Source organism: Larus michahellis, chromosome 2 (assembly GCF_964199755.1).
Source record: "Larus michahellis chromosome 2, bLarMic1.1, whole genome shotgun sequence".
Classification (NCBI taxonomy): Eukaryota; Metazoa; Chordata; class Aves; order Charadriiformes; family Laridae; genus Larus; species Larus michahellis.
In genome coordinates, this window is record NC_133897.1 from 96,733,237 (window position 1) to 97,252,911 (window position 519,675).

General features: G+C 40.5%; 1 protein-coding gene across 11 annotated transcripts; it reads left to right on the top strand.

The window, feature by feature from the left end:
* The first annotated feature begins 51,242 nt into the window (after positions 1–51,242).
* On the top strand, positions 51,243–451,035 carry FHOD3 (formin homology 2 domain containing 3). Of its 11 annotated transcripts, none has more exons than XM_074576320.1 (30): positions 51,243–51,562; positions 86,325–86,431; positions 104,260–104,324; positions 235,298–235,365; positions 250,307–250,412; positions 289,295–289,389; positions 317,686–317,797; positions 324,073–324,167; positions 331,427–331,570; positions 333,958–334,196; positions 336,004–336,090; positions 349,691–349,792; positions 352,111–352,488; positions 355,989–356,114; positions 367,389–367,523; positions 370,908–370,958; positions 375,695–375,909; positions 382,736–383,035; positions 386,714–387,603; positions 394,363–394,521; positions 402,397–402,579; positions 407,111–407,230; positions 407,696–407,857; positions 419,540–419,730; positions 421,430–421,622; positions 427,037–427,060; positions 429,673–429,844; positions 432,131–432,292; positions 433,084–433,121; positions 447,106–451,035. In XM_074576320.1, the coding sequence occupies exons 1-29, from the start codon at positions 51,383–51,385 to the stop codon at positions 433,098–433,100; spliced, it is 4,878 nt and encodes a 1,625-aa protein (XP_074432421.1). In that variant the 5' UTR covers positions 51,243–51,382; the 3' UTR covers positions 433,101–433,121; positions 447,106–451,035. The 11 variants fall into 11 exon arrangements, with proteins under 11 accessions (XP_074432421.1, XP_074432419.1, XP_074432417.1 ...); XM_074576318.1 differs by lacking the exon at positions 447,106–451,035 and adding an exon at positions 433,587–433,672; XM_074576316.1 differs by lacking the exon at positions 433,084–433,121.
* The last annotated feature ends 68,640 nt before the right edge of the window (positions 451,036–519,675 follow it).

Genomic DNA, 519,675 nt, shown 5'->3' on the forward strand with positions numbered 1-519,675 from the left:
GATAATTGTCATCTGGCTAGATGTTAAACTAGCCCCCAGGTTGCTAATAAGGTAGCTTTAAAAGTGCAGTTCAGAAATGGAAGAGATACAGAGACACCATAGATCTCTCAAAAGATGGACTCCCTTGCTCAGATAATTTAGGATGTCCTCTAAGGAACACAGGCAAAAGACATTTGCAAAGGATATCTTCAAAGAATTCAACTGCACGTCCAGAGTTGGACACATCTCACGATGGGCAAACTCATACCAGTCACATTAATAGTTTTGCTAAGTTGGATAAGGAGAACAGGTGCAGGGAGAAGAGGAGAGACATGACAAACAAACCTTGTAATGTTTGTTGGAGAGAAAAGATGTAACTGCAAATGGAGCAATAAACAGCAAATGGAGCCTGCAAAAAGGTTAAAAAAAAAAAAGGAAAGAAAAGGAAAGGGGAAAAAAAGAAAAGATGAGCAGAGAAAGGTTGAAAACTATGATAAATAACAAGAGACAACTTATGCATCTTCATGGCCTGAAGGCAAGTCCATCACGAAGAATTTCCCAGTCTTTCTTCAGAGCAGAGCAGGAGTGACAGCTCCCCCAAATTCTTATGGGAAACCACTGTGGGTCATTGTCATAAAATACATTATTTAATCCCATTCATAAACTGATTGAAGTGTCTCTGAAGGTGGTTGTTCTTTGTTCATACCTCTCCTACTGAAAATCTATTGCAGAATCTAATATCCTTTATAAATTATTTTCATAGCTAGCTATTGCTTTTGTGCCGACATCACCTTCCAGAATACTTAACAGTTTACTCTCCCTGATGCTTGTTTCCTGCTGAATTTATGGACAGCATACCCATCTCTTCTTAACCTCCTTTTAGCGAGTGCTAACTTAATTTTAAGTCTTGCCTGTAAGTCAGAGACTCCACTCTTCTGACTAGCCTTCTAGCTCTTCTCTTATTTGGAATCTATCTTTCCCAAGTGCACTAACAAAACCAATATACACTACATTACAAGGATCACAGATGTCGTGTATGTGACCAGTGGAAATACATGTCCGGTTACAACTTAAAATTGCATCCAAGAATCAGAATCATTTAGTGAGTATATACATAGCTTCTATTTAATAAATGCCTACTGCGTGGCAGAAATCCTTGTTCATGGCCTTGTACTGTATCCCCTTTTTATCACTCTAAGTTCTTCTAGGTTGTCTTAGCTCTTCTCTGTTTTAATCTCCTCTGTATTGACAGTAACTTCCAACTTCAGTTCATTAAATATATATAAAATGCATATGCTACATACTTTAAATGGAGATCAGTCCCAGAATTAATCCTTGAAGATCTTCTTTAGTGCTCAGGGAAAGATTATATCTTGGAAGTGTAATATGATTATTCACATAATACAACGCACTGTCAATAACAGTCTGAATGCCTTTGGGGTTGGGGAGTGGGGGACAACTGACTCTTTTAACATTATATTTAGTATGTACCAGTTATAGGTAGTTAATACACAATACAGTGCCCGTAAACCTATCATAAAGGATGTCTACTCTGATTATTGCGGAGGCAAGCTCACACGTCAGACACTGGCTAGCCCTGTTAACCTCATACTTCATGCTGACCAGTTAGGCTTAAGTGGAATGGTACACGCAGAGTGTGTACAGCTTCTAGATGCCTTCTGCTTCCTAGGCAGGTTGAGCCTGGTTTGCTTTCTACTGTAAAAACCATGTATTTTTTCCCACTCTCTCTTGTTCAAACAAATACGCCTGTAGTACAACCCCACTGAATTTCTTCATCTTTACTAGGCTGCAGAATTCAGCAACATGCTTATGCACAAGGACGCAATGGCAGCACACCTGGAGCTTTATTTAGAGTTTCGACTCCCTGCATGAGATGCTGAACAGCTTATTCAGTTTGTTTTGGTAAATCGGTGTAATCTAAATGGACTGAAAAATATATTGACTAAGGTTAAAAGGAAAAAGCAGCATATGTTCCTAACAGTGCCTTTATGTTAGTCAAAGATTCTTATTTGTTAGTTGAGAAAATTCCCTTTGTTGTTGAGCTGCTACAGTAGGAAGCAGATGGCTGTTTAAATCCCAGAATTCCCACCAGGAAATGTGAACAGATGTCTGTAAGCAGGAATAGAAAAAAAAAAAAAATTTCTGTAAGTCCATACGCTGGGAACAGAGCTATTTATGAGCTTTTATAAAAATCTGTCTGCTTCCAGAAGCCAATAAAACATCTTGTCTTCCCTTATCTTTTCCCCTTCTTCCCCCACACTTTAAAAGTACACATCTGTAGCATGGATGGGGATTTGATAAAGTGGATCAACTTTTAGGAGTGTAGGAATAGTCCCAGTAACACACCTGGCAGCTTTGTGTGTCTGTCTGCCTCAAAATGATAGCTTCTTTTCCAGATTTGTTGACATTACAGGCACAAAATCTGTCATTAACCCAAAAGTTGTACTACAAAGCAAGGCTCAATGCAAAATGGAGTTCACTTCTGAAGGCCTAGCCATTATAAAAGAGGCAGAGGTGGAGGTGGACAAGGCTGAATGCTCAGCAGAGGTTTTGCTAACACAGCCTAAATCCTGCGTCTTTTTCAAATATTAATTTTCCTTCCTTGTTTTTCAGTGTTTTGTATCCAATAAGCTAGAAAGGAATACTGCTTACTCTTAATGACACCATTTCACCTCTAACAGTACATAAAACTGAATGCATGAACACGCAGCAAAAGACTGACAGCTGCCCATAGGCACCATTTAGTGTCACGGATGCATAACAAAAGTCCAGAGTTTTGAGAGGGAGGAAAAATAAAAAAAAAACACCAGAAAGAAGAAACATACTTTTTAATATGACATCCCTTGGAGATTACAGAATATAAAACCAGCTTAAAATCAGTTCTTGTGCCTTCAAGGATTCCTCTCTAATTTTCTCCTACAGTTGACTTTCGGCCCTTGAAACAAAAGCAAGCATGTCTGAGCTTTCTCATGAAGTTGCTGAGAAATAAAGTAGCTTTATTACAGTTTAAGAAACATGGGGAAAACAGTCTGATATTCACATATAGAACAATGGGTTTCCCGCCATCCGAATATGCTCTTGGGGCTACTGTCAACTCAATGCTCAGTAGTGGTCAGAAAAGCAAACCAAATGCAAAGTATTATTAGGAAAGGATTAAATAGCAAAATGGGTACTATCATTCTCAAATTGTGCATAATCATGACTGAACACCATATACAACGCTGGCCTTCCTTTTCCCTCCAGAGAGGGTTCCGAGAGGGACAATGATAATGATTTGAAACATGCAATAGCTTCCAAAAGAAAAAGGAGAACAAGTTAGGACTTTTCAGCTGGGAAAAGAGACAACTGTGGAAGGACATGATAGAGGTCTGTAAAATCTGTGTAGTTAGACAGGAATCAGTTGCTCCCTGATCCTCCCAATGTAAGGGCTGCAGGCCTTCAGTAAAGCTGCCAGTTCCCTACTCCAGAATAAGAGAAGGGCCTGATTTCTCACACAGCAGGTAGTTAAGCTATAGAATTTACCATGGTATGTGGTGTATGTTAAAATTTTACACCAAATGTAAAAAAATGACTGGCTAAGTTCATGGATAAATCCATTAAGGCATTATAAATGCATAGAACCCCTAAGCTAAAACATTAGACTAGAATAGGATAGACTATTTCAGTTGGAAGGGACATACAATGATCATCTAGTCCAACTGCTTGACCAATTCAGGACTGACGAAAAGTTAAAGTATGTTATTAAGAGCATTGTCCACATGCCTTTTGTCCACACTGACAGGCCTGGGACATCAGCCACCTCTCTAGGAAGCCTATTCCAGTGTTTGAACATCTTGCTGGTAAAGAAATCCTTCCTAACATCTGGTCTAAACCTTCCCTGGTGCAGCTTTGAACCATTCCCCCACGTCCTGTCAGTGGATACCAGGGAGAAGAGCTCGGTACCTCTCTCTCCACGTCCCCTTCTCAGAAGCTGTAGAGAGCAATGAGGTTGACCCTCAGCCTCTTTTTCTCCAAACTAGACAAGCCCAAAATCCTCAGCCACTCCTCATAGGACGTTCCTTCCAGCCCTGTCACCAGCGTTGTTGTCCCCCTGTGGACGTATTCAAGGACCTGAACATTCTTAAATTGTGGGGCACAGAACCTGCACACAGTACTCAAGGTGAGGCCACACCAGTGCTGAATACAGCGGGATGATCACCTCTTGACCAGCTTGCAGACGGATCTAGATTTAATTTTTTAATAAAATTGAGGGAAATATTGTAAAAAGAACAGGTATCAAGCAAAATAATGTTTCAAAGCAACTTATTTTCCAATAAAATAACATACAAAGAAGCATTCTGTTTTTACTAAATATTAACCTAACACATCATGTTTGGCAAAGCTAATAATCTGAGTGGAAACCATTGTCATTGGCAAAGACTCAAAGGACTACTTTTTCAAGAATTTTAGCTTTGCACTGTTGGTATCAGTCTTAGTTTACGATGAAAAGCTGAAGCTGTGAATCACACAGATCAAGGTTTCTTTGTATATGATTAAATGCAGATCATGAATTTATAAATCCATGCCAGTGGTAATCAGAAATCCATGACTGAGCTTAGAGCTATGAATTTCGGTGGCGTATGCTTTTTAAAAAATGTTTTATCATATATACCTACAGTTCCAGAGTAAGACTATTCCTGAACAAACAGGAGGACTCAGTCAAACTATCCTGTTAACTCATAATCAATTTTCCATGGAACTTATCTAGTCTATTATTTTTTTCAACTATAGGCACTTCCTAGGTTTTGACTTTGATTAAGCAGCACCTAATTCTGCAGAAACTGTTTCTTACTTCTTGCTAGTGAAATGAAACACTGAAGTAATCCATAAAATGAAGGGGGTTTTCTGCACCTTTCCATCTCACTTTCCTCTGAGAATCTTTCAGTATTTATGTTCAGTTACTGGCAGCAGATTTAACTTAATATAGACCTATCATTTCTTTTATTCCAAAATCAAGAGATGCCAGGATAATATTTAACAGAATATGCTTATTTAAAGTGGACTTAGCCTTTAATGCATCTTCATGCAATTTTTTGCAAAGCAAACTAACCACACAGAAAAGTAGAACATGGATATGGAAGTGGGAGGGAAATACCCAGGCCTCCTAATAATTAAACTGTTTCAAATAACTCACTAAACTGATGCTACTCTCCTAAAGAGTTTCTGACAGCTATCACATGTCTTTGTCACAAGCCCTAAGTGACACTCACAGGAACTTAAGTAGTTCTTCATCACTAATTAGCCATGCCATAAGCTTGTGAGATATTCCAGAAAGAGCTGTCATTTTGAGAATGCAGGTTAATATACAGAACCCAAATCTTCAGGGTTCATCGCAAGACAGACATTTATACAGGGAAGAGGTTTCATAGTAGGAATGTGTACCAGGTTATGTAACTCATTAAACATAAAAGAAATGGGCAGTAATTTCAGCACATCTATCACTCTGGTTAAGTAGATAGTCTAAGCATCCATGACAAAGAATTCAATTTTAATGCTTCTGTAAAACTGAAATCAATAAAACCACAGCTATGCTGGTCCATACTCAGTTCCCCATTTCCAGGCCATGGGCAGAACTGCTCTTTAGAACCTAAGAATTAAGACAGTTCTTCTGGTGGTCTTCCATTCTGGAAAGCACTAGGTGAGAAAATAGAAAAAAAAAAAAAGCTGTTTACAATGATGAAATTAACTGGTAAAAAAAAAAAAAAAAAAAAAAAAAAACACCATCACGCTTGAAGGAACTATCCTGTTTATGCAGCAATGCAGCGCTGTTCAAATTTATGCAAAGTGCAAGATGTCTGGGAATTTGCCTTCAGCTGAACCCAAAATAATAGGTTCAATTAGTCTTAGCCAGATTTTCATGGGGTTAGCATAAGGCAGAGAATTTCCATCAGATTAGTGGTCTGACTGTCATTAGAGAAAGCATCCAAGATAGTCGAAGGCTGCCACTGGTTGCAGAATTAAAAATCAGAAGGCCAGCCTCAAATCTGAAAGCACCAGCCTTCAAATTTCTGTTCCTTCCTCCTACCCCAACAAAGCAAGTAAATGCAATTCACTTCTCTCCATCCACCACCACCTTTATTTTTACTTGAATTAAAATTGGAGGGTTTTCTTCCAGAAAAATTGCCACCAGAGTGTACCGGACTTTACAGGAGTCATACAAGTCAGCAGAGCTACTGCTTCATAAACACAGATGCTGCACACCAACAGGTGCCAAATACTGCTTTGCCCTACATAGAATAAATACATGTACACCATGTGCACTTGCAGGAAAAAAGACAGTACTGTGACCTTCTTTTCTTTCTGCAGATGCAGGAATGAGGCAAAGAACAAGTTTTTAGACAGAGAAAATAATAAAAGATAGCTAGGACTGGGGGCCTGGCTACTTAAAGTAGGGTTATGAGAGGAATTTCCTTATCTTCAAAGTGCTGTTCTCTCTCATCCCCTTCCTGAAAAGAGATGCACAGAAAGTAAAACAATAAAGTCAACTGATTCCTTTAGGATCTGCCTATGTTACTTTCAGAATGAGAGGCTTGTTGTAACAGATGCTTTATTTAAGATGTGCTATCAGGTGAGGTGGAAAACCTGTATGAAACATTTCTTTACTTTTAGATTATGACCCAGCTGCATTCATTTCCAGACATTTTATGCTGGTAGGGGCAGTAATTTCTTTCTCCATCAAACTGATTCTCTAGCACACCATGAGGACTTCCTCATTCTAACTTCTGCCTCCCAGGCAGCCCCTCTGGGTCTCACATTCAGTGCTTTCATCAGTAGCAAAGTGGCAAGTCATATTTGTGAAAAAGTTAAAGAATATTGCAGGGTACAAAAAGTTTCAAAGCAAAAAATACCAAAATCTAGATTCAAGTCGGAGGGTTTTTTTTTGCATTTTAACCACTCTGAGAGACCTTGTTGTAGGATATTTAGTACATAGTGACCAGATTATTTTAAAAGGAAAACTGTAACAGTATCTAGTCCTTTTCCTCCTTTTTTTCATAGTACAGTGACCATCATGTACAGAACTTTGCATCACTTAAGAAACTGGGCCACTGGCACTAAGTGTTTAATTTCTGTCACTGCTGTAATTTCTTGATGCCTGTCTCCCTGAACTGCTAGTTGGTTTGCCATCTGCTTCTGTGTGTGAAAATCTGCACCTTATTGATGATCTTATACAGGTTTGTCAAAGTGCCTAGAGTTCTGTGGGTATGACCAGGACACAATATTAAAGAGGCCATCAAAAGTGCATCAAATATTTGTCATAAACATTGTATACAAGACACTTTTTTAGCAGGTTTTTTTGTTTGTTTGTTTGTTTAGGTGCCAATTGCATACAAGAAGACAGACTTCAAACAACAGAATTCAAGATTTACCTTTTGCATCTAAGACTGAACAAGCAATAATGTAAAAGAAAATATATATCCCATTTTACTTTTTCTTTAAATGAAATTACAGGCATGATCCCAGCCTCCAGAAGTACAATGTCTGTATAAACAAAGAGATGTTTCATAAGAGGCAAATGAAGACTTTTTTGTGACGATATAATGCTAGAGGGAGTTTTTTACAACATAGCTCTGAAGACCTGGGCAAAGCAGAAACAACTGATCAGCAGAGGAGTTCTATGGAGCTATTCCGCATGGCTTTTGAGCAGCCATTCGGGTGCTCTAGAGTTTGCTCACGCTCATTTTGATTTGCATCTGAATTTGAAATTACAGGTAACAGTTTGGCATATAAGTAGCTTTCTGTATCCTACACGAGTGGAGATCAGTCACATTCACACCTCTGGGCCAAAGCTGGAAACAGTCATAGCAAGTCACCTGCATTGGAAGTAACAGTCTGCCCAGCACTGGAATATAGTTGTATGTTCTAAGTTCAGACAGTGTCTCATTTTAAATACTTTTTGGGCATTAGAAAGTAATGAAAAGTCCACCTACAGCTGCAGCAAGCAGTAAAACAAGGTGAATCAGGGCTATCCTGGATGGCAATGTTGCATTTGATAGTGTTCTCACTACTTCGGATCCATATGTAGAAAAATACTGAGCCACCTAAAAATAAAACTGGAATTTGTCTGCCAGTCAGATTAAGTGCTCTTTTTATTCTCTTAGATTATGCTCTGCAAGGTATCTGCCACTTGCTACATGTTTTCTGCTTTAAAAGTATTTTCCATGTATGCAATGTTTTGCATATTGGATGAAACACATGAATGACAGGAAAAAATAAGGGTTACTAAAAAGCTTATGGTAGGTTTTGCTCAAGAAGAAATAAAATGTAAAATTAAAGAAGATGAGGCAAAGAAGTTGAAAGAGAACATGGAGTGATCTGACTGTATATTCTGGCTCATGTATTACTTATACTTTTTTTACGTTGAAATCACTCCAGTCACCACAACTGCCTAGGCATTAGATACACAATAAATATTACATTTGGTTCTTCTTTAGCTTTACCATTATTTTTTATCCCAATCCTGCACAGCACTATAGCACATCTATCACCACCCCAAACTCCTATGTTTGAAATCAAAGTATACTCTGGCTGTATTTTGCTGCTGTAGTATGTTAATATTCTGGTTGCTAAGGTGATGCACTTATCAAGTTAAATCTCTACAAGTAGCTTGCCTAAGTAACACAGCAATATGAGTTAGTGCAGAGCACTGTACAATGACAGCTAGATAACTCCTGATTTTCATGTTGAGTCCTTTAAAATTAGTAGACACATCCCCAAGCTACACTGCATTTTGCAGCGCAGCTTATAGATATGCTTGATTTTCTATAGTGCCATCAGAATATTACAACTAAAATACTCCTTACTGCACATCAGAAAACAGAATCTGTTTTTTTTTTTCTCTCCCCAAATGATAGCAAGAATATAACATTCTGGACATTGCTTTAAAGTGAGAGAGAAACAGATATGACACTTGTCTCTATGTTCACTTGCTATCTATTCATAGCTGAATGATGCTAAAGCCTCAGTAATGAATCCACAAATTTGGGATTCTTGAGTGAGAATAAAGATTAAGGGATTGATAGGAAAACAGTCTTCTTGCCCTCTCCTGCCCCCATCTATCTGTACTTGTATCTCTACTCAGCCAGAAAACATTTCAGTGAACGCCCATCCTTGCAATTTACAAAAAGCATTTAGTGACACTATCATCTTCCTACTTTGTACTTCTAGCCACCTACAAGTGACATTGTGTTTCTCTAATAGGCCATTATGTTGTCTGCTTGAAAGCATTTGTTTGATATGATTCCTTGCAAATGTACTAGAAAAGTCATATTTGTCTCTGGCTTTCTAAAAATATATTTGAGATATTTTTTTTTCCTTTTTAATGATGCTACTTTCAAATGAAAGAGCTCTCTACCTGTAACTTCAGTTTTGTTCTCCCATTTTATAGTTGATCCTTCCTAAAAGTCAGGAAGGCCGCAGTTAAGTAATTTGGTTTTAACACTCTCCCTGCATTGCCACACAAGAAGCCCAGATTTATGAAAAAAATCCATACAGCTGTCACTATCCCCAGGGAGACCTGGTTCATTCCCACTGAAGGAAGGGGAGCAAGTGCTAGGGGTCTGCTTTGGGATCTGACACTGACAGGCTTTCAAGAACAGCTGTTAACAAGAACTGAATGAGGAGTAGGGGTGTTCAGAGGTGAGCTGGAAGAGAACAGTTAGATTCTCCCCTTAAATTGCAAGCAATTTCAATTTTTTAAAATTATTTTTCTTAATTATTAGTTGACATTAAAAATCAAAAGTGAAATCAAAACTCATCTGTATTCTGGGCATAACAGTTGCACATTCATGTTGAAAGCAGAAGGACCTTTCGTTTTATAACTTTATTTCATAGGCATTCTGCTTGGAGATAGCCCTGAAGATCAACCAGAGGAGCCAGTTGATGCAGACTGGGAACTGCAGACCACTCCAAGCATGTGAGAGAGCAATCATCAAGGTGAACATTTATAGATGCAGATGAGATCTAATACTGAAAGATGTGAACAGCCCAAGTTCTGAGCTTTCTGCATACATGAAGGCCACCCTGTACCAGCAGTAGGTGACATTGATTGTAGATCAGTGTATATCAGTGAGTAAAAGGGTTGAAGGGAAGATGGGGTTGTCTACCCTTCACCCCCTTCATTTTAACGTTCAATCTACAAGCAATTTCTGAAGGTGGAGGTGTCCAAGGGGCATCAATTGTACCAAGAGAGGGCCCAGCTGGCTAAGGAATTACTTTCTCACCACAAGTACAGACAAGAGGTGGAACAGGTTGCCCATTGAGGTTGTGCAGGCTCTGTCTTTGGAGGTTTTCAAGACCCAACTTGATAAAGCCCTGATCAACCTGGTCTGACCTCAGACTTGACCTTGCTGGGGAATAAGAGGTTGAATTAGAGACATCCAGAGGTCCTTCCAACTCAAATAGTCCTGACATCCTGTGAAACACTATTCAGGGAGCACATGCCAACATGGCCACTGTCTGTGTCCCCAGCATTCAGAATTGTCATATTAAAGATATTAGTCTATGGACCTCTTGCTCGTGAACCTGGTCAAAAACCTTCCCCTTCTCCCCGCCGTCCCCTGCCCCCACAGATACTGTGCATATGATTTTAAAAATACTAATTTTAGAACAGTTTACAAGTATTCCCCAAGCAGAAATAAACTAAATTTAAATTATTTGGGGAATTATTTTCCTGCCTCTGGTGGTCACAGTAGCAGATGAACTTTTAATCTCCCATCACTTCACCCAGCTCCTCAGAGCTCAGTCAGAGCAAATATGGAGCATGTCTGTGGGCATGTTACCACTGCTGACATTGCCCTTCCCCAGGCACACCTACTTAGCCAATGCTGATGCCAGCCCTATAAATATATTTTACTTTTTCTTTTCCCGTCTTTGAATACTGTATCCCTTGGAAGTTTCTCAGGATGAGATTCCAGAGCTTAAAGAACCCTTGAAAGAAAAGGACGAAATCCAGGGTCACTTTCTTGGACTACAATGGTGGATTTCTGTCTCTGCCCAGCACTGTGCAGTATTTATTTCATCTTCTGGCTTTCTTGCTCTTTGCTCTGAAATAACAAGAGTTTCTTGATTGGCAAGAGCACTGATCAGCCCAGGAATAATCTGCTTACACGCTTCACCGATGAAACAGAGCTAGGCTATAGCGGGCTTGTGCTGCGCATCGTCACCATACCCACTGGGGATTAGGACGCGTATTGCAGTGATCAAGGTCACGGAAAGGATTTTGGCCTGACCATGCTTTTCCTGCTGACGCACTATCTGTGGCAGCCATTTCCCTAGTCAGGTTAATGAAAGCCTCTTTCATTTATGTTTTCTCCTTTAAGATGACAACTGCTATAAAAAAAGATAACCTCTCTGACCTCAGCCATCATCTCTCACTGTGGTTTTTCATCCCTGAATCTGTTAATTGAAACTACAGAGTCACAAAGAGCAGCACTCTACATAGTTTAGTCCCTAATCATGTGAAGTCTGCATCCCAGTGAGGAATTTATGTATAACACTAATTATGACTGACATTGCCTGTTAGGGTGGCAGATAAAAATCACATCACAGTGTAGCTGGAATGGTCTTGCAACCTCTCTACAGCTGGCTTAATGTTCCTACACAAATAGCTTGACCTTTAGAAAAGAGAGAAGGGAGGAAAAGCAGGAGATGTTTTGAGCTTTAAATGATTCCCATTTGTAACTCTATGAATGGCACATTTGGTCCAATTCCCAGTCTCTGGCATTTCTAAACTGTCATGTTACAAACAGGCAGCAGGCTATAAACTTTTCCCCCCCGAGGGAAGGCAAGCAATCAAGTAGGTAGCCCAGCCAGCAAGTCTGCGGCGCTGCCGTGTCAGAAACCCAGCACCTACAGACGGTGCAGCAGCAGTCCCGTGGGGTTACAGCACAGGCCCGTTAGCAGCACAGTAAATACATTGTGCTGATTCCTTGTTGCTGTATAGTTGATGGTACCCCTGAGAAGTGATTCTAGACAAGGTATAAAGGTGACAGAGAATTGGGACTCGGTGCCTTTTACCCACACTGCATTGCTCTTAATTCACGGAGGTACTACAGAAGGTGGCTCCCAGACTAGTATTATTTCTTCCTGTCATTCGCAAATGCAATAAAAGGGACTGGGAAGAGAAATAAAGGGAAGGAATCAACATGGAAAGAAAATGGAGGCTTTGAAAGCCATGTGAAAATTTTGTCACCCGGCAAGGCTCACCTTTTGCCAGCATCACTAGGAGAGGCTATTTTTACTCCAGTGCATACGCTGAATTTAAGGGGTAGTCACCAGCAACAGTCAGCCACTTTACAATGCAAATAAGTAACACAGGTGGGGACTTAATGTTAGAGATTAGTTACTGTTTAGGAACCAGATCTGATGGTTTGCTGTAGATTTGAATTTACTCCTGTTTCATCCACTCCGTGATCCAAGTAGTATTGAATATTGACCTACAAGTGAGTTTACACAGAAAAAAAGAGACATCTGACTTGGGAGTGGGAGGGGGATAAATTCAGTCTGGGCCCTTATATCATCTCCTAAAAGCAGGAGACTGTCAACTGGTGTTACCACACAAGAGGTTAAATAGGGAAGGACAAGGGTGAACAACATCAAGAAACAAATAAAGGCCTCTTATTTCAGGCAGGTGCTCTGTACAAGAACAAGCTCCTTCAGGTTGTTACCATGTTTTTCAATAGCTTTCAACTCAAATACATTACTTCCTTTGTTTGCATAATCTTAGCTTCACTGGTTTCCACGTACTAGAGCTAGTTGAGGGAACAACTTAAATATATTGAGCAAATCACATAAATTGCATGCATAAAATGCTATTGAAGCAAAAAATACGTCATGGATTTGCTAAATTTGGGCTCTTATCAAGCTTAAATGAAAAATTTTATTCTCATGTAGTTTGCCATACTGATTTAAATAAGAGCATGTTAGGAAATTACATATTCAGACTTTTCAGTATCTGATGGCGATGACTTAGAGAGTAGCCTTGATAAAGTTTGCATTCTAGCTCTCATTTGGCACCTTACAGCAGCATCTTTATCATGAACTTCGGGACTAGAAGAGATACAAGACTGTCATCACACCCAGCAACCAGGAAAATTAATGCTACATGAAGGTACCTTATCCATCCAACCATTAAAAATTTCTGTGGGGAAAAAAAAAAATCCTTTGGAGTGTGCAAAAGAATAAGCCTTTGGATGGACAGCTGTCGTGGTTTGGGCCAGACTGGCCACTGAAATGAACGACAGATACTTTCTTTTACTTCTCTCCCCTTCAGAGAAGGGAGATGCTCTCCCTTCAGGGAGAAAATAATGACAAAGAGACTTATGATTTTAAAAGAAACAAAACTACTTTAATGAAATATTAATAATAAAATAATAAAAAGAAAATATAATAATATCAAAAAAGAAAATAATGACACATACAACATATACAAGACCAGTATCAAGCTCCCAGGATGATGTATTACATCACCAGCAAGCACTGGGAAAGTCCTAGACTGGACTCACGAGATGGATGGGAGCTGAACTCAGGAAACGGATCAGGATCAAAGGCAGACAAACAGATAGTCCTCCTTGGATGCCGGCCATTGAAAAAAGAAGCTGACCCCTTGGATCCCTCAGCTTTTATTCTGAACATGATGCAGATGGGATGGAATACACTGTTGGTCAGTTTCGAGTCACCTGTCCTGTCCGCTCCTCCCCACAGTTGTGACCCCTCTACACTCTTCTGCTTCTGACCCTCCAACAGAACCTATAACAAAAGTGAGCTGGCCTTGGTTATCATAGCAGTAAGTGTAAATAAGAGCCTCTCTGCACAGCATTCTTTGGCATAAATTATAAACAATCAGATTTTTTCACTACTGTCTTTAAAATACGCCATTTATTTCAAAGAGTTCAGTTAGTTAGGAGAGGCTTAGCTGAAAAGTAAAATTACTGAACAGAAAATTGGTTCTGTTTCACCTCAAACCAGGACAACAGCCCAGATGAAGATTATTTTAGTAACACTAGGCAAGTATACACTGTATAACAAGCGTTGATAAGAAGGCTTGTTTTTTGAAATGTTCACATTATTCAGGGCTCCTAGCAGCATCCACCATTCTCAACACAATTGCGGAATCTCTTTTATCGCCCCTGTCTTCAGACTGGGCATAGGCAGAATCTGAACTCACTCTCACATCCAAAACAAACTACTTACTGGCAGGCAGAATGAAAAATGGAAAGTTCTGCAGATTTACCATTTTGTTAGACAGTTACACAAACATTTTTAGATATTTAAAATTTACAGAAGGGGGTGGGACTGTGTATTAAAACTTTAGTTGTAATCTTGAAATTGCAAGCTGTATGGATATATGCTTTAATTGGATTGCTGAACATTAAATCTGAGGAATCAAGAGAACAGCAGGAGTTAACGTTCCTGCATATAACCTAGCTACGGTACGCTCCATGAATCACATGTGTCTGTAACCAGTGCTAAGATTTCATGGCAAAGCAGACAAGCTCAATCTGATACGCTTGGAAACAGCCAGAACTACAGAGAACAGGGGGATTCTGCTTCAAAAGCCATTGTGAGGGCAGGAGTGCCAAAAGTAGGACATGTACTTAAGTTTTGCCAGTTGAACTAGCAGCTAAGTGGCGGGAAAGTAGGTTAAGTGTGGTGGAGAGGGAATACCCACACATGCCAAGATGTTTTGCTACACCTCTGGCAGCAGCTTGAGTTTTTATCTCTAGTTCTGTAAGGCAAAAACACAATCTCTCAGCTGTCTTGTTTGCAGAACAGGTGGCAAACAGTCTCCTCCAAAGGTGCAGTATGAAACTTGTATCCATAGATGCTGCTCTGAGGGGAAAGGAGATATTAAATAAATGGTGAGAGACAATGAGAACTTAGATTTATGGTCCTGGTTTAGTGACCTTCCTGGGAAACGGGACACTCATTTATACCCCCTAAGAGCAATTAGAAACTGTCTGCATCAGTTATTGCAATAGCTTCAAAACAGTTTTAATAGGGAGAACTGGTAGCATTATCTCTGTGTCACTTCTACTAACCAAAGAGGCCCAGAGTCAGAAAAGTTACAGTCTCCCTCCCTGAGCTGTGTGCATGCCAGCCAGGAGCATGGTGCTGCTCTCAGCTAGCACAGGCTCCTGGACCACAGTGTGTCATACCCTCACCGCTAAGCAAGCGTATGTGGTTCCGGGCCTGCAGGAGCTCCTACAAGATGTCCAGCTGCAGATCTCGAAGCATGTAACACAGGAGTGCCAGTACAGTTCCTAACACTCCCAGCCATAATTGGGAGCACAGAGGAAAATTTCAGTGGGAAAGCAGTACAGAACCTGAAGCGAAACATGGCATAGTACAAACTGTGTGCTGTGTCAGCACTCCCTGCCCTTTCTGCAGAAGGAAAGTAGTTTTCATTGTCACCAGCAAGCCAGATTCAATAAGGAGAAGCTACAGCAGTGATCTGTCAGGTGGCAGCTAGTGACTGAAGTCATTAGTCTCACAGGAGCTGAAGACCCTAATAACTGCCTACCGTGCATTGCAGCTGCAGACACCCGATTCCCATCTGTGAGCCCAGCCAGCCCATGTAGTGTCTGGGTTGTAAGAAGAGCTGTAGCCAGTCTCTTGTATTCCTTGCCAGATGGAAATGAAAGGCCTGCAACATACCCATCATCCAAACAGGCACCTCTGACACACTCCCCAGGCAGAGGCCAGCTGCTGGGTACAAACTTGACTGTCATCCACAAGTCAACACCCCAGTTGCCACGTCAAGAGCAATTTATACTTTCTCTGTTGTGCTGGGAATGATAGCACAGGTTCTGTATTCCACTGGGCTGAGCCCCACAGGCAGGAACAATGATGAGCTGACAAGTACCTGCAAGATGCCTCTTCTGTAAGTATCCCACCTTTCTCTAGAACCCGGCCACACTCAAGTCAGCAGCAATGAGACACTACACTAAATACCAGCTTCTTTCCTTCCTGACCTTAGACATGCAAAATCTGTTCCCTGTAACTTTGGAGCTGCTGGAAGCTTCCAGGTATCACTGATTCCTCTGACGCAGATCTTGCTAGAAAGAGTCCTGGGTAAACACAGGGTATTATCTAGAGACTGGCAAACTACTTCCAGTGAAATATCATGTGGAAACATTTACATGTTAGAAAGGATGTTTCAGAGGCTGGGAGGAGCAAACATTTTTGGGCACAAAGTGGCATTAAACAGCTGCTCAGTTGAAATACTAGAAATGTACTTATTTAAAACATATATTAAAATGCATGAGAAAGTAGCATTAAAAAAAATAATAAATCATCAAGAACAGTTGAAGCATTTGCCCACTACAGAAAAGGCAGGTAAAGGAAAAAGATGGCCAAAAATCAGTTAGTAAGCAAAAAAAACCAGCAAAAAATATATGAAACCGCAGCCACTTTTTTATAGTTCCCATCAGCATAAGGCCTACTGTTCTCCAAGACAGAGTGTCATCTTTTTTTGACTGCTTTACCCCCAAAATACTCTTTGGCTTCTCAATTTTAGCTAGGGCAATTAGATTTTCTGAATTCATTCTTCTTTCCCCATTGTGGGGGACATTTGGGCACCTTAAAATCTTGCTAAAGCCTCTTTTATGAGAAAGGCAGTCTCATAAGCCTGCTTGAACTTAGGTCCAGCTGAGAGTTTAAATTCAATAAAGAATTATTTGGAATTTGTACTAAAGAGTAAAGGGAAGCAAGGCTTTCGGGGAAAGTAAGTTCAGAAGTTCACTTTAAGAAAACCAGTAGTAGTATGTCTATGCATGGGTAAAATCAGTCTCTAGGAGACCAATTTAAAAAAAAAAAAACAAACCACTAGGAGACTGATTTTAAAAAGAACTAACCCCTAACCAAAAGGCAGGACATACAGATACATAGTAGAGTTTTTAAAAAGGTTCAGAGCGAAATGTTCCTGGTACCTCTATCAAAAAGATAAAATGGAAGGAGTAATTACACAGTCATTCCCATGAGGAAGGAAGAAATGGAGGGAACAGAAGGATTTGTCACTAAAACAAGTGACAATCAGCAGGTATTCATCTATTTGGCTAAAGCATCACAGTGTGCCAGAAGCACAGCTAGTACACTTTGCATTGCGGTGTCTCTTTTTACCTTTTACTTCAGATGATTTTCCTCAAAACTGGAATGGAAGAGAGGTTTTTTTCCTTCTCTAGTGCTCCCGGCAGTCTTTAAACCATCTGAATGGTATCAGCTATCTCCACAAAAGAGAAGATAAACACCCAAGACTCCGAAAATGCACTCTTTTGGAAATATGCCTCTCTCAGCACCTTGCTAGCCTCATCCAAACTCTCTTCTGTAGGAAAAGTCTCACATATTAGAATTTGGGCCTGCAGGGACCACGCTCAGACCAAAGGACTTTATGTTACCATGAAGTGACATGTATACTTGGGATGTATTGGGAACAATATCCACAGCAGGTGGCAGAAAACTACCTCCTTGGAAGTGACAGAAGATGCTAATTACCTTCAGTCTAAAGCTGAGAATACCCAAATTTGTATGGTTTTACACGTCACTAGTCAGCTCCTCCATGTCATTAGTCCTTCCGCTGACTTCAAAGCGGAACAAATTTCTTTCACGGAGAAGCATACTTTCATTAATGCCATAGTGACAAGGACTAATCCCTCCTTCCCCCTTCCCTCCTGCCATTCCCATTCCCCACTGAACAGGAAACTAAATCTCAAGTCAGCTTTCCCTTTTTCTTGCACAGGTGCTCAAAAAAGGCCTCAAAGAATAGCTGTGTAGGAAACAGCAGGAGAGAGCAGCCTTTGAAAACATGGAAGAACCCCACTGTGAATGCCTTTCTTGATGGATCAAAAGCTGTATTTACAATAGGGAAATTAAAATAATCCTGCAAAATAAAATGCTCATTTTCAGTACGTCACCTCTTGGTCACATGTGGAACTTAAATAACTGTATGTATGCTACAGTATAATTAACAACTCCATTACACTTACTACACAACTTCTGCATGTAGCTTAGAGAACCAATTTGAACATAAAGTCTTCCCTACAGCATTCAAAACCTGGTGGCCCAAAAAGCAAGTTTAAAGCAAAACAGTAATTTGGTATCTGCATGCATTCATATACGAGGCCACTTAAAATGATTTTACTAAGTTTGACAGACAGCAAGATTGGCTCCTGAATCAGATTTCCCTCTTTTTTTCTCGCTTTAGCCCATTAAGAAATCCATTTTTCTTCTCAGCTGACAGGGGGGAAGGGGGAAGAGAAACAAAAACAGTCTCCTAATTCTGCAAAAGCATTCAGAAGAATGGGGGCTAGGGTGCAGGAAAACAGTTAGCCTGTTAAGGCTGTCCAAAGATAAAAACAACAAAAAATAAATCTACCCCAACTGTACGTATAAATACTGCATTTAACAACTGAAAGAACTTCCCGGTAATTTTGGCCCGAGATGGCAATTACTAGGAGCCAGTATTTCTCTTTTATTTAATGTTTATCTTTTAGAGGCAGGCTAGTTCAGCTCCAGCGCCACCACCTCTGCTTCCACAAAATGCTGAAGATTATTTTATATTAAAACTTACTGGACTGAAATTATGCCCCACACCATTTCATAAGCAAACAAGAGAAACAGGGACTGGAATGTATTTGCAGAAGACGGACAACATAACCTGGCTTGTATACACACTTTAGGTTTGATAGCAGTTTCTACAGGAACTGTATTTGGATGTATTTCAGGCCTGAAATTACAGCTTTAGCTATTTACTTTGTACAGCTATAGCATACTCTAAGAAGGTAATTAAATATTAATGAATAGAAATGGCTATTCTAACACTCAGGGTCCTCCCCTTTATTCTTTCAGCAAAACCTTTTAGGCAGATTGCTATGGAATTTAGCCAATCGATACCTCAGATTGGCAAATAAATTTGATACAGAAAGAACGACTGTTAAGAAACACTAGGCAGCAAGTAGTTTGACGGGAAATGTGTTTGTAGATTAGATCAGGAAGAAGGGGACATGTGGAGATCTGAAAGAACCAATGTTTGGGCTTGGGAGAGGCTAGTTCCGACCATATATTTAGCTGTGCTTTTGCTTAGACCTACAATAAAACCTTACAGGTCAAGTTTAAAAAGATATTACAATCTACGTGAATTTTTTAATATCTTATTTAATATCTTTTTCCTCACTAATTCCTTGAAGTAGTCACCTATACATGTATTTCATCAAATTTGCCACTTAAGTTTTACTCACAGATAGGTCAGTTAAAGGTTTACCATCTGGTTTTTTTTGCTGACAATTGCATCAATAGAGTAATTGCACATAGACAGGAGTATACTGGCCTTATTTATTTCACTTTTCCAAATACTTGAGTTATCATGGTATAACTGTGATATATTGAGGGATAAATGAGGGAAGATTACAGTTAAAGGCTCGCTGCTTTAAGTACAGTACTACTTCTCTTAAGAGTAGGTAAAGATTGAGGAGATTTCCAAGCTGTATTAGCTAACCGTATGACCTACATGAGGGAATATTTCTATCATTTACCAACATTTCTAAGTATTAGGCAAAGAAAGTATTATGAATACTTTTATTTAGCTCTTGAAAGACTTGTGGTTTTAGCAATAGAACAGGTATTAATACATGAATTATATTGCTTTAATATACATCACACTGTAACCAGCTATTAAAAGTTTTGTTCTCCTTTTTTCCTCCTCCCCAGCTTAGAAACAAAAGGAAGAGAAAAGAAAACATATAAAGGCTTTGTCTCACTGAGGAAAGTACAATAAAGTTACATTCTCCTTTATATACATAAAGATTTTAGATGGGGCTAGAAGTGCTCCAGGCCAGCTCTGAAAGATTAAAAAACCCCACAACTTCAGAGTTTGTATGAAGAGAAAAAGCAGAATAATATGTTCTTTAAAAATAATGTAAAAGAATGGGGACATAAAGGACTGAACTGAACACTGAAGGAATAATTAATTTGTTTATTGCCAGACCATCAGATAATTTTTGACTATATGCAATCATATTTTTAAAGGCTGTGAGGTGGTGGGTTTTTTTTTTTAGCAAGTACACCTTTGTGCTGTCTTACTCCTATTTTTCTAGTCCAATAAACCCCACAAAGTTGTTCTAAGTTCTATGCAGCAGGAATATGTAGTAGACATCCAAATTCCTGCAGCCAGCTTGAGTATCTAACTAACTCACTCATAGCTGATGGCATTTATGTAGAAGGAGCCATGCGGGAAAGCCTTCCCCATCTCTGTTTACTTTGGGTCGTGCTTTACAAGAACACAGTTCAGGAAAATAGCTCATCCTCTGCTGAGTAGCCACTCCACAGTGGAAAATGCAGCAGCATAAACCGAACAGTAGTTGATGAGGAAATAAGGTCCAGAGAATACCTGTTTTCACGGTTTATCTTCTGCTACCTCTTTTCTGCTTGGAATAAGGCAAAGACATCTCTTTTACAGCTACCTGACTTAGTGAAGCTTGATGCAAATTTAACCATAGATTTCATATTAATTCATGCCACACCATATTCATAATTCATATATAATTGTAATAGAAATGATTTATAATATACATAATATATTACATTATATATTATAATAATTCATACCATAAGTCATACTATAACCATAGATTTCATATTAATTTAATATTAATTCAAACCTGAATATTTATACCTGATATTTTCAATTAAAAAATACTATTCTGAGAACCCAGATATTCAGCATATGTTTAGGTACCTAATTCCTATTGAATTCAGTGGTGTGGGATTTATGCATTTTCGTATTTCAGGGACTCTTGACACAGTCATCACCCAATGAATCTCTACAGACTTCAGGGAGGGCGAATATAAAGGAAGCAAATACTCAGGAGGCCTTTCTATAGGACATAGTTTCCAGAAGCATCAGGTATGGAGAAAGATTTGTTAGTCTGGATAATGGTCATACTATATCTAAAATATCAGACAATTAGCTGCCCAAAATTCATAAGCTAAGAAGTGATTCTTTTCTTATAACAGCATCCCACATTTCACTGCTGTTCAAAGTTGCTAGATAACTCTCCTGTCTGTATTTATTATGGGTTTATTGTTCTACGTTATCTGCCAGGGCCCTGACATCCAGGAATTCTCTCCTTTGCATGGTTCAGTGACCTACCAAAGAACTACTTTTGCAACAATTAAAGGCATTTACGCGCTTTTTTCTTACAGAGCAGAGCACAACCAATGCTGCAGGTTCCAGAGGGTGGAACCAGTAGGTGACACGAGTATTGGCTTGTTCCATGAAGGTATGCCAATTCCCCACCCCAAGCATTTCCGAGATCAGTTGCAAGCACAAAAATAACAAGTGTACACACTTGCAGCTGGAGAAAAGCTCAATTATTTCCCAGAATTCATCTAACTGCACAGCAAATAAGCTTCCATAGGGTGATACTTCAAAACAATCACGTTAACAGTGAGACTCAATTCCCTTTGCACACTGAACAGCTTCAAGACCCTGAGAGGGGAACATATGAGAAGTCTAATTTTCAGCCATGCAGATCAGCTGTTCTTCACAGAAGTAGCAGAGTGGCATTTTACTGCTCTCAGGTCCGTCAGTGAAGCAAGACCTCTTTCGCCTAAATTCATCATAGGATTCAGAATCCAAACGTGTTCAGTGTTTGTTGGCAGCTCAGCATCGGCCATCATAGAAGCATCTGGATACCTGGGCTTTCTATACCATCTGCACATCAGACACTAACAACGCAGTACAGAACAGGTAGCCCACTGAAAGACAACACTCTCATATACCTGAGAGACAATGCTGGAGACTGTACCTTGACCCAAGCCCCAACCCAGCAGGTACTGCTTTTTCCAGTGTTAACATATAAGAAAAATAATTAAAAAAATTATGCAGAATGTGAATACCTAAATTCTTTTGGGGAAAAAAAAGGAGGGAGGGAGGACAGGACGGACGGGGCGGTGGCACATGACACACACCACTTACTCAATATAGCCTTGTACAGTGAACTAGCCGGGGAAGGCAACCAAGGCCAAGTTCTTTGCCTGCGCAGCTGCTTTTGCTACCTAGCCACAAGCAGCACTCCTTACATCAGCCTGAGCCGGTAAGACCTGTGCTGCAATTCTTATTACTCATCTGAGCACCCTAAGCATGGAAGTAAATTTAATTTTCAGTTTGTCATGCACAAAATGAATATTAGTACATTCAAAGCCCCTGTTTTCCCATAAATATCCCATTTCCTGCTAATTAGTGCTGTTTCCTGTTATTTGGAAGCTTCAAATGCTTTCTGGCAGAGGAGAAAATTTAATCTAGATCTTTCCATATTCTAGGTCAGTGATCTAACTGCCAGTTTCCAGTTTAGGATCAGGTGATCCCTGGTCCTGGTCCATTGAAGCACTTCTTAAGTGACTTCACCCATGTGCTACTTTTACTCTGCTTCTGATGCTCCCCTCAGACCTGGAAATTCTTAGGCAAATACTGCTAATATTATTTGTATTACAGAACTAACATGCCTGATTCAATACCAGAACTCCTCTAACAGAGGACAGCAGAGCAGGAGACAAGCTTTACCCCGAAGACGGGTGAATTAAACTGCTATCTCCATTGTACAGATTAAGCAGCAGAGGGGAAGATTAGGCAAGTTGCCAGAGGTCTCAAGAGAAAACATCTGAGATAGTGTAAGGAGCTGAAATGCCTTGAACCCCATTCAGAGCCGCAGACCATCGCTTTTCTTTCGCCTTATAACAAAAGGACAGAGAAAGCTTTACCTCTGCGAGCCTGGAAGGCAGCTGGTTTCTCAGGTTTTATCAACTTTGTGAGTAGTTTTCTTCATCTGCCTAGTGACACTTACCACTGCTTCTGCTTGCAAGGGTCTAACACTGCAGCAGGGGAGAAAAGATTGCTGTTTGCAAAGCCAGGAAATATGAAACCTTAAGGAATCGCCTGTCAGGCAGGCAGAGCATCCTAAACCACTTCAACTCATCCCTTAATCAATTGAACTGCCTTCTAGCTGATGGGGCCCCTTAGGGTTTCAAACCCCAGCATACAGACCAAGTATTAAAAAACTACCTTTTGGTCTGTGTTTGTAACTGTAGGATTCAAGGTCAATTCCAAGTATGAAATCTTCACACAAATCCTCAAGACGATGGCAGAAGAAGCTGGGAAGAAAATTAACCTCCAATGAAAGCTGGTAATAGTCTTGACTTCTGACTCCTGATGCTCTCTACAAAGTGAAAGAGGGTTATTATTCCCTCCCATTCCCTTAAAAGAGGAAATCCCAGGCAAGAGCAAAAAAAATAAGAAATGGATTTTTCTGAGGCGACACTGCCACCTATTGTCATTGCTGTGGTTTTCTCACTTTTTAATTAAGCCTCATTTTACAGACCATCAAATGCGTGGTCAAATCCAAAAACCTTCCCCTTCTCCTTCAATCTAAAACTGGTTGAATTAACCCCAGCTCTTGTCTTCTGCTGAGGATACATCCCCCAGAGACAATTCAGAATTTTATTACTGGCCTTTATGGCTACAGTGGACAAAACAGAGAGCAAGCTCATCTCCCAGTCCGTGTTCTACAACTCAGACTCCTTTTTGATTTAGTTACTCTTGCCTTTTTCAATTTCTAATTTGTACAGCGGACAAATAACAGCTTTCTCCTACAAACACAAACATTTTTGCCAATTTCCTTGTACATATTAACGCACACATTTTATGATCAAATCATAACTCCTAGGATAGGCCCAGAAAATACCTAAGGGCACCGCATGGGGCCATATATAGCCCCTCTCAGTAAAACTGTGCATCATTGCTACTCCCATAGACTGACTGCATTAGCAAAGTTGACAAGGCGGCTCATGCAGCCAACACCTGGCTCCCAAAGCAGACCTTTAGGTCTGCCCCAACTGAAGCCTTCTCCTAAAAAAGCCCAAAGTAAGAAACATCCAAAATCACCTAGCAGGTAGGTGATATGAGATCAAGGATAATTTCTCAGGGTTTCACCTGAAGGTACACTCTCCAGGTTCCCTGGGGACTCTAAAAATGGCTATTTCTTTAGCAATACTTGGCTACTGCAGAGGGAGCCTGTCAGCACCACCTGACACTATGCTTCCAAGCACTTTGGTGACTCTTTATCATTTGCCATCCTTGGAAAAAAAATTCAATGGTGAAGACTAGTCACGGCATTGAAATCAAGTGCATGTGCTTGTGTTCATATATCTGTATCATGATGAAAACAAAAGGTAGGACCCTTGAGCATCTTACTCCAAGATATAATGGGAAATAACACATATGTCACTAAAGGCTACTAGTACGGCTACAAGTGAATGACTGACATAACTGCCAAAGGCATATTTCTGCTATGCAAACATTTGTCTATTAACTTAAATTTATGCATGAGTAGTTCCAAGTTAAAGTGATTATGTTAGTATTGCTATGTGTAAACACTGAATAGGTGCAAAACAGTGGATGATCAGGTGATTAAGATGGTTTCCAGAAGTGTTTCTTGTTTTCTTCAGTTGCTTTTGGTGCCTGGGTTATTGTACAAAGAATAGTGCTTAGAGATGGTCAAAAAAAGTCATGAAATAAGTTCACATACAAATGCAAACATTTCCATATTAAAAGTCAGTTTAACACGATTGCTGCCACAATTAGAAGAGCCAAGTAGCAAATCCCCTCACTAAGCTAGAATTTTCCTTTTCAAAGGTAAAATGTTCCTTGCTCTAGCACTAGAAACCTTGCAGAATCATTTTTATTTTTGCACCACTGTACATTGCACCATATAGAAAAATATCCCTAATACAAGAATGAATAATTTCAGCCTTTGACATCAAAGAAGCTGAACTGAAAGAATATGCATATTTTGAAGGGAAAAAGAGGAAAACTTACTTGTTGATTTTCTTTTTAAAATTGTAGACACTTTAAAGGTTCTCTGGAGATCAAGGTACTAAGTTTAGCACCAGAAAGTGTGCAAGAACAGTAAAAGAAGGCAGATCACATTTACTTTTCAAGTGGTTCTATAGTTCGTCACTACTTCCAAGTACCACTGGTGGAGGAGAACAGCAATGAGCAGGGCCATAATCCCTTCCTTGGGGCAGCCCAGCGTGTCCCTGGTGTCCTTCTCCAACCTGCTGTGGTCAGAGCTCACCACATGCTAAGGGTTCATCTAGAGGGGAAGGGGCTAGGTGCTTCTGCCTTCTATTACACTTCTAGAATTCAGATGATTTTTAAAATTATTTTTTACTTGAGCCACTCGGGGTTGCTTACTCCTCTGGCTGGATCAGTCCCTATCTTTTCTTTGAGGTTGCTGAGGGTATCCCCCCTCCTGCCTTCAGGTCCTGTTTGTCCGTGCACACATGCATACCCCTGACAATTTGAACACAAGCTGGGGCTACAGGATGCACTCCCTAGAGCTAGAGGCTCCTGGGGAGACACAAGGGTCCTAAGCATTATCCTTCCCCCCATTAAAAAGGGGAGCCTGTTTAGCTTATACGCTTTAATTCTTTCAGAAGCATACTAACAATTTCACTCCACAGCAAATTTGCCAGAGGCAGTTATTACAACAACAGTTTTGAAGGGTGCAATAATTTCTTGCAAGTTGCTTTTCTAATGTGCTTTAAGTAACAAAAAGTTCAGCACCAAAGGAAGTTCTTGGCAAGAGGGGATCATTCAAGCATGAAAACTCATTTGAAAAATAATTACTTCAAGTCAAGTCAGTCCTATATATTCACCAGATGTTAAATCCTCCTAGTTAACAAAATAACAAATGAACAAACAAATCGGGGGGGAGCATTAAAAATTGAAGTATTTTAACAAAGACCGAATAGCAAAGTCTAGGAGGGAGCTGTTTCTGCACAACCGGATGTAATGGTATTGTGATATGGGAGCTGGAGAGTATTTTCTTCAGGTTTCATGAGCCTGTTAGTGGCTTTAACAATACTCTAAAGAAGAAACCACCAGATAAACAAGATATATACACACAGCAGCCCCTTGCTGTATATACTCACTGGCAGGGAAAAATCTTCTGGATCTGTGTTTTCACTTTTTCTGGACGACTTTTTTTAATGGGAAAAGATACTGCAATTTAGAAAACTTGTGGCAGATCTCAGGCTAAATCTTGGTGGTTTTAAGCAACCTTTATCACATGGAAAAAAGCATTTGATACAAGTAGAATGCACCATATGGTTGAATTGTAAAGTGTCTATAAACACAAGCCTTGGGGAGAATTTTTTTATTATAATCACTTCTGTTTATTTCTTCTCCCTATAATTCCCAAATTCTTGCTTTTCAACATGGCTGAGCTACCAGGGGTAGTGATCACATGCACAGCCCTGGCAACTAAACAGCAGCCTATGAGATGGAGGGGCACAAGGCTGTGAAGACATCAGGAAGCTGACCAGACCCAGAACCGTGGAATGGTTTGGGTTTAAAGTGACCTTAAAGATCATCTAGTTCCAACCCCCTGCCATGGGCAGGGACACCTCCCACTGGACCAGGCTGCTCAAAGCCCCATCCAGCCTGGCCTTGAACACTTCCAGGGATGGGGCATCCACAGCTTCTCCGGCAACCTGTTCCAGTGCCTCACCACCCCTCAAAGTAAAGAATTTCTTCCTAATATCTAATCTAAACCTACCCTCTTCCAGTTTAAAACTGCTACTCCTCGTCCTATTGCTACACTCCCTGATAAAGAGTCCCTCCCCATCTTTCCTGTAGGCCCCCTTTAAGTACCAGAAGGCTGCTATAAGGTCTCCCTGGAGCCTTCTCTTCTCCAGGCTGAACAACTCTCTCAGCCTGTCTTCATAAGAGAGGTGCTCCAGCCCTCTGATCATCTTTGTGGCCCTCCTCTGGACTCACTCCAACAGGTCCACGTCCTTCTTATTTTGGGGGCTATAGAGCTGGACACAGGTGGGGTCTCACAAGAGCAGAGCGGGAGAATCCTGTTTCTCAACCAGCATGCTGTCCATACTTCTTTTGATGCAGACCAGGATATGGTTGGCTTTCTGGGATGCAAACACACATTGCCAGCTCATGTTGAGCTTCTCATCAACCAACACCCTCAAGTCCTCCTCAGGGCTGCTCTCAATCCATTCTCCACCTAGCCTATTTGTGCTTGGAATCGCACAGATTCTCATACAGGACCTTGTACTTGGCCTTGCTGAACTTCATGAGGTTTGCAGAAGCCCACCTCTCAAGCCTGTCTGGGTCCCTCTGGATGGCATCCCTTCCCCGCAGCGTGTTGACCACACCACACAGCTTTGTGACATTGGCAAACTTGATGAGGGTGCACTCAATCCCACAGTTTGTTGCTGACAAAGATGTTAAACAGCACTGGTCCCAATACCAACCCTCGAGGAATGACACTCGCCACTGGTCTCTACTTGGACATTGCATTTACTGCAACTTTTGAGTGTGGCCGTCCAGCTAATTCTTTATCCACCGAGTGCTGCATCTGTCAAATCCATGTCTCACCAGTTTAGAGGCAAGGATGTCATGCAGGACAGTGTTAAATGCTTTGCACAAGTCCAGCCCTGTCCCCTGTGCCAGGGCCCATGCCTGTCGCTGAACTTGGAGCAAGCACACTCAAGGACATGGTCACTTCTCTGAAGCTGGCAATACCTAAAATACTAAAATATAGGAGATCTATTTTCATGATATTTTGTTCTTAACCTCTCTTCAGTGATTTAATTGTCCTGTTTCATATTGGCTGTTCAGTATTTGCCACAACTCCCTCCCACACCTCAGAGTCTACTTTTCCTAATTATTCCTTCCGTTTACCTTTCTTTTTCTAGCTTTTCCTACCACATGAGACTAAATTCCCCTGCTGCCATCCTGTTGAGTGTGAGAGTCCAACAAGCTGTATAAGTACATACCCATTAACTTCTAACAGGCTATCTAATATTAAGCACTAGGGGCTAGTTTTCATGAAGCTCCGACCCCCAGGATCTCATTTCATCATCTTCCCATCCCACCACGGTGACAGGGAGCTGGAAATAGTACATGCGCATATTCGTGCTGCGGATAACAGAGGTTTCATATTCACTGCCTGCCATTGCCTTTATCTCAGACTAAGGAGTTTCTCTCAGAACTCAGGTACCCCTATGAAAAACTGAGTGAAAATAAATTGCATCTGATGAATCATATTGTCACCACCACCTCCAAACACAGGCCCTGGAACTTAATGCTATTTTAATACTTAAAAATGCCCTCTTGTGGAGATTCTTATATTAGATTTTCTTATTGTGGGACTTAGCCCAAAATCAGCTGTTCTCAGAGGGATGCTTTTTTTTTTTTGCTAGAGACCCAGTAAACAACCTTCCCCACAGCAGCAATGCCTGGCTCTGTCTCGCATGTGCTTGGGAACACCTTGTACCTCAGGGAAAAAGGGAAGAGACGGGTTCACTGCTGCTGATGGGTTGAAGGTTTGGGAAGGGCAAGTGGAATAAAGGCCACTTATTTCCCATCTGTGGGGCATGGACTTGAGTGGCTTAAGCTACGCGAGCCTGCCTGGCCAGTCCTTAAACTGCATCTTCCAAAAAAGACACAGAAAAGCCTGCTGGGTTGCTATCCTACCTCAGGCTCACTGCCTTTCCACAGAGTAAACTGGAATTGAAGTCAAGCATACAAATCATACTGTAGTCAGACATGACTGGAATGTCCTTATCACTAAGTTAGGCTTTTCTCTATAAGGTCCCATAGGGGTAAAAGTGGTTTCTTGCGTTTCAGGGCACATTATGTGTACTATCCCCTTCATAAATATCCCCCAAAAGCTTAAGAAGGCATTTCACAAAACCCAATTGAGATGGGATACCTTGGAGGCCACCAGCTGTACCCAGTTCCTACTAATTTCACAATGCAGGTTCACCTTCAGCAGCACCAGCACCCCAGCATAGGAGCCAGCCATCACAGCAAAGAGACACAGAGGCAGCAGCTCCTCCCGGCTTCCCTGTCCCTTGCCCAGGTTGAGGTGAGCCTCAGCAGCCAGACTCTGGACTGGGCAGGAGCCACTGGAAGTACCAGCAGCAGCTCCTGCTGCTTCTCCTGCAGAAGGACCTCAGGGAAAGCCGCTCTGCCTCCAGAAATCCACTCTCCAAGAAGGGCTTCCTTCCAGTCTCCTCCTTGCATATTTTCCTATCAATATTTCCAGTGACAGACTGCCAACTTGCATTTGGGGTGTGTGTCTCACCCCACCCACCCCCATTTTCCACCAGCAGTGCAAGAGATTGAGCTATAACACTACTATGAACTATTTAGATTTGAAAATTTTATCTTAAGCTTTCAACATTTGCAGTTTCAGATTCCTTAAATATTACCCAACATAATGCAGGTGTGTGTGTATATATATACACATAAAAAAGCATTATGCTAAAGTTGAAAGTACAGGAAGGGAAAACCAGCAAATATTGCAATCTTCCACAGCAAATTCCCCTTAAATGCATAATGGAGAGCTTTTTTACAATTGAAAACCATTGATAAGGGGTCAGAAATGCAAATTGCTACACTATTTTGTATTAGCTAAAGACGCACTCTTATTATTTCAAAGCTTTCTTCAGAAGTGACAAAAATTTTCTTTTGAGAAATATGACATCACTCTTCCCAATCCTTCAACAAGAACCCAAGTCTTCATGTTGTCCTTTAAATTGAACATAAAGCGTTTCTATTCTTGATAACCGTGTTAACTGTGACTGCCTTATTTTGAGTAAACTGGCTGTGCCTAATAAGGTTAAGAAATAGACAGCATTTTTAGAAACAATCCATATGTCAGAAGTTAGTTATACCTCAGTTTTTATTTTCCATTATAGTTCCCAAGCTTTTTTGCTCAATTTGAAAAAGTAAATCCCTAACCAAAAGAGCACCCATGTCCCCAGTGTCCTCTTGACTTATTCACACACCTAGCTCCCGAGACCATGTTTTTTTCAGCTTAGATTATTTTTTTTTTAACCCAGAAGCCAGCAGGAATATTGTATTTTTTAGTGTTATTTTCTTTAAAAAATCTGCAAAGGGTATTTTAGAAAAAGTAGAAATGTGTACACAGTGTCTCTCAGGATAGTGGATTACAACAAATATTCTTACAAACACCCTTGAATCTGAAATTTGTCTCTGAAATGGAGTACTTATGAGTGCTTTTGTATCATACGCTTCTTTCAGATATTTTTTTCCTTTGAGTACAGCAGCAAAGGAGTTGTTTTACTTAAGAAATGAAATTATTATTTTATTCAGTCCTAAAATACAGGCCACTTTCTTCACCCTTGAACCTTGATAATGAAATAACCTCTTGCCTTTAAACAGCATTATCGCCAAGTCAGGTTGGTAGTAAATAGAACAAAATCGCCTAGAGCAATTCCCAAGGCCACCAGGGTTTTTCTGTGTTAGCACAGTACAGTTTCCTTGTAATATCTTGTATAAATCCTTAGCAATATGCTGTCAGCATCTGGGAGCCACGGCTGCAGCCCAACATACAGATACTACATTAGTGCTCCCTCTTGCTTTGCTAAGGCACATCCCAGCTTTGCATCCAAAGCCAGAGATACAATGGTTACAAGGCACCACTCTAAAGATGCCAGAGATGCTATCACCATCTGCCATCTTCTTCTCCATTGGAAGTTTCCTGGTCTTCTGAGCTCTTGAAAGATCAACTTCCATCTGCAGATTATTTTAATGACTGTATGCACTACTCTGTTAAAGTGTAAAATACATTTGAGATGTTTCCAAGATTAATTTGTACATATTTTAAAGGGAGCTTTAAAGTCTGGATCTGTAACAGGCTGCAATTTCCTCAGATTTCAAGTGTGTAGAAACATGGGATGGTAGTTTGTCCACATAGAGACAAGCAACTATGAAGTCCATTGAAAAGCTCAGATCCCATCTAGCCACTTAGAAATTAAGGAGTTTCAATCCATTTCAGTGATGAATACTCATGATATATTTTTGCAAATACACTTTTTAATTAATAGTAATCCAAGTGTAAGTCTCCCAGTCTTAAGGCATGTTAAAGGATTCTTAAGGACTCAAAATAAATTTATTTGCAATATATATTTGACATTCATGACACCTTTTCACATATGTTTCTGGATATATTCCACCTAAAAATTCACAAAATATTTTCTTACTAAATAATGTACTGGCTTTTTCAATTCATTAACTCATTTTGATTATTCATTATTTTCTCAGTGGCATCTTAAAGGCAATTAAGAGGCACCTTGATTTTTTTTTAAAGGTTTTCCAATTTCAGTCCTGTGGATTTGTCTGTTACACTATTTAAGTAATAAAATTACATTCACTTCAGTTATGGCTATGGCTTTATTGTACCTCATTTTCAGCTGCAAACTTGGTGCTGTAGATGGCACCCTACACCTGGTAAAGAAGTCAGCCACCTTCAGCAGGGTTAAGGCCTTACTGGTTCCCTTTCTTCCCAGCAGAGTAGCTAAATAAAGCCTGTATTTAATTCATTAAATAGCAAATAATTATGCTTATTTAAAAAAATTTATGGCAGCCTTCTCACACGCAGTGTTACTCTGCACACATCACTGATATGAAGTAAGATGTGTGAAATACTGCCTTTGGGGTTGTGCACCTTTCACCAGGTTAAGAAAGCTGTAGCTTCCGTACTTGGAGTTGAAGCTTTGGGATCACCTAAATCTTCATGTAAATATCCAGATTTTTTAAAAATATTTCTCCATATGTTTGGAGGGAAGAGGCAGTAGCAGTTTAAAGAAGGAGGCCACTTGGCAGGTCTCAGGCTGGGGAGGCAGACTACTACTTTGTACAGTAGTTACTTGAGGATGTAACAGCTTCCCAGTACCCGCTTTGCACGCTGACTTCCCATGTTTGCTGAGCTCCGGAATTAGCATCTCCTTCCTTATATTTTTTTCCATTTTGTGTCTACCTGAGCTATTATATTGTAATCGCTTCAGTGGCAGCACTCTAATACATATTTGGAAACAGCCTTACACCATTGTGACCCCATTTCCCGCTGACATCTAGGCATTATTATGAAACTAAGCATTAAAAACTTATCAATAACAACATGATCAGAAAAGATGTTTCCATATTTTTTTCTTTTTTGCTATTCTCCAAAAGAAAAATAGCACATTCATAATGAGCTGAGTCCATCTGAGGCTTTAACCCACCATTCTATAGGTAAAATGAAGTCTGAGGAAATCAAAATCCACATGACAGATTGAGAGGCTGCATTCTGATAATCTGTTATTCAGAGCACAGGCAAGTCTAAAGAAGTCGCACTGAAAATAAGAAGTATATTTATATGGATACAGCACCTCCAGGAAGCATAGCTACCAGGTGTGTGCACGAGCTTGACTCTGAATAAGAACCTTGGATGGGAATGAAGTTTATAAGCTACACCCAAAGGTATGAAGCGCCTTTTCTCCTTCTGAAAGAGGCACATTTCAATGAAAAGCAGCTATACTATTAACAATACATAGCAGCAGTACATTCAAGGGAAAGGATGCAAAGGCTTTTGCAGCTACTACTCTGATATGATGCAAAGGTTATCAAAGAGGTAACCTGATCTGGACACAGTAAGTGGCATGACAATGAGAAACTCACCTGCTGTGTTTCAAATGAAGCATTTGGTTTTTTGCAGACCAATCTCAAATTACGTTCTAGGAACAAAGCAGCAAGTTAGCCTATATAGTATTATTAACTGCCAAGCATATCCCTGCTTTTGTATCCTGTGAGTGAATTTTTGAGAACATTGCCTTCATTCCATCCATATAATAGGAATCACTTGGAAAGCATAAAATTAAGACAAAGTCACTAACATGCTTAAATTTCCTATCTTAGTGAGACACCAATAATAAGAAAATACAAGGGAGCTATCTCCCTGAATTTACAGAAACATACCATTTACCTTTCCTTCATAACCATCAGTTTACTCTGAGGAAGCCCAGAATCTTGCCAGTGCCCCAATTGTTCTAATTGGCACTAATTGCCCCATCAGAAAGGATTGAAGAGGCCTGAGCCAAAGCCAAATTTTGGAAAGAGCTCAGGGGTCTCCTTCAAGTGTAAGCCCACCTGTCCTCATTGCACCAACCCCAAACTGTGTTCCTTATTTGAGATATTCAAAAGCCATCTGGACATGGCCCTGGACAACCTGCTCTAGGTGGCCCTGCTTGAGGAAGGGAGTTTGACAAGATGACCCCCAGGGATCCCTTCCAACCTCTTCTGTGATTCTGTGAAACCAGCAGGCAAACTAGTTTCTACTTCATTTCTGTTTCATTTACAGAGTGAACAAAATCCTGTAACAAGACCTTTAGCATCACACCAACGTTCTCCACAATAGTTGGGTTGCCTCCCCTCAACAGTCAGAGTTTCACCTGCAGCAGTAACATCTGTGTACTCATGGCACAGGCTAATTTCCTTTGCTAATTTCAGTTTCCACCACTATAAAGTAATCCAGCCCCTTCCCACATCCCTACAGCCTGCTTGCCCAATTCCACCAGTTTCATACTCTACTCACAAATAAAGCCAGAAGTATCCGTGAGAGACAAGCAGGCACACACTCCCAGCCAGCTCCCACCAAAGGCAGTCAGTCTTAACTTTTTAGAGAACACAGCCTGACTATTCACCTTCCTGCCAAACTTCCCCTGTTACCTGAGGCCTTTCCCCACTGTTGACCACATCAATCCAGTAACCAACTGCCTTGAGCACCCACGACCCCTGCAAATTCATCTAGTTTTTTTTCTGTATTTCCCTACTGAGGCCTTATTACCCAAATCTCTTTTATCACCAGTCCAGTTCACACCCCCCAAAACCTTAGTCAGAAACAGCCAGAGCACTAAATACAACAAAATTATTACTTTAAATTATATCATGAATAATCTCTGTTACCTCATCAGCCAGTAGGGATACTCAGCAGACCAGTACACTTAAGCCCAAAGAGACATCCTACACCCTTTCCCAAAGCACCTAACAGCAAGCCTTCTTCCAACCCCAGACTTTTATAAGGAGGGGACACTCCCAGGTGGGAGGGCCCTGAGGGCACTAATAGGCTTTGATGACCCTGACCATGCTCAGCTGCCCCCACTGGCCCTGCCCATGGATTGGGGGCTCTATTTAAGGTCGTGGGTGGAGGTGGGTGGATGATTTCTGTTTTGGTTTTTTGTGGGGTTTTTTTTTTTTTTTGAACTGTGGGTGTGTCTCTTCCTGGTGCTGCTTCTTGGTCTTTCCAAATTGCTGTTGGCTTTCCTGGGTTAGTCTTGGACTTGAATTTTTATTTCACTTTTTAGTGTGGGGCTGGTAAAACCTGTGGCTATCCTGTCCTCTGCCCTTCCCTACTCAAGGGTTGTTCCTCATTGGTGAGACCCTTGTCTGTGTTGTGGTCATCCATGGCTCCCAGCTTGTTTTCTCCCCATGGAGTAACCTTGCTCTTACCACTACCTGATGAATCCCATTGTCTTTGTACATGCTGTAATCTCTTTCTTTACACATCTGACTTATGTGTGGGGTTGGGGGTACAAGAGTTTTCTGAGAGAGTTTGTCCCATCTATAGGAGAAAGATAGAAGTGAGTACTGGAAGCTAGTACTGCAAGTGGGATCTCTATGTGTGAGTTAGTCTATTGCAGGTCAGCCTGGATGCAAGGTGAGTTCTTCAGTAGTCTCCTCTTCCAAACCCACTGGCTCACATACTCTGAGTGTGAGTTTTGTGTGGTCGCATCCTACCATCTGAGCACTGTGTGGGATTGTAGAGGGGAGATACTGCACCCCTGAGCTGTGGCTGCTGCTGGGCTGCTTTGTGCACTGTACTCAAAGAGGACTCTCTGAAAGGCCCATTCTTCAGATAGCAGCATAATGCTAATTCCTCCTCCTCCATGAGATCTGTGGCAGAGCCAAAGGCCAGACATCTGCCACTGCTTTTTCACATAACATAAGGATGCTGAGAGGTTTGCGTGTGGAAAGGCAGGGGATAAAATGTTAGGTGCAAACTGCAAATACCATGAGATATCCCACTTGGCTGGCAGCGGAGCTGTGGGAGCCTGCAACTAAGAACATAAATGTGCTGTGCATGGGGCAGGAATGGGCTTATCATTTGATCATAACACTTATTTCTGGAAGATGTCAGTCAGAACATATGATAATGTTTTTCATATTAATTGGAACAGGTTGAGATGTGGAGCTGCTTGTTCCCACCCATGGAGAACAAAGATTTAAGGAGACAAAGAGGGGAGACTTAAAAGACCAGAAAAGTATAAGAATGTAAAAACTGAGCTTACATCAATATTTTAAAGTATGGAAAAAGGTAGTAAAGCAAATACTAGTTTTCTTCATTACATTCCTGGTGGTTTATGACTGTTAAGCTTCAGTTAATTAACATACCTAAGCAAAGATGTAATGTAAATACATTGTTAGTATTTTAAGTAACACGTAGAAATTACAAACAAGAAAGTTGTTAATATTTGTGTAGCTAAGTTTATTTTACCCAAAACATTTACTTATTTATTATAACCTTATACCCTGAGATCAGTGAATTCTCACATATCTACTGACGAGCTCAGAGTGACATGGAAGAATTAATTTTCTGGCTGTGGCAATCTGGAACGCCAAATTTATTAGGTAGTGTCAGTGCCAGCATTTTTAGTACCCTCTACCCCACAGTAATTAATTGCAATGCTAACTTGACCTAATAGCACAATTGCAAATGCTAGCCTGGATATTCCACGCACTTTTTTCTTCCAGGACTCAAATACTTGTGGGTTTTCTTCAGAATGTCCTGGAACAAACATTTGTGGCATGTCTAGACCAGCACTTACGGCTGAATTTGGTTAACTCAAGTTAATTGGTAATCAATTAACTGGAGGTAAAATAGGACTAAAACCTCTATTCCATGCATATTGCAACCCATCAGGCAACAGAAAAAGTCCTGCTGGCGGACTCTGCATGATCCTCATCTTTTCTGCTTAAGCGTAAGGTTCATTGAAAAACATTAGCATTAGAAAGTTGGTAGCAAAGAAGTTATTTGTGTAACAGTCTGGCATCTGTCTGTGAGTGCAAAGTGTCTCTGAGGAGTACTTTCTCCAGCTATAAGGATCTCCAGGGTATAAAAACAAAGCTATTGTACAACTGGTCTGCAACCAGTCTGAAGAAGTAACGTGGTAGAGATGCATGCGGGACACATAGCTGGATGCAAACGCATGCCATGGCAGCTAGTGCTTGATGCCAGCGGTAGCGTTTGGTGTCCTGGCTGGAGGTTGTGCTTCCCCAGCTGCCTGACACGAAGTGACCAGAGCATTCGGCAGTCAGCGGGGGGGGCGGCATTGTCGACTGTCAGGTGGTTGCTGTTGGGGGCCAGCTAGCCATAAACAAGGTTCAAAGATCTCACTGGAAATCTCAGACATCTCAGTACTTGTGCTGTCAGTGTTTGTTTAATCAAGAGCAGCTAAAGGTGTTCTCCAGAACTTGTGGTTTATGACCAAGTCCCCCCACTGAAGCTGCCCAGCAGAGCAGCGCATGGATTGCAGCAACTGCACTGGCTTGTCCTTTTATAATACCACATTCTTCCACGGTGCTCTGTTGGGTGTTCCTCGACAGTCCTCTAGCATCCTTCAGGATGGAAAAATAGTATTAGTTTTTCAATTGAGAAATGATTGCACTACAGCAGTATTTTTGTTTATGCTTACTGAGTGTGCTGAGAACCCAGATCTTTGTTTTATCTCTTACTCAGCAAATGAGGTGAGCTAATCTATTGACAAGATGCTGCCTGGTGATCTTGTGGAAATTGCTAATCCGAGGGCTGTGTTCACACAAACAGTAGCAGTGCTGTTTACATAATATACACACAAATGTAGACATCTGTAATGTCTCTGCAGATCTGTCAATATAAAAATGTGGGGTTTTTTAAGATTTAAGTGGTCATTTCAGTATAAGAAGTGAAATAACTACACTAGTGTGAGTCTCCTCAATAACACTACAGCTGCATACACAGATCTATCTACCTATGTTGCTGCGATGATCTTGTTTACAAAACAAATGGTCTCATGCAAACATCCCTGTGTACAATAATCACATCTTTAGAGTTTTCCAGCAAAGAGACTACCTGATTTATTTTAATGACTAAAATTTGTTTTCCGTTCACTTTGGCAGATTCACAAAACAAATCAGTGTGTACAAGGAGAGGAAAAAAAGAGGTATCCAATATTGGAGAACCTCTACAAGTTTCCATGTTTGAGCTACGTACTGCAGTTAGATTTATATCCTTTGGTTGCCTAAACACGATTCAGTCACTAAAAGAAGTGAGTACAGCTCAGTTTGCATTAGCTCTTTAGTGTCAAGCTTCAGCTGGGCATCAGCTTTAGCTCTAAGTGATAACACGGTGGTTGCTCACGCTTCAGCTATTTGCCCAATCTCATTATATTATTTTGGTAATGCGTTCAGCTTTGCCTTTCTGCCCAGAGAGAGCTGGGCTCGTCTTGCTGCTAATTTCCTGACCCACAGGATCCTTGAACTGCTTTTCGAGTAACTGCTGGAGGTGCAGTAGCAGTTTGTCATAGCCAAGGTTGTCAAAGCCTTAGGTTAAGCTTGGAGGACTATATTTAGGCACTTCAACAGGTGGCCTGATGTACAAAAGTGCTGACCCTGCAAGCTCCTACTCAGCTACTTAAACACTGAAATCCATGACCAGCTGAGAGAGGTCAGGACTCCTGAACGTCCAGACGTGGGCTAAGTGCCTGAATATGTTCACAGGAACATAGTATGGAGTATTTCCTTTTAATTCTGCCTACTGTATATTTGAATTAGAAACCGTTTTATCTAGGTAATTGTTATTTTCTTCAGTGTTGCACAAAAGCTGATGCCTGACATCCTCCATCAGTTCTCTCCTCCTCATACAAGTGTCGAGTCAGTTCGGTGGCCAGTTCCCACTGTTAATACCCGAAGGACACTAGCTGATTTCACCTTTCCATGGTGAAAATAAACCAATGGTAAAATTCAATGTTAATTTCTTATCAGTCGGTGTTTCGTGGTCAAAAGATAAACGACACCTTAGTTTCCCTTTTTGCAAAATAATTACCGCCCTGTAGGGATGGCTTACGGATCACTGTTCACTTTCCTGACAGGTTTTGAAGTCTGGGCATCTATTTCTGCTCATAGTGGGCTGGGTGCAAGACTTTGGAACAATGTGACAGAACCAAATTCTCTCCAGCCACACAAATTCTGATGATCAAAAAAATCATCTTTATCTTTCCAAAAGCTTCAGATGAGATGTGATAAAATATTCCATTTAAACTGCTGTTAACACTGACGCGTCTGCCTGAAATGTTTCCGTGTAACTGAAATGGCATATTTTAATGACATAAAGGTTCTTCAAAAAACAATAATCAAGATTCTCGCCAAGTTCCTGAGTGTTTGAAAGAATCTGAGTTTAGTCTGTTATTGTTTTCCTCATGAATGTTATATATAAAATTGCTTTTTGATACATAATACAGCTGTTGAAAGTTTAGTGATCTTTTGGCATGTGTCAATTTAAGCCATTATACCTTGCAGACAGTTCGTAACTCCTAGACAAAAGCTAAATACTACTTTATCCAAAGTGCTTAGATGTGGCCATTGCTTGGATCAGAAACTCCCTTGTTTGGTCTAGAGGCAGATCCGAACGGGGACCGATCCAGGGCAAAACAGTGCTGCCCAGATTCTGAAATCATATGAACAACAGACTTTGCCTGTAGTGAATAATTAAACAAATGAGCCTAATGTTCCCTGCCTGTGTTGATTTTGGCTTATTAATTGCGTGTGTGATCCCGTGACCCATATTTTGCTGCAAAGAGCAACCCCCTCGCCGGCGGTGTGCAGGGCTGCCTCCCTGGGAACGGGCTGCCTCCCGCTTTGTTCTCCACCACTGAACAAACACAGCATTTCTACTGTATTTAGTTTAACACCCCGATATAAGCAGGCTCAGGATTAGGCCTTCTGTTTATAAGACTAGGTTTAAAACAAGTTTGTTTTCTCTGGTTAATCCAGATTAATAAGAGATTTGCGTTTTGTGTCATTCTTCATTAGCTATAAAGCCCATTAGGATATAAGGCTTGCTGTGTGATTGCACAGATAACTACAACAATACTCTCCGATCATGAGCTCAGATAAAAAGACATTCTTTATAATTGAGCGCAGTGGATCTTCTAATTGTTTTAATATGATACCTCTGCTTTGTCATACTTTTAAATTCAGTTGACAGATTGGCTCTTTGTCTTCAGAGTTATCAGCTGTGTTAACCTTGCTTTACTTTTAGAAACAGCAGATAGGGCAAGCGTAAGAATTTATCGGTCATAAATCATAATTACACGTTTCAAAAAAATTACATCTGTACGCTGATATTACTATTGGTATTTTACATGAATGTTTAAGATCTTGTTCTTTGTTTTGCTTAAGCTTTGTACCAAGGTAACTCTTAGCAGGTTTTCACAAGCTCCTGCTCTTTTCTTTTGGGGCTGAACTCTGCTGTCATGGAATCTGATTGCAGATCTCCTCCGAACATGGAGCTGAGATTGTACCCTAAAGAGAGGAAAGCAAATCTATTGTTTTTTTAATGCTTTTTAACTCATATTCAAAGGTTGGTTTTTTTTCTTTTTTGGAATAAATACAGCCACATCAAGGAGAGTATTCCAGACTGGTTTTGACTACTAAAACCCCATAGATGGACTATCTATTAGCCTGAATGCCGCAGAACAAAGCAGTGGTTCATGTTGCAGGTATGAAAGACAGTCTCACTACGAAGAAGGAAACAAACAGTGAATAATTAGGAGTTTATACTTTTATTTTGCGCCCAGACTTTTGCAATACTAGTCCTTCGTGGATTTCAACTGTTGCTTTCATTTTTGGTACATAGCCTGTTCAAGTTAAGATGAGGACAGAAAGATGGGAAGGACGTCTGTGATAGCTCAAGGAAATTTTTAATCAAAGGAAATCAGTATTAAGTAAATACCCAGATTCAGCCTAGTTCAAAGAGCTAAAAAGGACTGTCACTGATTCTGCAGTTCCAGCTGCTGAATGCCAGATAGTTCACAATTAGTCATCTGGCCAACCCAGTACTTTCCCCCAGCGCAACACAGTAAATCGTATTAAATCTGTACATTGTGCAAGTGTCATATTTCACCATCTGGGGAAGTCCAGGGACGGCCCGACCGCAGCAGCATACAGCACAGGGCGTGTGGATATTGGAGTAGTCTTTATGGCTAACGCGGTGCTGAAAATGAGCAGTTTCATGCAGTTTCATGACTAAGCCCATCAGCCTAATTTGTGGGAATCAGGGCTCTCCCCCTCTTTGTCTAGGTCCTGGCTGAACTTCATTGCCAGCTCCATATCTTTAACAGGAAAGCTGTCTGTGATCCTCCTCAGCCATCTGTGCTTCATCCATGATCTTACACGTGACTTATTCTAGCTGCAGCCTAATTAACTTTCAATACCCACAGTCTAACACGCGCTTACTTGGGGGCTCGAAAGGAGAGGGAGGGCAAGGTCATTTGCTGAATCTTGATTACATGGTTTAGTAGGAGCTGCCCAAGTCTGTTTGAACACAGTGGCCTTGAGCAAAAATTCCCTTTGCTGCTCCTTATCTCAGCAGAGATCTACAGGTTATTTGCACTGTTCAGCAGTTAAGGGGGGAAAAAAAAATCAAACCTAAAGAAATCAAACCTAAAAGCTTTTTGTGCAGATAACGTTGAGAAGTACCTTTCTACCATGAAGGAATAACAAGCAGAGGGCAGCATGCTGATGCAAACAAATTTCCAACCAGAGGACATTTTCAATATTAATAATAAAATATTTTGTAAAATTAATGTTTCGTGACAAGAGAAGAAAATGTTCTCTGTCCTCCTAAATTAGATGTGTCCATTTCTGCCCCTTGCCTCAGATGCGGGCAGACTGCGCTCCTGGAGTGAGGACTAGCCCAGCAGAATGACACGTGTGGGTTTATTTTGCGGGTGGTTTCAGAAGCTGGAAAGGAGGAAACAGCGTCACAATGAAGTATAGGTTTTAGTGCCTTCTGACTTTAAAGTTCAACTGGTAAGCTGGATATGCTGGTACCCAAAGTAGTTTTATGAATAGCACGAACTAAACAGCTCCTTCAGGGGGCTCCTTTCTCTTGATGAAAAATGCTGTGACTGTATGATAAAAATCAGACATTAGTTTCAAAAGTGAGATCTTCTTCTATGCATCTGAGGTGTCCAGCTGAGTTAGATTTTGCTATCGCTCTTCCTTCTCAGGAGATTAATTTTGGCATCGCTGATCCTACAAACATTGCCTCTGAGTTTACCTCAGAGCCTGTGTAGTTCACCAGGATAAAAGGCTTCTCACTTGAATAGAATAATTCCAAGTTTTGGGCCCAGAGCATATCAAAAGCTTTCTAATATTGAGTCTCTGCCCAAGCCGAGAAGGAAGATATGCCACCTTCTGCCTTAGGAGAGGGCTGCAGAGTGAAGAGCCTGCTGGAGAAGAGCCTGTTGGTTGTGACCATCTGGCACTGACGATGCCTCTAAGGGAAGTGTTGGAGAAGTGTGACTGTTTTCCCTCTTTACCTAACACAGTTCAAGGAGACAGACAAGCAACCTCTCTGCAGGGTTGTCATATTTTTTTCTTTTTTCACTTAGTAGAAATCCAAAGGACTGGGCTGAAAAGTAAAATCAAAAGGCAAACTCCTTAGCTGACTGGTCTCAAGTGGCACAGGTCCAAGGATCAGGCCTGCAAGCGTTAACCAGCAGAACAGGTTTCTATCCATCTGGAGTATGCAGGGATGCCTGCATGTTTCTTCAAGGAAAGGAAAAAGGACATTTTCTGAGTTGCAAGCTGCAATCTCAGGCTACGACCCAGGTAGCAGACATTTTAAATTAACAGAATGGAAAACAGCTCGCTGTCCCAAAGGCAACAGGATTCTTGTCCCATTCAGCCCTCAAGGAGGAGATTTTAACTAAGAATCCTAGTAATGAATTATTTTGCAAGTCTTCAAAAAGCCCATGTTCAAAATGGCCACCTACAGCCCGAAAGAGACATTTAATTGCTCCCATAAGCATGGGATATGCATGAGTTCTCTGTTTGCCTACGCATACAAGTATTTATGATCAAATTTACATGCGTATTGGCGTACACAAGAGAGATGAGGTAAGACAGTCTTTCCAACAAATTATGCAGAAAACTTAAAATATGCAACATGTATCTGCTATATGTTGGAAGAAGCAGTACGCATCTGGTACAATGTCTTATTAAGTTATATATTAACTGTGCCCATTCCAGGAAAATATCATGATTTTCCCGTGAAGAGTTAGATGAAACTCCTGCTCTGTGTACACCAGGGGCTGGAAAGGCAACAAATTAATAAATAAAAATCTTTGGATGCCTGAAGAATGGGATGAAAACTAATACAGAAAATATTACAATGGCTTTATGGAGATAGTTTCTTTTTACTCTTACAATTCTCTGTCTAATTTTCATTGTTCCACTCCCCAAAATATAAACCAAACATGCAGCATGCTCAGAGATGGACTGAAAAATAGCAAAGGAATGTAAAACTTCCATTTGAAGAGAGGAAGAAAATATTAGATGTGTTTATTTTACAAAGGAAGTGAATAAAAATGAAGATGATAGAACTATTTAAAACAATGAGTGCTGTAAAAAGGAAAAATATTAGTATCTGTGTAGTTGTCTTAGAATGCAAGATTTCGAGAAAACTGAAAATAGGGGAATTCCAAAACAATGAAGGGGAAGGCTTTAAAAAAATATATATATTTAGCCTGTGGAATTCATTGCTGTGAGACTGTGGTGAGGTCAAGTATATGTCATCATTCAAGAAAGGACGGAGTGTCTACACTGATAAGAACATGTAAACCTAGAAAAGTGTATTAAAGAAGAATCTTTAAAATGGCTGTGGAATATAGAAAATCATCTGCTAAATAGTGTTTATCATGAAAATAGTCTGTACAAATTATCTTGCAATTTCTTATGTTGAAGTCTCTTGGTCTTCACCCTCAGGTAGATGATATTGGTTCTAAGATTAAGACTAATATTCTTCTGATTTAACTGTCCCCAGCAATATGTTTATGAAATTGTGTTTACAAAATTAGTAACAAGTAATTTTGCATCGAGGATGCTTATATCAGCGTAAGACTCTTTACGTCAAAATAAATAATGCTGGATTATCTACAGTCACTTCACATGTTTATAAAAGTTGACACGAACGCTCCCCTATGTTTTCTTCAAACCGCAAATATTTATTCTTGGTCCAAACCTGGAATACACTTGTTGGCTGTGTACACACCGACTGAGGAAAACACATTTTAAGTAGTATCTTAATTAGCAGCTAAGTAACCTAAGGTGCCCAACAATAAAGACAAGTTTTGAATTCCCATAGAAGCTCATTTTGTTGACAAAAGGATTGATAAACTGTCAAGCACATGTTCAAGCATTTGTGGTCTTTTCCCATGAACACTTTTCCCCTTGAATCATGTTTATTTTAAACTTCCTACTTTCTAGACCAATTCGCATCAGATGAGCATCCACAATGCAAAGTGGGTATCCAAAATGCGAAACAATGAACTATTTTCACTCCTGCAAAGCTTAGTTTATACAAGTCACCAAGGCAAAAACTATGCTGTGAGATATAAAGTGACGTGATAACAATTACTTAATCGGTGGGTTAATGTTGATGGTAAGATACAAATTAAAGCAAATTTCCGACACTCAGATTTCAAACCAAAGTGTGCTGTGTCCCTCAAGGAAAAGCTATTTTCACTTATATTGGAAAATATTTTAAAAAATGAACTGGGTCTTGATATTTTTTCAGAAGTTCTCAGTTATGGTCATGTGCCAGCAAATGGTCACCACGTTCCCGGCTGTTGTCTGTTAAATGTCTGTAGTGCTTGTGTCTAGACTGGCATTTGTTTCTCTTAAACTGAAAAAGCAAAAAAAGGTCATCACAGCGACAGCACTTTTGTAAGCATGTTACTTTATCCCCATATCATTCTTCTTGTTAGTCCTTTAATGATAGACACTTCCTGTACAAATGTGTGTAAAACATGAGCTTTTCGGCTTAGAAGAAAATTAAAGAGGAGCAGTGACATGAATTCCATGAAAATATAATTTGCTTGCTAAGTAATGTAAGCCTTGTTAGTCCTCACACCACTGAACTGCATACACCAGTAGATGTAATCCACAGCAGTGCCTTCTCATTTCCCACGAAAGACCGATTAGCTGAGTTTTGTGGTAAGATCTCATCTAGCAAGATATCATTATCTTTCATTAAATCAATATAAATTTATATCAAAACTGAAATGTCAAAGAATAAGCAACCATTCCCACTGCTGCTTTTGGTTTTTTTTTTTAGTTCATGCGGCTTTTACAATGAAGGAGGACTGTGGGTTTTTTTTATCCCGCTGAAATTAAGTTATCAACTTCCATTGCTGAGCAAAAAAAAAACAGTCTGAACAATGCTTTCAGCTGACTATTGGGCAGAGCATGACTGAAATTCCTGGGGGGTCCTCACAGAATTTGCCATACCAGGACAGACAGCTGGTCCATCATAGTCTCATCTTGCTTCTGGAAACCGCATTTGCCTCATGTCCTCTCCAAAGACAAAGTTCATCAAACCACTGTAAGCACTGTGCTGTTATCCATTAGTGTACAGCGTGCATCACAGAACGAGGAGGAAAACAAAGGGACGTAAGCTTTGTCTATGCCATTCCCTAAAATGGGCTTCTCAAAATGGATCAAATGGCTTTTCAACTCAAAAGCCAGACTCTGTTAGAACATAGGCTAGTATATTTTCAGTAAACTCAAAGTGAGGAATCCAGTACAGAAATAGAAAGTGCTTGTAGACAAATCCTCCTGCCATGTTCTTGCAGCATGGAATCGGACCTTCATTCCAGTTATATTTGCAGTGAATTCAGTAACTGAGTTGCAGCAAACTCTGCAGCCTCCCCTCTGCTCCCTAGCCGGTTTTCTTTCCAGTGCTTCTGTGGCATAACTCAGCAACTTCTCCATCTCAGCATGAGCTGCGGGCTCTGGGGTCTCTCTGGTGACCCTAACACTCTGCCTTGACATACTCTTCAAGCTGTGCAACCTCCTCCCCCTCATCCTAATCAGCTGCTTCCAGGAAAGAAGCACCATTCACGTCCTCTGGAGGAATCACAGAATGGCAGGGTTGGAAGGGACCTCTGGAGATCATCTAGTCCAACCCCCCTGCCAGAGCAGGTTCACCTACAGCAGGTTGCACAGGAAGGCGTCCAGGTGGGTTTTGAATGTCTCCAAAGAAGGAGACTCCACCACCTCTCTGAGTCTCACTGCACGTGTTTCCTCCTCCTCTGCACAGCCGAACATCCATCCAGCCTAAGCTGAGGTCACTGGCTGCTGCGCTTTTAACACATAGTGTTCTTGGAGGTTTCAAAATTTGGTTGTAGGCAGCTCGGACTTGGACAGCCAACAGTGGTTGTTACTTTTGACTTCATCTCCATTTTGTCTGGTAACACTCCATCCATAAAATGGGGGTGAAATTACTTCCTCCCTGCAGACAAGCGCTGTGAAAATTAATAATAAATAGTTGTGATGCATTCATCTGTTACAGTACTGAGCACTGGAGGAAATCTCTTGAGGAAATTAGTTCTGTCATCAGAACAGGGTTTAAGTAACGTGCAATGGATAAGGCAGGAGGCGGCCTTCAGCATTAAACAGTGAAGGTGAAATAAAATATCTGTGCGCATGAATTAAGCCCCCTTGACAGTGTGCCGAAGGAGGCAGGAGTCCTGTAAGAGTCTGCAAGTGTGCTTGTGCAACCAAAGACTGTATTAAATGGCACCGTGCAACATGCACATCGTGGGAACCTCACTTTTCTGCCCTCTCACCAGTGGTTACATCTTTCAGACCTGGCTACCTTAGGGGAAGGCCTTGCACAGGAGAAAGGGAACCCTGTAGCATCACTGTCAGAACATCTAACAGACTATTTCCTGGGATGGTATGATCCATGACAAAATATACAGGGATTGGTTTTTCTAGATTTGTGCAGGATCCTTGGACATCGAGTGATTTTGGGATTGTGTACCTCAAACTCACCTTTACCACCAATATACAGTATTAGCCAGTGTTAGTAGCATAGAGTATTACTTCATATACAGTATTAACCAGGCATGACAGGAGAACAATTTTCAGTAGCAGTCTACTGAATTTGAACCTGTGATGCCGCAATTAAAGCTTGATTCAGAATGCTGGCCATCTTTAGGGCTATTACATATCCTTACCTCCCAAAGAAAAAGTTTTCTGTTAAGGTGGGCGTTACTATTCTCTGTGGAAGATGTTTTCTGTGATCTGGCCATAGGACACCCAATCCAGTTTCTATTGCAATCAGTAGAAAACCACTTCTGTGAAAGAAGCATCCTATTAGAATTGTTTCTAATACGTTTCTAATATGTCTCCTCAGTTTCCCCATCTGCAAGGCGGGAATAAACAATGCAACATTTAATGGTAGCAAAGCGCTTTGAGATCCCTGGATGAAGGAAGCTGAAATCCACAGTATTATTCTTGGTCTCGTGACAGACTGGATTTCACTTACACACCATTGAGAAGTGTGTTATGTTATTTGCCTGTCCATGCTAACAATGACAATAAATCACTCTCCACACCTCACTAAGAGAACTACACGTTGTTTACAGATTACAGTGCGGATAAGGCAGAAATACTGTTCCCATCACTACAGTAAAGGATCTGTCAGCACTTTTGTTACCATACTTTAATTCCAGTGGTTTGCAAGCCCATTTTGATTACTCTTACAAAATAGACTGCTATTTTTCAGCTTTATTAATGTTAAGTGAATAAATCACAGAAGTTTAAATTGCTTTTGTTCTCCCATAACTAAAATAGACTTGAAGTTGAAAAATTAAATTTGGGAAGCAGTTCAATTTGTCCGAAGGAGAGAGATAAAGAAGTTAAAGGACTGGCCACTTCACGTGCTTACGCTGTCATTTCATAATCATGTATCTACATCTGTATTGACATGATGACACACCGGAAAAACTTCTGTGGAGCTATTCCAATTCCTTGGATACCTACTATCATTTTTTAAAACTGTCCAAATACGTATTTACATTGTCTGGGTGGTCCTTGGGTTAAAGAATGTGCTTTCAATAATTTTCCATCAAACATATATTTTTTATTTTTAATAAAAAAGAGGAAATTAAAGACAAAAAAACATGTTATTTTAACATTCAGGTTTCAACAATAATGAAATTCAAATTTAAGCTTGACACACCATCTTAACTCATTCAACAATGTATTTTTAAGAAATGCCAATAACAGGATGAGTTAAGGAGGATAAATCAGCCCTAAATGAAAACTCCTAAGTTATGTTTCATTGTTGAAAAATGTGTGCACGTGAAGGATTTCCTCCTTATGATTTTGTAAAAAGAACTTGGGAGCTTAAAACAGTGAACTTTACTCGATCATGCTTAGCCTTTGTTTTTTGGAAAGGGCTTGCGAGATGGATTCAGGAACACCAAGGTCAGCAAGTTACACAGCCCCTCTCGGTTGCCAGCCCCGGGAAGGGGACTCAGTGGTCCGTGATACCTCTGAAGGCAAAAGGACCACAATCTGGCCTTTGCTGAGGATTCCCCAGAGCTCCTGAACGCTGACTTTGTTCAGCGTGACCAAAGAAAATGCCCTCTCACTCTCTTTCCCTCTCTCTGAGAAGGCCTTACCTTCTGTGACGAGGAATAGGGTGAGACAACCACATATGCTGCCCTTGTCGTGTCTCTGATTGTCTTTCCAGATGCAACGCCCATAATGCCTCACGCTGCATCCCTCTGACAGTCAGTATCTGGCTGTTCTTTTGCATTTTACTGCCTGTCAAAGTCTTTTAAAAGCCATCTACGCTCATTTAAAAGGCTGTAGTGGTACAGCAAGAAGGGAAGTTGCCTGCTTGCCTTGTTTTAGCTGCTGCACTGGATAAATACAACCTTGAGGGAGGAGGTGAGAGAGGCCTCTGATGCAGGCTGCAAAGCAGACTGGGCATGGGGGAAGGACTTTTCAGAAGACAAGATATGTCTCTGCAGCAGGAGCAGAAACTGGTGGCTGCTTGGAAGAGGAGGAAGCAAACTATACAGAGCCTTTCCATCAGGCTGATGGAAAGAGACTGCAGGTTCAGAAGGCCTCTGAAGAATAAGGAGAAAGGCGGGAAACCGTTAAAACATGGAATTTAAACCCGTATCTTTCTCTCCATCTACACACACACACACACACTGACCTTGCAGTGTTATTCCATTTTATACAGCAAATCTGTGTCTTGTCTTTCCACCTGTATTGTTTTAATTCAAATTCAAATAAAATCCAGCTTCTGAAATTCAAAGGCCTGTAGTGGTTTGAGGATGTTTCCAATACAGAAAAAGAACAGGCAGATGTACCCCAAAGCTCTGGCTGACTCAGGATTCTTTCACATTTGCATTGCTCTATTTTCTTTCCAGCACTGGTCATAAAAATTATCTCCACTGACCACCTCATAGGTGGGAATCCAGTTGAAGATCATAATATACATTGTTTAATTCCTCCTTGTGGGACTCAGAGTCTGTGGCTCGATGTTTTGATGTTGAACCTTACAATTATCTGATCTCTGCAAGGATTGCACTCATCCTTTATTTTTGTTTGCTGGTACTGGAGGAAAGATAGCTGATGCTGTCTCACATAGACTCTATACAAAATCTTGGCTTCCATGTTTTATTTCAAATTGCCCTCCAAGTGTTATTGCCTCTGCAATGAGACAAATGCAATATATTAATTGGATTAATCCAATGAATAGGAATCTTACACCACCCCATATTGATTATTGATTAGCAGCAAACATACAAATTCATTTTACAAAATTGGAAGCTTAATATAAATGTATGATTAACAAAGCCAAAATATCCTGTTTAATCTTGACATTACATGGTGACAAAAATATACAACTTAAATAAGTAGACAGATAAGCAGCAATACTGTTTTCTCTAGAAACTAAATGGTCAATACTAAAGCAGATGCTAAAATACATTTCTTTGTAAAATATGAATTTTCAATTGCTTGGATACAAAACTTAAAATCAGGACTTCACCATGTTTAACTTTTGATGGTGCATGACAATCGCAACCGAGAGACAGGGATGAGAAACGGGGCAAGACAGCCCACGGGCCCTTTATCTTGTCCAAGCTGAGGGAGAAGAAAAAAAGAAGCAGATAAAACATCAGCTGTGAAATATCTGAGATGGCAATAAAGCTTCTGAGTTTTAAAATCCTCCTGCGATTTAGCAATCTTCATGCTAGATGCTCTTTTCTGAAAATATGCATAACTGCAGGCAAAACCGAATCATGACAAGTCAGTCCTGAGAATAAGAAACAGAAGGACAGACCACGTGTGGACAGAAATCCCCTTTTGTCCCAGTGATGAAAAATACTCCCAAACCAGTAATCATTTTGGGAGGAAACGGTTGCTTCATGCCAACACTATGATCTAGGGGTCATGCTTTCTTGCTTAAGACATATAATTTCTGTGATAAATCCCCTGTTTCTCACAGTGCTATAGCTCTTGTCCCACAGCCCTCTCCATGAAGGACGAAAGGATGGGCAGTCAAAGTACAGTGCATCCCCTTGGGTATGTGATCAGCCCGTGGAAATGCAGCCATTCCCCCAGGACAGTGAGACCCTTTGTTCTCGGTATTTCACCCATAACTTATTTTGTGTTCCTTCTCCTGTACCCTGCACCCCCAAGAGTGAAGACACCAGGGTGTGTGCATCCCTGATCCTCACAGATGAGGCTGTACACTTGGTAACACAGCACAGTCATAGAACGGTTTGGGTTGGAAGGGACCTTAAAGATCATCTAGTTCCAGTCCCACTGCCCGGGGCAGGGACACCTCCCACTAGACCAGGCTGCTCAAAGCCCCATCCAGCCTGGCCTTGAACACTTCCAGGGATGGGGCATTCACAGCTTCTCTGGGCAACCTGTTCCAGTGCCTCACCACCCTCACAGTAAAGAATTTCTTCCTAATATCTAATCTAAATCTACTCTCTTTCAGTTTAAAACCGTTACCCCTTGTCTTATCACTGCACTCCCTGATGAAGAGTCCCTCCCCACCTTTCCTGTAGGCTCCCTTTCGGTACTGGAAGGCCACTATAAGGTCTCCTGGAGCCCTCTGGAAGAGCTGGATGCTGTGCTCTGCTCCTGCCCACCGTGCGTTGTCCCACTCCTCCCCTCCAGAAGGAAGGAGCAGGCCCAAGGCAGGACAGCCGAGGTGCCAAGCCATGGCGTGTCCCTGCTCCGGGGCTGAGGAGATCACCCGGGCTGTACCCTTGGGAAGCCAAACGAACCCCAGGGCGCCTACAGCCCTAATGGCAAAGAGGGTTTTGTGCAAATACAGAGAAACCCACCCAATAATCTTGGTCAAATACCCGGGTTTCAGGTCAGGGTTGTTTTTTTTTTTTTCTTTCCCGAAGCAGGTATTATTTAAAACTTCCTTTTTGAGCCGGATGAATACCACGCTGAAGATCTGGGATGCCTGTGACACCAAGACCGAGCTCAGCACAATCCCACCTTTCACGGGAGGGACACCGCCGCCCCCACCGCACCGTGCGGGGCCGCCCCGCCCGCCCCTTCCCTCAGGCCGGGGCCGCCTCCTGCGCCCCCTCCTCGCCCGCTGCCACCCGAGGGGCCCTGGCGGGGCGCGGTGCCCGCCCGGGCGGGCGGTGGCCGTTATTCCGCCCTGAGGCGACGGTCCCTTGGTCGGCCCTGCGAGGGAAGGGCTGCGGAGGAGGGGTCTCTCCCTCTCCCCCGCCGCAGCGGCTCCCGCTCGCTTTCTCCTTCCCCTCCTGCCCGGCCCGGGATCCCGGGCGGACGCTGCTTCCCGCCGCGGGGAGGTCTCCTCAGGAGAGGGAGGAGGGGAGCGCCCGGGCGCCCTTGACGGCGGCGGCCGCGGGGGGGCGCTGGCCGCCCTCCGCCCGGCGGCTCTGGGCTGCCTGCGCCGGCCGCGGCAGTCCCGCTGCCCGCTCGGCGCGCAGCGGCCGGGAATGGGCGAGCTCCTGCCGCCGCTGCTCTGCCCGCGTCCCCCGGCTCCGGCGCCGCCTCCTTTCTCGGCCTGAAGCGCGCCTGCACTCGTGGATCCCGGCGGGGAAGGGGCCATGGGCCGCGTCCCCGAGGCGCGGCGGCTGTGAGGCGGCCGGCGCTCGCTCGGGGAGCCGGGTAGGCTGCCGGCTAGCCAGCCAGCCAGCCAGCCTGTGCCGCGGGAGGGGGGGGTGGCTACGGCCGGGAGGGGAGGTGCCGCTCCCAGCCGGCGGCGGGCACACCGGCGGACACCCAGCGCCTCGGTGCCGGTGACTCGGGGGTGCCCGCTCGCCGCCCGCGCCCCCACCGCCGCCGCGGCGGCGGATGGATGGATGCGGCATGGCCACGCTGGTGTGCCGGGTGCAGCTGCTGGATGACACCGACCCCTTCAACAGCACCAACTTCCCCGAGCCCACCCGGCCGCCGCTGTACACCTTCCGGGAGGACATCCCGCTCGCCACCCAGCTGGCCGGGGTTCACCGCCTCCTGCGTGCCCCGCAGAAGGTACGCGGGAAGGGGGGGCTGGGTGCCTGTGTGAGGGGGGGACGGGAACCGGGCGAAGGGCAGCGGCCTCCCCGCGGGAGCCCGGCAGCGGGGAAGACGGCGGGCGGCCCCCAGGCCCTGAGGGGCGGCAGCCCGGGCTCCGCGCCAGGCGGAGGGGCTGCCCGACCGGGCTCCCTCTTGCCCCGCCGGGCTACCCCTCGCCCCGGCAGTATAGGCATTTCCTTAAGTCCCGGGGAGAGGCCCGAGGGACACACGCCGGAGGGGCTCCCCCGCTGCTCTGGTGGGTTCCTCATTGCCTTCAAGGGCTGCTGCCGCCTCTGCGTTAGCTGTAGCTGCTGTAGGTTTTCCTCTAGGAGGGGGAAACCCCCCCCCCCCCAAACCAAAGCCCGAGCTGGGTATCAAATGCTAAATGCCTGTCCCTTGCTAGTGACTTCGAGATATCTGGAGGTATTGAGGAATAACGCGTTAAGGACAGCCGAGCTGCGAGGACAGGCAGGAATCCCAGCTTTGCTGTGGTAAGGTTTAATGAGCTGGGCAGTTACAGCAAGGGCTTTGGTAAAAATAGCAGCGTGTCTGCTGCCCTTGAAACAATTGGTACTACTGGTCTGAGCTCTTGCGAAGAGCTGCAGCATTGTTACTGCCACGGCCCCTGTCAGATCTCACCTCTCTTCTTGCATACTTCTTCTAATACGTGTGTTGGCATCTCTAGCGCTGCCCTTGAAGTCAGGCACCCGGGCATGATCCTTGAATTTTCAGTTTTCAAAGCAATGCCATTGATTGACATAATAATAATGTTCTTTCATTATTATCTTGTATCTGCACATTAGTTCTGCAGAGTGCACTGAAGAAAAAAGGAAAAGTGCCCACTTCTTTTTTTCTTCCCAGAAGAAAACAAAGTAAAAGTTGTAAAACTTTTATTTTCTCTATGATGAAGTGGGCGGAAAATACTCTCTTAACATTACTTGTTGTATTATATCTTGCTCTTGGGAGCTTGCGTGAAGATGACAAAGGGCTGTGTGTGCCCTTAGATTTAAGGATATCCAAAAGCCCATAAAAGTATTTCAGAGAAAAGCTCTTGGAGTAGACAGAAGTTTTGCATTTGTAGAACAGTTTCTCGCATAATAGTTGCCAAGGATACAGCATCCAGTGAACAGAGCTCTGCTTAATGCACAAAACCTTTGGAAGCTCTTGGTGCGCTGGGTCAATTCTGTTTTCATGTGCTCAGTCGTCCCCAATTCAGAGACTGGTCCCATTGTTTTCAAGGGAGGCTTTTTTTGGAGTCAAAGCTAATTAAAAGGAGGGCAGGATGGATTCCGACATCTAATGGAGTAAATAAAAAGATATTTTAAAATGTGTTTTTACAGTTAATTCAGCAGTTAATTACTTGTTTTTCAGTGGTATTCCACTGTGTGGTGTTTTGCTTTTACTTTGCTTTGAATGCTGGCCTGGCACTTTTTTTATAACCCAAAAACTAATGCAAAAAACTCCAGTGTTTAGTGTCTTAGGAGCCACCTAAAATCCATGGCCACTTCTATACGTTTAACTCCTGCCCAGTGTTTCAGCATGCATCATGTTTCAGAAGTTTGTTTAATGTTTGGAAACTGGACTTACAGCCTTTGAATGAAAGGTGGTTTAAGTCTCTAGAGGTGTTGTAAACCCTGCTACTGAAAGGTAGCTAAAGGCAAGTCCTGTCCCAGTGACTTGTTAATCTGAGGTTCTGACTCTTGCATACGTTTTATTTCTGCTGTTTTAATGATATGGGCAGGCTCACTGAAATCTGCTTACGTGGTTACTGTTACCTTTGTGTTTGCAGGACCTATTTCTGGAGTCCTTAATTATGTCTCTTGGCCTTCTCTTAGCTTCTACAAAGAAAAAAAAACATTGATTAGACTTGTTTACCTTTACTAGTTATACTGAAAGCTTAGCTCTTTGTGTGCACTTGCAGTTAGTGCATCCTTTCTGTGTTTGGCGTTACATCTTTGTGTGTGATTTTGTAGAACCAACTGATTTGTGTCACGTTTTATGGATGGGCTTTCCATTTTCTTTTTTGGAGGTGGGGATATTCTTTCTGCAGCTTTTCCTCAAGACCGTACTCACCTGGTCTCTAGAAGATCACCATGTTAGTTGACCGAGAAGGATTTTGTTCCATTTCTCCCAGACATCAGGACAAACTCTGTGATCTTGGGGGAATGCAGCTGTCAAAGCAGAGCATAGGTTGAAATTCAGGTGTCAGTTCATATTGATGCATTTGAGGCTTGATTGATTAATTACTTTGAAAACTAGTGAGCTAATGGATTGATGGTCCATTTAATACCCTGATAGTGACTAGAGTAAAATATCCTGAAACAGATGGAGGAGTTTATAACTCAAATACATAGGAATGCTGATGTCTAAATCATTCCTGAAATCTTCTAAACTGTTGGCCTTTTTGCCAGCAAGTTGGAATGGTCAATGCTAGCTTTCTTTCATCTGTTTTTAAGTCATCGTCTTTTGACTTGACTTGATGAATATTAATGTATCCTCTGAGTGGAGGTGCCAACTCGCTGCCTTCAAATCTCCAGCTGGTTTGTGCATCTCTGCGTAGACAATGTACTGCTGTGGGATGTACTTGAGAGACTGAAGTCTGTAGCAGGAATCCAGCTCACTTCAATGTCAGATTTTGTCATTGCTGAGTTCAGACTTGTAGTGATGATGGTATTTTTGTAGTTAATAAAATAACTTGTATGTTGCAAGTCATTGTAAGTTAAGTATTATAAACAATTATTAAGAAAACCATTTAAAACTCAAATGAAAAATGCTTTGATATTCTGACCTGTCATAGTATGATGTTATTAGCTTTTTCATAACCAACAAATGTTATAGTTTGACTCCAAAGGGCGGCATTTCCTTAGTCCAGTTCTTTGGAAATACAACTCTTGATTTCGTATTTTGGTTTTACTACTTTTTCTCTTTTAACTCACAAGCATACTTGAGTCTGGAAGCAAGTCTAGATCTATAAAGTGTCTTCAGAATGGCGATGTTTTTAGATCCTCGTTGGAGGAGCGCAGTGAAGTTAGGTGACTGAGATCCGTGGGTACTGGCTAGGATGGGTTTTACTGCCCTGAATGCATCAAGTATCTGAGTGAGGTGAAGCACCTTAACCAGTTGACAGGGAAAACTAAGAAGAAAGGTGTCTGTAATCCTTTTTTCACTTGGAATTAAGTGTTTTGTTTTAATCTCCTCCCTAACCTTTTTCCCCCCAGCTTCTCTTTGTGCATACACCTTTCCCTACAGCCATATCTCTGGATGAAGCAGTTTACTGTACCCGGGATTGAGCTCGGTTCTGCCTTGTGTATGCGGCAGGCGTGCCTGGTGCCCGCATGCTGAACTGAACCCCACGGGGCAGGGCACTGCCATCAGGAATGCTTGCCCGGGGGTATCCCCCATGGTTTCAGGTGCCTCGGTCCTAGGTGGTGACATACCACCTTGGTTGCCAATGCAACACAGTACTACAAATTTTGTTATGGTATTTTTAGACACATCTACAAATTCTTGCTGAGTAACTAAGCCATGTTACAGAGCTTTTTTGGGTTGCCCACATTAATTTGGTTGCCCAGGTGCCATTTTGGATTTGGCTTTTACTACTTTGTTTGTGAGGATTTTAGGTCTCTCTTACTGTCTGCTGTACGAATGAGAACTGAATCTAGTCTGGACTCTGAATTCAGATGTCCCTTTTGTCCATTTCTGTGAATGCTGGGAAAATTCAGAACTAGATCTAAATTTGTGGCTCAGGCCCAGTGCCAATAATGCGCTTTGAATCTAATTTGGTACTTTGGGTTTGTTGGTTTTGAATTGCTTTGAGTTACTTGATACTTCTGACTTGGCTGACACAGGGTCGCTCAGGAGAGTGTATATATATATATATATATGGCCGATGTCAAGTGGTGTGCTTTTTTTAGAGATCTTCTTCATTATAACTTATTCATATAATTACAGCATGCTGAGTATGTTGCCATATTCTGTTTTCACATCCCACTGTACCGTTCAGTGTTGGGGCAGCTCTGTAAGAAACACATGTTCATAATAATATAGGAAATCACACTGTCTAATTTATGAAGAAGATGTAATGGAAATACTTTGTGTAATAATGAAAAACCAAAAAAGAAACCTCACAGTGCATGCAGTGTACTAGTGGCATGGAGGAAATGGGAGATACTGTGCTATAAGGATAGTTCTTTTAGCCTCCTGTTCCCCCTGAGAAAACTGGAGGCAACTTCTGTGTTTAAATCTATTCCAAGAATTTGTAATTAGGAACAATGTCATTCAAGAAATAGTGGTATAAGCAAATAAATCCAATGAGCACTAGAGGGATTCGGGAGTTTCATTCATAAAGAAACCATCCAGATTTCCGTCTTCAGCTGCTGTGATTTTGCCCTAGATTAAAGCCATGACTGACTCTGGGGCATGGTGTGATGTAAACTGATAGCAGAGGCTGTTCCACCGGGTTCTGTCCTGGCATGGAGCTTAGCTCTGGCATTGAACTCAACGCCAGGCTGTATCCTGGCGTCAACTTCAGGTTTTCTGAGAACAGAAAACCTACTAACTGGCTCCTTTTCCCTGGGTTTCCTTGAAGCACTGTGGCATTAAGAAATGCCGTGGTACACAGATGCTAGGCAGAAGCAAGAAGAAGAGAGGGCGGTTTGGGTCCTGATCCTGCTGAAGGTAGCGGTAAATAGAGCGACTGTTCTCTGAAGAGAGTATTTTTGGGTTGGTCATTATGCTCTTCATGGGAGCTGAAGAATAGAAGACGAAAACTGGAATGTCATCATTGTCCCAGGGAAAATAAACGCACAGGCAGGAGAAGCTGGCTGATAACTTCTGCAAGTGTTGCTGCTGAGGACTGGGGAGTATTTTAGTTGAGGGCTGTCTTCCTATTCTCCCTGAGGCAGGTGGACATCAGCTCTTTCTCATCCTTCAAGAGAAAGAGGGGGCTTAACACAGCAGTTATTTCTGACAGGTTTCCAAAGTGTTCTGGATCTAGCCAAATATTTCTGGAGCTGACAAAGTCCCATGCTTCAAGAGATTGACCCTGTAGTGGTTGTGTGTGCTTGAGTTTTGTAGGGAAGTATTTATGAGGGCAGAGTGGATAGGATCCAGCTCAGTCTTCTGACTCGAAAGCATAGGCTGCATTATTTTCCTGTGTGAAACACACTCTTCTGGGGGAGTATAAACACCCACCCAAAGGCACAACTGTGAAAAGCTGCCCGGTCTCCAGCAGCTTATTGTCTCCTGCTGTGTGGGCCTTCAAAGGGGCAGAGATACCTGTACAGCAGATACGAAGTAACTGTCAAACACTGGGCTTTAGCTCCAGGAGTTTAACATAAGAGGTCTTTGAAGTTCTTGCAAGGTTCTTCTGATGAGTTATAGTTTGGGCAAGTTATAGTTAAGTTCAGCTGTTTGATTTAGGCTTAAAAGCCATATTGTAAAAGCAGGGGAGCAGACCTGTCCTGGAGGTCTAATTCCTGAATTTGACACTTCCCTCTTGCAAGTGTCTCAGTTTGGCTGCTCGCGTCTTGAGTCTCTGTAGAGCTCAGTGTCAAGAATGGTGGGAGCGAGTGTGATGTCAGCAGGTAGTTCTCAGGGGACCGTTCAATTTTGAAATCACAGACTGGTCAGATGCAGCATCTGGAAAGTGACAGCGCCATGCATTTACTGGAGGTTTGTAATCAAACAAAGGAGGTGAATAGGAACAAGTTAGATTTTGCTTCCAGGTCTTGTACTTGCAGTTACAAATGTCAATGTTTTCTTTCAAAACCATTTGTAGATACCTCCTTCCAAACTCTTCCAAGATTGCTCTATGAAGATTGCCAGTGGCTTGAGTTAGCAAGAGACTAAGACAATTTCAGCCTGTATCTGTGTTGGTGGAAGAATGGTCAGGGAAACATGTGGGACCTGGCATGCTCCAATCTCCTCTTCTTCCTGTGTTGTCCCAAATAAGAACAAAAGTTCTAAAAATTTTCAGGAAGAGTTTCCTCTTTCCAGTGCTTGCACAGCCATCCTCCCTCACCAGTAATTAGGGTCTAAATGAGAGTCCCTTTTCTTTCTGTCTGATCTCATTCACTGGGTTGTGAAGATGAGTATTACAACCCTTGTGCAATTGTACGCAAGGCAGTTGGGCTGTAAGTCGATCATCCATCACATTATCACCTGTGACAACACCACTTGGTTTTACAGTCCACTTCTCTGACCGCAATTCAGCCAGGACAGAGGTTGCTAACTCTACTTTTTCAAAAAGTGTCATGTATTTTTTGGTGACCCTGAGTGGCGTGGGTTGGGTCTATAGACCTTCTTTGCGGAACAGTGCTTCAGTAAGCTGTACCCATGTGCTGGGATATTCCTTCATTACCGGCTCAGAGGAAAGAGTGCCAGCTACTACACCTCTGTCATCACTTTCCACACCACCTGGATTGCATTATATTAATATTAACTTTATATTGTATTACAGTTATTAATAAGACAGCAAGGAATGTTGTTACATATTTTTAGCAGAGGAACAAGTTGGGACAAAAGTAATAGCGAGTTCTCTAGTAGGCCCAGCTACCTAGAAACATCTGCAGCCATCTGGCTTATGAAACTATTGAAGTAAAGGTGAGACTTGAAAGTTCACTTTCCACGTCATCAGCTTAATACATGTATGTATTAAAAAATGCATTGTAGTTTCCAATTCCAAATGCTTGAAAAGAAGTAATTTTCTCATTCCCAGCATTTTAAGAATGCTTTAAAAAAAAAAGAAAAAAAAAAGGCTTAGACCTTTTCCTTTACTTTCAGTATGACTACTTGACTTTAGTAGTACTTCTAAACTGACCCTCTACCTGTATTGTGAGGAAGATATTTATTTGAATTACAAAGTCCTGGAAAAAAGTTGCTTATTTTGATTCTGGATGCCTAGTCATTATTGCTAAACAAGGGCAACGCAGTATTATTATTTGGTCATCATTTTACATGGTAATGTTCGGTAGGCTGAATGGCAAAGAGTGGGGGGACTGGAAAAGCAGCTTCATCTCTTTTTAGTCATAGTTCTAGAGTGGTTTTTAAGGCAAAGTATATATACTTGGAAAAATGAGACTTGGACAGTGTTGCCTGGTGTTTACTAACAGTTCAACTCTTGATATCAGGCAGATGAGAAAAAGCTGCATAAATAAACAAATCATAATACAAAGTCAAGTCAGGTATGCGTCATTACATGCAGTAGTGGAGGGATGTGTATTGTTTAAAGCTTTATGGTTGTCAGCCACAAAAATAGTAAGCTGGATCTTGTGCTTTGTGTAGGTCAACAGGTTGTATTGCTTTAACTCTATTGATACAGATAAAGCATTACAATTTTCCTTTTGTCCATAGCATGCGTGATTATATTGGAATAAAATGCACTTACAGATAGCTTGTATTTCCCTATTTAGGAAAGAAAGTTATGCTGCCTTCATCTTGGTTTCTGTGTTATCTTCTAGTTTTAGAAACTAGAGACTATGCCAGGTAAAAAGATAATTTTAAGTATCATTGATGTTGATTCAAAAATGAAAATGTGAGACATTTCAGCACTGTTCTTTGAAGCTAGTCGCCTCAGATTTACTAATGAGCCCTTCAGCCTTTGTAAGTCAAATTGGGAAAAATAAGTATTTTCTTTAGAATTGTAAATATACTATTGCAGCTGTATGTAACAGCTTCAGAGATAAAGTAGCTGCTTCAGCTGCAGGTGAGCTGCCTAGGGATTTTGTGTCTAGCTTTTTCTGATGGCTATGTTATCAGCAAGGAGAAGATGAAGTTCTGGGCCCCTCTCTGGTGGGGCTGCTCAGCATGTTCATTGTGAACCACCTGGCATGATTTGGGGGCTGGCAAAGGAGGCAGCTGTAACTCTCATAGCTGTGCCAGCTAGGTTGCTCATCCAAGGGTCATATGCAAGGTAAGGCTACCTAAAAAATCATGTCTGTTTTCTTACTTCATTACTACAAGGCTATTGTACAGCAAGGTTTGCGAGAAAAGAGCCTAACAGCAGGGTGTGCAATCAGGATACCAACAGGAATCTCATCTGTGCTACTGAAATGCCAAATGGGGACTTATGCCTGGTTTTTGTCAGGGTGGAGCAGTTGTTCTGAATTTTCTCCAAAGCACCAGTGATGACCCCATTCTAGCTGTGTTGTAGACATAAATAGTCTTCTAGTGCTTGGAAACACTTGGCATTTTATGGGAAGTGGAGAAATCGAAAGAGCTACATATCTACCCTCTGTTTATTACCATATTCCAGCAGCTGTCCCTGGAGCGTGACCTTTGGCTCCATGCACAAAAGGGTTTTTTTTTTCCCTCCATCTCTAGCATTGTGAGGGAATTGGCTTGCAAAAATCTGGAGTTCTCTGCCCTCTTTATGGGAGGTCTTGGTGTCTCTGGTGGGGGAGACCCTCTCAGCTTTGCCAGGCAGAGAATTAAGGATATCTGTTGAGCTTTATTCTTTGCACCTGAGAGGTGTAGCAATCCTGCAGGGCCTCAGCAATTAAAGGTGATGAGCAGCTGGAGAAGAGGAGGGAAGAAGCAGCAAGGGGGAGAAGGAAAATGGTGCCGTTTCCTGTGACCCTTGGAAGAAAGGGAAGATTCCTGAAACTGTGAAGTTCGTGTGTTCTGCCCTGTCTCACAGGCACTGAGGAACTCTGTAGTTGACTGTTGCCTCTAAAAAGTAAGTGAACTTGTGGGATTTCTTTGGGTTTTGGTGTGTTGTGGTGTTTTTGGCTTTTTGTTTGTTTTGTTTTAAACTTGGTCACTTTCAAAAGGGTGCAAGGATTGATAGTGGTCAGTGCCAAGGAAAGGAGGTGAGCTGCAGATTTACCTGTGTCTGGTTATGGAAGCGTGTCGGTCCTAAGGCTAGTGCCCTCTGAATTTCAGAAGTTTCCCTCATGAAACACACTTCTTCGAACTCTTTTATGCCTATTTATAGAAAACTGTAATGTGATTTGAAAATGGACACTTTTGAAAAACTGTGTGCCTGAGGAAGAAAAGGTACTGTTAGGGCAAATGATACTATTTGTGTAACTTGTGCTTTTCAATCTCTACACGTGTTTCTTCCCTGTCTTCATCATTCTTTCTTTCAAGTACTTTGTATCATGCTACCAGTTGAGTCAAGCTTCTCTTAAAAATGCAGAAGGCTTGTAATTCTCCAGTGACCACAAGTAAGGTAGGCAAGCTTTATTCACAAGTGGAAAAGCAGGGTATAAGTAAAACATGGTATTTTATTTCAGACAGATGTGACCAATTTAATGTGTGTTAGTATTCTAAATGATTAATGTATTGCAGTGATCATTGCTGGTCACAGTTGAAGGACTCTCATTTTACTGTGAATTTTTTGTTCTGGTTTGATTATAATACATGAGACATTTTCTCTTGTGGCTGTACAAGGCAGAATGAAATGCAACTCTTCTGGATTTAGTATGTACTGTTTTGTGTGCCTGTGACCCAAGCATTCCCTTCCTGTCTTGTGCAGCCTTCGTTTGATATTGTAATACTCCTCATTATGCTTCCTTGTTTATGTCCCCTTTCCACATTTTTGAGCAGAAGTGAGCTTAAGTTATTGAAAGTAATGCATTTCGATTTGTTATAGTTGCCTTGTAGATGGTAACATGTTCTTCTTTAGATGCTGAGTCCAATTTTGGTTTTTTTAGCCTAATTAAAAAGTTAACTTGTCTGCAGTATTGTTTCAGCTTCTGTATGGTGGTTTTACTGGGTTTTATTCTGCCTTATGTGTTGTTACTGTAATTAAGAAGCTTCTTCTAGACTGACTTTTGGCTTAAGAAGGAAAACGAGCCATTTTTGTGATGAAACTCAATATTGGGGGGTAAGTGGTAGAAGAAAATCCTGATCTTTTAGAAGGTAAAGGAGCATAGTTTCTGAGACTCAGGGTGTGTTTCTTCAGATGCTACTTAATTAAGCTTATAGGTTTCCTGTCTTCTCAATGGACTTTTTTTTTTTTTTTGCTTGGTTTTGAAATGTGCACCGAAAAAGCTACCACAGTTAGGAAAGTGAATTCACGCTAAAGCCTAGTGTATGCCCATATCTTTGAGTTTCTGAAATTACTGTTCAGATTCTCAGAGTTCAGTTTTTCCGGTGCTTTTATTTCACTTGCTGAAGAGAAATGCCCTTTGGAGGAACAACCACCTGTAGATAAGTTTGAAGGTGGAAGCTTGCGATAATGCAGAGAATTATCTCAAGATGCATATATTCTTTCTTTGCTAATTAGATGTGCCTTAATTTATATGTGTGTTGAGCTTGAAAGTCTTTCTCTTATCAAGGGATCTGAAGGAAAAGTGTAATATTCATCTGTACAAAGATGAAGAGGGAGAGAATGCTGTTTAGGCTCATTTTCAGAAGCTGTATCGAAAAAGATTAATGGTCCTGGAATACTGGTAATGAAACACAGCCTTACTCTTCCTCCCATCATTGATTAGTATTCAGCTCCAGTTTTAGCGTGTGGAAGTCATTACTGTTTAATAGATCATTTAGCTATATGCTAGAGGATACATGATTGCATTGTGGTGTCACCTTTTTTTTTGTTTTGATAGTCTCAAAACATTAGGTCCTACAGGTCTTAAGTCTGAAGCTGTCTGTTACACAACAAGATTAGTTTCTTTTTATTTAAAAAAAATCTGTATAGTTGTAGGGAAAAGCCTGAAGATGTGACTTTTGAAGATTAAAAAGACAGTGAGAGCTTAATATTTTTAATTAAGAGTTAACACTTGAATGTATAAAAACATCCTGACTTGAAGAAAAGACATTTTATTTTTTTTTATTTTGTTCAGTGTTACGAAAAACAGGTATTTAAAAGCATCCTTGCAAATGCTGTTTCAAAATGCGTCCTGTAACTGCTACCTCAGCACAGAAGTTCAGGAGCACGCAGGGTGACAAGTGAATTGTGTCCTCACTGGCAGTATTTTCAGGGCAGGATTGAAGTACGCTGCTTTAGCGTTGACAAAGCTAAGTCATCTGAACAGCTGCCAATGAAGGTAAAAGGATATTGATTTTCAAGGTTGCCAAAACAGTGTCTGTCTCTTGTGAGCGCTAAATCATATTGAAAGGAATTGGAGTAAAACTGTCATTTGTTCTAATGTTTTCCTTTGTGGACTATTAATCAAGACTGGCAAGATGCAAGTGTATGCTCTGCCGATAAAGACACCCGTTAGTATGGAGCAACTGTCTGTCTAGTGCTGCTCCTCCCAGTGTGGACTCCAGTTTGCCATCACGTTCTCTCAACATGTTTCAACATGTAATTGCATTGGCCTGTATACAGCAGCGTGGCCGTCTTGGGCTTTAATCCTAGCTGTTGGAAGAGTGCTGATTGAATTGCAGGCTAAAAATAGGCTTTATTCAGACATGCTGTACACTATCAGTTGCGCTCTGCTTTGGCAGTTTGTTGGTAACATGACATAATTAAAAGTTGACAAAGGCAATATGCAGAATGCTGTCCAGCGACTTCTAGGATTTTTGTCTTGAATGAGGTATTTTCTTAACTTGATGAAGCTGGCTAGCATGGTTACACCTCAAATAAGTGACCTACTGCATTAAATTCTTTGATAGTTCTGGTAGGCTGCTGAAAGAATGTTCTTGCCTTAAAACATTCTTTAGATTGATGTTGCTTTAGTGGGAAAGCCACTGGTAACAGCCCCTAGCATTTGGAAATCATTACAGCTAGGTGTGATTTGAGTGACAAAAAGGAGATCAGAAATATTTTTCAGTGAAGTGTAAGTTGAGTTACATTCCTTTATGTTGTTATGGTTTGTCATTGATATTCCAGCAAATATTTCGGAAAGATATAAGCAGCTGATGAGGGGAGAATAGCTCACTATCTCACGAGTAGTCATCAGCTAGTGTTATTTTAAGAAGTCTCAAGGGAGATTGATTAAAATTATGCTCTCATGTTCTTCATCCACAAAATTAGATTTCTTGAAATAAAAACAGTAATCTAAATCTCTGAGATAATTAAGTACCAACTCGTAACATACTGTTTGGAGAAATATTCAAATGAAAAAAACCCCACCTTTTTCCTCAGTGAATTCTTCTGAAGGAACCGACATGGGATGCAGGCTGCCAAGTACTCAGTCTCTGTGCTTAGATGTTAAATTCAGGGAAGGGAAAATAAACTACAAACAATTTACTGTAAAAAGATTATTTTCTTGGATGATTGTGTGTATACGTAGATGCAATTGAAGCAATGTTATACATACCTCTGTTTTCTCATGTTGGTTATTTGTCCATTTCTTCTAAGTAAGTCGAATCAAGACTCATGTTCTGTAGGTGAGTCACGGGAGGTTAATACTGCAGTTGAAGTCATGTCTGCCTGTTACTTCTTAACAGGCTGGCTGTTTGACAATTTAAAATAAAAGTGACTGATCTCATGCTGTATTTCCATGTGGCTACTAGTAATTTCTGTGGTTTGATTTATATCTAAAGGCAGATTCCTAAGAGAACCAAAGACTGATGGAATTGGGGTGACTGTACATGAGAAGAGAAAAAAAGAGGGAGTCTATAAAATTTTCCTGACCCAGAAACAGGAATACAATCATGAGGAGGTTGTTACCCAAATTTAGTATCTCTTGTAGACTTTTCTTTGTCAGTTGTAACTTTATGAATAGGTGTTATGTCAAGATATTTTGCAGGAGAATCTGTTCTACAAGACTGAAACCCCTCTTCATTTTCAGGTATCTCTCTTAAAAATTGGTAGGTTTTGTTGTGAGAAACTGTAACTAGCTGCCTGGGGACGTATATGAAGGATTTGGCATGAGTGTTCTTACCATAGCCTGTAACAGCATACTTGTGTAACCTTGCGCCTGTCCTACCAGGGAATTTGACTCTTATATTTGCTGTTGCAAATATGCAACCTATGGAACCTATTTTGGCTTGATTGTAAAGCTGTAACCACTGGGCAATAACCTGAATGGTGCTCATATTAGTGTCCGTCTTTATGAGCTACTAGTGGAAACGGAAAAACCTATTTACTTAATCAGATGCTATTGAAGATAATTACTGTGTTCAGTTTGTTTTTCTTGCGGAGAAGGAAGGTGAGTGCAAATCCCCAGCCACAGAATGTTTATACGCACACATCATGGTGTTTGGACAATTACAAAGGCTGGTGTAGCAAAGCAATGTTTGTGCCGTCTTTCTTTCTTCCTACCCTTCCCCTTGCTTTTTTTTTTTTTCTTTTTTCAGTATTGCAGACCACGCTGTAGTGGCACAAGCTCAGTTTACAAGTGATGGTGGTTTGCGGGTCTCCTCAAGGAGACAGATTTTGACCATTGATGATAACTACTTCATTACTCTTGATGGATGAAACCATGGTGAATGGGTATTTTGTGCATGGGACAACTGTACATGTCTCAAGTAACTAGGGCTTGATCTTTTCTTCCACTGTAGGTAAGAGTGGAAGAAAACTAGCTTGGAGAGGGGTTGTAGTTTTTCAATAAAAGTGCTTATTTAAAACGTGGAAATACTAGCATTGTAATTTCTTGATTCTCAGAAGCAATTTCTGGAGGGCTGTCTATGAAAAGGGTGCTGCTGTAACCTGCAGTGCTAACAAAAAGATAACCTAGTAATGAAATTACATTTAAGCTGTGTATTACAACCTAATATTCAAAGCCTTGTGCGCTCATGACTATATTCCTTAGTTACAGGTAGCAAACGTGTACTGTTAGTTGCAGAGATGCTTGCAGTGAGTAGCATAAATTTGACTTGTAATTTTTTGAGGTCGCTTAGTGAAGAACTTCTGTTTGGAGCTGAGGAGAGTTCAAGCTTTGAAACCCATACATGCAGATGGATAAAACTGGTAGAGCTACTACACTAGTGCAAAAGGAAAAAAAACAAACAAAACACTTGTAATGCAGACAAAGCCTACCTTGCCTTTGGACACACACCTACATTTCTGGCAGAATGGGGAATGCAAAATAAATATTCTCTTTCCTGTATTAACTCTTGGACAATAGCCATTCCTTCTTCCCAGAAACACGAGGTTTTGGAGCCGTCGGCTGTTTGGGCGCAGGAGCGAGTGGGTGGGCAGAGGAGAGTGGCGCCTGGGATTCCAGGAGCAGCTCTACAGCGGAATGTCTCCTAATGGCAAAATTGGCGTGAAGTTTAAATACCAGCATTGCTGCTGGCAAATTTTACAGTTAATGTTTTGTTTATGTAGTTCTCCCTTGGGTGTTATATTGTGCCCTTAGCATAGTCTCCTAAAGCCCTACAAAGCAAAACAAAGTACTAAGCTGATGAGCAAGCTTTTATTGGCAGCTTGCTTTGTTCTTGTCCAGGAGAAAATAGGTTTGTATTTACTCTGTTATTTTATGATTTAGGGGCAGGGGAATTATTTTGCTGTCTTTAAATTCTTCAAGCTTCTGTAAGTGAAAATAAAGTTAAAAGAAGTATGTCTATTGCTTGGAACAAAAAAATGTTAAGTCTTTCCAGCTTCCCTGAAATAAGTGTTATCCCTGAGGCAGCCCCTGAGAAAACTTTCACAACTCATTTCATGAATGAATTGGTATCCATCTATTTTACTGGTTTGGAGGAAAAATATTTATGTTTCCGTCTCATCAGTGTCATAGCAGCAAGTGTCTAAATTTTCTGTGAGGAAAACAGTGTTTTTTTAAATGTATCTTAGATGAAACATGTTTAAGTTATCATTTTAATATACTAGTTCAATGTAGTAAAAATGCCCAGTTAAGGCAATAAAACTGTATCAAGATGGACTATTTTTTCTCAAGTGTAAACCTCACATATTTGAAAGTAGTTAGTTGAACATTTGTAGGAAAAGTTTTTGGGATGAAAGGTTTTACAGAATTTGTCATGAAAGTGACGTCAATACCTATTCAAGCAGTTGATTTGGAAACAGACCTCTTAACCAATGTTCAGTTTCCTCCTTTGCCTGAATGGACGTATAACTCCATTTCTCACCTCTCAGGAGAGGGCTGTTACCGTTAAATGTGAGCGGACCATTCCACGTTTGTATTAAAAATATAAATCCAATGTATAGGACTGTGGTGGTATTTGACAGTATGATACAGGCTGTGATCACCCTAGTTTTGGCATGTTGTATTATATAGTTCACGCAAGGAAGGTGTTAATGAGACTGGCCTTTGGGATCTGCTTTTTAAAATGGGCTTAGGAGACTTTTAACTGTTGTGTTTCCTATTAGAGTGATAGGGATCTTTGGAATCATGTTAATGAGTAGGAACTCAGTTTAAAAAACACTATAAGTTTTTGCTATAGCAATTTAAGTGATTTAAATTGGAATAAAATAAAGAAGGAACATATAAATGGGAACCTAAATAAAAATATCACATTTGATTTGGGAACAAGATTTTCTTGAGCCACTGTCAGTTTTTGGGTGAGAGCATAGAAAATGAGTGATGGGAAGAGATTTGCTTGCAAAAATACTTATTGTTGAAGGAACACACCATGTTGGCATATGTAATGAGAGACTCTTGATGTGTAAGGTACTCTCAATGCAAAGATATTTTAGTTCATTTTAGCTTTACTTACCAGATTGTAATGGGACAGTTGTCAGAGGGGAGGATGTTTTCTCCATGCTCTTGATGACACAGCGCTGGCTAATACTTTGCGTCCAGGCCAGACCTTAAGTAAGTAATTTTGGTATGTTCCTGTGTGTCTCCATAGCACGGTGATGGACGACTGGTACTTAGAAGCCGTTTTCCTACTCGCTTAGCCGCTGTCAAATTATTCAGTCTTCATAGTATAAGACTAAACAGCTTCTGGTTTGTACTTGTCTGTTGAACTTCATAGTTCTTCTGCTTTTTCTCCTTCCTGGAAAAAAAATAAATATGCCCTACTTGGTATTGGAATGGCTTTTCTGTCATGAGCCATCATTTAGGCTTGTATAACAGTCAGCCAGCAGCTGCTATAGGGTTTACATGGAATTTGTTGCATTTCTTATATTGTTTTAGGTTTGCCTTGTTAACGAAGATCATAGGGCTATGTGAAGCTTGACACGTTTAAGGGTAACTCAGCAGAGTGGTTTGTAAACCAAAAATCCTCTCAGCACAAGTTTAACCATAGACAATAATAGATTCCTTTGTCTTAGCATCCTGTTGAGGTTTCGGCAACCACTATGTCTTTTCCAGCCAAAGGAGGGCCAACTTGTTATCACACTGTTGTTTAGCAATCAGGGCTGACCCTTCAGGAATGGAAATTACAGAATGACTTGATTGCACTCTTTGGGAGATGATCATAGTGTACCAAAAAGGTCTCGACTGTGGAAAAGAATCTCTTGAATATTTTGTGCTAAATGTACCACTGTTCTCAAGTGTGACTTGTGTTACCCGATGCTGAATTCCAACCCAGGCTGTAGTGGGAGGGAAGCACGGATGCTTGGGTCAGCCCCTGACGCGTTATGTTTTTGTTTATAAGCTGAGGTGCTCTTATATGCCTTTCTGTGCCCTAAAGCTGTGTAAGCTTTGTTGTTGCTTTACAGATTCATTTTTTTGGTTTGGTCTCTCACCAAACTGAGAGCTGTTTCTGTCACCCTCGCTTGGACTGTTGCCTTTGCTTAGCAGGGAACCTCGCTCTCCCCACACAGGGGCTCACAGGGCCATTAAGGTGCATAGATATCTTTAATATCTAGACCATCTCAGTACTGTCAGGATGATAAAGTTACTGCATAAAAATCTTTAATCCACTGCTGAAATCTTTAATCCGCTGATGCTTTAGTTCTCCAGAGGAGCCCTAGGTCTCGTTGGTTGTGGCACAGGCTGGACTCTGACTGCCCCTCCTGTAAGAATTGACAGGAGGTCACTGGGGACCACACCAGTATTTAAACCAAAATGCAAGCTAATGAAGCAAGTCCGCTAGAATTCAAATGAATTAAAACCCACCCAAATGAAAATGTAGGTGTTTAGCTTGATGTGGCCTTACACCCTTGTTGCGTGGACTGTGTCCTTCCCCTTGTTGCCAGCTCTCGGGAGGAGGGTGGCCAGTGGTGCCTGTATAGCCTGGAACACTTCCCAGTCACTGTTTGATTGTCATCAAACAGAGGTTGAGGTGGTTGCAGCTCTGGCCTCTGCCCAGGCAGCCTGGAGATGAGAAGGTTGCTTTTGGGATAGGGACCCCTAACCTCTGCTTTTTTGGGGTTTTGGGGGCATGTTTTCACAGGGTATCTTTCTAGATTGGGTGTAGCAAAGGGGTAGGGGGATGGAGGCGGGCAGAGGCCAGGCAAGATCCTGAAACTCAGGATCCCAGTGCCTGTGGTGGCCAAGATTGCAAACACCTGTCTGTAGGAGGATTTTTGCTCCCCTGGTCTACTATGGACAGGAAAACCAGCCTCAAAAGCCAATGGGGAGAGCCTAATGCTGGGGTTGAGAGATCCTGCATAAGCTTAAATTAGCAGAGCTTTGCTCGCAGGATTTCTGTCTGTCATGTACTTGCAGCATTGCTGGCTTTTGCATGCAACGCTGAACTTCGTGTCAGGGTTCCCCTCCACTGTAAGGACAAGGTTACCACTTATATAACAATTGCAAATTATAGTAGAAATTGACAGCAGATCTATATAGTAGGCTGTTTACAACCCCCTACCACGATTATTAAATAAGTTGTTTCTAAAGAAGGACTGTATTTATTTACTAGTAATCAATATTCTTTTATATGATTCTGGAAGGGCAGTCAGGACAAATAAATTGTGTGTGTTAACTTTTCTATTGGTGCATAGGTCTTGCAGTTAGTCATCCAGATACTCATCAGTGCAATTTCTTATTATAAACAGTGCAATTTCATGTCATAAACATTACGTCTAACTGGAAATGAAGAGAGTAAGAGAGAAATACCTAGATTTCTTTCTTATACTAAAAGTGTTTCGTGCCCCAGTAATCATAAAATCAAGATGTTTAAATTTTTTGCTAGTGCAGCTCATGATACAACTTCTTACAATTAGTCTATTTAAAAAAAAAAAAAAGAGATCTCATTCTGTTAAAGATTATCTTCTCTGAATATGTTCAAGGAAAACGGCTAATTGAGACAAGAACAAACTGCCTTCAGAGCTAAACAAAATTACATACTCTAAGCAAATCCTTATAAGCTGGATTGCCAGAGCCTTCTACTTTGCCCTGAGATGCAGGAGGTATTGAAAATGACTGTGTGTGCAGATTTGTGGAAGAGCTGGCCTTACTGTGAGAATGAGAAGTCGGTGTATAGCCGTGATTATGATGAGATCTGACTCTCATCCAGTGAGAGAGAACACTTCCTTTTGTTTGCTCCCTACAAATCAGGACCTTCATCTTTTCCTGTTTAGTATTTCCTAATATATTTTTTGACAGTCTGAGAAATCTGCCAGTCCAGAATCCGTCTGTCCCTACAGGTGGCCATGTGCAGTCCCACTGTCTTCTTTGGGAATTGTGCCTGTATATCTGTGAGGGAGTAGGAGGTGTTGCTGCCAGAATAATCAGACAAGCATATGTTAAATTAACCTGTGAACGCAGTCTCGTATAGTGCTGCCCAAGATGATGTACTTTCTATTTAAGAAAAAGTAGGGGATACTAATTTTTCTTTCCAGCTTTGCTTGCCTAGAATGCTTGTGCTGCTCTCTGAGGGAAAAGAACCTCTAAAATATGCAAAAGACAGCTGCAAAGAGAAGTGTTCATTTCTTGGGTGGGTATATGAGCCTTTACTTGGGTCTGAAATAGAAGTAGGATATCTCAGGCCTGAAGGTCGGGAACACTTACAGATAGCTTAACTGGATCATGTTCACACACTAAACAATTTGAGAGAAAAGATGGCTCATAACTGCAGTACACAGACAATGTTGGCAAAGGTAGGTTGTCCCTGTGCTGGCTGGTAGGGAGAAAGAGGCAGCAGTTATTACCTGTAACACACTGCTAAGTTACCTGTTGATGAGGAAAAGCAGAGAGAGACATGACATACTGGCCTCTGAAAAATCAGGGGTTCTGCATCTTATTATTTAAAAGATATTTTAAAGGTCTTCACATCATTAAAGCTACAGCAAAACTGTCAACTCAAAATAGTAATTTACAAGGCTTATAGAAATAGAAACTAACAAGCCCTTGTTTTGACCTACTTCATATAATTGCAAATAGAGATTATGTATTTTTTTTAAATTATATTAATTCTGCCAAATTTTAGTTGCCTTAGTATGCCAAACAAGGATAGAGGATGTGCAAAATACTTCTAAGATGCAAGGACTAGGAAGACTTAATTGCTGCTCACTCTGTTAAGTGATCCTAAATCCATCTAGTGCAGTCTGCACCCGTAACCTATGGATACATTTATAATAATCCTATAAGCAACTTGTTGGAAAGAAAGCATTCATGGCTGTTGCGTAGGAGAAATAAGTTGGGACTATTAGATATCTGAGACATCTGGAAGAGCCATGAATTTCCTGGTAGAAAACCTTCTCAGTGAAACATCTGCGGCTTATTTCTCTGTCTAAACCCAAATAACGTGAAAACTGTTTGAAGCATGTATTTAAACATAAAAACTAGCAGGACGTTTGCTCTAATGTGAAATACTGCTGCTGTAGAAATTAAAGTATAATTTTCAAAAAAAGAAGAGTAGGAATGTCTTCTTGTATGCATAGTTGCTCTTTGCACTGAAGTAATGCTTAGAGAAAATGTTTTCTATTTTTTTTTTTTTGTGAAGGGGAAAAGTGTATTTTTAATTTCTTACTTTGAACCTTCTTCATGCATGACAAAAAGGTGCATTCCTCTCCTGGTTTAGGATGATTGAGTCAGCTATTCCTTGCCTGGCCAAGCTGAACAACCGTAGCTGTTGTTTTCTTTTTAATTGGGCTTCACAATGGCTTTTGGATCATCAGAAACTTCCTACTACTTAGGTTGTCAGCAGTTTTCCAATCTGTGGATCTTTGTTGTTGGCTTGTGTTTTGTTTGGGTTTTTTCCTTTGGACCACTGCCAGGATGGGCTTGAATGTTGCCTCTTGCCTCTTTTTTTTTTTTTTTTTTTTTAATTCATTTTTTGCTCTGGGAAGTGAAAGGTCATCCAAAGGGACCAGAGGCAGGAGAAGCGTGGGTCTCCATGGCCACAGGGATGCCCTGGGGTGCCCAGGGTTGCCATGGCCATGCACCAACCAACTACAACAGCTAAGTGCCTGTGGAGAATTTCAAAACTCTTTCCTCTTTCATGGACTGCCTTTTGAATGCATCCCCAATACTCAGTCTTCCCCCCCCCCCCCCTTAAGTAGAGCAGGGCTAGTTTATCAACAGGAGAGGGTTTGAGCACTGAAAATGAAACAAAAGGGTTGGGGCTTCTTGCATGTTGAAAGGACCTGTTTCTTATTTCACTGACATGCTGTTGGGGAAGATGACATCATCCCTGCAGAGCCGGTAAAGTTACACCAGTGTATACATTGTGAGGTTCGAATGGCACTAAAGACCTTGATGCTTTGCAAACTGCAATTGTTTTTATGCTTTCTTTTTTCTTTTTTTTTTATAAGGGTTTTGCCTTCGTCCTTTTACTGTGTCGTGTAAGAGGGCAGCCTAACCAAGCCAAGCTACTCTTCCCACTCTAAGAATTGTTTTCAAATTAATTGGCAAACAAAAGTACCATGAATAAAACAGAGCTTTGTGCTTCGTATTTCAGAGTTTTTGATTGTAGCTAGCTCTCTCTGGAGTCTGTGAGCTATGTGAGACATTTGCCCGTAGTGAATGAAACTGGAAGGATGAATAGCTACAGCTCCGAGGTAAAGCTCAATTGTGTTATTGTGGTGTAGTAGTGGTTAAGCTCATACTGGAAATAAATTAGTTTCTATAAAGCTCAATTGTGTTATTGTGGTGTAGTAGTGGTTAAGCTCATACTGGAAATAAATTAGTTTCTTGCTGTAATTCATAATAAAATCAATACTAGAGTGATAGAGAAATGGCTATTCTTTTCTTCTTGAATTGTGTTATTTACTTGTTTCTGTGTTTTAGGGCTGTGTTACTGTTTTGGTTTTTTCTCTTTTTTTTTTTTTTTTTTGAAGTCATTGAAGAGAGAGTACCATGATTATAGCAGGAATATGGAAAGTGAGAGACGTATCTGTCTCTGCCCTTCCTACAAGTTGTGCAAAATGCATACTGTTTTTATCAGAGAGGAGAGTTTTACATTTTATTTGAGCCAGATACTTTTTAATGAGATTAAAGCATCTTTGTGGAAGGGAAACCTGTTTTATTCATTGTTATTAGTTAACACAATGCTTTTTCTAGCATAAGGTAGTATATAATTAATTCTCATATCAGAGGACAGTATATACTTTTGTTTCCAGACTTTTGAGAGCACAGCAAGTGCCAAAAAGCCATGTTTGGAGAGGAGGGATGAGCTTGTGACGAATGCCTTGATCTAAGGCTTGGGAGAACATTTGCTCTTTCTGAATGTGCCAAAAGATTCCTGTGTGACTGTGTGTTGGTTAACCACCTTAGGGTTGATTCTGCTGTAGGAAGTGTGATTCTTCCCACTGTTTTAAATTTGCTTCTAGCTTTGTTCCAAACTGCAAGTATTGGGTGTGTTTCTCCATGTGAAAACCTTCAAACTCTTCAACCTTTAGTATTTAAGGTGTCTCCTCTGTACAGCCATGTTCCTTTCATAAACTACATCCACATTCTCATTCAACTCAAAAACATAAATCAGGGTGTTTATTGCAGCTTTTTTTTTTTTTTTTTGCCAAAGAAGTCTTCCATCACAGAATTGGGAATTCCCTAGTTTTGTGAGGTGCAAGTATGATGTTCCTGCCCCTTCCGGGAAATACCTAACCAGCTAGTCCCTACAGCTTCAGGGCATATGTGTGTGTGATAGGGCATTCCAAATTTGCTACAGGCAGCTTTGAGGAGCACTTGAACTCAACCAAAATGTTTATCAAGGCTTATCAAAATGTTACACCAATTACAAAACGTTACACCCATTAAATTGGGAACAGGGAACTGTGTGTAGTCTAGGCCAGCTCCTAAGGGCCAGATCCCCCCAACAGACTTGGGCATCTCTAAAATAATTTTGACAGCTTAGTCTTCAAAAGATGTCCACGACATCTTCCCTTTCCTCACTAATTCTCAGGTATCTAAAGGTTAGTTCTTCTGTGATACATTGGCATCAGACACTTCCAGCCAGCTGCTCCGGGGCTGTTTTGATAGCTTGGTGCCCAGTTGCATTGCAAGGAAACCCAACCATTTGTCATGAGGTAAATTGTCAAAGTGATCTGTGTTAAAAGTAACCACAAGAAAGTTGTTGCGACTTTACTGTTGCAGCAGGGGACTAGAGTTACATACATGAGGCTATTTGCTCTGAAGATGACAGTGCCAGTTTGGCTGACAGCAGCGTTTAGGTTCATAAAGGTGCCATGTATGTTTGGCCTTGTAGGTGTCTGTGAACACTCCCAGCGTCTGTCTTGCAGGTAAATCCGTTTGGAATTGACAAGCTAGACATTTATAAGCTTAATTAATCAAGTACTGCAGAAAACCATGTGTAATCTTAGTGGGTGTGACCCACTATTTGTGCTTTATTTCGGTCATTCACATGTTTTAAAAAAAATGTTGGGAGCAAGCACTGAAATCAAGTCCCAAGTGGATTGGTTTATACAAGCTTTTATGCTTATAGCATAGTACAGGTATGTTGTGATTCTTTTGTGCATAGAAGAGAGTGTAACTGTGGCAGTGATCTACAGTAGCTAATAGCAGATGGTTTAGAGGGATACTTGAGTGCCACCCTAATGGACCAATTTAAATAATAGATACTGGATGGCTGATGTCTTGAAGCATACGTTTTATATGCTCTTAATTACAGGAAATTAGCCTTCTTAGTCCTAGAAGTATTTAATTGCATTTGGTCTCTAAGCTTTGAACTCTAATTATGATCTTTATTGGCCCATTACATACTGTATTTAAGGCTCACTTTTAAAGTTTTGGATTTTTTTCATGTATTTATTCCTTTGTTCTGGGAAAGGCTAAGAGCAGAATTGACTTTTTTCTGTTTCTTTTTTTTTATTTTTTTTTTGTTCTTGAGTACCACAATGCTCTCTTGCTTTTTTCCCAAACTATCTCAGTCTTTTTGTTCTCTTATGGCATCACCTAGTCCACTGCCAAGGAAAATAGATCAGGAGTTTATTACTAAAGCCATTCGTTTCTAGTTATTTCCTCTCTATGCCCTAAGAAACAGGGTGATCAGAGTGTAAGCAAGGAATGAATACTGTTGAGATATTGCTGATAATGCTGCATTCATTCTTTCCTTACAAACTTATATTTCATTTGTAACTGAGTTGGAGAGTGTGGTTTTCTATTTCAGTATTGTTCAGATGTGATCCTAATGAATGCAGAGGTTCTCTTTTGTTTGCCTATTCCACTCCAGACAACTGTTTTAAAGGTGGAAGTTGAAATTGCTTGGCAGCTAATCAAACAAGGAAAAAAATGGATGATTTTAAAAAAACATGATGCATAAGTGCCAAATAAATTCTGCTCAAGGGTAGAAAATCTGACTTGAGATGCCTCGTGTGCTTTCATAAAATCTGGAAGTAAGAGTTAAGAGGAAAGTCTGCAGGGCACATGTATTTTCACCATTTTTTAAAGTGTTCTTGCATTGAGTTTCATTCTCTTAAACTTTTTAATCGTGCTCTTTTAATGACTTCCCAATCAATGTTTGGTTGTGAAACCACAAAGCCTTTATGTATCAGGAAGAGTTGATGACTGTAGTCATTAGAATATTCTTAGTAGACAAAATCTTTCATTTAAACCTCCAAGATTCAGGCTGTGTCTGAAAAATGATTCTGTTGACAAGTGTGTGATGTTCTCTTTGATAATCCTACTATGCTTTATTTTCTTTTGTATTTCACACAAACCCTTGGTGTGAGCGTGTTTAGTGGTGTTTAGTGTATTTTCCTGTTTCTTTATCCATGGGTTTGTGCATATGTTTTGTTTGGGTTTTTTGTTGCTTGGTTGTTTTTTTGTTTTTTGTTTTTTTTTTAGCTTTCAGATAACTAACCAGAAGCCTCTGAGTCAAGTTTTGATTATAACAAAAGATAATTTACCCTGGGCTTCCTGTTGCTTTTACTGACTCTGTCTTTGAGTCTCATCAACTCCAAATTTCTCCTGCCCTCAAAAGTTTTCAAATTTTGCCAGAACTGCAGTTGTTTCAGAATGACTAACCTCTCCTCTCCCTCTGAAGCTCTCTTGTTTTCTCCCAAACATTCCTGCTCTGGGTTTCCAATGACATGGTATTTTGTCTCTAGTTTCTCTGTTTTACTTAGTTTTGATTATTTTTTTTTTTTTTTTTTGGTAGAGGAGGGATCATGGATGCAAATAACCTCTTCTCTCCAATACTGATTTTAAATATAGCTTATCTCGGGACTGATATGCCAGCTGCACTATTTTTAAAAGGGTACAGATGTGAGCCATATGGATGGAAAAGCAATCTGCACGTTAGGTTAGGGATGTGGTATATTGTCTAGTTGGTGTTTCGCCACTGTGTCAATGAAACCCACCACTGTTGAAGATGGTTTGCATTTATTGCTTACTGTGTGCTTGCTGCACCTCTGTAAATGGTGCAGGCTGTTCTGCATTAGTCCAGTATTTTAGTTTCGTGATAGGGTAGTGAACAACCTGTGGTGTCCCAAATGCAGTTAGAGTAGTGACAGTGGAATCCTTAGAAATAACTGTGTCTTCCAACTGCTCAAACAAGGTGGAGGATACTAATAGAAAGCTTGTTCTCAGGGACAGACATTAAGAATTAAAGGCTGCAAGTCTTAGGTTCATTCTGCTACCTCACTTCAAAAATTATTTTTCAAATATGAAGTATTTTTCAGTTTTCAAAAGAAGACAGATGGAATTGTTTGCCACAACTAAAGTATGATTTTTGCTTTCCTGGAGTACTACTTACCTTTAAAAGAACGATTTCTGAGATTTTTAACTGAGTGTTTTTCCTACACACACTCTGAACAAAAGATTCCTCAGATGATAAACTCCATTGAAGCTAATCCTTTCCCTCCTCCTCTCACTTTTCTTGACCTGTCTCCTTCTTAGAGATTATTTCCATTTCCTTGGATACCTTCACAGTAATTCCAGCCAAACGGTACTGAGAGCGTGTCAGCTGTAGGCATCCCCTACACATCAGCCAAAAAGCTGTATGTGCTTCCAAATAAAGGATCCTGTTCTTATGGTCACTCTCCTTTCAGTTCAGCTGAAGATGTACTTAACCACGAAGGTGAGAAGAGGTAGCTCTTTGTCATCTTAGGAAAAGCTGAACGTGGGTGGGAAAAGGGAATGGAAGAATCTGGGTGCCAAATGTTAACGACAGGATGCAGAGGTTAGGCCATTCTTGTCCTGTAGTTTTGTTGTGTTTACTGTAAGAAAACTAGAAAATGCAGTAGGTTTTTTGGGCTAAAGAACTGGAGAGTTTTTGGTCTAAACAATTTGACTTTGCTAAGTTCTACTGTTCGCTGTTTGGTTTGTGGGTCATCTCAACGCAAGAAAGAATGTGCGTTAGTTCTGCATAGTTTTTGTGCAGAAATTCAATTATTTTTAGTGTTTTCACTTAGCTTTTTAAAGTTTATATTAAACATTGCAGTAACACCATCTCTAGATGAATTTATTTGGCTTTCTTGTTCCACGGTTGTTGACATTGAGCACTCATACGCTTTCTAACAATGCCTGTGTGGCTGCTGTTGGAAGCCACGGTGTCATATTTGGACACGGATACTCTAGTAAACTCTAAATTGCTCCCTGTGGAGCACTGTATTAAAGGGAATCACAAAGCAAAAGGTCTGTGAGTTAGTGACATGATTGTCTAAGAATAGCAACAGGTAGGCATCTACGCATTACGTTTTCGCTGCTGTGTGCTGCCTGTATTTCAGACACCCCTGAAACAGCAGTTTCAGAATTTTTGAACTCTGAACTTCCTTTTGTTATTCTTAAGTCAAACCCATAATATTAATATAACAGCTTTCTGTGTTTGTTTTCAGTCTCTTTGTTATTTCAGCAGAATATTTTTATTGGCAGCATACTGTTCCAGTGGCTCTCGAGGATCTAATGTGGCATTAATGTTTTGCTTCATGCACTGTATTACCTGACCCCAGGAGTATTTTGTGGCGTCTACCAGGCCAGAGATAAAAGCTGCTGTTTCAGACTGGGAGTGCAGGCTACGTTCAAAATACCAGCGCTTTCGCATCAGGGTAGCAGTTCCTTTTAAAGTAATTGTGCTCCAATGGCTGTACGCCCAATTGTGCAAACCTTGGGATTATACTTTGTTCGTAGGCATGGCTCCATCAGTGCAACTGCACATCAGCTCCGCAAAGCGTACAAAGTTTGTAAAGTAGTTTGACAATGGCAATTACTGTGCTAAAAATAAATGAGAAGTGCATTAGCATTAATAACTACTCCCACAAGCTATGCTAATCACTCCTGAAGAGCTGAAAAATTGGGGAATACTGCTGGGGAATACATGCTAAATTACTTCTTATAATGTAAAGTTACAGATCTAGCAAATCAGTTTCGTGTTTTTTTTTTTTTTTTTTTTCTCCCGCCTCTCAGTGAGTATGGAAGAGTGAGTTTGCTAGAGTTCAGAAACCTTTCTGACTTTTGTGAGCGTGGGTGACTGAAGGTGGCACAGCTGCCTCCTCCATAAAAGGCCTTCTACATACAGCACGTGCCTGACCTTTCTTTTAAAACGCTGACCTCATAAAAGTGTTGGTTTTACTGCAATTTTTAAAGAATTTTTAAGAAAATACCCTGAGTTACAGAGCTATTTAAAAAGAAAAAAAAAGTATGAGGAGGAGGAGTATAGTTTTTTAGACTACATTGTTAATTTTGGGCACTAACATTTGGCTTGCATATAGATTACTTGCTTTCCTTTCATCTCATTAATGCCAAGCTTTTTACCTGAGGTGGGTCATGTGGCATCACTCCTGGGCTAGATGCTTTGGTCTTTCTCTATCATGTTGCCCAAAACGATGATGACTGGAACTTGTATAACCATGGCACAGACTGGTTATCACCTACTCAAATGAAAAGGGAGAGACTGAGGCTCTCGGTGAGAGGTGGCTCTGAACACAGATAATTATTCTGATGGGTTGACTGACTTCTGAAAATAGCATGGTTGTTATAAGTTTGAAGTTTGGCCTTGGGTAGAAGAGTTGAAGAAAATATTGATTTGCACCAATCAGTTTGTGCAGTTTGCTTAGAAATATGGAATATATTTGGGCTGGTAAGCAGAACTGATTTATTTATTTTTTTCCTTCTTTTTCCTGTGTAGAAATTCTTTTTAGTAAAGAAGGGGGGGAAATGGCAATGCAAGGGGAAAACTTGCATTTGTAGGCCTTTTTAACAGGATTGCAGTTGCACTGGAACAGCTGAACCAGAAGGGAGCATGTTTAGAAACTGGGTAGCTGGAGTGTGGAAATGTATCAGGCTTGTGATGTGCAAAGCAAAACAAGGCTCTGGATTTAGAAAGGAAACACTGAACATAAAGGAGCTTTACCAACCCTACACTGCAGAGCATGCTCTAGGTGAATAAGGAGCACACCACCACTAATGAGAGCAATTACTACCCAATAATGTGTAAACGAAAAATGAGCTAAGGCACTTGAGTTAAGATAAGGATTTTCCGTGTCTGTGCCAGAAGCTAGAATTGAAGAGGAATTTTTATTTCTGCAGCTTGATATACCGGATTACTGTAATGTCTTACTCTCTCATTCCCTTTCCCTGTAATTTTGGAAACAACTAAATGAGCAAAATAATCTGTTCAGTAGCTCTAGTTAGGGAAATCTGATGAGTTGGTTGCACTTTCAACTAGTGGCTGCAAAATCGAATGGTTCTGGTGATTTGTACTAACACTGGTAAACAAGTATATCTTCCTATCTTGTAATGTAGGGCCCTTCATTCTATGAGTGTGATCCTTGATCACTATCTGAATTGAATTTTTGAACAGTGCCTACCTTTATTTAAATGGAAGATAAAATCGTGAGAGCTTTTAGCTTTATTTTTGCACACGCTGGCTGCTGACTTGGTAGCACCTTGGCATTTAAGAGGAACTTGTCTAAAATACGTTCTTCTGAATGGATTCTTGAGGCATGGGCTTGGGGTGAGGAAAGAGCATGTCTCCACAATTGTTTGTTGAAAAATACAGCTCTGTGGTCTTCAAACAAATGGGGACAAGGAGAAACTTTTCTGATGGCTTTTGGCTCTGCTCTGCTTTTTGAAAAGGTGGGAGGGCGCCTCTGGCTTTCCTTCCCCCTTAACCTCTGCCAACCTACTGCTGCCTTGGGACAGAGAAGTTAAAACAAGCCAAAGGAAAGTCCACTGTGGATGCCGGCTAATCTAGCAAAGCCTTCTGGAGGAAGAGAAAACAGAGTTGCAGGAGTTTCTCTTGGCATGGTAAGGTGTGTGCTGCCTCTGCATTGAGTTATTTACCCACGGGGCTTCTCAAATGAGAAGACTGGTGTGTACGTGGAGCTCCCGGAAGCATGTGCGAGGAGGAGTGGGCAGCAGTGCTCGGTGTGTTGGTGAACGTGTGGGTGTTGCGGGTATTTGGAAGAAGGTGCTTTATTCTTCTCTCCCTGCACCCCCCACGCTCTGATTTTAGGTGTTTCTCTTGGACTGTAAGAAGCTAAAGCCAATAGATGAAAACAATGACTGAACCCTTTTTTTTTTTTTAAATTTTATTTCCATTCATTCAACTAGTTTCTGAAAGCAGCAGTGGTCATTTATTGGCATCAAGTAACTGTCTGATTGTCACCTTTTCTTGCTGCTGTTATTTCCCCCCCCCCCCCCCGGCTGCTCCTTGCTCCTTTTGGTGATGTGTTTCAACTCTGAAATTTGGAGAAATGATGAGTTTTCCTATTGCACCACAAAACCGACTTCTTTATGAAGAGAAATGGGTGCTACCTCTTTCTCGGGGTCAGTGTTTTAAACAAGGAAAAAGTCATCAAAAAGTCATCACTGGTATACTACTGTCAAACTGTCTTGAGTCCTCTTAAGCCTGACAGCCTTGCAGTACAAATTATTTTGGCCCTGCAGGTTGAGGGACTAGCCGCTACTAGCTAGATTGGCTTGCCTGCAAAAGAAGATGATAAACAGAGCTTCTGCCCTATATTTTTGATTTCCTGGCAGGCTGTAAGGCATACTTGTGTGAGTTGGTTGCTTAACTTTCCCCAACCTGCGTGTGTTCTCATGGCAGATGGATGTGTTTCCACTGAGGGCCCTCCAGGTGCTGGTGAGGTGGGGATGACCCCGGAGGCAGGGCAGAGCCTGAGCTCTGCAGCTCTGACCTTGCTTTCCCTGTTCCTGTTTAGAATCGAAGCCAGGACTCATCCTTCTCCTCTTGTAAGGTTTCACTCTGTAATTGGTTAAATGGGGTAGGATGAGGGAGTAGGAAGCTCTGCTTTTAAGTGTTCTGATATTTAAAGGTTTAATCAGATGTTTGTTTGCTTTTGCATAATTAATTGTGGTTTTAGAGTGAAACTTCTAACAGTGTAATTACAACCTTATAATAAGCTAGCTATTGCTTCTAATTCTATGGTCGTCTTATGTACTTCGTGTTCATTTTTCTTACATTTCCCTTATGTTTTCTTGTATTTCCATTCTTCTGTTGGAAAACTTTATTTCATGGTTACTTAAAGAGTTTCTAACAGTGGTGATGACTCACAAGGGCATCAATAAAATTTCTTTTGCTGAAACTATCATTCTGTTTCACTTTTTAAAAAACCCTGTTCTTAAGTACTTATGTGGAGATGATGATTAAAAGACTTAAACGGTTATGGTACGTAAAATTGTGAATGTAACCTTGATTATTTCCCCTCCCCTCACCTTTGGGCATATACCTTTGGTCATTAGTGGTATGATTACATACTTCTTAATTCTTCATGTCCCGCCTTATTGAAAGCACAGCATGGTTCTGCTCTGAGAACACCTGCAGAGAAGCATAGGGTGTGTGGGACCTGTTTCGTTTCCTGAAGATGTTTGGGAAGTGAATGAAGCAGGAATCTGCAAGAGAGAAAAGTATGCCATGGTTACAGGCAACGAATGATGCTGTCCTGCAGTTCTGGCATTTATCTGCACTTCTGGCATTTATCTGCACTTCTTATTTGGCTCTGGCTTCTCAAACAAAGATGTTCCTTCTGTTCTGAGGGGGCTCAACTTCTGGTTCTGGGATCTGACTCTCAAATTCAGTTAGTTGTTGCTTTTTTCGAAAACTGTAGGGAAAATATCTAAAAGAAATATATGTGTGATATATATGCTTATATATGTATGCATATATATGCACATAAGAAACTGTTGGGATGGTGTTGTTTAGGTCTGTGTGTGTGCATGATGCTTTTCTTGGTTTTCCATTTGTGCCTGTTAGGGTTTGCAGCACAGGTGCTATAATGGTTGCATGGTGTGGGGTCAGTTGCCACTGCATGGATACTGGCTATGATCTGAGAAAGTTCAAACATCTCTTGGTTCCTGTTGTGGAAGGTTTGTTGCAGAAAAGGGTAAATCTTGGACGGGTTTAATTTAGTAGCTCTACTTGTATTTCAGTAGCACCTACTACTTCTTGATACCTATCTTGTCGTGACAGAGGACAGGTCTTAATGTTTCAATGAGGTTTCAGTGTGAAACTGAAGATGATAAATAGCACTTGGGTTAGATTTTTAGCAAGGAAGATGCATAAGACAGTCTTATTCTTCTTGCTTCCTTCATGTAAACCCAGTGGAAGGATGGCTGCTGATCGCTCTGACCATCTGCATCTGGGGATTCTGGCTAAAGCACGTGTTTTAATGACCGTTGCATGTAACCACTTTTGTTCCTTCACTCCTGTGAAAGACTCTACTTCTAGATAGTCCCACTCCTTATAAAGATAAGAGACTTGGGGAGTATCCGTAGGTATTCAAAAATATGCTCTGGATATTTTCTCAAGAAACTGTTAATTTGAGAAGATGAGAATGTAATTGAAATGCATGTATAGTTTTTATAGCTTTATAGATGCGAATATGGTTTGATATTTAAGCTCAAATAAAAAAACTTGAAATCTTGGAGAAGACTTCTGAAAATGGAGTAATTTTGTGTTTAACTAGGAGAAGTAGCATTACACTTGTCCCATTTGATGGTGTGTCTCCCTGTTGATGTTTCCTTGATACCTGTCATATTCTTTTAGTGTGACTGTAGAAAAGTATGGAAAATTGCTGTAAAGCGTACAGGATGAGTTACATTTAAATGTGTCAACATTTTGACTCTCCTGAGCAATACAACAAAGTGTGATACAAAAAATGATTAATGATTTGAAGGGTTGGGTGAGAGAGATTTTAGGAAAAAAATGGGTTTTTAAGCTTCTGAAAAGATCTTGGAGAATTTGACCTTATGGCAATAGTATAAACTGGTTATGCAGTTTAGTAACAAAATGGTGATCTGAATTAGTAGGGAATACTGAAAACTTAAACAGAATTGTGAAGAACAAAGTGAAATAAATGGAATTAATTTTGAAAAAATTGAATAGCAATCTTATTCATTATTATGGAAACAGCTCAGTTAAATGTTCTTTGAAAGACTGTCTTTGCTCATTCTGCCTTTTGATTGTCCTAAGAGAAGATGGGTGTTAATAAAGATTTTAATGTGAATTATGATCAATGGGAAGAGCATGTCGTGAATGAACTAGATGGTGCCATTTGCGTGGGTCTCCAGAGACGGGAGAATTGATGCGTAGCAGATAAACATGGGATTAACATTGAACAGAGGGGCGAGACCAACATTATGAACTGCTGCTAATAAGCACTAATGAGTGAACATCAGCCATCCTTTGTGTTGAAAAAGACAGGCAATTTATTAATTAAAAATAATTCATAAGGTGGCTTCTCTTGCTGTATTCTGCCTGTAAAATGTGTGCAAGTGAAGCCTGGAGGCAAAGTAGCAAAGTGGTCCTATATAAGGATGATTTTAGAGTTCGTTGCTTTAATATTTACACTCCTTGCAAAAGTGTTGTTTAGCTCCCTTCCATCTCTGTGTGTACACATTCAAGAGATGAAGAAATCTTTTTGGCAAGACTTAGTTTTAAGTAATGGAAATAAAAGATACTGCCATTTCTCCTGTTACTGTAACACTCCTCTTAATGGATAGAACATACAGTGTACAGTGCTTTAAAGCCTGAATGAATGCTATGTTCAGCTGAAACTATGGAGATGATATGAAAATAGGTAGAATGTACGTATTCTTCTCTATTTTGTACATGAAGTACTTCCTGTTCCCATTGCGCTTTTTATACACTGAAGTCATAAGATATTAGTAAAGCACAGTTCCTTTTCCCTAATTATGCAGTATAATTGGAAATTGTGGGCAAATCTCCTAATCTCCATAGTGACAGCAGAACATTTATCCAATTAGTAGTTTGCCTTTTGGCATTACTTTGAATAAATTAGCATTTCATTAGATACCCTGGACTACTGGGAAAAAGTTTCCTAGAGTAGTATTTAGTCTTTCTTTTCTAAAGAGTGTATTTTGAATTAGCATAGGTTAATAATATCCTTTGTAACTGGAAAGATACAGAATAGTAATACTGTTGTTATTCTTAATACCAGAGGGCAGTGCTTGGAAGTTCTTTGCTTTCTTTAATCCCCAGGAGTCAGAGTAAAAACCTATGTCGCTTTATTTGATGACTTATTCTTTCCCCAGGGGAAAAAAAGGAAAGAAAAAAATGGAACAGGTTTGGAATACAACTTGCCCTCCTCCCTCTACCCTTTCCCTTTCTCCAGAGGATGAACTTTTCTTTCAGATTACAAACAGTGCAAAGCATAGTGGTGTGGACTAACCCAAAAGTCATTCTCTGTCACTTGCTAGTTATAAATGAGCTCTTCTGCAGTATTTGCAGTGCAGCTAATCCAGAATAATCAGAGTAATTGTATTCTTTTCTTGCTTATATAAATCAGTGATAGGAAACTGGGTGACTAAGTTTTGGTATTGACTGCCAGATAAGAAATGTGGCTGCTTATTGTGCTTTCCTGAACAGCTATTGGGAGCCCATAACTTTGATGGGAAATTACATCTTTGATGAATTACCAGTTTTATTCTCATTGATTTTTCTTTCCTAGTGTTAAAAAGTGCAGAAAGAAGAATCCGTGGATGTGATAAAGGGTTGTAATTTCCTTTCCTTGAGTCACTGGCTATTTCAGACCGTTGCTTGCTCCTTCAAAGAGTTATTGGCTGCCACTGGTGGCAGAAGATTGTTATGAAGTATGGTGTTAAATAGTTTTCTCTTCCCAAACTGGCCTTTGCAGCAGGAGTGTGCATTTACACCACCATTGTCATGATCGCCTTTTGGTAGATAGAGGCCTGCAAAGGAGCTGCCAGTTAGTTTTGCCAAATCCAGAGGAAAGAAACATCTTCCGTTTGTCAGGCCAGTCTGAGACTGGCTATCAGACTGTATTTTATACGTAGTAGTGCAACATATCTGGGGCTTACAGTATTTGTGAACTTGGAACCAGTTACAAAAGGACCCCCAGTGAGGTCTTGACACATGAAGATACACAACAGCCTGTCCGGCTGGGCTCAGTGATGGCAGTTTCTCTGCTTCTGAGCTGGGTTCTCCAGGGTATCCAAGGTGTATAGTCACTTACTCCCTAGTGGTGAGGTAGAAGAACCCTGTACTTTCACCTGCCCTTTGGTAAATGTTTTCTTGTTTCCTTGCCCTGGGAAGGCTTTTTTACTCATTCCTTGTGATTTGACACTGGGTTATCTCACGGTGAGAGAGGAGCTAACGTTATTTCCTAGCTCTTTCCTTGGGTTTCTTCAGTTATCCTTCTCAGTCCAGTAATTGTTTTGTATTCCTGTGTGATGAGTTGACCAGAGTTTTGGGGTGGCTCTTCCTAGACCACCTCCTGTGAAGAGATCCCTGTAAAAAACAAAAACAAATAAACAAAAAAACCCCAAAAAAGCCAAACAAACAAAAAAAACCCCAAACAAAACCAAACCCCCCAAAAACCCAGAAAACTCTTTTTCTGTTCTAACTTTGATCAAATCTAGCTTTCTTTTAACAACAGCTGGAATAATTAATGGAAAACTTGAAGATGAGGGAAGACAGGATGGAAATAAAGAGGGTTTATTAATTGCCCTCTCCCTCTTCAGCATCATAGCAGGCAGGTTCCTGCTTTCAGGTCTGGTCCTTGGTTACCTCAGTACCTTTGTAAGAAGTTAGCACATGTGTCCAGTCCTTCCCCCACTGCCTAGGAAGGTCTTCCGTGCAACCCCTGTGGCAGGTTTAGAGCCTGGCCCTAAAATGAGAATGCCAGAAAATCTGGGTCTTGGTTGGCTGCACTCCCCCTTGCTGCAGGACCCTGACTCTTGGCTGCCACACCTTACACTGTCCCTTGGCTCTATCCTTCCTCACAAGTGACATTCAGTAGCTCACGAAACAGCTGCTTCTTCCTTCCACTTCCATCCAGAGGCCCAGAAACTCTACTTCAATGTACTGTAAGAACACAGAACAGTCATTCATATCCTAGGTATGTGTTAAAATTAACTTCCCTTTCCTTATAGGATTCTAAAGGCACTGTGATAAAACCCTCTAATCACTTCTATATATTCAAGTAAATAAATTTCTCTGTGTGTTAGTTGTGTTGATGTTGTCACCAAGCATGGTCTAGTGAATATGGACTTGCATAAATTGTCAAACAGCACCTATTTTCTTATCCGCTTCCTACATACGGTTTGTTTTAGGGAGATCTTGTCTGGGACCTGGAAAATGGGAAGGTGATGTTAGAGAGAATGACTGCTGTAATCTAATGATCTGATTATTTTTTTTTCTACAGCTTGATGACTGCACCCTGCAATTGTCTCACAATGGTACCTATCTGGATCTAGAATCCACCCTAGCAGAACAAAGAGATGAATTGGAAGGCTTCCAGGAAGATGCTGGGTAAGTAAATGTTTACTAAATTTAGATAAATAAGCATATTTTTCCAGGAGCATTGAGGTTTCGGGGGTGTGTGTGGTTAACTTGGTATGTTCAGGTCAGCATAGGAACAGAAAAGATAAAATTCTTTCCTCTGTAAGCACATGCGTCTGTCCCTTTCCATGATTAAGAATTTTATGACTTTTCTATCCACATTCACTCTTACAGTTTCTCTAAACGAAGATGGTATACTGTAAGAAATCTGTCAAGATGGATGTCTTCGATTGGTAAATTTTTGTAGTTCTTTGGAACTTGATAAATGAGGGTGACTGGTTCTGAGAACTGTGAGATCTTTCTTATACAATAATAGTTAGTGTAAAAGGTTATATTGGGGTGGTGCCCTTGAAGTTATAAACTCAGTTTCTTTGTGCCTTGAAATCTAAGTCATCCTTTTATATTCTTGAGGAAAAGACCTCTATTGATTTCTTTTTTACTCCTGGAATTTATTCAGCCAGCCCAGAGTTTGTGTGTGTGGTGGTGGTGGTTTTTGAATATTCTCCTCTCTTGCTTTTTTTGTCTTTTTTTTTTTTAATTATTGCTGGCACACATGGATTACTATGACACAGCTTTCCATAAGCCATCTCTGATGAGAACTGAAAGTGAAAACAAAAGTTAGCATCAATGCATGTCTGTGTGAATGCATGTATAAAATTTGCTTTTTAGAATATTTTTTTTTTCTGGGCCCTTTAGGTGATTGTCTTGTTTTAGATATAAAATGAACAGACAGTCTAGAGCTATTTTTGCCTTGCTGGTTGCTATATTGGACTGGATAGTTGTAATTAATTTTATGGGTGCGTTTTGGCATGGACTTCATGCATGTGAGTAATGTAGCTGTGCCAGAAGGAAATTAACTGCATTCTGAATTGGTCAGGGCTTGTTAACACTAAGAGATGCAGACCTTTTGCTTATACTGGTTTCTCTACTTCTTGTGATATAGCTGTCTTTGATGAATACTTCTTACAGTTTTAAACTGTGCCTCTGGAGATTATTTTATGGGTAGAGAATTTTAAATAATGTGTTACAGATATTCACATGTGTGCATTTATGTGTATCTTCTTCATATATACCAGTTTTGGTCATGTTTTTATAACTATTGGAAGATAAAGAAACTCTTCTATTAGAAATCAAATTAGTTAGAAGATGTTCTTCAATACACAGAGCAGTCAATACAGCTGGACTGAGCCCCCCTTCCTATGCAATAGGTGTGTTGAGTATAGAAGTTGATCTAGTCTTTGATTTTATGCAGAGGTGATCAAAATTGTGGCAAAGAACTGCAAGTTCTTATTTCCAGCTAACTTTATAATTAGTTGAAAGCAAGTAAAATGCAGGAAAACCTTTTTATTTTGATAGTTTTTTGTAGTAGTATGCATGAGTTGTTAGTTCACACTTTTTTTTTTTTTTTTCCATTGATGTCTCAGATAATTCTAGTAATTTTAATTTAATTGCCTTTGATACCCCACAATGGCATTCCCGAGTAATTTGACAAGCCGGAGGCTGGCTGGTGCTTTTTCTGCCAGACTTTACATTTGAAATGGCAAGCTACCTTCCACCTTGTTTTAATTTGTGCTTCCTTTGGGGACATAAAATCAATGATATGAAACATTCCTGAAACGTGATTCTAATTCTACCTCTGAGGTGGTGGCTATCCTAGGAAAAATATCAAAACACGTGGAACTAACTGTGCCGCTTAGAATTGTATGTCTACTGTGTTGTTTGGAGCTCAAAAATCAGGTTATGTTTTTGTGTACTTTGCAAGTGTGTGCAGGCCTCCTCTTAATTGTGCAACCTCTTGTCAGTTGAGTAATTGCTTCTTCCAGTGGCTTGTCCTGCCAGGTAATGTGAGGTCTGCTGGGAGGTCCTTCATTCCTCTGCAAAGATGGATAGGGAGGTATGAAACTGGGTGTATTAAGGTGCATCACAGAAGCTTGGACTCCAAATTGTTATGGTAGTTATCTTCTGAAATGAAGGAGAACAACTTTTGTGTCTTCTGTTGTCATGTATGTAGCCCTCACCTTCACTGGTCTTTGCCACACTCTCTGAAGTTGTCCTTCTGGGAATTGTGGGTCAATAGAAAGTGCCGTGTTTTTGTGTTTCAGTTGCCTGCCTTAGGTGCGACACCAGGGCCAGCTCTTAGGTGCTGCTATTGGAGCTGTTGTGACCCATCTTTCTTTGATGTCTTCCCACCACGGTCCCCCTGCAGACCCTGCTTTCTTACCTGTATGATAAATTACGTGGGTGGTGCTAATTGCAAAAGGCTGAAGTGGTGAGGATGGAGGGAAGGAAGAATGAGGGGTGTGTTGGGGAGTAAATCAGTGAGTGAACCACAGATGAGCACAAAAAGACATGTGCCCTGCTGCAGAGGGAAGAGGGGACAATTGTCTGAGGGGATGTTCCCCTCGGCAACTCTTCTGAGGTGCCTGTAGGTACAAGTGTTATACTTCCCTTGGATAATCCTAGTTTGTGCTTAACCTGAAGTGCTGCCTAAGGACAATGGGGGCTGTGCTTTAACTTGATTGTTGTGAGGTTTTGGTTCCATCTCCCCTACACACATATATCCAATAACCTGTAGGCTGGAGCCCTGAAATCGTAGCATTTTGCTCTGCTGTGGTGGGATGCAGCTCAGTCAAGTACAAAACCTTGCATTTAGCAGTAATTGGCTAAAGGGCAAGCAGGTACTGGTCAGGCAGAAAATGAAGAAAGGGGAACACCTGACTTGTCAGCAGCTCGACAGCAGAGGATCTGGCATTTTTGGGAACAGCAAGCTAAAAGCAAGTCAATGATTATGGTGATGTGAAAAGGGGGCATCCTAGGGTATAAAGCAGGAATTTAGCCAGTGAAATGCAATGAACTTGGTATCTTCAGTACTAGTGAGGCTTCTGCTGGATTTCTGCATCCCATTTTTGCACACGTTTTATGAGAGAATAGGGTGATGATAAGAGCAACCAGAACTTCAGGAATCTGTGAGATGGCTTCCTTGTATGGTTGGTGACATCGTCACTTCAGAGTAAATGCAACTTGTGTGATGTTATCCAGAAAAAAAGAATGTTCTGGACATGGGGTAGCAAATGCAATCAGGCATGTCTCCTTCCATTCCAGGTTTCTAGCAAGCTAAACGCTGGTTTTGTGCCTTGCAGCTCTGATCTGTTGCCCCTGCAGAGACCAAGGCGCAAAGCTGGAGCGCTTCTGAGCTGGAGCTGCTGGCTGCGGACAGTGGGGGCTTAGCAGCCCGCTGTCTGGGAGGGACTGGCCGCAGAAACCACTTAGTGTCTCTCTCTTTCTCTCCGGGTCATTTCAAGGTCCTGCTCTTAATCTTCAAAGCTCTTAATTTTCTGAGATTAGGCTACCTCAGGACCTGCCTCTCTGCCGTGCCCAGGCTGCTGTGCTTATCGGGGTCACTGGAGCTTGCTGAACTCTGAATGAAGGATTTAGTGGCTGGATATTCATGGCATTTTTAAAACTTTAGATCCTAAACTGTGGAAATTCCTATTAAGAGTGACCAGAATGTCCTGCAATCTGGCTGTTTTCAGCATCTTTTTGCCAAATGTTCCTGTTTGCCCAGGCAAAACTATGAAGATGTTTTTTTTTTTTTCCTAAACGCACTGCTGAAAGGAGACTTATAAATAAATAAACCATGCAGGAAACACAATCTTAGAAATTTTTATTTAACCATGGAACACAGAAGCTTCCTCAGCACAGTACGATCAATGGAGATTCCCTTGGGGAATACGTTTTTCAAGATTTCTGTTCAGCAGATAGATTGTTTTAAAGTACTTCTGACAAATCACTTCAGCACTGATGTTTTTGCATTCCTTCTAAACACTGTCTCCCGAGCCATTTTTGCTGGGTGAGTCCCGTTTAAGTTGGATGCCAGATGTTTTCGCTATTGATGCTGCTGTTCCTTCTGGGTTTGGTTCAGAATCTGTTGAGGGCAATGGAGCCTGGCAGGGGTCTTTAATATTCTTTTCCTGCTTATGTACTGTATTTTTTTTGCTGGCTGAGACTTTGTGATTAGCACAATTATGAGAATGAAAACTTTTCATAACATTTTTTTTTTTACATGAGAAAGTTGGGGATGCATTTGAAGGTTAACTTGTTTTTTGTCTAATAAAAATGATGTGGCTCCTTTCTTGAAGCAGTACTGCAAACTGGCAGATCCTATGCTGATTTCATATTAGTTTGGACAAAGTGTATTTGTATTAGCTGACTGTTGGAAGATGCTCTCAACTTACGACAGCTTTCTGTCCATGTTTTGTCTTGATGTTGTTTCCATAATTTTTCTCAGTTCAAACAGTAAGAAAAATAAGGGAGGTGCCTGTGGGAGATTGTCATGGTGTTGCTGCAAACAGTAGAGGCTGTGATTGCTCATTGCAGTGATTTACTTGTGTTTAGATAAATGTATTAGTTCATCTGAGTATTTTGATTTCTGTGATATTTAGTTATTACTCTGACCAAATGCGGAATCTGAAAATTGTAATGGATGGTCATAATAAAAACATGCAACAAAGCAAAAAAAAAAAAAAAAACCCAAAACAAACAACCCAACAACCAAACCCCAAAAACCCAAACAAAGCCCAAACAAACAGAAAACACCAATCAAGATAAGCTTCTTTCTATCAAGAAGACTGAACCAGTTTAGGAAGCCATTGCACACTTAGAACACGTTGGGTGTTGGAAGTCTTTCTTGTGTTTTGCTTAAGGTGCTCTTTATATGTCGCGTATCGTCATCTGTACTTATCCAGGTGCAAGGACCAGAAAGGCTCAGAACTGTAGAGGAACATGGTGTTGCATCGGGCTGGGCCTCAGAGTGACTCAAATGATGATGCTGTTGATCTCAGCTCTCTTAGACATTGAATAGCCTGGTGTGATCAAGGATTTCCCTAAGTGGAACCCTCATGTTGTCTCTCATGCTCTTCACTTAGAGCTGAGAGATTGTGGTAAATTTTGGAAGGTGTAAGACTTTCTACAGGGCAGCAGTCTTCCAGTCTATAATGTATCAGAGTCAGATGTTGAACCACGTTTTGAAGAGAATGATTAGCTAAAACTTTACTGTTGCAAGACAAATGTCCATATAGATTAAGTTTTCACATTCCTAATGAAATAAATTTTTTTTCTGGATGGCTAAATGGTACTTTTTTCATTCCACTCCCCCCCCCCCCAAAAAAATAAAAATGAGGATAATAGCTATTACTACCTATGTTTTAAAAACTTTATGCAGCTTTTTAACTTCTTAATTTTTAATCCCAATAAAGTGTCTTTTGTTTCTAAAAGAAAAAAAAATAATTAGAATGTTGAAATTAATCTTTAGGTGGAACTGTAAAAATTCATTTTCATAGTTAACTTGCGATATTCCTTGACAGCAAAATGAAAGTAAATAACAGGTCCCATACACTTTTCCTTCCTCAGAACAATAGGCAAGGCCTCTCTGGAGTATTCATGCTTCCAAAGCATGTAATCAAGAATAATTAAGCAAATGTGCATGTATTTCATAGACCCTGACAAAAGAGATGTGATTTTGACAGATGTGCCCTTGATGTAGGATGGAGGCAATTAATACTTTAACGTTCCATCACACAAATTATTGACCAGTTGTGATGGATCTTCTTGACAAGGTGGGGGTACAGTTAATGCACATTACAACTTCATTCCTGTCACAACAGAGAACCTGCCGCAAGTGGCTTAGAAAACAAGTTATGAGGGACTACGTAATCTTACTTTCAGTGGTGTGCTGATATGTCCTTCAAAGGGAAACAGAGTTGGGTCTTCTCTTCTCCCAGCACTCTGAGTCTTCTGAGCTGTGCCATGCTCCTTCTAGCTGAGAAGGAGCCAAAATCCATTGTGGCACCTTTCCCAGTTTGGAAGAGGAGTCAGGTCACTGCTTCATGAGCTCTTCCCCCTCTGTGCAGTTTTGATTTTGGGAGAGCAGGAGCCTTGGATTGTCAGACCTGACCTGGGCAGGTCATGGGCAACTCTTGGAGTTGATGCTTGTGAAATGCCGAAGGACCCAGTCATCTTTCTCCCTGAGCCTGGGAGTATCGTCAAAAAGCACATGCAGGCTTTTGGTGTGTGGGCCAGCATCTCAAATACCAAGCACTAAAATGTTCTGTGGCCTGGTTTTGTCCTGTGGGGTTTTTTTGGTGGTTGTTTTTTTTTTTTTTTTTGTGAGGGTGTTTCTCTATTTTTTTTGTGGTTTTTTTTTTTTTTTTTTAAAGAGTGAGCTTGACTCATGATTTTGTAGCCTGTGGTTATCAATACTGAAACAGCTGTGTCGTCTTCTCTCCCACTTTGCCCCAGAGTTTACTCTACTGCTCTCTGTTGTCGAGGGAAAAAACTACACCTGTACCAAGGTATCTGTGGAAACATTTGAAGATTTGCTATTTTTGATTTTTAATGGTTACCACTGGCAAATGAATGCAATAAGAGTGCTTTTCTTCCAAAATGATTTCCGTTGCAAAATATATTGCAAAAATACTGTCGTGCTTAGCTCTCTCCCAGCCTATTACATACCAAATCCAGTGCCAAACCAAAAAGCGTGTGAATAATTCTTACAGTTTTTCCTAGGACAACTGTTTTTTTTAAGATAGTCTAATTTGGCATTCAGGTTTGCATGTGAAAATAGCTGAGGAGCCCAATATTTTAGGGTGGAAACTTAAATAAAAACAGCTTATAGAAACAGCTGATGCCAGATGTTTTATTTAAAAAAAACATTTAATTTTATTAACACTGAAGCTCCTTAATAGCTGTGTTTGCACTCTGCCCTCCCCATTGATGATGAGGTTATAAGCTAAGCGAGCAGCTCTCACGGCTTGGAAATGTGTTTCTCTTCAATTTGCGGGGAGGAAATCCCTTCCTCTCTCCATAAACAGATCATCTGCAGGGCTTCAGGTAGGGCTGCCAGAAAGCGCTGTAGGGCTGCTCAGAACTCAACTTTTGTTGTGAGTAAAACCATCAATTTTTTTGAGGATCTAAACCTCAAGCACCACCACCACCGGGTGCACCCACCCGTCTGCCTGTGCAGCTTGCAAATGGATCTAGAATTGCAGCATAATTGCCCAGCAACTGAGTGAGTTTGTGCTGGGTAATTAGTAAAAGCTGTGAACTTGCTATGCTTCCTATTCCACAGCAACTATTCATGTGTCTGCTCCTACCCTGGGGTAAATGCAAAGTAGAGTTGTATAGGCAAGCTCACACTTGAGGATCCTATGAGAATTCATCTATGAGCTTGGTGTGTGGTGTGTGTTTGTTTTGCCACCGACTAAACAAAGGTAATAATCTGCTTCTGATAAAAATAAGTGTCTCCAATTTAACCTCCAGTGGTAAACTAACAGTTTAAACTCCTGTGTATCTGTGAGTAGTCCAGGATCTCCAGTAATGAAGCCATGATAACAAGTGACCTCTGCCAAGGTTAAGGCCACAGCAGTACAGCAAAATATTAAAGTATTTAATGTTTACCACTCAGTAATTGTTCTCGCTAGCAAAAGGATTGATAGCACAGCAATAAATGCAAAGCCCATTTCTTAAATGCAATTAATATGGAGAATTAAGCACCCTGAGGGCAAAGTGTTATATTTAAGAACTTGTATGTCAAGTAACAAAGGAGCCCTTGCCAAATATGCTGCTGATGGAAAACTTCCAAAAAGCAGAGACCCAAAGAAGCATATTGATCAATGCAAAGTGGAATTGGTATATTTATACCTGCATATATGTCCTACTGCAAAGTAGGACAGTTTTAATATAGTTCTTGCTGAGTCTGACTTAACTGATCACATCCTGAGAAAGAGTGTAATTGGCTGATTAAGGCAGCAGGACATCTCTTTGAAATGTGTTTTGTGTCGCTTTGGGAAATCTCTTCTTTGGGTTATCTTTTTAGTACTATCAATTACATTGGGAAATCATAAATGGTAGGATTTTTTTTCCCCTCAAGGTATTAGAGAATGATTTCTAGTAGAAGAGAAAAGTTTATGAAAAATTAGTAAAGCTACTTTTTCCAAACTATTTAAGTCAGGTTTTTTGTTATTTTAATTATGAAAAAATTAGAGGTCTTTTTGATACTATTAGTAAGAGTTAGGATCTTTGTGAGAAAGAAGTGATTGTGCAAGTGCCCTCTGCTTCTGCTCTGTGACTGTGGAATTTTTCTAATGAAGTTGGTCTGGCACTTTGTTCTCCTGCAACCAAAACTGTGGGTCCCAAGATATGACTGGGAGCACCTGAGGAACCCTTTGCCTGAAGAGGTGGAAGCAATGAGTGACCCAGCTGGGGGGACATTCATTTATTTTACTTTCCTCCTTGCCCCTTTGCCCTGTAGGTTCTCAGTACTGAGTTGGTTTTTTTATTATTATTTTCAAGGCATTTGTTGATCCAAATACAATGAGGTTTTAAATGAAAATTCAAATGTAACATGAACTTTGAAGTGCAGGTGATGGCAAAACCACGTGACCAGAATGTACCCAGTGTAAAGATGCTTGGGAGGAATGTGCAGCCAGAATTTGAGAGCTACTGGCAGCGGTGGGAAATATATATAACCGAAGAATTGGAAAATATTGGTCAAGTGATGTGTCATCTCTTCAGAAGAATGTGATGCAAGGTTGACAAGAAGTGAGGAAACAAGCCTTCTGTTTTTTGTGTTTTACCTAGAACGCTGGGTAAAACATTTTAATTATTCTTGTTAGAATACCACTTCTAATGCAAACCTCTTCACCATTTGCCAACTCAAAGTTTATGTTTTCTTAATGCAAAAATATAAGGTGGAGATTTAACTGATCATGCCATCAGTGTTTCACAAAATGACAGGATAAACTTCCTGCTGAAAACGATTATATATAAGTTGAACTTTTGGGGCAGGAAGGGATACAGCTTTGTTCATGAATAAGGACAGCTCTTGAAAAATGGTTACTTGCTGACTGCAAAGGCAGCAGTCAGCCCTCAAATATTTTAGGGACTGTTAGAAGGTTATTGTTTTAATGTGTAGAAATTGAGCCATTAAGAACTGAGAAATAACCAGCATGATGATTCAGAAAGTAGGGGAAGGGGGCTGGGAAGGGGCTTCTCATTTTCCAGCTTCTGAGGATTGCTTGCACGGAAACTGCCAAAAAGGACAAATGGAATAAATGTTCCCCCATTTTAACTTGCTGCATTTCACAGTGTGCGAAAGTGATTCATTGTCTTTTGGCAAAAATCATTGCCTTGTGGTGAGGTACGCAGAAGACTCCACCCAGACCTTTACTGACATATACTCAGAATACATTAGTAATAAAAAATTAGGCACTATTAATGTGGCTTATAACGCATACTTGGTGAATCCCTTGAATGTTTCACTTGACCCTTTTGAGTTTCTCATTTTCTTCCCCCTTTTCCTTCCATTCTAGTTCATTTTTGCTTAAAAAGGCAGAAAAAAAAAAGGATGAAAACTCTGGCTACTAAATCATAGAATGTTGCACTTGGCAAGAGAAGGTGGATGTAAAAAAGCAGCACCTCATAGTGAGTCTGCGTGTAGTCCTTATTTGCGCAGTTACACGGGCAAGGATTTGTCAGCCAGGGTGCTCTTCCTTTTCTTGGCATTCACATGTAACTTTTTGCATGGTCTACAGGTTGTTAGTAGGGAATTGAGGCAGTTAATTGTTAAATTCGTGTTGGCAAACACAGAACATAATATTGGAATAATCCGCAGGGGAGAAAACATGTACAAGTCCCAGCATACCTTGTTCCTTTGCATACTGTTGCTTACACTAATAATTGGCAAGATTTTGCCTGCCCAGTTTTTGTTTAGGGAATATGCCATTGGGATTATTTCTACCTGGATTAGTCAAGTTTTAATTATTTTTGTTTTTATTTTTTTAATGAAGAGCAAACAGACATCTGAATAGTCTCCGTATGTTTACTTATTTTTATCCATTCTTGTCAAATGTTTGTTACTTTAGTAAATGTGTTATGGTCCAGGAATGCTCTGAATCAAACCACTATGTTAAATGATTAGATGACTTGCAAGCGTATTGCAAGAACAGGATGTGGACACATTCTGATTTCACACTAAGTTTTTAGATGAAAAAAGAATGAGGTAAGAAAGGAAAGTCCACTGACTTCGTTTGAAGATGAGTGTGTGTTTGCCTCTAGCTGCATGTCATTTACCAGAAAGGGTTCTAGCACTGTCATCCATTTGAAGTGTATTGGAGGTGAATCTTAGCATTTAAAAGACACTTTTAAAAAAAAATTTCCTGAGCTCCTTTGTTTCCGTTATTTAATGAGAATAACATGAGCTTGAAATGACAGTTCGATTGTTGGATGTTGATCTGTGAAGAACTTCAAAAAGGTTATTTGTTTGGATAAGATTTTCGGATGACTTTCAGAGAGATTCTTAATTCCTCTCTCCATGCACACGTGTGCTCTCTCTCTCTCTCCAAAGACTTGGCTTTTATACAACGTTTTTTTAAGTGTCAGGATTTTTTTTTGCATCTCTTGAATCTGCAGTTGAATGGAGAAGTATATCTCCATATTGAAACTGCAGTCAAACCGTATCTTAACAGCTTTGAAATCAAAGCCTAGGATTTATGCTGTCTGATTAATAGCAGGTTAAGAAACACTTCCCTTATTGTGTGTGTGCTGGCTTGCAGATCTTTTTCACAGAAAACCTGATAGACTCGAGTGCTTGAATGCTGGCAAAAATTTCATCCCTTGTGCACTCAACAAGGAATAGTTTGTTTTCCACTGCTGATGTGGAGTACCTTGAACTGTGAAGCAACTGACACTGAGGCAATACCCCATTACAGAAGCATTTTGCATCCTCTGAAAAAGGTGTGTGGAAGTGAAGATGGAAAGAGGTGCTGAAATGAGAATGTGAAAGCCAGTTGCCAAAATAACGTATTTTAGGATGGGTCTGTTGCCATGCATTTGCTTCTGGTGGCATGCTGTGGTCCAGGCTTCTGTCGTGGGAGTCAGTGGCTCCTTCTTGAGTTTAGGGATTATTGTTGAATGCTGTTCTCATTAAGCTACTCCTCTTGAAAAACTAGGATTGGAGAAGGTTGGTGGTCCACCAAGGAGCCTGAGTGCTATGAGAAACTGTAACAAAATGTGAAGCATGTGTTACCCATGTGTGTTTTGAAAGCTTTCCACGAAGAGCAGCATCTGTGTTAGATAGGTTTTCATAACAGTTAGGTTGTTACATCAGGCAGAAGTAGATGTGGAATTATTATAGGATAAGTTGTCGAGTTAGGCTGGCTTATAAATGCTGGCCAAGGCTGAAAACATTCAGTGTTTACTGAGTCGAGGTTAGTTTTCATCCAGGCTATGCCCTCTTTGGGATAAGCAGGCAGCAGCCCATGGTGTTAGTTTAGCTTGGTTCAGTAAGCCGTCGTGTTTGCTTTGCTGGTGGTTGTGAAGGATGATGAAAATATCATCAGATTATTTCAAGAGATGCCTGGCTGATCGGATACTGCCTGGTTCAGAGTTGGCCATGCTGTGAGCAATTTACTGGTGTTGAACCTAATAACAGTGTGGAAGACTGATTATGGCAGAGGGGTGTTGAAGGCTGGGGGGTGAGAAAACCTGTGTGATAATAATTGAAACTAGCAAAAATGCAAGGTGCCCATAGCGTTTGCGCGATTTGATTTTACCTTTATTTTCCTGAAATTGGTTAAACTGAAGAGGGTAAGACTTTATTGAACGTGTAGGTTTTTATGCTGTGTTTCACCAGTCACACGCAGGCTACAAGCATGAGCTGATTGCTCTTTGCTGTGCTTCTCCGAAGCAGAATGAGGAAGAGTGGATGTGAGGAGGGAGGATGTAAGCTCTGTTGTTCAGTGCAGCGGAGCAATGGGAATAAATTTCTGTCCCACCAAACTTAAAATCCCTTTGCTGCTGTTGTCAGTTTAAATTGAAACTTTGAGAATTTGTTTTCTGTCATGCCAGAAGCTCAGCTGGGATCTGAAACCTCTTAGTTTAAAAAACCAAAGCAAAATCCCCCCAACAAGATGCATCACTCTTAAAGAAAAGTCCAGTCACCAGTGTGGTTGATTTAGTGGTTTAATCCAAATTATAGATAATAGAGATGGGAGATTTCACTTATTTGCTGTGTAGCCGCATGAATGTGTGTAGCACTTCATGGCAGATTCAGATCCAAGTTTGCTGTTACTGGGGTTAAGTTTTCTTATATTCTTTAAATATTTAAAATATGGAAGAATGTACAGACCCCAGCAAAGAGCAGAACTTAGACACTCTTCCCTACATTGATTGAAAGGCTCCGACTTGTTCATGAACTAAAATCGTGGCTTCTGACATCGCCAGACTTTGTTTCTGTTTGCCATGACCTATTTATGATTCAGGTACCTGTGCTACAGGTTTTTAGGTTGGTTGGTTTGTTTTTTGTCTTACTGTGAGGCCAGCTATGTTGCTAGAGAGTGTTAAAACACTTGATCTGTCGCTGTGCTATAGACCTGTGGTTTTTTCCATGGTTGTAGAAAATATTGTGTAGAAAGTGAAACAGGAGGAACCTAGAAGGGTGTAGCACAACCTGTGCTTGTAGAATTAGCACCACCTATCTGATGATCTCTCTTATTGAGATATGAAGTAATCGTTAAGAACGCCTGAAAAGCAATTTTCTACTTCAGTTTTAAATGATAAAATAATGTGTTTTCAGAAGCATGAGATGGTTTTAAAAGGAACTAAACTTATTAAATTGAAATGTGTAGGCCTTTAGCAAAATATTACGAGGTCTGAATGGTTGCCTGTCCTGAAAGAAAGGTTCGTCAGGAAAGACAGACAACACTGAAATACTAAATGTATGCTAATCAATGCATTCTCTTATCATACAAAAATGAACTTTGACAAGGAAGTGACTGTAGCCTTCCTTGCTAATAAGGACAATAAATCTTAATTGAATATTTACATAAAAATACCATTTTTGATACCAGTATAGATCGGAGGAGGAGGGATGTCTGTGCCCTAATAAGATAGGCTCCCTTAAAAATTCCTTTCAAAGTTTCCTTGAAACATTAAGAAGACGACTGTGTGCAGAGGGGTTGTTTGGTGGTTTGTGGGTTTTTTTTGTGTGGTGGTGTGATTTATTTTTTTTTAATCTTTTTTTTCCCTTCTTCCCTCAGAATTGTTAGGCTCAAACATAGTCATATATTCCAGAAGACAGGCACTCAGTGCTGTTGGCATGTGTTTATTTACATTAACTTATTAGAGAAGTTGAAAGTAGAAAACATTCTATATCTCGGTAACTCCAAAGACTAGAAGTTAATCTAGTAGCAGTAATGATTCTGATATCAACATAGGTGTTAACAGAATCTGATTTCAGCAGAATATGTGAAACTTACCTACTTTAATGCTACTAAATTGCAGCTATTAAATTAACTCTATTAAATACTTCTTGGCACTTTTAATAAATACTAGCCAGTCGCACTCACTAGAACATATATTGTTTTTTAAAGAGTCATACCAAGAAAACTGCAAGCCATAATTAAGAGTAGATTACAGGTTTTGTTATGTGCCTCGGTTTTGTTTTTAATAAATGAAGCCTGTTTGTCTGAAATCATTTTCCCCAGTGTATTTTTGAACCTTTTCTAGTTTTAATGTAAATGCTCTGTCTTCCCACAACAGCCCCTCTCCCTGAACGCGGTGTCAGGTCAAACTTGCCAACAGGCATGCTTTTTAATGCTATTTGTCCAGTAGTTAATGAAGCTGTGAATTCATGGATAGATTTAAAGTTACTCCTGTTTTTACCATTTATTATTGTAAGATACGTGCCACTAAATTGGTGCATAATTGTGTCTGTAACGGTTTTCAGAAGTAATTTTCCTTTTGCAAAAACATTATTTGTGCTGCGTGATAGTGAAAAGCATTCAGCAGGGAATTGCGTGATTTTTGGTGTTTTACATGTTACTAGTCTTACTGTAATTAGCTTCTGTGTGGGAAATCTAGTATGTCTAAACCCCATTAAATGCTTCTATAGTGAGTTTTCATCTTTGTAATGTCTGGGGTTTGAGTCCTATTGATTTTGGTAGACTGGAAAAGTTGGCAATGTGACCAATGGTAGAAAATAATAAAAATTTATGTTTGTGTGTGTGAATTATGAGGTATGAAGTTGTGTGTGTGTATTATGAGGTATGAAGTTGGGACAATACTGTAGAACAGAACTTGTAGAAGACAGCATGCTCTAAATTTTGCTCTAAATTTTCAGGGCTCTTTGTAGGGAGGTGAGGTTCAGAGGGAAAGTAGCCCTGCTGCTGATGCTGGAAGAACTACTAAAAAAAAAAAAGATACTGTTTATATTGAGGTACATCATGCATTGGATTTTTAGGAAAGAGAGGAAAAACTGTATTAAATTATGATGAACCTGAATCTCAACAAGGCTTATAATGGTGCTGATTTCTTAGGTTCTTGTGTTCCTTTTCTCTCTCTCTTATGACTGAGCAGTACTTGCTGTCCAGTTCTTCCAGCACATCACAACAGACCTGTACATTTCAGCAAAGTCGTCATATGTTGTACTGTGTAGACTGCTGAAGCACTAAAGAATACCATGATGATAATGCCCTATATATGTTACTTTAAGACATCAGCAATTTCTTTTAGTTGATTGATTTTTCACGGGGGAGGAATAACATGGCTGATTATGTAGGCTTCCTTTTCCTTTGCTAACTTGAGCAAAACTGATCTGGGTTATCCCTTTACAGTTACTGTTCTGAGATAAGAAAGCAAACTCTACTCATTTTTTCCATTTTGTGATTTTGTCATCTTGGAGAATTTGTGTCTGTCAGGAGTACCAGAGTTCAAAAGTCTGGTTGATTAGGACCTTGAAATTTATAATGTAAAAGAAAGGTGATTAGAAGGTTGGAATAGGTTGGTAAGCTGAACGTTGGACCTCTGATGTTAGAAGAGCTCAGTTTTGGATCTTATAGGGGGTTAAAATGGTCCTTCTAGTGGGAGTTTTGGGAACGTGTAGAAAGAGTGCTCTGTGCTTTCTGTGTAGCACTTCTAGCTTCTGCTATATGAATAATCACTTCAGAGAAGAGGCAAAGCCATTTAAAGGAGTTGAATCCAGTTGACAGTACTTTCCTGTCAGCAAATACATTTTACCTTCTGCTACTTGAGACCTCTCCTGATTAAGTCAACAATTGATTTTTAGGAGGGGGAAAAAAAAAGGCAAATTTGCGTTTGGAGACCAATTTAAATATAAGTCTTTGCTACCTTTCATCTCCTCATTTTTGAAGACATGATCTTCTGGTCAGGTGTTTGGTTCAGAGAGAAAGATAACACAGCTACTTGAAATATTTGACTGTAGATTTTCTTCCGAAAAATAATGATGGCAGAGTAATAAACAGCTGTTTATTTTTGCCCCTCATGTCTACTAATTTTTAATTTGTGCATCCCTTAAAATCACTTGTGTAGATCTTCAGTGAGGACTGTATGGTGCTCAAGTACCAGCAATGTTTATAAGGACTCAACAAGGCCTGAGTCCTAACAGAAGCAGGAGATGGGCAGGTGCCATAGTCCCTGTTTTGCAGATGGGGGACGCAAAGCGTTGAGAAACTAAAGTCACATCCTCGGGGCAGCTGAGGCCTGGCTTTTGCTGTGGCCCATGGGCACCTCTGTGGTGCCTTAGCTTACTTGCTTACAACTGTGCAGGTAAGCTATGGCAATGGGGAAATTGAAAATGGGTCCTTCTTTGTTGCAGATGGAGACCTTAATCCCTGAGCCGTTCCTCGTTTGTTTCCATAGGAGAGATTTCTTCCTTTTATCTCAAGTACTAATGGGAGAGGTTTAGAAATGTTTTGTTTTATTGTCTTTCAAAGAAACACAGTGTACCCTAGTAAAAATATAAGGACTCTTGTGTAAGTGAGGGCATATATCAACAAGAGATGCTCATCTTAGTATTTTAAGTTTGATACTCTGTCGAAGATTCCTCAGGTACTTTGAAAATTAAATATTCCAGAGGAGTCCTGGCAGTCCTGTGGGAAGGGGCAGCCATTAGCAATCTGCAGGACATGAGCGCAGGCAAAAGCTCTGTTGAACTGAATTTGCAGGAGGAGTTTAGGTGGGCAAGAGAGTCAGTCCTAAACCTGGAATTTCTCCAGGAAACTTTAAAATCCAGGCTGCAGGCAGCTCTTGTGGGGGAATAGTATGTTGCTGCTTGGCACTTCAAAAGCCCTGCAAACCAGCAGCAGCTTTAAGAGAAGGTTCGTGCTTTTCCTGCTTTATCCTAATGCTGTTCGAGCAGACCCTTCAAAGAGCAATTTCATTTAAAGTTTGATTTTTTTTTATTTTATTTTATTTTTTAATCCATAGAGAAAGGTTGCAGTTCTGAAACTGAGACCTTTATTACCAGGTACATAGTTCCACATTAACCGATTTTATTTTTTTTTTTTTTTCAGGTGCTTAATGTGTTGGGGTTTTTTCCCCAGTATTCTTCTGGGAGTGGTATTTTTCTGAAAATATTTGTCACTGTCTCACTGACCTGCCTTCCCCTGCAAATTTTTTGGAAGATGGTATAAAGCGTATTCTTTTCTTGTTGAAACTAATGAAACACATTTTTTTTTTTTTCCTCAAAACAACAGTGGGCAAGAATATAGCAAAGTGGGAAGAACCTTTGTTGTTGTTGTCTGAAAAACAACGGGTTTGTTCTGATGAAGTGGGAAATTCTGCTGGGTGTGTGTGCGAAACGGTTGGCCCTGAAATCTGTCAACAGAATCATATTGCATATAACTCAGGAAGTTTGTGCTGGTTTTTAATTTGCTTTTATTTTGTATATAGAAGTTGGTCTAAGATTCACATGATGCAAACTAAGCTGCATCTGGACGCATACTAAAAACAGTATTGCCTATTGCGTGATTTCCCACAACAAATTCACAGAATCACAGAAGGGCTGAGGTTGGAAGGGAACTCTGTAGGTCATCTGGTCCACCTACTCTGCTCAACAGGGCCGCCTAGAATTGGTTGTCCAGGAACTGCATCTTGAATTTCAGAGGAGAGAGAGAATATGCTGCTGTACAAATGGAAAAGACATTTGGCTTTTCTTACTTTCTTGTCTTCCATCAAGTGAGCAGGTTTGGGTGCAGAGGCGAGGTGCTGGCCATGTCGTGATGCCAGTTTGCATGTAGAGTTCCTTGAAATCAAGAATGGTGCTCTTTTCCAGATTGAAAAGATGCATCTAGTACTAATTTGTCTGAAAAATAAAAGAGAAATGTAGCAGCTAATTGAGATAAAGTCATTCTATTTAAGACCAGGATAAAACTGAGACGGTGCCAGAGTGAAGGAAGACTCAGTTTTGCCTCGCATGAAAAACAGATCTATCTTTGTGCTTTCAAGGCCCATTAGGGTACATGGGCAGATTTGTGAAAGTGTAAGCAACCTCTTTTTTGACCTTGCATTTTCGTTTCATGCTTTACCATGCCTAGCTTTAAAATATTTTTGTGAAAATTAAAATGTGCAGTCATTGCCTGGTACTTCTGTAATACAGATTTCTAGAGAGTCATTGTGGTGTGTTGACCTTGGCCAGCTGCCCACCCAGCCGCTCTCTCACTCCGTGTCCTCAACAGCAGGGAGGGAAAATAAGATGAAAAAACCCATTAATTGAGATAAAGATGGGGACATCACTTACTGATTACTGTCATAAGGCTTGACTTGCAGAAAATCAATTGATTGCCAATTAAGATAAAGTTGTATGATAAGAAACAAAGATATAACTTGTAATACCTTTCCTCACTCCCCACCTGTTTTTTCTAGGCTCAACTTCAGTCCTTCATTCCCAACTCCTTTACCTCCTCCCTACACCTTAATTTATTTTTCTTCTCTTCTCTTTTTAGGAGGGGCAAGAAGCACAGTATAATTCTGAGGACCCAGCTGTCGGTGAGAGTCCATGCCTGCATTGGTAAGTGAAGTTCCACATGCCTGAAAGAGAACAAATAAACAGAATCCATCACTGAGAAGCAAATCTGGGGACTATGAATCAGGCTTGCTGTGTTCTAAGTTAAATCAATTTATTGGCCATTATCCTTCTCTGTTGTGTGTGTTGCGTGCTAAACTTAGGTTATACTAGTTACATTACCCTTCAAGTATGTTAAACAGCCCAGGGAAGTATAGGATTTGACAGTAAAGTGTGATGATTGGGGGTGCTTCGGAGAATCTTGGATTAGCTGTCTTGCCACAGCCGTTTTGTGCGCCTGAAGAAGACTGTGTTCTGAACTGGGAAGGAGATCTGAAGAATTATTGGCAGACAGCTACTGCATTTTAATAGCATGTAATGTTTATTACTTCACATCTTGCAGATCTTGGCCACGTATTTGTCATTATCACAGTGTCACTGTCTTAAAAACCCTGGTTGAAACAATGCTATCACGAGGAAAAGTCTCTAATGAAAGTCATAATGTGTGTGTCATGAGAGCTTTAAGATTGCATAAATAGAGGCTGATGTGCTGTGATGGCGTTGATGTGTTCTCCAGAGTTCTGCAGAGCAGCAAGTTTCACTGAGTGTTAGCAAAGCTAATGCTCGTGTTCTGGTGATATTATGATAGATGTTATGGGTGACTGGTTTGAAAAAAAAATAGATTAATCCTCTATGTATGTGCCACAGTTGCCTGTTTTGTTTTCAACTTCTCCATAGTGGATTTAGCACTCTAATATGTTTAGCTTGTTTCAAGAGATCATAGCTGAGATTTAGGAATATATATACTTAACTTAAAAGGAGGAGAAGAAAGTCTAAGTCTTGTGTTATTTCCACAGTGCTACTGCTGTTGAAGGATTCAGGCTTTAAACACAACTAAACTTCTTTCCCCTGCCCCCAGGACACGTTATGAAATGGCCTTTCTGGGAATTTGAACTGAGCATAAGCAACCTACAGAATTCCTCGAATACCTCCCATTGAGAGCGCTCTCTAGGCTGCCTTGCAGAGGAACAGATTCTCCTCTACTACCATTGGCTTGAGGAAGTACAGTAGAGCAAGGCTACATCTTAAGTATTAGAGGAGAAACAGAGATGCTGCGAAGTCTAGGCTGATTTTATAAATGTGAGTGAAATTAAGAACAGCTTGGAGAAGCTTGTTCTTGTTAGGTCTGGGATTATCTTTGGCAAAACAGACCAATGCAGCTAGACAAATTTTCATATGTTTCCTGGATTGAAGTTTTATAAAAACAATTTTCATATAAAAAAAAATTTGTCCAGAGTGCAGCCATCGAGGAATTGGAGCACACCAGATTCAGGGCTTCCACGTGTGGTTGCTTTGTTGTTATCTGTTTGCATTCAAGCTCACTGTGGGCAATTAGGCATATTACTGTGTGTGTATTTTAATTGGTCCTGTATTAAAGTGCGTATGAAGGTGCTGTTACTCTCCAGCAGTGGTGATGCATTCAGCAGTGAGTACAGTGGAAGCCAGGCTGCAAAACTTGAGTCCAGATTTCAGACTTCTAGAGCAGAGGTGTGTTTGGATATGGGCTTTTGGCTTGGTTTGTTACAGGCAGAAAAGCCAAATGCAAGATCTGGTTCTGATTTCCAACCCCCCTGTTGAAGTTTAGATTTTTAGGGTAAGTTTTTGTTTCAGACCATAGCTTGGTGTAATGTAGTTTCTTTTCTTTTTCATTTCTACGTGGTATGGGATAGTTTGAAAGAGTCAGGGACTCTGCAGTTTTTAGTACTGGCCTCATTTGGTGACCAGTTAAACTTGTCACAGAATAGGAGGGTTGTTTCACTGGCACAGTGTGTACTTTTCTTCTGGTGTGTACTTTCACGTCAGCTGCCTGTTAACATCTTTTTTTTTTTTTTTTTTTTTTTAAGTATAAGCATTAGGTTTTGAGGTTAAAGGTTGTGTTACATATTTGGAGCAGAAGCCAGGAGCTAGAGCAATGTGAGATGGTGTTACGTGGAATAAAAATGTCTTGCTTTGGCTATTTTCTTTCAGTCTTCGCAATATCCTTGGAAAGCATTGTGGTTAGCAATGTTACTGACTCTGCAAAGTCCCTCATAGGTATGTAGGACTGCTTTATGAGAAGATGTGGTTTGTTCTGTAGTGCCCTTGCCGCAGAGCCTCCTGTCATCCTTGCATTCAAGGTTTTACTTTCCTCTGAAGAGCTGAGACGTGTAGAAATAGTTTTCCTGTCGTAAATGCTCCCATTTGAAAGTTGGACCAATATTTTTATATATTTTTTTTCTTCTCCCTAACATGTTGTACTTTTAAATTGTGGGAAATACACAAGTGTTTATGTTCAGATGTCCAGATAAAGTTTTCCGTCGTTAGTGACTTAAAATCTCCAGGGAATTCGTTGGGGTTTAGTGTCAGAGGACTTATTGACTACAGGCCGATATTTTATGAGACTTGGGTAGCTTTAGCAAGTCCCATGTCAAGTGAGGTGGGTTTTTTTGGTTTTAAGCAGGGCAGGGAAAGAATAAAGCTTAATAACTTGAGTGCAGAAGTTGTTAGTGAGTGGTATTTTCTGCATACCAGTCACTCTTAAGCATCTCATTCAATTTAATGCATTAATACTTTTCTTTTTTTCCCCTCTCAATTTGAGTTCTTGTCTTATGTTTACACTAAGGACTTTCATCATGGAGGAACAAATTTTCTTCTACATATCCCTCTACTACTTTTCCCATTTTTTGTTTGATCCTGATTAAAATGTCAGGACTAATTAAAAGGTAATATAAAAAATAATTTAAGTGGTTTTAATACAAACTATTAGCAGTATTTACAATTTTTTTTATATCAAAAGACTATTGCTGAAACCAGTTTTGTTCATAGAACATAAATAATTGAAAAGTATAGATGTACTTTTGTACTTGTTGTTGTTAAAAGACCTTAGTGGTGGAGATGAATCTTTAAATCGCGTAGTGTCAATTGTTTGGTCCCCCCCGCCCCTCAATCTGTCAAATTTGACCTTTTATTCAAATTAGATTTATTGTGAGTTAATACCCTGTGGGAAAAGTCTTTCTGGTATTTTTGGCAGCCGTATGAATTTCCTTGTTTGTATTTAGTTGTGTCTTAATGTAATTTTACTTTGTATATATTTAACAATTACAGGGCTCAGCTGAAGCCTTGGTAAAGTCCAGTGTAAATGAGGATGTAGCTTTACAAGGGTGAACACCAGCAGTGCCAAAAACTTTAGCCCCTGAAACTAAATAGAAGGTTTTAGTCAAAGCAGCTCTTTGACAGTGAAGTTTTAAAGATCCTTAAAAGCTCTGCTCTTCCTGGAGAGTGACTTGGTTTATTCGTTATGTCCATGCTTGGACAGCTTTGTTTGCAGCTGCTGCTTCATTTTCTGTTCCTTGCGTCTTGGTAGTTTTCTCTCAAAATTCGAGGTGGTCTCTGAGGGAAAAGGTCCGGTTTATTCTTATGTATCTGGATGCAGTATCTAGCCCAAGAGAGTCCTATGTCCTCTTTTTAAAACATGTATGCTTGTGATGGAGAGTCAGAAGTGTTGCTCTCAATACTGGGAATGAGGTTTGGGCAGGGACATGTAACAATGACTTTGATTCTGCCAAAAGAAGTTTGACATAAGCTTCAGGTGTTAATATGATGTAATACAAGAAGAATGCAAATAACAAAGGTTGATGTAATTCTGAATATGTGTATTGGCCCTGGGATTGCTCAGAGCACTGTAGCTTGGAAGGTCAGCAAATGCTGCAAGGTGTATTTTAAATTTTATTTCTCCTTTGTGTCAGTTTATTTAAAAAAATAATTAAAAAAAAAAACCCACCCCCAAGATCCCCCCACCCCCAATTGGTTATTTAAAACGTTTTTGCATGATAAAATTACGTTTTTGTATGGTTATAGTTCCTTCTTGTATTTATGCAAAATTTCTTTTATCTGTCTATAGACTAAAAATAACTTGCCTAGATATTTGTGTGTATTACGTTTCATAGCTTGGTCCAGCGAGGTCCCTAAATAGTGTGCACGTATATTATTGCAAGAGTCTTGCTAAATGTCTAATATTACCTTAATTATTACTCATTACAACCATTTTATAATCCTGTTCTATTGCCTTTTGCACATGGGCAGTTGTCGATTTACCGGAGCACAGTGCTGAAGTGATCTACAGCATGCCAGCCCTTCCCCATCCTTCCCTGGGTGCTGAGCAGTGGGTCATTCCCAAGTATGTGACACAATAGCTGCCATGCCCCATGGCAGCTGTTCCTAGCCTCTGTTATTAGTGCATCTGCTGAAACCAGCAGTGTTGGCACCAGTAACCCAGTCTTTCCATGCAGCTCCTTGGATTGTCTTTTTTGACATTCTCTCACTCTTGATACCTTTTATGAAATGTAGCCATAAATATCTTCTTGAGTGCCTTTTGTTCTGGGGTACCTGAGGGAAGCTGTAAACTAGTTGTAACTAGGAGGCTAGTAGAAGCCATCTGTTTTTATTTGTCCTGTAATGGCTGAAATATGCAGCTAGTCCTTTTTTCCATGTACAGTTTTCCCTTCTGTTACCCATTATGTGGACTTGTTGCATGTATTACAGCAGATATGATTAGGTTCTGCAACTATTTATGCATCTGTTGAACCTTCTGGTAGGACCTGTCCCTCCAGGTGCTTGAGATGATAGAATCATTGAATGTGTTGGGTTGGAAGGGACCTTTAAAGGTCATCTAGTCCAACCCCCCTGCAGTGAGCAGGGACATCTTGAATTAGATCAGGTTGCTCAGAGCCTCATCAAGCCTGGCCTTGAATGTCTCCAGGGATGGGGCCTCCACCACCGCTCTGGGCAACCTGTTCCAGTGTCTCACCACCCTCATTGTAAAGAACTTCCTCATGTCTAATCTAAACCTACCCTGCTGTAGTGTAAAACCATCACCCCTTGTCCTATTGCTACAACAAACAGCTTTACAAACAGTCCCTTCCCAAGGAGATGCAAGTTCCTCCCCAGTGGAACCACAGTGCTGTCACAAAGACAGTCATGTCTCGAGTCTGTAACTGTATCTGGCACTTTGTTGCAAAGAAGTTAAGATACATGGACAGAAGTGGGGAAAAATTTGTGATTTGTCCTCTTGTGAGTGTCTAGTACCAAAGTGTAGAAATGCCAGTGCGATTCTGGTTAAGGAAACATGTGAAACCCTGTTGTGTTTCACGCTCTGAGGGCAGAGTCAACCTTGTGCTTACAACCTGTGTTACTGGTACTGTCTCACTTGAAATGTTGTCCCTATAAATACCGTTACCAAATTGCATCTCTCTGGCATATGTGTGTTTGCAGTGTGCTGAGTTGCTGGAACATCTCTTATAGCCATGGACAGTGTGCAACTCCTCTAGTTCATACTTTAAAACTTTCTGATTTTTTTTTTTGAAAGGGAATAGCTCATTGAATTTAAAATAAACAGCTATTTTTCTGAATACACTAAGAGGAAGAGTCTAACTAAAAAGCTTTCCTAAAGGAAGCTTAATTGTGGCACTGTGAGCTCTTCATTTGGGCAAATAGTGATGATATGTTCCAATGAAAGTCTCAAGAAAGAGAGGTACTTTGGGTTGTTTGAAGGGCATTTTACAGTTTTCTGTTCAGCGTTAAGCATTCCTAATAGAAAACATTTTCAGTTTGGAAGAGGGAACATGTGGAGAGCATTAGCAGTTCAGCAAAACGTGCAACCGATTCGGATTTAATTTAAAGGGAACAAAAGAGGTGCCTTGAGAATTTGTCGGAAGCGCTGTGGTTTTTGCCTTCTTTGCACTGATGGTAAAGGAGAGAGAGAGGGGTGAGTTGCAATTGCTTTATCGAGTATCTTCTTAGCATAATTGGGACAGAAAAGATGGTGATTAATGGATTTAATGGTGCTGCACAGGGATCCTGCGTGCATTATGGATTTGTAATCATGATATGCTTCCTATGACTCTTACTGTAACTTGGTAAAAGTCCTGGCTTAAATGAAGATAATAAACAACATGTTTATTAGATGTAAACTGACATCACACAAATTGAAAAAATGTGAAAAGGAATGCCAGAGCTTGAGGGGATTTTTTTTTTAAGAGTTAGGCTTTTTTTAATAGAATAATTCAAGTTCTAGTTAAGACAATGCACACAGTATTGGGGCCTGCTTCCAGATGTGATTGGAGATATCTGGTTCACCTCTCTTTCAATTTGACTGAAACATGAAATAGCTGCAAAGGCTGTGATAAAAATACCTTTTTCAGCTTTTTAGGATTATTTAAATTTTCTTTCCTAAGAATGTGGAACACAGATGCTCTAAGTAAAATTCCCTGGTTCCCAGATCAGATTGCTTTGTGAAAATCTATCCGTATAAATAACTTGTGGTTTTACTCAAAAAATGTACACCTCTTTAAACTGAAATGTTAGACTTCTGTTGTATTCCTCGTGCATGCTTTCAGTCAGCCTCCTTTGTGGGGATGAGCCATGGTGCTTCCCCATAACCCATGATTTGCCTTCCGTGAGCTCACCGGGAAGTCTCTGGGCTGGTCCCATAGGATTTCAGAAGGTGTTTGAGACAAAGCAGGGAAATTTCCAAGATTTGTCTCTGGATTTAAATTATAATTTTAAATTGCAATCCTTAAAATAGGCTTTACAGCAAGAAGAACCAAGAAGCTGTAGAGCAGATAAAGCCTCCATTAGCAGTGGGTCGTTGCTTTTAAAGCGGTGGATTCCTGCTTTAAAGGGGCTTGTTCCAAGTTTGAAAGGACTGCCGTGGAGTGTGCTAGTGGGATGCTTTTCTTGTCTTGGGAAGCTTTGTGTTAAAATGTGAAAGCCTATCTGACTGGACTCACACGGGGGGAAGTACTGCAGAAATCAAGTGAAATGTCTTTGAATTGGGACATCCAGTTTCAGGCTTTTTTTTTTTTTGCCTGACAACTTAGATTTCCATAATGATTCCATTTTCTTACAATATGTAAAAATTTGCAGGGGAGAAGGAATCTACTTTTGACTCTTAAAACATGGTAAGATTTAAACAAACCTTGTTTCTGAACCAACAAAAATCCTGAGTCATCTTCAGTGGGTATCTTAAAGGAAACGATCTCCTCATAAACCCAGGAAGGAAAATAAGTTGTATGATACTTTGCTTCTCACCCCCCAACAGGGGCCTATTTAGACTTGTTTCAGTTATTTTTTAAAAAGAATTATAAAGTACCATATTAACGATGTGGATTTTCTTTTTAAGTGAATAGTTTTTTTCATGCAGTGTAACCACATGCCTTTTTGAAGATTAAAAAATTCTAACAAAATACGCTAATGCTTTTATTCTTTGCATATTGCCACCTACCTGGTGCTTTGAAAGGACTGTACATCGACTAATTAAATTTCACAAAAACGGAGGATTAAGTTAATTAGGAAATTAACTTGAAATTACTGGAGTATTTGGCAATTGCAGTTTCTAAAATTTCAATTCTAAAATAGCCATGTTGCTATTGTTAAGACTAGTTTGACCTCCTTTTTGTAATCTAAAGAGAAACAGACACTGTAAATTAAACTCTGAAATGAGTGAGAAGAATTTTGTAACATTTTAAGCTGTTTTTAAGTGTTCTTTAATGGACTCCAAAAATGGACTCCTCTGGAAATAACTGGTAACAACAGTAGTATCTACTGTAGTGAGGTCTTTGTGGATTTGTTTTTTGTTAGGTTGGGTTTTTTTATAAAAGCAAGCAAATAATTGATCATTTTGATAGATGATTTAGGCATTTTTTAATTACTTCCATGTTCTTCAATTAGATTTTGAGAAACAGTTGCCCAATAGTAATAAATGAGTGCAGCCTAGGAATTGTCTCTAGATGTTCCTGTTGCAATTCTAGAGCAGATGTTGCCAAGGCTGGTCCTGCAGGACCTGGGGGAGCTCTTTATGGTTAAATGTTTCAAGAAGTCTCTGTGCGTGTATGTGATGGGCAGGGTGGCATTTGGCGAAGAACTGCACCGATTTCAGAGCCGTAAGATGACATGATCAAGGCAACCTCATCAGCTTGTTCTGCTGCCGTGATACTGGGTAACTCAGGTTTTGCAGGTCTGTGTTGAGGTGCAAAGCTCCCCTTCAGCAGTGTTTTTTTCCTTGATGTGGCCTTTCTCTCACCTTGGGGGTTGTCCTGAGCATCAGTCTCTGCAAATCACAGCTTGTCAGTCTCGGGTAACCTGGCTAGGACTGGTACAGCCGACTGGTCCCCTGAGCAGTGTGGGAGAACAGGGTGGCTACGAAGGTGGGAATCTACAGAAATCATTACTGCTATATAGCTAGGTATTAATGTGACAAATTTGCATTTACTTCTTCGTAACAGTCCCTAGATTTTCAAGGGGGTACGCTAAATTTCATTAAATGTAGGAGTTTCTTGCAATTTCTTACATCAATAGCTGTCATTAGTTTTCATGTAGTTTTCCTTTTTAGCTGTTTGCACTTCCCACTTACTTTATAGTTTCTCTGTATTGACAGGTAAAACAGTTTTTAGGCTTTTGGTCTGCGTTCAGGCAGTTGAATTAATTTTCCTGTGGACGGAAGCACAGCACATTAAAGCCCTTAACTGAGGTAAAAAGGTTAAGTTCATATTAAATATTTTCAAATAAATTAGCTTTACACTCAGAAGAGAACAGAATGATTCCTCCCCTGCTTCCATCTAAACCTGTTCTATGTGGAAGATATAAACTAAACAAATGAATTTGATTCAGATTAGTTTTCTTGAAACTGTGCACCACTCAAGCCTGTTTTAATCTTTACCCTGAAAAACTTGTTAGAGATGCATCAATAAAACAAAATGAAGCATTTAAACAGTGGAAGAGAAATTAGGAGCTGCTACTTAAGAACCGTGGGTTTGGAATAGAAAATGCTGGTATTTCTTAGGATGTCATTCTCAGCACTGCCACTGATTTAGCCTTGTTTGTAAGGAAGGTGGAGGGATGCTGATTTACTTAAGTGGAATTGGGAGTAAATACAGTTCCTACCTCCTTGAGATGTTCTAAGGTGCTTGGGCAAGATTGTCTTTGATATACTAACAGTCTCTAAGCATATATACTAAAGACTGTGTTAATCTTAAATATATTGGTTTTATCTACTACCTTTTGTGTTTAGAGACGTGACATTGCTTGTCTTATTCGACTGTAGATTTTAGCTCTGGATTTGCTGGAATTCAAGGAAGGTAATGATTCTGGAGGTAGCTGTAATGCAAGTTGTGGATCTTGCTTCCCCAAGTGTTTGGGTAGAGAAAGAACTGAATTAATGATGTTTATTTTTCTGTAACATACTTCTAATGTAAGAAGAGAGCAGAAATGGTTCATAAAGCAAGGAATCGTGCTACTATGGAAAGGAGACTTCTCTTCAGAATGAGTCCATTACATGTAATGATGTTGAATGGAAGCCCTGCAAAAGGGTAGAGTTTTAGCATAAGGCAAACTTTGTACATCCCATTTAGTACTGACAAATTACTGAACAAACCCTTCTCCACATCTAGGGAGCATCTGGGCTGCTTTTTTCCTCCGGTCAATTACTGAGGGAGTTGCTGTGCAGTAAATAGGGAAACTGACTCTCCTGGATGGTGGGTTTTTCTCATTCATTGCATGTCTGGTTTTTGCTCTCTGATGGACAGTGTTGATCTGTCACTTGACTATCATGTACCACAGACAAATGCATACTCCAGTATGCCTTATGATGATTTACTTCGTTAGCTTAAAAAAGAGAATGTATGCATGTCATTGAAACACAAGGTCAGAAGTTGCATGTTTGAACATTATCAGTCTGCTTATCTTTAAAAATGGCAAGCAAAATGTGCAAGCTCGTGGTCAACAATGCTTCAAATTGATGCCACTTGCTTACTTTTGTGAGCTCACTGCAAGACCAAGTATATGCTTATCATCTTTTCAGACTAGGGCTGTGTTGTTTCAGTCCTTTTACATACTGAAAGGAGAGTTAAGTTTCATTACCAACTCAAGATCTTACAGTGGAAGGTGATATAAAATACATGTGGTTTTATAACACTGTTGGACTGATTTTTTTTTTCATCTGGTTTATTAACTTTTCTTCACTATGTTATGTAAAAATAAATGCACTATCACATAGTTCAACAGTCGAGAAAAAGTTGCTCTCTCTGTCGAGTTTTCATCGTGGCATTCAAATAATGCATACTGTTCTTTCCTTGCCTTCAGCTATCCTATTCCGCTCTCATTTAGATCCTTTTCATCTTTCTCATGTGCAGCTGCTTTTATTTCTCTAGAAATTAAGATGATTTAATTTGTAAATTGGGTGCCTCTCAATTTATTTCTTTCTTGAAAGAAATACTCCAAAGCCTGAGGAGCTTTATTTGAATAGGAGGCACGGTTCCCTGATGTAACATATGTTGTCTTCTGTAAGACTTTCAAAGGAGGTATCCACCAAATCCATCCAGTGTCAAGAAGAAAATGTGTACTGTAATGCAAAATATTGCTATGGTGCTTTCAGAAACATTTAGGTAAAATGCTCATCTTGGCATCAGAACATGCCACAGACAGATGTGGCCATCAGTGATGGAGAAATCCCATCACTCATTATCATTGTGGTTTTGTACTTGTACAAGCTTGGTTGAAGTTGAGGACACCATGGTGTCTCTGTTTGGGAAAGGGAGAGAGATACGGGATTTTTTTGGATCATTTAATTGGCAATATTTTAAGCATTATGAAATATCATGTATGCAAAATATTTCCTTTATTTCACAGCTTTTCATGTTTTCAAGTGTTGCTCTAATCATGAGCTGCCCTTTTCTGTTTGTTTGGCTTTTTTATGTTACAGAATCTGGATTTTAATAAAAATAACATGTCCTTTAATTCTCTTTTTTTCCTGTTTAAGACTTGGTAAGGCACGTGAAGATTTAGGCTCCAAAGAGATAAAGTTGCAACCGCTTAATTTGAAAGCCCAGCAGAAGTTACTGTGGCTGAGCAGCATGCTGTTGTAAGTGGTAGGATGTCAGAAGCCATGTCAATTCATATTTAGCAGTTTGAGATGATTCTGGTATGTATGAAGTTATATATTGTGTTTCTTTTAACCTTTCAGACATTAAGTATTTAGCTCTGCTCTTACTATTAAAACACGAAGAGGAGTGTGTTGGTAAACTGTGTACTTAAAAAAAAAAAAAAAATTATACCTGTTTCTGCAGTTTTATTTCTCCCTGTGGCTGTTGACAAGGATTATACCTCAGCTTTAAGGGCCAGTTATAACTTCAGAATGTCTAAAACTGGCATATCAAGTTAACTTGTTGATGTTGCTGAGGAGGAAAATATAAATGTTGGATGTGTTCCTTACTTCTTCCATAATACTAAATTTAGGTTCACCAGCCATTTAAGAGCCTGTTCAGCATCAAATGCCACTGGAGAGATTTGCTTACCATTTGACTTTGTGTGAAACATGGACAGCTGGGAGTGTGGAAAGCTTCTCGGTAGGTTGGGCACAGGAGGAGGCCTGGGTTTGATCTCACCTGTGCCCGAGGTCTGGGGTTTTCCTCAGCGCTTTTAGCAGTAGAGCTATTATTCTGCAGGGCATGGGGGCTGGACGAGCTGTTCCAGGCAGGGGAGGATGGTGACGATGCCGGCAAGACGGCAGCCAGCTGTCATTGCTTTTCTGCCTCTTGCTGCTTAGAGGAACATGCGTGAGTGGTTCCCTGTAACTGCATCAGAAACACATCAGGAGGCTTTCCTGCTTCTTTTTTCTTTTGCTGTCATGCTGAAATGCTTGGAGTTGCACTGAGGAAAATCTTGCTGTAGAAAATGTGGGTGTGTTTGTAATCAAAGGTCCAGCGTCATATGTAACAGTATCCTGAAAAACTCTCGTAAAGGAGTTCTGACGTATGTTGTTCACTTCAGTGTTTATTAATTCCCAATATATTAAAAATATATGGGATCCCAAAAGAGTGGGTGAAGAAACTAAATCCTCTTTGTATCTTTGCCAGAATAGCCAGGTGCTACTGTAATACTCCCTGGGGTGGTTTACCCTGGGACCAGGGAGCCCCCAGGGATGCTCCCTAAAGCCCCGGGTGTGAGCACACACTGTGCTCTCGTCCAAAGGCTAGGACGAGTGATGAGTACGCTATGAGGTTGAGTCTTTTTGTTTTAAAACCAGTAAAATACATATAATTTGGTACCAACTCAAAGAGTTAGAGGGCCGTCTGTTGGCAGTACCTGTTTTGACTAGCTGCCTGTTACCTCAGAGTGCCAGGTACGATTTCCAGCTGGGCCCTGGGGATGCTTGTCCAGGAGGCAGGAAGCGTGAGCAATCCTAACACAGAAATGCCAAACGATTCCTAAATTTCTCTGTAGGGAAAAACAATACAAAATGCCAAACAGAAAAGCACATGCTACACAGAACGAGGATTTTTGTAATTGCATCTGTTTTATGAAGACTACTTACTCTAAAAAAAAAATATAAAACAAAACCCAAACCACCCAAAAGCAAACCCCCTTGAAAACCAAACCCAACAACATGGACTTAGTTCCTCCCTCTTCTCTGCTTTCCTCTTCTCTTTGTTGCAGGAAAGGACTAGGAGCCTTTCAAGCATAATTCAGCTGACAGGGAGCGTCAAGGCACTGGCCGTAGTTCTTTTTTCATATTGCTTGAGTTGCGCTCAACCACGTGGCATGTAGGAAAATAACTTTGCTTCTAGGTGAAGCTTTACTGCTGCATCACTGCCACGAGTCCCCTTCTTGTCAGCCTCCCAGTCATGCCAGGCATGCGGCTTGGTGGCTGTGTTAGCCACCAGGCTCCCTCTGTCATCGGTGAGCAGGGTCTGTCTGGAGGGCACTTCAAAGCATCTCAGTTATGTTCCTGCCCTGAACTGCTCGTTCCGTTGACCATAAAGGGAACAGATTAGGGAGAGGAACTGCCTGGCTGAGAGGTACACATACTCTCCATTGTCCCTTTCTGGTTTGTGTCTTCAGGATCCTGATAGTCATTCTTGGATGACAGCAGCTTTTAGTGAAATCTGGTTCTTTGCCAAGCTCTGAAAATAGTTGTGCTAATTTCTTTTTTCCTAGTTTCTGTCAGGATCTAATATGTAACGTGTATATGTAAATTCGCTTACTGGAATAACTCCTGTGAAGTTATGCTGGAATGAAGTTTGGTAAGGGCAAGTAAGATTCAGGGATTTTGGGCGGTGAGTTACCTCCACTGGCTCTCAGGCCCATCATATGGGCAGAAGCAAGTGGAGACAGTGTCTGGTCTGTGGTTGTGCTCAAGCTCTTTGCTAGAACTGTGACAGAAATTCTGGATGTTGGAGCACAAGTATCTTTTCTGGGCAAATCCTCATGTCCCATAAAATGGTTTGGGGTGAGATTTGGTCCATTCTACCCTTATGGAGTGCCAGTCTTACGCTGGAATGAGATGGCACGCTTTGATAATGTGTACCAGCCTGTTTCCTGGAGCACAGATGTGCAGGCACACCTATCCCAGGAGAAGGGGAAAGTTAGTTTTACTCTGGTTCCCAGCATGGTGTTTCTGACAAAATCTCCCTCAGAGCAAGCCAGCTGCTTTCCCCCATTACAGAGCCTGCTGCGTCAACATGCTGAGCTGACAACACTGAAAAGGAGGATTTCTTTTCTCTGTGTCTCTCCCGCGTCTGCTGTTACGTTTTTGTATTGCCTGATCTTCTCCTGAGCCTGATGCCACGCAGCTGGCAGTTTCCTGAGGCGGCTGTCGGCGCCTGTTGACGGATGGGCTGGTGGCAGGAGGTCCGGCAGCCCAGGCGCCGTGCACGCAGGCTCTCGCCCATCCCTCCCTTCGAGGGTCAGGTCAGCTGTACTTTGGCATTAAACTCCCAGCTGGAAAGATCTTTTCCGTGTTTGCTAGGAATAACAAGGAAAAGGAGAAGACAGACACTTTGCAGGCTGCAACCGTACCTGCCCTCTCCCTGGTGAGAAACCAAGGGATCTATTTTCAGGGTGGCTGCACACCCTGGGCATTTAAATGCGATACCTTATCAGAGGTGGCTGTGGCGCATGTCAGCATTGACCCCTTTCACGCTGGCTTCTTGGTAGATAGTGAAATTGTGACTTTCAATTCTGCCTTCATTGCACGATACCACAGCCAGCATTACAGTGACTTCTTCATGTCTGTTGGGGTTTTGTACCGCTGTTCTTTGCATGCTTGCACGTGCATGACAACGTTGCTTTTCGCTTTTCTCTCTTTCTTACCTTGTTGATGGGATGTTAGAATGTATTACAGCCTTAGTACTTCTTATCAGGGATAGCTTGTTTTCTCTAGGAAGAAAAACAGTAGCATGGTTTGGCTGAAGAGCCCAAATTCCTATCCACCCGCCCTTTCTTTTCATGAATTCCCTGGGGTTAAGTAACATCGAAATTATGCAAGGAAACTCTTATATTTACTTTCGTCAACCTCTAATTTCTGAATAAAAGTAGCTGTTGTGGATGGAGTATTTGTTTACAGATGTGTCTTTGCCATTTCGAAGCACCATATCTAATGTGGGCTCAGAGTATTTCAGTGGTAGAAGGAAGTGCCTGGCTTCTTCCTCCTGAACCTGAGTCTCCCGAGCCCCTGACTCTTGACTGATAAAGCAGGCAGCTTGCTTGTGGCCATCAGGGGTTTAAATTGGACTGAACAAAACGCATGCCAGGCAACAAGGCAATGTTTGTGTTCTTTCGTTGATTCCTCAAATGTCCTGCAAGTGACTGGTTGTTTTTGAACTTCTTTGTGTCACTGCAAGGGACTGTATGTTTTGATGTAATTACGATTACGTTTTTCAGGCTCACTTCCTTGAACAGTCTTGGTCAAATACAAGAAAACTAAATATCTTGGAAAAATGAGTTCTCCTGAGGCCAGGTATTTTCCATTTTGATTCGGAAGAATTCCATTAAGGACTTGTTAGTGAATAGCCGAGTTTTCTCAGTCTTAAGTTTATTGTCCCATGCTCCCTTGAATTAGGTAACTGCCTAGCACTTCAGGTGCTCTGAACTGTACGGGTAGGAAGGTTGTGGTGTGCCACTTCTGTTTGCAAAGAATGAATGAACACCTCTGGGCACCTGCAAAACAAACGTTGGTTATTTAGACATTCAATTTTCTGTTTCCAGCTCTGGCAACTTCCATCCTGGATTTATTTTATTTTTTTTTATTGCCACCTTTCTTTAAGTATACTTTCTCTCTGATTATCTCCTGAAATCTATTACAGTGTTCCTTCTTAGGAGCTGAATCGCACGCGCAGTGCGACTAGCGTGCCTGGTGACTAGTGTGCAGGGAGTCTACAGGCAGGATCTGTGTGAGCATTCCTTGGTACCCAGCTAGATAAAAGCATAAAAACTACATTCTAAAAAGAAAGTAAATGAAAATGCTTCCTAATCCGTAACAACCAAGTAGAAAGAATAATAATAATCTATCCACTGCTTGCAGCAGGCTTGCAGTTTTGTAGAAATAAACAGGTAATAATTTAGTTGGAAGTAACTCCAAGCATCCTCAGGAGGCAGCTGGGTGCAGGGAAGGTGTGTATATGTTGTCTTGCTATTGTGCTTTAATGAAATACAGACTTGCAGGCACATATGGCCAACAGGTATAGTGCAAGTAAGTGCAGAGCTAATTTATGTTATCTTGCGTGATCAAAAGAAACTATGAAGGTGCTTGCTTTATTTTGTAGAGGATTATTTTCTAGAAGTGTTTACGTTATTCCCAGTGGATAACTTCTGAAAGATTTTCATCTTTACAAGGAGTGGGCAAGCATGAAGTGAATCACAAATGGGCTATAGAACGAAATCGCCGTGCTGGATTAGATCAAAGGTCCATCTAGGCCAGTTCCCCAATCCCTCCACTTCTTTCTTGAACAGCTGCTAACAGTTGCTGATTTGAAGACTGTAAGAAGAGTGTGAGAATTCTACCAGATTGCTTTCCAGCCTCTGGCAATTTTGTGCTTCAAGGACTTTGAGGTGGTGTCTTTAGAGTTGGTCACCCTCTGTGGGGTTCTCCTTCCAGGAATATGCCCAGCTGCTCTTCAGACACCCTTAAAACTTTTAGCATATAGAAAATACCACAGGTATGAGTTCCAACAGTTGAGCTGCACTCTGGGTGAGGGACCAGCTCTTTTTGGTTATTTTGGACTTGAAACTTTACTTTGATACCTTGTAGCTGTATTTGAAAAGGAATTCCCAATTCACCTTCAGCCTTCTGCTGAAGGCTCAATAGCCATTTCTCTCAGTTCCCCTCCCACCCTCTCCCCAGAACATCTTTTTACAGGGTGGAAATCCCTGTAAAAGATGAGAACTCCCTGTAAAGGATTTAGAAATTACTTAGGTGGCCATTCCTCCACTGTCTTCACTGCATGATGCTTCCTTAAAACACTTCAACAATTATTTGCCATTAATCAACTTTGTCACGGTTCTATCTTTTCCAGTTCTACTATGGTATTTGAGACTAGGGGCCTGGAATCACGGAATCTTCAGAGTTGGAAGGGACCTCTAGAGATCATCTAGTCCAACTCCCCTGCTAGAGCAGGATTGCCTAAAGCACATCCCTCAGGGCTGCATCCAGGCGGGTCTTGAAAATCTCCAGAGAAGGGGACTCCACAACCTCCCTGGGCAGCCTGTTCCAGTGCTCTGTCACCCTCACCGTAAAGAAGTTTTTCCGTGTATTTGAACGGAACTTCCTATGTTCTAGCTTGTGCCCATTGCCCCTTGTCCTGTCGCTGGGAACCATTGAAAAGAGCCTGGCTCCGTCCTCCTTAAACCCACCCTTTAGATACTTGTAAACATTAATCAGGTCCCCCCTCAACCTTCTCTTCTCCAGGCTAAAGAGTCCCAGCTCTTTCAGCCTTTCCTCATAAGGGAGGTGCTCCAGTCCCATAATCATCTTGGTTGCCCTTCGCTGGACTCGCTCCAGTAGTTCCCTGTCCCTCTTGAACTGGGGAGCCCAAAACTGGACACAGTACTCCAGTTGTGGCCTCACCAGTGCAGAGTAGAGGGGGAGAATGATCTCCCTCGACCTACTGGCCACAGTCTTCCCTGTGCAGCCCAGGATGCCATTGGCCTTCTTGGCGACAAGGGCACACTGCTGGCTCATGGATAATTTGCTGTCTACCAGGACCCCCAGGTCCTTCTCCTCAGAGCTGCTTCCCAGCATGTCCGCCCCTAACCTATACTGGTGTTTGGCATTCTTCCTTCCCAGGTGCAGGACCCTACACTTGCTTTTGTTGAACCTCATTAGGTTCTTCTCTGCCCAGCTCTCCAGCCTGTCCAGGTCACGCTGGATGGCAGCACGGCCCTCTGGAGTGTCGGCCACCCCTCCCAGCTTGGTATCATCAGCAAACTTGCTGAGGATACACTCTGTCCCCTCATCTAGGTCATTAATGAATATATTGAACAAAATTGGTCCAAGTATTGACCCCTGAGGGACACCACTCGTTACAGGCCTCCAACTGGACTCTGTGCCGCTGATCACAACCCTCTGAGTTCTGTCACTCAGCCAGCTCTCGATCCACCTCACTGTCACCTCGTCTAGCCCATACTTCCTCAGCTTCCTAATGAGGATGTTATGGGGGACAGTGTCAAAAGCCTTGCTAAGGTCAAGGTAGGTGACATCTACGGCTCTCCCCTCATCCAGCCAACCCGTTATAACATCATAGAAAGCTATCAGATTGGTCAGGCATGATTTGCCCTTGGTAAATCCATGCTGACCACTTCCAATAACTTCCTGTTCCTCTATGTGTTTAGAGACGACATCCAGAATGAGTCGCTCCATTACCTTCCCAGGGACAGAGGTGAGACTAACCGGCCTGTAGTTCCCTGGGAACTATTTCCTACTATTGAAAATGTGGGTACACAATTTCTTTAAATAATGTTGTGATGATGCTTTCTGCTTTGTTTTGTATTCCTTTTAAAATAATTTCCATTATTATTTAGCTCTGAAACAGTTAAAAAGCAGAGTTGCTACAGAACTGGTATTACCTGAGCCCCTTCTGATTAGATAAAATTCAATTCAAGGCCATAATTATCTGGAAAATTAGGGTGATTTTTTTTTTTTTAAAGAAACGTGTAACACCTCTCTGCACTGAACTCCCATCTGTCACTTTTATCATCCAGTCTGTTGCTCCTTTGGCAGTTCTTCACAACTGAAACTCTTCTTACCTGCTTTGAGTAGCTGAGAATTAAAAAACTTTGCTCCCTTTCCATCTACCATTTTTGTTCATGTTCTTTATGATTGTGGTGATCAGTGTAGGCCCATGCACTGGTTCAGTTAACTGAATTCTGAATTAAAATTTTATAAGTATAAATTGGATATAATTTTCGCTCTGGACTCTCTGAGGTGTTAATGAAGGTCTGAGTTTGCCCTAGTACATCTATTCAGATGTGAAAACAAAGGTGTAACCTGATGCATGTTCAGGTGTATTGAAGGAGCCAGAACTAACCCTTATGTTCATTGTGCCGGGGTGGCCTTGTCTTAACTTGAATGTGATTAATCACCACACATCTGTTTTCCATTCTAATCAAAATGTAACTAATACCTTTTTCTGCTTGTTCATCGTTGCTGGCTTTTCATGAATCCATTACAGACTCAGGAAAAAAGTTCAGTATATTTGGCTGAAATTTGAGATCACTTTTCTCCCTCTCAGTAAAATTACTTTAACATGACCAGTAAATTTTAATTAACGTTACTTACTCAGTATACTGACTATAATTTGACAGAAAGCAGGTCTTTGCTATATGAGTTCATTACCATATCAGAAATAACGCCACTCTTCTGTTACTGTGCTTTTCCCTCCTTAGTACTTTTCAGGTAGCTCCTAAACTTTTGGCGATTAAGAAAAAGCCATCTGCATCACTTGTGCAAGCTGGGAGCATGTTGTCCAAACAGTAAAAATGTTCTGTTGAGAGAATTTTTTTCTTCTGTCCCGCTTTGTCTAACCCATTGAAAATCTCCTGATCTCCTTGTTCTCTTGTTATTTACACTCTGAAAATGAAAAAATTTTTCCTAATTTTCTAGCCTGAACCAGTTGCGTTAATTTCTGTTGAAACTCTGGGTATTTCACTTGTCTGAAAATCGGTCTCTTGGTTTGTCGAATACTTGTATTTTTATGATTAGCTTTTTTCCTTTGTCTGTAAATTTTCAAAGTGGACCATAATTATCCTTAGGTCTCACATGAGGAAGGGAGTGAATTGTTTCATGTTGCTGAAGGAAAGGTTTGCACACGTAAAAGAACTCAGTAAAATACTGATCTGGAAAGGTAGAATCTGACCATCCACCCACAGAAGAAAGTGGGGGAAAAAGCTGGTCCTTTCTGCTTTGCAGTGTCCTAGAGCTGCCCACTTCAGTCATTGGTACTTGTTCACCAGCAGGCAACGTGCTGATGACTTCAGTTTTATTACTTAATTGCTCAGTAATTGTGAATTTCCATTTGAAATTGGTTGAAAATTCTAAAGCCTCACAGTCTGGTTTTATGTGTAAATCTGTCCCGCAGTGGCACAAAATAGTATGAGGGGGGTGAGGGCAATTACTGGTGAGCGGGGAAGGCAGCTGATACACCCTTTATGCAGAAGAGATCAGTTTACCATGGAAACTCTCAGAAAGTCTCTCTGCAAATCTGCTACGTATGTCAGAAATATAAAGCTACTCAGGAGGTATAAGCTTTGCTTTCCACAAGGAAAAACAAATCCTCTGCAGCTTTAGTTTTTATGCAGGAGAGTGTTTATGGATGTTAATTTGAAAACTTGTGTGTGTTTTCAAAACTATGTGCCATAAAGAATGAGCTCTGGGAAATCAGTGATATTTTGCACTGTTCTGTATTAAAGTTAGTTTACTACATCACATCTAGTAAAAATCACTTTAGAGCAGTATTTCTTTTCTGATGGTCTCTATGCAGGAATTTAAGACTGAAAAGGGCATCCTGCGAGAGCAGTCCTCTGCTAGCCCGCATTACGTAATCTCCTCTATAAAGTTCCTACCTAATATACATGAACATAGAAATAGCCCCTTTTTTTGCTTTTGGTTGCGTTTACGAATTGCTAAGTTCACCCTGTAGATCCTGGATAAAGCTGAATTTCTGCTTGCCATGCAGCCTGAGATTTAATTACTGCTGACCTCACTTGGCATCCCAAGTTTGGGAACAGCTGTGTGTGCTGAATCAAGTCTTCAGCCTGTGCAAACTAATTCTCCTGTAAGTCAGCTGAGAAGCTGGTACAGCCTGTGTGTCATTTCTGTCACGTAGAGATGCAAAACACTTATGCAGAGCTTGTTGCTGTGTAGATCCTGCGTTCAAAGCAGCAAGGAGCTTTCAAGGTGGAATCTCAGGGTACAATGAAATCAATAGAAACATGCTTAGGATAGAGCTTAACAGTTGAAGAGTAATTAAGGTCTTGTGCTCAATTTTCAGGTTGGACATTTCTGTCCAGCAGCAATTCTTCTTAAGAGATTCTGCAGAGTTTGTTTTATGCTGATTATATTCTCATTGCATTGATTTTAAACAGCAGAGCATTGTGCGTGGCATGTGTGCATTGAATATTGATAATTTAGAAACACATAGACGAACTTCTAGATTGGTGGGAAGGAAGAGGCTACAACTCTGTAGCCTAGTCTTGAGTTTTCTGAATCTGGACAATTTATCTTGAGCAAACTGTGGCAGGGGTTGCTGCTGGATGCTGCCGTGTTGCATATCCTTCAGGTTTCCGAAGGAGCAGCTGTGAACGCCATTAAATTTGGCGAAGACTTTCACTGGTATTACAGTAGGGTGTTTGGCACCAACAGTGACATATGAGGATACAGAAATACACTCGAGGCTACTAAGCTGACTCAAGGCAAAAAAAGCCAACCCAACCAACCCCTCCCTCCCTTCCCAATCTAATCCCTACAGGAATGCCTGCCTCTGAGGATGAGAAATATCTAAGTGCGTGTATATATACATTAGAGTGGTCTTGGTCACTGTCATATCCAAAAGGAACACATGGATTTCCTCATTGCGTTAGGAAAAAATGAGGTGTCACTGGGGGTGGAGATGTGACAGGGCTAGTTGAGAAGCCCTGAGTTCTGCTGTAAATGGATACGTGGGTTGAAATGAAGCCGAGTTAATTCAATACAGGCTCACTCCTAGAGGACAGGTCAGTTGAGCAGAGGTAAAATACTGCTGTAACAGACGGACAACTACTCGGGAAACAGACTGAAATAGAGTAAGGTAATTAGGGCAGGAGGTAAATGTATTGCATGACACTACATAAATGACTAGGGCTGGAATTAACAGTTACCTTCCTGGAGGTCTTTGGCTGTAACACCAAAAGGAAGGAATATAAAAGTGGAAACAAAGCAATATTTCTATTATGATTTCTTTTATGCAAGGTACTTTCCAGATACATGAAAAGGATAATCCCTGCTTCAAAGCACTCATTTTTTGACTACAGAAACATAGGCAGAGGTTAGGGGAAGGGGAACTAAATAAGGAAAGTATATGTCATTTAAATGCCTAATTACACATCTAGAAAATATTTGAAACAGTCAAGGTCAAGAGTTAAACTCTCAAAAGTTAGGAAACACTGGAATTATGGTAGACTTCCAAGCTTTTATTATGATATATTTCAAAGCTTTTGTATATGTATCTCTCTTCTTGGCCAGGCACACAATAGAAGAAAGGCAGACTGAACACGGGTACCTGCTTATGGAGTTTAGCTCCTGCTATTTCATGTCCCTGTCTGCATTAGATGCTGGGTGAGAAGGACCTGTGAAGCACGTAGCATAGGTCATGGCACACTTCTCACCATTCCGCTGTCAATCGATGGGCAGTAGCGAAGTACTGAAAATGTAGTCACAACCTGGGAGTGATGGTAGGCAGCGCAATTCCCAGATGCGGCATTATATATTTTTCAATTCAATATGGCATAGAAGTGTTAGAAGAGTTTTGGGTTCAGCTTGCAAAGCTTTGTGAAAAGGACTCTGACGAATTCTGTGGTGTGGCACCCAAGGCTGGGTGCAGTGCTTCTGGCGAGTTTTAGGTGAATCTCTGTCATGGACTTCTGGGCACTGCCAGGACTGCCCTAGTGGATGTCAGGGGAAGACTGACATCCTCTGCAGGAACACATATTTTGCCAGTTGTTTTCTCAGTTCTTTGCTGACATGAAAAGTATGTTGACATCGACAAACTCAGATTTAACTTTGGGTGCTGGAGGGAATTTGCTGTAGAAACCACAAGTTTTTATGTATCAGTAGCTAGATTTTCTATGTAATGGTAGAGGAGAAAAGGGACAAAGCAATGTTTCTCAGCTCTGCAGAGTGAACCATTTTTGCCTGTCTTATCTTTCCCCGATTCCCTCTTTACATCCCAGGAGGGAGAGAAGATGGGAGAGACAGCAGACTAGATGGCTAAAGTTTGGCTAAAAAAAATAAACAGTGGAGAGTAGGATCTTAGAATAACAAGTGTTAGGCGACATTAACAAGAGGCAAAGCCACCAGACTGACTTGTAGCTAACCTACTGATGTTCTTCTGGGCCAGAACTGTCACTCAGAGGTTGCTAAGGATGACTGGTAAAACAGCTGCTTCTTTAATCATCATGTAGGTCTAGGGAGAAAATTCTTGTTCAGTAACAATTAAACAAATGTAACTTTAACTTTCTTACATTTCTGTTACTGAAACAAAGTTGGTTGGCACAGTGCACTGTTGAACTCTTCCCCCGTGGTCCCCTCTTATTTTTAGGACAGTAGTTACTCAGTGGGATAATGTACATCTTTGGGTAGAAAGGTTATGCAAGAAAAGCTTTAGCAATAGCATATGCATTTGAGCTGTTTTTCTGAGTCTCCTTTCAAGACCGTGTTGAGCTGTTCGAATATCTTTCCAAAAGGAGGTTATTGCCAAGGACTTCTTCTGGAGATATACCATGCGTGACTGCCAGTACCTCCTGCAGGCAGTTTATTGCAGGAGAAGTGCCACGTTAAAACCTAAGTTCCTCAGTTGCCAAACATTGGATTTTGGACTGTAGTGTTCAGATTTGCAGCTCTACATGGCCATTGTATATGCTCTGTGCTATCTTAGAAGTCTGTTTCATTCAGATTAACCTCACTTACTACTTTTCCTCCTCCATTCCCCATCGATTCCTTACTGTTCGAATCACAATCTAGAGAGGTGTACAAGTCTTTCTTCTCTGTATCAATAAACAAATGTGGTAGTCAAAATATTCTACGGTTTGTTTAATATATATAAAAAATTACTCTCTGCTGTATAGCAAACCAGTCAGGAGTGAAGATATGGTTTATGTAAAATATCATCTGTTTCTTCATGCCCTTGTCTAGAGATGGTTAAAACATTGGGAAGGTGAGAGGCTTTATTGTTACTTGAAATAAAATGAGTAAGGGTGGTGAGGCACTGGAACAGGTTGCCCAGAGAAGCTGTGGATGCCCCATCCCTGGAAGTGTTCAAGGCCAGGCTGGATGGGGCTTTGAGCAGCCTGGTCTAGTGGGAGGTGCCCCTGCCCATGGCAGGGGGGCTGGAACTAGATGATCTTCAAGGTCCCTTCCAACCTGAACCATTCTCTGTGTGTTCTATGTGTGTGAAATCATGTGCATGATCCAAAAGTTAAATGTAAATGATATTGTTAAGGATTTTGCAATCTAAATGACCTAATTGTGTTACTTTTTTCTCTTTTTTCATATGATGATTTTATCTATTCATGTATTTGTAGCTTACTAATTGTTTAGGTATCCGGTTCTTCAGAAAAAAAGTATCTGTTAAGTTTTTCCCCCCTTTTTAGGAGATGCACAGTGGTGTGTATGTCCACTCTCTTTACTTCTATGTAGATACCTTATGAAGCCTTTCAAAGAACTGGTTTCTGTAGAAGCCTTAAGAGGCTGGGAGAAGGCATTACAAGGCCCATTTACTTCTCCAAAGCTTAAATTTCACCATTAAGGCCAACTTGCTATGGCTGTCCTGCCATTCCTGCATTCTGCAGCCCCCTTCAGGCTGGCTCCTTACTTCTGCCGTAGGTTGTGTTTCTGTGGAAAATGCCCTGGAAGAGCAAATGTCCTCCAGGGGCTCGGGTGCATAAGGATTTTAAAAAGCTGGGCTGGAGCTTTGAAATGTTACTGTGACCAGACTGGCAACCTCTCTGAGATGGTATTTTGTGTGTGTGGCATGTCGTGTGTGAGCTGCTGTGTGCTGAGCTGCCACTTACTTGTCTTTGGACGAGGACGTACCTCAGAAGAACAGTGTGTTTGCATCACGTTGTTAGGTGTCTCCTTGGACCCCCTTGGCAGCGTGGGGACATGTACAGTCACTCTAGCTGACACACAAGTTTCCGCTGTTGCCTCCAAGTATTTTTCTGTCCCTGCCCATGTTACTTCTGTCTTAACAACTTAAAGAATAACAAATAAAACCCAAACTCCGTAGGAGAGGGGATCCCTAAGCTCTATTTATAAAAGTTGCTTACTCAACTTGACATTACACTGAGGCAACTGCATAGTGAAGCTGTTATGCTATACACACTTTAATTACAGTATTATAATTTAAGCCCCTTTGGCTTTAGGATACAGTGGTTTTGTGGATCACGTTTTGGGAATTGGATAGAAAATACAAAGTCATCTACTTACAGGAAGGGTTGTGACATTTAAAAGAAATGACCTGTTCACTTGGGTTTGTGTATGCACGTAGTGTACACAGTTGTCTGTACATCCGTGTTCAGCAGTGTGAGGTTGTTCAGTGTATGTCAGGTATTGTTCTCCTGCTTGCAGAAGAGGGCAACAATGCAAGAAGGCAGCGAGCGAGTCCGTCAAGTAAATCTCAGTATTTGAAGGAGGAATGGTCCTTGCCTCCTTTTTTGTTGTCATTCTCTAGAAGCTGGGGGCACTTGAGTGTTTCTCTTGAGCTGAGGAACCAGAGCCAAGCTCAGGTCCTTGGAGATTCTTCTGGAAGAAATAGTAGGGCAGGGACATTGCTGTTTGTTTTCACTGTTCAAAAAAAAAAAAAAAAAAAAAAAAGAAAAAGCTTAATTCATATAAATTTCAAAAGCCTTATTTACTGTAAGAGAACCTGATAGCTACAAGTACGGAGGCAGTAACTACTATAAACTATGTTAAAATTTACATTTCAACTTTCCAAGAGTACCTTCCAACTCTGATTATCTTGTGTGTTATTTTTTGTAAAATCTGTTGGTTTGTTTGTGTCATAATTTTGACAAGCTTTATGGTAGGTCATTAGACCCTTATGCCAGGTGAAGATTTGTCTTTGTTTTCTGAAATAGTTCATTCTTTTTTAAATAGACCAGAGAGCTTGTTGCTTCTTCAGAGTCCATGAGCTTCTGAATTTGGAGAGGCTATATACTGGTGTGCCACAGCAATGCACCAGCTCTGTAAAAATTCAACTGGTAAATTTTCTAAAGTATTGTGGAATTACTTTTTGTTGGTGGTGCCACTCATCTGGCATCCTGATTACCTGCTAATTATATTACTGAACTTCAAGAGTCTTGTTACAGCTAAATTGCTTCCTCCCTTACTAGCTCAAGGCTAGTGCAATATATTCTGGATTAGGGTGAGCAGAAAGAAATAGTCAAATTAGTATGACATTTTCTCCTTTGAACCCCTTTTGCTTTCCTGGGGTTTGAATGGCAATCAAATTTGGTTCCTTGCTGAAGCATTTAGCTGGGTACTAGTGGGCTGATCTGCCTGTCAAAGGAAATTGAATCTTTCCTCTTGTGTAAGTAGAAACAGGTTAAGATGGAGAAAAGTGCAATTACAGTTAAAGCTGTATGCAGCACTGATGTTGTCTTACATTTTCTTTTATAATAGGCTTGTTCTTTGTGACCGCTCATGAGCTTCTATGTGGAAGAGCTCCCATAAGGGTTAACAGGTGGTACAGGTGGTCTGTGTACAAAAGGGAGTTGTTTTCTTCCTTGGTGTTAACAGTTGCTGAAACCTGCCAGGTACAACTGCTCTCAAAGCTTGAAAGGATACAGAAGCAGTAAGAGAGCTTGTACTAAGCAATTTCATCTAAAGGAATCAGGTAAAAGTTAGAACAAGAGCTTAAAAACCAGCAACAGTATCTTTCCTCACCTTCCTGAGCTGAAGCCAGGACAGCCCTTTGGTGTCCTAGTGCCCCATTTTCAGGAGCAGAACCCTGCCCAAGCTTCAGTTTTGAACATCAGGTCTTCCTTCAGGGCAAAGAGACCTTCAGGTGTTCCCAGTGATGGTAGAAACCAGACTGTGTAGTGGCTGAGACTCTTTATAGGCTATTAGAAATGGTGGGGACAGGCTGCCCCCTAAATCTCAGCCCATCCCGTTGGTCGGGTGCTCTGTGTGCATGGGATGCACAGACTGAAATCTGCCCGTGGCGGTGAGCAGGGTCAGCAGGTCTGGAAGGCTTTTGCCAGGTATGAAGCAGGGACTATTCTTCTCTTCTGACGCGCAGCTTGGTAACAGGGGAAGGACCTGTTCCCGGTGGGCTGACAAGAGCTTGCCGGCCAGCACCTTCTGACTGACTGCAGGAGGGATACACGGGCAGCCCTCAACAACAGTTTTGTATATCATTTTCTTTTTTTAAGACAATATTTTGGGCTGTGTCCTTCAGTTGTTAATTTCTCTGTTGAAATTTTGAGAATATTTCTTTTCTGTATAGTGTAAGCATTACACTTAGTTACATTACTTATTCCATAATAAATATTTTCTTTTTTGTCTTTACATTGGTAACTAAGTAGAAAGCATAGCCTCCTGGTGGGGTGTGTGTGTGTATATATATATTTAATTTAATGGTATGTGAAATGCAGTTTGTGTCTCTTCAGATTTCAGCCCTCTCAAAGGAAGGGGAACATCTAAATCCCAAGTTATTACTGTCTTTAGATGTGCCGTATCACTTGGTTTAAGAAATAGCTCCCTTGTGACACTGCAGCTATAACCTCATGCCCAAGCCAGGGGTTGAGGGGGCAAAGCAGTCTTCTTGAATGGAAGAACGAAGAGGAAAAATAGCAGTATGAAGCATTACTAGTAACCTGCAAGCCACTTACCAGGTTTGTAATGCTTTCTAGATACACGTTAAGAAAAAGAGCAGAGTAATAGCTGTCCCAGCTCTGTCTTTGCTAAATGGAAGCTAATGGAGATCTTTTCAGTGTTGCTTGAAAGTTAGGTTCAGGTTTCTCTTCTCCTATGCTGGACAAAAGTATACATCAATGAAGTGCTAGTTTGACTTTCTTGTCTCATCTGAGCACTGCTAGTTAATAAATGTTTCTTTTGCTGCTGGCATGGATTGGGAAACTCCAAATGCCTCATGAAATGAAAGTTACTCGTGGTAAAGAGCTTCCTTTCATTTGGTCTGAAATTGATTCTTTCTGCATTTTTTTTTTGCTGCTTCAAGACTGCATTCTGCTAGGCTGGCACAGCTGGTGATGGAGTTTTGGTTTTCAGAAGCTTTGAGTACCTGTGTGTATTCCTTTAAAATAAACAAAATAAAATCAGTATCTCCCTTGGAAAATAGATGATGGTTTGTATAAGAAAGTAACTGTGGTATCTAGCCTTTCCCCCAAAAAAACTGAGGCAGAAGCTGTATTTAATTTGCAAGATTTTCACATTTAACATTTTCACTTTGTCCTTAGGAGTTGGAACATATTTGGTGTGTGGCTGGAGCAGGGCTTCCAGTTTAATTTAATCTCCAAAAGGAAAATATATTAGCATGCAGCAAAACTGCTCTGTAAACCAAAGCAAGGCACGGTTAGTGGGTATGAGTGGGGGATTTTTTTTTTCTTTCAAAACAGCTGCAGCTGCTATCAAAGGCTAATTTAGCTGTCAAGAGGGGTTCCAGAAATTCAACTGATGGAAATGCTCTGCTGTAGTCTTCCATCCTGCCTGTCGTGTCTAGCAGCATCGCTTATGCAACAAATTAAAAATTAATGCAGTTCAACAAAGTACTGCCATTGATGTCTTTCCTTCTAGGGGTATGGTAATGATTTGCTATCAGCAAGAAAAACTTATATTGCTGTCTTAAAGGTGGTACCATCCATTGAGTGAAATAGAGAAGTGCTGCTCGTTTACATTTCTGGCTACAGCTGTTGTCAGGCTCCAGGCCAAGCGGGGATCCTGCACCTTTCAGTGCCAGGCTGTTATTTCTAGTGATTTGTGGCAGTGGGTTGTGTTTGCTGGTTAGGCAACATGACTGGAAATGCAAGTACACGAACTGGAGTGTTATTTCAGAACTGGGGTTTCCCGCATGCCTACTGCCCTGTGTAAGAGCAAGCTGGGTGTACACCAACACCCACCCTCTACCAGCACGTTAACACCAGACAGCGGGCGTTAGGGGATCGAACAGTTGTATTCTGCTTGGCTACAGAGTCAGAAATGCTGGTTTATGATAGCAGTAAGAAGTCCAATACTTCTACTTTTAATTTCAGATAGCAATCAAGAAGAGTATTTTGAACTAGGTTATATTCACAATACCATAGGAATTTATTCTTCATAAGTTTGTCTTCAATTAATTTGATTCGTTTGTCCTCTGGTTAATTTTGGTTGTACTATAGAAGATGCTTGAAAGCAGTGTTAACTACCATGTTTTGAGTATTTTGGGGTTTTTCCTCATGTTTTTGTTAAATCTACATGTATCCAGTGGAGCAGATTCTAACTATGTGTATTTATCTTCCATGTGTTTTTCTGTATTAACATGGGAGTTGCAGCAAAAATCTCTCAAAATAGCACACTAAATTTATTGTATACATTTCTGTTTTCACATCAACTTCATTATTAAAGGATTAAAAAATTGGAACAAGATGCGAGATACTTGTTTTCAGTTTTATGCCAGAAGACAGAAGTTAATGTAGGTTAATTATAGTGAACATGCCCAAAAATTTCTGTGTTCCAAGTGAACTAGTCGTTATCGTTTTGCTGTATAATTAATCAGAGAGATTGCAAGTGATCTCTGTTATGTGTCTAATCTGGCAGGGGACTGGTGCATATAAACGACTTCAAGCATATCAACTGACTTCAGTAGTTCTACTTGGTGCACTCTGCTGCTGCAATTGCTGTTCTCTGGAACAAGGTCTCAAAGGAGTTACCATGCCAGCAAACTGCAATGATTTTACACCTCCCAGGAGAGCAGTATTGCTTTGTAGCATTCACCAATGCCTAAACCTGAATGGCGTTGTAGCATACTTCTTAATAATGAAGAATATAGTCTTCATAGTTCCTAATTTTTTTTTCTTGTTAGAAATTTGTGTGTATTTATTGGAAAAAAAAATAAAGTTCCAATATATGCATTAAAATGCTTACCATACTGCCCTTTATGTAGCACTCAACTCTTTAATAACCTGTGGCTTTTTGTTTTCAAAAACTTGAGAGCATAAAGGATTTGTACTTGACTCCCCAGAACTCCACTTCACACGGTGTGCAACAATACAGACAGAGATTTTAGGCTTTATTACATTAAGAACTCCTGTAATTTCAAACAAATGTATATAATGTGGACTGGGAGCCCATCCTAGGGGGAAAACCATATACCAGATATTTCCCAACTACTGTGTCTTTTATTCTGAATAATAGCACTATAACATCTCTTCCAGTGTCTTCATTTTTAGGCTATGTAGTTTGCGCTGTGTGTAAGTGTGCAACTTTAAATTGTATTAAAATGAGGTAGAAATTGTGACTAAGAGGAGTACACCCCTAAATTCTGGACCTGCTTCATTCTCACACACTTCAGTTTTGATTATTTTTTTGGTGTTGGTGGGTTGTTTTTTTTTTTGTTTGGTTGGTCTTTTGGTGACTGTAAATCTGAAATGAATTTAGACTTGCATAGATTTGTTCCCTTTCAGGGATATACCCTCATATGAACCATGATGCCTAGGCAGAATGTTAAGTCCTTGGAATTTCTCATCTTTAATAAGTTTACTTGTAGGTCTAAAATGTTATTTTTATGCATTGCTTTGACAGTGTTGGTATGATGTCCAAGTCCAGCAATCTTGAAGCTAGTAGAAAGCAGGAGGCTGAAACGTGATGCAAAAAAAGGCAAACAGAAAACCCTTAGCCAGCCTACATTTGCTGCATCCAAGGTGAATAAAGGATACAAGTTCCATAAAGGTCTTTGCAAAGTCATGGCCGAGGAAACTGTATACATAGTCCATGACCATGCCAAAATTCACGGCGAGTGAAAAGTAAAAATTAAGTTTGTGACTAACTTCTGAATTTAAGACGTGAATCCTTTCTACATTCTTCTTACATTAATGCTTCCTGTTACTCCCTGTAACTGCCAGCTAAATTGCAAAAATTACATTGGGAAGATACCATATCAGATCATTACAGATCTTTTCTTGACATTGAAATAAGTCTTTAGAAATGCAGACACCGAGTGTGGTTTGTAAGGAGGTAAGATTAGCTGGTAAGGGGGACTGCAGGAAAACCACCTGTTAGCCCTTTTCATGAGTGCTGTAAAGTAAAAATACCAGACATTTTTCTTTGGCTAATGTATTTTTTTCCAAGGAGATCAGAAGCCATTGGAGCAAATCTATGGTGAGGTTTATCAGTCACTTCATGTCTGGTCCTGTATATGTCTCTAATGTGTTCATATTCTCCTTAGCCCTCTACATAGCTTTATTCTCACCAGTACCGCTCTGAGATGAAGACAGAAATTTTTCTCTGAAAATACGGGGGGTTATTTTCTGTCCTTCCAAGCCACTTTAGCATGGAAGTTTTAACCATGCATTGTGTAATAAATTAAGAGTTTTAGCAAAAACAACCAAACAAAAAAAGCCCTTCTTACATGATACTGTGTAACTATGAATATGTGTGCAGTGTTGATAAGAGATATGAATTACTAATCCGAGTTAAGTATAGCATTCTTACTTATTTAATTTTTCCTATTGATGCCTAGTCATGTAGTATAGACTGTCATAAACAACTGGGAAAGAAGAAACCTCTTAAAATATTTGGTCCTTTGCTCTCTCAGTGTAGGCTAGTTTTATCACTTCCCTTTTTGTTAAGTTTCCAGTCCTGTAAATACCCAGTGGCACAGATTCTACTTCTTTTTCTTGTGATAGCAATCCATGACTTCATACATTTAGTCCTTAATTTCTTCCTGGTATTTTTCGATGTCCTCTCATTATTTTTATTATATTATTTGACTGCATTTATATAGCTTGTATTTTACTAAAACTCTATTTTCATCATCTTCAGAAACATGGAAACTTTTTATCCCTTTGATATTATTTGGCAATTAATTACTTTTCTTTTTCTTGATAATTCAGTGCTATGTCTCCAAAAGCTTTAATCTTGAATTCGTTAACTCGTATAATGATTCATGAGGTCATGACTGGAGACAGAAAGAAGTTTCACTCATGGCGCTATTTATTTATTATTTTTTTTCCCCCTATACAGGATACCTTTTTTATTTTTTTTAAATCCATCAGACGTTTTAAGCAAAACATGTTTTTTCACTAACTGAATATAAAGCAACATGACCCATATAAATAAAACTTACAGCAACTCAGCTGTGGGAGCAGGGGCTCTGTCAACTTCTTAATTCAATAGTTTTGTTCCCCTTGTTTCAGAATTTCTTATTGTAATTAGGTTAATGCTGCTAATGTAACACACATAATTTCACCATATCTTAGCAAGGCCACCTATTTTTTGTCAATGTATTAAACTGTTTTTAACTACCAGCTTTCATATACCATTAATAAATTATTCATGATTTAAAGAACAGAGCTAAACAAGCCGGCTGTTGTAATACGTTCACATAATACACTGATTTGTGTAGCAGCTCAAGTGCCTTGTTTCCCATTTGCAGAGACTGTCTGTCAAAGCTAACACCAGAAGGCTTTGCGTTTCTGGTGCTTATGTTTTGTTTTGTTTTTAAATAAAAATAAATTTCCTGCTTGCTTTTAGTGTTGAAGGCACCTGTTTCAGTCTGCCATGGCTCAGCTAGTACAAGATATGCATGTGATTCACAGGGGGTAGGTGCTTGCTTGCTGTGTGTGTGACCTGGCACAGTTATGCTCACAGCTTTCGTTTGCTCAGGGCTCATGTGGGGCTCCCTAAGACTGTGGCTTCTATGCTGCCTTTCAGAAATAGCAGTCCTTGCTCATTAACATTTGAAAGAAATGATGCTAAAATTCTGTGCGTAATCATAGAATCATAGGATGTTTTGGGTTAGAAAGCACCTTGAAGATCATTTAGTTCCAACCCCGCTGCCATGGGCAGGGACACCTCCCACTAGACCAGGTTGCTCAAAGCCCCATCCAGCCTGGCCTTGAACACTTCCAGGGATGAGGCATCTACAACTTCCCTGGACAACCTGTTCAGTGCCTCGCCACCCTCACGGTAAGGTAGTAAACTGTTTAGGATTTATTTAGCGTACTTAAATTGCTGCTGAGTGAGCATTTGGCAATTATGAATCTCATTTTGTAGCAAATTATTAAAGTTGTTTATACTATTGTATATCCAGTTGCATGTGCTGGAAAACTGTAATTATATGTACATATCAAGAGTTACACATCTCACAATGGCGCTATTTAGGAGAAACAAGGAGACTTCTGCAAATTCTTGGACAAATGGGTTTTTTGTACCATCTACTTTTTCAACCCAAAAGAAGTAAGAAAATAGGATGTTCCCACAAAGCACTTCCTACTTGTTAGGAAAATTATAATGAATGGTTTCTATTTTTATCTGTGGAAAGACCTGGATTTGTTGAGGCCCAAGTCTCAGCAAGCATCCATCAAGGCAGGTCCTTTGAAGCCAGTGAAGCTGTGCTAGTTAAATCCAGTTTAGAGTTGAGTCCATAGGAGATGCGTCAACTGTCCTGTGTTTGACTCCCTCCTGTGCACCTACCTGGTGCATTTCTAGTGAAGTCCTGTGCTGTTGTTTCTCCTTGCTCCCAGACTCCTGCATCCCTCTGAAGGACCTGTACTGAAAGGAGCCCTCCTGGAATGAGCGTCTTCCAGCTGTGCCATTGTGTTGTGGCTCATACCAAGGTGTGCACACTCATCAGTGCACAAGCCAGAAGAAAATTTACAGGTTTCTTGTAGTTTGCAGGGCAGTTTCAGCATTTTTGTAGCATTTTTGGTGGTAACAAACTGATTGACTTGAGCTGTCAGATTCAAGGGGCAGGATGGCAAAAGATTTGAATTTAAGGTAGGTAAAACAAAAGGGAAAAATGTTTTCTAAGTGATCTTGACCCAACAGAACTGATTTTATTAGCAAATATGTGGGTACTGCACTCAAAGGTGAAAAATAGGGAAGCTTGCTTACTTGCTGGAGTGGACATAAAGAGCATTGCCATGGAAAGGTGATACACTTGGCCCGCATTGAGATGCTCAAGTGTGCTTGCCTGTTATTGTGAACATGGAGTTGCTTGGCAATATTGTATTTCAAATTAGTTGCGTGTTCTTAAAAGGTGACGTGTACATCCAAAATGGTGTCAGTTTGGGTGAGAAAGATACGTAGTCTGCTGTGCGCTTTTTGAATGTGAAATTAACAGTTCAGTTCTGTTAGATTTTAGCCTCTGAACTGTATGCGTTTGTGCTCTCAGCTCTTTGCCTTTTGGAGGGAAGTCATGCTACAGATGTTTGGTAGATGACAGCGTCATACGCCATCTATCAGGAGACTCCTTGAGTGAAATCCTCCTTCCCAGTCAAGTCAACAAGAAAATTACTATCAACTTCAGAGTTGACATTTCTACTAGAGGGTTTTGGCTTGTCTGTAGGTGAGTTGCTCATGTCAGAAGGGAAAGAGAATAGTAGTCTATGCTAAGAGCAGTTTAAAAGTCTCTTGAAGAAAATAAGTGAGCATATATTGAATAAGGAAGCACTAGAAGTTTTCATCTTCAGTGCTTCTCACTCTTTTCACAGTATTAATGTCTGTAGTAGACTCCTGTGCCTAGTTCACTGCTGTGGTTTGATACTAAGCTTTCTCTTTTATCTTTAAAAGTTAGACCTTCAAATCCATCTGCAAAACATCAAATATTTATGCCAAGAGGGTGCTTGCTTGCATGTGAATAACGGGAAAGATTTTGCATATTAGTTCAGAAGTTATTACAAAGGCTTTCATTTCAAGCTGGGCTTTTTGAGGCCTTTGGAAAGACTAATCTGATACATTGAAATCACTAATGTATGTTTGACTTCAGCATAATTGCTTGACGCTTCCCCCGGCATCCATGTATGGGCTCTTTTGCTATTATCTGTTTCTATTCCTTAATTTGCCATCATTACATTTTATGCTCTACCTTAAGCAGCATGTCACAGGCAGAGAAAGGTACATATTTGTAAAGAGATGGTGTGTCAGGCTAAGTTTTTATTTTGAGATAATAAATAATTGCTAGGGCTCCCAGCTCCTAGGGAAAGCACCCATTTACTTTATTTCCTTCTAGCTCATATAGTGTGTGAATAAGTTGGCCTTTAGCTTGCTTTGTGTACATCTGATCCTTGTAGGAGCGCAGGTTCTGATGAAGAGCTTGATAAATTGATGCTTCTGCAGTGGACAGTGCAACCTCCGGCCATCCATCTGATTTCACGCTTACTTCCTTTAACCTGTGGTGGAGTTAGTTCCAAGTTCTAACCCCTGGGCAAATGGAGACATCTCTACTGACTTTCAGCTTCTGCCATCCAGAAAGAAAATCTGATGTGAAAAATAACCAAAATGAAGCTTAATTAAAAGAAAAATCAGGGTGTTGATGGAAAGGTTCAGGTGACTTGGAGTGTTGCGTATGCAGCATTGTGCAGGTTACTTGTGTTAGCTGGAAGATAAACAAGAATTTTTGTTTGGTGTACATGTTTAAACATATATAGTTTACTTTTATATCTCATCTATATATCTCAGGAGCAAGCAAGAAAGGTGCTCTTTGAAAGCTGTGTTTGATGTTTGATCCCAAAAAATAGGTCATATTTTGGTTTGCTACCTGATTTTGGCATTAATGTTACGGAGTAGCGTGTCATGTTCAGTACAGTGACTGAAAAACAACGAACAGGATATGATAAGAAGTCAATTTTCCTAGTGTTTTACAAATAATGTGCTGCTTTTTCTCTAGTTCTTCTTTTCCTTTAAAGCGTGTAAAATAAGAATAGTTGAAAGCTCTTTTTCCAATAGGAACTATGATGGGTAGGATCTGTTCATGCACTCTATTTCTGCTCACGCCATTCTTTCTCTTTCACACTTGGGTATTTTTCCCAGGTTTTTCCAAATGTCAGAGTTTCCTAACCTATCTAGGTTAGGAACATCTCTCCTATGTATTCCTGAAGTTAAGCTTCAAAACATGATTATTTAATATATTGGCATCATTATTTAGCAACCTAAACAGAAGAGCTTTAATTTACAAACCAGGATCAGCACATGCTCTTTCCTTGGGAACACATCTCTGTATTTTGAGAGTCTCTGAAAATTAGTCAACTTTTATTTCAGGTAACAGTTAAATTTTCATCCTCGAATTTGGAAAAAAAAATGGCTTTGGATTGTCATACGAAACTGGAGGGGAAAAAACCCTGCGGTTTAGTTTTGAATGATATAGAAGGGAGATGCAGCTTGTTCAGGTTGAAGGTAAGAGTGGAAACTCTAGAAACCTTGTAAGCGACCTACTGGATGGTTTATGGGTCTGTGAAGTTGCGTAGGTCTACGGTGCTTGATTTCCCCTGAAACTGGTCAGAAAATACTAGCTCATGAAGCTGGATCAAAACAAGAAGGAATTGGAGCCTGTAATTCAGATGTGGCTTTTACCATTTGCATTGGGTCTCTAAATAAAATGTAAATGCTGGAATTATAGCGCACCTGTATATACATATTTAAAGTATTTCTGTACTCAAGCATTTGGAAGCAGACGATTTAAGTTAGTCTGTTGTTATGCTTGAGGAGGAGAATTCTGTAGCCTGGGGTCCCTTTGTCTAATTCCCCTCACTTGTTTTAAGCCTTTCACATAACCTCCAGGATGATTTCTTTGTGCACGGCAGTGCCAGCATCCTGAAGAGATGCAGGGATGCTACTCTGAGAGCAGAGCTCCTCTGGGTGCTGCCGCCTTTATCTTCCCTCCTTGAGGTGTGATTGAAAGATCTTTGATGCCATTTGCATGTCAAACGGCAGCTGGGAGTCCCCGGAGCACCCCGTGAAAGGCCTTTGCCACCCCTGGCACGGGGGGCTGTGGGAAAGCAGCGAGAGCAGTTGGAGCTTTGTGCTTCTGGCTTTGTTAAAGCCCCAGCCCCGTCAGCGGCCACCTAACCATACTGGGGACAAAAAGGTAGCAACCTGAGAAATACTGCACTGAGATCAGCACGCAGGCTGTTTTTTCTCCATGCACGCTGTCACCTAAAACAAATGAATATAAAATTGATTGAAGTAGGTGGTATAAATGTTCCTCCTGAAGTTCAGATGCTTAATTAACGGTGATTTGAAAAACAGTTTCTGTTTGCAAATGGACTATTGCTCTTTTGTAGTCCTACATGTAGGTGTTGTAGAGACTAGCCCATTAATACTTCAATTATTTTGAAATTGAGACAGTAATAGAATGGGTAGTTACATCATTTCATAAGTCTTAAAAAAATGGGAAAACTGCTGCATTTCAGACATTGAAACATTTAAAAATCCTGGTATCTTTGTATAATGTACTGTCTTAATCAAATTTCATAGCAGAACTGTGATAGAGGTAATTTTATGTGTCTGAACAGCTGCTTAGTCCACCAGAAAACAGTTCCAGCATTGATCCCTGCACTCATCTGGTTAGGCTGAAGAAATGTGGCTTGGCTGTAGTTTGCAGCAGGAGCTGTTCCTGTGCAAAATAGAGTCCATGTTTCTTCACTCCAACCTTTCTGCACTGCACTTGTAGTCTAGAATTCCTTAAGTAAGGCATTCTGCCTTGCATATTAGAAACTATTTTTCTAATGTTTCAGTTAGCTCTCAGAAAGTTTGGGTTTTTTTTTTTAGCTGTCAAAACCTATTCAATGATGAGTATGTTAAGATACTATTAAAATGTTTCTGGATTCGTTTCTGGATTCAAGGCCAAGAGCAAGTCATATGTTTTAGGGATGTTCTTTGTGAAGAATATTCCTTCAGTAGTTTAGTTTTGGTTGTGAAAGCTTGAAGGCCATTGTTTTCCACCTTTTTTTCTTTTATTTATGAGGTGAAAGTAAGGCTATGTACTCCAAGTTTTTCATGAAGTACCATCCTATAAGAAGAAAAACAAGTTTTTATTTCCTAAGACTAGTTTTAGACAACTTATCACTTGAGTCAAATCCTGTAGACCTTGCATTTGGCCATTTGACACGCTGATGCATCTCCATTGAATCTAAACAAGTATCTCTCTCTTTGGGAGACACCTTTATCTAAAACAGAATTTAAGAGACTTTGTTATTCTTGAGTTTGTGTCCTCTGAGTTGCTCTGTGTAGAGATCAAATTATTTAACTAAATTTTCTGCCTGCTTTGGTGTCTGTTTTTCTACTCAACCCATCTTAAAAGCCCATATTTTTATGTTAGTTAAGGAATACAGTATTGCCTATGCTGGGGATGAAGCATGTATCATCTAGTAAGATTTACTTCTTTGGTGCTTTTTGCAATAAGAAGGTGTTTCTTGGGAGTACAGGTCCTGGTAGTGGTCTGTTTGATTATTTTTGTATAAAATTTTCACGTGAAGGAAGGGTATCAGTGGTCTCATATTTACAGCTGCGTGTGGTGGGATAAGATCTAAACGTTGCTCCACTTGATTTCTTTGGATGGATGCAAAGGCCAGTTTAGCCCATGCATTTTTAAAGAAAGTGTTTTTCTTAGTCTGCAGGTGGAAGAGCTCTTAAGAGGAGTATTTCAGTAGGCAGTAGCAACTCAAATGCGGTTTTGGCACTGCTACCATCTTTTGATAATATATTTCTGACAGGTTGCTTTTGCCCATTTGATGGTTAAGATGCTTAACAGCATAGTTGGTAATTCTCTGGAAAAGGCGGAAGAAATTTAACTTTGTCAGTGGTTTAAAATAGTGCCCTCTCTATGTTTTAAGACCTCACCCTGATTTCAATTAATTTGAGTTTTGGAAAGTACAGTACTGGCTTCTTCATAACTCTTAAGATAATTTAAATTGATACTTTGGTTTTGGGTTTTTTTGTTGGTTTTCTTTTTTTTTTTTTTTTTTAAGAAGTAGTGAGACAAGGGGAGATGCTTGCCACGGAAGAGAAGGAAAGGAGTGAAGGAAAAAGGAATATATTTTATATTTTTGTATGCTTTAAATGCCAGGGGACGGAGGCAACTGAGTAGCAGTTTTGTCTTAAGGTCTTTTTAGATTGTGTCATTTTGATCAGTAAGATTATTACAGGCTTTCTTATGACATGTGTTGTATTTAATGCAACACCTAATGAGGAATAGCTGTTGCAACTGTAGAACCCAATCCAAAGGCTACTGAAGTTAGTTGGTGTCTTTCCACTTGCTTCCCTGAGCGTTGGATCAGAGCCTCCAAAATCAGCTTTCACAAAGGCTAAACTTGAGAAAGCTTTGAAATGCAAGAAGTTGCATTTCTGGGTCCTCTTAAGAAATTGTCAAGGAGACCATGCTGTCAGAGGAGAAAGCCGTTTCTGAATCTTTTGTCAGCAGTGGCTTAAATTCAGCCCTGAGACGAGACTTCTCATGGGACTGGAGTGCCCCTTGGATGCCCAGTTTAAGGCTTCGGAGTAAGTTGTGTAAAAAAAAAAAAAAAAAAAAAAAAAAAAAAAAAAATTTGTACATAAGCTGCTCAGGCGTTTTCCACAGGAGCTGGGCAACTGGTGTTTGTGCCTTGTCAGAAGTAGATAAAACATTTAAAACATTTTCGGTCTCCAGGGGTTCAGTGATTGAGGTGACTTTTTAAGATTGTTTTTTTTTTTTAAAGCTAAAATTTGTCTTGTAAAAATGAAAGCCAAAGTTCGTATGCAATTTCTGTATTGCAGGAACTGGATCCTCAAGAAAGAATATTCTCTCAAGAGTGAAATATTATGATTCAGTGGGTTGCAATGTTGTGCTGTTAGTTTTAGCTACATTTTAATCTTGCCTAAGGCTACAGTTATTTGTATGTAAACGTTTATCTACCTTTGATTCCAAATTTTTGTTTGTAGTAAACCTGTGTTCCCAACGTATTTGTTTTATGCTTTTATGTTATTTTATGCTAAATAGATAGGTTTATTTTCTTTCATAATTAGTGCATATATGTATAAGTTAAACTTAGCAGGATCACCTGCAACACCTGTTACCTCATTGCTGACGAGGAATCAGCCACGCCATAACTGTGTGCGACATTCCCTCTCTGAAGATGCTACAGAGCCCAGAGCAGTAAATCTGCATGCTGAATTTAAGCTTGACAGCAGCTTTGCTTTTCTTAACTGTTGTTTGCACGCCCCTTTCAAATGGTCTGTGGACCAAAGCTTGAAAATTGGCGGGATAAAGTAAAAAATGTGAGAGCACCTGCACCATGGAGCTCTTGCAGCAGGATGTAAATACAATGGAGCGCAGCATAGCTGTGCCTGCACTGGCTGGAGCTGGGTGAGGTGTAGCCTGCATTGTGCGGAGACGCGCTTCGGATGCTTGCTGTGACGAAGTTTGGTTTCTATTTAGGGCTGGCTATTGTATAGCCTGCATTCCTGCCCAGATCCCTCCGTTTCACTGGAGTGCTGCTCTTGGGTTGAAGTCATCAGAGAACTGCTTGAAGAGCTTGCTTGTACATTCTCCATATAATTTTAGCAGCCCGCTCACAGGCTTAGTTATGCCAGGCATGATACTGAAGAGCATTTATTATCTTTGGAAACGGTTGACATGACAAAAACATATGGGCTGGAAATTGTTCTGTGAGCTAATGTTGTAAGCAGTTGAAGTCAGCCGTAGATAAAAAACGTCCTATCTGTTCTCTGAGCAGTCATTTCATTGATGAGTATTGTGAAGCTCTAGTAGACTCAGGGGGCAAAATGAAAGAAAATGAAATCATATGTTCCATTTCATTCTATTTCTATCATAATATTAATCTGTAATTAAAAAAATAAATAAATAGAATTGCAACAGTTTGTAGGTGACAGCACCAGAACATTACTTGCTGACTTTAATTCCTAATCCTCTGTTGAACCCCACTTTGCAAAGATCCTCCCATTCGCTCCAAAGGAAGGACGAAAAATCTTGGTATTTGTGCCGAATGCTCTTTAAGTACTGGCCAATAATGGCCATTTAAGTTGACTGTGGAGCGGAAGTCATACTGATGCGAAAGGTGGGACTATTTCAAGGCGTTTCTACTAGTCAGAAAGGAGTTAAGTGTCTTTAGTTCCCAGAGTAAAGAAAATCTTAGGTGATTTCTAACTGAAATCATGACCTTTTTGGATGCCAGTGTAAAATTAGCATCAGTCAGATAAGGGTGGGGATTGAAATGTTAGGTCAAGTGCATGATTTGATCAAGTAGCAGCAGATTTTATTTCACAGTTTAAGGGCTCTTTGAATTCCCAGCTTATTCTGGTATTTAGTTCCATTTCTTTATTTGACAAACTTAAGTAGAATGTACAAAAAAAGGGGAGGGATATTTGGATGGATGGATGTACTCGTGTTAAATACATGTATAAATGTGTTAAAGACAAAGAGGAAGCCAGAATCTTGGAAAGATTAAAAATGTACTTCTGCGTAGTGTTGAAAGAAGAAGCTATTGTTAGAAATACAACACCAAGTGGGATTTGAAAATGCCTTTTTTGCCAGAAACAAGAACGAATTCCATTTTATTTTCCTGTTCTTATTTCAATAGGAAGGATTTCTTCCCATTCCTCTGGGAATGGTCACGCTTTTGAGCGGATTGGTCTCTCTTTAACTAAGATCTTGGATATGTCACTAACCGAAGTTTCCATGTAATAGATCCATCTTAGAGAAATGCAGATGCTGTTTATGTGATTTAAATTTCAGCATGAGCTTGCAAGAGAAGGTTACAGTGAAGACAGAAGGTCAACAGTGAAGCGTAGGATATAGTTTGTGTTCATAGGGAAGGAAGAGATAATGAAATAAGATAATTTTAGGCCTGTTTATGTATTCTAGTTTGTGTCATGTTCTCCCTTTCATAAATACAGGATCAAGCCTGCGTCTTCAGAGCTTTTAGTATTGCATGTGGTTTTACATAGAGAGGTTCTGAAATCATATGGATGCTTCATGAAAAATCATCCCTTTTCACAGGTCCATCAGCTGGTGGAATACAGACTGTGTGTTGCAGAGTAGTTTTTCATGCACCATGGGCATCACTCTGTCTTCTTTCCTGTATGTATAGCCTTCATAGTATTTTCACATAGGTCTTTTTGTCTTCCTCTTCTCATTTTTGTCTCATATTTGCTTTTTGAAAAAACAAGTAAAAAAAACACCAAAAAACCAAACAAACAGCCAGCCTGGAGAAGTTTTGGTGCACTAATGAGAAATCTGTGCAGCAGTGCCTGTGTTAACAATAAAGAAAGTGTCTTTGCCCTTCTTGTCTGCTGTAACAGCCATGGGCCTAATTTTCAGGTTTGTCTGTAAGCAGCTTGCAGATCTCATTTTGTTTACTCCTGCTTTGCACAGATTGGAGCCTGTTACGAAGTGCAGGTTTGGCTTTTGGGTCAGCATCGCGTATGTATGTTCTTGCAAAATGATGACTGAAGGGATTCCAAGCAGCCTTTCTTGGAGATTAATTGTCCTCACGGGTACTGCGCTCGTGAGGTGCTTCCACTGTAAAGTACTGCTTCAGAGAGAATGTTATAACTCCACAATATGCAGTGCGCACCAGGGTGAAACTAAATATTTGAAATCTCAGTCTGAACAAGGGGAAGCCTTTTAGAACAAACAAAAAAAAATCATATCCCTATTTTTCTTAGTGTTGGATGAAGTAAGACCCTCAGAGGGGCCTGTAGTTATGTGTTTATTACATTCTATGCGGCTCATCTGTATTTTTCTTAGCTTTGAAGCATACACATCTAGGATAACCTTCTCTGTATCAATGCCTATAACATTTTTAAAGCCAAATTTTAAGTAGGTAGTAATTATTATGGAGGATATTTTCTATTTGTGTTGTTTACAGACCTTCATTGTGTAGCCAGCCTAATCAGTAGGATGTCCGTGTAGCATGCTCCAGAGGTGTTAGATATGATGCCAACGGTAAGTTCCTGCAGTGCTCCATCCATTTCTATGAAGAGAAGTTCATTCACAGGTAGCAGAAGTCTGTCTTGACTTGCAAGAAGCAGGCGAGCAGCTGTGCTGTGATGGCATCCTCTGGCACGTGCTATTTCCCAAGTGTGAATTGTTACTGAGATTTTGCACTGAGTGGTGAACGTGGCTCATCTTTCCTCACCATGGTATTGGTTCAAAGCTCTAACCCATTTTTTAGTTTGAGGATCCCAGTGTTGTTTTAGAGACCATCTGTTGCACATTACCAGCTTGTATCTGTGCCTGACTTCACTGGGTCACCTCAAGAGCTGGGGCCATAACCAGATTATGAATGAGAAGCCTCTCTCTGTGTGATGGGTGGCTATTCTATGAGCACAACTCACCTGTTTGTTTTAGTTTTCTGTAGTTTGGGCTTCTTATGTTGTTAGGATGCTATGATTAATAATACTTTTGTGTTGGTTTGTATTGGGATTCCTCCTCTTTTGGTGGTCATAAAATGCTAAGAACATTAAGAATACTAGAATAGAATATTTCAGCTGGAAGGGACATACAATGATCATCTAGTCCAACTGCCCGACCAATTCAGGACTGACCAAAAGTTAAAGCATGTTATTAAGGGCATTGTCCAAATGCCTCTTGAATACGGACACTTGGGGCATCAGCCACCTCTCTAGGAAGCCTATTCCAGTGTTTGAACATACTCCTGGTAAAGAAATCCTTCCTAATGTCTGGTTTAAACCTTCCCTGGTGCAGCTTTGAACCATTCCACCACGTCCTGTCAGTGGATACCAGGGAGAAGAGCTCAGCACCTCTGTCTCCATGTCTCCTCCTCAGGAAGCTGTAGAGAGCAATGAAGTTGCCTCTCAGCCCCCTTTTCTCCAAACAAGACAAACCTAAAGTCTTTAGCTGCTCGTTATAGGACATTCCTTCCAGCCCTGTCACCAGCTTTGTTGCCCTCCCCTGTGGACGTATTCAAGGACCTGAACATTCTTCTTAAATGGTGGGGCCCAGAACCTGCACACAGTACTCAAGGTGAGGCAGCACCGGTGCTGAATCCAGAGGGATAATCACCTCTTCTGACCAGCTGGTTATACTGTGTTTGATGCACCTTAGGATGTGGTTTGCCCTCTTGGCTGCCAGGGCACACTGCTGACTCCTACTGAGCCTTCTGTTGACCAGCACCCTCAGATCCCTTTCTGCAGGGCTGCTCTCCAGCCACTCCTCTCCCAATTTATACTCCGTCCTAGGTGCAGAATCTTGCATTTGGACCTTTTAAATTTCATCCCCTCAACCATAGCCCAGTGCTTCAATCTGTCTAGATCCCTCTGCAAGGCCTCTTGTCCCTCAAGAGAGTGAACAGCACCTCACAGTTTGGTATCATCAGCAAATTTACTAATGGTGCATTCAAATCCTGCATCTAGATCATTGATAAATACATTCAGTTGCACTGATCCTAGAATTAAACCCTGAGGAACTCTGCTGGTTACCGGTTGCCTGCCAGATGTAGCTCCATTTGCTAAAACCCTTTGAGTTCTGCCTTCCAGCGAGTTCTTCGCCCAGCATACTGTGAACCCCCTCATCCCACAGTTGTCCAGAGGGATGCTGTGAGAGACAGCATCAACAGCCTTACTAAAATCCAGAAAAACTACAACCACCGCCTTCCCTTCATCCACTAGGCAAGTGACCTTATCAGAGGAGGATATCGAATCAGTTAAACAGGACTTCCCTTTGTGAACCCATGTTGACTGTGATTGCATAGTTCTTTAAATGTCTTTCAAAGATTTTAAAAATGTTATTTCAAAACACTTGCACAAAGAAGCAGAAGCTGTGCTAGCTGTTTTGAATCTTCCAAAAGAGAATGTGACAATGTGAGAAAGATTTTTGTCTCTCTGAGACGGTGTTAGATGTACACCATCTCTCTTACCAATTATGTTAATTGCAATTAATGTAAGGCTCTTCTTGCAACACTTAAAACCTCTTCTCCAAAAGTCAGTTTAAAATGTCCTGCAAGCTGGCAGGGTGTCTTGGCGCAGTGGGGTGTGTGTAATTCCACCATCTACAGGATAAACAAAAAGTTTGGGAAGTGGTTGTGAAGCCTTTGAATGGGCTGTGTAACCTTTTAGTAAGATAGCACATGGAACGTTTATGTGTCCATTTCTTTTCTTGGTCTGTTTACAGATAGCAAAGGGCTGCTTAAAGGACTTCTGAAATGTGGTGCTTAGGCTCAATTGTAGAGTCTTTTGTTTCCTTGTTTGTTTTCAGAGTTCATTCTATTTTATTTATTTTTTTTTTTAGTATGAATACCAGGAATAGTTAATTCTTCAGTTTGCAAGACGACTTGTGGGAAGATAATTAGGAGCTGCTGCTTCAGATGTCTTTTTAGTTCTCCTACTTCAGTTGAAGGAAAAATAACCTTGGCTAATTTGTATTTTCCTTTGAAAGTGTTTTTAGATGCTAGAAATTATGTGGAAAGTACTGAAACTTCAAATTCCTGGCAAAAATATCTTCTGTTCTCAGTTGTTCAGTTTAATCCGCTTTATTCTTATCATACCCTCATTTTACTACCTCCTGTTTATCAGGAGGTCCCTTATGTTAGGCAAGATTTCGGGGTGGTTAGAGGCAAATGCTAGTCAGTAATGATCCTGCAGTGATTGTAGTGAACCTCCGTTTGGCCTTAAGTGTGTTTTTTCCCACTTTGCTAATCACATTTAGTAAATGCATTTTTGAAAAGATGAGAGGATTTATGTTTTAATAATTAAAAACTCAAGTCAGTTTGTTCACATGCAGTGATTTGCTTAAGAAAGCTTGGAAGTCGTTCCTCCGTTTATTTCTGTGGTGCCAGAAACTGAGAATACCCACTTTGTTAGTTGATCGTGGCATCTTCCTGCCTGCAGTAATTTGGTGTGGGAACGGGAACAGTTTTAAGTGTGCTCATCCAACTGGACTTTTAAAAACTGCAATGTCCGCTTGTCATGCAGAAAGATGGATGCAAATCTCGAGTAAGACAAAACAATAGGGGCGTTATACAATTTCAAGCAGTTCTTGAAAATGAAATATTATGTGCCAAGATTTGACACATAACAAGTCTGTTGCTATTGCTCTCCCTCCCTGGCAAGGAGGAGAGGAATAAAATGGGGGCAACGTGACGAACCTGCCATGTTGTGTGCCATATAGCTGATGAGAAATACTGTGAAGGCAGAGAGAAGAGGAGGAGTTCGGAAAGGGAATTCAGCAACATTGCTGGGATGTCCTTTTCCCGCTGTGTGTCGAGGAGGCTGATGAATGTTTGCACCTCTCTTTCACTAGAAAGAAGGGGGTATTGAGAAGTCCTGCTTGTGTTGTATCTGCCAACGCTAAAGGGGAACTGATCAGAAAAAAACTGCCCACTGAAAAACCTGACACACAGTTGGGATTTACAGTATATGATGGATGAATGACTCCTGAAATTACATTTTCAAACTGCAACTCTGCTAAACTCCAATGCTCTAACATCTTTCTAGAGACTACAGGACAAAACACAAGCACTAACTCATGCACAGATTTTTAGCATAGTAACTCGTGTGTGTTTGTGAGAGAGTGAATGAGCTCTTGACACACTGTTAAGCATCTGTTAGAGTGTACTTAGGAAATCAGGTAATATTTCTTGCTTCTTCCTGTTATTTCTCTAACTGTGTATACTTACGTTACAAGGCGAAGGAAGGCGCTGCTGTACGCATGCTGGACGTTCACCCTCCCCGTTACTCACATGCTGGCGTGGAAGCATTTAGGTGGGTTGGCTCAGCTGGGATCTGGGCCTTCTGCGCAGGCTGACTTGTTGCCACGAAAGGTGTTTTGTGAATCATGGACTGACATTAGTTGAATGCTAATTCAAAGTGAAGAGAGTAATTTACTGAGCAAGCCATAATGCTTTGAAGACTTTGCCTTTGCACAAGTTCACCTTTCCTCGTATCTGCATTTGAAGCTGCCCTCCATAGGGAAACATGTGAATTTTGCAAGATTCATTCTCTGCAGAATTTCTTTTTGTATTTCTTGAAAAAGGCTGAACGATTGCGCATCAGCCAACTTTGCATTGACTTTTTGTGGATTCAGGGTGCTTGCAATGCAGCTGGCTTTCCAGTGGTCTGGAGAAATGTCCTTGCCATCTGCTACAAATCCCTTTATTTTCTATATGTCTTCCTTTTGATGGGAAGACAAATACTGCTGTTTGTTTCTGTGAGTCCGTCAGAGGTTGGTGAAGATGCCCTTAGCCTGGCCCTTATGTTGGTATCAGAGTGATGAGGTGGGTCTACCAGGAGGTTTCTAGCGGTGCCAGCCTGGGGGGGTGCCAGGTCTGTGCAGCCCAGCTCAGCTGCTTGTTCTTAGCTTGCATCCCACACATTCGTGTAGGATATGTTGGAGAGTCATACATGCCATCTTTCCTGCTCCACTCATGTTTACGGAAAGAGACTTGGGGCCTAACGGTGCATTTTGCTCTCATTCCTTCTTATTTGAAACACATGACTATAATTCAGTTAAAGACTTTGCGGTAGTGCTCTCCATGCCTCTTACTCTAACATAAATGTGCTGGTTTGCAACATGATTTTTTGATTTATATAAAACCAGGAAAGGGATGGCGGGAGAGGTGTGGGTGGGATTGGAGGGGAGGAAATCTGGCATGAAGGCAGCAGGTGGAATACATTTTTGCCTACCTAGTTAGATAACCTTGAAAAATAACAAGGGTTTTGGGGGGTTTATTGGCTGAGTGCCTGCTGTGAATAGAGATGTATTTCTTTAACCTGAAGGTGGGTTACATGCCTTACCACAAAGCCATTCATGTTCTTAGGATCAGGGTAACTTCTCCTAAATGTCTCCTCCTCTCCCTTGAGGCTTGCTTGAATGAAGGTAGTCTTACTGAGGCAGAATTTTCTTTGGTAACATGTTTCATGGTTTACTTTTGCTGCAATATATTTGGGTTAATTTTTTTTTTCGCCTGGTGAGAGAGGGGTTTTGTTGGGTTGGGTTTTGTTTCTTTTTTCCCCTGGAGACATGTATTACTTCCGCCTGATTTCTCCCTTATTCAAGCACCAAGACATTATGGGTTAAATGCGAGATGGCATTTCTGCTAAACTGAAATAGTAATACAGTGTGTTAATGTTTTATCTGATCTTTTGTGAAACATTTTTTTTAATATCATAATTTTGTAGCCTTGTCACTTCACTGGTGGTTTTGATTATTTTAAGTTCCTTAAAATGACAAAACTAAGCTACAAAATAAATAAAATAAACCTGAAAAAAACCCCAAACCAACCAAAAAAACACCCCTAAAACCTTTTTTATGTTCTTATTCTGTTAATGGCATGTTGTGGAATATGGTCAGAGCTACTTGCTACGATGCTGCAATAGCATCTTGCACCATGAACGGGAAGGTGGTGGGACTATTTAATGAGTGACTCATCTTCCTGCCCAGATCTTGCTTTTAACATACGACCTGTCTTAGAGGCTGAATTCTTCCTTGTTTTGACAGGTACTGAGGCTCCATCACTGTTTTCATTTCCTTCATTTTCTCCTTTGTTAAAAAACCCTATGATTTTGCCAAGGAATTTAGCTCCCCCCAAAGTAACGATGAGACTTGCACTACTGGTGCTTTAGCTCTTGCCTGCGGAACAAAGAGGGGGGAAAAAAATCTAAAGCAAATACCAGGCTACTGATATTTTTTTCATTACTGTATAGATTGTGTTAATTTAAAACTAGAAGAATAAAAAGCACGTTGATCTGTAACAGAAATATATATATAAAAAAAAAATATTTATTTTCTTCAGTTTCTCCTCCCTGTCTTTCAAAAGGTGTTAAAACAATTCTTAAAAAAGTAGTCACAAATGCCTTTTTTCTCTTTGTAACTTCACCCAGCAAGTTGGGGACAGTTTGTGTCCCTGACTCTGACATTTTCTCCTGCGAGGGGCAGGATACTTTACATATCTGGAAACCAGCAGGGGTAAAGTATTTGGCATGGGACGGCAACCTAAATCAGGTGCTTGCTCTATTAATTGCCTTTGATATGGTTGCTTTTGGGTATAGGCAGCAAGAGAGATTTTTGTGATGGGTTAGTTTCAAAGCAATAAATTCTCTCAAATCATATTCACAGAAATTTGTCCTTTCTTGAAACATTTTTATGAAGTCTTTGAGAATTTTAATTGGGAGTGTGTGCAGTATTCATGGACCATGCTGTCGCTTTGGAAGTGAAAAATAAGTCCTAATGTTTTTGCCACTCTTAAGCTTTAGTAAGATTTCCAGAGGGTTGTTTTTTGTTTTTGTTTCTTTTTTTTTTTAGTAGTTAAACCAAATTTCTGAAAATAGTTGCAAATGGACATCTGGACTGCTCTATGGCTTTGCTAAATACACCTATCAGTGCATTTCTTTTGTGTACAAAGAAGAGGGAGTATTTTGTGTGGCTGGATTATGAATTTTGCCTGAACTCAGCCTAGAAAGCAAACAGGCAATCTTTGGTAGCTCTTCATCTTCATGAATGATTAAATAGCAAGAAACATCAGTATTAGCAGAGGAACATCATTGAACAGAATATAGAGCAAATGTTTGTTAAATGCCTCTTATGAAACTAGTTGTAAAAATTCAACGGAACGTTCAGAACATCTAAATAAAGAAAAAAATAAGCCAGTTACAGCAGTACTTCTGTTTTGATGGTTTTCTCTGCTACCCTCTCAAGGTTTAAGATATTCACTTTCTTGACTTTCAAAATGAGACACGGTTCTCTTATATTTTTTTAAGAGTTGGTTTTGAGCGTAAACTAGTAAACTCTGGGCAGCCCTGGCATGTGCTGCAAATGGTGTGAGTGAGTGTTAAAAGGACTTTTGTTTGCTGCTTCCTGTGTGCTATTGTATTTGTTTGCTGCTCAGTGAATAGTAGGTAGGCATAGAAAAGAATACGCTAAAATAATGAACAGCGGAGAAGTCCTAAAGAAATTGGTTAACGTCTTAAGTAGCTGAATGGCTCAAAAAATGCAGGCTTGCTATTGTCAGTTTTAATTTTCTCCGGGTGCATTTCACGTGTTACTTGCATCAGTCATCATACAGAATAGGGCACTGGGTGTGCCTTAATTCTTTGTGACACTGCATTTTCTCCTTCTGTTTATACTTTGTACTTTCACTTATTCTGTCTTCTGAGATCCAGGCAACAAAGAAAGATACCTGACCTCGTCACAACTTAAGAAATATCATAATTCAGATCCCTTCTTTGTACTTTCTCTAAAATATCATGGATTTGTTTGCATGATCCGGGTGATGATGTTCTTTGGTTCTTATTTGGGAAAATGCGCTGTGATGAGTTTTGTCTACTCAGTAATAAATACGGAGACAGAGATGGAAGGCTGCTGCTGCTATTTCTTTTTTTTTAAGTAATATTTTAATAAATACAACCATTAATAATTATTTATTTAAAAAAATTCATTTAGCAGCTTTTTTTGAACTGGTCTATTTGCTTTCAAGAAATATGGCCTTAAAGTATGTGATAGCAGATGTGTCAGCAGCGAGCGTGCCTTCAAAGAGCCAGCTGGAATGTGCTTAGGTGGCCCGATGTGGGAGCAGTGGAGACACTCAGAGAGCACCCGTAGTCTTGCATGCTAGACAGTACCCAAATCCTACTGCAGCTTTGTGCCAGCCTCTTTTAGGCTGGGCTGTAGTTATTTTCATAACTTTCATGATGAGCTTATCCATATCTAATGAAACTTTGTCTTCCTTTGCCTTGCGTCTGAGGTCTGTTTTTTGATGAGGTTGCTGAAAAGCTGATAGTTAATACCTCAGAAATGTAATGTACTTGAGATGGTTTCAGATAGACACAGAACCCAGGAACTGATGTTATTTTGAGACACGCACAAGCCCCAGTGTAAATGTTCACTCTTGGTGTCGGTGCTGTGAGTGGTGCCAGTATCAGTCTGGAATGAGCCAGGGCCTTTCCCAAGTTTTTGTCCTATTCAGGCCTGGAAGAAATACAGACTCTTTAATTACTGATAATTTAGAGTTTAACATTGCCTACAAAACTGACCTGTGGTTGAGTTTTGATGTGTAGAGAAAAATATGCTGTAGAAGAGTGTGATTAAAAAAAGTAGGGATATAACTATAGGCAGCAAAACACATACATTTAGAGGAACTTTTGGCATATCTTTAAAACACTGGGTGGTTAAGGAGCTTTAATACCATTATGGCAGAGACAAAACATAGGCTGCATGCAGCAGTAACTTAATACGGAGAAAGGGAAGGTTGATTTCATGAGCGTGCAGCAGTGGATACACAAGGCTTGATTCTCAAAAATTCACTGTTTACAACAAATGCAGAGAGTTTTATTAAAATACACCATGTTTAATGCAATTCGGCAACTCTGTAAAATCATTACCACGTATTCTCCTGACCACAGTTTGCTAATCACTGCTGAAGCGGTGTAGGGGATCTAAGATGGAATGTAAAGTACAATATTAGGGGCTCTTGCCTTGTTTTTCCTTCATCATTTACAATGTTAAACAGCAGGAAGGTTTCTCATGAGAGGCTCAGATTTTCCTTGTTTCCAGATATCTCCAATGCCATCAAACTGCTGAGCATTATAAAGTCATTTTGTAATGTTGTTTATCAAATTAAACTTGAAGCAGTTATTCTCAAGATGTTTATCTTGGAAGTTTGTTACTTCTATTTTAAGCCTGAAGAAGCATTTGAATTTCCTCTGCATTTCCTTGCGTCTCTTAATTGAGTCCATTACTGTGCTATCATTCTCTACAAATCCTGCTTTGAACAATATACTGCATTTAAAGGAAAAACAGCATAAAAATCACTAATAATTGGGTGTATCGAAAGATTCTCAAGAAATCATAAATGCTTCACTTTCAAAAAGGTTAAGCATTTTTCTTTTGAGAGCCTGATTCCAGTGAGGTGTCCCCCTAAAACTGAGGTGCCTAAAATCTCACTTCATTTTCTAGCTCTGCCAGGCCTAGACCGGTTGAAACAAGTTTTATAATGTAAGTAAAAATACTGAAACAAAAATCTTCTGAGCAAAATGGAAGCCAAACAAACTTCAGACATCCAAGGTAAATGCTCTCAACTACGCTCTGGAGGGTACCAGCCTTCGCTCAGTATATACGTGGATTTCCATTCTTATGTTCCAGTAATCCTCAGAATAAAGGTTGAGCTTTCATTTCTTGAGAAACCAAGTTTTCCAAAGAAGGCTGAAGAATTTCTGCTTGATGGCTTATAGCTTGATTGCAAATTACTCTCTTCATCATCATTTAGCTGTTCACATGTTAATGAATCCTCAAGTAATTTTTTAACTTTCTAATTATTTTTTATCTTTTATTGGTGGTGGACGTGCTTTTCTGCTCTTGTTCCATTAGTACACTTACACATCTCCTGGAAATAATTTATGCAATAAAAACCAATTCACACCTCAATAATCTGCAGTTTTCTTAATTGTATTTATCTTCAGTTACTTACTGCAAGCAGAGTCTTCATAATTCCTGCAGGTGTAGTGATTGTTCTCTGGTTTGTTTGTGAGAAATTCATTGCAAAGAGCAGCATTTCAAATCCCAAGCTGTGTTGTTGACCTCTAATAAAGCCCATGGATGAGGTGATACTCTGATCTGTTCCCCAAAGTAAGGGTCACTAGATTAAAGTGCTTTTATAGTGTGAATATTTGTATTTGCTTTCAAAATTCTCCTGTTCAGAAGTTCTCAAAGATGTCACCAAAGATAGCTTCATTTACACAGGATTTCCAAAATGTCGCTAGAACAAGGAAATCGTTCATTTATTTTCCCTTAAACCATCTACAGGCTAAAGAGCAGGAGGAAACTAGTGCTTTTGATCTGCTGTCGTCCTCCACTGGCTTTTTGCATCCAACGGCTTTCTCCTAAGAGCATCTTGAACTGTGCTTTTCTTCCCCAAACAGACAATTCCTCGCTGTTGCGACAGATGAAAGCCTGGGCATCAAAGTGAAGCAGGTACTTAGGGAAGAATAAGGAAATGCAGGATATCTAAGCAAGCATGTGTGGCTAAGCAGCAGCAAGCCCAGGTGTTCAGCTGAGAGCAAGTGGGCTGCTGGTGTGGAGGGAGGGAAAGGGCAGTATTTCAGGTGAAGCTCCTGGGCATGGCATCGTTGCCATTCACGTGTTACGTGGAGATCACGGCAGCAGAATATGCTACAAAGCTGGCCCCGCGACCCAAAGTTGTGCAGTTTCTTTGAACATCTGCGTACGAGCGCACGTGTGCATGCACTCAGCCCCTAGGAGCGCTGGAAACCAGATGGAAGGTCTGGTTAATGTTCGCGTCACCTCATAGCATTTCACATGTGGTTTCTTCAAAGCAGGCAATAGTAGCGGTACGGCGCAAGCAAAGATCTTAGCTCAGTCACAGCCGTGGCTTTGCTTATTATCTGAACTGGATGGTGAGGATGCCTTCTGACAGTGAATACATGGCAGTGATACGTTAGGTGGGATCTGGTACATTTGCCACTGGAGTGACACGGATCGCTTGTGTCCAGCAAATGAAAAAGACAAGGCAACATGACGTCTATTTCTATGTGTACAAATAGGATGAAATTTTATTTGCTACTTGAAGTAAGGCTTAATTAAGATGATTTTGGGGAGGGAGGACAGGTCATAGAAAGAAACTAACTTAATTACCCCTCAGAGTACCTTGATACAGAGCCTTGTATGCCTACATCAGCAATTTAAACGGAATCTTCCTTAACTAGTTGGCGTACATGGCTATACTTAAATCTGAATCAACCTCCTTACTCCCCTGCCAGCCACAGAGACTTGAGGAACCCACGAGTAACTGCTTCAGGCCCCGCAACGTGGTTCAGTTGCTGTGAGAAAATTGCTAGCGTGGACTCAGCATCAGCTGCAAGAGCCTCACATGGAATGGACTGTCTGAAACTTGATGTGTCCTACCCTGTGGGATGTATGTTTAGTGGTGTCAAGGAATTTGTTTAAAAATTGAGATGCTAGAAATCCCACCTGTTTTGAAGCCACTGACTTCATGCACACGCACACAGACACACATGTAACTGAAAATACACATCTGGAAGACGGCTGTAAATGCCATTGGCTTTTCCGAGTGGTAAAAAGATTGGATAATGGTTTATGTGAGCTTCTGATAATATCACTTCTGAAGAATATTATTCACGTCTGAATCATCCATTTGTTTTCATGCTGCTCTCTGTCACTACAGCTACTTCAAGACTTTCTCACATGAGCTGCCAAAGATTAGTCACCGGCCCTGTGACGTTGTGTACAACCTCCCCTTCTCCCAAGGGCCAAGGATTTTATTTCAATTGTATTGTGGTGGTTGTTTGGGCCAGTGCTTTTGTTGCGGCTCTCTGGAGATGGGTTCTCAGATTTTGGCTGCTGTTTGCTTTAGGAATTGATAGGGTAAAAAAAGATCCTGTTGTGGTAAAACAGCAGAAACATCTGCTGAAGAGTGGGAGGAGGAGGAGGTTGCTAACCAAATGCAGCAGCAGGGAGTTGCAGTTCCTCCTTCTCTACTCTCACCGCGAGATGTGAACCTGCTGGAATAAAAGGGCTGGCACTGCAACACAAGCTCCAGAGGGAAACAGGTCTCAGGTCAGCCGGCTAGAGAAACCTCAGAAGAAAACATTAAAACTGAATAAGCATTGGAAATAGTTTTAGTAGATGAATTCACTCCTTTCTTTCCCTAATGCAGTTCGGAAGTTGTGCGTAAACTTCAGGGAAGGAGACAGCAAGGCAAACTTGTGCAGTCTGCTACTTCTGAAAGTAATGCCAGCCCTTACGCATCAAACTTTTGATTCCTTGATCAAAAAAATAAGGGAAACAGATAGGGATCAAAAAAATGCATAACTAGAGGTACATTTCAAATCATACCCTGTAGTAATCACCTGTAAGTGTATGAACTTCTTATTTGCTGCAACTGGGTGCATGTGGCCAGTCCCCTCCTTGGCTGGCTTGAGGGCTGACAATAGGTAGCAGCTCCCTTATGTACAGCATGGAGAACATTTCATCATCCTCTCAAAAGCAAGCTGCTGATTAAATTAATGATGATTTATTAGGATCAGAAAATTCTGGGGAGGGATGAAGGAGATAGGGAGGCAGGTCTTTTTATGAAAAAAGCCAGAATCCTGATCTTAGAAGTTGCGGGTGCAAGCTTCCTACAGGAATAAAACAAATATACAGTAGAAATTTTGTAAGCAAATATCAGATCATCTTACTGAGAAGATTTAAAAAATTAGGTGAAAGTTTTAAGTTCCCACCGTGTAACTTCAAGGTCAAATTGTTGGCTTTCATAGCTTTACCACATCCTTTCAACTTACTGATTTAATCAGTGTTCACGCTGTCAGGACAAGATGCCGAGAGCCAGCGCACAAACCAAGTAGCAATCTGTGTGTTTGATCTCCCCTCTGAAAACCACGTTTGCCCTTAGATCTGAAGCTCTCTGTGCTGCAAATTCCTTCTTATGGGATCGAAAGGTGATGATGAGATGGGTGGGATTGAAACAGAGCTGTTGTCCTGCCCGGTACTTCTCTGTGTTGGGTGGCAGGGGGGGTCAGGAGGAGCAGAGCAGTGTTGGGGTGGCTGGTGTTGTGTGCCCTGCGGGAAGTCCGGCTGAGGTGGCAGGAGCTGCCCTTGCCCCACACTTCCCAACCAAAAAAGGTGTTTTGAAGCCATTTTTTATTATTTCTGTTTGTTTTTTAACTGCTGCTGTCCAGGGGTCGAGGAGGAGGGTGTTTTACCCTGCCTGGCACCCTGCTAAGCTTGGACATACTCAAGGGAGAACTGCCTGCAGAGTCCACAAACCAGCAGTTACAGTGAAGCATCCGCCAAAGATGCATTTATATTTTAAGTGCTTACATGTGGATGAAGCTCAAGATTGCAAATACTGGCTTTTTGTTAAAGATTCCACAGAATAAACCTCGGAGTGACTTCTTTCAGCCTTTCTTCAGAAAGCCACAGTCTTGCGTAGTCATCTTCTGTAGATGCTGTCAAGCAAAGATGTGGTTGTCTCTCATCAGGAAAACTCTTGTGAGGATCAGTGTCTTAAATCTATGATTTGTAATAACATAAAGCATTGGCAGTAGCGGGTAATTATGCTTTATTAGTTATACTTTATTAGGTGTGGTCTTGTAAGTTTTTATGCAGTTGGGGTAATGCACGTTTTGGATCAAAATTGGCTTATAGTCTTGCATATTGGCTGTGAAAATAGCACACCGGATTGTTGCCAGATATCGCGGGTGTGACAAGATTTACCTTTAAGCGGCATAGACAAGATGTAGAGTTCATAACTTGAGTGACACTGCGCTTCTTGGTGTAGTGCCTCAGTGATGGGGCCTGTACTTACAACGAAGCAGAAGGCGGTATGGGCTGAACAGCATCAGTACCTGTCATACCCAGAGTTTTGGTGAGCATCGCTATGTCTCCGCTTTAAAGGACAGGAAGGAGAAGGGTCATCCTTTATCTCTGGTGATTGATTTGCGTGCCAGAGGAGGTGGCAGACATTCTAATGGACATCTGAGCATTGCAGCCTTTTGTTTTTTAATATATTAACGGAAGAGTTATTGTGTGCGGAACTTCTTCTTCTATTGTCACGATCTATATTTCCTTGTAAAAGGCCCTTTGAAGTGAATTAAGTCCGGATTGCAAAGGAGCCCAAAAGTCATATATTTTATCTTATATTTTTGTTGTTTTTCTTTCTTTTTGCCTTAAATAAAACCCTAAAGCTCACTGTGGTTTAACTTCCCTTTTAAGTCAGTTGAAATTACTGGTCATCTTTTGTTTGTGAAGGCATTGTTTAGTTTGAAGAGGAAAGAGTATTTAGGGACAGTAATTTGTGACCCAGGTCAATCAAGCACTCTTGCATTTTGAAAGTTCAGTTCCTCTCATTTCATGACAATTTTGGTTGCAATGTTCCTTTCTGCTTTTTTATTTTGTTTTGATTTTTTTTTTAAACTTTAAAAACTTCCCTCCTCCTTTTTCTTGTCATTCAGTCAGAAATGTTGAGGAACTGAAGTTCCTAAAATCCCAGCTTATGGAATCACAGCTTCCTACTGGAGATCTCGGCTTTGGGTGGGAGCGTAAGTTTATATATTGTTCTGTTTGCATTTTTAAATGAGCAGCTTTGAGTTTTGATCTGCCTAAACTGAGCAAAAACTTTAAAAAGGAGCTAAAATAATCCACAGTGTGCTGCTCACATGGAGTGAAAAATGTTAGTAATTTTTAATCATTTAAGAAATTTTAGTTTGAGTTTTAATGCAACATGTTTCTAATATGCAAGTTTACTAATTTTCGTATTTATTTATTTTTTTAGTGTTTGTATGCAGACGTAGGTGCTGACTTTTGACTTTTCCCTCTCTGGTTATGAAATACTCTGATACTTTCTTGAACCTAAGTCATTCTTTTCTCGTTACATGTCATGAGGTAAAGACCATTTCCTCTTTCAGACTTCTGTGTGTGCTCAAACCATCAGTAATGAATATTCTCCTCAAAACTTCTTCAGATGATTGACTACAAAGTCCGTGCAAAGTCTGGCTAGCTCAGAAAATGTTGTGTTGTGAGCTAATGCTCTGAGATGTTTTTACTTGGTTTGAATCCATTTTTGGTTATGTTTTATACTGTGTTGGCACTGCAGTGCGAGACCACTCTGCGCACAAGTCGTGTGACACGTGGATACTTTTTGCTGGTGGCTCAAAAGGGCAGTTCAGTCTGTACCTGATTCCTGGTCACTAAAACATAAGATAATACAAAGAATGAGAGCCTACTTTGGCAAAACACCGAGCTTTTTATTTTCTTGTTTTCATAGTTATTCTTTTGTGATAGCATATAAAATAAAGGAATGAATTAATTTTCTGGAGCTGAGCAGTGCTGGGTAAACTGCTTGTGTTTAATCATTGTAAATGTACCTGACGTTAAACAATGTTTTATTTCGGTGGCTGGTGGTCTTTTGCGAACACATGGTGCTTTCAGAGTTGCATCCCCCGGTGCCCGCCGCCAGGCCTGTCAGCGGTTTCATCTGAGTTGTCCTTACTCTTTCCTGCTGCGAGAAAGGATGACAGCTCATTTTATCTGCCTTGCGAACGAACACAAAAGCTGGATTTCCTGCTTTTTTTTTTTTTCCCTCCTCTGTGGGGATGAAGGCTTGTATATGAAGAGACACTGATTAATCCCAGCTGTTTCATTTGCAGCTGAGGATGGGTCCCGGCTGAAGTGCTGGAGATGTTCCCCACCACAAGAACCTGAACCCAGTTTGAGATCTGAAGCTGTTTCCCTTTGATGAGCTTTTCCCAACCCAGAGTTTGAGCACCTCAGACATAAGAGATGGAAAATCTAGATCTTAATCTTCAGGCTCAGTCTTCTGCATGTGTTATCTAATCTGTGTTGTGTACGTAATCTGCGGAAGCATGATTAAGCCATTAGAGCACTCAGTGCTAGACTGTTTGCTGCAGGTTTTGTAAAAAGGAAGTGATATGCCACTGGAGGTCTGAGACGGCGATGTCTGCAGAACAAGTGACTGATACCAGGGTTCTGATACAAGAGCTGAGTGGAAGCTGGGTTGGGGAGTTTTGCACCAGCACTGTTCTTCCCTTCTGCCCCCTTTTATTTCTCCACCTTTTAATTTTAACCCATCTCATCCCTCTCCTTTCTAGAAAAAGCCCTGAGCAGTTTGTAGGGGAGGAACAAAATCTTGGCAATAGGAGAGATTTTTAAAAAGCTATTCTGAGAAGGGCATTTTTTTCTAGGGAAACCTGACGTACTTTACATATCCTTTCCCAAAAGGGGAATGGACTCTAAAGAGTGCACTAACGTTGATTTGTAAACTTGATACTATGGGAAGGTCAAGGCAGAGGAGAAGGGGACAGATTAGGGGCAAGGGAAAGAGGATTAAATGTCCAGCAAATATTTAGATAATATAAAGTGTATCAAATCTAACTTGAACCTAATGGGATATATCTATTTATGTGCTTTGCTTTGGTGTTTTTTTTTTTCTGCATAATTTGTATTCTAGGAGTTTGTGTGGAGTACGCATGTTACTTGGAGCATGAAATTCTTTCTCCAGCTTTGGTGACAGGTAATTGTTGATACTTGCATGGGTTATTGCCATGTGCTGTAGGCCAGGAGCAGGGAACCGGCTTCTTTGTTAAGGGCCAGTGAAGCCTTTTGAACAGCCTTTTGCAGGCCACATATTAATGTGTATCTTTATGTTATCTGATGATAGCATACAGAAAATCAGCCATTGGTCACATGCAATTAAGCAGTAGACTGTATATATCCCAAGAAGTGCTGACTTTTGTCTGTTTAATTTATATTCTGTCTTAATTTGGTTAAAAAAATTTAACTTAGTGCTTTATGATTCGCATGCAAAAATATAAAATGCGGTGTTTGTCCTTTCAGCCTAGTTCTGCACCATACACTTCTTTCTAAAAAGGAAGAAAACCTCTTCGTGTTTATGTTGATTTTCATCATTGTGATGTAATTTAGGATGTGTGATTGAAACTAGCAGGAGAGCGGACTGTAGACTTAATTGGTACCGTATGGGTTCGGTTCTCGGTGCTTTCTGAAGACCTGTCTGTGCTAAGAGCAGATGGATCATGTTCAGATTTGAATATTGTCATTAGTTTTTGATGTAAGCTTGAAATTTGACTTCGGGCATTTTTTTACGTGTTTTCAGCATTGACAGAGACAGTACAGCCCTGTATCATTTTTTGCTGTAACATTTAACATTGGTGTGGTATATGTTTTGAATTCCACAAGATAATACTTCTTTTTACAATGATACTTATAACTTATTTTCTTGACGATCCCGGTCTGCTCTTTCTGCTTTCCAATAGTTATTTGGCACATGTCACAAAGAAGTTGAGTATCTTTAAGAGAATTGTATTTTGCAATATGGCAATTACAGTTGGCATGGAAGTGGCTCAGAATTATTGGTTTTGTGGATAGCCTGTTTGGTTTGACTTCTTTTCCTTTTTAGAGGGGCTCTGATTACTCTTTATTTTTACCCATGATGTTTACTGTGATCTATAATTTTCTTTCAATCAGATGCTAAGCCAGCTGGCTTTATGTTTCAAAACAAATTACTGCCTTATTTTAAAACTTTTTTTTTTTTAAATTCCCCTCTTTTTACAAATCTTATAACTTGGCAGGCATTTCTGATTTAATAAAACTCTTTGTTCTTTTTGGGGGTGTTGTGGCCAAAATCTTTTTTTTTTTTTCCTCCGTGGGAATAAAATCTCTTTCTAAATTTTATTATTCATTGTATATTCTATTAAACTGTAGATGCATTTTGCAGAGCTCCAGTTTCCTGAAGAAACTTCTCAAAGATGATCCTGTCTTGCATGCAGCTGCATACTTTGTCTAGCTACCTGCTTTTGTGTTGCTCTTGCACGTTGTTTGACTTTTTCCTGCGTATTCCTTTGTGGATCTGCTGTGTGTTGTTTGCTCTTATCTTCCACTTTCTGTGTAGCTCCCTGCAGCTAGTTCCATTGCGTGTGGAGGTTTTGCAGCTATTCTGTCTGCTTTCTGCTATAACATAGAGCATTGTAGATGACTGTGGTCTGTTTCTCTTACTTACAGTGCTTTTTCATGGCAGCCTCTAGAGAACGAGGATAGAGGTTGGGACGGAGAAATGTCGATTTAGTTATAGAAAGCAGTGAAAGGTGCAATGTAAACCACTACATGGTGCTTTTAGAGTAATTAGAGCAATTAGAAAAATAATTTAGAGTAACGTGTTACTTGGGAAGACACCATCACTCTGAACATCTCCCCCTTCCTTCTTCCTCCCCCAGCTTTATATACTGAGCATGATGCTACATGGTATGGAATATCCCTTTGGTCAGTTGGGGTCAGCTGTGCCAGCTCTGTCCCCTCCCAACTTTCTGTGTCCTCCCAGCCTACTCGCTGGTGGGGTGGTCCGAGGAGCAGAAAAGGCCTTGACTGCTTAGCAACAACCAAAAACACCAGCGTGCTGTCGCACTGTTCCCATCCCAAGTCCAAAACAGCACTATACCAGCTGCTAGCATGAAAGTTAACTCCACCCCAACTGAAACCGCAACAATAAAACTTGTAAATAAAAAGCCAAATATGCACCTCCTTGAAAGGATAGCTGAGCCTCTAAATCACTGACGTCAGTGGATGCTCTTTTGGGGACTTCAGGAAGCTCTAAATCAGACTGTAAGAGAGGGAGAGCACCAAAGATACCAAGTGATATGGAAGAGGATGAAGTGAAGTGAGAAACAATACAAGAGCTGTAAGAGTGGCCGTGTGGTGATGGGGGCTGCCCGTGGGGGAAAGCTGAGGCTCCATGAGCAAGCCTGTGTGTGGCCCGGGCATCCAGCCGCCTCCCAGGAGCTTCCCTTGCTGCCCAGGAGATGCCAGCGGAGCAAACAGCACGGCCAGGAGAGGATTGGAAATGGAGAAAGGGAGGGAGAGGAAATTAGGAATAGGAAAATAAAATGCATAAGTAAATCCTAAAGCAATGCATTGTGTTGATGTTGCTGAGTTGCTGTGCGCTTATGCATGTTGATGTTGGCTTTCCGCTGTTTTTGTTAGAAGGATCTGCTAGTGTTTGTAAAGGCATTTGAAGATGAAAAATGAATTTCCTAAGATGTATTGATGTGGTCATTCTAGGCAAAGCTCGAGGCAGGAGCAAATGAGACTTTAATCAAGTTGCTGCTTGTATTTGTATAAAGCAGCATCTCTGACCTATTTGTAACTAAGAGGTCTTGATATAATTTCACTCAAAGGCTGTTTTACCTGATTATTTTTTTTTTCTTTCAGTTATGTTCTATTGAAATAATGTGCTTGTGTAAGTAACCTTCCCCAATAAGAGGCCAACAAGAAATATGTGATGAGTTCAAGTTCTCTATAACCTGTGGGATTAAATTGCAAGGTCGAGGCTGAAAATAAAAGGCATTAATGGAGATTGGATCCGGGCTTGCACATAACGTCAGACTTTCTGAATTGCTTACAAAATTGTAGCAATAGAATACTTTTTTAAGGTGCTGTAGCATCCAGAACTACTTTTTACTTAGTGTGTGGGGAGTCATAAGCTCCTTTGAGACAAGAGAGCACCGTCTGGGACGTGGTGCCAACTTGCAAAATATAGGTAGTTCAGGATTCCCTAATCTGCTTCTCAAGGAAGGATGAGGCATCTAGCGTAACTTCTAAACAAAACAGCTTGATATTTGGACTAAGCTATCCCAATGAATATTATCTATTATAGATTATTGTTTTGTTCCATTGAGCAGAAATAACTATTACTGAATTTGCAAGGTGAGGCCCAGAAAGAGGTTTGACTCCTTCTCCTCACCCCCAAGATTTTGGTTTGAGGGAAAGCTTTTTAAAATTTCTGATTCAAGGATCTTTTCAGTTTTTATGACTGATGACTGAGCACTTGAAAAAATATGTATTGTGGCATAGATGTTGTTTTGAGTCCCGGTCTCTGCTCTGATGTTCGGTATCAGCTTTTGCTGTCCCTTGTGGGTGGTAGCACAGCCAGCTCCCTGGGACCCTTCCAGTTTGCCTTACGGCAGATTTCTTTTGGATAACATATTTAGGGTAATTGCCTCCAAAAGTAAAGAATAGTCTTTGGTCTTCTCTGGTAAGCGTAAATGTTGGCCTGACTTAGGTTCCTTGAGGAAGAAAAAAATGGGAGTGCTGATTGGCATTGTAAAGCAGTGTCTTTTGTGTGAGAGGCCCTTGGCACATTACGAGCGTCTTGTCTTTGGAGAAGCCTCTGCCCAATCAGTCAAACATTGCTGCCAGCCCAAATAGCTCTGGTGAGGAGTCAGCGAGCACTCTGTTGCGTTCCTTTTGTCTGGCCACGTTTTAACAAAGCGCTTGTGTTCATGGAGTGATAGAAATGCCATTCCTTGCCACAGTAATCTAAATGGAGGTTACATGAAAAGTTTTCATCTTTAGCTTTTCTTAAAATAATGAAGGGAATTGTCTCGGGCAATGCTGATGTGAAGTGAAACATTGAGCTATTGAGTAAATAAAGCCACCGAGTGTATGTGCTTTGGAGTTTTGAAGAAGCCACTGTGAAAAGGTTGGGAGTTGTTCTTGCCTCTACCTGGGGCTAGAGATGAAGTTAGCTAAAAAATCATTTCTTAGTTTGTTGTTTTTTGGTTTTTTTTTAATAGATTTTGGGTTTTTTTCTTGTCTTAAAGTAATGTTGCATCTGACACTTAAGAATCAAAGGCCATTTGTGGGCAGATGAAAAGCTGCAGAGGATGCACTTGGGGAAACTCTGTGGCCTTCCAAGTGATCGAGAAGCTCCTGGCTGCTGGGACCTACAAGCCCCTGGCCTCCAGCCCTGCCTGGCCAGTGGCTCTGGCTGCCTGGGCTCTGGGCACCCACCCCAGCCCAGCCCAGGGGTGTTTCCCGTGCCGCCTCCTCACAGCTCTCCCTGGGTGCCGGGCAGGGGGAGGTGAGCTTGCCGTAGCCCATGGCCCCACTTGTGCCAAGGTAGACCCTGTGGTCAGTCTGTCCCGGTGTCCTTGTGGCACCTCCCAAGGGATAGGGAACGAGGGAGAAGAAGCCTGGCCCTCCTTGAGTTGGCCTCAATTATGTTTATTTTCTTGGCAGATTTAGGCTGTTTATAGTAGCAATTTCCTGACATTACAAAACGTGGGAGCTTGGGAAATTTGCGAATTGGAGAAGGCTAATAAATATTTTACTTGATATTTCCTTGCAAAAGTTTTTTCTCTGCCTGGAATGAGTCAAGTGTGTGTGTCAGAATGTCACTTAATGAAAATACTCAGGATTTTGGTGGTTGGCTTGGGTTATTTTTTCTTTCTTCTTTAAATATACATATAAAGCTATGAAATTGTATGAAAAGTTGTAGGAGACTTGACTTGTCATTTAAATCAATATAAAGCAGCTTTTTCTTTGACCTTATATATTTATTTTTGGTATTGCTAAAATGGATCAAAGTAGTACAGATAGTAGAGAAATAACTGCATTTGTATCAGGTTTAGTGGATTTTTAGTGGAATACACTGACATTTTAGCCAAAGCAGACTGGTCAGTGCTCAGCATTGCTGTTAGTTGCCTGATAATGGCATGTAAGAAAGGATGGAAAAAAAAGAAGCAAAGAGAATGCATTATATAGAAGCCTGGAGAAAATTTGCTTTTCCACTTCAGTCGTGTAAATTTAGAATATTTTTTTTTCTTAAAAATAAAGATAAAATCACTGGTATTCATAGTGCATTGTTTTATTTTTTCAGTTTCTGATAGAGCTTACTTTTTTGTGTTTTTCTGAATATTTACTTGCAGGCAGTTTTATGGTGTTTGTGGGCTTATTATTTTATATCATTTGTTTACGGGCTTATTATTTTATGGTATTTATGAGCTCCGTGTCATGCAGCTCAGTGTTAACGAGTTACTCTTTCCCCTTTACTTGTAAACATTGCCCCTGTGCTTCAACTTCCATGGCTGTTTCCTGACATCCTTCTTGTTATATTCCCTGTTTCATTTGAGCGGATATGTTGTTTTCTTGTTATATAGTAAGATGTTGAAAGGAGAGCTGACTTACCACTTCTGAGCGGTAGCTCAGCTGGTAGAACCAGAAGTCCGGTGGCAGCTGTCAATCAATAGAGTCGGGAAGATTTTCCTTATGTGCAGTAATTTTGCAACCGCTGCACATCAATACATTGTGGTTTCAGTCCTGGGATTGAAGGTTGGTTTTCTTTGTTTTCTGCGTGTTCTGCATGTATGCTCTTCACATACCGTGTTTTGTTTCACAATGTGTGAAGCCTTTCTTTTGGCTGGGTGGTACCTGGTTCTTACTTTCGCTGTTCAGGGCAGTGGGTGGGCTTCTGCCTCTTGACCATCCGCCAGCTGCTGAAGGTGGATATTTTGGTGCTATTGTTTAACATTGAGTTTTCCATTCCGAAATCTCTTGTGTGGCTAAGTAATCAAGACACCTAAAGCAACATTTGCTGCCATTTCTACTAGAGTAATTAACCAGATTAACTGACTTTAATCGCGCCAGACTTTCAAGGGTGTGGGTGAAATCTATCTCATTTTTTTTCTAATTTCTGACTCTTCTGGAAATTGCAGTAAACAGAATGAGTAACTTCAGAGTTTATTGTTTTAAACTCTGCAAACTCACATCATGGATATCTGACTCGCTATTAGGAACTGTTCCTGGATTGAAGTGTTATTGATGGGAAGCGAGGCAGGGTACGGTCCTTGCTCCTGGCCCAGGGGCATTAGTGGGTAGCGGGGAATTGCCCCCGCTCAGCTGCGGTGCTTCGGGGATGGGTGATAGAAGTTTTTTTGTTCTGGGGAAAACAGGGAGCTGTGGTTGTACGTGTACCACCTCCACGCCGTGTAGGCACTGCCATTCATTCCTTTGAATACAAGTAGCTTTATATAATATAGACCGTGTAACACGGATAGAAAGTACTTTCTGCTACAGACAATTCCTCCGTATCTCAGCAGCTGGGAAATGTGCTGAACAGTACTTAGCATAATGCACGGAAAATAATACATTTGTCAGAAGCAGCCAACACACATTTGGCACTTTTTGCTCTTCTTTTGCACTTTTTTTCATTTATTGTTTTGTCCCCTCAGGCTGTGCTCTGTGGAGGAAGCTTGTTTCTAAGAAACAAAAATGATGATACAGTGTTGAGGAGCAGTGCAAAACTCAGCACTAAAGCTGCTCGACTAGTTGTAAAGTGTTAGGAAGGTTCATTGCTTCACATTAAATAAGTTCTTTCACACTAAGTCGCAATATCCTACAGACTTGTTGCCCTTTCACTAGGGGAGGTGTTTTTAATTATCAATAAAGTTGTTAAACTCCATACTTGAGACCCTAAGGCAACGTGTCGTTCGTTCAACCGAGAGGAGAAGGCGGTGGAGTAGAACCCCGGGTGTTGCAGAAGCACCACAGACCTTGCTCCTCGCCCTCCTCGAGCTGCTGCTGAGCCCAGCCCCAGGGAGGGTGTGAGACCAGGCATGCCCTGGGGCTGGCCGGCGTCCCAGTTGCCTTCTTCCTGGAAGATCCGAGAATAGTTGATTGATACTCGTTGTTGGTAATATTAACAGGTCCTTTAGTAAAGCTTGTTGCTTTTAATAAAACCAGTCTCAGGAGCGAAGTGATTGGGTGAAAATTTGGAGTAAATTTTTATTAGAAGTGAATTTTTAACTGTCAGGGTCTTGGAGGTTCACGTGAAAATGTTTCTCAATGTCTCCGAAGACTTGAAATAAAGTGGGAAATAAAGTAATCTCTAATTTAGTAATTTCAAGATGCTTTGATTTTATAAAAAATCTTAATATTTCTGAGCAGGAGAGTTTGACAGCATTTGGGTAATGGCAAGCTTTGAAGATGTTGAATACCTTCGCTGTCACGTATTTGTATCCAAAAGAAGAGTAAGAGGCTGCAGTCCATCGCTGGTCTCGAAGTTAGCACGCATTCAGAGAGAAAGCAGGGGCTGTAAATGTGGGAACATTCTTCTGACAACTTGGTGTTGTGTGGCTGAGCCGCAGCAATGCCAGATTTAGCAGCAGCTTTATTAATCTATGATAAATCTTATACTCCCTTGAGTCTAGACAGGCAGAAAGCTGAAAACTGCACAGCGTAGGGCTGGGGCGGCATTATTCTTCTGCTGAAGTTAATCACTCTCTGCTCCAGCTGTTGGCATTGCTCTGCATTTAATGCTTATGAAGACAAAGACAGAAAAGAAAAGAGAGGAGTGTTCTTTGTCACACTCAGATTTATGTTATGATTTTGTCAGATGCTTTTGGACAAGATTTTTTTTTTCTGTTGCTGAAATTTAGGACCAACTTAAAGTGAATGTGCTCTTTCTCATATTTCAAAGTGGAACAAGAAAATTTGATTCAAGTTCCAGGGGTTCAACCAATCCCTACTGTTTCTTTGAACCACGTTTCAGAGTTGTCCTTTTTTTTTTTTCGTGACTGAGATGCAGCCAAGACAATCTCTTCTTCATTTCTGACATTCAGCATCTTATTGAATTTTGACTGCAAAAACCTAAACTAAAATTTATCTCTGAGTTTGCCTTCAAGCCTACTTAATAGTTCAGTTTCATTTGTATCCAGATATTGTCTTCTGAAACTAATACACTTGAATTACTTAAGTGGGAGAAATACAATTCAATGATGCATGTCGTCTCTTGGACTTGCTGTCTATCAGGATTTAGTGTGGTCTTACAAAACAAGGAACGCAACCATATCAAAGGCTCATAGTGATGCCAGAAAGTATCAACCCCCCCATATTTGTTTAGTTTTGAAAATGTATCCACGCATTGGGAGAATTTTCTGTTTATTGGTGTGGAATGCTTAATATTTCCACCAAGTGTCCTGAGGCGAGAGCAAGCAAAGCAGTGTTGGGACTGGTGTTGCCACTTGGCTTGCAAAAGCCGACTGTTTTTGCAATCCAACTGCATATAAAGGAAAATGCAGTTAAGAAATCAAAACAAATTGAACCAGTAAGGCTACGTAAAATCAGTGATTACGAGGGTCCAATGAAGGTACAAGTAACAGCCAGTTCCCTTCAGAAATTTCATGCAACTCCACTTCTGAGTCAGAGGGGTAAAAAAATCTAGTTCCTTTGAGACATAGGGGGAGAGGTAGCTGGCTGAAAATAGAAAATGGAAGGAAAAAGTGCTTTTAAATTAAGGCTCAGTCTTTGAGAAGTGCACAGGAAGACCAGGTGAGCAGTCCAGGAGGCCTGCAGAGTCTGAGGTTGTTGACCATGTGCCAGAAGGCCTTCAGGCATTTTGGAAGGAGCCAGGAGAGTGACAGAAGACTGAAGGAAATATTGGAGGTCTGAGAGTCTGGGGAAATTTTAGAGGGGACTCAGATTTTTTTTTTTTTTTTTTATTTTTTAAATCAGCCCAGAACTGAATCCAAGTTTCTAGTCGAGTGTCAAATTTGCAGATAAAGACCTGTACAGAAACCTGGCTCGTAGCTGCTCTTTCCATTTACACATACATAGGTGACATTTTTCAGCCATTTCATTAACCTTTTCTGGTCTAGTCCTGAAAAACTTAACACTGCGAGTCTCCTAAATGTTACTGCATACCTTAAAAGACCAAAAGTAAAGCCAAATACAGGTGTCTGGTTGGGAAGCTCTGGACCTCGAACTCCCTGGCTGCAGCCATAGGGGCTGGGGAGGATGCCCTTCATCCTGGGCATTGCCTGTTAATTTTTGTATTGGTTAATGTAAGTGAAAAGAAATTTCGGTTGTCAAAACATCACAGAGTGTCAAATGAAAGCCAAGTTTTTGTTAGTGGTATCCCAGCATCCCAAACCATATTAATTCCCTGTACCTGTTGAACTTGCAGGGTAGGAGAGTGCTCTTAGGGCTAATCAGAGTCACCTAGGAGCCACCAATGCTGCCAAAATCACAAGATTGATCTCGATATTGATTTTTCTCGGGCCAAGGGTACTTCCCAGCTGCAGTCTCAAACACAGGAGCTGGAGGAATTTTTTTTTTTTCTTCACCACGTGAGGGGCGAGATGACTGAGATATTTGTCCAGGGGTGTTAACAAAAGTTTACTTAATGCAAAGTGGAATTCTGATCTGCAATTGCCTTAATCCGCATTCCTCTGTTTTCACCCGACTGCAACCAACCACATACCAGCGCTACAATAACACGTGCCGATTATGGCAGTGCACCTGTGTTGGGTAGTTTTTCTGGACAACTTATTGTTATTACTTTCCACTGATTTTATCTTTAGACCGTAATTATGTTATTCCTTGTAAAGTTTCTGTATCAAGGTAACAAATTTCTTTTGGAAAATGACTTTATCCAGATATGTGCAAAAGTAATTCCTCTTTAAAATAACTTGCTATTAGTCTCTTTAAGCCCCTCCTAAGAAGTTTAGTTAGGTACGGTGTCTGAAAAAGAGAATACTTTCCATTTTCATGGTTGTAGTATTATATCATTAAGCAATAAAAAAGGAGACAAAATTGCTGAAAGAGTGAACAAGCTATCAAAATGTGCTCTAGTGTTCTGACCACAAACCAACAATTCTGCTGCTTGAATGCATTTTATGTCATGAGGACTTTGAAATACGAGCAGCAAAAGAAAGCAAATTTTATTGAAGAGTGTACGTAAGGTCTGCTAGAAATAGAAAGGCAAATCCTTACAGCTGGAATTGCAGTGGAGCTGGGGTGTAATCTCTTGTTCCTTAATAAAAGAATAATGTCAGCATTGCCAAATAATGAATGTGAAAGGAACTCTCTTTGTTCATTATGTTCACTTTTTTTGGTGCTTTGTATCAATATATGTGTTTTAAGTCCTCATTATGCTTACAGGAACTGGTGGAGGTTTCATTCATTTTGTTAATCATTATTGCTTTCCACTTCAGCTCCTTCTGAGTGAACTCAGCTGCCCCTCACTCGGTTCTCGAGTGGAGCCAAACTGTTCTCACTTGTCATTGATTTTTAATGTATGGTGACATAAGTGTCCAGTAGCAGATGAATAAGCTTTTTAGGAGTAGTCGGAGTAAATGATCTGATACTATATGAGAGCTTGTACTATTTTACTTGACTTTCACTTGGACTTTCACTTGGTTAACAGATGTATTTAATTCTGATGCTATTCTGTAAATAATTATGCTACAACACAAAACCAAATTTAGGAATTTCTCAGCAACGAAAAAAGATCTGTGAATTCCAATGTCCATTTGAGTCCTCCTGAAGAGGAACACGCAACTGTTTTTAAGTTATGGTAGACAATATTTGCACAGGTCTTTCTGAAGTGCACATACCTGCTTTGTTTGCCATGTGAAGGTTACTTTCTGATTTGTAATGTTATCTACCTTGCAGAAGTTCAAGCAAACACCCTTTTTTTTTTTTCTATACATAGAACAATAGTTAGATCAGAAAATTCAGTGGCTTATTACATCTGTCACTTATGGGCAGCCTGGAGGTGTGCGTTCACTTAGTTTTGGTCAAGTTTTCTGTTTTAAGTTTTGTGGGAGGGGTTTTAGACTTTTATTGCCTAAGGATTCAGGTAGTTTCATTTCTGTTTTTATAGACTCTTCCCGTGTTTGACCTTTCTTTTCCCTTTCCCTACACACTTAAAAATCACGGATATTGTTTCTGTGTGTAATAAATCTCAGTGCATAGATTAAGCCTCGAGTACCACACAAATAGGAAATTTGGGTGAAAAAATCTGAGTCCTGTCAACCAGGAGGGCCCACCCATGGAGACGAGGCTGATGATCAAGGAGTGAGGGAATTTGTTTAATGTTTTGGTATCTGGCTTTTTAGTTATGAAATCAATTGTAGAAGCAGCTGCCAGGATGATTGATTTGGGATCTGCATTTGATGGTGCTTTGAGTCATAGGCGCAGCAAATTCGGCTTCTTCCCTCAATGGTGGAGGTGCTAACACCTCCAGCTGTGGCAGTTAAATAAGAAAGGAGACTGAGAAATGTCCTCTTCTTCCAGTACGTGCAATGGGATACACTCAGTGCAGCAAGAAGCAAGTAGATCGAGTACAGTGGCAGGGAAACAAAGGGAAGCATCAAGAGGGAACCATAGAGGGGTGTCATAGTAGGGGAGACTTCATAGAGAAATAGGAATAACAGATGCAAATTACATACTCCAAAGTAAATATCTATATTTTAGTATATTTCAGTATGTTGTTTTATCACCAGTAATAGTAGCACTGCCTCTGTCATCTGTTGTACCACCACCGCCCCCCAAAACCATCTCCACATTGAGAGACATTGAATTTTAATGCCTGTGGAAATCCCCCAAAGGACAAGAAATTTAATTATTTACAGCCTGGATAATTATCTGTGTATTGATATTTAAGTGTTGTGAGCAAGCGTAGTCACATGCTCAATCTTGCTTACTACCCTAGGCATAAAAAAAATCAAAACGTGATGTATTAGCTCCAGTCTATGGAAAAAAAGATTTTGTGAATAAAGGGCTAGAGAATAAGGAGCAGCTTAGACACAGGCCAGTGACTACACAACAAAGATTATATACATGTTGTTTTCCTTAGAAGCCATCAAAATGTGCTCTGAATCTATATAGATGTACAGGTTGGAGTGAAAAAGATGAGTAGCATCACTTCTCTGTTTGGGTCATCATGAATTTTACTGAATGGAAAGACCTTCTCAGAGAGAATACTGAAAATGGTACCAAAATGGCATGTGTTACAAGACCTGCAAAATAAGGACTTCTTTAAACACGGTATTTTTAAATGTGATGTATTGTGATGGGATTGAAAATTGTGATGTATTTTCATCTTTCATTCCATGTTTGACCAGGTGATACAGTTCCTAGAAATTTGAGATTTATTTCCACTTTTGTTGTAAGCTGATAAGATGATCTTCATGCTTCCTCTTCCCAGACTTACGTAGGTGTTAATAGTTCCAGGGCATCAGTATTCTGCTGCTTAAGCAATCTTAGATCTTGCTTGCAATTAAGAAAAAAAAAAAGTGGTAAAGTAATGAATAGCTGGCAAATTCCAATAGAAACAACATTCGCATTACTTCAGCTGAGAAGAAGGGACAGTTTATGTCTCATTAGGGAATCTCATTTTGTTTGCATGGTTTTGTTCAGCATATATTATTCAGGGTTTTTTGGAGACTACTTTTTGTATTAGGAAAGCATTAACTGGAATAGTGTCTTACATGGTTTATTCTGTATGAGGTATTTCATTGCTGGATATTCCAGTCATGACTGTGCGCAATATGCTGCCATCTCTTTTAAAAATCAGAAGCAACCAGCCAACTCCCTTAAAAAAATCCAAACCAACAACCCCTCCCCCCTTAATTTTGTCTTACTTTAAAATGTATATGATTTATTCCCAACAAATTGTGTGTGCATGCACATATATACATATGTAGAGCCCACCCTATGTAATTGCATATACATATGTACAGAAGCACATGCATTAATAGATCATGAAATAATTGCACTCAGGTAAAGCCTGTATATAAATTACATTTCAGTAGCAGCCACTCTGTCAGATTTCTGGAACTGCGGGTTAGGTATCATGGAAAAATGTATCACTTGGTAAGTGATACCATCCTTATTTATAACACAAACATACACCCCTACATTTGTGGTCTTCTGACATATGTTATTTGAAAGATTGAACTCACGTAGAAGATTCCTCAGTAAAAGTATTTCCTTAACACTATTAAAAGTCTCTCCCTCTAAATCTTAGTAGTATGGAGTTCTCAGAGCTTGGTATAATGTTGAATTTATCATTCTTTACTAATGACTAGAATTTAAAAATTAGTATTTACCTATTTTAGAGCGCTGTTTTGTATTTTGAAATGTAAAAACCTAATGCCCCTCTGGAAAGATTGTATTAATAAATCTTTCCAGAGTGGAGGACTGTTTTGCTGGAAGTAAAATCTATGTGTAAATCATATGGGATATAAGCTATACTTCATTTTCCTGTCTTCCCGCAGCCGATCTCTCTTCTCTGGCCCCCCCTATTTCTGTAAATTCTTAACTTTCAATTTTCTGGATAGAGTGCTGTCGTGATCCTGGTGAGGATTCAGTGGAAGTAACTAATGAAACCTTCCTGTCAAATATTTATTTAAATCTTACTTGCGTGCAGTGACTGAGTTCATAAAGGGAGCTGTATTTGAGCATCTGACCCTTGTGAGGAGTTGACAGAAGACTTCTAGCAGAGAGTAGCAATGTGTAAATCCTATGAGCTGAAACATTAACGCGTAGCACTGCAGAATATAGATGCAGAACTGAGACACTGGCTTAGGTGCTGCTACGGTGAAGATCTCTGTATGAATGCAGCTCCTAATTACTAATTCAGGGAACCATAAGTACTTTCATTGTCTTATTATAATACAAACAGTGAGGAGAGGATTGATAAGGATTAAGATACAGTAAATAGTATCTACAACCTAGTGCCAAATCTAAATGCACAAAGGATATCTAGGATGATAATCGTTATATGCTTATCAAGGGATTTATTTTTATCTCTTTGGATTGTTCTGTGTAACTTGTAGATAGCATTTCAGACTTGGAGCAAGAATTATATGGTGCTTGTCTCCTTGAGGACCAAAAACATAAAAGGCAAGTAGCATGCTTTTGAGGCTTGTGTTTTGTCCTTCAACTGGATTGCCTTCCTGAAGTCGTGTAACAGGGCCAACACTGGGATGTTTCACTTCAGTTTTGTATTCATTATGGCTGAGGATATCCTGCAAATCCTTTCAAGTAGAGAAAAAGAAGCTTCATTTAGCAGTAGGCTTAGTTTCAATGGTTTGAGTACCAGAATTCACTTGTTTTCTGCAGTTATTTTCTCTGCTTGTTTACTAGCCTCAATAAAATGTCTGTATGTGAGAATTAATTTTTGCTCTGGTGCTTGGTCCCAGACTGGATGAGCCAGGGGACAAGGTTTGGCTTATTCCTACCTTATGACTGCCCCAAATAAATTTGGCTAAAAAGTTAAAATTCAGACTGGTGATGCTCTGCGTCACAGAGATGTGTCATATACCTGCTTTCTTCAGATTCCTTTATTCAATAACAGTCCTATTCCCTTTGCTGTCCTGAGAGAAGTCTTAGGGTTGCCTTTATGTGTGAGGAGGGGGTTAGTGGTAAACTATTTCATTCGTTCGGGTGCAAAAAACCTCAAACGAAGAACCAACTGAAAAAACCAACCAGCCAAAAAAACTTGTGTGATTTAGTTCCCTGTTCAGTGAATTTCCTGTAACTTTTGGAGGCAGAGTTACAGCTGTCCTGTGACCTTGTACTCTATGACTTCTTAAAGTAGATGATGGTGAAAGGCTGAATTTGCAGGAAAACAGATTTTATTGATAGCTCTAATTTAGAAATCTCATACAGTCAAGCTAATTGGATTGAGGAATTCAGAGGCATATTCCAGTTTGCATAGCACATAAGAAATTTATTTTATAGTAATGTGATTAACTTTGCTAGTCTATTTGTTCATTTTGTACACTAGGAAAAACTCTAAGGCACTTCAGTGTTTTGAAATGAGTCACTATAAATTTTGTTTACTCAGACGATAAACGATTAGATACCTAGTTGAAAAGGGAAGCCTCATCTTTCTACAGGAGTTTATAAGCATTAGAAAGACTTCCCCTCCCCCCGCTTTGTATTCTAAAAACTCTTTTGCTAAAAGTCTAAAAGAAAAGCCACGGATCTCTTAGAGATTTACTGGTAGTTATTGCAAGAATGATAAAGGTCTGCTTATATCATGACTGCCCTTTTATGTGATGTTGAGTGCCTATTGGCATAGACCCCAGATACTGACTGAAACTCTACATGTGAAACCAAATAATTACTCCTGATAGGGATAATATATCAGCACTAGGACACTGATAGTGGTAATTCTCCATGTCATTTAGATAGTAGATAACAGCACTAGAGCAACTGATAAATGATTAGCTTAAGTCATGAAATGAGGCACATGTGTGTTTTCCTAGTTAGGTATGTGAGAATTACAGTTAATTTTTATTTATGCAGGCCTGTTATTTAGACAATGATTTCAGATAATGGATTTAGTGAGACAGGAAGAGAAGAGTGTTTTTTCAGCTCACTGCTAAAGATACCCTTCATTTTCCTTCAGTATTTCAGAGCATGTGGAGAGGAGAGGACTGTTTTTACAGGTTTTACAGAGGTGTCCCTGAGTAAGATAGGAGTATGTATACCTCCTCCTCAGTCTGTAGTGAGTTTTCAGACATCCTCATATTCATAGGATGCCTTCTCTTCTTATGCTCCTTCCAAACCTGTATTGGAGGGGAGGGGGAAAGAAACGCCTGTCTTTTCTTCTTGCTTTTACTAAGATTTGGACACATGGAAATACCCAAGGAATGGGATTAAAGCTCTCCCCCCTCTGAATGAGAATCCTCCTCATTCCCCTGTAAATCTGACTTGTTACTGTTCATGAAGATATGGTGAACCATAATCTGTCTTAATCCAATCTCTTATCTGTTAGAGATGAAGATGTGCCCCAGGATGCTGGCTGATTATCCCACATCTGTCTGTGATGGACGCTCTTGAGCAGCTGGGCTGTGTAGCTGTTGAGCAATAGTGCCTCTGCTCTGATTTAATATGGCTATTTCTGTCTTCCTCAATTTCAGTTTTGCCTTCCATTGTGAACGGATTTTCATTTAATTCTGAAATGATGAGCAAAATCATGTATAAAATATTCATCATGCTTTCTTTAATGCAGCCAGATGTACTTCCTTAATGAATGCAATGAGCCAGAGGTAATGAATTAATTAACAAGATAGAAAAATCAATCCTTTGCCACAAAAACTACCTATTTGCATACACTTGGAGCATGGAAACTGAGTATTTTGTATGCCTTTTGCTCCTGATAAATGATTTGTTTTGCTGGTAGTCACTGTTTTTTGCTATGAATTTGAATGAGTTCATATGAGGAGAGTGGTAAAAGGCGCATGATAAAACTTGAAATTAAGCCAGGGACAGATGTTCTTAACAGGGGTATTACCTTCAAACCGTCTTTTTAATATATATTTTCTTCTCCTAAAATGTGGCTGGGTTGGGCTTTAACAACCCTGTCTGAACGTCTGTCTGTGTTTGATGGAAAACAGAATATCCTGTGAGAGACACAGAAAAATTGCAATGAAAGAAGCGACGTGGAAGAAAAAGCAGATTCAAACAGTTCTTCCAGCCACCCACACTGTCACAGCAAAGCTTCAGAAGGGGGAAGACAGAGGTTGTGGAATTAGTGCGTTTTTGTTAAGACCTTGGAAAAAAACATACAGGGCATATTATAAGGGCTGTGTAGATGCTCGTGGTGCCAACAGTGATGCCCTTTTCCGTGCTGAGTATTGCCTTCCTCCCTAATAAAGTTACTGGGACTATTTAAACAGTGCAGCGCTCTTCAATGCATTTATGAGTATTAAAGTCATACTTCTGGCTGCAGAGGTGGTTTTTGGCAGAAGCACTGCATTTTGAATATTTAGGGGAGAGACGTGTAAAAATGGTGTGCTTAGTCCAAGCCACCCAAAAGTGTAATTACAGCTGAAGCAGAGAGGAGCAGTCAGACTAGACTGTATAATCATTTCTTACACATCTTTTTGGCTGCTGGAAATGTGATCAGTCACCATAAATCCTGTTTTATATAAAGATAATAAGTAGAACTCATTACAGCTTTTTGGCTGTTTATGTTTCGCTGCTGGCTATCGATACGTGACAAGGCACCGTTAATCTTGTCTCTCCGTCAGCCAGCAGAAGAAAACCGCACATGGGCATCCAGAGGCTGCGGAGGAAGCACAGAAATACACACACTGGAAAAAGGTGGAGAGGTCAAGTTTAGCATTCAAACCCTGCTCACGACTAACTTAAAATATTACCCTTCAGCTGCTAAAGGCTGGATTTCAGCAGCAAATTTGACCAGACGGACCACACAATGAAATCATCAGCGCTGAGACCCACCAGCTTGAAAAAACAACAACCCCTGGTGTTAAGACAAATGCTTTGAAGAGTGGTTGATATTAATCAGGTGGTGCTACTGGTTTGGAGTTCGTTAGTCATTCTGTATGAATAAAAATGCTGATAAAGGACATAATAACATTACAGAGCCAAGACGATTTTGTAACACAAGAAGCCACAGATCTGAATCCTACTTGGGGGGAATTGGTCAGGGTCCATTTCAAAATTCCTTAAGCCGAATTCATCTCTGGGCTAACTCCTTTGAAGTCACTGGGGTTACACAAGGAATTAATTTGGCCCTTCGGCTCTGTACGTTAGCAGAGATCTAACTAGCTATATTGCTCACCGTGTTTGAGGTTTATCATTTCAGTGTGGCTTCCTCAGAGGAGCTCCGAAGACAACCCTTCGCACTCCTGCTGTGGGCAGCCCTTGTCTTCCCCACCCTCTCTCCCCATCTGTTTCTTAATTACTGTGTTAACAGCTGAACAATTTTATTTGTTAACTATCATGTACTATAAAAATATCTCCTTTTTTGTTTTGAGTGTTTGCCTGCAACTATATTTGGTAACCTGAGTAGAATTTCTAACATATCAAAGCTGGGCATGGCCTTGGCTCTGTGGGAGAAGTGAAAATCCGGTGGGCCTGGCTGCGCTTGGACTGCAGGCACAGCTGAATCCTGGTAATGCAGGGTTGGATCCATAATTGCTTTAATCTGATGGAAGTGCAGTGTCTATTTCTGTCCTCCTCCTCACAGCAAGCAGTGTTTGTCCAGGCTCGTGGTGAGCTGGACCAGGGAACCAAAGTGATTGAAAATTAGTCCAGAAAATCCACGTTCAGCTAAATCCATTAGCTGTCCGGCAGCAGAAGAGGATGTGGTAGCAGAAGCGGAGGGCTGAGAGCTGGCTGGAGGTGTCGGGCAGCACTGGGCATGGCCTCCGACGTCCTCCATGGCCCTTCTGGCCATTGAAAGAAGGGGAAGAATCTCCAGCCACCTCCAGCTACCTGCGTTTTTTGCGTTTTTGGGGCTGCTGAGTTTTGCGTGTCCCTCATCTCTGTCAGTGGCTGTTAGGAGGGCTGACAGGAGGGGGAAAAGGGCCTGGTGAGCTAATGGTTGGGCAGAGAAGCTGCTGGCCAGCCCCAGGTGAAAGTCCTGGCAAAGCCAGAGATGCTCAGGGAGCTCATCTGGTGAAGCAGTGGGGTCTCAAGGGAGAGACAATCTTCAGATCTTCAAGGATTCCTGTTTTGCCTGTAGGTGATAACATCTCAGTCCCACTTCAGGGGTCCGTATCCATTAAACAGTACTCTCATGACGTGTGTGGATGTTAGTGGATGTCCAGAGTATATGTCCACAGATGTGTGCACAGCGCTGAGCCTTGGCTAGGCTCCCTGGCTGCAAGAACATACTCGAGTGAACGTGCCCTCAGAAGAGTTAGCAGAGCTTGTGTCTAGCACCCTTCTCCCTGGGAGATGGGTCAGATGTCTATGATGAGCAAGCGTTGTCGATCACCTGAGGGATTTCTCTGTTTGTGAAGAAAAGCAATGTCAACTGGGAAGAGAACAGTACTGGTGTCTAGCATTTCTATTAAAATCCTCCTAGAGATTTGAAATGTGCAAAATATATTAACAGCGTAAGTTTTTCCCTGCTGAATGTTGCATACAACCATAAAAAAAGCAGGGGTATTTTATGAAATGAGGATAAGTACTTATTAATATTGGAGATAATATTTTTTTTTCACCTTTTTCTCTCTAGCTCTCTCCCTTTCCCTTCTGCTCCTGTAGGGAGATGGTTGTCACTCAGTGGCCAAGTTGAAGAGACTGACATCCATCTGCTGAGGGGCTGCTTTAGTAGAATGAGCTCAAAGTGTGGTCTGTAATTTACTCCCATATTTAACATGACAGGCTGGAGGGGATGGGGTGTCTAAGAGTAAGATACTTGGAGGAAGTGAAATACTCACTGCATTGCAAATTAAAAGTTGGGCTTTTTTTCCCCATAGAAGAACATTTTAAAATGTGACAAAGTGATACCTAAATATTATTTCTCAAGACATGCTTTGTTGTGTTAAACTTGCTTCTGCCAAGGGTACTTTGGATTACTGTCTTGCTGCTATGTGAGGCTTCCCCCGAGAAGTGTGTACGTGTCATGAAATTCCTTGGTGTACATATATTGATGGCAGTAAGACATGCTTTCACCTATACACTATAGCACTGTGCAAATAAAATAAAAAATGCAGCTTGTTTTGTGAGTGTTGAAGGGACAAGGCATCGTGATTAGGAGATGATTAGTTAGAGGTCGCTCACTGGGTCGGTGGCTTTCCCAGTAACAAAGTCCAAATTTCCTCGCGATGAACCTGCTGCTTAGTCTCTGAGGCACTTGATGGAAGAAGCTTGTCACTTGCTGTCCTGCATGACACCGGCTGGCACACTGCAGGCTGTCTTCTCTACAGGAGAGCCCCCTGGTCCCACACCCCAGTCCTTTCGGGCTTAGTGACTTCAAACCACAGTTTTATTCATACACCCATGTCCTAGATTTCATCATTTGATCTCCAGCTTCATAACATATGTGGTATTCTTTTACTTAATACAGCACAGAAGAAAATTTTTGATCACACTGATGGATTTTGATCAACTGAAGTGGTTATTGCTGAGTCATTTCTTTCAGCATTTCTGCTGTGTTGTAGAGGATAGCAGGTAGCTGCCTCTTTCCAGCTTCAGAGTTTAGAAAATATGTTATTTAAAGTAAAGCATAGTTCTGGAATGTCTAAATAGTATAGCAGATGTTATTGCAAATAACATGAAATAAATTTTTCTACCATTATATGACAGGTAGAGCTCCTGTAGAACATCAGTTGCACAACCAGAATTGCTCTTTCTAGTCCGTAACTTTTCTTGCTTAGGATGTAATGATTGAATAATTTCTTCTTTTGAGTGGAATGTCAAATATTTAGATGGCATCACAGGGGTATCCTGCAACTTTTTCCTCTTTTCCTATACAGTTTCTCAACTGCATTAACTTTTTTTTTCCTTCTTTTTACAAGAAAGGATGGCTGCTGTCTCACCTCTTTACAAACTGGACAGGTTAATGTTTTGGCTTTTCATGAGAGAGGAATCAATTAAAAAAAAAAGAGAGAAGGGTAGAATCGGTAAATTGTAAATAAAATATCTAAGTGAGAAAAAAGATATGATTTTAAAAGAAGCCTGTTAATCTTCCCGTGGTGCTATCTGGTGTTTCCACAAACTTCAGATTAGTTAAATTATTCTCTTTTTTGCATAGCAAATATTTTAGGTCTGCATCGGAAATAGATTTAAGCAATTTTAAACACAAAATAGGATTACGCATGTGCATAAAGTTCACTGTGTGTGTAGATCATGGAGCTCTGTGTAGGTTTAAGGTAATTTCTTGCAATCATCTGTGAGTGAGGGATCTCTTGTGTTTCCCCTGAAAGCACCTCTGTAGAGTGGTCTCATAATGCAGGACCCAATCCTTCACCTACCAGCCCAAGAAATCTTTCCTTAACACAGACATGTTGAAAGGAGAGTGCTGATCTGAGATTCATGGCCAGGAGCACAAAGACAAGGTTAACTCTTATTTTTTGGAGTCAGATCAGCTCTGTGTTTTTTGATTTTTAATGTTTGAGTGAATCCTCGATAAAAGATGGGCATTCTGTGGACATTTAGTGGTTGACAAAGCTCCTGTCCTCCTCTGCCTGGCTTCTGAGCTTCCAGGGGAGGTGGAGCTCTCCCTAGAGATCTGGGTGGCTGGGCTCTTTCAGTTGAAGTTTGTTTTGCTCGCCTGAGCCTTGTCAATGGCGGCAGCAACACTTGCAAAGCCACAGGGCTGCAGAATGTCAGGACATGTTTATCTGGACTGTGTGAAATCTCTAGAGTTTTATTCTGCTTCTGGTTTTCCTGTGGTTTGATCCTGTGCAGTTTCACATTCAGTGTTGCAGACATTTGCCAAACCCCTCTTGAGCGCACAGAATCGAGTGAATTTCAAGAGAAGCATTGGGACTTTGAAGGGATGATGGTAAGAAATCCAGTCAAATTTTAATTTAGAACATTCAGGTTGCAAGTCATCCCCAATCCCATTGCTGCTGTTTAGGTTAGTATGTTCTTGCTTCCAACAGAATTATAGATGTTTTTGCAGACCTTGTAAAACATGCAGTGGTGAGACACTGGAACAAGTTGCCCAGAGAAGTTGTGGATGCCCCATCCCTGGACGTGTTCAAGGCCAGGCTGGATGGGGCTCTGAGCAGCCTGGTCTAGTGGGAGGTGTCCCTGCCCATGGCAGGGGGGTTGGAACTACGTGATTTTTAAGGCCCCTTCTAACCCAAACCGTTCTATGATTCTATGAAATGACACAAGAAATGGTGGTTATGAAAACATATATGCAAAATCCTCTCTTAGATACAAAATACACAAAACGAGCTAGATCGAGAAGGGAAAAGTTGTGGAAAAATAGCTTTTAGTTATAGCATAATCTTTTGAAGGTTCTTACTAACTCGAAGGTAAAGAAACATTTCAATAAGAAATGAGACTATGTTTATTTTGATATAGTTTTTACCCAATGATCCTTGACGTGACAGAGAAATACACGTGCTGAGAGAGTGGACTGTGACCTGCTGTGGTCTAATGTGGTGAATTTCCATTGGTGTGTAAAGACCTAAGTGAACTTGGGTTTTCAGAAGTAAAATGTCAGTGAACAACATCTGAAGCAAAGTTGGGACCTGGAATTCGATGGGCTCTCACAGAGCTGGCAAGAAATCCTCTGTCAGGTTTGTATGCTGTTTCTGAGGAATTTATAGATGGTAATTGGGTATAGTAGTGCACTTTTTTTTGTTTTTTTTTTTTTAAATTCAATGCTCTGGTTAGGTATGGAGAGTATTTTGAAAGTAGAGGACAGCCACTAAAATATCTAATAAAATACCCGCTGATTACAGTTTTTCAGGATGATGGTTCAGTTTTCACGGTTGACAAGCATCTCCTTGCAACGTTGGCTCTTGGAGCTCATTCTTCCAGTGCTGCTCAAAGCCCAGACTAAATGGACCCATTCTCAAAGGAGCTGAGCCAGCTGTGGGTCAGCAACTGCGTCCCACCGGGTACTGAGCACTTGAAAATGCAGCCCTCCTTGACCACACCACCAGTAGTTGCTGAGGTTTCAGCACGTCTCACGGTCAAACGTTTATATATACATGTGTATATATAAAAATATATATATATGCCAAAGTGTGGGCTCTGCGATCTTTGCTTTCCAGGTAGGAGCTGGTGTCCCCCCATTCATACATAAACTATGCAGACAGCAGCATTCCTTACATTGTATGAGGCATTAGTGCACTCTCCCTTACTGCTTCGGGATAAATACATACCCCAGATTCAAGTTGCAGCAGGTATTAAAAAATCAAATAAGGTCCCTGAAATCATATTTATTAAGCACATTTGTACATTGTCTTTTGAAGACTGTATGAAAGTGAGTTAAAGGCTCATGTCCTCGGGTTTTTGTGTATAAGAAAAATCACCTTTAAAGGGGAGTGAAAATGAAAGTTTCCTATTGCTGTCTCTGATTTTAGTGTTCTAGTACAGTTTGTCAGTCTTTGTGTGGAAGTTATGCTAATTTGCTCTTGTTTTATTTTACATGTGTTCTCTGCAGAATATTTTTTATTCAAATTTTATTAGACAAATGATAGAAGGAATTTGAATATAAAATAAATCTGCATGAATTAATATAACTTTCACCAGAGCAGCATAATGATGAAAAGAAAATCATTGCTGTTACCTAAGATAGATGGGCATGGAAGTGTAACTTAGTGGAAGGAATGTATGCAAACCTATGGGTATTGGACTGAGATTTAGTGGACCTGGATTAACATTCATGAAATTATTCCCTCACTGTGTCTCCTTTCAGATTGTACAGGTACAACATCTTTCTATGAGAAGTTTTTTTAATATATGTTGCTTTCCTTTCTGGGTAACAATTATTAATCTTTTTAGCAAGTCAGAATTTGTACCTCTTGAGAAAACAAAAGCAATTAAGGCAATAACAGCTAAATTAACAAATGAATACTCAATTATCTGTAGAAGCCAAAGCTGGAGAAGCCCAGGGGGATGCAGCTCGTGTGTGTTCCCTGCCAGGGCACCATGTCAGTGTGTGAAACTCTATTGTCAGAACTGCAAGGTTAAATCCAGTTTTCAAAATCTAATCTTATTTCTATATGGTGGCTTGATGCCAAAGCCTCTTGAAATGTGGAGTACTTCATTTCTCTTAAATATTCCTTTTGTGAAATGTTTAGAAATTTATTTAGGGGAGCCTTTTTGTTCAAATTCTGCTCTCTTGCCTTATATGGCTCTTTTGCAACTATATTCTAGATTGAAATCTTAGACTATGCTTTGCTTGTAACCAAAAAGGAATGGCTTCTTATCTTTTCTGGAACTGACATTCTGTTCTGTAGCTTACTGTGTATTTTTTTTTTTTTGAGAAGCTATTAATCTTTCTGTGCTCTTTTTATTTTTCCTCCCCACTTGCACAGTGGCTTTCCCTGGACCCGGTCTCATGTTCAGCTGCCGACACACAATCCCTGCCTGCTTCAGGGAGACTTGTGTGAGGCCAAACGGGGTGCTAAACTGTACATGTTGTTTATTTCTTTCTTTTTGTGGGGTTTTACAGTCATTTTCTTTACTGTAGAACTAAGAACCTTTTACTCATAAATCATTTTTCTATCTTTTAATAAAAGTTTTGACTGTTCTGACTTAAACCAAAACTTTGGGGATGATAGTATAGATGTCTTTTTAAAAGATAGGAGTTTCAAAACTAATCTGTAGTATAGTATACTATAAATAAAGGTATTATAGTATGCTATAGCATAATATAATTCCTGCAGTTGCAAAAGCCTTAAGGTATATATAGTCAATGGCATAGTAACCCTTCTAACAATTAAAAAACAGGAGAGAACATGCTGAAGCCAATTTTGCAACATTGCACACTGGAATGACCAGTTTTTGTGTTCAGGTATGACATTTGATGAAGTTATCACTATAAATAATCCTAGCTGGCTTGTTTAGGTCTTATTTTGGTGATTTAGATACATAGTCTAATCAGAGACCATGTTTAAGATGCAACTATATCTTGTGACATGTTTTTATGAAGTTTTATTTCAAATTGCTGTAATCATTGTATTTATCTACTGAAAGGTAAAAATCTCAGGAGATTAATTTTTTGTCATTATGAGATAAAATCTTGTGCAACTTTAGCTTACCTGAATTGGAAAAAAGACACTTCCACCCGACCCTGGGTCCAAATTCCGAAAAAAAACCTGTTTTTGCAAATTCTAACTACAGCTCATCCCTCCTAAAGAAAATATTTTTGTTCCTATATTATATTGCATGATTTTTTTTTCCTTTTATTTCTCTCCCCTCTAGAAATAGTAATTCCTCCTGAGAGCTGTTGCTGCAGTAATTTTGGAGTCACTTCATTCAAGGTGGCTTTTGCCCCTGCCAAAACCTTACGACAAAAACCAGTCTCCTAAATTGTATGCCTTCTGAACCCTTTATACACATTTTCAATATGTGTCCATCATCTTCCAAGGTCTTTTTGTAATATGCTCTAGAGCCTGGCTAAATTGGTAAAGTCTGTCCCTGTACTGAGAAAAATAAACAAGAAAACAAAATAAAGACCCCCTTTGATCTAAAAACAAAGGTTAGGAAGACAGAAATAATCCTGGTGGGCTCTGGGGTGTTCCCATCTCAGTTGCCTTCACCCCTCCCTGTGCAGCGAGGGAAGGACCTTCCCACCCATGGCCACCTCCAAGCACGGGATACAGCCTTGTCAATTAGACTCATTCACGTTGTAAGCTCATGGAGGATCTGGGCTAGGATCTGTACAGTGCCTGTCACGGGGAGGGAGGTGGGATAGGACCAAGTATGAAGCCAGGCTCAGGGGTTTGGGTTCATCTCCATCTGCCCCCCAGTGCAATAATCCATCAGATGGACGCTGGTGTGGCATCAGAAATGAAGTCACTGGACGCGCCAGCATCCCCTGACCCTGCCTCCCCATAGCACGTGCTGCTGCCTCCATCTGAGGCTGTTTCCATTTGGCTTTGGTTTTGTCTCAAGAGGAAAAGTGAGGCTTACAAGAAAGGCTGTCTTGAACTAGGATGGATAAAAGCCACTCAGCTCCCTTCATGCATCTGGCTGTAAAGAAGATTTTAGCCATAGAAGTTTGAAATATCCCTGAGCTTTCTGAAAATGAGTGTGTTTCATAGGCGCTACGGACCCTCTTCATCGAGCAAAGGCTTACGCTGAGAGCTTGGACAGAGGTGCAGAAGTTGACGTGTTGGCGCTAATTAACTGGATCCAGTCCACGGTCTTCACATCACTTGGTCTTATTAAACATTCATGTGCATCTGTGAAAATTCCCCGCGCTAATTCCTCATCTAAACAGCGTCTAAATATTTCAGACGGAATGAGTAATAAATGAGGCTGAGGAACCAGTACTGACTAACGAGATAAGGATTAGATTGCCTGTGCTTGGTGATGAGCGAATTATGATTCGCAGGGTGACTTGCTGATGCAAAATGAAATTGCTGCTAAGTGAAGAAAAAAACTTTTAAAAAATCTTGTTACAGATAATCAGTGACCAAACACCTTTTGTGTGTAAAGACTTTCTCTTATTGTCATGCTGCAAAACAAGACCTGTGTAAATATCTCTATTTGGCCAGAAGCAGTTTAGAGAACAACTCACTCAACAGAACAGAAAATGGATAAAAAATGATGTGGGCTCACTGGAAACAGTTGAGTTGGTCTGGCCGAGATGGTAGGTTGGTGCTATGTTAGGAGAATATTCTGGAGAAGAGAAATAATTTGTAGTTATGTCCACTTCCCCATTTTTTCCCTTTCTTGTAATAGAATAAACAGTAGTTATTTTAGAAACATTGCAGTGTAATACGTATCCATCTAGTACATATTTCACTGTAACAAATGACATGTTACAGGCACTCTCTGTGTACAGATATAAATTTGAAAATCATCATTTACTTCTAAATTTCATTTTCAAAGTTGAATTCGATTAAGAAGCAAATATGGTAAACATTGAACCAAAATAAGAAATGCATATCTGGTGTCTTATTGAAAACACGTGTTTTTTAAGAGGTCCTCAAGACACTAGACACACATCTCTGGTTTGTAGCATTTCAGATTCTGAGGGATGCACCCAAGCTGTAGGTGCACAGCATTTGGCCAACTTCCAGCCTCTAGTTTTTCTTTTCCATTACCCTCCAGTGTTAAGAGTTGGTCCTCTCAAAACTGAATCCCATGGCCGTCTTGATGGGTGTCACACCCAAATATGTGTGGTTGGGCTGTGCTGCCAAGAAGTCGCCCAAAATCTGTGAAATAATATGTAAATAATTTCATTGCTAATCTGTTACATTTAAGACATATTAGTGTTACACAAGCTTAGAGTTGAGTGGATTTTTCTTCACTTGGGCACGTTCAATCCAACGTTTTGTATTCTTTCGTTGCCAAAAGTTTTTTTTTTTTTTGAACTTTGTTCAGAAGGTTTCTGAAGACTGAGATAGAAGCTGAAGTAGAATTTTGTCAGCTTCACAGAAGGTGACGGCTTCTCTGCTTTTGCAAAAAAAATGTGTATTTTTAGGGGGCCACAACAGACAGTACTTTGGTTTTACATTTTACTTGCAAGGCGAGAGGAAGCCTTAGGCAGTGTGCCTCATCTGCCTCAGAGGAAAGAGGGGTATTTACTCACTTCTCAGTCTTCTCTCCCTTAGGTACTTAATGCACCTTAAATGTCTTCCAGCCATGACTAAGCCAAGCATCCCAACACGTCCTTCCACACATGCCCACCCCACCCGCCCTTTTTTTTTTTTCATGGGGAAAGGGTATCAGAAGGAGGTACTCATAAAACAAGGATTTTTATTTTCAAAAATGGGACTAAGGAGAACATGAGAGGAAGAAAAAAATGTAAAAAAAAATTGCAGGGTTCCAGATATGTTCTTTGTGTTCCGTATAGCTTCAGCTAGAGGCTCTTTTGTAGCTAGGTGCTTCCTTGAATGTTTCTGAATGTTGGAGTGGGGGAGAAATAAAACCATTCTTTGGAGGAAGATTTATTAAATCCTGAGCAAAATGGGCATACAATTTTGTGGTCCCCTTGTTTACGCTTGCCGTGACTCTAGGTCTGAAAGTAGTGGCCAAAGTGCTTTGCACTGACATGGTGACTCCAGTAAGGGTCTGAGTCCAGTCTTCTCCACGGTGCAGTCTGTGTGCAGGGTCAGGTCCAGAGGCTAACATCAGCCGCAGTGACATTTTCTCTCTCTCCGTGCTTTTTTTCTTTTAATTCTCCTCTGTAGCAAGCACTTAGAAACTCCTTGCAAGATAAATGACCTGTGATGGCAAAGGGAAGCTGAATGCTTTCCAGGATTTAAAGAGGTGTAGTATTTCAGATTTACAGGACACTTTCTGAGAGAGAAAAAAACTGTGTGTTATGAAAAGTTGTTGACTAAAATACTTCATGTGTGTTGCTGCAATATTGCCTAAAATCCAGTGGAAGGCTTTTCTTTTCCTTGCAGAAAAAACCTGCATAGTTTTATTGTGGAGCCCTGCAGAGGCACAAGGTTTGTGGTGTATAGCCTAGAGGGCTAGGTCAACAGAGGTTATTTGAAGGATGGAAAAAAACAGATAGATCAATTAAAAATGCTTGTTTACTAGCTTTATAATAGTGAGTGACGGGATGGAAAAATCCCATTGGCCCCTCATTTAGAAAGCAACACCGAGTTCTGCCCGCTCTCTGGTGATGGTGGTGGTGAAATCAGTGCCCTTGGGAATGCAGCCCTTGCTGCCTGTCCTCGGGATTTTCCGTGGGATTTGTAACTGCCGAACTCCTGGGTACGGTGCCTGTCCTTCTAATGCTTTGCCAACTTGCAAAATTGTTCGCTACCCGTGATTTGCGAAGGATCCTGAGTTCTGGAATTGTGCTGACGTGGTGATTTTCTCTGAATTACTGCAAGAGCACAGCAGGCCAAACAGGACAGCATCCAGGTTACCTTGTGCTGCTTCCAAAAGCAATGCCGTTAGAAAAGCTGAGGGAAGCACTCTCCGTGAAATGGAAAAGGACATTGGGAATGTGTAAAATGTGATTAAACTCAAAAATAAGAATATATCGCTAAAAGAATCCCTTGTTTTATTTTTGGCACATGCGATGGTAAAAGTGCTTGTCATTTGTAGTCAAAGAAGCAGCAGAATAGACAGTTGCCATTAGGCGGAATGACTTCTTTCTGGCTTACTTTGCTTTTCTCTAGGTAAAAGCATCCAAGGAGAATGTGGTAAAAGAATCCAAGGAGAATGTGGTACCAGAATCTAGGGCAGATGCCTCCACCTACACCCTCGTCTCCCATCTTTCAAACCCTCTCCCTGTCATCTCCCACCCTCCTGATAGGAACTTGCTTGCATGGAAGTAGATGGTGCTGTCATGTCTTTGGGTGAAACACTGACAAACTCTGTGGCTGGTGCATGGGTACTGTTTTAGGGCAATTAAGGATTTCTCATTGTTTTAAAGGGAGCAGCTTTAATCACCTAGCTGGCTTTCATTTAGAAATCCGTACTTCAGTCAACATGGATTTTGCTGTCAGAAAAATCAAGTCTTCCTGAGCATGGCGAAGCAGCAGGCTGATTCTGCCAGACCTCATTGGGAAACAGAAAAGAGGACAGTGAGCACTGTTTGCCTCAGTGAATTGTTAGTTCATTAGAAGGGTGAAAAAGGATGGATTGGATTTATGGCTTGTTTTAAACTGGTGCAGAATTAGTCCTCTTTCCCTCTCCTATTTTTTTTTTTTTAATACTATTTAAAATTATTATGTTCATTAAAAAAGTGGTAGCATTACTGCGTGCAGGTGAAAATACAAGACCTGCTGCAAACTATTTTCTGGAATATCCAGGAACCTGAGGGCATAAAAGGGATACCAGGAGTGTTAGATGACTATTTGAATTTTTACAATAGCATAGTTTCATTTCTACATATTGATTTAATTATTTTATAACTTTGAATGTTTGAAGCATTGTTTTTTTTAATTGCAAACTTTGGAAAATTGGAGCAAACGAGTTAACAAAGACAAAACTAAAAATATAAATAAAGCAAAGCCACTGATGGTAATACACATTGTGTGACAGAGGTCCACTGATAAACGGGAATAAGAAACTATGAATGCAAACAGATTGTTACCGCAAATAATAGTTTGCAACATATGTCTGTGGTTAACAGCATGGCTTAGATGCCATGGGATGTTGTGGTACATGTTTACTGTAAAGAAGGCAGTCAGTGCTAGTATGAACATAAGATTTCAGACTGTACCAGAAGCTTTCTGAATGCTGAACCCAAGTATTCCCAAGAATATTTGGATGGATATGGTTTTGAATCAGGTCTAAAATGGATAAGGATGATCTTCTATTTCTGATGTAGCTGGAAATCTTCTACCATGATCAACTATCTCATGAAATTCTTTGATTGTTCATGATTTGACCTCCATAACGTGACCATCCTTTGTTAACTTTTACTGCGTAGCACATGTTTTTCAAGTAAAAGATGAAGACGCATTCTAGAAATGTTGTGAACTCCGTATGTGTGTGCGTGGCCATGAAAAACCATCTGTAACCTCATTCTTCAGTATTTTCTGCTCCTACTACAGAGATAATGGAAGCTGAATCTGTTTATTTTAGAATATATTCTCCAGTTATTCCACAGAAATATGAAATTATTTTAACCGTCAGAAGGTTCTGAGACATTTCTTGTAAGCAGCTGCTGAACAGATGGTAGAATATTAAGCAATATATTTCAACATACAGATATCTTCTGTGGGTTCTGTTGTTCAACAGTTTAGAAGTACTTGCGTTTAAAGGATTTTTTGTGACTTCTAGCCTGACGACTTTCCTCATGCTGGTGTTTGTTAAAGGATGATTTACTGATTGGTTTCTGATAAGTTTTCTGTTGATGTGATTTATCCTGTGGTTTTAAGGGAGAATATACTGGTTTTAATGCTTTAGATGTAGTAGGCAGGAAGCCTCAAAAATGTACTACCAGCTCAGGAGTTTGGGTTGTAGTGTCCTAGAAAAAAACAAATTTGCTTTTATTATTAGACTTTTTGGAAAATACAGTCCTATATTCAGAAAAATGGATGCCCTCCTGCTGACTTAGTGCAGGCATATGAGCTTGAAGAGGAGGTTATGGATGTTTTGTGAGCATCTGTGTCACCTTTGCATATGACAGCATTCTTACTGCACAGCAGTTTTCTTAAGGTGAGTTGGAAAACTTCAAAGCCATTGCATCTTTAGTAGAATAACATCTGTATTTAACCATACCTCTCTGCGTAAGCCCAGTCTTGGATGATGATGTTTGTCCATGGCTCAGAAAAGCTGTGTTTTGGGATCTCCATTACTGTCTGAACTGCATCTGGTTCCAAATAGTTTGATGTTTTTTCTGGAGAATGGAGAAATCGTGATGGAAACCACAGAGCCAGTTAGGATACAAGAAGTAGGATGTGTCAAGTTTTGGAATTTAGTTTCCTCTGAGTCAGTCTTTTGAGGTTAATAAGCACTTATGCTGCTTTCTGTGGGATAGCTTTCTAATCCTTCCTTCTGTACTCTTTGACCGCAGGAAAACATTGCCTGGAAATAAGGGAAAAAAGAATTTTATTATTGGCTAATTGTAGAGTTAGGATACAGCTAAGGGTGCAGTAAGTGGTCACGTTGATGCTATTTCATAATTTATAGGCCATTTTTTCGTTATTAATTTATTTATCTAAGAATGATGCTAAGTAGTCTGGGTTTTTTTTTATTGCTAAACTGTGGTGTTATTTTCACAAATGTTTCAGATTTAGAGATTAGCACTTATATGGGCATAAGATGTAGAAATTCATAAAGATGAGTATAGGACATTGATATACTAGAGAGATAATTTAACCACTTAAACCCCATTATCTGTGTTCCTCAAAAGGGACTTCTCAAACAATTTTCTATTAGCGGCAGTCCAGCAATTGGAGAGACCTATCTATTTTAACTAAAAATGGCTTTAAGAGGCTAACACTGCAGAAAACAAATGAAAATCAAGGACAGTTTTAACATCGAAACCAATTTTCATCTCTTGGCAGTTTGACGTTGGCACAATTGAAGAGTTTTCAGAAGGAATGGCAGCCCTTTTTGCCTCTGAAATTTCTCCTACTGTGAACTTCATTGGTTTTGGCTTTTTGATGAATTTGCTGATCATCAGAGTCAGTCACAGGACAGCTGCCACACCGCTTCTCTGATTTGATTTGTGTTAATATATTGCATTAGGAAGAGGAGAAAGTCAAAGTGATTGCAAGGTCTTGCAAAGACATAATTGCAGGAAGGAAAGGCCAGGTCTGCACCTCAAATGCATATGAAGAAGAAAAGCTAATGCAGACTAAGACTTCCGAGAAGAGAGGACACTTTAGAAGTTGCAGAAGGCATGGCTAAGTGTGATGTATGGGCAGTAAGATTAGATTTATAGACCACAAGGAAACAGTAATGGATGTTCATGTTTAAATTGCAACTTGAGATTTTTCAGCTTATTTTCTTTAGGGTGCTGGCAAAATAAGTATTTTACACAAATACTTGACTCACATTGTTTTACTTTATTCTCCTGTGGGTCTCGGAGTAGATACTTGAATTGAGCAAACTATTTGGCCCCTGAAGCTATTATACGACAGACTGCTAACATATCTGCTAATCTGAAATACAGTAAGCATATAACTGAAGTGTTTATTGCCATTACAAATATGTTCTTGAATCTTTTTTTGGAAAGAATAACCCTCGGGTGATTGCAGTCTTTGTTTCTGTAAGGTTTTTGCTTTCCTTTTCTCTCCTTTTCCCCCTCCCCTCAAGATACCTTACAGTAAGGCTATACATGAATTCTCGCTTTGGCAGAGACTTGCCAGTTGTTCATCTTCACAAAATTGCATAGACGTGGAAAAAAAATACTCGAGTCCTACCGGGAGGGTTTGTAAGGAAACTTTGGGTCGTGGATTGCTCTCAAACGCTCTTGGACGTTAGAGGGGAGAGGACAGTACATTCCCTTGCTCCATCTCCTGTTGTGACCAGTGTCCTGGGTGGGAGCCTCGCTGCTTTGCATCCATGGCCGCATTGCTGCGTGCAGCCTTTCGGGAAAGCTTATCTGATACAGCGCGCATAAATAGCGTTGGTAATTGAGAGACCATTATACTTAAAGTTCCTAAGATAACTGCTGTCATGGATTGTTAGGACATTGCGTTTATGTTGGGCTTTTAGTCACCTTAGGGGATGAATCCTTCAACTCTTCATTAATGGACTGTGGCTGCTCGGTTGCAGAGCCCTGCAGGTCTGTGTAATTGCTTGAACGAGCCAGGCTTTGGCCAAATATTTCCTGTCCTGCATTTCTTGGTGGCTGAAATAGAATTGCACAAGTGGCTGACTTTTACAATGCAAGAGGATAGTTTGTGCGCTGGGTTTTTGCAGTTAGTGTACATTTATACAAGTTTTGTGGGCTGCTTTTAGTAAGCCTTGGAAACTCAAATTTTCAGAGTTTCTCATTGCTCTGCCCATATCTCACCCCCGACTCACTGTTTTGTCTGTCAGTCTCATGTCAGACAATTTTTAGCTGGAGTTCCCTTGGTCTAGATCACAATGGTAATTTTTATACACTTTTAGGTCTTTTTTCTGGTTCACAAAGTCTGCCTTATATCCTCTTTCACATGAGAACAATAGTGGTCTATTACATTAATTTTTACTTTGCAAGGGAATTATATTAACTCTTGCTCTTGGGCCTGGGCTCTGGTCCAAGCTTGAGAAATGAAGCCTTATGCCCAATTATCAGGGCTTGCTTCTGTTTTTTTCCATGTATTTGCAGCCTGGGTCTTAGATCGGATGATACTCAGTAACTGCATTTTCTGGTGCTTAGTCTTCACCTACCGTTGTCTTAATTTTTGCAGGAACCTAATCAACAGCATGTCTGGAAGGATATACATAGCATTACTTGGGGAAATGCAAGCCGCAGAATCACAGAATGGTTGAGGTTGGAAGGGACCTTTGGATGTCATCTTGTTCCACTCCCCTGCTCAGGCACCTAGAGCTGGTTTCCCAGGACTGCGTCCAGATGGCTTTTGAGCATCTCCAGCGATGGGAGACTCCACAATCTCCCTGGGCAGTCTGTGTGAGCGCTTAGTCACCCTCACAGGTTCCTGATGGAGCCTCCTGTGTTTCCATTTGTGCCCATTACCTCTTACCCTGTCACTGGCACCACTGAGAAGAGCCTGGCTAACATGAGACTAATTATAGTCTCACGTATTCCATGATTCTCTGGAATTGGTTTCCATGAATGCTCTAAATGCTACGTAGGTTATCAGCCTCTTCCTGTTAAAGCTCAAAATGCTGATTCTGATCTTTACAGTCTTGGGCCATGCAATGTGTTTGGTTTTGTTTTTTTTTTTCCTGTGTAGTATCAGTGCTGAAGCCACCCTTAAATATGACAAGTATCCACCTGATTTTCAGGATATCTGAAAAATGCTGACATCAACATGGCTATTCTCCAGCTTAATCTGAGTAACCAAGCCACAGGTATGTCATACGACGTGGCATTCAAGGAGCTTAATGGCCTGCATCTACTTTTGGTGGCTGAAATGGATTCCAGCAGATAGAGAGTACAATAGCCAAGCTTGGCCTAAGCAGTTCTCAAGTGCCTGCCAAATTGCCATCATGAGCCTCTACTGCTGTAAGTCAGCTTTGTCTTGATTAAAATTTCACATTACTTTCAGCCTATGCATTTAATCAGCTGTTGAAATAGAAAAGAAACATTGTCGTTATGTTTTTGTCCCACGGATACGGTCTGTGGGTCTGTGATTTGTCTCAGAGCAAATACTGCAACACTGCACAAAAAGGAAAAGAGAATTTTACCACGTTTTGTCCATCACTAAAGAGAAATATTATTAAATTATAGTCTTTCTGTTAATGTGAAGCATAAATGGAGGAAAGGAGGTTAGGAAATAAACTCTCTTGTCTTATTTTATTAGAAGATTTTATTGAATTCTGTCAGAAAAACCCCACCAAAGATAGACAACATATCAAAGTAAGATTGTTTATCTGGGCTTAATTTTCTTTGCAAGTGAGAATTTCCCGGTCTGTAACATAAAGAGCTGAGAAGAGTTTGCTGAGGTGGGATCAACAGTCATGGCCCTTTTTGTTCACGTTTGCAAGTCAGTGCGTCTTCCAGCAGTACAAAGAAAATTCTGATTTGTAAACCAAGCAGCATTCCTTGAATAAGCTCAGTTCTTCACGCTTTTCTGGAAGCATTGTTTTTCCTGGAAGATTCGAGTGCCAGAAAATTAGTTTAACAATAGTTGAAATGCAATTAGAAAATACACAGATATGTTCTTCACCTCTTTTCTTCCTTTTATGGTCTTTCTGCAGAACATCTGTGCTCAACTCCCTTGACATGGAATAAAAATGATTTTTTTTTAATTTTTTAATATTAGTTGTAAGTCATTGAGCTGAGACTTTCTAAGGGGTCTTGAAAACCAGTGTTTAGTGAGAAACAGAGGCAGAAAATACAGATATGTCCCATATTCTTTGGTTTTTCATTGTTGTTGACGTTTGGCAAAATACTGGCTTTTGTGCAGTTTAGCTTCTTGTCTTCACCTCAAAATACTCAGGTCCTTGTGTTTACTTGTATTGCAGGCCTGTCTGATTTTTCAGAGTGAGAGATATATTGGAGTGTTAGTATTGTTGAAAAATAATTTGCTAAGAGGAATTAACCAGATGTGTAATCTACTCAAGTTGGCGTTCGCTGTGAGGACGGAGTAGCTCTTTTCTCTCCGTCCATCTAAGGCCTGAGATGTCCTGCCTCTTGAGTGAGGGACTGCTGCTCAGGCAGCCTGGGATGGGTGGGTCTGTGTAAAGTGATGATAGAAAAGGTGACGGGAGATGCACCAAAGGTTTTTTTAGGATTCTTATTGATTTCTTGATCTCGGAAGGATGGCTTTTCTAAAATTTTGAAGTGCGGGAGTTTCAGGCACATTCCTTACTTTCTCTGATGCTTGCTTAAAAATTATTTTGACTTAATTCTCTAGAGACAAACAAGAAAAAAAGAACATCAGTAAATCTTATTATGCAAGAATATTTGTATTATTACTCTGTAGTCTTTGAGGCTATTTGTTCCCATAGTTTTAGTGGAACTGGATCACAAGTGCAAAACATAAATGTAAAACTACTTATGATGGGCAACAAACGGGATGAGCTGGAAGCCATTGTGCAGCAGGACAGCTATGATGTAGTTGCCATCACGGAAACATGGTGGGATGACTGTCACGACTGGAATGCTGCGATGAATGGCTATAAGCTCTTCAGAAGGGATAGTCAAGGAAGGAGAGGCGGGGGTGTGGCTCTGTACATTAGGGAGTGTTTTGATTGTATAGAGCTAGATTCCAGTGATGATAAAGTCAAGTGTTTATGGGTAAGGTTGAAGGGGAAGGCAAATAAGGGAGATGTTGTGCTGGGAGTATGCTACAGACCACCCAACCAGGATGAGGAGACAGATGAAGTATTCTATAAGCAGCTCGCTGAAGTCTCGCAATCGCCAGCCCTTGTTCTGGTTGGGGACTTCAACCTGCTGGGTATCTGCTGGAAATATAACACAGCAGAGAGCAGACAGGCTAGGAGGTTCCTCGAGTGCATGGAAGATAACTTCCTGACACAACTGGTAGGTGAGCCTACCAGGGGAGGTGCCTCGCTAGACCTACTGTTCACAAACAGAGAAGGACTACTGGGAGATGTGGTGGTCGGAGGCCATCTTGGGTTTAGTGATCATGAAATGGTCAAGTTTTCAATTCGTAGTGATGTAAGGAGGGAGGTTAGCAAAACCTCCACCTTGGACTTCCGGAGGGTAGACTTTAGCCCGTTCAGAACACTGGTTGAGAGAGTCCCTTGGGAGACAGTCCTGAAGGGCAGAGGAGTCCAGGAAGGTTGGGTGTTCAGCCTCCTGAGCTGGAAGATAAGGATGGAGAGCAGAACAACCCACCCATAATCCAGGAGGAAGTAGTCAATGATCTGCTTCTGCACCTAGACGCACACAAGTCTATGGGACTGGATGGGATTCACCCAAGAGTACTCAGGGAGCTGGCGGGAGAGCTCACCAAGCCTCTCTCCATTATTTATCAACAATCCTAGTCAACAGGGGAGGTACCAGATGACTGGAGGGTGGCTAATGTGACGCCCATCTACAGGAAGGGTCGGAAGGAGGATCTGGGGAACTACAGGCCTGTCAGCCTGACCTCGGTACCAGGAAAGATCATGGAGAGGATCATCTTGAGTGAGCTCTCATGGCAAGGGAAGGGCAGCCAAGGGATCAGGGCCGGCCAGCATGGGTTTAGGAAAGGGAGGTCCTGCTTAACCATCGTAATCTCTTTCTATGACCATGTGACCCACCTTCTGGACGCGGGGAAGGCTGTCAGCATTGTCTGTCTGGACTTTGGTAAGGCCTTTGACACCGTCCCCCACAGCATTCTCCTGGAGAAGCTGGTGAATCGTGGCATAGACAAGTGTACTCTTCGCTGGGTTAAAAACTGGCTGGATGGCCGTGCCCAGAGAGTTGTGATTAATGGGGTGAAATCCTCTTGGCGGCTGGTCACCAGCGGTGTCCCTCAGGGCTCAGTTTTGGGGCCAGTTTTGTTTAATATCTTTATCAATGATCTGGATGAGGGGATTGAGTGCACCCTCAGTAAGTTTGCAGATGACACCAAGCTAGGTGGGAGTGTTGATCTCCTTGAGGGTAGGAAGGGTCTATAGAGGGACCTGGACAGGCTGGATCGATGGGCCAAGGCCAACTGTATGAGGTTTAATAAGGCCAAGTGCTGGGTCCTGCATTTCGGCCACAACAACCCCAAGCAACGCTACAGGCTTGGGGCTGAGTGGCTGGAAAGCTGCCTGGCAGAAAAGGACCTGGGGGTGCTGGTGGACGGGCCAGCTTAACATGAGCCAGCAGTGTGCCCAGGTGGCCAAGAAGGCCAACAGCATTCTGGCTTGTATCAGGAATAGCGTGGCCAGCAGGAGCAGGGAAGTGACCGTGCCTCTGTACGTGGTACTGGTGAGGTCTCACCTCGAGTACTGTGTTCGGTTCTGGGCCCCTCTGTACCAGAGGGACTGGTGTGGGTTCCCACTGGTACTGGAGTGCTGGAGTGGGTCCAGAGGCTGTAGAGAGGTGGGTGTTGGCCTCTTCTCCCAGGTGAATGATGACAGGACCAGAGGAAATGGTCTGAAGTTGCGGCAGGGGAGGCTTAGATTAGATATTAGGAAGAGTTACTTTCCTGAAAGAGTGGTCAGGCACTGGAACAGCCTGCCCAGGGAGGTGGTTGAGTCACCATCCCTAGAGGTGTTTAAGAAAGGTCTAGATGTGGCACTTCAGGGTATGCTCTAGTGTCAGAGATTGTAGGAGGTTTTTTTGTTTGTGTTTTTTTGGACTTGATGATCTCAAAGGCCCTTTCCAACCATGAAGATTCTATGATTATTTTAATTATAATGATTAACAACCCCACAAATTAGAATGTTGTCTATTACCTATTGGGAGGCTTTTAATGTATCATTTCCACTTTTTGTGTAATCGTTATCTGTATGAACTGCATTTGCTTTCGGCGCAATACCTTCTTCTTCTCCCCTCCCCCCCCTCCCCCCCGATTGCAAAGTGACTGTCCATCTCCACCTGTGGACTCTAGGTTGACCTGTGTAGCTTCTGGGGAGAGCTGTGAGGACCATGTCCCCTTCCTGACTAATCTGGGGTAAAGAACTTTGTTTATTGTTTTATCTCCATCTGTGCTGTGTAATCTCTTGTGGTATGTGCCTCAAACACATTTCAGAAACTCCTTGAGAAACTTGTTACTGTTTGTTTCAACTCTGGTGTCACCGAAGAAGCACCTTCTATAACAGGAATGCACCAGAGCTTGTGTTTGAGTACTGTACACTCAAATTGCTGGGCTTAGTAATGTCTCTGGAGCACAGCATAATTTACTGGAGGTTCCACATGTGGCAGGAATGAGCGTGGAAGCTTATCCCGAGGGCTGGGTCCAGATCCAGGGGTGCCTACTTGGAGCAAAGGAGATGTCGAATGTACATGCCTTTCTCTCACCTCTGACACATCAGTCAAAGCATGGATGAATTCATGACAGTATTCGGGCCTGAAAGCAGTACAGTTGCATGAACGCGGCAGTATCCGTTGCCCATTGCAGACATGGCCAAAGTTGAGGTCAACAAGCTGGGCCTGCGCAGCGATGTGTGGGTAGGTGTTGTGTGGCTCAGCAGATCCAGCACTGCCCCGGGACCTGGGGCATAAAGCACCTGGAGAGATGTGTCAGCTTGAGGAACTGACTCAGCTTCTGCTGAGTTCCTATCTGCATGCTCTATCACTAGCTTGGAAAAGAAAAATGATGTCTTTGATACTGCTGTTTAAGCATTTACGATCCGTATCCTAGATCACTTTTTCAGAATTTGACCCTGGTGGTTAAGTCATTTCAGAGCTTTTGAAAGTTTTCCTGAAGCCTATAGCCAGGTTTTATTATACCACTGGGCTTTGGTAAGTCCTGGAAATTGCACATCAACTGTCAGTTTTGCTTTTAACAGGTAATAGAAGCAAGTAGGAGTTTGGTAAGTACATGGTTAAGATGTGCATATCTATTTGAGCTTTTTATGAATTTGTTGTCAAAATTTGGTCAGTGGAGGCGCATAGGAAAAAGTAGTTTATAAATGAAGATCTGTTTGAAAATTTGAGTAGCTTGTAATATTCCTAGACTTGTTGGCCCTGTGGAATGAAGTGCTTGTCCCCAGAACATTGAATGTTGTGGGTCAGAGGGAACCAGGGTTCCCCAGGTCATTCTGGCGACATCATTCAGTGGCTAGCTTTCAGCTCAAGAGGTGGCTGCTGGCCCTTGTTGTAGGTATCTCATGCTGCATGGGTGGTATTTCTTCCTTGAACTGTATTCTGAGAGCACTAACCAGGTGGTTACTTCACATCAGTTGTGGTAATCATTTTGGTTGGTAGGTGGTCAGTCTGTGAAATAACCCGTTCTCCTTGGTCCCTCCCAGTTTGTGCGGAGTTGGCACAGGTAGCTCTCTACCCCAGGGCCTTCTGGATAACACAGCTCCTTGATCTTTTCTAGTAAGTTTGACACAATATATTGTTAATCTCTGAGCTGGAAAAGATGTGGGAAAGTGGGGTCACAAATATTTGTATTTTTGTAAATCCTCCCGCCCTTGGCTGTCTTTTCATTTCACGTTTTCATAGCACTGGAGAAAGCATTGCCAGTTTGAAGTGCCTTCACAGGCTGTGCAAAATCTCTTTTCATAATTTATAGGCCTGAGGTAAAACTTTTCTTGGTGTATTCTCACATTTACTAAATAAGAGAGATGTCTGGTTTTTATGTTCCATACCTGGAGAACACAGGAATATGATCAATGTACACATCTTGGATACCTTGCCACTTTACTGGTAGACATATTCCAGTGAATTTTTCAGGCTGCTGCTTTTTGGCCTTGTTGAGATGGTATGTTTTAATGATGGCTACAAGACAGGTTTCTCTGAACGGCGAGCTGACTGTAGCAGCGGCTTTACCCAGGCCCTCTTCTGGGGAAGGCTACTGAACTGTGCACGGGCTTTGTTCTGCTGCGGGCGGTGGAGAAGACAAAAGGTTGTGTGTAACCGAGGGCTGAAAGAAACGGATCAGGAATAAGGAGAAGATTGATTACCTTCCAGTAAGGCTTTGTGCCTGGGTAGTTTCCCAGTGTTTTCCTCTTCAGTCTCTTGCATCTGAGGGGATCTCAAACCTAAGGCCAGTTACATGCATGCAGTGATTTTAGAGAAGAGTATAACTAAAAATTGGATCTGTTGCTGTAGATAACTATTGGAGCCTAAAAAGTGATGAGAAGAAATCATATTCTTAGTCCTCCTGGGGAATTTGCCTAAAGAATATAGAATAAGCCAAGATTAAAGAAATAACGCTGAAATGTTTGGTGCAATTTTATATTGAGTCTTCAGGCTGCAATTCTTGTTCAAATTATTATAAAAAAAGAAAAAAGTTAAATTACATCTAGGCTATTTGCCCAGAAAGATAGCGTTACACCCATAATACCTTTTGCCTGTTTGGACAGAATAGTATGTATAGAAGAGCCTGCTTTGTGATCAGAAGCAACTTTTTACGAGGCATAGAAAGCACTGCCAACTGCCAAACTATTCGTGGTACTGTGTTATGGCTAGCCGAGGAGAGCAGGGTTGCTGTAAGGCTCTCAACGGTCCTAAAAATATGTCATTAGGGAGGTGCGCTGAATGCTGATCAGCGTTAGCAGAGCTTCAGGCGCGGAACCTGCACACAGCATTGCTCCACGTGCACAGTTACTCTGATATCAGCAGAAATGCAAGAGCAGGTGCAATGTGTGTCTCACTGCCGAAGAGCTGAATCACGTGAAATTTCTGGGTGACGTTCATAGCTCGCTGAGGAGGCCCAGTTCAGCCCCCGACTGTAGAATGCCTGTGCTGCGGTGGGGTCTCTCTTATTTTCAAGGAAAGTGTTGTGGCAGAGAGGAAGTTAAACCATTTGGGGCAAGCTTGCTTTTGGTTTGAGGGAGCTTCACCTTTCAACCTGCATTATTGCTCTAAGTGCCGAGGTATTTGAAAACATTTTCCAAAATAGGTTCTGAACTCTCTGTATTAACTGTGTGTTAGTTTGTCATTTCTGTAGAAGTATGAAAGGACTCAGGAGGGAAAAAACCAAACACAAAAGACCCTTAAATAGTTCAAATCTACGGGATGATGTTTTCAATTTAAGGGCCAATCTAGAGGCATCTGTAGTAATGTGATTTTCTGCAGGATTAAAAAAAATGAAGCAACAGCCACAACCTGGCAACTGTACACAAGCTATTTCACAGTTGAGAAGGTTGTAATCCCAACTTGTGTTGCCTTTATGGCAGTAGTATGGCAATAATTATAACTTTAAGACTTCAAAAGTTGGAATTATATTGTTGTCATGGTAAGCCATTGCAGGTTAATCTTGATTACCCACTTACTGGAATATTTAGATATATGTCCTAATAAAAGAAACGTCCTTTAAAGGATTTCAGATTCTCATGGAAATTTCATAGATGAATTTTCATCAATGGAGTTTGAATAGTGGTTTGATCTGAAATTGGTAAGTAACAAGTATACATCAGATCTTCTTTGGTTATGGGTAAGTTCTCATGTCAGCTTGTTTATTTTAGGACATTAAATCTTAACTGCTCAAATTGAAAAGACGTCATAAATGTCATGGTCATGGTATTTACAAGGTTCTAAACTCAAATGTTTTACTCTGGCATGACTTTGGGGTATTTTTTTTACTGTTAACATAGGTCTAGGTGTGCCTACCCAGACAGTTACTCAGCTAAAAAAATTTTTTTCATAGGCTGCACTCAATTAAACAACATCCGTACTTACTGAAAAGGGAGATACTGGCTGCAGGATGGGACTGATGGCTATGTATAAATATCCAAGGGCAGATGGGCATGTGTTTCTTCTTTTGTCCATCCAACCTGCAACCTCATCGTGAGACATTTGATCTCCTCTTACCATGCCCCAAGGAGACCTTTCAAAAGTGGGCGTTTTAAATAGGAGACTTTTTAAACAATAGCTAAATAGTGGCATTCTGTTTCAGTGCTTAATTATGGCTGAATGTACCCTTTCAGCAAGGGTGTTACTGCAGCATTTCTGGTTTCACTTCATCTGATGGTGCTTAGGATCCAACACGATGTGATGACATTCAGTGTTTCGTGCTCTTCAGGCATGTCACATTATTTTTGCTGCACTGGCAGCTGTTTGGTGGGGCTGAGTCTGAGTGACTAGAGACTTGTTTACTGTAAGGAATCACACAGCTGGCACTTTGGTTTTGTGCATGAATTATCCTGTCCTGCTGCCTGGAGGCCACGGGGTCCATAAGCAAAAAAGGTGGACGTGGGCTTTTTGTTTTGGTTACAGTCCGTGTCACCCCCTGCTTGGAAGCCACCCCCCATCAAGGAAGCTGGCTTGCCCTTTGGGCCAAGATATACTCCCTGTGGCACAGCAGCCCTTGGCTGAAGGTCTGTTGCTCTCATTAGAGCAGACAATGGTGAGAGAAACATCAGGAAATAAGTCTGGGCTGTGGTAGAGGGAACCATAGAGTTAGTGTAATTATATGGTTTGTCTGAGGGATACCTTAGGAAAGCCTCTGTAGAGGGAAATCACAAAGTCTGGTTGGTGTAATAAGCAAGGAGTGTAGATTACTTTATTTCAGTAAACTATTTTGAGATCCAAAGAGATGTACACTTAACGGAGTAATTGGCAATACAGTAACGAAATAACTCAAATATTCTTACAGGACAGAGAGAGGGAAAACTCTAAAGCAAATCAGATAGGCAGATCAGTAAAGCAAAACAGATATTCATGGCCGCGTAAAACCTTTTGGAGCAAATGTGAAGCGGTCCACTGCTTTTCAGTGAAAGCGGGATTGCGTCGCTCGTTCTGCTATTTGCTCAGATATTGCACGCCTGCAGAATGCCTGTGTGGGGCACTTCAAATGTGACTTTGATAATCTTTGCAACCTGTTGGAGCTACTCACTTGACACGGCAATGTGAGCAAGTCCCTGAAGTCCCTACCTTCTGTAGCACTAAGAAGCGCTGCCATTTTAAAACTGAAACTCATGCAGTGGGAAAGAGAAGGAAATGAAACAGGAACCATTTCTTTTCAAAGTACCCCTGTCTTTTAGTATTTACCCTAATGCTTTCAAATGCTGGAAACAAAAAAAAAGTCCAGTCAACAATTGATTTCTTGGTCTTTGTTTTTTCTTTTTTTCTTTCTCCACCCACTCCCCCCACCCCCAATTTGATCACTTCCTACATTTTTCTTTCAATACCAGAAATTTATTTCAGATTGCTTTCTGGTCAGCTCTCATTTTCAGCTTGAGCAGGATGATTCCTAGTGTGTGTATTTCCCCCCCGCCCCATGTAAATTTCGGCTCCCTTTTAACCACTGTCTGTCTCAACTCTTTGCTTCTAAGCAGCATATTTCCGAGTAGCCAGGCAGAGCTATTTCAGTGTATGAGGCAAAGCAATTTAACAGCTGCAGATTCTTGAGTGTAATGGATGTCTTTGCCTAGAAAATAAAGCCCTTGAATGATATGTCCTTTGCGTTTGAGAGCCATTCAGTGGAACAAAGAGGATTTGATAGTTTTCATTAGGGCAATAGAGACTTCACAAGTAGATGTAGCAAACTGTCTCGCCGTTAAAACTAATGCCGGGCTAATGCTGGAATGGGTTGTCTTCTTGTCTTTTGATTTTACTGCATATAGCAGCTGTTCACGTGTAGCTTTTCAGAGCCCTGCTTTGAGTGGGAGGCTAGACCAGGTGTCCTCAACTTCTCAGCCAACATAAATTATTTTTGATTCTATAACTTTGTAGTTTTTTTGCTGAACTGAGCGTAGAAGCATGTTTGCACCTTGATTGCTCATAGCAGACATGATAAATTAAAACCATGGCACTTCGTAATTAAGGTGGTTCAAGATTTGTTCAGAGCCGGATGATGCGACGATGATGATTAGCAAACTCTGGTGCGACCTTTTGTTTGCAGCACCTTTGTATTGAGCTACCTGCATCCTTCCATTTGTCAAGGAGATGGGTCCCGCAATATTCTGAAGTTGCCTGGTGATGCTTTGAATTCATTTAAGCATCGGAATACCTTTGAAAATCTGACATCTGCCTATAAGTATTTATTGAGAAAACCAGATAAAATCACCTTGGTTTTGTTATCCATAAGCAAATTAACCAGATTGTGTTACCAGCTTGGAGATCCCTAGACTGACTCTGTAAGGGCTGGCTTCAGTCAAGCGGGGCGCAGGAGCTCAGGCATCAGACATCACTGTCTTTTCTTGTTAACTTGATACTGAATGCAATGGCGAGTGTGGTACAAAGTCATCTGAGCTTGATTCCCTGAGATAAATCTCGGAAAGCAGTAATGTCATCCATATTGGCTCTTTAACAACAGAATCAGTGTCTCCCTTGTTCCACACTAGGACAACTAGAAGTGGAGAGTTGACTCCAGCAAAATATGCTACTTAGACCTAAAATCCCAACTCTGGGGTCTAAAAAAAAACCCCCAAAACTAAATATTGATAATGTTTGTTTAGTGCATGCAATTCACATGCATTTTGTACAATCTATTTATTTTTTTTTCTGTGTCCCAAATTTTGCAAGCTATGATTTTGAAAGGGGGATATCCTGGGATTAAGAATGAGGAAAGAATCACTGCAAGGTTGCAAAAATGTCTGTTTCTGATGAAGGACAGGGCTTGATAAAGTAGGGTAGTTGATCAGTCATCAGTAATTTTATTATGCGTTATGGGAGACATTTATCCAAGAGTTAATAAGAGACATTCCAAGGTATATGATACAGTGAAGACCAGACAAAAGACTTGTGATATCCTCCTGAGCATCTCTTCCTCTCTTAATGGTGTTCTGGTAGTGCCCACAGGAGAGTAGTGTTCTCTTCACTGGTATTTGAAACCAGTCCAGGCTCAGATTGTCTTATGCTCCAAGAAGATAAATGATGGGGGAAAGCTGAAAAGATTATTAAAAAAAACCTTACTCAGTCAAAACACGTTGTTCAAAATGTAACCTCCAAACCTGGACAGTATTAGTGAGCTAACTATTTTAGGCACCATAGCACAGTAGGATTTTGGTGAGAGTGTCATTCCTTAGCTAGAAATATAATACAAGTCTTATAAAGAATTTCTGGTCTGGCTAACAAAATGAGATATATTTTCATCACAGAGGGACACAAGGTGAATAGTTCAGGTCTGGATCCGCTTTGGTCTATTTATGTGGATAAATGTGATAAAATGCAGCTGCAAGCTTCAGATTCATGTTTTTCTAATGTTTAGGGGAACTTGGAGTCAGTTGGGTTTTGCACCTTCTGCAGTTTCCAAGCATCTGCTGCCAGGGAAGGAGCGGTGCCACTGAACAACAGAGCTCAACTTCTCGTGCTGGACTTGTGTGGGAATCACGCTGGTTCAAAAGTAGATTGAAATCCTAGGTCATAGACCATCAGGGCTAAAGCATCTTGACAAATCCCACTGCAGCCCCCCCCTTGCTACTCTATTTTCAAGTCCCAAATCTGCTGAGTAATAAAGCAAGATGCCATTCAGGTCTCTGATCTGTGTCTGAATAGCAAGAAAATTACTGGCCGTGCAGCGAAGTCAGGTTTCAAGTGGAACAAAATTTGTGAAGTGATTCAGTTCCACTAACCAGCTGTTGGAAAACCCAGGTGTAAGCGGTGCATAGCAGCAAATCACATGCCTCTCAGGCTGGAGATTGACATCTTACATAATTGTGTAGGATGCATTACATTTGCCTCTGTTCCCTTTAAATTAAAACTGATCTGTTCTGAATGTAACAAATGTTTGGTGCTGTCCTGCATCCATTAAGAAAACTATTTGTTTGACTTGTGCTTATAAATCTATCATAAACCAGCTTAAAGTAGCCTGCTCCAAAGGCATATCTGAATGTATTTAAAGCATGAAAATACTATTCTGCCCATTTTAAATATGAGAAACCAAGCAAAAAATAGCTAAGCAAAGATTCTGCGGGACTGAGCCTTAATCTTTGCACACAAATGGTATTTTTGACTTCAGGGCTTCATTCACAATTAACAAATGCTGAGGAATTTATTAGGTCAAGGCATAGCCTGCTTGCAGGAGTTGGGAGTATGTTGGGGTTTTCCAAGTGCAAACCAGTTCTTCAGCTCCAAGATCGCTTTCCTTTGTTATTGTTTCTGGTCTGGAGGAAAGGATTGTGGAGATACTTATAGTGCAAATATAAGAGCCGGGGAGGCGGTGGTTGATATGTAAGGAGAAACAAAAAAACATGTGCATGCACATGTCTCCTACTTGTCTCACCTGAAAGCTTAAGCAGGTGCTTACCTTGATAGGATTAGCTTGCAGCTGGCAGAAGCTATCAGTTGGGATACTCAATGGGAAGGTCCTGATGAGAATTAACAAGCACTTTAGTGTGAATTCAGAATTTATCCAGACTGTATTGGCATGCTCGGAAGTTGTCTCAGTCACAGTTGCTGTCTTTTGTGGAGTCTTGTATTGTCCTGTGAAGCACATGCTGCACCAGAATAGAGAAAACCTTCCTGACTGCAAATTCTCTATTGTCCTATGTTTTCTGCAGAGTGTCATCTGGAGAGTTCTGTTTAAATTTAATACCAGTAACATGATACTTAGTACTTTGTATGGCACAGTCGAAAAGTGGGATTATCAGTTGAAACACAACCTTGAATTTGTAGGCCCAGCATTTGCTTTGTATTAAGTTAAGAGAAGTGGGTACTGGAGGAGATAAACCTTTGAGGCTGCTTATCGGTTTAAGGGCTGTCAGTGACAGTGAATTCAGCCTACCTAAAAGCTTGAGTTGAGCCTAAGACCATTGGTGAAGATCCTTAAGAAAAGCCCAGATCTTCTGAGGAAATCTGCTAAGAAAAAGCTATCACCATACATATTTATTTGTAAAGTTGGCTTTTGTTTTTTGGACTATTTGAGCTGGGGAGGGCAGGAAAAGAAAGTGGATAGACTCCTCCTGCATGTTACCCCTACGTAGAAATGGCTTAGCTGCTGCTGGCCATTTCACGTGGGAATTTGAGCTTCCAGGACCCCTGACACCATGTGGGTCCAAAAAGTCCTAAGCCGTGGCGGTGGCTGAGCAGAAACTGTCCTGTTAGTGCTTGGATGTGAGGCCAAGGAGAAGGAGACCCAGCAGGCTGTCCATGCTGTCGTGCAGCATATGGACCAGGCAGTCCAGTTTGTTACCTAGTGTTTGATGAAAAAAACGTGGTTTTTATCTGATTTTGTAATGCCCCAGTTATTTATAAGAAAGGTCAGGGATATTATCTGATAATTTTATCTACTTTTATCATTCCTTGGTGAATGTATCACAGTAGGCCATGCTGTGCATGAAATCAGCCTTGTAAAGACGACAGCTTGTTCCCATCGTGACAGTCAATGAACACTAAAAATGGGTTTTGTTAGTTACAATAGCTGAATCCCAGCATCCCCCAAAGTTATAGTCATATAATAATACGAAATTTCACATTTCTGCTTAGCATAGCACGTGACTGGGGAGGGCAGAACCACAGAGCTTGTTTGATCCCTGCTACACCTTCCCCTGCACCTGAGTTGCTGGCATCTGCATTGCAGTAATAGGTGATGTTTATAAAATATATTTTCTTCAAAGCCATCTCCTCAAGATATCACAGCACAGGGTGTCTGTTGAGTTGAGTGAGAAAGCTGTTTGCATTGTCTCCAGAAATACACAAAATAGAAGAGACATACTGCTTTCTAAAATATATCACAGACAGTGTGAAGGTTTTATCATAGATCCTGCAATCACAGTGAACACTAGCAAAACCTCATTTTTGTTTCTCGACAAGTTATGCAACCAGCCATACACTTTTCAGTTGGGGGAATGAGGATCCTGAAGGAAACCGGTGTTTTAGGCAACCATTTTTATGATCAGCAGATGGGGAAGGAGTCTGAATTTTAATATTTGTGCACATCTAATCCCACCACTGTCAATGGGATTTAAAATGCCTACTAATCAATGTGATACATATGGTAGATGTCACGGAATGAGTAATGCGATGTAATGCGGTAGCCACTGTATACAGAGAAGCGTCCCATGTGGCTGTAAACATCTGCTTTTGTTATCAGTGACTCTAGCGCCGTCATAGTTGGCAAAGGAGAAAAACAAAACAAAGGGAGGTTTGCAAAAGAGACTTCAAGCTTTCATCTACGTGGGGCCCTTGAAGTGAAATGCCCTGTTGGGAGCAAGTGGAGATGTGTGTCCTCTCTCTATAGCTATTGAGTAGCTCCCTCTGCCCCCATCAAATGGTTATTCTTAGTGGAGGGGTCCCAGCTTCTGCAAATAAAGGTGACGAACGGCAGGTTTTTATGCACACATGTGCGAGAGAGAAGAGATTTACAGTATGAAGATATCCTGATTTGCTCTAAATGAATGCTCCTGCCCGCTCTAATGATATTAGTTGTAGCTGGTGGTGTGGATTCGCTGATCCAAAAACTGCAGCTCAGGCTGTTGGGTGCAGTGGGTACGTGTGGTATGGGCTCATCAAGCTCCCAGCTCCAAGGGAGAGGCTCCTTGCATTGTCTGGCACGTTGCAGCACACTCCTGAGTACCATCTTTTCCAAGGAGGGGTGTGTTGGGGTATTGACTTCAGCATCATTTGGGTGTATGCCTCTATAGTCCTCGCTTCTTGTCTCAAATCTGCCATGCCCACATCCAAAAGGTGAACCAGCTCACCGCTGAGGTGCTGCTGAAATGCCATTTTCAAGCACAGTGTGTGGACTGTGGCACCTTGGTGGCCTTTCTGAAACAGCAGGTGAAATTTTCACCGTCTTTCATTTTCGAAGTGGATCCTTCAGTGGTGAGGTGGCTCCGTCCAGCTGTGGTGTTGTCCTGTGCGTCCCTAGGAGGGAGGGACAGAAATGAGCCCACATTGATTTACTTCCTAATAGCCTTTTTGCTGGGGCAGGTGTAGGAAGATAATGCTGCAAGGGTCTGCAAACACCCTTGCTGGCTTTGACAGATGAAATGGTACACGAGGCGAGAAGGTGTAGCCTCTGGACAGTTACAGCTCCCAGTACCTGAAAACCTGTCAAATGTTTTCAACTAATGCTGCAATCAAAACATTCCCTTGTCATAAACTCCATTTGCAAACTCAGGCACAGGCACTGAGATCTGTGGCAATGATTTGCCCCTGTAATCTTCCTCTGTTTCACTTGTGTTTATAAAATTAGGCTTTCTGGTATTTTGATAATACACGCTGACAAGAATTGTGTGGGTGTGATATTTCAGTATGTTTGGTGCTTCTCATTGCTTAAACAGCAAAATGACCCTGAATCCATTGCAATGGAGTACGTAGATGGAACGCATGATCTAAACTTTAGCCACCTCATTGACATTTTTATTCACTAATGGGATGGCCTTTGCTATTCCAAGCTAGTTTGTAGAAGCATGGGATGTCTTATTTACATACAGACACATAAGTAAAGAGACTCCATTTTTGAGTGTTTTGCCCCATTATTGGCGCAAGTGCCTATTCCCATTTTATATAGTATTGCTCAGGTACTGTAATGCAGTCGGAAAGCTCTTAAAGAATAATTTCCATGTAAAGGGTTACAGCTGGAATTGGATACAACATTAAGTACCTTTTTTTTTTTTTTCCCAAGCTGCATCATTACTTTTCTCTCCCCACTTTCCCTGAACACACATGCATGCATGTTCTCTTCCTCATCTTCATTTCTATTGGATATAATTCTTTCCGGGTAAATCCTGTCTCTTGTGAACTTTTTTTGATATATAGGCTCTTTGTTTTAAGACAGCTGTAGCGTCAGGCCCACCCACACTGTGCTGTCCCCATTGCTTTGAAGCCAATATTTCAAACATAAAATAGCCGTCAAGCCTTTGCTTTGGTTCCGCTTGCTGGGGATGGCATGAAAACAAAAGTTTTTATGTTCTGGGCTTTCATCTATGTGAGCCAAATGAGTAGAAGATTCAAGGATTTCAACCTCAAGGGCTTGTCATGAAAACTACTTTTGACTCAGAAGTTAGATAAAGAGAGGAAAGTGCAAACTCTGCGCGTAATGTATCTCTGTAGCTTTACTAAATTCACATTGGCTTTTGAGTGGTTTTTGTGCTTGTTTTGTAGATGAAAAAAAATGTTAATTTTTTGCCTGATTTGTTTTGTAGATATGTTAATATCTACAATATGTTAATATTGTAGATATATGTAGATATAAAATATGTTAATTTTTCTCCTGAAGAGAGAGCGGTTCACCCACAGACAGTGCGAACTGGCGTGAGGTCAGTTTGTGCTGCTGGACCAGCGCTGGGCTGCCCCAGCGGAGTGGTATGGAAACACTGTTGTGTAAAATCATTCCCATGCCAGATCACTCACACAAATATATTTGCAATGTTTTGCTTTGCCCTTCAGAAAGGATTTCTGAGAGAAGACAAAAACATGGCCGGGAGACACACAAACGTGTTTATCTAGTAGAAAAAGATTTTGGTGGTAGGTAGTGTAGTGATGCTCTGCAGGCTGGGAAACAATTTCCATCTACCTGCAAAAGATTTAATTTACTTAGGATTTTCATAGGACAGCATCTCAAAAGAGAAAGGGAACACTCCTTGCAGTGTACTGATTTACTGTAGTTTAGCGCTTAAGGAAGTAACTGCCAGGGAAAATTGAAGCCAGATACTAAGCAGCTAGCATTCCCAACTGATTTAACCTGCCTCTGACGGCACATGTAGCATGGGTAGAGTCCTCCAGCCTTCAGGAATGTTGATTTCTTTAGGCAAATTCTGATGTAATGACACAAAAATGGAGCTTGATTTTAATTGCGTAATGAAGTCTCATTTGTTTTGATAGTCTGTAGAAATAGCACGTTTGCCACGTTCAGGCTCATCTACGAATCCAGGGCTCAGGGAGTAATGAATCTGAAGTTCAGGTCCTGGGTCGCTTCTCACAGGAACTTCGGCTTTTTGTATTCTTTATTCCTTTCATTACTGTTTTCTAGCTTCAGAGATTTTGAAGTGAGCTGATTTTCTGATCACGTATAACTAGCCAACTTATTTAAGGAGAGTATTTTACTTACAATCTGTAAACTGTATCTGTCTGTTGTCACATCCGTTCATGCTGGGAAGAGGGCCAACATGCCAAAGAAAAAGCAGTTGCAGTGGGTATTGCCTTACATCTTTCAGGGCATGTAATTTTTCTGTGAAATGCCTCTTCTGGTATTCAAGTATTTGATAAGTTACCAGACATGTTATTGGTAGAGGAAAACAACAGCATATTTTGATCAAAAGTGTGACTAAAATGAAGACACCAGAAAGATACGGATGGCACAATATACTTTAATTATTTGCATTTGTTTGTGTGTGTGCGTATGTTAAGCATTCCCCAAAAAATCTGGTAAGTTCATCTTATATGGTTGCTTAGTATTGACAATGGGCTTGATATAACACAGCGCACAAATCCAGGTAGTTCCTGCCTATCTGTAGCATTTGATGTCTTCTGTAAAGTGTGTTATGCCCTTGAAAGAAGTGGAATGTATGGAAGCATTTAAAAATCTGACTATCTTTGTCAGTGTAAGCACTGTAACTAATTCAGTCCTACAGCAACTAAACAACCAATATAAAAACGCACTGCTGGGCTATGGGAAGTGACCTTGTTCAAGTGTCATCCATAATTATGCCTCTTGTCCTTCATTAATTTCTGGGTTTGATCTGCTCTGCTCTCATTGGAGTGGGGTTTAGTTCTGTTTTTGCTTTGTTGCCTGTCTTGTAATGAACAAGCTTTGCTTAGGCTTGAAGAAGCATCTCAGAAACTGAAAGTATGAATGATCAGTAGCTAATGAATTAGGTAGTGAACAGGTTTTTGGATGGCACCTCAGAAGCTAGGCCCTTTCCATCTGAATTCCTGTCTGGGTCAATAGCAAGTTAGATATGATTCTCACTGGAATCATAGAATGGTTTGGGTTGGAAGGGACCTTGAAGATCATCTAGTTCCAGCCCCCCTGCCATGGGCAGGGACACCTCCCACTAGACCAGGCTGCTCAAAGCCCCATCCAGCCTGGCCTTGAACACGTCCAGGGATGGAGCATCCACAACTTCCCTGGGCAGCCTGTTCCAGTGCCTCACCACCCTCAGGGTAAAGAATTTCCTCCTAATATCTAGATCTCCCCTCTTTCAGCTTAAAACTGTATGCCTCATCTTATATATCCACTCTCTTGATAAAGAGTCTCTCCCCAGCTTTCCTGTAGGCCCCCTTCAGGTACTGTGTGTTTTGGAATTAAGAAAATACATATGAATTTCAGAGTTCTGCTTTTTTACTTGGTTTTTAATGCGGTCATTACTGCAAGCCATGCCAGCAGAAAGGATGAAGAAGTGCTGCAGGGTTTGCTTCTGGGCTTCTTTCCTTCCTGTGCTCCATCAGCATGGTTTGTTGTCGTGCTGTGTGTCTGCAAGAGAAAAAGTGGATCGCAGGAGCCAGCAACGGGTTTTTGCATCAAGCCTCGTGGTACATCTCCACTCTGTCGAGGCTGTTGTTGGCACCTTGAGGCTTGGCTTGCATCCCAGCAGCCAGGTCTTTTGCTCTGGATTTTTCCTAGCCGAATGTCCCAAGGGTACCTGGGCTTCGACTGGTGGGTGGTTGCTGGATCGCTTGAAACAGTGTGGTGTGGGTAAACAAGTTAGTCTGGAAAACACGGGTGTCACGGCCAGACAGTGATGGGCAATGCTTGGAAGACGGGTCCTATCAGTTGAGAGCAAATTGGGGAATCACAGAATCATAGACTGGTAGGGGTTTGAAGGGACCTTTGGAGATCAGCCAGTCCAACCCTCCAGCCAAAGCAGGTTCAATCACTAGTGAGGGCACCACATGGAAAACCAGGTGGGGAATGGCTGCCCAAGCCACACGGGAAGAACAGTTGTGCCTTCGGCACCAGCAGGCCTCTCCCCAGCAGGGGCAGCTTGTTTACACGGTAGAGCTGATGCTTTGGGGCAGGACCAAGCCCCTGGCCACCCGGCAGAGCTGTGGGGAGCCCAAGGGAGCATTGTTCAGTTCTCTGCTGCAAGCTGCAACCTGGGATGTTGGGTGGCAAGGGTAGCGCAGGGCTGACATTGAAAGCAGCACACTGAGTCAGGGCAGAGCTGCCTGCACACAAGCTCCTTTGGTACCCACCCTGCTCCAGATGCTTGGCTGTGCCCTGCTGCCTTGGGAGCACAAGGTGAGCAGATGCCCTTGGGCAGCGAGACGCACAAGGGGCTTTACAGGCAGAGAGGGGCAAAGGCGGGAAGAGGGCAAGCACCTCGCACAAGATTATGGGCTCCCTGAAACGTCCACCTCTGTTTGAAGAGTGCTAATATGCCTGTTTACAGCTAAAGTCCACGCTTTGCACACAGAGCTAAAAAAGCAAGTGACTTTTACAGGCCTCGATCTAGCTGAACTGTAGGAGTTTGTTCTGACCGAAGTTAAAAGTGCTTCATGCTGCGGAGCATGTCTTGCTTTTAAGATGGAGAGAGACCTGCCAGCTCCCCTCTCAGTTGTTATTTCTCATTGGATGTTCCTGAAAAAAATGCCTGTATGTTGTTATGTCACAGGGAAAGGACAGTTTTCTCCATATTTATTATTTTTATTATTATTTTATTATTATTTTTAATTTTTATTTTATTTTATTAGCTGTTGTCGCTGTTAATTAAAGTATTAAGGAGGGAGCAAGAGGGAGGCTAGCTGACCTTCCAAGGCGTGCACGAGGAAATGGAGGAAAAATAACTGTCCTCTACTGACTCATGGTCTCCGAAAGAATAGAGGAGGAGATGTAAATAATGCAGATATCCTTTATAAAGACAGCAGTGAGAGTAAGCCAAAGTTGCCTCCCATATTTTTCTTTAATTGTGTTATAGGAAATGGTTTTGAATTGTTTTATTTCCTAATGGTCACATCCTTATTAGCCTCATGTTTTTCCTTCCCATACCCCTCCTGTAGGCTGTGTTGTACGTGGGAATTTCTAGCCTGTAAAACCTAAAAACTCATTATAGAGAAAACAGTTTGTAATTTATGGAATTGTTAGACATTGGTAGTCTGTGTTCTTCCCCGCTCGTCTACGTGCACATGCAGAAGTATCCCATGTTTTATTGTTGATGTGGATAAGATTTGAGAGGATTGTGTAGACTTTTTAACTGGCTTTTTATGATTTTATTGGTCTTCATAAATTAAAGGCCCTCTTTATTTTAGGAAGGACATTTCAAAAGGCCAGAATGAAGGGACTGAGGGGAAAACTCCATTGTTCCCTTCAGATGCAAATTCTTTTCTCCCTCTTTCTCCTCTGACTCTGTGGGGTGAGTGGCATAGCACAGCTTGCCTGAAGTTTGAGCCCCCTGTTGCAGGGATCTCTGTGACGTTACCTTTGTAGTTAAATGTGCAAATTCCTTTTTTTGCTTTTTTCCATTCTCAGAAACTGATGAAATCATAGCAGATTGTTCCCACTTGAACTCTGTTTTTGTTTTGGAGAAAAGACCGCTGCTAATTTTTTTTTTTTCTTTCTCCATAACTGTATACATTTTCAGTCAAAGCCATCATCTGTGTGCTTTCAGAGATTATTCATATTCGTTTTGTTTCTCCGTTTTATTGGTTTGATTCCTAAATGTTATCAGTGAGTTAGAGCTGAGCTCTTTTAATTCAAATGGCATAATGCCCAATCCTCTGAGATTAGCTGGCAAGCCATTCTGGGCATGATGCCACCTGGCACTTCTCAGAAAGGGGCTGCTAATAAAACACCGGAAAAAAATAAGATTGTTCCAGACATGCAAACCCCTGAAGTTGCAGGGAGTGAGGAGTGACAGAGATTTCACAAACACACCCAATACTCTGTTGCACAGCTCAGAAACTGCTCAGGAAATACCATCCTAATACCTCTGCAGAAAAATGATATTGAAGTAAAGGTATTTTGAGTACAAATTGATTCTTGCTTTCTTAAATTTGTGGCCGAAATGCACGTTTCTCATTTTTTTGGCGCTTTGGCTCCAGGTTGGGCTCTCTGGGATTCCTGCAGTGGAGCTTGGGCTCCACGAGCTCTCAGCCTGTTGGGATCTGGAGTTTGTTCCCTTCAGATTTGCCTCACCATGGTGCAGCACCACAGCTTCCCACAGGACCATTTTAGGGCCGAAGACCGTATCCTTCCTGGGTCCCCAGCTACAATTAATCTAGGCAGACCTCACTGGGATCCTATCTTGAATCTCAAGAAAGTTTGTTTGCTGTGAGAGACTTAGAATGCAATGTTTCTAACTTAGTGACTGATGTTTTCTGATTATAACTTTTGTTTCATCAAAAAAAAAACCAAAAAAGCTCAATTCCTGGATAAATAGGTCCCAAGACATTTAGGGCTTTATAGGTCTAGACTAACATCTTAAAACTAGCAGGCTCCTCAAGCAGATTATGCATCACGGATTTAATATGCTCATGAATTAAAATGCCACTTAACAAGCAAGTTGCCAAATCCTGCACCAGCTGAAGTTTTCTGTACACACTTGAGAGGTTGTCTCATATACAGCATATGGCAGTAGGCTGCAGGGCACTGATTTGCACAAAAAGCCTAGCCAAGAGCAATAAAAAAAGAAGTATACAGTAAGAAATAGTTCTTCTGTCCAAAGAAAAAGGGTTGATGGTGTGGTTTGTTTTTTTTTTTTTTTTCTTGCGGTATTTTTGTCCCTGCAACTGTGTGCTTTCTGTATGGAGGATTAGTGCTCGTTGCAGACCAGGAGCGCCACTAAGGTCAACCTTGAGCAACTGGTTATTTCTTCATGGTTTTTCTTCTGTAGACGATAGTAATAACATGTCCTATGTTTCTTCTAAGAAACCACATTTTCCTGTTTTCTGAATGCAATAGAATATAATCAGATGTACAAATCTTATTGTTTTCTTGCTGGAGCTGCCTTCTGTATTCATTCCCTTGTCATCATCCTTATTTTCCAGTGGCTCTGTACAGACTTTAGAAATAATGACAGGGTGGGAGGTGCAGGCAGGCAAAGGGGTCAGATCCATCCTAACCCTCAGAAGGTAAAGACTTGCAAAGGCAGTGGCAAAGATCCAGTTGACTAAAGAGAAGCAGAGATTTTTCACTCTCTATTTACTGCTGTGGCTTCTCCCTGGGCCTTGTTCTCCCAGGACACTTCTGTCCTTGTGAGTGTTCCTTAAATCCTCGTGTATAATTTGCTCTGTGTGTTTCTCAGCCACCAAGCAACATCAATACAGCATAAACTTAAAAGTGCACAAAACTAAATCTTTTTTTCTGAAAAAAGAGAAGTGAATCCAGCATTCCTTTCAGATTCAGTCTGACAACAAATACGTTTGTATAGGATTCCTGAAGTGGGAAAGGATAGGGAATTACTTATTTACTCTGATGTTTGCACTAGCCAATCTGTGCTGAAAATGTGATGATGTAGTTCATAATGTTGTTTTACACAATTCTTCAAGGGGAAAAAAAAAGAAACATACGAGACAGCCAAACCACGTAACAAACAGTTGTGGAGTTGTCAGAAACAGTGAACGGATCTTGACTTCTCTTAGCACGTATGACACTTTTTGAACTACCTTTTTTTTAAATCTGGAAAGCTTATTAGGAACTTTGAAGGGACAATCTGGTCCTTGTTCTTGCAGATCCTAGCTGTTTGCTTGCTTCTAGTTTCGTGGTTATAGAGTTGTGTCAGTATGATTAATGAGCAATGCAGAGTATGCCAAAAAAAAAAAAAAGAAACAATGAAGGATCTTCCTTCTGGAATAGACAAGAAGTAAAAAGGCAATACAGTACTTGTGCTCAGTAATCACAAAGAACAGAACAGTTTTTTCCAGTTGCAGGGTCTGATTCCAAACTGCATTGACTTAGTGCACATGATGCACTAAGTGAGTTTGTGAATTTATGGATTTTATGTTACTGTGTTTTTCTATGGCTGGGAATTTGAAAATTTCGCATTAAGTAGCTGAATGTGTGTAGCATGTGTGCTGTAGTATGTGCATGCATCAGCTCTGTCAACTGTATGAGAAACTATGCGGAACTTTTTGAAGACTATTCACACAATCGTTGAGGTTGGACGGCACCGCTGGAGATTGTCTTGTCCAACTCCTCGGCACCAAGCAGGGTCACCCAGAGCAGGTTGCTCAGGATTGTGTCCAGTTGGGTATTGAATACCCCTACAGGCAGATACTCCACAACTGTCTGATTCTTTTAATTTATATACAAGATATACCTTTGTGTTTGATTTAGCTGAGCTGATAAGGAACAGGAAAATTACATGCTAGCTGAGGAAAAGAAATGGTAGCTTCATGCACACCATTGTCATAAATAAATCCATTTACATAAAAGTAATGTTGAATCTGTCGTGGTATTTCCTTGTCGAAGTCATGAGGGCTACATAAATCCACGAGCACTTGGGAAGGGTCAACCTTGAGCAACTGACCTGTGTTCATGGTGCCAATTGTTCCTCGTGTATTTTGCCAAGTCAGTTTTGTGGTTCAGGAGTGGTTGCGTTCGCCCGTGACTGTGATAAGTAGCTACGATTGTGTAATGCTGCAGGTGAAATAGGACCTGTAGTTTCAAGACCTTAAGATTTAGCAGGGAACCATTTAGTTCCGTAGCTAGGACAGGAGTGCCCGTTCTGTGAGACAGGACAGAATTTGGAGGGCCTGATCAGCAGGGATCAGTCAGGGTGAGAACTTCCACATCTTCACGTGGAGGGATGTTGGCTGGTTGCTTAGGGATGTGAACAAGGAAATCTGAGTATTCATTCAGCTGACAGAGTGAGTCTTTTTTGATATAACCTTTTGAACAAGACCCATTCCTGCTACAGTAAGTGGTAATACATTGCTGCCCATAGCTGTAAGATTTTAGCCTACAGCAGGAAATTGGAAATTATTCATGTTTTAGCAGAGGGACTGCAAATGTTCTGCACTGGGAGACTGGCTTTTGCTTCACAGTAAACTGGTGTTTTTATGGGATTGCCTCCCAAGAAAAATTATTTATAAGTATCAGCAGATAGAAGATGTAGAGAAGAGAGTGTGTCGTCTTAGATGAGTAATGCAGGATCAGTTGAATCACTTGATGTAGCACATCAGGAAAGATTGAGCAACACGCTGGTATATGAAGAACTTTTGCATCACTATCAGTGCTTGCCTATCTGTTTCTTGATGTATTTTAGAGCCGGCCCCTAGTCATCACATTTGTAGTCTTTGAGCTACCACATGCTTTAAAAAATGGAAACGATGGTAGCTGTAGCTGAGAAGGATAGTAAAGCGGAAAGAATTAATTGTAGCTTTCATTTGCTTATAACCTGTGTAAGATTTTTTTGGGAAACTGATATAACCCTAGATTAGGTTAGCAGAATAGAAGGACCAAAGCTGTGGCCTCAAGGGTCACTGTACTTCTCCGATTCTTCATAAACACGAGACTCCGATGTGGAAGGATCTTACGTTTTGCATAGAGAAACACTTTGCATAGCGGCTGGCTGTATTTACAAATGACAATTTTCAATCCATGTGGCAATTAAGCTTTTGTTATCACATGGATCCTCCTAAAAAGAAACTATTGCATTTTTATGTGTATAGTGTATATTAAAAAAAATATATATACAACATATATATAAACATATATAATATTATGTATAAACTAGTGTGTGTGTATGTTACATGTGTGTATATATAGTATGTGTGGTGTGTATAGTTGATATTCTCCTGATTAATTAGATAAGTAGAGCTAGAGCTTTTCCAAGCGAGTGACTGAATCAATAACAAACAGAGAAGAATTTAGCATAGCTGAATGCTTTCGTGTGGCTTTGGTCAAATTACTTAGAGGTGGAAATAATCAGCGGTTGAATTAAGTAAGAGGCCTGATACATACTGGAAAACCTCCATCATCTGTCAGATGTTTTACAACTCTGATGAATGAGTTTGGATAAATAAGGCGAACATGTGTTAAACAAGTTCAGGCCAAGTGTCGCGTGGTACCATAAACAGAAATTGCACTTCAGGAATGTTTGAAAATGTAAATGAATGGTAGGTGGTACATGGAGCACACTGGGAGGATTGCCTTTCCTCTGGGGAGGGTAAAAGAAAAACTCTTCTTAGGTGCTTCAGAAATAGCTTTTTATTGTTGTTACTTTTTTTAGCAAGTACAGATGTAGAGGTTTGCTGGTACTAAAAGGAATTGTTTGGGTTGTTAAGCTGCAAACATGGTGTTCTGTGCCCATTGCAAATTTGCCTGGAAGCTGCCCTGAACCGGCACGGGACTGAGCCATATGGAAAGGAACCCAATAGCTTGGGTGACTTTTCATTTAAATTGTATTTTTTACAAAAAATGTTCATGTCATCTCCTTCTCTGGAGATATTCAAAACCCGCCTGGACACGTTCCTGTCCAGCCTGCTCTAGGTGACCCTGCTTTGGCAGGGAGGTTGGACTAGATGATTTCCAAAGGTCCCTTCCAACCCCTGCTATTCTGTGATTCTGTGGAGGTGTTGGGGGGCAAAACTTTAGTTGGAAATCAGTCTAAGTGAGGCTAGGCATGCTCCGGGGTCTGTCTCACCTCCTTCTCTGCAGATGATGATAGAGGTGAAGAGTTGGTGTCCCAGTGGGTGCTCCTCAGCATCAGCTTTTTGTTCAGCTTCTGTTTTGGAAGGGAAGATCTCTTGCCAGCGCGGTGGGTGGCTTTGTATATAAGCTTCTCTCATGTTGCTGTGTAGGACCTGTGTAGTTAACGCATTTAAGGAAACTCACTGATTTCCGACTGCAACTGAAAGAAGCATTTAGCATGGAGGTTTTTATTTGTTGTATGTGTCAGTGGGGGTGAAATGCTTGCTTGGATATTTGCTTTTTTTTTTTTTTTCCTCACTCCAGCCGTACTGTTGTGGAGCCTACCAGCAGCCTACATATTATTCCTGGAAAATCTGGGATATTTTTCACCTCTGAAAATGGAGGAGAAATTCCAAAAGTGACATTCCCACTTGATGAACACGGTCTTTTATCAGCAATTTCCTGATTTTAATATGTGTGACTTTGGGCACCTCCCTTCATCCTAATTGTGTTACTTGGGAACTGGAGCAGTACACTGCTTTTACTTATTTTTAAAAGGATGTGAAGTACCTAAATACTTCCATTGTTAAATCTTTGCAGTCCAATGTATGGGTCCTTAAGAGAGTATGAAGGTGTGTCCCCAGTGCTGGAGAAGCCTTTACATTCACAACAATCTGAGTAGTAATAAAAAAATAGCAATTTAAGGACAAATAAAAGGAGTTCAGGATAGCAACTGCAGAGCTGTCTTGCAGGGCTGTTGGGTGCGACATGTGAAGCTTGGGACTGTTGGCTCCCTCGTGGTGTTACCTCCTTTCCACGTGTGTTAAGCTTATCACGGAATCTTCAGAGTTGGAAGGGACCTCTAGAGATCATCTAGTCCAACTCCCCTGCTAGAGCAGGATTGCCTAAAGCACATCCCTCAGGGCTGCATCCAGGCGGGTCTTGAAAATCTCCAGAGAAGGGCACTCCACAACCTCCCTGGGCAGCCTGTTCCAGTGCTCTGTCACCCTCACCGTAAAGAAGTTTTTCCGTGTATTTGAACAGAACTTCCTGTGTTCTAGCTTGTGCCCATTGCCCCTTGTCCTGTCACTGGGAACCATTGAAAAGAGCCTGGCTCCGTCCTCCTTAAACCCACCCTTTAGATACTTGTAAACATTAATCAGGTCCCCCCTCAACCTTCTCTTCTCCAGGCTAAAGAGTCCCAGCTCTCTCAGCCTTTCCTCATAAGGGAGATGCTCCAGTCCCATAATCATCTTGGTTGCCCTTCGCTGGACTCGCTCCAGTAGTTCCCTGTCCCTCTTGAACTGGGGAGCCCAAAACTGGACACAGTACTCCAGTTGTGGCCTCACCAGTGCAGAGTAGAGGGGAAGAATGATCTCCCTCGACCTACTGGCCGCAGTCTTCCCTATGCAGCCCAGGATGCCATTGGCCTTCTTGGCGACAAGGGCACACTGCTGGCTCATGGATAATTTGCTGTCTACCAGGACCCCCAGGTCCTTCTCCTCAGAGCTGCTTCCCAGCATGTCCGCCCCTAACCTATACTGGTGCTTAGCATTCTTCCTTCCCAGGTGCAGGACCCTACACTTGCTTTTGTTGAACCTCATTAGGTTCTTCTCTGCCCAGCTCTCCAGCCTGTCCAGGTCACGCTGGATGGCAGCACGGCCCTCTGGAGTGTCGGCCACCCCTCCCAGCTTGGTATCATCAGCAAACTTGCTGAGCATACACTCTGTCCCCTCATCTAAGTCATTAATGAATATATTGAACAAAATTGGACCAAGTATTGACCCCTGAGGGACACCACTGGTTACAGGCCTCCAACTGGAGGGTGCCTGTGCCACGTTCTTGGGATGCCTATTCATGTCCCTGTTGCTCTAAGGCATGGTATGGCAGATGATGTGCCAGCCACCTGCACCCAACACGTGCCAGTGCATCCCAGGAGATGGTGAGGCACATGGTGCAGCAGCGGTAGAAGTGCTGGGAGGTGAGTTATCCAGCAGATAGCGGAGGCCTCTGAGCCTCCCCAGGCTACTGTACAAGGACTGGCCATGTGCTTGACCTGGCGTGCGTGTCAGATGAGACTCGTGCATTGGCATAGATTCAGCTTGAGGTCTTAGTGGTTCTGTTCCAGTTTATTCCTGGGGTTTTCTTTTCCTTTCAGTTGGTGTGTTTTTCATGTGTCCCAGCAATTTCAGAATGGTGGGAAGCTTGCTGACCCTGAATTACTTTGACATCTGCTAAAAGTATTTGTGCTGCACTCTATCCTTCTGCACATCTGATATTTCTTCATTCCCTCTCTGTTGCAAATCAGCCTCTGTTAACTTAATTTTTGCTAATTTAACTATATCCTTCAAGTATCCTAAAGAAGCATCCTTCAAGAACCCTAAAACACATCAAGACACATGGAAAAAGACAGATCAAGTTATTTGAACAAAGCTGGTTAACTAGCCTAATGCTTTTGACTGAGATCACATCTGCTAGGAACTATGAGGCTATTACTTAAGGGATTGTTCTTTGTTATGTGCCTCTGTAATACTAAATCAAAACCAAGTCTTTGACTGTTGAAATGCTTTTCTTCCTCTTTACTCAAAATCAGTAAAGGCTCAGTTGAATTGCTGTGTCTGGGTTCGGGCATTTAAAGATGGGAATTCATTAGAGGATGTACACAAGAACAAGAAGGACTGTCAGAGGTTTAGGAAAGATGAGCTACAAGTAAACTTTTTCAATTTAAGGAAGAGGCTGTTATATGGAGGCGTTACAGGAATTTTCAGGCTGGAGAGGTCTGAAAATTAAATTTAAAAAATAATTGTTTTAGAAATCAATATTAACAGTAAATGTAATGAAATACTGAAATAAATATCCCGGAGATGCTGTGGCATTTCCATTGGAATTCTTCGCTTATTCTGTTTTTTAATTAATTTTGGGGAAAAAAACCCTATAGATGAAGCTCCACTGGAGTCGGATGCCTCTCTAGAAGTTTTCCAGAAGGGATCTTCATGACTGTGCTGAACCTTCTGGGTGATGATGAAATACAAATAAATATAAACTCCTGATACATATTATGTGTCTCACTCACAGGAGCATCTACTGGTTTTTGTATGTGAGGACTTTGTGGTGGATGCTTGGTCTTGGCCACTCAAAATGGTCAAAAAGACCCCCAACATTGAGTTGGAACCTGTTGCCCTCAGCAATGTGGCTGTGAGGCTGGAAAGTCTCACGTGGATGTAGGCAACGCAGGCATGGGTAGTTAAAGACGCACAAGCCATTGCAAACGCTAGCAGTAGCCTGAGGAGAAGCAGCTTTTCACCATCAGATTTTCACCATCAGCTGCTGCTGCTGCTCTTTTGCCTGTTGCCTTGCTGTCAGATGAGTGGACAATACTTGCTGTCTAGATTTTCCAACAACCTCTGATGAGGTTGAATACAAGTGCAGTTAATTAGGAGGCTGGATCCTCTGAGGTCTGAAGGGTGGTAATTGCGCTTTCTGGGGATGGACTGGGATCACTGGAACATCCTAGTCTTGGAGATAGCCTCTGGCATATTTTGGCATGTCTTATGCAACAGTAAAACTTGGCCTGAACTTGAAGCTCAGGAGCTCATTCACGTTCTTGGCACAAACCTGTGATGTCTTTGCGCTCGGATGTTTTGCCTCTTGGCAAGCTGTCAGCACAGATAAGGCATCCAGAATTCTAGGGGTAATGTGTGCGTGCTAAATATTTTGTCCTTTTTTTTTGGTGATAGATTGCTGTAATTTGCTTGTTGTTCTTTGTTTACTAATACTGATTGAGCATGCAGGGCAGCGTGTTGGCACTGGGATTGAAATGGAATAAAACCAGAGAACTCAAATCATGACTAGCATGTTGTTATTAAGTACTTGTAATCCAAGAGGCACTGATGTGCTTGTTCAAGCACAAGCATACAGGTCAGCAATTCAGAGACCTAGTTGTAAACTGAAACAAACGTTAAAGATTAGCCTCAACATACTTTTTTTATGATTATTTTTTAGCCTCAGATTGGTTACAGTAACCTCTCAAGAAAGCAGTAAGTTCTTCTATATTATTTTCTTTTCTAGCAATTTTCCCTGGCCCCATTCTCTTGAATTATGTAACCTATATTTTAGTATAACAACTACTTTCCTACTGTATTACTCTCTAGGGAACAATTTTGCATTAGTAGGGGGATGAACAAGATGACCTCTTAAGTCTTTTCCATCACCACTTGCTGTAATACGGTGCTGTAATATTTGACCTTGTTACGCAGCCTTTTCCCTTCTGTAACCCTTTGACTTCTACAGAAGAGCAGTCACAGCGTTTTTTGGGCATGCAGAAGTACCCTCCTTTGAAGTTATCAAGCCAAAGTACTGTTTCCTGCACTTCAGAACTAAAGAGCGTATTAGTGCCTTTTGCATTCAAGTGGAGAGGACCTGTATAAATAAATCATTGCGGGGAAGTACGCAACGGTGCCTGTTCCATAGCTGGAATTAATAGGCTGAAGAGGCAGAGGATCTTTATTTTGTTAACATGTTGGCAAGGCTGTAACTTTCAAATATGCCTTTCTAGTGCTGATTTTTATTTCAGGGAAGGAAGGAAGGAAGACGGAGCTGCTTGAGCAATTTGTTCTAGATCAGTACTGTGTCCGTGGACCCACACAGTCTACTTAATTCACTGCTGTTGTTTCCATCAGCAGGCTTTCCCCATGTGTCCAAAGTTATCAGTAGGCATCAGACTGGATGGGAAATGTAACTGTAAAGGGGAATTCTGTATTCTAGCTTGCAAAATCAGAAAGGATATATGTGAGAGAAGTAATCTGGAAATGGAAATAAAAGCTGCAGTGATAGTCAAGTGACAAATGGATTCAAAGATGCCTTGCTATTCTTGTTTGTTCGTAGCTTTCAGCTCATAGAGGACAGCAAATGCCTTTTGTGGCGTTGGCCTGGCAATAATTTCTCCAGCTCCAGCCTGACCACAAAAGCTAGCTCTAAAAAAGAAGATTTTTTTGCAATGAACACCCCCTGCATTTTCTTTATCTCTCTTGAGACAACTAATTTATAAAGCCTGGGGGTTTTTAATCACTGAAATGCTTGAGCCATGCTTAAGTTTTGGAGTTGTTGCTGCTGCTTTCTGTGCAGTTAAGTGATTCTTTGTTGACTCTGCGTTTTAATGTGCCGTTCTAACTTTTACTTCCTAATTTAAGTAAAGCCTGCTGTTGTGCTCTCCTGCTGTTGGGTGTTTTTATTGCTTATGTCCTTTTTTCCACAGCAGCAGTAAAAGACAACTGAGACAGGTTTCTGCAGTATGGAGTTGGGAAAACAGTAGAGAGCACAGAGGTATAAAACTAAGGGAAAAAGTACTAGCCCCTTCTGTCAGCCAGCTTCACCCTGCTCTCAGCCCACATCATCTGGAATGTCCTTCTTTCACTTGCTTATCAGTAAGCAGGGCCTTAATACACTAAGTAAGTTAGAAATTGAATAGTTCTGACACCATCAGTTTTTAAGATCTTACCATAACGCAGTGCAACATACAGAGAGTACCGGTTTCCATAGCTGTAAGCCCCAGGATCCATCTGATGAAAACTAAGGTTTCCTTTTGCACTTAACTATATAAACACTTGCTGTGTTTTATCATCTCTCTTTAGTGTAAATCATTGGCATTTGTTTGCCATAGTGTGTACAGATAGTGTGACAAATGTTCTTCCTAGTTCCACATGCATGTGGATGGGTCTCCAGGAGCCAAAGGGATGGTAATTTAGAGCTTTGTGAAGGGGAAACTCTGGCTAATGGTTTATCGGTACCACATGGTTTGCTTGAAGCCAAGCAGAATAAACAGAAGTTTGGTAGAAGTGGTGGAGAGGAGAGCAGTTTAGACCTGTTAGGCTCCCAGAGTGGAGCATAGTGAAAACTGGAAAGTCCCTTTTACCAGCTATATGTGTAAAAACCTCCTTTTAAATCTCACTGAATTACTTAGGTGTTGCTGTAGTTTATCTGTATATTGGTAATGAATCTCAAGCATTGACTAAAACCTGGAACCAAGGGTGGGGGGAATCTCCAGGACATTCAAGAGCGATGTATTCAGAAAGAAAAGGACCTGCCCTGAAAGGGTGATTTCTCTCTCTCTGTTTTACACAGGTGATTCAGTTTCTCACTCAGTCTTTCCATGCTTCCTAATTCTTAAGTTTAGTTCTCTGTAGGTGATCATTTAAGCATAACTACTTTCTTTAAGCATTACTATTTTTGTATTAGTGGTACTCCAGACCTTCACCTCTCCTGCTGGCTGTTCTCTCTCTTACTGACTCCCCTCTGCTCTTCTGTACTTCTCTTTGCGTTGTTTCTCTGTTGTTGTATGTCTTTGATTCCTCATCCTCCGGGTCATCCTTTTTCTCCTCAGTCCTCTGGAGTTTTCTTATTGTTACTTCTTTTCCCGCAAATGATTAAACCTCATTTCAAATCTCTTGGAAATACAGGAGCAAGAATCAGAGGTACGCTTCATGTGGAGGACATTTGCACCTGGAGGAGTGGATCCGTTTGTCACTGTATTTAAGTGTATAATCATTCTTGTGCTGACAGTTTTATGTTAATTCCCTTGCGACAGAAGTTAGGACGTTTGGCGCTTCAGAGGAACATTCAAAAAAGACTAGCTCCAATCCTTCTTCCCAAAGTGGGGTTTCTGCCCTGTGTGCCGTCCCTGTGGAAATCCAGGGGACTGTTTCTGCCGGTTGCTCCTTGCAGCGTCAGGAAAGCAGACTTCTGCCCTTGAAGAGGCAGGAAACTCCTTAAGTGCAAGTGTACAGAATTGCTCTGAAGTGCTGGCCATATCGGCTATTTTTCATTCCCAGTGGAGATCCCATTATGGAGTTCTCCTTCTTGCCTCTCCAAACCCACGGGCTCCCTGGGGTTTGCAGGTGCCTCTTTGCACCCTCTGCTTTAAGCTTCTGCCAGCCTGGCTTTAGGATATGGGATAGGAAAGGACGTCCAAGGCTATTTTGTGGCTTTTCCCTCCTCCCACTCCCCACCTACGGGTCCTTTACAGAGAAAGGGAATAAGGATGTAGGCTTGAAGGGAAGCTCTTCTCATATGCAGGCGTAACAGGATCCTCTCCCCACAAAGGATCCCCTGCTCTCAGCGGGGGCAAAGGACCCTGTTCACTGTGGAGACCCACTGTCCCAGATAATTAGCTAAGCAGCTGCTGTGTCTCTGAATGAAAAGGAGGGGAGGGAGGTTTTTCTCTGACGGGGAGCCAGGGCGGCATTCCTTGGGGGCAGCCTGCACATTCCTCCAAAGCAGTCGCCGCTGACGGTGATGTGGGCTCGGCGTTGCGTGGCCAGGCTTCCCGAAATCTGTACGCAGCCACTTGCTCGGCCTTTATTGGGAGAAAGCTCCTCTTCCTTGCTAAGTGCTACCCCAGATCAGTGGGAGAATATATAGCTTGAATTCACATGTGATGTGTTGTAATGCATAACAAACGATTTATAGAGAGAAACTAAGATCAGATTTGGAGAAAAAAAAAATGAAGATTTGTAATATGCAAAACAACTGCAGCTTCTCAGCAGAAGCAACAATTATGTTAATGAAGTAGTGGGGAATGTGCCTGTGAATGAATCCCTTCTCTGCGTATTTTCTAGGGGGTCCGGGAGGAAAAGGAGAGTGCCTTGTCTGGCCAACACATTTATGACTGGCTTTTGTGGACAAAAGCAAAACTATAACGAGAGCCTGTTCTTGGCACAGGACCAGGTCTTTTCTTAGAGGACTGCTTTAATTTGTTTGACATACAGTGAAAGACTGGCACACTGCACTAATTAGTTTTATATACAGTTGTTTTATAGATCTGCAGCACTGTACGTACCTGTGGGCCCACTTGAGTAACCCAGCAAAGTCTGCCAGGCTGCTTCCTGAAGCCTGTTTGCAGGATTGGACCCGTATGCCTGACTTCTTGCTGTGCTGCTCAAATTTTTACCTAGTTTTATGATTTTGTAAATTCATTCAGATAGAATAACACCCATTTAAAATTGAAATACTGTAGTAATAAATTCAGAAGTGTGGTACTTGGCATTGGCAGAAAGAGATTTTTTTTTTATTGTTATAAACATTTTTCTTTGTTCTTTAATTATTTTTTCCCCGTTGGTGCTGGTGGAAACCTAGGCAGTTCATTTAAATTCTAAAAGACTTCTGTTACTAATACTTCTTCCTAGTGAGCACTTAAAATAATATTTTATTCATTGTTGCGGAGGCTAAATTTAAGTTTTGAGTTTCTAAGTACTAGCCGGTTTGTAAGTGGCTGGTGCAAGCCAGAGAATATTGCTACTTCTGTCCCGTGCAAGGACTTTAGAAATGAATGGCAGGAAATGTTTCAAATGTCATTTAATTAGATCTGCTCCAGGTACCCTGCTAATGTAATCAAATGTGGAGTTAATCTCCCTTTTATGTTATTGTAAGTAAAGGAGCTTCATCTTGAAATTGTAGTTTAAAGAAAAGAGGCATGGATGGGAGATGTAGAGGTCATTCAGGCAGCAGCAAGTGAAGCAGAGCAACTCCCATTTGTGCTCAGCCAGATGTTCACGAGCCTTTGCCAATAGCTCAAAAGGCTGATGCTACATAAATTACTATATCCCAGGGACTAATTCAATGGGTGTGATGGAAGAGGAAGGGAGGAGGATGGTACTCTGTCGGTCAGAGGTCAGGTGTAACACATGGGACTGAACCAAGCAATATTCAGTCAGTTCTGTTTTTTCTTTTATTATTGTGGATAGAAAACACTCCTTTTCCCCTAGTCAGCAGAAAAGTCAATACTTTCATTAAGAATATAAAGACCAATTATGATTTTCTTTAAAAAGTCCCTTTCCCATGTAGTCAAAAAAGTAGAATAGCCAATGGAATTTGAGCCTCTGACAGTCGTCTTTGAAAATATAGAATCCCCTTTGAAAGCTACCGGTGGTCTGATAAAAAGATCTTTAAAGGCTTATCTTGCTCTGTGAAATGATGCTAATTGCAAACCAAGCTGCCCCCCCTTCACCACCACATTTATACCAAATTGACCTAGAGAAATCCCTTTTCACCTAGCATAAGTTGTTTTCCTTTCCTCTCTAGGAGACTTATTTTTGCAAAAGTAAAAAATCTCAGTATTAAATAATGGTTATCTTTTAGAGCGTGAAGCCTTCTCACGACCAAAGTGCTGCCATTGCAAGAAAATAGGCACTTGTAGGTTGCAACCTTTCGTGCATGTCTCGCTGTATCACAAGCCTGGTTGTCTTTGACGCCCTGCCTGTAGAAAGAAGCGGTGACCTAAGGGGGAATCTCTTTGTCTTTCAAGAATATACACCCACCCATTATGATATGAAGGATAATTTAACAAATGTGACTCTTGCATGTTGTGGAAAGGTAAATAAAACTCAAGCCCGTACCAGTACCTGGTTTTCTATCAGATAGTTTCAAAAGAGTTGGCTCTAATTTTGAATGTTTGGGGTCAGCAGTGGTGATACCGTTCAATTTCTCAGGAAAATTTCAGGATTTTATTTTCTGGAAAATTTCTAGAGTCTACAGATAAAAAGCAGGGTTTCAAGGTTAATGAAATACCAACTCATCATCCCAAACAGTATTGTTCAATCAGTGGGAGGCCCACGGAGGTAGAGAGTGCCTTTTCTTTTATAAAATAAAGAAATAAGCAGTGCCCTCTAGTGTTAGTTAACACCAGAGGGAACGACCAGGAGATTTTTCCATCGTCTAGGTATCTGCAATTAAACCTATTTCACAGCAGCAGATGCAGCTCTCTATTTCTTGAAGAAAAGTAATAAGAAAGAACTGCAATAACATAGTTTCTCAGGACATAAGTGTCAAAAATGCAGTCATTAATAGGTAGATAGAGTCAGATATCTCAAGCTGCCTGACCTCTTTTATCTTCCCTAATCTTGGAGTGTATGAGTACGGTGTGTCTCCAGCCTGTGTCTGACCTGGGGAAGGGCAGGAGATGTGTTTACCAAAGGGCCAGAGACTTATGAAGTTTCAGGGAGAGGTGCAGCAGCGAGTGTTCTTGCTTGAAGTTCAGAGGTTCAGTTTCTTGCATAAAGCAGCCCTGGTGTATGTATCGAAGCTTATCTACAACATGTTATATTAAGGCAGCAAGCAGGTAGGTCTTTTGGGCTGTCCTTGGAGCAACTCAGGATTTTTCGGTTCTGGGGGTAGTACCAGGTTGGACTCCTGTTTCAAAGCCGTAGGCATCATTTGTTTCGATTAAAGACAACTCTTCCAGGGATGCACCATGGGAATTACAGGCACCTCTGTGCTTTAGCATGGAGAGGTATTTCTCAGTCTGTTTAAAAGAGGGCAACACTTTAAATTGCTAAATAAAAGACCAAGCGTTAAAAAGCATTTCCTATCTGGTTTCTGAATTGTCTTCCATTTGAAAACATCATAAGCAACTATGCCTTTCCCTCTCTGTTTTTTGATTTGATTTTCTACTATAGATAAAGAGCTTACGAGTAATTACTACCTTTCAGTTTCTATTGATGCGTTTTCATAGCCTTGGTTGCAGCTTTTGGGATGAGCCCCAATGTACCTGTGGTTTTAAAGTTACTGTTGACAAATGGGAATCCTGTAAGGCTTCGAGAGCATCTTACTGAGTGTCCCTGAGCTGTAATCTGGTGTATGCATTTATCGTTTTCTGAAAAAACAGCAGCATACAGAAATACAGTAAAAGTACAAGCTTTTATAAGGTGATCCATGCAGTACCTTGGCTTTTCTGCCTTGTGTGAGGTTCGTCCTGAACTGCAGTTTTCTAAACCAAAACATCTTCTGATATAGTAGGACTCCAAGGAGTGACCATCTCACTTTCCTCCTTGGGTTATGCTCCATGAATGTTTTTGATGGCTGCCAGCACGCTAAGAATTGGGTGCCAGTGCATACATAGACAGTCAGCGTATTGCCCATGTGTAAGTATATCACGTGAAGAGGTTAGGAGGAACTTGTATTTCTGAGCTGATTCAACAAGGTTAGCTCCACATGAGGAGGGATCTCTGTATAGATTGCTGTGTGCTGGTAGCAGATGTCAGAGATGAGATGACTTACCTGGACTGTTGCTCTTCAAAAGGGGTTTCAGACCAGCTCAAGCGTTTGCTGTATGTGCTCCTGTCTTGTTGCCACTGCTGTTGCCAAACCTGTTACTTCCAGTAGTTGATTCTTCAGCTCTGATGATAGACCCCTTTTTGAGCTGCAGTTAATAACTTCTGTCCTCTTCGCTACACGCGAGCAGGGAGAGCATTGTTTGTGCTGATTGCCAAGGATGATCTTATCCCCTGTGAAAAGACCAAGAAGAAAAATGTTCGGCATTGTTTCTCTGAGACGTACCAAAAATCTGCACGCACCAATGAAAGCAACCAGCATTATGGTATCATAACAATGGTTCGTTAGGACTTTACCCCGGGCCGACACGATGATTGTTCCTGTTTGAGACCAAGACCAACAGATGGCATTTGTTAGGACATTGATATTTATGTACAAAGTTGCCAGCACTTTAAGAAATGGTGCCTCTCTTAATTAAGATGATAATATACTGCCTTATTTGGAGAGACTCTGCTTGCAATGATGCTGGTGAATTATGAATAGAGGGAAATTAGTAATAACAAATGCCAGATGGAGGTATCTTTCAAAGAGGAATATTTTGTGTAATATGGCATGTAAAGTTGACAGACCGGGTCTTAAAAGACCTTTATTATTCTTTAAGCTTTCCTGACAAAATTACTCTTTATCCTGCCAAGAAATGTAGTTTCACATGCCAGTGCATTTTTAAGCTAGAGTAATTAAAGTATGCCTCTAAGTTTATGGCTTGAAGTGAAATCTGTTCCTCCAGTGTTTTGTCAGGAATCTATAAACAGTGCAAGGAAGGAGACAACTTACAACAACAATAGTTTTGCCAATTTTACACGTTCTGCCTTTGAAATCAGAGGCAATTAGGGATGAACAAAGCTACTTTCAAAGTTTACCAAAAAAAAAGTGTAAGTTTTTGCTGAAGTTTTACTTCACGTTTTTCCTTTGGTTGAAGATGATGATTGGGAATAAGAAATGATTTTCAAAAATTAAAACCTGCCTTCTTTGACTGAAGTAAAAAATTGATTACTGAGTTATAAATGCATTGCATCCTCAAATGCTAGGCCTTTTTTTATAACTTCCTGAGGGAGGGATATAAAATCTGATTTGATTTTGTAGTGTAAAGTAGTAGTAATTAAATGAAAAATAGACAAGGGAAAATAAGAAAGAAAACTTTGGGGGATTGATATTTCATTTTCTCATAAGAATATTCCCACTCCATGGGCATTCCAACTTTGGTCTCATGACCTGGCCGCTGTCTGTTGAAGAGGAGGTCCTTTCATGATCATCTGTGGGTGAGGCAAAGTGTGTCCTATCAAGTGGCCGTGAAGATCTGATTTTCCTTTGTAACTGTCCTCAGATTGCATTAGTGTAAAAAAGTACAGTTTAGGACTCTAGAAGTGTTGAATATAGTTTCTGTCAGTCAGATACACCAAACGGAGTAGACCAGGAAGACTTGAGGAGCACACCTTCTGCTCCAGCCACGCACAGAGTCAGAAATTGCTACCAAATACACAATAGTAAATTTGAGACATGCTGTTTAAGACTTCTCCCAAAGGCACAGCCATTGTGGCAGGGCTGAGAAAGATAGCAGAGGAGTTGCTTTTGTCTTCTTTAAATTATTTCTATGAGTATGCATTAGTAGGGGAATAAATGAAGTAATATATTTCAGTATTGGATGATGAAAAGAAGGCTTCTGCTTCATTTAGAAAAAGATCAAGATCAGTTTTCATGAGAATAAAACACTGTTTTGAATTATGCTTAGAACAGACTGTCCGACTATTTCTGGTATTAACGTTCATTGCCATTGCAGAAAGGATTTAACAATAGAAAGATGAGAACATGAGAAAAGAATGTCTAGAGGGAAGGCAGTCAAGGATGGGATTCAGTGGCTCTAGCTTTGATAACAAAAGCAAAGAGTGCTCTCAGTTGAGTCTTTTGAGGCTAATCTGGTACTTTCAGTAAACCCTAAATTTACCTTAATGCAGAAACAGCAGTATTTTAAGGCATTGTCAAAAACCCCTTAGAGCATTGTCTCTCGCTGATCTTGTTCAAGCTATTGTGAATTTACCTGGGAGATGCCATCTGAAGTTACGGACAACTAAACCCTGGTTTTACTTGCGCTTTGTTAATGAATGATTCCTTTATATATAAAAAATAAATCTTCTTTCTTTAACAGCAGTCTACCTAATGGGAAGTGGGCACTATGACTCTACCACTCCAACTCTTTTGAAATCTGTACTGCTTTTTGCCATGTTGCCATGTTGTCAGTTTTGTTTATGCTGAACTTTTCTGTTGTCTTTTTCTTTTTTTTTTACAGAAAAACTTTACAATTCCAATGGACGGGAGCTAAGACGGGCACTTTTCTCCTTGAAACAAATATTTCAGGTGAGCAAATAATGGCTGTCCATTCTGTGACTTGAACGTGAATTTAATTTCTTTTTTTAATGTAGGGAATAACACAGTTTCTTGCAAAACAGAATTTTAAGACTTTGTTTGTAATGTGCAATTAGCCAATTAGTCTTTTCTCTTTATGATCTGTAAGCCTTCCCCTGTGCCTTCAGTCTCTCAGAAGGCAGGACCAGATGTCGAGTAATGACAGAGTTAGTGCTTGGAACTTGCCAGGAAAGGAAAGAAGAAAATTTGAGCTCTTAGATGGAAACTTAGGATGCTCATTAGACTGTGGCATAGTTCTGTACTGGAAAGACTGGGAGGGGGATGTGAAGAGAGGAGCTAGAAAACCATGGGTTGGGGTGATGGACCAACATAGGCCTAATAATTGACAAATAGACTAGGTTTAAGCCACATCAAAAACTGAGAAAGGAAACGAGAGACATGGGACAGAACTGATGAGGAACCAAGATGTACTGAGAGAGCTCTGAAGGTGTTAGAATTTAGATTGTGGTTAGAGGAAATGATTTACTGATTAGCTGAAAAGATACTTCATAGAGCTGCGGAGGGTATGGTAGTGACTGAACAGCTTAAGGAAAGGCATGGATTGGAATGTGAATGTTTGCTATGGAGGACACCTGAAATCAGCAGGATTTTGGGTCCTGTGGGCAAGTAGCCAATGTGAAAGAAAGGTGGTGTGGATAATAATAAGGTGAATTGGATAAAAACCTTGGATTTCAGATTGGTTTTACTGGATAAGGAGGACTCAAGAAAGTTGCAGGACTGGAAGGAAACTTGTTGGAGACAACAGATCAGGAAAAGTGAAAAGAAAACGTTGGTGAGAGCTGGAGCATATTGCCAATGGGATCCTAAAATAGAATTCAGGATGACACATTCCATTTCTATCAGTAAAAGTGAAATCAATAAGAAAAGCACCTCTTCTCCTTTACTAATGGATCCAAATGGAGGATGACAACCTATAATGTTTTTCAGCCACAATAGGTAGGTGCAAGGGTTTAGTTCAGCATTTTTTACTTTGCTTTAAATAGACATTTATTCTAAGAAGATTAACAACGTTTAACAATTCTGCAAGACTGCAGAATTGCAAATTTCCAAAATGCACAATGCTTTTTGCAGGTTTCAAAGTTAGGCATTCAGAATTTAGAAAATGCCAGAATGAAGATTTTCTGAACAATAGGAGTAGATGGTGAAGTGTGGACCATTTAATGGAAAATTTCGATAGTTGAAGATGTCTTATGCATCAGAAAAAAATCCTCGAATTTTGGAATTTTTAGACAAAGGAGTTCCAGCTCCAAAACAGTCTGGTCATCTCATGGCCACAGATAGGGAAAACCATTGTCTCTTCAAGGCATTCCCAGGGAAGGATTGTCACAATGATGCAAGTTGGGTTTCCCTGTGAGCTTGGCAAGTGGGTGGACTGTGTGCTCAGAGGAAATTAGGCAGGTTTCCAAGACTTCTCTGTTTTCTTCTTTTTTTGTTCACCTCAACTGTTTCTGGGAAGTATTTGTATTTCTCTGAATTTATATATTAATAAAGGTGAGTCTGGGCATTCACACATAATGAGCAGTGAGTGCTAAACCTCTCTTCCCAGCTAACCCACACCTCCCATACTCAGTTTGAGTATTTTGTGACTTTTGGGTATATTATGACTTTTCCCAGTTTGGGTATTAATAAATGTTCTCTTCCATGTGGGTTATTTGAAGGCTCGTAGGTATTTCTGAGCACACAGTGCTCAGTGCTTTCAGGGGACACACCAGTAAGATCTCTGTCTTCCAGCTGATCAGCTGTTTTCATGGAAATGTTGTTTAAGTATTTATCCTTATAAATTTAATTGGAGTTGACTGGGTTGAATAGTAATGAGAGGGAAGGGAAAAGCAATGCACATAACCCCCTATCTGTGCATAAATTTAGGTTTTAAGTGAACCCTGTCTGACAGTTTCAGAACATAATTTTCCTTGAAAAATTCCGCTTCCCTGTTTCCTAAAGAATCAAAAGAAGTTTGGGAATTATCTGTTACCACTTTAAGTAGCTACTTCTGGTAGAACTGTGGCTGTTTGTCAAACAAACATACCCTTCAAAAAAAAAAAAATCTTCATATATTCTCAAAATACAGGTTTTCATTAACGGACAATTGAGGAGAAGTCTTTCTCAAGCTGGAGAGTATTCATACCGTATGCTCAAGCATTTGAGGTAGTACACCTCAAACTGGACAATGAGACCCTGTATGATGTAAACTCCTGTTTACCTGTCAATGTCGCTGTCCTTAACAACAGTTACTGGCATTGCTAAGGGCATCTTTTGAGCGTGATCTTATTTTATCTTGTAATGAACCATGAGAGAGAACGTAAGATGATTTTTATATCTGTTTCAATGTTTTAGTGAAGAAAAATACAACTTAATATTATAAGGTTATATTATAGACCAAATGCTATTGTGCAGAAGGTCATACTTATTTTTAGACTATGACGTTAAAGTGTTGTTAGCATTAGAAATCTATCATTATGATAAAAGTTTTTTAAAAGGTATATTTTTCAACATAAATATCTGTTTGATTTTGTATCTCATTATACTTAGTATTTTAAATTCCTTAAGAATATAATGTTTCAGAAATAAAATGTTAGCTTCAAAACCAGTCTTTATTTTCATTTTAACAAATTTTCAGAGTGTTATGGAGACTTCATCATGTCTTAGGTGCCAAGACGGTTCGTAACACCATGATTTTATAATCATTTCATCATAGCTGAGTTAATTTGGCACAGTTCTCTGTCAGTATCGTTTTTAATTTAAAGAGCTTCAAGGTAACGTGCAGTCTCTTATTTGTATTAAGTGGGAACAAGCCCAAGTTTTACATCAAATATGAATTCCAAATAGTCTGAGCTCTTGGTTTTTCACGCGAGGCCTCAGTAAAGCTTAGCAACGTTTGGCAAAAGCAATGCCTTTGTTTCAAGTTTTAAATGAAAGATTCATTTAGCAAGTCCAAACTTGGAATCTCTCTGGTTTCTTCTGGTGGGCTGGTTTTGGCAAAATGATAAAGGTTATGTGGAGCATTTTTCTTTGACAGTAATGCCATTCTGTTCCTGTCATTCATTTGGAAGGGTTAAGATTACCACATTCATAATCATTTGCTGGACTAGACTGTCGTATTCTTCTTCTGATTTACCAGTATGCTTTTTAATGAACAAACTTACAGAGTAAGGAAAATAATGTTTGGACTAGAAGTACGTGAAGCACTTGGCCTTAAAAGAACTGAAAAGAGGAATACAGATATAATTGACAACCTGTTGGAGTACAGTTAACTCCTTTCTAATGTATTTTCTGACAGAATTCTAACTTGCCTGGTTCTTGCATTTGTCAGAGATTTGTGAATTTTGTGCAAAGTGCTAAAACTCCCAAAGGCATCTGGGGCAGAATCCAGCTGAACATTACACTTATAAAATCAGTGTCGAAAAACATTCTTGCATTTCCTGGTTGTAATATCATAAGAAAGATAAAAATACAGCTGCTTAAAACATCTAATTCAATATCAATCTTAAAAGCAGAAAAATTGGGCATGAGCACTATAATATATGTAAATAGTGCTGTGCATTTTGCATGATATTAAAAAAAATTATTTAACAGGACCTCTGATAAGACTAGATGTAATATAAAGCAGGCATGTTTTCAAACCTATAAACAAAAGTGTGCCTTGTAGTTACAGAACATTACAAAGCGTAGTTTCAAATCATGCTGATTGTATCATTTCAAAATATGAAATAACTGGATAAGAATATGGTGTTGTAAGAAAAATAAGCTAAAAAGCCTGTTTTAAGTCTGAAATCTATAATCATGTGTAAATCTGCTTCTTAAAGTTTTGGAAAATATTTTTAATCAATCAATGCATTAGGTTTTCTGGAAAGCAGACCTAATGGGTATATTTTAAAGTGTTAAGGAAAAAAGCTAGTTTTATTTTAGGACCGTTTTCCACACTAAGTGTCATTTGACAAATGCAGGAGATCTCCAACTGTTTTTCTTGAGGATCCTAGATTCCCATTTTGTGTTGTGATCAGAATATCAGGCAACACAGTTACAAAAATTTTCTTACGGAATTTTCTTCTATTGTTGAGAAATTCATTAATCATTGAACAATTGAGCTTTGTGTAAAACGTCACAAAGAACAGCTATGTAGGGGCCCTGGAAACATTAACTAGAAGGTGTTTGGATAGACACAATCTTATCAGTGAGTGAAATCAAGTGTCACACACTTCGGCTGCTAAGGAGTCATCAATCATCCTTAGCAGAGCAGAAGGAGTCTTCTGTGTTTGCCTCATTGATCTCTAGGAAGGAGGCTGCTCCTTCCCCTCTTTCGAGCATGACTGATGACTCCTTAGGGTTTGAAGCTGTGTGACACTTGATTTAGGGGCTGCTGTCATCACTTGTGAGGCAGGCTGCCACCTCTACCCTTTTAGAGCCCTCTTGGAAGGGTTCTTGATTAAGTCATGAAAAAGAGAGAAACCTTCATTTCCTTCCCAAATCAAATTCCCTGCAGTTCCACGCAGCAATTTACTTATCTGTTTCATCCTATTTTACAAATAATATGTCTCATTACTCTTTAGAGATTATTAATAAAATAGATATGACACATTAAACGTCAAAATCCGTTTCTCAATTTCATTGGCAAATAGAGTGCCTTCTTCATGCCTACACAGTGTTACAGGCTGAGTTCTAAACAGTTCTTAAAGTGACTGTAAAATGTGAACTACTTCCATCACAAGGATAGCCTAAAAACTTGGGAAGCCACCATTATTCGTTCTCTAATTTATGCAAATCTTTGAGTTGGAACAGGAAACCTTGTTTGGTATGGAACCTATCTACTTTAGCTTCCTCAGGTATGCAATCCATGAACTTTGTTTGATCTGTTGCTTAGTTGCCATGAAGAATATCCCTGGTGGGGTCTGCTCTAGGTGACTTTCCTCGTAATTTTTAATTCCGCTATTAACTGGGAAGAAAAAACTACAGCGTATTGGCGTATCTGCTGTGTACTCAAGGTGCAAAGGATGAAATTCTGTCCCCATCAAGTCAATGGCATAAAATGTCTTAGTTTCAGTGTTATTTTTACGTGGTGGTTGAGTGTATACAGGTAGACGGACTGTTGTAAACAAGCAGAGGCAGCGACAGCAGGACTTTTTTTTGTTCATTTCATCTGCTTTTTTGTTCATTTCACCATGTCTTTACAACCAAAGCTTTTCTGGATAATAATTGTATAGATTAATCTGATATTGGGGTGCGACTTAGTTTTGCTTGCTTGCTTACTTCTTACACTCACAGGGGGGAAAAAAAGTTTAGGAAAAAAGTCTAGGGAAAAAGATCCTGTAAGTATTTGCACCTTCATTATCTGAAATAATTAAATACTGAAAGCAGAAAGTTACTTACAAATGGTTCAGCCTGCTGAAAATAGTGGTAGACTTTCTTTTCCATCTTTCTTTTGACCTCTTTTAAGAATTGTAGTACAGTTCAGTTCCCTCTCCTGAAAGATGAAATGCAGCAGTTTATTACTCTGTAGAAACCCAAACAGGTAGCCCACCATTTTCAGTGGTAGAACTAGATGATCACTCTTTAGATCTTTCTCAGCTGAACGTGGCATCATGCAACTGCAGGGTTAAGTGCAGTGAGAGCACTAGAAGCAAGCATTAGTGTCACAGTAAGATGGCTTCGACCTGCAGCTCCCTCATCCGATACAGGAATCAGACGGGTTATGTGAAAGTAGTGAAGTTAGTGGCCAAAGTTACTGAGGAAGCAAAACACCATGTTCAGAATAAAGGGAAAACAGAACTTTCTTGCAGAAGATGGTGGTGAAGATCAGGCAGGATCACAATAATTTGGTCCTGGTAACTGAAGAAAGCAGACTTAAAGTAAGAACATAAGTATGGCACAGGAGCAACTTTGCTATGCAGGTTAAGCACCCTTCACTCTCTAAATTTTGTCTTTAATCAGCTTAAGACATGAGTGATTCTTTGGGGATTTCAGTTACATCCACTGAAGATATCTTTGTTTTCATCTAAGCAGTACAAACTTGTATTTCCTTCCCTAAGGATTGCTAAGGAAGTTTTAAACTTTTAAATCTTTTCATAAAGATTTAAATGTCTTGTTTCAAGTTTTATATATTTTTAAAACTTTGGACAGATAAAAAAAATCCAAAGATTTCTGAACCTCTTTCGCATTAGAGTACCTCCTAATACCCTCAAGCTTGAAGAAATTCTGTCTGTAAGAGAGCTGCATTTTTGTTTCAAGATATTAAATATTGGATATGTTTTCGTGTGTTTTAATTTGTGAAGTAGTGTTAACTATTAAAACATTTATTTTGCCTCCATGTATTCTTTCAGCTATCCAAAAGAAACTGCAGAAAGGCATACAATTTAAAATGTGTCCTTATGTAAAGGAGGTGTGAAATAATAAGTGGTGCGGCTTCTCTGCTTTGCTAACGGGAAACATCAGCAAATGCTGTATTTGTTTTGCTGGTATTTTTAGTGCAATACAAAACGTGTTCTTGAGAAACAACAGAATATTTATTTTCTGGACTGAGGATATTTCAGAAGGGAGACTACAGGGGATTAATGGCTGTAAATCAAACACTTTGCTTTTGGGTGAATTTGTGTATCTGGTTTTTGGTGCCAAGGTGGAAATCCATAATAAGCAATAGTGTGGTCTGCATTTTAAATGTTTTAGTCCTGAAAAGAAAAAGAATTTATTTTTAATACTTTCATGGCATAGTGTTATCATTAGCTGGCACAGATGTGTTTAAAAGACTGGCAAAAAAATGCTGGCATTTGGTGATTGCTACTTAGGCAACTGACTGATGGCAAGGATATGTAACAGAATTGATAGCTGAGGGTGAATTTTCCTTGTAATCATTGCTAGAAGCCAAACTTTGGATTGCAGATTGCTTAAATATATTACCCCACTGAAAATAAAGGGGGACGGTCATTTCTGTGCATGCTGTTGTAAATTGTTGCTCCATGTAAATAGATGGGAGAATAGGAAAAACGGGAACAGTGTAAAAATACTGATGTCTTGACATGACGTTATGGTCATGCTTCTACATGGATGTACATGTAATGAGTTGTGAAGGTGTAAAGGCTTGGGGAGAGAAACAAATAAGGAGCGTGGAGTCATCACAGAGGAGTGTGAGGGAAAAGCCTGGAGGGCACAGGAGTGGAAGCTGTGGCACAGTCGCTGAGGGCAGTAAAGCACCTGAAGTGCATTTGCAACCAACAAGGGGAAGGAGCTTCCATTGAGGGACAAACTGGCTGCCTGGTCCCCATCAAACCCTTCACCACAAAAATGCTTCTGTGGCTGCCTCAGTTACCTCTAGCAGATGACTGCAGTTTTGGAACATCCCAGTCTAGGACACCCTTGTTCTCAAGGAGTTCTTCCTCTAGGTGTGCTGGTGGGAGTGTGGAGGAAGAAGACAGCAACTGAACATGCCTAACATTCTCATCTTGGGGGAGTTTCTGAGTTGCCAGGTATCGGGGAGTGAAAATACTTGTCCTAGAGAGATGGACTTCTTGTGACAGGAGAAGACTCTCCTTCTGCTACCCCTGAGAGCTGTGTTTGGTTCATCTTCTGAAAATAGTGTCCTGACTCAGAGCAGAGGTTTCATGGTTTAATACAAGACTTTGCCTGCTTAACTACCAGCTCATCTTGTCCATACATAAAATTCTTTTGTAGCTTCTTAAATAATTTAAGTTTTAATGGCAATACAGTCCCGAGGGACTCAGAGGACTTAAGTTTATGTATGTATGTGCGAATATAAATACATATGTGCGTGTGTGTATGTTTTTGTGATGACTTCTTTCCAGATTTGTTTGCAATAGATGACTTGGCTCTTAAAATGGACTGAAATAAACAGTGACAATCGAATTAGATAGCATCAGGCACTTCTGGATTGGCAATCTAGTATTTTAATTATGTCAATAATTTTGGAGTCCAAAGAACAGAACTATGGTTTAAAGTGTGGGAAAGTAACTATAAATTATATCTTGGCGGTCCATGCTCCTTCAATCACTTCCTGACTATGTTTACTCAGTTTTCAAGCCAAAATGAGCATTTCTAACTGCAAACATTGCAAGCCAATCTTGATCTATAAAATGCAACCTGTTGCTTAGCCAGTAAAAAAGCTGGACTCCAGAAATGGTCTGGGATTTCTGTTTCTAATAGAGCACGGCATAACTCTTTTATTACTACATCGTCGTAGTCTTGTCAATGGGAGTAATTATTTTGCTGGTAACTTTAGCAGATGTGATGTGTACTGAAGGCAGGTAGCAATAGTTAAAAACATTCTTGTGGAGACTTTATTGTGATGTATTTCTAATGAAGACTTTGGGTTCACAGAGCGAGGTACCTGGAAGAAGGGCTGAGAGGAACTGGCTGTTAATTTTCCATTGCTGGTGGGGCAAGCATTAGAAATTATATGGGGAAGCTGTGGACATGAAGGTTTTCAGGTAATGGAGGTGCATTCTAGTCATAGCCCTGTGCTGCCACATCGCTACTGCTGCCCAGGGCAGTCAGGTTAGGAGCAAGCTGTGGGGCTGTTTTGTTTTTGGTTTCTTTTGTATACATGAGGGTTTGTTCAAGCCAGAGGAATGCTTAGGAAAAAAGATCTGAAAACTTCTAATCTCCTTGTATTATTTGGAGTAGGAAGTGTGGAATAAGGGCCTACCCATCATTGATGCTAACAGAAACCCAGATTTCATCATTCTGCCTTTATTCGCTTAGTAACAGGAGGCTTTTCAAGTATATTGGGCAATAGTCCTGTATTTTACTTTCTTGTGGTGGAGTGCCAGATGTATTGTCATTTGAGATTTATGCCAGCGAAAGCCTGCAGTCGCGCATGCTTTGCTCTTTGACCTGCCTCCTCCTTCCTCCCTTTCCTCACCAGTCAGCTGCTGTCCCTCTGCCACTAATTTACATCCCCAAATGAATGAAACTTAATCCCTAAACCTTAATCCTCCTAAAACCAGCTGAACTTTGTGATCCTATCTTGACTTTGCAGGAGATTAAAAAAAAAAAATAAAAGGAGTGAAAAAATGTTTTTTTCACTTCTAAAGAGGTTGGCCATCTTTTATATTTTTGGGGGGACTCTCTGTGAGTGCACTAGGATTTGTGATCCATGTATTTTTCCATGTTATTTTATTTTTTTCACATTGAGCGTAATCATCTGGGGTTTCTGTTTCAGTTCTGCCTCCTTGCTGTGTGTGCAGCATGTACTCCTGGCAGGGAAATCTGAGGAAAAGGGGTTTCCAAGGAGACTTTGCTCTGATGCATTAATGTGGAGTGGGGACAGCACGCTTCCCCAGCACACTATTTCATAGATGAACATAGCAATAAGTGAAAATTTCCCTAGCTCCCCCTCTTAAAAAGTAGTGATTTTTTTTACTTCAGGAGCCAGGCCCTGAGCCGTGCCCTTTCTGCCTGTAGGACTCTGCGTTGGGATGCTGCCAGCATCTTGTCCCGCAAAATTTTAGGCAGCAGAGGAGGATGCTCCTCCTCTTTGAATCCAGTAGGGTTTACGTTTCTTCTCTGACATTACATTGCATGGTAAATTGGCAATATTCATTTTCTCTTTTGCCTAGGTGAATTATCACAACATTCAAATGTGAATGCAGTATATCTTTGTGAAGCGACCGGTTTTGGTTTACGGACAAAATGATAGCTGATCTGAGAATCATTAGAATTTAAATCTCTCTTAATAGGGATGTTGTAGAGTGACAGAGCAGAGAGGGAAGCTCTTCCTCAGCATCAGCCGCTGGAGCTCCGTGTGAGCGCAGTCCCCTCCTGTAAGCCCGTAGGCAAAGCTTAGCAGGAAGATTCTGGTGGCTATGGCCAGCATCCTGGCTGCTCTGACCTCTAGGCTGGATTATCACAATTTTTGAATTTTGGAAAGTTTTGTCAGTACGGAATGTAATTGCAGGCTCACCCGGTAACATATCATGTGGAGAGAACAGGCTGGGGAACCCCATAGTTCCTTATTTAAAGAAATTAATGTTATAAAATGTGCAATGTTTAACTGTGTAACAGAAATAGGAGAGAATTGTACAGCCTAGGATTAAATATGGGAACGCTCAAGCAATCAGAAACAATGGGATAGCTTATGAAAGGAAAGGAAAAAAAACATAAAAATGAAGTTCTCCTTGGTGGAAATCTCATAGACGAGCATCTTGTTGTAATTCCTTGGAAAGACAGTGCTCTGCACAGCTGTTGGCCACGTAAAAGAGGAATATGTATGTGCATATCCAAATGTGAATATTCAGTTACTAATCCAGTTTTCCCAAATACTTGGAATGGAGCTTTCAGCAGTATTTGTTAGCTTAAAAAAAAAAAAATCCCCTTGAAAAACTGTGTTCCAAAACCTTGATTCTTATTAGGAAACAAAACAACTTTCTTGTGGCACAAAAATAATCATGCTTTCGTTAAAGTTTTCAAACATATGGCCCGCAGAAATAGCAGGCTTCAGGAAGATTTATCTTTAACAGTATGTAAGCAATTTATCTTTGCACGTGGAAGCTGCACATCAGATAAGATGCATTCTCACAAAGTGCCATTCATTGGAAAAAAGTCTTCAATCTCAACCTTCAGATAAGACCTCACAAAACTGCATTAGAGAATGTATCAAATGGTTCAGAGACAGGGGAATGGGTAGGAAAGATGGGAATCCCGCCTATACTTCTGATTCTGCTAGTAACACGTGAACAACTTGTATAGACTGCTTGATCACAGGGTTTGTGGGGTCTTTTTAACAGCTAGGCTGAGGTGAAAGTATGATTCGTACATTTTGTCAACCATGTAGGCAAGCTTTACACTCACCAGTTCAAATATATTTAATGTCTTTTTCATTATACATTGGACAAAAAAGAGCTCTGTTACAAAGCAACATACATTATCTCATTTTTTCTTCCTTGTGAGATGCCTAAAGAGAGAAAGAGACATGATCTATTGCAAGTCTGTGAATGAAAACGTAAAATATAGTTATCTGACGAGGCCAACAGTATCTTTTCATAAAGACTTTAAGTAGCCAGCCTTTGTGTCACTGCACAATCTTTATGGTTGCAGGAGCTTAGCAGGAAGCTTAGAGAGCTTTGCCTGTGTTTTGCTGCTTTTCTCATCAGTGCCTTAATGCCTGCTGATTAAGGGGTCATAAATCTTTGCGATATTAGCAGTGGAGTCCATTTCCATAGCAAATGACAACCTTTCCCTGCCTCCTTTTAACTGTTATCACACACATAGCGGCAGCTACTTGTACATATCATTGTCACACAGACCATATATTCCCTACAATGAATGCTTTCTTCCTGGAAACCTGAACCTCTTACCACTGCTAGAGAGTAGCCTTTACTCTTGAGGTCACCTAACTTGGCAAGTCAGTGAGTTAATGGGTCTGAAAAGATTATCCTAGACCAAAATTGATGTAAACATTCTCCTTTCGATGTAGAACGTATGGGCTTGGATGCCTTTCATCTTTCTGTGCACATTCCAGATGTTTGCTTCTTTCCTCTCATCGTATATACATGATGGGATAGATAATGTACTGAGTTCAGATTTATGTCTAGAGCATGATGTGTTTGTACTCTGCTTCATTACGCCTTCTTTTTCCCTTTTATTTGGGAAAGGAGAAGTACCTTAAAAGCCTTTTTTTAATTCAGGTTTGATTTGTTTATTCAGTGCTTTCCAAAAGTGGTCTGGTTAGAGTCCCTCATGCCCTTCATTTCCTCTGCTGTTCTCCAGTAATATATCTCCTTTCAGTCAAGGATGAGACTATGCTCTAGTGGTTTACTCCTTTGGCTGCTGTGAAAAAGTTCCATAAGAGAGATCTCACATTTTGCTTTGGGAAGGTTGTTGGGGTGACTTTTTTTGGGTTTGTGTTGGGGTTTTTTATTTGGGTTTTTTTTTCGTGTGTGTGGTGTGTTTTGTTTTTTTTTTTTAATAATATAAAAAGTCAACAACATAAATCAGATCTTTAGCATGAGGTATTTTGAGAATTAAGTGCTAATTTTTCCCCAGGTGATACTCTAATACGCAGTCACTATTGAAGATTATGGGGAACATCTTAAAGTTATAATGAGTATTTCAGTTTTTATCTTTCACTGAATGTCGAACAGCCCTTAATAGCTATGCGCTGTTAAAAATTTTAGTTAGTTTTTGGGTTTGACCTGAAGGTCTCTGAAGTTGAACTACTGTTAGCTCTTTCACATAGGGAATATTTTTTTTGTATCATCCAATAGTCTTTTATTTCTCCCAAATGGGCATGTTATGTCTATTAATAAAAGTCAGAATCCGTAGACCAGTTATTCCTTTTTCCTGTTTTTCCAGTCTTGCTTATTTGACTGTGAGTCAATCCAGAATGATTTATTTCTGTCCCCCCCCCCCCCCCCCCCCCCCCCGCCCCTCAACTGAAGGATGATGCAAACACGCTTGGTGCAAAATCAAAATGTCTACTCAAGTATCAACAAAAAGTATTTAAAGAACAGGGAAATGTGCTCTGACCTAGGACACCATTACCATCTGAAAAAATAATGGAGGTTATTTCATTCAGTAGTTTATATTATCATATATCTTGTTTCTCTTAAATTAGACAATGGCATTGTCCAATAAAAGATGCATCTACTTGTCATCATGTTTGTAGAAAAAATGTTTTGGAGGATGTTTTGCCCACAGCTTTCTTGATTCTGCACTATGCTACCAATTTCTGTTAGTTTGTCTAAATTCTGAATACTCCTGTCCTTTCAGTATCTTGCCCTTGCCTCCCACCACTGCCCACTCTGGGTAGGGGAAATTTGGCACCTTCTCTCTTTAGTAGCAGGGAGTTTTTAACCATTGGCCTTGGCATAGAGAGTAACTTGCTTTCTAGGCATGCAAAGTCCTTATGAGTTACCATGGAGTGTGGCCTTAGTTTAACTGAACCCTGAATATACTTTACTTTAAGCTTAGCTGACAAGTTCCAGGGATATGTTCCTCTCTTGAGTTTTAGGAGAAACGAGATTCAAAATTCTTGAAGAACAAGAGATTATTCAAGTTTCTTTGAGTTAAAAACACCATATACAAAAGGATGTTGAAACATTCAAGGCCAGGCCTGATGAGGCTCTGAGCAACCTGATCTAGTTGAAGATGTCCCTGCTCATTGCAGGGGGGTTGGACTAGATGACCTTTAAAGGTCCCTTCCAACCCAACACATTCTGTGATTCTATGTATGGGAGGAATTAGTTGCCTGACTCCTAGGGGTGGCCAGGGAGGAGACTCCTCTGGGGTCCCTGTGTGTGTTTCTGGAGGTGGTCCTCCATCTTGCAAGGTGAGCTTGAATGTTGCCTGCTGTCCATGGTGATTTGGATCTGTGTATTGCATGCATGCATTTTATTTATGTATGTATTTGTAGTTGCTTGATTTTAAATCAAGTACCCCAAGTTTGGGGGAATGAACTTGAGATGTGGCTTTGATCATCAGAAAGCATTTTATCTCCGGTGTTTATCTTTTTGTTCCAGGACTCTAGTTTTTGTAAAATGTTGTTCTGGAAGTTCACCATGTGAATTTTGCATCACTTGCTGTACAACTTAACTTGAGATAAATTGCTTCAGAATTAAGAGTTCAGTCCTCTGACTGGTGGCATTTGGGAAGGGATTTGCCAGAGGCCCCTACTCGGGATGGGACAGACAGAGGTCCATGTGCCCTGGCTGACCATGCCCCTCCCTAGGCCCCCATCCCATGCTCTTTAGGTTGTCAGCTTGGCCAAACATACAGCAACCTCAGTGCCAGCCAAAGGTCCCCTGCTGTAAAGATGTCCTTAGGTACTCAATGTAAACAGCAGTCTTAATTCTTCAGTTCTCTTCTGGAATGGCAAAGGGAAGTCCCTGGTGGGCTGCTGTGGGGGGGGATTTGTGCATGCACCTTTAAAACAGAGGAAATCACGATGTAATTAGTGCTGTCTGTATTAACAGTATATTGTCAGTGTACTCTTTCTTACTCTACTGTTAATCTCACGGTTTTTCGAGTATGGCAAATGGATAGAGGAAATTTGTCGTCTTCATAAGATCGTGTGCTTGCATCTGCAGTTCCCTGGTCTGACGTGGGCGTTGTAAACTTCCTAGCTCTTCAGAAAACATTATTTATGCTTTTATCTATCTACAGAAAAAAGTAACACCAAAAATAAAACACCGTGACTAAGAAGTAAATAAATTTTTTAGCTCAAGTGTTCCCAGTGAATTCAGAAATCTCTCTCAACAAAACTATTTACTGTCTGGATCTTGGCTTCTCAGGGAAAGCTGAAATTTGTATCTAATTCACTGTTGTGTATGAAAACATATATTAAAAATACTCAAAGAAAGGAACTCGGCAACTATGATTGTCCACAGAGCAGTTATTGTCCATTAATATTTCAGACTGGTTTTGTGCCTAATTTGTATGGCTAATTCATTAAGTGCTGTTCGATCAAGATTTTAGTAGCCACCAGTTTTCAAGTTTTGCTGCCTGCACTTAAAATACTAAAACTGGTATTATGCTAAGGTATAGAGATGGCCTTCTCTTGTTTCTCCTGACACTTTAAGGCTTTAAGGATGTCTGTTTATGTGATATGATGAGATTATAGTGTCAGGAATAATGTTTGCAAGCCTTTAATGAAAAAATCAAAAGTCATATTTTACTGATTTTAATCTTCCATAGTTGACTTAGGGGTAAAAGCTTGTTTTTTCTTACTTTGCATTGGTGTATTTAATTCTGATTTTAAAATTCAGAATTCTGCTTCTGATTTCTATATAACAACTTCCATATCAACTTGCTCACATCATCTCAAGCCTAAAGTCAATGTTGCAGGCATGCATTTGGTTTTGCATTATGATATATCCTGTTTCTTTGTCTTTCAATATTCTAACACAGCTTTTCCTTTCTCCTGTGGCAGGATGACAAGGACTTGGTTCATGAATTTGTTGTCGCTGAAGGTCTGACTTGCTTAATCAAAGTGGGAGCAGAGGCCGACCAGAATTATCAGAACTACATCCTGAGAGGTAAAGGAAATGCATCTAAAAGTTGTTTTTTATTGCTCTGAAGCTCTCATAGATCTGCTGCAACTTGCCATGTTAAGTGTCTTGGAACATGTTTCTCAGTTTGGTCCCGATTCTTACATGTTATGCAGGAAAATTAAGGGGTGATTAATACTGATTGGAAAATTCAGATATTGATATTCTCTCCATTGCCCAGCTTTTCTTGTAGGCGGTACTGAAAATCTGTAGTTCTAAGAAAGAAAAGGGTGTTCTAAAGCTTTCACTGGATAATTGTAAATGTCAAAGGGCACAAAGCAAAATAACTTCTTGGAGTGTGATTGGTAGCTATGGAATAAACAGTGAGATGGTCGTATCTTAAAGTCAGTTGGCTAGTAATTTTTAGCTATCTGATATTTTGGAGTTAAACAGGTATCAGAAGTTTACATTCTGTTCTTTGCACTTAAGAGATAACTGTGAAAGGCAGGGTTTGGAGAGTGATGCGGAAAAGGTGTGTTACTGCATCAGAAAGCTTATTTATTGTATTGTGGCCCAAATGAATGTGTGCGATTTTCATCTAGCCAGGAAACTCAGGCTGCAAATTCGGTGAGTTCCTTCAGTATTTTGAGGGTTTATGACTGAGGGGAGAAGAGTCACACCAAGGGATCTTTGCTGCTGGATGATTTCATAGTAAATAGAGAGCGCTAATGAATGCATAGTTGTGGTGGATTGCTCATTTGAATTTTCTTAGACTGACGTATATAGCTGTCTTTATAAAAATGTCACTTTGATGTATTTAGCTGCCAAAACGCAAACTGCAAGTTGGGAAGTAAAACGAATACAAAAGTAAGGAGAAGGATTTTGTTAGAACGAGAAACGTTAAGTTATAGAAAGCAAGGGTGCAAATAGTAAGTGTGGCTTCATGCAAAGAACTTGAAGATTAGACTGCACAAATACCAGCTTTTGGGGGGTATAAAAGAAACCAAACCAGTACCATAGAATTATGTTCTATGTCAGTAGTTGTGCTGTGATGTAACTGTACTTGAATAGAATCATAGAATCATTAGGGTTGGAAGAGACCTTAAAGATCGTCTAGTTCCAAACCCCCTGCCATGGGCAGGGACACCTCCCACTAGATCAGGTTGCTCAGAGCCCCATCCAGCCTGGCCTTAAAAACTTCCAGGGATGGGGCTTCCACCACCTCTCTGGGCAACCTGTTCCAGTGTCTCACCACCCTCATGGTGAAGAACTTCTTCCTAACGTCCAGTCTGAATCAACCCATGTCTAGTTTTAATCCATTCCCTCTAGTCCTACCATTACCTGACATCCTAAGAAGTCCCTCACCAGCTTTCTTGTAGGCCCCCTTAAGATACCAGTCGGCCACTATAAGGTCTCCTCGGAGCCTTCTTTTCTCCAGACTGAACAACCCCAACTCTCTCAGTCTGTCCTCATAGGAGAGGTGCTCCAGCCCTCTGAGCATCCTCGTGGCCCTTCTCTGGACATGTTCCAGCACGTCCATATCTTTCTTGTAGTAGGGGCTCCAGAATTGGACGCAGTACTCCAGGTGGGGTCTCATGAGAGTGGAGCAGAGGGGTAGAATCCCCTCCCTCGACCTGCTGGCCACACTTCTCCTGATGCAGCCCAGGATACGATTGGCTTTCTGGGCTGTTAGTGCACACTGACGGCTCATGTTGAGCCTCTCGTCCACCAGCACCCCCAAGTCCTTTTCTTCAGGGCTGCTCTCAAGCCAGTCACTGCCCAGCCTAGATCAGTGCTTGGGATTGCCCTGACCCAGATGAAGGACCTTGCACTTGGTCTTGTTGAACTTCATGAGGTTGGCATGGGCCCACCTTTCCAGCCTGCCAAGGTCCCTCTGGATGGCATCCCTTCCCTCCAGCGTGTCACCCATCCAATAGGGACTTGCATGTATTTAAAAGTAGAGGACTGTTAACCACAATGAAACTAGACAAGAGCACAGAATCATGTGAAAGAGAAAAGGCTTTCTTTACAGCTGGAAGAAAAAGTTTCTAGGAGAAAAGGGACAGAGATGCTCTCAGAAAATTCAGACTGGAAGCAAAATAAAGGTGCTATATCGGACAGTCTGGCCTTCAGTCTGGGGGCTTACTCCTTTCCTCTGAAGTCAGAGATTTCCCACTGAATTCAATGAATGATTAGTGCCAGTGTGCCTTCATGCCAATGTCCATGGCATCATACTTAAAGAAGCTGCAAATTCATCTTGTTGCATTGCTATTAACAAGTGATCACAGCTTCTTCAAAATAAATATCAAACAAACAAAACAACAACAAAAACTAACCATGTAGAAGCATGTCATAAAGCCAAAAACCTTATTTTAAGAAGATGCTTTTAAAGATTGGTACCTTCTGAATTCAGGGGTTTTTTTACTGTATTTTGCTGGTGCGTGAAGCTGAAGTTTCTCTCTGAGTAGTATGTCCTAGCATCTTTTATAGCAACGTGATTTGTCTGTGTGATGTGAGGTTTATTTCAGAAACTAAATTAGTCTTGATTGTCTTTCAGGAAGTTCAAAGCTTGTAACTACTCCGAGATTATGTCAGCTGGTTAGCAGTTCCAGGAGCCCGCGCATACTTTCTGAATAGGTCTGCATGTGCAATGAGATAAAGATAGGCTTGGAAGTAAAGTGTAGCCAGACAATCTTATCCAAATACATTGAGGAGGGTGCTGAAAAGAAACATTAAATACGTCATGTAAGAGTGTTTTTCTGGTATGTTATTTTTGGAATAGCGATTGGTTGGATTTTTTTTGTGACGGTCATGTGTATTATTGCAGTGCTGCATTTTACTAAACCTGGAGATACATCACAGTTAACACTGAGGTGGTCCCATAAGCTTTAAACTCAGTGTTAAATTATGGAGATTAAAAATAAATAAATAAAAAGTCATCTTTGTCTAGAATTTTTATGCCTTACTGTTGTGGTGTCCTTGTTCTGCAGATCCTTTTGGAGAGGAGTGTATCCTCCTTATTTCCACTGCATTTAACTTGAATCATAAAGGATGGGATTTCTCTTTGGTTGCACATTCTGGCCGCATTTCTCCATCACCATTGGTGTAATTCACCATTTTCCTCTTTGATCCTAACCCAGCCTGCAGGGCTAGTGACAGTAAATGGCAGCCTTAGGCACGGCTTTACCTCCTCCTCCCCCAGGGGTGTCATGCATGTGGGGTTCCCCGTCATCTTGACTGAGCAGTTTCCGAGTGTCTCCTGTGAACTTGTTTGCCTGCACTCTTCAAGAAACAGGCTAGGACGACCTAGGAGGAAAAATAAGTTGGAAATATATGTACACGTAAGAGTTGTAGGTGGTTCAGTGCGTTCCCAGGTACACGTTATTTCTTGAGTATATTGCTTTCCTTTTTCCAAAGGTCTGCGTTGTTTCACTCTAAAGTTTCCTGGTTGTGAATTTCTACTTAGCAGTTCTGACTTGGTTCTAGCCAGACCGAGCTGCCAAAAATATGACTAAATATGAGTCACAGAAATTTTAGTTACTTTAAAGGGCAAGAGAAGATAAGTGTGGCTTTTACATACAGTGCTGAGAAATCCAGACAGTTTATTGTCTAGTGCTAAGGAATGACTGTTTCTGCTTGGGTCCCCAGAACTAGGGTTGTTTGACAATATCTTTCTCAAAGTGTTCCTTTTGTCAGTGGCCCTAAACCAACAGTAGCCAGGGCTTCTGTCTGGAGTTTTCTGCTGAAATACTAGTTCAGAAAACAGCTTCTGTTCCTTCGTACTTATTAGTTCTTCACCCTAAATTTATTCTTTGACATTACATTCAATTATTGTGGAGATGGAAAGAAACTGTGTTTTGAGGGATTTTTTTTTGCCACAGGAACAGGCTTGCTTTTCTTTTTTTTTTTTCTTGCTTTTTCTTTCTTTTTTCCCCTTTCGTGACATTATCCCCAAGAATGATGAACTTCACTCATACCACTGAAGTTAAAACTTCCTTTCCTAGATACAAGATTGCAGTATGGTAGGTGTTGCCTAAAAATTAAAAAAAAAATGGAAATGAGTGAAAGATGAAAAGGTCCACAATTTATGAGGATTAAAATAAAGCTTATTGTCATTTTGAAGATTCCTTGTGATTTTGAAATCTTCTGTTTCTTGCACAGAACGAGAAAGCAACATATGAAATGCAATCAATGGCTGAGCACAGACCAATTAAGTAATTGGTAGAATTATGGCTGTCTTCATGTTTTCTGTTAATTTAGCCAGTGCTGTTGGGAAGGTGAGAAAGAAAAGCAGCTTGTGTAGACAACGGGTGAATTGTTTAAAAAATATACTAAATAAGTGAGGTATGGGAGTTCAGGGGTGAGTCCTCTGACACCGTGATGTGAGAGGCTCTGCCTTGTGGGATCCTGTCCCATCTGTCCCTCACATCCAATGAGGAGGTTGTCAATAGGCCATCCAGCCTTTTTTGCAGAGCATATGTGGGAACCTGGATCCCTGACTGCCTGCTTGTGGATTCAAATCGGTATTTAGTGGTGTCTGTAATTAGATGAAAGCTAGAGTTAGTTCTTGAGGTCTAAAAGCACAAGCCAGGTGTCCAGTCCAAGCAGGAAGAGGCCTTGACCTTGTTATGGTGCAACACTTCAAAGAACTAAGGCTGAGGAAAAAATGGGACATCAATCTGTGCTCGTACTAGACCATGTTTGAATCAATTTCAGCTTTTGGATGCAGCTCTGATTTAGTGAGAGCTGTGTGCTTATATGGGGAATAAGAACTAGGGTTTAAAGTCTGGATGAGAGATGGTTTTAATTTTGTTTGGTGGTTTTGGATTTTTATTTATTTATTTTTTTTTAGACGAAGAAATAAAGGAAAACAAGTGCTTGGAAAGAGCCTAAGAGTTATGATTTGAGGCAATATTTGTGCTTTAAGTTAACCCCTCTCCCCCAAAACCTTTATTATAATCTATAATTAAAGATACATAGAATAATAGAATCATTTAGGTTGGAAAAGACCCTTAAGATCATCGAGTCCAAACATTAACCTAGTACTGCCAAGACCACCACTAAACCATGTCCCTAAGCACCATGTCTACATGTCTTTTAAATACCTCCGGGGACATTGTAGCCAAAACTTCAATAATGTATACTTAATTCAATAATCTGGGCATAAGACTAGGTTGCAGTAGAATCAGTTGTGGGTTTTTCAGTCACAGGCTCACTAAACTTCTGATAAAGTCGTGTTGGTCTCTACAAATATTGGTGCAAGCACAGAAGATGAAGGCGATGGTTCTGGGTGAGGGATCTGACATACTCTGAGGGATGATGACATATCATTTAAGAGGATTAAAGGTTCATATACAAAGTCAACAGCACCCTCAGTCTGATAGAACAGCAGCTTTATTGTTATGCCTTACATTTTTTTTCCTTAGAAATATTAAATGTGTTTTGTTTGGAATTGCATTTGTACAAGCATGCTTTTATCTTTGTGCAGATAGAATGAGTATATAAGAGTGCTTTTATTTTATTTTCTCTCTTTGTTTTGCAAGGCCTTTCAGGATTTTTAAATAATTTTAGGGGGGACTTTTACCAGAAAAGTCTTATGTGAGTCCTAAAATGTAAATAAGAAATAACTAAGTATCTTAAAACACTGAAGTCATGTGTAAAAAAAACAAACAAACAAAAAAAAAAACTCCAAGGCACATTCTGATCTTTGCTACATGTTTAAATTATGCAGGGATCCATTAAAACAATTCCCTTCAAGCTTGATATCTGCAATTTGCACAGTTGTGCACTGCCAGTGATAGAGAAGTTCCCAAGAGGAGCAGTGACTTCCTGAAGTACAAGAGTAGGAATTGAGGAGCCTGAAACTTTCCGATCCCACCCTGGGGCATGAGGATGGGCAAACCTTTTGATTCCTTACCTTTCCAGTCGGTAAATGGGAGGGATGGATGGAGGGAAAGGATGTAGCCATGTATGGGTAGTTACCCTTTTAGTAATCTCTGCTTCCTACTGCAGCAAGGTAATTCTAAATCTGCATTTTGCATGTGCTTTTAATTAATCAGTATAGTGTAGCTGACAACAACAAAAAGTGGAAAGTAATTGCAGTAAGAGCTATTGGTTGTAAAGCAGAAAGTGATTTTGCTGTTCGAATTAGGAGACACCAAGCTGTTTGACAGGGCGGTTGAACATGCAGGGTCAGTCAGAATCACCAATGAATGCCCAGACAGGGGATGGGGTTTTCTAAACCAAGAGGCGAACGGCTCAATCACAGACATGTACCAAAGCCACCAACGGTTAGGTCTATTTATAAAGTCAGAGGCATGCAATCCCACCTGCACGCCAGCTTTAGAACGAAGGGATGTGCTGTTTATTCTGGGAAATCAGATTAAATTCCTGAAACAAGTCAGTGCTGGGTGGTAAAAGATCATCTGGTTACTGTCTGTCACCGGGACACCGTGTGCCCGAAGATGTCAAGGAGCTAGAGGAAGTTGAAGGTGAGGGTGAGGTTTTGCAAACGGGTGGTGGAAGCTGCTGCTGATAACCCTCTCGTTCTGAAAGGCAGACATGAAGTTATCAGCGAGCCAGTGGCATTTCTGCATCGAGCCAACTGCTACTAGGAATGCTTGGGGTTTCTAAGTGTGCTCTCTGTCACAGGGGGAGTGATGGTCCATTTCCAGGAACTGGCTGGCTGGTTTTATCCAAAAGACCCCTCATTATTACAAGGACGCGAATGCTTGCAGCGCTCTTGAATTTTCCTCCCTCACCCTCATAGATTATGTGGCTTCAGCCTTTTGCATTAAAGGTTAGGTACTACAAAGCGGTTAGCGCGTTCTTCTGCGGTAAATGCATGTGAAGCGTTGTATCATCAGCAGGGTTTGTGTAAATATCAAAAGAGTAGAAATAAGGACTGTGAGAGGCTATGTCTATCCTAAATAGACGTGTCTTGGAGGGTTGGTACCACAGCAGTAAAACAGATGGTAGTAGTATAAGTTTAGTAGTGAAGATGGAGCTATGGACTTAATATCATGAATATCTTTGCGTTATTCCTGTTTCAGTGTGAACTGGAGAACTATTTAAAGTTTTACAGCTGTAGAAAAGTATCCCAGCCCCAAGTAAATAGGAACGGACAGTGCACAATTAGCATAGGTTTGCACTTCTTTCTTTTCCTGAAGCCACGTATGAAAACTTTCATGACTTTCTTCTCTTAACCTTCAGCGTGCAGGTATCCGTATGTGACTGTGAAGTTCTTGCACATATCTCTACATGTTCAAGTTGACTTCTTATGTGCAGTCCTTTAAAATTATATAAACTTCTCAGTTGATCATGAAGTAGCTGTAGTTAGAGCCTGTGCTTTGAAGAGAAATCAGCTGTCTAAAGCTTGATTACTCAGGAGTGTTGCTTCTGAGATGGACTTGCTGGCTCAGTCTCCCAGTTCTTTGCTCTTTCTGCTGAGTCCATTGGAAAGCATATCAGAGTTGGACACTTGTCCCATGGGGATTTGAAATTCATATCATTCATTTTTTGCTGGACTTCAGACTGCAGTCCTAGGAATCTGTACCAACAGATGGCAACTCCACCTGGAAGCTGTTATGCCCACATAGTGTGGGTCAGCTTCACATACAACCTACGTTCCCCACCACCACCACCAAAAAAAAACCAAAACAAAACCCACCATATCAAACAAACCACAGCGCTGTTATCAAATTAGTAGCAAATTAGTGTACCTGTGCTGATAAGACCTGTTAATGAGCAGCACTGTTGAGCTTAGGTACAGTGTCGCTGTGATGCTGCCATGCCATCTCCCTTTATGAAACAGGTTACGCTGCCAGCTTCCCATCAGTGAGCTTTGTAGGTGCCATTTGTTGTAGTTCATATCAAAAGTAACAGTCACAGAAAAATTGGACCTTTACCTGATGGCTCAGTCCCTTTTCCTGCTACATGTGTGCAGAAACCTCAAGATATGCTTCTTTTTGTCTCTTGAAAAAACATGGAATGAAAAAATATGAATGGATTTGGCATCCTGGTTCATGAGCTCTTTAGATTAGAAACAATGAGATTACAATGCTCTTCATTGTACCAGAAAAGAGGGCACATTGTACTATCGCCGCAATTAATAATACAAACACTAAACCTCCTCGGCTCAGTAGCTGAATCCTCTTTCACTTCTGCAAATATCTCTTTAAGACTAAATGTATTTGTTTAGTGGTGCAAGGGTAATTGGGAGAGTTTGACCTTGGAAATGGAGTTTAAAAAAAGGGAGAACATCCTCATTGCTTTCCTCTCGAAGCTTTTAGTGTTTCCTTTCTCCATTTCTCATTGCATATTTTAAAAAGATGTTTATTAGACTCGATCTATGCATGCATTACACAGAGTTTCCTACCAAACACAACCTTAAGCATTCACTTAGTTTGTGGAGCAAGCACTGCCCTCTCCTTCCCCCTCCTCCTCCTCCCTCCCTTCTCCCTGGATGTGATTCTGATCCATGATCCATCTGGAAGCAGAGCCAGATGGTCCTCACACACAGCGTGTACAGTACAAGTCCTCCCAGTCTGGGATGGGAATTGGCACTGCAGCAAATTTGAGTTCAAAAGTTTAACCACCCTATAGTAATTTACACATCTACAAATAAACAGAGCTGTTCCTTGCTCTGTGCATTACGTGAAATGGCCTTTCATGTTGGGTCTGCTCGCGAGGAGGATATAGGGTTCTCATGGTCTACATGGAATTCAGCAATAACACCACCATAAAATTATGGATTTCCCTTGTTTTGAAAGATGACAGAGACTGGGAGGCTTTGGGTTGCTTTCTGTCTCCATGAAAATGAATCTTCAGGTTTTGTGTAAATTTTTTTATGCTTTATGAAATTCCCATGAAATGTGACACCTCAGGCTATGCAGACCCCATGTAAAACGAGGAACTGAACCGTGAAAAATGCACATCCTTAACCACTAAGCAAAGAATAAGTACTTGGGAAGTAGTCCCAGGGGCCTTTAAAGCCATTGTGGATGTTACATGATTTAACTACTCAAACTTTGTGAACGAGCCTTGAAAACAATGTACCTATTCCAACTGTTAGGAGCATATTACAGAGTATTTCTGCCTTTTTATAGTAATATTTTAGCCTGAAAGTATCCAAAACCGGATTCATTAGAGAAGGAGAAAATGTGCACAAAATAAGACACTCATAAGCCGGCAGAGACATGAACACTTGCACAAAGTACGTGGCTGCTGGGGATTTCGCTATGAATTACTTGTATTGAAAATATGCACATAAAAAATGGTAAAATACAGTTGAGAAATAGTGTTTGGTTATTCCCATTTCAAGATTAGATGCTTCCACAGCTATTTGTGACGGTGATTGCTAGGGTGCCACACAGAGTGCTCTATCCTGATACAGAAGCAGGGAAAATTAAGGACTTTAAAGGAGGAGAAGGGGAAGTAGGGTCAAATGTGTAGGATAATTAGAAAGTGCTGACTGTGATTCCATGAAGGTGATTATTGTGTGACATAAGGACGTGCCAAAAGTGAGATTCTTCAAATGTCTTCAGAGTTAATTTCCATATCCGAATATGTCTGATTTATTTTAAGCTACATCTTAGCACTGTCTCTCTGGATATTTTGCAAATGTGTATGCATTTCTATCTATCATGTTCTCATAGGTGCAATCAGAAAATGGGAGAAGTGGACTGTACACTCTTAAAATACTTATTTTCATTACCATAAGGCAGTGACCTGCTCTAAGCCTCTGATTGCTACTGCATCAGAGTATTAAAAAAGCATAGACGATTCAAGAATTTAAAAGCTAAGCCATGGGACTTGCGTGTATTAGCACAGTATTAATTATTAACCTATCATAAGCGCTGTATCCATACATATGAATCTAAGAAAAACTGAACAGTATTCATAGGCTGATGATACGCAGGGATAATCTTAGTTTCTGTTTGCTGCTGCGGAGGGTTTCTGCTTGCTGGTCTTCTGCATAGCCCAGAGGAGCACAGAAGGAGTCGCAGGTGCCCCTTGGGAAGGCAGAAGTAGCTAATAGCTGCATGTTTACGCAGGTTGAATGAGAAAAGATGGAAACTCTTTTTGCTGCTTTGTAATGAAGTATAAGTTTACCATCTGTTGGTGCTACTTACTGCCCTCCTCCTCTCCTCCCCCCACCACTTGCCGAATGCGGGACTGGAGTCACTGATGGTGGCGTTGGAGTGAAGAGGAGAGAACGTGGGCTGGTGTCCTCCTACTCCGTACATGTCCGTGAAGGTTGTCAGTGGGTGCTCAGGCAGGAGTTGAGCAGACCTGGAGAGGCAGCAAAGTTGAGATGCCATGGAAAAGCAGACGCATTATTGTGTCTTCCCTCTGCAAGCCAGAGGAAGAAGCGTTGTCGTTGGGGGTCCCTGCCTGCTAGTGGAGGGAAGCACAGGTTTATCCCATTCCTCCAAGTTTTACAAAAAGTGGGGATTGATAAACTCTGAATTTATTAATTGTAACATGATTTCTTTGTCATCATATTCCCAGGAAAGAAGGAGTTTCTCCTGGTTTTGGTGTGTGAGGCGTTTCTAGCTTTTTCCATTTAAATTCCTGATGCTAAAGCCAGTGCTTTAGCCCTGGCTAAAGCCCTCCCCCCCCCCCCCCCAACTATACGTTATCACCTGCCTCAACAAGGATCTCACCTTTCTCCATCCCTGTCTCTTCTGTCTCTGTCCCCATCCCCGATGCCTGATTTCGTACTCCAAATCTCTGCTTCAGAAAGACCTCTGTCATTTTTAAAGTTTTAAAAGCTGTTTTAAATTGGCTTTGGGTACAGCGGGGTGGCACAGCACTTACTCCTGATGAGCTTCAAGTATGCGGAGTAACAAGGGTCCTCGTCTGCAGACTTTCACCCTAGGTGCTCCAAATCTTGGTAGCCTGCCCCTGCATGCAGAGAGTGGGCTCGGTGAGCGGACAGTGTTTTATCACCTGGGCATTATAGTGGGCCAAAAATTTGCTTTTAAGGCAGCAACATTGAAACATGGTTTTCAATTTCTCAAAATTCAGTAGTGGGTCACCATAAGCTTGCTTTTAGTATTTAAGTTAATATCTATGATGGAAACATTGATTGTAGTGTTTATTAACAAGATACATATTGGTTGTGAAGAATATTCTTTTATACGTGCTTTTTGATAAAGGTTTCACATGTTCTCTAAGATTATTATAGACAAATGCACTAAGGATACTGTTGAGGCTGATTAATAAAACTCTTGAAAATTAAGAAATAGCTGTGTGATCTTACTTTGCAGGCATGCAGGCCCCCTTTGTGTGGAAGCTGATCCAGTCTTTGATTGCACAGTGGTACAGCTTTTTCCACAGCTGCTCTGTTTCAGTTCATGGGCACCATCACACCTGTGCACTTAACGAACACCTTTTAAATAACTTGTCTTATCATCAGTGCTTCCCAAGGCTTTGGGATTTATTTTGTGCTATGCAAACTCTGTTATAAAATGTTTGTTTTCCTCCAGGGTTTTTCTGTGTTTTGTCACTAAATGTTACCCAAGAGCGGAAAGGGCAGCATTGTCTTTGTGTTGCAGATAAGGAAATGAGGCGCTTAAAACCAGACATATTCTGAACTTAGAAAGATTCAGTAAGCTTAAGTGCTGATTTTGGGCTTGTCCTTGGGCTGGTTTTTCATACTTGATATGGTACTTTCTGTTTATGCCTTTTTTAATCTTTACTCTAAGGGCATCTTTTCCCATTTAGACTCTTGCCCAGCCTGTCCTAGCTTTCTTTCTCTGGTTTGTCTGTACATTTTCCCCTTTCCTCATCGAAGTTCTTTAACCTTCATCAGTTTATTGTGTCATTTACATCATCAATCCATTCATCAATATTCATCAATTCATTTACATGAATTTCTTCAACAGTTTAACCTGGCTTAAACATCTTTTTTTCCGATCACCTCGTCCTACCTCTGCACTGTCTGTCCTGGGTTCTGGCACCACAGCTGTGTTTGTGTGATGGTGTAATGAACTTGACAGAGGAATGTGTTCATCTGAAAAATGAGGATGAAAATGTGGATATTTTGGGTAGGGAGAAAAGGTGGATATTTTGCCATTGTTTTGGATTGTTTTTTAGTATTGTTGAATTACCCATTCTGGTTCTCTGTTGTGGGACACGAACCCCCGTGCTGGCAAAACTCTGAGTTTGGTCTGACACAAACAAATAAGGGAGAGTGTTGCAGTATCACTATCAAGTATGTAGTCACAGCTTCGGTCTCTCGTCTCTTATCCATTTCTTTCCTCAACATTGCTCACATCAGTCCTAATCCCTATGTTCCCTCCAGCCAAATAGCTTTTAGTCTTTCCCATTATTTCCCTCATTTATCCCAGTCACTTCATCTCTTTTCATAACTCTCAGACGCTCATCAGGCTTTCTGTCAGAGTTCCTCCCTTAACTCTTTCATTTCTTTGAACCTCTCTGGGTTTAAATTTTGTTTCCTTCAGCGTTCGGATCAGAATTCTCCTCCTCACCATCTGAGTAATAAGACAATTCCTTTAAAACAAAACCAAAAAACCCTCACAAGCTGCCTGCTCTTACTTTGAGTGCCATGTCCTTCCTTCGTGGGCAGCAGCTGGAAGCGTTATGGCAATCTTGTGAGCTCCAAGGATGGAGTATTCAGAGGTTTTAGTTGGTTGCATGTGGTCAGTAGAGACCACTGTAAGTGTCAAACAACAGTTATTTCAAAACCTTGTAACTACACAAAGTTTGGACACATTTTAATGTGGTCTGCATGAGCTTTTTCACTGACACGACATTATAATTTTCCTGAGCTTTCCAAAGAGGTCAAAACCAGAAAATATTCCAATTTCCAAAAATATTATCAACAGCATTTTTAATTCCAGTGAGATGTTATCTTCTTCCTTCTGCCTTCCACAAACCCACCATGAATATAATAAGTGTCAGAAATTTTCCATGAAAAAAGAAAGTGTTGTGTTTCAAACACCACAGAGAGAAAGTAAGTTTCGGTCCAAACTCAAAACTTGAGGAAATTATGGGCAACTAAACCCAGGAGTGTTTTCATGGGAACTATCAGGCAATTTTAGTAACAAGCAGCAATACCTGTCTCATATGTAATGAACCTTCAGTTCTAGTTTCATGAGGCTGATGGCTCACTTCAAATACTGAAAATACGTGGGAAACTAGTGAAAATACATAGGAAACTCATGCAGACCACATTATTGGCTAGAAGTATAAAATTGTTTGTGTTGCTTTATTCTGGTCTTCAGCTGAAGAAATGTGAGTTGATGGGGTGACTACTAAACCAGTTACACTCAGAGTGTGTTTGTTTTTTACATACAAAGAACTGACCTAAAAATCTTTTGCATTTAAACAAGTGTTCTAATGTTGGGTTCTTGTGTAACATCTTTGTCATGAATTAGAAGAGCAAGACCTGATTGAGAAGTAAAAATCTATCAGGATTTTCTGTTGGAATCTTGCCTTTATATCAGTCCTTTGGAGTATATGAGGACAGTTAAATACGTAGAAAGTATAATTTGAAATAGTCCCTTTCAGATGGATTAGAGGGCAGGATTTGTCTTGCCTAATTCCGGTTACCCCGTCTCAGGTAGTTAGCTAGACTCCTTCAGCAAGAGAGAACACAACATGCCTTTGTGACTTTTTGTGTTTTGCTCCCTGATTGGCAGTTTGCTTCATATCTGCTGTTATCTTTTGTTTCTGTCCATTTTCCATATGAAGTCATGAGTGTGTGTCTGCACTTACAGTTTAACATAGAAGGGGCTTGAGTATTTATTGTAATTCATTTTAATCTGATCTGGTTCCTCCAAAACAGTAGAGAGAACTTAGCAGAAACTGCTTCAGACCTGTATGCTGTCTCAGTTATGACAAAAAGTTACTGGTGATAGAGAGTCTCAGTCTGAAGATCCGTAGTCATTTCCCTCAATTCGGTTTATTGAATGAGTGGTTGGAAAGCAGTGAGGCTAGTCTCTTTCTCTTTGAATAGGTTGAATAAACTGGTTTATAGTCAGCTTTATGAAAAATATTTGTCTTTCAATACCTTTTGTTGTGGTTGATGTTTGTATGGAGGGGAATGAGATGAGGAGGAAGACAGAAAAGCCCCTGTCAACCTGCTCCTGAACTCAGGAGCTATAAAGGATAAACATCTAGACTGACATTTTCAGGCATTGGTAATCCTGGTGATGTGACATGCTTATTGCTGTAGTTGATAAGCATAGTCAATACTTGTTAGAAACAGGCAAGACACCGTTATTTAGTGGGTGTAATTGTTCCTTGAATCATTTATTAAAAGAGCAAGATGTTCTCTCTGATTTTAGGGGCATCTCAGGAAGACTAGGATCCTATATTTGGTGTCCAAAGTTATGTACTCTGTATCTACGTTTCCTCTGTAGACAAGTATGAAACGGAATACATGAAAGAACCTAAGATTAGGAGCTAGCTTTGTAATGTTTTATGCCCATAGGATATGTACTGTACAAACAACCACCCCTGTGTAATACAGACCTTTTAGCAATGCTGATTCTAAAAGAACAAGTCGTGAAGGACATTTGAACAACCTGTAAACTCGGAGAACTGGATCTTCTATGACTACCTGCATATAACCATGCAGGCATGCTTGGGACCGCCAGGCTGGTCAGGACAAAAGTCCCACAGGACTCAGTAGGAAAAAGATTCATGTTCTGTACTTGATTACGCTGGAACTCAATGACACCCAAAAGCCCTGTATTTTCAAAGTCTGGACTTAGTTGATTTCCACAGCTAGCATTCATGAATGGCAGAATTGTCATTTCAAGGGGTTTTAGCCTCATTGCCTCAGTTGAACAAAGACCTGAGTAGAAAGACTTGAGCTTTCCAAAATCAGGAAAGCGAGCCAGAATCCTATTCACTAATCCATGCCAGAAAAGCCAGCTTTTGGCCAACAGAACTATAGCGCATGTCCTTCCGAATCTGAGGTATCAGCTGTGTGGTTGGGTGTGCCACCTAGAGCCAAAGTCGGTGCATATGGTGGCCCATGGTGGCCCCTGGGCTGGTTGTTGAAGTACCATGGACAGGGGCAGCTCAGCGACAGTCTGCACAGGGCTCGGAGCTCAACAAGGTTGTCGGAAAGGTTCTTGTAAGCCTGCACAGTTGGTGCCAAATCAGCAATTATCAATTGCATGTAAAATAGATAAGCCCTCCTAAACTCTTTCTCATGGGCGTTCCAGGTTCAGTCCTCCCATGCAATTGTGTTTGGTCCAGAGCTATGCTAGGCCCTTAAAATGCTGTCTGATAGATAAAGAAAACTGTTCCTACCTGATACTTTGAGAAGGTACTGCTGGTGTTCATGGAGTCCTCTTTCAGAGCGTTTCCTACTTGGTGCCAAAAAACCCCTATTGAATGCATTTTTGTGTAGAGCAAATTTCGAGAAGTCATGGCCTGTGCTCTTTATTCAAACACTTCATTTGAACACAGTGATGCTGTGATCTTAAGCAACCTTTTCCTTGAGTGGTTTTAGAGCTGTGAGCTAACTCGTAGCTGGAGCATTGACATGCTACTTCCAGATATTTATAAGAATATATATTACTTGGTTACAACCAGAGTATCCAGACTGCTGTTTGGCTGTGGTTACCCGTAGATGGCTGCTGTTAGAAGCATGCCCTTGCAAAGGTTGTGGTAAAAAAAAAAAAAAAAAAGTTGTTTGTTTGTTTCTATCCTAAAATAGTTCCCTAATGGCAGTCAACATCATTTGCTTGCCTCAGACAAGACCAGGTATGAAGAAAAGAAAAAGATGTATTTGGGTCAAGAAAACAGTGTTAACTTTTGAGAGACTGAAGCTTCTTATTCCTATTATCTATTATAAGGATACAGGTACAATGCTACCCATACCGAAGATGGTTACTCTCAAGAATCTGTAATTTCTTGGCATATGGTCAGCGTGAATAAGGCTACGCATGTTCTGTCCTTGATTTATAGGTTCTTTCCCCATGCTGCACTTGTAATTGTTAGGGAATCAGAGGAGTGTTATGGCTGCTCTGTCCTTTTTGTGTGGTGTAAATGGAGAGCCATAGAATCATAGAATCTTCATGGCTGGAAAGGACCTTTGAGATCATCGAGTCCAACCTTACACAACAAACAAACAAACAAACAAACCCCAACAACCTACAATCTCTGCCCTTCAGAGCATGCCCTGAAGCGCCAAATCTAGACGTTTCTTAAACACCTCTAGGGATGGTGACTCAAGCACCTCCCTGGGCAGGCTGTTCCAGTGCCTGACCACTCTCTCAGTAAAATAATTCTTCCTAATATCTAATCTAAACCTCCCCTGCTGCAACTTCAGACCATTTTCTGCACCCAGTCATAGTGGATCAAGGGGGAATGATCAATACTTGAGCACAGCTTCATCACTGTAATTAGTGCATGGGCTCTGTCAGGGAGCCTGAAAATGTTATTTCTCCCCAAGCCTACGGAGGGGCATGACAATGATGATGTTGGCCTTTGAATTAAACTTATTTATTAGTTAGCGTGAACGTAAGTTCCTGAGAAACTTATTTATAGCTAGTTTTCTGGTTTTTCCTTCACTCTTATGTCATGTTATTTTGCATTTACTGGTATAATTCAATTTACAGTTGGAATTCTATAACTAAAGTTAATTTTTGAACTTTCTTATCTATATATCAGTGCATTGCCCAGATGTTCAGGGGTACGTTGCATGCAGCAGGTGTTCTCAGCAGCAGTGTTTTGGCTACAAAAGTGAAGGAGTGCATGGTGAACACCAATGCTCTGAAGTTGTAAGACAAGCTTCAATAACATTGAGTTATTAGAAATAAAACATACTGGATTCTTTGTATTTTCAGACTGATCTCCGTGCATAAAAGGTCTAATTTTTTAAAGTTTTACTCTGCAGTCAAAAGACCAAGAAGCTTGGAGGAGATTTTTGGCTAATGATATCACTCCAGACCTGAAGCTGTAGTTAAAACATAAACAGATGGCTGTGGAGTTACACGAACTGCTCCTTATCAGGTGATGGTGCTAGAAATGCCATTCCTTCTGAATGCAAATGTCCCTTGGAACAGCAGCTGCTGCTGCATATAGATGCGATGTGTGTGCATCATGACCCACCAGGCACAATTCTGTCTTCAGGTACTCTAAACCAGGATGGTTCTTACCAGCAAGGAATTTACAAAGTTTTGTTGCAAATTAGGTTAAGATATGATGGGCTTCATTATGCTTTTGTTTATCCTACTAACACAAATAGGAGTTAACTCTTGACATGTGTGTGAAACACACAAATTGGGTCCAAAACGCTTAAATAATAAAAAACATAGGAGTCTCTTTTATAGTTATTTGTCTGTCACTTGTAATGTTCAAGCAAGCAAAAACACAATAATCCTGAAAAATTATGTTAATATTGAAAAAGTAATCTTTATTTTTCCTATATGGTTGTATTGCCATTTACTGGCCTTTTTTCATTTCAAAGGCACCATGATAATTCCCTTGAAACACAAGAGCTTTTTTATGTAAATGCTCTGAAATCTTTGGAAAGGTTCATTAAAAATAATCAGAGTAACACAGTGCTACTTTAGCTGAAGAGCTCATTTTTCAATAATGTTCTTGCATGTTTATTCATAAGTTTAAAAAAAGTCTTAAGATTAAAACATCTGATTGCTGAGTTATCCTGTGTGAACAACAAACATGTTACTGTACATCATGAAATGCCAGTAGATGTCTTACTATATACTTCATATAGATTACATAGGACTGTGGTTTCTCTAAATACAGTGATTTTTTTTTTTTTTGGCATTCCTGTTCTTCCCCCAACTGTCGTGTTCCCAACAAGAACCACATTGTGTTTGAGGGCTTTTTTATATGCTCTAATAACTTGAAAGAACTTTAAATCTATGTTCTTCTTGCTGCTAATGAAGAACACTGCATGCTACGTTTTTGGAAGTTATTTCTTTTTTGTCTTATTTTTCCAGTCAAATGAAATTTAGAGCACTGAAAGAAAATTTCAATTTTTAATTTCCTCTCCTTGATGATTCACATCGTCTCTACACCACCATTACTGCCAGGAGATAAGATCCAGCAAATCAAAATTGTAAAGACAGCTTTGCTTTTACAAGAGAATATTCCCACTGTAGCAGGCATTAAGCTTTCTTTTGGCATCGCTTTGCAACAATCTAGGCTATTATGTATGTATGTATGTCAGTGCAAAGATAGCTTCTGCTGGAAGAAGTTAGGGAAAGCATTACTTTCCATTTTCAAAAGAGCAGAACAAAATGCCAGTACCTCCCTGTTTGTTTCCATATCCCCCACCATCCACTCCATCGGTCTGGAATGTGGAGCTGGTCTGGGGTAAATTCACTGGTTACCTGTTCTTGGTGGGTCAGTTGGACTTCTTTCAGATCTCAATCCCGTTACTCGTGGGCGTGTATGAACAGCTGCAGCAGCAGCTGCCTTGAGCAGGAGAAGGCCATCATCTTCCAGTGATGGCGTTGGCTTTTTCAAAGCACGAGTAAAATTCTTGCTCCGGTGCCTGGGCTGAAACAACTTTATTTTCTTCCTGCTGTTACTGGCCTGTGGGTTGATCTTGCCGCGAGGCAGTTTTGACTCCCACTGTTTCAATATGACCACACGTAAAATCTTGTGCTGTTATATTTATTACTTTTTAATTTTATTTTTTTTTTAAGTTCGTGGGCAAAATTAAATACGGTATTTTCCTGAACGTGCATGGAGAAGGTGAAAGGCTTCTCCCCGTTGTGATCGGAATTGGATGGTGCTGCTTGAGGGCAGAAGCAGCAGGGCCCTTTCTCCTGGGGAGGGCTGAGGTGGAGAGAGCTGGGAGTGATCTGGAGAGCTCTGTTTGCTGCTGTTCCAAAAGAGGTGGAGGGCAGCGGCAGGTGGTTGCTACTGCTTGAACACATCTCCAGTAATAACCACCACCCTTTCAGCCTTGCCTCTTCATCTTGTTGCAGCAGTCTGAACCAACCTGGCTTTTTTAGCACAGGGAAGCAACAATCTGTGGCTGTTGGACTGCCCTACTAGTCTGCTGCCTTAGGGAAGTGCTCATACTGTGGGCGTATGCACTTATTGCTGTGTTTCTTTAGTTATTTCTCATACACCAGTGGTTCTAGTAGAGACTGAGTAGAGAAAGGGAAGATGGGAGAAGAAAGGGAAGATGGGAGAAAATGTAATTTACTGTTTTTCTTATCTTTTTTTTTGAAAAAAGGAGGAGAGGTGAAGTATTCACACTATTCAACATTCCACACTAACATTGGCTAAATGAAGAAGCTAATTTCCTTAGGGTCACTGTGTAATCGATAGAGACAGACTTCTCAAGAGGGCCCTGCAGAGCAAAGCCCAGTTTTTATTAATTTACTTTAGGAGCCTAGCCAGATAATCACTTAGGTACCTAAAGCCAGCTGATACCTAAAGAGACAAGTGCTGGGAATGATGGGTGGGATTCCTCTAGAGCATGCCAAAGAACCTATAAATGCTCTCAGAATAATGGCACAATACATAATAGGCATAATATTTGTATTAGAGTGCATCAGAGAGAGGGCGGAGTGGATATCCACAGGAGTAAATATACCTTTTCTAAGTACTCATATATGAAGTAGGATTAAGGTTGTTACAGGATTACTTTCCTGTATCAGACTAAAATGTAACAATACAAAAGTTATTAGCGTGTGTTACGAGACATATTACAGTAAGGATCCATTTTATTTGCCATTTAACTCTTTTCTATGTAATGTATTCAGGAGCCATGATATTTGAACGGAGTCTCATTGCTGGAGATAAATGAAAATTGACACCCTTTCTTTGAATCCAGTTTTGCTCAGGTGTTTGAGATGCAAAATATAAGAAGAGTGAAGCAGTCTAAGCCATTACAGATGTTGACTGGGAAAGAAGGCAAATGTAATTTCCTTCCCGCCATCCTGATTACCATGCTTAACCCATCCTGTCCCTTCAGATAGGTTCCACCTGTGCTCAGTTTGCCTCCTGAGAATCAGAGGTTTTATTGTCTTGTGGGACTTGCTAATATGGTGGAGGGTCCATCAGCTCCTGCCTTTTTGCAGTGCATTTTGGTTTCAGAGCATGGCGCAGCTAGCGCTGTACTGGCTGGAGAGTTATGGAATATTTCTCCAAGGTTATGTGGATGACTGCTGTTCTCTGTGTCAGAATGATTGTATTTTAGGTCTCAAACTAAAGCTATTACTCTAGCAATCTTTTTTCCCTTAAGCAAAAGGTGACTTATAAAAATGGCAGCTGACTCTCTACTTCAGACTTTTCTTTTGAATTGTACATAAAAACAAAAGCCCAAGGCTAAATTGCCTTGAAAGGAAAATTGTGTTTATTAGTACTGTATTCATGTCACACTCTATTCTGCCAGGCCTCCTACTTCCAGTGGGACAGGTCCCATACATGAAATCCTGCTTTCCAGCACTGAGTGCTAATCAGTCATGTAGCCTGCAACAGGCAATCATCACTTGGTATCTCATCTTGGGAGATTAACAATGGATTCAAGTGGCATCTGGAGTGCTTAAGTGAAAACCAGCCTTAATTAATTAGGTTACTGTCCCTTTCATTAGTAAAAGCAACAAGTAGAAGAGGGCTGGTCTTTGTAAAGCTATTTTCTGAAATTAATATCACAAAATAAATTGTGGTTTTTCATTATAGTCTTAACCTCAAAATACTGGGACATCTTTACCAGGCCTGTGAAGGTGTGACAGTGCCCTTTTTGTCAGTGCTGTCAGTGAAATTTATTTGCATGTACTTTGGCAAGGTAATTGTAATGATTGCCTCTTCTGGTGTTCTAGTTAATTTGCGTCCTTAAGGTTCTGTCTCATGGAAGGGAAAAGATAATTTAGGACCCTGGCTGTGGAAGGACCCTTTCTATGGAAGAACCTGCTTCCTTGATGTCTGTGAAGGTCAGGGGGAGAAGTGGTCATAAGCTAGTAACTACTGGAAATTGTCCAGAGGAAAGGCCTGTCCCTCTTCAGCAGGAAATCTGTTTTGTGCTATATTACAGACACTCCCATAATTTAGGTAAATGAGGCTGTGTGTATAGCTCTGCTACCATAATTCTCTCTCCTGAAAATAAAACTTAACGAGATGGTACTTCAACTTACTAGGAAGTGGTAGACTCATATTGTTTACACTTTTGACATTGCCTTTATGGCTTTTTATAGATATTCTGTAAGTCACTCAGAAAAAAGTCAGGAACAGGGAGATGATGTGTATTACTTCAGTTTTCTGCTCACTGTTGTTTCCAAAACGATTAATCCATTAATCAGACGTTTACTTTAGCCAGTAGAATCAAATACGCTCATAAATTAATAGCATCTTCCGTAGAGTCTCTCCTCTGTTTGTACACATGTACCTGCTACCAGTGGATATACTCAGATTTCTCTTTTGTTCTTTGTTTTTTCTGCTCTTCAATTATGCATACCATTCCTTCTGCTACTTATGAGATCATTGCAAACTGTGTTCTTCCTGCTTACAGAAAAAGTTGTGCAGTAAAATGCATCATTTAGACCTATTTAAAGCAAGAAATCACAGGTGTTGCTCACATGTTTTCGTAGTCTTCATTTGGCTTCAGAAGCTTCTTGTGGCAGTTCCTCTTTTGTCTACTTTCTAAGAATGACAGCATTAGTTGTGAATTTGATTGGATTGACTTTTTGCTCTTCAAAATTCAGGCTATAGAGACGCCTTGCATTGAAACTCTGAAAATGAAAGCAGCAGAACTGTGTCCTTTCACTAAGTACTATTAAGTTGTCCTAAACAGTGATTTAAAATTTAACTTTGATTAACTTTGTTGAAGTGGGAAGAAAAAAAGAGGAAAATATTTCTAGATTGGTGGGGAAAGGGTAGGTGTAGAAATCAAATTTCCTTGACCTTTCTGGGATCTCCCTCTGCAGCCACTGAAATGATAGTCTAGTAGGAATCAGTGATGAAAGTGGTGTGAAACATAAACTTTTCTCTCCACATACATCATTGTCTTGGACACTGAACAAGATGATGTCATCTGTTGTTTGTAGCATGCATTTTGTCATAAAAATAGAATCCTGAAACCACTGTGATGGTCTGGGTTTGAAAACATGATTTGAAAGATCTTGTACAAATAAACTGTAATCCTTTTCTAAACTAATTACAGATACATGAAAGCATTTATCATGAAGTGGCCATGTTTGGGTTTTTTTAATGATACTGTAAGACTTGAATTTTGAGAGAGAGATGTGTAAATGCAGATACATATAGTTAAAGAAATTTATCTGCAGATACACATCTGTATACATGATGTATATGTATAACAAAAACATGTACACAAACATACCCAAAACCAAATATGCAAGATGCAAGGAGAAAAAAAAAATATTGCTGAACTGTAGAAATTACCTAGAAGAAATAATTTAAACTGCAATAATGCGTTTAATCTGCGTTTGGAGATTTCCTAATCTTTTAGCTCTCTGAAATTTATTTGCTTAATCATAATTGTAGGTGCTAATGTAGTTGCATTTGGAAAACTAAAAGGAGAATATTATGATATTTGGAAGGCACAATCCTTTACATACGTCATGAATGACCTTGCTGGATCCATAGTTTTGCGACATAGTTTTGTGGTAGAGAAGGTTCAAGAGGAAAGCACCATGACAGCCCATCATACAGAGAATAAAATATAGCTAGCCTTCGAGTTCTTCATTCTATAAACTCTATATTCTTCATGTAAATTAGATGAGGAATGTGTATGGTGTATGCTGTATACAGAAGGCTTGTTAAAGTTGGCAGCCTAGATTTAAGAAAAAAGGTGATGAAAGAAGGCAGAGGAGGTAAATGCAGCAATATCTGATTTCAGCTTTGTAGTTGTTGGGGGCTCTGAGGGCAGGCAAGCTCGGTGTGACCTTGGAAATCCACCTGGGACTCCAGTACCTCGCTATGTCTCTGGTTTACATTTTATTCTCCAGCTTTATGAAATGTCGTGTAATTAAACCCTCAAAGAAGTGAAAGGTGACTGTTGAATCTCATGAGTTTAAACATGTCAATTTTTTTTTCCTTTTCCTTGAATTTTATTTTTTAGTGTTCAGAAGATAAAAAGAAGTAGAGGATCTGCAACTTTTCCATGTGCATTTATGAATATGGATTTTTAAGGAGTTGATAAACACACCTCAAGTAAAACAGTTAGCTCTACAGGTGCTGTTTCCACAAAGTGGCCTCTTTTCCTGGAGCATGTGAAGTGCATGGAAAGGTTTTGCTTGTTTTGTTAGTTGTATCATTTCCTTCAAGCGTGTTCTTAAAGCCCTTTGACAAATGAGAAAACTATAAAGTGTTTCTTTTGGCAACAGATTAATAAAATATCATGCTGGAAATCGTCCCAAAAAGGAAGACATTCTCAATGTTCAAGAAAATGCCATCTCTCACCTTCTGAAAATTTCTGTTCAGTTTGTATTTCCTTCTGCAAGGTGGGGGAAGGAAGGGAGGAAAGGAAAGCAAAAGGGCAGTATGCATGTGGTCAACCCCAAATTAATTGCTTTGCTAATGCTGCCATTCCTCTGAGTGACCTTCCCAAGGTGTTACCATGTTTACATTATAAGCTGGACCAGCTGCCTGAACTAGGTTCCATGGTGGTAAATGCTGTTCCCTCCCTCTGACCCCGCTCAGGAATTCAGGAAGGGAATAGGGGAATTAATTGGGTCTTTCTCAGAGGTGGCCTCACCAGCAGTGTGGGGTACCTTGTTGCTGTAGGGTTCATTGCAGGTTTAGGGGCTGATTTCCATCCCCGTTTCATTTAAAAAACACATTGCAAGGAAGGAGTCATTCTTCTAAGGGAAGGTGTGATAGGAAAAGATTGAGCAAAGATTTGGTAGAAAAAGGTAGCTCTCTACTGGTCTTTCCTGCTGAAAAGCAGCATCAGGAAGAATTGGAAGGTTCTATGGGGACAGGGTTGTATAGTCTGGAGAATTTGTCTAGAGATTTATGTAGTTTGGATAAGCATTCTGGCTCTGAGCCCTTCTGTATGTTAAACTTGAAATGAGATTAAGGCAGGCAGGAAAGAATAGACTTTATTTTTTTAATGCTTGTGCCAGCAACGTTGATTCTTTCTCTCACCACTTCATATTTTATTTCTTTTTGTAAAGTCACTTGGATTGGATGTGTTTTAGGCAACTTATTTATGTAACCAAGTCAGAAGTTCTCTCACAAGTTGATATGCAAAAATGGAGCTCTTGGAGGTTTACGCAGAGAGGTGTTTTGGAGTCTCAACACTTTCTTGGGAAGATATAGAACAATTTAGTAACATTTATTATGCAGTGGTTGTGAAATAATTTTTTACAGGTTTAAATCAGCTATAGTACTTCAGTGTTGATCTTGTAAAGCTCTGAGATTATTTTACACAGTAGCAAGCAGCTGTCCTTATTTAACTGATAACTACTGTTTACATTTATTTTTTCTGCTGATTGACCACAAAATGTGAATTACTGGCTTTCAGGCTTTTGTGTTGCTTTTGCACTTCGTGTTAACATAAATTTATTTGTATCGAGCGTATTTCAGTTCCACTTTATTTTATCCAGCAATAAAGCATCTCAGGTATTTTATTTAATTTCTAACTTTTCCATTATCTGTACTGTATGAAAAGTGAAAGACTAACCTTCTGCCTTGAGTGATCAGAAAGGATGAGATTAGTGAAAGCTAATTCCCAGTTACAACTATGAAACAAAATTAACAGCCCTAGAGATTGTAGTAATCATTTTGTGAAGAGGAAGGACTCTTTCCACTGAAGTCAGCATACCCCCACTTCATAGTTCAGTTTTATATGGACACAAATAAATAATTTACCCCATTTTGTTTGACAGCCTTTCATTTTACAAGGAGAAGTTGTTCCGGATGGCAATGATGATCACAGGGTTAGCAATTGCTGCTTGCAGCATTCTCCCAGACATAAGGATAACAGCCCCCCAAAAGGTGAGATGTTTGTTGAACGGGTGCTTGGAGCTAAAGGTGCCCTTCCAGGGCAACTGGGAGGCTATAGGAGCAGCAGCTTGGAGGAACAGTGGCCTGGAGGAGATCAGAGGTCTGTTGTTGCTCCCCATCATATAACCTTGCCTTGCCAGAGTTTAGTGTGAAGAGCTGCAGGATGCTTTTCATTGTCAAAGAGTTTGGTACAGTGATGAGAAAGTTTTGGAGTTTGGTGACATTTTATCAATGCTGCTATTGAGGAAACAGGGATAAAGGGGAGTTGTCCCAAAAATGGAAAATGTATCAGAGGATGACAAAGCCACGTGTGATGGTTGATGGGTGGTGTTTTGTGAACAAAGGAAGTAGCTTGAATATATCTGAACTCTTTGATCTGCAAAGTGCTTCTGGATGTATCAACTTGAATTGTTGTCCATCTGAAATAACTCTTGCTTCTTCAAACTCCAAGTGTCATTGCAATGGTGGCCTGAACTTTTTCAATCATGTCTGGTGAACCAGTTTCTGACAACGTGACTTCTATGGTAAACCAGAGATGGTTTGTAGATTTGTTTGTTGTTTTTCTTCAGGGTGTGTAAACGGTTAATAGGGGAAGTATTTATTCTGTTAAATGGCAAAAAACAGTGTGGTGAATCCAGCCATTTCATTCCATGTGGGCATAACATGGGATTTTTTTAACACCCTCCGTTCACCCCTCAATGGGAATAAGGCTGCCAGTCCTCAAAGTTCAGGGGGGGAAAAGGATGGTGCTGTTACTCATTTTAAGGTTCCTGTCATGGGGAGAGTTTTTCACTGAACCTCTGCCATAATATTAGCATGTAATGGGCTTGCTGGGCAGGTAATTTCAGTTCAACTTGTAAGAAAGTACCATTATGTTCCCTCTTCACATGTGTTCATTGTTTTCTGTGGGGCTACCACACTACACAGAGCTGAACCTAAACTCAGCTGCAGCTCTTCTGTGGATACTTGAAGTACAATGATATCAAAAGGTATTCTCGAAAATCAGATTGTCACGTGTCTCACATGTGACGTCCAGAGCTAGTGGAAGCCTCGACTTCTCTGCAGAACAGGACAGGATCCTTTCTTTACCTCATCGGTGTGCTATGCAGAAAATGTATTCAGACCTGTGAAGCACTCAGTATATTGATGAACATCATAGAAAACCCTGCAGGAAATGAAATACTCCGTCTTCACAGGAGGTTTGCACTAAAAAATTCTGAGGACCACACACTAAGAAAGTGCTTTTTAGCCAGTATTTTCCAGCACTTGCTTTGAATAAAGTAGTACTCCAAAGCTCAGAAATAATGTTCCTTGAAATTGATTTTGATGTAGTTAAGTTTGTGCACAGAGTAGGCTGAATGAAGTTTTCTCCGGGAATCTTAATTCTGTCATTTCTTAAATTCCAAGTGCTTGAATTTTGTACACCTACTGGTCTTTTAACTTCTTTCTAAGTACTCAGAAGACGTTAATTACCCATGGTGGATTTGTCTTGATCATGGACTAACTGTGCCACAGATGCGTAGTTTTCTACGCCGGTTATGCACAGATGGTTTGGGTTCAGTCCACATCACTTACTGAAGGAGTGTTGTGCAGAAGTGTCCGTGATACTTATGGGACTGGTTTGGGTCTGGAAGTAATTTAGCTGCTTCCATGCGGAGCCCGAGGTTACTGCTCACAGAGCAGACCTCAGCAGCCTTGCTCCGAACAGTCTAACAGAAGGAGCTGTTAAACTCTCCTGTCTCCAAATTGCCTTTGCACCATCTTCTTCAGTGTTAGCGTTATCCAGGGATCCCAGTCCTATGTAACTCCTGCTAATGGGGTGCTGACCAATAAATAATACAGTCATAGGAACATGCTTGCATTCATACTGAGGATTACCTTACCAATAATGCTGCGGTCAATGAATTGTAGTAATACCAACAAAATGGAATAAAATCACCCAAAAATGATTTTGGAAATAAAATGTCATTGTTCAACTGCATTTCTCCTTTACATAGTTACTGGTAAATAAGAAATGTAGACTGTCAAATTTGGCTAAATCCACCACCTTCATCTTCATGTTCAGCCAGTGCATGATTGTCTCTCCCTGCCACCACACAGGTGATGCCTGACTAGGCACCAATGACAGACTGCACATTTTTAAGTCAAACAAAGCTTACGTGCCCAAATATTTTTCTTTTGTTCTGAATCTATTTTACTCACTTTTTTATGCAGTAAGGAAATAAAGTGAAAAGCAGAGATTCTGTAAACTGTCTTTCTGTCGATCAGAAATTAGGATTTAATAATTTTTTATAAATGTATTTTTGCTTGAGAATTTTGAGAAGGGGGAAAAAATGGGATCGGTGTGCATTCTGCTTAGTTACGCACCTACCTAGATTCACTGAGAGAGGAGAAAAATCTGAGCATGACACTGATGAAGATGATTTTGCTATGTTTCTCTTTAAGAATTGCTGTAATAAGATGGGATTCAGTATTCAAAGGAGTTCTCACTGTCACCATGCTGAAGGAGAAAAAAAAATAATAGAGGGATTAGAAGAGAATTACAGTTAATTTGGAAGGAATCTTTGCTCATTATCTGAGATGAATGAGCAGAGACACAAAACAGCATTTTCAATCAATATTTTGGAAGAGTGTGAGCTCTGTACTTAAAGGGATTTGTAATGATGTCTCTTCTCTGCACCTTTTTCTCATGGGAAGTCCACTTCAAATGAGAGAGATGAACTTGTGACTTGAGCACATTCTTTACTGTGAGATTTGAAAGGAGACTATATAACCCTAGATTTCACATAGCAGCAGACATACTTGAAACAAAAAGAATAAAAAGCACATTTAATGAAGTGTTGTATCAGTTTGCTTTCTAGTGCTGACTTTGGCTTTGTTTAGCCAGTACTTAAAGAATAGAGTCTTTCATTAATTTGCCCTAACAAGCATAAATTCAGGAGATGAAAGTGAATTCTTTAATGGCACGCACATTACTGCAGGGTGGAGACTATCCGAAACACTAGAGACAGGCTGAGCATGCTGAAGAGCAATAAATATCTGAAAAGTATATCAGGAATTCAGTTTCAGCATCCGTCACAGTGTAATTACGATGAAGAAAATTAGAAGGATATACTCACTGTTGTTTTTTAAGGTGGCTCAGTGAGTAGAAAGTGACAGATGCATTTTTTTTCTTAAAAACACTTGGTGTTTGGTTGCATCCCTTGATAGACAAAGACACGGAGATCTTGATTCAGTCAGCTTTTATTTTCAGACTGTTTGATTGGAGTCTTTTGTAGCCAGCACACAATGGTGAGGAGGCTGAGATGCAGTAAGACTTCCAGTCTTGTCTGTGCTTTAAACAGATGCGCTTTCTTCTCCCACTTTGCTTAAGAACTATGTTAATTTAGTTGCTGAACTTAAAGCATAGTGAATTCTTATTTATCCTACTGATTGCTGCTCTTGAGTCATTCCTTCCTGAGCAGGGGAGGAAATCAGTAATTTTGGATGGTTTGGAATATAGGTAGACAGGAAAGACGGGACTTTCTGTGCTCCTCTACAGTGAGCTTTAGATCAGTTGGTTTCAAGATAACAAAAGCGTTGAAGAAATCTTAAGTTTCTATTGCGGGGAAAAAAAAAAATCAGTTTCTTTACTGTTTTGCCACTAACATTTCAAACACTACTCAAGTGTCCCAAAAATGATCTTAATACTTCTGTGCTGCATGTTCACTTGTAGCATTTCTGTGTATTGAGATGTAGAAAGCCAGTGCTTCACAGGAAATTTCAGGCTTGTCTAAAATCCTGTAACTGTTATCACTTTAGGAGCAAGTATTGAGAAATATTAGAAGTGATACCTACTTGAGGTGTCTTGTAGTGCTTCTTAAAATAAGGTTTCTTCTTCTATTGTGAGACTTTTCCATATACGGTCCCTTATTTGGGGAGAAGAGGGAACACTCTTTGGAATAGGTTGCCAGGTGAAGAAACTATGTGGGAATTAAAAGCCAGTTTAATATATAGAAAGAATACAGCTGGAGAAGTTTACTTTTTTTTTGTTCTCAGTGTAGCTCTTCCATGGTATTCCCCAAGCACACCTTACACTACCAGCTAGAATAAACAGTGTTTGAATTATACTGAAAATTGGAAGGCAACTGAAGTGTCACTTTTGGCAGAACACTTTGTTTCCCACAAAACACTCTGCGGGAAGTGATGTGAAACACTGATGGTAGGATTGCTATTTTCATTGACTGCCATTCACCTTTCTTTTTTTTTGGTACTTTGTTCTTCAAAAATATAGCATGTGTTATTTTTAGAAGTCCATGCTTATTGAGAATATGCCACAATATATGAATTTTGGAGACTGACTTTTGGGTTTTGAGTAGCAGAAGTAACTTTACGTGCCCACTGAAATCGTTTTGACTCTCTGTAAGCCTCTCAGCACTCATGATAGCAAAAACACATTACTATATGACAACAAAAGATCAGTGATCAATTCTTGTGCTTTACAAAGACTGTGCTGATGTCTGTGAGGTAATGTTTAAAGTTTCAACTGGCACAGGAATTTCTCTTTTTTGTTTGGTTTTTTTTTTTTTTATTCCTCTTATACAATACTGTTGGGAATTCTTGTCTTTCCTCTTTTTGCTTCCCAAGAATCTTCCTTTTTGTTTAGGAAAAATGTAAATATTAGGAAATGTGACTTTTTTTTTTTTTTTCAAGAAAAACAGAAAGAAAAAAAAGCAGTCAGTGAGAATCTATCATTTTTTCACTTCAAAACTGACAGGTTTCATCCTGGAAGGTTTACTGTTGTACTAATAAGAAACACTGTTGATGACAAAGTGCTCGGTGTGTGAACACTTTTACACTACCGTATGTCCTTTTTCTGCTGTAGTTCATTTGTTAAGCGGCCCAGCTGTGTTACCCCTTAATTCTCTTTACTTTCCACATAGGGCAGGAACCCCAAGACTGTGCTTTTTTCCATAATCACGCTAAAAGTGCCTGACTGCAGTCAGTGAAGATCCTATCGGCATATAATAGAAAAAAAAAATTGTTTCATGTTTCCTCAGAGTTTCCTCTGCCCCAGGTGTGAAGGCACATGGAGTCTGACAGTCAAAACAAGCTGGTTTTGCTAAGACTGAATCTTGATTGCATTTTCTTCTGAACTCATATCTGACTCTGGTGTTTCCCAGTCCAAATGCTGAGTTCATTCTCAAGGCTTAGCTTTTTGGCGTGTAAAGGAGATGCTGGAATTCCAAACTGATGTGCTGTGTGTAATTGATAGTGATTGATAAAAGACAGCCAGCACCTGCGGGACCTTTCTTTGTGCAGGATAAATAGGTGTCTGAGGAGTTCAAGAAAGGGAGCTGCAGAAATTATCTTTACCGTTCTGCAAAGGTTGGTTTGTGTTTCCCTCTTTGTACCTTCAAAGTCAGGATTAGCATTGTTTACACAGACAGAAGGCTTACGTTCATGATGATTAGTGGAGAAGGAGAGGCCTTGAAATCCATCAAATCAAGCACATTGCCAGACTAAATTACTGCCAAGTAGAAGGGCTAAGGTATCACTTCTTAACTTAGGAGTCTTACTAAGTTTCCCTAGTTAAATTCTAAATTTAAGGTAAATTTTCTTTTCTGGCTTCTAGCTCAGTGTAGTTATTACTTCTTGGCCATGGATTAATCTTCAATTTAAATTCAGTTTAATTCAATTTAATATTATGGGAGGGACTAAATATGTGATTGAAGGGACCAAAGAAGACAGAGCCAGACTTCAGTGCTGCATAATGAAGGGACAAGAGGCAAGGCCTGGGCGCTATCTGAAATACAGGAAATTAGATTTAAACGTAAAAACAAACCAAAAAAACCTGTGAGGGTGACTGAGCACTGGCACAGGTTGCCCAGAGAGGTTGTGCAGTTTCCACTCCTGGAGTTATATTCCACATCCAACTGGAGGGAATCCTAAAAAACCTGCTCTGGATTTCCCTGGTTAGAACAGGGGCTTGGACTAGGCATTCTCCAGAGGTACCATCTAACCTCATACAACCTGTGATCTCTGACTCACTTTTACTGCTGTTGTGAAGCGCTTGGATGCCTAAGCATGATAAATCCATTATTAAAAGTTTAAAATACACTTAAAGATGAGTCTTCTCTGAAATTGATGTGTGAACTATTTTATTAGAGATGAGAAGAGACACCTAATCCTTAAAACCAGATCTTAATTTCTGCCTTGAAACCAAACTCCTCCTCTTTTGTTGCAGCATCAGTACTCAGGGCAAGAAGTCATAGCTGGCAGTTGGGTGTAAGCCCACTGGAGTTAATTCTTTAGTAATTCCATGGTTAGCGTCCTGCACTGGCACGGTGCTTTTGCAGAATACCTCGCCCCACAAGAAATTCTCTGTGGCAGTCTCACACTCATGTCCTGCTCCTTGAGAAATGAAGTTCTGTCAGCCAGTGTGGAAGTAGTCTAAGAAAATCCTTTAAAACTCCAGAAGTCTAAATTCTTAAGAAAAAAAAGTAACTTCACACACATGTTGGAAGAACATTATTCAGTGTTACAGCCTGTATTGATTCGGTTAAGAAACAGCTGCCTCAATTCAGCTCTGTATATGCATACATTATAACATGTCATCTTAATTCAGGGCTACCATGCATTCTCTTTTTCCACAGTAGTTTTGCTTCATGAAGCACTGAGGATGAATGGTCATCTTTTAAAATCATCTGGTTAAACTTTTATTTCCTTTTTTCTTTTGTCTTTTTCCCTTCTCCTGTCTTCCTTTCTTTCTTAATTCTTTGTTTCCTTTTTTCTTTCTTTCCTTTTTTTTTTTTCATATTTTCATGCTTTTAGTCAGCTTGCAAAATAGTTGTCCAATGCTGGAGTAGACTTGCTCATTTATTAATAAGGTATTTTAATTACATATTTCTTTTTAATGTGGAAATGTTTTAAACTTTTGCTATATAAGCTTTACCCAGCTTATTGTACATTGGTAAGTGCTATTAATCTTGTAAAGCATCCTGGAATATAGTGCATTTAAAATATGAGGGCTGCAACATAAAATAATGATTAAAACAATTATGGCTAATCTTGCAAAGCTTTTGTAATGTATATACGTAAGCCAGATTTCAGTTCATATAAAAAGGCATCCAGCAGGTTAACTGCTGACACAAACAAGTGGGAGTCTGTTCTTTCTTCGCACTCTAGTTAATTGTAAGAAATACCACAAAAGGAAATATTGGAAGAGGAGCAATTCTGCTCCACTGGCTTTGGTGGGGCTTGTGCACTGCCACAGGTGTTGCCTGGTATGTATAAAGGACCAGCTTTTGCTGAAACACTTGAACCAGTTAAAGCTGCCTTATGCCCCTTGACCTTGCTGCGTGCTGGTTTTTAAAAGAGAGAAACACCAGAGGAAAAGGGTGGCAGAGGGAACAAGAAGAGGAGAAAATTCCTCTGTAAGAGGTTTCTTCGGTCCTGGACTTGCCATGTGTTGGCCATGGGAAGGGCCAACTTGAACCTTGGGAACACCAAGAACTGTTGGGAAGTAGGCTTTAGGGAGAGGAGATGTGGGAGACGTGCATGTGGGTGTGAGGTTGAAAGGATAACTAGAGCCCTTCTGATTAAGGAGCCTCAGAACAGAGAGTTATGGAGACACTGGCTGTGCAGGTACCTTTCCTTAAAATAAGAGGAGGGTGAGAACCTGCTACTCCCCTCCCAAACCACAGTCACAACCTGCTTTCAAAGTGGATAATTAGGCTTGTAAATGCTCTGTGGCCCCTACACCTGCTTTGTTGATGAGGTGTTATCAGCATGTCATCGAGGCTTCAAAGCTTTGACACGTTTTCCCAGACTCTTGGCCAGTCGAAGCTCTGCTCTGAGTCCGGATCTGTCAGCTCTGTTCCCCTTCGTTTTTGTGTAGTAATCAGCAATGAAAGAGGGTTTCTTTGCCAGCGGCCCCTGGGGTTCACCAGAACTAAGGTTATTGTTAAAGACGGACAATTAGGTAGAACAGAATAATAATAATAACACAGATCTAAAAGTCTCTCCTTTGTGCCAGGAATGTCAGAGTTATAAATCTCCTCCAGTATTCCCTGTGGGCTTTTGTGGACAGTGGAAACTATTGCTAGGTTGTGCCATTTAAGAACATACTGTTAAACATGGAGTTTTAACAGACTGATTAAAATACTAAGTGTCAAAGTACACGTGTGCTGTCTCTTTAGAATTAAAATAATGGCAAAGGCATGTTTTTAGCTGCCAAGGAAAGAAAGGATTGACTCCATGATCCTTATGGGTCCCTTCCAACTCAAGATATTGTATGATTCTATGATTTTTGTTTCTTGGTGAGCTTGAATTTTAAATACGATGTGCTTTTAAGGGCAAGTTACAGCTTGCCTCTGTTGTACCTGCTCAGTTATAACCACAGGCACCGATGTGCATTGCAGGACCTGAGCGTGCTGCAGAAAGCAGCCGTATTGATTGCCAAGGAGGGTGGCGTGTCCAGGCCTCCTGGTTTGTTTGGCTTTGCCCAGGGATGACCTCTGGACCATAGCTTCTTTTGAGCCTGTAATACGGGGAAAAATTCTGGTTGTCACTTTTGTCACTCATTTTCAGTGTTAAAAATAGATGAGTTTTATTGTATCTTTGTATATTTTGCCATTAAAGTAGATGGGAAAAAGAAAGGAAGATGTATAGATTAAATGGTTTAACCTATAAACCATTTTTTTTCTGCATAAATTTTAGCTTTGAATAATACCCTAGGTCTGAAACTAGCATGCGGAAGTTTCCATATCCATATCCATAGAAGTTTCAATAACATATCATTAGTTTTGAGCTACTAAAATACTGCCTAAGACTAAAAGATAGGCTTTGCATAGTGTCAGCTAGCATAAAAACTTCAGATTTACATTAGCAACGCGATATATTTGCGGTCTTTGCAGTTTCAGTTTATAACTTTAATTCTGTGGTGTGTTTTTTGTAAGAAAGTTCAGTTCGTGGTTAATCCAGTTAATACAAGTTCAGTACATGGTTAATATGGGAGTTCTGAAAATTAATTTCTTAACATGTTTCAGCCATGATGTGTGTGATAACGAAAAGAACAAATGAACAGGGGATTAAAAGAAGGGATTAAGCAAAGATTTGGGATTTGAAGGAACTTTGATAAGAAATAAAGTGTTCATATACTTTTGGCCAGGAATAAGATTGTTTTTATCTTCCTAGATGACGTTACAGATATCTTTGACAGGAGTAAGGAAATGGGAATAGGTGTATAAACAGCAGATTTTGCACTGAAGCTAAAAGCAACCATACCAATAGTAACAGTGGGGGATGGGGGGGGGGAACCCAACTAAAAATTTTAGCTGGTTCTAGCCCTGTGTAATGAGTGTGAGTCATAAGGTTTGGCACAGTGCTGCTTTGTAAGATCATTTTCAGAAGCAGTGGAGAGGACAGGTCATCTGGTTTATCTGATGTCACGTCTTAGAAGCAAAGGGCTCTGCCGCAGTTTTGTTAATTTTCGAGCAGATAGATGGTACAAAAGTTGTATTTAATAATGATTTTTCATCAGGAAAAACACTGTGCATTATCAGTGGATATTATGGAGATAATAAACTCTTCCCCAAGGGTGTGTGTTCAAGCATCTCTGTGGGAATGTGCTACAAGCAAAAGTAGAAGCTCGCGACATCGAGCGTGTTGGGGCTGAGATGGAAATTTTTGTGTTCAAAATCAAGGTAGCCCCACCTGGTAGCTGAGCTCTTGCCTCTCTCTGGTGAGGAAACACGGACAAAGAAATTATGAGTTTGTTTGTTTGTTTTTTTTCTTAAGAACAATTCTCTAGCGCTTTGTAACATAATAATAGATGACTGTATTATCTCCTTCCTGGGATCCCTCACTACACAGATACTGAAATTTTGTTCTTGACTGGGACCTTTACTTTGACAGAGTATGTCTTTTTGGTGCCCAGGATAGCATATGTAAGTTAGTAATTTGTTTCCAAGTGGAGTGAAGGCAATCACACAGACCCTTAATTTCTCATTAAATGATGATAAGATTTTAACTAGCAATGAGAAAGATGACTATTAGCAACCAGTTCTTCCCCATTACTTTCATCACAGTTCTGTGTGTCATTCGTGCTCAGCTGTTGTTGTATACAGCGTGTCGTGTGCACCACGGCTGCTTGCTATCAAGTGCCTGATGAACCAGAAGCTTCCGCGGGAGCTGAAACCTGCTGTGACAGTGTCTGGCTTTGCCCCGCTCACCCTGTATGCTTGCTTATTCTGATGGAAACAATTGCAATCAGAAGATGCCTCCCTGCCATGACTCTTGACATGATGAATGGGGTTTGGACTCATAGGAAACCTTAAGAAAATAGTGCTTCTGCTCATTGAGAATGCTGTTGTTTTCTCTAAGTTAGTCTTGTGGTATAATATGAAGCAGATAGAGCAGATGAGAGAAGCAGGTGTGTGGGCAAGAAACAGCTCTGAAACTTTTGACACTCTGGGTGGGAAAAATAGACTTTTGCTTAAAGTGATGTTCATCGTGATGTTTTGTGCTAGAGTTTTTCCCTTTTGTCCCTGTTAACTTTATATATAGGAGAGATCCCGGGAGAGCATCAGTGCCAATACTGGCAAGTTTTTAGAGGCTTTCTAAAACCTCTTATTTCACAGAAATCTATGAAGTTTCTGGCTGGTCTGTCCTTTTCTAGCCTAAGCCTTTCCTAAGAAATCCAGCAATTTTCCACTTGAAAATAGCTATGGGTAAAGTCACACACTACTTTCACATAAGATTAAGGGTTTGACAAGGGTAGTGGGAACAAAGAAATTCCAAATTAAGTCTGCTCCATATTTAAACCCCCCTCTCCCAGCCCCTTGTTGCACAATAGCAAGCTTTCCTAATGCAAGTAGGTTGTTGATATACTTCCAAAAAGAATTCCAGTTAGCTGTGAGAGATGGGATTAAATGGATTAAATAGCCTCCTCATTTTTTAGTGGGGAAAAAAAAAAAAGCACTTTGGTTGAAGGCACGTACAAATGCGAACTTAAATGATTTTGGATGAGATTGGCCTTCTGAACAGCCTCAAATTGCCTTGCAAATTACTGTCCCCTTTCTTGGAGAGGACCTGCACGTTGCTGGTGGGTACGCGTGCATGCAGACATGCCCATGCCGGGTGGTGTGCATGTGGAGTTTGCACTATAGCTGCAGCCATTTCAGCAGACTACGGTTGCGGGCCAGGAGGTAGGCTATCAGTCAGGTAGAAAAGCCGTGAGGACTATAAAACAGTGCAGAATGCTCTGTGGCCAGTCTGTCTCCTCCTAGTGCAAAACTGGTGTGCCCCACTCTGCCAGATCCAAGCCCCAGGAGAACCTGAGCACTTCCGGCCCACCGGTCTGCTCCTACGTACAGTTTTTGTGGTCTCTTCCATTTTGTCATCATGTCATGTGGTTGCTAGGTGTTACCTTTTCTTCTTCATGATATGAAACCCAACATTCTCCTTTTTCTAACTCTTCTCGTCGACTTATTTTCCTAAGTATTTATAACGCATCAGCTTTGTACAAAGTACGTACAGATTCTCCCTAACTTACTCTTCCTCGTAATGAAAGCTGATTTCTCTTCAACCCTGCCTATCATGTCTTGCTTTCATTTTTCTGATCCCTGAAGACAGGAAATAGCAATATGAAGCTCCACGCCAAGGTCTGTCAGCAGCTTATGACCTGATGTTGGCAGATAATTACTGGAGTAAGGACTTTTATGTGGACAGCACGACTGCATAGCAAACCTGTCTTTTGTCTTTGTTCTAAGGCTTTGTCCTGTGAAACTTATTGGCCACTTGTTCAAGCGGCAGCAGTAGTGTTTTTTTCATGTGTTAGTAATTTTTCACCTATACCCAAAGGCCCGATTCTGTTGCTGGAAAGACACAGATAGTATCATGTACTTGGGATAGCATTGACAATGACCAACAAGAAAAGGCAGTGGGAGGGTTTGGTTAGCCAAGATTAGTGGTAGCAGATGAAAATTGTCAGGAATCCCTAAAACTTTTTTGTGGCTTCTTTCTAAGGTCTACTAATTTGCCTTAACCTGTTGTCGTTATGAAGAGTCACGTCTAAGAGGCTGAAGAATAATGCATCCCGGATCTCACTTATGCCTCCAGTCTAACTGGTCTTAAGTATAAGCAGTGGAGTAATTTTGTATTGTGTGCATGTTTTCCCTTTAAAAGCAGACTTCTTGCTGTCTTTGATTTCTGTATTAATTTGGAAAGCATGTGCCAAGAGTAAAATTTGTTTCACATTTGTTTCAAATTCAAATTAAATCCTTTCACCCCCAACAGAAGAATTTGCAAGAAAAAAAACAGGGGCGTTGGTGACCTTATCATGACTGGATCTCATCCTGCTAAATCTTTTTAGCATTGAAAGGAAGTGAAAGCAAGAATTAAGAACTTTGATTACTGCTAGGATAGCAGCGTTCTCCTCTTTCCTCTACCTTGCAAGGAAATGCTACAAAGCAGCCATTTATTCAGTCAGTACAATTCTTATCTCTTTTCGCTGACTGGCTTACGTCTTTTATTTTGCCTTGACACTTGGGCCTGTGTCCCTCCCGCCTGATGTTATTCACCTGAGACACGCGTCTTCAGAGGGTGGTGAATGATTGCTTCCTGGAGAGGAGGAGCAGAGAGCGATGGGCAAACCCCAGCAGCAACGCCGCCTGCCTAAGATAGGAGTTATCTCCTTGCCATTTCCCTCTCACTTGCTTTTTCTCCATCTTCATTGACCGTGTAGGGTGACTTTGCTTCCAGCTCAGTGTAACAGATTAGATAAGGAATATAAGCACCTAAAATTAGTACCTCAGGTTTTTTAACTGTAAGCAGAACAAATAGAGCAAAGGAAAAAGGAGGAGACTTGAGGTAAAAATGACAGCTGCTTAGCTATGGGGGTCCTTAAGTGCTTGCCTAACATTCATGTCTTTGAAAATCTGCCCTCGAGGAAAACATGGCTGCACTGTGCACAACCTGTGCAAAACTTAGCCAACGTTCGGCATGTGTTTGGAAGATTAATAACGTTGTAATTTCTCTCAACCTGTGGATTTTTTTTTCTTTTATTCCCCCATAAAGCGGTGTACTAGGGGCTCGTCAGGTTGTGCGTTAGGTAATTGAGTTGTTATGCCAAGAGGCTGTGCTGAAAGGTGTTACATCAGTGATTTCTTTTTCATCCCACTGTGCTTTGATCTCCGGCTATAAAGCAGAAGATCTAACAGTGGAAACTTTTGAAGATGATAGATGAATTTTGCTAATCCACTTTTCATAATCCTTATGAAAAATGTCTGTCCTTATCAGTCAGAAAAGATTTAATAGCTGTTGTCTCTATAAAGTCTTATATTATCAGGATTGGAAACTATGGAATTACTATTATGAATATTTTATTTGCATGTTTTGAAATGTTGTAAATGCTTTAGAATAAATGAATAAAGATGCTTCTTTGTTAACCATGCTTTGTTGTATTTTCTCACTAAAATACAAAACTTATTTGCAAGAGAGCACTGTGCAATGGTGAATATTTGCTTTCCTTAATGGTGTTAATTGCCCTGCTTTAATTTCATATTATTGGAATTCACTGAAACAGTCAACTTAATGCATATATACTAATTCCAAACATTATATGATGCTGAAACAAATGGTAAAAGGCTTGGCTCACAAGATGCAAAGCATTGTAGATGATGGAACTGTTAACGACAGTAAGCGGTGTCTAGAATACTGTTTGCAGAGTTTGGGGCAATAAAATGTGGCATCTTCTAGGAAGGAACAAGTGCCCGTGCTTCTCCCTGGGTGAAATTCACACTTATATCATCCAGATGAAGTCAGGAAAGTTACTGCAGTTGCCCAGGATTTCATCCAGCACAGTCTTGCCTGATATATCTTTTGTTAGTCGAGCTCCCCATGTCTCTGGAAAACCCCGCTTATAGAAAATTGCCATCAATGCTTAGGATTATAAAAAATAATCATCAGATCTAATTACATGTTATCTCTTTTCTTTACAATAGCTTTGGGACAGATTATGCTCTATGTTGATGGCATGAATGGCGTAATAAATCATAATGAAACCATCCAATGGCTGTACACACTTATTGGGTCAAAGGTAAGACACTCTCCAAAATTCTCATATGTTTTTGGTGTTCTTTAAATGCATTTTATTTGTATTATGTATCCATTTAGGGTATAAACAGACTGCGTGTTAGATTCTAAATGAATATGCAACACTCTGCATGGAAACCAGGGCACGCTAAGCTGTTACTTCTTTTCTACTGTTTTTATACAATTTTTTTGCTGTTGGCACAAACTCTGCTTTTAAAAGCAAAGGTACTAAAGATGACCGCATTACTGTCTCTGCTGCCATTGCAGTTGACTGTGCAGAAGTTATTTTAGTCTTGCAGTTGTAATTCTCAAGACATTCTTTGGAACCACTTTTTGGGGTGGTTTGTTACACCTTTCCATTCTATGAATGCAAATCCTTTTCTACGGTTTCACCATTCTACACTGCTCAGCTTTGCTGAGCGCTGGGGGAGGACGATTCAGAGTGACTTCCCTCTAGTGCCTGAAGAGCCTGAGAAGACGAAATCTGATAGCGGCCTTCAGAGGGTTCTTTGTTGGTCCCTACATACAAGCAAAGGCTGAAGGCCGGAGTATATATGTGCCCTGGGTCAGTCTCCTCCAGTGGCATGCACAACCCACTTTTAAGGATACATTTACTGGAAGTGTAGGTAAAGCCACAAATACACCATTCTCCCAGTCTGTTGGCTCTCCAGCTTTAGGGAGTTCATTAAGGCCTGCAGAGATTGCGGCTGCTCTTGCCATGTAGAGCTGCGTGGGATAGATCTGTATGACACAATAGCTGGGGCAGGGTATCTTGGCTATTGTTAACAACTCAAGAGTTGCCTTAATTGGTGGAATTGAATCTGTAGTTAGAATTACTAAGAAATTTCCAGGAACTTTTCCTCAAGTGGCTAAGTTGCAGAAAGTTGCTGTTGGATACTGTAGTGGCAGAGAGATGCTGCTGCTCTCCCGCTTTCCTGTGACAGTTTTCATAGCACAAGGAGAAAAAGAGTTCTGTGTCCCAAGAGCCTTTTTTAAACCCTACAGAATTTTTTCTATAATGTGCAAATTTCAGCGCTGCAGCAGGTTATCAAGTCAAAGAACTGTTTTATCTTGGGTTGATGTACCAATATTGATAGATACATAGAAGTAAGATAATTATGGTTATCAAATCCCAGGCTTGCGGGGCGGGGTTCAGGATTGAGAGAAGATGAGGAGAAACTTTTCTTCCGTGTAAAATGTTCCACTGTTGGCTGGGCATTATGCTGGGCAGTTTGCCCTCTTGAAATGGGGGATGTTAGCCACAGTTGGAAAAACTGATGCCAAATGAGAGAGAAATGGTTTTCTTGGTAATGGATCCTCACTTCCTATGCAACAGATAAAAGAGACAAGCAAAAAAGGAAAAAAAATATTACCGTGTCCGTGATTATTTTAATTCTCTAATGCACCTAGTGGGGTGGGGGAGAAACACAATTGTATTGCTACCTTGCGGATTAAATACTGTCTAGATTTTCTTGACCCCAGAGTACTTCAGCTCTCCAGTCCTTAAGCTCCTTTTTCCCTCCCCCATCGCCAGCCCAAATGATTATCTCCATGTCCTGGCTCGGTGCCTGCAGCTAAGGAATGCAGGCAATGTGCTTTGAATAGTTTGGTTTCAGGTAGCATCAAAGTTGCTTTTTCATTATTCTTTGACTGTCTTGGAAGAGATCTAAGTCCCTGTCTGTGTGCCAGAAGTTAACTGAAGGTATGGCAGGCTTACTGTCAGAGCGTGGTGGGACAGCTGCTCTGCGCACTTAAACGTGGTTTTGACTTTCTGTGAAAAATGAACCCCTGGAATTTGCAACGCACCTATGGTCTGATTTACAGCCCTGCTATGCTGGTGCCTTCTGCACAGCAAAGGTGGCAAAAACATGTTAACACTGCTGAACAAAAAAAAGAATAGTAAAATTGCCAATTAAGTCTTGGGACAAATCCCTCTAATAGGATGCAGGAGGAGTACAGTCATTCAGCTGCCACAGCTGCGACACATGGCTTCTTGCCTTCTCAAAAGCTCTGACCAGGTTTAATATACTCAGCAGTGGAGGTGATTGAATCTTTTCCACTGATTTTTTTTTTTTTTTTTTTTTTTGTGTCAAATTCTGTAATGGTCTGACCCTTCACTGTTACTTGCTCTGCTCTGTTTGTATAGAGCTGCTGGCTCTGTTGCCCTTGCTCACTTGGAGTAGTGTGTTATTGCATGTGCTTGTCCCCCGCAGCACACGTGTTCAGCCAAGGACCTGAGGGTCTGTCACACTTGGCACAGCAATGGCTTTAATTTTGGCACCCAGCTCCAAGTTCACTTTAGCCACCCAGTAATACTTCTGCACAGGAATAGGGGAAAGGGGCGGGAAAGGGAAATAAAATTTGCAATTAGTGAGAAAGAAGGACTAGAAGCAATATACTGAAAGCCTGTATAGACTGTTGTCATTATATTCCTTACTATTGCTACTTCTGCTGCAGTTGTAGCATCAATAGATGCTTATATAAATGGATTATCAGAAGTTGCTGATAACTTTAGCGCTGTGGTCTAAATTTGTTCTGAACAAATTTACTGGGGAGGTGATTAAAATTCCAGCAGAGTGACTGCACTGGTGCTGCTGCCCTTAAACTGAGTAAGAGGCACCAGTGGTGTCAGGCTGAAGAACTGACAAGTGGGAAGAAAGTTAATCTGAGATGACTCATCTGTTGGTGGAAAGAAAGAGGCTCCTGTTTCAGATTGGTATTATAATAGGTGTTAGACTGGAAATTAGAAATCAGCAGTACTCTTCCTCTGCCATGCTATTTAAAGAGAAGAGCATTATCAGCAAATCCCAAGCTTTTAGGGCCACTGTTGGTCCTTTGCAAGACATATCCAACCATGTGTGACCATGCCAATGCATGCTGGTGGCCTCTCACAGGCTGGCTATAGACAGCTTTCCAATCATCAGTGGCTAATAGATCCCTGGCATCAAATATTTACAGCATAATCCCAATTTAAATGTACGTTACTACTATTTCATCATTAGTTCTATAGGCAGCAATTCATCAGTCTTTCCCTGTTTAACAAAGCATTCAAGTATGTACTTAATTATAGGTGTACGGTTACATGCTGTTGGCTTCCAGGGAACTTCAATACATAACTGAGGTCAGCAGTGTACAAGTACGGAAGAGGGCTATAGCAGGGCCAAGGCTCTGACCGTCTTATATAAGCTAGAAGTTGCGTAAATAGGAAATATCTATGTCAAGCAAGTTTTCTTTTAGCAGTCATTGGTAGCATAGAACATTCATGCAAGATAGTTTACTTTTTAAAAGACAAAACTGGGAGTCAATGCATGTTAGTTAACAGTGCTTTCAGAATTGCTTCTTAATTTTTATCTTTTTCTTAAAGTGCGTAAACTTAACCTATCAAGGACGTTACCTTAACTGACCATGTGCCAGAACACAAAACTTCATTCAACCTCACAGCACCTGGGAAATGGTATTTCACCACTTTCTCGGTGTTTCTGCCAGCTGTATGTTGCTGGTGCTGAAGTTGGAATTAAGTTTTTGCAAGGTATCGCAAGTTGTATTTAGCCTAGTTGTAAAGGGACCTGAGGCATTTGTTCACACTGGCAGCTGTCACCCCAGAGCCCTGTGGAGCTCTGTGGTGGATCACCGGCAGGTAGAGTCTGGGTTTGATGGTGATGGCGAGGACTGTTGGAAAATTTTTCTTATCCAAAACAAGGGACGCCAGGTTAAAGGCATATATGCACTAAGGCATCTTAAGTCCTTATAACGTATTTTTCATCTGTTAGCATGTATTGAGGTAATGTATATATTATCTTTCATATGTGTTGGTATTCCCTCTGACCTGGTAATAGAAAGTGTACAATACTGTATCAGTGCCTTACGCTCTCCTGGACTAGCTACCGAGTGTTTACAAAGAGTACATTTCTAAACCAAACATCTTGGAAAAACGCCAGGTGTTTATATTGTCCCCTAGAGAAGCAAAGGTTCCTTTGCATCTCAAACCCACAGACTTTTGCCACTCGACCTCAGCCTTCAAAGGCACATCTAAGGCATTATGTGGTCCAAAGCCTGAGCCTGGTTTCACCTTTTCTTTCCCCGCATTTCTGACTGCTACTGATGATGATTATTTTTTCCCATTTGATGATCCAGGCTGTTCTAATTTCCCCCGGGGGAGCTAAAGCCCCTTTTTTGGCATTGTTTTCGGTGGAAAGTAATCCATTTTCAAAGTGGTGCTGGGTAACCTCAGAAGACAGGGTGGAATGTTGGGCCCAGGCTGATACAACGAGGTTGATTAAAGATTCCTATCTCACATCTTGTTTTAATTTTTTTTTTTCTACTTTGCTTCTGTCTGGGTCCTAGATTGCAAGGTTAAATATGAATTTTAACTAGCAAGTTGTTCTCTGTGCCTTGTGTGAATCTTTTGCTTCCCTTGGTATTGAAGTAGGGACTTTTTGAATGTTTTAAACGTAATTCAATCCAAAAGAAGAAAAAAACTATCTCAAAGCAAAAGGAAAAAACCTACACCATTTGAACAGGACGTAGCTGTAGTGGGTGAATTTGTTGATTTCAAAGGGAAAGTCCAGTAGAGCTGCTTTTCCTGCACGGTCCCGGTGACATGTTAAAACATACACACAGTTGGTAAGTCATTTCACAAGAATTTTGAGAGAAATAATATACTTAGTCACAAAAAGCACTAAAATAATTTTTACAAGTGAATCATTTAAGGTATATAGAGGTAAATACTCAGTTTAAGAACTGGACTGAATCAGTCTCCGTTTCACAAGTCATTTATGCCTGTGCTTAACTGAAGACGTAAGCAGAGCAGAGAACACCGTATAACTTGAATTGGTGCTTTTCTTTACCTCAGGAAATTGCTCGTCAAATCTTAGGCAAATGAATTTTAAAGTGGGTCTACAAATACATACCGAAAAATAGCTTGTATTCGTGGAGAACGTTACATTTGTAAGGGGCTTAACAGATATGAGTAAGATTAAAATAGTAGCGTTAGTAGTACTAAAGCCCAAAGCATGTTGAATTAAATCACCCCCAAATCTGGATGGTATACTCTCTTGTTGAGGGTCTTGGAAATACGATGTGTTTGCATCTGATTAATTTTTCTGCCAATATATTTTGAAAATCATTGTGTGTATGGATGGCCTATCTTATTACCTTTGCCAGGATGATGAAAAGGAATATATGTAGGAACATGCCTAATCTTTGTGAGCAGGAAGTTGTACTGTAGAATTGTCCTGCGCTTTATTCTTAATGTGTTTGGAAGGTGATCTAGAAAAGCTGGCCCGCTAAAAGAGTTAAGCATCCAGGAGAAATTACACAGCTTGGGGACCTACTTTGATTAATTTCACATGTTGTACTCTTCCCAGTCTGCTGCCTGGATGGTTAAGGAACTGTTTTGCAGCCTCTTACAAACGAGACTCTACATACAGCTAATGCACAAGCTACATAGATTGTACCATCTCTCTTCCCTCCAGCCACAACTCTGATAAACCTGTGGGTTTGTTCTGTTTTCAGGTTTAGCCCAGGTAGAAATGTCAGTTAGGTGTTCGTCTTACAGCCTTTCAGGCTCCTTTGCTTCCTGTAAGAGTTCAGAGCAAGGCTGAGATTTCCCCTCGAGCCCTAAAATCAGTGTGTCTTACCCATGGGCTGCCCTGAGCTGGAGACCTTGAGCTGTGGTGAACAGGTACAACTGCTTTAAGTTCAGTGAAACTGTGAACATGCATGTCAGCTTAGCAGCTGGTTCTTAAATTTAATCCGCTGTGCATTTGGCCATTGAACTATTGTTATGAAAATGGTTGTGTGAGGGAGAAACAAAATCCTGGGTTTATAGGAACTTAACTCTCCTACTTCCTGCCTCTCAAGAGCTTGAGCCAACGCTCACCCAGGTCGGGCTAGGGCTTCCCTCCATCTCTTATTCAGAATCTATAACTGCACTGTTGCATGAACAGAGTTTATTTTGTACGGTATTTAATTAGTGCTTTGAAGATAAGGATCAGGATGTTGCAATAAACTTGGAATAGGATTCGCCAGCCAGTGCAGACTACATTGTGCGCTCGCTTTGGTCTGTCCAGCTCAGGAGGCAGACTGCTACGAGTGCTGCTCTTCTCTACCAGCTGTATTTGTAGGTGGGTTTCAAAGTCGTTCCATCAAACGTGAGAGTTTGCAGCAGTCCAGTCTTGCAGCAATAACTATTCCTGTAGCTCCATCTGTTGCATTCACTTCTGAGTATTTTGAAGGGATAAACACCTATTTTTCTGTGCTCAAAATGAACTCTTGTAGATTAAGGCGATACTAGAAAACACACAGCTCCCCCAGATCATATCAGAGATCTGATTTCAAGTCCTTTGAAGTGCAGAATGAGAAAATGTAATGATTAACTGCCAACAATGTGGCAAACGTTCAGGCCCAAGTTTTCACTCAGTCTCATCTGTTCAAATCTGTATGAGAAAATGTCCTGTTAGCGATGAGTGAAATATGTCCAAGTATTTCCAGAAAATACCATGCATCTATGCACATGTACAAGTTTCTTGTTGTAAAGGAAAGGTATGAAGAAAGGAAAAAGCAGGGGTTACACTAGAATTAGGTAAGGGAAAAAAATGAAAAACAACCTAAAAATCAGTGCTAGCTTTTAGAATTACCTTGGTCTCTCTCACTAATGTAGTTCATTGTCACAGATCTGTTACCATGCAGATTTGTGAGCAAATTATTGTGCCTCAGGCCCTAACTATTTGAATTTTCTATTAGCTACTAGTGTTTTCTAACAAGCACTAAGTCCAGCATTCCTGCGGAAGGGGAAGATGCAAGTGGAAAGTTTGTATTGAGGGATGAGACTAAAGAAAATGGAGCCTACTTGTCTTTCCAGCAGTCTTTGACTATAAAATCAATTGCCTGAACAAGAAAAATAGAACATTTTCAACCATAAGTTGTCAGTTAGAAAAGAGTGAAGAAGTATGAAAGAGTGGCTCCAAGGATGAAAAGCAGCTGGTTATAATTGAAGCCTCTAGTACACACCTGAGATTTTTATGCGTATCTAAACACAGAAATCAACTTGGCCGATATAAAACACATTGCTGTCATTATGCCAAACCTTTTTGGGATAGCTAAGCAATCATTTTGCAGGGTAGAAATATCGTTAGTCCTAAGTTAAGAGTTTAGTAAGGTGCAGTTTAAGGAAATATACCATGTTTTAAAATTAAAATAAACAGTTATGTCTGAAGCTTTTCTGGAAGCACTGTTTCATGAACTCGGATGCATAATGCTTCAGTCTGCAGGCTTACCTTTGCAGGGTTACCTGTTTTCTGGTCTCTGTTGCTCTTAGGTGAAATGAGGGAAAGGTCTTCTGGTGCATAGTCAGTTGTTGAAATGCCACCAAACTCAAATTTTTAGCTCGGACCTTTCACGGAGGTGAAACAATGCAGTTTTTTCCTCTTTTTTGAAATAAGCATATGCAGAAAGTCCAGGTAATGCTTCAAAATGAAGCAGTTCCTCTGAATTTCCCCATTTTTTTTAATCCTCATTTCCCTTTTGTTAGTTCAACTATGTTGTTTTTAGCACTGTCAAAGAACTAGGATGTAGACTGTGCAGGTAAGTGCCTCTTCATGCAGGCACCTACATGTGGCCTTAAGCGTAGGCATCCTGGTGGGAAGCCGCTTGGCAATCCTTCCTTGCTCCCCTGAGCCCTCTTCTCCGAGACTGATACTTTATGCTGCCAAACTCGACAGCTTCTGACATTGGAAGATGATTTGGGAAGTCGTTTTCAGTCTGATACTACCACATGTGTTATCAGATATGGCTGTATGTTAAACTAGCTATTGTGCTGGTCTAGTGGATGACTGATTCTGGCTTATATATTTACTCTCATCAGTACATGAGTATTAGAAATCAAAGCTGTAGGCTCGTGTCAGTAGCAAATATCCTTTGTCCTCTGTCCTTGTATTCCCATTTCAGCAAGGCACTGGGCAAGTCCCTCCAGGTACGATCAGCAATGAGGCCCTGAATCCTGGGGAGTGGGGTCCGTGTCTGTGCCATGGGTGGTACATGAGATAGATCAGCATGAAAAATAAGAAAATGCACCGTAGTGAATGGGCATGTTTCCAGAAAGTGCCAAGTACCGGTACCTCACCTGTACTTATTGCCAAATTGATATATGGTTCTTCTTCCCCCTGCATAGTGAGACCAGGATAAGAAACAAACCTGACATCCAGATCTTCTGAGGCTTAATTAAGTGTCCTGAGTTTTAGAGCTTTTGGTTGTTCTGCCAGCAGAAAGTGCAGGTGTGTGTGCTGAGATGACTTCTGCAATTCTGTAGGAAGAAAGGAACTGGTCAGTCTTTTGCATTCTTTGGTGTGTATTAATGTTCTGGCTTTTTATGACTGTTAAAAGGCATTATGGTTAATTTTTACTTAGTCCTTCAGATTTGAAGAACATAGGTAGCCTTTCCTTATCTTAACAGAGCTTTGGGGTTACCTTACATATGTATCGCAATACCCTATGATATTCATGCTGTGACAAGCATAGTTTAATTAATTTATAGCATGTGGGTAGGATTCTTTGGTTAATCGCTTCATTTTTCTCACTGTTCATAGTAAACTTTTGGAGACTTATACCTTTTCACCAGGTTTCTTCTTCCTCTCACCTCTATTTTGGTGATTATTGAATTTTTATTAAAGGTTTTTGAGACGAACTGCACTGTTAGAATGGATCCTTTTTACAGCATTTTGCAGAATGCAAGTACAGTTAGTGAGGAAACAAGAGCAGAAATTCCACACAAAGTCTGTTAAAATTTTTGGCTGTGCAAGGATCTTGCACTCCTCTAAAAGTATGAATTGAATCCGCTGTGTACTCTGTGTCTGCTGTGAGGCATATAGGACCCTTTTTTTTTGTCTGCAGAGCTGTGGTGCTTAATCTTCTATCTCAATTTTTTTTTCTGAATGTCCTATCTTTTTGGAAACTCCTTGACACAGCAACTGAATTAGTCAATACAGCATTGCCCTTATTTTTCTTCTTAAATTTGTCTTAATTTTCTTCTTAAATTAGTCTCTGTCGTGGTTGCCATCTATATAGTACAATAGTGGAATCCTGCCTGCGGGAAAGAAGGTGGTATCCAACATTTTTCGCCGCGTCACGTAAACCAGATCCGAGACAGCCAACACAGCAGTTAATATACCACTGTTTTGCTTGTAGCTTAGCCTGGAAGAGTGACCCAGATAGGGAGGGAGTCCATACATTGGGAAGACCCAGGCTGAATCCAGCTTCCAGGCACATTCTTGAACCAGTCTCCAAATCCCTTTGTGCCCCAGTCCCTCATCTGGAAAATTGGTGTTTGCATTTTAGAGCCCTGAGGGAAGAACATGGGGGAGCGGAGGGAGAGATTATACGTGTTGAAGACAGATACGTAGGTGAAAGTTGAACCTAATACTAATTGTTACCATATCTTTCCTTCTGGCATCTCTCAAAAATGCTTGTCATTCCTTTATTTAGCTATAGTCGTTCTTTAAAGCAACAGCTACTAGCTAAAGGTGCTTGGATAACAGTGAAAAACGTGCTGTATCAAAAATGGAAACCACCAAAACATATATGATGGCTTTATATTCAGCATGTAGTGCACCCCAAGGAACCTCTTGAGTTGCAACCAGCTCAGGTCCCTGAAGTTACCTCACCAGGTTATTGCCCCTAGGACTCATTGTGGTTACCTCATAGGTTTTTTGTGGGTCTCCTCAGCTACAGGACTAGTCCTTAGGAAGGAAGATATCTAGTAAATGTGTGGACTTCAATTACTTTTCATAAGATCAAGATCAAAAGAAAGGCTCTCTGATATGTTTACTTTTTTTTTTTTCTTTTCCTCCACAGTGCTCTAGTAGTAGTTTATACCGTATAAAGTCTTTTCAGAATAATTTCCAGTGTACCAGCAGGTTCCTTAGCTGGCTCCCATGGTACATTGAAATGAGTCTCATCTGGACGTGCTGTGTGCTCTCTTTCCATATTCTGATCCTCTTTGATCACAGCAATCAAACGAGGAGCTCAGATGCTTCCTGGTTTGCCCCCCTCTATCTGTCTACTATTTTCCTTTTTTGAAGACCACGTTAATGAAAAACAAGAATGTGGTGTTCAATATAAAAAATACTGTTAATACCTCAGCCAGTGTGGAATTGTTATAGATTGGAATTGTTTTATAAATTTGATATATTTTTTTAATTTCCTCTTCTTAACAAAAGGTACAGAAATGTAGCAAATGTATGCTTTGTCTTTTTTGTTTCCAGCAGCATGTAGCTGCTTCCTTTAGTTTAATAAGAAAATGAAAGCATCCTCTCCAGAAGCCATTTTTTTCTCCACTTCACTTTAAATTTCACTGTGTGGTTGTCTAAGCACCTTATTGTTATGATTTTGGAGGGAAATGCAACTCTTTGCTAATTGGAGTTGGAATGCTTCCCCAGTCGAGCTTTGCATATGACAGCGTTTCTTGCAGAATGTAAATAGAAAGAGTAAAATGGGACAAGAGACCCCTGCAGGTATTAATCTATGCGATTGCCTCAAAACTGTTAATCCCATGTGGGCTGAGTTTCTGTTCACCCTGTTTTCCTTTAAATAGAGAGAACAGAATTCCACTTCTTTGTATTTTTTTTTTCTTCACTGTGTCACTACCACTCTTCATCCTCTGGAGCAGTCCTCTACCCTCAGGTCGCTGCTTCTTTTTGTCTTCCTCATTGCGGTGTAGCTTCCCTGTGTACATGCTCTCCTCATATTTGATGTCTGTTGGGCCACTCTTCCATGCACAAGGGAACTGTAGAGCCCTCTATAGAAAGGATTCTGCATGGCTGTAGGGGGAAAGACGTGATGGACCACCTGAAGACAGGTTTGCTTCCAGACCTGCACTGCCTGATGATTGCTCAGATGGAGATCTGTACTAGCTATGGATCTGACAGTGAGATTTGTGCCAAACTTGCTTGGAATCATGATATACCTCAACTTTCATCACTGGCCTGCATGATGTCCCTTCCTGTTTCCTTGTCGTCCCCCTTCGGATGTGGGGATGCAACTTGAATGCCCAAGTTCAGTTTCTGACAGTGGAAGATTTACATTCAGAGCAGAACATCGGACAGAAAATATTAGAAATTGCAGTATATGTCAAAGAGGGTGGCCTTGCCATTTGCTAGGGTGGGTATTGTATAGGAACAGCAAGTGTTCAGAGGGTGTCCCACGGTGTTGGGCCATGAGACAGTATTTGAAAACTGAGTGGAATATTTTCCTGACGTCATTACCTGATGTAGTAATAGTGCAATTACTCATCTGGATGGTTGTTTTCTTCTTCCCTTTTGCTCAGAAGGGTGGGTTGGGATTATTCGTCATCTTTGGCTAAACCGACACGAAGTTATGTGGAACAGATGGACATCACCAGACTGCTTTTGTGTACAGGTCGTTAGCACAACATTATTTTCACAGGTCTGAGTAGTTCAGTCCGAGTATGCACCAGTTATAATACTATGGATGTTAAAGCACTGATGGCATCTTGCCATTTCAGTTATTCTTTAGTTCCAGTACAAAAATGAAGCCTAAAAAAGCACCCTTCCCATTACCTCCCCTTTCAGAGGGTTGCCTTCTAAAGTTTTTATAGTAGGTTGCCTTTCCTCGTGCAAGTGAGTTGCAGTTTGAGATGGAAAAAGGGAGATACTTCACTTGTTGGAGCTTCAGGAGATTTTAGACTTACCCTTTCCTTTGAAACCATGCTATTAATTTCTGCATCTGATTTAATTTTAAATCCTGCTTTGTCAATAAAAATAGTTTGCTTAATTGTCCTCTATCCTTAGAACCAAAGGAAAATGAAAATTTTGAAATCTTTAGAGTAGATGTTAATACCTCCTGCCTCCATTTGTGGTTCCTGCTTTCCTGCATGGGTATGGACACATGCAGATGAACACTGACACACACGCATTTTCTGACTGCTCTGGAGATGCAGTATCATCAGCGGTGGCCGCTGCATGCCTGCAGCAAGTAAAGAACAAGAAAGGAGACCAGACAGGACACATCTTGTACAACCAAGATGCAGAAAACACTGCAGCTGTTCTCATGTAGAAGAAGAAAAAAATCAGTGAGGGGAAAAAGAAAGCAAGCTGACATTTCTGCCTTAGAAAAGCCATCCCACAGCACCACCTAGCAGACACGGATGGATATGAATAAACAGACTTATGATGAGACTGGAGCAAAATGCTGCTGGGGGAGTAGGATGCTGAGCAGGACTGTGTGCTTTAAAACAGCTGTTCCACCTAATACCTAGCACAGGTCATCGATAGGAGCTGAGCTGTGCGGTCCTTCCCTCTTGCAGCTTGTTACCCTTTAGCATCTGGTATTTGTAGCCTGATGCAGCTAATGAACCTCTGCATGTTTGATAAAACACATCTTCAGTTTGAGGTTTGTTTGCTTTTGTTTGTGGGTTTTTTTGGTTGGTTTTTTTTGGTTTTTTTTTTTTCTCTGGAGTTGTGCTCTTCGGCCCCATGTATTTTTTAAGTCACCTAGTTTAATCGGAGTGATAGCATTCTCAATCAACTTCAGTTTATTTATGTTCTTGTCCACGTTAGTCCGAGGTGCCAGGGGTAAATGGCCCAGCAGCCTGCTGAAGAATACTGCCGGGGCACGGACTTCCAAGAGCATGGCGAGCGCAGCCTGGTGCCACCCCTGGGGCTGGGGGAGTTGTGTTAGAAAATAGTTAAGCTGCAGCTGCTGGCTGCCTCTCTTTTTAAAAGTACTTGTTGTACACATTTGCTTTTCTAGGGGGACCAGAACACAAACTTGCTTTTGGGCTGCAATTGTGAAGTATTTATTTGTGCGACTAGCAGATTGCAGCCAGTGGCCTTCACTTTGTTACTTGATTAATCTTGCACATCTCCATACTTTAACTTGCCTTTTAGCCTTCGCCCTGCCGTCCTGAACGGGTGGGTATGAAAGGCTCTGGCAGTGCCCACTTGTGGGAGGCTGTCTGGGAGCTGGAAGGAAGTAGTCAGGGCTGCAAAGAAAGAGGTGATTTCAGAGCACAAGTTGCAGTCGCTTATGCTGAACTAGAGCAGCAGTGGTCCTCCTGCGAATTGTGCTGTGGATGTACGAGTTGTAAACAACGTGACACAGTAATGGGAAGGAGTCGTAAGACTTTGAACTTGCAAAGTTTTTTAGTTTGGTATTATGCATGTAGGCAGATCTGCTTTGCTACTCAGAGGCAGTACAGAGATATCTCTGGCAGCAAGACTGAAATCCAGTCCCTTCCAGGTTCTGAGGTCGTATTTTCCTGGTTAACGTGGGGGACTGGCTATCAAGACTCTTAATTTCCTCCATAGCATTGAAAAAACTTTATCATCACTACCGTTCTTGTTGTTATTATTATTAATAATTATTATTATTCAGAGCCAAGAACTATACAACTAAATTTGTATGTGGACACCTAAAATATTCTTTCAGATATTGTGAGACATTTTACTTTTATGAAAGGAGCTGTGCCTATGCCGTTCTTTGGAAAATTTAAAAAACTTTTTTTTTCTGGCATTTCCATGATCACTGGTAATATCTTTCATGGCCTTCACACAATTGTTCCATGAAATACCTCTCACCTCTTTTATGCAACTATTTAGATATTAAGTAAATGTTCCTTGTCGAGTGCTGTGAGAGCCTACCGTGAAACATTTTCTAAAAGCAGGAAAAACAACACCAAAAGTAAGAGTTCAATGTGATTTTAATACTCTCAATAAACTCACCTCTTCAGAAATTGTACTCTACTGAGTTGAAAGGGTCAAATCTCAATTACATTTGGTTTTGGCTAAATCCATAGGAACCATTCCCGTCAGACATCACACAGCTACCGCAGTGCATTTCAGTTGAGCTTTCTGCGATACAAAGGATCACGTTCTGCAGCAGTTTATTTTACTGCTTTTGTGAACTGCTGCCCCTCGTTAGGGCATCACTCTATTTACTGATTTTGCCTGCAGTTACTCTTGACTTCAGAAGAAAGTAGAAGTAATCTGTTGCGGTTACTTCAGGAAAAAAGAAAGGCTTGGAGTTGTTTTATTTTTTTCCTTCTGCTCTCCTCTGCCTCTTTCTGTCTGTACTGCTCCCAAAGAACTGAAACAACAGCCCAGACTTGATCTATGATGCAAGTCAAATCACTGCTGATTATGATCTCATACTTTTGTGGGTTCAGCTCTTTGAATGACCATGGCAATTACTTTGCTAAGAACTATACAAGTCCCAGATGCTGAATAATTCTCAAATACTACATCTCACATATGTTTCATTCTGACAATAACGAAACTGAAATGCACGTTAAATAATACCACAATAAAGACACATCTGACTGTGTCATGGTTTGATCAAATGTGTTTAGTCCTCAGATTCAGAGTCGGACACTGAGAAGGGTCAAATAAAGAGAAATCTGGGCTCTGCTGCTTTGCTAGCTGCTCCCCTCTCCTGGTCACCACTGCTGGAAACCTACATGTAGCTTGGTAGCTACAGCCTCCAAGGAATGTATAGGCATATAGGCATAGTTGTCTTATTACATTGCTGTTTGGTGTTTTTAGACTTGTGGCAAGAGTGGTCACATTTCAGGTGAGTTTGGAAGATGCTTTGTGGTACTTCTGAGGCTCTCCTATCTCACTTGGGAGATAAGTTGGTAAGCCACTCAGTCTTAAGTGCTTGGGAAAATTAAGTCACTTAAGCTACAATATCGCAGGTGGTTACCGAAATGCCAGAGCACACCCCGTGCATAGAGAACTACTAGAATCTTATTGCATAAAAGGTCTCGTCTTCAGGTCATTTGTGAACTGAAAGGTACATTTTGGGTATCTGGATGGGCATCTGAATCTTAACACGTGTAGGACTGTTCTTTTAAACCAAAATTAGGTAATCACTCTGATCTGGTGAAAATAACAAGTGTTATGGATCTTTTTGCACCCTGATGTCTCTTTCAGTATATGTGTGTTTGGGGGGTGGTATGGATGTTTGAGAGAGAGGCAGAAAATAAATTGCAGATGCTAGGCTTAGAAAAAACAAGTGTGTTTTAAAATAAAAATCTAGGGGTCTCCATTTTAATATTCATGTTCTTGATATAGCTGTTATCATTTAGTCGTATTTAATGATTGAGACACGTTCTTGGACAACTAGCTCTAGGTGGCTCTGCAGGAAGTTGGACAAGATGACCTACAGAGGTCCCTTCCAAACTTAACCATTCTGTGAATCACCCAAGGTTCCTCCTCCTCTTTGTGCTGTAGTGGTATCCACATACATGTGCCTTATACTGTGAAGAAAATGGTAAAAGCCAGATCTTTTTTATGAGTTGTAACAAAGAAATTTATTTTTGGTCAAAGTAGAGTTGGAATCTGGATGTGGTGATGGATCTGGACATCAGAGTCCTCTCAAGGATATTGATGAAGCTGAAGTTGACATTGTTTAACCTGCAAACCTTTGGAACATGAGTGAACATGAGTGTGATTAGAGTTAACCCCAATTTGGGCTTGGGAAGCCATTCCCACGTTACCAGGAGGAGTGCTCTATAGGAACGCTTCCATTTTTATTATCCAAGCAGGAGTCTGAGGGGTCTCCTGGCACCTCTTTCTCTTTTCTGCTATTGAAAACCAAGCATACATCTTTTCAGTTTGTGTGTTTGTTTGATTTGCTTTGAAATTGAGGGTGGCTATGATGAATTTGGTTGATACAAATCAGAGGAAGGAGGTAGCTTGAGATGGAGGAGTTACATTATCTCCTTGGACACTGAACTTTGTATCTCTTCCAAAATAATTATCATTTTTTATATATATATATAAAATCGATGTAAGAGTACTGTTGTCTACCATAATAACATCATATAATCTTACCATTCTCCAGCTGTATTGTATGCACAAGTTGCATACCTGCTTCCATTTTTGAAAAGCAAAATTTAAAATACCTCCATCTCTGTCCTTGTTCAATGAAGGAGGGAGTTAGAATAATGTGAAATTGCTAGAGCTGTGTAATTCAGCAGTGCCTTAGCTGGTACGCAGTGACTTGTGCCCCCATAAATGTTAGCTGTGTGAAAGATGCTGCCACTCGGCTCAGAAACCCACCACATGGGAATCTGGGAATGCATCTGGGCTCAGTTACATTTTTGTTTTCATCATGGAGTCCTGTGGATGTAGAAAAAAGCATCGGGAGTATACTGATGATGTGAATTAGATTTGAGGATAGCCACCTTTTACGGACTTGGGAAAGCCGTAGCAAAGAGGTGATTGCTGGAGAAATGTGGCTGCTTCCATTATGTTTAGATGCTCCTCAGAAAGCAGCTGTATTCATTAACTTCATTTGGCAAGTTGTGCAAAGGTAAATAAATGGATCTGGTTTTGCAGTCAAACCACTGATTCCGGCTTCCTTTTTGTGCCTGATGATACTCAGAAGTTTGAGAATAGAGAAAAATTTTCAGTTTATACATACAGTGAAATACTAGTACTCTTACTGTTTCAGTAATAAGTGGAATATACACATATATATCTCCTTTCTTTAGTTTTACTTTATTAATTATTCTTTCAAGAGGAGTTTGTGGTGGGTTTGTCCCATGGTTTTATATATGATATTTGTTCTTTCAACAGTTCTATTATTTCAGTAGTTGAAACCACTAGCATGTTGCTTTTCAGGGTGTCTAAAAAGGATAACCTGTTAACAATTATTTGCTTAAGAAAGATGTTGCAATAGATAATATATTATAGTTTGGACTCTTAGTTAACACACTATCTTCAACCACTTCCACACATTTTATACATAGGTTGTTTTGGGTTTGAGTGTTTGCTGTTGAAATGTTGTCTGTGAGATTGTACAGTGTCAGGAAAGGACTGCCAAGCATATCATTAAACTCACAGGGGTTTTCAGGTGAAGTTATTTAAACCCAGCCATAGTTTTGGTATTTAATATGAGTACTTTTTAATAGAACTGTTGAAAGAACAAATTTCACGTGCATAAAACCACCGAATAATAACAAAGTAGTTTTCCACTGTACTTGCAGACTCAAATAGTTTTTTCCCCTAGGGCCCTTGAACTCAACCTTGATATTACTTAAACAGGACATCGCCAAGGCCACTAGCTCTAGCAAGTTGTTTCATGAGCCGTAGAACTAATGAAGCAATTTATCTTTGTTCTCCTCCTTCTTTGTTTTTTACTTCCCATCCCACACGCTCTCAGTACCGTCAGTTCTGCCATGTCCTGTGCCTGTCTTCAGTACAGCTGGCAGCCTGTGGTGTGGCTGGTGGAAGGCTTCATGAGGACTAGTTTTCTAGCTGGCTCCCTTTCAAAATGGCTGGAAACTTCCTTTTCTCTGATAGGAACACCGACTTGGGGGTCTTTTCTAATGCAGTTTTTGATTTGAGTAGGAATATATAGCTCAATTACTGTCAAATATGACTGAAATCAGTGGGCAGATCCCCTAGTTACAGGGAAGAGTTAGTCTATGAGTGGACAATGGGAGGGACAGCACAGCTCTCTAAGGAAACAAGGGTCAAAATGGACTGTCACGTGTTTGAGTGGGTTTGATTTTGTAAGGAGGCTCTGAGAGAAGGTACTCTGATAGTTTCCTTATTTCTCTGGTTTCCTCTGGCTTTGACCATAATTCATCAGCGCCACACATTTTATTGGTGATGACTTTCACAGGCAGGGACAGGGTCATCTCAGAGCGCCCCCCTCCCCCAGCCATCTCAGACCCTCAATGCATTCTATGCATTGAACAGGAGGAAGACTAACTCCATGAAGATGCTGAAGTTTTGAGATGCTGCTTTGTGCGCCGTTCCCATGTCAAACATACTGGAGGTCTAAAGCTTTTGAAGGACTCTCCGCCAGTGTCGTGAAGAAATTCTTTTTTGCATCACCTACAGGCCAGCCTGTACAACTCAGAGGTCTGGCTATGATAGGAGGTGGGTCTCAGAAGAAGGTGATTTGGTGTGGAAAACTGGTGTGCAGCAAGTCGACTTCCTTCTAAGTAGTTTCTAATCACTCATGAAAATGATACAGTAGTGATTTAACCTTAAATCCTATTAGCCTGCATCTGGAATATAAAATATTTCTGAAAACACACATTAGTCAAATATTTACTTGGAAGTTTAAAAAAAAAGGAAATAAGACGCAATGTTACATCTTCTGTTTGCCTTTTAACTTCACAGTACTTCAACTTTCCTATATATAAAATGCAGTGAATCACTGCCTACTTCACAGAACTGTTCTATGATATAATTAATTGTAGATGGCTTTCAGATTCTTACATGCAAAGCATGAGATAAGTAGCACATCAGTAACTTGTCTTAGTATTTTGAAGTATTAACAAGTCATCTAATCCCTTCTCTCTTTAAAATTGATTGCCTTTTGTCTTGAGTACAGTGACATTGTATTACATTAGATGCCTTCACAGACCAAGATTTCACTCAGCCACATAATGAAAGCTGGAATAGTGTGATATGAATGAGATTTTGGAGAGGAGAGTGAAGGGAAAGTCCTGACTGCAATTAAGGTCATAAAAACTCTTTTCCTCTCCCAGTTTTCTTGGAACATAGCTAAGGAAATATCACCTTGGCCCTGCCCAAGGAAAAGAAGTTGCTGAAACTCCCATTCTTTCCTGTTGCCAGAGGTTCAGCCCATTGACCATCTGTTGAGGACAATGTAGTTCAAGGCTGACATCATACATCACTGTAGAGAGCTGGTGGGAAGGCTCGGCATGCAACTCTTCCATTATTACAAGAGGAAAAAAAAAAAAAGAAAAACGTGCCAAATGGCCTTAATCACATTTCTTCTATGTAGGAACACACCCAGTTCTTGTGATCAATATAACAGTACCCAGTGGTTAAATTTTAGTTTGTAAATTCATCTATTATGTGGAATTCTAATTACTTGTGGTTTCTTGTTGTTTATTATCTACTTATATTCTTTTTACCAAAACATGAACTATCACAGCTGTCTCTATTGCTGAACAGATCGTCAGGGTAGTGTTCAAGAGACACAAGGTTACTTTTCATTCATTCTGCTCATCAAAATTGCAAAATTTATTTAATAGAAAGATGACTGATTCCCAAATACCCCTCTTGTTTAAAAAGTATGACATACTCCTTCTTTGGCTGTGACCTGTAGATCTTTGGATCATGCATTTGTAGTAACTACTGAACAATCACCTAGCCAGTATGCTTCCAGATGCTGAATTGCATTACAATGACATCATACATGTCATAGTATTTTTATTATATTTGCATAGTGCTAGTTTCATATATATCCAACAAGTTATGTTATATAATTAAAGGAACAGACTTTACTAGACAATATTACTCTATGATCCATGATGTGCAAATGCTTGAATACCCTTGCTATATATAAACAATTTGAGGCGCGTGTTTGTAGAAGAAAAGAGAGAAGAAAAATGCTCGTTCTTTATCAAAAGCTATTTGATAGCATATTACATGCTAGCATGAGTTCAAGCAGAAATTCCTTTTCGTCGTGTCCCTCAAGCTAAGTGTTTTATACCTTATTTAAGATAGTATGACAATCCTTGGCAATAATGACAATCCTTACCCAGGCACAGAAGGCAGGTCTAGATGTACTGATGGTGTTAATTTGGCTGGAGTCCTAGAAGATACCAGCCTTTGGGAAGGGTTAATAAAAGCATCAACAGGTTGAATACAATGAAACTGCATAATTTGAAGAAAGAAAGAAAGAAAGAAACGAAAATCTTAGTGTAAATCTTTACAAGTGAAGCATAATTCCTGTTGTGGACACAGGCTGATGGCAAATTTCCAGTGAATTATTTTTGTTTTGTGTTTTGCAATGGAAAAAGCTAAAAGTTTAATTGAAACCAAATCCTTCTGTTTCAGCAATTTCTGAAAGAGCAAAAGAGAAAGGCACTCAAAACTGGGAAATACCTAACAGCTCTGTGGTTGAGGCCCCCCAAAAAAGGTGCGATGACACCATTTCAAGAGTCACCTGAGACTAAAGGAGTTTGATCCTTTAATGTCCTATAATCTCCAGGTCCTATCCTCCTTTCTTCCTCCTTTCTTGCTCAATAATTGTATGTCATTTTCATACAATGAAGAGTTCTCACAGGAGAAACCGAGGGGATTGCTCTGGTTGTAGGGGGGGAGAGCAAGAAAAGACCTCTCTCACTTTGTGGTTTGTCCTGCGAAGCTCTGAATAGTCTTCCATTCATCCTGTTGTAAAACAAAGAAAAACGTCATTTTAGACTATTTCATGGGATGAGAACGTCACTTCCCCCCCTCATGGGAAGATCGTTGTTGGTGTTCCAAAAGGGGAAGAGGGAAACGCTCGAAAAACCCTGTAGCGTCTCCTGTCTCATTCCAGGCTCTGCAGCACTTCAATTTGTAAACAATGCCTGTGTGCCATGGTGATTGCTGCATGAGAAATGTAGCTACATCGTTAGTTCATTACAAATGGCTTAATACAGGACTGATTCCTATCCCCAATATATTCTTTTAAAGCTCCCATCAGAATTGCATGTGTTCATCTGAGAGTTGTATTGGCCTATAATATGTTTTGATTTGTTGTATGAATTGCCTGCTTCTGTGTACAGATTTTTTTCATTTTTTTCCCCCCCTCTGCTTCTGGACCATGATTGATGATGTAAATAATCATTTCCAGGCATGAGCCTTTTTTTTTTTCCTGTTGACCAGTCACTAATCACTACTTGCTCATCCCTGTGTTTTGTTGGTAAGCCAGATGAATTTCTTTTTAATGGCCTTCTTTCTCTTCATGTCAGAAATCTCACCACAGATAAATGACAGATACACACCACATATGTAATAGTGCGCAGACCTTATAATCATTATCCAGTATGTTTACAAAGTTCTGAGAAATTTCATTTTAAGAATAGTAAATGCATGCATTTCTCTGCTATCCCTAGCATTATGCGTTCTGCAGAGGGAAAAGCTTAAAGGAACATTCAGAATTTAAAGGCTGCTGTTTAATTGATAATTTTTTAGCTTCTTGCATCTAAGTATATAGGGTTTTTCATCTCAGTCTAACTCGTCTTTCTGTAATCCACATGTTTAGTCTTGAGCCTGCAAAGTGCTTAACAACAGTTAATTTGCCTTATTTAAGCATCCCTCTTTGAAGATTTGAGGAAAATGGCTGAATATTAAAATGGGATCTAGCATTATTTTAATATGTGCCATCTAATAAAAATTCTGGTGCTTAAAATAGACATGGCATCATGTACATTCTTACATGTGTTACTGGTATATCATCCCACAGATACATAGATCGTTTAATAGTCAGAGTCTTAATGAAATAAAATGCCTGAGTCTATGCAATATTCAGTACCTGGAATGGGGTATTTACATACTTTATGCATGCTGCATTTAACTGTTGCTTCCCGGCCATCTCAGCTTTGCGATGCCTCCCCATGCCCTGCACACCCTCTGACTTGGGCACTTGTTGCCCCTCTGATAACAAAGTGGAGCAATTGGCATGTCTTCATTGCAGCCTCGAAAGCAGCTTTTCAGGCCCCAACACATACAAACTCTTTCTCCCTTCTAGAGAAGGGCGATTACACTCATCTGAGAAGTTTTGTGGTGTTCCGTAGGTTATTTAGACTTTTAAATTTTTCATCGTTCTCCTTAAAAGAAGCTGCTTCAAAGTTTAGACAGAAAATTAAGCTGACTAGCAACACTTGGCTCAGGTGACGCAGAAGGGTCTCATTCTTCTGATGGTTCTGGCATTCGGGAGCTATGAATAGAAAGGAACTGGGTTACTAAATAGAGTTGTCACCCCTTTTGGAATGAAGTAATTGACCTCAAATGTCGGGTTTGGAGAAGAGAGACAGAGAATAGAAAGGGCTGGGTTTGTTTCTTTGTTCTGTAAGGCATTTGCAAATCCTAATAACAGGGGTTCCCAAATGTTTTACCCCCTAATGTCTTTCTCCTTATCTGACACCTCCACGCCCCCCTTCTGATATATTTTTGTCTGGATTACGTAAATGCTATACAACATATTTACAAAGCTATTTGCTCTTGCTGTATATGTTACGGTTCTTTCCCAAGTATAGTCACACCTGCATACTTCTGAGATAGCTGGTGTCTAACCATCGTTTCAGAGGTGGCTCCGCCTCCTCGTGCACCCAGTGCTGGCTGGCTGAAATGGGTACCAGTTGGCTTTCTGCTGTGCGGATGTGAGAAAGGCCCAGTAAGATGCTGGCTGCAGTGAAGTCATCCTTGTAACATAAATACGGGTCAACAGCTTGTGAAACACTGAAATTACATTTTTCCAGAGATTTGAGAAAATTAGTATTTATCAGAAAATACTGGGATGTTTTATGTGTCAGTTAAATTATGCTTCTAAAAGACTGGCTACAGATATGCATCCTTGGCAAAGGGCTTTTGTATGTCATGCGTGCACATACCTGGCACTGACTACCTGACCGAGAAGTAAGATCGGCCTCCTGCTTCATGCACAGCCCGTTTTATGGGCTGTAAATATCTTAATTTCTACCGAAGCTGTACTATGCAAAGGAATGCCAACATAAGATTATCCAGCTGTCCTTCCCCTCCTCATCTGTTTTCAATATTTCTAATAGCAATCTGATTTCAAGATTACACGTTTCTCTGAGAACAAGGGCAGAAGTGTTCCAGGTGCGTTTTTATCTTCCAGGGAAAGAAAGCGAACAAACTGGTACAGTTCTGGGATCTGCCACAAAATACAGACACCTTATGCCAGAGCACTAGAAAGATAAGATTGCGGTGTGTGATCATTAGGTGCAAACCCTCTCTCATACAGAACAGGCAGCTCTCATTGCCCATATCCACTAGTGCCGAAGCTGAAGCACAACCCTGAGGCTTCTAGTACCATGTAAACCAACAGTAAAATAGTAAGTTAGTAGCAAACAGGTAGGTAGAGAAAGCAAGGTTTTCTTCTAGTACGTATATTATTCTAATACAAGTTCTAGTCTCTTTGTATATGTGGAAGGGTGTGTGTATATATTTATATATTTGTAGTTTTACCAGGTGGTGAAGGAGCTTTTTGACTAGTTAGCAACAACAAATATGACAGGAAACCAAAGAGCTGGATACAAACTATGGTTAAATCCCAAATTATAATTTAGAAATGTTAGAAGACATTTTTCATTGCTGCTCTGCTATAGGGCTTTTTTTTTTCCTTTCTCTTTTTTTTCCATTTGCCCATCTCATGAGATTCATCCAGAGACACGCAAGCCAAAGCTATGCTTGGTCTCACTCCCCTCTCTGAACAGGAGAGGCAGATTGGGAACAATGGATAGAGAAATAAATGGAACAGAACTTCGTAAGAAATCTCAGGGGAATTGCAATGCTTTTTTGTTTATGCACGTCTTACTTCTTGATAGATAGAGTAAGTATGTCCTGTACTTATTTTTGATGACCTTAGCAGCAATGCTGCAAGCTCAAGGTGAATGTTGTCAGGACTAAATTTTCTTGTGGGAAGTTTTAACTGGCACTTTTTGTACATCTTCCTTTTCTGCCTCTTTTCTTCATTTACCTGTGATTCTTCCTTGAAAATGCCCCTTAAAGGGTACTGAGTCCTGGTAACTCTTCTGAAAAGTGTCAGGGGAAATTACAGATGTTTCTTTTAGCATCACACCATTTAATTCTGTCTACTCATTCTGAAGACAAGAAGGTGAATTTGAATAGGAGCTTGTAGTGCGTCCTTGTGTGAAAGAAGGCCAAAGGCATACGGGGCTGGGTTGGCAGGAGTATAGCCACCAAGTCGAAGGAAGTGCCTTTCCCCGTTTGGTGCTGATAAGGCTGCATCGGGAGTTCAGGGGTCCTTGGTATGAGATAGATATTTACCTACTGGAGCGAGTCCGGCGGGGGTTCACCACAATGATTAGGGGGTAGAGCAAATGACATATGAGGAAGAGGGAGCTGGAGTAGTTCACCTAAGATAAGAAGGAAAATGGTATTAGATCCTTCCAACTTAAATTATTCTAAGATTCTCTCAAGCTCAATATTTATGTTTCCTTTTCCTTGCTTACTACAAAGGAAAATAATATAACATAATATTCTTATAATATATTATTATATATATTTTATATATATTGTATTTATTATTTATTATAATAAATATTGTTTTTCTAGATATACTATATATTACATACTTTATTTAAATATCTATATAAAATTTCCATTCCAGGAAGATCATTCTTCCTCTTGTGAACAGAAGGTGGTTTTGTCCCCTTCTGAAACATGAAACTGAGCCACATCGCAGGTGCTGGTGGGATGCCTGTGGGCTGTTCCCACAGCACTAGATCTGAAGTCGGGGTTGTCTCTTTGCACCCCACAAGAGAGAAGGGTTTCGGCTTTCCTCTGCACCCCTCTCCTGCGGGCTGGACGCTCATTGCACTGCGTGCTTCCTTAGCTGCAGCTCTGCCTTATGTGTCGTATCAATGGGATGAGTACATGGCCTATGAGGCCATGTCCGTGCTTGGATTAGGCCTCGGAGGATTTGGCCATAATAAATCTTTAGTTAAAAATCCAATGCCCGTTTCTCCTTTAGATTTTAATAGTGTAAAACCAAAACAACCACATTGCCCTGAGCAAAATACTAAGTTTTCACTCAATTTTGTTTTTGTTTTCTTCCCGTTTTTTTTTTCTTTAAAAAAAAAAACCTCCTAGATTTTTAAATCTGAACTTTGCAACTATTGCTTTGGTCTCTAAGTCAATGAACTTTCTGGCAACATTCCTTGTAAAGGCTAAAGCCTTTCCTGGCAAGTGATTAACAACTGAGACAAGCCCTTCCATGAGACATGAATTTTGCAGCCTGTTGTGTGGTCTCTTTGGCTGGGTCTGTAACACATTTCCTATTGTCTAAATGTAAAGAGATAAAAAGGAAAGGGACTGCCAAACTCCACTGTATAACGTAAAGCAAGTCAAAGGGAAAAGGTTTACAATTTTTCTTCTTCCTTTTACATTGCTGGCTGTATCTTATCTTTAGCCAGAAGATGCTAACATCTTTTCCTCTCTATAAATTAGTTTGCACATGGTGCAAAAACGCAATATGACTTTCTTTTCTAACTTAGTAGAAGTTTTGATACTTCAGTGTTTTAACATTCAAGAATCCCGATTTAATCTCAGAACTGTTAAAACGTCAATTTACCAAGCCAATGGGTGTGTATATTGCCTCAGTGAGCCCTCTTATTTTAACGAAGTGGTAATATTTAGGATGGAAATGCGGAATTAATTGCAACAGCCAATATTTGCGAAGTGATGATACCAGGGCTCTTTTTCAGCTAGCACAGCAAGTGTCTACCTCTTTCATTGCTCTGCTGACATCTAGTCATATTTAAGGCAATTGTGTGATTGCCCTGTGGATTTTAACAGAACTGTGACTGTTGAAGCTGATTCAGGAAGCACTGGTGCCTGTCTTCCATACTAAATGAGAGCCTGGTAAATCCCAGAAACAGCCTTAAAAGGCTTCATGAGGTTTTTAACAGCGATTCAAATGAATCGTGATTCACCTACTCATGAATGAAATATGAAACTTGTTCCTGTTGCTCCCATTGCTGTGCAGTCTGGGTACATCATGTGAAATAAAATGATACCAGTGACTGGCAAAAACTCCTGCAGCTTCACAAAGGGAAGCAAGAAAGTCAAATTGCTGCTCTGTTTTCCTGTTAAGCAATCTCCCAGTTTTGAGATTTACAGTTATTTTCGTTGCAATGTAGCTGTCTACTATTTAAAGAATTGAAAAGGCATGCCCTGCAAACACATTTTATAATTCACTCACGAAGGTATGAGGATCTCCCGCTTTGACAGTCAGCATCATTAATCACCAGTGGAAACTTTCTGAATAGCTCTGGTGTTTTGAAAGTTGCGAAACAGTCATTCTGGGTCTTGGTTGAAACCCTTCCCATTGTGATACCTGACACTTAGCATGTCATCAGCAGCCTGCATGAACTACTACAGGCAGGTCAGGCCCACAGGGGGTCATGAATGGAATCATTTAACAGGTAGGACATCATATGGGAGGCCACGTAAGAAAATACACCGTGCTTCACATGGGTCCTGGCAGCAAGTATCCCTCGAACAGACCTTTCAGAGACTTCTTGGTGCCATGGTGGATAATGAGAGTTGATTTCAGTGTGAGCATGTCAGGCTCTGGACTATCCTTGTGTCTGCGGGTGACAGGCTGTCAGATGTCTTGGTGGGGCTTTGGCTGGCTGAAGGCTTCCGTTTCCAAGGGCCAGTGCAACTGCTTGATGATTGTCTGCTTCTGTCAAGAAGCACTATTAAAGCAGCATTAAAAAGCTCCACTGTGGGATGTGTGCAAAGGTTGCGTGGGCCCCAGGTAGCTAGTAAGTCCCCGGTGTAGGTAGGTATGGTGTGGTTTAGTCTGGGACTGGAGTGTTTTGGTTTTGTACTTGCCCAAGGTGTTCAAAGCAGCACGCAGGCTTAAAAGTGCCCACAGGGGTCTCAAATGTCATTTTCTATTGAGCCTGAATTTTGTGAGGAGTTGAATAAGCCCTGAAAATTTGCAGGTTAAGGAACTGAACTTACAGTATCCTTCTACTAGCTAAATGGCAAGCGAAACATAGCTTTTCTAACCACTCCTGTTCTCCAGGACTGCTTCTGGGTGGTATTTATTCCTTTCTCTGTCATCTGTTAGGAGGTTGACACCTGCAGACAGGACACAGATAATCAACTGGCTTGAGCCTTGGTCTGGTGCAAGTGCAGTGGGCTGCCCTGAGGCTTCACAGGATTTGCAGCGTGGCAGATACAAGGTGCACAGGGACTAGCTTCTTATTACAGCAGCTGCCATGGCCAGCAGGCAGCAGTTAGAGGAAAGGTATCCCAGAAGGTCCTTCTTTCTGAAGAAAGAGATTTGCAAAACTAGACATAAGGCCGGTGTGTCCCCCACTGATTGCCGTGAAATGGAAACGTAGGGGAACTTTGCCATGGAGTGCTTATGTGTAAATGCATCCCATTGTTACTATGTGGCCAAGCCTTGAGGTTTTAAGAACCATCAAAAGTAATATCCAAGATTTCCTTTCTAGGGAAAGGTTCCGGATCAGATTAGTAGGTAGTACAGGAGTGGTTATCTGGGAAGTATGTTAATGATAGAATTGTTTACAGTAATCTGGTAATTTGTATTTTACAAGTAACTTTACAAAACACGTGGAGACTTGTTTGAAATTCTTTCAATATGTCTATTAAACAATTTAACTTAATTGCTAAGGGAAATGTCCTTGTAGAGCAGAAACAGCGTGGCATTGGCCTGACAGGCAAATACGCTGACGTCCAGTGCAATTGCCAGGAAGTGATTTGTTCGTGTGTCGGATTTCCATTGCATTTAATTTAACTACACCATGTATCTATGAAGTATCACTGCAGCAGTACAACTGCAAATTAGGCTAACCAAGCATCTTAAGGGCCCTGGTTAGGTTTGTCAATGGGGTTTCCTGGCTGTCAGCCCTAAAAGTAACAGATTCGATGATACATCAAGCCTGAAAGACTCTAGATTGAACAACAGAAGATTTTGCGTTGCTGGTAGTGTCATTTCAGTTCATTAAGCTCAACTCAGCATGAGTGGGTAAAACCCAAGAAGCTAGGGAAATACCCGGGTCACTGTTCACACTAAATTCTGTGTTTATAGCTGCAAGCTGCATTTTAGCTCATTACCTTGAAGTGAGCTCTAGTATGTTTCTGTGAGTGGCAACATGACCACAGTAGCTTGAGTCTATGCCTGGTGCACTTCCAGTCCTTTTTAGAATATAGACACAGTCATTGTCTTTGAGTGCATCTATTAAATGATTAATAGTGATTCTTTGCCTCTCAGGAGAGTTGTGTTGAGAGGACTTGAAAAAAATTATTTAATAATTTAAGCATTAAATAGTAACATTATACGAAAAGAAGAAAGCACGAGGAGAAAATCATCCCATCATACAGCAATATGACAGCATTAAAAGCTCACTGTGAAAGGGGGAAAAAAGATATAGAAGAATATATGAGTTCTTAGCTCAGTAAGTTATGTGTATACCAAGGTTTGGACAGCAATGTTGGGGATACGCATAGGTGGGATGTTCAACCTTTTATGACATGTGACAGCCTTAAGCTTTCATTTGGATTAATCAGCTATTGAGACTTCCCTAGGAGAGCACTGTCTGGCGAATGAAATTTTCAGCCAACTGGCTACCTTTCCTTTTTTCGGTCCTGCCACAGCCTAATCTCTTCCGTTCATGTGTTATTACCAGATCTGGATCGCTGCGCTTGCATCTTGCCCAGTGTCATTTAGCACATCTGGAAATGCTGTGGTTTGCTGAATGACAAGTCACACTCTTTTCTTACAGTTCCGCTTGGTGGTAAAGACAGCACTGAAGCTGCTGCTGGTGTTTGTGGAATATACCGAATCCAACGCACCGCTTTTAATCCAGGCAGTATCTACCGTTGATGAAAAGAGAGGTGAGTAGCCTTACTTGGGGGGCCACAAAATCCCAGCACCGCTGAGGTCAGGGTGGCATTCCATCACTGATTTCAGTGGTTCTAGAGTTGCCGTTGTGATGCCTGCTTTGTGCAACATACTCTTCATTTCTTGATTAAGAGCATATTTTAAGTATTCATGTGATTTAAGATTGTTTTGAGGAATGAATTATAGTGGGAAAGTGGAAGAGTGAAAAGCTGAGGAACTCGACCGCCTCCCTGGGCACCACAGTTGTTGCCCCTTCCCTGCACCCAGGTGCAACATAAGCCCCATTGTATCTTCCAACCTTGGAGGTTCCTTTGAGCCAGGCCGTCTTTCCACTTCCTTCTTGAGAAGCAGCAGTCTGATTTAGAAGAGAAAATGATATCTAATCAGTGTAATCCCTTTGAAGAGAAAGACGAGGTCAGTAATAGTACAGGCTTTATAGTAAAAGCAAAACCATCTGTTGTTACATTAAAATAAAGCCCTTGAGCAGATATTATACTGTGAAATCTGTTACCCTTCAGGCTCATGAAAAATACTTGAATATGTATACTGTATTTTTTTACAAATAAATAGAACAAAAATGGTTCTTTCTTGTTCTTCCCACAAAGTCATTGCTAAGCTCCCGGGGCATTCTCTCTTGATGCAAAACATTCCTTTGCCTCAAGGAGAGTTTTTGAGGTTGGGAGAGCCATTGTTGTGGTCTCAAACACATGGAGGTTGAAAGCAAGATCCCCTCTGCGGAGCAACTGCCTCCATGCTGAACTTGTTTGAGCGACTTGATATGGTAAAAGTGAAACAAAAAAAGTTGGAGGATGGGGAGAAAGGTGGTGCCAGAAATAAGAGAAAATAGCCAGATTTTGCTTTCAGCTATCAGAATGAGTATGTTGAAAAGACCCCAGAAAGAAACCCAAATTGTCTCTTGTGGCAGGGGCAATTCCGAAACAGTGTAATGCTGTAAACAGTGGACTCCAGGTTGGCTTTCTGTTTTGAATTAATCCCAATAAACCTTACAATGCCATGAGTGGAAATGTAATTACAATATTCATGTAATTGTGAGCGCTGATTTATTTTAACAGCCAGTGTTTCCTCAGCTCTCTGAACTCACTGGTATTCTCAACATGTTCAAATTGCCATCTGTTCACATGCTAGTAAGCCTCATTAAGGAGAAGAGAGAAAGGAGGACCCAAAACACAGTACCATGAGCTGTGCATTCACTTCTGTATCTGTAGAACAACCTCAGGCAAACATTTACATGCCCCAAAGTAATAAAACAACTTAAGTAACAATGTAAAACGTGTGGAAAAAAAGTGATGCATGTACTTAGATGGATACTTGTTAGGAGTATGAAGAGAGGGTTTATGGGACTTCTCATACCTGTGGGTTAGTGGATTGTCCCATGAAGTCTTGCAAATAATTTAGCCCCAAATATCCAGTTTTCTTTTCTTTCTGTCTTTTTATTATTGTTATTATTATTATTGTTGTTGTAGTTGTTGTTATTATTATGCAGTTGCACTTAACTACATGGGAGATTTTTTTTTTCTGGTTTTATAATTTAGCTCCTTTTTTCAGTCATCGATGTAATAGCCTTCACTTTCAGCTGTGCGTGTGCTATGTTTTAATTTGTATTTTGAAATTAGTGGCTTATAAATGAGGAGTACCTTCTTTTAATGCCGGTTTAATGGAACAGAAATACAGAGGAAGAAAAAGCGATGTGGCTTTTCTTGAAACAGCATCATAAATCTTTCAGGTATATAATTAAGTTTAGCACTGCTTTGAAAAAAGTCCAATGTTTCATGTACATACAAGGTGATGAGATATGACATAATTCCTCAACATGTGTACCACACATGATTAACAGAAAGAACCCCATAATAACTCAGCCTGGTTTCAAAGTGATCCCATCTGTGGTTTCTATGTGAGAACACATCCATATGCAAACTGAAGTACAGAGATCTGTGGAATTGCCGGCTTTACTCTCAGATACAAGCAGACCGTAACTGAATCACTGCATGGTCCTCATCATATAGGAAGTAGCTTCTACTTATACTTCCATCTAGCTCCCCTTTCCCCCCCGCCCTTTCTTGTTTCAGAGCCCCAGAGGAATTTAATCTCTTTTCAGTTTGAGCATACCGGGACTGTGCGGACTCTGGAAAGTGGAGCTGGCATTGCACTCTGCTGTCTGGGGCTCCTTTATCACAAGCATTTTTTAAGACAGAGATTAAAGCCCTGTAGCTGACCTGGACACTCTCACATACTGTTTGTGAATTAAGTTTCTGCTACCTGACTATAGTATTTGTAGATGGCCCGCATTATCGGTTCTCTGCTTTTTCTGCCATTTCGCGCATAGTTCGATACCCACTAAATTAATGCCCATACTGTAGGTGTGATGGAAGGATGGATGTTCACTCATATTTAAATAGCCAGGAGTACAAGATGTTGAGGTCTTTCCAAAAGTATTAATATCTTTCCGTCCTCTGGCGACTAGAGAATGGACACTATAAGTTGGTGGTGGTCCTCATGTATGGTTCTGGTCTGATGCGAAGTTTATCATGTTTTATATATAATGTGCACATCCTGTGTAGTTGTGATGTCAAGATTTTGCGTGAATGACAGCATTAAATTTTTCTCTTTTATTTTGAGAGTCAAATGTAAAAGCGTTTAAAGGGCAAATAGAGAAATGACTAAGACTTCAAACAATGGGCAACACTATTCAATAGACTGTATTAATATAGTATAGGCTTCATTGTTGCAACCCCATAGTTCTCCATGGGTTTATGCACCTCATGTGACTACTGAGAGTGCTGTAGTAGCATCAGGGTTGAGGCTTCTGCCTCCTTGTCGGAGTAGCCACGATAATGAGCTGTTACCAGCGAGAAGTCTGTGAAAGGCAGGCGAGAAGTTCTCGTTTTGCCCATTAGAAGGCAGGAGAACACACACAAAACTCCACCTCTGCTGTTTTACTTCAGTGAGCCTGTTTCATCACTCCCACCGATTTTGCCGCAAGTCCTGCATGGAAGTCATGACCTTATTGGGAACATCCCGGTATGCTCCCAGAAGAATTACTGGGATGCTACATCATCATTCTTTTACATCATCATTCTTCTACGTCACAATCAGGTGGAGGAGACAGGCTGGAAAGTAAACCTTCTTGATAATTGGCAAGCATAAATGATTACACTTGCTGTTTTTAAAAATAAAATTCGTAACATACAAATATTAAATGAATTTACATTTTTTACTAGAAATACGCATTCATTGCCAAATGTAGATTTGAGTTTACTTTTTTCAGAATTTGTCATATTCTGATCATTATACAGAAAATGGAAGCTGTAGCTTTTAGCTCTGCATAATAGTTTGCTCAAAGGTTCTTCTCCATCTATAAATTGAGAGCTTTTAATATTCTCCACAATAATATCTTTTTAAGGGAAAATATACATCATGTTTTTCATATGTCCTGTATTGAGCATCATTGCTTTACTATACCAACCAATTAGTTTAGAAAAGTCATCAGTTTCTTTAGTGTATGATTTTCCAAGGTCTCTTTCACTATTTTTTTCTGTGTGGGTTGAAAGGAGTTTTTCCACTGAGCCATCTTACCATAAAAAAAAAAAAAAGAAAAGCTTTGAAAATGCATTTTTTTTCATGTAGACTCCAGCCTGTTTTCTCATTTTTTAAGTGGTGACTCTACAGGAACAACATATTTGGAAATCCAAGCTGCGGACATGAGAGTAGATGAGAGCAGACACCTTCTCGAGATCTGCCCATATGCCATGCTGCCTGGGTCGTAGGTTGGAAACCATAGATTCTCGTTATATATTACCAAGGGATATTAACGCAAGTATAGTAATGCAGTAAGTTCACGGTGCAACTTCCAGACCAGAACTGCCTTGTCCCCGGGTGGGCAAATGGCCTTATGGTTATTTCCATGTTCAGTCCTGGGCTGTTCAGCTTGAGAACATAATGAGGAAAATAGCCTCTGAAAAGAAAGGTTTAATCTGGTACAGATTGGAGTAGCTCTGTCAAAGTTATTGATAGTCCTGCCTCCTCTTGATATTAGTTAGGGAATAGATGAAGAATTTCAAATTTAAGGCTAGATTGTGGAAATTGCCTACGTTTAATAGCAGTACCTTAATTAAAGCCTTGGAAAGATGAATGAGCTATTACAGGGCTGCCTTACTACCAAGTGTGCCTGAATAACAATTTTTAAAAATTGTATTCTGAAACAGAGCAGCAGCATGGGTTGAAAAATATATCATCCTTGCAAGAAAACCAGCAAGGTGATCCTGAAAATATTCTTTTATGATAATGGAGAAGTATCGAGACATTCAGGCAAAAAAAAAATCAACCACCAGGATGCTGTCTTTAAAAAAAGAAACAGGACTGTTCCAATAAGAATAAAACCTGCCTGCAAAATAAAGGCGTGTTTCCCTAGAAGGACTCTCGCTGAATAGTGCAGTGGATTAAATAATTAATTTTTTATGTTGTTGTCAACTCGCTTTTTTCCACATGGCAGTGTTGTAAGTCAGACTTGAATAGTTTCCCCATTTTGTGTCTCTTTCTTATTTTCTTCCATTTTTATTTTTCACTGGAAACCACAGGAAGACATTTTTGTAGTGAGGATATCATTCCTGCTGATCATATATCATTTGTGAGCCGAGTGAATTTGTTCCACATGTCTTTTGAACATTTACTGCACAAAATGTCTGGTACTATAGAGAATCTGGTAAAGAGGTGTCTAGTGTATTTTCATTACAGCTGTGTATTTGAATTAGTATTTAATTAGTAATGCACATAAATACATTTGGAGAACTGAGAGTGAATCCCCCCCCGCTTTGATTTTGCTCGAGATAAAGAGGCTCTGATTTATTATTCAGTAGCCAAGATCAGAGAATGTCTCAAAAAGAAGGGAAAAGAAACCAGGAGAAATATTGCTGTCTGCGTGTTCATTAGTAGACAGGTTTTTCCACACAGTGCGCTGCCATCGCCTTGAAAACAATGCTCCTTGGTTAGCAGAGATTTGACGTCTGCGTAGCAGGATGTATATATATAATATCAGCATGAATAAACAAGGGCCATTATCACTATGAGAGTAATACAGAGTTTTAACATTGGGGTCACCGATCAGTCAGCAATAGGTTATGGTGATGAAACATCTGCATTTTACTGCCTGATTATACTCACATTATCGTCATCCCTATAGTGTTTAGGGGAAGTGGGCTGTTGGAATACTCTGCATTTTTCCCTCTGAAATTCAGACTCTTCCAGTTATGCTCATGTAGTTGAATTGAGTATCTCTAAGTCAGGGTTAGCCCTCTGCGTCATCATCCTCACCTTTAACTTTACTCCAAACAAAACACTGAATTATAATCTTTTATTGTTTACTTCAGCTTCCTAGATAAAATAATTATGTGGGTTTTTTTTCTTGAGTAAATGCAACCATCTGCCTTTTAGCCAAATGAAATAGAATGGTTTTACAAGGTACCTTCCACACAAGAGGTTATCTTGAGTCTGGCTGGTGTTGCCTGTCTGATGTTTTTGACACAGGCATCAGATAATCATGCAAATGCAAGTCAACATCCAAATCAAGCAAATATGTCATAACTAGAAGCACAGATTTTGACCTCACTTAGTGGAAAAATGAGAGAAGCATATCTGAAAGTTCTGTAGAGGGGTTTTTATTAAAATAATTTGTGTAAGAACCACAGCAAAAACCTTTTCCCCTCATTGATCATTTCTTTTATCCACGACACACAGCCTATAGTTTGAGAAAACTGTGTTTCTCTGCCACACTGTTTTGTTAACAGGACTTATCTTAATGCAGCGTAACTCAGTAATATCACTAGGAATGTGAGCAACAAAGGCACTGAAAGCATAGCATATAGGGTTTTGTTGAAGATTTCTCTAAGCCTGTGTGAACCTGTGATACGTGGGGTAAATTCTTCCCACCTGAACTTTAGAAGTTCAGTGTCAATAGTGTCAATCAAAGTGGGCTAACAAAGCTTCCTTCCTCATCAGGGGAGAGAAATTGTAACTTCGGGGAAAGTCCACCTGGCATATTTTGGATCCCTGCATTAGGATCACTGTAGCTTTCGCTATCTGCATTAACTTCACTTTCTGAAGCAGGGGAGACTGTAGAGGAAGCTGGATCTTTCCGCTTGGTCTTCCATCTGGCCACATCATTCCACCTTGTTGTACTACCTCTTGGATAAATGTTGATGCAGCAGCTTTCCATTTGGATCACCGTCACCAATGATTTCTGCTTTTCCTCTAGGAGCCAAGCCGTGGTCCAACATCATGGAGATCCTGGAGGAGAAGGATGGGGTTGATACTGAGCTACTGGTTTATGCAATGACATTGGTTAACAAGGTTTGTTTACTTTGTTAGCATAACTGATGGTGATGGTAGTATTTTCAATTGTATAGTGATCTTCCCTGTTGAGGACATGTGACAAAGGAGACCTGTTCCAGAGAAGCTGCAGGAGAAGTTGTAATCAATCAGCACGCTCTCGTTACTTGTGTTGGAGTCACCCAGAGGCAGCAGCTGGGAGCAGAATTGCCATTTTGCTAGATGCTGTACGGAAACATGTTATGACATGGCTCCTCTCCCAATGGTGACAACACAGCACAAAACAAAACTCATCAAACTAGCTCAATGCATTATCCAAGAGGAGAAAGAAAGCAAGTACTTGGGGGTGCTGGTGGACGAGAGGCTCAACATGAGCCATCAGTGTGCACTAGCAGCCCAGAAAGCCAATCGTATCCTGGGCTGCATCAGGAGAAGCGTGGCCAGCAGGTCGAGGGAGGTGATTCTACCCCTCTGCTCCACTCTCATGAGACCCCACCTGGAGTACTGCATCCAATTCTGGAGCCCCTACTACAAGAAAGATATGGACGTGCTGGAACGTGTCCAGAGAAGGGCCACGAGGATGCTCAGAGGGCTGGAGATCATCCTCTGCTATCAGCACAGACTGAGAGAGTTGGGGTTGTTCAGTCTGGAGAAAAGAAGGCTCTGAGGAGACCTTATAGTGGCCGGCCAGTATCTTAAGGGGGCCTACAAGAAAGCTGGTGAGGGGCTTTTTAGGATGTCAGGTAATGGTAGGACTAGAGGGAATGGATTAAAACTAGAGATGGGTCAATTCAGACGGGACGTTAGGAAGAAGTTCTTCACCATGAGGGTGGTGAGGCACAGGAACAGGTTGCCCAGAGAAGTTGTGGATGCCCCATCCCTCGACGTGTTCAAGGCCAGGCTGGATGGGGCCCTGAGCAACCTGATCTAGTGGGAGGTGTCCCTGACCATGGCAGGGGAGTTGGAAGTACATGATCTTTAAGGTCCCTTCCAACCCAAACCATTCTATGATTCTATGATAAGTACTGGTGAAAAGATCACATTCTCACAAAGGCTTGCATTGTGCACAATTTTCTAGTTCAGATCATTTAATTATTTTTTTTACTGGAAACCAAATAAGATTAATTTAACAGGTCTGCTTAAAAAAATGAGGTTACATTTTTTCTTCTTTCTTTATGTTTTCTGGTGTCCTGTATTACAGGTACTAGTTTTGCAGTAAAATCAAATGTTTTCCAAAGTATTCAGTTGTGCTATGAGGAGGCAGAAGGTGAAAGGCCTGTAAAAGTTAGAAATTTATTAGTGTAAATTCCTTAAAAATTAGCATCTAGTCCTAAACAAATCTCAGGGTGACTAAAATTAAAAATGGACCTTTTAAAGAGCACAGAAGATCAACATGCTACTAGCAAATAAAATAACCATGTGGCTTATGATTATACTTAATAGGCCAGAATATTACAGAATATTATTATTATTATTCATTATATTCGGTTAAAGATCCTGAGTGTTGGTAGAGGTCATAAATCAGGCTGCCAGCTTACTGTGCTCATGGCTATATGTTTGGAGCCATGGGTTGCTTTGGGATTTTTGATAAAATAATTTCTTAATGGCAAAAGAGACACGAGAGGGACTGATGTCACTGTAATTTTACTTAGAGCCACCTTTGCTCCTGCTTACATGGTAGTAAGGATCCTCTTGACTTTAAAAGACCACCTTATCTTATTGATATACTCTTTCTGAAAGGCATCACCAGCTTTATATGCTTCTGTCTGTAGTTGCTATTAAAGCCGATGCGACTAGTTTTTAACATCTCCGTTTTACACCTCGTTGTTTCATGTACCAGTTCCTCTTTCTGAGATAATTCTCTTCATCATTTGCACAGTTGTAATCTACCTGGTGATTGACTTCTTCAGAAACATTTTTCTATGTTGGCTCTTTCATCATCCTGTAGTTGAGTCCTTTAGTCTGAGTTTTTCACTACATTTAAAGCTATTTTTAGGAGGAGGTAGTTCTTTAAAAGCGCACAAAAAGAAAAAGCGTCTCGCAGTCAAAGGACCAAGGCAGTTATGAAGATCAAGGAAGAAAGGAATCCCACAATGCCACACTTATAATTATAATCTGGCTTATGGACAGCTTTATGATGTTTTTAATCGGATTTTTTTCATGATTATAGAGAAAACAGCAAGCAGCATGTCACAGTTGTAATTTTTTTCCCCCGCAGAGAATACAAAGAAGGCTCAGATGGTTTCAGCTTCTCTAGATGAGGAAACGTCAAAGTTTTCAGTGCAGGCAAAGTCCTCATGAGGGATTTGTCTTAAGGAAGCATACTTCTTTCTCCATGTATACATTTACAGACTGCTTTCCTTCCTGCTCAGGAGCAGAAAACACATCTGCCCAGACACAGAATTGCTCCAGTCCTTTCATCCTCTCCCTCTCTTTTGTTAATGCTTAACCAATTTGCTTATGCTGACATTTCATTAACCCTCTCTTAAATTTGGGTGGATTTAGGCATAATGAATCTCTTAAATGAGATTGATCCCAATACAGATACTTCAGGTTATGTATAGTTTCAGTATAACCTTTGTTATGCTACTTTTGTTAGTTCCTAATATCGGTTAGATCTTATTTTGACCCTACATTCTTCACTTTTACTATTGAGGTATGGATAGATTAAAGCCTTTGTGTTTCTTTCATATATATTAAAAAAAACCACCTACTTATCAAATGCAGAAAGAAAATTCTGTGTTACATTCAATTCACTTTTTATTTACTTGCTGTAAAGCCTCTTCATTATTGGGATTACACTGGAAGCTTTGTAGTTGTAAGATTACTGTTGATTTTCTTTTTACCTGTATTTAATATTGCTTTTTCTTTCATAACATGCAATACATTTAAAAAAAAAAAAGGTAGATAAAATAATTATGAGGTATATAAAAATTAATACATTTTGCTCTAGTTGGACTAAGCACTGTATTTTTTTTAGCAGGTCCAGTATAAGACTAGAATTTAAGCACCAGCTTCCAGGCCAGTGGTTACTAGTGGGAGCTTAGTGATGGACCACCCGCAAGTGGTCCGTCAGCTGTAGTCGAAAAAGTGCTGTTTCAGTCCAATATGGCATTAATACAGCAGCTGGCGCATTGATTTTTGGTCACCTGCCTTAAGAATATCACAACTGCCATGCTGGAACAATGATCATCTTACGTCCTGTGTCTGACGTTGGCCGCACGAGATGTTTTGGAAGAAGTTGCGGTTCTTGGGAAGATGCATACACGAGAGATGCTTCTTCCTATCCCAAAGCAACTGAAAACTTGGCTAATGCCCACAAGTGTGTTTATTTACCATCTAATGCTTTTCGCTGTTACATGTAAGGTTTTCATAATGTTTCTCTGGTGCCTGGGCCCTCTCGTGAAGCCCATTTTGTTGGATGGTTAGTAACCAGAGCAGCACTCCTATATTACTTGGACTTGCATATAAAGCATTGTACACTACACACATTTAGCTGGACTTTCTGTTGTCTGTACCTTCTCTGCACCACTGGTTCATACTGTGTTTTGTAGATGACAGAAGGCACCATACTTACTAGTTTTACTAGCTAGCATCATCCAGGGCTACACGTTTTTAAAACTGAAAATAAAGAGAGCCTTTCAGTCTGAAGCTAGGCATAAGCTAGCACTAATTAATGTCAGGTTTTGTTTAGAAACATAACTGAGGATACATAGTGATAAGGATATTATGCTTTTATCAGTTGAGTATGTTGTCTAATAGTTTTTATCATCTAGGAAAACATTTGGGTGTTATACTCTCATAAGAGTCTTTTTTTTTTTTTTTTTTTTTACCCCTGGTACTACTACATCAGTTTTCTTGTCTTTCTTTCCATTGGGACTGTCACAGTTAGCAGTAGGTAAAACATATTGTTTAGGCTTTTGTAAAAATATGGTTAAGAAGATATATCAAGCTCAATACACTCAGGGGTTTAGGTTTTAATTTATTTAGTTCACCATTCCAAAAGCAGCCACTTCAAAGGGAAGAACATAAAGCTGCATAGGCTTTCCCTCAAGGGCTTGACAGCAACTTGTAAAATCACACAACAAACAAATAAAAATCTTAATTCAGGGATGTTTCCTCAAACCAAAACTGGTTAGAGGCATAGGAACGAGTCTTGACGTTCATATTTGTGCTTCCTTTGTACACCTGAGTTCAAAACATAACAAAATACAGCAAGCAAGCCACAGAGTATGGTTTAAACATGCTTCTCCAAGTGGCTGAATTTTAACTCTCTAGGCAGGATTTCGTATTGTAAAGTTCAGTCTTCAGAGCAGGAGGAAATATTTGGGAATTGTATGTAAATTTTGATACTGCAGTGTCATTTTGAACTTCGCCAGGTACTCAGGAAGGAGCAAGGACCTTGGAAGGTCCTACCCAGTTTCTGACCCCTGCTCTGCTGGTTGCAACTTCTGTTTCCTTTATAAAGCCACCAAGAAAACGGGGGCCCACTCTTGTTTTCTCATCTCACAAGCAAGAATTAATCAGTCACTTATGCAAGCACCTCACGTCCCTTGTGTTTAATTATTGCAAATATCTTTCTCCTGGGCTAAACTGAACTGACCTTGTTGTGACACCAGAGGTGCCCTTTTACCTCCCATTTCAGAATGTTAGAAAATGAATTTGATATACATTAGGCTCCGAAAATGGACCCATGAGTTTAATGACAAACCGTGCAAAGGAAAAATATTTGATTTCTATACTTGGGAGTTCAGTTGCCCAGTTCTGGCCAGTAGCATGCAGTGAAGATTAGATTTCCACTGCAGTATGATTTAAAATTATATTAACCAATAAAAGGCTGCTGACAGAAGCAGGGTTGCCAGTAAATGCTACCTTATGCTGGTATTTTCCCTGTCTAAAGCCTGCCAGACTTCAGATTTTTTAAAAAGCTATACTTGAAGATGGGTGATCTGCATTTCAACATTAAGACCGTATCCTGGTATTTTAAGAAGTAAACGCTCTGAAGATCTGTGCAGAAGATCTGACTGTTTGTCCACCCTTTTGCATGTAAGACATCACATCTTATTGTGCCTGGAGACACCCAGGTCAGCGTAGCTGCTGTCTACTTCTTTCATAAGCAAGAGAAAGTGTGATAGATATATTTTTCTGTTATAGTATTTCCATATCTGTGTTAAAGCTCCATTGAATTTATAGCGTGATAGTTTCATTTGCTGAATCCTCATATTTCTACTCAATGCTAGGTGTCAGTTTAGGAAAGAACAAAATGTGCGTGGTATCTACTTTCACCACTGTTCAGGAAAATCTAGTTCCATGGTCTTCAGTGGGTTTTAAAAAGAGGCTTAAATACTGTCCTGGACAAAGACAAATTCTTAACTAGAACCTGAACGTATAACCCTGAGCTTCGTACACCCTAACACTTCATTGGTGTTTGTACTGAGCATTCCTGTTGTGATGGACCTCACCAAAGATCAGACAGTAGTCCTGTAATGACCGAAGAAGAAGATATTGCTGTGTTTTGTTTAGTTTAAAAAAAAAAATAATTAAATTTAAAGTTCCTCAGTGGTGCGCATTTTCCAGTGCCTCGTTTCACAGGAAGGAGACGCTTTAACAGGGCAGGATATGCCAGCTCTCTCTTCCTCTCTTTTGTTAGTCACGTAATTCAAACCAATTTTTCTGAATGTAAAGCTTCTTGGTGTAGGGAGGCAGCCCAGAGCAGCTGCTCTCTTCTGCATTCTGCTGCTCAGAGCCACTTTGGAAAAGCCGTGCTCCGGGAAACCAGTATTCTCAGAGTCTAGCTCGTCCCATCCCGGGCATGAGAAGATGAAACTTGTTCTGGAGAGGGCCTGGTTTTCGCATGTGCTGTCTCTATCTCTTACTCTTCCTCTCCTCTACCGGGCGTATAGGTAAATTACTTCCCTAATTAAATAGGAGAGGGGGAACTATTTCAGAGTAAGAATCTCTCTGGTGAGCTAATCCGGAATAACTGTGTTGCTTCCAGTCTGCACTCTCACATATTGTGCAGAAATGGCTCTGTACAGACTGATGCCTGCAATGAGGTGTATGTTGCTCTGCAAGTAGGTTGCGCAGTTTGTGCAGTAGTTTCTCAAGTTGCGCAGGACTGCACTCATTTTTCTGCGCCACACATTGGGAGCAGTAAAAAAATCAGCACAAGGTGAGCAGAAATCAATGGCAAACCAGAATAATAGTGTTTTCTGTTGACTTTGTATATGTCTGCAGGACTCTGGTGGACCAAGTTCACTCGTGCTCATTGGACAAAGTTGTCCAATGTCCACGTCCTCTTCCCACGCGTCACTCTGCAGTAAAGCTGTGAGTGGCTTGATTTAATCCCTCTGGCTACGGACACTGCAGTGGCATGCTTTGGTATGCACGACATACTGCCGAAGACCACCTTCCTTTTCTCAGTTTTCTGAATCACCCAAAAAAATGGGAAATGACTGTGGTAAGAAAAGTGCTCTTGAACATCGAGCAAGAGGCAGAGAAAGCTCTGAACTCAAACAGTTCATTTTCAATAGCTGTTATTATTGGCATTCTTTATTTTCTGGTGTGCAAAAGCTCCTCTCCAGTGTCACTGCTAACAACTTACCCCATAAGCAGGAATTAGTAACTCTTCTTACATTTCATAGGAGTTAAGGAGTCGGCGTACCTTTAATAAGACTTTTCAAGTTGAAAGGGAGGAAGGGAGGAAAGGAGTCAATATCTCTGTAATATAAAACAATTTGTGCACTGGGAGGATGGCCTCTGCTGCAGGTGTTGAGGACAGTAGGCACATGGTGCAGGATATTTCCTGCTGTCCTGACATCACACAGCTGTGCATTGGACTTTTTCTTCTTAAGGCCAAATTTACAGGAATCAGTAGGAAATCAGCTTCACTGGTTTTAGCTAAACCATTTTTTTCTCTCTCCTTGCTTTTATCCCTGTGTTTGATGCTTTAACATTCTCTGTTCTTTAAATCTGTACTTGAATGAAGCCAGGAAGAATCCAACTGTGTATTTTAAAGACCCATATCTTCCATGCTTTTTTGTATGAAATAACAACATTGATTTGTTTTGCCAATTATTCATTTTTCTGCACAGTGCACAGAGTTGTTTGTTAAAAGCTGTGCCACTTGTTTTTTATTTTCTAGCGGTGTCTCTAATCCCACATCATGGGTTTTACTTTATTGAAATCATACGTAGCACCACTTGCCACCCGCTTTTAAAAACCTTTGTTTAATTCTTTTCAAAACAAACAGATTTAAATGTTTTTCCTTTGATTCTTAGACGCTGTCAGGGTTGCCAGATCAAGACTCTTTCTACGACGTGGTGGACTGTCTGGAAGAGCTAGGCATTGAAGCTATTTCACAGAGACACTTGAACAAGAAAGGAACAGACTTGGACTTAGTTGAGCAATTTAACATTTATGAGGTAACATAACATGCCCTGTTTTATGCATCTTACAGCTCGTGCGAACTTCAAAGCCAAGAGGAGGGGGGGAATGTAACCTAGGTGAAATTTGGTTATCTATTTTATTTTAAAAGAAAAACATCTGGTTGCTAGAATTATTACTCACATTCGTCTGTGTGACCTGCTATAGTACATAGCTGCGTTCAATGCAAATGCGTTTCATGCTACAGCTGGGGCATACTCCAAGGCAAACCAGCACATTTACTAGCCTCCTTAGAGGCAGTTCTGCCTGCAATTAAAACTTTCTCAGACTGCTAGTTACACCTCCTGAAGTAAGTACAAGTTCTTTCCATATGCAAAAGTATTCAGCTCATGAAAAAGGTTCGGCTGAGCTCAGCTTCACAAATACCATTTGTTCTGCAGCTGAATACCCAGCAAGTCCTTGTTTACGAGTTTACACTGGACCAGATCCTATACAGTTTGCAGCAATAGACTAATGGGTGACTCCACATTCACCACCTAGGTATAAAATAACTACTTCTGGAGTATTTATATGTAAGGGTAGGATATCCAGTTTCTTAATAATTAGCCTCTTTTCAGACTTCAAGAAGTGTTGGAGCAGGGAGGTTTAGGCTGAAGTTAATGTAATGTAAGTATGAATTCATGTTCTGGTGTGATGAAATGAAATTACTTTATCTCCATCTATGTCCGGCAACAGATTTGGTAGATTTGATTCTCCATTTTCTTCGTCAACTCTATACCCATGTCACTTCACTAATTTTGGCAGAGTTAAATTTTATATACAGCAGTTTGCAGGAAGAGTCAGGCCAAAATAGAAACATGAGAATGAGAGGACTCCAAGTTCTTCTTTCTTTTTCTATTGTCAGATGCATCAGCTCATAAAATCCTTTTAAAAAGATGATCATTAATCTTAAAAGCAGGGGGTTTTGTGCATGCTGTACCTACTGAAAGACTTGATTGCAAAATTAGCAGTTGGCTTAGTTGGGTACCAGCTTTCTCTTGATGACCAGATTAAATTTAGACATGCCTATGCACATTCTTTTTTTTTTTTTTTTCTGCCAACATTGTTCTGTATCTGAAAAATCTCTTCTCCCCCACTGAAAAAGGTTTTACACCCTAAGCAGGGATATCACACTTACCTCCTGCCTTTTTTTTGTTAAAGTTACTTCCGGTAAGGATTATCAGAATGACAAGACTAATAAAAACAAGAAGATACGCATTCTTCTGATCACCCATATCACCCTCTTCTGTACCTCTGCCTATTTTAAAGGATCTTTCTTATATAAAGATTACTTAAATGTTACGCTGCATTTCAGATGAGATCCACCAGTAACTTTGTTTGTTCTGCCTGTGATATCTCTCCTCATGTACCCTAAGGTAGAACTTGCTTTGTGTCTGTCAGAGGTACGTCATGTTGGCATGTCAACGGCGTGCTGCAGTTCAAGGTACTAGGTGCTGTACCCGTATTTTACTCCTCTACTGTTTCCAAATGGTGAGCTCTAAACCCACGTCAGAAGTTTCTGTCAAATGTCATTGTGGTCATGGTATTCTCAACATCAATCTTTTCTGATATTATACATATGTTCTTCTGTATCGACAGTGCTTCTGAACTGGCAGGAAATACTGCGTATTCCACTGAAAGGCATACGTGAAAGTAGTTATGCTAACCTAAAAATGAAGAGGCTTAGAGGAGATGTGTGGTCTGCTTTTTTTCCTTTTAATCTGTTGTGGTACCAGTTTACAGAAATAGTTTTGTTTGTTAGGTTTTTTTCCCTTTGTTTGCTTTGCAGGGAGATCTGTAAAAATGGAGATTTTTAAGAGGAATGCAGTTACATATACATCTGCTGATCTTTTCCTTGGCTGGGGAGAAGTGATGGCAGTATTGTAAAATATTTTCTGAAGTAGTAGGTGGTAACTTCCACTCAATCATTACAGAAGTGTCATGTCTGAACATGAGGAAATGTTCAATCAGTCAATGCATGAGAGTTTTTTCTGTTGATTTCACTAGAGCCAAGACTTCACCAAGCATTTTGGAAGGAACTAAAGAGAGCTTGGTGTACAGCACAGCTCAGCTTTCTTGAAAATTAAGTCCTATGTTAAAAAAAAAACACCAAAACAACAACAAAACCAAGCTAGGACATATATAAATGTGTTGTTACAGGTCCTGTAGTGTTCTATGCAAGGTGTCAGTATATAATTCCATTATTAGAGCTGCTACACTGCACTAATGGATAGACAGCAACTTGCAGTGACAGCTATAGAAATGGAGTTAACTAATAGGAGTTAATCATGTTGAGATCAGTTCATTTTTAAAGCCTAGATGTGAAGACATGTGGTGCCGAAAGGAACCAGGTCAGAAACCTCATCCTTCTTTCTTTCTTTCTCAGCTGACCCTGAGACATGAGGATGGAGATGAGAGTGCTGACCCCCCTCCCAGTGGGCGCAAGGACCGGAGAAGGGCCAGTCTTGGTGCTAGTGAGCGAAGGGGGCTGGAGCGCCGCCGGAGCCGCAGGCACTCGGTACAGAACGTCAAAAGCACTTTATCAGCCCCTGCGAGTCCATGCAGTCAGTTGAACCCTAGCTTCATGCTGGGCCATGGACAGCGTGTTGAAGACCTCAGTGAGAGGTAAGTGCATAAGATGAGGAATAGTCCTTTCTTTTCCCCTATTACTTTCTGACGTGTTCATTGCACTTTATTATCTGCCAGACTTTTTTCCCTCTTTCCACTGAATTAAAAAAAAAAAAAAGCATATTTAAAATTAAAACAAAAAAAAACCCCAAAAACCAGCAAAAAGAAATTGTTTTATAGGTGACTTGATTTATCTACGAAGCTACGTTCCTTGGCACCATCTGCCTTAAGTAAATGGACTAAACCATATGAGGTAAAGCATTCGATATGGGAGCTAACCAAGGTTAATCTTATCCATTGACAGATTTTATATTCAATATAGTGACATAATAGAAGATCGTAACAAGGGCATAGTCACATTAATGCAGAGATATTTGTCCTGTATATGTGTCGTGGTTTAATCCCAGCCGGCAGCTAAGCACCGCAGGGCCGCTCGCTTGCTCCCCCCCCAGCAGGATAGGGGAAGAGAATCAGAAAGGTAAAAGTGAGAAAACTTGTGGGTTGAGATAAAAACAGTTTAATAATTGGAATATAATAATAATAATAATAATAATATCAATAATAATTTGTAATGAAAAGGAAAATAACAGAGAGCGAGAAGTAAAACCCAAGAAAGAGAAGTGATGCAGATGAAAACAATTCCTCACTGCCAACTGACCAATGCCCAGCCAGTCTTCGAGCAGTGGCCCCCGCTGCCAGCCTCCCCCCAGTGTTATTGCTGAGCATGATGTCATGTGGTATGGAATATCCCTTTGGTTAGTTGGGGTCAGCTGTCCCAGCTGCGTCCCCTCCCAACTCCTTGTGCACCCCCAGCCTACTCTCTGGTGGGGTGGTGTGAGGAGCAGAAGAGGCCATGACTCTGTGTAAGCACTGTCCAATACATCCCCATTAACCACCATCCCCCCTTCCCATCAGCACAATATGTTACAGTTCTTCTTTTTTTGCCCTCCATTTGCCATCAGCATTCCAGCATAAATATTCTCCTTTGAGGCTATGCTGTAGTAGTGAATACATCTAATCTTTTATAATTAGTGAGAGATAATAACGACTAGTTGAGCAGCAGTCTTTAACACTGGAGTCAGTCAAAGCTAGTGTTGTTGCCCATCCCATAACCGTTGGCTGGGGCTGTGCATGCTTAAGAAAAAAAGGGAGCTGCAGATCCTCAGCGTGTCCGACTACCGCACAAGAGGGCTGGAATTAATTTTTCCAAAGTTAGATGTCTGATCAGCTTGCCTCCCTTTGATGTCAGTGGAGTGCAGCGAGCACTGGTAGGCCTTCCGTTATCTAACGTATTCTACGTGCCTGAAATTTCAACCAAGATGAATCATGCTCTGAAACTGGCTGTTACTCTCTGTTGACTATAAAGGGAATCTGGCTCATTAGCTCAGGTGAAGATACATTCGGTGCAGATAGCGAAAGCTGGACACTGTCATCTCGTGGCTGAAGGTGTAATTTGCAAAACCAAAGCATGGTCCATGAAGAGCATATCTTGTGTTGATTATAACATGTGGGAGGTTCTTCAGGGGGTTTCTGTTGGTTAGCACTGGATGTGAACTTAGAGCCTTAAAATCTTGCGTTACATGAAAAGCAGCCCTTCTTGCAAAGCAAACTGAGTTGACTAAAGCTTAATGGCTTCAGGCAATATGAAAATACAAGACTCCAGCTAATTTGAACAGTAGCTGCATGTTGTATACCACCACATAGTGACTTTGGGGGTTTTTTTGTCATTTTTTTTCTTTCCTTCTTGCGTTTGGCAACACATTCATGCTTGTTTTCCATCACCTTCTATTGGCCGGGCCTTTAGTGAGCTGGAGGCTGAGCGCCCCATGGTCTTACAGGCTGATGATGAGGATGACAGTGCATTTGAGGCTGAGTTTAAAGCATCTTCAGTGTGAGTACACCTGGGGGCTTCAGCCGCTCTGCATGGGGTGCCTTGAGCATGATCTTGGGCCCTGCTTCATGGCTTAACCAACGTGATCGAGAATCGGTACCCATGGATGTACAGCAGATATTGTTGATTTGTTAAACTGCTTAACTTGGCTTAGAAATAAGGGGATGCTTCAACGCTACAAAAACTGGTGATTCTCTTACTGTAGTTAAACAAATACAAGTCCTGCAGGATGACAGCCACTATCAATACGCTTTCTTGCTATTAGTGATTGCTTACTAGCTTTATTTTGCAGTCTTCACTAATTCCTAATGAATTTGTGTTTGAGCTGATTTTTAGTATCAGGGCAGTAGAAATACGGCAGATTAGTTTCATAAGTTCTTTGAAATATTTTTTCACTAACATAGCATAATTCCAATGCTTACTATTCATATTTCAAGAATTAATTTCAATAATATTAATGATAATTATCTTCCTTTTCTGAAAAAAGTTATCCATTTCCACTCTACATACTCCTTGAAACTGACATAATTTAAAGCATAATTTAAGTTTAAATCCAAGAAAGAAGTCTTCATTTAAGCAATCAAATTTAATTACATGTTGTCCTTGGTATCTCCTCTAGGAAAATAATGAAATTCTCTTCAGCTCCATTTGGAATTTCTAACTTGCTCACCTGCCTATCTAAGGAAAGAGGCATTCAAGTATGAAAATACGTAACGCTGATCTTCTTGTAGTAGTTAAATAAAAATCCTCCCCTCCCACCCCCATCCTTCTCCAACCCTCTTAGCAAGCAAAGACAGGGAGTATTACTTGCAGCTAGCAAGCTAGCAAAACAGGTTTTTTCCCATCGGACATTACAGACCATGGAATATTTGTTGGTACCTGACAATGCAAGTTCTATGCTCAGTGAAGTTCTCAAAGTTGCCATAACAAGAAGCTAGTCAACTGTTGGCTCTTCTATAAATCCCATTGCGTTTCTGGTAGACAAGCATTTCAGAAAAGCTGATTCTATCCTTTCACATTTTGAGTCTCATCATCTACCCAAATCTGTACTTGTGGTAGGAAGAGGAAAACCAGCCTTCCTGTCTTATATCCCAGTGAGTCTCTCAGTTTTCAGTGAAATAGCCCAGATGAAATCAACAGTGTCTCTACACCTGATAGCTAAACTGGGACAAACAAAGTAAAAGCTTCATGGCTTTTACGCATTAACATTTAAACAGAAAAACAGTGAAGTTGAATGACTCGTGCAAAGTTCTTACATATTTATAAAATTTGAATTCACCTTAAGTAGAAAGAGGTTTTTCTTTCTGCATTGTTCCTACTGGAATCAAGTTTTCAAATTTGAGCACGTGGTTTCTGATGCAACATTATTTATTAGTTTGAAGGATTTTAATAGAGCATCATAGCTTTAGGCCTTGCTGCAAGCTATAATGAAATTTTAAAATAATATCTTAAAATATGATGCAGCCATCACCTGTATTTATCAAAAGAAATGCTTTTTGTGTCTCTTCTACTTCCATGATTAATGTTGTAGAGAGGAATTTGTGCAAATGGATAAAAATTACTTATCTCTCTAAACTGAAAGTAACATTTGTTCATCAAAGAAAGATCTGTCTTCTGCTAATACCCTTTTGGTTCATAATCCTAGTCCCTCTTGAGGAAGGAAAAATTTCACAGTAAGTTTTTGCAGTGCTGTATTTTCTAAAAAGTAGTCTGCAAAAGGGGTTTCAGTCTTTTTATTCCTTCACTACATATTCTTTACCAATAGGAAATATGTAGCAATATTAAGTATAATCTTATTGTGTTGCTGCTGCTGGTATCTAAGCTTTGTGTGTGGTTGCAGATGTCTATGTCTGGTTTTACACTGGATTAGCACCATGAAGTTCAGTGGAATTGCTTCTGATGGGATATGGTTAGAGATTAAAGTCACACTCTTACACTGTACTAAATTGTGTTTGGGGCAGTATTCTTGGTTATTTTTGGACTTCACTACCAAAATCAGTAGAAGGTTCAAGTTCTTCCTCAGCATTCTCCTTCCCACAGTGTTCATGTTTCTTTTCTTTCTAACTCCGTCAGATGGTTTGGCAGTTACTTTGCTTTTGTTTACCACATCAAACAGGTTGTCCACAGTCATCTGCTTTGTGTCAACCGATAAGTCTTCCAAAAAGAGAAAACTCCATGGTGCCGGTAAAACAAAAAAAGACAATATTGGCCAAATTCTGTTCTGTCTCACAATGCTCTATATCCAGAAAAGCCGTCTGAAGTCAATGGAGTTTTTCTGATTTATGCCAGGCTAATTGAGAGCAGACTTTGGGTTTTGACCTGGGAAAAGTTGACCGTAAATGCTAAGGGCAACCAGAAGGAAAACTTGCAGGCCTTTTTCATCCATTTGGCAACCTTCTTCTGAACTAAATGTATTGCTTTCTCGCTTGTGGTTCAAAATAAATAAAAACCCAAATCTGCTTTGTGTTAAAATAGTTTTCATGGAGAGTGAAACCCAGGGTAACGTGCCTTTTACTAAATAAATAAATAAATAAGTTGATAACGACTACTAACTAAGAAAAGGTGAAGGCCAGTTTAAGGATATGTAGCTGCTGCAGGGTACTTTAAAATGCCAGTCCTGACCACCAGCAGGTATGCTTTGCTCAAAACTTCTCTCTTTTCCCATGGTGGCATAGAGCACCAAAAGACCTGGGGGGAACTTCAGTTCTGTTAACATTATGTTTTAAATGCTTCGCTGAGGGCACCTCCTAAGGTTTTCTGCCCTGGTCCAAATTGAGTGCTCTCAATCTGTGGTCTAGCGTGCTGTTTCTTAAGCGTTAGACTTTTAAATAAGTTCTTCCATGGGGTTTGTTTTTTTCTTTTTAAAGTAAAGCTAGCTTTTTCCAACCACACAATGGATAGAGTCAGGGAAGAATGTAAGGAGTGGCATGGAACTTGCACTAGATCAATGTTTTATTGTATGCAGTGATTTCTGGCGATATAAGCATTAAAAAACAAATTGCTGTCTGTCTGTCTTTCAGTCTCGTCGTGTCTGGCTTTGAGGGAGTAGAAGGCAGGTAGTTTGGAAGTTCTCAGCGCTGTCTTGAGCGCTGAACAGGTGCTGTGCAAGAGCCCTATACATATAAACCAGAAACAAGTACTTCTCTGAGTTTTTCATATTAATTTGTTTCACATTTTGCTGTGCATTTCCCTTTCTTCAATCATAGAATCATAGAATGTGTTGGGTTGGAAGGGACCTTTAAAGGTCATCTAGTCCAACCCCCCTGCAGTAAGCAGGGACATCTTCAACTAGATCAGATACTGCACAGCGACCTCCTCGTCTCTCTCCCTGAGTGTCCCATAAGAGCTGAGTCAGCCAGACATAGCAAATGTACTCAAGGGAGCTACTCTGGGATTTACACTGACGCCTCTTATAGACATTTGAATGAACGGCTCTGTCAAAGCTTTGTGCAATTAGTTGCAATCAAAGACTGAGGTTTATAAAGTTGTGAATAGCTAGGATTGGGTATTTACCTTACTTTACTAGACTCTCTGTTTTCTTCTTTTTTGTAGCTTTGATTTGTTTTGTATCATCAAAAATCACAAAAGAATTGCTAGGATTGATCATGTAATGCTGTACACGTTCACCTAGAGATAACGAGGCCTTGGTTAGGACTTGTCAGTATTCCTGTGTTTGAAACCTAACAAGCAGAAGAGCTGGCTTCCATCTTAAGAACTCATCAGAGCCTGCATCCTAATCAGTGATCGAAGCTGGATTTAACAAGCTGTCTTTGCCAGACCACAGGGCTAAAAAGGTATGAGGAAGAGCAACTGTTCAGGGTCACCTGAGGCTTCCAGATTTTTCAATCTGAAGAAATTTGGCCTTCAGGAGAACTGTATTGTTAAGGAAAAAGCAGTGCAGAGAGCATTATGTACCTATGAACTGTGCTTTTTTTAAGGTCCTCCCTGTAAGGCTGTTAGGACTCTTCCTCCGAGCAAAGAGTAGCACAGGGAATTCCAAAGTTTCCTGCAAATTTCTGGGCTAACTGGATACCATTGCACGGTGCACGCAGGGCTCAAGGACTTTCACACCCTTTACAACCCTAGGAGAAAAAAAGCTGGAAAATTGTTGTCTAAATAAAGGAGAGCTGTGCTGAGAAGTCATAAGGATTTGTTTGTAAGAAAATACATGTTTCTGATGCTTGAGGATGGCTCAGATGCAGGAAGAGATCATGACGCTGTTTTGGTTTTACCAGAAAACAATGAACACAGCTGAGCCTCTGACGCTAGGCATTTTTTCTGCTTAACTTCGGATTCCTGACGAGTTTCTAACCAACAGCACAGAGCTTAGTTTGACTATTATGCACTATTAAATGATTATTCAAATTGCTTCATGTAGAGCCAGGCCTGCAGGGGTGGTTTGTCCAAAATACAGCTGAGACTTCTTTCTTCTTTTTTTTTTTATTATGATTTTCTGTGTTTCCAGACATCCTAAACCATAACTAATCTTTGATTTTTCTCTAGCATTTACTATGGCAAAATTCTAGTTTTTGTTATGATGTTTCAAGTTCTAGTGACTTTCCACTACGCTGTGTGAAATATTTTGGTTATGTGAATACTTATGGCTATAAATCAAACTGCTGGTTAGAGTGGTGGGTGGGGTTTATTTCATTTTATTTAGGATGGGTACTTGCCACATCTTTTAGAGTTGCTGTCTGTGGCAAATATGATGAATGGCATGGTAAGTATGAAACAGCAGAGCGGGGAGACTCAACATCAGCATTTAATGCAGGACTCAGGCTGCCATGCAGACCATTAAAGGCCTAGAAGAAAAAAGAAATTGATTTATTTTTATTGCTTCCATAGAAGGAAACAAATGTATTTTGTTCCTAGATGTTTGTCTCTGGTTCCTGTTTTCAGATATTTGAAACAACTGAGGGATGAATCTAGATAAAGCAAACATCTCCAGGATAAACATGCAGCCACCTATCTGGGGATATGCCAAGGATCCTTTTAATACATACATGTATGTGGTCTGAGCTACCTGGCGTTGTTGGTGGCTTTGAAATAGAATGGCATATGATGAGTAATGGGGGAGATGTTAACTTTTCACAATTTGATTGGTATGGGCAAAAATGGAAATGGGTTGTAAAAGCAGTGGGTTTGTAAAGGAGATTTATGCATGAAATTAAAAGGCTTGGTAAGGTTGCATCTATTCATAGCATCGGACCGCTATTCGTCATTGGTAACAACATACAAAATCTGATCCGTTCAGGTGCTGCTATTTTAGTTTTGGGACAAGGAGGACACGTTTATTTCTCTTGTGCAGGCAGGGTTATTTGAAGTATGAAGTCAAGCAGATTTGAAAGGGGGTGAATAAAAATGTAACATTTGTGATCTTACTCTCTGTAAGAATATCTTGGAAGTGCCTGTAAGCGATGCAGTAGGGGAAGAGACACGAGACAGGTTAAGAAAAGTCTTCTTTCAAACCCATATGAGGAACAAAAGACTCCATTTATGTATAAATAGAGATTGACCTAGTAATGCATGGGTAATAAAAAAAATTTTTAAACTACAGCTTGATGAGTGTCTCGTGCTGGTCCTATTACTGTCTCAGTTTGATACCCACACTTTTTGTCTGAATTAAAATACCTCTGTGGAAATGTCAGCTTTTGTAGTAGGGGTACTGTTTGCTGTTTGTGGATCTTGCTGAAAGGAGGTGTTTTGTACTTCGTATACATGCAGAGTCCAGTTGACAGCACTGGACTTTGCTGTAAAAGCAGTGGTAGATTTTTTTCCTGTTTAAATTGTAGTAGGAATGAAGAAAGCACTGAGACTTAAATGAGACTACAGCTGCCTGGCAAATGAAAGCACAGCGTGACTGAGCCTATTTTTTTTAAATTTTCCACTGTGTATTTAGCTTTGGTGAATTACCTGAGGAAATGTAATGCCAAACCAGGATTTGAACACATTTCTCCAGAGGCCCGTGGTAGTGTCTTATGCACTGGCCTATACGTGCCTTAGAGGATTCACCTCCACAGCGTGTTCCCAGTATTTGTAAACACGATCCTCTGAGGCCAGGAAAGTTTTTTACACGTATGACGCGATGGGAGGAAAGACAGACAGCAGTTTGGCAGGATGCCATTTCCAGATCCCTCCCTTTGAAGTAAGGGACAGTAACTGTGACCTCCAGGTGTCAACCAGTATGCAGTTCCAAGCTCTGAAAACACTGTTTCTTCTCTCTTTCTTTATGTGTTTCAGTATTCATTGCTCCTAAAGTCTCTCTACATCATGATTCTGTTTCTTTGCCTCTTCTGCACATACAGATGTAAAAACAGCAGTGCTGTTCAGTGATCAGAGAGTCGGGATTCTTGAAGTCTTTGCACAGCCTTGCCAGTATCTTAAGACTTGCTCTGCTTTGATGTGTCCTATATAAACCAACTGCAGCAATGAAAAAAAGTGTGGAGGCATTACCTAGGTATTATTTAGGTGTGAAAAGTTGTTACTGATAATATTTTAGAAGATAGAAGAAAATAACAGTAACCTGGAGATAAAGGACAGCATAATATGAAGTTACAGAGAACACACTTACTTTACATTATTTGTCATTTCCTCAACTTTTTTTCTGAACAGTTTGCTTTATTTAGGACAAAAATACGAGGATAATTTTCTTTTTGACCTTTGTAATTATTTCCCTTCTGTGCAGAAGGTGAACTTTTGAGGCTTCACAAGTAAGTTGTTACCTGTATCTTTTCATGTATTTTCATCTTCACCTAATTGCACCAACTGCAGCGGTCTATCACATGTAGCAGTGGAATGGAAATGAGCAGGGGGGTTAATAGGTGGGTTTCTTAGTGTTGTTTTTAATGGAGGAGGAAAGTATATCACCATATCTTTACACAGAGTAATAAATGATGAATTTAAATTAATTCCACTTTCGGCTTTCACGTAATAGACTAGTTGAATCTGTTCTGGCAGCGAAGATAGAAGAAAGGAAAAATAAGCAGAAGTGTACCAAGGCATTTATTTGTTCCACAAGGACTTAGGAATTTGGCAATGAATTGTGCTGTCTAACCTATGAAAGTGGAATTTCACTCATAAATTGAGGACAATGGCAAGCGATTGCGAAAGAAAATACATCCACTGTGACTTATAAAGATCTCTCCTTGATGGAACATTTTTCATTTTCTATTTGTTCACCTGTGAGGGGTTCAGAGACGCAGCTTTCCAAGTGCTGTGCAAGAGGTAAAACAGGTCAGAGGTTTGAAGGGGGGTGGGGAACAACCTTGAAAGAAAAATTTGAGATCAACTGTAGTATTTCATTTAGAATAATACTGTGGAATGGCTGACGGTGATCTTACTTCACTGAATGTTGCCTGTAGTCCTAGTCAGGAGCTGCTTTTCTGAAAGGCACTGAAAGTTTAAATGAAAGTAATTTAAAGCAGGGAAACTGAAAAGCACTTGACTTAATTATAAAGAGAAAGAGAGAGAGAACATTCCTCATCAGTAATTAACTGCACATAGGGTGATTTTCAGAGAGTGTGGTAATAATGGCTAACAGCTTTACAATTGCCTAGTCCTTCTCTGGGTCGCTTCATAACTCCAAGACCCCTTTTTTCACTGGAGTCCAGTGTTCGCATTTCTTGGGAATTTCTGTATAATTCTGTGGGTGGTCGCAAAAGACTCAGAAGTACACTTAGGGCCTAGTCTAATAACCTGCAAAATTAAAAAGTAAATATTTAGTAAGACGTTAGTAAAGGTTAAATGAGCTGTACAGAAATTGGAATCATATACCAAAAGGGAGATATTTTAATGTGCTGTTACCTCATTAATTAGCTTCTACACCAAAACGTTGGTAGCCTAATGATGGCAAGACCATCCTTTTTCCTATTGTTCTGTATTCGAACAGTAGTGGTCAAATTCTTCCTGAATTAAAAGGGTTTAAAGCGTATATTACACTTTAAAAATTTGCGTTGATACCCGGCAGAGCAGAATGTGTTTCTGTGCTCATGCTTATTTTCTGACTTTGGTGGTGTGTTTTGTTTGTTTTTTTTTTTTTCCTTTAGCGTAGCCTTTGATTTTTGTATTAGCTGTATCTTTGGGGCAGGGGTGGCACGAGGGGAGCGAGAAACTTGTGTTTCTGGGCTACAAGCTAGAACAAAGAAAGCCTGAGTTTCTTCAGGCTGAATTCATCAAAAGTCTATGAAGGGAAGAGTTTAGGGGGGAGCCCGGAAAGGGCAGCAGCTAGATAACCTTGCACAAACTGTTCAGCTCTAGGGACCAGTAGGATGGAGAGCATTTTTTTGGTGCTTTGAGTTCTTGTGGAGAGTCAGTGTCTTCAGAGTGGTGCCTTCGTTTCAAAGTCACGTAGCTGTGGCTAGGTTAGGTATGTGTCAGTTATGATGCTTAGCGTCCTACAGACTTTGCCCCTGCCTTCTGCTAAACTTGTAGATGAGTCCCTTGATTATAATTTCCTTTCCTCAGTCTGTATTTCTTAGTGTTTGTGTCTCTGCAACTTAGAGTAGCTATTTAATATCGGCAGGACTAGTATGATTGGCACTCTTTTTGTGGGTTTTGTGGTTGTTTTTTTTTTCAATTTACTTTTAAAAGGAGAAAGGTTATTCCATTAGTTCTAAACCCTTTGCCTAGATTTTGTTTTGATGCCCTTGTGGTTCTCTGTCCATAAAGTGCACTTTTGTAGTCTTTTTAAACATGCACGTATTTTAGGGGGCTATAAATACTTTCACATCAAACTTTAGTTGAAACAACTGAGCAGAAACTGTGCCCTAGTAGATGCATGTTAGTTGCCGTGACTGATGATACACTTCATAGAGAATTGTGGGGGTTTTGTTTGTTTGTTTGGTGGGAGTGTTAACCTGTAGAAATAATCCATTTTAAAGATGAAAATAAACACAGTGATTGTTTTGAAATTTGTTTTTACTGCTATAAAGCTTTTGTTTAAATACTTCTAATGTGCTGTTATCACGGAACTGAAGTAACACAGCAATAGCCTTAAGGTTAGCTGAATGTATCTGATCCTTCAGCATTAGCTGAAGCCCTTCCTCCCTGCCTCAGAATAAATATTTGCCTTATGTCGAACAGGATAAGTTCCTCTGTGCTACTGAAAAGCATGCTAGGTTCTGCAGCCTAGTTTAATTGAAAACCTCCCTATGTATCATTTTTCTTAATTTAATTCTACTATTGCATTGGCACCAAATTTGCATGTGTACGTGGGCGGGGAAGTGAACTTTTCCACATCATCCCTTCTCCATTGCACGCAGAAATGAACACATAACCCTGAAGGGTCCAGATGAATGCACAAATACGCTGTTCTGTTGGAGCATCCGTCTGACGTTCTTAGCTTTACAAGAATGTCGTCTGTCTGTAGTTGGTGTTTTCCTGTTTTAATAAATAGTCAAGTGGAATTTTTCCTTTTCTACCTTTTGGGAAAGATTTAGGTAGCAGGTACTACCTGTTTTCATGGACAGAATATTTGTTCTTTAAAACAATACTGAGAAACAACTGCCACTATTGCTTGGGTGGAAAGCAGGCGCACTTGATTCCTGCTTGTGAGCTTACCCCTCTCCTCTGATCTGAATCTGATCGACTTCCTGGGGATGGTCCAGGGGTCTGAAACTGTGAGTTTAGTTTCTGAAAGAGGACTTTGCAAGCATTGAGCGTCTCTCCTAAGCGTGCCCTTAGTTGCATTGTGCAAATTTCCCTTGACCGGATGGCTCCCCCAGGTTGGGGAGCGTGCCCACCTCCACACACAACACTGGTCATCTCTACAGCCGACACAGGCAGAGTCAGCTCCTTCTTCTGGCCTTTCCAGCCAGTTGCCATGTACCTGCTGTCCTCCTAGAGTTAAATTTAGCAGAGGAAGAGACCTTTCCAATCAAAGCTTCTTCTAAGCTTTTGATCTGTAAGTCAAGGAGATTAGAGGAAAGAGTCCTTGGCCTGATAGGAGAATCGTCTGGCTGGTATCCACTCTTGTGGAGCAGGCAGTGCTGTGGGCTACCAGCAGCCTTGGGAATGCCAGTCCACCAAGCCAGTTGCTCTAATGGGTGTGTAACACCTTCTTGGTGTACTCTCTGAGCTCTGAGCGGATGGAGTGTGTGTACGATTTGCATATGCTCACTTCTTAGAGCCCACCCTGTTAATTCAGTTTTCTTTTTCATTATCCACAGTTCAGATATATGTGCAATAATCAATCAGAGATTGATTTCCAACAAAATATTCAGCTTGGAAACACTACCCGTTAGGGATGTGTTAATGTCTGATTATAAACTGTAAAAACAAGTGTGCCACACAGGGTTGCTGTATATACATAGGTCTTTTGAAATACAATATTCTCAAATAATATACAAATTAAGGGGTCGTTACTCTTGATCTGCTCTTTTAGAGTACAGCAAGTCATAATATCCGAGAAGCGGGCTCTTGACTTTTTGCTTCCTAAAATGAAATTGCAGATAAACATCACAGCAGACAGAAGTATTTCCTTCATGTGACATTAATAGTTCGCAACCCGTCATGAAAGGGGACAGGGGCTAAACATTCCCTTCAGCTCCATGTAAGCCATATCACCTCCTGGTCTAAGTTCTCTTTCTCGTTGTAGGCAGGAATGTGTTTACCTACAGACTGAACCCAAAACCTTACAGGTCCCAAACTGGTCTTTATGTGATAATGGGTTTCGGTCTAATAACCGACTTACAGATGAAATTAATTCCCTTTTCTATAACTTAGCCTTCAGCACATGGATGTATTGCACAGCTTACCTGAGAGAAGCATGTATGTAAAAAACTAAGGTCCTTTAAGCATAGCTATCTTACATATATTCTAAAGAGCTATTTCTCTTTTAATCATGTTTTTAAGTAAATGCTAGTGCTTATGGAAAATATGTCATTGATGGCTCTGGAAATTGATATATCACAGCTCCATTTCCTTTCAAATCAACGTGAGCTTATATGGACATTTTTATGTTAATTCTAAGAACTGCTTGGTTCTCAGGATTTTTTTTGCAGACAACTAGTCCTTCCAAGGTAAGGTGCAGTGATTTTTCTGTGAGGAAATGGTAATATATCTTAATTTTATGAAGGCTGTTATATGTGGGCTTAATTTAGGGTGTTTTCATATTTATAATTAAGCTAGTTGTACGGGAATTCAGTTTTCCCAATAATGGATTAGAATGCTGCTTTGCAGAGCAGGAAGAAGTTCAGACGACTGTATTTTAATTGATTACTGCTCACCTGTAGTATTTAATATACGGTTCACTTGAAAAATGTGCACTTCCTACACGGAAGCTCAGCATTTTCAGAAATGTGTGCCTAAAATTAGAATCACAAGTCCTTATTTAATTCCAAACTTTGCGTGGCCCTAGGGAAATAGGCTGTAGGGTAAAAGTAGTTTCAGGCCTCTGAGTACTAATTAAATATCCTATTCTGATAAATACTGATTGCAAAAACTCTGAATAGTGGGGAAGGGAACAGCTTTCACTCCTGGTAAAGACTTGGTATCATGGCTTTAAGCAGTAGGTTCAGGGTTATTAACACAAGGTGTAAAGACAAAGGTGTAAAAACACAAGGTGACGAGATCTCAAGGAAAAGGCAGGATGTGTTGCTCACCTGGCACATGGTAGTTTAGGGGCCTGATGATGCTGTGCTAAGAAGTGATCCTTAACCATGAGCTAACGCTCTCGGTTCTGGATGCTTTTTTCTTCTCGCCTTCTCTTTCCATTCAGTGCAAATATAACTCCGGTTGTTCCCAGTTCAACCAGTATTGTGTAAACTCTTGTCCTTGCTACCATGCACTCATGTGAACGAATAAACTCTCAAAGAGCCCTTTCAAATTTATGAGATCTGCCGTATCCAATGAGTATTTCAGTTACGATTTTGCGCATTTCGAGACAGTCGAGGAGAGCAAGGAATTTGATGTCATCAATCTGGAGCTTAAAACATAGTAATAACAAGGCTGTACTTGTTCGTGTTAGCAATAGCTGTGCTATCAGCATTATAGGATGCGTTGTACTCCTATCAGAGAAGAACTGTGATTTCACAGAGCTTCATGAGGTATTTCCCAAATGTGGTTGCTGTATGACTGGCAGATGTAGACATTTGCCCTTCACAGGAGATAACGGCAAAGCTAGTATTGAGCTGCTTGCTGGTAAGAAGGGATGATACGAGTGCTTCCTGGCCAACTGATTCTTTTTTTTTTTTTTTGGGGGGGGGAGGGGGAGGAGGAATGTTGTATACCAATGTATACATGTGTGTGGAAGTTGAGAGGTATCTCCATAGGGGATATATATGTTTGTGGAGAATACAAGGAGATGGAGAGATGACAACTGAGATGGTTATGTCACTATGATACCTTTAGGAATGGTTGAAAGTGTCTACCTTATAGATGTTTGCCAGAGTATTGGAAAAGTTCCAGGTGCTGCCCATTTCCTGATTATTCTATAACTAACTCCATACAAATGCAAAAAAAATTTGGATTGACCCTTTGCGTTGCACTCGATGAGTTCATGATCTCACATTGTAAATATTCATTGTTCTTATGACATGGAAACTAATTCTAAATGGAAAAAAATGCACAGAGCATCCCTTCAGAATTAGAGAAAAGAAAACCAGCTTTTAGGAAAATACAAGGAATATGAGCGTCTTACAAACTTTATTACTGTTTGTATGTTTTACTTTTTGCATGGAACATAACCTGATGGTATTCATCATTAAATCAAGTGGAGAACTGGATCAACTGCAAATGCAAAAGAAGTCCAAAGAGAGAGTATTTTCTAAATCTTCCACAAGTCTGTGTGTTTGGGGAGGAAGGGCATAAATGAGAGCAAGAGGAGACCGACAATGTAGCCTTTTTTGTTTTGTTTAGTATAGTTTTCTTTTTTACTTATGTGGTTTGTAGGTTATGGAGGCTTTATGCGTGACTTACAGTCCTCCTCTGCCAGAATTACTGCTGAACCGAAGCCTGCTTTGACCATACTAATGACTCTTTACTGAAAAAATTCATGTACTGGCATCCAATAACTTAAATATTGCTATTTGCAAATAGTCCTGAACTGATTTGGTCTCTCTGTTATTTCTAACTTAATGGTTCACCCTGTTCTGTTTTCCAGTTGAGCTATCGCCTGCTTAACAGGAATGTTTTATTTGTGTTAATTTAGAAAGCATGATGTCCAGTGCCAGCTGTCCCATGCCAGCACAGCGTGTACTGTCCTTTAAGCCAAACCGGCCCAGCTCAATGACTAACGAGTTGAACATCGGTATTGTCATGAATGTTTTCCATTAATGCCTCTGCAGGTAGGGCAGCAGCAAGTGGAAAGCCAAGCTTGAGGAAACAAAAAATGTGTCTTCAGGGTCTTAAAAATCAATAGTAAAAAATCTAAACAGGGGAGAGTATAAAATTTTTGTATTGGTAGCTACCCTTGCACTCTCACATACTTAGTGGGAAGGTTTAGGTGGCTGATTGTCTAGTGCCATAACTTCCCCCTCCCCTCAGTGTTTTCCTTCCATTTCTAACTTCATTGCATTTCTTTTTCTGGCGACTCACATTGTTTTCTCTTCCACCTTCTCTCTTTCCATTCCACTGCATGCCTCTTTCCTTGGTCTGACCTCAGAGAGGATGAAGAGTATGAAGAGGAAGAAGAAGAACAGCCAGTCACAGAGCCCAATACTGAGGATGAGGGGGAGGAAGAGACCAGTAGGCAGGTCAAAGCCAGGTACCAGGATTTGGCATTGTCCCTCAACCTCAGCCTCTGGCATGAACTCACCAGCACAGTGTGCAGCAGCATCTGCCTTTTCACTCGCGTTCCTAGATCACCTGTTAAAGCCACCCCCCAAGGAAATCTTTTTGCATTTAAAAGCTTAGCTTTGTCGGGATGTGTGTGTTAACAGAAACAATTTAATTATATAGGCTCAATGCACTAAGAACTGTCTGCGCTCACTGCCTTTGTAGAAAATGAGTGACGCTCACAAATCGTGAAAGATTTAGCATAAAGCATAACTTCTAGGCATGGCTTAAGTTTATCTTTTTAGTCAAGGCAATGGTGAAATGTTGCAGTGCTTCCCTGAGTTAGGATGTTGCTTGGTTTCTTAGGTCTTCATCCATATTTTCATGATACAACCTTATTAGCAATATCTGTCACTATGAAAAAGGTCAACATTTTTTGAATGCTGCCTATGGTTTCTATCAATTTTGTTCATGTTTTAATAGGAAAGAACTACTTAGAGGCAAAATTGATAGACATATACCATCTTACACATACCTGCCCCTCTGTGTATATATGGATATAAACAAACCACCTATCAAAACAATATTCTCATGTAAAATTTTCCACTTATTTCTGGGGGATATATGGATTTGGCATCTGGCAACTTTATCCTAATAAATGGGAAGAAAGAAAATACGTTCTTTCTTCCAGACAGCCATTTGATTTAGGTTAAATTGTTTGGCTTTGCAACACGGCAAATGAGATTGGATTTATTTTTTTTTAAATAAACCACATTCATGCAGACGCTATACAGCACGGAAGGAAGAAAGGAAACTGTTTAATGTGCAAATTCCAAAGAAAATACTGTACTGTTGTTATTAATATCTTCCAGTCTGCAAATCTTGCCAATGGCTGCCTGAAATTTCAAAATTAAGTGATAATTTCCTCAAATCCAATTCTTGAAAGTCAAAAGTAAGGCACAAGTTATTAGTAAATCGCATGAATATACTAAAATACTGTTTAAAAAAAACAACAACCAAACAAGAAAGAGCCATGTGCAGGGCATGATGTGCTTTTAGGTCATCGGTCTTTTAAAATAATAGTCACTTTGAGATAACTGATTGATATTCCCATGGCATTTCTCAATACCCCCTTTCACTGTCACAATACCATTACAACAGTGATCTGTACCCTGGCTGTTTGTGCTAGATGCTGTCAGGACGGCTAGGACTAGCCTGGCTTCAGGGACTGCCATCATGCCCAGCTGGTGCAATAGATGAAGGTTTCCAGATTGCCCATTGTGCTTCTGCTGTGAGAACGATTACCTGGTATATACCCAATGATTAACTTCATGGTATCCTAACATATATAACACGTATTACATTTTTGTTGCATACTCTGTGCCAAACCCACACTCCTCAGATGAGGGCCATGCCTTGCATGCCTGTAGGTGGATTGCAGAGGTCGTCTCAGGAGAAGGAAATCAGCCACGGGCTGAATGATCCAGCCCAAAGCCCACGCACAGTGTTTATGCTGGAGATACTAGTGAAAACAGATACCCCAGAGTGCAGATCCCATGGCTTTTCACCTGCCTTGCTGCTTCTGTCACTCACCAACACCTGCCTTCACTAGAGTAAAGCAGATGGGTTTTCTCTTGCACTCAGTGCAACTCTGAAAGTCTGTATCTGAAACCAACATGGGATGCTGACACTCAGAGAAATTAGTGCCTTCACACCTAGACAAATGGTCTGGTAAGGCATTAATTTTGAAATCATTCTCAAGCTTAATTTTGGCAGAACAGTGCTGATTGAGTATTTTTTATTTTCATCTCTGGTGGATGAGTGTTTTTAGTAAAAATATCAGAACACCGGGGAGGATGATCATCAGATATCTGGCCTTCAAGAGGCAGTCATGCAGATTGTATCTTGAAGCATCTATATCTGTGGACCATGTCATCCGACAATTTGATACCGCTTTGTGCTTACAACCTAACTTGAAACACTTGAAAATGGCTCAGAAAATGGTTGTGAAAAGGTTCATTAAAATTAGTTCTGAAGCCTGTGGGCTTTCCTTTAAGCGGAGTCACTTTCATTCCTCAGTATTCGCAACCCCCAGAAGAATCCCACCGGGATACAAAGATGTGGGTTTCCTTACTTTAAAAAAAAAAAAAAAAAAAAGATAATGATTGTCTGCATTTGCGAAGTTTTCGTTTGTCTGACTCTCCTAGTCTTTATTCTCTTTCCTCCAAGTGGTATGATCTATTGATCTCTCTTTTCCCTGTTTTTCTCTCCTTCCCTTCCCTTTCTCATGATGTTTTCCTCCTACAGTGGGGTCCCGTGTGCTCGGGAGGCTGTGAATGAAAACCTTTCACAGTGTTCTGATTCTTCAGCCGTCTCCAGTGCCATTTCTCCAGCTGAGAGGCCTCTCTCCTGCTCTAGAGCAAAAAGCTCTTCTAGCAGCTCCTCTTCTGTGCCTGATTCATCTGTCTCTCATCATAACTCTGTCCTTTCGTCACCATCTTCACCTGCGGCAGCATTGCTGAGCTCTTCCCAAAATTCATCATCATCCATTACTCCAAAGGCATCTCCAACGGTGGAGAAATTACCTTATGTACCACATACTCCTTTTCACCTCTTCTCCTACGACTTTGAAGAGTCTCCAGCATCTGTGAAAGAAAAGGAAGCAGAGGTGATGAGGGAAAACAGGTAGATTTTATACAGCTGACAATGTTTAGATAAATGAATAACACCTTTCAAGAGTTTTATAGTGGTAATGATGCACTTTCTGTGTTGTATTATTTCCAGAACATACTGGATTAGTTTTAGTCCTGTAAGCCTGTATTTTGAATTGATTAATATTCTCCCTTTGCCTTTGTTGCCTTCATTTCATCTTACTCCTCTTCAAGGTCTATAGTTAATAAGTGTCCTGGCTTCCTCTATACAGCAGTAGATGAATAACCTGTGATTTGGGAGATCACAGATAAGAGCACCATTTTGCTCTCATTAACAACAATGTAATTTGCAGACATGATTTCATGAAAATTAATGGAGCTCTTCGGCTATAAAACCAAGGGAGATCAGATCAGCACTTGGAATTCAGGGGCGAAATCCTGGCTTCAAAGACTGAACGGACAAATCCTGAATTTGCTATTAGATTACAGTGCATATCCCTGTCATGTGCAATTTCAACTCGTGCTTGTAATAAGAGAAGTAGATTAAACCCTATAAAGAGAATATAGCAGTCAGACAGTTTTCCCTCCACAACATCTGGTCAGTTAAGTTCCTCCTCATGCATTTCTCTTAGTTTTTAATTTTAATTTTTAATTTCCCCTTCCCACCCATTTTAAAAACCCAAAAGAAATTGCTTTGTCTCAATCGATTTTCAAGTAAAACAGGTTGACAGTAGGTAGCACTGAAAACAGTGCTAGAGAATCACCTTTAAAAGAAGTTGATGATTTTTAGCCGTCTCTCCCAATGATCAGTGTTGTTTGAACTAGGTGCTGAAAATGTGCACATATATTGTGAGCCTATTTATTTCTTCCTTTCTCCAGCAGTCCTTCTGAATTGCTGCATGTGAACAAATATTTTGATTCCTTTGATCCTTTTAATTTTCAGTCTTCCTCTTCTAATAGGTGGGTGGTTTTTGTTGATTTTTAGTTGTGCTGAAAAGCCTGTAAATCCAAGTAGCTGTTGAGAAGAGACTTAGATCACGTGTCTTTCCTTACCTGCAGCTTGAACGCTGGGATTCCTCTGAATTTACATTTTCCTGCATAGGTGCAATTTTCCCTTAGGCCTCTCACACTTATTTATTGCTTTCTCATTACTGCTGCTGTTAGAGTTATACCTTTTAGAGATTAGATTCCTAAGTACCTCCTGTTTCTACAATATTTAGTATTTCTGCAGTGATTTTTTTTTTTTTTCTTCTGACCATCCTTCTGCTTCTAGTAACCACACAGGATCAAGGTATGGTGTGGGGAAGGATTGTGCTGGGTTTATTTGGAGAAAAAGGAGGGCAAAGCTTGCACAATTTGAGCAATAATGTGTTCATAAAAGAGGTAAATGTCTGGGATTTCTTCAGAGTGAAGACTTCTGGGACAAGGCCATTGCATCTGCGGTGGTGTATGAGACTAGAAGGGAAAATGGATTGTGTACAGGAATGCAGACTTACCCTGGTGTGCTGGTTTTGCCTTGCTACTCTTCCAGCATCTCTGTCTCCCTCTAAATTTCATATATAGGGATGCCGTGTCCAGCCCAGTACCTCTGACTTTGATTTTGTTAATACTTGTAGGTCTGAGTCCATAGAAGGTGTGTTCTCTCCATTTTTATGAGAGTTACTGATTGATTGAAATTCCTTGGTCTGAAAAAGGATATGTGCTGTGTCAGCTTTTTCATGGGACAGAGGAGAAAAAAACAAATGTAATGGTTGATAAGGTCTCCTTTCAGTTGAGTGAAATGGAAATGGAGGCTTCTGTTAGTGTCAGGAACATACCAAATAAACTCTGAGTTGTTCTCAGAATGACAGAGTTTTCTCATGGCTCACTCAGTACCAGCACAGGCAGAACATTTTCTGAGCTGAGCGTGCCGCAGAGAAGACCTGTGCCAGGTCTGTGCTGCCAGGGAAGCCCTCCACTGCCCAGCTACACAGCCCTCCACCGGGCCACCATCTCCAGTTTCTAGTTAGTTTTCTTCTAGGGCAGGAATGCCAGGAAGGCAATTATTCCCATTCAGCAAAATTCCTTTTGTAGCTCAGAAACATGCATGTTAGCATTTTTTTTCCCAAAATTATTCCCCTGTTCCTGGGCACTCAGCATGGTGTCTCAAAAACAGATGGTGGTGGTGGGCTGTTTTCTAAAACATAAACCTGGAATTGTTGCCAAAGGGGGCATGTTCTCTAAAGCATGATCTCTTCCATTATAAAAACCCCTAACTGAAATCTATTCTGATTTTAACATGGGCTTTGGCAGGCAGCAATGCCGTTGTACCCTAAGGAATGAAGCTTGAAACTCTGAATGAAATTTTGCGTGACTAGATGAGTGTGCTAAATGGAGCTGAAGGAAACCAACCCGCCTTTTCAAACAAAATTGCTGAGTGAAATTACTGAGCGCTGATGTGTGTGGGAGAAGAAGCAGCAAAGAAAAGATGCGGTGAAGGAGGATATATTATATCTGATGAATTATAAGGAGAAAAATGACATTGCCCTTTTTCCTGAACTGAATTTTGTCCTTTGGATGAGTTGGCCTTGTGGAATACTTCACCTACAGAGAGCATCATACGCTTTCCACGTGGGAAAATGGTATCATCTGTGAACAGAAATGTTAACATTTTTCCAAATTGGGAATTTCTCCTTGGCATGCTGTTTAAATACAAGGTTGAAAGGTACAACAGAGCAACACAACTGCCTCTTCTATTCAGTACAGGAGCCAGGATGAAAACATTGATACAAGGGACTCTGGGGAGGTGGCTGTTCCAGGAGTCCTGGAAACAATTTCTCTTTGATCAGCAAGCTCACATTGAAGTCAAGCAGGTTTGGGGTTTTTTTAATGGAGGGAATGGCTGGTAGAAATTCCTAAAGCCATGCTTCCGGAGACATGTCTTTTTAACCACGGTGATGATTTTTTACAGACATTGTAATAAATGGCACATAAGTTATGACTTACGTTGGGGGAGAGGAAAGAAAATACTGCCTGCTTTAATTCAAAAGAATGTGGATGCTTTTCATTTATAATGCAAACATTTGCAAATCATGGATGTCCATGTTCAGATGATGTCTTGGGAGTGCTGCTGTTTTCCTTAATTTCACTAGATATGAATACTGCTGACTTGGACTGGTTTGGTCTCTTTTCTAATGACTAGTCATCAGCTCCCAAACCAGCTAGTAAATTTGAGTAACTGAGTGGTAATTTAATTATTCCCACTCCGAGATGTCACTTGGGAGCACTATTCTAAGCTGTCATTATTTTCCATACCAATAGCTCACTATTTGAATCAAGTATGCCCATGACATGATTGATATTAAAATGAGATGGTAGGTAACGTATTTTGAAGCTGGGATTAGAGCAATATTTTTAGAAGGTAGATGTTTGAGAAGTTCTGGAGTATAGGATCACTGTCACCCCCTAAACAAGAGGATTTTCTGTTGCATGCCTGCTTACTGATGGATTCTTTCTGTCTCTCCCTTTCTCCTCCTTCCCCTCCCATTGCTTCAGATACAATAGCTATGGCAGCAGCTCCTACTCTTCTCCACGACCTTACGCTGGTGTGAGTGCCCCTGCAACACCCACTTCTCGTTATGGGACAGCACTCTCACCACCTCAAGAGGCCAAATCTGACAGGTTTGTAAATTGATCAGTGTTTTGACAACAGTTCCTTTATAGACAGTGTGAGCTGTTCTGAATGGATATTGGAAATATCTTGTAGCCAGATCTTTTCTAACGTTGGAAAGAGAACATACAAAAGTCTAGACGTGTTCATTTCCCACTCATTTGTAAGCCTTTTTCTGACTTGGTTTTAAAGGCTGGATGTATTTCCATCCTACTTCTTCCACTTAAACGGATAAAACAGAGTTGTGTCACATGTATACTGTTCTAAGTATTAAAAGGTAAATTAAAGAACATTTTATTTCTTGCCATTTTTTAAAATAAATTCAGACCTCTCTTTTCACTTCTATCATCTTAAATCAACTATAAAATCTTGGAAATGTGCTTAGCTCAGAATTTCCTAGGCAATAATTTTTTGTCCTTCCTTGAAAATACTTGATATATCTCATTGTATTTCATCAAGGGCAAAATCTTTCTTGCTGTAGATAAAGCAAACTCATACTGACTTACCAGTTATCATCTCACTTTAAAAAAAAAAAACCAACAACAAAAAAAACCCACACCACCAACAAAAAAGCAGTATTTTGACCAATCAAAATACTCTTTTGAATTATGAATTATTATGTAACTAGGGCAAGAAAAATGATAGGAAAATGTTATGGATACATGAAAGAAGTTCTTGGCAAACGATTTGGACCACCAGAAATTAACTGACTGTTACAACCATAAAGTAAATGTCAGCTTCAAAGGATGTCATGCTGAGTTTAAGGTGCAAAGGTAAAAGTTTTAAATTAATTTAATTAAATAATTCAATATAATAATTTAATTAAATAATTTTCAGTTAGGCCAGATAGGCTTTGGATTGTTTGTTGCCAGATTGATCTCTAATTCGTAAAATTCCCTCTCCCACCTTTTTCGAACTGAATGATTTTTCAGGATCCTTTGGCTATATTCCAATTAATTTTTATTAATGATTTTTTTAATTATTTCTATATGCATATAGAAATACATATATGGGGTTTTGTGTATGTACATATGTTTGAACCTACCTAGTGCCTCACATCCTTTCCAGTCTATTACTCAGAATGGTTCAAGTTAGGTTCTTCCAGCACGCATGCATTTCTAGCCATCAGGTATTGATTTAATCCTTTTTTTCAAGTGAGTAATTACATTAAGTTTATCTTTGGAGAAAGGCATCGTTTTTCATTTGCTCATCTTCCTAGAGTAACTTGCCTCGATTTGTCTTTCCTGATCTGAATTAAATTATTGCTGAGTGAAACCATAATAAAAAAGCTCTCAACTGGCATTTTCACCCCCTTTTACCTCAGCAAAATGGATGCAAGATAAGCAAGAATTAAAGGTATCCCACTGCTTTTGAAGTTTCAGCTTTCTAAGCCCCTGCTGTTGTAAGCTTCTGATTGCTACTGCAGCAAAGAAACCCCAAAGTGGTCAAACGCTGAGATGGCTGAAGATGGCTGGGCCTGTCCTGCAAGGGGTTGATCGCGCTGGCCCTGCTCCAGTGGAGGAAGTGAGCTTTCACTGCAGCGTGCAAGTGCGTTGCTGGTTTGGAGCCAAAATGCCTTGGCCCCACAGGATGAGGCTGTAAAATTCACAGATTCATGGAGAGTCAGGCCAGAGGGGAGCTCTTCTGATCATCTGTTGTGACCTGTAATGGGTCTCACAGAAGCTAAATGAAAGCCCCCTGTACCTTCACGTGTTTTCAAGTGGCTGCACATGTGTTCTGCTGGAAGACATTCCAGTATTTATCGTCACTGCTAGGAAAATATTTCATATTTTGAGGCCAGTTTGTCCAGCAGCATCTTCCAGCCATTACACCTCATTCTGCTTTTCTCTGGGAAACTGGAAAGTGCTCTGCCTTCAGCTATGAGATCTCTCTTACATGTTTTAAGTGTCTGAACACAATGCTTGGAGCTGCATCTCTGTCTTTCCTTCACGTTGCATTCACTGCTCTTTCTTCTTGTGTAAATCTGCAGCTTTCTATTCACGGTAGTTGAACTCACCAGGATTTCTGCATTCTTATATTTGAGGGGTGTTACGGCCTGATGCCTTTTGTATATTAATCTCTGCGAAGCGTGTTGCCTGCAGAATAGATGCAGTTATTTCTTGAAAGATAATTAAATTTACAGGTTAAGCTGCCATTTTTCATCAAGTCTTGTTCTTTTTGAGTGTGCTGCCATTGCAGATGTATAGTTTAGCGCAGGCTCTAATGGTGTAACTGCTTTGAAGAACGGCAGAAGCCCACTTTTATTTCATTTGCCTGAAAGACATGGGTTGCGGAAATGCCCATGCGGAGATAGATGGATAGAATTTTGCGCACTGGAGAGCAGGCTGTGTAGTGCATGACACAACGCTTGGCACTAATTAGGAAGTGGAAAGTATTGCGGAAGTTTTCACAGTCTTCTCTCAATGGTGTTTGCCTTAGATTATGTAAACATTATTTCCTACCTCCTGATGGTAAAAATTTACACGGATTCAAACACACAAAAAAGTTAAAAGATGAGGGGGGGAGAGGAAGACACTTGATAAGAAGCAGATGCGCATCTATGGTTAGCTCCAAGGTGAGTTTTCTGCTTTCAGCTTATGACTACAGTTATCCAAAGCATCCACAGAAAGATTCCTGTCTTTTATCATGCAGGGAAGAGCTTCAGATGCAGTTCCTGGTACTGTTTATCTGCCCTTCAAGAACGAGGAGGAAGGAAGAGGCAGCATTTAGAGCAGTGCCCAGCGAAATGATTCATGTGCCGTTCAGTTACCCTGACAGGCCTCTCAGACCCTTGGCTGCATTTTGCTTATGTAAACAAGAGCTACAACTTAGGTGGAAAGAAGCAGTGTGGTTGACATTTTGATGTTCATACTTTTAAAATCCTCTTTGGCTAAGACCAGTAGGGAATCCAAAACAGCAGTATAATTCAGTGCAATAGTAGCAAGATTTTGTTCTTTGAAATCCACATAATGTATATATTTCTGATTGTACAGCAGAAGAAAAGGCTTACTTGACTCTTTCTTGGTTTCTAAATTCAGCTGCAGCCTTTTGCCAACTTCTTGCAAAACTGTTGTTCTCTTTCATTTCTCTGGGTCCCCTGTGGAGAGCCATGTTTCTGCAGTGCGTATCGCAGCCATGGGAATCCTGCTGAAGGAGGGCAAATTGCAGGGCACTTTCTGTTCAGCCCTTCATTGGGAGAGAAGAAAGGGTATATTGGTTCTCTCATAGCTCTCTGGTTGTGAAAGTTGCTTCTAATGCATAAGAAGTATAACCCAGTCCTCCTCTTTTCAAGTGCCAAAGACTGCTTTGCTCCATAAATATACTGGTCCCACTCTCCCCAACTTAAATCACCAATTAACTCTCTCCCCAGTTTCTAAAGGAAAAAAAAAAAGGAATCTCAATTTCTTAACCTCATAAATTTTGATAACAAAGGGGAAGAGCAAGACGTGGCTGGAGCACACCAGGGAGAAAAGCATTTTTCTGTACCTCCAACCAAGTTGCCACCTTGCCTGGGGAAGAAGGTGTCGTAAGACTATTCTATATTTCCACTGTTTAGACAAAGATTGCTTTCTCAGACTCTGAATCTAAGATGGTCACTCAAATTGAAAGCTGTGGCCTGGAATCTGTAGCTGGACAGCAAACTTATTACTTGCGAAGCTTCACACCTCCTCATAGTGAGTTTTTGGTGGTGAAGTGTGTGCGTTGTTGATCATGGCCACAGTTAGAGGAGACCCTGAAGGAGTCTAACTTCTATGGCAAGAGCTCCTGAATTCAGCACCAGCTTTAATTCATTCCATTGCCAGAAAAATATCCTGCTGGTGTGTTTCCAAGGTAGATTCCTTCTGATGCATTTGCCAGGAGATGGTTCCCACTGGGCTTGGTAGTCAAACAGTAGTGCAGTTAGCCTAGCTCGAAGAGCCTTCTTCTCGGGGCGAGGCAGCAGGAGTTCATGGTCCCCATTCTCTTGCCTCTGTCGCTTAAATCAAATGCCAGAAAGTTCAGCTTGCAAACCTTCGCTTCTGGATCATCTTGGCCAGTCAGTGTGAACTTAGTCTCCACCTCTGGCTGGTCCCTCTGAAGTTGTTCCAAATCTCCAAGCTTGGTAAGGGCCTGCTATGGTGTTTGCAAATTATTCCTGTTTGATGCACTCTCCAACTTTTCCAGACTCTTAGAAAATGAACTTAGGAAAGATGAAATGTGTTTCACATCCCTTAATGTTTTCCGTCTTACTTGCTTTATGATCTACAGCAGTACATTACCTTGGGCTCCCGTGATGCAGGGTGTGGGGGTTAACCCTGGCAGGCTCCGGTGTGGGGTCCTCCATGGGCTGCAGGTGGATATCTCCTCCACCATTAACCTCCATGGGCTGCAGGAGACAGCGTGCCTCACCATGGGCTTCACCCTGGGCTGCAGAGGAATCTCTGCTCTGGCGCCTGGAGCACCTCTTCCCCTCCTTCTTCACTGACTTTGGTGTCTGCAGAGTTGTTTCTCTCACATATTCCCACTCTCTCCTGCTGCAGTTGCACAGGTTTTTTCCCCATCTTAAATATGTTATCCCAGAGGCACTACCACTGTCCCTGATGGGCTTGGCCTTGGCCAGTGGTGGGTCTGTCTTGGAGACAGCTGGAATTGGCTCTGTCAGACATGGGGGAGGCTTCTAGCAGCTTCTCACAGAAGCCACCCCGCTACCAAAACCTTGCCACGCAAACCCAATACACAGGGCCTTAAATGTTGAGTGTTCATCTCCATGTTCTTATATGTCTGTTAAAGGTAATGTAGCTCAAGCATTTATTTCTACAACAGATGCACATAGACACTGAGATCAGCATGACTACATTATAGGTGATTTTTTCTCTGCTGATTTTATAAAGACGCTTTAAACACCATACCTGAAGCATAAACATGAAATGCAGAAAAAGTCTTCAAATACTCTTCTTTTGAGTTTCACTGCCTCTCCAGGTGCCCGAAAATGATTTTTCTGGCAATCTGGTGCTTTTTTCAAATTTGTGTCTCTTAAAAGCAAAATAAAACAAAACAAAATAAACTGCTTGAGAATGCTTAACAGCTTTTCAGGTAGACTTTCTACTAAAATTAAAGGTCCCTATAATTGACAACACCAGGTAGGTGCTGCTGGATGAAGTTTCTTGGCAGGTTCACATTTATTTTTTCTTTTTTTTTTATTAGCCATCTATCACTAATCTGCACTCTGGAGTTACCTTACTCCAGCTGTTTAGCACTAAAGAAAAAAAAGAAACCTATGCAACAAAACCCACCAGACAGCCTACAAAGCTGCTGCTCTCCCAAGAACAACTCCTCTTTCCTTGGCTTTCTGTTCTTTCTGCTTCTACCATCTTCTGCGTGCCTTAATATGTACTTCTGGGCGCTCAGACCAGAGACCATGGCTATTTTTTCTTGCGGTAAATGCCAAGTACATCTTTGACTCTGAATAACATAATGAGGAAGGGATAACTTGGTCGTTGATAATAGCAGCCCAGGGCAAAAGCCTCAACTATATTTCTGAGATTTTACTAGGAAAAATGACCTTAGGAATTACTTGATGATTTACAATTTGGGAAGCAGCAGTGGCTTACACTGGCTTAGCTGCTTGTCGAACTACTGTGTAAGCAGTATTCTTGATTGCAGCTTTGTAGGCTTCATCGTAGGGCATATGTTTAAGCAGAAAGCGTGGGCCGGGTTCCAGTTTCAGGCTGAACACGCAGCGCGCCATGCTGATGCTCAGGGGAGACACGTACCTCAGCCAGGGTCTGTGGGGACGGGGCTGGGCTTTGCAAGCCCCTTCCAGGCAATTTGTGACTCACGTGAGGCCAAGAAGCTGCAGGTTGGAGAGAGACAGAAACACAACGTAAAACCCATAAACCTTAGGCTGCGAGAGGACCATGTAATGTAGAAGGTCCCTATGCATTGCCCTGGCTCTGCGCAGCTCTGCCCTGCTCTAGCTTTATTTTACGTAGCCCCTCAGGCCAGTTAGAAGTCTAACGTTAATCAGTTCTTCTCTTGGTCATTCTCAAATTTCCTTCTCAGAGGAAGCATTAGTCAGTAGTTTTTATCTCTCAATTTTGTGTTTATTTTTGAGAGGAGTTTTGTAAAGATTCCTCAAGTAATGTTTAGTCTGTTTGCAAAATCTTATATCAACATGCTTTTGAATTTGCCTTGTCATGTAGGGAGACATAACACTCGGAGAGTTTCTTTAACTGTGAAAAGCAATATGGCTCTTGGCAGCTTTTCCTCCTCTTTTGTTTCTTTCTAAGCTGGAAAGCAGATTTATTTTGTTAAAGCCAAGAGACATTTAGAGTTACTTAAGGCCTGAGTAGGAGCTGCTGACTGTTGTTCCCTCTCTGTAGAATCCCCATGACTGCTGGGGCAGGAGCACTTTGGAAAAATGGGTAATTATTGCTTCCTTATTAAGGTTATTAATGATTCTGACCCACGTTATATTAAAGAAAATCCTGAATATTAACCTTATGACCTAAAGGGATTTCCTCTCATAAGTCATCTGTTAATTATTTTTTTTAGCTCCTAAAAATATACATTTGTATTTTGTATTCTTGTTATAGATATCCATTTCCATTTAGCAATTTTTTAAATTCAACTAACAGAAGAAAATGCAGCCACAAAAGAAGTGTATTTCAGAGTTAACGTGAATGAAGAACATTTGAAATTAATGATTGCAATTTTGCTGTAACAAAGTGGCTTAGAGTAAGACAGAAATATTTTCTTCAATTTTCAACAAGATTAGAGTAATTCACATCACATATTTCCCTTTTACAGTATATAGTCTGTGATGGAGTATTGTCAGAAAACTGCCAATACTTGCAAAAAAGTGTGAGATATCTTGTGTCTCCCTGAGCTTGTGGTTTTAATAATGTTTACTAATTCACTGCTAGTTTAAATGCAGTAGGTCAGGTTAGCTGAATTTGTATTCAGAAGAGTTTTGGCCTACAATCAATGTTTTGGCTGTGTATCCTCTGCCCTGTGTATATTTTTCTTGCTTTCTTTTTCCTTCTTTTTTTCCCCTGTTCTTTGCTCTTTCCTATCTTTTTTCAACAAGATAAGTAACTGACGACCTCTTTGTCCCCAGGTCCTAATGTGGTGTGGAGTTATATTCACAGATTCCCAGACTTAGATGTATTCTTGCTGCGTGTTTTCTTTCTGGAATGAGTGTAATAACATAGCTTGTTTAGCTTTTGCAGGTTTTAGCAGCAGGCGGAATAAAGCTTTTCTTAATATTTTTGTATTAACCAGTTCTTAATAGCCTTGTGTTCTCTACAAGACTAAAAATAGTAGTCAGAGTAAGCATCTTTCTGGATTGTATTTGTAGAATTGAACAAATGGTTGATATTACCAGTTGGTAACATATGACACCAACATTAAATTGCTGGCATATATTAGCTATAACCCCGTTTTGTGAGTGATCGCTCTATTATGCTTTCATTGAGTATTCACATACTCTTTTCCGTAAAAATCTCTTACCACCTTTGATTCAATGCCAGATATGTTTTTAGCCTTTTCCTTGCTTACCCATTTTTAAAATGCAGCCTATGGCAGTAAGACTGAAATATTCCTGAGGCCTGAAGGTATTGCCACCCCTTAAATGGCATCAATACACGAAAATTACCCGAAGGCTCAGCCCAAGCCATCCCACCGGCTGGTTTGGCAGGTCCCGCTGCCATTTGCAATTCAAGTCTGAGTTCGGCGCAAGGGGAAGCCTTATTGCCAGGGGGATACAGAGACAAAACCCCAGATTTTACAAACCAAGCATAGACATATGACTTTTCAAATGGTTTAGAATATTTGAGGAATGCCTCTTGCCGCTTGCCTTTCCTTCTGGCTCTTGTACAGGTTTTGTACACCCTGAAAGTAACACCTGTTTCCTACAGGTGTAGTTTATGCACATGTGGAAAATGAAGGGTAGAGTTTACTAGACACTGAAATCTGCTCATTTACAGTTGCGGTTCACATTAAAAAAGAGGATTGATGCACCCGAACGCCAGTTGAGTTACAGTGTTTGACAGTGTCAGCGAAGCTGTGAGTTTAGGAGGTTCCATAAGGCAAATAAATGGTCTCAGCATTTGGTGTGAGGTGTGGTCTTCGTGGAGGGGAGATGTCTCCAGTCAGGTGGCTGGACAATGCAGGATCTAACCACTAAGCAAGCACTACCTCAGCAATATCGGTGCTGTTTCTTTGCCTTTTCTTTTCTAAATGTGACTGAAAACCCAAAACCTGACTATTTGTCTTTTAAGAAGTCAGTGCCGCACAAGGAGTCAGCTGGACACATTCCCATCTGTTTAATTATAACCTGTTTTGGAAGAATCTTATTGCAACTTTGACTGTTGGTTTTGACCATTTCCTGCAATAAACTGCAGTATGCAATATGGCAGTCCAGAACTGACTGTGGTTGGGACAAATGCATTGAATCAGGTGTGTGTGTGCATGTCATACTGTAGCTTGCAACTCAGCTGAAGTATGGACTCATAAAATAGCCAGTGGGAAATAACAAGTTTGGGCTAGTTATTATTGATTAGATTAGTTTCCAAGAGGTGGCAAACATGGATATTAATTTTCAGTTTCTTAAACGTTGGCTTTTTTTCTGGCTATATGGTTGTGGATCTTTTGTTTAGGCTGTGAAGTTGCTGTTCGTACCTCAGCAAATTTTAGCCAGTGAGCGATGCTAGCTAAACTGTGCTAGATCAAACCTCCAAACAAGGTGTTTTGGCGCGTGGAGACATTTTACTACCAGGGTCAGGTTAGAATCCCGTCTGCAGGACTGAGCTGCACATCAGCGTATGATTCCCCCTTAATCCCTTGGATAAGAACGTGTATTCACTGTGGAGCCCCAACAAGCTTAGAGCTGAAGGTTTCCAACCTGCTAGATATTGTGCAGACCTACAATCCCTCTTTTGGTCTCAGAGCATCACCCCATCCTTCGACTTAATTTTCCTTCGGGTTTTATTAAGTCATAACTTCCTTTGACTCCAAATGGAGTTTGCATACTTCAGGGCAGCTGGGTGGGATGAGACGGGGTGGGATAGCAAGCGAAATACATGGAACAAATACGAGCACAGACTCTTTTTGCATCTCTTCCAGTTTGTTTCCCGATGTTTTCACATGGAGGCACTGTCCGGTTTGCCCCTTCCTAGAACAATTTCTGATGATATATCCAACCTTATTGCTGTGGTTTTTCATGCTACCACAGGGATGGAGCTCTAGCTCTTGAATCGTAGCACAGTGGTGCCACTGTTTCTGCTGAGAGCTTTTTCTTGCAACATGCACTGAAAGGTCATAGGTTAAAATAAATTTAAAATATGTTCAAGGGAAAATTCACCACATGTACTTGACTGTCAGGGTTTGGGGATTTTTTTTTCCCCCTTTTCTTAGTGCTGAGGCATATTAGAGATTTTTATGGTTTTGAGTGTGATCCAGCATTGATACTGTAGCTCTGGAGGAGAGCCAGCAGGGAGGCTTACAGAATATCAAGTTTTATACCATCTTATGTAATGTTTATGCGGGTGGGATCTGACATATTGAAATTCAATTTATTGGAATTATTGAAATTATATTCATACTGCCCTGCTGCCAGTGGGGCTGAAATGGCTATGTTTTGTGGCATTCCTGCTCACACAGACATAGACACTTGGGGACGACAGGTTTGCATTCATGTTTTTGTCTTCTCCTGCACCAATTTTCACTGGTGAACTGGTGCTGGTAGACTAAAGCCATAGGCATGCAAATACATAAGGGAAAGGGTCTGAGTTCTTAAAAATAACGGAAATTTATTCAGGTTTGCATTGCTGGAGTGGGAACCTTCCTTTAGACAGGGTTTAGTTTCTTTTCAGAAAAGGCAGTATCTATTTCTCTCATTAATCCTTTCACTGCAAAACTCATGTTACAACAATGCACAGAAACCACTCTACATGAGTTATGTCCTTTTGATTTTATCAGTCTAATTCAATCAGTGTGGATACATTTACGTCTGTATAAAGCTACCCTGTACAATACAGATTTTTCCTGTCTAAGAGACAGAAGGAAAGACATGTTTACTCTGAGGTCACTCTGCCATGTGAGAGGTTGGTGGTACCAATACCACCACGTTGAGGGAAAGATGCGTGAGTGGAGCCACTCTCCTAGCCAAAGTAGTACTTGCACACAAAAAAAAAAAAAACCACAAAAAAACCCTCTGTCAAAACCAAACTATAAGTTAATATAAATCTAGCTTTTTTTTAAAGTGTATTTACTACTTGAAGCTGTTTCATGTCAAAAAAAAAAATCATTTACATTCACAGTTATGGCCAGAGGACTGCAGAGAAAGTCCCCTTTGAGACTAATTCTTGTTTAGCCATAAAGCACATGGTAGTAAACTGTTCTTTTTTGTTCGCTGTGGACAACACAAAAACAAATGGGTCTAAATGGTAAAAAAAAAAAAAAACTTAAGCTAGATGGATATGGTAGGTGCATCACTAAGGATTTTTAAGGCAGGTCAAACAAACAGTTTTCAAGAATGGTTTGAGAAAACTAAATGCTGCCCTGAGCTAGGAGGGGAAAATGGATAGTCTGTTCTCCTCCAGCCCCATTTCCTCTGATTTTTTATAACAACTTTCATGTCACTTAATGATTATTGTAACTAGCTGTGCTGTCCCTGAGCACACTCATGTGTTCCTATACGTGATTCATTTTGCTCTTGCAGCACATAGTGAAGAAATCATGAATTTGTTAATGTAGAAAGGAAAAATATGCCCCTACTTAGGAGAGCATTCCAGTTCTGAAGAGCAGGTCTGACATGTTCTTTTACTTCTGTTTTTCTGTATATAGGATTCTCAGGTGTTTGTGACACATCTGTTTTTAACTTCATTGTGTAACATGTTTGGAAAATGCTGAAAAAATATTCCATCTTTTTTTTTTTCTTTAAAATTTCAAAAATCCATTATAGGATTCAGCTTTTCAGTTAATAGGATTACGCAGTAAAAAAAATATTTAGACAATATTGCAGTTGAAGTAGACTGAAGAATTCTTCCACATACTGTATTTGTGCTTCAGAAATTTGGCAATTTAAGAAACCTACTCTATCTGTTGTTCTTAAGCTCATCACAGTATCTAAAATCAATTTAGCAAGAAGATACTCGGCCAGTGCTTTGAAGCATCCGTACGTAAATATTGCCATGTCATTCTGTTGGTTGGGATTATGTTACTTACTGAATTATTGCTACTCATTTTTTGCCAGTATAATCAATAAAAGTGACACTGAGAAATCTGATCTTCCTTCTCTGCAGGCCAGCTTTGGGTGGTCTCCTTACATCATCTTTTCGGCAGCACCAGGAGTCCTTGGCAGCAGAAAGAGAAAGACGACGTCAGGAAAGAGAAGAAAGGTTGCAAAGGATAGAACGCGAAGAAAGAAACAAATTCAAGTAGGAACCAAATTTGCTTTCAGTCTTTTGCTTTAATGTGTGATGGGTCTGTAAATCATTGAGACATTCAGTTGCAAAATAACTGAATTGATGAATAGTTTGTCTCTTTAGATACCTTTTTTGATGTAAGTATCTTAAGAACTGATCTATGAAACACATCATGATGAATTTTGGCATTTAATAGATCAACAGGTTTTTTAAAGACAGCTGTGTATTTGCCAGTTATACTGACTGTATAGCTGCAGAGGCCAGGTTTTATTAGCTAATATACTTCTTCTCAAAGTATAATCTCTAGTGAGGAATAGGGTTTGAAGATGAAACAGTGGGAGGAAGATACTAAGAAGGGAGGAAGGGACAGCACTGAGACATCTTTTTGCTTTTATGTTCTGCAAAGTAAAAGTGTTTTGAGATCTCAGGATGTATGGTAGTGTTTTTAAACTCCACCTTTTCCTGCTTTGCTGAACATGTGTTTCTTCCTCCTGGAAGCAGCAACTGACAGAAAATAATTATCAAAACTATTGCTCGAACCATGGCCAGACAAAGACCCCAGCTGGATATAGGACTCTCCATTTTCACATCTGAGATCATGTGGTGTGCTGTGGGATCCCAGGGTGTGCTGGCTGAGAACAGTAAGAGGCGAGTCCTCTCCCCTTTTTAAAACTATGCCTGGAAATCCCAGCACAGGCATTAGTGGAGACTGCAGTGGGCTTGGAATAGATAAGATGCCTGTACCTGAAGTGGTTTGCCTACTGTCTGAAGAGTGTATGCTAGAAACCAATTTGTGTCCTCATAAACAGGAGTGAAAAGTAAACGTATTTTTAGTAGACAGAAGACATAATGTTGTAACCTAAAGAATGGTAGGATAAAGGTTTCATAGTCTTACAGTTGATATTTATGGAAAAGATGGCACTGGGATTCATGTGAGCTTGTTTATTAGTATGCAGGATTGTTTTCACTGTAATCATCTCTTTAGTAAGAAGTGGAAATGGTCTGTGTCCTAGTGAGTTTGGAAAGAGGAGTCACTTAGTAGTGGTTGGTTGGCTGGTTGGTTGAAGGAGATATTCTCCTGGCTCCAGAAGATAGCTAGTTTAGAAGAAAATGAGAGGCGGAGGGAAGGTGGAAGAGCACCATAATAGGATCTTTGGCAGCCAACAGCTGCCCAAGTTCTCCTGAAACAGAAACAATCAGGTCTCAGTCTTCAAGCCTATTCCAAAAACTCTCCCTCTAAGTGGTATCATCAGGCTGCAGCAGGCTGCCGTGGACAGCAAACATGATCTTTCAGAATGGAAACTCCCAGACCAAAAAAGCCACCAGGACTTTTGGCAGCTTGACCTGTTTCAATAACAGATCTGCACATTTCACTAGAGGTTGGCTATAGTAGTCGTTCTGTCACTAAAAGAGCTTCCTTAAAGTCAGAAAACAAGGTTTTTTTAAATATACTTCTTCATCCCATTACTCCAGAGTCAGAAACTGGTGAACTAAGCGTCATGATTGTGTTGCATGCTTAAGACGACCATTTTTCAATGCCCAGTGTTTTCATCTTCTAGATTTGAGTTCCCTGGTCACGCAAACGTTATAACTTATGTTTGAGTAGAGGGTCTCCAAAGCCACCAAACTTTGCAGACAGACAGCATCCCACAGTTGATTAAACAGTCTGGCAGGAGGAGGACAAAGCCACAGCAAACAGTCATGGACAGTTTCGTAAGAGTTCTTGGGATTACATTATCGTATCATCAGTCTGGCTAGAAACCCAGTCTCTGAAGATGTATTTTTGATTAAAAATAGCACTTGCAATTCACAGCCTTTAAACTCGTGAGCAGTACTGGATTTACCATCATGACTCATTTGTTATCTCATTCTTTCCAACTCTGCCTCGAGAACATTGCACTAGGTTCTGGCACCATTATTGACAAATTGAGGATAATTTAAAGGAGAGCATCACCAGTTGTGAACAGCTTGGTTTTAGGAGAGGTGTTAAAAAGCTTCATAAGCTATTGCTAGCAGAAGGAATGCTTTACATAATGAATATTTTTCTCAGTAGAAGGGCTATCGTGCTCATTGCAATATAGAACAATATACAAGGGTTATTCTTCAGCTGTAGGGAAGGGTGAAAGTTGTCAGAGGGGAAAGAGTAATGTTAAAATTTACCCATTGAAAAATTCCTAGATTTTATTTTTTTTCCCCTGGTGTTATTCCCATAGCTGTTGTAATTCCAAAAAATACTCTGAAAATATGACAAAAGTATAACCAGTTCAGGGATTCAAAGGATATGGACGTAGCCTCAAACAGTAAAGTGTGTTCCATGGTAATGGACTTTTGAGGAGTACTTGATAGCAGATGTTTGATAGCTGTTAGTATAGTAGATGATAATTAATTCATTTGATGACACAATATAAACAGGAAAAGTGTTTTATTCATAAATGGAGTAGTTCTGAAAATCTTTCTGGTATTCACAGGTTACACTGTAGAAGAATCTAACAGATAAGATGAAAGTCTCATCGATTTTTTCCGCCAGATTCAACAAAATATTAAAAATATATTATAAGGAGCTATCTTGCTGAGATGTTGAAGCAGGCTGGACATTCACTGTGTTCTGCTGTGTTCCGAGTTAAATTTTTACATCCACATTTGTGGAAGTGACAGGCCCGCCTGAAATCACAGTGCCCAGGCATCCAGCAAAGTTGACTTGGCAAAAGCTAAGTACATGAGTCACTTGAGGAGCTGAGGGAGGGACAGCTGAGATAGAGGGAGGTTTGTATCTAAAACTCAGGGTGAAAAATAAAGAAGTGAAAGATTGTTACCTGGCCGATGATCCTGCAAGCACCTTGTAAGAACAAAGAATTGTCCTACTCGGTAATGCCAGTCCACTGTCCCATTTCCAACATGGCAACTAAAACATCCTGAGGAAAAGTATATCAGAAAGAGGGACAATGTGGTATGCTCCCTGCCTTGGTCTAGCCTGACAGGTGCCACAGTCACTGTTTCGGAGCTTTCTAGATGGAGCAAATGAGGAATGGTTTAATAGCCACTAATGTGCCTGTCCCTTATGGATGAGTCCAGTTCATTGTATCTAATTTCAGATACCAGGTTTCAAAACGTGCTTCAAGTTCTTAACTTTGGGTTTTTTTTTATAATCACTTGAAGTGACCTTCCAAACTACATATTTGGTGTACACATACATGTGGTGTATGCATGAATATGTGTACACACATACTTTTCAGCCTTCTTTACAAAAACAAAATGATAATTTTTGATGACAACAGCCTTCATTGTCTCTGATCCGCTTGTTTGTGCTGTTCTTGGTTTCTCCTACTGTGCTTATACTTCTGTTACTTACCTTATTCTTCTGGTTTCCTCTGCAATTTACTACAATTTTCTTTTTAGCCGTGATTATTTAGACAAAAGAGAAGAACTAAGACAAGCAAGAGAAGAGAGGTTTGTATATAATGCATCCATCCTTCCCTTTGGTTGTTTGCACTTCCTATAGTCTTTACTGTGGAGCTGTCGTGTATTTACATTTTTAACTCTGCATGCACAGAATACTTTTATTCCAAAAGACTTCTATAAGAAAGCGATTGTTTTATTAAAGAGGAGAATGAAGTCCAGCTGTAAGCACAGCAATAAATGAAGAGCAGTGGGACTGGAATGCATAAGAATGATTGATGATCTATCTTTTATCTATTTGTGTGGGAAATAAGCTTACGCCTTTTGCCTCAGAAGTTTGCCCAAATTTAGTATAGTTACAAATTGAATAAGCCTGTCTTTCTCACCCAGTGGGTCCCAAGCTTTCTGGAGGGTCAGAAAAGGCAACTGAGGATAAAGGAAATTGGGGTCACAAGTATTGCAAAACTGCAGTTGCAGGCTGATGGGAATGGTTCTGACCCACTCCCAGCATACTTTTATCTTTCAGGGCCAAGTTTTCTTTGCTGATCTCTCTAAACATCAGCAAGTAAATTACAAAGCTTAGCAGTATTTGTCATTGCAGCATTGTTTTAGTTTTATTTAAATAGCATATTGAAAGGGACTGAGGTTTGGGTTTTTTTTTTTCCTTTCTTAAATTCAATTAAGTAGTTTAGAAACTCTGGGCTAGGCTAAGAGCTATGTGCTTATGAAAGCACATTTTTCAAGGAATACTTGATTAAAGACCTTTGCCTTTCAGTAGCTTCATCTCTACCTCCACTAGTAACTACACCCTGGAGGGAGATCTTGTTTTTACCTGGAAAGTATGCATGTTACTGAGCAAATAGTAGATGAAAAATCATCCAGATTGCTTTGGTTCTGCTTTTATGATCCCCCAGAGGTTATTCTCTGGAGACACTTTTGGATTGTCAAGAATTGGAATTATATTATCAAAGTATGACAGCAGCCATCTCAGAAATCATTGTGTTGCTACGTTTTGGTTTTGGGTTTGTTTTGTTCTTTTTTTTTTCTTTTTTTCTTTTTTTTTTCTTCCCTCCCCCCCCAAATCATCACACAGAAGACAGTTTGCTCCTGCAGACTGAAGTCTGATCTGTTGTGGCTGAAATAGCTAATATTAAAAAATGATTTTGACATCTCTAAGAGTAAGAAAAAGTGGATGGGCTTTCCTTTGTCCTTCCAGCCAAAACAATTACAAATAGTATAAAGCATTTTCTGAAATGGAACGCGTCTAAACACATAAGCATCATACACTGATATTAGCGGAGTGAAACCTTCTACAGCAAGCGTGGTCGTCAGCAAGATTTGAAACAAATGAGAAGCGAGCTCTCCAGCACTTTCAAGTTGTAAGGGAACACGCCAAGTAATCTGGAGTATTTCTGGGGAAGTGTTCACCAGCAGGGCATCACTGCTGTGCAATCTGAGACCATTTCACTGGTCGTTAGGAATGTGTCTTTATCCTTAGGGCTCTTTTGAATTGAAATGTTAAACTATCAGTTCTCCCTCATAAAGAGGAAAGACACATGTTTGCTTTGACAGTATGTAAATATTGGGGAACGTTTCTGCAAGCAAAGTCTCACATCAGTAGTCTGTTACGTTGGCCTTCTGTAACTTTTTTTATTTAAAAAAAAACACCTTTGTACAAATGAAGTTTCATTTCTTATGGCAAGTTGAATGTTGGCTTGTTTTAACAGAATGCAAGAAGTATAAGAAAATACTATATCCAAGGTGCTAAAATCCTAGTTAAAATCTGGATTCCACATTTCCTCCATATCAGTTTGGAAAACTAGGAGGTGATAATGCTGGGCACGTACGAAAGGCTGTGTTAAAAACACTGGTTTGTCTAAATTGTGTCAAATCTTTGAAGCGTTCTGTGTACTATCGTGTCACCCTTGAGCTCCAGAAAACAGGCACCCACTTTTCCAATGGCTCTGGGGTGGCCTCAGTATAAAGGAGAAATATTCACAGAATCACAGAACAACAGGGGTTGGAAGGAACCTCTGGAGATCATCTAGTTCAACCTCCCTGCCAAAGCAGGGTCACCTAGACCAGGAACGCGTCCAGGTGGGATTTGAATGTCTCCAGAGATGGAGACTCCACCATTCCTGCAGTTTCAAGGGGTCTGAGTGTAATGCAGCACCATTCATTTTACATGTTCTTGCTGTTTTGTTATTTGAGGCCTTTTTTGCCTTTGCTTGGTTGAATATTTTCCAGTGCTAGTTCAAAAATAAGCCAACAAAGGTGAGCTCCCAAGCCCTCTCTGGTGTGATTTACAGCTCAAGTGCTCTCCACCTGCTGGCGTTGCTGGTACATAAACATTTGAAGTCACCCTCAGGGCATTGCTTGGAGACCTAGAGAATTCCCAGTATTTTTTTTTTTTTTATCTGGTTGAAGATGATATGTGGAATATAATGTTCATGAGGCATACCAAATGGACAGTCTGCAATGTTTTGCCTCTTTGTCTGTAGAGAAGAGTTGGCATAGACATGATGATGGCTGCAGGTTGCCGTGATTTAAAGGAATATGGTAATACATACCAAGGCCATGTGTCAGTCCTGTAGTGGAGAAACTAATTGCAGCAGAGGGATGGTGGCTCATCCCTTCAACTCCTTCAGATTTCGGTCTGCATGAGACCTTTTGTATTTGAGGCTGGCATTCATTCACTGTTAAGACATTGGGCAGAAACAAAAAATAACCTAAATAAAATTCATTTATCAAGTGTGAAGTGTTAATAACTGATTCTTGAATGATTTGTATTTCTCAGTTAAATTGCTTTGTCTGCTTATTAGGCTTCCCATTTGATAACTAGTTACGCTGATGTCCTGCCATGAGAGTTGCTGTTCTGTTTCCCTTTTTTCTTTCAGTATAGTGAACAGATACACTTTGAGAAGGCAGATCTTGATGATAGTCCCCTGCTTTGCTGGTTGGCCCTGCAGCACACAGCTACAGAAGCTGAAATGTTAAAAGCCGCTGAAAAAAGAGCTGAGGGCAATAAAACGTTGTAGCTCCCCCCGTTATAGAAGGATCCATCCAGATCTTTGTCGTAGTCTGTTGCCAAACTGCAAAACCCTCCTCGGTGGCACCCAGCTGGGCTGTACCTGTTTGGGCTAAGTGGTCCATCTGAATGGCTCTTTATGAGTCTGAAGTCCCATCTGCTCCTCTTGCGAGGAGGTGGAAGGCACAACACATTAAGTGACCGAAGTTAAAAGAAAGGCCGGCTTCACAAACTGTAACAAAACATTATGCTAATGCCAGCAAAAGGCTTTCTCTATTGAAAAGGCAAAAAATCATTCTCGAGAATTGGCTTCATGTTAGAACTGTAAACAGTTCCTATTTTATAACCATACAAGTATGTGGCTTGTTATATTTTCATCCAGAGTCTGTAGGGGTTCTTTTTCTTGCAGAATTTGTTCAAAGCCCGTGCATACCTCTGGAGGAATAAAAAAAAAAATGAGTTTGTTCTTCATTATTGCTGTTTGCAATAAAGCAAATTACCTCTGAAAACACGGGGACTGCTCTTCAAAGCCACGTTTCTATGCTCTATCTGGATGTTTGCAAATGTGCATGCGTGTGTGGCTACCATATGTACTAAGCATGTTTGTTACCACATGTGGCTGACTTCTTTACCCTGCCTGCTTTTAATGCGCCCTCGTACGCTAATTGGGGCTGTCAGTGAGGCAGAAGGGGGGAGGAGAGGTGTTCCCTGTTATGAAGTGTTTACAACAGTGAGTTATAGGAGGATGACCACAGCGTTTCGGGGACATAAGCAGTAGTCTTGATTAACCTGTTTAACAGTTCACTTGTGGGTAAGACAAACAGTCTAAAGCCCGATCCAGCTGTATTCATGAATTTATTCCTTAGCAAATAATGGTGGATAAAATTAGCAGACATCTGGAAGAGGCACATATTTCAAAGTTATTTTGGTCGAAACGTATAAAGCACACTATGAAGAATATGATTGGTAGCTGGTCTTAATAAACAGTTAGTGAGTTCTGCCTGCCTAAAATGCAAAACAGATGTATCTTTGTTCTTTTAAAGTGACTTTGATGAATAAACTACATGTGACGTCAGGTCCAAGCTATTGGATGTCTGAGTCCGGCAGAGAAATTTTTTAGAATAAAAAAAAGAAAACTTTCCATTGTAGAGTCTGGAGAGAACAAAGTGAATTCCAGTGCATTGCTCTCACAGCAAATAGAAGCAGGTTCAGAGACTTTAGATAGTCAATCCAAACATTTATTATTGGTATTATTTTCAGGGAGATCTGTTTTTGTCTGCTGCACTGAACCATTTTCCTCTCCTTGCAGCAAGTCTCAGACTTTGGCTATTTGCATCAGTATTAAGGGGCTCTGGTTTTGGAGGTTGTTTTTTTTTTTCTTTTGGTTTTTCTTCCCCTCCCGTTTTAGTTTTGGTAGAGGGAGGGCTGGGAGGAGGAGGAGGTGAAGGAGGAGGGTGAAAAGGAGGACAGACAAACGCTTCCAAAAGGAGAAAGACTATGCAGACACAGTACTATATCTAAGGACTCTCTGACTCTGATGGATTTTGCTTTTGTTTTGTCATGAGCAATTTAACATTTTTTGGGGCAATAGTCTTTGCTTTAGCGTGCGTTTTTTGGCAGATTGAGCAGGCAGGCAGTTTAGTGCTGCACCCCTTGTGTCAGGAAGTCAGCTCATTCTCTGCAGGTGTTTCATCCATAAACAAGCATCAGCCACAGACTTCTTTTTCTTTACGGAAACCCTCTGGAATTTAACTTTCAGATACAAATACTTAGAGAGGTTGGCAGCAGAGGAGTATGAAAAGGAGCTGAAGAGTCGGAGCGTAAGCCGAGGCAGAAGTGAGCTGTCCTTGAACCTGAGATCTCCTTCAGCCCCATCCTCGCCTGTACCCAAGTGCATCAGCCCAGCATCCATAGAGTCCCAGGAAGAGCTGAAGACCCCTCCCACCCCTTGTGGGACCCCTCAGCCCTCAGAAGGTAAGTGAAAAGGAGAGCAGGGGAAGGAGTGGTGGTTTTGTCACAGTTTCTCTCGGGCTAGCAATGATTTTTGTTGCATGAGTGCAAGAATATAACCTCTGAGGTGCCAAAGTAAAGGTTCTTACTACATTGTTTCATGCTGTCTTCCTAAATTTCCTCTTTTTTTCCATAGTTTTGGATGTCTTCTAGTCTATTCAAGCAAAGAATACACTGCTAATTGTTGCTACGATTTATGTTATCATTGTCTGATGCTATTAGAATGGAATAATTGGAAAATGCAGCATACAGAGGGTCTTAATTTTAGCATCATGTTCCTTGCATATTAGAAGTTACTGAATACTAAACCAACAATATTCCTGCCAACAGATTTTGCTTATGTGGATTCTCTGAAAGAAATGCAACAGATGAATGCCAAGATTATAATAACCTTCCAGCAGAGCACAGGCTGAATGAGACAAACAGAAAAGGTCTTAAGTTGAAAGCAGGGAGGGTGTGTTGGTTATTTTTAACACCAACAAAAACTCTTAAAATTGTAGCACAAGTAGTAAAGGACTTAAAAGAGACCACAGACAATTAGTAAAAAGGAAAGTATAATTAGTGTTTGCACGGTTGGTTTGCTGTCATATAATTTATTGGTGCACAGAGCAATATTTTTTGTGTTTGCACGTCATTCTGCCACTTGCATCATGTACCCGTCCTTCAGCCTTCAAAAAAACATCCACCATACAGATTTATATTTGCGCCACATGACGTTGCATTAACATTAGGAGCTAGAATGCATGTTGGGGGTGAATTATCGCCATCATTCATTTTTATTTTATTTGATTTCCTGCTACGTGCTATTGGTGATTAATGCATTTGTAACTTGCACTGCTTGGTTTTATTGAGTGTTATGGCTGGTAGCATGCTATAAAGCAAGGCAATTTGAGAAAAAAGTTAGAGGTACTGAATGTTGCATATGTTTATCCTTACCGTACTATGTAGGTGAAGTTTATTTAATTTAGGGTTATATATTTTCCCAATTATATTCCCAGTTTTCTTGTCTGGCACCTTAAAAGTCTCAGTGGAATCATTTGAACTTAAAAAACATGGATATTTTCCTGTAACACTGATAGTCAGAAACGTCCAGATGCCCTTTTTTTTTTGAGTGCAATATTGCTTTTAGTGCAAATAAGCTGGATTTTTCCACCGTTAGGATTTCAGAGCTGGGTAGGGAGCAAGTATCCCTTTTATGGTGATTATTTTAACATATTTTTCCTGGAAGCATTCAAAATAAATTGCGGCATGAAATGGAGCAGCCCAATCCATTTGGAGAATACATTTAGAGCAGGTGTACGGGGCAACTTCAGGCAGCCAGAATATGGCAAAGCTATCAACACGTGGGTAGGCAGGACACCTCTACTAAAACTCCTGGCAATATCAGTAGGCATCAGAGGGCAGCACCTGGAAGCCTGGCAAGTGGACTGCAAGGAGAGGACATATGAATGGGTCAGGGAAAGCCTCCAGCCAAGGGTAGCTGCGGGCAGGTGGCCAGAATGGCACCAGAACAGGGGCCTGGAATCTACATACTTCAGTGAGAGCCGCACGTGAGGGAAGGACTGCTGTTTCAGGCCTACCAAAAGCATTGGAAAAGGCCATGTGAAGCAATGGGCACGTGGGCAGGGCAGGCTTGCTCATCTGGAGGTGGACAGATTATTAGATATCAGCCAACAGCTGGCAGGCTTATTTATAGATTTTGTGCCATGGCCTCTAGATGATTATCTGAGTTCCTTATGCTCCGTAATGAATTAAAACCTCAGCTTTTACTATCCTTAGGAAATGTTAAGAATCCTACTTAATAGGTAGGAAACTGAGGCATTAACTTGCTTAAGCCAGTTGTAGGAAAGCTGAAATAGAGCCATGGACAGAATGCAGATTACTTGCATGCCAAGCTGTTGCTTTGAACATGGAGGTCACCATCTTCCCAAGAAAAACTGCAGAAGGGAAACACTTCTGCAGTTCTGTGTGTAGGACCTTCCAAAGACTCTGCAAGAATGGTGTTAACAGATGTGTGATATTCGTCTGCAGAATTTAGAACCTGAAGTCAAATGGGAAGTGTGTTCCTCTACTAGCAAAACAATAAGTGATTTTTGGAGTCAGATTTATTTTATGCCATTTCTGCTAAAGTGTCCTTTGGCCATCCAGTATCTACTGGGCTTAAGAAGGAAATGGATTTTGTCTGTGGAACTTTGTCCCACGCTGTGAAACGTCGCAGTATTTTTACCCAATATAAAAATCTGGACTTACAGAGCTGAAGTGTTTTCTCATATAAAACAATTGGTTCCACTAAAGTAATGAAGTCTTGCAAGACTTACTCTTATAAAACTTGGGGTATGGCATTCAGAGGAAATGAAGGCAGTCCCATAACTGCAAAATGGAACTCAATATTTTTTTTTCAGAGGAGCTACTTCCTCCTTTGTAATTTCATTGGAGAATTTTTTATGAAGTGCACATGTGCAGTAAAGGAGAGCAACAATAACCAAGACATTTCTGAAGTCAATCCACAAAGGAATTGGAGATGAACCCTTCTCCGAGAGGAGCAGCTTTTTTAGCACTTGAGGAAGTAAGCAGGCCAGCCCAAGTGCACATTGTAGACAGCAGGAAACCTTCTGAACATACTAGTAGCTGAGCAATGTTCAAATACTGCCTAAAGTATGACTGGTGAAAGCATCTCAGTAGATGGAGAAGAGCAAAGCATGAGGGCCCAGTGATGCCACTGCAGCCCCAGTTGTAGATCCCAAGGAACCGCAGTACAGAAAGTCAGAGGAGAAACTGCAGTGGGGGACAAAGAAGGATTATTTCTGACTTTATTAAGAACAAGTTCCCTACTGGTGATCACTCTGCTAGTTTTTACCATCACGAGGAATGGGAAAAAAAGATTGGGGTCAGGGTGGAGAGAGTCCTTGCTGAATTCACAGCAAGAGGAATCCTGTGCTGGGGGAACTGAAGGGAGGTAACAACCAAGACTTTTAGCAGTGCTTGAACAATTGAACGAAAAGGGCTTGGGTAGGCATAGCCTTCTTCAGACTTACTGTATGCATCCTCAAGAGACACTTAGCATTTGTATCTTCCAGCTCCAAGTAAAAAGCAGAGCAAATAGAAGAAGGTGCGGTTGGCTAATCTATTACCCTGGCAGGGGATTAGATGTGGGCCCAGAGGGATGTTTGTTCTCTCTGAGGGCTTATAGGACAGGAGGCCGTTGAGGTCCTATCAGCAGGTACTAAGGATACGACATCTTATGTCTGCTTCATAGTTGATTTATAGTTTCTCTCTATGTTCCTGTATAGCATTACAAGTTCGTAGCCACGTTTTTCAGAAGGGAGCAGCTTGCTGTCCTCTCTAACCTCTCTCTCAAAAGAGGGTTATTGCCAACATCTGATCAGATCAGGTTGCTAGGGCTTTATGTGGTCAAGTCTTGAAAATGTCAGAAGATGTAGGTTACGGCATCTCTCAAAATGATAAAATCTGTACACATTTACTGAGGGACCCTGGTACAGTTTCTTTTAGTGATGAGGTTACACAGCATCTTTGGGAGATTTCGTTCTTCCAAGAAGTCTTCACATTTTTTTCCAGTAATACATTTTTAGAGATTAAGTTCTGGCAGAAAAAGAATTGGGCATAGGACTGAAAAATTAGTCCTTAAAGCCACATTCAATTTTTCTCCTCCTGATTAATCCAATTGCAAGTAAAAGTTCTGCTAATTTAAAGACCCCAGTTCACTCATTTGTTTTAATGGTGGAGGGGGAAAGCTAAGCCTTGAGAGAAGTGTGAAAAACAGCATATGCAAGTGAAAAGAGATTACTACTGAATCTGACAATCCCAGTTTAGGTCTTAAGGACTGTATATGTCTAAGAATTGAGGGGTTTTTTTTTTAAATAAAACATGTTGCTTATAATGGCATCACACTTCTTAATGTCTCGGGAATGCCATCTTTACTGTTGATGCTGTTTGATGTGACCATGCTTTGCTTCCCTGAGTCTTTGCGCTTTCCACCAGCACAAGTCTGAAGACCGGGAACAGAGCCTGGTCTGTTATTTAAATCTGTTGACACCTGCAAGGTTGCCACTTAAGAGTAGTGTTTTGACTGGTGTGAAAATCGATCCAGTAGATATGGGACTGAAAGTTCCAGCTCATTTCAAATAGGCCACCACCAAGCATTCTCTGAGAATTGTATTTTTTAACATTTTTTAGAAGCTCTCATCAATATCAACCCAATGGATTACACGATGGAACTGAAAGTGATAGACACACGTCTACCTTGCTGGCTTTGTTCTAGTGTTCGCTGACAGATCTGATTTTTGAACTGCTTTTTAAGGAAAGCGCTACTGAACTTAGCTCACTATTTATATGTTATTTGGGTTATGTGTGGATTGTTTGACCTAATCTCAAAAGAGAGAGAGACAGTCAAAATGAATGTCACCGTATGCCTGTTTTGTTCTAGAAGTGCTTAGATTTTGATACTCCTTGAACTCAAAAGAGCAGCCTGTGTCAGCATATTGCTCTTTATTCTTTGTTGTATATTAGATTCTGCTAAGATACTGCATCTGTCTGGTGTTTGTGGGATATTTCTGGTATGAAGAGTACCCAGAATTTTTCTGAGCATTCCTATTTTCTCAGCCATTTCTTATGTATCCCCTGACTTTATCCTATTGAATGTTCAGTGTAGCTTTATGACAACAAAGATGCCATAAGCATTAGCAGTCTTGACCACATTTTAGTCAGCTTCTTTCTCCACCTGAGCTGTTGAGTTGAGATTTTTGGTTATTGCACAACGGCTTTTGGGTTTTTTTAGAGAGAAACATCTAAAATTCATACAAAACTATGGTCATTCAAGGATGAATTGTTGTAATTTGTATATATGGTCCATTGCAGCATGGCAAGCTTAGTCTTTCATGCTACAGTACCATGTTAGTTCCAGGATCTCCTGAAGGATTCCTAAGCTTGCATCTCAGTTATATTCAGAAGTTGGCTTGACTTTAAAATGCTTTTGTGCTATACCTACACACTGACAGCTGTGGTCAGAAACACACCACTGGGATTCAGAGTGTCTGCCAACTTCTTCTTGCCAGCTGTCTGCAATTTTGATTTTCTCGTAGGCACGTGCAGAGCTGCTCTATTGTTAGACTTTTAAATGTCCTTTATGTTGAAGAGGGAGAAATGTAAGCTTCTAATTGGGAGTGTTTTAAAACATCATAGAGGGGTTTGAGCGTGCATCGACTATATTAAACATATTACAGGTACATTTCTTTTATATATATGCATTCTATACACATGTCTAGTTATTTAACTAACTACACATTTAAAATCAATTGTGAAAGTGTATGAGCTTAGCTCCAATGAAATCAGTGGCAAAAAAAATAATGTGCCGTTTTGTACGCTTAAATTATATGAAATGAAGTGGAATACTGTGGTACTGAAGATGCATTAGTGAAAGCTAATTTAAAAGCATGTGTGTTATTGTAAAGATAGGCACAGGCATTGCTAAAAATCTTTATTCTTTGTATGGGTGTCTCAGAAACTAGGATAGGCACACAACATGAAACAGTCTTAAGAAAACATTGTGACCTTCATTATTTTGACTTATGCTTTCTCAGGATAAATCTGTTTACCTGCTTCCTAGAGGACTAAAACATTTGGATTACATTCCAGTGTGATACTTTTTTTTCCTTCAAAGATTCATGGAGTTTTTTAAGCCAGTCTCGTCGTATATTATGCAACCCAAAGACCATGATGAGTCCAGAAGACTCTTTTGCAATATTGTAATGAAAAGTAGTTAACGGAGGCAGAAAAAAACAAGAATGATTTGGTCATTGTAGTTCAGGCACGCTACAAGATTTAGTACAGAAGGAATCTGGGGAGTACGCAGAACTAACATGCATGCCCATTTTCATCACTCTTGCATGGCCATTTCAGTTTTCAGAAAACTGTGAGCTGCTTGATGTGAATATGTGTGGATGCTCTTCAGTTTCTTTGCAGCACGCAGAGAATATTTGCATGTGAAAATCTGCTGTTATAGCTAAAATGAATGAATTTCACTGTCAATGATAAAGCAGGGAAGAAGAAACCAAGTATACTATCAACAGTGTTTGCTGTGTGCCAACCGATCAAAAAGCTCGTCATACACCATATGCCAAGCAATTGGAAACTAAATTTGTGCCATATGCCAAGCAGTTGGAAACTTTGTTCAGTTTTGATGTGGCTATTCTGAAGTAAATGTGCATGAAAAAACATATGCTTTTTGTCAGCGAAATGTGTGACAGTGCCGTTTCCAGACTGTGCCATTCAACTGTGTTAATAAAACTAATATTTGTATTTTTTTGTTGAAGTGTTCCTCATCAGGTGAAAAAAGAATCCTTCCAGAACCCAAAGAAAATTCAGCCAAAACCCACAATCTTCCTCCTTTTTTGTTTTTTAAACGATCTCTTCCTTCCTGGCTCTGTCTAGGCACTGAGTTGTCATTGTCATGCTCAGGTGGGATGCCCATTTTCTGCTGGTTCAAATCCTTATGCGAGTCCAACACTCCAGCTGTGGAAGTACGTATAAAAACAGTGGGCTGACTCCAGAGAGCAAGCGAGGGGGTTTGCCAGGCCGCTCTCACGTGCAAGGCTGTTGTCGCACAACATTCATCAGTCTGTTGCTCCTAATGTTCAGCATGCCATGGACTTGCTTTTTATTTTCTTTCCATAAGGCACTTGTACAACTTTTGCATCGCTCTCGTTTAGAGGGCTGAGCCTGAGACAACTCCGTTGTTAAGTGAATCTCTTTCTCCCGTTGTTCTCTCCGCCAGTGAGTGCCAGTGAACCCGAACCAGAGACAGAGACAGAACCAGAACCAGAGCAGGAGGCTGAGGCCGAGCAGGGAACGGAGACACCCAATGAAATAGAGGCTACAGAGGTGGGACCAGAGAGTGAGGTGGAGCAAGGACCAGAGAGAGAGCCAGAAGAAAGTGCAATACTCAGTGAAAAAGAGAGGCAGAATGAGGAAGTGAATGAAAAAGACAACTGCTCTGCATCCAGCATATCCTCAGCAAGCAGCACTTTAGAGAGGGAAGAGAGAGAGGACAAGTTAACCAGTGACAATGAAACTGGTAAAGTGAAGCTTTTTCAATAATGAAGGGTTTCTGGTGGAAAAAAAAAATGTTACATTAACAGCTCTGTTATTGTGTTAATTGGCTAACAAACCCTTTGCGCCTATCTAAGACTTTCTTCACCATGGCCAAGTCTGATCTACTCTCTGCTTGGAAATCCATAGACTTTGATGGGGTTTCTATGTTTGAGGGACAGTAGGGCATTGATGAAATGAGGTTTCCTTTGACTCAAGACCATTTTCTTCCCCTAAGATTAATATACTAACTATTGAATCATCATGTTGCAGCAACATGTATTTCTAGCTCCCTGAAAATTTATTTGGGTTTTCTACACGTAAAACAATGAGATTGAGGGGTCATGCTGACATGATTTGTCATGAGATACGAGATACCTTTTCTCATCCTTTTAGTGGAAGATGAACAATGAGGGCTGTGATGGTTTTTCCTTCCCTCTGGTTCTCCTGTCTTGGTTAGGCTTCAGAAAACAGAGAGAGATACACAGGACCTGCTGTAGGTAGGTCTGGACTGTGGCCATCTTTAGCTCATGTGGAGGAGGCACATGAAATAGACGTGTCTGGAAAAGACCAGCTCTGGAGTGACCAGTAGTTCTGGTCAGATATGTCACCAGACACCTGTAAAGGCCCAGTGTGGAAAACACGTTAAGAAACGGTTTTCTGCTTGGAGAGATAATGACAACCAGAGCTTGTCATGCAGCCCAGGCAGGGAGGGAGTAAAAAGCAAATTTTGACCTTTGTTCATTAATTACTCTTTTCCCCTTTCTATAGTGACATAAATGAATGTAATGTAATTAGGGCATTTGGTTCCCAAGTTTTCATAGGGCTGAACAGTGGAGTGCGTTGTCCTAAGTTTTCTAAATTCTAGATAAGAAAACAAGAATAGTGTCAGAGTATGAAATAGTCTTGCTCTTTCCTGACAGAAGAGGGATAACTCTGAATCACAAGGGTTACCTCACAGAGCTCAACTTTCAGATTGTACTGTTTGTGCTTAAACCTTATCACTTTTTTTATGGGAAGCATTCAGGTAATTTTATTCTAAATCTAAGAGCTATCTTCTTTTCAACCAGCACAGAGATTGAGTTACTTAGAATGCTATTGTACTCTTAAAGAATGTAGATGGATATGTATGTAGGAAAGGGAGAGGGGAGGTATGACAGATGAAGGATGTCGTTACACTATGGCATAGTCCAAGACAGTCTAAGTGCAAGTAAAGGAGAACAGGTTACAGATTTTTTTCCCCCTCATCTTGTCTGTTACCAGTCTAATGGAGTGCTTATGTACTTTCTGGTTTTTTGTTAGAAGCTAAGAAACGTACCCTGTTATTGAAAAATCAACATCTTAAAATTGACCTATGTTACCAGTAGCCCCAAGATTTTTTAGGTTGTGCGAGGTAGGAGGTTCATGTAGTGAGTTGTTTGCTCTCTAGTAGGTGAGGAGATTTGGAAAGCAAACAAGAGCACTTTCTCCAGCAGTTCCCACATTCCCAACAAACAGTTTGCCATTTATGAGGTGGCCATCTTGGTGAATTTGTCTTCCAGCAAGTCTTGTTCCTCCAATGGTATTTCAAAGCTTCACCTGTGGAGAGGAGGGCAGAAGAGGCCACCAAAGTAGCCAGAGTCTTCCCAGCAATAATTTTTGATCAGCTAGGGAAGATGGAGGCAGACTTCGGGAGCCAAAATTGGAGATTGTGTCTGGGGGAATTCTAATGAGCAGTTTTGCAAAGGGATTAAATCCTGGAGGATCCCAGCTGGTGAAACTGAGAGCGGGTGGGTCATGTGGGATTTGTAGGAGAGATCCTGGGAGCAGTCGTGAACATCTTTGAAGGAAAGGCTGAGAGTAGGGGTAAATCCTCTGTGGGGCCTCAGCTGGTTAAAATCTATGGTGTAGGGAAGGAGTTGTCTAGTCATGTTGTCTAGTGACACTACCTCAGAGACAAGTCTGAGAGACTACCTCAGGTGACAAATCTTGGTGAGAAAGCAATAGCATGGATAAAGTCTCAGGAAAAATAAACAGGTAATGGAAGTAGTCAAGCCTCCTGCAGAAAAGTAGAAGGAAACAGTTTTGGAGGTCGTATCCATTGCTGAAAAAAATGTCTTTCCTTTGTCTGGAATTAAACCTCTGGGCTCATTTTGAAATGTGGTTTAGAGGTTGATCTGAATAGGGGTGGGAGTCATTACTGCCCAGATGCTTTGTGCTCTGAGACATGTCCTACATTTTAACGTGGTCTTACTTTTAAGAGGTGGGGGGGAAGTTATGGGGCCCTGGATGGGGATCTCACTGAGGGGACACCTCAGAGCACAGGGTTAGCTGTCATGGTAAGAAAAAAACTCCATTGACGAAAGAAGTCATGAAAGATGTTTAAAACTCTTAAGTATTGAAAAAGGTGGGAGCGTAAGGGGAGAAACAGAGATAAAATGGAAGTTTAAAAGAAAGGGCAACTGACAGGTATAAAAGAAAATCTTTAAACACAAGGGGACAAAAGGATTTGATTGCCTAGCAGTCAAAATAAAATGTGTTTAAGAAATAGAGTCTATAAAAAATATATTAATAAAATGTGTAAAGACTATGGGGAACAGAAGGAATCCTGTACAGGAAATACAGTAAGTGTGAAGAATTATCCGATGCCGGCTGGAAAAAGAAACACCATAATTTTTAGACACGTTATCCACAATGGTTAGCAGTCTCATATTCAGAGAAATGTAGTCAAAGAGTTGCTTACATCATTTATTTTTACAATTTCACTGTTATAGTTTGTTATTTATGGTGCTGTCTCAAACATGTTATTTTGTAGATTATTGTTGAGAAAAGCAGTAGTCAGAAAGATGAAGCTTCATTACAGTGACATGTTAAATGGTTGTGATGTGGAAAGAAGGCCATTAGGCTTTCAGGGGCATCATATATTACGGGGAGCGTAACAGTGGTTGATGAGCAGCGTTTTGAAATATCTTTTATAAAGGTGCTCATATTCCTAGAAATAGCTTTAGAAGTCTTGCTTATGCTTATACTACTGAGTTGCCCTGAGAGCTGCACCCTGGGTATGCAACCTGCTCTGGGATTCAAATAGTCCATGTTGTAAAGATGACCCAGGTATCCAGCCTGGAGGTCTGAAGAACAGTCAACTGTGAAACCTGTCCTCCCCTAGCCAGCTGGGAGGGAGGAGGAGGAGGAGGAGGAGAAGGAAGCAGTTGCATGTTCACCCTGTCATCAGCCAGGGAAGATTCCTTTTATAACGAAGTTTTGCTGGGGTGGTTCCAGTTTATGGCCAGGTGAAAAGTAGGATGATAACCTATTTTGTGCCATTGTCATGATATTTAAGCCCCGTTCTGGAATACTAAAGGTTCTGAGCATTTATGCACTGTATAAATGAGCTGGGGTAGTAACTACAAAGTGAAACCCGACAGATTTCAGGAGAAACCTGAAAATCCTGACAGTTATATAGTCCCTCACAAGCTAGTCCCTCACGAGAATTACTCCCAGCCCACCAAGGTTGGGCCATATACCAGCACTGTCACCTATTTCAAAATTTTCTACTGCTTGCCCAGTTTCAGACTAATTGTGCATGTGTGTCCCCCAAATTTTTTTCTGGTGGGTTGAAGATTGTTCTTGGTGCTCTGGTTCCCTCCCCTTGACTCTTCCCATCTGTGCGTGTGTGTGATTGCAGGTCCATGGTCGCAGACCATTCAGGATGCTGGTGTGAATGAGCAGTGCAGCAACATCCTCAACAACAAGCGGTTTATGCTGGACATGTTGTATGCGCATAACAAAAAGCCCAAGGATGAAGAGGAGAAGGAGCTGGAGGCGAAGGAGGAAAAGAAGGAGACGGAGGAAAGCGAGGAGTCACTCACTAGCCTAGCCAGTAGGATCTCTATCCTTCAGGCCACAAAGCAGGCCAAAGACGAAAGTGTCAAAAAGATGGAGATCGGAAATCTGGACAACCAAGGCAGCGTGAAAGCCTTTGCAGAAAAATTCAACAGTGGTGAGCTGGCCAAGGGGACAGCCATGCCTGAAGATGAAATCAGTGAACAGGTCCCTGAGAAAACACCAGCACAGCCAAAGAAGGAATCTGACTACATCTGGGATCAGCTCATGGCTAATCCTAGAGAACTTAAAATCAAAGACATGGATTTTACGGACTTGGGGGAGGAGGATGATGTAGATGTGTTGGACATGGATATGGGTCCTGGGGACTCCCTTGTTCCCCCTCCTCCACCTCCACCTTCTTTTCTGGGTTTGCCTCCTCCACCACCTCCCCCGCTGTTTGGATGCCCACCTCCACCTCCACCCTCTGCTAATTTATTGGCTCCTCCTCCACTGTTCAGCTCTCCTCAGGGTTTAGGGTCACCCCAGGTTTCTAGGGGTCAGCCAGCATTTATAAAGAAGAAGAAAACCATCCGTCTGTTCTGGAACGAGGTACGGCCATTTGAGTGGCAGTGTAAAAACAACAAACGCTGCAGAGAATTCCTGTGGTCGAAACTGGAACCCATTAAGGTGGACACTTCCAAACTGGAGCATCTCTTTGAGTCTAAATCCAAGGAACTGCCTGTCACGAAGGTACAGCTCATATTCAGCTTGCTATTATTTTGCTATTGTATTGGTATTCATTCTGACTTAGATCTGGGTGATTTATGTTGTTTATATGAAAACAGTGGAAATTACTGGATGTGTTTCTAGCTTGGCCTATGACGGAAGATATTCCATGGCCTGAAACTGGGAGATGAGGCTAGGGTGGTGTACGTGCCAAGCTGCCCTCTTATCTCAGGTCTACTGGTTTTGGGATATCACTTCAGGTGGGGAACACCAACAAATTTTACATTAGGTTGTTGGTAGCTGACTGCCAAACTAGGTACTGAAATGTGAAATATTTTCTGTTACATTCATATAAAGGTCACGAGGTGATGATTCATATTTGTGTATTTGACAGTTTTTCACTTGGTCATATTTTCCTAATCATTATGTGGAAAGGTTAGAGTATCAGACTGGGTCTGCTGCAAAGAGCCTACACACGTGCTTTGTTCTGAAGGATCGATTTATCAGCTGGACCAAGTTTACAGCTAAACTCTGCAGGGGTGTTGGGATTTTGTTTTACACTGGTGAACAGGCCTATTTTAAATCCTTAATTTGTACAATGTGGCTATCCAAATTTTAGTATAGAAGCTGGCACAGGAAATACCTCTGTAACTAGGATTCCCTTTTCCTTAGGAGCATTGTCATAAAATAAATTCACAAAGGCTGGTGACATGGCTGTTTAACATTAGACTCGACAACAAAAGGAAGTCTTTTATAGTTACATTTAGTAGGAATTTGAAGTAGCATTAAAAAAGTTATTAGCTCGAACATTTGTTTTTCGTGGCTACATAAACTCTTTTTCTTCTAAGCAGAATAATTGGTACCAGGGAAACAATGTTTTTTTCCAGTTAAAATGCTAGTAAAAGATGTCCATCTCTCTTAAATAAATCATGTGTGTGTTTTCTATGTATGCCTATATGTTTTATAGTGACATAAAAACCAGTCAGTACCTTGAATATTTTACTTCTCTTTGGCTGGCAAAAGTTGTTATATATACTATATATCATATATATTATTGTTTGCTCTTAATCTGGGGAGACTGGATGTCTCACGTTGAAAGTTCTCTGCATCACTTGTTTGGGTTATTAACTCAAAATTTTCTAATAGTCATTCTTGCTGTTCTTGGCCAAATGTAAACATTGTAATTTGAACAATCAAGCCCTGATTAAGTACCTAGCAAACAACAGGTACGTAAATACATGGCTGGTGTAGATCCTGCCATTGCTGTTCTTAACTGAATTTTTTGTGACACAGATGCATGTAGATCTGAAACGTATGGCGTAGCAGCTCTAAAAACACATTCAGCTGATCGTTCATTTGGGCAATGCTGAGATTAATTTCTCTCTCTTAATTCCTTTTCTGCTGAGGGAGGAATGCTGGTGACGTCGTGGTGTGTTACTCCTCATCTCTCTCCCTGTAAATACAAATCTGCCACAGATGATTCATAGGTGGAAGGAATGAGAGCGTTTTCTTAGATTCATAAAACATTTAATTCCTCGAATTGATTGTGGAATTATGACATATTTGCCATTTCCAAACTTTAGCTTTGTGTTAAATGCCAGTATTCTAATGGATCAGTCTGGCTGATTCTTAATCTTCTATTCTCACCAAAAAATTTTTGATAAAATGTTGAACTATTGGAATTTTGACTTGTTTATTTATCCAGTCATTTACCATGCACGTTCCCAAACTACCTTTGGCCATTTTCCCCCCGCTCCCCTCACGCTTGCTTCCCAAACCTGCCTGGGCTGCCTGGTGCTTTGGCACAGCTTTTGGCTTCTGGCTGGAAGATGAGTGAGCAGGTTTCTTTGAAATTAGTGCAAGTCTGAGGAATGATTTAGGTGGCTGCTTTCCTCTTGGAGACTAATAACTGCTCTCTGCATGAGACGTTATACTTTTGGCTCTCTTTCCACCCCATCCCATAACACAGGCATAGAAGTCTCATTGTCTCTGTAGAGAAGACAGTGGTGACCAAGGAGTACCGTAGTGGAGGTCTACTCAGACTTCTGAGACTCCTGCCTGGTTTTGGTGGATACCAGCAAATTTTCTGGAGTAGGAATGGTCCTTAGATCAAATGAGAGTGGGAGTAATTAAGCAGACCGCTGAATCCGTAAAAGACTTGAGGTTTGGTACGAAGATTGCACTCAAATTAGGATAGCTCTCGCTTTTTCCAGACTGCTTGGTTTATTTCCAGGGAGTACATTCCCCGTTGTGTCTCGTTTCTCCTGTCCAATGGCTGCAATCCAAAACAGGTTTATTCTATAATATTGTAAAGTCTGACTCACAGCTCAGTTGGTTCAGCTGAAAAGAAAAAGCACGGAGCAACAAATCAAAAGTCAAACCTCCAGATTTCATAGCAATAGATGGAAGCAGGTGCATGGAAAAGGAACAGTCCAGAAGGATGAGAGGAAAAGCGAAGTCAGGGTGTGTAGGGGGGAGCTTGGCTCTATCTTGTGCGTATGCTCTTTCATACAGCTGTAACCAATTTTACTCCAGTTTCTAATCCTTCACTGTGATTTCCACAACACACAGCTATAAACAGCTACTTCCTGGCTCATGAGAAGTTTTTCATTAAACACAATAGACTGCAATAAAATAAAGTGGATTTTAAATTGTAGGGTATAATATGGGAGTTTGGGGGGAAAGGCTGGGAGGGGAGATTCTTGATTTTAGGAGAACTTCTGCCACTCTGGACAACTTGCACATTGGTTATAGTTAGTGGAGCACCTTCAGTTGCAGAGCGTTTATTTTCTGGCATAGAGGACCACAACATTCTGTTTGGGAATAGAACAAGAATGATCAGGTATCCCCTCCAGGCCAGTGTAGAATTTCTTTCCTTCTCACTCCGCCAAACAAAGCAGGTATTTTGGCAGAGCACTTCAAAGTGTTTATTTTTCTGTGAAGAGAAATGAAAACACACAGACACTACTGAACCAAATGCTTCAGCCCTTCTGCCATCCACTTGGTTCTGCGTGTCATTTGAAAGTATTATTCTGCTGACTCATCTGTACCGTGTGGGATACAGTGATGCATCATGTGCCCACAGACATAAAAACTAGTAGGACTGAAAAATTAGGGAATGTGTTTTCACGTACACGTGTATATACATGCCTTTTTAAAACATTTGTTGCAATTTGAATAAATGCCAAGGCAAGCCATAAATGTGGACCAGAATTTCTGAAAAAAAAAAAATAATAAAAAAAAAATATATATATGCATCCTGGACAAACTCAGCGGTAGCTGAGTGATTCCATTTTAAATCCCCAGTGCTAAATCCTTGCTAATTGAGATAGACATTAAAAAAAAGTCCATCTCGCTATTAAGGGATTGGCCCTTTTTTTTTTTTCTGTACTACTGATGCAGGTTGTTCTACAAATTTAAATGCAGGAGATACTTCTGACTTGATGCTCATATATAATTACTTATATGATCACTGGAATTAATTAAAGAAAAGAGGCATTTTTTAGACTATGTGCTCATCAGACCACAAATCACCTTCTGTGGGATGGTAACAGTTTTTGAATAACCTGTCTGGACTACACAGCCTTCAATAGAGGCAACAGAATCTGGCCAGTTAGGTCTTGTAAAGATCAAATTCACTGTAGTTGTTAATGTATTGCAGGAACGTTTGCTTCCCACAAATTATACCACCTGATATATTTATATTTTATAATTTTTGTTATTTACATTTAATAATGTAATAGTCAGAAGTTCAGGGCTTACGTTACACAGTGACACATTAAAATATAAAATCAAGTGCATTAGTGCATGGTTCCCTCAAGCATTTGAAGTCATTCTCTGTTAATGACCTTATAAAGCAGTCTGAAAGTCACCTAATATTGCAATAGAAATTAATAGTTGTAGCGTATTTTAACAGTCAGACACTTATACACGTGCAATTTCATTGCAGACGAAAAGGAATTCTTTTCCTAGCAGTAGGGTAATAAAGTTCATGGTAGTAAAATCTGTCTTCATCCTTTTATTCATTTGGAAAGGATTTCTTTGTAACTCAGCCATCGTCCCCAAAATGGACATAAATCTCTTCTGCCCCTGTTTTTGAAAAGAGTTACTTACCCCAGATTTTTGTACCCCATGTGCAGTTATAGCTCTGGAAAATACCCACGTGCTCACATCCCCTATACGGCTCATCTGTCTCTTGTAACTCATTGCTAAGGAGCAAGCGCACTGGTGCAATCGCAGTCATCCCAGCGGTTAGCATCATGCGTCCCCCAAATGAATACGTCTCTCTTGTCAAACTTAGGAGCCTAAAAACGGAGCTCACTTACCCTCACCGCATGTGGGAAGCCTAAATTTAACTCCTTTCCCCCAGCCTTTTCCCTTCTGCTTAAATTCTTTGGAGCTGTGTAATTCCATGCTGCCGAGGACAAGGTAAAAAGTGGTGGTTTAAAAAAGGCTCAGTGCGATACAGACTCAAGAGGAAGCACAGACTCTGGTGAGCTCCGCTTGTTTTTATGTGGTCTTGGCCACTAACTGTGGTCCTGAAAATGTGATTAATGGCCCTGGAAATAAAAATGACTGCTTTAAAGGAGAAGCTGCATCTCAGATCCTTCAGGTAGCTCCATAAGAAAAAGAGGACTCTGTTACTCAAAGAAGGGAAAGTTCAAGAAGGCTTCAGGGATGCTTTTAAGGTGTTAGAAGAGAGCAGTTCTGACAGAAGTGACGTATAAAAATTGAAAACAAATGTTATCTTTGCTTTCCTAAAATTTATCCTGTTTACTGCAAAATAGGTGTTTCTTTTTAAGTTAAAAAAAAACCCAAAAAACTCTTACAGCTTTCACAGATCATAAACATATGGTGGTCCCCAACTCCTGTAAACTGCACTTGCCTTCGCTCTCATCTGCACACAGAAGTTGCATCCTGCCACATTAATCGTGTTGGTATGATGAAAGGGCTGCGGTGCCGCGTGCGTGCTGGGGCGGGTGGGCGGGCATACCTCCTCCTGCGCAGGCAAGGAGCTGAGCTGTGCCAGAAAGGAGGCATCTTTGTAATGATACAACTGCATTCCCATTATGGGCTGACCCACAGCTGGAGGTACTTTGATAAAATCGAATTTACTAACTTAGTTCTTTCAATGCAGAAGCAGCGTGCAGACCTGGCAGGAGGGCATTTTTTTGACTCAGTGGTGGCTGTGGTGCAGACCCAAAGGATGTGGAGAAGAAAGCTTTGTGGTCTAAAAAGCAATCCCGAGCATAGATCGAGACTTGGGGCAGTTAAGAGCCTTCTCCAAATCTCTTGGCTTTCCCCCAAATCCACAAGAGATGCAAGAGGCACTACTGCTGTAGGCAACAGGGATGATTCCCTGTTCTGAGCAGTTGTGTGGGCTGCCACACTGCAGCCTGGGAAAGAGGGATTGCTTAGTCTCTCTCTTTGCCACTTTGAGGTGCATCAGTGCTAAGGCTGCTGCTGCCAGAGCTGCTAAACACAGCCCAGATAACAGGCTCTCCAGGGAGGTCACAGTCACATCTCTGCAGCCTGGGCCTTGCTGAAACGTGGGTTTGTACACCTTGGAGCATGTCTGTGCCTGCTTCCATCAACGTGCCGGTCTTCTCCCTGCACTCCTGTGCTTGACAGCATCCCTCATCCCATCTCTGATAGGGCAAAGGAGAAGGGCAAACAGAGGAAACGTATTTCCAAAGTTCATGTGTATGGACAGGGAGGAAAATAACCCTGCGTATGAGGAGCGGAGTCCTCTCCTCTTGCAGCTGCTTGGTATATGACATAACGTAGTTGCCAAAGAGACACCTTCTAGCATGGGATAATGAGAGAGAGAGAGGCATGCTGGGAGATAAAAGCAAAGCCCATGTTTAGCACTGCATTATGCCATATAAATGGTTTGTGAGTCACCTTGCCTAGTTGGTTCACATTTTGCCACTATGATGATGGGGAGAGAGAGGAAGAAATTTCTTGGATCTTCTCTAGAATGAAATTTAAAGCCTATGTTGTTAGTTCTTTGTGCTTTTATAATTATTTATACTGTAGTTTATACTGGAGGTAAGACCCAAATGTTACGTCTAGTCTCAAGTAAAACTTCAGAAAATGCATAAGGGTTGAAATTGTTCTGCACTTGTGAAGGGCTTGATGGACATATCATGAGCAGCAGGGTAGAATACCCTTCCTCTGGCAACCAGAGGTCAGAAAACTGTGCCAGTGTCTCCAGACAGGCCTTCACACTTCCTTTGCCAGTGCCCAAGGTGGATTTATAACACAGGAGAGTGCTGGCGGGCAGGTGGGAACCACCCTGTCCATTTCCCAGACAGCCACACAGGAGAGGGTCGGTGGCCTCTCCGGGTTGAGGCATCCAAGGGGAATGGAGCCCTGGAGCCCGTCAGCGCCCAGCTGCTGCCTCGCCAGCCCTGTGCCGGCTGGTCCTGCCGCACAGCAGAGCTCTCCCCTGGGAAAGACAGCTACAGGGTATTTTTCAGACCAACTCCTGCCCCGAACTGCAGCGTTCCCAGCCCTCGCGGGGACTCCTGTGTCTCAGGCAAGCTCAGCTTTGCACGGCATCTGAGAACACGTTCAGCTCTCTGGTTAAATCCTGGCAGCTCATGCTGATACCAGCAAGAATATGGTACAAGAGTTCAGCTTTCTTGGATGACTATAAATGAATTAGATTTACATTCAGTGTCAGCACCCTTGAGTAGGGGAAGTCATTAGTGAAAGGAGTGACTTTTTCTTCATAAAACAGGCTGGAGAAATAATGTTCTTGTTGTCTTCTTTACCAAGAAAACTGCTGCAGATGGGAAGCGACAGGAGATCATTGTGTTAGACTCAAAACGAAGCAACGCTATTAATATTGGCTTGACTGTGTTGCCCCCTCCCCGGACTATCAAGACTGCTATTTTGAACTTTGACGAATATGCCTTAAACAAGGAAGGAATAGAGGTAAGAAAGAATAGTCAATGTCTTCAAGTCTGCATTTTCAATGTTTCCTTTTTTTCGATGTTGCACATGGTACAGACCAGACTTTTAATGACAGAAGGAAAAGGGAATGTGTTATATCACGACTGAGTGTTGAAACTCATCGACTCAATGTAGTGTGCTCAGAAGCACGTCGTGTTCCCCTGAGGTTGGGCATGCTCAGGAAATGTGGATTCTCTGCTTGCTTTGTTACTAAGTTTGAGTAACAATGGTGTTAATTCCTGTCAAGATTTTCAAAGTATTGTCTGTTCCTCCAAAGCTTGACTGGCATATTGTGTGTAGCAAGAATAGGCACTGCGTTACTAGGGCTGATGTAACTGGTACAGGGTTTAATAAAGTTCATGCCCAGCTAGCTGTTGGAGTCACTCTAGATTGTATATCTAATGGAAAACAAATACAGTGACTAGCTCTGCTCAAAATAGCATTTCTGTGTTACTGTTGTTTGAAGAAAAGCAGTTGGTATAAAGATTACAGATGATGTAATTTTTACCATTACATGTTGGACTTTGCAGATATTCCTACCGAGATCCAAGATGAGCTCTGTTTGTTATATTTTTTTATCAAAACACTTTTCTTCTGTGAAGTGTAAAAGAAGCCTGCTGCTCCCCCTGTTTTTTTTCATTGTGGTTGTATTCATTTCAGATGTTTTCTTTTTTTTGAATAAGCCTGTATCATCTAGTAAGAGTAACCTGCACAACTGCAAGTCTCAACCAGTGGCTGAGCTGCAGAGGTCATGTAGTGATTCACAGTCACCTTTCAGTGGTTTGGCGCTGTGTTTCATGATTTCCCCCTTTCCACCTTCTCTGTGCTGACTATAGAAGAAAATGAGAAAAGCTGGCTGGAAGGGAAATAGAGTTGCCAACAGTTACACGCGAAAGAAATACTTGAGGCAAAATATCGTTCTAACTAGAGGCAAGGCCTGATTTATCCCTATTAGAATACAGTTTCTTCCCAAGGCTGTATTACTTATTTGCTATATACATACCTTACTTATATTATGAAGGTGACAAATAAGGCTAAACCAGTAATTTTTCATAACCCAGCCCATGTACTCACCACTGCAGTTTGCAGTACTAAGCTTTAAAATGTTGGAGAGAAATACTCCTCCAGCCAAGCCCAACTCACAGACCGCCAGTTAGATCTCAGCGCTGTAGGCAGTGTTTCCATACAAAGTGCAACATAAAATGGCTGATAAAGAAGGACGCATCTTCATTATCTTCCACGTATCATCTCCTTTGAATTGTGTCCTTCTCTGGCACGCTTAAGGGAAGTTCAGCTGCTCTGCACAACTCACCCTTTCCAGTGCCAACATCTGTAGCTGGGCTGCCCATCTGCCAGCCACCTGTGGTGGTGTCCACAGTTCTGAGTGCCTTGTACCACCACACCCTCCCTTGGGTGGCCTTTCCATTAGCTGCCAGAAACCCATAATTTCACTGAAAATATATATGCAGGTAACTTTCAAGTTGAAGAATTCAGAAACCAGGAAATGATACGCTGTTGTCATACTTGCCCAGTGCTAAAGAAAGTAGGATTTCTGAGTTCTGTGTCCACAGCTTGAAGTTAAGGATGTGCGTAATCCTGATGTGATCATTCAGATATTTAAAATCAAGAGAAAAAGGGTAAGGGGAGCAGAGCCCAGGTACTTTGCACTTTGAGGGATGAAGCCTTCATTGGTTGGGAAGGATGATGTTCATGGAGAAAAGAGCTTTTTTTTCTCAATGTTCTGTATTTACTTACTTCTTATCAGGCAAAACCCTGCACTGAATTCAGATTCCCTTTGCCAGTCCCCAATTTACAGATTTTTCTTATAGCACGTTACTATAGAGTGACACAGACATTGATAGTGAGATAGAGGGGTGGATTAAGCCATGCAGAATTGGCCAAGGGGTGCACAGAGATACAGAAATGCATCATTGTGAGTTCCACTGTTTTCAGCAGAGCCCTGCCTCAGTTTTCCATGCTGCCCCTTTGACCTACAGTGTAGACAAGCTTTTTTACATGTTTCTGTTCTCCACTGTATCCATCTGTTCATTGGCTTTAGCCTCAGAGTTAGCTCAGAGGGAACAGGGGTTGTCTTTTCAGTCTAGTTTTTTAGAAAGTTTTCTGGTTCATATCTACAGTTCCTAAATATTAGAAGATAACTGGTAGCGATGATGAATGAATCAGGAATAGTGTAAGCATCAGCTTTATTTATATAAAAAGGCAGAGACTAAAGCAAATTATTTGCTATGTAATGTACTTTATAGCTACTTTGGGGGTCGAATGAGGCATGACTGGTATGGAAAAAAAATTATGCAGTTGGTCTAATTAAAAAACTGCATCACAGTGGGTACTCAAAAGCTTTTCTGCATAGTTAATTGTCTAGATGAGATGGCTAGTTTGCCATCTGACTAGTTGACTAGTCATGGCTAATAAGTAGAAGAGAGAGATGTAAGAAGAGCAGGAGAAAAGATGTAATGTGTACAGCGAGGACGTAACATTCACTGCCAAAATTTCAGAGAAGCTGTAATTTGGGATCATTTTCAGTTTTTAGTGGATCCAACATGGAGCAGGGCTCCAACAGGGTAGAAAGTCACCTGAGCCATCCTTGCCTTGGCTGTGAGCTCTGTGCTATGCCCTTTGCTGAGGAGCATCGTCACTGCCACGTTAGTGTGCGTGTGGCTTTAGTTCTGCACCTTGGTGGATAAGTTCAGATTAAATGCTATCTCAAAACTCACCTTAGCGATACCTTTGAGGATGGTGGACTAAAGTAGTGCTAGCAACAAGGCAGTGATGCAATGGCAGGCTAGAAGTTTGTGGTAGCCCAACTCATCATCAACATCAAGTTCATCGTGGCCCAGTAACCCCCCCGGCTACTGTCCTACGTTCTGCTGAATACTGCTTTGCTTGTGTCATTTAACTCTTGTTAGTAATCCATACCTAAGTATGTTGCGTATTTTGAGGTCATGTTTGAAGTGATTAGGTACTCCTGAGCAGTGAAAAAGGGCAGAAAATGGGGCATGGTGCTAGAAAGGCAGATGTAGTCCATTTGGTATGCAGAGCAGGCACAATGTGTGTCTGCAAGCATGCCTCAATCCAACTAAAAAATTTTTGCCACCTTACATTTGCCAAAAGTGGTTGTGTTTTCCTTTCTTTGAAAGCTTGGCATTCATTGTGTTCAAACAACTTGGAGCTTGCTGCAGGATAAAGAACTGCCTGCTTAGCATGGATGAGGGCTTTCTGTGAGCTAAGCAAAAGAGGCGAGCTTAAAATCCTGACACCTAATTTTATTGAAGTATATCGTGGGCAACTGCAAGAATAGAGTCCTTGCTGCTTGTCTTCAGTAAAGGAAATGAGTGGGTCCCTCTGTAAAGTGCTACTCAGTAAGGAAACGTGAATCGAAACCAAATTATACCAAAGAGTATGATTAATTTAGCAGAGAAAAATTAGTGTAATGCTGTGAGAAAATTAAGGCGGGTTGCTTTGTGCTTTACAGTACAGCTTCATGAGGCTACACAATATTGATTGCATTGGTAGGTATAGCTTTTAGTAAAACTATTTGAAATGAAAAAGCTCTCCAGGTGTGCTAGGCCCTTCATACCCATGTTTGTTAAGTACTTTGAAGTCCATATGTGGCTAGGTAGCTCTGAGATGTAAAAAAGGGTAAGAAATGAGAGCCTGATGTTAAAAAGGCAGATGGAGACATGTATAAACAAAAAACAGAATTTGAATTTTTGGAAACGATCAAGGTATTTAAGTTTTTGTTCTGATAGTTGCTGCAGTACGTTGGCATTTGCAGTTTCTGGTTTGTTTAGCTTTGTAAAAGTGTGATGAGATGTTTCAAATTATGCTAGCTTTCATGACCTGAAAGAACACTCTCTTTTCACAAGTCTAGACAGAAGAGAGAATGGACTCGGTGGTGCCTCGCTGGCCCTACACGTACAGTCAGTGTATCGCTGCCCTAACGAGTTTCAGACTTTATTTAAAGAAAAAAGCTACACTTTCACTCCTTGCAGCGAACCAAAATGTTATTCTACAGTGTCTGTGACCAGCAATGGCACGTTCATGTATTTCAGTAGAGAGCTGAGGAAGTGGAATGGTCTGACCGAGGCAACGGCTGTGACCTCCCTATTTACAGGGATGGCTGTCAGGCATTTTAGATGTAGTCCCTTCTCAGAATTGGATCATTTTTGGAAGAGATGAAGTAAAATGAGCGCAGGAGGCCTCACTTACAGGGGAGTCCTGACCTTCATATGCTTATATAGTTCGCTAAGAGTTTCTGCAGGTAATACAAACCATTGATGTGTCTCATTAATACCTGTCTGGAAACTGAAGTGTGAGAGCCTTTTTGGAGCTGAATTGTCTGTCGAGGTCTGTCAAATACCCAATGAAATACCCACTAATGTGTATTTGGTTATGCAGCTTACGAATTTGTGCGCCTGGAGCCACAGAAAGGTTTGGACCCAACAACAACAGTATATTTAGTTTACTAATTTTTTTCAGACTCCTGTTAGCCTGGTAAAATCAGCTGAAACCAAATAAGAAAGCCAAGGCATCCCTGCAACCTCATCATCCCTGAGAAGCCTCATTATCTCTTGAAAGAGATAACTTAGAGCACCTAATTTCTGCAGAGGCTTCGGGCTATCTCTGGTTAGGTGCTTCCTTGCATCCCACACTGAGGCTTGTAACCCTCGGGCGTATGGGGTTTATACATTTTGCCCTGTGAGCCTTGTAAGGCTTGCCTTTTAGAAATTTTTTGACATCATATGTCAGGATGGTCGAGTTCAGGAAATAAGCATTTTGATCTCTTCACTGAAAGTTCAAGCAAATGGCTGGGTCCAGCAGTCCAGGAGCAGAATAATTGAGATCCATTCTCTCACGTGAACAGGATCTCCAAAAAATTACTTCTTTTTCTCTGTGAAAAGATTTGTGCACTGGTTTTCCTCAGAAGGTTAGTCGCTGGCCCAAACAGTTGCAGGAGAATGCTTGGAGGTGAAATATATTAGAAGGTATGAGCATAGGATTTGTTGGTAACCAGTTCTTCTTCAATTGACCTGAAGAATGCTGTATTGGGGAGAGCAGTGTGAACTAATGATTAGATTCAAAGCTATTTGTGATTTAATGGTCATATCAAGTGCCATTAACCTTCTGCCCTGCTGTGTTTTTATGCTACTTTTACTGTCAGTGATGTTTAAAAAAATAATAAAAGTTCAAATAATAATAATAACAAACTGGCAGATGGTGTACTCATCAGTTTCCAGTGCTGACCAAATGGCTTAAATTAGTCATAGAGTGGAAATCAAGAATAGGAGCATTTCACCACTTGTCTGGGGGCACACCAAGGATGATGACCAGCAGGAGCAGAATTAGTTGCCCAAGCAGATTAGAAGTGCCAGTGGGTAGGTCATTGTTATGGGGGGCAGTTGTACCCTGGATGGTGTGAGACCTGCCAGCAGCTCTGGTCCCATCGAGGCAGGGCTTTCAGCAGCAGGGGTGATCCTCGGCAGCTGGCACCACAAGTAAAGGCTCTTTCACTTGGCATTCTCTATTTCACATGCTACGGAACGCAGCACAGCAGCCGTGCAGTACTTGGACAGGAATGCTTTTTGTCAGCTCCATCTGGCTTGTGGTGTTTACATAAAGCTCGAGGAGGAGGAGAGTCCCTTTGGAAATAAAGCTTACTGTTTCATAGCTCTCTTTAAAATGCCCGAAAGCAGTGCAAAATCTCTGGAGTGAAGGCCTTGCACCACCACAAAATACTTGTGGGATCCCTGGGTAGCTGCCAAAAGTCCTAGTTATTTGTAGGAGGCAATTGAGAATACTGCTGAAGTGTTAGCCTTCAAAAATGCACCAGAAGCGTTTTTACATCCATCACATGGCTACTGCTAAACTCTCCATGTATGGGTGTTCATATGATCCTATTTACAAGCTGCCCTGGCTCAGCTGAGGGGGTGTTGGCTTCTTGTTGTTGTTGAAGAGAGAAGTCGGCACTAGGAGGCCTGGTTTCTTCAAAGGACACTCTGTGAAACACCTCTTCTTATGAGTTTCAGACTCAGTCTCTTTTTTATGAACTTTTTAGACATATATTGGTTAAGCACTGAGAAATGCCCTGAAGCAGCTATTTATAAATCTGGTTTGATGTTAGGTATGACCTAAGTTACAGATTTCAGCATTTGTGGATGGATGGATGGATGGATAGCACATCTCAAAATCAATTAATGTACAAATGCTATCAATCAGAACAGGTGTACATCAGAATATTTTCCAGTCAGTCATTGACAGGGGAAGGAAAAGCACCAGACTGTATTGAGGGATTTTCCTCCTTTTCTTTTTTTCCTTAGGATATTAATTTATTAAGGTTATTAAGGTAGAAGCTTGCAATCTCCAAGCAAGGAGGCTTTTTTCTTTTTTTTTTTTTTTTTTTTAACTGAAAGGCAGAGCCAACATTAACAGAAAGAATTGTTTCTTTATTTATGTTTATGGAAGCCGTCATAAGAAGATGGACAGCACTACAGATGCTGCGGCTGAAATGAAATAAGTTCCAGTTTGACAAATTGAACATTCTTTGCTTGCCTAACTCTTGTTCTTCACTTGATTGACCAGGAGAAGTCCCTTGCTCTCCACGCTTAGCTCCAGCGCTGTACAAGGAGCCAGGTGAACTATTGGTACTAGAAGGGAACAGTTGTGCTACTTTGATGAATTGGTTATGTCCAGTGCTGGAGCAAGGCTGTAGTTTGGATTGGCAGGTCTGATAGCTTTTGGGCTGAATTTTTATTATTCTCTCCTCCCCTCCAAAACAGCCTCTATCGTCATAGAAGACCAGAGCAAAAACATGTCATTCCTCAGGTGAATAAACATAAATTGTGCTGAAAATCTACTGCTTTGTTTTAATGAAGCATTGATCAGCAGGGTAAAGACCTCAACTTATCTTTATGTTGTTTTGATTTTCTTTTTCATTTTAAAATGCATTTATTGTGTTAAAAACTAATTAAGAAGCAGTACCTTAGAGTGCAACACTTTGAGAAGGAAAGCTGCCACATGTAAACAAACATGTAAAATCCAAGAATTAAAGGGAAAATTTAAATTTTTTGAGCCATACTGGCAGCAGAAACTGAAAATAATGAGATCCTTTTTCATCAATATTTTAGATTTTTCAGATGAAAAGAGAAAAAGGCCATAATGTTATGCAATGCATAATTCAACTTTAAATTCAATGCACGTTCCTCGGGAAGTTGTCCTTGCTTCAGGTGAAATTTTTGGGAGTGACCTAATAAGCTACACTCGTTGTATTTCATAAAAAACAAAACAGACTGAACAAAAAATAATAAATAATGAGAACAGCAAGGGACAGGAGCCCTCAAGTTATTTCTGTATGCCTACAAGTGTGCTGGAAGATTCATTGAGGCTAAAAGGGACATTAATACCTAGTCTGACCTGCTGTAAATCACAGGCCACAAAATTACACTCCTTCTGCCCTCACTTCCATATGTAATTTGCAGAAAGGTGGCAAGTTTTGACTTAAACATGTGAAAGCTGAGGAGAGCAGTCCTAACCAGTCTCCCTGTGTCTCCTTCAGTGTTTCATCCCATGATTAACCACATCTACTGAGGGCAAAATTTTTTTAAAAAAAAGGATTTTAATACAGATGTGCTTTTCAACAAACTGCAGATGTTTGAGGTAGCAGGCCTTGTTTTGTTTTCTTATGCAGTGCGTTACTCCTTGGTTCCTACAGTGTTGTCCTAATTTACTAGTCAGGGACTTGAGGACTTCTGCTGTTGCTGCTGTGAAGTCACCCAACGACCAGCTCTCGCACATCTCTCGGCCCCGCCGCTGACACCTGCCTTTTGTCTCCCTTCACAGAAAATCCTGACCATGATCCCGACAGAAGAGGAGAAGCAAAAGATCCAGGAGGCGCAGCTGGCGAACCCCGACGTCCCCCTGGGCAGCGCCGAGCAGTTCCTTCTCACCCTCTCCTCCATCAGCGAACTCTCCGCCAGGCTCCAGCTCTGGGCTTTCAAGATGGACTACGAGATAGTGGAAAAGGTGAGGGGAAAGCAGGGAGGCAGGGGTGGAGACTCTTCCGAGGCTTTGCTTAGTCTTTCCCTGACCTTGTTATTATATGAGCTTATATTTTGAGGAAATGGTAAATGGGTCACTTTTGTTTCAGTGGCCAACTAGGAAACAGCTAAAATGATCCTTCATAATCTGTTCCTTTTATAAAAGAAAATTAGAGATTATGTCTTCCTTCCTTTAATTAGGCAGTAATGATATTGGAACAAAGAAGAGGGCTAAATCCTTACCACATCTTTTCCAGATGTTGTTATTCAGGAAATTCTTACTTCAGAGCAGTAAGAATTTTTCTTTGCATAAAGATTGAATGAGGACAACAGTGTTCAGCTTTACATCATAAAATGAGAGCATTGATCTCAAATCCGTTTGAACTAAGAAAAACAACATCCATTAAAGTTATTTCTGTTTATATCTCTCTTTCAAAGTTGCAAACAGAAGATAAGGCATCCTTCAGGGGTGCACTTCTCAGTTCAGTCACAGACAGCTGTTGCCACCTTCTTCACGGATGGCGTTTAGTCAGAGAATACTATAATTGGGTTGTCTGTCATGAATGATGAATCACAGGCAAAAATTTCAAAATGACAGTGTATAATTTCCACACAGAGGTGAAACAGAATGAAACTGTGCAGGCAATTTCATCCACTTGCTGACTTTTACAAGCTTTTTAAGGAATCTCGGCGCAGGAGCTGCCTTCTGGCTGTGCACTTCTGGTGCATACCCCCATGCATTGCTCTTGAAGCAGCTCTCTCCTATATATACATTAATTTTATATGCATGTCTGTGCGCATATGTATATATTTAAAAAATCAGTATAGCTTTTGTGTGATAAAGATTCTGAGAAGTGGGACACGCTTCTGAAAAATGCCTTACGTTTACCTAGCCATGGTTATTTAACAAGTTATGCAACAGTGGATTGATTTGCAGATGATACTGTCAACATTACTCAACCTCCGCTCAATTTTCTCAGCTTTTAGGAAATGCGATCACACTAATATTCAGGATTTTTTAATTGTGATATTTTACTCTTAGACATCTACATTTCTGACTTGTACAACATAAAATACTTGTATCTGACCTGAATACTTTTTTGCCAGTTCTTTTTTTTAACTCTGGTACAGCTATTTCTTCTGCTTTGAAGTTACCACGAGGCTAAATTGTTCCTTTCATCTGAGCTGAGTTTTCTGTAGCTGTTGATCTACGTCTATACCTAGAATTTCTAGCTTCCTCTCAACCAAAAGTAACACTTGAAGCACTGCTAAATGCTAAAGAAATTTTGATAGTTTTCCTGTTGCTCCATCCTATAATGTTTATGCCACAGAGTTAATGAACTGCTAGATAAAATCCATGTAGAATTGATGCTAGTATAAAATGGCTGAAATACGTAGATTATTGAAAGAAGCCATAGCTGGAGTGAGGATAGGACCAAGGTTTTTATCCCAGTTGGAAGGTGATAACTATGATAAAGTAAGAGCAGCATGTGATAAGCAGCCTAGCAGACAAGCACAGATTTGACAGGCAGCTTGGGTCTTACCTGGGTGAAGAGGAAGATACGGGATCAGACATCAGGGGTATGAGAATTAGCGAGCAGTTGGGTCTCTCCAATAACAAGGTTGAAGTCAGAGTTTAAATTCCAGGTAAACAATAAACACAGGCCTTATTTAAACTGAGATAAGATACCGTGAGCATATCCAATTAAAAAATAGAGTAGTTTGCATTACTGATTATGATAGTAAGAGTCCCATAACCTGCTAATGTTCTGTTCTTGAAACTGTTTTTGTAGAAGATCCATCTGCAAATGGACAAACCCTTCCTGGAAATTCAGTGCCAAATCACTCACCTCCACAGTTCTTGTCCATTTTTTTGTCCAGCATTTGCTTGATTTTATTAATATTTTTTCTTTAAATTAGGAAAATTAATAGCAGTTCAGAATTCACTCATGTTATTTATCAAGTCACCCATACTTTATGTAAGAAATGAATGAACCTTACTATTTCAAAACTTGCCATGATGGTGGAAGTTTTAGATGGTCCACAATATAAACAGTGTGAAATACGCGAGTTGTTGACATAAGGCTGGGGTTCTCATTCATGAGGCTCGTTTGGTAATCAGCCCAGAACAGAGATTTGCCTAAGCAAGTCTTAGCTCCACCTCTGACAACCTGAAAGAAAAACGGCATGCAGTTGTTCAAGAAAAAGGTTACATGAGATATTATTCATGTTTGTAGAAAAGCTTTTCAGGCATAATGAAATGAGTCATCTTTCTTGGGCTGAATTTAATTAACTAAAGCAAGTCGGGGTACATTGATAGGGAGCAGCCTCACACTGTGAGGGGCTGAACCGGGTGGATGAATACTTATTCTTTGCTCTTTACAGGCACTTACGGTACAATTACAGCTTTCGCTGTAAACTGTGAAGCATGCATCAATGTCTTGTTTTAGATATGCAAATATATGCATGCAAAAATGACAAAGGAAAACCCTTTCCAAATAATCTGTTTGATAATGTGTGTACTGTTTTGAAATGTTAACATATATCTACGGTACTGTAAGCCTACTGAAGGTGATCAGTGGAACGATAATTTTTCTCACCTTTCTTTTGGTATCATATTTTAAAGGCATAGGCAAAAGAGGTAAAGTTTCAATTTTAAATCTTCATTTTCAGACTTTTGATTGCTCTGAAAAACTGCAGTGTTGCTGCTAATTCTTTGTACTGAACTATTTATGATGCAGATGCTGTCAAATCTCATTATCTCAAAGGGAGTTTAAAGGTCTTAGAAAGAGAAGTAGAATCTTTAGTTTTCCTAAGTCGGCTATTTTTTTTTCTTAAGGCCACTGTGGGCAAATATATCCTTATTGCTGACAACCTTAAAGATCATAAATGAAGATAAGCAGGTGTAGAAATGAGAAAAGTAGAACTGGTAAAGAAAGGGGCTTGCATCAGTTTCTCTTCTGAGCAGAAAGAACTCTGGTCTCCCTGGAGACAGTGTACTAGAGAAATAAATGTTTAATGCTACAATAAAATAAAAAATAAGGAGTCATTATAAATGCGAGCTATATGCAAGATAGTCTAAGCTTGGACAACTTGCATGTAAATGGCTAAATGAAGGGCTACGGTATGGTCTGCTGGTAAGCCTTATGTGCTGCCTCTTTATCCACCTTCAGAATATTTTAAATTAACCTTTTAGGAATGACTTCTAGACAGGTGCAAATTGATGCAAATGAAATAGTTCAAAAGCCTGTGTTTACAGCAGATTCATCCCCATAATGCAACCAACCAAACTAAATCAACCCTGACTTGTAAAGGAATCCAAAGAATTCTGTGCAGCAGTTTGTTGATTTTAGTTTAACTTGATAAAGTCTTGGATTATTTAGGACCTCTCCTCTGATGTATAAATTACTTTGCTCACAACGCTCATCATCGCTTAATTTGTCTCGAATTTGCCATGTTTTTCTCTTTTCAAGAAATGAAATTTTCTGCAGTGACTAGAAGTGTATGTTTCCTTCATCTTTGTGCTCTTATTTATAATGAAATATCAGTACAGTTATTGAATGACCCATTGTATTTCCCCGAGAAAGTGAAGTTCTCAGTTATTTTGCCTCTTGGTCTAAAATAACTTAATTTTTCCTTCTTGGCTCATAAAGACTGTAATAATTTGGGAAAAGAATCTGCTCGTGGAAGCCGAGGGTGACATTTGGAGATAGAAACAATGTGAACTGTTATTGCGCATACAAAATAAATAACCCTGGGCCTCACACAAAGACACAGAAATAAGGTCCGTCAACTCAATTACCCTTGCTCTCTCCCTTTGAACTCTCTGGCATAGTTCACTTCCCGAGGTAATGGAACAGAATTTATGTGTTCGGGGCTTATCAGTTTACATACCTATACTCAGATAACGTGTGTGGATGGAAGATGCATTAAGTTACAAGATTAAAATGAGAACACTTGTAAAGCTTGATGTTTACAGTGGGGTGGGCTGGTTGTTTTTTTTTTTCAATTTTAAAGTCACACAAGCACAAAGCCGTATCTAAAACTCAGAGGTGGTCATCGTTTGAAGAAAGCTTTAGAGTCAGGCTATAAATGTCAAGTCAGCCAGCGTTTCTAACTTTTTTTGTATGGCTTTCAAAGATTAGAAAAAATAGCTATAAGGAGCTTTTTTGTCAGTAGGGGTAGGGGGATGTTCATGCATCTACGTCAAACGCAGCAGCCCCTTCTCTGATACTCTCTCCTATTTGGAATCACAGAATAATCCCCGGGAAGAGTAAGGCAAATGCATACATAAAGAAGCAACATTAGGAAAGTATTTTATGTATTTCTTTGCTGTCCTTGCACGTGATTTATTAGCTGGAACGTGGAGGAAGGCCAGCACACATGGCCAGTTTACACTCTGCAAGACGCCAGTTCAGGAACTTTTTGCAGTAATTGATCTAAACCATAGACTTAAAAACTAGAAGCGGCCATAGCCAACCGCAGCCTTCACTTTCTTGTTTCTGTTCTCATGGCAGGAAGTTGCAGAACCACTTTTAGACCTGAAGGAAGGAATGGATCAACTGGAGCACAATAAAACTTTGGGATTTATCCTTTCTACTCTACTAGCCATTGGGAACTTTCTGAATGGAACCAACGTAAGCCTGATGTCCCAGCATTTCCTCTGCAGCTTTTTCCTTCAAAAATCAAAACCATTATGACAGTTCCAGCCCAGTCTTTATTTTGTAGCAGAAATATATTTTAGAAAACAGAATATACTTTTTATTGTGTGTCAGGGGGTGCTCTTTGCGTCTTTCAGCGTAACCTGAAGGAGATGTAGAGCTAGATGCCCTTCCTGTGCAGCTCCCTTGAGTTTAGTGTTGATGCTCCCCATTCAAATTGTGAGAACTGTGTCATGAGTCATTTCACTGCACATGGAGTGATTTTAAGCCTACTCTTCAGCAAGTTAAATATAAATAAAAGCAATAAGTTTCTTCTGCTGTGGGATTATTATTCTTCTTTCCCCTCTGCCCCTACTTGGTAGTCATTTTTCTCTACTAATCTGCATGGGAAGGAGTAAATATTTTAATTTTTAATTTCTTGCCTTTTTTCCCCCCTTACAGGCCAAAGCTTTTGAGTTGAGCTACCTCGAGAAGGTTCCAGAAGTCAAGGACACGGTGCATAAGCAGTCCCTCCTGCACCACGTCTGCACTATGGTGGTGGAAAAGTTCCCAGACAGCACTGATCTTTATTCAGAGATCGGGGCCATCACTAGGTCAGCCAAGGTATGTCGAGTGGGTAAATAGATATATGTTTTTTAAAATCCTCTTTGAAGTTAAATATTTAAGGTCTTATTTTATTCTTTGGTTTTGTTCCTCCCTGGTCACAACTCTTTTTATGAATGTGGATCCGTTGTGTCATTCCCATTGAATTTCAAAGATGCCAGTACTCTCTCTTCTGAGCTGTATCTCTTATCTGTCAGGTGGTTTCCTCATCAGTGCACTAATAGGCAGCCACATCATGACAGCCATTTAACATTACATACATTATTAATGTATATAACTATTAGGAAATATTTTCAGGTTAAAACTTCATTGCACCACTGTCTTCAAATACATTCTGTGGTTTGGGGGAGTCTCTTTTTAAGGCTTCTCTAATTGTATTTTAAGGGCAATGGAAGAAATTAACTTTTTTTTTGTAATAAAATTGTTTCCAGAATGAAAATGTCCTTGAAATATTTTGTATAACTCCTTTTCTGTCCTCCTGACAATAGCTTTGATGACTAGGAGTTGGGAAAGTTAAATAGAAATAAAGGAAACTTGTGGCAGCACCTCTTTTTAAAAAGTGGTTCTCCCTTGGCTGATGCATAGGTCTGGTCAGTGGCTCAATTTGGTGTGAAGGTTATTTATTACTGCTGCTAGCAGGCATGATAGAAACTGTAACCTCACTCTTGGAGCTCTCAGAGGGTGAGATTTCATGGGTGACCCTTAAAAACAGTGTATTACTTGATTAATGGAGTAAACATGACGGAATATCATCAGGAGATAACAAACATTAAAATTCTGGTTTGGAGTCATGTCTCTTGTGAAAATGGAAATAATTACAGCAGATAATATTAGTGTCCGTCTAATCCAGTGTCTTGATTCAGACAGTGGCCAATACCAGCTGCTGGAGAGGAGAGCACAAGAAGCTTCGAAGGAGAAGGAAGATCTCTCCTAGAAAAATTTTATTTCATGAGTCACAATACTCATTATATGCATGAAATGGAGGAAGGATGTCTTTTCCAAAAGCCACCTTGTTTGCATATTTTGGGGGGAGAGGGGGAAACCCTGTAAAATACAATTTTAAGAAAAAACTGCAAAAATCAAATCTTACTTTGGCTCCTAGTACAGTTCTTGTGACAATGAATTCATAATCTAATTTTATCCGCTGTTGAATTTGCCAACTTTGATTTACTGTCTGAATATATCGAACAGTTGAAACTTTTTTTTATCTCTCTATTTCATAGAATAACTTAGATTGCAAAGGACCTCTGAAGGTCATCTGGTCCATCATCCTTTTCAGAGCAAGACTAACCTAAACCAGGCTGCTCAGATCCTTGTCTAAGTGTCAGATAATCCTTCTACATCCTTTTTTTGGGACCATTTCCACACTTTTTCTCCATCTTACCTTTTAGAACGGGTTAAACAATAGCAAACACAGTATTCCAGCCTCTCTTTATAAATGTTACGTGCTTACGATGTTTATCCATTCTGCTTGTGCTGTCTTGTGTTAGATGTCCTGAGGTTTTTTTCATGGCTTTTGATTGTTGCTATGCTTTTGACAGCCGTTGTCTTTAGGCAGTTCACAAGGACATCCAGACAGTCCCCTGAGCTGATCGGGCAATTTGGAACTCGGCCCAAAGCCCAAAGGAGTCCAATACTGCCTGCAATGTGCACTTCATTGTGATCTACAGTAATGACCATCATCTGCTGAAGCAGATTTTCTGCTTATCTCTCAAATCCCTAATAATCTTAAATGAGGACTAATCTGAATAATTTCTTGCCATCTGTAGATTTTACCCTCTCAGTATGCTTCCTTGTTTCTAGATAATTTTCAAATTCAAAGGACAAACCGTGAGACACCTGCTGCTAACCCTGTCATCAAATGAGAATCAATATATATTCCTTCTTTTCTTTTGCTCTCTTAACTTCACACTTCATAGGTGGTCCTCATGAGGCTCTTGTAAAGATTTTGGAAGTCTGATTTTCTTTACTTGCTCTTACCTGTTCACTATTTTGTGAACATATTCAGAATCTAATGATTATTTTGATGTATGTATTTTCCTGTTCTACATCCTTTCGGCCAGGTTACAAGGTACAGTAGTAAAGCTTGGAGCTCTGTAGTCTCCTGAATCAACTTTGCTGCTTTTGTAAAGTTAGGTGAAACTTTTGCTATTCTCTGATTCTTTAAGTTACTAAGTTTAGTGAAAGCATGCTCATTTTCGCCAGTGGCTTAATTTCTTTATTTTAATTGCTGTCAGAATTCTTGCCTTCTGCTTATTTACCTCTTTGTAAGCTGTCATCTTCCTTCAACACATTTGTTTCTGCTAGTAAGTATTCGAACCTTGCTATTAGTTCACGTCTGTTAAAAAATAAAATACAGAAAAATAAAAGCAAGTACCAGAATAGGTTTCTCCTGAACATCCTCTGTGGTGAAGTTGGATCAGAAGAAGTCATCTTGCTTCCCTTCCATAATTTTCATCTTCCTCAGTTTCTTTCATCCACAGTGATCCAGGACCTCCTACATACTTTCTTTTTTTTTTTTTTTTTTGGATACCATAAAGGAATTTGTGACTTTTGTTTTATATCCTTACATATTTGCTCTTTGGATTCCATCTCTGTTCTCCTAATTTTCCTCTTGTACAGCCTATGTTTAGGTTCTGTTTTATTGCCTTCACGGAGGTTAGTTTCTCATGTTTGGAAGGTTGGGGTTTTCTTTTTTTTTTTTTTCTTTGAGTGTTTCTTCATCTCTTAACATTTAGGTATATTTGTTTCTCATTGCCCTCTTTTTGTTAAGAAGTTATTTCACTTTTTTTTTTTTTTGATTGGGACCAAGTTAACCACTAAAATGAAAATGTTCATAAGAGAGAAGAGTCTTTGTTTTCCAAAATCCACAACAGCATGTACACCGTGCTCTCAAGTGAATCTTCCCTTTTTCAGTTTTAGAAAGTGGAAGATAGCGTAACCCAATGCTGTCACTTTTAAAAAATTTTTAGGTCTAAGAGCATACAAAATTGAGCACAGTCTTTCAGTCTGTGGTTTGCTGATCTAGTGGCCCTGCCCAAAGCGGACGAAATTCTGAAAAGGCCAGACAAAATCACATTATGAGAAATTATAGCCTTAACCTTCCCCGTGACGCCCAAGGTCTCCCTCCTTGGGATGTTCCTGCATGTGTTATACCACTGATGGATTACTGTAACAAGCTCTATTCCCACTTGATCTTAGCTGCCACAAATCAAAGAGTTAGGACGTGGAAGCCATCCAAGCTGCCCTCTTCAAGGGAACGTTCACAGACGAGGCGAAATCTTGGTTTAGGAAAGCTGACAGGAAAGGAGAACTAATATTTCACTGTGGATTAGGCTGTATTTTGAGCTCCATTTTGTCTACAAACATCTTTCAGAAACCACAAAGGCTAAACAATTTCCATCCTGTAGATAAACAGAGATGCCCCTTCCCCTGAGATGCACATCATATGAGAATTTCCTCAGCCTTAGTTCATGAAAAAAACCCATAAAGAAAACAGGCTGCTTCACCAGAAAGGAGTTAGAAAGACCAGAAACAAAATGGTATAGTTATTGCAAAACTTGTGGCTTTTTGTTGAAGGACTGAAGTCATAAATGGCAAAAGAAAGCAGACACGAGTGAAATAATGACCAAAAAAATAGAATTCTAGATAAATAAAAGTATTCATAGTTGTATAAAAATATATAAGATTATGCAGGGCCACTGACTGTCTAGTATCCCATGATTAAAAGCACTTGCTTTAAAAAAAAAAAACCACCATATTTTAAGTTGGGGTTTTTTGCTGGAGTTGTACCAGAACTGATGTACCTAATATTGAAGCAGACCCCCACATTTCTGCAGTTACACTCAGTATTGTTCCTAGACGTTTCCTTACCAGTATGGCAAGGAGGGGTTGCACCAGCACTATTACCTTCTCTGTTAGTGAATAAAAAATATAGTCGTATTAAAAATGTTCATCTTCTTTCTTATCTCCATAAATAGATTTCCCCATGCATCTGAAAGCTGGCCGGTTCCACGGAGTGCACTACTAACTGTCCGTTTTCTCCCCCTAATTTTAATTTACTCACAAAATGCCAAACTTCGGATGGTTTTTAACCCCTGCAGCAAGACGCTTGGATTAGTTGCAGATACTAGGCAATGGAACCTGGAAGGTTTAAAAGCAGGTAGCTTTTAAAAGTAAGCAATAGGAAATGTTAACAACACAGGGGAGGGGGCAAGGATCGCTGGTAGGAAAAAATTTAGGACAAGACTGAGACCTGTGCAGGGGAGAAGGAAGCCTGCAGCTGCCCTCCGAGGGACTTGGCAGGGATGTTGCGGGGTCGAAAGGAGGTGGCTAAAACAGAAGCGCTGTTCTGGTGTGCTGTGGCTTCTGTTTGATACGCTGGAAAGCAGAGAAAGGAGAAAAGAAGAAAAAAAGTAGGGAGATCATGCTGCCTCCTGCGCTGCTTCAGTGGAGTTTCTCTTGTCTTGCTTGACAGGAAGTATTTGCGTGCAGTTATCATCCAAGTATGCTTTCCCTACGTTACTTCAAACAAAAATAAATGCCAAAAGTCAAATTATTTTCCATGGAAAAAAAGGGGTTGGGGGGGATGCAAGGTTTCTTACAGTCAGGTCATTCCTCGCGGTGCAAGCTGCAAGGGCTGCTGCGGCTGCCCCAGCTCCTGGCAGGGGCTGGCGGGAGCAGAGGAGAGGACAGAGCAGGGAAAAGCAGAGGCTGCTGGTTCCAGGGCAGACAGGGGCAAGGGGGAAGGAGCTTCGGCGGCAAATGAGACCGCAAGGTTTTGTCTAAAAGAAAGCAAACGCTTTCTTTTAGCACTGTGGTGTTTCAATAGCCTCCCAGGTGAAACGACTGCAAGTAGTGTTGCAGGTGCCGTAACACCATCCCCATTTACTGGTGTTGCTCCTCTTCATCCCAGGTTGTGGGAACTGTCACGCCACATCTGCAAAAAGGTCTCACATTAGTGTGTTTATTGTAGATTGTTTAAGGAACTAAAATGCAGTGGAGATGCGTATAGGATTGCGTAGAGTCATTTGGTCATACCTTGGTAAGAATCTCTCTCCTTTGATTTTTAATTAGTGGATTGATTCAGGCATTCTGATTCCCAAATTCATTTTGTCAGGATGCCATCTCCTACTCTAGAAGTAGAAATGTCTGGACAGAACCTCCTTCATATTTTGCTTGCTTTTGTGAGCTGGCATCTACTTCACTTAAAATGTGTGACCAACATTGTGCAAGTGGGACTGACGTTAGTTTTGGGATAATTCTTGTGACATTTGGTGAAGCAGGCCAGTGTGGAAATACTGGAGGAGACAGAGTTTTGAACGTACGCCACAGAAGGTCGCTGCACTCGGATGACAGTGTGTTTGCAAGGAGCAATTCTCAGAATTTCCTTTGGCGCTGAACCAGCTCAGGAAAAGAGGAAGATTTCATGTTCCCTGCCAGAACGCATCCCTGTAATAATGTGAGAATGAACGGTCTGACCCTAAATTATAAACAGCTCAGACTAGGCTGTGGTCTGCTGCAGAACCTATCTTGAACTTTGAAGAGAGAAAGGTTTTGTATTTGATTTGCGTACATCTTTCTATGATGTGAGATAAAATACTTGTCGTTTTATTGTGAATTTAAGGCAATATTTGTCATTTTAAAAGCATCAATCTTCTGTTTAATGCACCTTCTGGGTCGGATAGCAATGCAGGCATCCAGGTCTTCCTTAGAAAATGTCTGGGTTTGATATGTTCACCACTAAAAAAATCAAGCTGTAGCAATAAACAATAAATAAAGTAGCAAGCAGTAGAAAATGTATATGAGGATACTGAGGCTACATAAGAAGTTATTCACTGGCCTTCAGAACAAAGCTTTGGATAACTTACAGCGATTTTGAAAATAAGTGCTTTTTAAGCAGAAACCTCAGTTTCACCAGTTTCCCTTCATTTATTTGGTTTGGGTTTTTTTTACTTCAATCCAGTTGTGACATTTCTGACCCTGTTGAAGGGCTGAGTGTAAATACAGAAGGCAGGAAACGTGAGTGTAATCAGGTGCAGCATCTTTGATTTTAGGACAGTTTTGTACTCTCAGTAGCGGTGGAGCTTAGCCCAGAGGCGTAGAGGAGATTTAGCTGGAAGAGGAAACGTGTGTGTAAAGCACATTCCAGCTGAGGGAATGCTGAAGAAAGATGGCCTGTTGTTTGCTGTGCATGGCGACGCATACCTGGAATTGTATACACTGCCCTGGGGAATATAGAGCAGAAGGCACTTAAGGTTTGAGCCAATGCGTTTAATTCCCAGTGTCACCTCAAAACAGCCCTTCCTCTCTCTCCCAACAAACAATAGGAGTCCAATTCCTGTGCTGCCATGAAATACTCGTGGTTACACAGAGAAATAACAGCCCAACTCAAAGACTAGGAAGGCTCCCTGATACGTGTCCTGCCTGAATGACTGGGGCAATGGTCTAGTATTTCATGAATTAGAAAGTTTTAAACTTGTATATACAGCAGGTGATGTTGGATGTGTGGCATGGAGTTGAACTTGGCAAAAATAGGCCTTTTAAAGGACCAGTGTTCACAGAACCTGAATGGGCAGGGAAGGAAACACTGAGCCATTTGACGGTGGTGGTGTGTTTTGAGTCAGGTGAAAACCAGTGAGAACAGAAGTCATTTGGGCAGTAGGTGTATCCCGCGATACTGAATTCTCAGCCCAATGAAGTGAGAAACCTGGTAGAATTCTCTTTTGTGGTGGTGTTTACAGCAGAGATCTGTTACTATGGCACCAAGCAATAAATAATAATATAAAGTGATTAAAATGAGTGCTGCCATTGCTGGCATGTGGTTGGAAGGTTTTAGTCTTGGTCTGAGTGTCGTTTGTGCAAAATGTGGTGGTGCATTAAATTGAAAAATATATATTTTATTTTTTTTAAAGTTGCCCATTGACTTATGGCAATGGTCTCCTGAATGAGGCTGACCCTGAAGGGCTTGCGTCACGTAATCTTTAAATCCTATTTGGATAGACTGTCTCCGACTGCTCCACTCTGATGCAACAGTGTCTACAAAGACACTCCTCAAAGACTGAACAGTGGGCCTAGCAAGAGATTTCACAGATAAATAACGATTAGTTGTGACTATTCTTCAGCTAGTGTGGTTGTGAATGGAGAGGAACCTAGCAGCAGAAAGGAGGAACATATCACATATATCCCAGGAGCATTTAGGAAGCTGCTTTTTCTAAACTGGTTTTCAAATGCAAATAAATATTACACAGTGTCTGAAAGAAAAGTCATTTTTATTTTGCATAACAGCCTAAGACCGCTCATTCTTTTGCCTGCGGGAAAAAAAAGAGATTTATTTTTAAAATTGAAGCAGAAAGTAACAGTAAGCAGGACCAGCAAGTTGTGTGTCTTTTGCACATACGTTTACTGAGTTGAGGAGGAAGAAGAAGAAGAAACATACATTCTTCTTATGTATGTTTCCACCTTCCTCCAAAACCTGGGGCTGAGCACAACAGCTATCCAGGGAGAAAGGTGTAATCACCATTTCAGACTACTGCTTCCTTTTATTCAGGGCAGCATAGTTAGAAAGTAATGCCACAGCAGTTCTTGTCCGAGCACCTCCTATGCTGAGGTCTCCTGGAGGCACAACGTGATGCAAAACTCACCTGATTAATTCCCCCTTCGTCCCAACCTGGCCTTCCAGCTGCACGCAAGAATTGTTGCATCTTTCCTTTCAAGAAAGAAAGAATGAAAAAAAGAAAGGAATTGCTTTCCTGAAAGGACTGGTCTTTCTACCATGAAGCAGCATTAATTCTTTCAGTAAAGTGTTGGAAATAAACACATAAATAAAAAGGTGCAGTCCATGCTCCCTTAGAATGCTGTGTGTGGGCTGACAGGAGGGCAGTATGGTATTATATATGTCTTTTCATGTTTCCTTTATGCATATTGGATTGAATAGTTGTCATTATTACTCCACTCCAAGTTCCTGTTCTCCTTATCATAGAGACACATAGTTGGGGGAATCATTCATCATCGTTGTTACTGTTATATTTGTATATAGCACTTCCAGTGTTAGAAGACATCTTAAACAGAAAAACGATAATAGCAAAAATTACAAAAAAAAAAAAAAAAAGGAAATGCCAAGGCTATTGCTGAGCAGTGTGCCTGCTTTTAAACATTTGTGCACAAATATTAGATCTAGGTTTGGACCACTGTGCTCATCTCCCGTGGTTAAAGTGAGGCTAAATTGTTGGTTTTCAGATGGAGTTGTATTTTGCTTACATTCCCCACTGATGCAAGTACCTGCTGGTTTATGCTACAGATGTGCATAAAGTGAAGAGGCCTGTTGGCCGCACTGTCATTGCACTGTGCTGCTGCTTAGAATACTGTAAAGGCTTCTTCACGTCCATGATGCGTTTGGCTTCACGGTGGAGAAGAGGATCTGAGGATGTCAGATTCCTTAGGATCCTGCTTTTCAGTGGAATCTGGTGCTCGTAATTAAGGGAATTAGTAGCCGTCTGTCTTGGTTAATATTCCAACATATTACAAGGCTTAGAAAATGTAAGAGTTTGCAGAATGAGAGCATATTACTTCAACAGGATTTTAGTGTATTTTATCAGTTAAAAATACACACTGCTATTTCAGGTAGCCATGGAAAACCAGCGTGTGTGAGGGTTGATACATACGCTTAAGGTACACTAATTGCTGGCATGCAGGCCGGGTATTTTATTCCACTAGCCTAGAACAAAACATCACCTGGATCCCGTGTACAAGCGTCTGCAATTGCAGGAGAGTCCAGTTAGAAGATCAGCAGTCAGTGGATCTTTGGCTTTACTGTGCTACGAGGTTTATGGCTAATTTCTTATCTGAAATGAGCACTGAAGAGAGAAAAGGGGTAAGCAGAGGAAACGTGAGGGCAAGGTACGTAAATGAAAGAGACAGGAGATATAGCAAGGGTGGCCACGCTTGTCACGTTACAGTTTCCCATTGGAGAGCATCACATTGGTGCTATTGCTGTTTGGAGAAAAAGGGGGCCGGCGGGGGGAAGGTTGTTTTCTGTGATTTGCAATGCCCCGCAGGTGGTACTCTAAAGATGCAAATGTTTTGATACATTTAGTAGAAGAGTCCAAATATTTTTAGCTTCAGAATTTTCCCTTTGAGCTGATCCAGCCTGAACATTTAAATCTCACTTCTGCAGGATCTAGTAGGAAAAATCTTGTTGGCAGGCTGTTTGGTTGCTTGTGTATTTTAGAAATATCTGAAGACTTAGCTTTGTTACCTGGTTCTCTGTTGGGAGACGCTTTCTACGCCTTAGATAGAGGAAAGGGATATTGTATTGTATGGTATATCAAGCATGAAAAAAAGTTTCACTTAACTCCTTGCAGATTGAAATGCAATGGATTCTGTGCTGACCTGCAAAATTTGCACTAGTGTAATAGCACTTCATGAAATATCAGGTGGGGTACATGGTCGTGTCTGAAAAATTTTGACTTTTAATATTTCACACATGGATATTTTTCTGCAAGTGTATTCCTTTCTGTCCACAAATGAGTGACCAAATTTCGGAGAGCTGGCAGCCAGAACATTTTAGGTTTCATGAAGGTTTATCACATTCTTGCGGGTACAGGACAGTTTGCATGTGGGGGATGCACAAGCACATTATCCTACATTGGATTTCCCGGTTTACTTCAGGGGAGCTCAGGTGGCATTCTTCTTGCTGCAATCTCCTTAGGACTTCCCCAGAGAGCTTGATTTTGATTGTGCTCAAAGGTTGCTGTGCATCCCTTAGCCCGACCTGCCGTCTCCAGTCCCCGCTGAAACTGTCCTCTCTTGTGAACGCGCTGGCTGTTGGCAGATTTCACGTGGCAGGGAATTGGTCACATCTTTTCCCTGCAGATACGCTGTTCTCCAAAGATGTCTCTTGAACCTCTATGGGCCTGAACCTCACAGCTTTTTGTTAGATTAAAACTCATTCTGTTTTCAGGGAAAGCTGTCATAAAATGCCATAAAATTAATTTCTCTGGTGCAGGGACTGAGAGACATCCCCAACCAGGTTGGATAATTCTTACTAGTAAGACCTAGAAATACCTCCTCTTGGCTTTTTTTTCTTAATAGGAATGCTAGTATTTTTCCCCACGTGTGTTTTAGATATACCATTTATGGAGAGCAGCAATGTGTTTATCATCAACAGTAAAAATACTGACCTGGAAAGGACTTTGTTTTTAAAAAAAAACCACACATATGCATTGATATGGATATAAGGAAAACAAAAACCCCACAGCTGCTCCGCCTGCAGGGCTTTTCTGAATAGCAGAATGGATCAAAGGATGTTTTTATTTCCTTGTGAAGAGGAAAAATTCATCACTTTATAAATCGCAGCAAAAACAAATCAAATCAATACCAGGAGCTTTTTAATAATAATGCATTTCTTATGGCTATCCTCAGTATAGGTCTCAGCAGCGGGTGCAGCCCACAGCTAAAAAGAGTGAACTAAAACCTCTCTCTGACACTGGTTTTCATTTAGCATTAAGGAATTAACTGGAGTACCAGACTGTGACATCCCAGGCTCTGACATGTTTAGAATCTGAGAGCTAAATCTGTATTTTATAGCTTAAGTTCATCTGAACTGTGAAGTGGTATCATAAAATAAATTTTTCCTTTCTTCAGAATTCAAGAACGTGTTGGGTAGCTTTACTTTATTCATCTGTTGTCTGCTGTGGCTGGGTCGCTAATGCACTTTGTCCAGTTGCTAGCAACGCATCATGAATGTCTTCTGTAGACCATTGCAGTTGGAACACCTTTTTTGGTTGATGAGTAAAGGAGAAGCTCTCTCTCACCTTCTGTGGAATGTGTTGGCCTCTCTCCTGATGAATGTTACTGTAGGATGCAGTCATTTATTTTAACTCTGTCAAGAGACTTTCAAAGTTGCTGTATGATCTTGTTACAAGCTAGCAAATTCGTACTGTATATCAAAGGCTGAAAGTCAGTGCTGAGATCACTAAATAACACTTACTTTCAATAGAGCTTTAAAAAATTCTAGCCCATGAATTTTGTGATTAGAAGTAGATCTTCTATTAACAAGCCAGTGCATGGCTAGGGAATAGATCCAAGTGCTTCCTAAATTGGAGAAGTGTTGGATGGATACAGTGGTAAGCAGCAAGGAGGGTATAAAAAGCCTCAAGTAGCAGAGAAAAGGATTAAGAAAAAGAGAAGTTTTGTATTACCTCAGAAATAACTGAGTCATGCAGTTGCTTGGTGTAGCCATGAAGTTATTAGCAAGGGAACAAACACATCACAATATTTTATTGTCCCTTCTTTAGGTGTTGGGCCTCCAAGACTAAAACCAAATGCATATGTTTATTTTCAGGTTTTTTTACTAATGTTTCATGTCTTGACAAAGTGCAATGGAGAAATCCATTTCTTAATTATTTAGTAGAAACTAATAATGTTGTGCTGCCACTACATTGGCCCTTTCTTATACCTACATTGTATTGTTCAGATATCCATGGATACTGCCATAGTCTTTTCGCTTAAAGTGTTACTTTTTCTTTTCTCTCTTCTCTTCTCTTCTCTTCTCTTCTCTTCTCTTCTCTTCTCTTCTCTTCTCTTCTCTTCTCTTTTCTCTTCTCTTCTTTTCTCTTCTTTTCTCTTCTTTTCTCTTCTTTTCTCTTCTTTTCTCTTCTTTTCTCTTCTTTTCTCTTTCAGGTTGACTTTGAACAACTCCAGGAAAACTTATGTCAGATGGAAAGACGGTGTAAGGCATCATGGGATCACCTTAAGGCCATAGCAAAGCATGAAATGAAGCCAAGTCTAAAGCAAAAAATGTCCGAATTCCTTAAAGACTGTGCAGAAAGAATCATAATCCTGAAGATTGTTCATAGAAGAATAATTAACAGGTACAGAATTAGATTGGCGACACCAGTATCTTAATAATAAATGACTTGCTAAAATTATAAATTATAACATCATAAATATATTTTTGTAAGCGTTTAATCCACATTCCAGCAAGTAACATTACCAGGATTTATGTGGTTCATACTTTTTTATAAACACCACTTCAGAAAGGTCCCCGCTCCAGAAAGTTTCTGTATTTCTGATGAAAAGAAGCAATGATCCAGGCAATCACTTATTCCCAAGGTGCAATATCTGGGTCTCTTAACTCCTAGTCCCAAAAGCTAACGGCTTTGTGGGTAAGTTGCTACATTTTCTGTCCTCCCCTGAATACTTTTGAGGGGAGGTTGGCTTACTGTCTGATAAACACGAACAGGCTGTAGCAAAAAAATGACATTCTAATGACAAATTTATCATATGCAGAAGTTGAAACAAGACTGGTACAATGAGGAGTTCTTATAAGCAGCACCACTCCTATTTGCAAGCTCTATGACTATGTGTTTTATGTCTGCATGGCAGAAGACAGAATAAAGAATCCTGTCCTTAGGACTTGCTGTTGGATTTAGTTTCATCCAGTGGACTGAAATGTACATATTCATAATGTACATTTTTTTTTTCTCCAGATTCACAACTGTAGCTGTATGAGTTTAAGTCATTTGAGTAATTTATCTGTGATCATGCTGTTTATTAGTGAAATTTTGAGAGAGATTTTCCGACTTCTGAAGAATTTCCAAATTGCTGTGGTCAAAATTAGGATCTGGATTCCATATGATCCCAAATTTGTGGATATACACTTGAGAAGTTGATTCAGCTCTTCTTTTGTTTTCATGATGACTTGTTTTTTGTCCTGTAAGTGAGCAGAAATCCCACTGCGGTAGCAGGGAAGTGAATTCACCAGTTTCCTTTTGTGTTTCTCATATGCATTGGACAAATAAGAAAAATATTAACTTTTCCTGCTATGCCCTTCAACTATTACTATAGACTTCTCAAAAACGTATCCATGAATTTGCATCTTTCTAGGATTGGGAAGAAATTTTATCATCAGGGATGTAGATGCCATTAAAAGGAACTCTGTACATTTTTGAACATTCAGTGTGCTATTGTAAATCATGCGCTATAGAAGCAATAGTAAAAGTTGAAAATAGTGCGAAAACTCTGAATACCACAGAAGCAGTAAAACTGTGAATTGAGAGTATCCCAAACTGAAGTACTTGGTAGATAATATAATTTTATGGTCAGTTTTGTAACCAGAAATTCTTTCCTTCTTGTGTTTGCTAGCCTGTAAATCTGCATTCTTCTTGTCTAGACTTTCCCCAACATCCTAAAAGCCTCTTTGAAGTTGCTTAATACAAATAAATAAGATTGAAACTTAATAAATATTTTTTCTATAACTGAAATGAAATTGGTCATTCACATGCCAAATTAGTCATATAAAGTAGATGGAGTTCCATAAACATCTTATCTCCTGCATCAGCCTGGGAAAGTGGACTGGGATGAAGTTATCATAGACTAGACTTTCATGGTTTTAATTATAAAACATGCCAATGTTATGCGAAGCATCCATGAAAATTGTGTAGCACAGAAGAAATTATGGGAGCTAATAAAGTAATAAATGGATTCACTGAAATGTGGGGGGGGTTTTTTCCTAGAAACCATCAAGAAAGATTTTATTCCCTTTGCATTTATGAACTCATTGTTTTCCAGGTTTCACTCCTTTTTGTTATTTATGGGCCATCCTCCCTATGCAATACGTGAAGTCAACATCAATAAGTTCTGCAAAATTATTAGCGAATTTGCTCTGGAATACCGCACCACCAGGGAACGAGTTTTGCAGCAAAAACAGAAACGAGCTAACCACAGGGAAAGAAACAAGACCAGGGGGAAAATGATAACAGATGTAAGTGGCAAAATGTATCTCCCACAGCATGGATTTTTAAAACTTTCTTTCATTGAATGTCGTATATGAAGTGTTTTTACTCTCTTATTTTGATTCTTAAGGGATTCTCTTAATAAGAGAGACTCTTCTCTTAGAAGACAAAACTTGCAAGTCCTTGATTGTATATATTTTTTGCTTTATACCAATTTATGGAATGAGAACAAACTGAAATGAAGCATCCAAAAAGAGCATCTCTTTGTGTTGTGCAGACTGTGCCCAAAATCTGTAGAAGACACCAGGAGCTGTGTGTACCTAATCAGCCAAGAATATTAAAAAAAAGAAAGAAAATTAGGCTCCCAGTTAAGGACATGATTTAAATGATGAACCATTGTAACCATTTAAGTGGTTACAACCGCATTTTAAATTGATTTTTTCCTCCATCTTTGAATAGTCTAATATATAGTCTTTAATCTTAGTATTTTATTTATTTTCATGTATATAGATATATGCATGCACACACACAGCAACTTTAAAGCATAGAACAGCCAATTTTATAGGAACAGACTACTTTGGGGTTCTGAAAAAATTGAGAAATTTATGTGCACAGTAGATGTTCCCCTGCAAACATTTTGACTGTACACTTGCATACTGATAAAGTAAATGAAAATAAGATTAGTTTTCTCAGCATAGAAAGTTTTTGTCTCCTTGATTTTTTTTATCTTTTTTTTTTTTTATGAGTCGATGTAGGTTGACTCAATCCAAATAAAGTTTTAAGAAGTGCCAGTACTTAATAAAAGTTTCCAGCTGTCTCAGAATCCAAATCTGGAGTCTCGATTAGATGTGAGTAGGTCATTGCATATGAAGCTACCCCTGCCTTTGGCATGGAAATCCCTAAGCTGATTACAGTTTTATGACTCAGGCAACATAGGTCAAAATATATATATGTATTGAGACTGATATAAATTGAGATTGTATTTAAGTCATTGAAGCACAATCATTTGTCGATCTTTCCTGGCAATATTCTCTTTAAATTTGGAAATCTGCCCCATCTAGAGAAAATGTTAAACCTGTATTATTATCTCAAAAGGTTTTCCTTTTGACTTAGCCTCAGGTTAAGGAAGAGGCTCTGATTTTATGCAAAGTCATACAAATTTTCAAAACTACCACTGGGGAACTGAGATCTCTTTCTTCAATTGCTTCTTGGCTTTCCTGCCGTATTCTAGAGGAGCTAAAAGATAGCATTAACCAAAGAGATTAGTAAGTTAAAAAGTTCGTTTCCTCAGGTAGCTTCAATACTTTCTCCTAGTTTAAACAATACTGAGATGTGAAAGAGTTACTGTTTTACTGCTGTGTGATGTAGTGTTGCTGCACTATCTGTCCAGAAGAACTGGCTGTGGCAGGACACAAAGCTTCTCTACGTCCTGTTCCTGCAGGAAATGCAAGGGGAAAAAGGAAATCTGATCACTGGCAGCTGGGTTCAGGAAGCGGAGAGAAGGAACCCTTTCAGACCAGAAGGCGGCTCAGGGTTGACAGCTAGTGAGTGAGGAGCAGAGCCAGGGACAATGTCCATTTTCTGAAAATGTAAGAAAGGAGGCAGCTAGGCATTTCCCTGGAAAACGTATTATTGGAAGAAGTTGTCTTGTTCAGCTCAAGATGGTGTTGAGCTTTAACATTAATTAAATGCCATCTGATAGCTAGTGTTCCACCTAAAAATATCTTGCAGGTCCCCAGAAAGGGAGCATTTTTCGCCTATCACTAATTTACGATGATATAATGGTCCTATTAGCTTAAAAACAAAAAGCCTGCTGGAGTAAAAAAACACATTCTTTAAAATTCCCCTTATAGAGATGTTCTTCAAGGGAGTTATTCATGTGGCCCTATGGTTATTTCAGGACTTACTAAATCTCTTTAACCATGGCCCAGTAATATGGCCTCGTTTACGATTGCAGTAAATTTGATTGCAGTACATGGTAAAACAGAACTAAAGTTGCATCAGACTATTTGTCACAGCTTGCTTCGACAACTTCAAAGTCAGATCTACCTCAAAACAAGTTTCCAAGTCAGCAGGATGGAAGATATTCATGTGTGAAGAATGATGAAAAAGGGGAGTTTTATTGTAGCCTTGTGTTGGCCGTGGTTTGTATCTGGTCTTGATTTTCTTAGTGTTTTATATTTGAAGACATTGGAAAGGGAAGATGTATCAGTAATGCATTGACAGTATGCTCAACTAGTTACAAAACGCTGATAGATGAAAATTCAGATCTTGACATTGGAAAGAAACTCTTTGTAGAAAGCAATTCTAATAAGAAGTAGTCATGTGGAATTTTAATTTCTGCTTTTGATGACCTAGAAGGATTGTATGTTTTTTTGATATTATTTCCCTCCCGGTCCTTTTGAAAGTTTCCTCAGATCTCATTTTTATCACCTTACAGTACAGTGCTTTTAGGCAGAAGAAGGAGGATTTTAGCAAAAAAATGGGAAAGGAATAAGCCAGAACCATCCCAGTTCTTAACGAGAAGGCACGTATCTCTTAAACCTTGGTCCCCCCTGCAGACTTGGAAGGCAGAGGGGTGCTGGCTCTTCGCATGGAGAGAGTCTGCTGGCTCTTTGCATGGAGAACTTGCATCAGCTTCAGCAACTGCTCCCCTGGAGCAGGGCTGAGAAACACGATGGGGAGTATTTCCAGTCTTTCTTTCAACCTTTTACCACAGAGATCTTTAAGTTTATATGTTCTTTAATAGCTGAAGTGGACTGGGCACTGTCCGTTTAAATCTTGGTGAATGTTCTCTGGAAGAGAGAGAAAGATGGGGTGGGGTGGGGGGGAAACAGGGAGTTGCCACAGTTTCACAGGGAAAATTGCCTAGTCTCTGTAACCTTATATCTGGTTTTCGCCAATGATAGCAGTCACTCATTTCAGTCACAGTAAAAATAACAAGCAAGCAAAATAGGGAATAAATGCAATTATGGATAGAAGTCTGAGCTTTTTAATGATTTTTAATAATAGTAGGTAATGTAAGCATCTGTCTCCCAGATTTATGAAGTTCTGGTTTTTATGATACTTAGGAGATTCAATTCCAAAATTGCTATGTAATAGAAATAATATTTTGAAACAGCAAATCCACCACATAGAAATGCTAGCCTAAAGGAAAAATGGGAGGGAGGGAGGGAGAGAGGTATAGAGGGAGGGAAGGAGGGAGATCTCCTCAGATCGTCCTGCAGCATCAAATACTTGATGACAGAAGAATCAAGCAGCCTTTTTTTTTTTTTTTTTAATTAACATCTTGTTAGGACGTATTCAGTATAGCAATATTTTTCAAGTGCATTTTGGTAATATTGCATGTTAAAAATTTCCTAATTTAGTAACGTTTCCCAATGCATTTATAATGATGAAAAGAAGAAGGAAAGAAAAGGCAGAATGCACACACCTGGGTGAGACCAAATTCCCCTCATGACACAAAAGTTTGATTTATTTACTTTGCCACGTTGACTCCTGTTGGCAGTATTTGCTGGGGGCAAATGGCGCTCTAGGCATGGAAACACGATGGGGGTGGTGAACTGCTCCTCCTGTGCCCTGGAGTAGCTTTGGGTGTAGAAGGACAGTGGTTCTAGGTGCGAGCCCTCTCCACGCAGAGCAGGAGGAAGGGAAATGGTAATGCCCAGTGCATTGGCGATGAGCAAAGTCAGAGGGGAGCACGTTGCCCTTAACCTACGTCTACAGCAAATCACTTTTAGCTAGATTAAATGGGCAGGAGGGCCAGCAGCTGGGACTTTCCCTGCAAAAATCTGTCATGATATAAAGTAATAATATGATACTCTTTTGGTTGGAGCATACTCTTTGTAATGTATATACTCTGCTTTTTCACCTTTCCTTCAGTGCCTTTTGCCTATTCTTTAGTTTAGCTTACTTTGCTTTCCTCCCACCTTTTATTTATTAGATAGATGTAAATATGGATTAGAATACAAGTATGTTCTTTCTTCCCCTTCTTCTCCATTCTGTTTCTTATTCGTGCCAAAAAGTGAACAGTGGCCTTCAGAAGAATTGCTTACGGCGTGACTCCCTGCCCCCCAGGGGATGGAATAAAGCAAATGGATCTTTTCGTAATGTAAAGGGAACATACCTGCCGAGGTTCCTCTGCAAAACATCTGCCTGCATTTCTGTCAGTGCCACTGTGTCCAAAGAAAAATAAGCATCTCACTCTTTGAATAAAACATACCCTTAAAAAGTAATGTTAATGTGCTGCTCAGCACTCTCACAGCTAATCTTCTTATGGAGACTGTGCTGAAACTAAGCTGAGGGCCAAAGTAAATCAGGCTTTCTTTTTTAATGATGAATGTTTCTGGAACAGAATGTATCAATCCCAGACAGAAATCATAGCTGAGATGGAGATAAGGTCAAAAATATGTATTAGTAAAACTAGGGAGGGGAACAGAATTGGTGGAGTTCTTCTGAAAAACAAAACAAAACCCACAAATAAAAAAGATGCATTGAATTTCTAGGCTATGTCTGCCCTTTATAAGCAATCAAACTGAAAATTATGGAAACAAAGAGCCCAGATACTTGAGAAACTGTGGTTTACTTTGGGAACCTTCCATGTGGGGCATCTCTACAACCCAATAAAGAATTCCCCAGGCATTTGGGAACACAGCTCTAAATATTTTGCTAATTCCCTGTAAATCCCCACATTTAAGAGCACTCTATACACCATAATATTTTGATACAGCCTCTGCTTTTAATGTTGTGTAACTGTCAAGATAGTTTTACATGCCTGCTGTCGCAGAGGGTGAAAGCCCTGAATGACCAAGGATAATTGCGTCTCTCTAATTTCCAGGGTCTGATATCGGGCAGCTACTGAAGAACTTTAAGCATTTATGCAAAGGCTACTCGGCATTTGATTTTAGTGGTCTGTTAAATTGGAACTTGAAGTTGAAAAGCCCCAGCTTAAAAAAGGAATTAAAGCAAGCACTTGAGCGTAGAGGAAAGGAATTGCCAAGAAGCTGACCTCTGCGCTGGGAGAAAGAGCAGCCAGGACCTCCCTGTGCTGAACAGATCTGGAAAAAGGAGAGAGAGTCCTTCCTAGTGCTCTCAGTCTCCACAGGGCAAAAAGTGGGCAAGCAACCGCGTGACTCAAGGGAGAGAGACAGGATGGGTATGGGGTACTTTCAGTTCATAATTTCTCTAAGAAAAATCTGGAAATTTTGATATACCCTACTGCAGGTGACAGTCTGTTCTGTGTACAATTAACTGGAGGAAAAAAAAGAAAGCAAGTTGATTGTCTAAGGAATTAATTCCTTATACGCTTTGTATTTTTATGTCCTCCTGTAATTGCATAAACAGTACCACGGTTACCTCTTACTCCGTTGTGGTTTGACCATACTGTCCTTCCTAAATCTTGCTGTTTGTCCTTCTCCACCCTGTCCTCTGTTTCTGGTGGCAGACCGATGAAGAAGAGGATGCTGAGGTATGGTTCTCTGAAAGAGCATGTCATTCCCATGTCCCCTGTGTGCTGTGGCATCTAATTTCTAACTCAGTATGGACTGCTCACCTCCATCTCCTCAACTGGAACTATGAACCATGACATTTTTCTCATAGCTTTTTCGTGCAATCATAAGAATGCATTTGTACAGTCAGCTTTAACCATATGCGTACCTGCTCTCTCAAATAAGCATATCCTGATCTGAGGCCTTAATAATTTTAAGTTTCTTCATTTCTTTTCCTTAATGTCTGTTTACTAAACTGCAAAGTATCCCCACTACCCAGAACATCAGTGCTCTGAATGTTATGGGGATCATCAGTTACCTTGGGCTACGGATTACCATGATGATTTCACAGTCATTATTAAGCTGTGCAAGTCCAAATGGTATTATTTTATAAAGCGTTCAAAAGCGTTGGGATCTAGGGATGCAAAGCAAATTGTAATGGTTCTCCTTGCTGTATGAATTGTGAGTAAGATACTTCAGTCACCACAGAGGTGAGACATGGCGTACTTCACATATTTATCATAAAGCGCTCCTGAATGTGATGTTGAAAATAAATAAGGAGTGAATAAGTAATTTAAAAACTATAATGCACTAGTTATATTCATAATAAAACAATTTATTGGTATGAGGAGCATCTATTATGCAATGCATTTTTTGGTCAGCATTGGGGCTTTCTTCAATTTGCTGAACATAAACAATGTGGCTTAATGCTCACTGTTTCATAATGGCCGTCATTTGCTCAAGAAGCTGGGGTTTGGCCATTTATCTACAGCAACATCTGACAATTAAGGAAGTGAAATAAAACTTCTGGCGATACAGCTTCTCCCTGTATCGCTTGGGGCGCAGAAAGAAAATTACATGAATTAGTGTGTTTATGCCAACATTTAACTAACCTGTGTGACTGGTAACTAACAGTTATGTGAAGACTTTATCCTTTGTGTTTTTCTGAGGTGGTATTGATTAGCTCTGCAACCTTCTGTGTGTAAGAGAGTATTATTAATCCAAAATGGCATGCACTTTCATAGAAGGTTCTTTCTAATGTTTTTGTGTCTTTTAATTTCACATCTGAAACTCTAGCACTTGCACACTTTCCACATCAAAATGTTGCAAGCTCATATTTTAACAAGAAAACAAATTTCCCACTATCAAAAATGAATCTCACACTGGTATATTTAGCTCAGTGCCTTGTAGGGATTATTGGTTTGCTACTTAGTTTAACTTGCTGTCCTACCCCGAAAAGTCATTATGTTAAAATAGAATCATCCTGTCATTGATGTACAGATTAAATATTTTCATTTTGCATTCTTGACAGTCCCAGGGACTTGATCAAAGCTCTGAAAGTAGGGCCCCAGTCTTTTCTTCCAATTTACCATTTTCTGACAGAACGGCTCTGCAGGTTTGCATCCATTTAACTGACTGGCTCAATACCATCAAGTGAATAATTAATGCTGTTTATTGTGGAAAGGAAGAAGAGAATGCAGCACACCTTCTTTCATCTGTGCTGAACTGGTAGGAGTAAGAAAGATTAAAAGGAAAACATATTTCAGTTTTTGATGTGGACTGATATGACTCAAAATACCGAGGGATGTTATTATCTGTTGATGCCTGTTTGCTGTTGACAGAACCTGTCTTTCCTGCAGCCAGGACTGTATTTTAAATGTATTTTAGCCTTTATGTAGATAAGAGCAGCGGAACGAATACCAGCATAGGCAGAGGCTGGGAAAGGAGAGCAGCCCAGTGATGCAAGCTCTTCTCCTTAGAAATTACCCGTTTCTGATGGTTTTATCCGTTTCTGATGGTTTTGTCCGTTTCTAGACGGCTGTTTTCAGTAACCGTAGGAGCTGCTGGCATCCCGGCGCGCTGCGAGCCCGGCTAATGTAGCCGCTGTTGTTAACGTAGTCGTGGTGACAGGGAATCACACGGGGGGAGGCGGGGAAGCAGAGGGCAGATTCCTAAATCTCTTGTAAGGTTTTGTTTGTTCTTCTAGCTGCTGACTGCAGTTTTTGTGTCTTGGCCATGAAATAATTTGGCTGGGTGTTTTGGGACCGGGGATTTTTTTAGCATTACTGGTTATGTATTTTAAGGTTACTTGTAGGTATTTGTGTTTTAGACCGGTTTGAGAGTTTTCTGTGCAGCAATGCAGAGGGGCAAGAGGGAAAGGTCTCTTCTTCCTAGACTACTCTCCCAGTTTTGCCGTATTACTGAAAGGTGATGGCACAGGAAAAAACAATTTCTTCTTTGTATCGGGTCTTGTGCTGTCTCGCTCAGTGTCACACCTGACCCTGGATCGGGCCCAGCCTGGGTGGAAGGTTTCAAAGCAAGCTTTGTACCTTCTACTCTCCAACAGAAGGTCAAAATTAGAAACCTTATAATGCTTTTTCCTCTGATTTTGTCTGCTGCTCCCTGCTGTGGCCCTGTTTCCAGTTTATTTCTGCTCAGGGTGCATGCTGTGGGAGAGGAGCAGCTGTTGCCTGGCTCTTTTGGGAATATCTGCCCTCCCAACCAGCCCGAGAGGACACTTCCCTCCTTGCAATTCCCAGTCTAGCAAATTCCCATTTGCTGTTCAAACAACAGATCCGTTTTCCTCCCGCAGTCTGGCAAGTTCTCCAGCAGCTCGCCCCCCTGCCAGAGCCAGCCCCAGGGGCTGCAGTACGCCGAGGACGCTGCGGAGCACGAGAACATGAAGGCCGTGCTGAAGACCTCCTCCGTCAGCGGGGAAAGCACCACGGCGCTCGGGGTCCGCACTCGAAGCCGGGCCAGCCGAGGTAAGTGCCAGCGGCTTCCTTTTGGCCACGGTTCTTGTGGTCTGGTAGCCACATAGTGGCCCAAATGCGTGTTGTGGCCCCCTTGCATAGTGCTTGCATTAGAAAGGGTTGAAGGGGAAGGAAAAACCCAGTGGTTTTTCCACGCTGGAGGTGGTGTTTTGGAGCACAGGGATGTAGGAGAATTTGCCTGAAGTTTTAACACATGGATCGCAGACGAAGTAGTGCTGGGGGCATTAGGAGTACAAGCCTGCAGAAATTTGGACCTCCTCCTCCCACCCCCGTCAACGTGGTTGCACACTAACACCTCAATTTTTATTCCTGTTGTGAAGGCAAAGTGAGGGATCCATGTTTTTATTTTTATTTTCAACAGAAGTAAGTAGAAAGCAGCAATTCAAATAGAAGTGAAAGGGCCTTGCAGTGTTTTAAGAATGGCTGGGGAGAGGAAAAGGGGCAGGAGAAAGATGGTGAATCTCCTAACCACCTCCCTGATAAACTGCAAAGGTAGTGGATTAAGTGGAGCCTAAGAGCATAAAAAGCTGCGGTGGGCAGCCCCGCATCTCCTTGCTGTCCTGACAGATAGCTCTTTCTCCGAGGTCCACGGTGCTCTGCTGTTTCCAAATGTCAGTGCGGGTGATTTCTGAAAGCTAACAGGGAGGAAATGAAAACCTGACCTAATCTGCCGATTCCAGCACCTGATACTCTGACAGAAGAGCTCACTGGTACAGCCGTTCTTGGCAATGAGATAGCCTTGTTTTTTGTCCAAGACATGATTCACTGGTACACCTCTTCATTTATGCGGCCACTAAACCACTTCCTTTATGCTAAATCATTTTACAGATGCTGGGTTCACCATTTTTTTTTCTTTCGTCTTCCCCTCACCCCCTCCCATACACGTGATACCCGGAAGATGGTTTTGGAGTAAAGAGGATGCACCAAAATTGAAATCTTCAGTTTTCTGTTCTTTTCCCTCACATCTGAATACCTTACACTTTCTTGGTTCTTTTTTGATACCACTGACAGAACATCCAGAGCATCCACCACTAGGTCTGCGTGTGTGAGGTTTATTAAGGCTTGAAACCATGACCCTGTCTAATTTGGAGCTTTCACAGACCCAATTTAAGAAGCAAGTCAACTAGCTAAAGTACAAAGATGAAATAATTCAAGCTGCACTGCAGCAACCTGAGTAGCCGAAGTAATCCATTGAATGCTAACGAGCAGTATGTCCTGATAATGGGAGTCAGCTTGTGTTCCCCTGAAGAACAGCAGAGGCAGAGGATGGGTGAGCCAGACAGAAGCTTGTCAGGAGCACTATCATCATGCAACTGCTTTTGACAAGAGCCAGGAGAGAAGCAGCAGAGCAAAGTGCTAATCAAAGCTGTTGTTTATTGACGTCGGGGACGTGATACAGAGTGGCCTCACCTGTGAATTCTTAGCCGCTTGCAATTCTACTACACCCACTCTTTTGCAAAGCTCGCTGTCGGTGTTCTCGCTGCACAGTAGCGTTCAAATTATTCAAAACCAAAAAGCACACAGAACAGTAGTCTGTAGTGGAGGAACAGAGAGGTGTGCCTGACACAGCTCTGTGGAGTACGAATTGCCAGAGCCTTGGGTTCGGAGACATGGCTTACTTGTTTGTTTGTGGTTTTAACCAAAATTGCCTATTTAGCTTTTCAGCTTGCCAGCGACTCTTGCTTTTCTGCTCATAATAGAGCACATGGAGCTGTGCCAGGACATATACAGCTTTGTGATGAGAAGGTGAATTCTTCATTGTGAAAAGGACAAGTAGACATGTCAAACCACATTTTTTGCCCTTTCCATGTCTTCTTTGCACTAAGCTGTGATACAGATGCTTGGAAATGGATTCGTTCTCTCTTTTGGTACAAAGGACCTGTCCTGCTGATTTGCATCAGTTGCCATGTCTTCTAGTCTCTGTGTAATAGGAACAGAGGGAAACATGGTCACACAACACTCCAGCAATCCTTGGCTTATAGACAGTCCCTAGCAGACATTTGCCAGTTGCATGGTTAAGGATAAGACTCTGAGGCTGAAGGGAATAGAAAGTTATAATTGCATTTGCGCTCTCGGGTCTCTGCTGATACAGCAGAGAGTCTAGGGTATTATTTTGAAATATTCTCCATTAGGCAGAGTCTTCTACTTTGGCCAATTTGAAATAGCAATGACTGAACTGTCTGTTGTAATTTCCAAAAAAAACGCAACTGCAAAACCAAAGTGATGCAAGAGACTTCGGTCCTCTTTTCCCTCAGTTCGTTTGTTGGACTTTTTCAGGCCGTATCGGTTCGTGGAACGCTGGCAACGACGATTCACCTAATGCAACAGATGACGCAGCAGATGAGATCATGGATCGCATTGTAAAGTCCGCCACCCAAGTGCCAAGCCAGCGAGCGGTGCCTAGAGAGAGGAAGCGGTCACGAGCAAATAGGAAGTCATGTGAGTATATGGCTATTAAATTTCTCAAAATAAGCAAGTGTGTAAATATTTATGTATATCAGTGTAGGAGCCAGGCCTTTAGTATGCAGACATGCATTGGTAGTTCATAGTAGCTTGAGTGTATACTGACTGATTGGTGTACCTTGCTCTTACTGTGATTTAAACGATGTATGCAGTGGATGACACTGTCTTCTACGGAAGTTGAAACGTCCTTGTCAGTAAGAGAAGAAGAATGTTTTATGGTGCTTTATGGCTTCTCTGATGACAGTACTTATTCATAACTAGAGAAGTCAGATCAAGACCTCAAATGGAGACTGTGAAGATACTGTGAACTGGCATGAAGATTAATAGCTGTATCTGTAGCTGAATACGTTCATAAAGCAAAAAGTAGTTTGAGAGATTTCACCTCTTAAAATCTTTCTCTCGTGTGCTGTGGACCATCCTTCCACAGTCCTGAAAACAAAATGTCTACTGCTGCTTGGCTGCAAAGTGGTTAGAGGAGCTTAACTTCCACTGGGAAGAAAAGGTAGCACATTTATAAGGTGGTCTTTCAATGGTGTAGTGTGGCTGCAGGGCTGAGCTGCAGCACCCGAGTTTGAGCAATTTGATTTTACGCTTTATTAAATACAGTGTTTAAGAGTTGACGACCTTTCTAGTTCTTTTTTTCCTTATGTGCAGAGACTACTGTGGTTACTGTGAGAAGGATAAGTACCCAAAGAACATAAGATTTTAGTGTTTAATGTCATTCACCATATGTGGCTTTTTGACTACCTTTCCATCCATCTTTTTAGCTTTTCTGGGAAGTTAGGACAAAGAGGAGACAACAACAGTGAGTGAAAAAACACACAGATTTTTGGTTTTTGTGGAATTGTTCTAACATAGTGGGTGATCAAAAACATTCCGTATAAGCAGTGATTGCTATAAACTAGCATGTGCTGAAAGCATATTCACTTTCCCCAACATGCTATGAAAGGGACTTCTGCATGTGGACGCTCTGGTTAGATGAGCCAGGCTCTAAGCAAAGAAAATGAGCTGACACTGGATTGTCTGTCTTACTTTCCGTCATACACTCTGCCGTACCTCTTTGTGGCATCACCTTCTGCTGCTACCCACTTCCCCCCACGGTTCTGGTGTTCTGCAGGTGCTGACTGCCCTCGTTGGCTTGTGCATATCAAATAAACCTCCTGTATGTTTGCCTATTTCCATGGTTTATCCCATGCTAAAATATTTCCTCTCTTAGCAACACTATGTTCATGCACACACACCAAAAAGTCTTATTTCTGCTTTTTACCAGGTACCTTTTTCCCAAGGAAGCACTTGCGGCAGGAAAAAAGAAAGCCAAAACAAAACAGGATAATTATAATAAAAATACTATCTATTTTTCCATGGAGCTGGCTTTTCTATTCAGTAAAAACATTAACAGGGATTAAGCATTCAGTAAATGTTTAGGCTAGGACTGATTTCCATTGTAATTAATCATGATAGAACCCAGTTCCTTTGTTTGTTTGCTCTTCAAGATCTGGATGAGGCTCGTAAGTGGATTAAAAGGCAGTTTCAAAACAAACATAAAGTTCAGCAGTTTAGCGTGACTTTCAGCTGACGCGATGAAAGAAAGTGTGAAAGGAGAATATCTTAACTGAGCTGTTTCACTCTGATAGATATTCAGTATACCTGGATGATGAGTAAATGAAGTAGTTTAGCTGTAAAATACACTCAGCTGGACTGATAATGTGGCACCTCCAGGAAATGAACAGTGGCCGGCTCTTTTCAATGCATGATGTGAGTTCAACGAGCAGAAGATCTTCCAGGCAGAAATATAACTCGGGTCCTCCATAAACATATTAAAAAGTAGATTTCTAGGCATACTTCAAGGATCTAGATTAACAGATGCTATGATATTTATTATCTGCAGAGATAATAAAGAGACCCTATTATCTGGTGGGTTTGATTCACCACCTTCAATCTTCAGGCTCCCATACACATTCTTTAGCTTTTACCATCAGCTTGGTATTCAATCTGCTCGTGGACATCAAAGCAAAACGCGGTTGAAAGGAATGATTTTCACTGTGCATTATGTTGCGTATGTCTCACTGCTTTCAGTGCAGAACTGGAAATCTTGTCAGGCTTACTTAGCAATCAGCAACGATTTTACTGAACCTGAGCTGAGATACATGTTTTTAGCAAAATCAGAAACCCAAAAGAGGTATATGCAGTTGCACTGTAAAATTTCCCGTGGTTCAGGTAGAAGATTCTCATGGGCAACAGATTTTTTTTCCATTAAAAAAAGACGGAAAAATGTGAAGTGAAAACAAGTGATACTCAAGTCATTTATAACTAGGGGAAAACGGAAACAGGGATATAGAAAAGGTTAAGTTAAATTCAAGAAATAGTTATACAGGAAAATGAGATATTTGACATGTTCATTTGAACTGTTTTAGCTCTTGCGATTGTTGAGCAGCGGGGCTGTGTCTGGTATGCAGAGAGCTTAGATCTTAATGACGTAGAAGAGTTTGAACTCAGAGCAATCAGCAGAACCATAAATTGGGAGGAGAAATAAGGCAGTGAGTCATCCAACAAAAGACAGATGGAAGCGTCTGTATCTGTTGGTTGAAGATACGAGGGGTCACTGATAAATCCAGATATGACTGAAGTCAACTGAGACCTAGTAGGGAGGAATTTGTTCCGTGGGAGATGAAGTGGACTACAGAAAGCTAAGGCACCTGGTAAGTGTATAACAACTCAGTTCCTGTGATGATCTGCAGAGAGACAACTTAATTCTGTGCTAGACCTTTACACAGTGGAGGTTTTTAATGATAAAATTAGACATTTAAAAGTACAGTAATGAACTGTAAGTCATTGCCTCATGATGGCTGTTCAGAGATCTGCCTACAGGACATACTGGAGTGGTGTTATATATGAGAAAATAACATTGCAGTTGTATTTGTTCATTAGAAACCTCACCAGAAAGCCACAGTATTGAATTAGACACAAAAACTGAAATGCTCTGTCACCGCTTCAGCTTCAAGGGAAGTTGCCATGGAAAGCTTCTGTGGTCTTTTTCTCTCAGATGTCCTTCTTCTGTGTGTCAATAACAGACCTCAGCCTCTAGAGATGTCAGTTCAGCATATTTTAAAAGCATAAAATACAAATTAGGTTGAAAATATACTGTTTCTGATCTTGAAGACTGAGGGCAGCTTTCTGTGAGAAAGGTTTTTGTAACATTATGCGGAGCTGTTCAACTTAGTAAAGAAATAAAATATAATATACTTAGGATTATCTGGTTCTCCCATAAGGTTAGGATGACCTTCACAAATGATGCCATAACAAACAATGAGTGCAAAGGAAAACTGGGATAAGGAAGTTGTAAGAATCACTCTATTTGATAGTCCAAATTCCAATGAATACAATTGCTGAAGTTAATTTCAGCAGCTTACAGAACAGTATTACAGGCATGGCACCAGTAGATCTGGGGAAATAAAAATTAAACTCTCTGTATGAGATACCACTGAGATTTCAAAAAAGAGTCAAGAAAGGAAGTTATTTAATACAGAGAGATGAATTAAAAAAAATCATATAAGGTAGATAAGCAGAGTATGCTGTGAAGATTACAAGAAGTGAGGTAAGAGAAGAAATTATTTGAAGAAGAATAGGGCTGCTTAGAAAATCCTGTTACTAAAAGAGACTTTCACACCATGATGAAGCAGCCTATGCCAATTGCTTCAAGTTGGAGGAGAAAAATAGGTCTTATAGCCACGGCAGCTTTGAGGCAACAGAAGACACGTAAAGACTAGCAGTATCATCCATAAGATAAAAATTTTACTTAAGTACATTTAATTAAACTCCATAATAGACAAATAGGAAGATAATGCTATTTTTCATCTTGTCCCGGCTGTTTATTTGAGGCATCCATCCCCTAACATAAAATCAATTCTACCGGGATTAGACTCTTAACAGAGGTGCCATCTCTCTCTCGGTCTCATTGAACTGAATGGATCTGTCTCACGGTAATGATGTGATTCCCATGAGTCAGCATCACGAGAAATCATACTCCAGTTTAATAATCGTGAATAAGCATCTGGAAGGTATTCACACTAATTCTGGCATACGCAGAGCAATACTTGGAAACGTTGAGCCAAACAGGATTGATTCCTGACCTCTGTGAATGGCGTGGCTGGGCTCTGAAAAAGGACCAAGAGAAAGTCCTAAGGATTCGTTACCTTGTTCAAGTGCGGATTAAGCCACAGGGTAGCAAAACCAGACCAGCTGACTAGCAGTTACCTTAAGGCTAAAACATGAACCTGCAAGTATCTTCCTCCTCCTTTATGAATTGTTAGTATTTGCAACCTTCATGCTTGAGAGCGTGTCTCCCGGCTCCCTAAAGTCAAGGCAGTGGTCAAAGAGTAAGGGGTCCCAACGCGGTCTCGCCAACAAATAATTTCAGTTAACTGTGCCAAGGAAATAGCTCTTTAAAGATGGCTTGACTCCATCCGGATCTTCAGCTGACCCTGAATCGTAAACCATGACGTAGGGCCCAGGAGTGACTAATATTTGATGGTGAGTAGCACAGTGGTGCTTGTATTGGATTCTGCTGAAGACGCTGCATGGGGACGTTGCAGAGTGAGAGGCTTGTTCTCCCCCACATTGTTTTATCTCAGAGTGTCTCCCTGCATGTGCACTCTTATTTCTCTTAGACTGTATTAAAATTGAAAATCTGCTTTAGATTTGCATTAGAAAAACAGGTTTGGAGCAGGTAATAATTGAATCACAATCTAATCCAATATTCAAATGAGACAACTTGATCAAAATTGTTCGTGATGTTTAAAAAAGAGAGAGGAGAGACATGATAATGCCTTGTTCTTTTATTAGGCTTTAGCCTAATAATATACCCTGTGACTGACCCTTGAGATATGGAAACATCTCGTAAGGATTTATTGATTTATTTGCATAATGACTTGCAGGGAGTAAAAAATTCTTCCAGTCATTATGCAGAAGTGGATCTGAGGCACCACTCAAGTAATCTGTCAGACTCATACGAGTGGACTGTGGAGGAGATGGAAATTGAATCAAGATTATCTGAATCCTAGACAAATAAGCTCAGGGCCGGTGGATTAAACTTAACTACACAACATCCCAGGTCAGGTATTTCATACTAAATTCCACCTTCAGTACAAGTGAAATAGGAGTTAGCACACTGTCATCAGGTGCCAAAACGTGGGAAAGAGCTCTGCCAAAGCACCGGGCTTGGAGACAAGCTTTAGACAAGTTTTGGTAACACGTGCAGCGCTGCTTTGGAATAAACGTGTTTGTAAGCAAACAAAATACTAGATGGGAGACTATTTGAATCCAAAGGTGTGTCGTTTTTATTTGGCATTCATAGGGTGCTTCAGTTAACTTTTTCTTCTTCTTTTCTTTGTTTTTTCATTATTTTTCATTTTCATGTCTCTCCACTTACTTTTTCTGGCTATGAAAAGATACAAAAGTGCCAAAATACCAGGAGGGAGACTGTTCTTCTGGTATTTATAGCCTGACTAAAAGCAGGAGTTAATGGAAATTATGCTTTTAAAAAAATAAAAATCTTACAAGAAGAAACTCTGTATAAAATGCTTTAAAGGCAAGCAACTTCACTTAGAATTTGCAACTAATTATTTAGGATTTGACTAACTGGATCCTATCAGTGGTTAGAGGAGGGGGCAGAGTAATCTAGCGATGCACATTTAGCAACAGTTCTTTGCATTTAGAAAAAGTAAATGTATCACCAATGTTATTCAGTGTCAGAGTCTGTTTGTCCTCACACAAAGTACTGAGCCTTCAGAGAGTCAGTACCCAGTTAATAAAAATCTAATTACTGAGTGAAAACAGAAAGTGAGATAAAGCACTTAAAACTCTGGCAGCTGGAAGGTTATCTCCATTAGATGCCAAGATAGCTAGTGTCTTTTGGATGCCTTTTAAGTAATACATTCTTTCATCCTTAGGATGGCAAGATCTTTGCAAAAATGACAGGACTAAACTCCATGATCTACAAGAAATAAAATTACAAACAATAATTAAAAATTTTTATTAATAATACTTACTGAATGAATAATAAATACAGTTGACCACAGTAAGCTGGAGAAAGTGATGTACCTGGTCAGGGCGAGGCCTCTGTAGTCCCGTATCTCTGCCAGAGGCCAGCATCAACAGCTGCAGGAGAACAAACAGGAGAGGAAGCCGACCAACTTATAGGTCTCGTCATGAGTTTTACTAGTTGTAAATCAGTGTATTTATTTGAAGCACAAGGCTGAATAGCTTGTTCCATATTTACAGTTCTGTCAGTTGTAATTGATGATGTATATAATTGTGATTGATGACATTAATACCTTTTCTAAGTAGGTATGTATTTATTTATGAGTGTTCAGTTTGTGCTTTACAATGTCTATTACATTCATTTGTGTAGCTTTCCTTCAAAATAACAGATCTTGCCAGACAGGGGCAGATTCTGCTTTTTAACTGTTCAGACGTATAGTAACTGTGTATTTTTTTGGCAGTCTCCACAAGTTTCAAACTGTATCTTTCATATCTCAGGTTTTGTTCAAGAGTGTTTGCCTGGTCCTAGCACTGTGAAAGTGAAATTGCCGTCATTCTGTACAGTTCTACATCATGTAGCCTTGAAAACAAAAGGGGTTTTTTGAAAGCCTGGTTTAAAACTCTAGTAAAAAAAACTGCATGTAAAAGAGGCTTAAATTCATTTTCCAGTCACTGTTTTAAAGGAATCTATGAGTCATTTCTATAATGAATTTTATTCTGATACAGATTATTTACTTGGGACTCCTCTCCTCAAAACTTTCTGCTTGAAGCAGCTCCATCTTTTTTGTATAAGGAAAGTCAGATATAAAATTAACCCAGCCTGCACCATTAAGCACACTCCTTAACTTTGCATTGGATTCCAGTTCCAGTATTTAGAGATACTGTGGAACCTAGTATTTGCTCAAAATTGAGCTGTATTGCTTTATTACAGCAACTGAAAAAAAAAGGTGAGAAGTCATTGCATCGATCTGGGTAGTCAGAATTAAATATGCAATGTTTACAAAAAAAATCCATATCTTTTATCCCTGCTTATTACAGTTCACAGGGAGAAGACAGAGATGTTGTTGACACTACACAGACATTCACATACACGTGTATGTTACATTGCCCAAACACAGAGGATATGATGTAGGTATAAGGAGAAAAATGCTATAATGAGTTGTTCCTGATGAATTTAGAGTGGCTGTCACCTCATGGGATTAAATGCCCACCCAGATGTGCTGCTCTGTGGAGGAAGAGCTCAGGTTTTGGTCTTAGCAAAGAGCGCAGCCTGGTAGCAGATGATGCCTGTGTCCCAGCAGGACCCTACAGCGTAGGGAGACCATTGGCACCTCCTTGTGCTCTCTCTCCAGTACTGGGAGAACTAAAAAGAGGGAGTTCTCTGCAGCTTCGCGGGAGCTTCTAGACAAGGATTTACAAGTGCTGGAGTTTCTCTGGGCATCTCTTCTTGGCCAAATGGCAGTTTCTTTATTGAAGGAATGAACAAGCTGAAGGTAATGTGGGAGAAGCTGTCGGGAGGTGAGCAGTTGGTAAAAAGCAAGCAATGTCAGTATCTGTAGGAAATAAAGCCGTTCTTGTTCCCAGGTCACTGAAGATTAGTACTGACATTTTCTATAAATAATTTTGTTATGGTATACACTTTTGGCACTTTTTCAACTGTATTTCTGTAGAAAGAGCTAATTTTACCTCATCTGTTTGCATCTTGCAAGAGATACAAATAGATGTTTTCACTTTTGCCAGTTTGTCATTTGTTGTTTCAGTGATCCCTGTTTTCTTTTTTAGTTGGCGTATTGTAAAGATATATTTCAAGGCTTTTGAATTCTTGTCACAGAATTCATTCCCAAGAATTGGGATAGCTACATTTTGAGTATTAAAAAAATAATGTATGGTTGAGTTGCGCACTGTCAGCCCTAAGTTGACAGGATATTTATTTTGCTTGGTTTCTTTCTGTATTGAAATGGCTTTCAAGTTTACCCCTGGTCAGCAATTTGCTCCTTATTTACATCATCCTTCCTTCCTGAAAGATGATGATTATTTTCAGCATCCGGGTAAGCAATCAGCAGCAGCGAGTTGCTGGCTGACGAGGTGACAGAGCTGTTATGGCAAGCGCTTCATTTGAGCATGAGGAAAGACAGGGAAGCGGAGGGCTGCTTTTCAAGTCGCCTTGCAAAAGAAGTGCAGCAACAAAAGCGATCTCCTGTGTGGCTTTCCAGAAGAGCATGGCGATACCACAGCTGCCAAAGAGAGCCCTCTGCTGCCATGAAGGAGTTTAACACGAGGATCTCCCGAGGCAGGAGTTCGACCGTGCTTGAATGCGAGTGGCAGATGTGTTTGGAGGGAAGTCTCTCTTAGAAAATAAACAGAAATGGTTCACACGAAGCTACTTCGAATTCATTTTGCCCCGGCAATATGTCAAAAAACACATATATATGGCTTTCTCTAGGCAGAATAACAGCACCTGATTAGCATAATTACAAGATAGTTTCTATCATAGTTATCTTTAACCTAATGGGCTTGTAGAGATGATGCCTTTTACTGTTATTTTTCCCAGCATGGATTCCTAGTGGGGATAATTAATTTGCATTCCACAGAACCCGAGTGGTAAAACACGGGTTTTCCCATGTTGCTTCTCCGCCAAGTTGCTCTCCCACAGACAGCTCTGTGTTCATAAGCCTGAGCTACCTCCTTAGCAAAAGTCTATTATCTAATAATCACTGTAAAATAGACTTTTAGTCATTTTAATATTTCAAATGGAGTGTAAAAGCTGCATGCCTGAAACACTTGTGTTAGGTGGCTTACTTTCTGTACCCCATCTCCTGCTTTTTTTTTTGTCCTGTGCATTGTTAATGTATAGTCTGCTCTTAAAAATAGTATACAGTGCTTACACAGAATCGTAGAATTATTTAGGTTGGAAAAGACCCTTGGGATCATCGAGTCCAACCATCAAACCCACTCAACAAAGTTCTCCCCTACACCATATCCCCTAACACCACATCTAAACGACTCTTAAACACATTCAGGGATGGTGACTCCACCACCTCCCTGGGCAGCCTATTCCAGTGTCTGACCACTCTTTCTGTGAAGAATTTTTTCCTGGTGTCCAGCCTAAACCTACCCGGCTGCAGCTTGAACCCATTCCCTCTTGTGCTATCGCTAATTACCTGTGAGGTGAGCTCTATGCTTTTGATGCTTTACCTATTAATAGTGGAAACGCTTCTGACTGGTGAAGCTAAGTGGGAGAAATGGTGAAAGAGATGGCAGCAGGATTGCTTTTAGTAGTAACTTTTTACAGTGGAATTCACAAAACCTCCTGAAAATTAGGAGGTTTATTGTCATAGATGGCTTTCAAGGAAAGAGTTAAATCTTTTCTGCTTTACTGTTGGGACTATGTAAATCGTCTGTGAAATACAGAAAGTTCGAAACTTGAACAGTTTCAACTACATGTTAAATATGACTTTAAAACCCGTATGTTCTTCATGCAGCCTAGGTTCTCGAAAGCAGTGATACTTTTTGTTCCCTGTAACGTAAGCCACCTGGAGATGAAACACAAGTTAAGTTTTCCTTTCAAAATTCCACCTTGTCCTTTTCTACTGCTAGACTCCTCTTTATGTCACAGGCACTATAAGTTACACCTGGTGATGGTTATGAACCACAGAATGTCTTGTCAGGAGAGACTTGTGCCATCTATGAAGTGCTGACAGGACTCAAAGCAAAGCTGCAGGGCAATAATAATACATAATAATACGTTGTTTCCTGGAGCTTTCTATGTGGCTGGCCCAGACAAAGACCGCATTTCAGTTGGCTGTACGTCTTCAGAGAAGTGCGTGATAAAATCCAAAAATTTACCTACAAATCTCTGTAAGAAAATCTCTACACAAAACGTGTTAGTATTTTTATTAAGCATTTAGGCCTACTTGTATTAAGCAATGATACATGCATAATTAAACGTAAGTTGTATAGATAGTGCCATAAAAATACAGAAATGCAGAAAGGGATTAACATAAGCGAATATGAGCAAGACTGTCCGGATTGAAATTTTGAGTTGCAGATGGCCATTGCTGGACTCATTGGAGTAAAGTCCAAGAGAATATGTTAAATGCAAATATATGAGAAAATAGATTGAGTGTGCAATCTGGGTGTGAATAGCAAACAGAAAAGAAAACTGAGATACATGATATGAAATGGGATGATGGAGCTGGCCTGCATTGCCTTTTATAATCTGCCCTTCCTGCTGCCCTCACTGTGTAATTTACAGCCACCTAAAATTTCTTCGTTCCAAATCAGCGACTGCATTACCTTTGCAGCTGGGAACAAAAGAAAGTTCTGGGGCTGCCACATCTTTTTTGTAGTAGGAACGACACTAATTCTGTGACTTCTCGAGCAGAGAATGGTCATATCTGGTGGGAAATTAGGAGTTGCTGTTTGCTTTTTAAAAAACAACCAACACCTAGATAATTATATTCTCTGACAAAGCTGCGCTTAGGGAATTACTCTTTTTTAAAACATTCCCAGTGTACTGTGAGGGCTATGTATCTGTGTAGATTTTGACCCAACGGGCAGAGTCAAATTCATCGAGTTCATCATAAGCACACTGCATTCTGCCAGGATATCAAATAAAATTCTAGATTTCCTGATTAAAAAAGAATATCATGGCCTCTGACCCCAGAAAAACAACATTTCATTTCTTGGTTATGGGATCTCAGCAGGCCTTGCTTGCGACAAGAGTAAAAGTTATTTTCTCTCTATGTTATGTTTCTTTAGCAAATGTTTTAAAAATTGCTTAAAGAACCTAAAAGGTCATTTGAAAGTCTTATTTTTATTGTCACTGCCTCCAAAATACATTCCATAACTCAGTTTAATGTGATCTGCAGCAGGCCAAGAGTTTTACAAGCCAAGATATTATGTCTAGTCCAGTTAGAGACATGACAGAGTTCAGTGAAGAGGGGAGAGTGAAGATCTAGTTTGAGAAATGTAATTTTGCAATGCCTATAAAACATGGAAGGAAAATATCTCTCTGCATTCAATTTTGATGACTGAATGTGCTCATGACCTTTCCTAAGGTAGAGGAACCCTACCAAGCGCTTTATGAGGAAACAGACAAATGTCTGAGGACATGTGTTTAACAGCATGCCAAGACAAGGTTCAACCACCTCCCAGAGTAGTCCCTGCTCCTGTAGATAACTTTTTCCTGACTTCATCACCCACAAGCCTCCATAGTCCGCAAGACTCTCCAGTGGGGCAGGAGCTTGCTCTTGTGTTACTACTGATACTGCATCCATCCACTGTATCTTCAGATGAGGAAATGTACTGTGAGTACTTTGCATGCATTAGGTATAATTTTCATATAAAGGGACCCTTTATCAGGCCCTTTTCATTTCCCTAAGTACAAAATACTTCAAACTGCAAGTGGATTGTGTCAGACTGGCCTGTTGCATTGTAGGGGCAAAAATTCATTCATTTGATTTGGGACCGTGATTCCGTCAGCTGTTATCCTTCCTGTTGCCTGTTAATGGTGGACAGCTTTAATCTTGCCAGTAGTCACCGTACTTTGCAGTATCTGGCCCCCCACGCTTAGTTTATAAAGTCAGCAGCCATCCGTGTTTGTGGGAACCATTCTGTCACTGAAAAGATTCTTCACATCTTTGCTTTTTATTAACTATTTTCCTGACAATCTCATTATGACCACCAAAGTCCTACATTGTTTGGCGCTCTTTTCTCCTAGCTGCTGGCCTTAAAAGCTTAGGTCATGAGAATATCTTAAATCCAAGTCATCTTTCTCTGTATTATAGGAGAGCTGAGATGAGTTAAAACAATTAGCTGAGGGATGCAAATAGATTGTGTTGTTTAATTACAGCTGCATATGTCTCAGCAATTAGTTGAGTATTGTCATTCCTACTTGTTCTGCAGTGCACAAAAAGTGCAAACCCAGGGCTGGCCTTGCTTGTGTGAGTCTTAATACAAACCGAGAACAGCGTACTTGTCCTTGTCACATGCTGCATACAGTATTTCTTTTTTTCAGTCATACAAGGTTTAATACACGATGTCCTCAGACTAAAACTTTAGTATGTTTGATAGGTAGGCCTCTGGAGATTCAGAGAGAAATCTTGCTTACGTAAAGGAAGACTCCTTGGTTTTCTTCCTTGTTTTTCCATGGAGATGTTTTCTACCATGGTATTTTACTCCTGATTATGACTTCTGAATATAAACTCCTATAATTTTCTTCAAAGAGACCTAGTAAAAAAGTAATCCTATCACTCAGGCTGATGGAGGAATTTAAACTACTGTATTCTCCTTGATGGAAGTCAGAGGCACGCACTTCCCTTTCAGTTGTTAGAGTCTCAGCGCAGTTATTTATGCGGTAGTAATTATACTGACCTAAAGAAGGTTATTCCAGATCTACCTTGTTGTAAATAAGACCAGAATTTTGCTAATGACCAGCATTAGCAGAGCCCCTCAGTTCCTATTAAATGTTTACAGAGAGGAATATCAATTGCTTGTTCTCTCGCTCTTCCTGTCTTACCATCTGACAAGAAAAATAGCTTTATTTTACAGTGGTTATTGTGCTCAGTTTGTGAATGTGAGTGAGTGCTTGTGGTCTGAGAGAGCCGGAGCTATGTGTGAGAGCAGTCGTGAGTATGTAGAAGTGTCTAAAATGTGGAAATTTGTTTCGCGTGCGGTTTTCCAGTTCACTTTTGCATTCAGTGGGAAGATGTAATGTTATGTAGACAGTCATCCTGTGAAAGTTTGGTCTCCTGTACCCATGTTTTTTACCATGGCTCTACTATCTTGTGGCCAAGCTAGCTATGGTCCGTGTTTGGCTGCGTGTTATAGAGGGTACAGAAAAAAACATGTCTCGGGGAGAGGCAGTGCTGCTAGCTAAGCAGGTGAACTGCACAGGCAAGTTTGATTTTAATGGGACAGAAAAGTTTCTTCTGCAGCTTTTGTGGATTTGTCCTTTCACTCCTGATACAGTGCATTTTGATACAGAAATAAGCACTGGGTGATTCACTGAGACCTTAAGACCCTAAGATATTTCATAGCTCATGTCTAGAAATTAACATTTGTCACCATAGACATTTCTGTGTCAAATTTGAGAAGTATAAAAGGGTGCCAGTGATGAGGCCTGACTCAAAAGTCCGTATTGGGTATTCTGCACCTTGCAGACCAGAACATTTTTGGATGTGTATTGCTCTTCCAGTAGTCTTTCGTAATCTCAGCTTTGTCAGCTGCATTTGCCCTCGTACTGCTTTAAGCTAAGCATTGTTAAACTTGGAAGATGTTGCTGATCAGTATTGTAGGAAAAAGTGGCTATCATAAAAGCCTGCCGTGCAGGCTCCAAGTGGTGTTTAATAAGTATGCAAATACTGTAGGAGAAAAGAGTGAGCCTTGAAGAAAAACTTTCAAGTAAGGGTTTGATAATGGAGGAACAATTACACATGTGGCACTCCCAGCTCATTTGATTAACCACAGTAACTGATGAAATCAGTTTGACTATCAAACATAGATCATTTTTGTCCTACCTGCATGGTATCAAATGTTCAACTACGCCATATTTTCCCTTTTTCTTATCTCCTTGTTTTCTATACCGGTCCATTCCCTCCTCTCACTCTGGCTAGACCCTTGGATGTGACCACCCAGTTTCAGTTACATTAATTGAATCTCTCAATAAGTTAGATTGAACTCAATAAGTTAGATTGTCTTAATTGTGCTAGATGATAGCGATGCAAGAAGTCCTTGACCACTGTCTGCAATTGGTTTCTCTAGGAGTTTCCTCTAGGCTTCATTGTTTTGGGTCTCTGAATATATTTTGTTCAACATAAAGTCATTGTTTATGCTTTGCATGCAGCTGAAACTTCTGAATGTGCGTTTTGTACTTGAATAACAAAGTGTGGAGCGAACACCCCATTTGTGTCTTGACCTAAAGCCGTCCACCTGAAAATCACAGCGCCGGTAGAACTAGGAGGACGCTAATGCTCAGTGTGTGCAGTCACATGGTCGCTTTTTCCTGAGTAAAAAAGGCAATCACAGGTTTTTAAAGTTTTATGTTGGTGCTAGTGTTCAGAACACTTCACAGAAAATTAAGAAACAAGATTTTGGCCTAGATTATCATTTAAATTCAACTAAAATGCTGCAGACTACTAATGGCAAAGATGACACAAATGGGGCTGGGATGGAGGAACATTACAGAAGAAGGGGGAGTGCGTATGAAGACAGTAGTTTCAAAGATTTGAATAGACTGTAAAATAGCTCCATTTTTAATCTTTTGACGTTGTTTTTTTTTTCTTATGCCTTTAAAGGGTCACATAGGATTTAATAGTGATAAATTCAATCGAGCCCTATAAAGATCTAAAAGCTCTTTTAAAAAATCTTTATGAAACTATGAAATAATAGGGCAGATGGTACTTTCTGTGGACTGAAAATAAACTGATACAATTTCAGAGAAAAACAAATCTTAAAATGCTGTGGTATTTTTCCTTAAAAGTTTTTGTTGACTAAATGTCAAATGACAAATCTCTTTTTGCCTGACTGGAGTTGCTGGGTCCTTGATGCTCCCATGGGTTTAGCATAGGGCATTACTCAGTATTTCTGAACTTGAGGCCCTGAATATATAGCAACTTTTGATTTGGCTCAGCTTGCATGTTAACAGGGTTTTTTTCAGCTGAAAGTCTTGTGTAATTATCGCTTCTAATTGTTTGCCTTGTCTTTGTTGTTGGTTTTTTTGCCTGCTTTTGGAATTTATGACCATCCAGTGAGAAGGACACTAAAGAGCGGACTGACACCAGAAGAAGCCAAAGCACTGGGCCTCATCAGCACCTCTGAGATGCAGGTTTGACATCCCAGAGGTGGCGACAAGAAGAGCCGTTCATCTGAAGCACACAGGCTGACAACCCTTCGGTGTGGCATTGACCTGCCAGCCTCCTCTGCTGCTCCCAACGTCCCGTCCTCTCTTATTTTCATTCTAATAAGCAACAAAAGCGGAACCCCACAGCCAGGGCAGAAGAAGGGTGTGCCGCAGCTCAGCCCGACACCCGGACAGTAACTGAGGAAGCGTTTGAGTGCTTGTAGGTGAAGGCATATGGCTGTTTCTTCTTTCATGGTGTGTTGATGTGGGTAGGAGGGGGCTCTCTCTGAGTTACCTGTCATGTGAGCTGTGTTTACGTTGGCTTTTCCTTGTGCCCTGTTTTAGTCATTGTAAATGTACGGCATCTTGTCAATGCAAGGAACAGTCCTTAAAGAGGCAAAATATCTTCTGTTACAGCGACCCCAATTTTCCTGAAGCAGATTCATTAAGCAAAGATGCACAGTCTGCGCAGCCCTGTGGTTTGGGGTTTTTTATCATTAGTATTTTGCCACCAAAGAATGTAAAAATGTATGTGTACCTCTGTATATGTACAGAATGAATGTGTGGACGTGTGTGCATGTGTCTATACACATACAGTCATGGTGTGAAATCATGCTCCTGCTGAAGCTAGCTGGGCTGTGATTTTCACTCTGGGGCCTTACTGTTCCACCTGGACAGGAGGAAAAGAGTATCTTTTTGTAGGAACGCAGTGCCACTCAATGGGATTCACCCTGTGGGGCAGGAGACGGCCTGCCATGCAAGTGGAAAGTTTAGGGTCCTGAATTCCTGTGTATTAATACACACTCATACTGTACATAGCAGCATGCACACAGAGGAGAGGGCACAGAACACCTCCCTCTTGTTGAGCTGTGGCTGTACCGTGCATTTGTACAGTTTCAAAGAGATCTCTGCCAACAATTTTACATACTCGATAAATGCATTCAGATGCTAAGATCAAGAAGTTTTGTTCACTTGCCTGTGCCCTTCATGCTGCTTTTCTCTGCTGCAAGATAACGTGGTGGTGATTTTATTTCAAATTCATGGATCTGAATATGAAATGGCCCTGCTAAAAGCCTGCTGTGTTTTTGCTGTTCTTTACTCTTTTTTATGATTATCCTTGATGCAAGTGGAGAGGGTACCACAGCAAACACTCCAATATGTTTGCCCTTATCTCGCTGTTTTATAACTGACTTTTGTAACTGCCCTCAGCATGTGTGTTTGAAGAACTTTTAGTCAACTCATCTGCCTTTAAGTGGAGGACATATACAGCAGAGAAGGTGAATTGAACACAGTCACCCTAGCCAGTGCTGAAACATTTTGAAGAGAACTGCAAACAACCGTAATGTAAAAGGGAACTTTTTAAGCCAAAGTCTGTATATGACCAGTTGATCCTCAAGGATGCACAAGATTCTCTCTTTCCATTGCCTTAGCCTCTAAGATTAAGGGTGTGTCTGCACAGCAGTAACAGCTGAGGCTTCCTTGATGCTAGTTAACTGGGGAAGTGCAGCAATGTAGTCATGGTAACAGAGTTCAATTTTGGCTACAAAACACACTTGAAAAGTAGAATTAATTAATAATCTCTGCTGGGCTCCTAATGCCATAGCGATGTTGCTTCTGGTACCCAAGCTAGGTCAGGTACGTCAGCAAGTTATTCTACTCTGCTCTCATTAGGGACAGGCTAATCGCTGAAGATTGTTCAAGATAGTTGAACAAAACACAATAAACCTTTGCAGCCTCGGTCATCCATCACATTGCATTCAGCAGAGCATCCAAGTGATGAGAGAAGCAGGCAGCTGATAACACTGCAGTGAGATCTGTGGTGGAACATCCTAGCTATGCTGTCCCTCTCTTGATCGAAACATTTCATTCTTTGTTTGCCGTTGCCTTGGATCTTCACGTGTCAAAATCCATGGGTAAGAAGCCACTAATGAGCAATGGTTCTTAAGGATAGCATTGAGTTTGATCTGGTTTTCCCCTCAGCTTGTTAAAAAGTCAATTGTACAAGTAGACAGAAGGCGACAGTTGTGTAATTAATAAAGTGGGGTGTGTATTTGGAAGCTATGTAAAGGAGGAAGCTGGTTAGGAAACAGAAAGAAGTGGCATATAATTAATTTCACTGTAAAATAAGCAAGACCTACGAGCATCTGGATTTTGAAGTGGATCTTTATGTGCTGCTCATCATTAGGGACTTTTAAAATCTCTCCTAAGAATGCTTAGAACAAAGAAATGAAGGTAATGGGGGTTTGTGGAGGTCTTTGAGGTCTGAAACAAGAGGAAGACACCCTGAACGTCATGGTCATGTTGAACTGCGATATTTGCTAAGTGATAAAAGAAGCAAAAATGCAACAGAATGCATTTATGCTGCCAGAGGTCCTATATGTGGTTGGAGGGAGAAAATCAAACAAGTTTTTAAAACTGAATATTTTAATTAAAATATGCTGAGTGTGCAAAGTAGGTGGCTTTTGGTGGCCACTTGCTAACAGGAAACAAATTTGTGCTTCATTTAGACATAGTACAGCATCTGTGTCTGAAACTTAACGTAGCTGATGAATTACTAATAGTGGGGCATATGTGTTCTCCAAGAATTGTGCAAAAATTGTGCAGAACTTTGTATGCTCCTTATCGAGGAGAAAATTAAATTTGGGGAGTGGGGTTCAGGAAAAAAAGCTGGTTTCCTTCAGATTCTCTGGATGCAAGTGGCTTACATGTGAAGCATATTCATCCTTGTCTGTTTTTCCATTATGTTTTTCTGTATTTTTGCCTAAGTTCCCACTCTCTATCTGTAAAACCGATATCCATAAATTTCTGAAGGACAAGTTGGTCTTGTTTATGCAGTAGTGTACAGTCGGATTAATTCCTCTGTCCTCAGTGTTTACTGCAACAAGATGATTGAGCACAGTAACAATGCAAGAACTACAGAAAAGATTTCCATTTTGGTTCACGACAGAAATGGCCAGCGGCCAATCTGTAAGGTGACAGCAGTTCCTCCGGAGTCTGCTAGCATGTCCTGACGGTGGGAATAACATTTGTTCCCCTTCATCTAACTAGTGGATTCCAGATGAAACGGAGGAATTGGTTATATTTGCATGCCTGTGTCTGTCTGCCTGATTAAGGCTGTAACCTTCAGGGTTTGAGTTGCTGCCTGCTCCTCCATCATCAAAAGAGCTCACCGTAAGGATGTAACAGTTGTTTTAAAACGTGTGTGAGATACGGATTGGTTTTGTGACAAATATAAAGGTCTTGGAAACACGATGTAGTAACACATGTTCCTGTTTCTCACTTAGAGATCCACGAAGGCTGATTTTAAACACTTGCAGCCATAGTAACTACCTCTCTTCTCTTTCTCGTAGTACCAGTCAGCTGCAAACGTAGTGCCCAGGGTTTTGTATCTCCACCAAGCTCTCAGAGTCGCTGCTGGTGTTCATTTCAGCACCCGTCTGCTGCCAATAACTTGTCTGTCCGTCTACCACCATAATGCCTTCCTGATTTGAAAGCCGAGGTAAACTTTAGCATATGAAAAGGCCGCCAAAGGGAAGCTATCCTAATTTCCTTTCATCTCCCTTGGTGTTTAAAAGCAGACTGGATACAAATACTTTGTATTCCCTCACTCCCAACTGAGGGATAACTTTCAGTAGCAGTTATGTGGCTGCGGTGAAGGAACACCCCCAGGGAAAGCTGTGTGCCACAATTGAGAGTGAAGGATCCCTCACAAAAATTAAATTCATCACTCTTCACCTTTCAGTAAGGCCAGGCATCAGGCTCATGAATTCCAGATGTTTTATAGCCCCTTGGCTGCTACGTGTGACCTTTCTGTTTGATAGATCCCTGTCCATAATCCAAAATCAACAAAAAAATGGTGTTTTAATGAGGGTCTTTCTTGCTTCGATAAATACTGGAAACAGCATCAAAAGCAGTTTTCAAAATACGTTTCTTTTTCTCTTTTGACCCCCTTTTATTGTAAATCTCTGTAGTGACTGACTCTGTCAGCAAAATAAGGCATCAGATTTGTAGATAGACAAGACTTTGGCTTTAGCTTAATAGAAAGTCACATGTGAATATCCAGATAAGAGTTCATGCCCGGATTTAACAGAAATTTGGAGTCAGAGTCTTGATGTGACTGAACAGCAAGGGCCTCCTACAAGGTACTCCATTCCCCCTCAAGGTATTAGACAACGTGGCAGGACAGCACCTTAAATCCCCGGTGTGCCAGGCTCTAAGCATACCCTGGCGAATGCTAAAAGCCATAGAGAAGTCACAAGCAAGGACTACCGCATCTAGTGCAAGCCTAAGGGGCAGGATGCCACTGTCGGTGCAGTTCCTTTTGCGTCCCCGGCAGTGTAACAGCAGCCAGTGTCCATCCAAAATGCTTCAGAAACCATTTGACTGATGGTAGTGGTGTGGATTCAGGTGTGCGCGCGCTGTGTGGTTATTGTTTTTACAATGCTCTGATTTCACTGAGGCGAAACGGGGACAAGGTGGCAGCCTACCAGTGTCACATCCTTTATGCTCCCTCCACAGCTGGCAGGCAGGCGTGCCGCTGCCTGCCATTATCTAAAGGATGTGGCAGGGACGCAGTGTCAGACAGAAGCACGAGCGTATTCCTCTCTCTTTTTCACTCCTGTGCACTCGCTACACGTGTACCGCTCCTCTCGTCACCTGCCCGGCAGGTCCTGCGTGCGTCCGCAGGCAGAGCCTGACCCTCTGCCGCGTTGGGATGATGGCTCTGCTTTTCCAGCATTGGGGCGCAAGGAACTTGTCTAAGCTGGAGGGACTACGACTGTTGATGTTTCTCTGCAAGAGCCAGGTACTTGCAGGCTCTGAAACAAAAATAAGCATTTTGGAAAGAGAAAATGTTTGGTTATGGGCAACTGTTGAAAATGATGTGCAAACACCTGAACAACATTTAAAGCCTACCTTCCTTTTTTTTTTTTTTTTGACTGGGGCAGCAACTGGCTGAATTGGCATTTCAGATGCAATCCCAAGCAGTTTTTGGCAAGCGGTTTAATAGTTACATAGCAAGTAATTCAAGGAGTTTCAGAGATGTGGTATAGTTTTATGTTTACTTAAAAAAAAGTTAAAATTATTTCTAATTAGTCCATTTCACATTGAGTGGCAGATAGAGATATATTTTGTTTAATCACTATCTAATACAGAGGCTTCTGTGAAAGAAAAGGTTTATTTGTAGCATTGGGTGCATTTCTCCTTTTTAAAGACTGTCTTTGCACCTATAGTGTCCTTTTTTTGTGAGCTGGGAATTGTAAAAAAATGTAAAGTAGAAAAGGACGTGTTTCTTAGACGAAGGAGAAATACTGTAAAATTGTGTAAATGTCACTACTCATGTTTTTTCGTGTTCTGTGTAGCATAGTGTAAAATAGGCTTTCCAGCAGTGTTATTCTGTGAATTGTAATTTAAAAACCAAGCCATGCATGGTCAGAGATATTATCTACAGGTCCTTCTGTTTGGTTGAGTTTTTGGTTTTGTTTGTTGTTTTCTCATTTTAGGTAAATTTGTTTTATGTTAAATTTAATTGTCCATGAAACTGCATTTCTTGTTTCCTGAGTTTTATTTCATAAAGAACTTGAATTACTCTTTAAGATTTTATTACACATGAAGCTCACCTACCGTTTGTATTGATCCTTCAGAAGCTTTCTCACATTTAGTGTAAACCCGGGGTGGGGGTTCTTTTTAACACACCCCTCATCTGCCTCTTCTCCTTTCCCCACTTTACTGTCTGGAAAGATGCAGTCACACTTTTTTATTTTTTTTTTTTCTGTGCCACGCAGGGTCAATACGGAAAACCGACTGCAGACCTGTGTCCAAAATTTCTTGATATAAGTAGTTAAAAAGCTCACCTCTACAGCATTATGTAAACACATCTTGCAATAAAGCTTTATAAAGCACTGACTGGGCTGGTTCTGATTTTGTTGATGAAGCCAATCATGGGAGCTTTGGTGGGAAATGGGTGGGAGAAGAGGGTCGTGGATTGGTTTTCCTATATCCTCTAAGTACCTGCAAAGCCACCATGTGGATGACAAAACGGCTGCCATTAAACCATCTGGGTGGTCTGATCTTAAAAAGCTGATCTTCTAAGCCTTGTTTCACAGTTTGAGCCTAATTCCTAATCTTGAGTGAAGAAAATGAAAATGTGTCTCTGGTTCTCGAGGCTGTCAGTAGTCCAGCCCTACAAATCCTGACTGAACATACAGGGTTCCTGCTTGCTGCCATTGGCTCCGAGTCGGTTCCCGTCTTAAAAATACTGTGTCCGCAGAGCACATTGCGTAAAGGTATGACATTTAGAGACGCAAATATAAATAAAATGAAAGACTACCTGTGTGCGGGGGAGCATTTCAGATTGCCTCTGCATCAAGATGTGACACACTCACCGTGTCTGCCGGCACTCCATAACTGTAAAGGTGGCCAGGAAATGAGACCTGCCTTTAACTTGGCTGAGATGCATTCCCTGCATCACCATGGTACGTCATTTTCTGATGGCCACCTATGAGTGTGCCTGGACAGATGGTGGTCTTGCAACTTTCTCTATTTGCTGGTGTCTGATTCTTTTCTTTCGATTTCCCAGAACTTGAGAGAGACTGAGTTGACAAAGGGGACATCTCAGCACCTACGGAGGGTGAGCCGTAGGACGGGGACTCTCACAGCTTCAGTGACTACGATGAGGAGGGGGGTCAAAGTGACACGTAGAAACTCAAAGTGCTCGGATTTACACTGCTCGTAATTGCTTTCCACTCACGAGTAATTGTTCTGTAGAGTTGCGCTTGTAACAAGGTCAAAATACATTATTCAGCACAGCTACGCATGCCTATAGCGGCATCCTGGAAGGTAAAGTAGGTTAACTGAGAGTCCAAGAGAGAATTTTCACCTATGGTTTCTGAGATTGTAGGAGCCGATATAAAATGCTAGGTATGTAAGCCTCCATAGGGAAAAACACCTTCCTCCTTTTTAATTACTTTTTAAAGTTATTTCAAATAAAAAAAAAGATGCCTTTTGGGATATGGCTGCATCCCTGAAAGAGCTGCTTAGCATTCCAGATGCACTGGTGTAAAGTCTAGAGGATGAAAGGCTACTAGCCAGAAATGTGGTAATGCTTTTTAAAATAAATATATAAACCAAATTTATTGGCCAGACACTTTTCTTTTCTATCACAGCATATCCATTAGCAATTCTAAATTCCAGATGTGCAATGACAATGCGTACATATATTTTTCAGACCTGGTGCCCAGTCAGAACTCATATGTTGTCACAGAGAAGCCTCTGGCCTGTAGTCAGGGAACGAGTAAGTATGCAGATTATCCACTGCACAGCTGCATGCCTTGGTTTATAGACCCTTCAGAACAGTTTGAGAACACACGACTAAAGAAAAAAAATACATTTTTTTCCTATTATAACTTCTCCAAGTTTTCTAATGGGAATGCAGTTTGGAAAAGGGAGAGGGCTGTTCTTGAAGCTTTACCTCTTGCGAGTTCCTTTGCAGGAAATGAAGAACGATGGCTGTACTCCATTAGTCAACTGTCTGATGAGACGGACCTCTGCTGGGAAATCCTGAAAGGAACACAGTCTACGTGAGGTGTCACGCCAATGAGGGCCCCTCTTCCCAGCTTTTCCTGAATGATTTTTGAGTAGGACTCATCTGTCTGCAGAGGTACTCTGCTGAATAATATTGGTTTTCAGCTCCTGGGAGTGAGAGGAGGCTGTTCTCCTCCCCAGCGCCCACCACTCTCCCACCGCTCCACCAAGCTCGCTCTCTTGCTTGAGCCGAGTCAAGAGCCTTCCATTTATTATTTATCTGGATCTCTCTGCAAAACACCGTGGAGCATGTCAACGTACAGAAGACATGCACCAGCACCGTGGAGGGTGAGACCCTTTTGGTGTCCCAAATGGGACTTCCAGGATCACCAGGCACATCCCATGCCATTACTTCTGTAATGATGACCAGAAATGCTTTAAGTGTATGTTAAAATCTTGCAAATAACTTTATAGCCCTCTGTTGGTGAGTGTTCAGATCTCTCAGCCTAGACAACAGACAAAATCATTAGTCTTAACTTTTGTATATTTTCCTCTGTTTGATCCATACTTAAGGTAATACAAGCAGAGCAGCAGTTAACAAGCAACAAAAAAAAAGAAAATAACAGTGAAATCCAACGGCACTTGAAACTGGACAAACGTGAAGGCAAAGGTGAGGTCAAAGCCATGTCATAGCCTCCAGTAAACATTGTACTGGATCTGTCTCAAGGTGACGTTAGCCAAGCCTGTCTTGGAAGAGCTCCGCTTTTGCCGAACAGCAGTGGTTCAAAATGTTCTGCCTGGTACGGGGAGCACAAAGCCGGGCAGGGCTCAGGTGATGGGCCGACAGGTGGCAAAGGCTCTGGAGTGTATCCGTCACCGCAAAGGTGAGGGAATTTATTTGGCATGTGCCACGACTGCATGTTGGATATAAGTGTTTGTGCTAAAACCTTAGAGTAGCCTGTGAAAACACATTTTGTGCAGGTATCCAAAAGCTACAGCAGGGTGAAAATTCTCCTTTTTAATAAAGCAATGAAATATTCAGACTCTTGAACGAGAGCTCCAAAAAAATGAATCCTCCTTCCATCCTTGTCCAAACTTCCTATAAATATGTACTGGGAGGCTTAAATAATCTTGGCAAGATATAGCAAAGGAAAATTATTGTTAAAAAAGAGGCCCTGGATATCGTTTCAACAAACTTTTTCCCCGCATAAACTTACGGAAAAATATTGACCTCATGGCAAAGTCAAGAAAGAAAGAAACCTCTTCCTGCAAAATGCCAAGATACCTATTTGAACACAAAGTAGCCTGCCTTCACGTAGGTTTGTCTGGAACACCTCCCAAGTATGCTGTGTTAATTACAGGGAACGATAGCTATGCAGGTTATTAAATTAAAATCTAAATAATCACAGTGTCAACAGCGATGATCTGTATAGAGCTAGCTGTGAATATAATGATAATGAAAGTGTATCGAATATCAGGCAGTACTGACCAAAGCCAAATGAAAATTTGATGCTATTGGCTCTGTGACCAGTGGAAAGAGCCTGGTGGACTTCAGCGACGTTGAATCGAGCCCCCAAAGATAACTATTAGAATGTTAAACTTGATGGAAAATGGAATTGTTTTGCCGACAAAAAGGCCCTAAATCTTTTTAAACTCACCAGTTTCACTTGGGAATTTTCTTTCAAAAACGGAGAGCATGCTATAGCCTGAAAACCAAGAGTGAATCCTTGTTTCCAGAGAAATTATCTCAAAATGTGTTAGATTACAAGCATGTGGGACAAAACACAGCTAGCATCCAAAATTATATAGTCTGGAAATTCTACGTCTTTTTAGAAGCCAAAACACTGCAAAGTCTGAAAACAAAACAACCTAAGCAGTCGATTGCAATATTTTATTATTTTTTTTACTATGGAACATGACAACCATTAAATTTCCTCATAGGAAAATAAAATTTTAGTAGAAACTCTATCATTGTTACCAAATTCTTTACCACATCTTTATAGACAATGGTAGATGGGTTATAGAAATTTGTAACTTTAAGTTTAAGGCTGGTCTTAAGAACTACAGAACTACCGGTATAAGAAGTTTCTTGCCATGCCATTTTGCTTAATGTACTAGTTCCTGAACCTCCATCCTCCATGCATTGTTAATTACGCCATCTTCAGGGATTTTTTCATTCCTCTGATGGGAATGAGTTGGTTGGCATATAGAATGTGGTGTTAATTGCTTATTATTCCATAATATTCTATAAATCTTTCTAAAGGTAATCAGGGTATTCATAAAGTTGTGATTGCCTGATATTAGTTAATAGGAAAGTGGGCTTTACATTAAGGTATGTAAGAGATAAATATTTGTATTTTCAAATACTTCTCAGCACCATTATTTAAATTGTTTGCAGGGAGCGCATCTGTGTGTATGTTTATGCTTATGGCACGTCACAAGTGGATTTTGTAATCTGGTAACGTCTTCTTTTGACTTCTGAACATAGTTTTGCAAGGTGGAGAGGCAATGAGATGATTATATAAATGGTTTAACTTGTGCAAAGTATTTATTGGTAAGGGAGATTGAGAGTGTCGGGAAGTGTTCAGGGTTTACTGCTCTCTGTATCTTTCAGAGCGTGAGCTCTCCAACCAACGATGAGGCAGACGATCAAGTACACAGGGATATGGATCTCCTGAAGAACAATCAGAAGTTCGTTACCTGTTTCTAACATGTTCTTTGTGTTCACTTCTACAATCACAACTCATTTCGTGTTTAGACATCATAAGCTCACAAGGTCCCAGTAAAGGGGAACACGGAGGCTCATGTGAAAATCTCAGACTCCATCAAAGAGGGCTCCTCCCTGCAGAAAGGACACTGGGGGAGAAGGATTGAACTAATTTGGGAAACAAAAAGGAAAGCAACATCAACACCCAAACCAGCAGTATAGGGTAAGAATAAGTGAGGGAAAGCCTTAATGACAAAGACAAGATTCTTATTTTGCTATACAGCTGAACCCAGCGAAGAAAACCAAAGATCATTTTAGCAGCAGCACTTCAAATTTTGGACTAAAAGTGAAGTGCAGATGCAGTAGTAAGTTTGAAGGCCAGGAAGGGGATGTTTAGCTGAATATGTGAGGTAGAAAGGCTGACTTCTAGAGAAGTTGTGTATTAATTAAACTACATGAAAACAGGAAGGGGATGAGTTATGACCTGTGTGACTATAAGGAGAGAAGGGCAGCACGTACAAAGAGAGAAGATAAGAAAGGGGACATCATACATTTCCTGAATGTTAAGTGGATTTGCCTTAAGCAGGCTATCTAAAATCTGTTTTAAGAAAGTTTGATAATTGCCCAGATTTCTTTTTTGTAGTGAGCACCAAAAATATAAATGCAACATAAATGAGGCAAGGGTCACAGAAAGGTGCCATTCTGGGCCTTGCTGCCTTCAGACAATCACAAATTACTTCAGTGCATGGCAGCGAGGACATCACCTCTTGTTGGGCTATAGTAAAATCCTGACTGGGGTACACGGAGTAAGCTGTGGTTCAGCTGGTGTTGCACCTCTGTCATTGGTTGGAGCTTGGATTCCTCATCCTCTGGGATCGTTGTACAGGACTCTTGCTGGAGTGAGCATCATCAGCTTTGTGGCTTGTGATCCTCCTGTTCTCAACATCTGTATTAAAGCAGTGGTGGGCACAGAAATGGCCAGCAATTCTCCTTGGTAAAGGATACTCTTCTATTTTCCTCATATAAAGTAGCCTTAGGGCTCCTTCAGTTAACATTCTGAACCCTTCGGATGCCTAAAAAAATTGATACAGTGCTACTAGAATTGATGAGGGCAACGACCAGAACAAGTTAACCAACTGCTTAACCCACCTGATCTCTTTCTATGACCATGTGACCCACCTTCTGGACGCGGGGAAGGCTGTCAACGTTGTCTGTCTGGACTTTGGTAAGGCCTTTGACACCGTCCCCCACAGCATTCTTCTGGAGAAGCTGGCGAATCATGGCATAGACAAGTGTACTCTTCACTGGGTTAAAAACTGGCTGGATGGCCGTGTCCAGAGAGTTGTGATTAATGGGGTGAAATCCTCTTGGCGGCTGGTCACCAGTGGTGTCCCTCAGGGCTCAGTTTTGGGGCCGGTTTTGTTTAATATCTTTATCAATGATCTGGATGAGGGAATTGAGTGCACCCTCAGTAAGTTTGCAGACGACACCAAGCTAGGTGGGAGTGTTGATCTCCTTGAGGGTAGGAAGGGTCTATAGAGGGACCTGGACAGGCTGGATCAATGGGCCAAGGCCAACTGTATGAGGTTTAATAAGGCCAAGTGCTGGGTCCTGCATTTCGGCCACAACAACCCCAAGCAACGCTACAGGCTTGGGGCTGAGTGGCTGGAAAGCTGCCCAGCAGAAAAGGACCTGTGGGTGCTGGTGGACGGCCAGCTTAACATGAGCCAGCAGTGTGCCCAGGTGGTCAAGAAGGCCAACAGCATTCTGGCTTGTATCAGGAATAGCATGGCCAGCAGGAGCAGGGAAGTGACCGTGCCTCTGTACTCAGCACTGGTGAGGCCTCACCTCGAGTCCTGTGTTCAGTTCTGGGCCCCTCTGTACCAGAGGGACATTGAAGTGCTGGAGTGGGTCCAGAGGCTGTAGAGAGGTGGGTGTTGGCCTCTTCTCCCAGGTGAATGATGACAGGACCAGAGGAAATGGTCTGAAGTTGCGGCAGGGGAGGCTGAGATTAGACATTAGGAAGAATTACTTTCCTGAAAGAGTGGTCAGGCACTGGAACAGCCTGCCCAGGGAGGTGGTTGAGTCACCATCCCTAGAGGTGTTTAAGAAAGGTCTAGATGTGGCACTTCAGGGCATGCTCTAGTGGCAGAGATTGTAGGGGTTTTTGTGTGTGTGTATGGTTGGCCTCGATGATCTCAAAGGTCCTTTCCAACCATGAAGATTCTATGATTCTATAAGTTGGAGGCTGCAGACAAGATGCCAGAGTCTTTTAAACCCAGCAAGAAGGCACAGAGAGCCCTCTCATCTCAAGGGGGGTTGAATATTGTGGAGATGGCTGCCCTGTGCTTTGTGTTGCACAAGACCTTGGTAAGAAGTATTTCAGTCATCAGGTGGGAGGATTTAGAAAATCCATGTCACTGAGGTGCAGCGTATCTCCCCTAAGCAAGCAGAAATTACGGGTAGGATTCTGTCAGTGGTTCTGAACGCTCAATGAAACAGCAGTTGGTCACTCCCTCTGTTGTTAGAGATCTCACAAATATCGCTGACAGAACCTTTGGTTAAACTTGTGATTGTTTTCTCCTTTGTCAGTCACTCCTTGTCCACCCAAGATGAAGTTATTCTCTCTTAATAAACTGTCTAGGTTAGTAGATACAGGCAAAGTTTAATGCAATTCACCCCCAGCTGCCAAAAGTGATCAGAGGAAATAGGAAGATGAGAGTCAAATAGCTCTGTGGTCTCCCCACTCAGACTGTTAGCAGCTTAACTTTCTCCTTGGCAGTGAAAAGGGTGTAATTTTGGAGAGAAAGCTGGCTTACTGCAATGCAGAAAATGTGGATGTTTTCTGCATATAAGGACCACAGTTTGCAGGAAACTCTGAAAAAGCTTTGCAGAAGGTATGTTGTTGCTGACAACATTGCCATCTTTACAGTATTCAGAGGTAGTTTTCTTGCAAGGTCAGAGTACGAAGAGAAAAGAAGCCCTTGAGAAATGTTTCTTACTCCAGATAGGTAGCGGTTGGCTTTCTCTTCGATCACCGTAAAAGTTCCAGGTATTCATTGTCCTATGGTTTTGTTTCTGTTAATTTTTCTTGCAAAAGGTTCCAGGAATTCATTGCACATGATCTATAAATTTCCTTGTGTGGTCTCTGATGCCAGAGTGCTGACCCAGGAGCAAGAACAGCCCCCTCGGAACAGACCCCTGGTATTTCCCAACTAACACCACTGCTCCCTTTCTGTGCTTCCTTCCTGAGATCTGGAAATAAGGAATCCCATTACAGGTCATTGGGTTGAAATGCTCATTTTCTAATGTTAGCTTAATATCTAATACAGAAACTACTGCTAGCAAGTGAGGAAGATAAATAAGCTGATGCTTTTTGCTACTTAATGCAGAAAATTTTTTTACTGGGTTCTATGTTTATTTCACAGACAAATGTAGGTACGTTGAAAAGGAGAACTTGAATGTAAAAGTCATCAGGAAATTCAGAATGTTAAAGGGCAGAAGGTAAAAAATTGGGGAGAGGGGGGTGTTATTATGGAATCCAGTCTGGGAATTCGAAGTAACTTGATGAGGAAACAAAAACCAGCACTGTTTGGAAAGGTAGTCAATCTTGATGACCCTCTTGCAAAAGAAAATAAATTCAGATTTTTAAAAAGCTGTTTCTGTGTTTTCAAAAAAATTTGATTTTTTAAAGTGCAAAACATACATTAGTTCTGAAACTTTGATAAATAGACAAGAAAGTGTTAAGAATCTGGGAAAAAAATAATTCAGATTTTCATTTTCAAAAGTCTTGAAGCTTTTTACTTTCTTTGTACTGATTAAGACCCTGGGATTGTTCTAATACCTCAAAAGTATTAATGGGACATAAAATTCACTTTCTGTTAAGTTATGGAGTGATAGATTGGAAAGCCAAGCCAATCTATATATGAGGACATAATGGAACATTAATTGCTCATGTAATGGATTAATTACTTATCTACAGTCTGCTTATTGACATATCTTCACTGGGAATTTGAGACCTAGAAAAACTGAAGTTGGAAGAAAAAAGGTCAAATGTAGAAGTCTATGTTCACTAGACTGCAACTGTTGAAATCCAGCAGCAAATTTAAGTGAGCCAGATTTACATAAGCCATCTCTTCATTTAGATTAATACAATATGGAAAACTATAGGTAACACTAGTGCTTCAAAGAGAGTGTAAGATTCTACTGCTAATACCCATACTCACGGTAAGAGTTCAAGAACTCTCTTGGAAAAAGGGAGTTTAAAACAGATTGCTCTGGCATAACGTGTTTGGACTATGTTAAATGGATATATAATTTTAGAATAGGTGCTGGATTAAATTTTGTAGGCAACTATATCTGTTCAGCTCTGCTGACTTTGCAGATAAGCAGAAAACAGAACCTGAGTTTTAATTACTAGTCCTTTATTCTGATATCATAAGATTCTCTTACACTTTTATGAGCTACAGGTTTAATTTGAAATTTCACCTCACAGCACAAACTGATGGAGAAGAGAATTCCTTCCTTCTGCTTTGAATCACATTAGACCCCTTTGCAATCTGCCTATTGGAGCTGTAAATGCATTTCAGAGTAGACTGTAGTACCATTAGATATGGAATTGTTTATATAACATTTAGTCATGGTTACTTACCGAGACCCCAGCACTGAATCAGACTGAAGGATGCTTGCACTCAGTATGACTACGGTATAAATGGCATTTTGCTACAGCAATGAGGAAAAGAGGCAATCTTTGCTTGCTCCCATTATAAAATGTGAATGCAATCTTGAGTGCACCGATGTCAGAAGATTTCTGGTTGTCATTAAAGCCTACATTATTCTTAAGTGGATTTTCCACTATAGATCCCTTTCTGAGATGTTTTGACTTTGTAGCACATCATAGCAAATGACTTCTTAAGAAATACATGATCCTTAAGAGCAGCCCCGTCAACATTTCAAATGTTGCAACTAACCAATTCAGGTCTCTTAATTGAGAGGACGGTGGTTGCAGGATTAACTGCCTTGTGGCATGTGTTTTCAAAGTCTTTACTTATACTTGGCAGAAATGACATTATCCACAGCTCTGGAAAGAACTTTTGGCTGAAGTTTCTGGCTGTGATAAACCCCATGAATATAGTTATGCCCAGAGGGTAACTGGAGTTGAAGTAAACCACGAGACTTTGGAAACTTTTTTTTTTTTTTAAATGATGATAGTATTCTTTATCTGTCACCTCTGAAGTTTTAAAGTTAGCGTATGAGGCTACAAAATATCCCTGCCATCTAAAATGTATGTCTTTTAGATTATAATGGACTGATTACCGCTGATCTGTCAGTGGGAGTAGTCGCAACTGCTACAATATCACTGTGTGTGTAAACAAGGGGTTTAATATTTAATTGTAGACCAGCTGCATCTCAATACAACACGCCAGTGACTATTTGAGCACATAACTGTTTGCCCAGATGTTTCTATGGCGCAGCTGAAATGACAAAACAGACAAACCAAACCCAGCCCGACCAAACCCAATAATTCTAGGCCCTGAAAACTCTCCCAGGCCCTGTGGGTGATTTCACACCGTAGTACACTGCACACTTGATTAACTTCTCATCAAGGAGGCTTCTGAAAAGCAGAGCTCACGTCACACCTCCCGCAGGTGGCAGGACATCTCAAATTCTCCAGACATCACCTGGAGGAGCACCCAGAGGAGACAAGCTAGAGCACTCAGGCAAGGTTTTATGAAGTTGAAAGGCAGCTGGCGTTAGGTGAGTGGCACTCTCTCTGTTTATGCTGCAGATCAAATTCTGGCCAGGGATGAGCAGGTGACCAATTTTGCTGTGGATGTATGTGAATAGCTCCCAAAAACTTGAGGAAAGCAGAAAATGTGTGTCTGAAGAAAGGGCTTAACTACGGGCTTTAGAGCGTGACCAGTCCAGCTGAGAACAGGTGAACGGGACTTAGCATAAATTAATACTGTTCTTTGCACCTACTCAGACCTCAAGATGTGCCAGCAAAAGATCTGCATGCCTAAAAACACCCTTGTAAACAGGCATCAACGGCACGTGGGGCTTGGCACTGTATAGGTATGTAAGGCAGAGATAGTTCTTGCCTTGAGGAGTTAAAAAAATGTGATAATGCATTTGCTTTACTTTGCACAATAGCCAAAAATCAAGTAACAGCAGCTGCCCTCGTTGTCCTAGAAGAGCCTAGGAAAACCGTTATGGGATGTGGAGCAGCGATGGGATGGTTCAGTCCCCTCGCCGGTTACAACAGCACCTTTACCTGATGCGGCAGGGAATATCGCAGGGTCCACATGCCAAGTGGGTGGTTCGGTGGCTCTAGATACCACTGGTCACAGATACAGCTCTGCTCTTTTAACACTTTGCTGTCACGTGTAGGTCCATGTGTTTGCTTTGCCACTAACGTGGCAACCACTGCTGCATTGATACCCTAGTCTGTTGCGATATGGCACATCAGAAAGCCAGTTCTTAAAGCACTTGAAGTGCTCTGTTGATGCTTTACAGCATCCATTTGTATTAAAATGAAATGCAATGCATTTTAAAGAGTTAAATGCCTTCCAGAATGCCTAATATAGATTATATCTGCTTCATTGCTTTTATAATCCAATCTTGTTTTCTCATCAAGTAATGATTTGTAGTTTGTTTAAACGAACTGATTTCCGAGAAAAAAGCACACGTTAATTATATTACTGTCCTTGAATACCTCCAGTTGGGGCAATACAATATTACTTTTTCCATTTATTTTTGGGGGGGATTAAAATGACCTGCTGTGGTCCACTGGGTTATCCCCCGTGCCCTCCCTCACTCCTGCACAGTGTTTGCATTCTGGATTCCTGCTAGTATTCAAAATATTATTAAAAGTTCGTTCTCCTGGACTAAAAATCCCTCAGCAAAAACTTTCAGGATTTTTGCATTCAAGATATTCAGGCCTGATGATTTTTTCATAGCTTCTCCCTTACTGAATACTGCTTAGCAAAGTGGTTGAAAACTTGCTTTTCTCTTATGAAATGAGTATCTCATTCTGCTTCTTTCCAAATGCGGAACAGAAATATTAATGCCATCCTTCTGTCTTTTCTCCATCAACATTCCCACATTAACAGTCTTACTGCTAATAAGCTATCCTGTTGCAAGGATTAATGTCTAATATATGCAAATTTCTTCTTAACATTTGTAGCTCTGCCAGTCATTATTTCTGTTTCTGCCATCATCTTTTTTTTTTCTTTTGACATTTTCACCTTACAGATTTCACTTTACCACTAAAGAAATGATGGGCTTTTAGCCAAAGTTATCTTCTTTCCTCTTTGGAAAATCAGGAAACCCAATTATCCAATCAACAGCTCTCACAGAACTCAAAGTTTTCATTCACAGTTTTCTCTCTAAATTTTCCGTGTCACTTCTTTTCCTCTTTCAATTTTTTTCAGAATTAAATACCAAAAATAATATTACATGGAGCTATTCTCCCTGCATATATAAGCTGCTTATGTTCACAGTGATTTACTATATTTTTATCTGTCATTTAAAGGTTCAAAAGTTAGAAACAAAAATTAGAAAGTGTTAGGGAGTTAAAGGGGCAAGGAGGGATTCAGTTACATTGAACATCAAAAAAAAGTCATGGTTGTAAATAACGAACGCAGCAAGGTTCCTGAACAAATTCCTGTACTTATCTACTATGAGTATTACTGGACAGAGTGTAAAATTGTAAAAATGTCAGTAATCACAATGCACTTTTTCTGAATATGACTCTACACACGTACTGTCTATCATAAACGCTGAAACTAGCCATTTTTCAGTCCAGTCAATTTGCAAACCTGCCAGTTAGATTCATACATTTTGTGGCCCTATTGACTTGAGAAGAAGGTGAATTAGACAGAGAAAAGTAAAAGCTTAAAAGATGCATGGAGCATCAGTGTGTCCTTGCAGAATGATATAACTGATTTTAATGGTCCTTACTTTCTGACAGAAGAAGGCATGGTTAAAATCTTACAAGGATATTGCAGGCTACTATATGGAATGAAGCTTGAACCTTCTGTATCTACAGGCCTTTAGTATTTGAGGAGAAATCCCTTCATCTTGAAAGCTAGAGAGTCTAAATAAGCGTCTTTAAGCTATTTAATCAGCAGAGAGGGGATGTGGTGGATTACGGGTTTACACAGAACTGCGTCGTATTTGGAGGGGGCAGCTTTAGGAGAGGAGTGAGTAATATCAGCGCACTCGGGAACTAATGTTGAAACCAGACACAAATAAGATGATCTCCAGGGTATTCTTCCTGATCCTTTTTATTACTTTGTTGTTGAAATTGTTTTCTAATATTATTTATTGTCCCAAATATCACGTTCCCATCTCTTGAAGAAAAAACACTGCCCAGTCTTTCATCTTCTTCTGGTTCTATTTCTTTGTCTCGTTACACATTTGTTTTTATGAAGTATTTGATCATATTTTCCAAAAATTATTTAAGCTTTGGGTATCTTTCTAAAAGATATTTTTTAGTTCAGCCAAGAAGTTATGGGCCTCAGGCAAGAACTATTAAATGAACTTCTGTCATCTCTACAGTGACAGAAATCAGACAAGTTAACTATTGTGATGGATGTTGAGTGGGCCACAATAATGTATAAATACACTGCTGACCTTGTTATCGGGTAGTCACTGTATAAGTACATTGATTAAGCCTATAAAGAGGCTGTAAGGAAACAATGACTCAAGATAAGCCATTCCACAGGAATAGGATAATAGGAGACCAACTGGCTCCGAGAGCACTGGCGTGATTTCCTGCTGAGACTATTGGACTGGTTTTGTCTAGAAGGGCAACAGCCCAAGAACTGACAAAAACAAAAGGACTCCCTCTGTCCAGGGAGGAGCTGGTTGTTGGAGAGGGAAATCATACTGATCTCAAGACCCACAAGGCCCCATATGTAGAAAGGAGGACTGTTATGAGCAGATGCACATGCACTTTTTGCTGGTTGTAGAACAATTTGGGCGGTTTCTTTTTATTCTGTCATGGCTAAGAAGGGAGCTTCATGCAGGTCTCTAATTTGCTGTGACCTACAAGCACATTCTTTATTTTCATATAATTTTCTATCCCGTCCTTTAGTAAATCTTGTTTGTAACGAAACCTCTGGGGTTATAATCTGCAGTGCACCAGCCAGTGGAGGGAGTTTCTAGAACAGCGGCGCAGTGATGTGCCTCCCATGTGGTGATTCGTGGCCACATTAGTCGCACGATCTACTTCCTCCCCTGCCACCAAAGAAGGTCTTTTTCCAGGAAGTTTATCTCCTCTCTTTCATGATTGCTTATATATGCAAACTGGAAATTGTCCACATACACAACTTTTAAACTCACGTTTCCCAAGTATTGGGGAACTCAACCCCCAAGGATCCTGTGTTTCTGAACAGCGGTTGTCCCTTGTGTACCTTTGCATCAGCATTTAGTGGCGTAACAAGTTTGAGTTTTGAAAAAGCTCTGTTGGTACGGTTCATTTTTTGGCTGTGCACCCTGGAACCTGTCACCTCAACCTCCTGCTAAACTCCACATAAAAGACAAGCCATTTCTATATATAAGATACAAATTTGGAAGTTGAAATATTTCACTTGTCATAAAACCTTTTTGTATGGTAATTCCTCTGTCAGGTTGCTTTAGTTACCACAAAAAGTTATCCAGGTAACACAAGTATTTAATTGCTCTTTCACGGTTAGTTATACATGGTGTAATGACATTTCGGGCATACATGCTCCTTGCATTCAAGCTTGAGACCTGATAGCCTCGCCTTCTACAGGTGCGTGCACATGGGTGTTGTTTAACCTCATTACAAGCTGTGGGGGAGACATTATCGTGCTCACGAGGATGTCTAAAAGGGTCCTGAAGGAAGAACTACAGCCTCCATTGGCTTCTTTGACAAGTTTTGATCTGGCTCAAAATCCAGAGTTGCTTCTTGATAGGAGGAAGGCCAGCCACTGGTCCCTGATCTACACCACGTACCCATACACCTAGACTCCTCTCAGTTTGCACATCTGCAACCTCTCCTGCAGTGCAATGCACCCGTTCCTGTAACAGCAATACAGAAGAGAGAAAAAATTCAGTCTGCACTTCAGAACCCAGCTGGAGAGAAAAATAGCAAACCATCTCTGCAACAGGAATCACACTGAAAGGAAGCAGGGGCTTCACAAAATGTCATTTTATTAGCTGCTGTTCAGAGCAGAAAACAAGTGCAAGCCTTCCACTGTTCTCTGCTGTTATGCTAGGGATATAGAGAACCCCGAGTGCCTGAAGTCTGGGGACTAGTACATGTCTGGGCGCCCTTCAGGAATCCCATTTAATTACAGTTGTGTTGTGATAGTCTCTGACTGGGGATTTTTAATCTTCAGCAAACTCTATCCCATCCTTCTAATGCTGTTCTTAAAATTCTCACTCAAAGAAACAGAAATACCAAGGAAAAAAAATGCTAAAATTCAGAGTGTGTATATACCCTTCCAAATGTACAGCCATATTGCAATGTTCTTTTTCTGCTATTTTGACAGCAACAGCAGAAAATGAATGCAAAAGTTGATTTAGCTTTCCGACATTTGTATAACCGCCCTGAAAAATGGCCTTGCAGTTTCCTCAAAGAACAGATGGATGATCTCAGTGCAGCCTCCTCGGCAAGTAAACAGATACATGTCCTCTTAGTTATTCTGCTGTAATCTGGGTTTTGTGAAACTGAACTGCCTAGAATAGACTTGCTCTTTTAGCTAGGATTGTCCACAATGCCAATGTCTACTGTTAATTTAACTCTTTGGATGGCAGAGACTGTTGACGAACATACGAGTTGATTTTTGCGATGTTGGGAGCTCACAGACAAATGCCTCTTTGTCTTGGCAGTGCTGACACTGACCGCAGGCAGAAGCTCTGGAAGACAGTGCACTTGAGCCAAACCATCAAAGAAGACAGGGTAGCTGAGGTATGGCAAACGGATCCATAGATGATCCAACTTAATGCTACCTGTCATTTGTGGGAGGAGATTAATACTTCATATAAAGTTAGTTGCTGTTTTCAGGTTGGAATGTAACTTCAGCCACAGAAGGGCAAATTCTTACTCCATGACTACCGGCAAAACAGACCCGCATGAAACCTAGGATGCAAATATGCACATGTGCCTGTTTTCTTGTGCTGGGCTCTGCATGAATCAGGTCCACGATTTCCCCTTACATCTTACAGTTCGTTCACTTTAAATTATGATATTTTCTTTTTTGGCAGTAAGTAGATGGTGACAATATGTTATTTTCCAATGCTTATAATTTCTATGACAAGTCCATATGCCTGATATTTTCCTCCAGTTCCACTTTAATCAGGCAACTTTAGCATTGTGAGTAGAGAACAGACTTCTGTTTAGAGCAGGTGCTTAAGGACATATGTGTAGACACAAATGTACACACACACATCGCTGTTGCTGATGCAGTCATTCCAGTGGGATGAATATTAAAGGTTTTTTTACTGCCAGAATTCTTCCCTATTTCTACCACGACCAAAACTGGTCATACAGCCATTCATCTGCCTTATATTTTTATATTGTGCTGCCTGTAATTAAGATGAAGGTTGGTCTACTCTGTTTTTAAGATATCCTGAGGAAACCCATAAACCCATGTATCTGCATACCTGATATCATGAGCTGTCCTCTACAAGGACCACACCTGGAGCCAAGTTTTGGTCTTTCCATACTTTTGTTTTGTTCCAAAGCCTTCTTGCATGCGGAGGGTCCTTGCTATAATCATTCTGTCCATGATAAGGTAGAAATGAGGGGCTCATATGACCAAACGTGTTTGTCAAATATCTCTCCGCAATATGTCACTTTCTCTTTTACCAAAGGCCTGGGAGAGCTCTAGGAAAAATTAATACACACACCAACACATAGTCTGGCTGTGGTGCTCAAGGATTCCCAGCTACACACATACAGTATGGCGAAACAGGCCCTGTAGTCAATCCATTCAAGCTATGTCAAGCTGTGCCAGGTGGGTAGCCAAGAATTCCTCAGAGCAAAAGCTTTTTCCATGCTCAGCACTTTAAAAGTTTGCATAGGCCAAAGATTTTCAGAGCTCTTCTTGAGTTCCCACACCAAGGTTCCCTACTGCAATGTATCTTTCTCCCTAGCTTCACCTGCAGGATTCTTCACAGCAAAGATGCATTTCGTCAGGTATATAGTTTTCATGGTTGCCTCGCAGACTTCTGAACTAGAAACCAGCCAGCCTGAATTTGCCTGCTGGTATCAGACCCTCTGTCCTTAGTCCTAAAACACACGGAGAGAAAGAGGAGACTGAGACCGTAGCAACTTGTCATAAGACTTGCTAAAGTTGGACACCTTGTCATCCATCATCCCACCACATGGATAATATTTTCTCTGAACAGTTTCTAGACATTCTTGCAGAAATGTCCCTAATGTGTCCATGAATAATCCAAGTTCATCATCATCCTTTGGGCCATTATCTTACATGTGTCTACTTCAGCCCAGTGCTAGCTTCATTCATTGGTACCGTTGAAGATATCTATCCCCAGTTGACTTAGTTATCCTCTCTGGATTTCTCAATTTCCTTCTCTAAGAACTGCTCGACTTCTTACGCCTCTTTTTAGATGCTTTCTAGATCTTTCTTTTTATTGCAGATGTACTTTGAAATTTCAGACTTACAACAATAATCGTAATAAAGAGAAATTAAAATAAGTGGAAAAATTGAATCACAGCAAAGAAATCTGTTTTCCTAACACACCGTGATACACATGCCTTATAACTTGTCCTGGTAAGGTATTCTTGGCTTAGTCATGATGAATAGCTGCTGTTTCTGAAAAATCGTCTCTCTGACCACCTCTGTCAGGCTATTTTCTTCTACAAAAGCCTTCTCAATTTTAGATGCTGCATCATTGCTTTGGCAATTTTTGTGCAATTTTGCTAATAAATCACTAGTTTACTTCAAACAACCTCACATAGCAGCGTTCAGGTAACTTGCATGTTTTCGATATTTTTTCTGTTAGTATTTGGTAACAAAATACGTTGCAGTGCATAATAGAAAAAGCACGCATCAAAGTTGTTTTTTACAGAATTAAGAGAATGAATCCTAATGTTGTAGGCAGATATTTCTGGACTCACAGGAGGGTTTTCAGAGACTAATCAGTTCCATATTCACAGTAGCTAGTACGTCATGAAAAGCATCATCATAACATACTTAAAAGTAATTAGCATACATACATGCTTGTATGTGACCATTTATGGATACTATGCTGTAGATGTTATTTTTCTATTTTTCTGCAGAAGGCGATATTAAGAGGACAGTTGAAGCCAGATTTCAACCTATCAGTACTCTGTCTTTTTTGTGGCTGAAGAAGAAAGGGATATAACTACCTGTAAGTTTGCTGTATGGGTTGCAGAACATCTGGTGAACAGCTGCTTTCTAAAGACACAGTTATTCAGATAATCTCACTGAATAGTTTAAAGTGCTGTCTAGCAACAAATGGCAGAAACGACCTTATTATGGCTCATACCTAATGATAGCCAAAATGTCTTTTTTTTTTTTTTTAAAGTACTTAACACCCAAAACTATGTAGCAGGGCATGTTTCCTGGGCATCTTCACAGCATTAACACTTGCAATCCTGCTGCCCGTAAAAGCTGCTCTGAAATCCATTTGCAAAATGGATTGTTTCTCATTAAGGACCTGCATTCCCTTTGGTTGCTTGCCATGAAGGGAAACAGCAGGTCACAAGTTATGTGCAAAATTGGTAATAAGCCCATGCAAAGGAAATAAATACACCGCAGCATGTTGCCAGCAGTTTCTGGAACCTTGCTTAGCATTTGCACATCATACCGTCAAAGCTCTGAGGAAAAATATTGGGGTGGGGGACGCTCAGGCATACCTCGGCACACTTGTTTTCTCTATCATTTGCACCGTTTCGTTAAAATCTGAAGACCATTTTCGACACATCTCTCTCCCCTTTAAACCTCCTGTGTGCTTGTGGTGGGTTGACCCAATGCAGTGCTTTATCCTGAATTTGAAGACAAAGAAGAGTTCTCTTTCCTAGAAAACTTTGGGATAAGGGATGTAAGCACTTGGCAAGCTCTCATCTTGTTGCTACTTTCATCACAGATCTGAGAGCAGCAGTAGTTGCGTGTAACTGATAGTTGCAGTGGGGAGAAAAAAGATGGAGGTGTAATTTAAAGTGCACCTGAAGCACTGTTCCGTAGAAGTGAGACACCAGATGAGCAGCTGATTGGCAAAACAAATTTGTGAAGTTTCATCTCAACATTTTTTTTTTTGGTGTGTACCCTGTTCCAGGCAGGTGGTATGAAGTAAATCAGGATGCAGCAGAAGTAACTTTTATAGTTCTATGTTGCCATACAGAAAAACGATTAAGTTTATAGAAGTCTTAGAAAATAGGAAAAAGCCTCCAGGGCCATCCTCTCTAATCCTCTGCCCCACAGCAGGACCAATCTTTCCCTAACAATTCCTGGCATAACTGTGTCTAGCCTGTTCTCACGCTCCACAGATGTCACAGCCTCCCAAACAAGTCTTTCCAGAGCTTTGTTAGCCTCACCTGTAGAGTTGTGCCAATGACTAACTTACCTTGATTCTTGCAAATTAAACACATTATTATATTTTTATTTACTGTAGAGATGAAGATAGTGCATTCCCCATAGCATCTGAAGACTACTCTCCTCGGACTAAGAAACCCCAATTTTTTTCTCATGGGCCATGTCATCAGGGATAAGTAACAGGGTCGGTGGAAGCTCTGGAAAGCTATACTTCACAAAATGGGACCTGCTATTTTGTGCTGTAAATCAGCCATATGCTGCACTTGATGAGATGAAGACTCATTTGAAGTCATTCTCACATACGATCTGGTATGTATTGGTTCTGCATGTAAACATCTCTTTAAATAGGCTCATGTCCTAGTATACAGATGACCTGTAGGCCTACAGTAGTTTCTATTGGGATGTGTTAAGAAAATGAGCAGACTTTGTCTTATACAGTAAAAAAAAAAGTACATATGGCTCCGTATGTGTCTCAAATCTCCACAGACAGGGAAGTGCTGTAAATGCTTCACTCACTTTGTGCCAGATGTGCATAGAAATGTGAGGATAAGTCCAAAAGAAGCTCAGATTCAACTTTTCTCTTTTGAATGCTACCTTAAGAAATTAAGGCAATTAGACGACAGAAGAAACAATCAAATAATTGAAAGACTACAAAATGCACACACAAAAATCACAGTCAAATTTTGTTAACTTCTAGACAGTGCTTCAATCAAGTGGATATTGTAAGCACATTCATCCTAAAGTAAAAACTGCATGTGGAAGAATGCACTTTCACAGAAGGCTATTAGTGCCAAATTAAAATTGAAATTTGTCCCTGTTTCTTTTGATATACTTAGGGCTAAAGCACTGATTTGAAGTCTCACCTCCAATTGTCTTTGCTCCTGTTAGGAATCAGACTCCATAGTAACACAACAAATGTTTTGGTTTTTTCCCAGTATTTTAAATTCCTTTTTTACCTCTCTGGTGAGGGATTCTTGAGAATGAAGACATGCCAGTGCACGTGAGTGATAAGTAAATAAGCCTTCACTTCTGAAGTACCAGCTATAGCTGAAGAGATTTGAAAATAAATAACGTGAGATACTATGCAGGAAATTTAACTTTTTAAAAATGTTACTCCTTTACTGTAACTCAAAGTGGATGTAACATCAAAAATATTTTCAGAGACAGATTATGTATTTATTTTTATTTTTTAATAATCATTGTACTTTTTCTAAAGTAAATAGGTCAGCACTGGAAACGACCTTAGTAAACTACTAGACCAAGAAGAAGAAAGGTCCTACTGACTTCCAGCTTGGCCTTGGAGAATCATATTTCAATTAGTATTAATTAAGAATGCACAGCAAAGCAATATTTTCATTCTGCTAAAGAGAATATTTTTCAAACACGGTCGCTTGCTTCAGGTCTCAATCATTTTTATGTGCCCTCTCCTCTGCCATCTCACCAGCAGCAGAGCTAGAATGACAACATTTGGAGTTCACGGCCACATATTTTTATTGCTATGACAAGCCCCCTCTGGAAAGTCGGTTGCACAGCGACACAACGAAGGAAGTATTTGCAAGAAGTGTTCATCCAGAAGACAACTCATTTCAGAGCTGCTTTGATCAACTTTCGGGCCATAGGGCTGCTCCACTTCCTTTGCTACATTCAGTGAAGGCCACCACAGGCCATTCTACTCCGTCAGCAGGTAAAGAGTCTCATTTTAAAAATGCTAACAAAAAATCCATCTACAAATCCTGATTGTAATTGTAAAGAATACAATGGAGTTGATTCTAATAAGCACTTAAATTAATGTCCAGGAAGGCTCACGTCCCTCAGGTGGTCTGGTCGCTTCGGTGACCATACAGAAGTGGTGGGCCAGATGCTCCCCACCACTCCATTGCATGCAGTTATCTTTACGAACTTGCCATGATGGGAAGAACTGTACTTCTATTTTGTTGAAACTATCATTCTTACAGGGGTGACTTCTTTTTTAACAAAACAACATATTTTCTTTAAGATCATATTTCCTTTGAAAACTGTATGTTTTTCTCTGATTATTACACAGTGTATTGCGAAAGACTTCTAGTCTTCTTCATCTGAAGCTGTACGTGTGAAAAAGGGGTGAAAACCAGCAATAACCAGCACAAAAACCTGCTAGATAATCCTTGTCTATTTAAATTCATTCAATGTGTATGAGAAGCTCAAGCTTTCTCTGCCATTAGAGAGAGATATCCACAGTTGTTATTCACCATGAGTCACACCAGGTGCCAGTCCCACCAACTTCTACCAGAAACTCGATTTTTTTCAGCGATGATACAAAAACCAGTATTCAGTCCTTAAAATAACAAAACTTAAATTATGCTTGTATTGTCTGCTCCTTCTTTGAAACGAAGACTAGCATGACATAAAGAAAAACTTTCCAGAGTTAGCAGAGTTCAGGGATGTTTTATTTAATAGTTAAAGTTTTCAAATTTTTGAAGCTCAGTATGTAAGCCGTGATTCTACTCAAGGGGAAGAAAGGCTGGCGTGATGCTGACGGTAGGTCCTTCATTTTCACCCACCTGCCTCCCTTCCCTGGCTACATTTAGAAGGGCTGCTTTAACACGATGCCACCACCAGTGTATCACCTGTTGTATTGCTCTTCACGTCTCCTTATTCCCTAGTTTGCCAGCCACCTCCTTCCCTATGGCCTTTCTGGTCGTTATATGGTGGAGGATGCACAGCTGAAAAGCAGATCAAATGCATGACATTAATTTACATGATTTACGCTACCAGCTTTGCTGCAATAGAGACACAGACAGATATCTGTAGGAGGAAAGTGTCTACTCAGGTGCAATACAGATTTGTATGCCAAAAAACCTTGGCCCAAGAATAGAGATAGTCTTAGTTTTGAAATGTGTCAAGGAGTGCATATTCTACATATTGTAAGTTTTCCGTACCATGTAGGTTCTGGGGTGGGGAGGATACATTTTCAATTTAGACTGAAATATGCAAAAGAAGCGATGAATTAGAAAAATGTCTGACATACCAAATGTATTCTTATTATTCAGTTTAAAAAAGTATCCAAACAAATTTTTTTCTCTGCCCCAGCTTTGAGCTGACCTTAGGCTAAAGCGAGAAATGAAAATGCATTGTTCTCCTTGTGATGCTGGAGCCTTTTTCAGGTGAAACATTAAAAAAATCCTGAATATACATGGTTTCTAGACATCCTGACCTTGTTTCAGTGTTAGATACGTCTAGAACTGGGATTCAAAAGAACACAGTAAAAGGACTTTGTAATTGCTCATCATAGTCTCTACTGAACATGGCATCTGTCATGAAATGGATATTTTCCAAGGCATCTCAGACTCTACTGCCTTAGATGCTTTGCAGCTGAATTCATACTCTTGCTAGGAGGAGAAAATAAATGTTTCTTCAGGTCTGTTTAGACCCATACTTTTCATCCACAGCAGACAAAAGTCTGGCATCTTGCTTGTGGTTAGAACATAAAACTTTTCCCATTACATTTTTGATAACATATCAAAAAAACACTTCTTCTTGTTACAAGGAATTCAGAGTTGCGACTTAAGCAAAATAAATGGGAATTAAATGAAACCCCCAAAAGAGCAAAACTAAAAATTATAAAACCACAGAGAACAAAACAGAAATTCTGAGAAACATAAATCTTCCCTAGGGACAGACACCAAGTGGGACAGGAGGTAGTGATAAACTGTGTGCATATGTGTATTAAAAGATGTTTATCCCTTAACACAAGGAAGCAAGTTAGATTTATATTTGTTGGGTTGGTTTCTTTTTTACTTTTAGCATTAAACTGCCTCACTCATTTTCACTATAGTAAGACTTTTGGATAAATCTTCTTTATTTTGCTCTGTTGATTTCAGCATTGTTGAGCTCACCATATTTTTCCCCTCTGTGCAAACTTACAGGGAAAAAAAAATGGAACTGGAAAGCTATGGTCTTTTCTTTATTTCAAACATGGTTTTGTCCCTCTCTGGAAGAAACTGATTCAAGTTAAAGGAGGTAGACTTAGATTGGACATCAGGAAGAAATTCTTTACTGTGAGGGTGGTGAGGCACTGGAACAGGTTGCCCAGGGAAGCTGTGGATGCCCCATCCCTGGAAGTGTTCAAGGCCAGGCTGGATGGGGCTTTGAGCAGCCTGGTCCAGTGGGAGGTGTCCCTGCCCATGGCAGGGGATTGGAACTAGATGGTCTTTAAGGTGCCTTCCAACCCAAGCCATTCTGTGATTCTGTGAATCCACTGAGTAGACACCTCTCCAGCAATTCTCCCTACTTGAAAAAGGTGAATTGTTGGCGTGATGGTAGGTCCAGGTCCAATGTACTACTCTGAGGTGCCACCCCCACAACTTTTGTCCTACATTGGCATAGGAGAGGACCCTCAGGTCTTCCCCAACAGCAAAGGCAGGTGTAAGAGGCACACGCTGTTGCTGCCTCTCGGTTGCACAGCCACTAGCTGGATGGATGAACAGTGGGGCAAGGTAAACAAATGTGTTTCCCTAGGTAGCGATGTGTGCCAAGGAATCTGCTTCCGAGGCTGCAGCTGTACGAAAGGCTGCAGGTTATCTGTGTTTGCAGACATCTAAAGATGAACATAAGCTTGGGTTCAGTTAAAGTTCAGTTACGTTTTGTCAGTCTGTTCCTCTGCACTTTATTTTCCCAATGGGTGATTTATTATTTTTTTATATATATATATCTCACTGCAATGACACAGAGAAATATTTATCCTATTTTTCAACTCATGGTTAGAAAGTATGGAGTATATTGGCTCCATGTAACACAACACATTGGTGACAGAGCCAAGCATTGAATGCAGAAATCTGGAATCCCAGGGCAGCCTTTAACCCACAAGGTCTTTGTTGCGCTTGGAAGGAGACCACAGAGCAAACACTGTCTCTGCCGCGCGATCACTGGGAATTATAGATAGCCATAACCTTTATCATTCACTAGCATAGCTGGATGTTGCTCTGAGTACATGTGAAATGTGACATAGAATAAGAAATGCTACATGGAGAGAAGTTGTTTTTCTGCCATAATTCTGATCGATATTGCTTCATTGAAATACAAATAGCTGAAAATTCATGTTAACAATGCATTTTCATGTTTCCAATATACAGGCTTGTTGTCGTTGTGATGATACAATATTCGTACTTGTTACTAGAAGGTATAATTTTAACAGCTGAAAGTCAAGAAATCCAGGAGCTTGTCCTTTAAAATAACTTTTTTACTACAGAAACCCTATAAACTATTCAATATGACATCATGCTCATTTCATTCCTAAAGCTGAGAACAATCCTGCAATATGACTTTCTATTTTTTCCCCTCCCTCTTTGTGGCATTTCAGGATGATTTGAGATATACATATATATATTTCCTTTCCCCTGGCATTTTATATAGTCTTTGCAATAAAAGCCATAAGACTTTCAAAGTATTAAACCAAAAGACATTTGGAAAAAGAAGTTGACTTATGTCCTGTATTATATACTCTCACAATATTCCGCAGCAAGGAACTGATCTTTGATCATACTTCCAGACGAAATATTTTTGTTACTTTTTTTTTTTTACCATATGAAGTATTAATTGAACAATGATGCTTTAAAAATGTGCATATGGAGAGAGTTAGACCCACCCATGTTATTGTAAAGCGACTTGTTTGATGTTTCATATTGTTCAGCACAAGAACATCATTAGAATATCCTGTCTGGCAAGAGAGGCTGTCATTTTGAAAATGAACCTTTGCCTCCGCTTTAAACAGATTCTTTTTTTTTTATTATTTTCTCTTTCTTTTCAGTCTAAAACTGAAACTCCCCAAATATGCTGCTGAACTGTGTGCATCAGGCTGCATTCAAAGATCTCTGCTGCTTCATATGGACCAGATGGTCTGTGCCCAGAGGGCACTGCAGGCCCTACCGTCCCTGTCCCCAGGGCTCCCCCAGCCTGCCCATGGACCAGGACCCCATTTCAGCCTCCTGCGGTGCCAGTCCCTGCCCCACTGATGCTCCAGCTCCCCACAGCCCTGCCCTGCCCAGGCCAATGGACAAATTGGTGATGAAGAAACGTGCAGCAAATGATTAGCGTATTGTGAATGCCATAAAAATGACAAATAGGGCAGGTTCTGAGCTGGTATAAACAGCACAGCCTTGATGTGTCCTGGCTGTGGATCTGCTTGTCACCGGCAGGTACCACGCAGACGTAGCTGAGCTGTGGCAAGAGCCCTTATACATCCAGTAGGGAATGTTTAAGCATTTCCAAAGTACCACAAGCTGTTGGCATAAGGCAGCACTGGCAAATGTTCCTTTCTAAGGGAGGTTGCTGAAAATCAGAAGGGAATTCTACCAATTTAATAGAGCAGGAAGCCCCTTTCTGCTACAGAATGATGAATATGAATTGTAGCTACAAACATAAGGTAGGAAAAGTCGACATTACTCCAGACATGCTGTGGCTCGGCCATGTGGCCTTGCTCTGCACCCACCAGTCCGTGATGATGAGCCAGCTCTGGGAAAGCTCATGTTGACCCTAAAAGTGATACTGCTGTGAGTGATGCAGAGATATGGGCCTGGCTCACCTCCATCCTTGGAGTTTCCCACCGTATAGTAGGTAACAACTTCATTACAATGTCTATAGATCTGCTTCTCCTTCTCAAAGCAGATCATATTATATAGAATGCCTCTCATATTATATAAATATTATATTATAGAAAATATTATATTACATAAATGCCTCTCAGCCAGCAAGAAGCTACTGGTCTGTTGACTTTTTAACTGATTTGCCCCACGCTAGCAAAAATAATGGAATTCTATGCTGCAAAGTTTTAATTGTTTGTTTGGGGTTTTTTTCTGATTATTCAACGTAATTTAGAATAGATAATAGATGGTTTATATTGTCTACACTGTATGTTTATTAACAGTCTTTACCTGCAATGAACAGTTTGCTGGGTGAGTTAATGCCAATATTTTGGCAGAAGATAAGTCTTATGGAAACACTCCAAAATGGCATTAATGAACCTAGCGTTATGCTCCATTTGCAAATCAGCTCCAGTGTTTTGGCATTAACTTGCTGGGAACTGCACCCTGAATATGGAAAACACCCTATGACTTGTTATTCAAATCTGGAATCCCCAATGTGAATTCTTTTTAAAGACAATTACTATTTTAAGGTTACATTACAATCTTTTTTACAAAGCAGGTTTCAAAACAGGAAGGGGGAGGAATGGGAGGTTCAAGCCCACATTGGAGCTTTTCCAAAGATTTTTATTGGCTTTGGTGGTTATCTCATATTATAATTAGTGCACTTGTGAAGGATGTCTCAAGTATTACTTGGATAAAACCAGTCTTTCACAGTTGAATAAACTGAGGGTAGTCACTGAGATGGCTGAACAACATACTCACAAATGGTGTTTGACAGACATCTTAATACTTATGCAGTTCCCTTGGTACATTGGTCTGTGTACAGACCACATCCCAGATGATCATGTTTTGGCTAGCTCACAATATTTCAGATGTGGACAATGCATATATTTTTATGGTTTTCTTGAGAATCGGACCACTTTCTACAAAAAAAAAAAAGCTTCCAGATATGCATCTCTGCCACTGTCTGGTAATGGAGCCAATGCATGTGATACTAAAATTCAGACTGATGAAGTCTCATATTAATGAAGCGGGCAGAGTCCAAATTGCCCCAGTAAAAGCTTCTTAGCAGACATGGAAACGAAAAGTCTGTGTTACCCTCCCTTGCAATCAGTGTTGACTCAAGAAATGGGTAGGGTAGATTACTGCCTAGCACAGAGGCCCGTGGATCACCGCACCTTACCTATCCTTCTAGCCCTAACGACCTGCTACTGTGTCCCCATAAAAGAAGGTAGCTCCATTTGCAGTAACAGGAGAGTTGCCTGTGCAGACTTTATAGATTTGTAGGTGTGGGGGGCTGAATCCTAAAAATCGGTCAGGGTCCTCTTACAGGGAGTAACTGGGAAGTGTTGAGCTGAGAGAAGAACAAAGAAAGCATAAGACTCCTGACTGTCACCCCCTTATTGTCACTGTCCTCTCCTGTCTCATGCTTTCGCCCTTCAGATTTCACCACTCCTTTCCACATACCTCATCTATTCATCCCGCTGATGCTACTCACCCACCCCTCTCTCTCCTGAATGAGATCCCAGGCTTCTGCCACCACAAAACTAAGTTTCTCCCTTTCTGGCCTAGAAGCCCTCAGACAGCTCCGTGTTATACACTTTATCCATAAGTCAATCAATGATGCATACAGGACACACATCATCTTCTGATTTTACTTTAGCCATAAACTTTCAGTCTACTTCATCAGGTTCTACTTATTTTGACATTGACTGATACAATCTCTGATGATGCAAGAAGTTCATTTGAGCTCTTGGGAGCTTACTGCTTCCGTTTCCCATTTTCTGTACTGAATTCTTGCATTCAGCCCTTCTGCCTTTTTTTTCTTTAGTATTTGCTGAAATGGATTAGGAATTAAAAACTTCTTTCTCATTTCAGGCCATCCTTTTACTCAAATTTCATTTTGCCCTTGTCAGTAAGAACAGCATGTAAACACATCTCATCTCACATCTATTCTGATTAGGTGCAATATATACTGCATGTAGCTCATTTTTATTTTCTCTGGTTAACTAAGTGAATCTGCAGTATCTTCTACTGGATCTGAACCAATTAAAGTTTCCTGTTTCCAAAGGTGCCAGAACTGCAGGGCTCTAAGTCTCAGGTAAGACTACAAACGATGTAAGGCAAAGTACCTTATTCGATTTCTCCACCAAAGATACTGAAATGGATAAAAATTCACATACACTTAAATGTATTTCAAATTTTTGTTAGACATAAAGTCACTTCCTCTTCTTTCCTTCTCCTTAATAATTTTTGATCAGACTGGAAACAAGCTCCTCCAACATCACTGAACAAATTTTTCTCAGTCTTCTTTTGGCATAAGTAGAAATTAGAAGCATCAAAATATTGTGATCTGCATGGTCAAGAACTAACTAGCCAAGATACCTTCCTAATCTGGGGGCATCTTTACTAAGCAAATCTCTGAATTTTTTGAGAGAGACATTATCCCTGACAGCTATATAATGCACATTGCATCTCCCTCCTGCATCTCCCTCCTTAGTCCTTTAAACACTTTAAGGTCTTGTGGAACATAGGCAAGTACTTATTGTTTAATAATAAAATGATTTTTAATACTAGAAGGCTAACAATAGGAGAGATTTCTATGATACTCCAATGTTACATATTGCAGATCCATTATAACTCGTTGGTCCATGGAGCCATAAACCTTGAATAAAATTTATGAGCTGTGCCCTAACTTTTTGTATATTGAGCCTATAACAGACATAATGTTCAGCTGCCAGTTGTCTTTTAAAGCTGTGCTCAAACATGAAGAGCAACCAGCAAAATAATATTACTCTCTCTCATAATTTAGTATTTTAGGTATTCACAGAAGCACCTACATTTCTTCAAATGGTTACGTAATGGCAGATGGGGCTTCATTCTTGTTAATCTGGCAAAAGTAACGCAGATTTGGGACTCTGAGCTAGAATATACCCAATTTTGCCTGTCAGCATCAGAAATATTTGCAATTGATGGTTAATTACCAGTCACAGAGTGTTTATGGTTGATGACAAATAGCGATGCTTGAATGTCACATTTGTCACTGGGCTTGCGCAGCTCTGTATGTACCATCTTGATGGTGACTGTGAGGCTGCTTTAGCTCTCAGCTTGACACAAGGCCCTGTGACAAAACCAAGAGAAATGTCTGTTTATCAAGGAAAAAGGACAGTAACTGGCACAGACCACAGAAATAGTTCTCCCATTACTGGGTTTTCGACAGACCTATTTTCTCTTTAAATGGGTGGCGCTGACTGGGAAGCTATATTTCATGGTTGATGGTTAGAAGGTTGGTTAGAGCTTTGAGTAAGCAAATGGAAAATATTTCAATCAGAAGGAAATGAAGGGCAATAAAAAAGGAATCCCACCACATCTTTCAGCTGGGTAGCTGCTCACAGTAGAACCGTAAGTGAAGGAGACTCTAACTGAAAAATCCAGTGTATTTCTTTCATAAAAGCCCTGATCCTTAATGAGGCCTCACCCCGTCCTCCTTTAGTGTAGGAACAGATATGGGGATATAAACTGAAGGTGAAGGAAACAGTCTGGCAGGAAAGGAGGCATATTGCCTTGAAAGGCAGCATTAGCGTTGTCTTTTGAAGGCAAACAAGGCTGTCAGGTTGCCAACAAGATCCCGTTCACGTGACTTAACCAGTAGTTGTTGTCCCACACAGCCACATGTGAAAGGCTGAAAGCCATTATGTTTTTTTCAGTCATGCCTTATAAATTACAAATATATTATCTTGCCCTACGAATCACTTAGATTCTTCAGTCATCGTTGTTACAACGGCACTACTACTACAGCAGGGAATCACATATACAGCTCCTGCTGTTTTTAAACAGGAATTTGGCATCCAGCTTCTCATCCATCAGTTTAATAATTTACCATTTTTTGTCTTAAGATGTTTAATATCATTTTCCAATAAGTTGGTAGGTGGTTGCACCACTTGACAGACATCAGTATTAATGTAAACTATGTGGCTAAATGTTCTACCTGGCATTCTGTAGAGCTATCCCAGATCTAGTAACGCTGCTGCCTACATAATGCAATGATGGTGAACTGCTTCCTTTGTACAGATAGATTTCCAAATAGAAGTGATGAGTTTTTCATTGTTTAGAGTGGTCTTTAAAAATATCCTTTGATTCAAAATACAGTAGATACTACACATGATCTCAATAGACGATTCTTGTTTAGACACTTCCTTGAAGACTCTCAGTGGCCTCTTCTGATATTAAAGTATGCCGCTAGGAATATTAAATTACTGTCCCGCTTATTTCTTATACTGTGTTATGTACTCTAAAACTCTGCCAGAAACGTGAACAGAGTTACTGTGTTATCAATAAAAGGCCATTACATAGCATACACAGCTTTTGGTTTGATATGTTTATAGATGCCTTTTTCTACACTATTATTAGAGATTTTTTTGGTAAACTATAAGGGTATGTAACTGCATACACCTGTTTGTCATAAACAGTGAAAATACACACAAGTAAAAGTTACGGTACTTCTCTATAGCCTGTTCTTTGTTCTAGGTGAATACTAAGCCTTCTCAGTATGGAAGGGCAGCTTATTATAGTCATCATAGCCAAACTGTTTTCATCAACATCATTTCAGGGGCAAGTAGTTATTCTCTGGGTTAATCATCAAGTTCTGCCAAGTATTATCTGGCTGTTTCCCAAATTGTTTCGTTAGACCTCTGAACATCCATAAGTTGTAATCCACAAAGTGAACATGATGATATCTAATCATGATAGCAAATAGTATTTTCAACCAAGTCTTCATAAACTATTTTCCATTCTGCAGGGAACAGGGTCTGGGACTGAGCTTTACTTTTACTGAAATAAACCTGTTTTCTGGAAAAGCCAAATAATCTTTTATTTTTAGCTCTCAGATGCTGCTCACTTCAGTAACTTGCAAGGCAAGGGCTCATCTTCATCAGAGAATTTTCGCAATACAGTTTAGACAGGCCAAATTTTGCTACCTACCATGCTATGCAATTTTTCAGCTGAGAACAAGTTTGCACTTCGCTAAACCTGAACAGAATCTGACTCAATACTTAATTTTCATTGCTATTAGCAAGGCAAACAGATGTATAGAAAAAAAAACAAAACCACAAAAACCCAACAAAAACTCAACAACCTACCCAATACGCTTTTGGCTATCAAAGCAAGAATGTCAAAAGGAACCAGAATAAGTACTGCCGTTGCCATAGTACCACATGAATTGTAAAGAAATGGCTAGCCCTCTAAAAACTTAAATGCATCCATATGCAACAGCTTACATGTACATATGTGATTTAAAGGATTCTTGGTCTTTCCTCTGGTAAATTATACGTCTCCAATTGGAGGTCTTTTAGCATCTCTTAGTTTCTCTAATGGAAACCAAACATGCAAGAAAATGGCACATAAATTGCCTAGACCACTAAGAAGAGTGTAACTAGGTACTAATTTAGGTCATGTAAGGTAAAAGGGAGCCAGAAGTGACGTCTAGTCAGCTTTCCTGCAAATATTTTGCCGAGAGCAAAGAGAGCCTGGGAAAATCTGTGTGGTGAACAAGCAAGATATTTTAGCAGATAAAGCTTGCCAGGCTCAAGAGCTTAGGGAATGAACAGCATCTCCAGAAAAAGCAGGAGTGGGAGACAGGATAACACTTCATCAGAAACCAAGGAAAGAAGACAGAGCAACAAAAAAACCAACACATAACTGCTCTTATTGAACACACTGGCTGGTCCCTCCATGGGTCATCTTTTAGACAGCTCAGCAAACGAGCTAATCTATCTGGGACCTCCTTCAAAAGCAGAATGGCAGTGGCCCATATACAAACGCGCACATTTATTATGAAGGTATCTAATTTTTAAATAACTGGAAATAAAGGTTACTGAAAGAATAAAATTATTTTTTTCCTACGAAGCAAAAACAGACTGTAAAAGTCTAATTCCACAGGAAGCTCTATTCTCGGTCCAAAACAGCTATTTCCTATATTTACCCTTTCCCGGGTCAGGAGTAGATTCTCTGAACTTTTCCACAGTTAGATATTAACTAGCCGAAAATAAATGGGAGTAGATGCTACTTTGAGTTTCTCGTAACTTTGCAAAATGCCTGATGCTCTGTAGTTCTCATTACACAGCTCAAGTCTTTTCCACTCAATTCAGCATGGCCTGTCTGCGAGCCTGGATTCACTTAACGGTAATTACACGAGTAGTCAGGGGTGCTCGGTTAGGACAAACAGGTAGCAGACTCATGGTAACCTGGGGACATGTGGCATTGGAAAGGCAGGCTTGCCACACAGTGCCACAGCCAGCACTCTGAGGTTGTTGAGATAGATAAAAAGTGTGTAAGCACCTCTGTTTTGTGTTTCGTGCCAGCAATAGAATATGATTATCCGCCATCTGCCCACATCATGATCAGTAAACTCCATTTGCTGTGCTCTGCAGCATGTTGATATCCCATCCCTGACGAAACTGTTATTCTCTCCCTTGCTACAAACTGTCCCGCTCTTTCCACATATGCTGCTTCTGCTTTCTCCATCCTTCTTCCATTCGCTCCTTATCTGCTCCCTTTCACAGCATTTCCCCGCTTCTCAGCCCTCCCCTTGTACACAGCCCCTCTGGAGGGGACGAGCCCAAAGCCAGGTGAACACAACTCAGCTGGCACCAACCCTGAGCCCAAAACACTATCGCTGACCCCCAGGCCCTGTTCTTCCATATACACATCCCTCTCATCCATCATTTCCTAACAGTACAGTTTTCCAACATCCCCCATGCATGGGCAAGTCTCCCTGCTGGAAACCTGTCCGTGGCATCTTTCCTTTGCTGTATGTAGCTGAGAGAGCAGGTTATGGTGGTCACGGATATTGTACTTAACACTCCCTCCCGTAGGTGTAGATTTCAAAATCTACGTCTTACATAGCTATGAATTGGATGTATTGAAGTAGAAAGTAAACTTTATTGAGTGGTTCTTCATTTGATGGAGAGTTTTGGCAGGTCCATACCACAATATCATACAAAATACCACTCATACCTTCCAAAGAGGATTTTGGTGTGGGTTTGCATCCTTCTTGTACTCACCAAAGACTGCCTTGCATTATGTGGGTTTGTTGTTGTTTTTTTTTTCTATTTTTTCTGCTGTGCTGTTTTGAGAATCTACCTTTGTCTCGAGACACCTTGTTCCTTCCAGACCTCACCAACCAGGCGCAGTTCACCATTCTCCCTGTCTGTGCTTTTTATCTTGTATTTTCAGGGTAGAATTTCCAGGGAAATACATATGATATCATTCATATTGTATCAATGCTCATTAGCTAATTCTATAGCCATTTGCCATGCAATTGCATGGCTTGCCCTAGGAGAATAGAGTGGCTTGGACTGTCCTGCCCCATGCATAGTTTCTGGAGTCTTTCATTTGCTGGTTGCAGTAGGTTCTGATTTTTTTTTTTTCAATTGCATGGCTTCTCGTTGTAGCTGTGTACTTGTGCTGGTCTATGAACATCAAGCCAGGCGTATGTCTTGCCATGGTGTGCTGTATCGGACTGCTGCTAATGCCTTGAGTGGGAGCACTTCACTCTGGAGAGGCTGCTGATACCTTTTTCTTCAGCACTCATTAACAGAATCCGAGCAATCGTAACTGTCTGTTCACCTTGGCCTTTTGCCCGGCTGTGTATGTTGATGATGTGATGTGATTGAATTCCCATTCACAGGTAAACTGTATGAATTCACTGGAATTAAATTCCTCTGGGTCCTACTTTTTGGGCTATTTTAGCAGCTGAAAAGCTTTACTGTTTTCTTCAGTGGTAGCTGCAGGAGTGTCTGACAGCTTGTCTGATTCCCCAAAGCTTGAATACAAGCTTTATAGTGAGAAATTCCCACTATTCCTTCAAAGCTAGCTACGAACGCTGTGTTTGCTGGGGAGAGGGAGGCAGGGTGTTCTGGTGTGTTGGTCTGGATCTTCTCTGCTTCCTGTTTGGCCTGCGTTGCCCCACATACCAACACTGGTCAGCTTTGATCACATTTGGAGAGTAGGTAGTGCATCTGGCTTTTGTGACAAACTCCTTTTTCTGAGCTGGCTTACAAGTATTTTTGTGATTAATTCCTCTTCCCAGTGATCTGGGGATCTTTGCTGTCATGGTCTAACTCCAACCAGCAGCTAGGACCATGCAGCCACTTGCGCAGTTCTCCTCCTTTTTCCCCAGAAGGGTAGGGAGAAGAGGGATAAAAGGAAGGGAAAAGAAAGGAAAAAGGAAAATAACAATAATAATAATAATGGTAAAAGAATATAAAAGATGAAGTAATACAACACAAGTCATGCTCACCACCCAGTGAATTGGTTGCCCAGCCCGACCTGAGCAGTAATCACTTCCCCAGACAACCCCCATTTATATACTGAGCATGATGTCTATGGTATGGAATATTCCATTGGCCATTCCATTGTTTTGTCTATGCTCCCTCTCAGCTTCTATGGGAAGCTGAAAAAAAGTCCTAAACATCATCTAGAAACAACTAAAACAATATGCATTACCGCCATTCCTTTCATACCAAATCTGAAACACAGCAACCACTAGAAAGAAAATTAACTCTATACCAGCTGTTGGACACTTTCTTTCTTTCAAGAGTCCAGTATCCTCAGGCAGTAAGTAGGGCTTCTGTTCTACTGTCTGTCTGTTCTGGCAATATGATGGACACAAGCACTTGCAAACCTACTTTGTGTAGTTTGCTCTAACATTCCTGCTAGACACTGCACAGAAACTGGCCTATATTGATATTTGCTATGCACATTGTATTATATGCTGATTTTATCATATTGCAAGTCTCATTTTCCTTTCTTGTCACCACATTTTCATGACAAAAAGCTAATTGGATAAAAGTTCATTTACAAATTTTGCAGCCCTTCCCTTCTCCTCAATTATGGCATTGCCGTATCAGTAGACTGTAGTAAAGGGGCAATTAACAGCAACTTCTGAACTATGCTCTCTTAACAGTTTACCATCTCTTCTGCTTAATATTGTTTCTCCTGCTTGAAGGGTACCAATCACATTTTTCTTGCGTAAACACTATCTTGCAAAATAGTGTTTTTCTATCCTGGACATGCCTGCTGCACTCTGGAGAAAAATTTATACCTTAGCACTGATTTCTTCCAGGTATAGCGTCCTCATTTTTGTGTTGTCTTCTTTTGCCTCTGGCCCTGATTCATTTCAAAAACCACTTGTTTTTGCTGCTTTGCACTGCACTCCTGTCAGTTGCAAGTAAAATGTCCCCCCGCCTTCCCCCCTCAGCATCCTGCATTTTTCTCTTTTGGTGAGCTTTGACACAGTTTCTGTTGACACAGTTACATGACTTAAAAACAAGGCATTTATCAGTATCACTCTTTCTCTAAAAAACATATAGGTCTTGGTTTTCTCCCTTTTGCTCCTAATTGTTGATTCTGTTCCAGTGTGCTTTTTCTTATAAATTCATCTGTGCTACGTGAAGAATTCCAGCAGTATCTACTTTGTTCACGGTTAGCCTTTAGATGTGTTTTGCTCATTGACCGATCTCCGCATCCAGTGATAGGTTTTCAACAGCTCTTTCAGTTTTGGCATCTTTTGTCTTTATCTTCTTAAATTAATTTCTCTTTCACTGTTTGCTACATTCAGAAGACAGACCTCAACTATTTACCTTAGGGTGGCTGTTCTCTTGCTTTTCCAGATTTTTGAGCTTTACTGGCTAAAGACATTTTTCATTTCTTACAGAAGACGTTTCTTAGGAACATCATATATTACCTCAAGGATTTCACATGGCTTATCTACGTCTTCTCCAACATCTCTTGTCCATTGTACATAATCCTGTCACTGTTCGTATTTTCATTTTGCTTCTTTTCCAAGCCTGCATCAGAAATACAAAATTCTTCCATCAGGATCTAAAAAACATCCAATTTATAAACCACAGTCCTTCATGAGATTTGGTTGTGGGGGCTGAGACATTACCATGACAACCTTTATCTCATTTATTTCACAAATGTTCTTTTGCAACTTTCTTCTATTCCTTCATTTCTGCAGCATTCCTAAATTCTGACTCCATCAACCTGCTGAGTTGGTTCACTTCTGCCTTACTCATTTTTATAACATACAAGGGTAACAAAAGCCAAGGCAGTGGAATATTCAGGTTTTATTTCCTCCGTTATGCACTGCACTACTTATTCCCAAATCCCTGTTTTAAGTAGTAGTTTTAAATATTTAATTAATCTTCAGAAAAAATGCAAGTAAGTCATCCCAAGAATAAAGTCTAGAAACTGAGCAAGCTTTGGGTCCCACATTGACCCCAGTGAGGTATACACCCTACCCAACAGCCTAGAAAATCATTCCTTCACTAAACCTTTGTCTGTGATAGATCCATTTATAATTATTCCATTCATGTTGTAACACCTTTAGTAAGAGAAAGAGCCATCATACTACTACATAGCCTACGAGCGAACAAGTGGAGTGGACTGAACAACACACAGCCCTCAGTGGACTGTCCTGAGTCCCATCAAGGATAAAAGTTAGTCCTGGGTGTTCCTGTATAAAAGGAGAGTATCAGCCCAACAGTTATTTGAACTGAAGGAATGATTCACTCCTGGTTACTGAAGGACTTATGTGCTTGCCATTAGAAGACCGCTCAATGCTGTTAATTATGAGTTTTGCAAGTGCTTATCTTGCCTCTTTCAGGGCTCTAATCTTCACTTTCCTTGGGTTGGACTTATCTCACTTTCTTTTCCAAGGTGGTGTGTCTTCCCATTGTATTGTAGAGGGATGTAGTGCCTTGTGGGATTTCTTGTGGGAGCAGGGCACACAAAGTTGTGGTTTCTCAACTTGTGGGTTGCTTAACAGGGCTTTTAGGATTAGAATATGCTGTATTTGGCAGTGTAGAAGCAAGTGAAGACTGGCTGCAAATTTTTACACTACGTGGGGAGCTACAAATTGTCCTTAATTATTCACTGCTCAGTTTTCCCACCTGGAAGAGTGCCCACACCTACAGGTAATAATCACAGCTTCTCCCCTCTCCCTACCATGCAGCAATGACACTGCTGGGAGGCACTGCACTAAAAGAGATTAGTCAAAATGGAATGACACATGTAAATCTCTGAGGAACCCAGATTAGGCAGTGCAATTCGTAGTGTCACAGTGCTTAGGATCCTCTGTAGAAAAAGGCTTGCTTTCCTATTTAGTATCATAGTAAAGTAAAGGCTAATGGAAGGATGATAGATTATAACTCTCTACATAATGCCCAATGGGACTTTAAAGTTAGTGTTGCATGACCAATGGCCAAGCACCTGTTGCCTGTCATATCCCACCCAAAACCCTCCTCTTTTTGCAGGACCACAAAGCATTGAGGCTTGCACAGTCACCACACCTGTAAAGATCAAAACCTCTAACGCATGAGCCCGTTTTACCCAGGTTGTTCTTGTGCAACTCACCTGCTCCACATGCAGAAGGAGAACCCAACCCAGGGCACTGCTCCCAGCCTTCCCCTACCAGCACCTTCAGCCTGATGTCGCAGTATCTGCTGCTTGCCCAAGCAAGCACTGTTACAGCAGTCTTCTAGCTGTTTTACACTAAATAAGCTTGAAATGACAATATTTGAGGTGAGAAAAAATAGTCCAAGATGAGAACGGTTTTGCTCTCACGTAAGTTCTCACCACGCCTGTGTGCAAGAGGAAAAGAATTTACAGTCAGGAAATACCTTGAGTTTTCAATTTGGAAGCAAACCACTCTGTCCTGAGTCATCTTCACTCGTCTGATTTGATGCTTTTCTTCAGGCTCCTTGGCCCCCAAAAGGAGAGAGATCATAATGGAAGACAGTATTGTAGAGGGTTGGTGTGTTCTAAATAGCTGCTTTAGAGGCAAAAAAATCCTTATTCTTTGCATGGAGCTGGTGTGATTTTATCTAATGTTTTCAGCATAGTTTTAAAATTTGGGGTTTCATTTTGGTCTAGGTTTTTTTTTTCTTCTTTTTTTTTTCTTCTTTTTTTTTTCTTTTCCTTGCTAGCTGTACAAGTGTCTTGTGATTTTTGGCAGGTGTTCTGGGCTTGTTCTTCATCACAAGCTCTGGACAATGAGCTCGTGAGTTCAGAAGCATTTGCTTGTCTGAGTTGGGATCTCTGGCTTGCACCTCATTCCAGCACTAGTTTTGGTGCCATACAGAACTTGCTGGCTGGTTCAAAATTATGACACAGACAACACTATGTGCTTAAAGGAGAGCGATTCCAACTGTCCAGGCAGGAAAATTAGGCCGCAAAACTGACAAAACCAGATCTAACTTGCAGCTGAATGCTGAGGGCCAGATCCTCAGATAGATTAAATCATCATTAGGTCATTCATGCTAATGGAAGGATGTGCTGATGTACCTCTGCTGAAGGTTTTAGCTGGCCTGTGTATGTGCCTGTTGAAATGAAGAGGGCTTTCCAATAAGTGATGTGATTTTGAGTCATTTGTTTAGTACATTTTTTCTTTTCTTCCATTATTTTTACTGTCTGTCCTTTGCTTACCAAGGCACAGTCACCGCCTCTCTGGCCCACTCAAAGATCATAACTTTCCCCTTTCTAGGTCTTGGATAACCAAGCATTAAACAACTGCTAATACCAGGACAGTATATAGATTATTTAGTATCAAAAAGTAACGCTTTCTGGTGCGGGTTTTAGTGCTTTCCTGTGAACAATGTGGAGTCCCTTTTCCACTGCCACTGTCTGGGCAATTTACACAGAGCTTAGATCTTAACCGGACACCAAGGTTTCAGGTATAGAAAAGAACCAAACACATTACCGCTATTCAGGATTTTTTTTTTTTTTGTTTCCTCTTTGCAAACAAGTATGACGATAAAAGAGCTCCAGAAGGTAATTGTTACAAACCGTTTAGAAAATAATGAACGCTCTTTGTACATGGGATGCCTCCAGCTTTCCGCTCTGTCATCATGAGAACGTAAAGAAAGGCAATGAATGGGACGGCAACACATTTGCCCTCGACAAAAAAAACACATCTCCTTCAGAATGCCCAATTAACCTGTGGAAGTCACTGTCATAAGATAATACTGAGGCTTCCAGAAATAGGTTTCAGTATTATAGCCAGACACGTACTAGAGGCAAAAGACTCTGTACTTCAGAAAACAGCAACGGAGCATTGAGCAGGCTTTTCTGCCTGCTGCATTTGACATTTATTTCTGTCTAAAGTATTAGTAGGGGCCTTCTCAAGAAATTAATTTCATGTTATCATTTAGCCTACCATAGAAAGTCTTATATTTCTATATTTTGATAGGCTTATACAATATGCCTTTGCCAACTAAGTAGCAGAACAGTATTCAGTCTCTATATGAGACTTTTTATTCACATATAAAAATACTTTCCAAATAAAATGTATGGATATAGAAACTAAAACTTAAAGGAACAACTCAATTCTTTTGGTGTTATAGATCACAAAATATAGGTTTCTTAAATTAATCGAATGACTTTTTCAATTCTTCCTGCTTGCAGATTGACTTGGAAAATTCATGTGTATTACTAATTAACTTTGCTCTGAAAAGTCACGTTATTTTTAACAAACTCAATTTAAGATAGAATATTTTTTTCAACAATAATTAATATTCTTACATGAATCTAATGGTAATTAATACATTATTACATAACTGGATCGTCTTTTAGAAAGGGGAATAGCTCCAACATAAAGATCCAGTGATGTAATGATAAGAAAATTGTATGGTAGACTAATAGGCTTTTTTCTAAGAGAGGTCCTAGGGATATTAGAAAGTAAAACCGGTAAAACCAGACTTCTGGGAATCCACAGACTATTGGTAATTAAGCCACAAGCTGTAACTAAGAACAATAAGCCTATTATCGGTAGGATTATATTTGCTATACAGAATATGCAGCTCCACTGGAAAATGTGTAAGGACCTGCTAAACAGATAGCATGTTCCTGCTCCACAACAGGCACAGAACTTGAGCGAGCCGTGACTTGTTCTTTTGTTGTTTTTGACTTTCAAAACCCAAATCCTGGCTGCCATAGGCTGTAAGAGTTCAAAAACGTAACTGAAGAAATTCATGTTAGAAGATCCACTGAAGGCCATGAAGTACAAAGAAAGAGGCAGTCAGCTGTAAATCATCAGAGGCAGAGAACCTGTGCTGGGGAGCAGCATCGCATGGTTGTCTTACTCTTATGCTCCTTTCTCTAGGCATCCACTGGAGGCCACTGTCAGGGATGGGGTACTGGAAAAGAGAGATTTCTGGTCTGCCCAGATAGAGCTGCTCTTAGGTTACCTGCCTTCACAGATGGGTACTGTGGGGGTAGAGTCTTCTTGCACAAGGACGCCGTATCACCAGTTGCATGCTCTGGCTTCTGTGTTCGGTTCTGTTTTGCTTTGCAGTTTGTTATAACATTGTGTCCCATTTTTTTCAAGGACTGGAGAAATAGTCAACATTGTCTGTTTGGGGCTCAGTAACAACTTTTTGATCCTGCTAATTTCAGAGTGCTAAAAGCCTGAAAAGCGGGATGAAAGCATTTCTGGTAAGGAGTTTTCAAATCCTACCGCACAGAGTGGCCACCAAATCAGGAAATCTTGCAGCAGTCCCCTCAGAGATTTTTGCTTGACATTACAGTACATGCAAGGCCTCTGAGAACAGATCTCACAGTGGTGCCGGCCAATTTTCTCATCTGAGGTAACCCCTTTTGTCACCGAAGCTGTTCCTCCACATTGGGCAGTAAGTCAGAAAGTCACTGTCTCTGGACTATTTGCTGAGCTTTAGTCTAGACTTAGAATCAAAAGTCTCTAGTTTCTATGCTGCTCTCATAAAAGTCATTTCCTAGAACAATAAATAACTAGTCCAGAGTCTCAGATACTTTAAAAGCTACACTTACAGTTACAGTTGGACAAATACTGCACATTTTTAATGTAAATAACCGTATAAAGTTTTAAATGGTGCATGGGTCAATCTCACACTCCTTTTACATTCATTTCTTTGGAAACATAAAAGTGATGGTGTTTTAGCAGCACTTACGTTTGTGGGAACAAATTTTTGAGGTCACATATACTAACATATGAAAAGTAGACTGCATATGTAACTACTCAAATCAGAAGGGCCTTTGCTTCACATCCCTACTCCAAGTCAGTATTTGTTTGTTCATGCTAACCATACCCAGCACTGCAAAAGTCTTTTGTTACCCCAAGGTGTACATAAGCACCTAATAAGGAAAAAAAATAGATTACGCTGATCAGATATATTTGTTATAAATTATTCCCCAATTATGACTTGTTGTATAAATGCACCAGTGTGTAGTCGCTCTATAATTCCCATCCTGCCTCTTGGATGCTTTAGCACAATAACAACAAAAGCAAAAGAATCTGTAAGATTAGGTGCCCGTGGTGAAATCCCTCAAGTGCCATTAATTAATTGAGCTGTTATTTTCCCTTCCAGACTTAAATCTTGACTTTTTGGGTCTTGACTTAAACAAAGGATCCAAAAATTGCTGAGTGAAAGGACATCAAAACTGTGAGATGTAATGGCTGATCCTCTGGTGTGCCGTCTGCAGGGTCTTGGTACAGAACACAAGGAGTTTTAGGAGTTCAGCACCTTGCTGGATTAATCTGAAAAATTAAGAGGGAATATACTTCTATTGAATAAAGAGCCCAAGTTCACTTCCCTGTATGTTAGCAGGCATTTCATCAAACAGTAGTAGGGAAAAATTAAGAAAGACTAACCTATGAAGCCAATTTAAAGAGCAAAGTGAATGGGGCACACACATGAACAGCAATGGGAGTAAGGATCACAGTGTAGTTTTGGAAAGGTTTTCTAAATGTGCTGCAGACATTCTTGGCTGCCTGCAATTATCAGATAAGAGCCTACATAAGGATGGTGAAAAGAATAATAATAGCCACACTTAAAGGATTTGCATGCCTAGATTAATAACTCAAGGCTAGAAGAAGTTAAGTTGATCTGTAAGAGAGGAGGTGTGAGAAAGCAATTCCAATCATGTCTTGAACATAGTTCAAATCCATGAAAAGCAATCAATGACTCAGTACCATCAGCTTAGAAATGAAATGTAATGAAGCACTGAAGTTCAAAGAAATCTCCAGACCATATTGAAGAGATCAGACAGAGCCAGAAATAGGTAATACAGCCTTGGCAGAACTTTGTTGTAAACAGTTGAGCCTCAGCTATCATCTGACATTCTCTAGACAGGACAGCAAAATAGCAAGCGTTCTCTCCAAAGTGAAAATAAATGTATGTTTTTGTTCAATTTGGCACTTGGTTCCATAATCAAACAAGATGGAACTCAAAGAGATGCTAAAGGTACATGCAGCTGGATTTACCACATATAACAGTTCAGAATACCTATAAGAAAAATGACTGGCTACAGGAAGAAAAGTCACCAGTAAAGCCAAGAAAACTATCAGATGTGAGTCATAATAATGGAAAGACTCTACAGTTCCTGTTATTTAATCACTTAGAGATATTCACTACTTAAACTTGCTGAAGACTTGTAAAAGAAATAAATAAGCATTATTTTTTCCATTCGACTGATGTGTAAACTCAGGCACAGACAGGTTTCTCTCATCAGCAATGCTGTCCCCTGAGACACATGGCTTATCACAGGCTTGGCCCAACAGTTTTTTTGTGGAAGCTCTTTAGTAAATTACTAGCAGCATAACACTGATTTGACCCTGGTTATTCAACGGTTATCATAAACCATGAAATGCTCTGGGATATGCAAGCTAATATTACCTTCCCTAATCTCATTTGGCCTCAGCATTAGACACCTGAGCCAACAGCTATTCTTTTCTGTCAGGAAGAGGTTGATCGAAATGACAAATTGCAAATAAAGTTTACAGATTTTTCCTTTGAAATGGGACCAAACAAAGAGCTGTGGGGAGATTTTTCCTTTGATCTATTGGAATAGTCATTGGAAAGAAAAAACAACTTATTCCAAACTGAACATGTTGCTTCAAATCTCCATAACAATGCGATACGTATATTGGCAGAACCTGTTTTGCTCCTGAAAAATAGCGTCCAAAGAGTGAAGTCCTGACAATTCTTGTTTACATTTTTGAGTAGAAATTTGATTTGCCAAAAATCGCACTACAGAAGGAAAGGCCTCAGTATCTGAAAAGTTAGGCTTGTATTCATTTAATGATTTCTCCTGTCCTCCAGATGCCATTTTAAATGACCATCCATTCCTTGTATTTTTAAGTAATTTCTAAGATTTTCATTTAACTAGTTGGGATATGGAAAAACAGAAAGCCACAGAGGGCAATGATACTATGGGGCCATTAAGTTTGCTAAGTGATTTTCTGCAAATGCATCCGTTTCCAAGGTCTTTTGTCCGTGCTGAAGATGGTTGACTGGCTGGAAGCCTGATTGAAACCAGGCTGGAAAATCAACAGGCAAGCAGGCAGGAGATGGGTAGATGAGTGATAAAAAGCACAGACGTGGTAAGGTAGATAGCTAGCTTACATTTATACAAAGTGCAGTCTGGCTTAAAGACAGTCTTGCTTGGAAATATCCAGAGAGTAAAGGAAGCAATGTCTTTATACTCACACGTACGCACACCTCTACATATGTACAAAAGTAGTTTTTCATACTGCAACATGTTAGAATTCAACTCTGATAGCAACCGAGTAAAGCAAACTTCTGACTTCTTCTCCCCATAAGGCTTGCAAATCATTTGCAGGCCCTCATTAAAGAGAACTTTGTCTAGCACAGTACGCTAAGAAAGCATTGCCACTAGATGAGAGCATGCTAAAGCTACAGTGAACCAGTAGAATCAGGTATCACTTTTTCCATGTGCAATGCAAGATTTTCCAAGTCAGTGTCTGGAATTCAAACCCAAATATGTCTGAATCTCAGATGAGGCTTTTATCTGGAGGAAAAATACTCCCATGAAACAAGATTTCAAACTAAGAAGGGAGCAGGCATAAAATCAGGAATGATTTACCTTCCGCCTCATCTCCATATTGGCTTGTTTGCCAGGATTCCAAAGCCTGCAGTATATCAGTGCAAGCCCTCCCCAACAACAACTAAAATGCCATGAAAATATTGAATACACAAGATTTTTTTAGTACCTGTGTCTATTCCTTTGCAGTTTTCTATGGTTGAAGGCCATAAAAAATGCAGAGTGCTGTTGGCCGTCACCATTGTAAGCCCTAAAGCCTGACAGCTGATTGGCTTCATTATGGTGCCTCTGTATTTGGAAGGCAATCAACACAACGCAGAACACACGCTAGAGTTCAGTCTGCTAAAAGGGCCTTTAAGAGTCTGAGAAAGTTTCCTGGAGAGGGACTGCAGCACAGAAAACTCCTGCACAGTGAGTTTAGGTATTGGGTCAGGAGATACTGGTCGAAAGAGAGCACTGTATTCCTCAATCTCCCTGTAAATTTGCTGAAAGGCTTTTTAAGGAAACAGTAAAGGCTGAAAATGTTCTGCTGAGCCTTTCCCAGCATTCTTCCTTTTCCACAATAAATCGGAAAGACACAAGATTATACAAGGGCAACTTTCCAAAATTAAGAGTGTTCTTTTCTCCCCTACAAAGTTGTCAGAAGGCTGCATGGACACTGGAAAAGTCCAAAGTCATCAGAAGCCCTTGGTAGAATGAAATGAGAAAGAGCTGAAAAGCGATTCCCAAATGTCAGCTGCAATCAGAAACTATAAACCACCTCAAGCTCCTGCTTTCTTGATGTTTGAGAGTTTGCAGATAAGAATTAGGATAAGAGCTGAGTTCAGTGGGGTAAAGCTCCTTCACGTTCTCCAGTGTATGAGGGAAACGGGGAGATCCTTCCCCTTGGAGCCAGTTACTGGTTCCAGACAGCAGGGTTCATCCTCTGGCACCCGTCCAGACCGTGTCAAACAATCAATTCAAAAAAGAGAAAAAGTAACACTGTCTTCCAGAGGATACACAGCAGTTCTTGGAAACATGGCAAGGAAGAGGCCACGTGGTGCACCACAAAAAGACCCAGGCCCCTTAATCTTCCCCAGCCTCCAGGAGAGAAATCTTTCCATGGCGATAATCACAACTCCCTGGTTTAGGTAATCACTTTAGATGCCAAAAGTAGTAGTCTAGGGACTTCCTAGGTGTCTACAGTCGATGAGGAAAGAGAGGTTTCCAGAGTGCATAAAATGAGCTCCTCCATTGCCGTGCTCTGGAAGACCTTTCACCTTTCTCTGTTGACTACAGAAGGAGTCACAGATGATGAGTCGATTGACTTCTTCTACTGAGCTTTGACCAACTTCTCTTCTACTGCTGCTCTGCGCAATGAAGGTTGAAAGAAATTCCAACTGAGAGAGTAAAATCAATATGCGGTTTCATAAACATTTCCACACACTTAACACCTTCTTCCCTCCCCACCCCTCAATTTCTCAAGGGTATTCTGGAAAACTGCTTTTTTTTTTTTTTTTTTTTAAGGAAAACATATAAATGTTTCTCTTCCAACAGACTGTCCTGACTTAACACCTTCTTTTGCAGGCCCTGGGATGGGAAATGCAGAGATTTCTCAAAATGTCACTTTTTCAGACTGAAGAACTTTTGCTCACAGCTGAGTGCAGCTGTTGCCCATAGGACTCAGAACTGCTGTTTGTGAGAGTCTATAAACAATTCCACATTGCAGTGAATTGCGAGTCTTATTATTTGATAAATCATTTTAAAATACATAAAGCATAGCTTTACTTTAGGGCATAAATACAAGCGTTGGAATTAAAGTAGAGTTTTCAAACTCCACTCTGCATTTCCTGCCTACAAGATTTAACAGTCGTTGCTTTGCTTTAGTATTGGTTTTGTTTAGAATAGGAAGTACTGTATCCTGCTTTGTCAGCCCCAAATTCATAGTTTAGACCTCTTTCTCTCCTGGGTCACTTAAAAACCCTATCAGATTGGTTTCAAATCAAAATACTTAAAAAAGTAACATCACGTTACCTTTTCATCTGCTGCCTTCATTTCCAAGCACTTCATGAGCCTTTCTCAGTTGGATAGGTGGCAAAATCCCAAATACATTCTATGCTGGCTATACCCCCTGGGGTGTTAGGATTCACAGACACAGCAAGGACAAGCTGGTGGGTAAGACTACAGTGGGGTAAAGAAAAAGGGTTCCTAGGATGCTGCGGATGACATGTTGGCTAGAAAAATGTTCTCCAGGTTTCATAAGACAAAAGTTAAGACAGATCTGGGCTTCTGGAAACTGTTATATGTTTAAGACAACATCAGACTTTTTATGATCAGTATCTGCTGGTTTTGGAAAAGATGGTGCATAAAGGCAAAACCAAATTTCAAAACCACAGGGCTGCCGAGGGAGTTTGATCACAAACCTATTTGAAGCTTGATTCTTTTCAGGGTTCTCTGAGCGTGCTTGGTGAGACGCATGAGGGCTGACAACAGTACAAAGTGCCTGGCTAGCTACACTCATCTCTTCTTATGTCATTCAGGCACCTAAGAATGTTCTCTAAGTCATCCCAGAAAGATGTGAAGCTCCTGAAAGATGACCACAGAAGAACATAGATGATCGTTTGGCACCCTTGTGTGCACTGTATGTCTCATTTCAGAAGATGAAACTATTAGATGCTTCACCCAAATTCATTGACCGATCTTCAGCAATCTGGTACAGGGCATACACAGAGAGAGCCTCAGTGAAGACCTCGGAGTAGAAGAACAGCTGCAAGTGTAAGTGGACTTCATCCCTAGATCTTAGTGACTTTTAATAACCACTTCATTACTTAGTGTATTTGAGAACTTAGCCTCCTTGATAAGTATCAAGGCAAGCTGGTAGCAGCTTGTGCATAGAGCTGAAAAGCAACCAGACGCTTGGCAGTGAACTGCTCAGACACCCAGAGCATTGATGTAGTCTTATAAACCTTTACTGTGAGAATGCTTTATTGCATTAACACTTAAGGTAAAACTGAATGGGAAGAATACAGCACAGCCTCTCCAAATTTACAAAAGATGTCTATGTGACATTCCCTGTGTTTAGAAAGACAGCCTAAAATGATCTGAAATGAAGTAAAAACGGGTTCTCCTAAGAATGTTAGCATCCCTTTTCTTATCTTTCTTTCCAACAATTGATACTTTCACACTTTCAGTAGTTGTACTATCATGGACCTGAGCACATCTTCTCCCTCCTGGGGATGTGGCACCCTGGGCTGAGGGTCAATTTTGATAACAGAGATGTCCAGCCTTAAACTAGTGCTGTAAGAAGCTGCAGTGGGGGCCTGCTCCTCCTTCAACTGGTACTTGCTCAAGAACTTGGGCTCTTACTCTCTGCTTGAGCTACATCGCTGGTTCACCTGTGCCTGCTTTTGTACTGCCCTGTTTCTGGCCCTGATCTTTACCCACTGGCTTGACTTTCTGGCTTGATCTTGAACCTGCCCCCTCCCTATGGACTTGCCTGGTGATCTGGACTGCTAGCTGAAGCTGGCTGTCATTGCAGGCCTGCTCTGTGACGTAAGAGAAGATGAGCTGGGAGCCAAGAGTGATACCAAGGCAGGCAGAGGCAGTGACTGTACCCACACAGGTACAGTGTTGGCAGTGTTGTCCAGTGTGGGCAAGAGCTACTCAACATCTTTTTTACTTCAAACATGAGCAGCATTGCCTTCTGGCTTCCTCTATGGCTAGTGAAATACAACATCTAATGGATGATGCTGGTCAAAAGAGGGACTTGTTTCATATAAAATCTTGTCTGTATCAAGCCCTGGTCCTTAGATCAGGTCATTGTACAGACTTTTGACCTGCTGGACTCCCTTAACTATCATACAGGAACATGTTTTGTGGAGAAGCAAAAATAATGGTGATAATTTACAAAAGAGCCAGACATTGCCTCATTTGCTATTGTGGTCAGAACCAGCCATAATGATCACGGTTACTATGAAGCCATAGAAATTCAGGAAGACCAACGTGCTACATGAGATATGGCAGCCAACTTGCTAGCAGAACAGCTTGCTTGGAAAATACCATATTACTGCTTTCTCCTATATGACCCCCCCCGTGTAACAGACTCACATTTAAGATGTCTGTCCTAAACACTTAAACCTTTTTATCAGGTAGATGTCTGTCCTAAACACTTAAACCTTTATCAGGATAGATGCTTCAGGTACTATCTCTCTGTAAGACTATCAGTTTCCAAGGTAGTTGTGTTCCCCTGGAATTAAAAAGCCATTTGGCTTGTGACATACACCAGAAAGTAAGTGCTGAAGCTACTTTGTGCAGTTTATTCACATAAAGAAGAAAAAGAGGTCATTATAATCTGAACCATAACAACCTCACTCTTCACATTGGATTTTCTCTCAGAAAGAACGTCACTTGGGGCACTTGGGAAGACCGAACACTTTTCTTGCAGTCTCAGAGTTAGGACTGAGCCCGATAGCAGATACTGTTCCACTAGGGTGAAGCAATTCTTCCTTCTTCCAATACGAGACTTTATATTAAATGGCCAAAATGACCCTCTGTCATTAGAAGAATATAACGTGACTCTTCTGCAGTATCCCATAATGCTCTTTATGGGCCTTGAAAAATAAAAGACATACTCCAAAAAATATCTTTGAGATGAACCTTAGAAGAACTTTATAAAAAAGATAAATCACAAGGACGGCATTTCTCTATTTCTTTTTGAACTGAATGTTTATGATCCACCCATGACAAAGAACTGCATCTCCACGTTAAATACGAACACTTCTCTGGCACTGTCTGGCTTCCATATGCCTTTTAGTCCAGAGAGCATTTATGCCTTTTGCGGAATGAAAAGAACAACCTAAGATGTCAACTTGCGAAGCAGAGCAAAAGAGACTGTTACCTGTGTCATTTTGCCACATTTGTATCTATGCTAAATTAGCTCTGGTAGACCAAAATACGATTTTGCTTTTGAACTGTGGCATATCAGTGTTTCCCTGCCTGCAGCATGTGCAGGACTGAATCTTTTTCTAAAAAACAGGAAGAGTCAAAAAACCAGTAACAGTCTTTGCCCATCAATGTTATTTCATTATGAACTTGGCCCTGCCTGATTTTTACAGCCGTGGTGTTGAGCTTGATTCTTTTGTCATCCTTCTTTATTTACTTCTCCAACAGTAGTTAGTCATTGCCAGAAATTACATATGCTGGGCAGATGCAGAATCCAGATATTATTGTGAGTTTTATTTCTCCACGAGTGCTATCTGATTTTACCTTTTGCTCCTTTCCTTGTTTGTTTGAAAGCCCTTCTAATGCCCTTTTTGGCTGGTATCATGCATTTGCAACAGCAATTTCACATACAGTGCCAGCTTCTGGGGTCAGCTGAAAAGAATCTGAATGCCGTGACTCAAGACCATCTCTGAAAAAATATACGTATAACTGAACTCTCTGCCTAAACACTTCAGGAACAGCCATTTTAGGATCTGTTCTTGTTCAGACTATAATTAAGAGAGAATTTTACTGCTAATTTTTGGGAAGCAGGATGATCCCTGTAATAGTCTACCTTCAAAATCTGGGGAAAGAAACTTCAGAGGAGCCTAATTATGAAGGATGGGCGTAGAAGAATTTAGTAATCTCCAATTCTATTCTTTCCCTTATGGGCTCTGAAACAGCCTAAGCAAGACACATCAATATTCTATCAGACAGCATTCATGTTTGTAGGACAAGACTATCATTAGTGTGCAACAGAAACAAACGAACATCTCACATTATATTCTGCAGGGCATCTGAGACAATCAGTTGTCTTATTTGGATTTGTATGTGCTTGCAAACAGCTTACTTGCAGTTTACTAAGCAATACGGCTGACTTATTGTTCATTGATATACTTCATCCCAAGTAATGGGTACTGTTACAGCAGGATTATACTTTGATGTTATTTGTTCCATCCCTCCTCCTCTCTGAATTCTGATGACATGGGTGCTAGACACATCCATGCTGTTCCACAGTAAAAGCAATATCCACAATAATCCTCAGACCCCGTTGATTTTGACAGAGCTATTTATACTTATGCTGGGCACATGCCTGAGTAGCTAGCTAAATTAAGACTTCAAGCCAGTACATTCACCCGTTACTTTCTTTTATGTTTGCATAAAAATGCAAAACCTCTTAAATCTGATATTTAAGCATGATCTTTAAGACACAGACATCTGGGACAGCTATTATAAATGTATCATTAAGCAATTCAGTGACTGGAGTATTACGCAGTTATCCTAGGCAGTTAATAGGTTTACTCAGCTGGTACGACAACCCACATATTACTCTCTACTAACTTCGCAGCTGCTGAGTGAATGTCATAAATCATTCATCTCTACCCTTGCCTAAATGATAAACGACTCATCTACAAGATGATGTTCTGAAGCAGGAGTGAGAAGCTGAACTTCCTCACTGATCCAGGTGGATCTGGAAAAAGTTACAGCAAGGTACACCTGGAAAGGGGTTAGACAGAGAGGTGTGAGGAATGACTAATGTAATTATTGCATTGCCTAAATCCTTCTAATGCAATCCGATAAGAATGCATAAACTATTTGAACAATAATGCTTTGAAATTTGTTATTATTAATGACATATACTTCTGTTGGCAAAATACTAAGAATGTCATTTTGAACCTTCAAGATTTGTTTTAGCACAATAACAGGTGTAACCACAGGCAAGCGCTATTGAACTTGTCTTATGGTGGGTGAATCCAAGATATAGAGAGGTCAATTTGTAGCCAAAAGTGATGCTACTTTTTCTGATTCCCAGTACGACCACTAAATATTGAAACAGATCCCCTATGTTCTCAAGTCCCCATTGTGGCAATCAAAGTAGAGTAACAGGTGACTCGAGGAGCAAGTGAGGATCACCCTCCTAGCCCCATTTCTCTCCCAAACAACCATGAAACGGATGGCCGTCATTGCTGGATATCTTACCTTTCAGTAGGTGCCAATTTTTGCCTTGTCTTAGTAGAAAAGACTTCATCCCAAAATTAAACTATCACAATTTATTTTGGTTTATGCAAATTAGCTAAGATAGCTCACTGATGTAAAGCTGGCTTTGGGTTCTGGTAGCTCTCTCTAATGAGACTGAGTCATCACCATCAGCCTCAAAAGCAAGCTAACAAAATTTTCATTAAAAATTATTTTTTAATGAAAAATTTACTTCCCTTTTTTTCCCGTGGTTTTTTTTTTTTAATTTTCACAGAAATAAACTTAATTTGAATGTCAAACAGATCTTTTTTTCTCTTTTTTCCCTTCTTTTTTACTTCCTCACATAAGCAATTGTTGCCTACCATCTTCCCTCTGTTCCTTTGTTTTTGTACACACTTCTTCGTTGTGCTGGGAATTTTTCAGCACTTCCATACCTTTGGAAAAATATGTGAGTGTGGATCTGATAACTGTTTCAGAATTGGAGCAAGGTTGAATAGTTGTAGAATAGCAAAGAAGAAAAGTAGTTGGAAAAAAAAATCCAACCCAAAATAAACCTTGAACTTTGTTCATTTTTTACACTCAATGGAAAAGAGTAGAAACAGGAAAAAATAACTATTTGAATATTCTTTTCTGAAAGGTCACAAACACGTGGGTGGAAAAACTAAAGTCTCCACTCTTAAGCCTTCAGAATAAAAGAGACTTCAGAATGGCAACACATTTTGCAAAATTATTTTTCCATTATTTGAACCAGGTCAGAACTAAATGTTCAATTCTGGATAAAGCTCACGTCAACCACTGTAGTAATGTTTAATGGTTAGAGAACTTGTGTGAATCATGCTATGATTTATACCTTATTATGTGCAGAGAAGTTAATAGGATACTGGGGCAATTGTCAGGGAACTGGTACGGTGTCTTTTGTGTAGCTTGCCAGCAGGACCTAAGAGTTTGGATGATGTGTAAAATACTCTTACTTTAAATCATAGAGATATGGCAGTAAGCTGCATAGTCACTATCCAAGAAAAAACTCTGCCCAACCAGATACTCATGAAAAAATAGTATTGTGTGTGTTCAGTACCAAAATTTCCTTTTTTAATGAGTACAGATTCATGCAAGAGAGGCAATTGTCAAACCTGGGCTTTAGATTTCCTCAAATTTTGCTGTGTTTGAAATCCAGAAGCAGATCTGAATTATACAGTTCAAGCCTAATAAAAAAAACACAGGTGAAGTCCATGAACGTTACAGAAATCAGTGGAAGTTTCATTATGTGCTCCAATGGAGAAAGAATCTGACTCCAAGATGCACTTGGAATCAGGGAGCCTCATTGTATTAAATTACGCAGAAATATAACTGTGCATGACTGTGAATTGGTCTGCAATCAGAGAAATGGATGAAAAACGAAAGGTCCTATTAACTTTGTCACTGAAGTCCAAAGAAAACGTGTGTGGACTACATCTGTTACACCCAGGCTTTTCTAGATGAATGAACACCAGGATTAAATCAAGCTAAATTTCAGAAAGCTACATGTATATGTGATGGCAGGAATGCCTCTAATCATGTATTTTCATCACCAAAAGGATTTTGGAGTTCTGCCATTTCAGAAGGGTCATCAGGCAGTAGTATCCCATAAGGACAAACTGAGAACTCATATAACTGAACTATAATAATACATTAGCAGTTAGTTATCATTATTCCTGTTAGGAATTCACAACAAACCAATTTTGATTACAATGTAAAAACCAGAAAATCCATGGAAAAATGCAAAAAGAACAGTCTAGAAATCAAAACAAACTGAGACTGGCTTTTGGTGCAAATAACTTTGTCTGTAATCTTCTTTCTGTCTTGTAAATAATAAATGTATTTCTAACACTTGTAGGATTTGGATTCCTGTTGATATAGAGCTCTAATAGCGAGCCATGTGTGACTCCAATAAGACATGATAATATTCTGTCAGCTCATCAGTTGGACCTTTATACTGGAAATACCTGGCTCAGTCACTATGTGAGAAATCATGCCAAGGCATGAAAATAATGTGATTCTTTTAAAGAGAAAAGTTGTTTAAAATGTCCTATCCTGGTTTATGGGCCAAATTCCCGCACTAAACTGTCCAAGAATAATTATAATACTTTGGAGCTATTGGAAGGCAGATAAGCTGAAAGCATGCTTATTTTTAAATGGTATACTATATAAAAAGCTTTATACATCTGAGTAATTTTGACACATTCCTGTTTATTTTCAGTAACGCCTTCAGCAAATTACTTTGTAAACGCTAATCGATGTGATGTTTTGAATTCAGTCAGAGTTAGTGAACCTGACAGACAGCTTCAAACTGTCTGAGTGTCTATTTAACAACATTTTGTGACAAAGCATTTTGTGCCAGAGCATTTTTCGGGAAGGTGGTGATTCATCCTATTTATGTAGCTCAATGCAGTAGCTAACAACCAGTATTAACACCGTGCAGAACCAGTAGCATGTGACAGGACCCCGACTCGGCCAGAGGGTTAGTGTGGAGCTATGACACTGTCTGATCACTACCCAAAAGCAGATAAAAGGAGGCCTGGACAGTATCTGCCCAGCTCTAACTCATTAGACAATTCTGGTTTGCACTGGAAAAAACAAGAAGGCATATAGTTACCACATGGGGTGTCCTACATGAAAGCATTGCTAAATGAGACCTGTCCTACATCTGCCCTCTCCAATGGCTTAGGTACGCGCTGGGAGAACCAGGTAATGCACTATGTGGAATGAAAAGGACTTGTACTACTTCTTCTTCAAACATCAAAGAAACACTGGCTGCAAAATCTAGCTAAAAACTATCTGTTCTTTCACACTCATGGAAATTGTTTTCTTTTGTGTTGTGTTTTCTTACATTGAAATAAAACTAGTAGGGAGTGGAGAAAAATGTTTTTCTTTGTGTATTAAAAATACAGGGGCCTAAATCCAGCTTTCCTTGTACAGCTAGGCACAAAAATCAATCCTACAACACGCATAAGTAACCTTTGCAGGATCTGGCACTCAATCTTCTATACAGGTAAAACCAAATTGCCATGTGAGTAGTGTGGTTCAGCAGAATACATTCTGCAACAACCCTGTGCATACATCTGCCTTTGACAAAGATGGGATGCGCTCACTGAAACTAGTGCATGTAACAGAAAATTTCCTCCATAAAAGGTAGTTCTTTTTCACTTCCATGTAATCTCACTGAAATTAACAGAAATTGCACATAAGCAAATGGTAAGCTATTTTGACTACAGCATCACAGGGAAGAAATGTCTCGTGAAGGAGAGGGGAAGAGGATTAACTCTCCCAGTCAAAACATAGTATTTAATTTAAAGCAGTCACAATTTTTAAAGTATGTTAAAATTTGTTTGGGTTTTTTTTTTCCCTTCTTCATTTAAAACTGTGACATTTTTCCTTGTTGCTCTTCTAGAGAAAAAATCCAACTAAGGATATTTACAAGAATGATTACTCAACAGATCGTTACCAAATTACACACTTCCAGCTGAGAGCTAATGCAGAATTTGTTTACCAAGAATAAGATAGTTTCCCTAGTGATGGTAATCCTGCAAAAGCCCTTTGTGTCACACTTGTAGCCACTCAGGTATGTAAAGTCTTAGGATCGAGGACAGGACATATCTCTCATGTTGGCTGGTCTGGAACAAGAGTAGTGTACACTCTATGCCTTAAGGTTCCAAGCTGACAGATGTATCTTGTAGTGTACATCACATCAACCTTGAGTACTAGCAGCAGCAACACAGGAGCAAGTGTCAGCATCTAAAATGATGTTACTGTACAGGAATGAACTACAGGCCTTGGATAATGTTGGCATTAGCCATTTTTCAAACAGAAGAGGTCATATTCTGAGAGGTTAAATAACTGCCGTTGTTAAAGGGAGTGACTTACTTAAAATAACTTAGGGTCTCAAGTGTAAATGAGTTCAAATTGGTCTTCCAGGTGGTTTGTGCAATGTGAGTTATTTAGGTTACAGAGGTTTAGTATCATTTTAGTTTTTATGACAAAACCTTCTGCACCACATGCATATAGGCCAGGATTTGCCAGCCTGGAAAAGTGATGACAGAGTGGTGATAGTAGAAGTCTGTGAGCAGCAACAGAAAAAGAAAAAAAAGAGTAGGAAGTGATTATTTACGGTTCTCTGCAATACAAAAAATAGGGGGAATTAACTGAAGTTATCAGCAACTTAAAAACACACAAAAGGAAGTAAGTTTTAACAGAAAGTAAAATTAAACTCTGGAATTCATTATTATAGGATAATTGTGGACATCAAAGTAAAATTGGATTTAGAAAGGAATTAGAAAAATTCAAGGAAGAAAAACCATCAAACACAAGGATATAACTTCAGACAGGAAATATTTTGTTACTGAAATGGTATTTGCACATACTATTTTAATAAAGAAAATATATTTTCTATTTGTGACCAGATATAGCTATTCCTAAAGTTGCTTCACACTAGATATCGACATTTTTGTATCATGCATTTTTATAGATCACCATTTTTAATATCTAATAGGAGAAATTTCTTAAAATTGCCTTTTGAGGACAGTTTGGATTTTTTTTCTTCTTTTTTCATTTTTGCTACTGAATGTAAATAGAAGAATATTTCTTATTCTTTCTTACCCCTGATTTTTACCATTTTATTCCTTGGTATTTCAGTTTTGGTTTGGGGTGGTTTTTTTTGCAATTTGAGTTTTTTCCAAAAATGTATAACTAGGTAAAAGCTAACACAAGGTAAGGAAATAAGGGTGGTTGGTTTTTTTTTTTTAGAAAACTGAAGAAAATCACAGTGGAAAAGAAGTATAATGGTACTGATGTCAGGGGAAAGTCCTAGTGGACCATTTCTAGTAGCAGGAATGTAGTTGGAACAGAGATGCCTAAATCATAACTCAATCAGTTGTTGACAGAGAAGGAGAGGAAAGACAGACACAGTCAAAAAAGAATCCCCAGAGAAGATGATAAAAGTCTGTGGCCTGACGGGGTCCTGATCTCAGCCTCTCGGCCGTTAAACCTCTCACACTGAAGCTAGTCATTAGTAAACAGATTGCTCAGAAGAGGCAGAGGAGGAACACGGCAAGAAGAGGGCTGCGGGAGCCAGAAACACCATGATTAATGATGTTCTGCAGACATGCAAAAGCAAACGCGCTCCATGTTCACAGCATCAAATTCAGCTGCAGTCTAACAATGATCCCTTACTTGTTGTCTTGGCATACGGCACATGGTTCTTCTTCTAGAAATCATTTTATATTAAAATTCCTGGTAAATCTTTTATCCAGACCAGAATGAACTAAGCAGTGAAACTTGTCCTCAGGAAAGAAATGAATAACTTTGAGCAAAATGGCCAGAGAAGTGGTGGAGGAGAAGGTTCCGTCTGGAACAAAGACCATGCTGTAGCCAACTGTACCACTGGAATCCCCTGAGGAGTAGAGGAGTGATGCCGTGTCTAAGGAGGCCATCTTCCTGACAGAGAAAATTTGCTCTGGCAAGAGCAAATTTTGTCCTGAGGCGAGTGTGAAGGGTAAGGCTAGAAGTGGCAGGGCAGAACCTGGAGTGCTCTCCTGATCCCCAGCCAGTAGACCTACGCCTCTGATACCAAACCACAACAGCCCTGCTGCACAGCTAGGTAGAGGCAAGGTCTGGTTTGCTGCCCCAGGGTTGGGAGAAAGAATAAAAAGGCTGAGTTTTACATTTACATCCATCCCTCACCAAAACCAGAAATGTCAAAAAATCTCACATTTTGCTGTGGCATGCTGTCACATGCCACCAAGTCTGTTGACGGTGTTCATGGCAGAAAATTAACTTTGTTGGTTTTCCGTCATGATCTCTGCCAACGTGGCTATCTCACTGTAATTTTAAGGCATCTGTGTGCTTTCTTTTGGAAGAACAAATTGACAGCCCTATTGCACAGCCTTCAAATTGGGACCCATTTTCACCTTTTGCTAGCCTAGCTCTTGGAGCTCCCACCACCAAAAGGTGCGATTCCAGTGAAGACATTTAACACAGAAAGCCCTAAAATATTCTGAAAACAATATAGATGCAGAATCGTTAGTCAATAACTTAAGCTTTACACTGAATGGTTATTCATTACATATATTTAGTTATTACAGCCCTGGTTAGAATAAAGAAAAAACTTGATTTTCAGTCTGCTGTCTTCAGAAGACGTTTGCTTGGAAGCTCTTGGTTTTGTTCTGGGATATTTTGTCCAAATACTGCATTCAGGGTCTCTATTCTATTGTTTCACCATGAAAGCTTTTCCCTAGAATAGCTTTTCCCTTTCTTAAAGCATCATTTTGCATTGCTCTGCCCACGACACGAAGGTTAAGAGAGTCTCTGAGGTCTGATCACACAGCAGAGAGACCCAGACACTCAGCCAGTGGGGTTGGCTACAGCTGGAATGGGATGGAGGAAACAAAGTACGGCTCTACCAGAAGGTGTGACCAAATGCTCATCTCAGAGGATTTAATTAACGGGAAGGCTGTAACCCTAGCAAAGCTGTAACCGCAGGTAGCTGCAGGCAGCAGAGGTGGTCTCTCTCACTACGGTTAGACGGGAGCTACTCACTTCTCTGCTTCTTTGAGGTGGATGCTTTGTTTTGGCACCTGCTTTCCTCTTGGACTGAGCAGGCATTCAGGATTGACTTTCCAGGCATGCTGCAAGATCTGCCTAAGCTTTGGGAGAGTTGTGATAGGGTCTGGAATTTACTGGTGAAGGTAATTACAGTTTGGGATTGATTTAATATCAGGCTCGTTGGTTTATTACACTTGCTTGTGAGAGAATAAAGCAGATGACTTTTTCTTCTATATTGTTTTTCTCTAGCAGAATAGAAAAGCACTTAAACAACCCAGAAAACATCCATTTTCTTATTAATGGGAACAGGTAAATAATTGATTAAAAGGCAAAATTTACTGTCAATAAACCAGTATTTGCAGAACAAAGTGAAATACCAACCAGTCTTGCTATAGACATCAACTTTCCATCCACCACTCCTTAATGAAAATCCAGTGGCCACATCTAACTTATCAAATAATAACTCGGAGCTGCAATCAGAGGTTCTACCTGGGTAGCACCTCGTGGGACACAAAGCATTTATCTGAGATGTGTCATCAGAATCTCTCATTTACCACATAGGCACACAGAGTAAAAAGCATTCATTAAACAAATAAGAGTAGAAATGGGAAGATTTATTCTGGAGACTGTTGAAAGCCTACCAGGAAAGCAGATTTTATTCTTATCAGCTGGGAAAACAATTGCAAAACATAATCTTGTTTTGTCTGGCTTGCATTTTGCTCTCTTTCTTTTCGTTTTTAAGATGATCGCAGCTCTGACTTCTGTGCAACTTTTTCATTTGTTTCACAGTCCATTTTTTTTTAAGAAATTCTTTCACTGGCAGCTACCTTTATGTCACTTTTAATTTCAAAGCTGATGCTTAAAACCTATTCTGTGGCACCAATACAATTAGTGGCATGTTGACTGCTATTCCTTCTGGTTTTAGTACTCTGTCAGATAATTTTTACAGTTCAAACAGAGAATGTGGAGCTAAGTGGATCTTTTTACAGAAGACTGGAAGAAATATATCGCTAGCAATGTTACTGCGACAATATATATACTGTAATATTAAAGCTGTATTTTAAACTGAGAGTAGTTTCTCATCAAGACCAAAGGTAAATGTAAAAAATTAGTGAATGTTAGTTGTATGTAATTTGAACCTCTGGAAAGTATTCCTTAGATTATGCATAATGAAATCGCAAAATAGAAAAGACAATCACTCGAATCAATAAGGGCTCATTTAAAAAGCTTGTTCCTACTCCCTTGGCAAGTACTGTCATCAGCAAGAGCAGGAACCAGTGATCACAGCACCACATGCCTATCTGCGTACAGATCAGAATAATAACCTTGAGTGTAGGGAAAGTTCCAGCAATGTTGGTTGAATTCCATTTTATTTTAGATCTGGTGGGCGTGAATATGCATTTAAGATGCACGCTTGCCAGCGACTGACTGCACACCGACATCAGTGAGAGATGCATGGTCTGTACAAACTGGAGGTGAACTCCAAACACTGCTGTAGGACTGCTATACACCGGTGGCGTTCTGTTGAGGTCACTGATGGTATATACCCTCCTTGGTACCAGTATAAGAGAGATGAGAATCACCTTTGCTATAAATAAGAAACTAAGACTGTGTGTTTACGAGTTTAAAAAAGGAGGAAAAAGGACTGGGGACCCCAGTCTGGCCTAGCCATGCTGAGAACGGATTAAAATTTCACTTACAATGCAGACCTTCCCCATTCTGCCACAAGCCCGATGGCTTCTTGATGCCAAATACTGTTTTCAGTGGTTTACCAACCCTCAAAGCATACTAAGACTGAAAGCATTTGGCTATGCATCTGAACATGAAATTTCCAGCCTTTTTTGACTGTTAATCTAATTCCTATGTGTTAGGGTGAAAACAGACCTGCAAGTCATGTTTCAGTGCCTGAGTGATTCCCACTCCGAGCAGCAAATTGGTCTTAGGCTGGTAAACTTTCCTCTCTAAAAGGTCAAAGTTTGAGGGTAGAGAGGGCAGCATCAGCTTTCTGGTATTTTTCATGCTGAATGGGAAATGACCCTTAGGAATTTTTAGCAGGCCCTTGCAAGTCTTCAAGCTATGCCAGTGTACATCTGACAGGTGGAAAATGGTAAGGAGTAAATGCCATCACAGCAGGTAGCGAAGACAGACACATCGGAATGAGGACATTTGTCAGCCATGCACTGAATCACAAGAGGTATTAAGCAGTAAAATGAGGTGCTGACCATATAGGTACAGGAGATGTCAACTAAGGACGATTGTCTATGGTGTGTGGTTACCCTCAATGCACGTAGCAAGCTTCAGATTTCAAAAAAGTAGGCTTGCAATCATTGGCAGGGATGGGATTTCAGGTAATTTTCAGTACAAATCATACACTAACTGGAAGCGGGCATTGATTGCTTGGGGTGAGCCAAATTTCTTGATGATATCATATGAAGTCTGTTGGCATAACCCTGCTAACTTACGAGAGCAATGGAACTGACACAGCTCAAGGCTGCTGGAGCTCCTTCCTTATAAAAGAAGCAATACAGGCAGTTCTGGCAATCAGTACCTCCCTGTCCTGCCAAGTTCTTCTGACGCCATTTCATATTCACAATGCCCCAATGACTTTCTTGAGCTTTTTGGAATATCCAGGGTGGCAAGGGATGCTGAAAAGATGGTCTGCTGAGTACAAGCAAACTGAGATATGTCTTGCCGTGGATAAATTACCTGCTTTATATGATCAATTGTCATGTTTTGAAAACAATATAACTCTAAAGTTTTGTTTCACCTTATTAGAATATCTGTTTATCTGCAGAAAATCTTACCTATCTGTGCCACGAGGACTGTGTTCAAACACACAGCTGATCAACCTTCTTTCTTAAAATGCTTTGAGTGATTCCTAAGTCAGACAGCTGGATTATTTAATTAATTTATTCATGAAACCAGAATGACTTTGATCACAGTTAAACAGGTCTGATTCAAAATACCAAGTCGTAACCAAGAACTACACAATGAGGAATTGCTTCTACATTATTTAAATACGCTTTAAAATTTTAAAATTCTTTTTTATCTCAGCCCTGAACAGAGATGGGAGGACTACCCGGAAATAAGTTCTGAATTGTTGATGATCAGTACCATCACTCTGTGCAAGCTGAATATGTGAGGAACTGCTTACATTTACATCACTGATACAAGGTTCCCCTGGGGGGACATTCCTTCTGCCGTTTTCTGCCTGGACCACAGTGAGAGCAGCATTATTACAGCCAGGTGAAAGCAGAAGTTGTTGTGAGGTACAGAAGTTTACTTCAGGCACTTCATAGCAGTGGAGTCCCTTTCTGCAAAGAAAAAACAGATGATATCTATCTTAACAGTGTGAATCATTAGTGTGCAGCCATCCCTTGATCATACAGAAGAATACTGCAGTCCATAGCACTGTTATGTACACTTTATTGAGGAATGTTAAAAAAAAATTGATTTCTACCTACACTATGAAATCTAGTGAAGGAATTCAAGTATATAATGGTGACATGACAAGTTCCTTACTTAAAAAGACTATGCAGGTCTTGTATTTCTTCTGTATTCTGACTTTCAGAGTGATCTTTGATAACCTACCTTGAAAATAAGAACGTATTATATGACATTTTTATTTTCAGCACCATATAGTGCTGTTATTGTTGAGTATTCGCTGAAAGGGCAACACAGCAGGGTGTAAGAATCCAGGAAATTTCTGGAATTTAGATACACCTCTTTAATACAGATGCTGTATGTGTCAAGCACTGGAGGTGCCTCTGCTGGATTCCCTAGTCATGGATAAGGAAATACTGGTTGAAGATGTGATACTCGATGACAACCTTGGCTGTGATTACCATGAGAGGACAGAGCTTAAGATCCCGTCAAGATGGGCAAAAAGGGGGAAACTGGAGGGCTACCTGCTAGACAGCTTAACCTAAGTCTCCAGGAAGTTTATGGAGCAAGTCCTCCTGGAAACTACACCCAGGCACATGAAGGCCTACCACAAAGCATCCCAGAGATTCTTTCTAGGAACTCAGTGAGACACAGACTAGAGAAGTGGACTACTAGGTTGCGAACAATGGCTGGATCACCAGGCTCCAAGGTTTGTGATCAATGGTACAAAGTCCAACTGATGGGCAGTCACTAGGTGTGTCCCACAGGAGGGACCTGAGGCCAATACCAGGATCAATATTGGTTAATGCCTCCTAATGACCTAGGCAAGGAGACAGCATATACCCTTAGCAAGTTTGCAGCTGACAGCACAGTGGTGGGCAGATGGGGAGGTGGGGGAAGGCAGTCAATGCACTGGAGGGCAGGGCAGCCATTTGGATGGGCCTCAACAGGCTGCCAGAAACGTCACGAAGCTCTGGGGAGAAAAGTGCAGAGCCCTGGAACTCTGTAATGCAGGTGCTGCAGAGTCCTGGGGCTGAGGCTAGGCTGGCTGAGGGGAAGCTCTGCAGGAAAGCACTCCCTGGTGCTGGTCACAGAAAGTGGAACAGACATAAATAGTGAGCCCATGTGATGATGCAGGATCATCCCACCTGGTACTGGGCAGTATTATCGCACCACGGCCAGGTTAAGGGAAAGGATTCTTGCCCTCTGCTTGGCACTTGCGAGACCATGCGTGGACAACTGTGTCTGGCTTTGGGTTCCTCAATACAGAGAGAAAAGAAAAAAACAGAAAGTCTCACAAAGGGACACCAGGATGGTTAAGGTGACATACAAACAGAGCCAAGGGACATGTGTTTATTTGGCTTAATGAGAAGAAGGCTACAGAAGGATCTAATTTCAATCTTCAGTTACAGAGGAGGCAGCTGCACGCTCTTTTGGAGGTGCACAGGGAGAGGCTGAGAGGCTATAAATGAGTTGCAGGAAAAAGAAGGAGATAGGAATAAAAATGTATCTGCTATTTCTAAACCACTAGTGACACCTAGTTTCCAAGAAAAATACCGGTAGCTACATTAGCACTGCAACTCAGAAAAATGCATCAGATTGCGTTTATGATGCTACAGGTTTGGCAATTTGAAGGTTCTGGATAGCATCATCCCAAACTAATAGCCTTTGATAATAAAAATATGTGCATTAAATCTCTGCTCCAATAAAGAACACAGAGCTTGCAGCTGTGGCCTCTCAGTAGAAGGCACTGATGCTGTAACCTATCAGAGACATTTCCATGTCTGTGCTGTCAGGCTAAATCACTCATTCCTCATTAAGGACTGACTCCCTGATTGTCCACACACTGTACATATTGATGTGCACTGAGACAACCTTTGGGGTTCCACCATCTGGCTCCTCAGGTGGGAAATCCTGGACTTGAAGTGGAAGCAGCACATTCCTGCGCAACTCCTACTCTCACAGGCAAAAGAGATGCAATTGAGGCAGGTCTGGGCTGTGCTGTTCTGCTTAGAGTACTCCAAAGACACTAGAGTACTGCAAAGGCCAGGAGCCTCCTTTCCCTCACGCTGGCCCCAGTTCAAGTTAAAACAAAAGCAAAGTGAATGGTCACTCTGGGCCCCAGAGGACTGTCCAGAAACACTCAGGTTCTCCTTTTTGGGACAAGAACAAATCTCTGGCAAGTGTGTTGGTTTGGAAATTCTGTTCATTGGGGACAGAAAGTTACAAGTATGTGACACAGCATAAAGGTTCTGACACTTAGAAGAGGGGAAATGTCAGACAACAAAGTCTTTGGGCAGCCACAGTCTCACTGAATTGATAGAGCACTCTCAGCTACAGCATCCTTACCTGGCTTCCAAACTTTCCTGCCTCCTGCTTACCATCTCCCAAGAGAAATAAAAATCCCACTTCCAAAGAAATGAGGGGTATTTACCCTAACTGGGCAGCAGCTGCGGTCAGATGTCACAGAATAGGAGAGTCACCAAGCGACAAAGCATATGGTGGCCTGGACCACTACCAGACAATGACAGCGTGTCTGGTCACCACTTTATAATCAGCAGATGACTGAAGAAACATGAACTTTCCATTGCATTCACAGCTGACACCCACACACAGCTGCTTATCCATCACCAACTCTGACTGCATTTTGAGTCGGATATGACAAAACGATGCCACAGAAAATGAGTACAGAAGAAGACCATGTCACTAACAGCAACTGGCAAAATTACTGTGCTTAAGTCATGTTCCCGAAGATGTTGCAAGAGCAAACTAAGAACCCCTACTGCCTGCACAATCTTCCTTTCTACATACTCTCTCCTCATTTATTGTTCTTTCCTCAAAAAGCTCAAAAATACAGTTTTGAGATGAAAAAATAAACATCCCTGGGGAACAGCCACCTAGCACTCTGGCAATTCTCAGGTGTGCTTTCAGTGTAAGGAAGAGAGAGCTAGTATGCATCAAAAAATACGTGGATTTTATTTATGGACCCCTCATACATCTGGGAAAACTGTGGTTACTGAAGTAACTGATGTTTTTGACAACAAACTGACAGCTAGCATGTAGAAGATATGGCTGATGTCTGTGTAGTAACAATTCTAATAGTAGACTTTTCCATCCCACTCTGGCTGCTCATTAATGAATAGGAGTCTGGGGGTAAGCGCACTCCAGAGACAAGTACCCTCCGTACTGAAGGACCACACAACACGCAAGATAACCTGAGGTGCTCTACATGACAGGAGAGTAACGTTGTGTAGCTGGACAACCTGTCGTGCTATGCGGATCCAACTGATACAAGCCAAGCAAGCTAAGCTCTACAGTGTGGGTTTGTACATGAACCTGTACAAGTACAAACCAAGCATTACAAAGTATGTTGCTCAGCAAATATGAATAGTGTAGTATATAGACATAGTCTAGAGCACTACTCCACCATCTTCCTGCTCAAAGCAGGATCACATATGAGGTCAGACCAGGGTGGTCAGAGCTTTATCCAGCCAAGTCTTGAAAATCTCCAAGGATGGGGACTGCACAGCCTTTCTGGGCAACGTGTTCCATTGTCTGACTGTCCCTCTGGTGAAAAAACATTCTCTTTATATCTAGTTGGAACCTTCCATGTCAGTTTATGACCATTGCTTGTCAGCTTCTCATCATGCATGCCCATGAGTGGCTGTTTTCTCAGTAACCTCCCCATGGGTATTGGAAAGCTGCCATTAGGTTGCCCCAAAGCCCTCACTTCTCCAGGTTAAACAAGCCCAGTTTCCTCTGTCTCTCCTTCTGGGTTCTGTGCTCCAGCCATCTGACCATCTTGATGGCTTTCTGCTGGACTTGTTATAGATATTTTTCCTATACTAGGGTAGACCAAAACTGAATGCACTATTCCAGATGTGGTTTAATGAGTGCCGAGTAAAGGTGATTAAGCACTTCTCTCAACCCTCTGGCTATGCTTGTGGTAGTACAGCACAGTGTGCTGGCAGCCACCATCTCCAAAACCATGATGGAGATATTTTGTTACTGAGTTCACAGTAACAAAAATACAGTGTCTGCTTCCTACAGTTAAATGGTTTCTGGGACATCATGTACTCTACTGGATCACAAAGATGAACCAGCCCATTTCCTTTGTTTTACAGGCAAATTAAAACTGGTGTTTTTACAAATTTCAAGAAGGTTCTTCACACAATATATCAATATACGGCAGAGTTTTCCTTTCTGTTGCAAAGATAACATTATTTATTGTTAGGAATGTGCTTTATTACTTTTATGCTGTAACTAAGAGCTACATGCACTCTAAGGCACATATTAATGATCCATTAATATACTGCTCAGATGTTTAAAATTACTCAGCCTAATGTTTCATGCCTTTCTGCACACCTGAGTTAATACATACCCTGGAGTGCTTTCTTGCATACTTACAGCACTCTCTCTACTAAGGAAAACCAGGACTTGATTGCGTCCATATATTAATCACAGCATATGTTTACATAGTATGACTTCACTTAATAGCGTAATGATGAAGAAGCCGGATGTACATAGCTGTCTGGCCGAATGCCTGACTTAGGAAAAAGGGAAGGTTTTCTACAAACATCTTTACATCTCCACAGAGGGCCAAAGAAATCACAGAAATGCTAGGGAGATTATTTTTTTTTAAGATTGTACAATCTATCTTTATGCATAAAATATGGGAATGTCTTGCCGGATCATCTATACATATCTCAGTAAGTGGTTTTTGTTAATCTCCTAAGCAGCAAATAATTTCTGCCTTTAATGAATTACATTAAAAGGTGAAGTGCTTAGTGGCAGGAACTCATGAAAAAGAACCATTATTCACAAAGAGGTTTTTGGCTCCAGTAGGCAGCTTCTGTAAGTGATTTCAATGGGCTGCTTCCTTCCATTTAAGTTTTCTTTTCTGCCTGCAGCGCTTCACACTGATTCAACTATTTAATTATTTTTAAAATTTATTTATTTATGATTTCTGCCAGGGATATGCCCTCTTGTTGTACAGGTAACAAATGGGGTTTAATGTTTCTGAAGAAATGACCCATATGAATTACCATCTTTCAGTCAGGAATCATTTTACAGCTATATACCAGTGTCTTCTTTTTGCATTTCTCCATTTTTCATGCCCTTATTGGGATGTGGAAGCAGGATCATTTACACAGAATTGGGTTGTGAGACAAACAAGCATATTGTGAGAGATGGAAAAATATTTTTAAGTATGAAACTTCAGAAACTGTTATACTGGATGGACTGGACACTTGGAACAATAAAAAAGAACTGATATACCAGTGCTGTACTTTTGAGATCCAGGTAGCAATTCATATGCTGACTAACACAAATTCTCAGATGGGAAACAAGACTAGAGAAACCTCATTTCTCCTCTAATGCTGTTGCATCTCCTGGGTGGGACTATTTGAGAAAGAGCTACAAAACAAAAATAAAAATTACAAAAGGCCAGCCTCATACAAAGAAAGATCTGGTCTGTTCTGATGCAAGAGCTGGTTTCAGCTCAAATCCTACATGGCTGATGAGCAACGTGTAGTAAACCAGTAAACAAACATATATATAGATTGTTTTACTGATCTATGTAGTGGTGTAAAATAAGGGTTTCTAAATAATTCCAGTGAAGCACAGAATATTACTAAGGATAAATAAATCTTCCAGTTACATCTCTGGGCTACAGGAGAAAACGGCAGCTAAAGGCGACTGCTGTGTGGGGGGAGTACCAGACTGGAGTGCCCTGGAGGAAGCAATTAAAATTAAAATTGACGCTTAGACTAAGACATGTTAATATCAACAAACCATGCAATGAGATAGGTAAGCTTGGTGAACAGCAAAGTAGTCGGGTGGTGTATATTTTTAACATAGGCTATAGCTCTTGGAGGTATAATAGCAGACAATTCATGCTGTACTACATGATCAGTGGAGTGCAGACCATGGCCAGTTTCAGTGGGGCTTTGCCCATTTTGCCTCTCTGGGCAGTCTGTTAACCAACGCAAACTGACGCCTTTGCCATTCCTTTGGTCCCATCTGAAAGATGAGGAGATAGAGCCTCAGTGTAGACAATCTGCCTTATCTATCTTAACATAGGTCTCATTTTAAATTTCGCGTTTTCTTGCCAACTCCAGAGAAAACATCTAAACCAGTATTATCTTTTGTTATCCTACCTTTAAAATGCTTAGTGCTAAAAAATCATGCTCCTGTCTTGTGGCAGTTTCAATTTAATCATGCCTCCAAGAGTTCCAGGAGCTCAGCTCAGATAGATTTTTGAAGGGGCTTCCAAGAATCAGGGTTCAATGTTCTGATGA

Bases quoted from the DNA above. Each gene is read 5' to 3' on its own strand.
- FHOD3 (XM_074576316.1), top strand. From the start codon at position 51,383: ATGGATGGATGCGGCATGGCCACGCTGGTGTGCCGGGTGCAGCTGCTG. The intron at 104,325-235,297 runs GTAAGTGAAGTT...TTTTTTTTACAG, and splicing joins GAGAGTCCATGCCTGCATTG to AAAAACTTTACAATTCCAAT. The intron at 331,571-333,957 runs GTAACATAACAT...TTTCTTTCTCAG, and splicing joins AGCAATTTAACATTTATGAG to CTGACCCTGAGACATGAGGA.